This window comes from Pseudophryne corroboree, chromosome 2 (assembly GCF_028390025.1).
Source record: "Pseudophryne corroboree isolate aPseCor3 chromosome 2, aPseCor3.hap2, whole genome shotgun sequence".
NCBI classification, from domain to species: domain Eukaryota; kingdom Metazoa; phylum Chordata; class Amphibia; order Anura; family Myobatrachidae; genus Pseudophryne; species Pseudophryne corroboree.
Genome location: NC_086445.1, coordinates 114,111,838 through 114,688,553, shown reverse-complemented (window position 1 = coordinate 114,688,553; position 576,716 = coordinate 114,111,838). Strand labels below are relative to the sequence as shown.

The 576,716-nt window shown below is 46.6% G+C and overlaps 2 protein-coding genes across 6 annotated transcripts; one reads left to right on the top strand and one right to left on the bottom strand.

Annotated features, from left to right (window-relative positions):
- Nucleotides 1-116,707: 116,707 nt before the first annotated feature.
- On the bottom strand, nt 116,708-398,528 carry PARP4 (poly(ADP-ribose) polymerase family member 4). Of its 3 annotated transcripts, none has more exons than XM_063951623.1 (45): nt 398,258-398,527; nt 382,227-382,359; nt 381,511-381,697; nt 375,484-375,547; nt 369,254-369,347; nt 348,686-348,784; nt 342,101-342,250; nt 339,973-340,110; nt 338,629-338,802; nt 338,315-338,481; nt 327,889-328,026; nt 323,610-323,708; nt 322,717-322,900; nt 320,169-320,328; nt 290,044-290,168; nt 289,825-289,956; nt 289,653-289,739; nt 283,701-283,862; nt 280,873-280,919; nt 261,007-261,088; nt 254,142-254,279; nt 250,628-250,805; nt 250,461-250,531; nt 249,925-250,112; nt 247,962-248,061; nt 244,844-245,014; nt 241,572-241,652; nt 241,232-241,312; nt 238,351-238,446; nt 234,918-235,019; nt 226,856-226,912; nt 219,011-219,037; nt 216,986-217,033; nt 205,609-205,893; nt 183,322-183,522; nt 179,788-179,994; nt 178,110-178,352; nt 169,635-169,829; nt 163,344-163,388; nt 160,866-160,931; nt 157,966-158,034; nt 153,978-154,034; nt 153,702-153,804; nt 127,755-127,887; nt 116,708-117,055 (listed from the first exon to the last, which is right to left on the bottom strand). In XM_063951623.1, the coding sequence occupies exons 2-45, from the start codon at nt 382,356-382,358 to the stop codon at nt 116,878-116,880; spliced, it is 5,541 nt and encodes a 1,846-aa protein (XP_063807693.1). In that variant the 5' UTR covers nt 382,359; nt 398,258-398,527; the 3' UTR covers nt 116,708-116,877. The 3 variants fall into 3 exon arrangements, with proteins under 3 accessions (XP_063807693.1, XP_063807694.1, XP_063807695.1); XM_063951624.1 differs by having other exon boundaries at nt 157,966-158,016; XM_063951625.1 differs by lacking the exon at nt 169,635-169,829 and having other exon boundaries at nt 398,258-398,528.
- Nucleotides 398,529-486,974: 88,446 nt separating this feature from the next.
- On the top strand, nt 486,975-561,580 carry CENPJ (centromere protein J). 3 transcript variants are annotated; one of them, XM_063951620.1, is made up of 17 exons: nt 486,975-487,305; nt 491,691-492,182; nt 492,966-493,089; nt 518,870-519,115; nt 519,254-519,368; nt 520,352-520,457; nt 521,181-522,690; nt 522,855-522,987; nt 524,276-524,441; nt 525,003-525,248; nt 525,354-525,444; nt 544,849-544,952; nt 547,657-547,755; nt 556,871-557,011; nt 557,098-557,182; nt 559,573-559,693; nt 561,188-561,580. In XM_063951620.1, exons 2-17 carry the CDS (start codon nt 491,766-491,768, stop codon nt 561,378-561,380), a joined length of 3,897 nt encoding a protein of 1,298 aa, XP_063807690.1. In that variant the 5' UTR covers nt 486,975-487,305; nt 491,691-491,765; the 3' UTR covers nt 561,381-561,580. The 3 variants fall into 3 exon arrangements, with proteins under 3 accessions (XP_063807690.1, XP_063807689.1, XP_063807691.1); XM_063951619.1 differs by having other exon boundaries at nt 486,975-487,420; XM_063951621.1 differs by lacking the exon at nt 486,975-487,305 and adding an exon at nt 490,158-490,229.
- The last annotated feature ends 15,136 nt before the right edge of the window (nt 561,581-576,716 follow it).

Below are 576,716 nucleotides of genomic sequence, written 5' to 3'. Positions count from 1 at the left end.
AAATCTATTGGGACGCTGTAATCTGGTCAAGATGGTTAGTTTCCCCAGACTGCTCTACGTCCTGCAGATGTTGCCCATCATACTCTCAAAAGCTGATGTATCTCATCTCAATTCCTTAATCTCGAAATTTATCTGGGCCAATAAACGACCCAGGATAAGTCTTTTTAAATTAACCCAAACAATACAGAACGGAGGGGTGAATCTGCCGAGCGTGGAGCAGTACAACCATGCTTGTCTCCTCCGATTCGCCGTGGACTGGATCCACGGAACGTCTACCTTTACCGACTCACTAGTCGACTCCCAATTCTGTACCCCCCTATCCCTCAGCTATATCCTCCATGCAAACAAATCTGAAATATCTAACCTTCGTTTGGATAACCCTCTATTAACTTCCACTATTATAGCGTGGAGACTCTCCCGCAGATCTCTCAAGCTACACCACACCTACTCACTTTTTCTCCCTTTGGTCGGGAATACACAATTCCAAAATGGTCAGGCTCACATCCCCTTTACCAATTGGTACGCTTTAGGTATCACATGTATAGGAAACCTCCTCGACTCCAACAAAAGAATACTCACTTTCACGGAGGTATCAACCAAATATGGAATTAGCCTCCGCCATCGCTTTAATTTCCACCAAATATCACACTATATACGGTCGATTCTCTCACATCTTACTGCCCCAGACCTGGTTAACTCTCTGGACGCACTTCTGCGCACAGGGACCTGCTCCATCTCAGCAATATATACCCGCATACGCACGGAACACATACCCACCACAGACCTCACACAAATACAAACATGGTCCACCCAAATCCCGTCCATGTCCCCGGAGAACATAGTGGATAGCTTTGCGAGCTCCCTTAAACTTATCCCTGCCAGCCTCTATCAAGAAATGGCATACAAAATACTACACAGAGCCTACATATCACCAAGGAGGAGCCATCTGATGGGCTTGTCCGACTCGGCTAAATGCTTAAAATGCTCTTCACTAATAGCAGATCTTATGCACTGCTTCTGGCACTGCTGCCACATTCAAAAATTTTGGACAGAACTACACACCTACGGAACTGCCGAGTTGGGCTTGCGCTTCCAGTGTACTGCCTCTTGGGCGCTATTCGGGTATGTCCGTGACCAAAGCGATATTCCCTCTCGAGACACGAAACTAATTATGATCCTCTCAGCGGTGGGCAGAAAGGCCATATTACAACAATGGATATCCAATACCCCTCCCACACTACCTCTAGCTACCTCTAGACTACTATTCCTATTCACGATGGACTGGCTAGAGACTTCCCTTAACAAAGAAATATTAACCCCCACTCTGTTTCACTGCTGGCGACGATTTATCAACACACTACCTACTCCGACAAAAACAGCCATCAAACAAAGCTTTCACTGCACCACCTGGTACGGACACCAAGTCCTAGCAGATGACCCCCCCATCGCTCTTCCATGACTACACCCTAGCCCCCTCTCCTCTTCCCTACCTTCTACTCTTCTCTTGTTCTCTTGCTTTCTATCCCCTCTCATCATCTCAACTCTGATTGCCAACACTTGACCCTTAAGTTCTTACAACTACCTCCTCCTAATCCCTAACACTGGATATCTATCGTCTATCTCTTCTTATCACACTGTTGATGTCTCCGTGGATGGGTCGGCGGCCCCTGGGTCCAGGCAGGTACGATTAATAATGTTAATAATGTTGTTGATATTGTTAGTGTTTTTATTGTTTTAGGATTTAGCGATCCCCAAAGGGGGAGACGCATTAATATGCTTTACTGTTAGGCAAAGAATCTGCTAATTAGCAGGAACACATTAGCTGTTCCATCATATTTTATGTTTACTAATTTTGCTATTTGGTTACACAATACCAGGATATAACATATATCTAGACGTCTCGATGTAAAAAGTGAAAATGTGAGGTTCTCTGTTTTGGGATTTTCTCTTTCTTTTTATACACGACTGTTCCGGGCGGCTAATGTGGCCCCAGGTGCAGTTGAATTATATGTCATTATATGTCATTACCTGTTACGATTCAATATGCCTTTTTTGACCTCAATAAAAATATTTTGGGGGGGGAAAAAAGAAACATCTCACCTGTACCGAGCATAGAGACATCTCACCTGTACTGAGCATAGAGACATCTTACCTGTACTGTGCATATAGACATCTCACCTGTACTGAGCATAGAGACATCTCACCTGTACTGAGCATATAGACATCTCACCTGTACTGAGCATAGAGACACCTCACCTGTACTGTGCATAGAGCCATCTCACCTGTTCCAAGCATACAGACATCTCACCTGTACTGAGCATAGAGACATCTTACCTGTACTGTGCATATAGACATCTCACCTGTACTGTGCATAGAGACATCTCACCTGTACTGAGCATAGAGACATCTTACCTGTACTGTGCATAGAGCCATCTCACCTGTTCCAAGCATAGAGACATCTCACCTGTACTGAGCATAGAGACATCTCACCTGTACTGTGCATAGAGACATCTCACCTGTTCCAAGCATAGAGACATCTCACCTGTACTGAGCATAGAGACATCTCACCTGTACCGAGCATAGAGACATCTTACCTGTACTGAGCATAGAGACATCTCACCTGTACCGAGCATAGGGACATCTTACCTGTACCGAACATAGAGACATCTCCTCACCTGCCCTGAGCACAGAGACATCTCCTCACCTGTCCTGAGCACAGAGACAACTCACCTGTACTGAGCACATAGCATACTTGCCTACCTGACCCTCTCCATGAGGGAGAAAATGCTCTGTTCCTGGACTTTCCTGGTAATGTATGATTGCCATCACCTGTGGTGAGCTAGTTAATTGATAAGAAAGGTGTTTCACCACAGGTGATGACAATCATACATTACCAGGAAAGTCCAGGAGCAGAGCATTTTCTCCCTCATGGAGAGGGTCAGGTAGGCAAGTATGGCACATAGACATCTCCTCACCTGTACTGAGCACAGACACATCTCCTCACCTGTCCTGAGAAAAGAGACACTGCCTCAACTGTACTGAGCACAGACACATCTCCTAACCTGTACTAAGCATAGAGGCATCTCCTCACCTGTACTGAGCATAGAGACATCTCCTCACCTGTCCTGAGCATAGAGACATCTCCTCACCTGTACTGAGCATAGAGACATCTCCTCACCTGTACTGAGCATAGAGACATCTCCTCACCTGTCCTGAGTATAGAGACATCGCCTCACCTGTCCTGAGCATAGAGACATCGCCTCACCTGTACTGAGCATAGAGACATCTCCTCACCTGTACTGAGCATAGAGACATCTCCTCACCTGTACTGAGCATAGAGACATCTCCTCACCTGTCCTGAGCATAGAGACATCTCCTCACCTGTCCTGAGCATAGAGACATCTCCTCACCTGTCCTGAGCATAGAGACATCGCCTCACCTGTCCTGAGAAAAGAGACATTGCCTCACCTGTATGTAGCCCCTTACAGGATGAGTCTTATGGGGTTGTGTAATTAAGCATAATAATTGAGTTAAATTAGTTGTAGACACACATATATAGTATTTCTAGAGTGTTGGATTCAATAAGGCCCCCATTCAAGTATATTGTACATGTAAATAAATGCATATGTAACCTCCATCCACATAATGGGAGATACGGGAAAGAAGCAGAGTACATATACAGTATGTAGTGTATAATACAGGCTTACCTACCCTCCCGCATTTAGCGGGAGGCTCCCGATTTTTAATCAAGTCTCCTGCTACCCCGCAAACCTTGCTTTGCCTCCCGGTTTTTAGGCTCCGTCTGTAAAAATCTGTACTGCGCATGTGCGAGTCCAGAAATGCTGGGGGCAGGGCTTGCACGGGACGGGAGACATCATTGCTGTTGTGTGTACTAGCGCCGTGTAGAGGCAGGCAGTCTGAGTGGATGCTCTTCAGTGTCTTCACTGCTGCCGGCCTCAGTGCTGCAGGACAGGCGCTGCAGGCAGAGACTGGATCCTGCCACAGGTAAATTACGGTACAGGATGTGCACTGTGGGAAGCTTACCAATGCAGGGACAGTATCAACTGTTGAACGACAGCAGTGTCAAGGCCCTTCAGTGCCGATCCCACTGTCCGGGTGTTCCTTCCCCTGATCCCACAGAGACGTGAAAAGTTTTTTCCCTGGTACAGGCTCAGGCAGCAGTGGCAGCCATCCCACAGCTGAGGCCCCGCCCCTTACATAGGCCCCACCCCCTCCGCATCCCGCGATTTCCCCCTCTCAAAGTCCACACACCTTACTATGAGGTTCCACTGAACCATTCCAGCACGTTTCCTACTGGTAAGAGCTCATTGTTTGGACTCACCATTTCCATTGTATTTATTTATTTATTTTAGATGTGATCATTCAGTGTGGATGCTGTAGGTGGGAGGGATAACATTATGGGAAATTACATTTACAATAGGTGGCTACTTTAATTGGTTTTTAGGACCTTTAAGTTTTTCTTTTCCCCCCCTACTCCTTCCCAGTCTGAGCGAGCAGGTAGCCATGTTTTGAATATGTATGCCCCTATCTCACCACTCTTACAGGTTTAAAAAAATATAGAAACAAATTAGCTGTGGCTTGTGCTGATTTCCTGTCATGTGTACCCCCTTGCAGGCATCATGCTGATTATTTGGGGGGGTGATGAAGGGGGTATACAGTGCACATTTCTCTGGTTTGTAGTACATGGTGTTAAATTACTAAAGATGCCCCCTTATAGCATTTTGCTATGGGTAGTCTGTTCCTGCATACAGAAGCTGAGCTGTGGGAGCCTGCGTTACTGTAGCCGCTGATTAGCAGAGCCGCTCACTGAACTCTGGGTGTGAGGATGACTACATTGTGGTCAGCCAGCATCATTCTATTCAGCTATTGCGGGGGCTATTGGTATGACACTGCCCAGTGCTTATATTGCAGATACAGTAAGTAATGGTGTCACCATTATCCACACAGTATTAACTGAGCACAACGTGGGTGCATCACTTGTCATAGCATATCACAGTTGCCTACCATCCCGCATCCTGGGGGAGACTCCCAATTCAATGTGGAATCTCTTGTTGCCATGCATAGTTAAACAAAGCACCCGGATTCCCCACTGTCCGGTTGTGAACCCAAACAACACGTCCGCAAGTTCAAATGTGATGGAGGGCAGGGCATGAACAAGGGGACTCCATTGTGCTCCAGGATCCAGACACCTGCAGTAATCCCCCGAGCTCGCTGTTTTCCCCACATACCACCTGACAGGGAAGCAGCTCAGAGGAGTTGGCAACCACTATCAGCGCTGTCACAGTTCCAGTGCCCCATGAGAACAGAAGGTCGTGGCTGGCACTGACCGGCATCAGTTGAGCAATAATAATTGCACAGCAGGACTTTGACCTGTGCAGTTATTCGCAGTATGATTGACAACGGTGGGCATGGGGGGCATTCCATCAAAAACGCAGGCGTGCCCGGAGCGTTATCAGGACGACATCATACACAGCCACTCCGATTAGAAAAATGGCGGCAGTCCGCCTGCCTTCACAGCTGGGCTGCAGAGGGCATCCACAATTCAGCGATGTCATCGCAAATTGAACTGCGATCGCATCGCTGCCGGGCATTAGCATTAGCCGGCGGCATAGCTAGCGAGCGATCAACTCGGAATGACCCCCATAATCTCTGGCCGCATGCTGTGCTTAATACTTTACTTTTCATCTGCCACTTTAGGATGCACCCCTCAGTGGCAATAGATACGCCCGTAGGTGGAGATAGACACACCCTTTGGGTGGAGCATGACACGCCCCCTTAACGGCGCAAATCTCCCTGAAACTAGTTTTCAAAAGTAGGCAAGTATGGTATAATATAAAGTACTGATTATTATTAAAAGTTGTATATTAAATGTCTTATTGTTCAAATATACATAAGAAATGTACACGAGCAGAGAAGGTGCCAGAGACTTTTCTAGAAACTCCCTGTGCAGTTAGAAATAACTGCCATGAGCCCTGAGCAGGGGGGAGGAGTCTGCAACAGGCAGCAGTTGAGGAGATTGTAGAGGTACCTGAGGAGAGCAGTACCTCAGGAGCTGAGGAGAGGATTTTACCTCATGTGAGAGACGGAGTTCGTGCTCTCAGGAGAGGAGACAGGTCCTGTATGTAAAGAGACAGGACCCTTACAGCTTGAGGCAGCAGGAGAAGGAGCAGCAGTATAGGCAGCAGCACTGACAAGTATCAGTGACAGCCAGAACAGTGCTCAGAGGACAAGGGTGTGGAGAGGCCTCAGCGTTCAAGTGCCTGCATTTCCCTTCTAGAGGAGGCTGTACAGTAAGTTGTGGGAGCTACACAGCTGCTTAATGGAGATGACCAGTGCTGCATAAAGGAGAGGTCTGTACGAACTCACTGCATATCTCATACATCAGGGGCCAGATAGTAACGGGGTGGCCAGTGGTTACCTGTCTTTACCAGCAGAATTCAGTAGGCTTATAACTTGTGACTGATCCAGCACATAGTGACAGATGTATACACTACTCTGCTGCAAAACCTGCATGTAATATAGCCCTCCACTGACTGAGTAAAAGGGCTTCTAGCCACCTGTAACACAGGACAGAAGGCATAAGGTGCATACACACGGAGAGATTTTGACTATGAGAGATTTTGACTAACTTTTCCCTTGAACTGGCAGTAGGAGATTTTGACTAACTTTACCAGAGATTTTGTCTAACTATGCAAGAGATTTTGGCTATGGGAGATTTTGGCTATGGGAGATTTTGACTATCTCATTTATAGAAGGGGATGAGTGTCATATATAGGATGATTTTACAGGGTGGCTGGTATTTAAATAGCTAAAAGTAAAAAAAAAATTTTTGCGTGGGGTCCCCCCTCCTATGTAAAACCAGCCTCGGGCTCTTTGAGCCAGTCCTGGTTGTTAAAATACAGAGGAAAAAATGAGTAGGGTTCCCCTATATTTCGACAACCAGCACCGGGCTCTGCGTCCGGTCCTGGTTTAAAAAATACGGGGGACAAAAGACATAGGGGTCCCCCGTATCTTTGAAACCAGCACCGGGCTCCACTAGCCAGGGAGATAATGCCACAGCCGGGGGACACTTTTATATTGGTCCCTGCGGCCGTGCCATTACCCCCCCAACTAGTCACCCCTGGCCGGGGTACACTGGAGGAGTGAGGACCCCTTAAATCAAGGGGTCCCCCCCTCCAGCCACCCAAGGGCCAGGGGTGAAGCCCGAGGCTGTCCCCCCCATCCGTGGGCGGTGGATGGGAGGCTGATAGCCTTTCAATAGTAATATTGTTCTTTACAGGTGGCCTACAGGTCCCAGCAAGCTTGCCCCAGCATGCTGGCACTTGGAGAACCACAAGTGCCAGCATGCCCGGACATAAAGGGCCCGCTGGCACCTGTAGTCCACCTGTAAAGAAAATATTGAAAAAAAAACACCGACACATTCTTTAAAAAATCCTTTATTAAACTGGGTCTTCACCTGGGGGCGGCGGCCTTTAAGCTCTTTTGCATGGCCGCCGCCTTCCCAGGGCTTCCGGCGTCTTCACCTGGGGGGGCGCCACCTCCCCAGGGCTTCTGGGGTCTTGCTCCGGCGTCTTCACCTGGTGGGCGGCGGCTGCTAAGCTCTTTTGCATAGCCGCCGCCCATCCAGGACTTCCACGGCGTCTTCAGTCTTCAGGAGCTCTTCTCCGCTCCTCCTCCGCCGTCGGACTGAAAGCCGCTGCCTCGCGCTGACTTATATAAGTCAGCGGGAGGGGGCGGGGCGATAACGCGGCGAGCCGTGATTGGCTCGCGGCGGCCATCTTGAATTTAAAAAATGACGCTGAGGCGCCATTTTTGAAACTGGTACCGCTCCGCTGCCAAACTCTGCAAGATAAAGGTAAATTTCCGCCGCCCGCACCGCCGCCGCCCGCACGACCGCCTCAACCCGCCGCCGCCCACACCGCCGCCGCAACCCGCCGCCGCCCGCACCGCCGCCACAACCCGCCGCCGCCCACACCGCAACCCGCCGCCGCCCGCACCGCCGCCACCACCCGCCGCCGCCCGCACCACCGCCGCCGGCAACATCGCTATCGCTGGGAAAAATCGCTGGCCTCTAGCGATTTTAACTAACTTTCCCAGCGACATAGCCAAAATTGACTTGCCTGCACTGACTATTTTTCCCAGCGATAGCGACCTGGCGGGGACGCGCATCGCTATCGCTGCCTGTGTACACACGGAGCGATCTGCACTAACTTTCTGAGCGATTTTGACTATATAGTCAAAATCGCTCAGTTATATCGCTCCGTGTGTATGCACCTATAGACAGGGCTGCACCTTACAGTAATACGAAAAGAAGGGGAAACAGTTGATCTAGTTATCACCAGAAGTGAAGCAAAGAACTTACAGTATACTAGGTGCTTCACAGCAACTTTATTAGATACATCTTATTTCCAAAGACAAATCCGTGGGCAGGGCCGTTTCTACAGGCGTGCGAGCCGTGCATTTGCACGGGGCGCCCGCCGCGGCTCCTGCTGGCAGCTGCTGCCTTCAAACTCCTGCCTCCCCCCGCCCCTCCGTTTTACTCCGCTCGCTGGGCGGAGTTAAAAATTCTGACGCGATTGCGCCGTGACGTCATGACGTAGTGACATCATGATGTCATACGCCCGGGGTTTAAATGATAAAATAAGAATTTACTCACCGGTAATTCTATTTCTCGTAGTCCGTAGTGGATGTTGGGACTCCGTAAGGACCATGGGGAATAGCGGCTCCGCAGGAGACTGGGCACAACTAAAAGAAAGCTTTAGACTACTGGTGTGCACTGGCTCCTCCCACTATGACCCTCCTCCAGACTTCAGTTAGGATAATGTGCCCGGAAGAGCTGACACAATAAGGAAGAATTTTGAATCCCGGGTAAGATTCATACCAGCCACACCAATCACACCGTATAACTCGTGATACTATACCCAGTTAACAGTATGATAACAACTGAGCCTCTCAACAGATGGCTCAACAATAACCCTTTAGTTAAACAATAACTATTTACAAGTATTGCAGACAATCCGCACTTGGGATGGGCGCCCAGCATCCACTACGGACTACGAAAAATAGAATTACCGGTGAGTAAATTCTAATTTTCTCTGACGTCCTAAGTGGATGCTGGGACTCCGTAAGGACCATGGGGATTATACCAAAGCTCCCAAACGGGCGGGAGAGTGCGGATGAATCTGCAGCACCGAATGGGCAAACTCTAGGTCCTCCTCAGCCAGGGTGTCAAACTTGTAGAATTTTGCAAATGTGTTTGACCCCGACCAAGTAGCTGCTCTGCAAAGTTGTAGAGCCGAGACCCCTCGGGCAGCCGCCCAAGAAGAGCCCACCTTCCTCGTGAAATGGGCTTTCACTGATTTAGGATGCGGCAGTCCAGCCGCAGAATGTGCAAGCTGAATCGTACTACAGATCCAGCGAGCAATAGTCTGCTTTGAAGCAGGTGCACCCAACTTGTTGGGCGCATACAGGATAAATAGCGAGTCAGTCTTTTGTAGCCGCAGGCACCACGATAGGTTGGTTCAGATGAAACGCTGATACCACTTTAGGGAGAAACTGGGGACGAGTCCTCAATTCTGCCCTATCCATATGGAAAATCAGATAAGGGCTTTTACATGACAAAGCCGCCAATTCTGATACACGCCTGGCCGAAGCCAAGGCCAACAACATGACCACTTTCCACGTGAGATATTTCAGATCCACGGTTTTAAGTGGCTCAAACCAATGTGACTTTAGGAAATCCAACACCACGTTGAGATCCCAAGGTGCCACTGGAGGCACAAAAGGGGGCTGAATATGCAGCACTCCCTTAAAAAAGTTTGTACTTCAGGTAGTGAAGCCAGTTCTCTCTGGAAGAAAATCGACAGAGCCGAAATCTGGACCTTAATGGAACCCAATTTTAGGCCCATAGCCACCCCTGACTGTAGAAAGTGCAGGAAACGGCCCAGCTGAAATTCTTCCGTTGGGGCCTTCCTGGCCTCACACCACACAACATATTTTCGCCATATGCGGTGATAATGGTTTGCCGTTACTTCTTTCCTAGCTTTAATCAGCGTAGGAATGACTTCCTCCGGAATGCCCTTTTCCTTCAGGATCCGGTGTTCAACCGCCATGCCGTCAAACGCAGCCGCGGTAAGTCTTGGAACAGACAGGGCCCCTGCTGCAGCAGGTCCTGTCTGAGCGGCAGAGGCCATGGGTCCTCTGAGATCATTTCTTGAAGTTCCGGGTACCAAGCTCTTCTTGGCCAATCCGGAACAATGAGTATAGTTCTTACTCCTCTTCTCCTTATTATCCTCAGTACCTTTGGTATGAGAGGAAGAGGAGGGAACACATAAACCGACCGGTACACCCACGGTGTCACTAGAGCGTCCACAGCTATCACCTGCGGGTCTCTTGACCTGGCGCAATACTTTTCTAGCTTTTTGTTTAGGCGGGACGCTTCCCAACGGTTTACAATCAGTTGGAAGACTTCTGGATGAAGTCCCCACTCTCCCGGGTGGAGGTCGTGCCTGCTGAGGAAGTCTGCTTCCCAGTTGTCCACTCCCGGAATGAACACCGCTGACAGTGCTAACATGTGATTTTCCGCCCATCGGAGAATCCTTGTGGCTTCTGCCATCGCCGTCCTGCTTCTCGTGCTGCCCTGTCGGTTTACATGGGCGACCGCCGTGATGTTGTCTGACTGGATCAGTACCGGCTGGTTTTGAAGCAGGGGTTTTGCCTGACTTAGGGCATTGTAAATGGCCCTCAGTTCCAGAATATTTATGTGCAGGGAAGTCTCCTGACTTGACCATAGTCCTTGGAAGTTTCTTCCCCGTGTGACTGCCCCCCAGCCTCGAAGGCTGGCATCCGTGGTCACCAGGACCCAGTCCTGTATGCCGAATCTGCGGCCCTCTTGAAGATGAGCACTCTGCAGCCACCACAGCAGAGACACCCTGGTCCTTGGAGACAGGGTTATCAGCCGATGCATCTGAAGATGCGATCCGGACCACTTGTCCAACAGGTCCCACTGAAAGGTTCTTGCATGGAACCTGCCGAATGGAATTGCTTCGTAGGAAGCTACCATCTTTCCCAGGATCCGCGTGCAGTGATGCACCGACACCTGTTTTGGTTTTAGGAGGCCTCTGACTAGAGATGACAGCTCCTTGGCCTTCTCCTCCGGGAGAAACACTTTTTTTCTGTTCTGTGTCCAGAACCATCCCCAGGAACAGTAGACGTGTCGTAGGGACCAGCTGTGACTTTGGAATATTTAGAATCCAGCTGTGCTGTTGTAGCACCTCCCGAGATAGTGCTACCCCGACCAACAACTGCTCCCTGGACCTCGCCTTTATCAGGAGATCGTCCAAGTACGGGATAATTAAAACTCCCTTCTTTCGAAGGAGTATCATCATTTCAGCCATTACCTTGGTAAAGACCCTCGGAGCCGTGGATAGACCGAACGGCAACGTCTGGAATTGGTAATGACAATCCTGTACCACAAATCTGAGGTACTCCTGGTGAGGATGGTAAATGGGGACATGCAGGTAAACATCCTTGATGTCCAGTGATACCATGTAATCCCCCTCGTCCAGGCTTGCAATAACCGCCCTGAGCGATTCCATCTTGAACTTGAATTTTTTTATATACGTGTTCAAGGATTTCAAATTTAAAATGGGTCTCACCGAACCGTCCGGTTTCGGTACCACAAACATTGTGGAATAGTAACCCCATCCTTGTTGAAGGAGGGGTACCTTTACAATCACCTGTTGTGAATACAGCTTGTGAATTGCCTGTAACACTGCCTCCCTGCCTGAGGGAGTTGTTGGTAAGGCAGATTTGAGGAAACGGCGGGGGGGAGACGTCTCGAATTCCAGCTTGTACCCCTGAGATACTACTTGAAAGATCCAGGGATCCACCCGTGAGCGAGCCCACTGATTGCTGAAATTTTTGAGACGGGCCCCCACCGTACCTGGCTCCGCCTGTGGAGCCCCAGCATCATGCTGTGGACTTAGAGGAAGCGGGGGAGGACTTTTGCTCCTGGGAACTGGCTGTATGCTGCAGCTTTTTCCCTCTACCTCTGCCTCTGGGCAGAAAGGACGCGCCCTTAACCCGCTTGCCCTTATTGGGCCGAAAGGACTGTACCTGATAATACGGTGCTTTCTTTGGCTGTGAGGGAACATGGGGTAAAAATGTAGACTTCCCAGCTGTTGCTGTGGAAACGAGGTCCGAGAGACCATCCCCGAACAACTCCTCACCCTTATAAGGCAAAACTTCCATGTGCCTTTTAGAATCTGCATCACCTGTCCACTGCCGAGTCCATAACCCTCTCCTGGCAGAAATGGACATTGCACTTATTTTAGATGCCAGCCGGCAAATATCCCTCTGTGCATCCCTCATGTATAAGAGTGCGTCTTTAATATGCTCTACGGTTAGCAATATAGTGTCCCTGTCTAGGGTATCAATATTTTCCGACAGGGAATCTGACCACGCAGCTGCAGCACTGCACATCCATGCTGAAGCAATAGCTGGTCTCAGTATAACACCTGTGTGTGTATATATAGACTTCAGGATAGCCTCCTGCTTTCTATCAGCAGATTCCTTCAGGGCGGCCGTATCCGGAGACGGTAGTGCCACCTTCTTTGACAAGCGTGTGAGCGCTTTATCCACCCTAGGGGATGTTTCCCAACGTGACCTATCCTCTGGCGGGAAAGGGTACGCCATTAGTAACCTCTTAGAAATTTCCAGTTTCTTATCAGGGGAAGCCCACGCTTCTTCACACACTTCATTTAATTCCTCAGATGGAGGAAAAACAACTGGTAGTTTTTTCTCTCCAAACATAATACCCTTTTTTGTGGTACCCGGGGTAACATCAGAAATATGCAACACATTTTTCATTGCCTCAATCATGTAACGTGTGGCCCTATTGGAAGTTACATTAGTCTCATCGTCGTCGACACTGGAGTCAGTATCCGTGTCGACATCTGTGTCTGCCATCTGAGGTAGCGGGCGTTTTAGAGCCCCTGATGGCTTTTGAGACGCCTGGGCAGGCACAGGCTGAGAAGCCGGCTGTCCCACATTTGGTATGTCGTCAAACCTTTTATGCAAGGAGTCGACACTGTCGCGTAATTCCTTCCACAGAACCATCCACTCAGGTGTCGACCCTGCAGGGGGTGACATCACATTTATCGGCATCTGTTCCGCCTCCACATAAGCCTCCTCATCAAACATGTCGACACAGCCGTACCGACACACCGCATACACACAGGGTATGCTCTGACAGAGGACAGGACCCCACAAAGCCCTTTGGGGAGACAGAGAGAGAGTATGCCAGCACACACCAGAGCGCTATATAACACAGGGATCCCACTATAAATGAGTGTTTTTCCCTTATAGCTGCTTTTATATATATATATATATATATATATATATATACTGCACCTAAATTTAGTGCCCCCCCTCTCTTTTTTACCCTTATGTAGCTTGACACTGCAGGGGAGAGCCAGGGAGCGTCCTTCCAGCGGAGCTGTGAGGGAAAAATGGCGCCAGTGTGCTGAGGGAGATGGCCCCGCCCCTTTTCCGGCTGACTTCTCCCGCTTTTTCTGGAATTCTGGCAGGGGTATTTTTACACCTACATAGCCTTCCTGACTATATATGGTGTAGATTTGCCAGCCAAGGTGTATTATATTGCCCTCAGGGCGCCCCCCCCCCAGCGCCCTGCACCCATCAGTGACCGGAGTGTGAGGTGTGCATGAAGAGCAATGGCGCACAGCTGCAGTGCTGTGCGCTACCTTGTTGAAGACAGAAGTCTTCTGCCGCCGATTTTCCGGAACACTTCTTGCTTCTGGCTCTGTAAGGGGGCCGGCGGCGCGGCTCCGGGACCGAACATCGAGGTCGGGTCCTGTGGTCGATCCCTCTGGAGCTAATGGTGTCCAGTAGCCTAAGAAGCCCAAGCTACCACCAGTTAGGTAGGTTCGCTTCTTCTCCCCTTAGTCCCTCGCTGCAGTGAGTCTGTTGCCAGCAGATCTCACTGTAAAATAAAAAACCTAAAATATACTTTCTTTCTAGGAGCTCAGGAGAGCCCCTAGTGTGCATCCAGCTCAGCCGGGCACAAGATTCTAACTGAAGTCTGGAGGAGGGTCATAGTGGGAGGAGCCAGTGCACACCAGTAGTCTAAAGCATTCTTTTAGTTGTGCCCAGTCTCCTGCGGAGCCGCTATTCCCCATGGTCCTTACGGAGTCCCAGCATCCACTTAGGACGTCAGAAAAAGGTAGATGCCGCAGAGGAGCGGGTGGGCGCATTTTTATAAGTGACGAGTGCGGCAGTTAGTTAGGCACCAGGTCAGAACGGCTTAGGCTGAGGGAGCGGAGGCCCTGCGGCGGAGTCACTCACTGCAGCTAGAGACAGCTTTTCAAAGGGCGCGTGCGGCGGCCCGCGGGCTGCGGCGGTGCTAGGGGAGGAGGACCGTGACGGACAGGCCGCAGCACTCACACCGTGACCCACCGACCGGACCGCGCAGCGAGTATTCTGCAGCCAGGCCAGCAGTCTCTCACAGTCACAATCAGACTGCTGGCTTTTTGTGGTAATTTTCTTGATGTAGTTAATGTAGGCTATATATGGAGCCTGCAATCCCCCCCCCCCCTTCCCCCTTTACCCCCCTCCCTTACCTTCCTTTTTTTTTTTTTTATTAATTAGTGGTGTGCAAGGGAGCCTATAATGTCACCTTATTTTATTGTGGGGGTGGGGGGACACTTGCCTGCCGTACTGTGTAAAATGGGGACACTTGCCTGCCGTACTGTGTAAAATGGGGACTCTTGCCTGCCGTACTGTGTAAAATGGGGACTCTTGCCTGCCGTACTGTGTAAAATGGGGACTCTTGCCTGCCGTACTGTGTTTAATGGGGACTCTTGCCTGTCGTACTGTGTAAAATGGGGACTCTTGCCTGCCGTACTGTGTAAAATGGGGACTCTTGCCTGCCGTACTGTGTAAAATGGGGACACTTGCCTGCCGTACTGTGTAAAATGGGGACTCGTGCCTGCCGTACTGTATAAAATGGGGACTCTTGCCTGCCGTGCTGTGTAAAATGGGGACACGTGCCTGCCGTACTTTATAAAATGGGTACACGTACCTGCTGTACTGTATAACATGGGGACTCTTGCCTGCCGCAATGTGTAAAATGGGGACTCTTGCCTGCCACACTGTGTAAAATTGGGACTCTTGCCTTCCTTAATGTGTAAAATGGGGACACGTGCCTGCCGTAATGTGTAAAATGGGGACACGTGCCTGCCGTAATGTGTAAAATGGGGACACGTGCCTGCTGTACTGTGTAAAATGGGGACTTTTGATTTAATTTGTTTCCCTGTGGTGGCTGTGATATCAGATGAGGCCACGCCCATTTTAATAAAACCACACACCCTTGCTGGGAGCGAGGCGCGCGCATACTTTTACTTTTTATAGCTATGGGGGGGGGGCATTTTTTTCGGTCAATGGGGTGCGGGGCGCATTTTTAAATCTCGCACTGGGAGCCAAATTGGCTAGAAACAGCCCTGTCCGTGGGACTACATTAAACTACATCAGGAGCCATACAACGACAGTCCATCTAACAAGGAACCTATTTCAGTCAGGAAAGGGAGTGGAGAGCTCATTAAATATACAAATAATATATATGCATATATATGATCTACTAACTTCATATCTGAGAACCAAGTACATTCGGCATGAAAATTACCAGTCCAAACATAAGTAACTGACCAAGTAAAAATGAGCTTGACATGTGGTAAGGAATGTAACCACTTACAGTATGTCTCCATGACTGAAAGAAATTTAGGATGATTTTTCCTACAAGGGACGTGATATGTATTAACTGAAGATGTGTCGTGTTAATGTTGTAAACGTGTAAGGGAAAAACTACCTGTTGTAAACTAGACATACCAGTAAATTCATGCAATAGTTGTACGTAGATATATACTTTAAACTGGTTTAACCACATTGGATACTGAGGTTGAGCCCTGGATATATAAAGGTAGGTCGCTGTTGTGTAATATAATTCTATTGCCTCATTTCCTCAGTCCTACCCAAATTTAAAGGATTGTACCCACATTGTGTTGAAAGCTGTATCTATCTTTCACTTACTGAGGGTTTCATGTGGGTACGGTGAAACAGGGGAGTCTTAACCAAAGTACATTAATAAATCTATTCATGAAAATACAAGAGAGATTGCAAGGGGTTATATATGTAACAATATATGTTAAATGTAATATACATAGTATCTTGGCATTAAGGTAAACAATATTCATCGTTGGGTTTTCCCAAGTAGGCCCCATGATATATAAATACTTGGGTGGAGGCACTTCGTTTTAAAGGTAGCTCATTTGTTAAATCTGTAACTCATTAGCCTAGTTATATGAAGAGTGGGTTACACATATATATATTTATATCATAAATATTAATGCTGGCAGGAGATGGAAAAAGATTAGGGGCTGGAAACTTCTTGAGCTCCCTCGCGCTGAGGGACAGGGGTACCCTCGAGGAGAAAAAGACTGTTGGTGGGGGGCCCGGGAAGAGGGAGACGGAGTGCGTGGTGGGGTGACGGTGTGAAGGAAAAAAAGAGCTGCGCACCACTAAGCTGGGTAAAACAACTGCCACACACCCGCTCCGGAGAAGTAGAGACTGGGGGGAGATCCTCGGTGACTCGGTGAAAAGAAGTGGACTTGAGCAGAGGAGGCAGTCCGGAGAGCAGCTCAGCGCGGCTGTGGGCAGCGGCAGCAGTGAGGCCCTGGAGTGGAAGGCTGGACTGGGCGGAGCAGAGGAGGCGGTCCGGAGAGCAGCTCAGCGCGGCTGTGGGCGGCGGCAGCAGTGAGGCCCCGAAGTGGAAGGCTGTACTGGGCGGAGCAGAGGAGGCGGTCCGGAGAGCAGCTCAGCGCGGCTGTGGGTGGCGGCAGCAGTGAGGCCCTGGAGTGTAAGATTGGACTGAGCGGATCGGAGGCGGCGCTGCTACCCACACAACATCTCCGGGGGAGGCAGCCAAACAGTGAGTGGCGGGGCTCAACACACCAGCCTATTAATGACTAAGCGTCCCCACTACAATAAAGACACTGTTACCACTTTAGCCAGGAGCATGCCGCAATGATTACATTGTGACTACTAACCCTTTCAGAGGGTTAAAGAGGGTGTAGTACCTGGTGCAGGAATGTCCTAAGTCACTTGACTATTTCACATAGAGAGCATTGGAAAGTGAATTATAAGAATAAACATAATTCAATTACATTATTCTTTTGCTAGAGTGCTCTTGATATTCCCGAGGGAGTATGTGACTCTGTGACTTTGCAATAATATACCGGGAAAGTGTCAAGCAGGTTTTTTGAGGTCAAGCGCATTAGCATCTCCAAGGTATGGACGTGTCTCTGAACGGCCCAGATAATACCCTGCTGAGAAAGGCAAATTAAATTCATCCGAGATGAGTCTTCACGGCTGAGAAAGATAAGTAGTAAATACACTGCTCAAAAAAGTAAAGGGAACACTAAAATAACACATCCTAGATCTGAATGAATGAAATATTCTTATTAAATACTTTGTTCTTTACATAGTTGAATGTGCTGACAATAAAATCACACACAAATTATCAATGAAAATCAAATTTATTAACCCATGGAGGTCTGGATTTTGAGTCCCACTCAAAATGAAAGTGGAAAAACACACTAGAGGCTGATCCAACTTTGATGTAATGTCCTTAAAACAAGTCAAAATGAGGCTCAGTAGTGTCTGTGGCCTCCTCGTGCCTGTATGACCTCCCTACAACACCTGGGCATGCTCTTGATGAGGTGGCAGATGGTCTCCTGAGGGCTCTCCTCCCAGACCTGGACTAAAGCATCCGCCAACTCCTGGACAGTCTGTGGTGCAACGTGGCGTTGGTGGATGAAGCGAGACATGATGTCCCAGATGTGCTCAATTGGATTCAGGTCTGGGGAATGGGCGGGCCAGTCCATAGCATCAATGCCTTCGTCTTGCAGGAACTGCTGACACACTCCAGCCACATGAGGTCTAGCATTGTCTTGCATTAGGAGGAATCCAGCTGCACCAGCATATGGTCTCACAAGGAGTCTGAGGATATCATCTCGGTACCTAATGGCAGTCAGGCTACCTCTGGCGAGCACATGGAGGGCTGTGCGGCCCCCCAAAGAAATGCCACCCCACACCATTAGTGACCCACTGCCAAACCGGTCATGCTGGAGGATGTTGCAGGCAGCAGAACATTCTCCTTGGCATCTCCAGACTCTGTCACGTCTGTCACATGTGCTCAGTGAGAACCTGCTTTCATCTGTGAAGAGCACAGGGCGCCAGTGGCGAATTTGCCAATCTTGGTGTTCTCTGGCAAATGCCAAACGTCCTGCACGGTGTTGGACTGTAAGCACAACCCCCACCTGTGGACGTCGGGCCCTCATACCACCCTCATGGAGTCTGTTTCTGATCGTTTGAGTAGACACATGCACATTTGTGGCTTGCTGGAGGTCATTTTGCAGGGCTCTGGCAGTGCTCCTCCTGTTCCTCCTTGCACAAAGGCGGAGGTAGCGGTCCTGCTGCTGGGTTGTTGCCCTCCTACGGCCTCCTCGACATCTCCTGATGTACTGGCCTGTCTCCTGGTAGCACCTCCATGCTCTGGACACTACGCTGACAGACACAGCAAACCTTCTTGCCACAGCTCGCATTGATGTGCCATCCTGGATGAGCTGCACTACCTGAGCCACTTGTGTGGGTTGTAGACTCCGTCTCATGCTACCACTAGAGTGAAAGCACCGCCAGCTTTCAAAAATGACCAAAACATCAGCCAGAAAGCATAGGAGCTGAGAAGTGGTCTGTGGTCACCACCTGCAGAACAACTCCTTTATTGGGGGTGTCTTGCTAATTGCCTATAATTTCCACCTGTTGTCTATTCCATTTGTACAAGAGCATGTAAAATTGATTGTCAATCAGTGTTGCTTCCTAAGTGGACAGTTTGATTTCACAGAAGTGTGATTGACTTGGAGTTACATTGTGTTGTTTAAGTGTTCCCTTTATTTTTTTGAGCAGTGTATATAACAAGTGGCACTGAGACCTCAGAGTGGAGCCAGGGAAGTGTTGCCGCGCCCGGAATAAAAGAATTTGTGAATTACAAGGATGGTTTAGTGTATGTACTGCGGAGGAGGTATAAGGTAATCCATTAAACCCCGGGTCCATAGTCGCACAGACTGTGGTTAATATACTTTTTTTTTGTAATGCATGCACTAATATTGTAATTTCAGGTTGTATTCATGTAATAGTGTACAACTAGCAATACATGTCTGTTGCGTGCTCTGTGGAAAGATATTGATTTTAGTAAAATAAAGTTACTTACCTGTTATAGTTGGTACTGGGCATCCAGAAATTCTTGTCGTGAGAGTTCTATAACCTACAACGAGAAACAGATGAATGTACAGGAGTAACAAGGTGCGGTGGTTGTATTACCTGTCTTGTATTATCTGTAGTCTTAACCACTGACACCTGTTAGGGTAATTTAACCTCTTCTGGTCTGGTCTATAAACTCTCTTCAGTAATCAGTCAGAATTCTGTTCCTTTAGCAACCGGTTGGAGGTCAGTGAATGAAAAGATGACACAGGATTATGTGTAACCTAAGCAGACCAAGGCCCTCATTCCGAGTTGTTCGCTCGGTAAAAATCTTCGCATCGCAGCGATTTTCCGCTTAATGCGCATGCGCAATGTCCGCACTGCGACTGCGCCAAGTAAATTTGCTATGCAGTTAGGAATTTTGCTCACGGCTTTTTCATCGTTCTGGCGATCGTAATGTGATTGACAGGAAATGGGTGTTACTGGGCGGAAACAGGCCGTTTTATGGGCGTGTGGGAAAAAACGCTACCGTTTCCGGAAAAAACGCAGGAGTGGCTGGAGAAACGGGGGAGTGTCTGGGCGAACGCTGGGTGTGTTTGTGACGTCAAACCAGGAACGACAAGCACTGAAATGATCGCAGATGCCGAGTAAGTCTGGAGCTACTCAGAAACTGCTACGAGGTGTGTAATCGCAATATTGCGAATACATCGTTCGCAATTTTAAGATGCTAAGATTCACTCCCAGTAGGCGGCGGCTTAGCATGAGCAAATCTGCTAAAATTCACTTGCGAGCGAACAACTCGGAATGAGGGCCCATAAACTGACCTGCTAGGGGCCGTCACAGGTTTATTTTTATAGCTTAAAGACAAAAAGGAATCATGCTTGCCAATACATTTAGCCAATCAGAATACACCATGTATGTCTCAGAACCTGAAATACATCAATTGTCATACAAGATTCTAATTAGCAATTAGAACATTCTTGAAAAGGGTTATTGTTTTGTGATTATCAGTCTTTCGGACATTAACACAAACATTCTTCAACATTCTTCCCAATTAGCCTTGGATACATCTGGTGTTGCCTTGTCCTTGAACAATTCATGCTTTAAACAAGATATTCGGAGTATATAGTTTTCTGAATATCTGTACAATATATTTAAGGATACATGAACACATTTTGTGATTAACAGTAAATATCTTAATCAATGCGAAAAAGCGTGAATCAATATATTTGCTATACTGCGGAAGCTCCTACACCATCATTTCCCCTCTTTTTGATTCCACTTTTTCTCCCTATTCTACCTACACTAGGCCTGAACTATCCCCTTTCAGTAAACCAGTCCCCTGGACTTATAGCCCAAACCTTGGGGATTACCCCTAACAACAACCAAAGGATAAGCAACTTCATTCTTCTGGTTGGAGAGTCACTGTCAACGTCTTCGAGTGGGAGGCGTGTAATCAGGTATCACGACCTTTCACCTTAATTTGAGGTAGGCATGGTTAGCAGCACTTGATATGGACCATCATATCTTGGTTCAAAGGTCTTTCTCACATGTCTCTTTAAATAGACCCAATCTCCTGGATTTAGCTTATGCGTAGCTGATCCTTCTGGGTCTGGAATGGAAGAAAACACTCGGCAATGGAGGTTAGTCAATGTTTTACAGACCTCCTGTACATAACCTGTTAAATCACCATGATTATGTTGTAACTGTTGTGGATAATAACAACCTGTTCTTGGAGCTGACCCAAACAATATTTTATATGGAGTCAGCTTACTAGGTCTCATAGGTGTGGTCCTAATATTGAACAAGACTATAGGTAGGCATTCTTGCCAAGTTCTTTTGGTTTCTGTCATCATTTTCTGTAGTTTTAGCTTAAGGTCAAAGTTCAGATGTTCCCCCCTCCCACTCGCCTGGGGACGGTAAGGCACGTGGAAGGCCTGCTGTACCCCCAAATCTTTCATTATATGCTGCATGACTTCTCCTGTGAAATGTGTACCTCTATCTGATTCTATAACCTCAGGTACCCTAAATCTACATACTACTCCTGCTATCAGTTTCTTTGCAGTGGTTTTTGCTGTGGCTTTGCTTACTGGCCAGGCTTCGGCCCAGTGACTAAACATGTCCGTTGCTACTAGTACATATTCATATGGACCGCTTCGTGGCAACTGTATATAGTTGATTTGTAGTCTTTGAAATGGGTAAGAGGCTTTGGGTATAGTTCCTAGAGGTGTCTTGGTTCTTTGTCCTGGATTGCTGATTCCACAGATCCAGCATCCTGCTACAAAGTTTGTTGCAGCTTTATTGAAGCCGGGAGCTATCCATTGTTCTTGTACTCTATTCACCATGGCTTCCTTTGAATGATGTACTTGTCCATGAGCTACTTGTAACATAGGTGGAAATAGAGCTGCTGGTAGACAGTACTTTAATTCTCTTGACTTCCAAAGTCCATGTTCATCTTCTTCTGCCCCCGATCGTGTCCATTTTTCCTTTTCTCCTTGTGATGCTTGTTGTTGAATTTTGATCAACTCCTCTTCACTGGGCATTTGCTTCACATCTTGAGCTACTAAGACTTGCTCAGGTTCTTTTGATTGTAAGGCAATTCTCTTGGCTTCTGCATCTGCAAATGCATTTCCTTTAGCTTCCATGGTTTGGCTCTTAGTATGTGCTTGTACCTTGATTATGCCAATCCTTTTAGGTAGTTCCAATGCTCTGAAGAGTTCCATAATCAAACTGGCATGTTTGATGGGTTTTCCGTTTGTACCTTTGAAGTCCCTACTTTTCCAAATAACAGCGTAATCCTGGGACACCCCCCAAGCATAGCGTGAATCCGTGTAGATGTTAGCTGTCATGTTTTCAGCATGTATGCAGGCTTTGGTCATTGCTATGAGTTCTGCTTCTTGTGCTGACATGGTTGGTGGCAATGGTCCAGAATCTATGACTTCAGTTTCAGTTGTTACTGCATATCCTGTCCTTGGGGATCCATTATCATAATATCTTGATCCATCGACGAACAGGTTCATGTCTGGATTGTCCAGTGGTGTATCTTGGACATTAGGAAGAGGTAAAGTCTCTAATTCCATGAGGGCTAGGCAATCATGTGGAGATGTTTGTGTTGTATTTTCTGCGTCTGTAGCAGCATTTTCCTCCTCATCTGACGATTTACCATCATTACCATTTCCCCCTCTTCTCCCCTCTTTTGAATCGTTGATGGGAAGGAGTGTAGCTGGGTTTAGTACAGTGCATCTTGTGATGGTGACATGGGAGGCGCTTAATAGCGCTACTTCATATTTGGTAAGTCTGGCTGCAGAAAGATGCTTGGTTTTTGCTTGACTTAGTATTTCTGTTACAGCGTGAGGTACTTGTATACATAGTGGATGATCAAGCACAATGTCTGCCACCTTTTCCTTGAGTATCGCTGCTGCTGCCACTGCTCGGACACAGGCTGGTGCTCCTTTGATAATCGGATCCAGCTGGGCTGAATAGTATGCCACTGGTCTTTGTTTTGGTCCGTATTTCTGGGTGAGCACCCCTAAAGAATGCCCTCTGTTTTCATGGCAGAATAGGTTAAAAGGCTTTTTGTAATCAGGCAATCCCAATGCTGGGGCTGTTATTATGGCTTGCTTTAGTTTTCTTACTGCTTCTTCAATGGTGTCCCTGTTTTCTGCTGACGCCTCCTTTTTTGTTAATTCATATAGAGGTTGCATCAGTAATGAAGCTGAGGGTATCCATTCTCTGCAATAACCAATAAGGCCCAGGAAAGCTCTGATTTCTTTTAATGTTCTTGGGGTTTTTGCTTGAGTCATTGCTCTTGTTCTTTCATCAGTAAGATGCCTTGTTCCTTGGGATATGCAGTGTCCTAAAAAGATAACTTTTTTCTGTACTAGCTGTAGTTTGTCTTTTGACACTCTGCAATCTTCTTCTGCCAAAAAGATGAGTAGTGATGCTGTTTCCTTTTTGCACTTCTCTTCTGTCTGTGCAGCAATAAGCAGATCATCGACATATTGAACAGGGCCGGTTCAAGGGCGCTCTGCGCCCCGGGCAGGAAATGGGGCGTGGCCTAATGCAGGGAGCATGGTCAATTACGCCCCCTGTACATTAAAAGCGCCGCTTGAATGCTGAGCGGTGCGCGATGACGTCATCGCGCACCGCACAGCAAAAGGTCCTCACCACGAAGGGAAACTAGACGCTATGAGTCTAGTTCCCTTCGTAGAGAGGACCTTTGCTGTGCGGTGCGCGATGACGTCATCGCGCACCGCTCAGCAAAGTTACTCTCCAGGAAGGGAAACTAGACGCATAGCGTCTAGTTCCCTTCAGGAGGCGGACGGGGACGGCAGCGGAGGCGGACAGGGACACAGCGGGCAGCAGTGGCGGATCTTGCAACGGTGCGGCGCCCTCCGGATGGCGCCAGCGCCCTCCGGAAGGCGGCGCCCCGGGCAAAAGTCCTGCTTGCCCGTGGCAAGATCCGCCACTGATATTGAACTAACTGGGTGTCTGTAAAGTGCGGTGTTATGGCTTTTGATTGTGCTTCTGTAAGAGGATATTGTCTGATTGATACTGGTTGCGTTCCTGGTTTCAGCTGTAGCTGTACTGGCTGAACCCGCATGTGTCCAACATCATTCTTTCCTTTGGACCAGAGTTTTTCTGGTACTGCCTTTAACCAGTCAGGTACATCAGCCAAATCTTGTTTTGGTGCTGGGTTGGAATCTTGTCTTATATGATATATCTGTATGGCTGCTTCCATCTGTTGATGAACCTTCTCTGGTAATTTTACTGAAACATTTAATTCCTTTTGGTGTGTACTGTATGCAGGCTTGAATCAACTTTCGAACATCTGCTCCTAATAAGTTTACTGGACAAGTACTAGAGGTGAGGAATTGGACCGGAATGGGAGTTTCAAGTTTTTAAATGGTTAATACCATAGGTTTACTTTCCTTTAATTTCACTGTAGTTCCTTCTAAACCAGTTGCTAGAAGTGTCTTAGTGGTCATTAATTCACTTGGTACCTCCTGTTGTTGTAAAATAGTTCGGCTTGCTCCAGAGTCTATAATGCATTGATATTGGTGACCTGTTGGCAGTACAAGGGTCACTTGATCATTTTCTTGTTCAGATGGTGTTTTGGCAGGGAGGTACCTCGGGAAGCCACTTTTTCATGCTTTAGGTTTTTCTTGCTGGTTTTCACACCATTCTTTGTATTTCCTGCAATTTTTTTTTTAAATGTCCTTCTTGCTTGCAGAAATAACACTTTCTGTCACCTTGCTTGGTTCCTTCTTTTGAGTTCCTTCCGGTGGCCCCTTATGATGGGCTTCTGGTCTTCCACTTGCTTTGTTTCTATACAACGTGTACTGTTACCTTCGGTATTGCATTCTTTTCTTTGGCTTTTCTTATTTTTTCATTCTCCCTTTCCTCCATTCCTTCTAGCACCTGAAATATTGCGTTAAGTTCCATATAAGAAGTTTCTGGTATAACCTGGAACAACTGAGTTCTATAGGCTTCTGACAACCCATTTAGGAATTTAGTCTTTAACAGTCTTTTGTGTTGAGGGTTATCTGTTGCATATCCTTCATCAGTGTGTCGTATAGTGACTTTATCATAGTAAGTTTTGATGGACTCAGTCTTCTCCTGTTTCAAGTCTGGGGCTGCTGGTGCCCTGAGTGTCTGTGCATGACACCATCTCTTAAGTCTTGTCATGTACATCTTTCCACTTTCGAACGTTGTTCTATTTTCCTCTGCGGGGCAGCCTCTATGGCTGGGCAATCGTTTGCTGCAATTGCTACTGCCATGGTGCTCACTGCTTGAGCTGTTCCTGGTCCTAGTATAGCCTCACACAACTGGTGATAGTCGACCCATGCTGGTGTCCATATGGCTTGAATTCTTTCCATATAGGCATAAAATGCTGCTGGGTTTTTTCTAGGATCTGGGGACTCTGCAGCTATATTTGCGAGGTCGTTGCCATACCATAGTTTGTGGTGTTGGCTCTGTACGATGTATGGTTCATCCACCCTGGTTGCCTCATTTGTGTTGCGTATTCTCTGCACTTGTACTGGATACAGAGAAATAGGCAATGATGACCGTCTTTCAGCATTTCTAGTTGCATAGTTATTTTTGGCATGGCGGTTCATGGGGTGAAAACCAGTTTCCACAATTTGGGCAATGTTCATATCCTTCTGGAACGCAAAACTGACATATCGGACACACTCTTTCTGGAAAATATGTCACTTTATTCTGTACATTATGTACCTGGGCATGAAAAGCTGTAGAGGCTGTGTCTTGACCCCTTGCTTCTCCTCTCCGTCTGATTTGCACCCTTTCGCCTATAGTTCCTGATTGTGGACTATTGTTTACTGGACTCATAGCTTGATTCCAGGTGTTCACCACTCGTTTAAACATGAGGGGAGCTTTAGGTGGCCAGTTTCTTTGGTTTGATCTTGTTGGGGTTTCTTGTGATAAAGTATCAGGACACTGGGGCATACTCTGTACACATAGCTCAGGTAAATCATTCGGGTTTTCAACCACAGATCCTTTCAAGATAGGGCTGATTATTCGCCACTCTTTTCCTGGTTCATCTCTTTTCAATTTCACTGTTAGTGAGCTTGCAGATGATCCATTTCTGTTCATACTAGGGGTACCTGGGTGTGCATGAATGTCTGAGTATAGGGGTGGGGTATGGTGTGGAGGTGCTGTTGCTGGAATCACAGGCAGTGAGTTTAACGCTGGTTGTGGTGCTATTGGGTACTCTGGTACAATGGGGAAATAATTTTCCTCATCTCTTCTTCTATTTTCTGCTTCTAATTCTTTTGCTACAGTGATCCAGATGGATACTTGATCTCTACAATTATGCTTAATTATCCAACTCTTGTTACAGGAGGCAAATTTTTCCCATTTCTCTAAGTCTAGTGTCCCTTCTGACGGAAAACCTGCTCTTTTGAAAATTTTACTTATTCCTTTCAGAGCTTTCCTCCCCTCCCTGTTACTAACAATATCCACGGGTTTGTCGGGCCCTGACATCTTTACAGACTGCGCTCCCATGCCTGGTTGTGTGTGTGCGCAGAACCCCTCCTGATGTGGTATTTTAGTAACCCCTTATGAGGGACTTAAAATCTCCTTTCAGAGACGCTGACTCTGAAGAATCTCTTCTATCCTTGTACCTAAAGAGCTCCTTAAATCCGTCTGTGGACAAATGACTGGGGTTGTAGTGTTGCTCCTTCCTCCCTGTATTGGTGGAAAATCTATTAGTACTGCTCCCCAAGTGAGACCTGCATAATAGATTATTTCTTTTGGATCACTGAGATGCGTCCCTAATATTATTGTTAAGTCACTCCAAGGGTCTATCCCCCTGCCTATATAGACTCCTGCTTGTACCAGTACCCCTGTTGTTCCTTGTGTTCTTGGTAAACTCCCCACTATTCTTGGAATACGTTCACCTTGTGTCTGGAGAATTATGTGTCCTGTGCACCTTGGGCAATCATACCTGAGTCTCCTTGCTATTGGGTCCACCATTTAAGTTTATCCCTTGTTTCCTTTCAGACAGTAGCTGTTCTTTGTTACTGACCCAATCCTACCCCTTAACTGTCTTGCATAGGGACATACAATATATACAGTACAATGTGTGCAGGAGAATCTAGTTACTGGCACTGGTTTTACTGTTTCGCAGACACCCGACTCCCCCCACCTTTTCAAAAGCATATTGGCAGAGTACATACAACAGTGCAAGGATCCAAAAACAAGGATGACAATAAGTGCTATATCTGACACTCTCGACCACCTCTTATATCTGGTTTTTCTGTTCTCTGGATACCCTCTTACTGCTATGTCTGTTATCTGTGTGCACGGCAGCTGTTTGAGGCTGTACGGGCAAATGGGTCTTAGACCTGGGATTATGTGGTTTCTAGGCCAATAGGTTATGATGTTAGACCAATCATTCTCAATGTAATGTTCCAACAATTCCCTTTTTAAATGACAACCTATTGTACAATAAAATTCATCATCATTTTCCACATAACCAAATGAGACTTCAGTGCTTGTAATTGCCACCAATCTCGGTGCTACAGATCCTTTGTATTTTCTTAACACAACAACACAGGTACAAGATTTGCATACACCTCTTTGGTTATTTATCAATTCAAACTGTTTATCAGCATTAGAATACACCTTGGCCATACGCCACCTTTTTTTTTTAAATGTAAAAGTTTCCTGGATATTTGATTAATTCCCTCTGTACACTTGTGACAAATTAGCTGAAGATATTTACTCACAATTCAACAATATAACATACATGTATGGTACCTTAAAAAAAATTTCTTCTGACTGACACTGGGCTCTTTAAGATATTCTCTGATCTTCCCAACTGGACTTCCCCAGATCCATTCAAGAAGCGCTGAGTCAAGTGAGCAGGTAGAAATCTACACATTAAATCTCACTTACCGTTTTTTTTAATCAGCGGTTCCTGAAAGATCAGAGGATTTGTTGCCAGTGGAGGAGATGCTGGAATATCCCGGACGATGCTCCCAAAATGTTAGGGTAATTTAACCTCTTCTGGTCTGGTCTATAAACTCTCTTCAGTAATCAGTCAGAATTCTGTTCCTTTAGCAACCGGTTGGAGGTCAGTGAATGAAAAGATGACACAGGATTATGTGTAACCTAAGCAGACCATAAGCTGACCTGCTAGGGGCCGTCACAGGTTTATTTTTATAGCTTAAAGACAAAAAGGAATCATGCTTGCCAATACATTTAGCCAATCAGAATACACCATGTATGTCTCAGAACCTGAAATACATCAATTGTCATACAAGATTCTAATTAGCAATTAGAACATTCTTGAAAATGGTTATTGTTTTGTGATTATCAGTCTTTCGGACATAAACTCAAAACATTCTTCAACATTCTTTCCAATTAGCCTTGGATACATCTGGTGTTGCCTTGTCCTTGAACAATTCATGCTTTAAACAAGATATTCGGAGTATATAGTTTTCTGAATATCTGTACAATATATTTAAGGATACATGAACACATTTTGTGATTAACAGTAAATATCTTAATCAATGCGAAAAAGCGTGAATCAATATATTTGCTATACTGCGGAAGCTCCTACACCATCACACCCAATATCCTATTACGGAACAGCTTTCCCAAGCAAGCCAGGGGTGTATCTGCTTGGGTGGAGGCACGCCAATAAAGAGATAGGGTTACATGTACTGAGCATAGAGACATCTCCTCACTTTTACTGAGCATAGAGACATCTCCGCACCTGTCCTGAGCATAGAGACATCTCCTCACCTGTCCTGAGCATAGAGACATCTCCTTGCCTGTCCGGAGCATAGAGACATCTCCTCACCTGTACTGAGCATAGAGACATCTCCTCGCCTGTCCTGAGCATAGAGACATCTCCTCACCTGTCCTGAGCATAGAGACATCTCCTCACCTGTCCTGAGCATAGAGACATCTCCTTGCCTGTCCTGAGCATAGAGACATCTCCTCACCTGTACTGAGCATAGAGACATCTCCTTGCCTGTCCTGTGCATAGAGACATCTCCTCACCTGTCCTGAGCATAGAGTCATCTCCTCACCTGTACTGAGCAAAGAGACATCTCCTTGCCTGTCCTGAGCATAGAGACATCTCCTCACCTGTCCTGAGCATAGAGACATCTCCCTTACTGTACAGCACATAGACATACTGTACTCTCACCTGTACACCACCAAGAGGCCTACGATAGTCTCCCTGTACAGGATCCATGGGGGGATATTTAATACACATGTTTTAGTCTTTCACTTATTTTTCACCTTCTATCGCAATTTTATTATCGCTTTATTTATTTTAAATTACCTGTTGGGACAGCCAAAGCAGAAATGGTCTGTTCGGGTGAGTCTTCAGTTCTGCTAATGTCACAACAGATGGGCTTCCAACTGCGATACCCACCTGCTGCATTGCAAATTACTGCATCAACGTACCATCAGTTCTGTATCGACTTACCATCAGTTCTGCATCGACGTACCATCAGTCGCACTTTATGACACCACCTATAGAGATGAAGAATGTCCATTGGAACATGGCCACAGATGCCAGTATGACTGTGTCTTTGAATGCAATCGATGGCTGTAACAAGTCTGCATCTGGCTACCCGCCCCCCGTCACCTACCAGGAATGCCACCAAAATTGCCTCTCTCTACATACAAATTCATTCTGTGCCTGACTGCAGTTCAATCGGGGTACATAGTGTGACTCAGACACATGTGCAGATACCACATTAGCCACTTACACCTGACATCAACGCTGCCTCCAGCTCTGAATCAAGCCCATTATGTGTGTATCAGGGATGTGCAGTCAGGGGAGGCAGAGCCACTCCTGTCATGCTCCCTGTCATACTTTTTGACTATAAAAATGATTGGAATAACACAAAGAGGATGCTTATAATAAGATTTTACTTACCGATAAATCTATTTCTCATAGTCCGTAGTGGATGCTGGGGACTCCGTCAGGACCATGGGGAATAGCGGCTCCGCAGGAGACAGGGCACAAAAGCAAGCTTTTAGGATCACATGGTGTGTACTGGCTCCTCCCCCTATGACCCTCCTCCAAGCCTCAGTTAGGTACTGTGCCCGGACGAGCGTACACAATAAGGAAGGATCTTGAATCCCGGGTAAGACTCATACCAGCCACACCAATCACACCGTACAACTTGTGATTTGAACCCAGTTAACAGTATGATAACAATGAAGTAGCCTCTAAAAAAGATGGCTCACAACAATAATAACCCGATTTTTTGTAACAATAACTATGTACAAGTAATGCAGACAATCCGCACTTGGGATGGGCGCCCAGCATCCACTACGGACTATGAGAAATAGATTTATCGGTAAGTAAAATCTTATTTTCTCTAACGTCCTAGTGGATGCTGGGGACTCCGTCAGGACCATGGGGATTATACCAAAGCTCCCAAACGGGCGGGAGAGTGCGGATGACTCTGCAGCACCGAATGAGAGAACTCCAGGTCCTCCTCAGCCAGGGTATCAAATTTGTAGAATTTTGCAAACGTGTTTGCCCCTGACCAAGTAGCTGCTCGGCAAAGTTGTAAAGCCGAGACCCCTCGGGCAGCCGCCCAAGATGAGCCCACCTTCCTTGTGGAATGGGCATTTACAGATTTTGGCTGTGGCAGGCCTGCCACAGAATGTGCAAGCTGAATTGTACTACAAATCCAACGAGCAATAGTCTGCTTAGAAGCAGGAGCACCCAGCTTTTTGGGTGCCTACAATATAAACAGCAAGTCAGACTTTCTGACTCCAGCCGTCCTGGAATTATATATATATATATATATATATATTTTCAGGGCCCTGACAACGTCTAGCAACTTGGAGTCCTCCAAGTCCCTAGTAGCCGCAGGCACCACAATAGGTTGTTTCAGGTGAAACGCTGACACCACCTTAGGAAGAAACTGGGGACGAGTCCGCAGTTCTGCCCTGTCCGAATGGAAAATCAAATATGGGCTTTTGTAAGACAAAGCCGCCAATTTTGACAATCGCCTGGCCGAGGCCAGGGCCAACAGCATGGTCACTTTCCATGTGAGATATTTCAAATCCACAGATTTGAGTGGTTCAAACCAATATGATTTGAGGAATCCCAACACTACGTTGAGATCCCACGGTGCCACTGGAGGCACACAAGGGCTGTATATGCAATACTCCCTTGACAAACGTCTGGACTTCAGGAACTGAAGCCAATTCTTTCTGGAAGAAAATCTATAGGGCTGAAACTTGAACCTTAATGGACCCCAATTTGAGGCTCATAGACACTCCTGTTTGCAGGAAGTGCAGAAATCGACCTAGTTGAAATTTTTTCGTGGGGCCTTCCTGGCCTCACCCACGCAACATATTTTTACCACATGTGGTGATAACGTTGTGCGGTCACCTCCTTCCTGGCTTTGACCAGGGTAGGTATGACCTCTTCCGGAATGCCTTTTCCCTTAGGATCCGGCGTTCAAACCGCCATGCCGTCGAACGCATTCGCGGTAAGTCTTGGAACAGACAAGGTCCCTGCTGGAGCAGGTCCTTTCTTAAAGGCCGATGCCACGGTTCCTCTTGGAACAGACATGGTACTTGCTGAAAGCAAATCCCTTCTTAGCTCCCGAGGCCATTAGTCCTCTGTGAGCATCTCTTGAAGTTCCGGTTACCAAGTCCCTCTTGGCCAATCCGGAGCCACGAGTATAGTTCTTACTCCTCTATGTCTTATAATTCTCAATACCTTGGTTATGAGAAGCAGAGGAGGGAACACATACACCGACTGTTACACCCACGGTGTTACCAGGACGTCCACAGCTATCGCCTGAAGGTCTCGTGACCTGGCGCAATACCTGTCCCATTTTTTGTTCGGGCGGGACGCCATCATGTCCACCTTTGGTCTTTCCCAACGGTTCACAATCATGCGGAAAACTTCCCGATGAAGTTCCCACTCTCCCGGGTGGAGGTCGTGCCTGCTGAGGAAGTCTGCTTCCCAGTCGTCCACTCCCGGAATGAACACTGCTGACAGTGCTATCACATGATTTTCCGCCTAGCGAAAAATCCTTGCAGTTTTGCCACTGCCCTCCTGCTTCTTGTGCCGCCCTTTCTGTTTACGTGGGCGACTGCCGTGATGTTATCCCACTGGATCAATACCGGCTGACCTTGAAGCAGAGGTCTTGCTAAGCTTAGAGCATTATAGATTTGCTCTTAGCTCCAGTATATTTATGTGGAGAGAATTCTCCAGACTTGATCACACTCCTTGTTTGACTGCTCCCCAGCCTCTCAGGCTGGCCTCCGTGGTCACCAGCATCCAATCCTGAATGCCGAATCTGCGGCCCTCTAGAAGATGAGCACTCTGTAATCACCACAGGAGAGACACCCTTGTCCTTGGATATAGGGTTATCCGCTGATGCATCTGAAGATGCGATCCGGACCATTTGTCCAGCAGATCCCACTGAAGAGTTCTTGCGTGAAATCTGCCGAATGGAAGCGCTTCGTAATAAGCCACCATTTTTACCAGGACTCTTGTGCAATGATGCACTGACACTTTTCCTGGTTTTAGGAGGATCCCGATTAGCTCGGATAACTCCCTGGCTTTCTCCTCTGGGAGAAACACCTTTTCCTGGACTGTGTCCAGAATCATCCCTAGGACCAGCAGACGTGTCGTCGGAACAACTACGGTTTTGGAATATTTAGAATCCACCCGTGCTGTCGTAGAACTACTTGAGATAGTGCTACTCCGACCTCCAACTGTTCTCTGGACCTTGTTCTTATCAGGAGGTCGTCCATTTTCTTTGAAGACGAATCCTCCTTTCGGTCATTACCTTGGTAAGGACCCGGGGTGCCTTGGACAATCCAACGGCATCGTCTTGAAACTGATAGTGACAGTTCTGTACCACGAACCTGAGGTACCCTTGGTGAGAAAAGGCAAATTTTGGGACATGGAGGTAAGCATCCCTGATGTCCCGGGACACCATATAGTCCCCTTGTTCTTTGCTATCACTGCTCTGAGTGACTCCATCTGGATTTGAACCCTTGCAAGTGTTCAAATTTTTCAGATTTAGAATAGGTCTCACCTAGCCTTCAGTACCACCATATAGTGTGGAGTAATACCCCTTTCCTTGTTGTCGGAGGGGTAATTTTATTATCACCTGCTGGGAATACAGCTTGTGAATTGTTTTCAATACTGCCTCCCTGTCGGAGGGAGACATTGGTACAGCAGACTACAGGAACCTGCGAGGGGGGAAACCTCTCGACATTCCAATCTGTACCCCTTGGATACTACTTGTAGGATCCAGGGGTCCTGTACGGTCCCAGCGTCATGCTGAGAACTTGGTAGAAGCGGTGGAGGGCTTCTGTTCCTGGGAATGGGCTGCCTACTGCAGTCTTCTTCCCTTTCCTCTATCCCTGGGCAGATATGACTCTTATAGGGACGAAAGGACTGAGGCTGAAAAGACGGTGTCTTTTTCTGCAGAGATGTGACTTAGGGTAAAAAACGGTGGATTTTCCAGCAGTTGCCCTGGCCACCAGGTCCCATGGACCGACCCCAAATAACTCCTCCCCTTTATACGGCAATACATCTTTGTGCCGTTTGGAATCTGCATCACCTGACCACTGTCGTGTCCATAAACATCTTCTTGCAGATATGGACATCGCATTTACTCTTGATGCCAGAGTGCAAATATCCCTCTGCGCATCTCGCATATATAGAAATGCATCCTTTAAATGCTCTATAGTCAATAAAATACTGTCCCTGTCAAAGGTATCAATATTTTTAGTCAGGGAATCCGACCAAGCCACCTCAGCTCTGCACATCCAGGCTGAGGCGATCGCTGGTCGCAGTATAACACCAGCATGTGTGTGTATACTTTTTAGGATATTTTTCAGCCTCCTATCAGCTGGCTCCTTAAGTACGGCCCTATCCGTAGATGGTACCGCCACTTGTTCTGATAAGCGTGTGAGCGCCTTATCCACCCTGAGGGGTGTTTCCCACCGCGCCTTAACTTCTGGCGGGAAAGGGTATACCGCCAATAATTTTCTATCGGGGGAAACCCACGCATCATCACACACTTCATTTAATTTATCTGATTCAGGAAAAACTACAGGTAGCTTTTTCACCTCACACATAATACCCTTTTTTGTGGTACTTGGAGTATCAGAAATATGTAACACCTCCTTCATTGCCCTTAACGTGTGGCCCTAAAAGAAAATACGTTTGTTTCTTCACCGTCGACACTGAAATCAGTGTCCGTGTCTGGGTCTGTGTCGACCGACTGAGGTAAATGGGCATTTTACAGCCCCTGACGGTGTTTGAGACGCCTGGACAGATACTAATTTGTTCGCCGGCCCTCTCATGTCGTCAACCGGCTTGCAGCGTGTTGACATTGTCACGTAATTTCCATAAATAAGCCATCCATTCCGGTGTCGACTCCCTAGAGAGTGACATCACCATTACAGGCAATTTGCTCCGCCTCCTCACCAATATTTTCCTCATACATGTCGACACACACGTACCGACATACAGCACACACATAGGGAATGCTCTGATAGAGGACAGGACCCACTAGCCCTTTGGGGAGACAGAGGGAGAGTTTGCCAGCACACACCAAAACGCTATAATTATCCAGGGACAACCTTTATATAAGTGTTCCTTTTATAGCATTTTAATATATATACATATCGCCAAATCAGTGCCCCCCCCTCTCTGTTTTAACCCTGTTTCTGTAGTGCAGTGCAGGGGAGATCATGGGAGCCTTCCCACCAGCCTTTCTGTGAGGGAAAATGGCGCTGTGTGCTGAGGAGAATAGGCCCCGTCCCCTTTTCGGCGGGCTTCTTCTCCGGAGTTTTAGATATCTGGCAGGGGTTAAATACATCCATATAGCCTCAAGGGCTATATGTGATGTATTTTTCGCCATACAGGTATTATACATTGCTGCCCAGGGCGCCCCCCCCCCAGCGCCCTGCACCCTCCGTGACCGCTGTGTGAAGTGTGCTGACAACAATGGCGCACAGCTGCAGTGCTGTGCGCTACCTGATGAAGACTGAGAGTCTTCTGCCGCCTGGTTCCGGACCTCTTCATCTTCAGCATCTGCAAGGGGGGTCGGCGGCGCGGCTCCGGGACGAACCCCAGGGCGAGCCCTGTGTTCCGACTCCCTCTGGAGCTATGTCCAGTAGCCTAAGAATCCAATCCATCCTGCACGCAGGTGAGTTGAAAATCTCTCCCCTAAGTCCCTCGATGCAGTGAGCCTGTTGCCAGCAGGACTCACTGAAAATAAAGAACCTAAAAACTTTTTCTAAGCAACTCTTTAAGAGAGCCACCTAGATTGCACCCTTCTCGGCCGGGCACAAAAACCTAACTGAGGCTTGGAGGAGGGTCATAGGGGGAGGAGCCAGTACACACCATGTGATCCTAAAAGCTTGCTTTTGTGCCCTGTCTCCTGCGGAGCCGCTATTCCCCATGGTCCTGACGGAGTCCCCAGCATCCACTAGGACGTTAGAGAAAACTTCTAAGCATATTCTTTGTATTATTGCAAGCATTTTATAGATAAAACTGGGCACAGCTGCAGGGCTCCGTGATTGCAGGGAGAGACAGAGATGAGGCAGCCAGAGCTGAGCCTCATCTCCCACATTGTCAGAGCCTGCCTGTACAGTGGGGTGGGGCTACACAGCAGCCAATCATGCTGCTTAGAAAGGAGAAATGGGAGGCATGCCTCAGTGTGGGGGCGTACTTGTGCTCTGATGGGCAGCTCGGATTGGTCATGTGACCAATCCAGGAAGTGCAGGAAGATCGGAGCTGAGCAGCGTGACAGGGGAGGAGGGAGATGGGGATCTGAAGTGCCAGCAGCAGCCACCCGTGCTCAGTGACTGGGGTGAGTAGCAGTGAGTGTGTGTGTGTGTGTGTGTGTGTGTGTGTGTGTGTGTATCTATCTATCACCTGTAGTGAGTGTGGGGACAGGATGTATGTATCTGTGTGTGTGTGTGTGTGTGTGTGTGTGTGTGTGTGTGTGTGTGTGTGTGTGTGTGTGTGTGTGTAGGTGAGGTGTGCGCCACGCAGTGGGGAAGCCTGTGTCGGAACTGGTGGTTGGCAGCGCAATGTAGGGCGCGATCGCTCCCCTTCCTTTTATCACTGGAAAGAGGACTGGCCACCGCTGAGCTGCCTGTCACCCCAGCACGCGCCAGCATCTGCTGGGCTGGGAGAGAGGCTGCTGCAGCGGCGGCCAGTCCTCTCTCTCCCCAGCCGACATGCGGCTGTCAGCAACAAGGAAGGAGGAGGGCAATGGGCCCGAGCCAGGTAGAGAGTACCCTCCACCCCCTCTCGGAACCACTCTGTGTGTGGCATCTGTAGTGAGTGTGGGGACAGGGCTGTGTGTGTGTGTGTGTGTGTGTGTGTGTGTGTGTGTGTGTGTGTGTGTGTGTGTGTGTGGCATCTGTAGTGAATCTGGAGACAGGACTGTGTGTGTTACACTGAATAGGTGGTCACGGACTCCCAGCACCCAGACCCACCCCCATGTGTGCCTCCCCAGCCTCTGACCTCACCGCACATCACTGGTGTGTATGGGAATGTAGTGCTGACAGGTAAGGTGCAGAAGGGGAAAACCTATCTATCACCATCTGGAGAAGGAGATACGTTTATATGGGGCAAACAGTGATAAGTAAGTGTAATAGGTGATTTCTCTAACGTCCTAAGTGGATGCTGGGGACTCCGTAAGGACCATGGGGAATAGCGGCTCCGCAGGAGACTGGGCACATCTAAAGAAAGCTTTAGGACTATCTGGTGTGCACTGGCTCCTCCCCCTATGACCCTCCTCCAAGCCTCAGTTAGATCTCTGTGCCCGAACGAGAAGGGTGCACACTAGGGGCTCTCCTGAGCTTCTTAGTGAAAGTTTTAGATTAGGTTTTTTATTTTCAGTGAGACCTGCTGGCAACAGGCTCACTGCATCGAGGGACTAAGGGGAGAAGAAGCGAACTCACCTGCGTGCAGAGTGGATTGGGCTTCTTAGGCTACTGGACATTAGCTCCAGAGGGACGATCACAGGCCCAGCTTGGATGGGTCCCAGAGCCGCGCCGCCGGCCCCCTTACAGAGCCAGAAGGCAGAAGAGGTCCGGAAAATCGGCGGCAGAAGACGTCCTGTCTTCAACAAGGTAGCGCACAGCACTGCAGCTGTGCGCCATTGCTCTCAGCACACTTCACACTTCGGTCACTGAGGGTGCAGGGCGCTGGGGGGGGGGGCGCCCTGAGACGCAATAAAAACACCTTGGATGGCAAAAAAAATGCATCACATATAGCTCCTGGGCTATATGGATGCATTTAACCCCTGCCAGAATCCATAAAAAAGCAGGAGAAAAGTCTGCGAAAAAGGGGCGGAGCCTATCTCCTCAGCACACTGGCGCCATTTTCCCTCACAGCTCCGTTGGAGGGAAGCTCCCTGTCTCTCCCCTGCAGTCACTACACTACAGAAAGGGTTAAAAAAAGAGAGGGGGGCACTAATTAGGCGCAGTATTAACTATACAGCAGCTATAAGGGGAAAAACACTTATATAAGGTTATTCCTGTATATATATAGCGCTCTGGTGTGTGCTGGCAAACTCTCCCTCTGTCTCCCCAAAGGGCTAGTGGGGTCCTGTCCTCTATCAGAGCATTCCCTGTGTGTGTGCTGTATGTCGGTACTTTTGTGTCGACATGTATGAGGAGAAAAATGATGTGGAGACGGAGCAGATTGCCTGTAATAGTGATGTCACCCCCTAGGGGGTCGACACCTGAGTGGATGAACTGTTGGAAGGAATTACGTGACAGTGTCAGCTCTGTATAAAAGACAGTGGTTGACATGAGACAGCCGGCTACTCAGCTTGTGCCTGTCCAGACGTCTCATAGGCCGTCAGGGGCTCTAAAGCGCCCGTTACCTCAGATGGCAGATATAGACGCCGACACGGATACTGACTCCAGTGTCGACGGTGAAGAGACGAATGTGACTTCCAGTAGGGCCACACGTTACATGATTGAGGCAATGAAAAATGTTTTACACATTTCTGATAATACGAGTACCACCAAAAAAGGGGTATTATGTTCGGTGAGGAAAAACTACCTGTAGTTTTCCTGAATCTGAGAAATTAAATGAGGTGTGTGATGATGCGTGGGTTTCCCCCGATAACAACGGATAATTTCTAAAATGTTATTGGCATTATATCCTTTCCCGCCAGAGGTTAGGGTGCGTTGGGAAACACCCCCTAGGGGGGATAAAGCGCTCACACGCTTGTAAGGGCTCTACCTTCGCCTGAGATGGCCGCCCTTAAGGATCCTGCTGATAGAAAGCAGGAGGGTATCCTAAAAGGTATTTACACACATACTGGTGTTATACTGCGACCAGCAATCGCCTCAGCCTGGATGTGCAGTGCTGGGTTGGCGTGGTCGGATTCCCTGACTGAAAATATTGATACCCTAGATAGGGACAGTATATTTTTGCCTATAGAGCATTTAAAAGATGCATTTTTATATATGCGTGATGCACAGCGGAATATTTGCCGACTGGCATCAAGTCTAAGCGCGTTGTCCATTTCTACCAGTAGAGGGTTATGGACACGTCAGTGGTCAGGTGATGCGTATTCCAAACGGCATTTGGAAGTATTGCTTTATTAAGGGAGGAGTTATTTGGGGTCGGTCTTTCAGACCTCGTGGCCACGGCAACAGCTGGGAATTCCACGTTTGTACCCCAGGTCGCCTCTCAACATGAGAAGACGCCGTATTATCAGGCGCAGTCTTTTCGTGGACAAGCGGGCAAAAGGTTCCTCATTTCTGCCCCGTGACAGAGGGAGAGGAAAAAGGCTGCAGAAATCAGCCAGTTCCCAGGAACAGAAACCTTCTCCCGCCTCTGCCAAGCCCTCAGTATACGCTGGGGCTTTACAAGCAGAATCAGGCACGGTGGGGGGCCCGTCTCAATGAATTTCAGCGCGCAGTGGGCTCACTCGCAAGTAGACCCCTGGATCCTTCAGGTGATATCTCAGGGGTACAAATTAGAATTCGAGACGTCTCCCCCTCGCCGTTTCCTAAAGTCGGCTTTACCGATGTCTCCTTCTGACAGGGAGACAGTTTTGGAAGCCATTCACAAGCTGTATTCCCAGCAGGTGATAATCAAGATACCCCTCCTGCAACAGGGAATGGGGTATTATTCCACACTGTTGTGGTACCGAAGCCGGACGGCTCGGTGAGACCGATTCTAAATCTAAAATCTTTGAACACTTACGTACAGAGGTTCAAATTCAAGATTGAGTCACTCAGAGCAGTGATTGCGAACCTGGAAGAAGGGGACTACATGATGTCTCGGGACATCAAGGATGCTTACCTTCATGTCAAAATTTACCCTTCTCACCAAGGGTACCTCAGGTTTATGGTACAGAACTGTCACTATCAGTTCAGACGCTGCCGTATGGATGGTACACGGCACCCCGGGTCTTTACCAAGGTAATGGCCGAAATGATGATATTCCTTCGAAGGAAGTGAATTTTAGTTATCCCTTCCTTGGACAATTCCCTGATAAGGGTAAGATCCAGGGAACAGTTGGAGGTCGGTGTAGCACTATCTCAGGTAGTGTTGCGGCAGCACGATTGGATTCTCAATATTCCAAAATCGCACCTGGTTCCGACGACGTGTCTTCTGTTCCTAGGGATGATCCTGGACACAGTCCAGAAAAAGGTGTTTCTCCCGGAGGAGAAAGCCAGGGAGTTATCCGAGCTAGTCAGGAACCTCCTAAAACCGAGCCAAGTCTCAGTGCATCAATGCACAAGGGTTCTGGGTAAAATGGTGGCTTCCTACGAAGCAATCCCATTCGGCAGATTCCACGCAAGAACTTTCCAGTGGGACCTGCTGGACAAATGGGCCGGATCGCATCTTCAGATGCATCAGCGGATAACCCTGTCACCAAGGACAAGGGTGTCCCTCCTGTGGTGGTTGCAGAGTGCTCATCTTCTAGAGGGCCGCAGATTAGGCATTCAGGACTGGGTCCTGGTGACCACGGATGCCAGCCTGCGAGGCTGGGGAGCAGTCACACAGGGAAGGAATATCCAGGGCTTATGGTTAAGCCTGGAGACATCACTTCACATAAATATCCTGAAGCTAAGGGACATTTACAATGCTCTAAGCTTAGCAAGACCTCTGCTTCAAGGTCAGCCGGTGTTGATCCAGTCGGACAACATCACGGCAGTCACCCACGTAAACAGACAGGGTGGCACAAGAAGCAGGAGGGCAATGGCAGAAGCTGCAAGGATTCTTCGCTGGGCGGAAAATCATGTGATAGCACTGTCAGCAGTATTCATTCCGGGAGTGGACAACTGGGAAGCAGACTTCCTCAGCACGACCTCCACCCGGGAGAGTGGGGACTTCACCCAGAAGTCTTCCACATGATTAAAAACTCGACAGGTATTGCGCCAGGTCCAGGGACCCTCAGGCAATAAGCTGTAGACGCTCTGGTAACACCGTGGGTGTACCAGTCAGGGTATGTGTTCCCTCCTCTGCCTCTCATACCCAAGGTACTGAGATTGATAAGATGGAGAGGAGTAAGCACTATATTCGTGGTTCCGGATTGGCCAAGAAGGACTTGGTAACCGGAACTTCAAGAGATAATCACGGAGGATCCGTGGCCTCTACCTCTAAGAAGGGACCTGCTCCAGCAAGGACCCTGTCTGTTCCAAGACTTACCGCGGCTGCGTTTGACGGCATGGCGGTTGAACGCCGGATCCTGAAGGAAAAAAGGCATTCCGGATGAAGTCATCCCTATCCTGATCAAAGCCAGGAAGGATGTAACCGCAAAAACATTATCACCGCAATTGGCGTAAATATGTTGCGTGGTGCGAGGCCAGTAAGGCCCGACGGAGGAAATTCAACTGGGTCGATTCCTACATTTCCTGCAAACAGGAGTGTCTATGGGCCTGAAATTGGGGTCCATTAAGGTTCAAATTTCGGCCCTGTCAATTTTCTTCCAAAAAGAACTAGCTTCAGTCCCTGAAGTTCAGACGTTGTAAAAGGGGTACTGCATATACAGCCTCCTTTTGTGCCTCCAGTGGCACTTTGGGATCTCAATGTAGTTTTGGGTTCCAAAAGTCACATTGGTTTGAACCACTTAAATCTGTGGAGTTAAAATATCTCACATGGAAAGTGGTCATGCTGTTGGCCCTGGCCTGGGCCAGGCGCGTGTCAGAATTGGCGGCTTTATCCTGAAAAAGCCCTTATCTGATTTTCCATTCGGACAGGGCGGAATTGAGGACTCGTCCTCAGTTTCTCCCCAAGGTGGTTTCAGCGTCTCACCTGAACCAACCTATTGGTGGTGCCTGCGGCTACTAGGGACTTGGAGGCCTCCAAGTTGCTAGACGTTGTCAGTGCCCTGAAAATATATGTTTCCAGGACGGCTGGAGTCAGGAAATCTGACTCGCTGTTTATCCTGTGTGCACCCAACAAGCTGGGTGCTCCTGCTTCTAAGCAGACTATTGCTCGTTGGATTTGTAGTACAATTCAGCTTGCACATTCTGTGGCAGGCCTGCCACAGCCAAAAATCTGTAAATGCCCACTCCACAAGGAAGGTGGGCTCATCTTGGGCGGCTGCCCGAGGGGTCTCGGCTTTACAACTTTGCCAAGCAGCTACTTGGTCAGGAGCAAATACGTTTGTAAAATTCTACAAAATTGATATCCTGGCTGAGGAGGACCTGGAGTTCTCTCATTTGGTGCTGCAGAGTCATCCGCACTCTCCCGCCCGTTTGGGAGCTTTGGTATAATCCCCATGGTCCTTACGGAGTCCCCAGCATCCACTTAGGACGTTAGAGAAAATAAGAATTTACTTACCGATAATTCTATTTCTCATAGTCCGTAGTGGATGCTGGGCGCCCATCCCAAGTGCGGATTGTCTGCAATACTTGTACATAGTTATTGTTACAAAAATCGGGTTATTATTGTTGTGAGCCATCTTTCAGAGGCTCCTCTGTTATCATGCTGTTAACTGGGTTCAGACCACAGGTTATACGGTGTGATTGGTGTGGCTGGTATGAGTCTTACCCGGGATTCAAAATCCTTCCTTATTGTGTACGCTCGTCCGGGCACAGTATCCTAACTGAGGCTTGGAGGAGGGTCATAGGGGGAGGAGCCAGTGCACACCAGATAGTCCTAAAGCTTTCTTTAGATGTGCCCAGTCTCCTGCGGAGCCGCTATTCCCCATGGTCCTTACGGAGTCCCCAGCATCCACTACGGACTATGAGAAATAGAATTATCGGTAAGTAAATTCTTATTTTCTCCAACCTTTCCACTACAGTTAAATATGGATTCAATATGATATCCCGATGGATGGGATGCCAGATGTCAGAATACCGACAGCGGCATCTCTACCATCAGAATCCCAACAGCCCCTATAAAGTAGACTAAGCCTCCCCTGCCCTCTACCCTAACCTTCCTTTCAGGTTGCCTAACTCTAGCCCTCTGCGGTGCTACCAAACCTAATCCTTCCTTCCCCACTGCCTAAACCTAACCCTCCCAGCTTGGTGCCTAGCCATAAACCTCCCTTTGAAAGTGCCTAACCCTAACTCCCCTTCTTATGCTTAAAAAAAACCACCCCACCCCCCACGGCAGGACGTGAGTGCGTCCCGTGGTAACATGTTCGGAAATCCTGGCATCTGTATTTTGATGCTGGGATTCCGACCTCCATCAGGATTTTGATGCCGGAGTTATGCTGTCATTCGTTATTCCGGCTGTGTGTATTTCGATCCCAACGGCATTTTGACTGCATCCATTTCATATGGAGAAAACATAAATATCAAATTTTCCAGTTTTTATGAGATAATTATGTTTCTGCTGCGGGGTACACTGGGCTCCACAAGTCTGGACAATGGGGTGTAGAGTAGGATCTTGATCCGAGGCACCAACAGGCTCAAAGCTTTGACTGTTCCCAGAATGCACAGCACCGCCTCCTATATCACCCCGCCTCCCAGCACAGGTGCTCAGTTTGTCAGTTGGTGCTGCAGTAAGCAGGCACTTAACAGAGGGGCTGCTCCAAGCAGCCCTGAGAAAAGCTTTTTATGAGGTAAAAAGTGAAGACTTCAAGGGCAGCAGCGGTGGTAAATGTCTTGTGACATTCACTGCTGCAGCTCCAGCTCTCCCCAGCGGCGCTGTACACTCCCGGGCCCTGGTTGCCGGGTACCTACAGCGGAGGCTCCGGTTTACTTCATGTTAGACACACACGGCTGGGGCTCTCCAGGATCACGTGGCCGCGCTTCGGGAGGTGGTAAGTGGCTCGCGGGACCCAGTCTTTATCGCGATCCAGCGCAGTCAGTGGGAGGCGGGCCGCGCGCGCTGGCGGTGGACACTGTGGATACAGGCGATCCCACTAGATCACCAGGGCATGGGCGCAGGTCAGGTTTTCTCTTAAAACCGATTTTTATATCGCCCACAGTATCCGGTGGTTTTGCCAGCAAGGGGGATAAGGCGTAGACCTGAAGCCTCTCCCCCAGCCCCAGGGCGCCATTTCTAGCAAGTGTTCCCGCCCTGGAGCTGCATCTCTGTCTTTTCCTCACTCCCTGTCAGTGTCTGCGGCGCCATTACTCCTCAGCTCACTGTTCCTGGGACTGCTTGGGCAAATCCTCCTATGTAAAGCCGCCTGGTTGTCAGCGCTGTGCCTTTACATGCCACTTAAGTATTCTACCTGCCTTTTCTCTATCGTCCTAGTGGATGCTGGGGTTCCTGAAAGGACCATGGGGAATAGCGGCTCCGCAGGAGACAGGGCACAAAAAGTAAAAGCTTTAGGATCAGGTGGTGTGCACTGGCTCCTCCCCCTATGACCCTCCTCCAAGCCTCAGTTAGATTTTTGTGCCTGGCCGAGAAGGGGGCAATCTAGGTGGCTCTCCTAAAGAGCTGCTTAGAAAAGTTTAGCTTAGGTTTTTTATTTTACAGTGAGTCCTGCTGGCAACAGGATCACTGCAACGAGGGACTTAGGGGAGAAGAAGTGAACTCACCTGCGTGCAGGATGGATTGGCTTCTTTGGCTACTGGGCATTAGCTCCAGAGGGACGATCACAGGTACAGCCTGGATGGTCACCGGAGCCTCGCCGCCGGCCCCCTTGCAGATGCTGAAACAAGAAGAAGGTCCAGAATCGGCGGCATGAAGACTCCTCAGTCTTCTTAAGGTAGCGCACAGCACTGCAGCTGTGCGCCATTTCCTCTCAGCACACTTTACACGGCAGTCACTGAGGGTGCAGGGCGCTGGGAGGGGGGCGCCCTGGGAGGCAATGAAAACCTATTTTTGGCTAAAAATACCTCACATATAGCCTCCGGGGGCTATATGGAGATATTTAACCCCTGCCAGAACCCGTTAAGAGCGGGAGACGAGGCCGCCGAAAAAGGGGCGGGGCCTATCTCCTCAGCACACAGCGCCATTTTCCCTCACAGAAAGGCTGGAGGGAAGGCTCCCAGGCTCTCCCCTGCACTGCACTACAGAAACAGGGTTAAAACAGAGAGGGGGGGCACTGATTTGGCGTTAAAAATATATAAAAAAGATGCTATAAGGGAAAACACTTATATAAGGTTGTCCCTATATAATTATAGCGTTTTTGGTGTGTGCTGGCAAACTCTCCCTCTGTCTCTCCAAAGGGCTAGTAGGTCCTGTCCTCTATCAGAGCATTCCCTGTGTGTGTGCTGTGTGTCGGTACGTGTGTGTCGACATGTATGAGGACGATGTTGGTGAGGAGGCGGAGCAATTGCCTGTAATGGTGATGTCACTCTCTAGGGAGTCGACACCGGAATGGATGGCTTATTTAGGGAATTACGTGATAATGTCAACACGCGGCAAGGTCGGTTGACGACATGAGACGGCCGACAAACAATTAGTACCGGTCCAGACGTCTCAAAAACACCGTCAGGGGTTTTAAAACGCCCGTTTACTTTAGTCGGTCGACACAGACACAGACAGGGACACTGAATCCAGTGTCGACGGTGAATAAACAAACGTATTCCTTATTAGGGCCACACGTTAAGGGCAATGAAGGAGGTGTTACATATTTCTGATACTACAAGTACCACAAAAGAGGGTATTATGTGGGATGTGAAAAAACTACCGTAGTTTTTCCTGAATCAGATAAATTAAATGAAGTGTGTGATGATGCGTGGGTTCCCCCCGATAGAAAATATGGGCGGTATACCCTTTCCCGCCAGAAGTTAGGGCGCGTTGGGTAACACCCCTTAGGGTGGATAAGGCGCTCACACGCTTATCAGAACAAGTGGCGGTACCGTCTATAGATAGGGCCGTCCTCAAGGAGCCAGCTGACAGGAGGCTGGAAAATATCATAAAAAGTATATACACACATACTGGTGTTATACTGCGACCAGCGATCGCCTCAGCCTGGATGTGCAGAGCTGGGGTGGCTTGGTCGGATTCCCTGACTAAAAATATTGATACCCTTGACAGGGACAGTATTTTATTGACTATAGAGCATTTAAAGGATGCATTTCTATATATGCGAGATGCACAGAGGGATATTTGCACTCTGGCATCAAGAGTAAGTGCGATGTCCATATCTGCCAGAAGATGTTTATGGACACGACAGTGGTCAGGTGATGCAGATTCCAAACGGCACAAAGGTGTATTGCCGTATAAAGGAAGAGGAGTTATTTGGGGTCGGTCCATCGGACCTGGTGGCCACGGCAACTGCTGGAAAATCCACCGTTTTTACCCTAAGTCACATCTCTGCAGAAAAAGACACCGTCTTTTCAGCTTCAGTCCTTTCGTCCCTATAAGAGTCATATCTGCCCAGGGATAGAGGAAAGGGAAGAAGACTGCAGCAGGCAGCCCATTCCCAGGAACAGAAGCGTTCCACCGCTTCTGACAAGCTCTCAGCATGACGCTGAGACCGTACAGGACCCCTGGATCCTACAAGTAGTATCCCAGGGGTACAGATTGGAATGTCGAGACGTTTCCCCTGCGCAGGCTCCTGAAGTCTGCTTTACCAAGGTCTCCCTCCGACAGGGAGGCAGTATGGGAAACAATTCACGAGCTGTATTCCCAGCAGGTGATAATTAAATTACCCCTCCGACAACAAGAAAAGGGGTATTATTCCACACTATATTGTGGTACTGAAGCCAGAAGGCTAGGTGAGACCTATTCTAAATCTAAAAAAATTTGAACACTTACAAAGGTTCAAATCAAGATGGAGTCACTCAGAGCAGTGATAACGAACCGGGAAGAAGGGGACTATATGGTGTCCCGAGACATCAGGGATGCTTACCTCCATGTCCCAAATTTGCCCTTATCACTAAGGGTACCTCAGGTTCGTGGTACAGAACTGTCACTATCAGTTTCAGACGCTGCCGTTTGGATTGTCCACGGCACCCCGGGTCTTTACCAAGGTAATGGCCGAAATGATGGTTCTTCTTCGAAGAAAAGGCGTCTTAATTATCCCTTACTTGGACGATCTCCTGATAAGGGCAAAGTCCAGGGAACAGTTGGAGGTCGGAGTAGCACTATCTCGGATACTGTTACAACAGCAGGGGTGGATTCTAAATATTCCAAAATCGCAGCTGATCCCGACAACAAGTCTCCTGTGCTTAGGGATGATTCTGGACACAGTCCAGAAAAAGGTGTTTCTCCCGGAAGAGAAAGCCAGGGAGTTATCCGAGCTAGTCAGGAACCTCCTAAAATCAGTGCATCATTGCACAAGGGCCATGGTAAAAAAATGGTGACTTCCTTCGAAGCAATTCCAGTCGGCAGATTTCATGCAAGAACTTTTCAGTGGGATCTGCTGGACAAATGGTCCGGATCGCATCTTCAGATGCATCAGCGGATAACCCTATATCCAAGGACAAGGGTGTCTCTCCTGTGGTGTTTACAGAGTGCTCATCTTCTAGAGGGCCGCAGATTCGGCATTCAGTTTTGGATGTTGGTGACCACGGAGGCCAGCCCGAGAGGCTGGGGAGCAGTCACACAAGGAAAAAATTTCCAGGGAGTGTGATCAAGTCTGGAGATTTTTCTCCACATAAATATAGCTAAGGGTAAATTTATAATGCTCTAAGCTTAGCAAGACCTCTGCTTCAAGGTCAGCCGGTATTGATCCAGTGGGATAAAACATCACGGCAGTCGCCCACGTAAATAGACAGGGCGGCACAAGAAGCAGGAGGGCAGTGGCAAAAACTGCAAGGACTTTTCGCTGGGCGGAAAATCATGTGATAGCACTGTCAGCAGTGTTTCATTCCGGGAATGGAAACTGGGAAGCAGACTTCCTCAGTAGGCACGACCTCCACCCGGCAGAGTGGGAACTTCATGGGGAAGTTTTCCACATGATTGTAAACCGTTGGGAATTACCAAAGGTGGACATGATGGCGTCCCGTCTGAACAAAAAACGGGACAGGTATTGCGCCAGGTTAAGAGACCCTCAGGCAATAGCTGTGGACGTTCTGGTAACACCGTGGGTGTACCAGTCGGTGTATGTGTTCCATCCTCTGCTTTTCATACCTAAGGTACTGAGAATTATAAGACGTAGAGGAGTAAGAACTATACTCATGGCTCCGGATTGGCCAAGAAGGACTTGGTACCCGGAACTTCAAGAGATGCTCACAGAGGACTTATGGCCTCTGCCGCTAAGAAGGGACTTGTTTCAGCAAGTACCATGTCTGTTCCAAGACTTACCGCAGCTGCGTTTGACGGCATGGCGGTGGAACGCCGGATCCTAAGGGAAAAGGCATTCAGGAAGAGGTCATTCCTACCCTGGTCAAAGCCAGAAAGGAGGTGACCGCACAACATTATCACCACATGTGGCGAAAATATGTTGCGTGGTGTGAGGCCAGGAAGGCCCCACGAAGAAATTTCAACTCGGTCGATTCCTGCATTTCCTGCAAACAGGAGTGTCTATGGGCCTCAAATTGGGGTCCATTAAGGTTCAAATTTCGGCCCTGTCGATTTTTCTTCCAGAAAGAATTGGCTTCAGTTCCTGAAGTCCAGAAGTTTGTCAAGGGAGTATTGCATATACAACCCCCTTTTGTGCCTCCAGTGGCACTGTGGGATCTCAACGTAGTTCTGGGATTCCTCAAAACACATTGGTTTAAAACCAGTCAAATCTGTGGATTTGAAGCATCTCACATGAAAAGTGAACATGCTCTTGGACCTGGCCTGGACCAGGCGAGTGTCAAATTGGTGGTTTTTTTTTCTCAAAAAAGCCCATATCTGTTTGTCCATTCGGACAGGGCAGAGCTGCGGACTCGTCCCCAGTTCTCTCCCTAAGGTGGTGTCAGTGTTTCACCTGAACCAGCTTATTGTGGTGTCTTGCGCCTACTAGGGACTTGGAGGACTCCAAGTTGCTAGATGTGGTCAGGGCCCTGAAAATATAGGTTCCAGGACGGCTGGAGTCAGGAAAACTGACTTGCTGTTATCCTGTATGCACCCAACAAACTGGGTGCTCTTGCTTCTAAGCAGACTTTTGCTAGTTGGATGTGTAATACAATTCAGCTTGCACATTCTGTGGCAGGCCTGCCACAGCCAAAATATGTAAATGCCCATTCCACAAGGAAGGTGGGCTCATCTTGGGCGGCTGCCCGAGGGGTCTCGGCTTTACAACTTTGCCGAGCGGCTATTTAGTCAGGGGCAAACACGTTTGTAAAATCCTACAAATTTGATAACCTGGCTAAGGAGGACCTGGAGTTCTCTCATTCGGTGCTGCAGAGTCATCCGCACTCTCCCGCCCGTTTGGGAGCTTTGGTATAATCCCCATGGTCCTTTCAGGAACCCCAGCATCCACTAGGACGATAGAGAAAATAAGAATTTACTTACCGATAATTCTATTTCTCGGAGTCCGTAGTGGATGCTGGGCGCCCATCCCAAGTGCGGATTATCTGCAATACTTGTACATAGTTACAAAAATCGGGTTATTATTGTTGTGAGCCATCTTTCAGAGGCTCCGCTGTTATCATACTGTTAACTGGGTTCAGATCACAGGTTGTACAGTGTGATTGGTGTGGCTGGTATGAGTCTTACCCGGGATTCATAAATCCTTCCTTATTGTGTACGCTCGTCCGGGCACAGTATCCTAACTGAGGCTTGGAGGAGGGTCATAGGGGGAGGAGCCAGTGCACACCACCTGATCCTAAAGCTTTTACTTTTTGTGCCCTGTCTCCTGCGGAGCCGCTATTCCCCATGGTCCTTTCAGGAACCCCAGCATCCACTACGGACTCCGAGAAATAGAATTATCGGTAAGTAAATTCTTATTTTTAGTCAGTGTTAGTAAGAAAGAGTGCATTTAGTCAGGGGTTTATAGTACAATTATTGTTATTGTTATATAGCTGTGTAACCTAGTCCAGTGCAGTATTATTGTCTGTAATAACCTCTGCATTGTACAAACTGTGACTAATTGTGTGTGCATTGATAGCTGAGTGGTGTCTATCTCGTGTCTTTCACTCAACTTGCTATCCCTATATTCTATAACCTGAGGGGGCTTGGTGCGTCAGCTGTTAGTTAATATAGGATTTTCACAAAGATGTACTGTATTACGTATTTCTCTCTGTGATTTAGTCACCATATCTCTCCTTTATCTCTGCTGGTGCTGACTACACTGCGCAGGGGTTTGGGTTTAGAGATATAGTGCTGCTGATAATTATACTGTGTAACCTCATACTGCAAGTTATATCATGTCTGCTTCTGAGGGTAACGGTTCTGGGGCGGAACACACTGCTGGTGTTGCTGAAGCCACAGGCACATATGGGGAGAATATAGCAGCTGTGGGCTCTGGTTCTGGGGGCTCCTTGCCCCCCAGTGGGACTGTGGCAACGGAGGCACATACTGACCCTCCGTGGGCCGCTTTTTCCACGCTTCTGCATACGCTAGTTCATAAACTAACACCCCCTATGGGACCCCCAATGCCGGTACAACCGTATGTGGTCCCTGCAGCTAACCCGCCGTGGGCGGACGATTTATCTGCTCAATTAAAGAAGTTGAAACAGTCCCTGACTACTAAAATGTCTGACCATCACTCGCCTAAGTCCAAGAGGTCCTCTAAGCGAGCGCTCGTCTCCTCGCAATCCACTGCTGTCACTGACACCTCGTCTGATGAAGACAGCACATACACTGACCCCACAGGTTCTGTCTCAGATACGGCTGATGGGGAGGGTAGTTCACATGTGGATGTTCCTGATCTTTTGGAGGCTATTAAGTTAATTCTGCAGATTACGGATGATCCCGAGCCATCCGTTCATCCTAAGAAACCAGACAGGTTCAAGCGTCAGAAGGTGATTAAACAAGTTTTACCTCACTCTGACCACCTAGTGGATATACGTCAGGAACCCTGGCAAAGCCGGGTACGAAGTTTGTGCCTCAAAAGAAGATGCTGGCTCGCTATCCCCTCGCGCCAGAGCTGTCTAAGAATTGGGAAACGCCTCCTCCAGTAGACTCACATGTGGCTAGGATGGTGATTTCCTCAGCTCTACCTGTCACTACCGTCACGTCTCTAAAAGAGCCTACGGATAAACGTGTCGAGGGTTGTCTGAAAGCGATTTACACCCTCACGGGTGCTGCACAAAGGCCCACTATTGCAGCTACATGGGCGGCAGAGGCTATTGAAGCATGGGCCTTGGAGTTAGAAGCTGAAATCTCCTCTGACCATGCTAGACAATGCTTGTCATATATTGTCACATCTTCTCGCTATATTAAAGAGGCGGCTTCTGATGCCGGTATCCTAGCAGCCAAGGCCTCTACTACGTCAGTCCTGGCTCGCAGGATATTGTGGCTGAGATCCTGGTCTGTGGATCTGGACTCTAGAAAAACCCTGGAGGTACTCCCTTTCAAGGGGGATTTTCTGTTTGGGGAGGACTTAAATAAGATAGTGGCTGACTTGGCTACTGCCAAAACTGCCTGTCTGCCTAATACAGCTCCTTCTGTGTCGAAGGACAAAGGCACGTCCTTTCGCCCCTTTCGTCCTTCTGGTAAAGCAAAAGGTCAGGCGTACCATAAGCAGGCCCGCACTTCCAAACCTGGTAAGCCGAAGCCAAAAAGAGCCTGGGCTGCCCGTCAGCCAGCAGCCAAGACCGATAAGCCTGCTGCATGATGGGGCGGGCCTCCCCCTGGGGGATCCCAGGGTGGGGGGCCGGCTTCTAGGGAATACCCAGGAATGGTTGAAGACCACTTCAGATGCCTGGGTACGGGAAGTCGTCACTCGAGGTTACGCCATAGCCTTCAAAAACCGACCCCATCATTGATTTTGCCAGACAGACGTCCCGTCGGACAGGCAAAGGCAAACACTCTGCATTCGGTGGTACAGACCCTCCTGGATACAGGAGTCGTAGTACAGGTGCCTCTTGCTCAGAGGGGCCGGGGGTACTATTCTCCGCTGTTTCTAGTCCCGAAACCGAATGGGTCCTCCCGGCCCATTCTCAACCTCAAGGCACTGAACAAGTTTGTGAAGGTTTCCAAGTTCCGTATGGAAACCCTTCGCTCTATAGTTCTGGCCTTGGAACCTGGGGACTACACCTGCATATTCCTATAGCAGTGTCACATCAACAATACCTGAGGTTCGCTATTGGCAACCTCCATTACCAGTTTCGGGCGTTACCTTTTGGTTTAACAATGGCTCCGCGAGTCTTCACCAAAGTTATGGCGGTGATGACGGTGGTACTCCGCCGTCAAGGGGTCAGGATACTGCCGTATCTGGACGACTTGTTAATCCTGGCAAATTCCCCAGATCTTCGCCTGTGTCATCTGGATATGACGGTCCGGTTTCTACAAGCCCACGGGTGGCTCATCAACTGGAAGAAATCCTCCCTGGTCCCTGCTCAGAGCATGGTGCATCTGGGAGCGCTGTTGGACACTCACAACGAGAGGTTGTTCTTGTCTCAGGAGAAAGTCCTAAAACTTCAGGACAGGATTCGTTGCTTCCTTTCTCGTCCGCAAGTGTCGATACATTCGGCAATGCAGGTGCTGGGCCTCATGGTATCAGCATTCAACATGGTGGAGTATGCTCAATTCCATTCTCTCCCCCTCCAGAAGGTGATTCTAGCCAAGTGGGATGGCCTGCCTCACCAGATCAGGTCACAAATGATCTCTTTGACTCCGGAGGTCCGTCTGTCGCTGCTCTGGTGGCTCCAGGACCGACAATTGTGCAGAGGCCGTCCCTTCTGGATATCCAACTGGGTCCTGTTGACGACAGATGCCAGTCTAAGAGGTTGGGGCGCGGTGCTGGAGCAGCACTACTTGCAGGGTCGGTGGACCAAGGAGGAATCTCTCCTCTCGATCAACATTCTGGAATTGCGGGCGGTCTTCAATGCGTTGAACCTAGCTCAGCATTTGATTCAGAACCGTCCTGTTCAAGTACAGTCGGATAACGCCACCACAGTGGCTTACATAAATCATCAAGGCGGCAGTCGAAGCCGTTTGGCAATGAAGGAAGCCTCACGGATTCTACGTTGGGCAGAACGCCATCTACCGGCAATATCGGCAATATTTATTCTGGGAATCCTGAATTGGGAAGCTGACTTTCTCAGTCGTCAGGACGTGCATGCCGGCGAGTGGGGCCTCCATCCAGAAGTGTTTCAACTCCTCGTGGAAAGGTGGGGTCTTCCAGATGTGGATCTGATGGCGTCTCGACACACAATCACAAGGTTCCGGTCTTCGGAGCAAGGACAAGGGATCCTCAAGCAGCATTCGTGGATGTGCTGGCAGTGCCGTGGAGGTTTCGGCTGCCGTACGTGTTCCCTCCGGTGTCACTCCTGCCCAGGGTATTTGGAAGTTCAAGCAAGAAAAAGGAAATCTGCTTCTCATAGCTCCGGCGTGGCCCAGACAGCACTGGTTCTCAGACCTGCAAGGCTTATCGTCAGAGCGTCCACTTCTACTTCCACAACGCCCAGTCCTCCTCGTTCAGGGCCCCTGTGTCTACCAGGACCTAGCCTGGCTGTCTTTGACGGCGTGGCTCTTGAAGCTTCCGTCTTAAGAGCTAAGGGTTTTTCTGAAGAGATCATTAAAACTATGTTGCGGGCCCGGAAACCGGCCTCTGCTTGGATTTACCATCGGGTCTGGCATTCCTACTTTGTTTGGTGCGCATCTAACCATTATGACGCTTCCAAGTTTAGTACAGCCAAACTTTTGGCTTTTCTACAGCAGGGCCTAGATTTAGGCCTGCGTCTGGCCTCCCTCAAGGGTCATATTTCTGCCTTGTCGGTGTGGTTTCAGAGTAAAATTGCGACTTTACCTGATGTTCATACTTTCACTCAGGGTGTTGCGTATCCAACCTCCCTATGTCCCGCCTGTGGCTCCTTGGGACTTGTCGGTGGTTTTGGAGGCGTTGCAGGAGCCTCCATTTGAACCTCTTGGTTAAGTGGCTTTCCCTTAAGGTGGTGTTCTTGCTGGCTATTGCATCTGCTAGAAGAGTGTCGGATTTGGGTGCCTTGTCTTGTAGTTCCCCATATCTGATTTTTCACCGTGACCGGGCGGTTCTTAGGACTCGTCCCGGATGTTTACCTAAGGTGGTTTCTTCATTCCACCTTAATCAGGAGATTGTGGTTCCAGCTTTTGTCTCTCCTGATTTGTCTCCCAAAGAGCGGTCTTTGGATGTGGTACGGGCTCTCCGTATCTATGTGAAGAGAACTGGTTCTATTCAAAATCTGATTCTCTCTTTGTTTTGTTTGGATTTCACAAACGTGTCTGGCCTGCTCACAAGCAGACCCTGGCCAGGTGGATTAGAATGGTGATTGCACATGCTTATGTGAAGGCTGGTCTGTCAGCTCCTGTTCATATTACGGCCCATTCTACTCGGACTGTTGGACCTTCTTGGGCGGCCCAACGTGGTGCAACCCTTGATCAATTGTGCAAGGCGGCTACGTGGTCCTCCAGGATGCTTCCTTTGGATGCCGGGTTCTTGTGCCCGCTACAGTGCGTCCCCTACCATAAGGAACTGCTTTAGGACATCCCCATTGTCCAGACTTGTGGAGCCCAGTGTACCCCGCAGCAGAAAACAAGTTTTATGGTAAGAACTTTCCCTTGTTAAAACTCTTTCTGCGAGGTACACTGGGCTCCACAAGGCGCCCACCCTGACGCACTTAGCTTCTTTGGGTTGATATGGCATTAGCCGCTGACACTTCTCTTGTCGTGAGAGTGTGGTGTATGTGGCTACTAACCGTTGTCGTCTCTTTTCCTGCTACTGCATTGGGCTGGTTAACTTAACTGAGCTCCTGTGCTGGGAGGCGGGGTGATATAGGAGGCGGCGCTGTGCATTCTGGGAACAGTCAAAGCTTTGAGCCTGTTGGTGCCTCGGATCAAGATCCTACTCTACACCCCATTGTCCAGACTTGTGGAGCCCAGTGTACCTCGCAGAAAGAGTTTTAACAAGGGTAAGTTCTTACCATAAAACTCATTTTATTAAATATCCCCCCAAGAGACATACAGTAATCCCACCTGTAGAGCACAACAAGGCACCTCCTCAACTACTGTATACAGCACAGAAAGACATTCTCTCACCTGTACAGCACCCAGATATATACAGGGTGAGGCAGAAAGACCTCCTAGATTTTAAATGCATGGAATAGCTTATTTTAACATGTCTTTTTTGTTGTTACAGATACATATAAATATATATAAAAGTCATGAGACAGCACTCATTGGCAAGCAACTGCCCGACAGCTGTTTCAACTGATCAATGGCCCCTGAGGAAAACTGATATTGATCAGTTGAAACAGCTGTCGGGCAGTTGATGTTCGTTTCTTTTGGATATGCTGCACGTTTGAATTAATGAGAATCTTCACTCTGAGTTTGAGCACAGATTCTTCAGTGGGGTTACATACAGGAGACCGGCAAATGGGATGTTGGCTGTCAGTATACCAACAGTGGCATCCCATCTGCCAGAATCCCGGCAGTGAGGCAACAAGTCCTCTCGCGGGATCGCTGCACTTGCCACGGGCCCGGTGGCAAGGTTTGCCACAAGTTATATTCCCACTCAGATGGTGACGTGGACAGACCACCTGAGTGGGAATTCCGGGCTACAGTCGAGATTCCGACCGCTGTAATTTCTCCAGCTGTAGAGATTCCGATAATGGTATACTGAATGCCAGGATCCCGACAGGCACGATATTAACCACATCCCCTTCAGTGGTTCTCTGCAAGGAGGGGGTGAGTTTAATTTTATATATATTTCTCATACGTCCTAGAGGATGCTGGGGACGACAACAAGACCATGGGGTATAGACGGGATCCGCAGGAGACATGGGCACTCTAAAGACTTTTCATTGGGTGTGAACTGGCTCCTCCCTCTATGCTCCTCCTCCAGACCTCAGTTGTAGAAATGTGCCCAGGCAGACTGGATGCACTCTGAGGAGCTCTACTGAGTTTCTCTGAAAAGACTTATATTAGCTTTTTTATTTTCAGGGAGAACTGCTGGCAACAGACTTCCTGCTTCGTGGGACTGAGGGGGCAGAAGCAGAACCAACTTCCTAAAGAGTTTCATGGCTCTGCTTCTGGCTGACAGGATACCATTAGCTCCTGAGGGGTACTGAACGCTAGCCGTGTCTAGATGCTCACTCCCACAACACGCCGTCACCCCCCTCACAGAGCCAGAAGTCAGAAAACAGGTGAGTATAAGAAGAATGAACTTCTATCAAGTATCCGCGCCATTGCTGCCCACACACACAGGCACTGCAGGGTGCAGGGCGCGGGGGGCGCCCTGGGCAGCAAAAATATGCCTCAAAACTGGCTAAAAGGGGGCATAAGGTGCCGCTGGTACAGCCCAACCCCCGCCAGTATAAATATTACAGTGATTTTCTGAGTGTAACGCTCCATTGCGGGGGCGGAGCTTCTTCCTCAGACAGCCAGCACACTGCTCAGCGCCATTTTCTCTCTCTCCTCAGGCTGCAGAGAACATGCTGGTCCTCTCGTCCACTTCTGACAAGTACAGGGTGATATTTGGGGGTGGCACAAAGCGTTGTGGTGCATTTAATAGTGTGATTTTATATATATATATATATATATATATATATATATATATATAAGCGCTGTTTGGCTGTGGGCATTCTTTGTTCACAGGCATTACATACTAGCGCTGGGATTGTGAACTGGCTGCTCCTATACTGTGTCCCTCTGACAGATTTTACTGTGGGTCTGTCCCCAAATAAGTCCCAGTGTCTGTGAGTGTGCTGTACACGTGTGAGGCATGTCTGAGGCAGGGAGTTCCTCCCCGGAGGAAACCATTTTTGGGACCAGAGCCGGCCTTAGGCATAGGCAAACTAGGCAAATGCCTAGGGCATTTGGTATGCTTAGGGGCACCAGCAGCTTCTGCTGATTAAAAAGATATGCGGCATGCCTATATTCTGTGTGTATTCCTGGAAATCACTATAATGTAGCATTTCGTATACAGATACAGCCGCAGTCGCACACAGAATATAGGCATGCTGCATATCATTTTAATCAGCAGAAGCTGCTTGTGCATCCTAGCCACATAGTAATGTAAATAAGATGCATTTTCATAAACAAAAGGCGCCCGATGTTAGCAGAGCTGCCAGCTGACTCATGCCAGGCTTCTCTAGCAGAATTAGTGGCGGTGCTAGGGGGCACCAGCCAAAATCTTGACTAGGGCATCATATTGGTTAGGGGCGGCTCTGTTAGGGACACAGAGTTGCAATGTGGTGGTGCTGCCGGCACACCAAGAGCCTGCATGGGTGAAAGAGATACGTGACAGTATGCATCTGATTAACCGTAGATTAGATAAATCTGAATCTAATGCTGCATGCTGGAGAAAATCTGTGGAAGATGTGATTTTTCAGGATTCTGTTCTTCCTTCTGCAGGCGGTCCCTCTGGGTCACATAAGAGACCATTTGCGAATGTTGTACACACAGATACCGACATGGACTCTGATTCTTGTGTCGACGATAGTGACTCCAGAGAAATAGATCATAAATTGGCGAAAAATATACAATATATGATTGTGGCTATAAGGGACGTGTTGGAGGTTACAGAAACCACTCCTGTACCTCAGGAGAAGGCTTATTTTTGTAAAAAAAAAAGAAATCCAAAGTCATATTCCCTCCTTCCCATGAACTAAATACTCTCTTTGAAGGGATGTGGGTGAATTCTGATAAGAAATTTCGTATTCCCAAAAGGATTCAGATAGCTTACCCTTTCCCGGCTGAGGACAGGAAAAAATGGGAATTACCCCCTGTGTTAGACAGTGCGCTTTCCAGGTTGACAAAGAAGGTAATTCTCCCTGCACCTGGCACGGCTTCACTAAAAGAGCCGGCAGACCGTAAAATGGAAACTACATTGAAATCCATTTATGTAACCAATGGTACACTTCTCAGGCCCACTATTGCCTGCGCGTGGGTGAGTCGCGCTATTGAAAAATGGTCAGAAAGCGTGTCATCAGAAATTGACACGATTGATAAAGATGAGATACTCCTTAAGTTAGGGAATATCAAGGACGGTGCCGCCTACATGCTGGAAGCAATGAAGGATATTGGACTCTTGAGCTCACAAGCCGCTACCATGGCAGTATCGGCTAGGCGGGCGTTGTGGATTCGCCAGTGGAACGCGGATGCAGATTCCAAAAGAAACATGGAGGCTTTCCCATATAAAGGTGAGGCCTTATTTGGCGATGGCCTGGATGCATTAGTCTCGGCGGCTACCGCAGGTAAGTCAATATTTTTGTCCTCTGCGCCTGCACCTGCAAAAAAGACCTATCACACACACACATGCAGTCCTTTCGGCCCAATAAATATAAAAAAGCAAAAGGTTCCCTCTTCTTTGCAGGTAGGGGAAGGGGAAAGGGAATTAAGTCTGCAGCGGCTTCCGGTTCCCAAGAGCAGAAGTCTACCCCTAATTCTGCCAAATCCTCAGCATGACGCTGGGGCTCCCTTGTGGGAGGCCGCTCGGGTGGGGGCATGTCTCAAACTGTTCAGTCAAGGTTGGATTCTGTCTGGGTATTGCAAATAGTATCCCAGGGATACAAGCTGGAGTTTCAAGACGTTCCCCCATGCCAATTTTTCAAATCGACCTTGCCAGTTTCTCCGCCAGAGAGAGAAGCAGTAACAGCGGCAATCCAAAAATTATGTCAGGACCAGGTCATAGTCCTGGTACCGTTGTCACAAAAAGGGGAGGGTTTTTATTCAAGCCTCTTTGTAGTTCTGGAGCTGGACGGCTCGGTCAGACCGATCCTAAACCTAAAGTAATTTCTACTTTGAAAAGGTTCAAGTTCAAGATGGAATCACTTCGGGCGGTGATTTCCAGTCTGGAGGGGTGGGACTACATGGTGTCGGTAGACATAAAGGAGGCGTATCTGAGATTCGCGGTTCAGGATTGCCATTACCAATTCCAGATGTTACCTTTTGGCCTCTCCACAGCGCCGGGGGTATTCACCACGGTGATGGTGGAGATGATGGTCCTCCTTCGTCAGAAAGGGGTCATTATAATTCCTTAGCTGGACAACTCCTGATAAAGGTGAGATCCAGGGAGCAGTTGATACAAAACATCTCACTCTCTCTGTCAATACTCCAACAACACGGTTGGATCATAAATTATCCAAAGTCACAGTTGGAACCAACGACAAGGTTGTCTTTCCTCGGGATGATTCTGGACACAGAAGTTCAGAGAGTATTTCTGCCGGTGGAAAAGGCTTTGGAAATACAGAAAATGATAAAACAGATACTGAAACCATCCTCTGTGTCGATCCATCAGTGCATTCGGTTATTGGGGAAGATGGTGGCGGCCTACGAGGCCATACAGTTTGGCAGGTTCCATGCCAGAGTATTCCAGTGGGACCTGTTGGACAAGTGGTCGGGGTCACACCTGCACGTGCACAGAAAGATAATCCTGTCGTCAAAAACCAGGATTTCGCTCCTGTGGTGGCTACACAGCTCACACCTACTGGAAGGATGCAGGTTCAGGATTCAGGATTGGGTCCTGGTAACCACGGATGCAAGTCTCCGAGGCTGGGGAGCAGTCACTCAGGGAGAAAACTTCCAAGGACGTTGGTCACATCAGGAAGCCTGCCTTCACATAAACGTGCTGGAACTGAGAGCCATTTACAACGGCCTTCAACAAGCGGTACATCTTCTTCAAGACCATCCTGTGCAGATCCAGGCGGACAATATAACAGCAGTAGCGTACATAAACAGGCAGGGCGGATCGAAAAGCAGAGCGGCAATGGCAGAGGTGACAAGAATCCTCCTCTGGGCAGGAAAACATCTAAAAGCTCTGTCGGCGATATTCATTCCGGGAGTAGACAACTGGGAAGCAGACTTCCTCAGCAGACACGATCTCCATCCAGGAGAGTGGGGCCTCCACCAAGAAGTCTTCGCAGAGGTGACAAGTCTTTGGGGAGTTCCTCAAGTAGACATGATGGCATCTCATCTTAACAAGAAGCTTTAGAGATACTGTTCCAGGTCGAGAGACCCTCAAGCAATAGCGGTGGATGCGCTAGTGACCCAGTGGGTTTTCCCATCAGTGTACTGTATGTCTTCCCTCCACTTCCGCTGATCCCAAGAGTACTCAGGATCATAAGAAGAACAAGGGTTCGAGCAATCTTCATTGCCCCAGACTGGCCAAGGAGGGCTTGGTATCCAGATCTTCAGCAGTTGCTCATAGAAGATCCTCGGACTCTTCCTCCTTGCGAGGACCTGCTGCAGCAGGGGCCATGCGTGTATCAAGACTTACCGCGGCTACGTTTGATGGCATGGCTGTTGAGCGCCGGATCCTAGCCCGAAAAGGTATTCCCAAGGAAGTCATCCCCACTCTTATTCAGGCCAGGAAAGGAGTAATGTCGAAACATTACCACCGTATTTGGAGAAAATATGTATCTTGGTGTGAATCCAAGAAAGCTCCTACGGAAGAGTTTCACTTAGGACGTTTCCTCCATTTTCTACAGGCTGGTGTGGAAGCAGGCCTCCGATTGGGATCAATCAAGGTCCAGATTTCGGCCTTGTCAGTGGTCTTCCAAAAACAATTGGCCTCTCTTCCAGAGGTTCAGACCTTGGTGAAAGGGGTTCTGCACATCCAGCCTCCATTCGTGCCTCCAGTGGCACCATGGGACCTTAACGTGGTGTTGCAGTTCCTTCAATCGGATTGGTTTGAGCCTCTACAAGAGATAGAGTTGAAGTTTCTCACTTGGAAAGTGGTGATGCTTTTGGCATCGGCGTCCGCATGACGGGTGCCTGAATTGGGGGCCTCGTCTCACCAGAGCCCTTACCTAATTTTCCATGAAGATAGGGCAGAGTTGAGAACTCATCCACATTTTCTTCCAAAGTGGTTTCATCTTTCCACATAAACCAAACTATTGTGGTGCCAGCAGTTACTGACACGTTCACTGAGTCAAAGTCTCTAGATGTGGTTAGGGCTTTGAAGATTTATGTCGCTAGAACAGCTCGAATACGGAAAACAGAGTCTTTGTTTGTCCTGTATGCTCCCAACAAGATTGGGTGTCCTGCTTCCAAGCAGACTATTGCGCTTTGGATCAGAGGTACGATTCAGCACGCTCATACTACGACTGGATTGCCGTTACCAACGTCGGTAAAGGCCCACTCCACTAAGAAGGTGGGCTCATCCTGGGCGGCTGCCCGGGGGGTCTCGGCATTACAACTTTGCCGAGCAGCTATTTGGTCAGGGTCAAACACATTTGCTAAGTTCTACAAGTTTGACACCTTGGCTGCAGGGTCATCCGCACTCTCCCGCCCGTACTGGAGCTTTGGTATAGACCTCATGGTCTTGATGTCGTCCACAGCATCCTCTAGGACGTATGAGAAAATAAGATTTTAAACCTACCGGTAAATCTTTTTCTCATAGTCCGTAGAGGATGCTGGGGACTCTGTAAGGACCATGGGTGTAGACGGGCTCCGCAGGAGACATGGGCACTTTAAGAAAGAACTTTAGGTATGGGCAGTGTTCGCAAATACTCGCTATAGCGCGTATTTTACGCGCTATAAGCACTAAGGGACTCCGTTTTGAAAAATTGGCGGGTTCCACAGGACGCGCTGTGATCATCGCTGTGCACCGCAACTAATTACAATCATGCTGTCTCGCCTTCCAATCACTGTGGTCGGTGCTGCCGTGTCAGTGTGAGATCCCCCGCCCACCCAGCCACTGTCATTCACTTTGGACATACCATAGATAGACAGGGAGGGTGGAACATGGTTGGTGCCACCTCCCCTACACACAGCCGTAGCCGACAGAGCAGAGAGTGGAGCGGCCTGCCGCCCATAATAATACATCAGGAGGTGAATGGTCGCGTGTCCGGCACAACCGCTATGGAGCTCAGGGCGGCCAGCAGAGGAGACTCGGAGCGGAGAGAGCTCTGTGCCGGGTATTGCCTAAAACCGTGTTGTGAAACCTGAACACGAATAACCCCGGTTTGGGTCCCCTGCAATAGGCACCCTCAAACTCTGTAACATAGGTTAGAGACGGGGATGGGCAGCTTGTGTTATGTTTGTGTATATATAATAAGTATGTGTGTTTATGTATGTGGCTGTATGCATACAGTATGTACATGTAACTGTTTGTGACTGAAAATATGAGTATGTATATGCTTGTAAGTATGTATATGTACATATGAGTATGCATGTAGCTGTATGCATGTGTACATGTGTTTGTGTAGGTATTTTTACACTAAGTTAGGAGGTGCCCAACTTATAACCTGGTTACTAAGAAGTGGGCTCCCATTATCTATATTTGGCCATTCAGGTATGCAGTACCCTTCACTGCCCTGGCATATTTGTACAATGGCATACCACTTGGGCTAGCAGGGAAATAAAACACTAATGTGTATGGTCCAAGCCAGCAAAACTGCACTAGTGATCCTTTCTGTGCAGCCAGCGAATAGTTATATAACATTACTTACAGCAGATGGGGCGTGCTGTATATTTACTAAAGCAGTGTATACTGTCTGTGCAGCCAGCACATAAAATGATGTTATTTACAGGGTATGGGGAAGGGGTTGGGCTCAGGATACCGGCCGTTGGGATCCTGGCGGTCAGCATGCCGACGCTGGGATCCCGGCCACCAGAATGCCGGCAGGGGGTGAGCGCAACAAAGCCCCTTTCGGGCTCGGTGACTCGCCACAGGTTATATTCCCAGTATATGGGTGTCGCGGACACCCACGAGTGGGAATAGCCCTCAGCCACCTACCGGTATGCTGACTGCCGGGATCCCGATCACCGGAATCGTGATTACATCCCATAGGGAAGTGTTTCTGGAAAAGGTGTTCAGTAAAGCTAGGTAAACACCTGGCCAGCCCACCAACTTATCTAACACCTACTGTAGTTACCAGCCCAGCAAAATTACAGAAAAACCTAACAAAAATGTCAGTACCCGTAGCTGTGTGCCCCCAAACAGAGCAACAATTTACTTGCTCTGTGGCGCGCCATCTAGTGGCCACCAGTGTGTAAAACACTTGAATTCCCCCCTTTAGGTAAGGAGCAGTATTCACTTTTTATTATATTGGATTAGGAAGGGCATATACACTTACCAGTCGCCCCCCTTGATGTGTCACGCTTGTCATCACAAGTGGGCGGGTATTTAAATGTCTGCCCAGTTGAGATGTTGTTCTCCAGCGTTCCCTGCAGCAAATGTAGAGGAAGTTGGCGGACCACACATACACAAGCCAGATGCGCCAATATATCTGCAGATATATTGCGCATCGTCTACTGCCGGGTCGATGTGATATTTTTTTGAATAACGTCCCTCCTACATATATTGGGGGGATGCTTAATATTTGTGGTTAATCACTGAAAACGGGTGTTTTCGTGGGAAATAGCAGCAAATATTTTTTGATAAATGGGCCAATAAGTGGGGGAGATGGATGTTTTTCTGTAGCTGAAAAGTAGGAGATTGGTGTGTGTTTTTTGTCTGCCATAAGTCAGTCTGTGATAATTTTTTGTTTGTAACTAAATGGAGGGAGAACTGAGGGAATGGAATGTGGGTTTTGTCTGTGCCGGTACCGATACTGATAAATGTGGGATTGTGTCTGACTGCTCACAAACACCTAAGAAATGTAGGATTATGAAAGCATTAAATATTCATTTAAGAGGCATGTTGGGTGGTCTGATGCTATGTAGTGGGATCAGATAGGCATTTAAGGGCATGTAGGGAGGCACATGGGAATCTCAAAAGTATATACTGAGATGGGACCCAGAAACCGTGAAGTAGGACCCCAATTTTTTACAGCAAGGGGTCCCTGGGACCCACATATTTTTCCGCTCAGCGCGATCACTGTATGGGTGTGCACTGGCTCCTCCCTCTATGCCCCTCCTCCAGACCTCAGTTAGAGAAACTGTGCCCAGAGGAGACGGACAGTACGAGGAAAGGAATTTTGTTAATCCAAGGGCAAGATTCATACCTGCCCACACCATTCACACCGTATAACTTGTGATATACTAACCAGTCAACAGTATAAAAACAACACAGCATCAATAGAAACAGAAAGAGGCGATCTCCCAGCGATGCTATGTATAACTTCCTGATCCGTATGTGCTCCTGTTCCTCAGATAAAGAACACAATATACAATATGTCCATTAGCTTATACTGATGCTTCCACAAACTTCCAAAGTCACTCCTCTTAGTGACTGACCTGGGTTAAATAAGATGCATTCACATAAAGGTTTCTTTAATACTGCATACAATCGGCCACCATCAGCTTATCTACACCAGGCTTACCTTTATGATAAGCCCTATGTGCGCTGAAAGGTATCTTTTCCGGTCTCTGTGTCTGGACCTTTGTTGTCTCCACTCGAATGGATCCAAATGACAGCGAATAGTGATAAAATATGTTTTTATTTAAAAAACAAGATTACCCACAAACATTGTGGGAATGTAAAAAAACAAAATAAAACTTGAACAATAAAAACAAAACACTGTACAAGGTACCCAATATATGAGACCAAAGAGCCACTTCCAATGATACCGGTAGGATGGATAGGGTAAATGTTCTCAATTTTTGAGGATGAAGAAAAGATTACCCACAAAATGCCGCCAACCACCGTGGAAGGGTCTGGTCCAGGGTCCCCTTGTGGAAAACCAACGCGTTTCGGATAAAATCCTTCCTCAGGGTATGCATTGGAAGTGGTCCCCTAGCCTTTTTATACCTGACTGACCATACCACATGTCAATCCTGGCCAATCAGGTTCCACTGTTCCTAAATATACATAAAAATCCATCATATTCTTTTACAATCATCATACAAACATAATTCATAACAATATAATCCTATTCAGCTGTCAACATTTGTCAATATCCAAGAAATAACCTAAAAAAACTCCTAATTCCATTTAATTGGTGGGGATAATCATCCGGAATGGATTACAGGAATAGTTCATTATCAATGATAACCATCGCTCCTTCCGGATGTCAGTATCCACAAATTCCTAGTGAACCTATGGTCATGTGTCCCCGCATGTTCCCGTCCACCGGATGTCCGTGTCCGTGATGTATACTGGTCTCCATAGAGACCGCCCGTCACTTCCCCCCGCTGTTTGTGGTCCGTCGCGGCCGGAAGTCATTATCACGTGATCCCTCTCACTTCCGGTAATTGGACCGCAATACGGAAGTCCACACTCGCCGTGTTTGAGCCGCACAGCGGTATCGTCATCCATCCACATAGGATTAACATGGGAAGAAACAAAAGTGTATATCAATCCATTTGTATTCCATTATAATCATCCTTTGTGACAAAACTGCATAGTCTCTACATCCATTCATACTTATTGGATAGCATTAAAAATCCCGATAGGCACATTTCGAAACCCTAGTTTCTTATATCCTTGCTAAAAACTCATAAATTTTGTATATAGTCCATGTTGTTAGAAAATAGTATAGATGTTACCAAGACTATTATTATTATCCATATATCTCTTCTTTTTTCCCATATGTATGTTTTATCACACCCTGCACCATTTAGTTGAGCAAAGAGGGGGGGATCTACAGAAACCACTTGGTTTCGAAATCTAAATTTAGACCTTTAGGATGAAGTGTTTTTAGTTCGTAAGTTTTTCTCATTTCCGCCCTCGCCAATCTGTCCTCATCATCATTCTTGCGCCAATTAGATTGAATACTCATAATGGCGCAAAAGCTCACAAGATGGTTGATATTACACTCATGTGTACTTTTAAAATGCTGGGACACACTGTGTGTTTCAAGGCCTTTCTTAATATTTCGGACGTGCTCTGCCATCCTCACCTTGAGTGCCCTTGTTGTGCGTCCCACATACTGTGTACCACATCGGCACTCTAATAAATATACACAGTTCTTAGTGGAACAAGTGAGAAACTGTCTAATTGGATACACCACATTAGTTTGTAGGGACTTATATTCCGTTATTTTACTCCCATTCCCCTTACAGCAGCGACACATGATGCACATCCCACATCTAAAAAAACCTTTCGATTTTATCCTAGTCTGCATTTTTGGGGCCGTCACCACACTATTAACCACATTTTCTTTCAAATTTTTGGCTTTCCTATATATGAAGCTTGGCCGATTTGATATATGCTCTCTTAACATGGGATCTCTATTTAAGATATCCCAATGTCGCCTAACAATTTTTTCAATCTGTGCGTATTGACTATTAAAATCGGTAACAAAAGATATTCCCCTAGTGCTGAAATCGTCCTTCTGTTTACCTTTATTAGCATTTAAACATATATCCCTATCCAGGCGTGCACCTTGATCTCTAGCTGTTCTTATTACCTCCATTGGATCTCTTCGCTCTTTGGTAGAACCTTACTCTAAATTAGAAGACTATAAGGAACTAGAAGAGGGGATTATTAGGAAAATAGAAAAAATAGAGAGGGAGATCAAAAATAAAAAACAGAAAAAATACTTTAAAGATACTTGTGAGTGTAAAAGAAACAAAGGTGACACAGATATGGAGTCGAACAATTTAACCAGGGAGAAATCTAACATAAGAGATAATTATGGAAATCAACATAATCGTAGGAAAGGATTATTAAAAAGAAATATGGGGAATAGGGGGAGATCACCCATATATAATTCTAGGAGATATAAGAACACAGACCATTATGGGAATGAATATGATCAAAAGAGAGGTAGATATTTTGAAAATAGAAGGACATCGCCCAAAAGAGAGGAAAGGAACACCTGGAGAAATAAGGTACAATTGGAGGAGTATAGACCTAAAGACACACATAGAGAGAACAGACAACGGAAAGACATTGAGGAGGGAACTGATTATGAACACCGGCCTACCCAATCACGTTTTTTAGGTGTAGGTCAAAGGTCATACAGGGAATGGAGATAGGTTCAGGTAAAGGTAAAACGAAGTCTGTGAGAAAGAGAGGAAGTAGGGGAGGTAAATTCAAAGCGCTCAATTCTAGTATGAGACGTAAATGTAGAGGCTGCGGTGATTCCAATATTGATCCGATCAATATGAGTGTGGAAAATAAGACGCATAATATTGATTCAGAAATTAATAAGGATATAGATAAAAACACCAAAATTTATAATCTCAGTAATTACCAATTATCAGTACATGAAAAAGGTGTCCTTGAAAAAGGTTTAAAATTCTCACCCTCAAATAAATGTGATAAGTTTAACGTGTTTGTGGATGTAGAAAAATTCATTAGACATCTTACGCTTAAAAGATTTTTTGGTGATAAATCAGAACCAGCCATCCCGCAAAATACAGGGAAATTCAATCTCAAACGAAAGTCTAAATTCTATCCAAAGCACAAGAAAGGGAGTTTTATTGAGGCATTTGAAAAAGCTGTCAAAAACGATCTGGAAAGTATAGAATTAAAACCCAACAGGAGAATGAATCTAAACAAGGAGGAACGGAAGGCCATAAAATCCCTCAGAGAAAATAGAGATATAGTCATAAAACCCGCCGATAAGGCGGGAAGTGTGGTGATTATGAATCTCGAGGATTATAATATGGAAGTATGTAGGCAATTAGGTGAAGGAGATACATACATAAAACTTAGAACAAACCCCGGTAGTGGTGTGATGGATAAGTTGAAATCTTTACTAGCATTGTACCTATCTATGGGGGTTATTGGGGAGGAGGATATGAAGTCCATTATTATAGAGAATCCATCAATACCGGTACTCTATATCCTCCCCAAGATCCATAAAAATAGTGAAAAACCTCCTGGGCGCCCTATCGTCGCCGGTATAGACTCATGTCTCTCTAATTTGTCTCAAGTAATTGATGGATTACTACAACCAATAGTCCAATCCACCCAGTCATACTTAAGAGACACTATAAGTATTATCAATAAATTGATGAAAGTGAAGTGGCAGCCAGGTTTTTTGATGGTTACAGCAGATGTACAATCGCTGTATACCATCATTGAGCATGAACATGGGTTAGCACCCACGGGGTTTTTTCTGGACAAAGTGGGGACCAATGAAAACGAGAAAGGATTCATTTTAGATGGCATTTCCCTCATCTTGAAAAATAACTTTTTTTGGTTCCAGGACAGTTTCTATTTACAACTCACGGGAACAGCGATGGGCACCAGACTGGTGCCCAGTTATGCTAATTTATTTATGGCATATTGGGAAGAGCAGGCGGTGTGGGACGGCCACCAGCTGGGCGCCAGTCTGGTGTCTTGGAATCGCTATATTGATTATATCATCTTCGTGTGGGGAGGCGATCATAGCACTCTGGAGGCCTTTTGCACACACCTAAATGATAATCCATGTAATATAAAACTCTTGTTTGAGATAAGTGAAATCGAGGTTAATTTCCTTGATTTGAGGATTTATGTGGAGGATGGTATGGTGAAAACTAGTAATTACACCAAAAAGACTGACTGTAATTCCTTTATTGATTACACTAGTAATCACCACCATAATTGGCTACACAGTATCCCCAAAAGTCAGTTTCACCGTATCCGGCGAAACTGTACGGATATTGGGGAATATGAAAAACATGCCAATATTCTGCAGGATCAGTTCCAACAAAAAGGATATGATCTGGAGGTAATAAGAACAGCTAGAGATCAAGGTGCACGCCTGGATAGGGATATATGTTTAAATGCTAATAAAGGTAAACAGAAGGACGATTTCAGCACTAGGGGAATATCTTTTGTTACCGATTTTAATAGTCAATACGCACATATTGAAAAAATTGTTAGGCGACATTGGGATATCTTAAATAGAGATCCCATGTTAAGAGAGCATATATCAAATCGGCCAAGCTTCATATATAGGAAAGCCAAAAATTTGAAAGAAAATGTGGTTAATAGTGTGGTGACGGCCCCAAAAATGCTGACTAGGATAAAATCGAAAGGTTTTTTTTAGATGTGGGATGTGCATCATGTGTCGCTGCTGTAAGGGGAATGGGAGTAAAATAACGGAATATAAGTCCCTACAAACTAATGTGGTGTATCCAATTAGACAGTTTCTCACTTGTTCCACTAAGAACTGTGTATATTTATTAGAGTGCCGATGTGGTACACAGTATGTGGGACGCACAACAAGGGCACTCAAGGTGAGGATGGCAGAGCACGTCCGAAATATTAAGAAAGGCCTTGAAACACACAGTGTGTCCCAGCATTTTAAAAGTACACATGAGTGTAATATCAACCATCTTGTGAGCTTTTGCGCCATTATGAGTATTCAATCTAATTGGCGCAAGAATGATGATGAGGACAGATTGGCGAGGGCGGAAATGAGAAAAATTTACGAACTAAAAACACTTCATCCTAAAGGCCTAAATTTAGACTTCAAAACCAAGTGGTTTCTGTAGATCCCCCCCTCTTTGCTCAACTAAATGGTGCAGGGTGTGATAAAACATACATATGGGAAAAAAGAAGAGATATATGGATAATAATAATAGTCTTGGTAACATCTATACTATTTTCTAACAACATGGACTATATACAAAATTTATGAGTTTTTAGCAAGGATATAAGAAACTAGGGTTTCGAAATGTGCCTATCGGGATTTTTAATGCTATCCAATAAGTATGAATGGATGTAGAGACTATGCAGTTTTGTCACAAAGGATGATTATAATGGAATACAAATGGATTGATATACACTTTTGTTTCTTCCCATGTTAATCCTATGTGGATGGATGACGATACCGCTGTGCGGCTCAAACACGGCGAGTGTGGACTTCCGTATTGCGGTCCAATTACCGGAAGTGAGAGGGATCACGTGATAATGACTTCCGGCCGCGACGGACCACAAACAGCGGGGGGAAGTGACGGGCGGTCTCTATGGAGACCAGTATACATCACGGACATCCGGTGGACGGGAACATGCGGGGACACATGACCATAGGTTCACTAGGAATTTGTGGATACTGACATCCGGAAGGAGCGATGGTTATCATTGATAATGAACTATTCCTGTAATCCATTCCGGATGATTATCCCCACCAATTAAATGGAATTAGGAGTTTTTTTAGGTTATTTCTTGGATATTGACATGTTGACAGCTGAATAGGATTATATTGTTATGAATTATGTTTGTATGATGATTGTAAAAGAATATGATGGATTTTTATGTATATTTAGGAACAGTGGAACCTGATTGGCCAGGATTGACATGTGGTATGGTCAGTCAGGTATAAAAAGGCTAGGGGACCACTTCCAATGCATACCCTGAGGAAGGATTTTATCCGAAACGCGTTGGTTTTCCACAAGGGGACCCTGGACCAGACCCTTCCACGGTGGTTGGCGGCATTTTGTGGGTAATCTTTTCTTCATCCTCAAAAATTGAGAACATTTACCCTATCCATCCTACCGGTATCATTGGAAGTGGCTCTTTGGTCTCATATATTGGGTACCTTGTACAGTGTTTTGTTTTTATTGTTCAAGTTTTATTTTGGTTTTTTTACATTCCCACAATGTTTGTGGGTAATCTTGTTTTTAAATAAAAACATATTTCTCTATCGTCCTAAGTGGATGCTGGGGTTCCTGAAAGGACCATGGGGAATAGCGGCTCCGCAGGAGACAGGGCACAAAAAGTAAAGCTTTACGATCAGGTGGTGTGTACTGGCTCCTCCCCCTATGACCCTCCTCCAAGCCTCAGTTAGATTTTTGTGCCCGGCCGAGAAGGGTGCAATCTAGGTGGCTCTCCTAAAGAGCTGCTTAGAAAAGTTTAGCTTAGGTTTTTTATTTTACAGTGAGTCCTGCTGGCAACAGGATCACTGCAACGAGGGAGTTAGGGGAGAAGAAGTGAACTCACCTGCGTGCAGGATGGATTGGCTTCTTGGCTACTGGACATTAGCTCCAGAGGGACGATCACAGGTACAGCCTGGATGGTCACCGGAGCCTCGCCGCCGGCCCCCTTGCAGATGCTGAAACGAGAAGAGGTCCAGAATCGGCGGCAGAAGACTCCTCAGTCTTCTTAAGGTAGCGCACAGCACTGCAGCTGTGCGCCATTTTCCTCTCAGCACACTTCACACGGCAGTCACTGAGGGTGCAGGGCGCTGGGAGGGGGGCGCCCTGGGAGGCAAATGAAAACCTATTTTGGCTAAAAATACCTCACATATAGCCTCCGGGGGCTATATGGAGATATTTAACCCCTGCCAGAATCCACTAAAGAGCGGGAGACGAGCCCGCCGAAAAAGGGGCGGGGCCTATCTCCTCAGCACACAGCGCCATTTTCCTCACACAGCTCCGCTGGTCAGGAAGGCTCCCAGGCTCTCCCCTGCACTGCACTACAGAAACAGGGTAAAACAAGAGAGGGGGGGCAAAATTGTGGCAAAATTATATTATTAAAGCAGCTATACAGGGAGCACTTATTATAAGGCTATCCCTGTCATATATAGCGCTTTTTGGTGTGTGCTGGCAAACTCTCCCTCTGTCTCCCCAAAGGGCTAGTGGGGTCCTGTCTTCTTTAAGAGCATTCCCTGTGTGTCTGCTGTGGGTCGGTACGTGTGTGTCGACATGTATGAGGACGATATTGGTGTGGAGGCGGAGCAATTGCCAAATATGGGGATGTCACCCCCTAGGGGGTCGACACCAGAATGGATGCCTTTATTTATGGAATTACGGGATAGTGTCAACACGCTAAAGCAGTCGTTTGACGACATGAGACGGCCGGACAATCAATTAGCACCTGTCCAGGCGCCTCAAACACCGTCAGGGGCTGTAAAACGCCCTTTGCCTCAGTCGGTCGACACAGACCCAGACACAGGCACTGATTCCAGTGGCGACGGTGATGAATCAACCGTATTTTCCAGTAGGGCCACACGTTATATGATTTTGGCAATGAAGGAGGCGTTACATATTGCTGATACTACAGGTACCACAAAACAGGGTATTATGTGGGGTGTGAAAAAACTACCTATAGTTTTTCCTGAATCAGATGAATTAAATGAGGTGTGTGATGAAGCGTGGGTTGCCCCCGATAAAAAAATGCTAATTTCAAAGAAGTTATTGGCTTTATACCCTTTCCCGCCAGAGGTTAGGGCGCGCTGGGAAACACCTCCTAGGGTGGACAAGGCGCTCACACGCTTATCAAAACAAGTGGCGTTACCCTCTCCTGAGACGGCCGCACTTAAAGATCCAGCAGATAGGAGGATGGAAAATATCCAAAAAAGTATATACACACATACAGGTGTTATACTACGACCAGCTATAGCGACAGCCTGGATGTGCAGTGCTGGGGTAGCTTGGTCAGAGTCCCTGATTGAAAATATTGATACCCTGGATAGGGACAATGTTTTACTGTCTTTAGAGCAAATAAAGGATGCATTTCTTTATATGCGTGATGCACAGAGGGATATTTGCACACTGGCATCACGGGTAAGTGCTATGTCCATTTCGGCCAGAAGAAGTTTATTGACGCGACAGTGGTCAGGTGATGCGGACTCAAAACGGCATATGGAAGTTTTGCCGTATAAAGGGGAGGAGTTATTTGGTGTCGGTCTATCGGATTTGGTGGCCACGGCTACAGCCGGGAAATCCACCTTTTTACCTCAAGTCACTCCCCAACAGAAAAAGACACCGACTTTTCAACCGCAGCCCTTTCGTTCCTTTAAAAACAAGAGAGCAAAGGGATATTCATATCTGCCACGAGGCAGAGGAAGGGGGAAGAGACTGCAACAGGCAGCTCCTTCCCAGGAACAGAAGCCCTCCCCCGCTTCTACAAAAGCCTCAGCATGACGCTGGGGCTTCTCAAGCGGACTCGGGGGCGGTGGGGGGTCGTCTCAAGAATTTCAGCGCGCAGTGGGCTCACTCGCAGGTAGATCCCTGGATCCTGCAGATAATATCTCAGGGGTACAGGTTGGAACTAGAGACGGATCCACCTCGCCGTTTCCTGAAGTCTGCTTTACCAACGTCCCCCTCCGACAGGGTGACGGTCTTGGAAGCCATTCACAAGCTGTACTCTCAGCAGGTGATAGTCAAGGTACCTCTTTTACAACAAGGAAAGGGGTATTATTCCACTCTATTTGTGGTACCGAAGCCGGATGGCTCGGTAAGACCTATTCTAAATCTGAAATCCTTGAACCTGTACATAAAGAAGTTCAAGTTCAAGATGGAGTCACTCAGAGCAGTGATAGCGAACCTGGAAGAAGGGGACTTTATGGTATCCTTGGACATCAAGGATGCGTATCTCCACGTTCCAATTTACCCCTCACACCAGGGGTACCTCAGGTTCGTCGTACAGAACTGTCACTATCAGTTTCAGACGCTGCCGTTTGGATTGTCCACGGCACCTCGGGTCTTTACCAAGGTAATGGCCGAGATGATGATTCTTCTTCGAAGAAAAGGCGTATTAATTATCCCATACTTGGACGATCTCCTAATAAGGGCAAGGTCCAGAGAACAGCTAGAGATGGGATTAGCACTGTCTCAAGAAGTGCTAAAACAGCACGGGTGGATTCTGAATATTCCAAAATCCCAGTTAATTCCGACAACACGTCTGCTGTTCCTAATGATGATTCTGGACACGGTTCAGAAAAAGGTTTTTCTCCCGGAGGAAAAAGCCAAGGAGTTATCCGAACTTGTCAGGAACCTCCTAAAACCAGGAAAGGTGTCTGTACATCAATGCACAAGAGTCCTGGGAAAAATGGTGGCTTCTTACGAAGCAATTCCATTCGGCAGATTCCACGCAAGAATTTTCCAGAGGGATCTGTTGGACAAATGGTCAGGGTCGCATCTTCAGATGCACCAGCGGATAACCCTGTCTCCAAGGACAAGGGTATCTCTTCTGTGGTGGTTGCAGAGTGCTCATCTATTGGAGGGCCGCAGATTCGGCATACAGGATTGGATCCTGGTGACCACGGACGCCAGCCTGAGAGGCTGGGGAGCAGTCACACAAGGAAGAAACTTCCAGGGCGTGTGGTCGAGCCTGGAAACGTCTCTTCACATAAACATTCTGGAACTAAGAGCAATCTACAATGCTCTAAGCCAGGCAGAACCTCTGCTTCAAGGAAAACCGGTGTTGATCCAGTCGGACAACATCACGGCAGTCGCCCATGTGAACAGACAGGGCGGCACAAGAAGCAGGAGTGCAATGGCAGAAGCTGCAAGGATTCTTCGCTGGGCAGAGAATCATGTGATAGCACTGTCAGCAGTGTTCATCCCGGGAGTGGACAACTGGGAAGCAGACTTCCTCAGCAGACACGACCTTCACCCGGGAGAGTGGGGTCTTCATCCAGAAGTTTTCCACATGCTGGTAACCCGTTGGGAAAGACCAATGGTGGACATGATGGCGTCTCGCCTCAACAAAAAACTGGACAGGTATTGCGCCAGGTCAAGAGATCCGCAGGCAATAGCTGTGGACGCGCTGGTAACGCCTTGGGTGTACCAGTCGGTGTATGTGTTTCCTCCTCTGCCTCTCATACCAAAAGTATTGAGAATTATACGGCAAAGAGGCGTAAGAACGATACTAGTGGTTCCGGATTGGCCAAGAAGGACTTGGTACCCGGAACTTCAAGAGATGATCACGGAAGATCCGTGGCCTCTACCTCTGAGAAGGGACTTGCTTCAGCAGGGTCCCTGTCTGTTTCAAGACTTACCGCGGCTGCGCTTGACGGCATGGCGGTTGAACGCCGGATCCTAAAGGAAAAAGGCATGCCGGAAGAAGTCATTCCTACTTTGATTAAAGCAAGGAAGGAAGTAACCGCGCAACATTATCACCGCATTTGGCGAAAATATGTTGCGTGGTGCGAGGATCGGAGTGCTCCGACGGAGGAATTTCAACTGGGTCGATTCCTACATTTCCTGCAATCAGGATTGTCTATGGGTCTCAAATTGGGATCTATTAAGGTTCAAATTTCGGCCCTGTCGATTTTCTTCCAGAAAGAATTGGCTTCAGTTCCTGAAGTCCAGACTTTTGTTAAGGGAGTGCTGCATATACAGCCCCCTGTGGTGCCTCCAGTGGCACCGTGGGATCTCAATGTTGTTTTGGACTTTCTCAAATCTCATTGGTTTGAACCACTAAAAACTGTGGATTTGAAATATCTCACATGGAAAGTGACCATGCTACTAGCCCTGGCTTCGGCCAGGAGAGTGTCAGAACTGGCAGCTTTATCTTACAAAAGCCCATATCTGATTTTCCATTCGGACAGGGCAGAACTGCGGACTCGTCCGCATTTTCTCCCTAAGGTGGTGTCAGCATTTCATCTGAACCAGCCTATTGTAGTGCCTGCGGCTACAAGCGACTTGGAGGACTCCAAGTTGTTGGACGTTGTCAGAGCTTTAAAAATATACATTTCAAGGACAGCTGGAGTCAGGAAATCTGACTCACTGTTTATACTATATGCTCCCAACAAGTTGGGCGCTCCTGCGTCTAAGCAGACTATTGCTCGCTGGATTTGTAGTACGATTCAGCTTGCACATTCTGTGGCAGGCCTGCCACAGCCAAAATCGGTAAAAGCCCACTCCACAAGGAAGGTGGGTTCTTCTTGGGCGGCTGCCCGAGGGGTCTCGGCATTACAACTCTGCCGAGCGGCTACGTGGTCGGGGGAGAACACGTTTGTAAAATTCTACAAATTTGATACCCTGGCTAAGGAGGACCTGGAGTTCTCTCATTCGGTGCTGCAGAGTCATCCGCACTCTCCCGCCCGTTTGGGAGCTTTGGTATAATCCCCATGGTCCTTTCAGGAACCCCAGCATCCACTAGGACGATAGAGAAAATAAGAATTTACTTACCGATAATTCTATTTCTCGGAGTCCGTAGTGGATGCTGGGCGCCCATCCCAAGTGCGGATTATCTGCAATAATTGTACATAGTTATTGTTACCTAATTCGGGTTATTGTTGTAGGGAGCCATCTTTCAGAGGCTCCTCTGTTATCATACTGTTAACTGGGTTTAGATCACAGGTTGTACAGTGTGATTGGTGTGGCTGGTATGAGTCTTACCCGGGATTCATAAATCCTTCCTTATTGTGTACGCTCGTCCGGGCACAGTATCCTAACTGAGGCTTGGAGGAGGGTCATAGGGGGAGGAGCCAGTACACACCACCTGATCGTAAAGCTTTACTTTTTGTGCCCTGTCTCCTGCGGAGCCGCTATTCCCCATGGTCCTTTCAGGAACCCCAGCATCCACTACGGACTCCGAGAAATAGAATTATCGGTAAGTAAATTCTTATTTTTATCACTATTCGCTGTCATTTGGATCCATTCGAGTGGAGACAACAAAGGTCCAGACACAGAGACCGGAAAAGATACCTTTCAGCGCACATAGGGCTTATCATAAAGGTAAACCTGGTGTAGATAAGCTGATGGTGGCCGATTGTATGCAGTATTAAAGAAACCTTTATGTGAATGCATCTTATTTAACCCAGGTCAGTCACTAAGAGGAGTGACTTTGGAAGTTTGTGGAAGCATCAGTATAAGCTAATGGACATATTGTATATTGTGTTCTTTATCTGAGGAACAGGAGCACATACGGATCAGGAAGTTATACATAGCATCGCTGGGAGATCGCCTCTTTCTGTTTCTATTGTATCTATAGAGGAGTGGTGCTCCTTTTTGGGGATCTGCCGAGCTGAAGCTAGGGCGCAAGTTACTTTTCAATCTATCTTTTGTCTTTGACAACACAGCATCAGTCTGATACAGATGAAAACTATAACATAACCCTTATGTAAGCAAAACTATATACAAGTCTTGCAGAAGAAGTCCGCACTTGGGACGGGCGCCCAGCATCCTCTACGGAGTACGAGAAAAAGATTTACCGGTAGGTTTAAAATCTTATTTTCTCTTACGTCCTAGAGGATGCTGGGGACTCCGTAAGGACCATGGGGATTATACCAAAGCTCCCAAACGGGCGGGAGAGTGCGGATGACTCTGCAGCACCGATTGAGCAAACAGGAGGTCCTCCTCAGCCAGGGTATCAAACTTGTAGAACTTTGCAAAGGTGTTTGAACCCGACCAAGTAGCAGCTCGGCATAATTGCAATGCAGAGACCCCTCGGGCAGCCACCCAAGAAAAGCCCACCTTCCTAGTGGAATGGGCCTTAATCGATTTTGGTAACGGCAATCCAGCCGTTGAATGAGCCTGCTGAATCATGTTACAGATCCAGCGAGCAATAGTCTGCTTTGAAGCAGGAGCGCCAACCTTGTTGGCAGCATACAGGACAAATAGTGCTTCTGTTTTTCTGACCCTAGCCGTTCTGGCTACGTAAATTTTTAAAGCCCTGACCACATCAAGGGACTCGGAAACCTCCAAGTCTCGTGTAGCTACAGGCACTACAATAGGTTGGTTCATATGAAAAGATGAAACCACCTTTTGCAAGAATTAAGGACGGGTCCGCAATTCCGCTCTATCCATATGGAAAACCAGATAGGGGCTTTTATGAGACAAAGCCGCTAATTCCGACACTCGCCTAGCCGAAGCCAAGGCTAACAACATGACCACTTTCCAAGTGAGATATTTTAATTCCACTGCTTTAAGTGGTTCAAACCAGTGCGACTTAAGGAAACTCAACACCACGTTAAGGTCCCAAGGCGCCACTGGAGGTACAAAAGGAGGCTGAATATGCAGCACTCCCTTCACAAAAGTCTGTACTTCTGGGAGAGAAGCTAATTCCTTCTGAAAGAAAATGGATAGGGACGAAATCTGAACCTTAATGGAGCCTAATTTTAGGCCCAAATTCACTCCAGTTTGTAGGAAGTGAAGGAAACGGCCCAGATGGAATTCTTCCGTAGGAGCATTCCTGGCCTCACACCAAGAAATATACTTTCGCCATATACGGTGATAATGTTTAGCTGTCACGTCCTTCCTAGCCTTTATCAGAGTAGGAATGACCTCAACCGGAATTCCCTTTTCCGCTAGGATCCGGCGTTCAACCGCCATGCCGTCAACCGCAGCCGCGGTAAGTCTTGGAACAGACAGGGCCCCTGTTGTAACAGGTCCTGTCTTAGAGTAAGAGGCCACGGATCTTCTGTGAGCATTTCCTGCAGATCCGGATACCAGGCCCTTCGCGGCCAATCTGGAACAATGAGAATTGTCTGTACTCCTCTCATTCTTATTATTCTCAACACCTTGGGGATGAGAGGAATAGGAGGAAACACATAGACCGACTGGAACACCCACGGTGTCACTAGGGCGTCCACTGCCACCGCCTGAGGGTCTCTTGACCTGGCGCAATACCTCTGTAGTTTTTTGTTTAGGCGGGACGCCATCATGTCTATCTGGGGCAGGCCCCACTGACTTGTAATCTGTGCGAAGGCTTCCTGATGAAGTCCCCACTCTCCTGGATGTAGATCGTGTCTGCTGAGGAAGTCTGCTTCCCAGTTGTCCACTCCCGGAATGAACACTGCTGACAGTGCGCCTACATGATTTTCCGCCCAGCGAAGAATCCTGGTTGCTTCCGCCATTGCTACTCTGCTCTTTGTGCCGCCTTGGCGGTTTACATGAGCTACTGCGGTGATGTTATCTGACTGGATCAGAACCAGTAGGTCGCGAAGCAAAGTCTCCGCTTGACGAAGGGCGTTGTATATGGCCCTCAGTTCCAGGACGTTGATGTGGAGACAAGTCTCCTGACTTGACCAAAGACCTTGGAAGTTTCTTCCCTGTGTGACTGCTCCCCAACCTCAGAGGCTCGCGTCCGTGGTCACCAGAACCCAGTTCTGAATGCCGAATCTGCGACCCTCCAGAAGGTGAGCACTCTGCAGCCACCACAGGAGAGACACCCTAGCCCTGGGGGACAGGGTGATCAACTGATGAATCTGTAGATGTGACCCGGACCACTTGTCCAGTAGGTCCCATTGGAAGGTTCTCGCATGGAACCTGTCGAAAGGGATGGCCTCGTAAGATGCCACTATCTTTCCCAGGACTCGAGTGCAGTGATGCACCGACACCTGTTTTGGCTTCAGTAGGTTCCTGACCAGAGTCATGAGTTCCTGGGCCTTTTCTATCGGAAGATAAACCCTTTTCTGGTCCGTATACAGAATCATGCCCAAAAAGGTCAAACGAGTTGTAGGAACCAACTGTGACTTTGTGATATTGAGAATCCAGCCGTGTTGCTGTAACACTTTCAGTGAGAGTGACACGCTGTTCAACAACTGTTCTCGAGATCTCGCTTTTATTAGGAGATCGTCCAAGTATGGGATAATTGTGACACCCTGCTTGCGCAGGAGCACCATTATTTCCGCCATTACCTTTGTGAAAATCCTCGGGGCCGTGGAAAGCCCAAACGGCAACGTCTGAAATTGGTAATGACAATCCTGTACCGCAAATCTCAGGTAAGCCTGATGAGGTGGATATATGGGAACATGAAGGTATGCATCCTTTATGTCCAGTGATACCATAAAATCCCCCCCTTCTAGGCTGGCGATGACCGCTCTGAGCGATTCCATCTTGAACTTGAACCTTTTCAGGTATAGGTTCAAGGATTTTAAATTTAAAATGGGTCTGACCGAACCGTCCGGTTTCGGGGCTACAAATAGGGTTGAGTAATATCCCCTCCCTTGTTGAAGCAGGGGAACTTTTTCCACCACCTGTTGAAGACACAATTTGTGAATTGCATTTAAAACTATCTCCCTTTCTGGGGGAGAAGCTGGTAGGGCCGATTTGAAAAACCGGCGAGGAGGCATCTCTTTGAATTCCAGCTTGTAACCCTGGGAAACAATTTCTTTTGCCCAGGGATCCACCTGTGAGTGAACCCAGATGTGGCTGAAAAGTCGAAGACGTGCCCCCACTGGGGCGGACTCCCTCAGCGGAGCCCCAGCGTCATGTGGTGGATTTTGTAGAGGCCGGGGAGGACTTCTGCTCCTGGGAACTAGCTGTGGTTGGCAGCCTTTTTCCTCTGCCCTTACCTCTGGCAAGAAAGGACGATCCTCGTGCTCGCTTGTTTTTATTTGACCGAAAGGACTGCATTTGATAATGCGGCGCTTTCTTAGGCTGTGAGGGAATGTATGGCAAAAAATTTGATTTACCTGCCGTAGCAGTGGAGACCAGGTCCGAGAGACCTTCCCCAAACAATTCCTCACCCTTGTAAGGCAAAACCTCCATATGCCTCTTTGAGTCGGCATCACCTGTCCATTGTCGGGTCCATAGGACTCGTCTAGCAGAAATCGACATAGCATTGACTCTAGAACCCAGCAGGACAATGTATCTTTGAGCATCTCTCATATATAAGACAGCATCTTTAATATGACCCAGGGTTAATAAAATGGTATCCTTATCCAGGGTATCTAGTTCCGCCGATAAGGTATCTATCCACGCTGCTACAGCGCTACAAACCCATGCCGACGCTATCGCCGGTCTGAGTAAAGTGCCAGAATGTGTGTAAATGGACTTCAAAGTCGCCTCCTGCTTGCGATCAGCAGGATCCCTGAGGGTAGCCGTATCTTGGGATGGCAGCGCTACCTTTTTGGATAAGCGTGTCAACGCTTTGTCCACCCTAGGGTAGGATTCCCACTGTATCCTGTCCTTAGCCGGGAAAGCACTTAAAACATTCCACATATCCACCCAGTCAGGTGTCGGTGTTGCCGACGGAGACACCACATTCATATTCTCTACCTCCTCTCTAGGAAAGCCTTCTACCTCAGACATGCCGACACGCGTACCGACACACCACACACACAGGGAATCCTCTTATCTGAAGACAGTTCCCCCACAAGGCCCTTTGGAGAGACAGAGAGAGAGAGAGCCAGCACACACCCAGTGCCAATGACCCAGGAAAAAACACACAATATGTTTACCCAGAAAGCGTTGTAATCTGTATTTTGCGCCAAATTATGTGCCCCCCCCTCTTTAAAACCCTCTTGGATAAGCAGGGGAGAGTCCGGGGAGCTTCCTCTCAGCGCTGTGCTGTGGAGAAAATGGCGCTGGTGAGTGCTGAGTTACAAGCTCCGCCCCCTCAGCGGCGGGCTTCGGTCCTGCTCAAATATTGAAAAAACTGGCGGGGGCTCTTTTATATACAGTGCCTAGCTGTATATATGTACTTTTGCCAGAAAATTATGTTTATATTGCTGCCCAGGGCGCTCCCCCTGCGCCCTGCACCCTTACAGTGACTGCCGTGTGTGAGCTGTGTGGGAGCAATGGCGCACAGCATTACCGCTGTGCGTTACCTCTATGAAGATCTGAAGTCTTCTGCCGCCTCTGAAGTCTACTTTCTTCTCATACTCACCCGGCTTCTATCTTCCGGCTCTGCGAGGAGGACGGCGGCGCGGCTCTGGGACGGATGGTGATGGTGAGACCTGCGTACCGATCCCTCTGGAGCTAATGGTGTCCAGTAGCCTAAGAAACAGAGCCTAACTTAAAGTAGGTCTGTTTCTCTCCCCTCAGTCCCTCGCTGCAGGGAGTCTGTTGCCAGCAGGCTCCCTGAAAATAAAAAAACTAACAAATATACTTTCTTTTCAGGAAACTCAGGAGAGCTCCCTGTAATGCACCCAGTCTCCTCTGGGCACAGTAATAAACTGAGGTCTGGAGGAGGGGCATAGAGGGAGGAGCCAGTGCACACCCATACCTAAAGTTCTTTCTTAAAGTGCCCATGTCTCCTGCAGAGCCCGTCTATCCCCATGGTCCTTCAGGAGTCCCCAGCATCCTCTAGGACGTAAGAGAAAACAGGATTTTGATACCTACCGGTAAATCCTTTTCTCCTAGTCCGTAGAGGATGCTGGGCGCCCGTCCCAGTGCGTACTTTACCTGCAGTTTCATTTTTAGAGTTACACAAGTTGTGTTATCTTAGGTTTCAGCATGTTGCTGCAATTGGTTCATGCCTGTTGGCGTGTGTTATGTTGAATGCCATGTGTGCGGCATGGTTTAGGGTGTGAGTTGGTAGGTATCTCACCACTAGTTTAAAGTAAATCCTTTCCTCGAAATGACCGTCTCCCTGGGTACAGTTCCTACAACTGAGGTCTGGAGGAGGGGCATAGAGGGAGGAGCCAGTTCACACCCAATGAAAAGTCTTTAGAGTGCCCATGTCTCCTGCGGATCCCATCTACACCCAATGGTCTTGATGTCCTTCCCAGCATCCTCTACGGACTAGGAGAAAAGGATTTACCGGTAGGTATCAAAATACTGATATATATATCTCCACGTGTATCCTGCACTCACATCCAATCTACAGAGAAATGTATGGTTCTCCCAATGTACTGTAGCTATAAAGTTAGGTGCACAAATACATCACAGAGTCCACAGTGATTGTGTAGGGCACTCATTGATCCAGAAAGTTTAAAGTTCATAAAATAATTTTATTGTTAATAGATAAAGTCCAAGTCATAGGTCGACGTTTTGATCCCACATCAGGATCTTTCACAGGACAGACTAGACAAAATAATCAGACTTCCAAGCAAATAATTATCCATAAATGTTCAAACAGTGGTTCCATAAATCCATGAAACAAAAAATGGACCTCATATCAATCATCTACAAAGTTAATATCCAAAAGACATATAGGGGTGTATTCAATTCAAGTCGGATTTCTGGACTTGTCGGATTAATGGGAGTTTAAGGTCAAATACAGATTTGACCTATTCACTCAAACTCCCATTTATCCGACAAGTCAGAAAATCTGACTTGTCGAAAAGCACGTGGATCAGCGGATTAGCCGTGGATCCACATGTTTTGTCGGATTCGCGGCCAAATCCGACAGGTTTTAGCCCCATTTCCGACAATGTCAATCTGACTTTAAATAAAGTGGGATTGGCATTGTCGTGAACACCCAAATCTGGTCGGATTTGGCCGCTAATTGAATACTGAAATGTCGGATCCGTCAGAAAGGATCCTACATCAGTTGAAGAAACACCATAGTGGTGAAGCATGGAGAACATGTATAGCCAAATCATGCTGGATCAAAGTATGATCACAGTCCAGGATGCTATATAAAACAAAATAGGACACCACCATCGGGACATATGTCTGAACTGGACATATATATATTACTGTAAATAAGGACTCACAAACAGGTATTACGGTTACAACCACAGAGCCTTTACTGCCATCAGACACTGTAGCACAGCATACACAGGCTTGGGCCTGGTCACAAAGGTACATACAGAAAAATGAGACACAAACATAAATGATACATGCAACCAATCCTATAGAAGATTTACAGAATGTTAATTTAAGTATTTATTCGAAAAATGAGTGTCGCACTGCGGCTGCAATCCTAAATATTGCAGCACAGGCTTTCTGTGAGCTAGACTCACAGGTTAAGGAAATACATATAGAGCAAGATGCACTAAGGGAGCAAAATGCTGTCCTGCGAACCTGTGTATGGTCCCTGGAACAGTGTACCAGTGAATTGGAAACACAGTTCGAAAATTATGTTGTTAAAAGAGTGAACCGTAAGAAACAGCTGGGTAAAAAGCCCAAACATGATTCTGTGCAGATACGCACATTGATTACCTCACAAAACTGGGAACAGTTAGACAGTGATTCTGAGGTAGAATGTGAGGAAGATGTAACAGGGCAGCTGCACCCTGTCAGACACACTACTTGCACTTCCACACAAGAGAATAGACAAATTGATGATGGAATGCCTAATCATTTTGTTTGCACTAACTGTATACAAACCACAGCAGATGATAAGAATGTAATTGAACCTGCAGATGTAACAAAGGAGGTTGAAATTCACAGAAAACAGTGTGAAGTTCTAGCACTGTCACATAGTTTCAGCCCAGATATAGATGAAATCAAGGGGGCTGTTCAGAGTTAGGAGGGACTGATGTTGATACCCACAAGATTTCACAAACTGCATGCGTGAAAGGGGGGTTTGATTTACACAACACAGAGGGAGGAGAGAATTGCTTCTCAGTGCAGAATATCACAAACACAGTCCAAACTGTGATACAAAGTTGCCAGACAGATATGACCCTGCACATTTACACTACAGATAAGGACAACAATGAATCTGAGCAGAAGTGTGAATCTGGGTTAGTAGAAGATTCTTTTAAGAAAGTTACATATGAACACATACTTTTTTTGCTGAAAAAAAGTGAAGATGTGTTTCAGGAGCAAACATGCAAAGTAAACTGGTTACCTGATAACTGTATACCAGCTGATGATGACACAGGGGCTGGGAGATACACATTCAACAAGGGGGTTGGTAACACACTGATAAAGATTTACGATGTACAACCCATTACAGACAAACTTTCTGATAACAGAGAGCAACAGACAGTTAACGGGGGTACTCACAAAGCGATAATCTAAGCAATCTGACTAGATTACTTAGATTTTAAGCATGATCACTCCGTGTGTACCCCCCACAGCGATAGCGATGCGCAGCCCCGCGCATCGCTATCGCTGGTGCTAGATTGGCCTGCCATGCAGGCCAATCTAGCAGGTCGCTCATTTCACCCGCTGGGTGAAATGAGCGGCCCCCCCATCTCCCCCCGCACGCTCAGCACACATTGTGCTGTGCTGAGCGGTGGGAGAGATGTGTACTGAGCAGTTCACTCTCTCCCACATCGGCCTGTGAATATGGGCCTTTAGAAACACAGTGATTTGGGGATTTAGTTCAGATTTTGTGTTTGGTACTGAAACTCGAACCCCAATGTATTCAGTGGTACAGAAACTGTTGAAAGATGCGCAGTTACCAATGGCAACCACAAATCTACTTGCTGGACTTGTCAAATTTAAAACAGTGTTGTCAGAGATAACAGAACCATCTGAATTGGGTTTCTTCATGAGCACAGCTCCACGGAGGGAAGAACCATAATTTTGCCACATTTACAGATGAAGACCAAGTGTGGACTGCTGATGCAGTGTTGCAGCAACCCTTACAGACTGTCAGACCTCAGACAGAAGCCGTTGCAAAGACAATAAACCCAGTAAATCTTTGTTTTTAAAACTGGACAATTGTCAAGCCTATGTGGATGGTTGCTGACATGGAATATATACAGACGGTTGCTGACATGGAACATGCTAACATACACGCCTGTGTCTTGAATGGCGTGCAGACACAAGAACTAAGTGAAAAGCGTGGTGTGCAAGTCATCACAGATACAGCACTGATTGTGCAAGGATGCTGGGTTCAAATACTGATGCTGTTGTCAAGCCATGTAAGAGTGGAAGCTTAATTCCAGCAAGCTCAAATCAGAGGAATTGCCTATATCCAGACCATGGTTGATATTACAGAGAAGAACTGTTAAGTTTGCCAGCAGTTGAAAATGTGGAGTATCTTCCCGACACTGAAAAGGGGCACATGAACTTTGAAATATAAACTGCAAAAGTATGGCAATTTGAATATATAATTTGCTGCCAAGAAGGAGAAGAATGCTGTATTTAATAGCTACAGAACATCGTCATCCAGGAGTGAAGTTATCTCAAGCAGAGAGATGCAAGATAAGAGACTATCCTGACGTTGACAAAGACTTAAAGACTTTTTTGTTGTTATTATGGGATGTCCAAGAAGATTTGAAGAGACAGACACCCATTTTACAGAGTATATTGGTTCTTTAATGATTCATACCATTCACAAAACTGACATCAGTATGATTGAAGGAATAGATGTGTTGTTTAGTAAACAGGAATGTTCATGCATATGCAAATTGGGTTTTTAGAGCAACTTTATGTATATATGCTTTATTAACCGGAGGGTGGTAAAAGCTTGAACTTTTTGGGAATATTTTCTAGTTTTTCACAAACACATATTTATGATAATATTGTTCTGTAGAAATGTTTAGAAATAGAAACATTGAGAATAGCTATTAGCAGTAGGATAAATAAATGTTTATTTTGTTTTAATGTAATGGTTTATCTCACACTGTCTATTGTTCTTAACAGGCTGATTACTTCTACACTGGTTGAAGAGCAGATGAGAGAACTTCACTCGAGATGTGCCTATGATGACGATGGCTAGAGAGAAGTTTCTTGCAGAAGAAAGAGACCATGAATATAAGACATTTGCACAAGATGGATGACACAGCATTTCCATCTACATTATTATGGGAAATTGAACTTGAACCATATATTGCTTGGATACATACATTTAGCAATATCTAGAGACTTTATTGAACTAGACTTTACAGATATTAGTTACCCTATGACGGCCCATATCAAGCGAGTACAGAAGTTAAAGGAGGAGTAAAGGAAATCTCACAATGATCCAGAATATGATATCCTGGTTTAATACAACAAATTGATGGTTGCTCATGGGAATCCTACATCTAAAAGGATGCTTTGCTTATGTTTTTAACATTATATTTGGTTATTTAAATGTGGTATATAGTTAATAGGTAAATGTTGTTCTAGTTTAGAAAATGTTAAGATGATAACTGATACAGGATATAGCTTGCAAGGTATGTGGTGCAAAACCACTGAGAGCAGAGGGTGGAGTGTAAGGAGTGATACAAAAATATAAGTTTCACTATTATTAATCTCATGCTCTCATGTAGTTTTTTGTAGCACCAAATACAAAGAACAGACTGAGTAAACATACTGAAGATAGGACTAGTTACCCATTACATGTCAGGTTACATACAGACTATATACAAGTCATGTTTTTAACATCATTTGATTATTATATGAGTGCTTTATTTTATATCTTTAGAAAGGTGGTTGGTGTTTGGTTATATGAGACCAAAACAAGACAAGTGTTTAGAGTTGGACATATGTCAACATGGAAATGTTTGCGTGTTCATTTGGAGACAATGGCAATTCACCTTGTTTTAATCTATATAATACATGTTAATGTATATAATGTTATTTCTAACACTCACAATTGAGGCAACAGTGCCCCCTACTGTTTCTTAGCATTTATGTATATTTCGTAATATGAACTTTGTACATATGAAATATGCTTACTCAGGAGTTCTCCAGCCTATATAAGATAGAAATTTTCAATGATAAAGCAGCCTAGACAGTCTGGATGAAACACGGACTGCAGAAGTGCCAGGATGATCTGAATATAACTCAGCCTCTAGACACAGAGGGCGAGGCTGCTGAGTATGCTGATGTGATTGCTGTATTCAACATCTGCTAAATTGCTCAATAACCTTAGCTAAGTATACAATAAATTCATACACTATATTTATATATTCAAGTTATTTGTTGAAGTACTTTTCTGGGAATCCACCTATCTGGGTCTCCTCAGACTATAACCCACCTGTAACACAGGCCCTGTTTTCTTTTTGGAGGGAGCTGATTCCACCAGAATGTGGGTAATTGTGGTGAGACACAACCCCTCTCACCACAGTGTATATATATATATATATATATATATTATGTTTTTTATTCTTATTATGTAACTTTTCTATTAGGTACGTTTAGCTATATGGTTGCTAGGCGATGGGATCCTTTCCCAGTGGACGCGGCGTGCTGGCGTCGCGGATCCCGTGACACTGAGTTCAGATGCGGGCTCCGTGGATCATGCGGGCAGCGCCGGCCGGGTGAGTACCCCTGTGATCATTTATTGTTAATTAGTATAGGTATTTATATGTGTATTTATGTTATTCAAGCTGTCCCTGACGACGGGGGAGTGTCCCCGAAACGTAGGATTTCAATAAAGGAGATTTTATACTAATCTCTCCAGTCTGGTGAGTGCAGCTTATATTCTGCCTTTACAAATAGCCGACCTGGCTATATATATATATATAAATATATATATTACAATCTCAATTGCACATAGTTCAGCGGCATTTATATTACCTGTATATTATTACTATTACTTAATGGTCATATCACAATATTATAACATCACGAACTTAATGACACATTTAATTAGCCGACCTGGCTATATATATATATATATATATATATATAAATATATATATATATATATATATATATATATATATATATATTACAATCTCAATTGCACATAGTTCAGCGGGCATTTATATTACTTGTATATTATTACTATTACTTAATGGTCATATCACAATATTATAATATCACGAACTTAATGACACATTTAATTCATATATTTGTATAATCAACAGGTTAGTGCAGGCATATTTTTTGAAAGGCTACCAAACAAGCTCATAAGAAACATTGTAATCCTAGAGCTTCATTTAAACCTCTTGGGAATATCGTATCTAATGTGTGTATCCACCAACATTCTTTTTGTAGAAGTAATTTTGCTCGATTACCACCCCATATTTTAAAGGGAACGTGATCAATTATAATGGCACTGATGCTTGCTGAGCCATGCGTTCTGAGTTCAGACGCGGGCTCCGTGGATCGTGCGGGTGGCGCCGGCCGGGTGAGTACCCCTGTGACCACTTATTGTTAATTAGTATAGGTATTTATATTTGTGTACTGATGTTATTCAAGCTGTCCCTGACGACGGGGGAGTGTCCCCGAAACGTAGGATTCTAATAAAGGACATTTTATACTAATCTCTCCAGTCTGGTGAGTGCCCCTTATATTCTGCTTTTATATATATATGTATATATATATATATATATATATATATATATATATACAGTGGGGCAAAAAAAAATTTGGACAGCCACCGATTGTGCAAGTTGACCCACTTAAAGAGATGAGAGAGGTCTGTAATTTCCATCATAGGTACACTACAACTGTGAGAGACAGAATCTGAAAAAAAAATCAGGAAATCACCTTGTATGATTTTTAAACAACTTACTTGGACGTATGGGACGTACTTGGACGTTCCAACATGACAATGATCCAAAACACAAGGCCAAGTCGACCTTTCATTGGCTACAGCAGAATAAAGTGAAAGTTCTGGAGTGGCCATCTCAGTCTGCTGACCTCAGTATCATTGAGCCACTCTGGGGAGATCTCAAACGGGCAGTTCATGCAAGACAGCCCAAGAATTTACAGGAACTGGAGGCTTTTTGCCAAGAAGAATGGGCAGCTTTACCATCTGAGAAAATAAAGAGCCTCAACCACAACTACCACAAAAGAGTCAGACTTCAAGCTGTCATTGATGTTAAAGGGGGCAATACACGGTATTAAGAACTGGGGTATATAAACTTTTGATCAGGGTCATTTGGGTAGTTTCTGTTGTCATTATGATTTAAAAAGAGTAAACACAGTTGTTTGACAATAAATGGCTTCACCCAACCACTAACCATGAGTGAAAGAAAAGTTTGTGAGTTCTCATTCATATCCTCTGACAAATGGCCAGAAAATCACGAATTCTGCTAGGGTATGTAAATTTATGAGCACAACTGTATGTATATATATATATATATATATCTTTACAGATATATGGATATATACGATACAGCACTCAGTAGTTGCAATAGGGGAGCACATGTCCACATAGGGTTAATGTAAACACACCTCTTACCCAACAATGAAGTGAAAGACCGGCACTCACATTCAGTTTACAAAAAGTGTTTATTCCAAAAGCTTTCACATTTGTATACTGTATATATAATATATATATATATTTGTATTGCCGGCAATCCAGTGCTAATGGAGCACACCTGCATCCTGCTGCCCTCCTGGTTACCTTTCAGCAAGAGAGGGAACAAAAGTATACCAATGGATTGGCGCAGGGGAGTATTCAGAGAGGAGGAGGCCCATGTGCATGCTCCCTTCTCTCTAGCCGGCAGCGCTCTTGACTCTTGGCACTAGGGTCCCAGAGTCTAGTGCGCATGCACAAATTCTCCAGGAAAATGTCCACTGTGTCATTTTCCCAGCAATTTCTGCAACACTGCTGCTGTGACATGGGACTCCGGAGGGCAAGTATTGATAACATTGGGTACAGAGTGTGCGTTGTGGGCCTCCCTGGAGCCCAGAAGGCCCGTGTGCACCGTACACACTGCACCTATTATAAATATGGCAGTGGATTAGCAGCATTCTAGATGACTTTCAAAAGAATAGACAGCAGCCCAAATAGGTGATCAACGCTTAAACGCTTGACTTGTGAGTTTCTGTGAGGATGCTAAATTCAATGAACACCAGCAAAATTTAAATACAAGAAACACCAGGGAGTACATGTCCCCAATACCTGAAATCGACGCTGGGTAGAAGTCATAGGGCCTAATTCAGACCTGATTGTAGATGTGCTAAATTTAGCAAACCTACGATCAGTCTTCAGACATGCTGGGGGACGTCCAGCACAGGGATAGTCCGCCCCGCTTGTAAGGCCCGACCCCCCCGCATAAGTACAAAAGCATCGCAAAGCGGCGATGCTTTTGTACTGGAAGAGTAGCTCCCTGCCAGCGCAGCTCCTGTGACATCACGCAGACACCGCAGCCCGTCCCCCCCAATGGTCCGGGCATGCCTGCGTTGCCCTGACCGCGTCCCCTAAACCGGAGGCCAAATGCCGCTGTCCCGTCCCCTCCCACCCAGCAACCACCTCTGCCTGTCAATCAGGCAGAGGCGATCGCAGGGCTGAGATAGCCGTCGGCTGTCTGACATATGCCGGCGCACTGCGGTGCCGGTGCATGCGCAGTTCAGACCTGATCACTGTTGTGTGAAAATGCACGGCAGCGATCAGGTCTGAATTAGCCCCATAGTTAAAATTCATAGTAATCAAACATTTGCATGAATCAAAAAATGAGCAGATACATCTAATAATTTATCAAATATTTCATGAAAAATATTCCAGTGCAGTAAAAACCAGTGACTTCACCCATCCAGACTAACCACAATGTAACAATTTGCAAAGTAAACAAAATCTACATGAGACAAGCATCACATACATTTATTTATTATTATTTTTTAACAGTTTCTTATATAGCGCAGCATATTCCGTTGAGCTTTATAATTAGAACAACAATAATAGAACAAAACTGGGTATTAACAGATAGACATAGAGGTAGGAAGGCCCTGCTCGCAAGATAACAATCTATAGGGAAATAGGCAAGGATAGGTGCTACCTATTGCATAATGGTCCACCATATTGCAAAGGTTCTTTATGGGCTGTATGATATGGTCAAATAGCAATGTTGGCCAAGGGTCAGGAAGGTGTGAAAGTGAAGAAAGACAAGATATGTGATGTTATGTGTACTGTACAGAGAGGATGTAATTAGATAGGGAAACATTGAAGGTTATGTGGGTGGGTCTGGAATTTGATAAGCTTGTCTGAAGAGGTGAGTTTTCAGGTAACGCTTGAAGGTTTGGAGCCTAGAGGTGAGTCTTATAGTGTGTGTGGGAGGGAATCTCACAGAGTGGGTGCAGCCCTAATAAAGTCCTACAATTTTACGTGGGAGCAAGTAATGCATATTGATGAGAAATGCAGATCTCGTGCAGAGCAGAGAGGTCGGGTAGGGAAATATTTTGAGATGAGTAAAGAGATATACTGTTGTTTGATTAACAGCCTTGTATGCAAGTAAAAGTATTGTATATTGAATACGGTAGAATACCGGTAACCAATGGAGGGACTGACAGAGTGGATCGGCAGATCAATAGTAGCTGAGGCAGCCGACTATAACAAAAACAAGGAATACTACCCTAGGACCAAATGTTGCTAATAACACAATAATCAGTTATAGAAAGCAATGTAATCCCATTCCCTTGTTTAAACACTTGCCTGGCATGGTCCCATCAGATGCGACCAGTCAGAAACGACCACTGAGTGGCTGTGGGCTGATAATCTTCCCACAGCTGCCAACCTCAGAGGGACCTCCCAACCCCTCTGCACCTTCAAATCCTTGCCCAGTGTCTGCTGATCACTGCTGGGCACAGTGATCAGCCAGCCCTGTGCCCCCATCCGGCAATGCTTCTTTCTACAGCTGCTGGGGAAATGTAATCAATGCATCCGCTGCCCCCTGTGTACCCAGTGCTGTTCCTCGCTGATGCCAGGAAATATAATGAAAGGAGCAGCTGCCCCCCTGTGTACACCCGCTGCTGCTCCTCGCAGACAATGGGGAAATCTAATTATTGGAGCCATTGCCCCCTGTGTACCGGGTACTGCCCCTCGCAGATGCCAAGAAATATAATGAAAGGAGCAGCTGCCCCCCTGTGTGCACCCGGCAGCTTACTGTCATGAGCTCACAGATCTTCCCTGATCCTGGAAGAGGTTAATTTGCTAGCAGTCAAGTACCCGGCTGTTGGAATACCGACGCCGGAATCCCGATACTGGTCACAATGCTGGCTCCGGAAATTCCGAAATGGTCAGAAAATCGACGTTGGAATTCCAACAGTCAGAATCCTGACCTAAATAAGTATAGTATTTATCCTTGAGTATCAATGCCTATTTCTCTAACGTCCTAAGTGGATGCTGGGGACTCCGTCAGGACCATGGGGAATAGCGGCTCCGCAGGAGACAGGGCACAAAAGTAAAAGCTTTAGGATCAGGTGGTGTGCACTGGCTCCTCCCCCTATGACCCTCCTCCAAGCCTCAGTTAGATTTTTGTGCCCGGCCGAGAAGGGTGCAATCTAGGTGGCTCTCCTAAAGAGCTGCTTAGAGTAAAAGTTTTGTTAGGTTTTTTATTTTCAGTGAGTCCTGCTGGCAACAGGCTCACTGCTACGAGGGACTTAGGGGAGAGAAGTGAACTCACCTGCGTGCAGGATGGATTGGCTTCTTAGGCTACTGGACACCATTAGCTCCAGAGGGAGTCGGAACACAGGTCTCACCCTGGGGTTCGTCCCGGAGCCGCGCCGCCGACCCCCTTGCAGATGCCGAAAAGTGAAGAGGTCCAGAAACCGGCAGCAGAACACTCTTCAGTCTTCATAAGGTAGCGCACAGCACTGCAGCTGTGCGCCATTGTTGTCAGCACACTTCATAGCAGCGGTCACTGAGGGTGCAGGGCGCTGGGGGGGGCGCCCTGGGCAGCAATGATAGTACCTTATTCTGGCTAAAAATACATCACATATAGCCCCTGGGGGCTATATGGATGTATTTAACCCCTGCCAGGTCTCAGAAAAACGGGAGAAGAAGCCCGCCGAAAAGGGGGCGGGGCCTATTCTCCTCAGCACACAGCGCCATTTTCCCTCACAGAAATGCTGGTGGGAAGGCTCCCAGGCTCTCCCCTGCACTGCACTACAGAAACAGGGTTAAAACAGAGAGGGGGGGCACTTATTTGGCGATATGCATATATATATTAAAATGCTATAAGGGAAAAACACTTATATAAAGGTTGTCCCTGTATAATTATAGCGTTTTTGGTGTGTGCTGGCAAACTCTCCCTCTGTCTCCCCAAAGGGCTAGTGGGGTCCTGTCCTCTATCAGAGCATTCCCTGTGTGTGTGCTGTGTGTCGGTACGTGTGTGTCGACATGTATGAGGACGATGTTGGTGAGGAGGCGGAGCAATTGCCTGAAATGGTGATGTCACTCTCTAGGGAGTCGACACCGGAATGGATGGCTTAATTAAGGAATTACGTGATAATGTCAACACGCTGCAAGGTCGGTTGACAACATGAGACGGCCGGCAAACAAATTAGTACCTGTCCAGGCGTCTCAAACACCGTCAGGGGCTGTAAAACGCTCATTTACCTCAGTCGGTCGACACAGACACGGACACTGACTCCAGTGTCGACGGTGAAGAAACAAACGTATTTTCCTTTAGGGCCACACGTTACATGTTAAGGGCAATGAAGGAGGTGTTACATATTTCTGATACTACAAGTACCACAAAGAAGGGTATTATGTGGGGTGTGAAAAAACTACCTGTAGTTTTTCCTGAATCAGATAAATTAAATGAAGTGTGTGATGATGAGTGGGTTTCCCCCAATAGAAAATTATTGGCGGTATACCCTTTCCCGCCAGAAACACCCTTTAGGGTGGATAAGGCGCTCACACGCTTATCAAAACAAGTGGCGGTACCGTCTCCAGATAGGGCCGCCCTCAAGGAGCCAGCTGAGGGGCTGGAAAATATCCTAAAAAGGTATATACACACATACTGGTGTTATACTGCGACCAGCGATCGCCTCAACCTGGATGTGCAGCGCTGGGGTGGCTTGGTCGGATTCCCTGACTGAAAATATTGATACCCTTGACAGGGACAGTATTTTATTGACTATAGAGCATTTAAAGGATGCATTTCTATATATGCGAGATGCACAGAGGGATATTTGCACTCTGGCATCAAGAGTAAGTGCGATGTCCATATCTGCCAGAAGATGTTTATGGACACGACAGTGGTCAGGTGATGCAGATTCCAAACGGCACATGGAAGTATTGCCGTATAAAGGGGAGGAGTTATTTGGGGTCGGTCCATCGGACCTGGTGGCCACGGCAACAGCTGGAAAATCCACCTTTTTTACCCCAAGTCACATCTTAGCAGAAAAAGACACCGTCTTTTCAGCCTCAGTCCTTTCGTCCCCATAAGGGCAAGCGGGCAAAAGGCCAGTCATATCTGCCCAGGGATAGAGGAAAGGGAAGAAGACTGCAGCAGGCAGCCCATTCCCAGGAACAGAGCCCTCCACCGCTTCTACTAAGTCCTCAGCATGACGCTGGGGCCGTACAAGCGGACTCAGGTGCGGTGGGGGGTCGTCTCAAGAGTTTCAGCGCGTAGTGGGCTCACTCGCAAGTGGACCCCTGGATCCTACAAGTAGTATCCCAGGGGTACAGATTGGAAATTCGAGACGTCTCCCCCTCGCAGGCTCCTGATGTCTGTTTTACCAACGTCTTCCTCCGACAGGGAGGCAGTATTGGAAACAATTCACAAGCTGTATTCCCAGCAGGTGAAAATCAAAGTACCCCTCCTACAACAAGGAAAAGGGTATTATTCCACACTATATTGTGGTACTGAAGCCGGACGGCTCGGTGAGACCTATTCTAAATGGATAATCTTTGAACACTTACATACAAAGGTTCAAATCAAGATGGAGTCACTCAGAGCAGTGGTAGCGAACCAATAGGGTGTCCCTGGACATCAAGGTTGCTTACCTCCATGTCCCAAATTGCCCTTCTCACCAAGGGTACCTCAGGTTCGTGGTACGGAACTGTCACTATCAGTTTCAGACGCTGCCGTTTGGATTGTCCACGGCACCCCGGGTCTTTACCAAAGTAATGGCCGAAATGATGATTCTTCTTCAAAGAAAAGGCGTCTTAATTATCCCTTACTTGGACGATCTCCTGATAAGGGCAGGGTCCAGAGAACAGTTGGAAGTCGGAGTAGCACTATCTCAAGTAGTTCTACGACAGCACGGGTGGATTTTAAATATCCAAAATCGCAGCCGTTTCCGACGACACGTCTGCTGTTCCTAGGGATGGTTCTGGACACAGTCCAGAAAAAGGTGTTTCTCCCGGAGGAGAAAGCCAGGGAGTTATCCGAGCTAGTCAGGAACCTCCTAAAACCAGGAAAAGTGTCAGTGCATCATTGCACAAGAGTCCTGGGAAAAATGGTGGCTTATTACGAAGCGATTCCATTCGGCAGATTCCACGCAAGAACTTTTCAGTGGGATCTGCTGGACAAATGGTCCGGATCGCATCTTCAGATGCATCAGCGGATAACCCTAGCTCCAAGGACAAGGGTGTCTCTCCTGTGGTGGTTACAGAGTGCTCATCTTCTAGAGGGCCGCAGATTCGGCATTCAGGATTGGATGCTGGTGACCACGGAGGCCAGCCTGAGAGGCTGGGGAGCAGTCACACAAGGAAAAAATTTCCAGGGAGTGTGATCAAGTCTGGAGACTTTTCTCCACATAAATATACTGGAGCTAAGGGCAATTTACAATGCTCTAAGCTTAGCAAGACCTCTGCTTCAAGGTCAGCCGGTATTGATCCAGTGGGACAACAACACGGCAGTCGCCCACGTAAACAGACAGGGCGGCACAAGAAGCAGGAGGGCAATGGCAGAAACTGCAAGGATTTTTCGCTGGGCGGAAAATCATGTGATAGCACTGTCAGCAGTGTTCATTCCGGGAGTGGACAACTGGGAAGCAGACTTCCTCAGCACAACCTCCACCCGGGAGAGTGGGGACTTCATCGGGAAGTCTTCCACATGATTGTGAACCGTTGGGAAAGACCAAAGGTGGACATGATGGCGTCCCGCCTGAACAAAAAACTGGACAAGTATTGCGCCAGGTCAAAAGACCCTCAGGCAATAGCTGTGGACGTTCTGGTAACACCGTGGGTGTACCAGTCGGTGTATGTCTTACCTCCTCTGCTTCTCATACCCAAGGTATTGAGAATTATAAGACGTAGAGGAGTAAGAACTATACTCGTGGCTCCGGATTGGCCAAGAAGGACTTGGTACCCGGAACTTCAAGAGATGCTCACAGAGGACTCATGGCCTCTGCCGCTAAGAAGGGACTTGTTTCAGCAAGTACCATGTCTGTTCCAAGACTTACCGCGGCTGCGTTTGACGGCATGGCGGTTGAACGCCGGATCCTAAGGGAAAAAGGCATTCCGGAAGAGGTCATTCCTACCCTGGTCAAAGCCAGGAAGGAGGTGACCGCACAACATTATCACCACATGTGGCGAAAATATGTTGCGTGGTGTGAGGCCAGGAAGGCCCCACGAAGAAATTTCAACTCGGTCGTTTCCTGCATTCCTGCAAACAGGAGTGTCTATGGGCCTCAAATTGGGGTCCATTAAGGTTCCAATTTCGGCCCTGTCGATTTTCTTCCAAAAAAGAATTGGCTTCAGTTCCTGAAGTCCAGAAGTTTGTCAAGGGAGTGCTGCATATACAACCCCCTTTTGTGCCTCCAGTGGCACTGTGGGATCTCAACGTAGTTCTGGGATTCCTCAAATCACATTGGTTTAAACCGCTCAAATCTGTGGATTTGAAATATTTCACAGGGAAAGTGACCATGCGGTTGGCCCTGGCCTCGGCCAGGCGAGTGTCAGAATTGGCGGCGTTTGTCTCACAAACGCCCATATCTGATTGTCCATTCGGACAGGGCAGAGCTGCGGACTCGTCCCCAGTTTCTCCCTAAGGTGGTGTCAGTGTTTCACCTGAACCAGCTTATTGTGGTACCTGCGGCTACTAGGGACTTGGAGGACTCCAAGTTGCTAGATGTTGTCAGGGCCCTGAAAATATAGTTTCCAGGACGACTGGAGTCAGGAAAACTGACTTGCTGTTATCCTGTATGCACCCAACAAACTGGGTGCTCTTGCTTCTAAGCAGACGATTGCTAGTTGGATGTGTAGTACAATTCAGCTTGCACATTCTGTGGCAGGCCTGCCACAGCCAAAATATGTAAATGCCCATTTCACAAGGAAGGTGGGCTCATCTTGGGCGGCTGCCCGAGGGCTCTCGGCTTTACAACTTTGCCGAGCTGATACTTGGTCAGGGGCACACCCTGACTGAGGAGGACCTGGAGTTCTCTCATTCGGTGCTGCAGAGTCATCCGCACTCTCCCGCCCGTTTGGGAGCTTTGGTATAATCCCCATGGTCCTGACGGAGTCCCCAGCATCCACTTAGGACGTTAGAGAAAATAAGAATTTACTTACCGATAATTCTATTTCTCGTAGTCCGTAGTGGATGCTGGGCGCCCATCCCAAGTGCGGATTGTCTGCAATACTTGTACATAGTTATTGTTACAAAAATCGGGTTATTATTGTTGTGAGCCACCTTTTCAGAGGCTCCGCTGTTATCATGCTGTTACCTGGGTTCAGGTCACAGGTTGTACAGTGTGATTGGTGTGGCTGGTATGAGTCTTACCCGGGATTCAAAATCCTTCCTTATTGTGTACGCTCGTCCGGGCACAGTATCCTAACTGAGGCTTGGAGGAGGGTCATAGGGGGAGGAGCCAGTGCACACCACCTGATCCTAAAGCTTTTACTTTTGTGCCCTGTCTCCTGCGGAGCCGCTATTCCCCATGGTCCTGACGGAGTCCCCAGCATCCACTACGGACTACGAGAAATAGAATTATCGGTAAGTAAATTCTTATTTTCCCTATAGATTGTAAGCATGCGAGCAGGGCCTTCCTACCTATATGTCTGTCTGTTTTTACCCAGTTTTGTTCTATTACTGTTATTCTAATTGTAAATAGCAACGGAATATGCTGCGCTATATAAGAAACTGTTAATAAATAAATAATAAATAAATATAGCACCGCAGTTACATTTTGGTGCGGGGGGGGGGGGGGATAGTTTAGGGAGGTTAGGGTTAGGCACTATAGGGGGAAGGTATGGTTAGGTTGCAGGAAGGGAGGGTTAGCGGGTAGGGCCTGGGGGACAGGGGAGAACAGCCCCATCTCACCCATGTTGGCATATACACCATCGGGATCCCGGCATCGGTCTTCTGACCACTGGTCAGTCTTTGTCTCTGTCTTTGTAACAGCTGATGTGCCCAATTACCTCCTCTGACAGATTCTGAAATGTGATCACTGATTTGTATTTCAGGGCAGACAGGTTATGCTGTGCTTCCAAAAAATGCTTTGCACCTCATTCTGACCTTATCCAGGGCTTGTCTAACGTGCATGTCCATGCCATGTGTGTGGGCCTGCAGGGTTATGAATAAAACCAAGTTGGGGAAAGGACCTCTGATGTCACCAAGGGGAGCTCGTTACTAAAGAGAGTAGTTGGTGGCGTGAATAGTAAAACTACTATCCCGCCAGCCTATCTCCTCCCCCTGATGCCAGAGGTCCTTTAACCCTAGGAGCGGCCGCATGCAGCGCCGGGCTACTAAGAGTGCCCGGCCATCTTTTAATGAGGCGCTGGCTCGTGTCTCCTTCCAGCTCTGAACAGTGGTGACTCCTCCCCTGCTTGGTTGCACTCCTCCCTGTCTCCCTGCTTCATACAGCAGTGACTCCTCCCCCTGCCAGGTGGCGCTCCTCCTCCCCATCTCCCGGCACTGTAGTACAGATGGGATGGAGGCAGTGGCAGTGATGGGTTAGAGCTGGACCCAGCACAGAGTGGTCTCTCCAGTCACACCCGGTTGGGAGGAGATGAGCTGAGAGTGTGACCAGGCATGTGATGGGAGAGGGGCAGAGATGGGGCGGGGAAGGGAGACTGCTGACGTGTCCTAGTGTCTAGTACCTTTTTGGCAGGTACAGTACCTTTTTATGGTCTCTACCTGCCAAAAAGAGCTTTGTACCGAATTGTGACAAATTTCCATTAAAAGTATAGGAACGGGTACGTGGCCATGCCCCCTTTACCCATGGCCATGCCCCGTTTCCTAATTTGTACCTTTTTTTATGTGTTAAATGTTGGGGGGTATGTACAGGTATATGTATATATATGTATACACTATCACTGACTACACTGCAGGGGGCATTAAATGTTAATGGCACTGAAGGAGGCATTACATGCATCTGGCATTGCTGTGGGTATTATGTGTAACTGGCACCTCTAGGGGGAATTACATGCATCTGGCACTAATGTGGGCATTACATCATGTATCTGGCACTGCTGGGGGTATTATGTGTAACTTGCACCTCTGGGGCATTATGTGTATCTGGCACTGGCGGGGGCATTACATTTATCTGGCACTGCTGGGAGTATTATGTGTATCTGCCACTGCTTGGGGTATTATGTGTATCTGGTACTGATGGGGGTATTACGTGTATCTGGCACTGCTTGGGGTATTACATGTATCTGGCACTGCTGGGGGTATTACATGTATCTGGCACTGCTGGGGGCATTATGTGTAACTGGCACTGCTGAGGGCATTATGTGTAACTGGCACTGCTGGGGGTAATATGTGCATCTGGCATGGCTGGAGGTATTATGTGTATCTGGCACTGCTTGGGGTATTATGTGTATCTGCCACTGCTTGGGGTATTATGTGTATCTGGCACTGCTGAGGGTATTACATGTATCTGGCACTGCTGGGGGTATTATGTTATCTGGCACTGCTTGGGGCAATTATGTGTAACTGGCACTGCTGGGGTTATTACGTGTAACTGTCACTACTGGGGGCATTATGATTTTTACCCAATCCTCATTTCTGGGTGCAGTATGAGTAAGCAGCCATTACTGTGGCCATTATGTGTAAGGCTGCCAGTTGTGTGTGTAGAGGGGTGTGGGATAATATATATATATTTATAGTTTGATAACATAATTTATAGTTAAGAGGCCACACCTTCTTTCCCAGGAGCGTGCACGTCTTTAGCGCACGTATTGGAAGGGGGGGGGGGGTGCTTAAAACATTCTCGCTTGGGGTGATAGTAGGGCTGGACCTGGCTCTGTTTGTCTGGCTGTCCACGATTTGCAGGATTCACCTGGAAGAGGAGTAGAGGAGCAAGCAGCTTGAATCCATTCTAAACAGAAGGTAAATTGAAGTGGACTGGCGCAGGGGTTGGAAGGAGGCTGAATAGAGTGACAGTGGACAGGAGGTACAGAGGGCTTGATGTTGGAGGGAACACATGGAGCAAGAGGAGACACAGGAGGCATGTGGTGGAGGGACAGAGAGGGCTGGAAGGCTGCTGATATGAGAATAACACAGCTCCCAGCTGATATGTGGTGGTGGTAGTAGTAGTAGTAGTAGTATTGTATAGTGTTATATAAGGAGGAATAACACAGCTCCCAGCTCACACTGATATGCAATATTATTATATGGAGGAGAGGCACCCTCAGTGTGTGCCTCTCTGCCCACTAAGAGCAGGAGGATTAATCTGCATTTTGCATGGAAGACAAGATAGTTGTCAAAAAAGAAGGTAAACTGGGGGTTGCTGGCACGGGTTTGGTATGTAATACCGCTGCCTGGGATGCTGAATGTCACTATCCCGGCATCAGCATCCCGAGCTTTGGAATGCCGGCAGGGTGGCGAGCGCAATGAAGCCACTAGCGGGCTCGGTGGCGAGCTTTTGGTGGAAGGGTCTAATTTTAGAAATTTCAGAAAATGATAAAATTGGAAAATATCATTTCTGGCCTGATTGAAAGATATGAGTGAGAGATAAGAAGCTTAGGTGGACATTTACTAAGCTTAGGTGGACATTTACTAAGAAGTGATAAGAGAGGAGAAGTGAGCCAGTGGAGAAGTTGCCCCATCAACCAATCAGCAGCTCTGCATAATTTTATAGTATGCAAATTATAGATGTTACTTCAGTGCTGATTGGTTGCCATGGGCACTTCTCCACTGGCTCACATCTCTGCTCTTATCACTGCTTAGTAAATGTCCCCCTAAAACAGGGGTGGGGAACCTCCGGCCCGCGGGCCGTATACGGCCCGCAAAGCCGTTTGCTCCGGCCCACCTGCTTGTGTCAGTGAGACACGCCGCCGCTCAGTCGGCTGCAGCGTGTCTCAGCTGTCAGGACAGGGAGGAAAACGCGGCTCTGTCAGGCGGCGGCGTGTAGGTTCGTGAGCCAAAGAGAGCTCACGGACCGGCAGCCAATCAGGAGCCGCCACTGCCGGTCCACGAGCTCTGATTGGCTCACGAACCGGCGGCTGGTTTGAAGTCCTACACGCTGCCGCCTACATAGCCGCGCTCTCCTCCCAGCGGTAAGCAGCATAGTGGGGTGAGGGGGCACTGTGGGGGCATTTGTGGATCTGGCACTGTGGGGGGCCTTTGTATACCTGGCACTGTGGGGGGCATTTGTATAACGGACACTGTGGGGGGCATTTGTATACCTGACACTGGGGGGGCTTTTGTGGATTTGGCACTGTGGGGGCATTTGTGGATCTGGCACTGTGGGGGCATTTGTGGATCTGGCACTGTGGGGGCATTTGTATACCTGGCACTGTGGGGGCATTTGTATACCTGACACTGTGGGGGCAATTGTGGATCTGGCACTGCACTATTGGGGGAATATGTGTATCACGTCCCATTTTAATTGGCAACACCCATTTTTTTGACGCGCGCGCACAGTACCTCTAAGGGGCAGACCTAGTGGGGGGCAGGGTCATTTTTTTAAGTTGAGAATTTTTGTATGGCCCCCGAAGGATTTTATAAATATCCAAATGGCCCTTGGTAGAAAAAAGGTTCCCCACCCCTGCCCTAAAGGAACTATAGTACCTTGTTTGACAAAAAAAAAAAAAAGCATTAGTACAAAATATATTCAATGTTCGCAACTGAAGAAACTGAAGAAAAATTATCACATTTTTTGCTAAAAACACTGCACTATTGATGCCCTTTTGGTGTTCTATTATTGTATGTGTTTTGTTTTGGGTCCATATTGACAAGAACTGAGGAACAGCTAGCCATATATGCAAAAAACATAAAACAAAATCAGGTACCATCCTCCTGGGGTACAATAGATGTAATGAGCAGGCGAGAGATCATACAAGTCCAAGGTTTCAGGTGCAGTGGGCCTCATCCACTTTTATTAAGCAGAAAAAGAAAAGATCAAAACAAACACCTTGCCTGTCCGGCACCTACTAAAAAGAAACATCCTTTACTGTCAACTACAAAACTATTTGAAAGTTTCAGCGTGTACAGTCTCCGTGTGTGTGCCCCCTCCTCTCCCATTCCGTAGCAGCGCTGTTAGTGCTCTGTCTGAGCACCCGAGACTCTGGCACAGTACCAGAGGCTACAGCGCATGTGCAAGTCTCCGAAAAAATGGCACAACGCCCATTTTTTTGGAGACCTGGCATGCGCTGTAGCCTCTGGCACTGTGCCAGAGTCTCGAGTGCTCAGACAGAGCACTAACAGCGCTGCTGCGGCTGCCGACTCCGGGACCCTGGTGAGGAGGGGAGCCACACCTGGACACCAGAAAGGTAAGTATTTAGAAGAAATGGCCGCAGTGTGTGCGGTGTGGGCCCCCTCTGGACCCAGGGGCCCGTGTGCACCGCACACACTGTACCCATAATTGATACGCCAGTGCAGTATAGCTAACAAGCTTTTCCCTCAGAAAGACTCTGCCAGTGCCGGATTAAGGGGTCTATTTACTAAGCCTTTGATGGAGATAAAGTAGATGGAGATAAAGTACCAGCCAATCAGCTTCTAACTGCCATGTTACAGGATGTGTTTGAAAAATGACAGGAGCTGATTTGCTGGTACTTTATCTCCGTTCACTTTATCTCCGCCATCCAAGGCTTAGTAAATAGACCCCTAAATCCTGTGGAGCCCCTAGACTGTCAAAATCTCAGGACCCTCTCACAAATGATCTCTTCATACTTGTTTACATTTTACTAACCAACAGTCTACGATCTGGAAACTGTAATGAGCATCTTATTGTCTATGCCAGTGATCGCCAACCCGTCGCACGCGAGTTACCGGTAGCTCGCCGTAGTATTTTCGGTAGCTCGTAGAGCGGACGGGCTTGGCAAGTCACTGGCACTCCTCCTCCCCTCCTCCCTTCATTTTTACTATGGTGCCGGCCGTCAGCCAATCAGAGCTCGTGGACTGGCAGTGGCAGCACCTGATTGGCTGCCGGCCTGCAAGCTTTGATTGGCTCACTTACCGGCGCCATATTTCAAATGCCCGCCGCTCCGCCGCCAGAGACTCTCCCGCCCTCTCCGGAGTCCGGACTTCACAGGAGAGGCGCGCACTGCGCTGTCCTTCCCTTCCATCCCTCATACAGGAGAAGCAGCGCCAGCAGCGGTGATCACTGCGGGGGGGCATTGTACCTGGCACTGCAGTGGGGGGGCATTGTATCTGGCATTGTGGGGGCACTGTATCTGGCACTGCAGGGGGGGCATTGTATCTGGCACTGCGGGGGGGGGGGGGGCACTGTATCTGTCACTGTGGGGGTATTGTATCTGGCACTGTGAGGGCACTGTATCTGGCACTGGTAGGGGCACGGTATCTGGCATTGTGGGGGGCATTGTATCTGACACTGTGGGTGGCATTGTATCTGACACTGTGGGGGTCATTGTATTTGGCACTGGTAGGGGCATTGTATCTGGCACTGCTGAAGGGCATTATTTGTCAATCTGGCACTGCTGAGGGGCATTATTTGTGTATCTGGCACTGCTGAAGGGCATTATTTGTTTATCTGGCACTGCTGGGTGGGCATTATTTGTGTATCTGGCACTGCTAAAGGGCATTATTTGTGTATCTGGCACTGCTGGGGGCATTATTTGTGTATCTGGCACTGCTGAAGGGTATTATTTGTGTATATGGCACTGCTGGGGGGCATTATTTGTGTATCTGGCACTGCTGGGGGACATTAATTGTGTATCTGGCACTGCTAAAAGGCATTATTTGTGTATCTGGCACTGCTGAAGGGCATTATTTGTGTATCTGGCACTGCTGGGGGCATTATTTGTGTATCTGGCACTGCTGAAGGGTATTATTTGTGTATATGGCACTGCTGGGGGGCATTATTTGTGTATCTGGCACTGCTGGGGGCATTATTTGTGTATCTGGCACTGCTGAAGGGTATTATTTGTGTATATGGCACTGCTGGGGGGCATTATTTGTGTATCTGGCACTGCTGGGGGACATTAATTGTGTATCTGGCACTGCTAAAAGGCATTATTTGTGTATCTGGCACTGCTGAAGGGCATTATTTGTGTATCTGGCACTGCTGGGGGCATTATTTGTGTATCTGGCACTGCTGAAGGGTATTATTTGTGTATATGGCACTGCTGGGGGGCATTATTTGTGTATCTGGCACTGCTGAAGGGTATTATTTGTGTATATGGCACTGCTGGGGGACATTAATTGTGTATCTGGCACTGCTAAAAGGCATTATTTGTGTATCTGGCACTGCTGAAGGGCATTATTTGTGTATCTGGCACTGCTGGGGGCATTATTTGTGTATCTGGCACTGCTGAAGGGTATTATTTGTGTATATGGCACTGCTGGGGGGCATTATTTGTGTATCTGGCACTGCTGAGGGGCATTATTTGTGTATCTGTCACTGCTGAAGGGCATTATTTGTGTATCTGGCACTGCTGAAGGGCATTATTTGTGTATCTGGCACTGCTGGGGGCATTATTTGTGTATCTGGCACTGCTGAAGGGTATTATTTGTGTATATGGCACTGCTGGGGGGCATTATTTGTGTATCTGGCACTGCTGAGGGGCATTATTTGTGTATCTGTCACTGCTGAAGGGCATTATTTGTGTATCTGGCACTGTTGAAGGGCATTATTGGTGTATCTGGCACTGCTGAAGGGCATTATCGATGTATGTGGCACCGCTGGGGGACATTATTTGTGTATCTGGCACTATGCGGGGGGGGGGGGGGCAATACTTGTAGTTGTGAGGCCACACCCACTTTTGTGAGGCCACATCCACTTTCGCAGGAACGTGCGCGCATTGGGGGTAGCTCTTTCAGAGGCTTAACTTTCCAAAAGTAGCTCACACCCCAATTAAGGTTGGAGACCCCTGGTCTATGCTTTATGTACTTTAAGTTGTTAATGGGTACATTACATTGGGAGGCGGTCATTAGGTCAACAAGCATTAGTTTGACATACATTGGGTCGACCACTGAAGGCTGACATGCATTAGGTCGACATGGCCATTAGAGCGACATGTACTAGGTCGACATGCAAAAAGGCCGACATGAGTTTTTCACAATTTTTATTCATCTTTTTCACCTTTTTCATACTTAACGATTCACGTGGACTACAATTGGTAACGGTAATCTGTGCCCGGGGGGATAATGCCATAGCAGGGCAGACACTCAGTGTGGGGTCCCCCTGCCATGCCATTAAACCCCCCCCCAAACCAGTCAGCCCAGGGATGGAATTCCCCAGAAAGTGGGGGCCCCAAAAAATCAAAATGGGGTCCCCCCTCTCGAGCAACAACCAGCACTGGGCTGATAGCCCAGTGCTATGCCCCGCACCCCTGGTGGCGGTGGGTGCGGGGTTCACTGTATGCTAATACTGTTCTTTACAGGTGGCCTACAGATCCCAGCGAGCCTGCCCCAGTACGCTGGCACTTGGAGAACCACAAGTGCCAGCATGCCCAGACATAAATGGCCCACTGGCACCTGTAGTCCACCTGCAAAGAATAGTAATATTGTTCTTTACAGGTGGCCTACAGGTCCCAGCAAGCCTGCCCCAGCATGCTGGCACTTGGAGAACCACAAGTGCCAGCATGCCCGGACATAAAGGGCCCGCTGGCACCTGTAAAGAAAATATATTAAAAAAACACTACACACTCTTTAAAAAAACCTTTATTAAACTGGGTCTTCACCTGGGGGCGGCGGCCTTTAAGCTCTTTTGCGTGGCCGCCGCCTTCCCAGGGCTTCCGCCGTCTTCACCTGGGGGGGCGCCACCTCCCCAGGGCTTCTGGCGTCTTCCTCCGGCGTCTTCACCTGGTGGGCGGCGGCTGCTAAACTCTTTTGCATAGCCGCCGCCCATCCAGGACTTCCAGCGTCTTCACCTGGTGGGCGGCGGCTGCTAAGCTCTTTTGCATAGCCGCCGCCCATCCAGGACCTCCACAACGTCTTCGATCTTCAGGAGCTCTTCTCTGCTCCTCCTCCGCCGTCGGACTGACAGCCGCTGCCTCGCGCTGACTTATATAAGTCAGCGGGAGGGGGCGATGACGCGGCAAGCCATGATTGGCTCGCGGTGGCCATCTTGAATTTCAAAAATGACGCTGAGGCGCCATTTTTTAAATGGGTACCGCTTCCGCTGCCAAACTCTGCACAGTGCACAATGGGCCTGAATGCCGCGTCCCGCCGCCGCCCGCATCTCCGCCGCCAGCACCTCCGCCGCCCAGCCCGCCGCATCCCGCACCTCCGCCGCCCACACAGTGATTGACAGCGGATCCAGTGACGGATCCGCTGGCAAATCACTGTGGCCTCACTCACAGGGACGTGCTTTCATAGGTTGAAAGCACGTCCCTGTAGGAAAGCGGCACCGCTAATGGTGCCGCTTTCCCATGTTATTTCAATGGGCTTTTCCTGCCCATTGCTAGGCCCCGCCCGCGCCCGTCCCCCGCTCCCATATCTTTTCCCAATCACTACGGGAGGCACCACGATCGGTGCCTCCCAAACTGATTAGGAACACTTTAATGATGAGCAAAATAATAAAGAAGATACTTATGTGTCATAAGTACCTTCTTTGTATTATTTTACTCATTAATGACAGGGGAGGCACTGCCTCCCCTGACTGCACGTCCCTGCCTTGTACATGTCAACCTAATGCATGTTGACCTAATGAACCACACCCATTACATTTATACAGTATTTTCTTTATAGAGTCTGATTTCTTTTAGTTGATTACATTTTTCTCTCTTTTGGGAACAATTTAAGAAAGTTGATTGTATTTATTTTCAAGATCAAATCAATATTATTTTGACCTGTTGCTGCGGGGCCCCAAAAAGGTGCAGGTCCCATAGGGCCTACTCTGCTTATTAGGTAATCCGCCAATGGATACAGGCAGTATTTTGCTCTCCAGCCATAGTGCAGCTAACATCCCATTAGACCAGGGGTGGGGAACCTTTTTTCTACCAAGGGCCATTTGGATATTTATAAAATCCTTCGGGGGCCATACAAAAATTTGCAACTTAAAAAATTACCCTTCCCCCCAGTAGGTCTGCCCCTTTGAGGCACTGTGCGTACGTGCCCAAAAAATGGGTGTGGCCAATTAAAATGGGACGTGATACACATATGCCCCCAATAGTGCAGTGCCAGATCCACAAATGCCCCCACAGTGCCAGATCCACAATTGCCCCCACAGTGCCAGATCCACAATTGCCCCCACAATGCCAAGTATACAAATGCCCCCACAGTGCCAGGTATACAAATGCCCCCCACAGTGACAGGTATACAAATTCCCCCCCACAGTGCCAGGTATACAAATGCCCCCCACAGTGCCAGGTATACAAATTCCCCCCACAGTGCCAGGTATACAAATTCCCTCCACAGTGCCAGGTATACAAAGGCCCCCCACAGTGCCCCCCCCTGTGCTACTTACTGCTGCTGCTCCATCCGGCGGCATGTCTCGGGTGTCAGGACAAGGAGGAGAGCGCGGCTATGTCGGGCGGCGGTGGCGGCGTGTAGGACTTCAAACCAGCCGCCGGTTTGTGAGCCAATCAGAGCTCGCGGACCGGCAGCGGCGGCTCCTGATTGGCTGCCGGTTCGCGAGCTCTTATTGGCTCACGAACCAGCGGCTGGTTTGAAGTCCTACACGCCGCCGCCGCCCAACAGAGCCACGCTCTCCTTCCTGTCCTGACAGCTGAGACACACTGCCGCCGGACTGACTCAGTCCGGCGGCGTGTCTCACTGACACAAGCGAGTGGGCCAGACCAAACGGCTTTGCGGTCCTTATACGGCCCGCGGGCCGGAGGTTCCCCACCCCTACCTTAGACAGACACATGCAGAGGATGCTGGGGCATGTAGTTACACAGCAGCCAAAGGGTCACAAATGCCTACCTCTATTCCAGATGATTATAGCCGCCAAAATACCTGATTGGAAATTAGAATACGTGGCAATAAAATACACTGTTATACATTAATAGCTATAACCAGAATCTTAGGGGTCAATCCAAATGCTGGTAATGTTCTCATCTCTCAGAGTTAGTGTGGCAATAACCACACTTTATGGCAGATGGATTCACACAAATTGTTCACACCCCCATAGGGCTGCCTTTCAAAATTGTGCAAATTCTGGGTGTGATCTGGCTGCGAGGTGGGCGAGATGCGGTGACATCCACAACTGGATAGACGTCTAAGAAGATGCGTCCCTTCTATAAAAATAATAATAATAAATGTTTATCAGAAAGATTCCTGGCGCAAAAAGAAGGGGTCTGAGTTTGAGTTGGGCGCATCTTTTGCGACTGTACCATAAATGATATATATAACAATATAAACTGCTATGGGGTAAGGAAAAGAATCCAGGTCTCTGGTGCAATGATAGAGCTCTCAGATCCACAGACATACACACAGCAAACTTGGTGGCAAAATCTGCTACCATTGGGTATGTACAGCAGCTCCATTTCACCCTTTATACTGCATGTAGTGGCCAGGCTGTGGGGAAAGGGGTTTTTCGGGCAACTGGAAACCCCCCCTACATTTGCATATGCTCTCTGCTCCACAAATGCTGCTGCCTCACCGGCCAACTGATTACTTTTTCCCACTCCTACCTCCAAGATTTTGCTTGTTCTGCTCTCTACTCTATCTCTGGAATTGTCTACCTCTCCCCATCATACTCTCCACCTCTCTTCAAAAGTTAAACTGGCGTCTCAAAACACAGCCATCTCTCATCCTAACCCTCTGTTCCATACCCACTGTCTACCCCATCTGTGTCACCCATCTGTCTGCCCCTCCCACTTAGAATGTAAGCTCTCAGGTGCAGGGCCTTCTCCCCTCATGTGCTTTTCCCTCTCTTACTTAGACTTTCTTCTACTCCATTCTCCCTACAAAGGCACTTAAGCCTCGATTTCTGCTATCCTGATGCCTACAGTATTTCAGTGTTGTGACTGCTGAAATGTTTAATGTATATACTATGTACTTGTCCTGTACTACAAGGCAGACTTGCCTACTCTCCCGGAATGGCCGGGAGGCTCCCGAAAATCGGGTGACCCTCCCGGCCCCCCGGAAGAGCAGGCAAGTCTTCCGATTACAGGGGTCCCCCCCTGCCCGGCCGCCCACTTAGCGAGTAAAGTGGGTGGTCCGGGCAGGCGATGACGCGATTCTTGTTGAATCGCGTCATCATAGCCACGCCCCCTGCTGTATAATGCTGGTAATAGCGGCATTACACAGCGGGGGGCGGGGCTTACATGGGACAATCCCGTAGTCACACCCCGGCCCGCCTCCAACACGCCCCCGGCCCGCCTACTCACATCGCAGCCCGCCCCCCTGCCGAACCGACCTGGCTGCTCTCTCCCGGAGAGAGCAGCCAAAAAGTCGGTAAGTATGCTACAAGGCACTGATGTCTTGTTTTGCTTATTTGTTTATGCACTTTGGTGGTCATTCCGAGTTGTTTGCTCGCTAGCTGCTTTTGGCAGCATTGCAAACGCTAGGCCGCCGCCCTCTGGGAGTTTATCTTAGCTTAGCAGAATAGCGAACGAAAGGTTAGCAGAATTGCTACTAAATAATTCCCTGCAGTTTCTGAGTAGCTCCAGACCTACTCCTAGATTGCGATCACCTCAGTCCATTTAGTTCCTGGTTTGACGTCACAAACACGCCCTGCATTCGGCCAGCCACTCCCCCGTTTCTCCAGCCACTCCTGTGTTTTTCCCTGGCACGCCTGCGTTTTTTTAGCACACTCCCTGAAAACGGCCAGTTTCCGCCAAGAAACACCCACTTCCTGTCAATCCCTCAACGATCACTCGAGCGAAGAAAAAACGTCACTCGAGCTTGTGTACAACTCCAAAGTTTTGTGTTAAATTACTGAACACATGCACGCTGCGTACCATGCGCATGCGCATTTTCCACCTAATCGCTCTATTGCGAAAAACGGCAACGAGCGAACAACTCGGAATGACCACCTTTGTTAGGTGCTGCAGAACCCTTGTGGCACCATATAAATAAAGGATAATCTACACAAACATATATACAGTACACACACATACAGTAGGTATACATACTGTATACAGACATCTGTGCATATAAGCCTCGGATAGTTTATCAGCAGATAATTAGACAATGTGCAGACTTACACGCCACAGGTGGAAAAGTGGTGGCACCGATTGGGTTTAATTCCTCACAATAATATCTGATGTCTATATTAGGAGAAAACAAATGTTATTGAGTGTTAAAGTCCATACACACTAAAAGATATTTTCCATAGCGATAACGACGGCTGTGAGCGATCAAATCATTCAGAACGTTCTCGTGTGTACACAGCAAATGTTGAATGATGCGTGCACCCCTGGTCGTTTCTAGCGGGTTGTCAGTCGCCCATGCATGCAACTCAATACCCTCAATCCTAGCAGAGCAGATAGTTCGCCGTTCAGATCGTTTGTAAAAAAAAAAAGCTCAGTGTGCACACTAAGGGGTATATTCAATTGACGTCGAAAGCTGGCGTCTGTCGAAAAGACGGCAGTTTTCGACTTTTTTAAGGTCGGAAGGGGTTCCAACCTATTCAATATATTCGACAACTTGAGGAATTCGACTTGTTGAAAAGCACGTGGATCGGCAGAATAGCTGCCGATCCACGTACTTGTGTCGAAAACGGGGCCAAAACCGACAGGATTTGGCCCCCTTTTCGACCCTCTCAGTCCGACATAAAAACATGTCGGACTGAGATGTGGGACCCAGAGGAGGAGAGGGGGGAGAGCCGCAGGGAGACGGGGGACAGCTGCGGGTATACAGGGGAGAGCAGCGATACAGCACAGCGCTGCAGCAGGATGTCTCACAGCCGCGCCGCTCACGCCAGCTTCCACCCGGCTCCAGCAAGTGAGGTCACGCTTGCTGGAGCCGGGTGGACACTGCCGTGAGGTCGGGCGGCTGTGTGACATCCTCCTGCAGCGCTACTGTAGCGCTGATCTCCTCCATCTGCCGACGGCTGTCCCCGCTGGTCTCCCCGCAGCTCACCCCCTCTCCTCCTCTGTGTCCCTCATCTCAATTCGACGTGAAAAAGTCGAATTGAGATGAGATTGAATAGGGGTTGTTGGATCCATTCCGACAAATACATGTCAGAATGGATCCGACCCTAACTGAATATACCCCTAAATCTTATTTGTCAGGGAGTGCAAGGGAAATTGTTCACCTTTCACATCTTTGAAGTCTTCTAGTGTGTATGGTCCTTAGCTCCGACAATGGAATGAATGACTCTTTATCTTCCAGATTTCATTTTCCTTTTCTCTATAATGACAAATCCACTGACTGAACGCTAGAAATAGGCAACCGGACAGACTTCAAGGGACGCACGTTGGGGGTCATTCAAGTGCAGACACAAAGCTGCGATTGTACGCATATCGATTGATGTTTTCGCACTGTGCATGTGTCTGAGCCAGTCGCAGCGAAATTCTAGTCACAAAGTGAGTGACAGGAAGTCAGTGTTTAGGGTGGTAACAGGGAGCGGTCGGGCAAACGCAGGCATGTTATGGCCGCTAGGACGGCGTTTTCTGGGCTTACATACATTAGCAGTTGCGATCACACTTGCTACTGGAGAGGTGTCCCGGGAGTGCAACTCAGCCTACGCATCTACAGAGATACTCAGGCTCTGAAGGTGCCCCAATGTGCAACGATGTAAGCAAGGTTTCTGCCGTATGCACATAGGGGATGTATTTATGCGAGACCGCTGCATCCTGCACCCCTTTAAATCCCGATAGTCGGCATGCCGACTAGCAGGGACTATTCCTACTCGTTTGAACTGCAGGTGGGGCAGATGTAACATGTAGAGAGAGATAGATTTGGGTGGGGTGTGTTCAAACTGAAATCTAAGTTTCCTGGATCTGGGAGCAGACAGAGGGGTTTTAGTGATTATGATGTATACACCAATTCTCAGTCCTCACCTGGATGTTACATCGTTCACATAGGCTGATTCACATCTCAGCAATGTCTGCACAGCAGCTCCGGAACGGCTCTAGGCAGCCAGGTGTCCACTCATTTTCCTTCACATGACATAGATTGATTACTGTAATAGATGGTAATGTGCGCAGCCCAACGTTGCAGTGCTATCCGCTGGGAGGAGAATCAGCCTGACAGAACTGTATGGATCGGTCCAGTGACCCATTACCTGGCACAGGGCCTGATTCTGATTTGTATGCAATGTCAGTGTTTTTGCAAGTGGATGTTTTGCTACTGCATATGCACAAATGTCCCCAGAAAGCCTTACTGCACATGCACAGGCTGCATACTTAATTGCTAGTACATGAGTAGACCATTGGGAGGCATTTGCGAATATGTGCGGTAACCAGAAATAAATGCAAAAAGAGGATGCGTTGTGGGAGTGTCCTGGGCCTGCGTGAACCACTGACACAGTGGCCATATTTGTCCAGCTCTGAGCCCTAAGTACTGTCAATAGTGATATATGAAGAGTTGCTCATAGATGACACAGGGGCATATTTATCAGTGAATATTTGCTGGAGATACAAATAATAGGTATCTCCTGTGTTGGGGTGGGCACACGGCAGATATCTGCTCTGATTCCCCATGGGGGCTGCTTATTTGTGGAATTTAGCTTTGCATTCCGGAGCAAGGCCCCGATAGCTAATGCTATCTCCAGGTGGTGTCATCCACAAAAGGTATCAGAGAGAGATCTGAAGTATCCCTTACTGACACTCTCCAATGGTGAATGAGTGACCAACTGACTGCATATGAACTACCTTTAAATACTTATTGCCGCAATTATAAATAATTAGAAATTATAATTAGGAGGCCGTGGCTTGGCTGGTTGCCTGAGCGTCTGTTTTACTATGGAGTTCTGCTGATATTTCACATTTATGGCATCTTTAAGGGGCATTATGTGTAGTGTCCTTACTGCTGCCTGCCGCTTGTGGCCCCTCCGGTGGTGTACCATGCCCCTACATGCACGAGGCCTACCTGCCAGCTTTTAACAGCAGCTGTCTTAATTTGCGACCCCATTGGCGGCATCTGCCTGTTCCCACTTTACTGGTGGTACCGCTCCTGCTTTAAACCTTCTGCTGCCCTGGGTGACATTTTCCTCTGACCACTTCACTTCCCAGCCACAAGCTGGATTCCCAATGCCTCTGCTGATGAAAGCGTGGGCCATGGCAGTGACTGTTTATGTATTCCTAAAGCTGCCCAACTGCTGTACTGAGGCTCCTGCTGTCCCAGGTGACGTCCTCCTCCATCTGGCTGGTGGGCTACTGCCCAGCTTCCCTACAGCAGCCTGGACTCTCGGCATGCCTGCAATTAGAACCTTCAGCCATGGTGGTGATAGCCCTGGACCTCTGCAGACCTGGATTTTTCAGCGGGTCTGCCGCTCCCCACTCTCTGGCGGTTCTGCCCCTGCTGGCCAATGGACTTTGCTTTCATTTATTTTCTTGGGGCTGGCTGCATCACCCAGGGAAGTTATTTTGGACTGTGCATTTTCCTGGATTTCACGGTCTCCGTGCACACACTAGTCCCAGCTGCCAGATCCCCTACTAAGTACGTGTCTTGAGTCTACAGACTGGTCTCCTAATGATCCATATGCCCTGTAAGGGATACTACCCCAGTTGTGGTCAGCCACAGTGAGTAACATGTGCCATCTCTCTGCTGCCTTTGTAGCATCCATTTAAGATGACTCTATGTGACCAGCTTTGTTCATTTTTCTGAAACTGCTCGGCTGCTGCTCTCCTATCTAAGCTGTGTATATGGCTCTATGCCCTGAGCCTCCTTCATCTCCTCTTCGGTTGGGGGGTATGAAATGCTGCACCGCCTGCCCTGTGGACCCTTCCAACTAGACAAGATATCCAACAGGACTTACCACTGTTAGAGGAGTCAGAAAACTATTCAGAACCATGCTGCCTCCCTTCAAACTGACTTTGACAACAATGTGGTGTCATTGTAAGTTCATAGAGACAGCAGGGGGAGATTAAAGTTAATAAAAGTTGATCTGGCCCTAGAAACTATGACCCTCTATAATTACATTCTCTCCAGTAAAGCCCCCTAATTGTTTTAAAAATTCAATAATCATAGTGATTTCCAAGCCATGCTAAAAGTCATCTTAGTTTAGCTTTTATAGGCTAATCTCCTTTCTCAATCCTTCAATATTCTTATTAAAATTGAGGCCACCCACTTACAGTCTATTTGCTGGGGCCAATTAAATTGTCTATTTTTAAACGCCCAAACAATTGTCACAATTCAATTGTGTTTAGTCGCCCATGCACATCGAGCATGTCACACCCAAACAGACCAGGTTTAGCTGCATAAAACTGCTAAGCCCATCTAAACTCCTTGCTTTGGGTATCTAAACTCACGTTTGGACGCCAAAAGTGCAGAGTTTGCATACATTTGTTCTCGCACCTGAGGAGGCTGCAAGAAAAAATTTCAGCTTTGCGGCTACTGAGCGTCTAAACGGAGCAACAATTGAATTGCGGTTTTGCACCCCCTGGTGGTAGCCGCGGGGTAAAACAATTGAATCAGCCCTTATTTGCAATGTCTCATTTCCCCCACCCAACTAAGTTTTTGTCGAAGGCCAACAATCCGTCATAAAATCAGATTGGCCATTGCCGCATTAACTTTGTTGCATTCCTTGAAAGCTACACACAACATACTTGTTGACTGACACCTTTGGTTCTCCCCATGTGATCTGGCCTTTGGTTCTCCACATGTGATGTGACCTTTGATTCTCTCTATATGATGTGGCCTTTGGTTCTTCACATGTGATGTGGCCTTTAGTTCTCCCTATATGATGTGGCCTTTGGTTCTCCCCATGTGATCTGGCCTTTGGTTCTCCACATGTGATGTGACCTTTGATTCTCTCTATATGATGTGGCCTTTGGTTCTGCCCATGTGATCTGGCCTTTGGTTCTCCCCATGTAATCTGGCATTTGGTTCTCCACATGTGATGTGCCTTTGATTCTCTCTATATGATGTGGCCTTTGGTTCTCCCCATGTGATCTGGCCTTTGGTTCTCCCTATATGATGTGGCCTTTGGTTCTCCACATGTGATGCGGCCTTTTATTCTCTCTATATGATGTGGACTTTGGTTCTCCCCATGTGATCTGGCCTTTGGTTCTCCCCATGTAATCTGGCATTTGGTTCTCCATATGTGATGTGCCTTTGATTCTCTCTATATGATGTGGCCTTTGATTCTCTCTATATGATGTGGCCTTTGGTTCTCCCCATGTGATGTGGCCTTTGGTTCTCTCCATGTGATCTGGCCTTTGGTTCTCCCCATGTGATGAGGCCTTTGGTTGATGTGTGTGCCGTGCTGCAAAACCAATTCCTATAATTATCCTTATTATAAACATCCATCAATTAGTCAGTAAACTGCAGTACCTAACTTATTGTTTATCGAGTACCCTGGGGGTGTCCCATTGGTATTGTGTGTATGTACTGTATATAATGTTTTTTATTTTTTCATATTAAAAGAAACACCAGAGAAACCAAATTCTTTTAGCACACACACACACACACACACACACACACATAAAAAAAAGATTTATTTATAGTAAAGCATTGAATGAATTTTACCATCATGGATAGAATTTCCTGCACTAGCACTAAAAACCGTGAATTGCTTAGAAATACTACACACTCCTGTGAATGGCTTAAATGGCTACATTTAGTGAGGGGGCATCAGACTAGCTTTATGCTCTGTACATTTTGGGTCTGTTATCTTCTTACATTTGTCGACATGTATAAAGGGGGAGGGAGAGCTGGACTGCACTATGCTGAGACTTGTGGTATCACACATACTTGTAGTGCCACTAAGAACACTGGTAATCAAAACAATTATAATAAACTCTACAATTTAACATGGAGTAAAATTGAGGTTCTTATGTATGTACACATGAAGGTGGAGACCCTAATACCTGGACTAGCACTCCACCCACCCGTCCTCAGAAAACGTCCAGTTACCACCCCCAAATGTCCGCTTCATGTCAATCAACCTCTGTACGCCTAGCGATCAAAACAGACGCTGATTTCTTTCGCAGTTTGGCCTTGCGCATACGCATTATGATCCGTGTGCAAGCGCTGCTGATCGATAATCGCCCACCTTGTAAATTCGCATTACAGCGATCAGGCCTGAATTAGGCCCTGGAAAGTGTTCCACCCCCCGTGAACATCGCTGGCACAGGGAAAATTGCTCAGTGTGTATGCACTGAGCTATTTTCCTGCTAGCGATGTTCAAGATTATCGCTGTGCATACACTCTGGGTAAAAACGCCCAGTGTGTATGCACCTTTAGTCAGACAGAACCCGAGATATCTGGCTGGGTAGCGCAATTAACAGCCTCCGATAGGGACCCACTGGTTAGAAGTCTGATATCTCAGGTTCCCTAGTGCTGATTTTCAAAAATCTGGTACCCCTGGAAAGAGGGGACCCTCAGCTATCAGCCTAGGACCCTTAGACTCCTGGGGCCCTTGGGCAAGTGCCCATTGAGCCCATACGAAAAGACGGCCCTGAGAATACCCTAATATAAGACAAATACCAGATGATAATTAAGGCAGTGTCCAGCATAAGCAACCACTAGCCTAATGATGTGTTTATGTGTTGCACATAAAAGAGATGGTTTATAACATTGGTGCCTACCTAGTGTACAGCAGATGCTGCTGGTAATGACTGAGCTCTGAATAAGGGTGGAAGTCACTTTTTTTGCTACACTTTTTGTACCCACTCTGCCTCAACCACAAAGTGCTAAGTGGATTAGCTGCACAAGTGTTAGAGAAGGTTGAGCAAGTGAGGCAGTGCCCTGAATTGAGCTTGTGAGACAGTAACCTGAATTGGGCTAGTAAGGAAATGCCCTGAATTGGGCTAGTAAGGAAGAGTCCTGAATGGGACTAGTGAAACAGTGTACTGAATGGGTCTAATGAGGCAGTGCCCTGAATGGGACTAGTGAGGCAGTGCCTGAATGGGACTAGTGAGGCAGTGCCCTGAACGGGACTAGTGATTTTCTGGTTTCCCGTGAATGTAAGCGCTTTTATGTTGAAATGTTTGCTGGCAGGGAGCCCATAAACACTGCACCACTGACTAAGGCTGCTACTAAAGCTTACTTCCCTATCACAGTATGCACTGTATATTATTCCTGTACCATAAAACATGATGTGGTGGCATGTGACAAAAAGTTAATATTAGAAAAAAACGTTACAAATGTGCTACTTGCGTAACTATCCAGCGGTCGAGGATCTGATTTTTTTTTTCACACGCACACGTAAAAAAAGAAAAAGGTTTCCCGGCTTACAGGCATATAATAGCTCTGCCTGTGCACCTCTGGCTCCATCCCAAGCAGTGACCAGTGGTTCAAGCATAAAAAGGTGAATATACTTGAGTGGGCCGTTTTTAAAATTGTGGTCCACAAAAAAGTGTAATGAGCTGAATAAACCAGCCATGAGCAATGGGTGCTAATCACACGCACGCAGCACATGTTTCACATTCGGCAAGACCTCTTATATCATTCTGTCTGTAGAAAAAAATCATGATCTAGATGTATTTTAAGTATATTAAATTATTTTATATATGTATGTTTACCAGTATATGCGACCTTCAATATTATCCATGAGATTATGGAATTACTATTACCACAGTGTAAAGGTAATCACCCATCACCTAATCTGGTTATATGTAATAAGCAGTAATAAGCCAGATGATCACAGCCAGAACTAATGGCATACAGCTGGGTGAAGCTCAGAGGAAGGAGATAGTGGCTCCATTCCCAACAACTGGAGAGTTGCATGATCCCAGTCTATGCCCAATCCAAGTCGGTAACAGATGCCCGGGTATTGTCGGTCAGTCTTCACAGCCCATTCAATGGCCACTTTAATAGTTGGATACGACAGGCTGTGGAATGAAATAGACAAGTGTTAGAAAACAGTGCAGGTGATAAATGAGCCACCTATAGACTCTGCAGTACATCTGTAATGCCTGGGAATTATACAGCAGAGGTGTCATTTGTTTCACAGTTTACAGCTGTTCTATGACGACAGGCATAACAGCATGTGAAGGGAAATACACCTTGAGCAGATCCGGTTTAAGAGAGGAGGGGGCCCGTGTGCAGGTTCTGTGCGGGCCCCCTCCTCTGTGGCAGTGCAGTAGGCTCTGGCTTTGTGCCAGAGTTTACTGTGTATGCACAGGTCTCAGGAAACATGGCGCTGTGGCGGCCATTTTCCCAGTAATTTCTTCAGCTCTGGCCGACGGAGCGGTAAGTATAATGGGTGTGGGGCCCCCTGCACCCATTATACATGCGCCAATGACCTGGACTTATATCCAACATTTATATAGGCTGGTCTCATAGAAGCAGCTGGTTTTATCTTAGATCAGAACTTATGTAAAGTACTTTCTACTGTAAGATGGATATGTGTGGTGAGTATATTTTTTTTACAACTTTTTGTTAATTAGGTGAGACATTAGGTGGACATGGTCACTATGTAGATGAGAGTTTGCAATCCAGCAATGTGCGATCCTTCAGTCCTGTGGGATAATGTGCTATTATTATAGTCTAGAGCTACTATATTTGCAAATGTAAAATCAGGGACACACTCTCACGATGTATCGATACATCAATATGAATCTATACATCGATATGCACCTAAAACAACTAGAATGATCCCCTATTTGTGCTAATGGAGTGATTCAGATTACAGCTCGTATAGGGGCCCATTTATTATTATTAAACGCATTTTCAATGTGATCAGGGCATGACAGTAGCGCCCAGGATCACACTGCAAAATGAGATTACATTGGGTGAATGTATGACGAAGTACCCGCAGAGACAGGGGCTCCGGAACTACAACAGCAAAGTGTGGCCCATAGGCTACATCGGGCTACCTCCATCTTCAGCTGTGGGGGTCCATCTCCAGAATCCTTTGCATTAAATTGGGCAGCATTGTGGCGGGATGTGGCAGATCTCGGAGGTATCTGCTGCAATGATAAATGGGCCCCACATTCTCCTTTCACGCACTCACCAGTGCACAGCAAAAAGAGTTATAATGGCTGAGCTGCAGCACTGCACTATAATCTGCGGGAGAAGACCCCTGCTAAAGTGTTCCGCAGTAGCCACATTCAGATGGTTACTAGCCAGCACAGTCAACTTAAAATAATTATAATCTAGTTATAGTGAAAGGCACCTGACATTGGTGTTGGGGACTTGCAATAGGAAATACATTATAGTAGATTATCAAAACAGTTTCAATGGGATGGTATCGGATTCCCGGCGCTTGCGATGCTGGCAGTCATAAGACCAACAACAGTATCCTGATGGTAAGGATCCTGACACCTTTTAGGTAAGTATGATAACCCTCACCCTCTACCCCCTAACCCTCCATACCGGCAGCCTAACCTTATACGCTCCCTCTAGTGCCTAAACGTAACCCACCCCCCTCCTCCGCAGCCTAACCCTAACCAGCATGTTTACGATTGGGATGCTGTCACCCAGGATTACGACGGCGGCAGTGTGAGTGATGTCGGGTTCCCGGCGCCGCTCTTCTGACCAGTGTCAGGATTCCGACTGCCAGCATCCTGGCCGCCGTATGCTAACCGGATCCCGTTTCAACAAATCATTAATGCAGCTTCGCAAAAATAAGCATACAGTATACCAAATCAGGACACTCCATGGATAAATGCTGATCCTACATACACTATATATTCTTCTAGGAACTGCTCCATGAGCTGAGATATGGTTATAGCCATGCCGGGGGTTAGCCCATCTTGTTTGTGCCGTTACAGCAAATTAATAATAGCGTAACAATTATAATCTCATCTCTGTAATGTCCAGACCAATGGTGAAATCCGGTTCCGTATTGCCCACACCCTGCGATGGGCAGAAGAAAAAGACTACAGGCTGCAGTCTACGACATAACATGCGGCAGGCCGCCGGAGACCGAGTGCATCACCTGACTGCGCAGGAGAAACCTATGCTCTTGTGCAGCCTCTTCCCAGCTTCTGCCTCTCTCTGTGATAGTGGCTAGGGCCAGCTCTTTAGTGACTGCAGCCCCCCTTCCAGCCACCTTCTACCATGAAACAAGGACATTTGGGATTCCCAAAAACTATTTCCATGATGCTGAGGCATCTCGTACGATCACGGAAAATCCTGGACATATAGCATCCCTATTATATTCCTGCATCTGCGGGATTAGTGTGACTGAGAGATCTTGTTCCACAGTAGGATTCTTACCGCTGTCTGGGCCTAATTCCTGTTTGTACTGCTGATATTAGCAAGTGAAGCTGCAGCCCAGGAATGAAGAGAGAATCCCACCGGAGTCATCACAAACTCACTCGCAATTGCGTACATACTGCGTACATACTGTACTCGCAGCCTGTACACACAAAAGAGGAATATTGGGCTTAAGGGTTGATCTACGGCTACGCAGACTGGACAAGGCAGTAGCTACACAGGCGCCATGTTTATGCACGTACGCAGTGGCGTAAGTTCGTCACAGTTGCCCGGAGGCAAGATAAATATTGGTGCCCCCCTATTTCCTACAGCAGACACTTTAATGATGGAGCTATTTTCTCCTGTACGGGAAGCAGGAGAATTCTAACTATATGAAGTTACGTGTAATTGTCAGAGAAGTATCGTCATATAGTTAGAATTCTCATATTTCCTATACAGGAGCAAATAGCTTCATCAGTAAGGTGTCTGCTTCCAGTGTAATAGATTATGATTTCTAATCCTGTGTATGAGACTTGTAAAATGTGTATATTCAGTAGAGATGAGCGGGTTCGGTTTCTCTGAATCCGAACCCGCCAGAACTTCATGTTTTTTTTCACGAGTCCGAGCGACTCGGATCTTCCCGCCTTGCTCGGTTAACCCGAGCGCGCCCGAACGTCATCATGACGCTGTCGGATTCTCGCGAGGCTCGGATTCTATCGCGAGACTCGGATTCTATATAAGGAGCCGCGCGTCGCCGCCATTTTCACACGTGCATTGAGATTGATAGGGAGAGGACGTGGCTGGCGTCCTCTCCGTTTAGACACTTGATTTACTAATTTTGGGGAGCATTAGGAGTACTCAGTAGTGTACAGTGCAGAGTTTTGCTGATAGTGACCAGTGACCACCACTTTTATTTATAATCCGTTCTCTGCCTGAAAAAAGCGATACACAGCACACAGTGACTCAGTCACATACATACCATATCTGTGTGCACTGCTCAGGCTCAGGCCAGTGTGCTGCATCATCTATATATATTATATATCTGTCTGACTGCTCAGCTCACACAGCTTATAATTGTGGGGGAGACTGGGGAGCACTACTGCAGTGCCAGTTATAGGTTATAGCAGGAGCCAGGAGTACATAATATTATATTAAAATTAAACAGTGCACACTTTTGCTGCAGGAGTGCCACTGCCAGTGTGACTAGTGACCAGTGACCTGACCACCAGTATATAATATTAGTAGTATACTATCTCTTTATCAACCAGTCTATATTAGCAGCAGACACAGTACAGTGCGGTAGTTCACGGCTGTGGCTACCTCTGTGTCGGCACTCGGCAGCCCGTCCATAATTGTATATACCACCTAACCGTGGTTTTTTTTTCTTTCTTTATACATACATACTAGTTACGAGTATACTATCTCTTTATCAACCAGTCTATATATTAGCAGCAGACACAGTACAGTGCGGTAGTTCACGGCTGTGGCTACCTCTGTGTCGGCACTCGGCAGCCCGTCCATAATTGTATATACCAGTGACCTAACCGTGGTTTTTTTTTCTTTCTTTATACATACATACTAGTTACGAGTATACTATCTCTTTATCAACCAGTCTATATATTAGCAGCAGACACAGTACAGTGCGGTAGTTCACGGCTGTGGCTACCTCTGTGTCGGCACTCGGCAGCCCATCCATAATTGTATATACCAGTGACCTAACCGTGGTTTTTTTTTCTTTCTTTATACATACATACTAGTTACGAGTATACTATCTCTTTATCAACCAGTCTATATATTAGCAGCAGACACAGTACAGTGCGGTAGTTCACGGCTGTGGCTACCTCTGTGTCGGCACTCGGCAGCCCGTCCATAATTGTATATACCAGTGACCTAACCGTGGTTTTTTTTTCTTTCTTTATACATACATACTAGTTACGAGTATACTATCTCTTTATCAACCAGTCTATATATTAGCAGCAGACACAGTACAGTGCGGTAGTTCACGGCTGTGGCTACCTCTGTGTCGGCACTCGGCAGCCCGTCCATAATTGTATATACCAGTGACCTAACCGTGGTTTTTTTTTCTTTCTTTATACATACATACTAGTTACGAGTATACTATCTCTTTATCAACCAGTCTATATATTAGCAGCAGACACAGTACAGTGCGGTAGTTCACGGCTGTGGCTACCTCTGTGTCGGCACTCGGCAGCCCGTCCATAATTGTATATACCAGTGACCTAACCGTGGTTTTTTTTTCTTTCTTTATACATACATACTAGTTACGAGTATACTATCTCTTTATCAACCAGTCTATATATTAGCAGCAGACACAGTACAGTGCGGTAGTTCACGGCTGTGGCTACCTCTGTGTCGGCACTCGGCAGCCCGTCCATAATTGTATATACCACCTAACCGTGGTTTTTTTTTCTTTCTTTATACATACATACTAGTTACGAGTATACTATCTCTTTATCAACCAGTCTATATATTAGCAGCAGACACAGTACAGTGCGGTAGTTCACGGCTGTGGCTACCTCTGTGTCGGCACTCGGCAGCCCGTCCATAATTGTATATACCACCTAACCGTGGTTTTTTTTTCTTTCTTTATACATACATACTAGTTACGAGTATACTATCTCTTTATCAACCAGTCTATATATTAGCAGCAGACACAGTACAGTGCGGTAGTTCACGGCTGTGGCTACCTCTGTGTCGGCACTCGGCAGCCCGTCCATAATTGTATACTAGTATCCAATCCATCCATCTCCATTGTTTACCTGAGGTGCCTTTTAGTTGTGCCTATTAAAATATGGAGAACAAAAATGTTGAGGTTCCAAAATTAGGGAAAGATCAAGATCCACTTCCACCTCGTGCTGAAGCTGCTGCCACTAGTCATGGCCGAGACGATGAAATGCCAGCAACGTCGTCTGCCAAGGCCGATGCCCAATGGCATAGTACAGAGCATGTCAAAACCAAAACACCAAATATCAGTAAAAAAAGGACTCCAAAACCTAAAATAAAATTGTCGGAGGAGAAGCGTAAACTTGCCAATATGCCATTTACCACACGGAGTGGCAAGGAACGGCTGAGGCCCTGGCCTATGTTCATGGCTAGTGGTTCAGCTTCACATGAGGATGGAAGCACTCAGCCTCTCGCTAGAAAACTGAAAAGACTCAAGCTGGCAAAAGCACCGCAAAGAACTGTGCGTTCTTTGAAATCCCAAATCCACAAGGAGAGTCCAATTGTGTCGGTTGCGATGCCTGACCTTCCCAACACTGGACGTGAAGAGCATGCGCCTTCCACCATTTGCACGCCCCCTGCAAGTGCTGGAAGGAGCACCCGCAGTCCAGTTCCTGATAGTCAGATTGAAGATGTCAGTGTTGAAGTACACCAGGATGAGGAGGATATGGGTGTTGCTGGCGCTGGGGAGGAAATTGACCAGGAGGATTCTGATGGTGAGGTGGTTTGTTTAAGTCAGGCACCCGGGGAGACACCTGTTGTCCGTGGGAGGAATATGGCCGTTGACATGCCAGGTGAAAATACCAAAAAAATCAGCTCTTCGGTGTGGAGGTATTTCACCAGAAATGCGGACAACAGGTGTCAAGCCGTGTGTTCCCTTTGTCAAGCTGTAATAAGTAGGGGTAAGGACGTTAACCACCTCGGAACATCCTCCCTTATACGTCACCTGCAGCGCATTCATAATAAGTCAGTGACAAGTTCAAAAACTTTGGGTGACAGCGGAAGCAGTCCACTGACCAGTAAATCCCTTCCTCTTGTAACCAAGCTCACGCAAACCACCCCACCAACTCCCTCAGTGTCAATTTCCTCCTTCCCCAGGAATGCCAATAGTCCTGCAGGCCATGTCACTGGCAAGTCTGACGAGTCCTCTCCTGCCTGGGATTCCTCCGATGCATCCTTGCGTGTAACGCCTACTGCTGCTGGCGCTGCTGTTGTTGCCGCTGGGAGTCGATGGTCATCCCAGAGGGGAAGTCGTAAGCCCACTTGTACTACTTCCAGTAAGCAATTGACTGTTCAACAGTCCTTTGCGAGGAAGATGAAATATCACAGCAGTCATCCTACTGCAAAGCGGATAACTGAGTCCTTGACAACTATGTTGGTGTTAGACGTGCGTCCGGTATCCGCCGTTAGTTCACAGGGAACTAGACAATTTATTGAGGCAGTGTGCCCCCGTTACCAAATACCATCTAGGTTCCACTTCTCTAGGCAGGCGATACCGAGAATGTACACGGACGTCAGAAAAAGACTCACCAGTCTCCTAAAAAATGCAGTTGTACCCAATGTCCACTTAACCACGGACATGTGGACAAGTGGAGCAGGGCAGGGTCAGGACTATATGACTGTGACAGCCCACTGGGTAGATGTATGGACTCCCGCCGCAAGAACAGCAGCGGCGGCACCAGTAGCAGCATCTCGCAAACGCCAACTCTTTCCTAGGCAGGCTACGCTTTGTATCACCGCTTTCCAGAATACGCACACAGCTGAAAACCTCTTACGGCAACTGAGGAAGATCATCGCGGAATGGCTTACCCCAATTGGACTCTCCTGTGGATTTGTGGCATCGGACAACGCCAGCAATATTGTGTGTGCATTAAATATGGGCAAATTCCAGCACGTCCCATGTTTTGCACATACCTTGAATTTGGTGGTGCAGAATTTTTTTAAAAACGACAGGGGCGTGCAAGAGATGCTGTCGGTGGCCAGAAAAATTGCGGGACACTTTCGGCGTACAGGCACCACGTACAGAAGACTGGAGCACCACCAAAAACTACTGAACCTGCCCTGCCATCATCTGAAGCAAGAAGTGGTAACGAGGTGGAATTCAACCCTCTATATGCTTCAGAGGTTGGAGGAGCAGCAAAAGGCCATTCAAGCCTATACAATTGAGCACGATATAGGAGATGGAATGCACCTGTCTCAAGTGCAGTGGAGAATGATTTCAACGTTGTGCAAGGTTCTGATGCCCTTTGAACTTGCCACACGTGAAGTCAGTTCAGACACTGCCAGCCTGAGTCAGGTCATTCCCCTCATCAGGCTTTTGCAGAAGAAGCTGGAGGCATTGAAGAAGGAGCTAAAAGGGAGCGATTCCGCTAGGCATGTGGGACTTGTGGATGCAGCCCTTAATTCGCTTAACAAGGATTCACGGGTGGTCAATCTGTTGAAATCAGAGCACTACATTTTGGCCACCGTGCTCGATCCTAGATTTAAAGCCTACCTTGGATCTCTCTTTCCGGCAGACACAGGTCTGCTGGGGTTGAAAGACCTGCTGGTGACAAAATTGTCAAGTCAAGCGGAACGCGACCTGTCAACATCTCCTCCTTCACATTCTCCCGCAACTGGGGGTGCGAGGAAAAGGCTCAGAATTCCGAGCCCACCCGCTGGCGGTGATGCAGGGCAGTCTGGAGCGACTGCTGATGCTGACATCTGGTCCGGACTGAAGGACCTGACAACGATTACGGACATGTCGTCTACTGTCACTGCATATGATTCTCTCAACATTGATAGAATGGTGGAGGATTATATGAGTGACCGCATCCAAGTAGGCACGTCACACAGTCCGTACTTATACTGGCAGGAAAAAGAGGCAATTTGGAGGCCCTTGCACAAACTGGCTTTATTCTACCTAAGTTGCCCTCCCACAAGTGTGTACTCCGAAAGAGTGTTTAGTGCCGCCGCTCACCTTGTCAGCAATCGGCGTACGAGGTTACATCCAGAAAATGTGGAGAAGATGATGTTCATTAAAATGAATTATAATCAATTCCTCCGCGGAGACATTGACCAGCAGCAATTGCCTCCACAAAGTACACAGGGAGCTGAGATGGTGGATTCCAGTGGGGACGAATTGATAATCTGTGAGGAGGGGGATGTACACGGTGATATATCGGAGGGTGAAGATGAGGTGGACATCTTGCCTCTGTAGAGCCAGTTTGTGCAAGGAGAGATTAATTGCTTCTTTTTTGGGGGGGGTCCAAACCAACCCGTCATATCAGTCACAGTCGTGTGGCAGACCCTGTCACTGAAATGATGGGTTGGTTAAAGTGTGCATGTCCTGTTTTGTTTATACAACATAAGGGTGGGTGGGAGGGCCCAAGGATAATTCCATCTTGCACCTCTTTTTTCTTTTCTTTTTCTTTGCATCATGTGCTGATTGGGGAGGGTTTTTTGGAAGGGACATCCTGCGTGACACTGCAGTGCCACTCCTAGATGGGCCCGGTGTTTGTGTCGGCCACTAGGGTCGCTAATCTTACTCACACAGCTACCTCATTGCGCCTCTTTTTTTCTTTGCGTCATGTGCTGTTTGGGGAGGGTTTTTTGGAAGGGACATCCTGCGTGACACTGCAGTGCCACTCCTAGATGTGCCCGGTGTTTGTGTCGGCCACTAGGGTCGCTAATCTTACTCACACAGCTACCTCATTGCGCCTCTTTTTTTCTTTGCGTCATGTGCTGTTTGGGGAGGGTTTTTTGGAAGGGACATCCTGCGTGACACTGCAGTGCCACTCCTAGATGGGCCCGGTGTTTGTGTCGGCCACTAGGGTCGCTAATCTTACTCACACAGTCAGCTACCTCATTGCGCCTCTTTTTTTCTTTGCGTCATGTGCTGTTTGGGGAGGGTTTTTTGGAAGGGCCATCCTGCGTGACACTGCAGTGCCACTCCTAGATGGGCCCGGTGTTTGTGTCGGCCACTAGGGTCGCTAATCTTACTCACACAGCTACCTCATTGCGCCTCTTTTTTTCTTTGCGTCATGTGCTGTTTGGGGAGGGTTTTTTGGAAGGGACATCCTGCGTGACACTGCAGTGCCACTCCTAGATGTGCCCGGTGTTTGTGTCGGCCACTAGGGTCGCTAATCTTACTCACACAGCTACCTCATTGCGCCTCTTTTTTTCTTTGCGTCATGTGCTGTTTGGGGAGGGTTTTTTGGAAGGGCCATCCTGCGTGACACTGCAGTGCCACTCCTAGATGGGCCCGGTGTTTGTGTCGGCCACTAGGGTCGCTAATCTTACTCACACAGCTACCTCATTGCGCCTCTTTTTTTCTTTGCGTCATGTGCTGTTTGGGGAGGGTTTTTTGGAAGGGACATCCTGCGTGACACTGCAGTGCCACTCCTAGATGGGCCCGGTGTTTGTGTCGGCCACTAGGGTCGCTTATCTTACTCACACAGCGACCTCGGTGCAAATTTTAGGACTAAAAATAATATTGTGAGGTGTGAGGTATTCAGAATAGACTGAAAATGAGTGTAAATTATGGTTTTTGAGGTTAATAATACTTTGGGATCAAAATGACCCCCAAATTCTATGATTTAAGCTGTTTTTTAGTGTTTTTGGAAAAAAACACCCGAATCCAAAACACACCCGAATCCGACAAAAATAATTCGGTGAGGTTTTGCCAAAACGCGTTCGAACCCAAAACACGGCCGCGGAACCGAACCCAAAACCAAAACACAAAACCCGAAAAATTTCAGGCGCTCATCTCTAATATTCAGTATAATAAAGAGGGTGTGATTTGTAAGGTGCAGGGACCAGTGAGGAAGTTGGCCACTGGAAAAGACAGCGACAGCTATCAATTAACTTAATTCATTGGTGCCACAGAATGGGAGGAGAGGTGCCCCCTTCAGAGCAGGAGCCCGGCGGCAGATGACTCTGTTGCCTCCCAGAGTTCTGCCTCTGCACGTACGAGCCTGAATCTGATGATACCGAAAGTGGTAATGTTACACCTGCGTTTCTGCAGCCACTCCCCGTTAACAGTTACTTGCTGTCCATCACTTTCCCATGAAATCCTCATTATGAGTGCACCTGGACGCAAGCGCAGTGCAATCGCAGCACAAGCGCAGTCTAAGCGAGTCCATGAGTCACAGTCACTGTTTTGATTGTCACATTTTTCTCCCCTGATTTTTCTCTTGAAACATGATTTTGCGTCCGTGCAGGATCACTCTCAGTCCCACGGGAAACCTGTGTGATTGCAAGGTATGCGGGATTGCAAACCCTAATGTCTACACTGTGCTTTTCAGATAAATCTATTTCTAACCCTTACACTGACATTTTCACAATGTTGATATCTCGTTTTAACCATGATGACATCATAAATATTGACATTCTGGTGTTGACATTATGAATGTTGACACTGTCACCATCGACAATCTGCACTAATAGACTCAGTATAAACTGGAGCTTTCATTGGATCCAGTGTAAAATGACCTAATAGTACATGCAGGCAGGAGACATCTAATATAAAGGATTATTTATCCAGATATTCTAGCGCTTCACAATAAAGGAACATGATTGCATACTGTATATATACCATGTTACGAATGCAGATGTTAGATCTTACAATTTCCATGCAGTAAGTAAGAGTGATACTACTGCTTGTACCTTGTTTGGGAAGACTGGTCCAGTTTCATCAAACTCTTAAATGTAATATCACGCAGCAGGTTGTACCTGCGGATTGTCTGCAGCACTAGCAGTGTAGCGATCAGCTTATGAATCTCATCTATTCCTCTTGAACCTTTAAAAACAAAATGGAAAAAAAAGATAGGAATATAGTAAGGAAAAATAATAATATCAATATTATAAATGTTAGCATATTACTATATTTTTTTTAAATCAATGATTTAAGTATTATGTAGCTACTGATAAAGTAAAGTATAGAATGGTACAATATGGTATATAGAGGGTGTGCCATAATGATGGGACGCATATTAAACGCAAGTATCTAGGACCGAAACGAGCACATTTATTAAGGACTATGGGGGTCATTCTGAGCCGATTGCACGCTGCAGTTTTTTGAAGCGTAGCAATCAGGTCAGAACTGCGCATGCGCCGGCTCATGGACGCCCATCGCTGTGCTACGATCGCCTCTGCCTGATTGACAGGCAGAGGCGGTCGATGGGTGGGAGGGGGCGAAACGGCGGCGTTTGGCCGCCGTTTCGTGGGCGCGGTCCGGCCAACGCAGGCACTGCGGGCCAGGGAGCAATGAGTAGCTCCCGGCCAGCACGCTAAAGCTGCGCCTGCCGGGAGCTACTCTTAAAGTGCAAAGGCATCGCCACTGTGCGATGCCTTTGCACTTCTGCGGGGGGCGGGGGGGCGGCACTGACATGCGGGGCGAGATAGCCCTGTGCTAGGCGTCCCCCCGCATGTCTGAGTTCATGATCGTAGCTGTGCTAAATTTAGCACAGCTACGATCAACTCGGAATGACCCCCAATATGTAATACATAACCAAGGTACAGTAGTTCATAGCACAGTTCAAGGACTGAATATAGCATCCCTTAGATGGCCACCACCCTGTTTTCGAAATGCCACGTTACAGTGTTTTCCAGGAAAACACTGTAGCATAGCATTTTGTATGCAAATACAGTCGCAGTCACACACACAGAATATAGGCATGCTGCATGTCATTTTATTCAGCAAAAGCTGCTTGTGCATCCTCTTACATTACTTTGCATCTAAGATGTAAAAAAAGATGCTCTGCGCTACAGAGTCACATGGCACTCATGCGTTATGTGTAACGCAACTTGTAGCGCACGGAGCAAAGATGTAAGAGGACACATCTGTAGCCTTGTGAATCAGTGCCTGTTTCCCTATAGATTGTAAGCTTGCAAGCAGGGCCCTTGTCTGTCTGTTATTACCCAGGTTTATGATTGTTTGTTCCCAGTTGTAAATTGCAATGAAATATGCTATATATATATAACTGTAATAATGTTTAAAAGTGCAGAACAATAAGACAATGCAGCAGATTCTGAGTCGGATGCAATGGAGTTCATGCATGGACTTTGCTTTTTGTCCCTACTGTGGAGAGCCGGCCCTAACCAATATGATACCCTAGGCAAGATTTTGGCTGGCGCCCCCTAGCACCGCCACTAGTTCCTCCTCTGACCCTGCACCCCTTTCCCAGCACCATCACCCCCCACCCACAGCAGTCCTTATTTTGGTGCTCCTACCCCCTATATTTTAAAGAGGAACAGTGCGCACATTTGATGCACAGCCCAAAAAGGGGTGTGTTCTTGCTGGGAAGGGGCATGGCCACACAATAATACCCCCAATTCAAATTACGCCAGAATGTAGTGCAACTTTACTCACATTTTATCATGCAATAGTGTCCCTTATTCACGTTACATCACACAGTAGTACCACTTTACCTTATATACGTTACTCCTCACATTAGTGCCCCTTATTCACATTACATCACACTGAATTGCTACTTATTCACATTACACCACACCATATTGCTCTTTATTCACATTAGACCACACAGTAGTGCCCTTTCTATACATTACACCACACAGTAGAGCACCTTATACACATAATGCCACACATTAGTAATGCATTTAGACACATAGGTGGTCATTCCGAGTTGATCGCTAGCTGCATTAGTTTGCTGTGCAGCGATGAGGGGGAAAAACGGCACTTCTGCGGATGCATATGCGGCGCAATGCGCACGCGCAAAGTACTATTACAACGAACGATGTAGTTTAACACACGGTCTAGCAAAGCTTTTCAGTCGCACTGCTGGCCGCAGAGTGATTGACATGAAGTGGGCATTTCTGGGTGTCAACGGACCGTTTTCAGGGAGTGTTCAAAAAAATGCAGGCGTGCCAGGAAAAACGCAGGCATGGCTGGGCGAACGCAGGGCGTTTGTGACGCCAAAACAGGAACTGAACAGTCTGAAGTGATTGCAAGCGCTGAGTAGGTATTGAGCTACTCTAAAACTGCACAAAAATTTTTTGCAGCCGCTCTGCGATCCTTTCGTTCGCAATTGTACACTCCCGGTGGGAGGGGGCATAGCGTTTGTACGGCTGCTAAAAACTGCTAGCGAGCTAACAACTCGGAATGACCCCCATAATACCACACAGTAATACCCCTTACACATATGACAAACATTATTAATGTCCTTATAAACATAATGCGCCTTACACATTATGTCAGACTTTATTAAGGCCCTTATACACATAATGTTCCTTACACATATGCCGCACATTATTAGTGCCCTTATACACATAATGACACAAATAGTACCCCTTACACATATGCTGCACATTATTAATGCATTTATACACATAATACACATGATGCCCCTTACACATATGCCGAACACTACTGCATACAGAGGCGTATCTAGGGTAGGGCGAGTGGGGCACGTGCCCTGGGCGCCTTGGCAGGCCCAGGAGAGGGGGGCGCCGCCGGCGACCAGGGCATCATGCCCCACTCGCCCCCGTCAACTCTAAATGTGAGGGGAGGAGAGCGCAGCGTCTCTCCCTCCCCTCACCGCCGCTGCCAGCACTAGCAGCGCTGCCAGCAGCGCTGCTGTGTCCGGTCTCCGGCACTAGCCAATCAGAGCTTGCGGACCGGCTCCTGATTGGCTGCCGATCCGCGAGCTCTGATTGACTAGCGAATCGGAGCCAGGCAGCCGCCGGAGTCCTGGAGCGGTGATGGGAAGTAGAGACGCTGCGCTGCGCTCTCCTCTCCTTACATAACAACAAGCGGTGAGTGACGGGGGGGGGGGGGGGGGGGGCGGGCTTGGCGGCAAAGTGGGGCATGTATCTGGCACCAAATGGGGCATGTGTAACTGGCACTGAGTGGGGCCTGGCACTGTGGGGCATGTAACTGGCACTGTGGGGCAATGTAACTGGCACTGTGGGGCAATGTAACTGGCACTGTGGGGCAATGTAACTGGCATTGTGGGGCATGTAACTGGCACTGTGGGGCAATGTAACTGGCACTGTGAGGCAATGTAACTGGCACTGTGGGGCATGTAACTGGCACTGTGGGGCATGTAACTGGCACTGTGGGGCAATGTAACTGGCACTGTGGGGCAATGTAACTGGCACTGTGGGGCAATGTAACTGGCATTGTGGGGCAATGTAACTGGCACTGTGGGGCAATGTATCCGGCACTGTGGGGCAATGTATCCGGCACTGTGTGGCATGTATCCGGCACTGTGTGGCATGTATCCGGCACTGTGGGGCAATGTAACTGGCACTGTGGGGCAATGTAACTGGCACTGAATGGGGCAATGTAACTGGCACTGAGTGGGGCAATGTATCTGGCACTGTGGGGCAATGTATCTGGCACTGTGTGGCATGTATCCGGCACTGTGGGGCAATGTAACTGGCACTGTGGGGCAATGTAACTGGCACTGTGGGGCAATGTAACTGGCACTGGGTGGGACATGTATCTGGCACTGAGTGGGGCAATGTATCTGGCACTGTGGGGCAATGTATCTGGCACTGTGGGGCAATGTATCCGGCACTGTGGGGCATGTATCCGGCACTGTGGGGCATTGTATCTGGCACTGTGGGGCAATGTAACTGGCACTGTGGGCCATTTTCAGTGGCTACACCCCTTCTGGAGCGTGGCCACACCCCTTCTGGTGTGTGGCCACACCCATTTTTTCGGCGCGCGCACATGCATCTTTTTGTGTGTGGGGTTTTTTTTTTTTTGGGGGGCACCATTTTCCAGCTTGCCCTAGGCTCCGAAAACCCTAGCTACGCCTCTGACTGCATAACCAACCCACCCACAGCACTCCCATGGCTGCTAACACTGTGACCACTGCCTCTGCTTAGATAAAAAAAAAAAAAGGGAGGCAGACTAGATGGGCCAAATGGTTCTTATCTGCCATCAAATTCTATGTTTCCTCATTCATCTATCCACAATTCGCCATGCAGCAGGCGATTCCTGGCGTGAGTCAGCTGGCAGCGCCGGGCACCCTTTTTGATGAAAATGCGCCTTATTTGCATTACTATGTGGCTAGGATGCACAAGCAGATTCTGCTATTAAAATGATATACTGCATGCCTATATTCTGTGTGCGACTGTGGCTGTATCTGCATACAAAATGCTACATTACAGTGATTCCTGGAGTACACTGTAATGTAGCATTTCATATGCAGATTCAGCCGCAGTCGCACACACAATATAGGCATGCCACATATCATTTTAATCAGCAAAAGCTGCATGTGCCCCTGGCATACCAAATGCCCTAGCCATCTGCCTAGTTTGGCTATGCCTAGGGCCTACACTGCTACTGTGCATGCGTCCTTGTCTGTGATTTTGCTCTGCGCGAGTCAAATCAGCAGTCCGAAGTCACATGTATCGTCCGTGTGCATTTTAGAGCAGTAACAGCTTGGGTGGGGAGTACGGAGTGACATGGTAAAGCTAATTTCCATAGGAATTTCATGGGATTGTCATGGCCAGCTTCTGTTGTTGTGTCTTTGTAGCAGTTGTGCGGGAATCAGACAGATAATTAACACCAAGCATGGGTCTGGTGGAGATTCAGTTACTAAAGCTGACGACTGTGTACACGGATACTACCATAGTGGGCGGGATAGACTGAGCACATTCATCCATGTCCAGCACACCAAAGCAAATTATTGCATTTAAACATTACAGAAAGCACAAAGACAGTCGCATGGGAAAGCAATTGTGGATACGTGTGACTCAGAATCATCCCCATATGATGAATTTTGACACCATCGGGGCCATTCAGGTGCGGCTGCATGATGTTCAGTACTTTGCACATGCGCAGGATCCGATCTCTGAGTGTGCGAATGGGTCCTGCGACACTGGAAGCAGGACGGCAGCAGATTAACAGTCTGCAGCCATTTGGGGGGCAGGGAGGGGGTGGCGACGCCCTCTGTTTGTAAAGACAGAAGCGTGTTCCCGCCATTTAGGATGGCAATATCCAGGCTTCTGCGACAGCCAGCTTGTGCGGGACCATAGGTGCTCTAAGCGGCCTGATTGTGGGAGAGATCCGATGCTAGATCCTAGGAAGCAGGTCGGATCACTACTGCAGCAGGAGGCATCTGCTTGTAATTCCAAGGAAGCAGCAGTGATAGCAACTTCAACAACACCTTAATGAGCCTCCTTGTGCCCAATTTTGCAAGGATCTTCTTGTGTCTGTGGGAAGCACGTGAATCTGTGCATTAAGGTTGGCACTGCGCTGGCAAGCAAAAACAAAACTATATAGTGGGAGAAGATATTTCAGTGAGATTCAAGGAGGGTAGAGGTCACATTTATGGGTTGTGATTATCCTTAATGTATATGGCATCACAAAGTGTCCGCAGCACCTTACAAAGCACACTAACAGAAGCAGTGCAAACAAAAGAAGAAAATGTACAGGTGGGACAAAAACATTTTTCTCCTAACCAAATCATCACATTTATTTCTCAGCATGACTATTTAAAGTTTCTTAGAAACACAAATCAAAAGACACAAAGCTACATGTAACAGCACACGTCACACCATCAGCAGAAAGGCAACAACAGCCCATATAGCTACGCAGAAATAACAATCATATTACACAATAATGGAAAAGATGAGATGTGCAAGATATGTTGTGAAGGGGAAATGGAAATGAAACCAAAACCAACAGTGAGATATGAGGTAACAAAAGTCAGGGAAGGGAGAGGCGAGTAGAAGGAAAAGAGGGGAGGAGGGGGAGGGGGGGGGGGGGGGGGTATAAAGGAGGAAGCCTGAACTGTGTCCCCAGCGTACAATAATGGAGAGGAGTTAAAAGCTCTTCAAAGAAAGCAGCAGTGCAGCCAAGCCATAAGATTGTTAAAGCATGAGGTCTGAAAAGCCCCCAAAAAGATCTCTGTGGAACAAACAGATGTGTCCTCTTACATCTTTGCTTTGTGCGCTATAAGTCGCACAACATTTAACGCGTGAGTGCCGTGTGACTTGGTAGCTCTGAGCGTTTTTTTTCCTATTTTTTCCACGAAATTGTATCTTAGACGCAAATGAATGCAATAGGACGCACAAGCAGCTTCTGATTAAAATTATATACAGCATGCCTACAGTATATTTTTTTGTGTGATTGCGACTGTATTTGCATACAAAATGCTATGATATTCCTGGAAAACACTGAAATGTGGCATTTTGGCTGCAGATACTGCTGCAATTACCTCCTGCAATCTCGGGCATCATTACATCCGGCCCCCTAAGTCTCCCTCCCTGTGAAACTCATGCATTGGTGTGATAGGATGTTTCGTATGGACAAGATGTAATGTGAGTTGCCTCACTTGGTGAATGTTCCGTATGGAGCAAGAGGTTATGGAGGACAGAGATAATTCCTTTCCAGAGAGGGTTATTAAGGAATATAGTTTCAAGGGGGTTAAGGGTCTATTGATGGAGAAAGGGGTAAGAGAGTTAATTTAGTGTCACAATTGAAGGTAAGCAAAAGGGTGGGATCATGAATATATATTTGCAAGTGGGACTTAATCACAAGAACATAGGCCCTCATTCCGAGTTGATCGCTCGCAAGGCGAATTTAGCAGAGTTGCTCACGCTAAGCCTACGCCTACTGGGAGTGTATCTTAGCTTCTTAAAATTGCGACCGATGCATTCGCAATATTGCGATTACAAACTACTTAGCAGTTTCAGAGTAGCTTCAGACTTACTCGGCATCTGCGATCAGTTCAGTGCTTGTCTTCCTGGTTTGACGTCACAAACACACCCAGCGTTCGCCCAGACACTCCCCCGTTTCCCCGGCCACTCCTGCGTTTTTTTCCGGAAACGGTAGCGTTTTTTCCCGCACGCCCATAAAACGGCCTGTTTCCGCCCAGTAACACCCATTTCCTGTCAATCACATTACGATCGCCGGAGCGATGAAAAAGCCGTGAGTAAAAATACTATCTCCATTGTAAAATTACTTGGCGCAGTGCGAATATTGCGCATGCGTACTAAGCGGAATTTCACTGCGATGCGATGAAAAATACCGAGCGAACGACTCGGAATGAGGGCCATAGGCCATAGGCCCTCATTCCGAGTCGTTCGCTCGGTATTTTTCATCGCATCGCAGTGAAATTCCGCTTAGTACGCATGCGCAATATTCGCACTGCGACTGCGCCAAGTAATTTTACAATGGAGATAGTATTTTTACTCACGGCTTTTTCATCGCTCCGGCGATCGTAATGTGATTGACAGGAAATGGGTGTTACTGGGCGGAAACAGGCCGTTTTATGGGCGTGCGGGAAAAAACGCTACCGTTTCCGGAAAAAACGCAGGAGTGGCCGGGGAAACGGGGGAGTGTCTGGGCGAACGCTGGGTGTGTTTGTGACGTCAAACCAGGAACGACAAGCACTGAACTGATCGCAGATGCCGAGTAAGTCTGAAGCTACTCTGAAACTGCTAAGTAGTTTGTAATCGCAATATTGCGAATACATCGGTCGCAATTTTAAGAAGCTAAGATACACTCCCAGTAGGCGTAGGCTTAGCGTGAGCAACTCTGCTAAATTCGCCTTGCGAGCGATCAACTCGGAATGAGGGCCATAGTTCTGCGAGATTTTGGAGCAAAGTGTGGATGCCAACAGCCTATTAGCCTTATCACCTTTTCCTTTTCAGGTTTGATTGAGCTATTTAAGGGTGGACTCAGGGTTTAGCAGTAAGCCAGAGACTGAGCTCACGTCTCTCTGATACAATTTTGCAATAGTCATCAGCGACAGCGGAGCCTCAGGTTGAGCAAGGAGGTCAAAAGGTTCAAGAATTTTCTGGGATCTAGACTTCCTAACATGTTCTGAAGTTCTATTCAATCACCACATGATGGGCATCCCATAGAAACATAGGGGTGATGTCAGAGTTAGTGTTAGTAGAAGAGATTTTTAATATCGGCATCTAGCTGCAGCCACAAATTAGTGTTTAGAAGAAGACTCTCATTGAAGGTTCCAGATAAATTGATTACAAGAATGAGGATTCTCTATGACCACTGTGACTGTGATCTGACCAATTGCTAGGGTAAATGTTGACATATAAGATCAGTTGTGCTGGGTCAACACTAAAGATCACATCCAATCCCGTGTGGACATCATGACAGAGGAGTAAAAATAATATATCTACCCTAATATGTTGGAGAGCGTAAAACAAAGTGGACCTTTTTGGGGGTAATTCAGTACCCCATACATTAAGCATCCAGAATTTAGTAGCTTTGAGAAATCTAGTAAGAAATACAGAATACAGCAAAGGGCGGCATTCAAGAAAGAGCATAGATAAGTGCCAGGGAACCAAGAAGTCAGCCTCAAAAAGGAAAGGGAAAAAAACACAGAGAAAAAGGATAGGGAAGGGTAAGGAGCAGGAAATGACCTGCCCATATGTTGGACCCATGGTTAGCAAATAAGTTAGGATGTACAAAGCTAGTCATAATGACTGTATGGGGGTGAATGGCAAGGAAGCCAAGTAAGAGTCACTTAGCTATATGGAGATAAAAGAAAGTAAGTACCGGGTGTGTGTGAGAATGTAGTATGTAACAAATGAGGTAAGAAATAATATAGAATGAAGAGATACTTGGCCTTACTTGGTGTTGTACCGTGAGGTTTGTCATCTAAAAGTACATAAGGCATGATGTATCAAGTATCACATTTACTTTGTGACACATCCCACCCCCATCAAATGCATTCCAGCATCTATTCACACCGGTATGCATGAACATATGGCTTGGGAGTACTACTATGCTCGCGCGACCTTCGGCCTGTCGTGTGCGGGAGGGATCCTTCGGATCCCTCTTTGGGGACTCGTCCTGGAAAGAATCCCATACACTTCTATAGACATCATCATCTATGGATGGCACTACCTGTCGGGCAGAAGCTCCGTAAAGTTACACTTCCCGGACCTTGCTGCATATGGGCACATCACTGTGCCAGAAGTCTGCCATGGATATCTCCAAAATCTGCTGTGGAACATTTTAATAAATATCAGGAACTGGAGGGGGCGTGGCTACGGCGGACATGGAGTAACACACTAACTGTGTGCTCTCCGGCTACAATATCCTCTCTCTTCATCCTGTGTCCCCCCCTGGGTCTGCAAGTTGCCCCAGTGCAGGTGCTAAGCTGTGGAGGGACCTGTGTGTGAAACTGGGAGCCGCGGGCTGCTCTCCTGCTCTGGCCGCACTGCTTCTGTGATCGGGGCGCCGGGCCTGCCGCATCACGTGGGACGCCGCTCTCCCGTCCTCCCGCGCTGCCGCTCTACTCACTCCCCGTCCCCGATCCTCCTGCCGCCGCTGTGTGGAGCCGAGGCGCCGGGGTCTCTGTGCTCTATTTGTGCCCGGGGGAGACACTAATAAAGCACTAATAAATCCGTGGCCAAGGTGCTGCTGCGGGTCCTGCCGCCACCCACTTGCTCTCTCATTGGAGCTCCTACTTCCTGCCTGTCTCCTGGGGAACTATTTATATTGCTGGGGGGGACGGAGTGTACTTTGGGGTGCCTGTGGGAGAGCTTCCCTGCCTCCAGACCTGGGATACAGTACATGCTGGCTGCTGGGTTGCCATAATACCCTAATACACTGTGCTTTGTGTATCCTCTCCTGGTAGCCCTCTGCTATTGCTGTATGTGGCATCTGGACGCTTTGCAGCTAGACGGACTCGATATACTGCCACCTCCATAGGCAGCTTCTGGACAGTATTGGTATACTACGTGTCCACAGGGCAGCTTGGACAGTTTGATATACTATACTATACATATTCACTCTTAGCAGCTGGACGACTTTGATATACTATACTCCCCTACTCCCTGCCGTCTACTTGGCAAGAATGGTCAAACCGCATCAATCCGCCGCGGCTGTGGCGACGCTAGAGAAATTCGCTAGGAATCCTTCGACACGGTCCCAGCCGAGAGGGGAGGTACTGTCGACTCCATCTCCGCCTTCTCCGTCAGCTAGCTCCTCTTCGGTGGAGGCCACTGATACCGCTCTGCAGAAGGTGCTGGATGCGGTTACGGCCAGCGAAGCCCGCTTGGCCAACAGGATCGGTCAGGTCCAAGCGGACTTATCCATTATACACCAAGACCTTCAACGGGTGCGGGAGAGGGTCGGTGAGGTTGAGACACGTATATCCACACTGGAGGACACGGTCGCGCCACTTGGTAGACGTACTTCTGCTCTGGAGTCGCAGATGTCGGAGGTACATAGAAGGATGACGGATATGGAGGGAAGATTGCGACGGAACAATGTCCGCTTTATTGGTCTCCCTGAGAAAGAGGAGGGTGCCTCCCCCCGAAAAATTTCTTGAGAAGTGGCTACTGGATGTGTTTGGAGCGGAGGAGTTCACCTCACATTTTGCGGTGGAGCGCGCCCACAGAGTCCCGATGCGCACATTGCCTCCGGGGGCGCCTCCCCGTACATTTATTGCCAAGCTCCTTCACTACCGGGATAGAGACGTGATTCTGAAACTGGCCCGTACTAAGGGACCCCTCAAGTGGAACAGCTCTCCGATATCAGTCTTTCCAGATTTTGCTATTGATGTCCAGAAGGATAGAGCTCTGTTTATCCCCGTGAAACGCAGGCTGCGTGAATTGAACCTCCCTTATGCTATGCTCTTCCCGTCCAGACTGCGGGTTGTTTCTGATGGAGAAACTAAATTCTTCACGTCTCCTCGTGAGGCATCGGTGTGGTTGGACAGACGCTTTCCGGCACGGCGAGCACTGGCCGCTGACTGAACTTATATATATTGTTTCTCTATATGCAAGTATACTGTTTATTTACTGCCTGTGGTGTGTTTCGGGAGGGAGATACAGATACTATTGGCGGGAAGATTGCTGGGATATTCTTAGGAGACAACATTCAATCTTACATAAAATGGTGCAGTGCTCACCTATATCCGTATATCTGCCCCCTGTTGCCTTTGGTAATATCCTGGTTTAGTTCTTTATACTAGTTTCGGGACCGCCTGCATATATCAGTTTCGCTGTATGGTCCCAAATAGTTATATTAATGGGGTTGATCTGACGGCCTAGGGGGGGAGGACTTGAATTTAGCTGGAAGCTTCTATTGTCTTACAGTCACTGAATTCTTGGCCCCTCTTTTTGTTTTCTTTTTGGCCTTATAAAATGTGTTAAGGTAGTTTTGCCCTAGTAGTTAGGGTTTGTTAATTTACAGGGTTGGTAGTTCGGGTATCAGGTATGCTGCAAGTTTCTAGTAGTATACGGGGTGGGGGTAGGGGTTTTGTTAAGAAATTATTGTTTTGCTTTTATTTTCTGATGTGCAATGTGCTTGTCTCTAGTGTGCTTCTGTTGCAGCTGATTCGGGGTGTGGTCTGTTGGGGAGTGTGCTGGGGGTGACTGGTCGCGGGTCATCTGCTTTGTTAATGTGTTACTTTGTTATGGCTCTGGTTAAGTTTCTGTCCTGGAATGTAAGGGGGATTAATGACAAAATTAAGCGTTCCCTGGTACTCAGACAGATCAAGCAGTACACATCGGATGTGGTTTGTTTGATGGAGACCCACTTGGTGGGTGCAAGGATCATGTCACTTAAAAAGCCGTGGGTGGGGTGGGCTTTCCATTCCATGCACACCACAGCGTCCCGGGGAGTGTCTATCTTGATTAAAAAGTCTGTACCTTTCGTGCTAGATAGTGTGCAGACAGATCGATGAGGGAGGTATGTTTTTTTAAAATGTAAAATTAACTCTGTTCCCTTACTATTGCTAGCTGTATATGTGCCCCCTCCATATTCCTCTGACGTACTCAAAAAGGCATCTATTTTTATGGCTGCATCCCCGGGGGTGGCTGCAATATGTATGGGTGATTTTAACAATGTTTTACATCATGAACTGGATAGGTTGTCTAGGGCATCCTCCAACCCTCAACAGAAGCGGTCTCCATTTGCAGATATTGTCTCTGAGCTGGGCTTGATCGATCCCTGGAGATTGAAATATCCTGACCTGAGGCAATACTCCTGTTTTTCACACTCCCACGCTTCCTTCTCTAGGATAGACCTGGCCCTCCTCTCTCGGGAACTCCTGCCTATGATTCGGAATGTTAGATATGAGACTAGGGGTATTTCGGATCACTCCCCTGTGTCGGTTCATATTGACATGGGTTGTCAGAGAGGCCAGGCGGTATGGAAGCTTAACCCCTTCTGGTTCACACATATGGGTGAGGGATCTGAATTGGAGCTCAGCTGGTTGGAATTCTTTGATTCTCATGTTGATACTACCGATGTTTCTTTATTGTGGGATACCTTTAAAGCCTTCCTGAGAGGGACCTTGATCAAAAGAGTGGGTAGTCTTAAATCCTCTTATAGGAAACGTGAAGCTGAATTAGAGGCTCGGGTTGTCGCTTCTGAGATGGTGCACATACAGGATGGTTTGGACAGCTCTAAATTAGACTGGCTCCATGCTCAGAATGAATGGAAGGAGTACTTGTGGGGGAAAACCCAACATAAGCTTCTATTCTCCTCCCATGTTCAATACGCTACTGGGGACAGACCTGGTTCATATTTGGCTACTCTTGCCAGAGGGGACCGCTCCTCTCGTACGGTGGTGGAGATTGTGAATACGGCTGGGATAGTGTTGGATCGCACCCCCCAAATTGTTACGGAATTTGTGTCTTATTATCAGGCACTTTATGGCTCCAAACTCACATGTTCCCCGCTAGAGTTGTGTAATTATTTAGATCAAATCCAGTTGCCCTGTATTACTAGTGAGGCTAGAGCTCTTCTTGATGCTCCTATATTGGTGGAAGAGATAGAGGCAGCAATCACCGCATCTCCAGATGGTAAGGCCTGTGGCCTAGATGGTATTCCATCCGAACTGTATAAGAAACACGCTAAATTTTTCGCCCCTCAACTGCTTAATTTATTTAATACTATACTTGCGCAAAATGCGCTTCCCTCGTCTATGGCGGAGGCATTAATTATAGTGATTCCCAAACCGGACAAGGACCCCCGGAGAGTTGAATCGTATCGTCCTATCTCTCTGCTGCCCACAGATGTTAAACTCCTAGCTAAGGTTCTGGCTTCCAGACTTAATCAGGTTATAACCCAAATTATTCATCCGGACCAAACAGGCTTTATGCCTGGTAAGTCCACCGCTGTTAATTTAAGACGCTTGTTTGCTCACTGTCACGAACCGGTCTCTTACCTCTGCGGGTTCTGGGGTTCATCCGTTGCCAGTGCGGTTGTTCGCGGTGCTGTGCGCCCGTGTGGGGACACGGCGTGATCAATGGCACAGGTAATGCAGAGTCTGGGAACTGTGAGTGCGGGGACCAAATGGCCTAAGGCACTGCGGTGTGTCTGCTGTATAGGAGGTGGCCATGTTGGAGACCAAATAGCTAATACAGAGCACTTGTGAAAACACCTGTGGGCAGGTGTAAGCCAATCCCGTGCTTGTGCTGCCTTTAAGTAGGCTGGGATTATGTTACTCTGGGCCAGTGCTTTGTTGTATCAAAGCTGTGCTCTAGCTCTGAGCTCTCTCCGTGCATTCCTGTGTGATTCCCGTGGTCCAGATATCGCCTCCGTTCCCAGAGGTCCGTCTGCAGCCTTCACTGCTGAAAGATCCACCGGCTCTCTGCTGTGCTGTCAGTTAATTGCACTCCTATTGGAAATAGTTGGATTCCCAGTGTCCTGCATGAGGTTACCTTGTCAGTCTGCCTATCATTCAAAGTATGGAGGATTCTGTTTCTCTCAGCTGTTCGTTTGCTCAACTCTGCATTTAACCCATTCATCACCTTGTCTTCTACTACAGTTTCACAGTGATCTCCGGAACCCGCAAGTAACCCAATTCAGTACTTTTATTTGCTATGTTGTCATTACAAGGATAATTCATCACAGTCTCTCAGTTAACTCTCAAAGCTCCATTGCCAATTCTTACAGTTAATTCTCCATGTCTGCATTAACCAGTTAAACACAATCTGCAGTTCAGCATCAAAGCTTGTTTATATTTGCTATGTTGTCATAACAAGGATAATTCTTCAGTCTCTCAGTTAACTCTCAAAACTCCATTGCAAATCCTTACAGTTATCTCTTCATGTCTGCATTATCCAGTTAATAACATTCTGCAGTTCAGCATCAAAGCTTGTTTATATTTGCTATGTTGTCATAACAAGGATAATTCTTCACAGTCTCTCAGTTAACTCTCAAAACTCCATTGCAAATCCTTACAGTTATCTCTTCATGTCTGCATTATCCAGTTAATCATATTCTGCAGTTCAGCATCAAAGCTCGTTTATATTTGGACAATCCAACATTTATTCATCAGCTTGTTTTGCATATGTTTTCATGAACATTTCTTTTATGTATTTTTGAGTTTTCTCTTGCATATTATTCCTGCAATACTTCAGTATAATATGATGATTAACAACTTGTCAGTTAACTCTTTACTGAATTGTTATTTTGAATAAATATATGAATCGGAACTTTCTTTGTCCTCCCTGCTTTCTTCATAGCCCAGCACCTACACCTGTGGTTGGTCCCGGGTTAACGGATTCACAAAAACACCCGGACCTGACAGTAAGCACTGGCCACATGGATCCGTCAAGTGACCAATTCGCAGGAGGCGGTGCTACGTCAGATATCCTTTCCCGTCTGGAAAACCAGGAGTCTATACAGACACAAATAGTGCAGTTTATGCAAACTATGGCAGACCGTTTAGAGACTCTTCATACAGCTATTAAAACGTTCCAAGTCCAGATTCCAACCCCAGATGTCCCAGTTACCACTACAGCTTCTCCTGTGACGCTGCCTACGTCCCGCTTGCAGTTACCCTCTCCGAGTAAGTTTGACGGAACTCCAAAACTTTGCAGAGGATTCCTGAATCAATGCGAGATCCAGTTTGAACTGATGTCTGCCAGTTTCCCATCAGCTCGTTCTAAGGTTGCATATATTATTGCCCTCCTCTCCGGTCAGGCTCTGGAGTGGGCATCACCATTATGGGAGAGAGGTGATCCTATCCTCTCTAATTACAAAGAGTTCGTATCTTCCTTCCGGAGAATCTTTGACGAACCAGGCAGGACCACCTCAGCATCCTTGGAGATTCTCCGTCTACGTCAAGGTTTACGTCCTGTCAGTCAATATATTATTCAGTTTCGCACGTTGTCTTCAGAGTTAAACTGGAATGAGGAGGCCCTGATCGCCGCGTTTTGGAATGGACTTTCAGAGAGAATCAAGGATGATTTAACTATCCGGGATGTGCCAATTAAACTGGATGAATTGATTTCTCTCTGTAACAAACTTGATCTACGTTACAGGGAGCGATGTTTAGAGAAATCCAGGGCAGAGCGATCCAGTCCACGTGATCATCCTAGACCTCGACAAGATTCTTCATCACAGTCTCCAGTAATGACTGAAGAACCTATGCAGATTGGGCACTCTCGCCTCACAGAGGAGGAACGACTTCGTCGTCGACAGGGTAACCTCTGCATGTACTGTGGGTCCTCCGAACATTTAGTTAAATTCTGCAAACTCCGACCGGGAAACTCTCGCCTCCTAGCTTATTCAAGAGAGGTTAAGCTAGGAGTTACTTTAGAATCACGTTCTGGGAAAGAGCCAACCTTGTCTATTCAATTAGAAGTTCCAAGTTCTACAGTGAAAGTTTCAGCCCTCCTAGATTCCAGGGCAGCCAAGAACTTCATCTCCTCAGCCTTTGTCATACGGTCTAAAGTTCAAACCATGCCCCTGGAAGCAGCAGTTGCTGTTACAGCAGTGGATGGAAGTCGAATTCCAGATGGTATAATTACTCATCGAACCGTATGTCTCAAGATGAAAGTTGGTGAGCTCCATTCCGAATACCTCTCTTTCTACGTGATTCCCAAAGCCTCTCAAGATGTGATACTTGGTTTACCTTGGCTGCAGAAACATAATCCTCAACTTAATTGGCAAACCATGGAAGTCCTTTCATGGGGTAAATCTTGTACCAAGGACTGTGTAGCTACAATTGTACCTCTTCGGTCAATTAGCCTTTCCGATCTACCTCCGGTGTATCAATCCCTTGCGGATGTTTCCAGTAAGCAAGCAGCAGACTCTCTACCTCCTCATCGTGAATGGGACTGCCCAGTCGTCCTGGTTCCGGGCAAGACCCCTCCTAGGGGACAAATTCATCCGCTATCCATCCCAGAGACGCGAGCTATCCGGGATTGGTCCACTCCTACAACTCTCAAGGGGATTCAGCGATTTCTTGGCTTTGCTAATTTCTATAGGAGATTCATTAAGAATTATTCTACGTTAGCTGCTCCTATCACAGCCCTAACTCGCAAGGGAGCAAATCCTACGAACTGGTCTTCTGAAGCAATCAAAGCCTTCTCTGATTTAAAGCAAGCCTTTGTGTCAGCCCCCATTCTTCGACAGCCTGATTTGAATCGTCCCTTTCTACTAGAGGTGCATGCATCTACAGAAGCAGTAGGAGCTGTGTTGTCACAAGTCTTTGAAGATAAAAAGGTCCATCCCTGCGGATATTTCTCCCGTAAGTTCCTCCCGGCAGAACGTAATTATGCAATCGGTGAGCAAGAGTTACTTGCCATCAAGTTGGCATTTGAGGAGTGGAGATACCTTCTAGAAGGAGCTCAACATCGCATTACAGTTTATACTGATCATAAGAATCTTCTGTATCTGCAGTCAGCTCAGTGTTTGAATCCACGACAAGCTCGATGGGCGCTTTTCTTCTCACGATTTGATTTCAAACTCACCTATCGTCCAGGGTCTCAGAACAAAAAGGCAGATGCCCTTTCCCGGTCCTTTGCTTCTTCTGAATTAAATGATGCTACCACGAATCAAGCCATTGTGAATCCTACGTCCTTCTTAATGACTCGAACCTCTCCAGTTCCTCCGCCTGGCAAGACCTTTGTCGCCACAAGTCTTCGAAAACGGCTGCTTACCTGGGCTCACTCCTCTTCCTTCATGGGTCATCCTGGGGTTCTAAAGACTCTCAAATTTATTCAACAGTCTTATTGGTGGCCACGTCTCAAAGCCGATGTCCAAGAGTTTATAGCAGCATGTCCTAAATGTGCCCAACATAAGAGTCCAAGAAGTTCTCCACCAGAGTTTCATCCATTGCCAGCCCTAGAGGTTCCAGCAGCAGATCAAGAGCTTCAACGTCTATCTAGCATCTGGAGTTGTGTACGTAAGTCCTTGGTCAAAACTTCCGCTCGTTATAAATCTTTTGCAGATAGAAAACGTAAAGCTGTACCGAGTTACAAAGTGGGAGACCAAGTTTGGATTTCTACGCGCAATCTCAAGTTCAAAGTTCCTTCTATGAAATTTGCTCCCAAGTTTATTGGTCCATTTCCCATTGTTAAGGTACTCAACCCTGTGTCATACAAAGTCAAGTTGCCACCGTCTTTGAGAATTCCTAACGCCTTTCATACATCTTTACTGAAGCCTTTGATTCTCAATAAGTTCCGTACTACCCAGTCCAAATCTCCTAAAGTTCACTCTTTGCAGAATGAGGAATTTGAAGTTAAAGAGATTGTGGACTCACGTTCCCGATATGGACGTTTACAGTTTCTGGTCGACTGGAAGGGTTACGGTCCAGAGGAAAGATCCTGGGTTTTCTCTGAAGATGTTCATGCTCCAAGACTGGTACAGAAATACTTCTCCAAAAATCCTGATAAGGTTCAAAGGTGTTCGGAGACCACCCTTAGAGGAGGGGGTACTGTCACGAACCGGTCTCTTACCTCTGCGGGTTCTGGGGTTCATCCGTTGCCAGTGCGGTTGTTCGCGGTGCTGTGCGCCCGTGTGGGGACACGGCGTGATCAATGGCACAGGTAATGCAGAGTCTGGGAACTGTGAGTGCGGGGACCAAATGGCCTAAGGCACTGCGGTGTGTCTGCTGTATAGGAGGTGGCCATGTTGGAGACCAAATAGCTAATACAGAGCACTTGTGAAAACACCTGTGGGCAGGTGTAAGCCAATCCCGTGCTTGTGCTGCCTTTAAGTAGGCTGGGATTATGTTACTCTGGGCCAGTGCTTTGTTGTATCAAAGCTGTGCTCTAGCTCTGAGCTCTCTCCGTGCATTCCTGTGTGATTCCCGTGGTCCAGATATCGCCTCCGTTCCCAGAGGTCCGTCTGCAGCCTTCACTGCTGAAAGATCCACCGGCTCTCTGCTGTGCTGTCAGTTAATTGCACTCCTATTGGAAATAGTTGGATTCCCAGTGTCCTGCATGAGGTTACCTTGTCAGTCTGCCTATCATTCAAAGTCTGGAGGATTCTGTTTCTCTCAGCTGTTCGTTTGCTCAACTCTGCATTTAACCCATTCATCACCTTGTCTTCTACTACAGTTTCACAGTGATCTCCGGAACCCGCAAGTAACCCAATTCAGTACTTTTATTTGCTATGTTGTCATTACAAGGATAATTCATCACAGTCTCTCAGTTAACTCTCAAAGCTCCATTGCCAATTCTTACAGTTAATTCTCCATGTCTGCATTAACCAGTTAAACACAATCTGCAGTTCAGCATCAAAGCTTGTTTATATTTGCTATGTTGTCATAACAAGGATAATTCTTCAGTCTCTCAGTTAACTCTCAAAACTCCATTGCAAATCCTTACAGTTATCTCTTCATGTCTGCATTATCCAGTTAATAACATTCTGCAGTTCAGCATCAAAGCTTGTTTATATTTGCTATGTTGTCATAACAAGGATAATTCTTCACAGTCTCTCAGTTAACTCTCAAAACTCCATTGCAAATCCTTACAGTTATCTCTTCATGTCTGCATTATCCAGTTAATCATATTCTGCAGTTCAGCATCAAAGCTCGTTTATATTTGGACAATCCAACATTTATTCATCAGCTTGTTTTGCATATGTTTCCATGAACATTTCTTTTATGTATTTTTGAGTTTTCTCTTGCATATTATTCCTGCAATACTTCAGTATAATATGATGATTAACAACTTGTCAGTTAACTCTTTACTGAATTGTTATTTTGAATAAATATATGAATCGGAACTTTCTTCGTCCTCCCTGCTTTCTTCATAGCCCAGCACCTACACCTGTGGTTGGTCCCGGGTTAACGGATTCACAAAAACACCCGGACCTGACACTCATTTTCAGGTTTCTCATGGGGAGGCCTGCTCTTCTGTTGTAGCTTCTCTGGATGCCGCAAAGGCCTTCGATTCGGTGGAGTGGGCCTTCCTGTGGGAGACCATGAGTAGATTTGGCATGGGCCCTAATTTTATTAATTATGTTAAACTACTTTACTCACTGCCCATGGCCAGGGTCTCCGTTAATGGATACGTGTCACATTCCTTCCCCTTGTCCAGGGGAACGAGGCAGGGCTGCCCTCTGTCCCCTACCCTGTTTGCCGTAGCTATTGAGCCATTAGCATGTCTGGTTAGAGCCAGTAAAGATATTTTGGGTCTTAAGGTGGGCGCAAAAGAAGATAGAATAGCATTGTATGCGGATGATCTCTTGCTATTTATTGATGATTATGTCTCCTCTATGCCTATAATCTTGGATATGATAAATACCTATGGACGCTTCTCCGGGCTTACTATAAACTGGGACAAATCGACTATTGCTCCACTTAGGGGTCCAATACCGGTTTCCCCACTGATTCATATCCCGCTTAAGTGGGTAGACTCCTTCAAGTATCTGGGGATATGGGTGTCGAATGATCCTTGTACTTATGTCTCTCTTAATATTACACCGCAGATTGTCTATCTCCGTTCAAAAGTCAAGGTTTGGGGGAATTTGCCTCTGACCATTACTGGTAGGGTCAATCTGGTGAAAATGGTGTATCTGCCTAAGCTCCTCTATGTTCTTCAGCAGTCGCCCATATATATAGGCTTAAAGGTATTCAGACAAATTGATAGCTTGCTGTCTTCCTTGATCTGGGCCAGCAGAAGAGCACGTTTGAAGCTTGACACCTTGTCTAGACCAAGATCGGCGGGGGGCTTGGCCCTCCCTATTTTTAAATTTTACTACTACGCTGCACAATTAGCGCACATTTGGGAATGGGTGACTAACTCCGACAGTCTCACTGTGCACTCGCAAATGCTCTTGCAGGAATATCCTGATGGCACGCCGTTGCAACTGCTACTCTGTGGGAATATTAAACTATCTAAGGTCCCTATAATAAAACAGGCCACTCTTATATGGAAGCAAGTACATGCTATTCTGAAGGGCCAGGGTATAGACCCGGATACTCCATTGGACAATGTCCTTGGTTTCCCAGAATTGGCCTCGCTCCAAACCAGGGTGGTATGGGGGAAGTGGGGGGTAACATCTCTGGGGCATTTGTATAATGGCGATATACCAAAATCTTTCCAGCAGCTCCAACAGGAATTTAATGTGCCATCTCCATATTTCTATCGGTATTTGCAGCTGAGACATGCGATTAATGCACAATTTTCTAACACCCCTCCGATGATTCTAGACTCCCCAATTAAATCACTTTTGCAAACTCTGGAAGGCGGCCATTTGGTTTCCAATATATACACGAATATGCTTCAGTCCCACTACTCTGACTCGTTGTCTTCTCTTAGAAATAAATGGGAATCTGACCTGGGAACAATTTCAGACGAGATCTGGGAAGGAGCTTTATGCTCTCCACGATTAGCTACCACTACCTCTAGATATCAGCATATCCAATTGTTTATTGTGCACAGAGTGTATATGACGCCGGTGCGATTAGCCCGCATAGGCGGTACCCACTCGGCCAGATGTCCACAATGTGGTGATTTGGGGGCTGATTTTTGGCATATTATCTGGCTTTACCCTGAGATGGTAGTATTCTGGTCTGGTATTATCAAAATCATAGTGTCGACTGGGATTCCGTCGGTAGTGTGTACCCCGGTGGTGTGTGTGTTGGCAGCCTTGGAGGAAGACGCCCTGGATGCTCCTAGCAAACGATACTTGATCAATCTATGTGCTCTTGCCAAGGTGTGTGTTACTCGATTATGGCTGGCTAAGGATGCTCCTACTGTTCAATCTTGGGTCTCGCTTGTTAATACAACAGCTGCCCACGAGAAGTATGTATACATGGCCAGGAAGGCGGGGAAGAAGTACTATGATATTTGGGGCAGATGGCTCAGCTCTCCTAACTCGACGAGCCATAATGACTGACACTTTCCAGTCTGTGTCTAATACAGGAGTGTGAGGGGAGGATGAGCCACGCTTCGTGGAATGTGGGTGGAGTTATGTGAGAAGGATCTATATTAGCTATGCGACTGTCCCTTTCGTGTATCACCCCTGGGGCCCGCGACCGGCCATATACTTACCTATACTTGACGTTAGTGATGTATAATTATATACAAGTGGCGGATCAGCTGTCTGGAAGTATTTGAATGATATATCTGATTAAGTCAATTTGATGTGTCATTTCTTCTGACTCACGATGGTATATTCGAGAGATAACCCTGCACGTCTTATTTGCTATGACTGTAATGTAGTAATGATGTGAATTGGGAATCTGCGCATTCCCTTGCTTAGCACATTGTTTTGCTCTTTCTATTTCCCTCTTTCTTATCTTTTTCTTTTCTTTTTGTTTAGCCGTTTAGTGGTTTTGTTTTATTGTTTAAAATACAAATGTAAAATCAATAAAAAATATTGAATTGAAAAAAATAAATATCAGGAACTGTATGTATTATGGCAAACCTCAGAAAATGGAAGTTTTCAGAGGTTTGACAGAATTTCTCTGATTAGTACATCCTGCCTATAGATTTTATGTGAAGCTATACTTAATAAGCCACCATTATCTTGCATACATGGGGGCACTCAGTAACAAATTGCACACCAATTCAGTATCATACAAGTCTCATCCGAGCCTTGGATGATACTGAACCGGTGTGCAATTGGGATCAGTACTAAATGCCGCTGGTCGGAATCCCGGCGGTCGAAATACCGACGCCGGAATCCCGACCACACAATGCCGACAGGGGTGGCGAGCGGAACGCAGCCCCTTGCGGGCTCGCTTCGCTCGCCACGCTGCGGGCACGGTGCACTATTATATTCTCCCTCTATGGGTGTCGTGGACACCCACGGAGGGAGAATATGTCGGGATTGTGGCGGTCGGGATTCCGGCGTCGGTATTTCGACCGCCGGGATTCCGTCCGGCGGCATCTTGACCGGATCCCGTGCAATTTGTTACTGACTGCAGCACTGAAGAGTACAAGCTCCTGGGATCACTCTAAAGAGGGATGGCCATCGGTGTACTCTTCCATGCCTGCTCCTTCTCACCAGGGGTGTGAGGGGAACCACTGACAAGCAGTGCATGCTGACAGGAGTCATCGAAGAACACTTACAGCAGATCTGGTGACAGGCAGGGGAGAGACAACCTGCCAGCATCTGTGGAAGACAGTTCTCCTCAGGAGTGTGAGCAGATCCAGAGAGCTTGTGTCTTCATCCCGTATATCCGACTGTGGTCTCAACGCGCCTCAGCGTGCTGTGAGAGAGCCGACAAGCGCGGTACGGGGACACTGGAGGACACGAGCGGGGAGCAGCTGGAGCATTGCCTGGTGCAGTATTGTATTTGAAACGTGGCAATCAGCCCACAGAGTTGTATTTTATGGTACGGGAAAAGAAAATTCCTTTGGATGTTTTATCTGTCATGTTGTAATAAATCTTTTAATGCACTATGGAGCGCTGCCTCTCTGTTTTTTTTAATAGAAATTGTGATCCACTAGACTTCGGGTTGGAGAGTGTCAGCTATGGTCCACCTGCTTATTGAATTATTGGATGGACACATGTGTGGTTTAAAGTAGTTACAGGTGGAAGGACTTCGTATCCCACCGGACTTTGGTGATATAAGTGCTTAGGGCACTATATTGGGCGCATTGTAATTTTTGTTTTTAAAAATATATAATAAAGTGTATAGAATTTTAGTTTGTCTGTTCGTTCTGGCACAAAAACTACGGGATGAATTGGATGGCGTTTTCACTTTTGAATAGCTTAGTTGCCTAGAAAGAAACTGAGGAACAGGTGTGTCCTCTCTCATGGATGCTAGGTCACATTAAACAGCTATTCTAGTCGCGTCTAGTCGTGAGCACGTTCACTAACGCTGAACGTCTTTTTGTGCATTTTGTCCCCAAAAATGTGTCTTATTTGCATTGCTATGTGAATAAGATGCACAAACAGACTGCTGATTAAAATATGTGCCATGCCTACAGTGTATTATATGTGCGTCTGTGGCTGTATCTGCGTACGAAATGCTACATTACAGTGTTTTCCTGGAAAACCTCAAGTCCAAAATGACTATACTGTATGTATATAAATATAATTTTCTGGGCAGAAATACACTTCTAGGGACTGTTTATGAACTATGGAGAATTTTTTCCCCCCCGTAAGACATCCACACGAGCAAAGCCGAAAATAATGTAGTTTACTTTTAGATTGATTTTAATCAATTTAATTTTAATTTCATTTGGATTTAAGTATATTTATTTCTTATTTATTTGTATTTTATTTTATTTGGTAAATGCATTCTTAGTTATTAATGAACCTGTCTAGACACTATTTTCTTTGGTGTATATCGCACTGAACATATAATGCGCTGGGTATCTCCTACTCAATGGTTTATTAGGAATTAAATTATTCCTATTGTATACGAACTTATATCCTATATATACTGTGTTCTATCCATTCTGTGGTTTTGATACATCCACAGATTGTTACAGTCTACCAACATGTAGCTTCTGGGATTACCCCCTGAGTCACACTAATTGATGGTAACAAATGTATCTATTACTAGCCTCAGTCAGAAACAAAGTAAATCCAATTGTTTAGTCAATACTAACCACCTTTGTGGTATAGATATACTGAAATTGAGACACACAAGAGCTATAATCTCCGTCTTATGCGTGATGTTTCATTACCATGTAGGGGGTGGTGCCAGAAGATAAAGTTCAGAAAAAAGAGGGGTACATCACATATACCTGGTTTCTGCTTTTGTAAATCTGCTGTAAAGCATCGATTTTACAATGATTCGACCTTGTGAAGCGGGTGTAGTATGGTTTGCATGCAGTCGGGGTCCTGGCGACCAGCATACCGGCGCCGGAATCCCGACTGCCGGCATACCGACAGCTGGGCGAGCGCAAATGAGCCCCTTGTGGGCTCGCTGCGCTCGCCACGCTGCGGGCACGGTGGCGCGCGTAGCTATCTATTCTCCCACCAGGGGGGGCGTGGACCCCCAAGAGGGAAAAAAGATGTTGGTATGCCAGCGGTCGGGATTCCGGCGCCGGTATGGTGGTCGCCGGGAGCCCGGCCGCCGGCAACCTGAAGACCACCCTTGTGAAGCATATGTACGTGACATAGACCTGCACGTCTTGGGTCACGTACCCACCACATGGTAATGAAACATCACGCATAAAACGGAGATTATAGCTCTCATGTGTCTCAATTTCAGTATATCTATACCACAAAGGTGGTTAGTATTGACTAAACAATTGGATTTACTTTGTTTCTGATTGAGGCTAGTAATAGATACATTTGTTACCATCAATTAGTGTGACTCAGGGGGTAATCCCAGAAGCTACGTGTTGGTAGACTGTAACAACCTGTGGATGTATCAAAACCACAGAATGGATGGAACACAGTATACTGTATTTAGGATATAAGTTCGGATACAATAGGAATAATTTAATTCCTAATAAAACATTGAGTAGGAGATACCCAGCGCATTATATATTTCGTTTTTATCATATATATGCTGCATGTTGTTATGTCTATGTAAGTCATTTAAAGTTATAATAAAAGTAAAGTTTTAAATAAATATTTTTTCAAGAGTGCTCCAAACAATAGAGTTGTTTTTTCTTCTCCTAAATTCTAAAGGTATCATTTACAACTCTGGGGAGCACTGCCGGTTTCTCAATTTTTGCATGATAATTAATCAAAGGGATATCCTACCCACATACCGGTTCAGTTATTAAGATTCATATCTTCTTACCCTTCAAGGGACCAACCCAGTGCGCCGACTTTCATCCCCACACCCCGCTTCCCTTCCTTATCTATCTTTTGTGTATATCACACTGTCAAGCCTCAGACTACACTTATTGCTCCTGGGTTATACCTGGCACATTAGGCTAGTCTGGTAGCACTGGATACAACGTCTGACCAAACATACGCCAACTAAATGCGCTTTGCCACCAGAGGAGGGGGTACTACCTACCCAAGTCTGGTCCCCTTACCTGGCAGCAGCTGCTGCAGCTCTTTCCTCAGTCCAGCACGTGCTGCTGTGTGCTGGGCTGCAGTGTGGCCAACGAGGGGCTAAAAATACTATTTTATCTGATTTTTTCTAAGGGAGCAAGTCCACGCCTCCTGTGATTAGGCCACACCCCCTGAAAAGTGCCTGGGCCTAGCCAGGCTCTCTACTGACCTGTTTACCACGTGTGCGTCTTTTCCCGCCATGACTTACACAGCAAATGCGTACAATTTTACATGAGCCTTTCTGAATTGATTTTTGCATTATTTGATAGCAAATATAATACTAACGTTTGGCCTGGAAGTGTGTATACACCGCGCTTTTCACTTACATTTGATAAAACAACTTTTGCCGTAATGGTTACTTATATAACAACTTTACGGAAAAGTTCTATGTTTAGCCTTGGAACAATTAGGATATACTTTGTGACATGTAATCTGGACAGGTTATATAACCGTACATGAAATACTTACTCTTTTACACACAAACTTACCCAGGGAGCAGATGCCTTTTTTAATGAGAAAAACATCAGATAAGTAGCCGACATTGATGTTCAATAGAGCTCCAAGCTCTGGGGTCAGTCGCCAGAATCCATCCTGAGTATAAACACATCATTCATTAGTGATTATAAATAGATTTCTAGGATTTCAGATATCACTTTCATTCTGGTGGCAGAACCTGCAGCCATGACATCTCCATGTTATTACTGTATAAACTACAGACATGAGTATACTGTATATCGCAGTGAAAAGAGTAGAAAAAATATTACCTGACTCTGGAGGGAAGACAGTGACGACCAGGAAGGAGCCACAGGTATTCTATATGCCTATAGAAAATATATCCAACATAATTGGATTAAAAGATTGTTACTGCTTTGTGAATGTAACCCCTGATGCCCGGCCATGGTTAGATCCATTCTCTAATACAGACAGCCCTTCTTAAGGGAGTCAGGAAACTGTAGTTCCTAAGAGGCCCATTTATCATAGATTGCATATTCAATGTGATCTGTGCGGGATCTTACTGCCCAGGATTGCATTGCAATATGCGACCACATCGAGTGAAATTAGTAATCAGCACCCGCAGAGACAAGAGCCCTGGAAGGAGCCCATCCCTGTGATGTGTTGGGACGGGGCTGCTGGGGCTTCTGCACATGCGCTGTCAGCGTGACCATACAAGCACAGTGGCCAGTTCTGGGGAGGGTTTCTGGGGGGAACCCACCGCTGGTTACACACGTGATCTGTAGCCCATAGGCTACAAAGGGCTATCCACACCTACAGGTAGCTGCGAGGGCCAATATCGGGAATGCTTTGCATTCCTGATATTGGTAAATCTGGCAGCATCATATCCTCTATAGAAGCCTATGGGGGATGTGGCTGCCAGCAGGAATGGATGTTTCGCAGCAGGTATCTCCAATACCTGCTGCAGTCCTTCCTACATACACTTGGGTGATACCTAATATTTGCGGCTACTCCCAGAAAGTGGATGTTTCAGCGAAATAGATGCAAAAATACAATGATAAATGGGCTCCTAATCCTGGCCACCACCCATGTGGTTTATAAAATACAAGTGAAATGTTGTTTAGGTTGTATCCAGGGGTACATTGACATGTAAAACTAGCCTGGGAAATTTCAGAAGCAGCTCTACATGGGCATGGTGGTGGTCATTCCGAGTTGTTCACTCGCTGCCGTTTTTAGCAGAATAGCGATCAGGCAAAAAATGGGCGATTCTGCGCATGCGTATGGGCCGCAGGGCGCACGCGCTAAGTATTTTCACACAAAACTATGCAATTTTACACAGGTCCGAGCGACGCTTTTCAGTCGCTCTGCTAATCGGTGAGTGATTGACAGGAAGTGGGTGTTTCTGGGCGGAAACTGAGCGTTTTCCGGGAGTGTGCTAAAAAACGCAGGCGTGCCAGGGAAAAACGCAGGAGTGGATGGAGAAACGGGGGAGTGGCTGGCCGAACGCAGGGCGTGTTTGTGACGTCAAACCAGGAACTAAACGGACTGAGGTGATCGCAATCTAGGAGTAGGTCTGGAGCTACTCAGAAACTGCAGGGAAATATTTAATAGCAGAACTGCTAATCTTTCGTTCGCAATTCTGCTAAGCTAAGATACACTCCCAGAAGGCGGCGGCCTAGCGTGTGCAATGCTGCTAAAAGCAGCTAGTGAGCGATCAACTCGGAATGAGGGCCGGTGTCTGTAGGGGAGGCAAGGTCTGACAGCAGATCTAGATGAGTCTGATGCAGGACCAGATTACCAACAAGGCCATACAGGCAGGTGCCTATGGCCTGGTGGACCTAGGGGGCCCATCTGCCACCTGCCCTAGTTATGCATGCAAGTCCAACTAGGTGCACAATGGAGCAGTAGGACTCCAGAACAGTTCATCTGCGGGGGACGTCCCTGCAGCTTCTCACTGCTCAGTCAGCAATCCCATAGTACTCAGCAAATTGATCAAAGGAACATGGGCTGAGCTCTGATTGGACGAGCACAGCACATGGTGATTGAGGAGACCCTGATTGGAGGAGCGCAGATTATGCTCATCTGCACTATTGGTGGACCGTGGATTTCCTTCTTCCAGCATGGTCCTGGTCTATGTAAGTATCCACCCTGTCCCCACAGCCCCTTTCTCAGTCTCCCTCACTACATCTCCTGCTTGTACCTCCCAGCAGCTCTGCACAGCTCCTACCTGACCCTCCCCCAACTCTCACTACATCTCCTGCCTGTACCTTCCAGCAGCTCTGCATAGCTCCCTCATACCCCCCTAACACTACATCTCCTGCTTGTACCTTCCAGCAGCTCTGCATAGCTCATACCCCCCTAACACTACATCTCCTGCTTGTACCTCCCAGCAGCTCTGCACAGCTCCTACCTGACCCTCCCCCCACTCTCACTACATCTCCTGCCTGTACCTTCCAGCAGCTCTGCATAGCTCCCTCATACCCCCCTAACACTACATCTCCTGCTTGTACCTTCCAGCAGCTCTGCATAGCTCATACCCCCCTAACACTACATCTCCTGCTTGTACCTTCCAGCAGCTCTGCATAGCTCATACCCCCCTAACACTACATCTCCTGCTTGTACCTCCCAGCAGCTCTGCACAGCTCCTACCTGACCCTCCCCCCACTCTCACTACATCTCCTGCCTGTACCTTCCAGCAGCTCTGCATAGCTCCCTCATACCCCCCTAACACTACATCTCCTGCTTGTACCTTCCAGCAGCTCTGCATAGCTCATACCCCCCTAACACTACATCTCCTGCTTGTACCTCCCAGCAGCTCTGCACAGCTCCTACCTGACCCTCCCCCCACTCTCACTACATCTCCTGCCTGTACCTTCCAGCAGCTCTGCATAGCTCCCTCATACCCCCCTAACACTACATCTCCTGCTTGTACCTTCCAGCAGCTCTGCATAGCTCATACCCCCCTAACACTACATCTCCTGCTTGTACCTTCCAGCAGCTCTGCATAGCTCATACCCCCCTAACACTACATCTCCTGCTTGTACCTTCCAGCAGCTCTGCATAGCTCATACCCCCCTAACACTACAGTACATCTCCTGCTTGTACCTCCCAGCAGTTCTGCACAGCTCCTACCCACCCTCCCCCCACTCTCACTACATCTCCTGCCTGTACCTTCCAGCAGCTCTGCATAGCTCATACCCCCCTAACACTACATTTCCTGCTTGTACCTTCCAGTCTCCCTGCACAGCTCCCACCTGTCCCTCCCCCTACTCTCACTACATCTCCTGCCTGTACCTTCCAGCAGCTCTGCATAGCTCATACCCCCCTAACACTACATCTCCTGCCTGTACCTTCCAGCAGCTCTGCATAGCTCATACCCCCCTAACACTACATCTCCTGCCTGTACCTTCCAGCAGCTCTGCATAGCTCATACCCCCCCTAACACTACATCTCCTGCTTGTACCTTCCAGTCTCCCTGCACAGCTCCCACCTGTCCCTCCCCCTACTCTCACTACATCTAATGCTTGTACCTTCCAGCCTCTCTGTTCAACTACTGCTTGTCACTACTCTCTTCCGAGATCAGTACGCGATACCGCCGGACGAAATCCCGGCGGTCGGAATACTGACACCGGGATCCTGACCGGCACAATCCCGACAGGGGGGCGAGCACAATGCAGCCACGCTGCGGGCACGGTGCCTTGCTACGCTCGGCACACTAATTTATTCTCCCTCTATGGGTGTCGTGGACACCCACAGTGGGAGAATATGTCGGGATCCCGGTGTCGGTATTCCGACCGCCAAGATTCCGTTGGTGGGATCTTGACCACATTCCTCTCTTCCTCCATGTTTCTTTCCTCCTCTGCACAGCTCCTGTCTGTCTCTTTCACCTCTCCATAGCTCTTTTTCGTCTCTCCCGTACTCCCTACATCGCTTCTGTCTCTCTTTTTCACACTGCTCTCTCGCACAAGTATTTTTCTGTCTCCTGTCTTTTTGTAATCTCTTTCCCATTCTCTCTGTGCCCCCTGACTTCTAAATCTATAGAACATCTTCTTCACTAGGTTTACGGCTCCTGGGATCTTCTCCCCTTGCTTTCATTATTGCTCTGCTGTCTGCACCCCATCTGTGTGCATGTATCATCTATCGCTCCTTTGTCTGTTGCCCCCTTTCAATCCCTGTCTTCAATTTTGTATGTGTTTGTGTATCCATCTCATCTTTCTGTGTCTATGTCCTTCTCCATTAGTTTGTCTGTCCCCCATCTCCCACTTTCCCTCTTGCCCCGCACCTCTCTTCCCCCCTTACCTTCTTCTTCGTCATCTTCATCTTCCGTCGAAGCTGATGAAATCCTGATGGCTGCAGAACAGAAATGACCTGAATGAACAGTGGAACAGTTGCATATAACGCCACATAACTTAATATGTCAGGTAAGTCTCTGTATGGGTCCTAGTCAGGAAGTGCAAAATCTAAATAGCAAATGGGCTTTTGATACAATACCAGGGGATGTAGTTAAATGGTCAACAGTGATGCTGTTGACACCATAATCCCTACCACAGTATGCTGACATGGTAGTAATGTTGATTAACACATCTTTACTGTGTCGGCTTTACTATCGGGTTTACAGGGTATGTCGTCAGCCTACCGATGGACGGGATCCCGGCTGTCGCAATACCGCCGCCGGGATTCCGCCAGGGGCACCATACCGCCGCCGTAATTCCGTCGAGGTAGGCGATTCTCCCTCTGTGGGTGTCCACAACACCCATAGAGGTGAGAATAGAACCTATGGCGAGCAAAGCTCGACACTGAGCCCGCAAGGGGCTTGTTGCGCACGCCCGCCCTGCCGGCATTCTAATGACCAGGATCCCGACGTTGGTATAATGACTGACGGAATCCCGGCCGCCAGAATCACATACTGATCCCGGGTTACAGTTATAATTCCGCAAAGGTAAGAATGCTTTAGATAATATTACTGCTGTGTCGACATTATACGGTTGACATAATTCTTTCCACAGACAGAACTGTCAACCAAACCTACCCATCCCCATGCCAGCAAGTGATTCCTTGGGGAAGAGGCATACGCTAAAGTACAATTTATCAAAGAGCAAAAAGAAAATGCATTGAAAGGGACCCTGAGCCAGTACCTTGCCTAGGGCCACATAGGGGGAGATTCAAATGTTTGAAAAGTCGGTTGGGTGTCTGTTTTTTCCTGTCTATTAGATAGGAAAAAACAGACTCCCAACTGACTTTTCAAACATTTGAATCTCCCCCATAAAGTCTTATACTGGCTTTGGTCTTACAGTATATAAGAGGCATGAGGAAGAGTTTAATGATATACTGTATAAGTGAAAAATATCACTTATATGTCAAAGTTCAAAAGAAACAATACCTTTTCCTTCTCTTCTTCATTACTAGCTTTTTCAGGGATGTGGTTACAATCCTGACAGTTGGGATCCTGGCACCGTAATCCCAACACACGATGGAATAGCAATGCCATAATCCCGAAAGTGGCCAGGACACCGGCGCTGGAATCCTGACCATTGGGATCCCGATCGAGATAGAGGAGTGGGTAAGTACTACGCCGGGGATGTGGGGGCCACCCTTGGGGGACTTAGGGTTAAATTTAGGCTGCGGAGATGGGGGTTTGGGTTATGGTTAGGCTGGGGGTGGAGGGGTCGGTAAGGGGAAGGTTAGGGTTATGCACCTAAAAGGGAAGGTTATGGTAAGATTGGGGGGAGGGTTAGACTCAGGAAGTCTTAAGAGCAGTGTGGGCCACTGGGCACAGCAATGCACTGGGGACCCTACCCATCCTCTAGCGGTAGGGGTGGGGGGTGCTATCAGCGGCAGCTTTGATGTCCCGCGGGCCGTAAGGGGTGTTCTATCTTCCACTCAGCATGTAGGACCTGGAGCAGTAATTTCTGCTAATTACTCCTTTACAGCACAGATGGGGCGTGAGGGAGAACACTTAACTGTAGAAGGGGACATTGGGCTGAATGAAGGGGCCCCTGTTACATGACTTCCAGGATGGTATGGGGTGTTTAATATGTAGGGGAGTGGTGGATAGTGGAGTGGGCTTAATATTCATAATTTTCTGGTGAGAGGACAGCTTGCTTGACTGCAGATATCTCAAGTTCCTGGATAAATATTTCTTAGCTTTGAACGGGATAAAAAATTAGAGAGTCCCACCTTTCAGAAGGTACTGGGGACTTGGGGATCAGAGATCAGGAGCCAGAGCAAAATTTAAAACAAATATATAAAACTGCATATTAAGCGTGTGGAGCTGGAGCAGGAACCAGATGCTTGAAGGCTGATAGCTTTGGTTCTGGACACAGTAGAGGCAAGCAGCCAGTGTCCACCGAAAGGGGAGAGTCCCAGCTTTTGGAGAATACTCAGAAAAACTCTAAGTCAGACAGAACCCGAGAGATCTGGCTGGGAAGAGCAATTAACAGGCTCGGATGAGGACCACTGCTTTGAAGTCGTATACCACCGGTCCCTGGGGCCGATTTAAAAAAATCTGGTGCCCCTGGAAAGAGGGAACCCTCAGCTATCAGCCTATGGCCCTTATACTCCTGGGGCCCTTGGGCAAGTGTCCATTGAGCCCATACGAAAAGACGGCCCTGGTTAGACTACTTAGCGGCCCGTGTTGGGATTTCAACTGTCGGGAAGCCGCTGTCGGTCTCCTGACCACTCTGCATTCCAACAGCCGGCATTTCATACTCAACCCCTTTCTCCATCACCTACTGTGTACATCAGGCTGACAGTACAATGACCTCAATAGCCCCCTGCACTTTATCTTCCATACAGCTTCCTGTCACAGAAGCCTCTTACAGGGTATATGACAGGCTCGCAGATGTTAGAAACATTAAAATAATAATAATAATAATAATAACTTAAACATAAAACTATGCAACAAAATCAATGAGTACTTTGGAAATTAAAGTCAGATTTTTTATTTTTTCATTTCTTTGTCTAAAGCTAGCAAGCATGTATAATAATGAATAATGTACCCACTTACTGTGACACGTAAGGATATTAGTCAGGGTTCTGTGATGTACATTTATATCAGTGATGGGCAACCTGATTCCCTTTATGTACTGCATGGGCTGCGCTCTGACCTTCAACATGGCTGCACATACTCCTTAATCCCTTAAAACCAGGTAAAAAAAAATTTGACTATGAAAACGGAGCCGATACTCTCCTAAACTCACCTGAAAGTCCTGTGGCTTGTCAAGTTTCTCCTGGATACAGATGTTATTTTCAAGTGAATAGAACGCCTGCAACACAACACATCAGCGAGGAAACGTCACCAAGAAATTTCCACAACTATTAAAGGTTCTTTAATTTACAAGGATATTTCCATATTTTAAATTAAGCCCCTATTTTTCATTATTGGCTAACGGCAAAGGCGTAACTGTCGTTCAGTGTCTGCTAGGAGGGGGACAGCGAGTGCTGAGAGGGGGGTCAGTCCATGCTGGCTAGGTGCATGCTGGGAGGGGCTGGTGCATGCTGGGAGGGGTTTGGTGCATGCAGGAAGGGAGTCAGTGCATGCGCATGCTTGGAAGGGGTCAGTGTGTGCTGGGAGGAAGTAAGTGCATGCTGGGAGTGGGGCGGTATATGCTGGGAGGGGGTCAGTGCATGCTGGGAGAGGGTCAGTGCATGCTCGGAGGGGTCAGTGTGTGCCGGGAGGGAGTCAGTGCATGCTGGAAGGGGTTTGGTGCATGGTGGGAGTACTGTGAGTTATTCAGTCCCTTGGTGTGTAATAAGCTATATCAATTAAATAATAGGGTTATTCAATTCAGGTCTTGCTTAATGCTTTTATTACCAATAATAGGCGGCAATAAGCATGTTCCCTGGGTAGCACTAGGCATGGCCACTCTGGGGGAGTGTTGCAGAAAGATGTCTCTAGAAGCTTTGGTAATAGAGATGACTTTATTGTGTATTGTGTGTCATATAAAGTGAAGGTGTCAGGAACACAGGGACAGAGTTATATGGTGCTGAAGAAGATGTGATGGTGTTATGCTACACACACATATACTGTGCTTTTTGTGCAAATGATGCTCATGTTGTTACAGGTAATTTATGCCCAAATGTGGAGACGGATAAAGAGTGATAAATGACCAGCCAATCAGCTCCTAGCTGTCATTTTTCAAGCACAGTCTGTGACATGGCAGTTAGGAAGCTGATTGGCTGGTCATTAATCACTCTTTATCCGTCTCCACTTTATCACTTTTTAAGGCTTAATACATTTGGGCCTACGTCTTCCGGGAGAAGATGAGTGAACGGGCCGTTGTTGCTCACTGCAGATAAGGTACATGGGTTCTTAGGCCACAACAATCAGCAAGATAAGATTAGGAATGAGATAAAGGGATAGAGACGAAGGATCTATCTGTAGTGCTACAGTTTTACATAACTAAAATTTCTGACAATACATAAAGTGATTTTATCCATCCTTATATAAAATTCATATGGAGGAGCAGTCTGTTCACATATTGTACCCATGTGCTTAACTGAAGAGCAAGTACTTACCTGTTGTTCCATTATATTCAGCAGCGGTAATTTCAATATACTGCCATATCCGGTATTCTAACCCATAACCTATTGCATTCCAGTCAAACACCCTACTTATTGGTCTATTTGATTCTGCATAGAAACTATGAGATTTCTAACAATATGAAGCTACTGGTACTTTGTAAAAAAAAAAAAAAATCAACATTGCAATTGAGCAGATCTATGCAGTGTGCAGCCACACATCCAACCTCTGGCAGCCACACACTACATAGATCTGTGCAGCCTCAATTTTTTCACAAAGTACAAGGTAAGCTTCAAATAGTTAGAATTCTCTAACTTAGCATTATCTACCTTTTTATGCAAGGGCAGATAGCTCAATTAATAGATTGTCTGACTGCAGTGCCACAAGCAATAGGTTAGAATTCCGGGTATGTAAGCATCTTTAAATTTAATAAAGGACAGTGTGACTGAATAACAAAGAGCTCTCAAGTTGAGTTCATGAATGTTGTACAGGTATTAGCGATAAAAGGGGTGGGGGTAGGAGACAGGGGAGGTCAGGAGATGCTGGGATTCAAAAAGAGGGGAAATTGCAAGTGAAAGTAATTAAAACAGATAATTGACAAGTGCCGCTAACACTCCCCTGCAGCGCTATGTGCTGTGCCCCATCCGCACACACCTAGTTACAGCCCTGTTAATTTAATTTGATTGCAACTGACCACCAGCCTCCTCTGATCATTTTCGTTCTCCTCTAATTTACTAATGAATCTTAGCTACTTATATGCCACTTTATATCATAAACCCTCAGGATCAGGGAGACTACTGCATATCATTTTTTTTTTATTTTGTTTTTCGTTTATAATATTTACTATATGCTAATCACTATTCACACTGCATGCAAGCAATTTAGGTAGATAGTGCAAACATTACATCATTTACAATCACAATGAGTAAATGGCACAATAATTTGCATATACAGTATGTTCTGCCTATTCCGTCAGTCCTGTGCCCCACATTTTCTGAAGGCAGCCCTGTCTGTAGTGTCACATTTTTATAGGTATAACCAATTTAAATGACAATACATAAAGTGATATTACCCCATCCTTATATAAAGGGTCATATGAAGGAGAAGTTTATTCACATGTTGTACCCATGTGCTTAACTGGAGATTAAGTAATTACCATTGATTGTGTTTGCAGTTCCTCCCCACGCACGACCATCCGTCGCTGCAAAATAATGGGAATTTATAAATGGTTACAATGTTCTTTCTTGTAATGCTGTACTCTAATTGTAAGATGTTATAGCAAGAGGGGCACTGCTTTTCTTCTACCGGTATATTTATTAGCATTAATTTTCTTTAAAAAAAAATCTAAAAAAAAACAAAACCCTATGGATTTAAAGAACCATCATGATGATTCACAAGGTATAGAGGAGTTCACTGCATAAACGGATGTGTCCTTACTTATCTAGCCTCCATACGCAATGAGTCACGGCACACTGGGCGCATGAGAGCCCCCAGCTCCCGAGTGACTTGGCCAGCACCGAGTGTCTTCTTTCCCTAAAAATGTATCATTGTGCAAATAAGACGCACCAGCAGATGCGGGGGAAAAATGCACGAAAAGATGCTTGGCGTTGGTAATCGCGCTCACAAATTGGTGCGACTAGAAAGGCTGTTTAACGTGACTGCAGCATATAATTCAGATGCAGGTCAGTGTAAAAAGATGCCCTGTCTCCGATATATTAAAGTTTCACATTTATGGAACCATATTAAATACTTGAATTGTATCCACGCACAGTACATAGCTACATAATCTACTATTTACCATATAGTATACATATGTTGCATGATAGATTCCCAAATATTGTTTACTTGCCAAGGACATCTGAACGAGTGTAGGGTACAGATGTGTCCTCATATATCTTGCCTCAATACGCCACATATAGGGAGATGCCTGGCGTGAGTGAGTTGACAAGTCTCCTGCAACTCCGTTAGCGTCGGGCATCTTTTTTTGCCGAAAATGTGTCTTATCCGCATGACTATGTGAATAGGATGCACAAGCAGACTCTGCTGATAAAAATCATATATTCTCTGTGCGTCTGCGGCTGTAACTGCATATGAAATGGTATGTTACAGTGTTCTCTAAGAAAACACTGTAATGTACAATTTTGTATGCAGATACAGCCACAGTCACACAAAGAATATAGGCATGACACATATCACTTAATCAGCATAAGCTGCTTGTGCGTCCTATTCACATCATTTTGCGAATAAGATGCATTTTAATGGAAAAAATCGCACATAAAGTTGCTCTGCACTGCAGAGTCACAGTATGGTGTGACTAGAAGGGCTGTTTAACGTTCAGAGAGGCTAGATGTAAATGGACACATCTGTATGTTGGGGATGCTGATTTCAAAAATGAAAGTACTTATTTTCAAATTGGTTATAGAGATAATGGATACCCTCGGTTATTAGGGAACTTAGCCATGGTACGTGCATATGGGAATCTACCAGAACATTCTAGAAGGTGAGACACGCAAATATTCTTGGTGTTCACTGCACAAGCATTATAGAATGCTCCCCCCTGATCGGCCACAGTCAGTTGATAGCTGAGCGGTTTGCGTTATCTATTGTGTTTTTCTTGCTTCTCATCCGTGTATCTCAATAATTACAGCAAATCTAATAAAAACTATATCATATTCAAAATCAACACCACAAAGTTACCCCAAAATTGCTGTAATATGAATAAAATAAGTGATGATCCGTGTTATTTCTTCAAGGAATAAGTTCTCTTTGTTAACCAGTCTATCTTCTTTCCTGTTACCATCTTTCAGTGTCTCAGAAGGCAGATTCACCAGCATTCTACCACCACTGGGCTTGTGTAGGAACTCCATTCCATCCCTTATACTGAATATTGTAGCTGCATATTATGTTTTACTGCTATTATTTAAGCCGCTGACTGGGGAAGGGGCATGAGTGGAAAATGCTGAGAGCTACAGGCTGGGATCAGCCTGGAGAGACGGAGAAATGAGGTGGGAGAGACAGAGGGGGATAAGCCAATGGCCAAACCTGTACCTACCAGGAAGGGATGGGTTGCCCCAAAACCATCAGTGTACAGCCGTGTGTCTGAATATGCGAGGACTGGGACACCCACTTTGAGAATCTCTCTATGCTCTATGTACATCTTTACTCACATAGATGCACCAGTCCCATGCTAGGTGCAGAATCTCAGTGAAAATATGACCTCCAATGTGACAGATTAAGCATCTGAGTTCACAAGCACTTCAGTGACACTCCCATAGGCAAACGCAGGGAGGGTTTCTGGTTGCCTGGAACCCCCTCCCCCTCCTCTTGGCAAGTGGCTCAAATTATGACAACAATAGCAATGGTATATAATACGATTACTAGTGCTGCCGCCACATTATGCAGTTTAACCACTTGCCGGCATGGTCGCATTGGATGCCGTTGTCGGATTTCTGACCGCCGGCATCCTCAGCGCTGGTATCCCGTACCCAACCCACAGTATGTTGGACCCACCATGTGCAAATGCACTTCATAAGTGTTTAAGGTATTTCTATCCTTTACAGCCTCAATCTCATCTGCTCGCCGAAAGGAAGAACAACATGCTCAATGGTGTAAAAAGCCTTTCCTGGACATATCTATGGACAAAGTGGTGTTACAGACTAATTCTACTTTCTTACCTAAAGTAGTGTCTACTTTTCATATCAATCAGGAAATTATACTTCTCTTTCTCTGCAACCAACAAGTGATAAAGCATTATATGCCCGCAGTTTGGTCAGGGCAATTTCTGTGTATCCGTCCAGAATTGGAGATACCAGAAAAACTGATCAACTATTTGTTATTCTTATAGTATATAATAAAGGATACGCATCCAAACAGACTCCTGTAGAATTGACCAAGTATGCCATTGTGCAGGCCAGCAAGGAGAATGAATTTAAGTTGCATTCAAGAATGGTGGTGACTTCCTGGGTTCAAAGCTCAGCATTGTAACTTGGTGGTCCTCTCTTCATACCTTTACCAGACACGGGCCCTCATTCCGAGTTGTTCGCTCGTTAGTGGTTTTCGCAACGGAGCGATTTGTCGCAAACTGCGCATGCGCTTAGTTATTTTACTCAAAAGTTAGGTATTTTACTCACGGCATAACGAAGCTTTTTCATCATTCTGGTGATCGGAGTGTGATTGACAGGAAGTGGGTGTTTCTGGGCGGAAAACTGGCCGTTTTATGGGTGTATGCTGAAAAACGCTGCCGTTTCTGGGAAAAACGCGGGAGTGGCTGGAGAAACGGGGGAGTGTCTGGGCGAACGCTGGGTGTGTTTGTGACGTCAAACCAGGAACGAAACTGACTGAACTGATCGCAGTGGCAGAGTAAGTCCCGAGCTACTCAGAAACTGCAAAGAAATTTGTATTCGCAATTATGCAAATCTTTCGTTCGCAATTCTGCTAAGCTAAGATACACTCCCAGTAGGCGGCGGCTTAGCGTGTGCAATGCTGCTAAAAGCAGCTAGCGAGCGAACAACTCGGAATGAGGGCCACTATCTCTTGGATATGAGATCTTCTGCAGATGCGGCTCAGCATTGCAGCATGGTGGTCCTCTCTTCATACCTTTACCAGACACACTTTCTTGTATGGCTCAGCATTGCAGCATGGTGGTCCTCTCTTCATACCTTTACCAGACATACTTTCTTGTATATGAGATCTCCTGCAGATGTGTGTCTCAGCATTGCAGCGTGGTGGTCCTCTCTTCATACTTTTACCAGACACTGGGGGTCATTCCGAACTGATCGCATGCTAGCTATTTTTTGCAGCGCTGCGATCAGGTCAAAACTCTGCAAAACTGCGCATGCGTATGCACCGCAATTCGCAGGAGCGTCGTACGGGGACAAAGCGGATCAGTGCTGGGCGATGGATTTAACGAAGAATCCATTCGCACAGCCGATCGCAAGAAGATTGACAGGAAGAAGGCGTTTATGGGTGTCAACTGACCGTTTTCAGGGAGTTGTGGAAAAACGCAGGTGTGTCCAATCGTTTGCAGGGCGGGTGTCTGACGTCAGTTCCGGGACTGGACAGGCTGAAATGATCGCGGTGGCTAAGTAATTTCAGACCTACTCAGAAACTGCACAAAACTTTTTCGTACCGCTCGGCCGCACAAGCCGGCGGCGACTATCTGATCGCAGCGCAGCAAAAAATAGCTAGCAAGCGATCAACTTAGAATGACCCCCACTATCTCTTAGATATGAGATGTTCTGCAGATGTGGCTCAGCATTGCAGCGTGGTGGTCCTCTCTTCATACTTTTACCAGACGTATGTGGATGTGAGATCTTCTGCAGATGGTCAATTTTGTAGCAATATTCTTAAATTATTCAATCACTAGGCAACTGACCCTCTAGTTCATGTGTTTCTGGGGTACAGTATGTGCTAATAATAGATGGCTTCCATAGGGATGAAAAGTAATTGGATAATTATTACCGTTACATCTTTCCCTTGAAATACTCCACGCAGCCTGTGTTGTCTGTTTATGTATTGTACTACAGTCTGGGGATGCAGTTGGCATACCAGCGACAGTCGAAATACCGGCGCCGGAATCCCAGCACTGGTGAGAAGACCAAACGCCGGAAGACCGACACCACTAACAATACCGACACTGGAGTACTAAATGTTGGCATTCTGAACGAAAATATACCGGGGAGTGTTAGGGTTAGGCTGTGGGGGGTGGGGTTGGGTTTAGGCACTACAGGGTGGGTTAGGGTTAAGCTGCAAGGGGGTGGCTGGGGGGCTTAGGGTTAGGCACGAAGAAGGTAGGGTTAGGCACTAAGGGGGGCGCATTAGGTTAGGCTGCAGGTCGGGAGGGTTAGGGGGGTAGGGTGAGTGGGTTAGAATATTTACCTATGAGGTGTTGGGATCCTAAGCATCGGGATGCTGTTGTTATGAGACAAGCTCTCACCGCCGTGGGTCCCGGGATCTGTCCGTTGCGCAGCTGATTGCGGTGCTGTGTGGCCGCATGTGGACACGGCACAGTCAGCGGCGGAAGTGATGCGGCTTCCAGGAGTCAGGAGTATGGACCTAGTGGCCTGCAGCGCTCCTGTGTGTCTGTAGCATAGGGGGCGGCCATGTTGGAGAGCAAGCGCAGCACAAATGAGCGTCTATGGGTGAGTGTCAGCCAATCCTGTTTCCTTGCTGTCTATAAGTAGGCTGGGAATTTTACATTCTGTGCCAGTGCTTTGTTGTAGTTACTCTGTACCCTAGCTCTGTGCTCCCGCAGAATGTTCTGTGCGTCTCCAGGTATTCTGGTCCCATCTCTGCTCTCCGAGTTGTCTGCCGTCTCTCGCTACGTAGTACCCGTCAGCCCTCCAGAGCGCAGTGACGGTTAACCGCTCACCCGACGGTACTTTCGTATTCTCCGGAGCCCCGTGGTGGTTCACCAGCTTCTTCTTGTGTCTCTCAGTCATGTCTTCGCATGATCAAGAGGACATTCTTCACAGTTCTTCATTCACGTCTTTGCATCATCAAGTGGACATTCTTCACAGTTCTTCATTCACGTCTTCACATCATCCAGTGGACATTCTTCATAGTTCTTCATTCACGTCTTCGCAGTAATCAGTGGACATTCTTCAGAGTTCTTCATTCGCATCATCCAGTGGACATTCTTCACAGTTCTTCATTCACGTCTTCGCATTAATCAGTGGACATTCTTCACAGTTCTTCATTCACGTCTTCGTATCATTCAGTGGACATTCTTTACAGTTCTTCATTCACGTCTTCACACCATCCAGTAACCAATTCTTCACAGTTCTTTATTCACGCTTCCACGTGATCCAGCAAACTTCTTCACAGTTCCTCAGCCACGCCTCCTCATCATCCAACAAACAATTCCTCTTCGTGTTCTCCAATTTCGTTCTTCAGGAGTCCGGAAACCTCAGTCTCCACAGTCCTTCAACCTAGAACTCATTAGTCACAGACTTTTGGTCAGCTACACTAAGATCTGTTGTCGTTAATAAAATATATGAAAAGGAATTATCTTCGTCCTCCTTGTTTCCTGCACAAGGAGCATCTACTCCTTCGGTTGGTCTGAGTCCAACGGATTCACAAAAACAGTCGGTCATGACAGCCGTTGTCAGACTTCTGACCGCCGGCATCCTGAGCGCTGGTATTCCGTACCCAACCCACAGTCTGGGAAGTTTACCATAGTCACCAAAGGGAAGGAAGGGACCCACTACATAGCTTCTGGGGGTGTTATTTTTCTTGTCTCTACCCAGCTGATTAGTGATAACTTATTTGTGGATGGCAACCATTGAGTATTTCAAAAGAAATGAACCATAACACTGTGACAAATCTTTAAGTGCAAGGGAACTGAAAAAAATAAACTGCATACTGCCCACCTACATGTGTGATACACAGAAATATACACATGTACCCCAATATTGCACAAATAATAAGAACACAAAATGAAACATACTGATGACAATGATAAGGATGGGTGAACTCCAGGTGAATCATCTGCCAGTCTGCAGGTTGGTTTATAGGATGGAGAACAAGGGTAATACAGGGGCTGCACAGGTTCTGCAGATATTTTTGCTGCTGACCCAAATAGTACTGAACTGCCAAATTCTGAGGGTGCCTCCATGTGTCTCCTGAACCGGTCGATTGTCCTCTAGAAAGAGAAAACGGTCTCTGTATTATTATCCTTTCATTTCTGCAGAAATAATGGAATGTACCTGGGTGACATTCCTGAGTTATGTGTGAGAAAATGTAACCACCTATGGGTAACTCCAGTGGATTGACTGGCACATTAAAACATACACTCTGGTGCCCAGGTTAAAGCCTTCCAATCTTGAATTAGAGAAAGAACAGCCTTGCCATGCAATCTATAAAGGGAAATTGAATAACAGTTTGACAACTCTAAATGCAAGGAAATAAAACAGCACCCACCTAAATGTTCCATACGCAAAATAAAATACATACACCCGTATTGCCTAGTGTTGGGGCTGCTTTGACAGACAGCCCACAGCTAACACTCCCCTTCCCAGCACAGTATAGGCTGCATCTACCTCCCCCATGCAGGGCCCGATGCAGGGGATGAACTGTGGCTACTTAAACCACTCTTTGCAACCAAAGCAGCAGAGAGACAGTTCATTTGTTGCTGCACCTCTAGTGCTTGGAGGCGCAGAATCCTGGGCACTGTGATGGCAAAGGGCAGGCCTGCCCCTGGAGGTGATCCCGCTGTGTGAGCGGACTATAAGAAGATAGAGAGGACTAATGCTACACCATCACGGCCCGCCCCAGAGTATACTTTCCATTACTACTGTATATTTCCTTAAACCCCTTTTAGACAGCGTATCCAAGTCACAGCCAGGATTTGCACACGGGTCCTTCTTTGGTGCGTCCCGGCTGAGTCCCCTTTCAGACTGACAGCCCAACCCGGCTTATTGCTTGGAGATGAGATGATTTCCAAGTGCCGCCTCTTCCTGTTCAGTGGACGGGTGCCGGGTTGCATCGATCGATCATGTGTTCAACCCTGCTCGGTACCCGAGTTGAAATACCGGGTCGCTCTACCCAATGTTATTTCAACTAGCCCCATTCAGACTGCGCCACAACCCAGATTGCTGCACATTCATGTGTAATAATGCGGGATATTGCTGGTGGTCTAAAAAGGGTATTAGTCAGCTCAAACCGGAAAAAAAAGATAACACGCTGAAGGCAGGAGCTTTTGGCGCAACAGCAGGCTAGGATGATGAAGGTATAACAAAAAAAAAACCCAACTACTAAAAAAAAAAAAAAGTGAGAAAGAACACATACTACCAATATAAATGTGTCATGCAAAGAAATAAATGGTAGTTACGCCACCCAGTGGCGACGTAACTACAGTGGGTGCAAGGGGGTAAAGCTGCTACGGGTCCCAGAGCACTTTTAGGGCCCGGTTCACACGTGCACCAACAAAGTTACACCTGCAAGTGAGACTTCGGGTCTAGTCCACTGACCGCCAAAAGTGAGAATCCGCAACAGTGGCATCAATAGGGTGTTGCAGGGGGTATGGCTTGCACCCGGTGACACCATGGTGACGGAAGACAGTCTCTTCGGCTGCTCTGTCCTGGCCTCCATCATTTTGGATTAAGAGGCAAAGCAAGCTTGTAAGGAGACGGTGAGAGAGGGGGGAGAAGATACAGGGAAAGAGAGAGAAATACTATGCTAGTCACAGCAGGCAAGAGGAGCTCTAGTGGAAAAGGGAGGAGGCCTCCGCAACAGGGTCCCACAGTGAGGAGGAGCGAGCAGTAGCACACGTCCACAGACAGTGACCGCACTGTGCCGTGTAGACATAAGCGCATCAGGGGATGAGCCAGAGCTGGACTTAGAATAAAGGAAGAGCGCTGACCTTGGTAAAGACAGAGGTTTGTGGACAAGGCAGTTTCACATACCAACCCCACTAGTGTCATGTATCCCCACTTTCCATGTGCAGGGTGGATCACACGGACATCACTCGAGTCTAACTGTAACCTCTACACTTGTACTGGACGCCTAAACATTATGTTACCCATCAGGGGTTCCCAATTAGGTCTATGCCAGTCACACACAGGAGGAGCTAGTTTATCTATTCTCACAAGTGGCTCATTGGCAGAGAATAGTGTTAGGCATGATACAGGGCAGTGCTGCTGGGTGTTAGGAGAGCGGATCACGTGGAACAAGGAGAAACACATTGGGGCGATTTGCACCCGCTGCCTACAGAGTTTCACAGTGACCCATGTTTTCCAAAAATAATTATAGTTAAGTCCTGTACACACAATTTTTGGAGTTATTTCTTTTTTAGGGTAATTCTAGTTTACTTGCATTATATGTCATGTAAGTTGTACATGGAATATTCATTAGTTTCCTGTGGAAAAGAACCTGAACAAAACATATTTAGACTTCATTCAAAAAGTATTCATTCTGGCAAACCTCACTTCACTTCCTTCTCGCCAGCCTCTCTGCCCATTCTCTGTGCCAGCCTCTCTTTCGATCCACTCTGCCAGCTGTTCTGCCCATCCTCTGCACCAACCTCTCCTCCCATCCTCTGCCCATCCTCTGTCTGCCCCAGCCTTTCTACCCATCCTCTGTCTGCCCCAGCCTTTCTGCAGATCCTCTGTCTGCCCCAAACTTTCTGCCTATCCTCTGTCTGCCCCAGCCTTTCTACCCATCCTTTGTCTGCCCAGCCTTTCTACCCATCCTCTGTCTGCCCCAGCCTTTCTGCCCATCCTCTGTCTGCCCCAGCCTTTCTACCCATCCTCTGTCTGCCCCAGCCTTTCTACCCATCCTCTGTCTGCCCCAGCCTTTCTGCCCATCCTCTGTCTGCCCCAGCCTTTCTACCCATCCTCTGTCTGCCCCAGCCTTTCTTCCCATCCTCTGTCTGTCCCAGCCTTTCTGTCCATCCTCTGTCTGCCCCAGCCTTTCTGCCCATCCTCTGTTTGCCCCAGCCTTTCTGCCCATCCTCTGTCTGCCACAGCCTTTCTGCCCATCCTCTGTCTGCCACAGCCTTTCTGCCCATCCTCTGTCTGTCCCAGCCTTTCTGCCTGTCCCAGCCTTTCTGCCCATCCTCTGTCCCAGCATTTCTGCCCATCCTTTGTCTGCTCCAGCCTTTCTACCCATCCTCTGTCTGTCCCAACCTCTCTGCCCTCCCTGTCTGTCCCAGCCTCTCTGCCCTCCCTGTCTGCCCCAGCCTTTCTGCAGATCCTCTGTCTGCCCCAGCCTCTCTGCCCACCCTCTGCACCAACCTCTCTTCCCGTCCCGTTCCAGCCTTTCTACCCATCCTCTGTCTGCCCTAGCCTTTCTGTCCATCCTCTGTCTGCCCCAGCCTTTATGCCCATCCTCTGTCTGTCCCAGCCATTCTTCCCATCCTCTGTCTGTCCCAGCCTTTCTGCAGATCCTCTGTCTGCCCCATCCTGTCTGCCCCAGCCTTTCTGCAGATCCTCTGTCTGCCCCAAACTTTCTGCCTATCCTCTGTCTGCCCCAGCCTTTCTACCCATCCTTTGTCTGCCCAGCCTTTCTAACCATCCTCTGTCTGCCCCAGCCTTTCTGCCCATCCTCTGTCTGCCCCAGCCTTTCTGCCCATCATCTGTCTGCCCCAGCCTTTATGCCCATCCTCTGTCTGCCCCATCCTTTATGCCCATCTTCTGTCTGCCCCAGCCTTTATGCCCATCTTCTGTCTGCCCCAGCCTTTATGCCCATCCTCTGTCTGTCCCAGCCTTTCTGCCCATCCTCTGTCTGCCCCATCCTCTGCACCAACCTCTCTTCCCATCCTCTGTCTGTCCCAGCCTTTCTACCCATCCTCTGTCTGCCCCAGCCTTTCTGCCCATCCTGTCTGCCCCAAGCCTTTCTGCAGATCCTCTGTCTGCCCCAACCTTTCTGCCTATCCTCTGTCTGCTCCAGCCTTTCTACCCATCCTTTGTCTGCCCAGCCTTTCTACCCATCCTCTGTCTGCCCCAGCCTTTCTGCCCATCCTCTGTCTGGCCCAGTCTTTCTGCCCATCCTCTGTTTGCTTCAGCCTTTCTGCCCATCCTCTTTCTGCCGCAGCCTTTCTACCCATCCTCTGTCTGCCGCAGCCTTTCTGCAGATCCTCTGTCTGCCCTAGCCTTTCTGCAGATCCTCTATCTACCCCAGCCTTTCTGCCCATCCTCTGTCTGCCCCAGCCTTTCTGCCCATCCTCTGCACCAACCTCTCTTCCCATACCCTGTTTCAGCCTTTCTGCCCATCCTCTGTCTGTCCCAGCCTTTCTACCCATCCTCTGTCTGCCCCAGCCTTTCTGCAGATCCTCTGTCTGCCGCAGCCTTTCTACCCATCCTCTGTCTGCCCCAGCCTTTCTGCAGATCCTCTGTCTGCCGCAGCCTTTCTGCCCATCCTCTGTGTGCCGCAGCCTTTCTACCCATCCTCTGTCTGCTCAGCCTTTCTACTGATCCTATGCTTGCCCCAGCCTTTCTGCCCATCCTGTTTGCCCCAGCCTTTCTGCCCATCCTCTGTCTGCCCCAGCCTTTATGCCCATCCACTGTCTGCCCCAGCCTTTCTGCCCATCCTCTGTCTGCCCCAGCCTTTATGCCCATCCTCTGTCTGCCCCAGCCTTTCTACCCATCCTCTGTCTGTCCCAGCCTTTCTGGCCATCCTGTCTGTCCCAGCCTTTCTGCCTTTCCCAGCCTTTCTGCCCCATCCTCTGTCCCAGCCTTTCTGCCCATCCTTTGTCCCAGCCTTTCTGCCCATCCTCTGTCTGTCCCAGCCTCTCTGCCCATCCTCTACCCCAGCCTTTCTGCCCATCCTCTGTATGCCCCAGCTTTTCTACCCATCCTCTGTTTGCCCCAGCCTTTCTGCCCATCCTCTGTCTGCCCCAGCCTTTCTGCCCATCCTCTGTCTGCCCCAGCCATTCTTCCCATCCTCTGTCTGTCCCAGCCTTTCTGCTCATCCTCTGTCCCAGCCTTTCTGGCCATCCTCTGTCTGTCCACGCATTTCTGCCCATCCTCTGTCTGTCCCAGCCTTTCTGCTCATCCTCTGTCCCAGCCTTTCTGCCCATCCTCTGTCTCTCCCAGCCTTTCTGCCCATCCTCTATCTGTCCCAGCCTTTCTACCCATCCTCTGTTTGCTTCAGCCTTTCTGCCCATCCTCTGTCTGTCAGGCTCTCTGCCCACCCTCTGCACCAACCTATCTTCCCATCCTCTTGTCTGCCCCAGCCTTTCTACCCATCCTCTGTCTGTCCCAGCCTTTCTACCCATCCTCTGTTTGCTTCAGCCTTTCTGCCCATCCTCTGTCTGCCGCAGCCTTTCTACCCATCCTCTGTCTGCCCCAGCCTTTCTGCAGATCCTCTGTCTGCCCCAGCCTTTCTGCCCATCCTCTATCTACCCATTCTCTACCCCAGCCCCAGCCTTTCTGCCCATCCTCTATCTACCCATCCTCTACCCCAGCCTTTCTGCCCATCCTCTGTCTGCCCCAGCCTTTCTGCCCATCCTCTGCAACAACTTCTCTTCCCATACCCTGTTTCAGCCTTTCTGCCCATCCTCTGTCTGCCCCAGCCTTTCTGCCCATCCTCTGTCTGCCCCTGCCTTTCTACCCATCCTCTGTCTGCTCAGCCTTTCTACTGATCCTATGCTTGCCCCAGCCTTTCTGCCCATCCTCTGTTTGCCCCAGCCTTTCTGCCCCAGCCTTTCTGCCCCATCCTCTGTCTGCCCCAGCCTTTATGCCCATCCACTGTCTGCCCCAGCCTTTCTGCCCATCCTCTGTCTGCCCCAGCCTTTCTGCCCATCCTCTGTCTGCCCCAGCCTTTATGCCCATCCTCTGTCTGCCCCAGCCATTCTTCCCATCCTCTGTCTGTCCCAGCCTTTCTGTCCATCCTCTGTTTGCCCCAGCCTTTCTGCCCATCCTCTGTCTGTCCCAGCCTTTCTGCCCATCCTGTCTGTCCCAGCCTTTCTGCCTGTCCCAGCCTTTCTGCCCATCCTCTGGCTGCCCCCTCCTCTGTCCCAGCCTTTCTGCCCATCCTCTGTCCCAGCCTCTCTGCCCATCCTCTATCTGCCCCAGCCTTTCTGCCCATCCTCTGTCTGCCCCAGCCTTTATGCCCATCCTCTGTCTGTCCCAGCCATTCTTCCCATCCTCTGTCTGTCCCAGCCTTTCTGTCCATCCTCTGTTTGCCCCAGCCTTTCTGCCCATCCTCTGTCTGCCACAGCCTTTCTGCCCATCCTGTCTGTCCCAGCCTTTCTGCCTGTCCCAGCCTTTCTGCCCATCCTCTGGCTGCCCCATCCTCTGTCCCAGCCTTTCTGCCCATCCTCTGTCCCAGCCTTTCTGCCCATCCTCTGCACCAACCTCTCTGCCCATCCTCTGTCCCAGCCTCTCTGCCCACCCTCTGCACCAACCTCTCTGCCCATCCTCTGCCCCAGCCTTTCTGCCCATCCTCTGTCTGCCCCAGCCTTTCTTCCCATCCTCTGTCTGTCCCAGCCTTTCTTCCCATCTTCTGTCTGTCCCAGCCTTTCTGCCCATCCTCTGTCTGCCCCAGCCTTTCTGCCCATCCTCTGTCTGTCCCAGCCTTTCTGCCTGCCCCTGCCTTCCTGCCCATTCTCTGTCTGTCCCAGCCTCTCTGCCTACCCTCTGCACCAACCTCTCTGCCCACCCTCTGCACCAACCTCTCTTCCCATCCTCTGCCCCAGTCTTTCTGCCCATCCTCTTTCTGTCCCAGCCTTTCTGCCCATCCCCTGTCTGCCCCAGCCTTTCTGCCCATCCTCTGTCAGCCCCAGCCTTTCTGCCCATCCTCTGCACCAACCTCTCTGCCCATCCTCTGTCCCAGCCTCTCTGCCCACCCTCTGCACCAACCTCTCTGCCCCAGCCTTTCTGCCCATCCTCTGTCTGCCCCAGCCTTTCTTCCCATCCTCTGTCTGTCCCAGCCTTTCTTCCCATCTTCTGTCTGTCCCAGCCTTTCTGCCCATCCTCTGTCTGCCCCAGCTTTTCTGCCCATCCTCTGTCCCAGCCTTTCTGTCCATCCTCTGTCTGTCCCAGCATCTCTTCCCACCCTCTGCACCAACCTCTCTTCCCATCCTCTGCCCCAGCCTTTCTGCCCATCCTCTGTCTGCCCCAGCCTTTCTGCCCATCCTCTATCTGCCCCAGCCTTTCTGCCCATCCTCTGTCTGCCCCAGCCTTTCTGCCCATCCTCTTTCTGTCCCAGCCTTTCTGCCCATCCTCTATCTGCCCCAGCCTTTCTGCCCATCCTCTGTCTGCCCCAGCCATTCTTCCCATCCTCTGTCTGTCCCAGCCATTCTTCCCATCCTCTGTCTGTCCCAGCCTTTCTACCCATCCTCTGTCTGACCCAGCCTTTCTGCCTGCCCCAGCCTTCCTGCCCATTCTCTGTCTGTCCCAGCCTCTCTGCCCACCCTCTGCACCAACCTCTCTGCCCACCCTCTGCACCAACCTCTCTTCCCATCCTCTGCCCCAGCCTTTCTGCCCATCCTCTTTCTGTCCCAGCCTTTCTGCCCATCTCCTGTCTGCCCCAGCCTTTCTGCCCATCCTCTGTCAGCCCCAGCCTTTCTGCCCATCCTCTGTCTGTCCCAGCCTTTCTGCCCATCCTCTGTCTGCCCCAGCTTTTCTGCCCATCCTCTGTCTGCCCCAGCCTTTCTGCCCATCCTCTGTCTGTCCCAGCCTCTCTGCCCATCCTCTGTCTGTCCCAGCTTCTCTGCCCACCCTCTGCACCAACCTCTCTTCCCATCCTCTTGTCTGTCCCAGCCTTTCTTCCCATCCTCTGTCTGCCCCAGCTTTTCTGCCCATCCTCTGTCTGCCCCAGCCTTTCTGCCCATCCTCTGTCTGTCCCAGCCTTTCTGCCCATCCTCTGTCTGTCCCAGCCTTTCTGCCCATCCTCTGTCTGTCCCAGCCTTTCTGCCCATCCTCTGTCTGTCCCAGCCTTTCTGCCCATCCTCTCTGCCCCAGCCTTTCTGCCCATCCTCTGTCTGTCCCAGCCTTTCTGCTTATCCTCTGTCTGTCCCAGCCATTCTTCCCATCCTGTCTGCCCCAGCCTTTCTGCACATCCTTTGTCTGCCCCAGCCTTTCTGCACATCCTTTGTCTGCCCCAGCCTTTCTTCCCTTCTTCTGTACCAGCCTTTCTGCCCATCCGCTGCCCGTGGCAGCCTCTTTTCCCTTCTTCTGCACTCGCCATTTTGTCTGTCCTCTCTCTGCACCAGCTTTTCTGCCATTATCTATCTGCACCAGCCTCTCTTCCCTTCTTCTGCGCCAGCCTTTCTACTCATCATGTGGGCGCCAACCTTTCGCCAATCTGCTGATTGCGCCAGCAGATCCTGTATGCACCAACCTTTCTTCCCCTCTTCTGTGTTGCATAGAGGAATGTCCTTCTAGAATCAAATTTTGCTATGGGGCCCACAATATTCTAGCTACACCCCTGCATTCACCCCAAAATGGCACAAATAATAAGCACATAAAATGAATCATACCTTATGTGAGAAGTCTGCAGGTGCAGCAAGGGTGCTTGGTGGTGATGGAGGACGTCGTGCAAGGGTCCTTGGTGGTGCAAAGTTGATTAGTGGTGCTGGAGGAGGTGGAGAAGCACAGACATCTGTACTTAAAGTTTCATTAAAATTTGGTTTTCCAAGCATATCTGCAGATGAATAAGATTGTCCCACACTGCCAAATGCTTTTGGTGCACCTCCAGGTCCCCTGAGAAAGTCTAATGTCCTCTAGAATCAGAAAACAAAGTGTAAACAATTTCTACAGAAATACACAATAATAGCAATCAGTTGTTTATGTGTGATAAAAAAAATAAACCAGCTCCGAGGCATGACAATATCACAGTGGAGCTACTGGCACATTAAAATATCCACTCCGATACCCAGGAAAACCACTTGGCATATTATTATAATTACAGAAGAAGAATCCCTGACTCCTGCCACGTAGTATCTCAAGGAAAAGAAATAAACAGTGTGACAACTCCAATTGCAAGGAAATAAAGATGCATTTTACCCACCTAAACGTTCTGCACACAGAAATAAATACATACACCCCAACATCTGGAGGACTTCACACCCTAATATCGAACTCTAGAGGTAATAATATCATAATATGGGTAGAATCATTGAGACAAACTACTGAGTGACCAACAGAAACATGATTACTCCTATGGGGGAACTAGGTACAAGCTACTTAGTGTTATACAAACGTGACCTTATACATCATTGCGCCAAACAGCCCCTTTCATTACACCAGGTCCCATGAGACCCTTCTAGCATCGGGAGTCTTCTATGAGTCTTTTGGCCGAAAATTTGACTTTGCTGCGATGCAACTAGGACGCACAGGAGACTGTGCTGATTAATGTGATATGCGACACTTGTATATCTGTGTGCGACTCTGTCTCTAAATCAGTGGCTGCGGCTTTATTCCATGCCAAGTTCCGTTGTGCTTCATACACAGACTCAGTCGCACACAGATATACAACATATCAAATTAATCAGCACAGTCTCTTGGTGAGTCCTAGTCACATTATGTAGATGTATGAGATTAACATACCGTCGCACAAGATCCCCGCGATCACAATGCCGCCGCCAGGATCCCACACAGCGGTACAATGCCGGCGCCACAGAGTAGACTTTTCTCCCTCTATGGATCTCCACGACACCCATAGTGGGAGAATATAACCTGTGGCGAGCGCAGAGAGCCACCGTGCCCGCAGCGTGGTGAGCCCGAAAGGTGCTTACTAGCGCACACCCCGCTGCCGGCATCCTGGGATGCCGTCGTCGGTATAATGACACCCAGCATCCCGGCCATAGGTAAATCATACTGATCCCATGAGGACACATCTGTGACCTTCATTAATATAAATGTCATTGCAGTGTGGTGAATTCTATGATTATGCCATCTTCCAGTAATACAGTGTTGTGAAATTCCTGCTACTATTGTTCACCATTATTTTTTATTTCTATTTTTATGTATTAAATGTGTGTCTGTATAAAAGAATATTAAATGTTTACATAGTAAATGAGCGGTCTCCATAACATTTTTTTGACACAAAGTAGTGATATACTGTATATTATATGATATACACCAGCACAGTGATAATGCCCTCCTTTTTACACTCCCCGAAACTGCATAAATAATAAGCACACAACAGAAACATACCGGGTGTGATTCGGTGGCTGCTGAGCCGATGAAATATGGAACACGAGAACCCAGAGGCGACGCAGGTGGAGCACTCTGAGCTCCTACACCAAAGACTGGAGAAGGAAAGGCTGCAGAATGTGTTTGTAATTGTATAGAACCAAAGAGTGCCGACCCGCCAAATCCTTTTGGTTCCTCTGCAGGTCCCCCAGACAAGACTAATGAGCCCTAGATACAGAAAACAAAGGTTTCTTTATTATTATCCTTTACTTTGAAAGTGTAAAAATTTTCTGCAGAAATACACAATAACCGCTAACGTGGATGTGCCCGAGTAACACCCCTGAGTCATGTGACATAAAATGGAACCACCTCTGTGGCACGTCAGTATTGTAATGGGGTGACCGCTGCACTAAAATATCCACGTTGTTGCCCGGGACTGGTATTTACTAATAGAAAAAGAAAACGTTATTGCAGATTACAGTTGTTTTTGGTGATATAAACATTAGGATGTCCCGAAATCGGACCATACATAATCTGCTCTGTGCAGTTTCCTCCCTGCTACCCGATGCTGGAATGGGTATGGATGACAGGGCTGATCCTTATAATTTTGACTGTTATTGGTCGACATGGCAAATGTCAACATAATGAAAAGGTCAACATGGTCAGGTCAACACTGAAAAAGGTTGACAGGCACAAAAGGTCGCGACTTGAAAAGGTCGACCTGACAAACGGTCACACAAAAAAGGTTGACACAACAGTGTTTCATATTTTTGGTGTCACCGTCACGGCACATGGAACCCCAATTAGTGTACCATGTCCCCTCGCATGGATAGCTTCACTTGCCATGCTTTGGGCAAGGTGGCCCCCTTCGCTACCGCTGCGCTTGGCATAGGTTACTATTCCCAATCATAGTCCACGTGGATGGTAGAGAATGAAAAAGGTGAAAAAAAAACGTGTCAACATAATGACCATGCTGACCTAAAGCATGTCGACCATTTGTGGTCGAACTATTGACTGTCAACCTAACTAAGGTCGACCTGTCATCCGTATACCTGGTGTAATATGGGGTCGCCCAAGTTGAAATCGTGGCTCAAAATTGTATCTGAGTATTTTGCAATTCAATAGAACATCGGCGCTCACTGAAAACCTGAGCTGGTGAAAAGGTGGGAAAAGTAGTAGTGCCGTTCCTCTGAGACACCCCTCTCAATGAATAAGAATATACTTGGAAGCCTCCAAATAGTAAAATTTGCGCAATAATGTTATGTCACTTTTCATGATACAGTATTTTATTCTAAAAATCTTAAAATGGAGTGGATCATGTGGCGCACGTATGTTGGGTACTGTGTTGATAGTAAATGTTGTTTCTGAACTTCCAGATGGGAGTTCCAAGGTTTATATCCAGCTTTTTACAGACTGGTATTTAAACACTTTGGGCGGTATTCAATTCTTTTCACCCCCTTCCACACCCGTTCTGTTTCTCCTGACTGGTGTGGTATAATAATTTCAGCTCACTACCCCTGGGGTAGCGATGGTGCCCAACCCTTTACGCAGCTAAACCTGATTTCTGTGGGCCCGATATGCGCGATAACGGGGATCACTTTAGAAATGAGATTGGGTGTGATATATCATTTGAATACCGCCCTTTGAATAACATCAGAGACAATTGAATGTTCCCCGAATTACTGTAAACACTTTGAGTGACTGAAGTATACTTGTTGGCTATCATTGTACAGCTGATTAAATTAAATGTAAACATCTATCATTTGACACATTTTAACTGCTGCCAATTATGTCCGATACCGGTCTTCTACACTGTCCTGCGATCTTATTTGCCAACTTTTCAAGGTCCAAGATGATTTCCCAACTGTTTTATGCACTTCACCGAGGCGTGAAGGAAAGCAAGATGGGTAAGAGGAGGCTGGGAGGAGTAGTGATCCAAGGCATGCAGCACTACCTTACAGATTGTGAGAATGTGGGATCCATCCTGCGGGACTGAGGTGGGGGATATAATACATGTGCCATGCACCGGGAGGTAAGCAAGCACTGCAAATAGAGGTCAGATATGGCAAAGAAATGTAAAAAAAAAACACCCGGTGCGGCCTAGCCTCAGACGCTATTAGACGTTGTCACCATGCAACTCCTAAAAAACAACAGTGAAACAAAGAAACACAATAATCCTTTTCCAGGCTCCACACAATTAAACAATGAGCAACTGATAATTGCACTGCAATAGCAATCAGTTGTATAAAACAGCACCGGGATATGTGTAAACCAGCTCCGGGGCATGACAATATCACAGTGGAGCTACTGGCGCATTAAAATATCCATTCCAATGCCCAGGAAAACCACTTGGCATATTAATAGAATTACAGAAGAAGAATCCCTGACTCCTGCCATGTAGTAAGTATCTCAAGGAAAAGAAATAAACAGTGTGACAATTCCAATTGCAAGGAAATAAAGACGCATTTTTACCCTCCTAAATGTTCTGCACACAGAAATAAATACATACACCCCAACATCTGGAGGACTTCACACCCTAATATTGGACTCTAGAGGTAATAATGGGCCTAATTCAGACCTGATCATTAGGGTGCGTTTTTTGCATCCCTGCGACCAGGTAGTCGCCGCCTAAAGGAGGAGGAGGTAATCGCTGTGCAGGTGTGCAATCACATGTGCAAAGAGCTGCACAAACAGAAGTTTGTGCAGTCTCTGCACAGACCAGGACTTACTCTTCCGGTGCGACAATCGGGGCCGGAGCTGACGTCAGAAACCCTCCCTTCAAACGCCTGGTCCCTCCTGAGTTTCTCCGGACACTCCCTGAAAACGGTCAGTTGCCACCCACAAACGGCCTCTTCCTGTCAGTCACCTTCCGATCGCCCGTGCAATCGCTTTTTACGCCAATGCTATCGGTATGCCCGGTGGAGTTGTCCGACGCGCCGGCGCATTGCGGTGTATACGCATGCGCAGTACAGACCTGATCGCCCACTGTGTGAAAACGCACAGCAGTGATGGGGTCTGAATTAGGCTCAATATCATAATATGGGTAGAATCATTGAGACAAACTACTGTGTGACTGCAACAGAAACATGATTACTCCTATGGGGGAATGAGGTACAAGCTACTGGGTGTTATACAAATGTGACCTTATACATCATTGCGCCAAACAGCCCCTCTCGGTATAATGACACCCAGCATCCCGGCCATAGGTAAATCATACTGATCCCATGAGGACACATCTGTGACCTTCATTAATATAAATGTCATTGCAGTGTGGTGAATTCTATGATTATGCCATCTTCCAGTAATACAGTGTTGTGAAATTCCTGCTACTATTGTTCACCATTATTTTTTATTTCTATTTTTATATATTAAATGTGGGTCTGTATAAAAGAATATTAAATGTTTACATAGTAAATGAGCGGTCTCCATAACATTTTTTTGACACAAAGTAGTGATATACTGTATATTATATGATATACACCAGCACAGTGATAATGCCCTCCTTTTTACACTCCCCGAAACTGCATAAATAATAAGCACACAACAGAAACATACCCGGTGTGATTCGGGGTCTGCTGAGCCGATGAAATGTGGAACACGAGAACCCAGAGGCGACGCAGGTGGAGCACTCTGAGCTCCTACACCAAAGACTGGAGAAGGAAAGGCTGCAGATTTGGTTTGTAAAGAACCAAAGAGTGTCGATCCGCCAAATCCTTTTTGTTCCTCTGCAGGTCCCCCAGACAAGACTAATGAGCCCTAGATACAGAAAACAAAGGTTTCTTTATTATTATCCTTTACTTTGAAAGTGTAAACATTTTCTGCAGAAATACACAATAACCACTAACGTGGATGTGCCCGAGTAACACCCCTGAGTCATGTGACATAAAATGAATCCACCTCTGGGGCACGTCATTATTGTAATGGGGTGACCGGTGAACTAAAATATCCACTTTGTTGACCGGGACTGGTATTTACTAATAGAAAAAGAAAACGTTATTGCAGATTACAGTTGTTTTTGGTGATATAAACATTAGGATATCCCGAAATCGGACCAAACATAATCTGCTCTGTGCAGTTTCCTCCCTGCTACCCGATGCTGGAATGGGTATGGATGACGGGGCCAATCCTTATTAGATCGATAGTCATTAGATCAACTGCTATTGGTCGACATGGCAAAGGTCGACATGGTCAAATGTCGACACTGAAAAAGGTCGACAGGCACAAAAGGTCGCCACTTGAAAAGGTCGACCTGACAAATACTCGACACAAAAAAGGTTGACACAACAGTGTTTCATATTTTTGATGTCACTGTTACAGCACATGGAACCCCAATTAGTGCACCATGGCCCTCATTCCGAGATGATCGTAGCACAGCTACGATCATTCACACTGACATGCGGGGGGACGCCCAGCACAGGACTAGTCCGCCCCGCATGTCAGTGCCGGCCACCCCCACAGAAGTGCGAAGGCCTTTGCACTTCAAGAGTAGCTCCCGACCAGCGCAGCTTTAGCGTGCTGGCCGGGAACTACTCGTCGCTCCCCGGCCCGCAGCGGCTGCGTATAACGTCACGCTGCTCCCCGGACTGCGCCCACGAAATGGCGGCAAACGCTGCCGTTCCGCCCCCTCCCGCCCAGCGACCGCCTGTGACTGTCAATCAGGCAGAGGCAATCGCAGCCCAGCTACGGCCTTCGGCCGTCTGGCATGCGCCGGCGCAGTGGGTACCCATTCGCTCGGCTGCGATAAAAAGCAGCGAGCGAACGGGTCAGAATGACCCCCCATGTCCCCTCGCATGGAAAGCTTCACTTGCCATGCTTTGGACAAGATGGCCCCTTTTGCTACCGCTGCGCTCGGCACAGGTTACTACAGAAGTTTGTGCAAGCTCTGCGCAGCCCAGGACTTATGGGCCCTACACATTTGTCGATCCGCCGCCGAGCTGCTCGACGGCGTATACGGCCGACGGGCGACCCGGCGGTGTGGGGGGGGGGGGCAGTGACGGGGGGAGTGAAGTTTTGTCACTCCCCCCGTCACCCGGCTCCATAGCAGTGCAGGCAAATATGGACGAGATCGTCCATATTGGCCTGCATGCACAAGCGACGGGGCACCGACGATGAACAAGCACGGAGCCGCGCATCGTTCATCGCTGGTGCCTCCACACTGAAATATATGAACGGTATCTCGTTCATTAATGAACGAGATCGTTCATATCTTTCATTCATATCGCCCAGTGTGTAGGGCCCATTATGCTGGGTACACCCTAATAGATATATCTGCAGATCAATAGATCTGCAGATATATCTATGGACGGATCGGGCAGTGTGCTGAGCATACACACTGCCTGATCCGTCGGGGACTGACGTCATGACCTGGGCGGGCGTGTACACACGCCTGCCCAGTTCAGCTGTCAATCACCGCCGGGTGCCACAGCATGTGACGGGTGGTCGGCTGGTCGCCCGTACACACACAGCTATGCGCCAGTATATTGGTAGATATATTGGCCATCGGCTGTGCTGCAGGGCCGACGCGATATGTCTGTGAACGATGGAGTTCACAGACATATCGCCCGTACACACTGGCCGACGGACCCGCAATATATATTGGCCGTTCAATAGAACAGCCGATATATTGGCCAGTTTGTACGGGCCTTACTCTTCCAGTGCTATGATCGGGGCCGGAGCTGACGTCAGAAACACTCCCTCCAAACGCCTGGTCCCTACTGCGTTTTTTTGGACACTCCTCTAAAATGGTCAGTTGCCACCCACAAACTTTTCTCGCACCATCCCGTTGCTGCCCGTCGCGCCTGCGCATTGCGATGCATACACATGTGTAGTTCAGACCTGATCGCCCGCTGTGTGAAAACGCACAGCAGCGATCAAGTCTGAATTAAGCCCATAGACCGAGGTGGACTACAAAGCACAGTGCAGCTGTCAGCAGTGGAAAAAAAGATGGGCCAGCCGCAAAAACACTTCCAGCGCAGCGAGGATGGAAGGCCCATTGCTGGATTAGAATTTGGTTGACCTTAAATTCTTCTTGATCTTGAACACTGATGGAATGAGAATGGGACTGAAGGGAAAAGAAGAGCATGATTTAGCACCAAAGGCTTCAATTGTGAGATGTGAAATGAGCTGGGAATCTATAAGGATTTCAGTAGTTCCAAGTGGAATGGCAGCAAAATGATCTTCTGGGGGCAGGCGTGGCCACGGCAGCTCAGGAGTAGGAAGCAGATCCCGGGAGCTCCCTGGATAAAACATCCTTATATATCATCCTGATACCCTCTGGTGTGCCAAACCACCCTGTTTCCCTTCCCTGCAGGGCACCGGCAGGCGACTTCCCCGCTCCCCCTGAGGTCTGTACGGCCGCGGCGGCACACTTCCGAATCCGAGGCCTATACCTCCTCCGGATCCCCGGCCTCAATTTTGGCGTCTCCCGGCCGCGCTGTGTCCGGAGCCTTGGAGGCGGCCTGCTGTCACCGCTGGACGCCGCGGAGAGGGGTGGAAGCAGCGGCTGGTCCCCCTCTTGATTGTGGGCTGAAATCTGTGGCCCCGAACACCGGAGCACACCCAGCAGCTCCTGGAAGGGGGAAGAGGGCTCTGTATGTGGCAGCCATTTCATGATCAGCTGCATGACCCCAGTGCTCTGGACTGCTACTCCAGGACATAAAAGGGATATTATTCTCATTTAAAGGCTGCCTGATCTGCAAGTGAGTGACTTTTACCTCCTGGGATCAATTTATACTTTGCCTGCATCTGCTATCTCATTTTACATACTAAAAGACTGCATCGCTCCTGATTTCCCCTATACTCTGGGACGCTGCCAGTACCTTATGTTATACTTGCCTACTACTCAGACGACCAGCTGTGGATGTATTTCTGCTTATTACAACCTTAAAAATTTATTATTGCCGTCTCCTTCTATATTTCTGACCTAAGAATATACCGGAGTGTTTGTTACTACCAATTGCCCGCCATGGTTCGGGACGGCCAGCGCGCGGCGGCGGCGAAGCTGGAGAAATTTGCCAGACAACCTAATCCACCTAACATACGGGCCTCGCAGGCTGCTGCGCAGGGGGCCTCTCCGTCCCACTCCTACTCCCCATCTGCATCAGCTGCTGAATCCCCTAACACACCAACAGCTCCATCCCTTCAACAAGTACTGGAGGCAATAGCAGGGTCGGAGCAGCGTCTTTCAGATAAGATGGAGAAAGTGCAGTGTGATCTCTTACTGCTTCGGCAGGACGTCCAACGCATACGAGAGAGAGTGGGAGAGGCAGAAACCCGTGTCTCGAATCTGGAGGATATGTGCGGTCCTATGAAACAGTCCATTTCCACGGTAACCCAGCAAGTAACATCCCTTCAATCCAAGATACTAGACATGGAGGGAAGGCTGCGTAGGAATAATGTGCGTTTTGTGGGCCTGCCGGAGAAGGAGGAGGGCTCCCAGCCTGAGGCCTTCCTAGAATCATGGCTTAAGGAATTGTACGGCGTTGAATCCTTCACGGCACAGTTTACGGTGGAGCGTGCACATCGGATACCATCTCGTCCTCTACCTCCTGGCGCCCCTCCGCGCACCTTCATCGCCAAATTTCTGCATTATAGGGATCGTGACTCGGTCCTCCGTTTGGGACGTACAAAAGGCCCTCTTGTCAGGAATGGAGTTACCGTGTCAGCTTTTCCTGATTTTGCCGCGGATGTCCAGAAGGATCGAGCCCAGTTTATGCCTATCAAGAGGCGCCTCAGAGACCTGAACCTCTCCTACTCTATGCTGTTTCCTTCCCGCCTTCGGGTGGTAGCGGACGGGGAAACCAAATTCTTCAATTCCCCCAGAGAGGCGGCCCAATGGCTGGACAGATATGCACCGGGAGCGCGCCAGCTGGCCCCGGACTGAGGCCCTGCATAGTCTAATGTTTGGGTGGGATCACCGGAGGCCTCTACCCATTGTCCAGGGAGCCCCCCCTTGGCGTTGGTGGCTCAGGATTTCTTTTTTTCTTCTCTTATTCTTGCTCGCTTGTTCTGGTTAAGGGCTTTGCCTGAAATTAGCATTTGAGAGTTGGGTTTGATTGTTTGGGATTTAAGTATGCCGAAGTTAGGGGTGGTATACGGGGAGGGAGGGGGAGATCAACGAACAGCTTGTTGCTGTTCCTTCTGCAAGTTTTTTTCTTTCTATAGTTTGTTATTTTTCTCATGCTTCAATTTGTTTTTGAGTATGTTTTTTTTGCTGTGGGAAGTATGTCTGATGCATTGGACACTGTCGTATAAGTTTCAGGGTTTAAGTATTATAGCACTGTTCCTGCTCGTACTAGCGATTTCCAGGAATACTCCCTGGGTTGTTCCTCTAGGTTACTACATAGCATACTACCAGGTCTATGGCTAATTTGAAATTTCTGACATGGAATGTTCGAGGTTTAAATAATAAGATAAAACGTTCCTTAGTTTTGACTACACTTCGGAAACATGGCCCGGATATTGCGTGTCTCTGCGAGACTCACTTGGAAGGGAATAGATTACTGTCACTTAGAAGACCCTGGGTGGGCTGGGCCTATCACGCTTCTCACTCCTCTTCCTCCAGGGGAGTGTCAATCCTGATAAGGAAATCGGTCCAATTTGAGTTGGTGTCGGTCAAAACTGATCAGTACGGTCGTTTTGTGTTCCTTGACTGTAGATTAAGTTCCCAACCCTACTACATACTGGCGGTTTATATCCCCCACCCCCTTCTCGTACGATGTGCTACAGCAGGCTGCTTCATTCATAGCCTCCTCCCCGGACACCCCGGTGGTCTGCTTGGGTGACTTTAACAATGTTACTAATTTAGCTTTAGACAGATGGCGCTCTCCGCAGGCTGCTGGGGTGCGCTCTAGTCCTACTAAATTTGCTGATTTTCTGAATAATTTGCAGTGGGTGGATGTGTGGAGAGTTCGGCACCCTACTACTAGCCAGTTTTCATGCTTTTCTGGCACGCATGGTTCGTTCTCCAGAATCGACCTGACCCTGCAGTCCCCCGTTCTTCTCCCCAGGGTGGTTGACGTCCAGTATGAGGCCCGGGGTATTTCTGATCACTCCCCTATGGTGTTGACTCTCGCTGTGGAGAGACAGAGGGGAAAATCATATTGGAAACTTCATCCTTCCTGGCTATTACAAATGGATGACTGCTCTGACCAGGTGACTCAGTGGGAGGGCTATTTTAATGACAATGTGGGCTCGGCCTCGGGAACAGTGGTCTGGGATTCGTTTAAGGCCTTCCTGAGGGGTACGTATATTAGACGCATTTCTGCCTTTAAAACGTCCTGCAGGGAAAGAGAGCGAACCCTTGAGAGTGACGCCAGAAATTTGGAATCTAGATACTTGGTAGATGGCACCCCTGCACTGAAGATACGCTGGCTGGCGGCCCAGTCGGCTTGGGTGGCTCATCTGTCTGATAAAAATTCGCGCTCGCTTCTATTCCAGGCTACTAATATTTATATGCAGGGCGATAGGCCAGGTGGCCTGCTGGCCCGCTTGGTGCACAGTGACCGCCCAGGATCTACCATTGCCCAGATGACCGGTAGCGATGGCTCCCTTGTGAACACCACGCCGGACATTGCGCAGCTATTCCGCTCTTACTATGCTGAGGTCTACAGTTCACAACTGGAAGACTCGGCATCAGACATCTCCGCTTATTTAAGAAATATTCCCGTACCCACACTCTCCTCGGAGGCCTCTGAGGTATTGGAGGCACCCCTGACTCTGGATGAGGTAACGGCAGCTATTGGCTTTTCTCCCAACGGCAAGGCACCGGGCTATGATGGCATCCCCTCAGAGGTATACAAGACCCACATTGATTTCTTTGGTCCTCGGCTTCACGCCCTATATTCTGATATTTTTGTTAATGATCAACTTCCCCCCTCTATGGCGGAGGCGGTTATTATAGTGATCCCGAAGCCCGGAAAGGACCCTAAATCCCCAGAATCCTATAGACCGATATCATTGATTCCCACCGACGCTAAGATCCTCGCCAAGATTTTAGCTGTTCGACTTAACACAGTAATCACCTCCATTATCCACTCCGACCAGACTGGCTTTATGCCAGGGATGTCCACTTCTATTAACCTACGTAGATTATATACCATTTTACAAGTCCCGCATGACTTTCCCTCCGACTCAGTAGTGGTCTCACTGGATGCCGCTAAGGCATTTGACAGTATTGAGTGGTCCTATCTATGGGAAGTCATGACATGTATGGGATTCGGACCTAATTTTATAAGATGGGTTAAATTACTTTATCAATACCCGACCGCCAGGATCTCGGTAAACGGCTATGTATCTCCCTCGTTCCGCTTGTATCGCGGGACCAGACAGGGATGCCCTCTGTCCCCAACCCTGTTTGCCCTGGCCATCGAGCCTTTAGCCTGTCTAATAAGGTCCCATCCGGGTATAGTGGGCATTCATACCGGCCCTCGGGAGGACAGGATTGCCCTCTACGCTGACGACATGCTGCTGTTCTTGCAGGATTACACCAAGTCTATGCCTATATTGTTGCAATTGATTGAGGAGTTCGGGGTTTATTCAGGCCTTCATATTAACTGGTCTAAATCCTCCATTATGCCTGTGATTGGCCCCCCCCCTGCTGTTCCTAAAGTCTCCCTACCGCTATGTTGGACGGCGAAATTTAAATATCTTGGGATTCAGGTAACCAATGACCCCTCTGACTTTACACCTCTGAACCTTGATCCGATCATGCAACAGGCTGCTCGTAAATCTAAGACTTGGTGTAAGCTTCCATTGACTGTATCTGGCAGGGTCAGCCTCGTGAAAATGATATTACTACCTAAGATTCTATATGTGATTCTTCAGTCCCCTGTATATATTCATCCATCCTTCTTTAGAAAACTGAATAGTGTCCTCTCCTCTTTAATTTGGGCTAACAAACGTCCTAGAATACAGCTGAACACGCTCACCAGGCTGCGCTGCGACGGAGGTCTGGCTTTGCCAGACTTTCAGATGTACTACTATGCCGCTCAGCTGACACATATTAGTGCATGGGTGCAGGATACTGGCGTCACTTCTCTCCATTGGGTATTTATACAATGCTACTTCCCCGGTTTGTCTCCTCTGCAGGTGTTACTGAGTGGGAGCCTGGCCCGGTTCCTTCCTCCTCTTCTATATCAGGCCATGAAGGTGTGGCAGGCACTAAGAATTCTTTTGAAATTTGATGGATTGGACCCGGACACCCCCCTCTGGTACTCTAAGTGGCTCCCTGAACTATATGTGCTCGAGGGACGGGAGGTTTGGGCCCCTAAATTAGTAGTTTCCATAAATCATCTCTATACGGATAATACACTTAAATCCTTCCAACAACTAAAAGACGAGTTTGATCTACCTAACTCCTATTTTTTTAGATACCTCCAACTCAGGCATGCTTTGCAGTCCCAATTCGCCACTTCCCCCCCTAAGATCATACCATTTCCCATTAAGACCTTTATAAGTATGCTGGGTCGGGTTAAGATGATTTCCCATGCTTATGGTTATCTACTCGCCAAACTGCATACTGACCCTTTGACACGTCTCCGTGTCAAATGGGAAGAGGATTTGGGCCCCATAGATGAGGAAAACTGGGCCCTTGCTTTGGAAACTCCGAGCAGGGTTACCAAATCCATCAGGTTTCAACAAATACAATACTTCCTTTTGCACAGAATATATATGACCCCGGCAAGACTGGCTAGACTCGGGACGGGCCGTGCGGGTGACTGCCCTAAGTGTGGGATGACTGCAGGTACTTTTTGGCATCTTATTTGGGACTGCCCGAAGTTGCGGGCTTTCTGGTCGGGGGTCGGGTCGATTCTGGTGAACACGGGGGTGGACGAGGCCATGCTTACCCCGCAATTTGTATCCTGGGAATGGGAGGATCTGATAGTGTATCTAGTCCAGAGGGCCTCTATGCTCGCAACATGTGTGCAATGGCGAAGGTGAGCATCGCGAGGCTATGGATGGCCCCCAAGGGCCCTACACTCCCCGCTTTTAAGGCACTAATAAACGACACAGTCTTCAAGGAACGATACATTTACATGAAACATAATGCTTCCGCTAAATTTGATAGAATTTGGTCTCCATGGCTGGAATCCATATACTCCTTGCCAGACCCTATAACTTAGTGGCACCAGGGTTGTTAACGAGTCCTGGAATTGCTAATATATGATTTATATAGGGCTACAAGCTTCCCTCTCACCCAATGGGTAGTGTATGAGAGATTGGCTCAACGCCCAGCTAGACAGGGTAGGATTTAGAGTGCTAATATCCCCCAATGTGTCTTCTTCCCCCTAGTTATTTTTTTGTTTTGTTTTCTCGTTTCTTCCTTTTTTGGAGCTTTCGGTGTTTGGTTTCTGTTTGATATCCCCTTTTTTTTTCTTTTTCTTTTTTTTTTTGAGGAGACTTACTCGGACAAGTTGTCCGTAAGAGTTTTAAAGGGGGAGAAAAACCAAAACTAAGTATAATGAGAGTTCTTGAACACTAGAGCACACGGATTAGATAAGATATTGGTATAAATAATTGCACATACCTAGGCACCTATGAACGTATGACATAATATCATAATAAGCCGAAAATGAATGATGTTACCCGATGTTGTCATGTCATTATGTATATGGTATGTTCCTGATATGCAATGTCTATGTGCAAACTAATCTCCTTCGAAATAAAAATACTTTATTTTAAAAAAAAAATGATCTTCTGGGAAATTTTGGAATGAATGATGGGGCGAATTTCATAGTAGAGGCTTTTAAACAAAGATGTTGTATTCACAACTAAACTTTATCGGCAGGATTGACTTTCCAAACTATCTTTTCCTTCCTGTCAGCGGGGATTGTGACCAGGCACTAGAAATTTTACGAAGAGACTGGATGACAATAGGTACTTCAGAGACAGGAAATAGGAGGCACAGGCAATTGTAGATGCACTCCATAAACCATATAAAATGGAGGCGTGCGAGATGATGAGTGGTAATGATTGTTATGGGCATGGTAACAGAAGGAACTAATTGTCTTGAACCTCTGATATATAAATTCTGATAAATTGTTCAAGATGCTGATTAACCCTCTTAGTCTGCCTATTTGACTGAGGACGGTAGGCCATTGAAAAAACAAGTTTTGCTCTGAGATTTATACACTATGTGACAGCTCTATTTGCAAGGAAATAAAATAACACAATTTATCCACCTAAATGCTTTGTACACAATGATAAATACATACATTCCTAATGCCTAATAGGGTACTGCTTTGACAGACAGCCCCCACCTTATGCGCCAATTTCCAACACCAGATACGCTGCACCTACCTCCCCCGTGAAAGCATTAATGCAGATGATGAGCTGTACAGTAGCTACTAAATCCATTCTTTGCAACTGGAGGAGCAGGAAGCCAATTCATTTGATGCACCTCTACTGCTTGGAGGTGCAGAATCCTGGGCATTAACTGTGATAGAAGTGGGCAGGCCTACACCTGAAGGTGAATCTGCTGTGTGAGCAGACTATAAGAAGATAGAGGTGACTATTGTTGCACCTCCACAGCCCATCACAGGCATCCTGGGCTACGGCTGAGGGGTGCTGCTGTAGAAGTTCCAAAAATAGAACTATGGTAAATGATAAAACCTGAAACAGATGAAGGTGGAAGGCATCAGCAGCCTGAAAACTTGCACCGGATCGTGGCTGGGACTTCGCAAATCTGAAGCTCACATGCAGCCGCCAGGGTATAAAAGGGGAAGAAGTCTGATGTACTGTATAACCACCTCTGGGGTGTCACCATAGTGGAGTGACTGGCGCATTTAAATATCAACTCCGATGCCAAGGAAAAACACTTGGCGTAACATCAGACTGACAGAAAAAGAAGCCCTGACTCCTGCCATGCAGTATTTTAAGGAGAGTAAATTAACAGTGTGACAACTGCAATTGCAAGGGGGACAAAAAAATACCCACCCAAATGTTCTGCAGATGGAAATAAATACACACACCAACATCTGGCGAACTGGAAGGTTCCATATAATGGGCCATACCATTGAGACAGACTATTGCATGACAGCAATAAAACTATTATTACTCCTATGGCGGGACTAGTGACAAGCTATTGAGTGTTACACCCTTTAATAATATTAAATGTCATTGCAGTGTGGCTAATCAAGTGATTATGCCATCTTACAGTAATACGGTGTTGTGAAATTAGAGATGAGTGTGTTCAGATCTCAGAGACTTCTCGCCAGACTCGGATCCCAGTACAAGCCAAAATGTCATCATCCCACTGTCGGATTCTCGTGGGTTTTGGATTCCATATAAAAAGCAGCGCGTCACCAACATTTCACATCGGACTTGGAGAGTGAGAGAGACAGACCTCTGTATCTCTGTGGATGGTGGCGTCGGGTGGGGTCAGTGTGTGCTCTCTTTGGGTTCTGTCATGTGTGCTGTTAGGAGTGCTGTCCTGTCACTGTGGTGTCCTGTGCGGTTAGGGGTGCTGCAGCTGTACATGGGTGTTGCTGTCCTGTCACTGTGCTGTACAGGGGCACTGTCCTGTATGCTGTAAAAAATACAGGGGTGTTGTAAAAGTACACTGGCCTTGCCTTGTATGCTGTAAAATTACAGGGGTGCTGTGAAAATAAAGGTACACTGGCCCTGTCTTGTATGCTGTAAAATTACAGGGGTGCTGTGAAAATAAATGTGCACGTCTTGTATACTGTATACCGTCTTGTATACTGTAAAAATATGGTGGTGCTGTGAAAATAAAGGGCCACTGTTCTGTGTGCTTAATAGTAAAGGGGTGCTGTCCTGTGAAATGAAGAACAAAAATTGAGGAAAAAATAGTGAAAGATCAGGAACCACTTCCAGTTCCTAGTACTAGTGCTGAAGCTGCTGCTGCCACCAGTCATGACATTAACGATGCAATTCCATCAACTTCGTCTGCTAAGGCCGATGCCCAATGTCATGGAGGGCATTTAAAATCCATTTAAAATCCAAGGAGCAAAAATGAATAACAAAAAAAAAGAAAAAAGAAAAGAAATGATCTGATAAGAAACGTAAAATTGGCAATATGCCATTCACGACACGAAGTGGCAAGGAAAGGCTATGTTCATGACTGGTGGTTCAGCTTCTCATGAAGATGGAAGCCCTCCTCCCTCTTAAAAAAATAAAAATAAAAATAAAGCTTGTTAAAGCACAGGAAAAAACAACTGTGCATTCAGAGATATCACAAATCCCCAAGGAGAGTCCAAGTGTGTGTGGTTGCGATATCTAGGCCTGATCTTCCCAAGACTGTATGGGAAGAGGAGGCTCATACCACCGTTTGCATGCCCCCTGCAAGTGCTGGGAGGAGCACCGCCAGCCCAGTTGCTGATATTGAGATTGAGGATGTCACTGTAGAAGTACACCAGAATAAGGAGGATATTGGTGTAGCTGGCGTTGAGGAGGAAGTTGATGATGAGGATTCTGATGGTGATGTGATTTGTTTGAATAAGGCACCAGTGAAGACAGTTGTTGGCTATGGGATGAAAAAGCCCATTGTCATGCCTGGGCAAAAAATAAAAAAATCCACCTCTTTGGTGTGGATTTATTTCTCTGTGAGGATGAGGATGTAAACACTGAAGGGGTTGAGGAATCGGAGGATGAGGACGACATCTTGCCTCTGTAGAGCCAGTTTGTGCAGTGAGAGATTAATTGCTTCTTTTTTGGTGGGGGCCCAAACACACCAATCATTTCAGCCACTGTCGTGTGGCAGACCCTGTCGCTGAAATGATTGGTTTGTTAAAGTGTGCATGTCCTGTTAATACAAGATAAGGATGGGTGGGTGGGTGGACCCAAGGACAATTCCATCTTGCACATATTTTCTTTGTCTGCCACATCATTCCAGGGGCCCTATCAGTCCAAGGGTGCTACCCCACTGCCGTTTAAGTCCAGGGGTGCTGTTGCCTGTCTGCTGTGCTGTGTAATTCTCTAGGGGTGCTGCCTATGCTGTATAAGTCCAGGGGTGCTGCCTATCTGCTGTATAAGTCCAGAGGCGCTGCCATATAATTCCAGGGATGCTGCTGTACTTGATCCTATAGCAGAATATGAAATAAGCTTCAACATCACAACTAGATTTATGAAAACATATAGCCACAAAGATGGAAATGGAAATTGCAATTTTGACGAAGAGTTTTCCAATAAAGTGCGGAGAGACCACATTTGTGGACAAAGTCAGTCAAACTCAGAAGAGACAGAATCATAATCCAGCAGAATGTGACATGGCAACATCTCCTACTTCATTTTCTCTGGCAACTGCCAGAGAAAACTAGATTTTGTCTGCCATATAATTACAGGGGTGCCCTGTCTGAATCCGCTCATCTCTAGTAGATAGATCTTCTAGTGTGCACTGTGTACCCGGCATTAGAGAGAGGTTCTTCTCAATTATATCATGTTAGGGACGTAAATTAATGGCTCCAATTAGTCAACCTTAACTTTGATTTATTATTAATGTTCCACATTTTGGAATTATTTACACGATGCGCTGCTAGGCGCGGCGGCTCGCGCCAGCGTCCGGCCGTTACTAAGCAACGGTCCTGGCGCGTCACGTCCGCCGCGCCTTCTCCTGCTCCCCGCCTGGCAACACCAGGACGCTGAGTGTGCTGAGCCGCCGGGTCCTTGGCAAAGGGGACGCCACAGGCGGACCGCGTTCCCCGTTGCCATATAACTAATTCCACCTGTCAGTTTGGAGTCGTGCAGCAGGTCAGCTGCACGACATAAGTAATTAGGGTCTCTGTTGTGATTGGAGGAATTCCTTGTTATATTATCCCTCACTACCTGACACAGACGCCGGTGATAGCTTCTGTCTAGCTGCTTCCTGCCTTGAAGTGTTCCTGTCCAGGAGTCCTGTGGCTTTGCCTGTTCCTGATCCAGTATCATGTTTCTTGGTGTCCACTGGTTTATCGTCGGAATTCTGCCTGTCCTCCGGTCCTGAGATCCTCTGTCTGCTACTTTGGGGGTTCCTGTCCTTTTGCCAGTATTCGTACCGGTTTCGTGAGTAGCGGCTTTGCCACCTCCCTCGGCCTAGGCTGTAGCTACTTGTTGTATTTGCTTTAAATTTTCTGCAGAGGGTTCTGCGTATGCTGTCCTCGCCGGTACACAACGGTGTTGTGTCGGCGTGTTAACAGCACTGCCGCACATACTTTATTTAAGTTCTGTAGCACCCCTAACTAGGTACTTCCTTCTTTAGTTAGAGGTTCCCCTTGTCATCGCCCCGTCTCAGTCTACGCCTTGTCTCCAACTAAGACCGGGGGGCATCGGAGTTGGGCAGACATAATCCGCCCTTCAAACGCGGCTGCCGTGGGCCCAAGAAACCATAGTCACGCAGGCGTAGGCTGACAACGAGGGTGAGACAACAGAGTTAGGGCTTCTTGGGGGTGCTGTCGAGCTCTGTTTATACTGCAGCTTGCGTTCCAGTGCTTGGGGCCTGTCCACCCCGAGTACCGAGTACTGCGAACGTAACATTATCACCGGCCAAAAACAAAAAAAATAAAAAAATCTAAGTCTGATATTTTAACCAGGATGGCCTTGAAATTCTGTCCTCATGAATCCAGCAGTATTAGGACAGAATCCCAGCCAGCTTTTGGCCAATCAGATTCAGGAACTCACTCAGATGGTGCAGGATCTTACCCTTCGGGTAAGGTTGCACGAAGATCTTTTGCGAGCCTCCCTGGGTATGATTCCTGAACCAAAAATGCTCCTTCCTGACCTCTTTTTGGGTAACCAAAAAGCTTTCTTTAATTTTAAGGAAGCCTGTAAACTTTATTTTCGTTTAAGGTCCCAGTCCTCAGGTACAGTCTCAGCGGGTGGGCATTGTGATGTCTTTGCTCCAAGGCGATCCACAAACCTGGGCTTTTGGGTTAAAAACCGATGATGCAGCCTTGCTTACAGTGGATGCCTTCTTTAAGTCATTAGGCCTTTTGTATGATGACCCAGATAGGGAAGCGTCAGCTGAGAGCCACCTACGTGCACTTAAACAGGCAAAAAATCCTGCAGAGGTATTATGTACAGAATTTTGCCGTTGGTCGAACGACTGTGGCTGGAATGATCCTGCCCTGCGCAGTCAGTTTCGCCTCTGTCTGTCTGAAGTAATCAAGGATAGTCTCCTTCAGTATCCAGCTCCGGAGACTTTAGATAAGCTCATGGAGCTCGCTATCAAGATAGACTGCCGTCTCCGAGAGTGGAGGGCTGAAAGAGGAGCTAGTTTCAGGGCTGGTCCATGTGTGTATGCTCTCCCTGAGGACGTCGAGGAGCCTATGCAAGTGGGTCTTTCTCGATTATCTCCAGAAGAGAGAGCCAGAAGGCTAAACTTTGGACTCTGTTTATATTGTAGTGGCAAGGGACATGTTGCACGTAGTTGCCCAAATAAACAGGGAAACGCTTTGACCAAGTGAATTGTGAGGGGGTTCACTTAGCTCTGCAGTTAGTCTCCTCACATGATTATTTGCTAGTACCTGTTGAAATTTCTTCGGGGAGCCTTAGTTCTTTTGTGTCAGCCTTCATTGATAGTGGAGCTGCTGGGAATTTTATGGATCTAGCTTGGGCTCAGGCTCTGGGAGTTCCGCAGCTTCAACTTGATAGACCAATTACTTTGCACGGGTTAGATGGCGGTCCACTCTCTAACGGGGTAATTACCCATCGGACCCCACCAGTACAATTAACAGTGGTAGTGTTACATTCTGAAAAAATTGGTTTCTTCTCACTCGTTGTCCGGCCGTGCCTGTGGTATTAGGTCACCCCTGGCTCGTCCTCCATAATCCAACCATTGATTGGCAGTCTGGGGAGATTTATCAGTGGGGTTCTTTTTGTACCAAGGGATGTATGTCTCATCCGGTGCGGGTCGCTGTCGCCACTCCGGAACTCTTACCTTCGGTATATCAGGATTTTGCTGATGTTTTCTCTAAAGGTAATGCTGACATCTTGCCACCCCATCGGTCTTATGACTGCTCTATTGATATCGTTCCCAGTGCCACTCTGCCTAAAGGGAGACTTTATGCTTTATCCGGTCCCGAGACAAAGGCCATGGATGATTATGTGCAGGAAAGCCTGAAAAAAGGTTTTATTAGGCCCTCGAAGTCTCCATTAAGTGCTGGGTTTTTCTTTGTTGAGAAGAAAGACGAATCTCTAAGGCCGTGCATAGATTACCGGGCCTTGAATAAAATATCCATTAAGAACACCTACCCCTTACCTTTAATTTCGGTATTGTTTGACCAGCTCCGCACCGCGGTTATTTTCTCTAAGATCGACCTCAGAGGAGCATATAATCTCATCCGAATAAGATCTGGGGATGAGTGGATGACAGCCTTTAGTACTCAGTCCGGACATTATGAATATCTTGTAATGCCGTTCGGTCTGTCCAACGCTCCTGTGGTGTTCCCGGATCTAATTAACGATGTCCTCCGTGACTTTCTAGGAAACTTCATGGTCGTTTATTTGGATGATAATTTAATTTACTCAGTCTCCAGAACAGCATGTTGTCCATGTGCGGCAAGTGCTTCAAAGGTTACGGGAGAACCATTTGTACGCTAAATTGGAGAAGTGTGATTTCCACGTCACAGAGGTGTCCTTTTTAGGATATATTATCTCTCCAAAAGGGTTTTTCATGGAACCAAAGAAACTCCAGATTGTCTTAAATTGGGCACAACCCACCAATTTTAAGGCTATCCAAAGATTTTTGGGGTTCGCAAATTATTATAGATGTTTTATTCATGCCTTCTCTGACTAGGTCGCTCCTATCGTGGCATTAACAAAAAAAGGAGCTTATCCTTCTAATTGGTCGCCTCAAGCCGAATCTGCCTTCCGGGCTCTGAAACAAGCCTTTGCTTCAGCTCCGGTCCTCAGACACCCCAACCCAGACCTTCCTTTTATCGCCGAGGTGGACGCCTCAGAGGTTTGGTGTGGGAGCCATCCTGTCTCAAGATAACCCAGAGTCTCGGGAGTTACACCCTTGTGCCTTCATGTCCAGGAAATTCTCATCTGCTGAATCCAACTATGATGTTGGTAACCGGGAATTGCTGGCAGTAAAATGGGCCTTTGAGGAATGGAGGCACTGGCTTGAAGGAGCAATACATACCATTACGGTGTTTACTGATCACAAGAATTTACAGTACATAGAATCTGCAAGGCGGCTTAATTCCCGACAGGCGCGTTGGCCACTATTCTTTACCCGGTTCAAGTTCATCATCACCTATAGACCCGGTTCTAAAAACACCAAAGCCGACGCCCTGTCACGTTGTTTTCTTCCGGCTCACCAGAACCATTCTTCCGCAACTGCCATTATTCCAACATCTGTCATCCAGGCTGGCCTCATACAGGATTTATTCACACAGCTTGCCCAGGTTCAACAGCAGGCTCCCAGTAATACGCCTGTTGGTCGTCTCTTTGTTCCCGAGTTCTTGAGAAGCAGTGTCATTGCAGAGTTTCATGATAAGGTTGCTGGCCACCCTGGTGTCACTAAAACCTTGGAATTGATCTCTCGCTCTTTGTGGTGGCCTAATCTTTTTAAGGATGTTAAGGAATTTGTTCTTTCTAGTCAAGATTGTGCTAAGCACCAAGTGTCCCGATCTTTGCCTGTCGGGCAGCTCATGCCTCTTGCAATTCCACTTAGGCCATGGTACACATTTCTATGGATTTTGTGGTAGATCTTCCTCTTTCTTCTGGGTTTCAGGTAGTGATGAGCGGATTCGGTTTTACTCGGTTTTACTCGGTTCTCAAAACCGAATCTTATTGGTTCACTGATGTCACGTGTTTTGGATAGCCAATAAGATTCGGTTTTGAGAACCGAGTAAAACCGAGTAAAACCGAATCCGCTCATCACTAGTTTCAGGTCATTTGGGTGGTCGTGGACCGTTTTAGCAAGATGGCTCACTTCGGTTACCGTCCGCTCAAGTTTTGGCAGTTCTGTTTCTCCGTCATGTTTTTAGGCTTCATGGATTACCCGTGGATATTGTCTCTGATCGAAGACCGCAGTTTATTGCCCGTTTTTGGAAACATTTTTGTGCTTCATTAAACATGAAACTCTCCTTAACCTCTGGATACCATCCACAGTCTAACGGGCTGACAGAACGTGTCAATCAATCACTAAAACAATATTTACGTTTTTATACTGCCAAATTTCTGAACGACTGGTCAGATTATCTTCCTCTGGCCGAATTTGCTTACAATAATTCTTACCATTCAGCTACCAAGGTGTCTCCATTCTTTTCAGTTCTGGGTTTTCACCCTAGAGCCAATTCTTTTTTTCCTCATTGTCCAACTTCTTCTCTGGCTTTGACCGCCCGTCTCAGAAAAATTTGGAAGAAAGTACACCTTGCTCTAAAAAAATCCACCTTTCAGGGGAAAAAATTTTCGGATAGGTTCCGACGCCCATTGTCAAAATCGAAAAATATTGTAGTACATACACCACGTACTAACCACACACACATGCCCGCTGCGCGTGCACTTGTTCCGCCGTGCGTGCACATATCCGCAATTTGCGTATGATTGCTCCCGCGGTCCTGCGCGTGATATGGGTATTTACGGCGAAGTTTGTGAGCGCATAGAGGGTTATCAAAACATTATATATTTAATCCAAATAGTGCACATTGTACACATAGCCCCCCTGCACCACATCAGCAAGTATCAACAGTTTAAAAGATTCCAGGACTAGGGGATTCACCTTTGCATGATAGGAAGGGACAGACTAAGGTTATAAGGTGATGTCTAGTATCCAGCTGTAGGGTATTTTAAGGGTAACATTCCGGTGTTGGTTAGAGGAAGATCGCATGTTCCTGCGTATAGTTATGTGCAGAAGTAGAACATAGATATAAACTGTATTTACTGTATATTATGTATGCGGCGGGAATCCAGAGGAGACCACCCACAAGAGCAGTTGAGAAAGACATCGCCCACCTTTTCAAATCAACCTATGACCTCTCCTGTAATGTAAAGATGCATCTCTGTGTCCAATGGACAAAGGGATTACAGTATCCATTGTATTGTTTTTGGAAGTAGTGTATAAAAAGCCTGTTGCTGCCTGGCCGGTCAGAAGACTCTTAACGCTATCTACCTGATTAGCGGAGGACTGGACCAGGTTGCGCAAGCGAATATTCTCACGTATGTACATTGACTGTAGCCATTTACTCTGTTGTATATTGTAGTGTATAAATTGTATTGTTATCCCCTTCCAGATATATATGCTGAGGTGCCGGAGCCCAGTGTTTAACTACACATAGGTGTTGTGTCCTCTTTTCTCTGCTAGGGTTTAAAGCATATTACATTATCCAACTGTATAAGGTTTTAAAAGTGTATTGATAAGGTGTGTACGCTCTGCGTGTACTTTGTACCGTCAGCGCTGCATAAGGTTTAAGGTGTAACATCATTGCAGTGCTTTGCTGCATAAGGTTTAGAGTGTAATAATATCATTGCATTTCATTACGAATAAGGTTTAAGGTATATCGAGAGTGTGTGCACGCTGTGTGTACTTTGTACCACCAGCGCGGCGTTTGTAAGCTAAGTCCGTACAAGGTACGGGACTCTGTACGCAAATAGCGTACAAAGTACGTAGCGTGTGTATTAAGTCTAGCAGCCGCAGTGGCTCCATGGTAAAAGTGTGTTTAGAGGTATAGCTTTATGGTTTAAGATAATATCGACATTATCACCATGCACTTTAAGGTAGGAGATAAGGTGTGGTTGTCAACCCACAACATCAAGCTCCGACAACCCTCGGCTAGATTGGGACCCAGATTTATTGGACCGTTCCTTATTGTCAAAAAAGTCAATCCAGTGGCTTTTCGGCTACAGTTGCCTAAGTCACTTAAAATCGGCAACACTTTCCATTGTTCTCTTTTGAAGGCATATGTTCTTTCCAGGAGATTTCCTCAGAAATTTTCCAGGGTAGACCTCCGGTAGATGTTCAGGGTCAACAAGAATTATTAGTGGAAAAGGTCTTAGATTCTAAACTTTCTCGTGGTCGGCTCTATTTTTTGGTTCATTGGAAAGGGTACGGTCCACAGGAAAAGTCTTGGGTCCTGGACAAGGATTTGCATGCCCCTAGGCTTAGGAGGTTGTTCTTTCAGGAATTACCTCATAAACCCGGATATAGGGGATCTTTAACTCTTCCTCAAAGGGGGGTACTGTTAGGCGCGGCGGATAAGCAACGGTCCCGGCGCGTCACGTCCGCCGCGCCTTCTCCTGCTCCCCGCTCGGTGCCTGGCAATGCCAGGACGCTGAGCGTGCTGAGCCGCCGGGTCCTTGGCAAAGGGGACGCCACAGGCGGACCGCGTTCCCCGTTGCCATATAACTAATTGCACCTGTCAGTTTGGAGTCGTGCAGAAGTAATTAGGGTCTCTGTTGTGATTGGAGGAATTCCTTGTTATATTCTCCCTCACTACCTGACACAGACGCCGGTGATAGCTTCTGTCTAGCTGCTTCCTGCCTTGAAGCGTTCCTGTCGAGGAGTCCTGTGGCTTTGCCTGTTCCTGATCCAGTATCCTGTTTCTTGGTGTCCACTGGTTTGTTGTCGGAATTCTGCCTGTCCTGCGGTCCTGAGAGCCTGTGTCTGCTACTTTGGGGGTTCCTGTCCTTTTGTCAATATTCGTACCGGTTTCGTGAGTAGCGGCTTTGCCGCGTCCCTCGGCCTAGGCTGTAGCTACTTGTTGTATTTGCTTTAGATTTTCTGCAGAGGGTTCTGCATATGCTGTCCTCGCCGGTACACAACGGTGTTGTGTCGGCGTGTGAACAGCACTGCCTTTGTTATAGTTTTTGTCTTGGCGGCTGCGCCGCACATACTTTATTTAAGTTCTGTAGCACCCCAAACTAGGTACTTCCTTCTTTAGTTAGAGGTTCCCCTTGTCATTGCCCCGTCTCAGTCTACGCCTTGTCTCCGTCATTGTAATCCGCCCTTCAAACGGGCCTGCCGTGGGCCCAAGAAACCATAGTCACGCAGGCGTAGGCTGACAACTAGGGTGAGACAACGGAGTTAGGGCTTCTTGGGGGTGCTGTCGAGCTCCGTTTATACTGCAGCTTGCGTTCCAGTGCTTGGGGCCTGTCCACCCTGAGTACCGAGTACTGCGAACGTAACATGCGCATTTGTTGTACAGGGTTCTTTTCCTTTGTTTTGTAAATGTTTTCTCCTTAAAAATTGTACAATGTAAGGACTGCGTAGAGTTATCGCAAAACCTTGCGGCGTTAGAAGAACAGAGTTTGTGATCTTGCATTGCATCAGCTTTCCATTGCACTGCAGCACTAGATGGGCCAGGAGCTTCTGTGAGGCAAAAGAGGTTAGCATTGCTTCCTCCCAAAGTCCTACTTGTAATATGAAATTAGTTTCGACTAGAGTGGTAAGCTCCACTAGGGCAGGAGCTGAATAACAAAAAAATTCACTGCACAGTCCTGCTTAGTACTGTACTGAACCCTCCCAAACTCAACTTGCCCGATTCGGGGCTGCTGTGGGGGCTCACGAGGGGCTGATAAAACATCTAAGGGTCTGCGCTATTTAAAAATAAAATATGAATAAATTAAACAAGACACACAGGTATGCTCACATGCGTGTAACTGGGACACACAGGTACTGTATGCTCACATGCGTGTAAGTGGGAGCTGTGAAAAACGAAAATAAGGCATCTGCCACAAAATATGTAAATAAAAATGCAATTTAAAAATGGGAAAAAAGAAACAATATTTTCACAAAATGAGTCTCCAGATTCCGCGGAGGGGAAAATATCCAATCTTGATCCTGTGGTATACACCAGTTTATTTGCATCCCAGCATTAAATCCGATATTATCTTAATCCCTGAAAATGGAGAAGGGGGTACAAATTCAGAGGCTTTGGCCCCTAGTTTTTCAGTTTATCCAGTAATGTGGTAATTACGGTATATATTGCTTGGTTAAAGTCCTTTCTGTTCACACCAATATAGGAGTGGAGGTGAAAGTCTGTGTGTGAGTGGAGGTGAAAGCTTGATTGCGTGTGCCTATCTAATCTTTAATCACCTTCTTGACACTGTCCTCTTCCTCTTCTCGTAATGTGAAAAGTCATCAAATATGGAGGTGGTATGTTTGTAGCTAGCTATGATTCTGAGAACTTGGCAAGCTTTTCCAGGGGGACCACCTGTCGCTGAAATGATGGGTTTATTAAACTGTGCATGTCCTGTTTAAACAACATAAGGGTGAGTGGGAGAGCCCAAGGACAATTCCATCTTGCACTTTTTTTTTTTTGCACTATGTGCTCTTTGGGGCCTAGTTTTTAAAACTGCCATCCTGCCTGCCACTGCAGTGCCACTCCTGAGTGGGCCAGGTGTTTGTGCCGCCCACTTGTGTCGCTTAGCTTAGTCATCCAGCTACCTCGGTGCAACCTTTTGGCCTAAAAAATATTGTGAGGTGTGATGTGTTCAGAATAGACTGGAAATGAGTGGAAATAAATGTTATTGAGGTTAATAATACCGTAGGATCAAAAATACCCCCAAATTCTGTGATTTTAGCTGTTTTTATGTTGTTGTTTTTCAAAAGAAAATTCAGATCCACAACCAAAACCTGAAAGGGTGGTTTTGGCAAAACCAATCCAGATCCAAAACACGAACGGAGATCCAGACCCAAAACACAAAAAGTGTCCGGCGTACATCTCTATGTGAAATTCATGATGCTATTGTTTACCATTATTTTTATGTATTAAATGTGTGTCCGTATAAAATAATTGTCTACTTAAATGTTTACATATTAAATGAGCAGTCTCCATAAAAATGTTATAACACAAAGTAGCAATATACTGTATATTACACTATATATACCAGCACAGTGATAACCTCCTCTTTTTTATACTCCCCAAAACTGCACAAATAATAAGCACACAAAAACAAACATACCCGATATGATGGGATGGCTGTTGAGCAGTCTGAACGTCTAACACCAGCAGCTTGTAAACGCATGACTGGAGAGGCAAAGGATGTAGAATGACTTGCCCCAAATGACGGCACATGAGTATTTGCTGTTGCTGAACCAAAGACTTGAGAAGAAAAGGATGTAGAATCAGTCCGAATTCGTGCAAACAGATCTGACTGAGAAGTGATATTTGCTGCTGAATCAAAGAGTCCAAAACCATTCAAATCTTCTGGTTCCTCGACAGGTGCCCCGAGCAATTCTAATGGGCCCTAGATATAGCAAACAGAGGTTAACTTTACCTTGAAAGTGTAAAGATCTTCTGCAGAAATATACAATAACCACTAACATGGATGTGTCGGAGTAACTCCCCTGAGTCGTGTAAAATACAATGAAACAACCTCTGAAGCATGCCAGTATTGTAATGTGGTGGCCGGTGCACTAAAATATCCATTTTGGTGCCCAGGACTCGCATCGAGCAATAGAAAAATAACATTATCTCAATTTACAATTGTTTTTGGTGATATAAGCCTGGGGATAAGGTGAAATCAGACCAAATACAATTTATTCTTCAACCAGTGTTTCAATATGTAATGTAAGTTTTATTACATTGTGCAGGTTTGACAGAAGCATGCATAGAGCATGCATAGAGCAATGAGAGTCATGCAATGCTTCTGTGTAAAAGTTACCAAAAAGTAGAAAAAAAATAAAAAATTATGTCCTCCCAAAAGCATAACCAGCACTTGGCTCTTTGAGTTGGTCCTGGTTGTATAAATACAGGGGGAAAAATTACCAAGGTCCCCCTGTATTTTAACAACCAGCACCGGGCTCTTGGATCGGTCCTGGTCCCAAAAATGCAGGATGAAAAAGACATAGGGGTCCCCTGTATTTTTTAAACCAGCACCGGGCTCCACTAGCCAGGGAAGTAATGCCACAGCCGGGGAAGCCCAGTCCAGAGATTCCTGGTAGAGTGGCCTCACTCCCCCAATAAAGTGGTCTCTCCCTCTCCAGGACACCCAAGGCCAGAGCTGAAGCCCAATGCTATCCCTGGCACCCGTTGGCAATGTTTGCCTTGACTAAATCCTTCAACCCTATGAAGTCCTACCTCAATACCTCTGCCCCCTCGTAAAATCACTCCTTTGTATAACAATCAAGATTCCCTAAGACATTTTCTCAGACCTGGATTGCCTCAGAAATACTACATGCTGTTTGAGGGACCTTGTAAACCACAGAACCCTCTCTTCTTTGAAGACATATTGTAAATGCTTCATCTATCGAAATCTGAAGTTTTATGAGACTCTGCTAAGGCACTGTGTGGCACTCCTCGTGGAGATCCCTTCCCAATTAGATAAAGTTTGTTTTAACTCATCCTCTGCAAAAAGAGTTGATTTCCCTCCTGTATAATGTACTCATTGACACCCTATTAGAATATCGAGGACGACATGTGGGAGTGAGAGGAAAAGGAATATGGGACTCCCACTGGAGTAGGATTACTGGAAATATCCACCAGGTCAAACTTCTCTGAGCAAACAATGCATATAAGGTCTACTGTAGATGGTAGCAGCAAGTGGAGGGCCTGATTTAGGGATGCACGCTATTGCAGTCACAACAGGGTCTTAGTACCCACAGTGTGACTGCGAATTTATGCTAATGCCGCAGCCACTGGAATTTGTACAGAGGCGCCCACCGACTGCACCTCTAATCCATCGCCTGCATACAAATATACTCCATTGGTCGCACCACTGGTCAATACATAAGCCCTATGAGTTCTCACTATTTGCATTGCAATTTGCCCACTGGGTCCCGTTACTTCCCAGGAATGCCCACCAAGATTACTTCTCTTGCGTCAAAATTTGATCTCCATACATCATCAGGATACATGCACAGATTTAAAACATTGGGCGCTTGTGTCAAACCATCAACCTTTTGTACTCTACTGAATTAAGCCCAGAGAAACACTTACTGTATGTTGAAAACACAACTACCTCAGTATAGAAATTACAATAAACAACAACATATAAGGGGACAGACTAAAGAGTGAAAAAAGACAGCGTCATGAGTAACAATAAATCGATAACTCAATGGTTCATTACCTTGGGGTGGACAAATAGTAAGCATCATTCACAACAACCATGAGTGGGAGCACAGTGGGGACATAGATAATGCAAGAAGAGAACAAGCAGGACGAGGGTCCTGCTTGTGAGCACCTACTGACAGGCATGTTTCCATAGATCTGCGTCGCAGATATCACCGGAAAGAAACATGAGAAAGGCACCATGTTTCCACACTATAGAAATCACAGCTTAACTGACACATGTGCCATTTTTCCCAGAGACCAGGAGTCTATTGCGGCAAAAGTTAGTGAAGGAAGAGGGGGCAAAACAGAGTCTGCAAACGGACCCTCCTCTCTCTTAATCCGCCCCTGGGTATATGTGCAGTGCAGGACTGTCTAATGTCCATGCTGTATCCAATATTTTTGACAGCAACTGGGAAGTCAGGCAAACAGACATTCATAAGCAGTCATCGTAGTGACAGGGAAACTAAAGAGGCGGCCATCTCTGATATAATCTAAGGCAGTGCTGCACTCATGGACTTCTGCATTACTGCTGTAGATTCTGAGATAAAGAACAGTACTAAGTGTAACACCTTAATATCTGCAAATGTTCTGTACTTCATAATTAATCCATTTTACATATATACATATATACAATGTGACTGAGAGGATGTGACATGTTACATCCACAGTCACATTGTTGACATTCATCAGGTCGTTATGAGAATGTTGACATTCAGCATATAGACACTGATGAAATGCCGGCAATGGGGTAAATTTACTAAGGTGTGAGTTTTTTTAGAACTGGTGATGTTGCGTATAGCAACCATCACATTCTACTTAACATTTATCTAGCTGCTTCTAGAAGATAATAGATAGGATCTGTTTGGTTGCTATAGGCAACATCACCAGTTCTAAAAAACTCACACCTTAGTAAATTTACCCCAGTGTCTTTTACATGTGATTCTATCCCTAACTGTAACATAAACAGTATGTTATATTTTTGCTACACAAAGGGTGTACTATTAGTAGCACATCGAATAAAAGGGGTGGGTACGATATCCTGGCGGTGACCATCCCAATGGTCACAATACCGGCAGTGGAATCCCAATGGTCAAAATCCCAACCAATTTTGGTGAGAATTCTAGCCATAACCCACCCCTCCTGCAGCCTAACCCGAACCATCCCCTCCCACAGCCCAACCCTAAACATCCCCTCCCGCAGCCTAACCCTAACCATCCCCTCCTGCAGCCTAACCCTAACTGTCCCCTCCTGCAGCCACATCTAATATTATTTTGGGAGATGGCCGGTGTTTACTAAACTATTTGCATGAAACAGCTTTACAGTAAATCTTTTCTAGATCCAAAAGTAAAAATAGAGTACAAATTTGAAGCATAAGTGGCAACTATACATGCAGAAGAATGTACATGTACTGTACCTCCAATACAGCATCACATACAACATCACTTACATCAGGGCTTGACAAATGTTTCTAAAATCTGTGAGCCAGGATGAAAGTGTAGGAGCCAGATCACCTTCCCCCAAAAATCAAATAAACAAATAATAAAAATAACTGAAACCCAAGTCGTTTTCCCCCACACTCGAGCCACATTACTGAGCAGCTTGGTTCAAACTGTGTAGAGTCACAGGGCCTTTGAACAAAGCGCATTAGGGTAAAGCACACCAAACAGTACAAACAATAGATCTATATATATATATATATATATATATATATATAGTTATTATTTTTATTTTTTTTAACTCGCAGCTCTGTTCAAACTGTGTGGAGTTACAGGACTTTGAACAAAGTGCACTAAGATAAAGCACACCAAACAGCACAAACATTTTTTGTTTCACTTTGCGGCTTAACTCTCTCATTGCGGTAATTCAAAGAGCTTTTATTTTATTATGTAAGTTAATAACAAAAGCACAAGCATAAAGTTAAAAAACACAGGCTGTGCAAACTTAAAATAATTAAATTTTGTAACTTTTTTTAACTTTTTTCCATTTTATTGTTTACTTTTTTTGCAACTGACAGACAATACACACTGTAGTTCTGCTTGTGTACACACAGCCACTTTAGATGGACACAGTACAGCCAATTTAGGGGCTAATACAGGTTGGATCGCAAATCGTGATCCAACCGGAATTATTACGATCGCCCCGCGGGCACATCAGTCAATCAGGCAGAGGCGGGATGACAACGCTCCATTTCCAGGGCAGAGACGGAGTGTTGCGGGGACGGTGCAGCGCGAACGGGGTCATGTCGAGGGAGTGATCGTGGCGGCTGCGTGATGTCACACACAACCGTCACGATTGGAAACATGGCGGCGGGCCTCCTGCAGGAGGCATCATCTATTTCTGCTAACAAGCAGAAATTGCAATGCGTTCACAATTTCTGCTTGTTGAAAGGAGGGGAGGCAGCGGTCAGCATGCTGGGCGGCCTTGCCCTGCGATGTGCGGCTCCCAGCATGCTAGCAAAAGGACTGCAAATTCTGCTAATTAGCAGAATTTGCAATCCTTACTGAATTAGGCCCTTAACCAGCAGAGTACAGTGCAGCACACCAAGCAGCGTGCCCATTGTATACACTGACTATACACAAAGCTTAGCTAATTTACAGCAGAGTACAGTGCAGCACACAGCAGCGTGCCCCCTGCATACACTGACTATATATACAGCTCAGCTAATTTACCGCAGATTATAGCGCAGCACACAGCAGAGTGTCCCTTGCATACACTGACTATATATACAGCTCAGCTAATTTACAGCAGAGTATAGCGCAGCACACCGCAGCAAGCCCCCTTGCATACACTGACTATACACACAGCTCCACTAATTTACAGCAGAGTATAGCATGCGTGCCTGAGCAGAGTGAAATGGCACAGAGTCCTAGTGCCCTTATATAGAATCCAAAGCCCGCAAAAATCCGACACAGAGAGGATGACATTTTGCATCTATGTGGAACCTGAGCATGGTGGGAAAGCCCGAGCCGCGGTTCGGGTAGACATGGATCACGGAGGTTTGGAACAGTTCAGATTCCAGGTAATCCAAACCGCTCTCTCTCTAGTATTACCATTCCCCAATCCTGCAATGCTACTTACTGTATCACAGTGATGAAGGCAATCTCAGCGCTGAAACGTATTACCATGCCTCATATCCTGTATTGCCACTTACAGGTACATCAGTGATTAAGGATGTCTTAGAACTGAGATGTCTTACCATGCCCCTTATCTGGCATTGCCACTTATCACAGTGATGAAGGATGTCTTAGCACTGAGATGTATTACCCTGCCCATTATCCTGTATTGCCGCTTATCATAGCGATGAAGGATATATTAGCGCTGAGATATATATAAAAGAGAGTCACTGTGGGGATATTACAATAGCTTACACCTCAGATGACCCCTGTCCTGGCATCAGCCTAGTGCTCATGTGATACGGTACTGCCTGATGTGGACACACGGTGCATGCACAAGATCTTGCAAAAATATGAGATCTCATTCCGGAATCCAACGGCGCATGTGTAAGTATGTAGCCTGTGACAGAACTAGTAGGAAATAACACCATCCACAGTCTGATGGCACTGTGTGTTAGGGTACAAGCGACCTGGAAGTAAAGTGGTAGCGTTAGACCATAAGTTATCACTTTCCTTCTAACTCTCCGCTGGGACAGGCTCTTATCGGTGATCATATACCAGCAACAGAAATTTAATAAATCCAGGTGAAACTATTCATTTTTGCTATGCAAATTCACTCATTATTAGATCACATCCATATTAAAAATGCGAATTGTGATAAAGTGTGTTTTATTGCGGTGGCCATTTACCTGGGGGTTTTGCCAGAAGGGGGAGGCTAGCTTACCCATTAGCCCCTCATCGATATTTGCCACGTCCCCTGTCCTGGGTGACCTGCCAAAAGGGATACTACTCCTCTCTCTCCTGATACACTGGACAGCCATTTTACAGTACCTGCCTCTGCAGTACTGAGAGAGAGAGAGAGAGAGAGAGAGAGAGAGAGAGAGAGAGAGAGAGAGGGACACAGACAGGGTTCAGCATCCCCTGTACTCTACTGTACCTTGCAGGCCAAGCCCCAGTTAGCTACTCAGCAGGCAGCCTCCCGACATTCCCCTCCCTTGCAGCCATCTGCAGGTGGGGGTCATCCTCTACCTACAAACTCTGTCCCAGAGGGTTCCCAATCTGGTATACAGGGCCTCTCTGCCTCTCTCAATCAGTCCAGGGTTTAATGCAGATGTTTCCTTCACTACAACATATGCTGATTGCACCTGTTTAAACGTAAGCCAGCTAGGCGGGAATAGTTTTACACCCCTCCACTCTGGCTATAACTCAGAGTCTGACAACTCTTTGGTCCCAGAGGAGGCGTTATCTGTAACCTTTGATGTGGAATCGAACTCTATCCCAGATGAGTGTGTATCAGCTAGGCGTGGATGCATTAATGAAAACAATTAAGTTTGTACTCCTCATTAAGGACTTAGATATGGTATCTACAGATGTAGCTACACTCAACCATGGATGTCGTGACTAGTGTGCCTGCGAATGACGCACGTGCAAACGCATGCACACTCCATTAATTCCTATGGGCAGCCACCTGGCTGAGACTGAGACAGCCCGCCAAATAATGTAGCATGCCGCAAAGCGTTTTCCTGTGCATGGGCATCGTGGCAACAATGAGCGTGGCTACATTTGTGCTGCTGAGGCACTGCGCGTAAGAAGGAGGTTGCAGTGTTCCCCTCCTCTTTGAAATTAGAGGACCACCTGGCTTAAGCCTGGCTACATCAAAACACACACTTATTAGTCTCTAAGCGCCATTTTTACCGCCACTAGTGGATACACATACAGTATTGCCTAATCAAATCCACAATCTCGAACACTGCTTCTCTGAAAGACCCTACTGACTGGAAGTTGGAAAACTTCCTCAAATCCATTTATGCCAATGCAGGAGTGGATGTGCATCCGGCGGCCATTGATTCGGGGCTTCTCTCCTCTAAGGTCTCTGCTTCAACTGTGGTTTCCAGATGGGCCCTTTAGTTTCATTCCTGTCAGGTGGATTTGGATTCCAAGAAAGTGCTTGAAGTATGATAAGACTGTGGCCACGGTAGCGGTGTCCAAAATTCCCCTATTGTGGCTCTCAAACAGGAGCCTTCTCCTTTTGGTCCTTTTGCCCACAATACAAGGCCAAGGAACACCCCTACTCCAGATCTTAGGTCTCCTCGACTAAAACTACCATGTCCCAAGGTCGCAAAGTCTTGGCAGAACCACTGCCCAGCACCCAAGCCTGCCAACAAGTCTGCCACATAGCGGGGTGGGCCCTAACCTGGGACTTTCCAGTGTGGGAGGGCGACATCTGCTTTTTTCTATGGCCTAATTACACACCCCTTCTAATATATGGGTAAGAGCAGTCATCTCCAAGGGTTACACCCCCACATTCCAAGAGTGGCCTCCCGCTCACTTCTTTTCCACAGGCCTTCCTTCCAAGCCCATAAAATCACAGACATTTCGATTCAGACTCTTTTGGCCTCCCACGTGGTAGTCCCAGTTCTTCCTTCTCAAAGGGGCACTAATTTTTACACCAATCTCTTTTTGGTGCAAAAGCTGCACAGCTCCTTTTGCCCTATCCTCAACCTCAAATCCCTCAACCTGTATAACAGGGTTTCCAGATTCCGGATGGAGTCAATTCACTTTATAATTCTGATGTGGAACCAGAGGACTTCATGACTTCATATGTGGTCCAGGATGCCTATATATACATTGTGGTGAGAGGTCTTGTGTCTCACCACAATTGCCCACATTCTGGTGGAATCAGTTCCCTCCAAGGGAGAAGAAAACAAGGCCTGCTCATTCTGCACCTGTAGTGGAATTTTATAATTCCAGGCTTTCTAAATTTCACAGCTGTAGCTGGAGAAACAGAGGTCCAGGTTTTCCAGTTCACCCAGAGACAGCCTGAAGTCAGGTACAGGCAGGGGATTAAAAATCCCTCTTACCCACAATGCATTGCGCTGGTGCCTGTTAGAGGCCAGTGAGCAGGTATAGCGCCAGGGACTGTGGACATTGGCCGTGCCAGGAGAGCATGGCATGTGTAGCTGCAAACCACTGCAGCAAAATGACTTTTGAGCATGGGAAGTGCTAGGACCTTTTATGTTTGTCTGTTTATTTTCTCTATATGCCTGTGTGACCAGGCCCAATGCCAGTAAAGACACTGTGGTTCTAACCAGAAAACCTGCCTACGAGTCCTTATTTCAGTACCCGTGTTTCTATATATATATATATATATATATACACACACACACACACACACACACACACTTATCTAGGACTATCATCACAGGTTCCACAGATATGCAATCAGGGAGAATCAATTTCAATCACGGGCCTTGCCATTTAAACTTTCAACGGCAATACGGGTGTACACAACAGTTATTGCAGTGATGGCAGCACATCTCAGACGCAAATGGGTCCGCATTGAGCAGTTGGCAGAAATCATCCCTGACTCCTCAAGCATTGCATCACTTGGGAGCCTTGCTCAACTCCTGGGTTCCGAGAGTGCTTCTTCCTAAAGACAAGCTACAGACTCTACAGGACAAGATTATGACTTTCCTGCATCAACACAGGGTTTCAATTCATTCCTGAATGCAGATTTTTAGCACTCTAGCCTCCACCTTCGATATGGTAAAGTACACCCAGTTCCATTCCAGGCCTCTTCAGTTGGAGATCTTCACCAGATGGAAATACTCCCATTTACACCTCCGGTCTCAAAGAAACCTACTATCTTGGAAAGTATGCCACTCCTTAACACGGCTGGGGAGTGGTGACCTGTCATGACTCCTTTCAGGGAGTTGTCCTTCCTATCAACATCCTGGATCTCCAGGCAATTTACAAGGCTCTGTGTTCCTCCATCACAAGCCAAAGTTCAGTATGAAAATGCAACAGCAGTTGCTTATACAAATCATCATGAATTGAAGTAAAGGTGCCATAAAGAGGTCAGCCGGAATCTTCTGTGGAATGAACGGCATCTCCCAGCGCTGTCAGCGGTTCACACCTCAGGCATCCAAAACAGAGAGGCAGACTTTTTGACCCACCAAGATTTCCCCACTGGAGAGAGGTATGTCGCTGGAGTCATGCAGACATAGACTTGATGACGCCACAATCACAAACTCCCTTTCTACTGCTCATGCACCAGCCTTTCTGGTGGCTGCTCTTGACAGTCTTGTGGACCTATCCTCTTCTTTATATTTTTCCTCCGATCTCAATGATTCCACGTGTTATCCAGAAACTGAAGAAGGAAACTGACACTGGACTTTCACATCACTCCAGATTGGCCGCATCGGGCCTGGTACACCAACCTTCTGATAGATTCCCCGTGGTGTCTTACACTCCGGCCGGACCAGCTATCGCAGGGTCCCTGTCTTCACCTGCATCTAGACCACCTTGCTTTGACGGGATGGCCGTTGAGAAGTCCATCTTGAAATCTAAGGGCTTCCCGTCCAGGGTGATAAGTACCCTGCTTCACGCATGCAAACCTTCTTCCAACAGAATTATTTTGACTGGTGCTCTGTCCAAGGTTTTTATCTCCAGTCTTTTCATTTATCACAGATCTTGTCATTTATGCACGGTGGATTAAACACTGGATTAGGTTTATTATATTGCAGTAGAAGTTGTTAGTAACGAGGTTCTGAAACTCTGTTATACCAAATTGTCCAAATTGGGCATAATGAGCGTATTGTGCTGTACTTAGTTTAATTAAGTACTATACTGATTGTCCAGGGGCCCAGTTGCTCTTGGGGATATTGTTTGGAAACAAAACAATATCCCCAAGAGCAACTGGGCCCCTGGACAATCAGTATAGTACTTAATTAAACTAAGTACAGCACAATACGCTCATTATGCCCAATTTGGACAACTTGGTATAACAGAGTTTCAGAACCTCGTTACTAACAACTTCTACTGCAATATAATAAATGTTATTTGTGTAAAGTATATAAACAGTGTATTATTGGTATTTACATATACATACATTGAGAACTAGAAATCGGGGTTGAGCGCAGTGTAAACACACATTTGGACAATATTGGTTATAACAAGAAGGGACCGACTTGTTAAACATTAGCAGCACTCCCCGTAACATAGTGTACATCTGTGCGCAGTCCACCCACCTTTTGCTCGTAAACACTGGATTAGAATTGGGGATAAACAAAAAATATTCTCCAAAACCACTGCTTCGTCAGATGGCTGCGCCTGAAGGGATGGTCACATGACCACCAAGACCTGGAACCACACCCCACTATCCGTGTAGACATGTCCACATTATCATGTCGACCTCTTGCATGTCATGATGATAATAACTGTTGTCCTAACATACCATCCCCCACCTTCATATCTCCAAGTGTTTTGTATTCAATACTGAGGCCAAATTATAGATATGCAATATGTTTTGGTAATTTTTTTTATATACTTTTGTCAGAGCCGTAACTGGACTTTTTGGTGCCCTGTGCCAGAAAGCGAATTTTTGCGTCCCCCCCCCCCAAATATATTTTTCTAATAGGGACATAAGGCGAGGGGAAGGGGCATGACAAGATTGATCCCAGAGAAACCTGGGCGTATCAGCATCCCGTAATGTAATAAAGTACAGTGTGACAGAACAACAAAGAGCACTCAAGTTGAGTCCATGAATGCTGTATAGGTATTAGCAACAAAAGGGGTGAGGGTAGGAGACAGGGAAGGTCAGGAGATGCTGGGCTTCAAAAAGGGGGAAGCTGCAAGTGAAAGTAATTAGATAATTCATAATTGACAAGTGCTGCCAACAGTGCCCCCTACCCTGCAGCGCTATGTGCGGAGCACGCTCTGCACACACCTAGTTACGGCCCTGACTTTTGTTGCATCTAAAGATCCTGACTGCTGATCATCTTTCCTGCATGTTTGTGTTACGCTATTATGCAGACGGTAAACAAGCCTTGTGATATCACTGAAGAGTAAGTGCTAGCTCTCATTGGAACAGTATATAAATATACACATTGTTTTAGCACAATATTAAACCCCTGCCTAAGATTTATAGCTTTACATGGATAGATGGATGTTGTCCAGTAGATCTTGAAATGCTTATGGCTTATCCCTTATTGCTGTTCAAACTACCTTTTGTGGACAGCAGCAACTCCTAGATGTTAGTCAGATATCAATAATGATAATAATTGTATTTATATAGCTCTCTTTCTCCAACAGGAATCGCATATAACGCTATGAAGGTGACAAGATCGATAACTGCAATTTTAAGTGACAAACATGAGTATATACATTAAGTACCTTATCCAACCAAGTGTCCATGTCAGCCACAGCTTCATAAAAACATTCCTAAAAAGTAAAATAGTGCAATATTACATTACAATAAGTACATCTATAAATACCTATGGGTACATCTACAAATTTCGGTGTCACAATTAACCATTAACATAAAAATGTATTACAAGCAAGAGAAGCGTACTGGAGTGAAGACTTAGCTAGGGTCTGTGTAGAGAAGGCCTGGACTACAACTTATAAACAAGACAATGAGAAATGCAGGTAGGGCCTACGTAGCATAACAGTAAAATCTGTAAATCACTGCTGATAACGAGGAACTGGAGGCGGGTGTATAGCAGCAGCAGCTGCCACCTTTTTCCGGTAGGGCGACTGATGCTACTCATGCCGGAGATGAGAGGAGAGAGGCCATGCACAATGGATCTGGCAGGTGTCAGCGCATGTGCACAAGCTGCGGCTTGAGTGCACATGTGCAAACCCCTGGCTTCCATGGACTGCACCAGCTGCGTGAAAGGTAGGGAGTGACTTCCTACAGGAAGGCAGCTCTCTGCATATTGCAGCCCGATCGGCAGTCCCGTAGGGAGGAAACACCTCCCAATGGGACTGCCTTGTGTGTCTGTGATTGACAGGTAGGACTTCCAATAGGAAGTCACTGCCAGTCACAGTAAAGTCAGTGCAGTTATGGACTGCATCTGGCTGCATTGACACGGACAATGAGCTTGGTGGTGGATTTTACCTGGGGGGGCTGTAGTCCTGCAGCTGATAGGTAAAATCCACCACTGGTAAAGAGACCTTGAGATGCAGTCATCCCAGTGGCAGGTAAATTAAAGAGGCAGCCATCTTTGTTATTATTTTGGGGCAGAGCTGCTCCCATTGACTCCTGCATTATTGCTGTAAAGGCTGAGGTAAAAACAGTACTAAGTTAAATACCTTAATATCTGCAGATGTTTTGTACTTAATAATTAGCCCATTTTACAGAAATGCAATGTGACTGGGAGGGTGTGGTATGTTATATCGACATTCATAATTTCAACATTATGTTGACATTGAACATGTCGACATGTTCATTATGTCGGCATTAACTAGGCCAAAATTCAGCATGTAGACAATGATGACATATCGATAGGGTCTTTTGTGTAATTCTATCCCTAATGGAAATGCTGGCATTCTGTCAATAACGACATTTTGCAAGTATCGACATTAATGATGTTGACATTTAACCAAGATGACATTATAAATGTCAGCCTACTGGTGTTGACATTGTGGCTGGCAACATCCTGACTGCATACTGTCTATGAATATGGTTTTTCATTTGTTACTCTGGGACTCATTCAGCAAGCCCCGCAGAAGAGCGGAAATAACTATCTGCCAATTTCCGCACTTCTGTGCAGACGCGCATGGCAGTGCGAGCATGTGCGAGGTAATCGCTGTATAGCTATGCGCTTGCAGGTTAGCGCGGGCAGGACCCAGCATCCGGGGCGGCCTTGCCCTGTGCTGGGCACTCCCCTCATGCTAGCAAAAAGAGTTGTAGTTTTACTGCTTTTAGCAAAACTACAACTCATTCTGAATTGGGCGATCTAACCAAGCAATGGGGTAGATGTACTAACCTGGAGAAGGCATAAAGGAAGTGATAAACCAGTGATATGTGCAAGGTGATAAAGGCACCAGCCAATCAGTTCCAATATGTAAATTAACAGTTAGGATCTGATTGGCTGGTTCCATTATCACCTTGCACATATCACTGGTTTATCACTTCCTTATGCCTTCTCCAGGTTAATACATCTGCCCCAATATCCAGTATATTGTTCTTCTGATTACACAAAGGGTGCACTATGAGTAGCACATTGTACACTTATGTGTAGAACGAAAACACCACGTCACTGTCAGGTGCCATCTCTAATTATCTTACATGGCCAAGGTTGGCCCAACCAATTGCATACAATAAAATTACAGTAAATCACTTCTAGACCCAAAAGGAAAAATAAGGAACAAATATGAAGGAAAGGTGACAATCACACATACAGAAGAACGTACCTCTGACTCATCGTCACCTTCACTTTCCTAAAAATAAAATAATACAATATAAAACTGGTGATGACAGTACAGAACAGTGAATACTGCTCGGTTCATTTTGTCAGATTATACTGTAATCCTCATTATTCTTCCTTTCTATATCAAATGTCCTTATACAGTGTCTGATCCAGTGCAAAAGTCATTTATTACATGAAAATGGTTTATTTACATTAGACTCTCTAGTGATCACCAATATGGTCATTATATCCTAAGTTAAGCAGTGACACCCACCCACACCTACTATAATTACTCGTCTTCATAATGTAGACTTGCAATTATACAAAAGTGTTGCAATCAGTGCATTCGCTTTTTCCATTTATTTCCTAATTAATACCCCTTTCACACAGAGAAGCAATTTACCGTCTCAAGCACATTTATCCGGTAATCTGCCAATCAACACGGATCCTTTTTCGACCCTGCTTTATACCAGGGTCGAAGACCTGTCAATTTCAACCAGGATTGACCCTTTCACACAGGAGAAATACCCGGGTTGATCGACAAATTACCAGGTAGAATTGCGTCACCAAGTAAATTGCTGTTCTGTGAGTGAAAGAGGGTCTGGCTGAGATTGTCAAAACGTCCCGGCACTCAGATGCCGGGACTTATGGACTTATCGGTATGAAAGTGGCATAAATAAATATATAAATATATACATGAAAACTGATAACCAGAAGCCTACAAACATAGCACCATTTCAACGCCACATAACATTTCCTTTGGATCACCCTGCCAATAGGAATATTTACAGACGTTTACGCATACACTGGTTGCCTGAACGCCATATGGTATGATATGTGCGGCGCAACTGAGAAGCTCCAAGATCAGTGACGTACCATATTTTTCTGTAAAGTTTGTGTCTAAGTCACACCTCAGATGCAGAAAAAAGCCACTCAATTGATTTCACACATGTACAAAGTCCCAGATGAAACACAATGGAAGTAATAGAACAAAATAACAGTAATAGAACAAAACTGGGTAAAAACAGACAGACAGAGGTAGGAAGGCCCTGCTCGCAAGTTTACAATCTATAGGGAAATTGACATTGATACACAAGGATAGATGCTACCTAATGCATAATGGTCCACCAAATTGCTAGGTTCTTAATTGGTTGTATGATATGATCACCCCGCAATGTTGGCCAAGGTTCAGGAGGGTGTGAGAGTAAAGAAAGACAAGATATGTGATGTTACGTGTACTGTACAGAGAGGATGTAATTAGATAGAGAAGCACTGAAGGTTATGTGGGTGCATCTGGAATTTAATAGGCTTGTCTGAAGAGGTGAGTTTTCAGAGAACGTTTAAAGGTTTGGAGACTATAAGTGGGTCTTATTGTGCGTGGGAGTGCATTCCATAGAGTGGGTGAAGCCCGGGTAAAGTCCTGTAATTTTTAGTGTGCGAAGTAGATCTTGTGCAGAGCGGAGAGGTCGGGTAGGGAGATATTTTGAGATGAGTGAAGAGATGTATGTTGGTGCAGTTTGGTTAATAGCCTTGTATGTACGTAAAAGTATTTTATATTTAAAACTGTAGAATACCGGTAACCAATGGAGGTACTGACAAAGCGGATCTGCAGACGATGAACTTCTAGCAAGGAATATTAGCCTCGCAGCTGCATTCAAAATGGATTGTAGTGGTGAGAGGGTATGTTTGGGAAGACCAGTCAGGAGACTATTACAATAATTAATGCGGGAGATAATGAGAGCATGGATTAGAGTTTTTGCTGTGTCTTCTGTAAGATATGGTCGTATTTTGGATATGTTTCTTAGATGTATGTAACATGGTCTTGAGACAGATTGAATGTGGGGTACAAAGGACAGTTCAGATTTAAGAATGACACCTAGGCAGTGAGCTTGTGGGGTAGGGATGATTGCTGAGTTATCAACAGTGATAGAGATATCAGGTTGGTAACTACTATTGGCCGGTGGAAAAAGAATTAATTCTGTTTTGGAAATATTAAGTTTGAGGTGGCGAGATGTCATCCAAGATGAAATGACAAAAAGGCATTCAGTGACATGGCCCAATACAGATGGTGACAAATCAGGGGAGGATAGGTAGATTTGAGTATCATCTGCATACAGATGGTACTGAAATCCGAAAGAGTTGATAAGTTTGCCAAGAGATGTGGTATAGATAGAGAAAAGCAGAGGACCTAAGACTGAGCCTTGCGGTACTCCAACTGAAAGAGGTAGCGAAGAGGAGGGGGAATCAGACAAACGAACACTGAAGGAGAGATTAGATAAGTAGGATGAGAACCAAGAAAGGGCTGTGTCCTGAAGACCTAGGGATTGTAGTGTTTGTATGAGAAAAGAGTGCTCAACAGTGTCAAATGCAGCAGAGAGATCAAGGAGAATAAGGAGTGAGTAATGGCCTTTAGATTTAGCAGTGACCAAATCATTCACTACCTTAGTCAGCGCTGTCTCTGTGGAGTGTTGGGCATGAAATCCTGACTGAAGTGGATCCAGTAGGCTGTGTGAATTAAGAAAGTATGTGAGGCGAGTGTAGGCAAGTCTCTCAAGTAGCTTGGAGGGGCATGGGAGCTGAGTGACGGGACGGTAGTTTGAGAGAGAGTTAGGGTCAGAGTTTTGTTTTTATTTTCAGAATGGGAGTAATCACTGCATGCTTGTACAGAGAAAGAAAGATACCAGTAGACAGAGGGAGATTACAGATTTCAGTTTAGGTTGGGATGAGCACAGCAGAGAGAGCTTTACTAATTTTTGAGGGTATAGAGTCAAGGGGAGAGGTAGTAGAGTAGGCAGATGAGAAGAGTGCAGATACTTCATCTTCATTTGTAGGATCAAATGAAGAGAAGGTGTTAGAGGGTTCAGGCAGGGAATTGAGCAGGTCACTGGCTGTGGAAGAGCATACCATTTCATTTCGGATCTTATCAGTCTTGTCCTTGAAATATGAAGCAAGATCTTGCGCACTGATAGTGTCTGGTGGGTTGGGTGAAGGAGGGACAAGAAGTAATTTAAATGAGGTTAGAGGCTTGATCAGAGATGAGAGATTGGAAATATGTTTGTTTGCAGTGTCCAGAGCATTACGATAAGAGTGGTACACGGTCTTATATGTGAGAAAGTCACTTGAACTACAAGATTTACGCCACTGGCGTTCTACATTATGTCAGAGTTTTTGTAGGTGTCTTGTGTATTTAAAGTGCCATGGTTGACATCTAAGTCTACGTGGAGTGTAATGAGTAGCCGGTGCCACTTCGAGTGCTGTTTCTAGAGTTTGGTTAAGGTATGACACAGCAGTCTCAGGAGAGGTGAATGTAGAAATTGGTGAGAGCAGTGGTTGCAGTGAGGTAGATAGTTGTTGAAAATGAATAGCGTTAATATTTCTGCGGGTTAGAGGCGGCTTGGTAGACTTCAGGGACATTAAGTTTGAAGTAATGGAGGAGAGCATGCAGGTGATAAGGTTGTAATCTGAGAGAGGGAAAGGAGTGTTAGTGAGTTCAAAAACAAAGCATAGTCTGGTGAATACAAGATGAAGTCAGTGGCCCTCCTGATGAGTAGGGGAGTCAGTCCATTGGGAGAGGCCAAGAGAGGAGGTTGGAGAGAGTAGTTTGGAGGCATGGGGAGATTGTGGACTGTCAATAGAGATATTGAAATCACCCATAATGATGGTGGAGATGTCAGAGGATAAAAAGTGAGGGAGCCAAGCAGAAAAATCTTCCAGAAACTTTTTGGGATGCCCAGGTGGGCGATAGATAGCTGCAACATGCAGAGAGAAAGGGGTGAAAATCCTAATAGAATTTACTTCAAATTATGTAAATGCGAGTGAGGGAATAGGTGGTAAAACGGTGTGTGTGTAAGATTTAGACAGTAATATTCCAACCCCACCTCCTTTACTATTACCAGGTCTGGGGGTGTGTGTGAAGTGGAGGCCACCATGTGACAGTGATGCAGGGGAGGCAGTGAGCCATGTTTCTGTTATAGCTAGCATATTGAGGTTTTTTAAATGAAAAGGTCATGAATAGATGTTAATTTGTTGCAAACAGAGCGTGCATTCCACAAAGCACATTTTAGTGACTTGGAGGTAGATGGGAGACATGTGATGTTGATAAGGTTTGTTGGTTTTATATTCCGTTGTGAATCAGCTGAATGTGGTATGTGGATGGGACCTGGATTTTGGGATATGTCACCAGCTAGTAGAAGCAGAAGGAGAGAGAGATAGGTATAGTTGGGGCAGGTGTGTGATAGTTTCTTATGGTGACAGGTGGAGGATGTTACAGTTAGTGTACATAGATTTGTTAAAATCTCATGGGTGTTAATAAGAGGGGAGTGGATTAATGAGGCTGCAATGTGTACAGAGTGATGAATAACAGGAATAGTGAAGGATGTTGCCATTTTATAGAGGATACCATTAAGTGTTAGTAGGAAAAACAGTTTGTGGTACTTGGTGTTTTTTAAATAAAAGTACAGATAGTTAGGTAAGTGCATAAGGAAAATGCAAGTTAAATAGTTAAATTACCTGGTTTCCAAAGTTTTTCAATGTCTGTTCAACTGTTGGTTTAACTGGCTTCCCCCCCCCCCCCCCCCTAACTTTGTAATTCCCAAACTTCGTATATTTCCAATCTCAGACAACTGCCCCATAACTGAATGCTAACATATACTAGGTCTAATTAACAAAGCTACAGCTAAAGCCAATTGGACATCTAATCAAATGACTTATATTACCCTGTCCATGTATGCTCAATAAAACTCCACTCCACTGAATAACATCTTCAGAAGAGATAATATCAGCTACCAGCAAGTACTAATATTATACAAATACATTTACATACACTGCTAAATTATACATTAGTGTGAATTCAGATTAGGAGTTGTAGTTTGCAGGATGCCGATGAGATATCACATATATTGAATACACAGCTGAGGGTGCGTGTGTCTTAATGCACAGATTAATTAGAGCCACCACATTGGGAGGTAGCAGTGGACATGTTGTGCACAAGGAGGAAGCAGCCATTGGTGTGCCAAAAAGGAGCTCAGCAATGCCCTGGAGACAGGTGGCAATATCTTGTTTAAGAGGAGAGACGCCAAACAGTTTGTGATAATGTGAGTAGTTGTCATGGGGATTACATGACTCCTTTAATGTCTCTAATCACTGTGTAAATTACCACATCCTTCTGCATGCTGAATGTGCCCCATAATAACTTCTCCATGTCCTGACAAGTTACATAACCCCATTCTATAACAATCATCTAAAAATAAAAGAGAGAAAGTGGGTGGAGAAGAGCGAGAAGCTGGAGAGAAATAGAGATGTAGACACAGAGGGGCAGAAGAGTGAGAAGGGGGAAGGAGCAGGACGGAAGTGGGGTGAAGAGAGAGTGGAGGTGAGAGACACAATAGCAGGAGAGGAAGAGAGAAGGGAATGACAAAAGGGCAGAGACAGAAGGGGAAAAATGAAAGAGGAAGTAAAAACAGGAAAGAGATAGAGTAACATAACATAGTAACATAGTATCTAAGGTTGAAAAAAGACAATTGTCCATCGAGTTCAACCTATTTGTGGTCTCCTATGCACGATTATTTTGTATAAAATTTTGACTGAAGTTGATGACTGCCGTTACGTTTTACCCCTCTTTTTTATAATAACCATAGTGCGTGACTATGCCCCGTAACCCTGGATATCTTTATCCATTAGGAATTTATCTAACCCATTCTTAAAGGTGTTGACTGAGTCGGCCATTACAACTCCCTCAGGCAGGGAATTCCAAACACGTATCGTCCTTACCGTAAAAAAGCCTTTACGCCGTATTGTGCGGAATCTCCTCTCCTCTAACCTGAGCGAGTGTCCACGAGTTCTCTGTGTTGATCTAACCAAAAACAGGTCCTGCGCAAGATCTGTATATTGTTCCCTTATATGTTTGTAAATGTTGATCATGTCCCCTCTTAATCTCCTCTTTTCCAGTGTAAACATGCCTAGTCTTGCAAGCCTTTCCTCGTATTCTAGCGTCTCCATACCCTTAATTAGTTTGGTCGCCTGCCTTTGAACCTTTTCTAGCTCCAGGATATCCTTTTTGTAGTAAGGTACCCAGAATTGTACACAGTATTCAAGGTGTGGCCTCACAAGTGATTTATATAACGGGAGAATAATATTCTCGCCCCTAGCATTATGCATGCTAATATCTTATTAGCCTTCTTTTCTGCAGTCATACTTAAGGTACTACTGCTTAGTTTGCTATCTATGAGGACAACTAAGTCCTTTTCCAGTACAGAATCCCCTAATTTTACCCCATTTAGTAGGTAGGTGTTATTTTTGTTCTTGTTACCACAGTGCATTACCTTACACTTGTCTGTATTGAAGCGCATTCTCCATTTCGCTGCCCAAGCTTCTAATTTAACTAAGTCATTCTGAAGCGACTCAGCATCCCCCTCCGCATTTATAACTTTACACAATTTGGTATCATCTAAAAAAATTTACACCATGCTCTCTAGACCTTCTGTTAGGTCGTTAATGAAAATATTGAACAATAGCGGTCCTAATACTGAGCCTTGCGGCACACCACTTAGCACTTCAGTCCAAGTTGAAAAAGATCCATTAACCACAACGCGCTGCTCCCTACTATCTAACCAGTTTTTGACCCAAGTGCATATTGTGCTTCCTAGCCCTGATTCTTGTAGCTTGTAGATAAGTCTCATGTGTGGTACAGTGTTGAATGCTTTGGCAAAATCTAAAAAGATTACATCCACCTCTTTACCCTGATCTAGGTTTGCGCTTACTGTTTCATAAAAACCAAGTAAGTTGGTTTGACAGGATCTGTCCTTCATAAACCCATGTTGATTCCTTTTAATGACCTTATTGATTTCAAGGAACTTCTGAATACTATCTCTTAGAATACCTTCCAATACTTTCCCCACTATAGATGTAAGACTAACTGGTCTATAATTACCTGGTTCAGCTTTACTTCCCTTTTTGAATATAGGCACTACTTCCGCTATACGCAAGTCTTTGGGAACCATACCTGATATTACTGAATCCTTAAAGATCAAAAATAGCGGTTTTGCAAGTTCAGAGTGAAGCTCCATTAGAACCCTTGGGTGAATACCATCGGGACCTGGTGACTTATTAATCTTTAAATGTTTTAATCGGTCACAGACTACTTCCTCGCTTAAATAAGTACCTATCAGTGGGATATTCTCATTATTAAGATTATGTGTTAGTCCCTGAATTGGGACTTCTCTAGTAAATACTGTAAGTAAGAGTGGTGGAGAGATAAAGGGGACAATCCAATTGTTTTGGGTGTCTAAAAATCCCATCAAAACGGGACTGTTTAGATGCCCAAATAATTGTCACAATTCAATTGTTGTATGAGCGTCCATGCACATTGGGACTGTTTAGATGCCCAAATAATTGTCACAATTAAATTGTTCTACGAGTGTCCATGCACAGTGCAACTACTAGCCTCAGGAGGCTGCGAGAAGAAATGTCATCCATGCGGCTACCGGGTGTTTAAACGGAGCAACAATTGAATCGCTCCATTTTGCGCACCCTGCTGGTAGCCGCGGGGTAAATCAATTGAATTACCCCAATGAAAAAGAGGGGTGGGGCACTGAAGAGAGAAAGGAGGAAGCATAGAGACAGGAGAAAAGAGACTGAGAGGAAAATAAACGCAAGCAGGGCAATAGACAAGAGAAGGGAGGATTGAGAGATGGATAGATGGGGAACAGAGAGATTAAGTAAGAGGGAAAAAGAGAGAAGAAGAAAGAGAGGGGGGTGCTGAATTATTACATACACTTATCTATGTAATCTTATTGGATGGTCACAATGTACAGCAATTATAATTATATACATTAATTAGTTTCTAACTCACAGTGTGTAACGAATGCTCCTTTAAATTCCTATCAGTGGCAGCACCAGCAGTTCTCTTCTGTAATTTGTAAACACATATTAGTTATAATAAGATTTTACACACTGGTAAATCTATTTCTCGTAGTCCGTAGTGGATGCTGGGTACTCCGTAAGGACCATGGGGAATAGACGGGCTCCGCAGGAGAATGGGCACTCTAAAGAAAAGAATAGGTACTACATCTGGTGTGCACTGGCTCCTCCCTCTATGCCCCTCCTCAGGACCTCAGTTAGGGAAACTGTGCCCGGAAGAGCTGACATTACTAGGAAAGGATTTGGAATCCAGGGTAAGACTCATACCAGCCACACCAATCACACCGTACAACTTGTGATAATTATACCCAGTTAACAGTATGAACAACAACTGAGCCTCATTAAACTGATGGCTCAGAACAAAAAACCCTATAGTTAAGCAATAACTATATACAAGTATTGCAGAATTCCGCACTTGGGACGGGCTCCCAGCATCCACTACGGACTACGAGAAATAGATTTACCGGTGAGTAAAAACTTATTTTCTCTGACGTCCTAGTGGATGCTGGGTACTCCGTAAGGACCATGGGGATTATACCAAAGCTCCCAAACGGGCGGGAGAGTGCGGATGACTCTGCAGCACCGAATGAGCAAACTCAAGGTCCTCCTCAGCTAGGGTATCAAACTTGTAGAATTTTGCAAACGTGTTTGATCCCGACCAGGTAGCAGCTCGGCAAAGTTGTAAAGCCGAGACCCCTCGGGCAGCCGCCCAAGAAGAGCCCACCTTCCTCGTGGAATGGGCTTTGACTGATTTAGGATGCGGCAGTCCAGCCGCAGAATGTGCAAGTTGAATCGTGCAACAGATCCAGCGAGCAATAGTCTGCTTTGAAGCAGGAGCACCCAGCTTGTTGGGTGCATGCAGGATAAACAGCGAGTCAGTTTTTCTGACTCTAGCCGTCCTGGAAACATAGATTTTCAGGGCCCGGACTACATCCAGCAACTTGGAAGCCTCCAAGTCCCGAGTAGCCGCAGGCACCACAATAGGTTGGTTCAAATGGAACGCTGATACCACCTTAGGGAGAAATTGGGGACGAGTCCTCAATTCTGCCCTGTCCATATGGAAGATCAGATAGGGGCTTTTGCATGACAAAGCCGCCAATTCTGACACACGCCTAGCCGAAGCCAAGGCCAAAAGCATGACCACTTTCCACGGGAGATATTTCAACTCCACGGTCGGAAGTGGCTCAAACCAATGTGATTTTAGGAAATCCAAAACAACGTTGAGATCCCAAGGTGCCACTGGGGGCACAAAAGGGGGCTGAATATGCAGCACTCCCTTAACAAACGTCTGAACTTCAGGCAGTGAAGCCAGTTCTTTTTGAAAGAAAATAGACAGGGCCGAAATCTGGACTTTAATGGATCCCAATTTTAGGCCCATAGTCACTCCTGACTGTAGGAAGTGCAGAAATCGACCCATCTGAAATTCTTCTATTGGGGCCTTCATAGCCTCACACCAAGCAACATATTTTCGCCATATGCGGTGATAATGTTTTGCTGTCACATCCTTCCTAGCTTTTATCAGCGTAGGAATGACTTCAACCGGAATGCCCTTTTCCATCAGGATCCGGCGTTCAACCACCATGCCGTCAAACGCAGCCGCGGTAAGTCTTGGAACAAACAGGGCCCCTGCTGTAGCAGGTCCTGTCTGAGAGGCAGAGGCCAAGGGTCCTCTGAGATCATTTCTTGTAGTTCCGGGTACCAAGTCCTTCTTGGCCAATCCGGAACGATGAGTATAGTTCTTACTCCTCTCTTTCTTATTATCCTCAGTACCTTTGGTATGAGAGGAAGAGGAGGGAACACATAAACCGACTGGTATACCCACGGTGTCACTAGAGCGTCCACAGCTATCGCCTGAGGGTCCCTTGACCTGGCGCAATATCTTTTTAGCTTTTTGTTGAGGCGGGACGCCATCATGTCCACATGTGGCCTTTCCCAACGATTTACAATCAGCTGGAAGACTTCTGGATGAAGTCCCCACTCTCCCGGGTGGAGGTCGTGCCTGCTGAGGAAGTCTGCTTCCCAGTTGTCCACTCCCGGAATGAACACTGCTGACAGTGCTATCACGTGATTTTTCGCCCATCGGAGAATCTTTGTGGCTTCTGCCATCGCCATCCTGCTTCTTGTGCCGCCCTGTCGGTTTACATGGGCGACCGCCGTGTGTTGTCTGACTGAATCAGCACCGGCTGGTTCTGAAGCAGGGGTTTTGCCTGACTTAAGGCATTGGAAATGGCCCTTAGTTCCAGAATGTTTATGTGTAGGGAAGCTTCCTGACTCGACCATTGTCCTTGGAAGTTTCTTCCCTGAGTGACTGCCCCCCAACCTCGGAGGCTTGCATCCGTGGTCACCAGGACCCAGTCCTGTATGCCGAATCTGCGGCCCTCGAGTAGATGAGCATTCTGCAGCCACCACAGCAGAGACACCCTGGCCCTCGGGGACAGGGTGATCAGCCGATGCATCTGAAGATGCGATCCGGACCACTTGTCTAACAGATCCCACTGAAAGATCCGTGCATGGAACCTGCCGAATGGAATTGCCTCGTAAGAAGCTACCATCTTTCCCAGGACTCGCGTGCAGTGATGCACCGACACCTGTTTTGGTTTTAGGAGGTCTCTGACCAGAGATGACAACTCCTTGGCCTTCTCCTCCGGGAGAAACACCTTCTTTTGTTCTGTGTCCAGAATCATACCCAGGAACAGCAGACGCGTCGTAGGAACAAGCTGCGACTTCGGGATATTCAGAATCCAGCCGTGCTGTTGTAGTACTTCCTGAGATAGTGCTACTCCGAGCAACAACTGCTCCCTGGACCTTGCCTTTATAAGGAGATCGTCCAAGTACGGGATAATTATAACTCCCTTCTTTCGAAGGAGTATCATCATTTCGGCCATTACTTTGGTAAATACCCTCGGTGCCGTGGACAGACCAAACGGCAACGTCTGGAATTGGTAATGGCAGTCCTGTACCACAAAACGGAGGTACACCTGGTGAGGTGGGTAAATGGGGACATGTAGGTAAGCATCCTTGATGTCCAGTGATACCATGTAATCCCCCTCTTCCAGGCTTGCAATAACCGCCCTGAGCGATTCCATTTTGAACTTGAACTATCTTATATAAGTGTTCAAGGATTTCAAATTTAGAATGGGTCTCACCGAACCGTCTGGTTTCGGTACCACAAACATTGTGGAATAGTAACCCCGTCCCTGTTGAAGGAGGGGAACTTTTATTATCACCTGCTGGAGGTACAGCTTGTGAATTGCCGCTAGTACTACCTCCCTGTCCTGGGGAGTAGCTGGCAAGGCTGATTTGAGGTAACGGCGAGGGGGAGACGTCTCGAATTCCAGCTTGTATCCTTGAGATACCACTTGTAGAACCCAGAGATCCACCTGTGAGCAAACCCACTGGTCGCTGAAGTTCCGGAGACGGGCCCCCACCGCACATGGCTCCACATGTGGAGCCCCAGCGTCATGCGTTGGACTTAGTGGAAGCAGGGGAGGATTTTTGTTCTTGGGAACTGGCTGTATGGTGCAGCTTTTTCCCTCTACCCCTGCCTCTGGGCAGAAAGGACGCGCCTCTAACCCGCTTGCCTTTCTGAGGCCGAAAGGACTGTACTTGATAATACGGTGCTTTCTTAGGCTGTGAGGGAACCTGAGGTAAAAAAGTCGACTTCCCAGCTGTTGCTGTGGATACAAGGTCCGAAAGACCGTCCCCAAACAATTCCTCACCCTTATAAGGCAAAATTTCCATGTGCCTTTTAGAATCAGCATCACCCGTCCACTGCCGAGTCCATAATACTCTCCTGGCAGAAATGGACATCGCATTAATTCTAGATGCCAGCCGGCAAATGTCCCTCTGTGCATCTCTCATATATAAGACTACGTCTTTAATATGCTCTATGGTTAGCAATATAGTGTCCCTGTCAAGGGAATCAATGTTATCAGACAGGGAATCAGACCACGCTGCTGCAGCACTGCACATCCATGCTGAAGCAATAGCAGGTCTCCGTATAGTACCTGAGTGTGTATACACAGACTTCAGGATAGCCTCCTGCTTTCTATCTGCAGGCTCCTTTAAGGCGGCCGTATCCTGAGACGGCAGTGCCACCTTTTTTGATAAGCGTGTGAGCGCTTTGTCCACCTTAGGGGATGTCTCCCAGCGTAACCTATCCGTTGGCGGGAAAGGGTACGCCATTAGTAACCGCTTAGAAATTACTAGTTTCTTATCTGGGGAACCCCACGCTTCTTCACACAATTCGTTTAACTCATCAGATGGGGGAAAAGTCACTGGCTGCTTTTTCTCCCCAAACATAATACCCTTTTTTGTGGTAACCGGGTTAATGTCAGAAATGTGCAACACATTTTTCATCGCCGTAATCTTGCATCGGATGGCCCTAGTGGATTGTATATTTGTCTCATCCTCGTCGACACTGGAGTCAGACTCCGTGTCGACATCTGTGTCAGCCATCTGAGGTAGCGGGCGTTTTTGAGACCCTGACGGCCTCTGAGATGCCTGGGCAGGCGCGGGCTGAGATGCCGGCTGTCCCAAAGCTGCGTCATCGAACCTTTTATGCAAGGAGTTGACACTGTCGGTTAATACCTTCCACATATCCATCCACTCAGGTGTCGGCCCCGCAGGGGGCGACATCACACTTATCGGCACCTGCTCCGCCTCCACGTAAGCGTCCTCATCAAACATGTCGACACAGCCGTACCGACACACCGCACACACACACACAGGGAATGCTCTGACTGAGGACAGGACCCCACAAAGTCCTTTGGGGAGACAGAGAGAGAGTATGCCAGCACACACCACAGCGCTATATAATCAGGGATTTACACTAACAAAAGCGATTTTACCTATAGCTGCTTTTATATATAGTTTTGCGCCTAAATTTAGTGCCCCCCCCCTCTCTTTTTTACCCTTGATGTCTGGAAACTGCAGGGGAGAGCCTGGGGAGCTGTCTTCCAGCGGAGCTGTGAAGAGAAAATGGCGCCGGTGTGCTGAGGAAGATAGCCCCGCCCCCTTCTCGGCGGGCTTCTCCCGCTTTTTTATCTGTATAATGGCGGGGGATTATGCACATATACAGCTTAAAAGCTGTATTATGTGTCAATTTGCCATGTAAGGTACTCTAATTGCTGCCCAGGGCGCCCCCCCCCCAGCGCCCTGCACCCATCAGTGACCGGAGTATGTGGTGTGCATAGGGAGCAATGGCGCACAGCTGCAGTGCTGTGCGCTACCTTAATGAAGACCGAAGTCTTCAGCCGCCGATTTCCTCCGGTTTCTTCCGTCTTCTGGCTCTGCAAGGGGGACGGCGGCACGGCTCCGGGAACGGACGATTGAGGTCGGGCCCTGTGTTCGATCCCTCTGGAGCTAATGGTGTCCAGTAGCCTAGAAGCACAAGCTAGCTGCAAGCAGGTAGGTTTGCTTCTCTCCCCTAAGTCCCACGTAGCAGTGAGTCTGTTGCCAGCAGATCTCACTGAAAATAAAAAACCTAAGAAATACTTGTCTTTCTAGGAAGCTCAGGAGAGCCCCTAGAGTGCATCCAGCTCTGGCCGGGCACAGATTCTAACTGAGGTCTGGAGGAGGGGCATAGAGGGAGGAGCCAGTGCACACCAGATGTAGTACCTAATCTTTTCTTTAGAGTGCCCAGTTTCCTGCGGAGCCCGTCTATTCCCCATGGTCCTTACGGAGTACCCAGCATCCACTAGGACGTCAGAGAAAACCCAGTTACAGAATACTTTGTACTGTGCATGGCAAAAATATGCTGCACAATGTTAGTAATGTGTGTGTCCCTAAGGGGACATTACAGCTACTACAGAATGGCAACAATTATAATAAGACAGCAATATGAGTATCATTCTTCCTAATAGAAACCATTCTTACAGATCATTGCTTGAATCTACGCTTAGGCCAAATAAATCAGATTGCTATAACATCCCAAAATAGGATTATCATATACAGCAATGATAGTGATGCACCAAGAATGTGGCCCATCATTCAAAACACCATTACTATTACCCAGAGACATTCATAAAAAAAAAATATATATATATTACAATGATTAAATTCATCCATTCTCATGAGTACATGTACATATTTTGGATTAACAATTAAACCATAAAGTGGAAAATGTTTTAGAAGCAAAAGAAGCTTACTGCAGAGGTAGGATAAGAAAACTGCATATAACTTAAGGTGGGTACACACTAGGCGACGTGCTCTATGAGCGACATCGCCTAGTGTTTCCCCCTCCTGGGCCGCGCGGTCAACAACCGGGCATACACACTGAGCGATATGACGTTCATATCGCTCAGTGACGTCACACAGTGGCTGGGCAGGCAGCTCTTGGATGACAGTCCAGATTGAGCTGCCTGCATGGCTGACAGCGAGGGTCGGTAACGACCCGCGGACCCTCGCAATGGTGGTCGCCGGCGGCATACACACTTGCAGAGAAAATGAGCAACATCGCTCAGGAAGGGTAAAAATGAGCGATGTCGCTTATTTTCTCGGCAAGTGTGTATGCACCTTAAAACAGAGACATAACCAGGTAGGGCCTACGGGGTGGTCTTCAGTTTGCCGGCTGTCGGGATCCCGACGCACAGTATACCGGCGCCGGAATCCCGACAGCCGGCATACCAACATATTTCTCCCTCTTGGGGGTCCACGACCCCCCTGGAGGGAGAATAAACGCGCGCCACCGAGCCCGCAAGGGGCTCATTTGCGCTCGCCGCGCTGTCAGTATGCCGGTGGTCGTCATTCCGGCACCAGTATGCTGGTCGTCGGGAGCCCGGCCGCCGGCATACCATACCACACCCGGGCCTACGCAGTAGCAACAGTAAATCACAGCTATTGGTGATGTAGTTGTGGATGGACATTTAAATTTCTGTGACTTTCTTTACCTTGCCTTTGCCCATTGTCTCTTTCCAGTATCCATCTGTCTCAGGTACAACATTTACCTCCCCTTCCAGAATGCAATAATCACTCTCAAAGAATCCAGCATTTCATCCATATTATCTATGGCATAGGTTCTCAAACTCGGTCCTCAGGACCCCACACAGTGCATGTTTTGCAGGTCTCCTCACAGAATTGCAAGTGAAATAATTAGCTGCACCTGTGGGCCTTTTAAAATGCGTCAGTAAGTAATTAATACACCTGTGCACCTGCTGAGTTACCCATACCTCCCAACTTTTGATCTTTTGAAGGAGGGACACACGCGCGTCGCGCGTGCTCCCGAAAAAGGGACGTGGCCTGCGAAAAGGGGGCGTGGCTTCGCGGGAGGGCCCGCGATCGCGGGCCACGCCCCGTTTTCGTCACTGCATGCCCAGCGCTCTGTGAGCTGCTGGCATGCCCCCTCTCCCTCTGTCTGCACTGAATAGACGCTGTGCGCATGCGCACAGTGTCTATTCACCGCTGCTCTGCTAAGCAGGGCAGCGAGTGACAGAGCCTCCCAACTGCCCCCCCCCCACCGCGGGACACTGTGGCCCGCGGGTGGGACAGCGGGACAGTCCCCAAAAAACGGGACTGTCCCGCGAAAATCGGGACAGTTGGGAGGTATGGGTTACCTGCAAAACATGCACTGTGTGGGATCCTGAGGACCGAGTTTGAGAAACTCTGATCTATGGAATTACTATCCTGTCTCTAATCATCTCCTCATTTCAGATTCCTAAATCTATTTTAAGGGGGAGATTCAAATGTTTGAAAAGTCGGTTGGGTGTCTGTTTTTTCCTGTCTATTAGATAGGAAAAAACAGACTCCCAACTGACTTTTCAAACATTTGAATCTCCCCCTAAGAGTCCAACAATCTTCTTGCTGCCAAAAAGAGTGATGTTTTCTGGATCTGTTTGCTGCCTTTGGGAATGATCACAACCTCTTCACACAAACCTGGTTCTTTGGTATAAGGGACACTGCCCTGTTATTCCCCATACCATTTCTCATTAAATACTATTGGTCAACTCAACTCCACTTCCTCTTTCTAAATCTGTAAATGACAGAGGTCTACATACAGAGTCACCAGCAGTCCAATCCATGTACGGCAGTATATCCACATCTTCTGCAGAGATAATTTCCAAAACGTTTGGTTCAATGTTCAGGTCTTCCTCTGCACTCTGAAAATTAAAACAATGCAATCATGTTGGAGCTCACTCTTCCTTACAAATGCCACAAATAACATGTCAAATAAATGTCATTGTTTCACTTTAAATGATCTAATATCAATAGCAAAATCTCTTAATATGTGTTTTATTGTAATAAAAAAAACAAGACACTAAACATTTTTCCTAAATGTAAGTTAGAAAGACAACTAATAGGGGTATTTATTAAAGCTTAGAGAGAGATAAAATTGTGAGAGATAAAGTAACAACCAATCATCTCCTAACTGACATTTTTCAAACAGCCTGTAAAAAGAAGGCAGAAACCGATTGGCTAGCAATTTATCTCTCAAAATGTTATCTCTCTCTGAACTTTAATAAATATCCCGTTCACAGAGAAATATAGGGACTGATTCAGAGATTGGAGCGGAGCAAAAATAAATAAAAAAAAGTAGCATCTTGTCAAAACCATGTTGAAGTGGGTCAGAAGGGGGGTATTCAATTGTAGTGGAACAGCCGTCTTGTCGGAAAGACAGGTTTCCGAATTTTTTAGGTCTGAAACTGGTCCGGCCTATTCAATCCCCCTGCCATTTTTTCTGACAAGTCGGCAATTCCGACTTGTCGGAAAACACGTGGATTGGCGGAATAGCCGTGGCCAAATCCGACAGGAATACCCCGTTTTCGACAATGTCAATCCGACTTTAAAAAAAGTCGGATTGGCATTGTCGGGAACGGCCAAATCCGACTCACTGAATACTGAGATGTCGGATCATTTCCGTCGGAAAGGATCCAACATCAATTGGGGTCGATTCAATTAGCTGTCGGGGGAGGGGGGTGAGTTGACATTGCAAGGGAGCTACCGGAAGTGCAGCATGTACTGTAGCTAGCTGAACTGACCCATTAAAGTTGGGAGGGTCATGTCCTAGCCGAAATCTAAATTGCAGTGTAACTATAAAATATAGGTGGTAGCATGCAAAAGCAGCCAGTATTTACCCTGCATGCAAAAACACGTATAATACTGTAATTATGTAGTTCCACCCCTTTCATTGCAAGATTACTAGATTTATTTTTTTGCTCCCTACTCTGTATCAGCGTCTATCTCTCTTGTTATCATGAGATTATGCTTAAAACAATGGATTATTTTTTTGAGAGCTGGAATTGCACAGAGTTGTGAACAGAGAACTTGATATGATGTGTAAAAATAAAAAATCTGACCATACCATAGTATACAGTTTGTGTGTATAGCCCGTTTCCAAAGTGTTGATGCACCACTGGGCTCAGCAGAAGCGTAACTATACATTTTGGTGCCCTGTGCCAGAAAGGGCACTGGCGCCTCCCAGCCCAGACCCCCCTTCCCTACCCCGGTATTCTAAATAGGGACACTGTGCACAGAAGACGCGCATCCAAAAAAGGGGGCATGGTCTTTCAGGTAAAGGGGCTTGGTTACGCCACACATCTGTGCCCCTTATTCACGTTACATCAGTGTATTTTTAATTACTGCAAATCCACCAAGACATGGCTTATGCTAGTTTAAAGTGCGGCTTACACTACGGACGTCTAACACAGACTGAGGAGGAAATGACAGCAGCTCACGTACCGCACAGCAGCATAACACTGGCCCTGATTCAGGCCGGTCATACTGTGGGGAGTCAAACAATGTACCGATGTTCGACTGGGGCTTGCTGGGGCATTTTATGCAATTTGGGGGCACACTGAGGCATTTTATGGGAATTCAGGGCTCCCTGGGTCATATTATGTGATTTTGGGGAACACTTGGGCATAATATGTGATTTGTGGACACAATGGGACAAATGTGATTTGGGGGTACACTAGGGCGTTTGACGTAATTTGGGAGCACAGTGTGGCGTACAATGTGAATTGTGGGCATATTGCAGCATATAATGTTACTTGGGGTCAGTGTGCATAGTATAGTGCAAATTGAGAGCACTCTTTTGTGCAGCGGTGGTGCTGGGGAGGGCCTAAAGCATGTTTTTGTACGTCGGCCACCACTCGCTAGTTCAGCCTCTGCTCCAGGTCCAGTAGAATATAAGTAGCACTTCTACTTCAAAGATGTAATGATGTTATATTCAGTTCATGATCACTGAATTTGTTACAATTATGAAGTTTTGTCAGGATGTCTAATAAATATTATTATCCCATTTAAAGTGTGAATTATAAAAATAATGATACCTTATTACTGAATAAATACAGACAACTCATAGTGGATACATTATTTTAATTTCACTATTCACTATTTCACTATTCACACACTGTCACTTTTTTTTATTTTGCTGGCTCAGTTTTAAGGATCTTAATAAATGTTAAGTTGTAATTGCACACAAGGGTCAGTAAATCTTTAGAATTAATCAGAATTATTACCAGACATCATCAGTCCGAGAGTGCCCCTTATAGAAATACAGTACTTTTGCTTCAGTTTTTTTGGTATCACCAGAATTAAAGGTCAGGCTGATTAGAATGCAGGTGACCAAGTCTGTCACTGTTTTATTGGAGCGTAACAGTGCTGTACAGCTGTACAGTACTTAGCCCAGGAGAGATGATACCTTATCATACTGACAGCTGTTTATCTTTTATCATCTATATTCTGTTATCTTCAATAAAAACGACTCTGCCATTGTAACAAACATGTGGACTAACCTCCTTGCTCACATTTGCCATGCACATACCAACTTGTAGGCATCTGCCAATATCTCCCTCCTGACATTAGTATTATAAGCAGAGTCATAATTTGACATTTTGGTGTCTGGGCCAGAAAAATAATTGGTGTCCCCTCCCTCCCCCCTGTATGTGAAACAGTGATAGTATATGAGCCAAAAGTATAGGACATGGCTTTGCAGGGAGGGGTGTAGCCACAGAATAATACCAATTTACATTACACTGCACAATAGTGTCCGATATTCACATTATATCACACAGTAGTAGCCAATACATGTTATACCACAGTAGAGTCCCTTATATACGATACGCAACACAGTAGAGCCCCTTATACACATTATGCCACACAGTAGTAGCTCGCACACACATTACGCCACACAGTAGAGCCCCTTATACACATTATGCCACACAGTAGTAGCTCGTACACACATTACGCCACACAGTAAAGCCCCTTATATACATCACGCCACACAGTATTAGCGAATATATAAATAACTGGTAATAAGTAAATATTAAGATTAGATATAGAAAATGTAAACTGACAGATATGTTCTAGATTCTAAGATAAGCACCACAGGGCAAGGTAACTAATTAAATGCCTGTGGTAATTGATAAAGTTCTTCTTTTAAAATTTCTTTAAAAAATAACTGATGGCATCTGCAGTTCTCACACTTACCCGTTTCTCTATGGCAACAAAGCTTGTGAATTGAGTCACAATGGAGTGTTTAATGCTGAGCGCAATAATAGAAGACTTCATCTCTTGTTTTTCCATCTGTATGAAATGAATGGATAGAAAGTGCAGAGAATCAAACCACACAATTTACCACCAATCAACAAACTATCATCTATCAGCGTTGCTAAAAGTGTATTGTACTAAGATAGCAGATCAAAGCAATGCGTATATGTGTTATTTATGAGTACATGTGGCCATCTAAAATCTGATCCAAGAGAACTGAGACTATGGGGCTGGATATGTATTTGTCACGTTACTACTGCATGACAATACAATATATATATGAAAAGGAGAAAAGAATACCCTTCATGCGCTGAGAGGAAGCAGCACTACTGAAAGATCCCCTGTTAGTAGGACCTTAGAGATGGATATACACAATAAAAACAATCGTTGCTGATTGGAAATATTTCAATTCAGATCGCAGTCGAAACCTTCTCTTGGATACTTTATTCTTTTGGGAACTTCCCAATTAGGGCCTACAGAAATAACCTCTCGCCAAGGAAATGATGACAAAATCACGACAAAAAATACAGTAATTTAGTAAAATAATTTTGAATCTATAATATTATTTAAATATGACAGTGTTAAAAATTGACATTACAATCAATTAGATATACACCACAAATGCTTTTAGATAGTACAATAAAATATCCTTCTCACCTTGACGGTGTGAGCTCTATGAAGGATATTTGGAGCAAAAGAGTGGTGTACAATAATTGATAGAACCTACGCGTTTCATCTAAAGGGACTTCAAGGGTGAAATAATGTCTAGAAATATATTGTGCTGGGTTCATAAAAAAATGCCAGTTCAGACATGCAATGAATAGAGATAACTCTAAATTGTGAGTGTAGAAAATGAGTCATCGTTTACTGTGTTGACTTTGAAGCCCTTAAGGATAAATGGCGGTAAATATCTGTTGTTTTTTTAAAAAGACAAATAATCCACGCCAGATGATGACAGTAGGAGTCAAAACTAAAACCAAATAAAAATGGTCTAAAAACTCCTCTTCACTGTGACACAGCTTGGTGTACTGATTTGTGCAAAAAGCCAATAGAATGTGATAAAAAAGCCCAGTGACTTATACTTTAGAATCTAATGGCAATCCAGCAGACCGTTTGTGTGCAGCTCAGGAAGGGAGAAGGTAAAATAATTACCCCAACCCTTGTCGGCATTGTAACTGTCGGGATGCCGGTGTCTGTCATGTGACGGCTCGCATCCTGACCACCGGAATACCGTATCACACCCGCAAGGAAGAGATAAAGATAAATTAAAGATAAATAACCCAGTCTTCTCTTGCTGGCAGTGTGTGGACAATAGGAACACCACAACCCCCATGTAACTGGGTGCAATATTAAGTGTGTGAATGAGGACCAGGCTGATTAATGTGCAAGGTAAGTAAATTAGCCTAGATTTGTTAAAAGGCACAGGGGGGCTGGATGACCTGTGCGTAAAAACTGTATAAAAAGTGTCTCAAAGTCAAATGTTAAGATTATGTCATCTGTGTGTGTCTGGGTGTAACATAACCGCCTCTATAGTGTGTGTAACAGCTCCGCTAAGAACAATACTGAGCTATAACCATTATTCTTCCTAAACAAACTATTCAATTACTACATGGCCCTGATAACCTTCTGAAATCCTGTGATGCTGCATATCACAAAGCTACAAAATGCTCATATGTTTTTGCAGGGTTGCTTTAAGTCATTTATGGGGAGAATTATCAAAGTGTGTGGAGAGAGATAAAGTCCAAACCAATCAGCTTCTGTAAAATGACAGTTAGACGCAGATTGGTTGTTACCTTCTCTCTCTCCAAGCTTTGATAAATCTCCTTCTCATCCTGTAAGTGTGAATATTGTGAACATCCTGGTATCTGCTTACTAAAGACTTTGGGGGTAATTCTGAGTTGATCGCAGCAGCAAGTTTGTTAGCAATTGGGCAAAACCATGTGCACTGCAGGGCGGGGGGCAGATATAACATTTGCAGAGAAAGTTAGATTTGGGTGGGTTATTTTGTTTCTGTGCAGGGTAAATACTGTCTGCTTTATTTTTACACTTCAATTTAGATTTCAGCTTGAACACACCCCACCCAAATCTAACTCTCTCTGCACATGTTACATCTGTCCCCCCTGCAACGCACACGATTTTGCCCAACTGCTAACAAATTTGCTGCTCCGATCAACTCAGAATTAGGCCCTTTGTTCAGTGTATACAGAATAAAGCAAGCAGACATGCACACCGCATAAGGGGGGTCATTCCGAGTTGATCGCTAACTGCCGTTGCTCGCAGTACAGCGATCATGCTAAAAATCGGCATTTCTGCGCGTGCGTATGCACCGCAATGCGCAGGCGCGTCGTACGGGTACAATGAGCATCGTGGGTTTGCACAGAGTGTAACGAACAAATACAGTCGCACGGCCGAATGCAGAAAGATTGACATGAAGTGGCCATTTGGGTGGCAACTGACCGTTTTCAGGGAGTGCTTAGAAAAACGCAGGCGTGGCAAAAAAAACGCAGGCATGGCTGGGCGTTCGCTGGGCAGCTGTGTGACGTCAAAAGCCGTCCCTCAGTCGTTAGAATCAACGCACACGAAGAGTAACTACAGGGCTGGTCTTGTTTTGCACAAAAAGATTTTGCAGGCGCTCTGCTGCACAAGCGTTCGCACTTCTGCAAAGCGAAAATACACTCCCCGGTGGGCGGCGACAATGCGTTTGCACGGCTGGTAAAAGCTGCTAGCGAGCGATCAACTCGGAATGACCTCCAAGGTGTATTGTGGTTATACTATCTTTTGTATCCATAAAATGATTAACCAGTAACCACATTGTACTCACCTCATTCTCATATTCCTTCTCAGCCAGTATCCCATCCTCATAATCTTTAATTAGAGCTCTAGCTGTGAGCTTGTGGAGTATCTAAACAAGATGAGATTAAAAGGAGAGAGTAAATGAGAGAGAGAAGGAGAGCGTTAAAGTGAAATAGAGAGTTAACGAGTGAGAAAATTAAGTCTTTCTGAACAAAACATGTCAGTATTTCTTTGAAGGGCGAATTATGTGTTCACTAATTTGAGGATGCAAGAAATGTAAGGACAGGTGCATTTGTGAGTTATGACTTGCGAGTAATAAGATAATTTCAGAGGTACAATGTCCCCTAGTGGACGAAGAAGAAACATACTGTTCCAGTTGTCTTCTGCTGCGGAGTGGTTGAAACCATGTTTTCAATTTCTTTATTTTCTATTAATGCCTTTAAGGTGGCCTACAAGTAGAGATAAGGGAAATTCAACTGTCTAGTTTATACAATAAAATCAAAACATGAAGTAACAATATAATCATAGACACTAGGACTGCAATATCACAAAGAATCCTCTTCTCCGTCCTCATCTACCATTATAACTAGGGATGGATATTGATTGGGTCACCATGAAGCCATCGGTGCTACTGTATACACTGATGACAAGAAACTTTGGACAGGAAACCATCAATGGTTTGCACTATCTATGACCAACATTGCTTATGGGACACAGCTGATAGTGGACCAAATAGGGAAGATGAATCGCGCCAAAGTGGGGCGTTGGGGGGTAATCTGTACACAAAGGGCCAATTAGAGAGTGAATAGGTAGCAATGTGGCTTATCAGGGGATGAAGTGGCGGCCCAATCAAGCAATGGGTAGTGAAGTGGCACGTCGGGGGAGTTTGGTGCTAAGTGAAGCGGAACATAAAAAAAACATTGTCACGCTCTCTGCCTTTGATGTCAGAGAACCACTGGACCAATGGCAACATTGATGGAACTATGGTACAAATGAGCTATGATATGAAGACCACTGGACTGCAGAACACTTTCCCTGTGAATAAATAGTTGTAGCAACAATCATATTATACGGAACCAATCTGTATTCTACCCATTTGTAGTCATGAAGTGCTCTGGTTCCGATGCCACATTGCAGCCATGGACCACAACTGCACTGCCCCCTTGGTGTCCTATGCTCATATGATGCAGAATGTTTTTGCTTATGAACCAGGTATGGTGGAGGGATTTCCATGGCCAATGCTAAGAGGGTAGGTACTAGCTACAGATGTGTCTACAAACCTCTATCCTCAAATCAATCCAAACAGCCCTGTTTAGCGCACCATGCCAAAACACTAATCATAAGTAAGTAGTACGCAATAAGCGAACTAAGGCGCAAAACTGAGGAAAAAGTAGTCTAATGGAGAGAAAAGTAGGCAATCCATGTTAAACAGGAAAAAGACAGGTTCAATGACACGCGCCATGCATCACTATGCTTAATCTGCAAATTTGCTATAGAAAAAAAATAATCCGGAGCACATAGTCAACTATTTGTGAACGGAGACAGAAAATTGAGGAAAAATGAAGCACAATAACAAAACAAGGAATTACTGCGCTAGAAATACCGACAATATTACTAATTTTGCCTTAATCCATAAAATGTGTTTGAATTAATTCAATAAGACGAGAAACCTGCTTCAAATAAAAATGTTTTACTGTATTCTAATAAAATACACCTTAAACCAACAATTAGAATAACAACAGTTACTATCACATAAAAATTGCAATAAGAAAAGTTGATGAATCTAAATGAAGGAGCTGGATAATAAGTAGCAGTCCTGGACCGCAGCCAAAAGGATTTTTGTAGATTCTGCACGCTGATTACTAAATAGGAACAATGTGTCTCCTTTCAATAAAGGCAAACGCATACCAATAATGGAGATTGTGGTAATGTTACAAATGTATGCACACACAGTAGGATACTGAAGTCCATCAATATGTTTAATTAATAGCAGTGACAGTTCACCTCCCACCAGCGTCCCGATGCAGGAGACAGACTCTGTATACTAATTACCCGATCCAGCGGGAGTTTCCAATGGTAACAGAGATGATGACACGAAGTATCCGGTGTTTGCTTACCCTGTGCATACAATTCACAATAGCCGCTGATAGTGATTGGTGTCGGAATCCTGTCCTGACAGGCGGGATGGATAGCACTCCTTTCTCCAGTTGGAGACACCCGCAATTAGTGATGTTTGTTGCAGCTATCCGATGCTCTTAGCGCACAGACACCCAATAACGTGTACGGCAAATGAGAGCTTCACCATCAGCTGCTGCTGATGCACATTTCAATGTGGTGAGAGTGAAAACTAAAGACATTTGTAGTCATGAAGTGCTCCTGTTCCGATGCCACATTGCAGCCATGGACCACAACTGCACTGCCCCCTTGGTGTCCTATGCTCATATGATGCAGAATGTTTTTGCTAATGAACCAGGTATGGTGGAGGGATCTCCATGGCCAATGCTAAGAGGGTAGGTACTAGCTACAGATGTGTCTACAAACCCATATCGTCAAATCAATCCAAACAGCCCTGTTTAGCGCACCATGCCAAAACACTAATCATAAGTAAGTAGCACGCAATAAGTGAACTAAGTCGCAAAACTGAGGAAAAAGTAGTCCAATGGAGAAAAAAGTAGGCAATCCATGTTAAACAGGAAAAAGACAGGTTTAATGACACGTGCCATGCATCACCATGCTTAATCTGCAAATTTGCTATAGAAAAAAATAATCCGGAGCACGTAGTGCGCTATTTGTGAACGGAGACAGAAAATTGAGGAAAAAGTAGCACAATGAAGGAAAACACAGTAAAAGTTGTGTAAAAAGTACACTATAAGGGAATCGCTCCATATGGCAGTAAACGGAGAGGCGTAAGAGGCATTAGAGTATATATATATATAAAGGGTGCAGTGCACATTGGGGGTAATTCCAAGTTGATCGCAGCAGGAATTTTGTTAGCAGTTGGGCAAAACCATGTGCACTGCAGGGGAGGCAGATTTAACATGTGCAGAGAGAGTTAGATTTGGGTGTGGTGTGTTCAATCTGCAATCTAATTTGCAGTGTAAAAATAAAGCAGCCAGTATTTACCCTGCACAGAAACAAAATAACCCACCCAAATCGAACTCTCTCTGCAAATGTTATATCTGCCCCCCCTGCAGTGCACATGGTTTTGCCCAACTGCTAACAAAATTCCTGCTGCGGTCAACTTGGAATTACCCCCCCATTGGCCCCTTGGTCCAGGGGGGCACACACCACACACACTGCACCAATGTTTAATTACTTACCTTTTCAAGGTCTCACGTCGCAGCTGCAGCTGTGGCAAAGTCACCAGCAAAATGGCTGTAGTGACTAGTCTCCAGGAAATGGTGGGTGCAATGTTTCTGGAGACCTGTGCACGCGCAGTAGACTCCATCACAATGCCAGAGACTACTGCACTGTACAGGGGAGCCGCCCCCCCCCCCCCCCCCCCCCTCCCGAGTCTGCATATGGACTCCCTGCTCTGGAAAACTGCCCCCGGTAAGAGTACACATCTGTAAATTTCGGATTCTTACATTTCTTTATTAAATTCCAGCCTTCAGTAGGAGGAAAACTGAAATACACTTACCTGAGTGCAATGAGGGATGAAGCCATAAACAAACAGATTATCTCTGTCAAACACAGCCTGTATGTTTGCTGGGGCTTGCAGCGGCTTAGGTGGATTTCTCCCAAACTGCCTCCACTTGACTGAAACAGCCGTACATGCTGGCGAACGCAGCCTGTTCTCCTGTTTTCCCATCTGTAAAAGGAAACACATCATTTGCAACTCAGCTTCACAATCTGGGGCTGCTGAATTAGAATTCAACTTATTTGTGATTAATACAAAGGCATTGCACCCAGCAATCAACCAACCAACCAACCAACCAACCAACCAACCAATCAGGTGTTTGCTTTCATCTTGTAAACTGTAGTAGAAAAATACAGCTGGGGGTTAATGTAACAGTCTGCAGCTTGCAGGCATCGGGGAGATCCCGGCTACTCTGCCTGATGTTTCAAACTGGCAATCCTTTACAGGGCAAAATCAACCAAAAAGATTTTATAGCAAATACAAATAAATAGTCATCTTACTAGCTTTTTTGGGGGACACCGCCATGGTCACTGTGATGGCCTAAGCCAGAGTGAGCTTTATGAATCTACATACTGCGGCCTGGGCTACATAGAATGACCCACATACTGCATGGAACCTTGTGCCTTGTTCCATAACCTCACTCAATGGGACAACTTTAGGATGATTCTGCAGTACTTCTCCCCCTCAAAGGAGCTAAAGGGATATTTTATACTCGCCATAAAAACATGCAGTGATCATGACTGCATCGAAAGCTTCAACTGCTCCTTGGATCCACACAGTAAGATGGACACACTAAGGAGAAGGATGGCTGTATTCTCCTAGAGTTATGTAAGAATTTCACAGTCTGCCCCGCACCCTTCACTGTGTGACAGACCTGTGTGAGCCTCCTTCCCCGGAACTGCGATGCCCAGACAGCCACTGTGATCAGTCACCAGCAGTAATATCTGGCATGTGGTGACGTGAATCCTGGGTATTTTGGGCACCTAAAACTGACCAGGATCCTGAGATTGCAATCCCTAGACCCATATGACATAGCAGAGACTATCCTTGGAACACTAAACTATACAGTGAGCATTCTAGTGACTTTTATACACTACACTATGATTAGTGCTAAGGAGCTAACACACCGATGGTAGTTGCCAGGGACCCCGGCAAGGGGGTCTGGATTTCACTGCACCCTATACGTAGGTCATGACCCTTTATCTGTGTTTGTATTGTGATAGGCTGGTATCCACCAAGGAAAAAGTAGAAAACTCTGGCTTATAGTTGGTTGGAAGCAGATACCACAGAACAGACTGGAGGACAGTTAGACAGGCAAGAGTCGAGGGAGGGTAATGTGGTACAAGGAATTAGACGACTAGAAGGTCAGAATAAAATCTACTGTAAGAACCAGGGAAACTCTGAGAACAGTACCTGAGGAGCGGGCAGGAAGGGAGGTCAGAAAGGCCGGGTTGGAATACGGGGTGTAATCTGGAAAAATAGCAGAATACTGGGGACACTGACGTACAGGAAGTCAGATGACTGTCAGAATTGTTAAACTGTGACAGCCTGACGTCAGAACAGTGACGTATGGTGAGGTGAGGCAGAGCCTTTCCTGTCATACTAACGTTTGTGCCAGAGTTTTGACTGTATAAAGTATATGAAATATACAAAGAATATGTTAGAAATATCTTCTTTGCATTATTCTAATCACTTTTATAGCCAAAACTGTGGAGTAAAAGGTATATGGCAGGTGCGGCAGTGCCTATCTTTTCCGCACATCTTTGATCAATACTCACCAAATTTCCAGGAGTTTATACTGCTGCAACTGTGTGTAATGCCCAGATTTACCCTTTGGCTCATATACTGCATGTAAATCTGGCTCTGGTGCTAGCCAGTGCCTCCTAAGCCATTTAGCTCACCGCATGTCCCTGCGTCAGAGGTCACATGACCACAGCTGTAACCAGCTGGGGAAATTGAGCAACATCTCTGTAGAGCAGAACGGGAATCCGCCAGGAGTAGGGAGCAATATACCTGTACATATTACTGCCGTTAGGTCACCTCTAAGGCACCCGTTTGCCACCATCTTTATAAAACCAAAGCCACTATAATGGTAGTTTACGCTAGTGTTTTAGGTTAGTGCAGGGCCGGATTAAGCCTTGGGGGGTGCCCGGGCACTTAAAACAAGGCCCTTGTCCCAGGAGGGATAAAATGCTCCTGGACTTCACTATTAATATACGATAGATGTCACCTTTGTTGAACTATTTCATTGATAAGAAAGGTGTTTTTTAACAAGGTCATTGCAATAACTTAAGAGGGAAGTCCAGGTAGAGAGTATTTTGTACCTCCTATAATGGATCATGTTGGGAGGTATGGATTGTGTGCATAGAATTTAAACCAATTGTGTTGATTAGATTTAAACCAATCGTTTAATAATACCTGGGTACTGTTTATAGCGCCACCTAATTGAGAGACAACTATTTTAACAAATTTTCTTTTAGTGGAACAAAGATAACTTAAACAACCTCAAAATACACATAGAAAAATTAAATTTATAATGTATCTTGTCACAAGCAGGAATAGCAGCAGCCTCTGTACTACTACACACTGGGACAGGAGTCAGGAGGACTCTGTGTGTGTGTGTGTCTCTCTCTAAACCCGAATGCTCTCATTATAAACCAGGTTACACATACTGTCCAGCTCGCATTCTGGCTTCCTGATTCTGCTGCTGCATAAGAGGGAAAGCTAGTTATGTCAGCGTGCTCCGGCTGGGGTGGCCCTGACAAAGGAGGGCCCGGGGTACAGTATGCCCTGGCCCCCTCTTAATCTGGCTATGGGATAGCGGTATAATGAGAGAGCTTGGTATATTAAAAGTTGTCTTTTATACTTATGAATAATCTACAAGAAATAACTGACATGCTAAATATATCATGGAAAATTGTCCAATGTGTTTCCATTATTATTCATATCATAAAAATGCTGTCGTTTGCTGCCCCTTTATGAAAGGGCACCAGGAATACCTGTGCACACTACTAAGACCAGTATGCTATAGGAAACAGACAATAGATTTTAGCATAATAAAACACATCTACAGTATGAACAGTCTAATACAGCATGACCACAGTGCTGTAAATGTTACCTGATCTTTCCAACTGCTCTTAGATTTGTCTGCAAAAAAATCATAGGCTCCAGCGCTACATTGCGCCAACAGCCTCAGCATGTGTTTATTTGCTGTAGCCCTGGGTTTAAAAAGAAACACTTTATTAAAATCATGTATGTGATATAGAATACACAGCATATACTGTATGAGGATTACTGCAAACACCGGGAGTAGACAGGAATTAGCAAAGGAAATACTACTATGATTGTGACAAGGTGGAAACATGATGTACAAGTAGTTATTGAACTAGAAAGTGTGACCTCATGGTAAAGGAGTACTTTTACTGCATACAACCAGGATATATTGTACCTAGTTATTTTTAAATGGGCTTATTTTTAGACTGCAAACGCTAAATTAAGCAAAAAAAAAAATACACTTTCCCATAATTGTACTAATGATTATTATCAAGTATTTAGTACAGTCTAGGGATGAGCCTCACTCTGTTATTTTTCTGATCTCGATTTATTTTTTATTTTTTTTTAAATCGATTCTGGAGACATAGGGCCAGATGTACTAAGCCTTGAAAAGTGATACATTTCAAGGTGATAAAGTGCCAGCCAATCAGCTCCTAACTGTCATGTTACAGGCTGGGTTTGAAAAATGACAGTTAGGAGCTGGTTGGTTAGTACTTTATCACCATTCACTGTTCAAGGCTTAGTACATCTAGCCCATAGGGTTAAATGTAACAGACCCCAAGCTGCCGGAAGTGCGAAACTTTCTGCAAGTCTGGCCATTTTTTTAAAGCAGCAATCATTTACTGGGAAAAATCGGCAGTCAAGAGACCGTCGCCGGAATCCCGACACCCTGTGAAATATCGGCAGTCAGAATCCCCACTCGGGGAGGGGGAATATAACCCTGTGATGACCTAAGGTCGCCACCGGGCCCGAAGCGTGGCAGGCGCAGCAAGTCCGCGAAGAGACGCGCTGCGCTCGCCCAGCGGTATTTTGACTGCCGGGATATCATACTGATCCCCTTCTGTGTATGCACTGGCATGTCCTCAGGGTCTCCAGCTCCAATACGCATGCACCAGATGAATTTTTATTGTTACTGCGTAGGCGCAATACTAATCTAACAACTAACTGCGCATGCAGCAAAACAATACTGATTTCAGGGAAAATAGGTATTATTTTGCTATCTTCTTCTGTGTTAAATGCAAACATGGGGATCTGGCTTTAATCAGCCAATCCTAGAGGCAGCCCCTAAAATTCATCCTCACATATGTTTCCTTTTTCTCTCCTGTCTGTTTAGTTACCTGCTATACACGATCCGGCCCTTCTCATTCCTTACTCAGGAGCTAATTCACGATTGCCCCGCGGGCGCAAGCGCAGCACCCGTCCTGTGCATGCACCAGTATTTACTGTGGGTGCCAAGCAGAAAATGCGAACGTTCGCGGGGCGGGGAGGCGGCGACGCTTCGTTTCCAAGGCGGATACAGAGCGTTGCGGGGGAGGGGAGCAGCTTAAAAATGGGTCATGGTGGCGCGAATGGGGGCAGATGTGTGGCGTAGAACACCCAGCCACTGCGATCACTAAAATGGCGGCGGACCTACTGCGGGCGCAGCCATGATGTGCCGGCAGGAGGCTACCATATTTTTTATTGATCACGCTGAAATTGCGGTGCAACCACAATTTCCACGTGGTCGGGAGGGGGGGGGGGGGGGGTCAGTAGTTAGTATGCTGGTTGGCCTGCTCTGTGATGAGCAGTCCCCAGCATGCGATCCAAGGATTGCAATGTTGCTACTTAGCAGAATTTGCAATCCTTACTGAATCAGGTCCTCAATCACAATCACTTTTTGCATTAGATAAGTGTAATACACTGACAAAATCCCAGAGTCAGACGTTTTCCAGCCGGGGAAGGCTGGGGGTTTATATTGCCATTCCCGAGTGAAGCTCCATCTTATTGCAGTAAATATACTGTAAAGTGAAATGATTACTTTAACTTACCCTACGCCACAAGTGAATAAACTAATATGCTCCTTATTCTTCTTCAGGAGCTGAAAGACGAGGTTTTCATTTTGGAGGTGCCCATCAGAGATGAGGATTACTTTTTGATGTTGCTTGGAGGGTCGGAGCAAACACAAGGATTGTAGAGGCTTCCAGAACTCTGTGCTGCCCATGTTGGGTTTAGCACTCTAGACATTGGAGATGAACCATACAATGAACACAGAAAGATCCAAATGAGTTACACTAAAATCTACAGATTGAATAGCGCAAATATCTGACAGTATCTATTGCCTGCGCCCGTGTGGGGGAACTGTGCTTTTGGAATCACTACTCCGTGATATTAGTGCAAAAACTAATGTACAGACAATGGGAGATAGATTTACTAAAGCTGCTAAAACAGACAAGCGGAGATGTTGCCCATAGTAACCAATCGGATTCTGTTTATCAGTTTCTTGAATGCAATAGAGAAATAATAGCCAAAATCTGCTATGGGCATCATTCACCCCCAAATATTTGCCTATAAGTCAGATCCTTACTTTGATAAACTTCTGTATCTCCGACTCATCTTCACTTTGACGTTTTGGGCAGAAATAAAACTCTTTATAAGCTGTGAGAAGAAAAAAAAAGAATTAGAATATTTGCAGGAATATTAATCAATCCAGCGTGTCATATGAAATATTACAGTCTGTCTACATATACCTACTTGATCCAAAAAGGATAACGTTGATGGGGCTGTAGTACAGAGTGCTTAGTGCAAGCAGCGCAACCAGTTTAGCAGCACGGAAACAGGACTCCATGGAATTGGAACAATCCAGGCATATTGTTATAGTCACATCCTGATACGTATTTTCAAATTCAGGCTGAAATATCAGCATACATGCCTAGGAAAAGGAAGACAGAACTGAGCGGTCAGTGGAAAGAACTACTGTCGCTGCACAGTTGCATTGTTATGTACAGAAATAAAAGGGAACAGGTGCTTTGTGTAGGACCTTATTTTTTCTAACATCACATAGAGTGGATCTATTGCTTTGCATAAAACCACGGTGCTATCTACAACTTTTAAGGCCCATTCAATGTGCGTGTCAGGCTCCTCTGAATCCAAATCCATATCTCCACCATTAATCAAAGTCTGTATGGATGACCCACATGTATAATTTACTCACTACAACATGGGTAACATGCAACATGGGTAACATGCAAGCAGGATCTCAATGGAATTCACCTATTCTACAATAGTTACACAAAGGTAGCAAGCGTGCATTAAAGAAAAAAATTAGGTTACTAAACTAAACTGGCTTTTTTAACATAATGTTCACTGTTTTCAGTGGGCTGGATGACGATACAAAAGTAACCTGGGATGCGGTCTGCACTTCATGACAGTCACTGGGATACTTAATGTACTGCATAACAGTCAGTGGGATGCTTAATGTACTGCATGACAGTCACTGGGATACTTAATGTACTGCATAACAGTCAGTGGGATGCTTAATGTACTGCATGACAGTCACTTGGATGCTTAATGTACTGCATGACAGTCACTTGGATGCTTAATGTACTGCATGACAGTCACTTGGATGCTTAATGTACTGTATGGCAGTCAGTGGGATGCTTAATGTACTGCATGACAGTCACTTGGACGCTTAATGTACTGCATGACAGTCACTTGGATGCTTAATGTACTGTATGGCAGTCAGTGGGATGCTTAATGTACTGCATGACAGTCACCTGGATGCTTAATGTACTGCATGACAGTCACTTGGACGCTTAATGTACTGCATGACAGTCACTTGGATGCTTAATGTACTGTATGGCAGTCAGTGGGATGCTTAATGTACTGCATGACAGTCACTTGGACGCTTAATGTACTGCATGACAGTCACTTGGATGCTTAATGTACTGTATGGCAGTCAGTGGGATACTTAATGTACTGCATGACAGTCACTTGGATGCTTAATGTACTGCATGACAGTCACTTGGATGCTTAATGTACTGTATGGCAGTCAGTGGGATGCTTAATGTACTGCATGACAGTCACTTGGACGCTTAATGTACTGCATGACAGTCACTTGGATGCTTAATGTACTGTATGGCAGTCAGTGGGATGCTTAATGTACTGCATGACAGTCACCTGGATGCTTAATGTACTGCATGGCAGTCAGTGGGATGCTTAATGTACTACATGACAGTCACCTGGATGCTTAATGTACTGTATGGCAGTCAGTGGGATGCTTAATGTACTGCATGACAGTCACCTGGATGCTTAATGTACTGCATGGCAGTCAGTGGGATGCTTAATGTACTACATGACAGTCACCTGGATGCTTAATGTACTGTATGGCAGTCAGTGGGATGCTTAATGTACTGCATGACAGTCACCTGGATGCTTAATGTACTGTATGGCAGTCAGTGGGATGCTTAATGTACTGCATGACAGTCACCTGGATGCTTAATGTACTGTATGGCAGTCAGTGGGATGCTTAATGTACTGCATGACAGTCACCTGGATGCTTAATGTACTGCATGGCAGTCAGTGGGATGCTTAATGTACTACATGACAGTCACCTGGATGCTTAATGTACTGTATGGCAGTCAGTGGGATGCTTAATGTACTGCATGACAGTCACCTGGATGCTTAATGTACTGTATGGCAGTCACTTGGATGCTTAATGTACCGTATGGCAGTCACTGGGATGCTTAATGTACTACATGACAGTCACCTGGATGCTTAATGTACTGTATGGCAGTCACTTGGATGCTTAATGTACCGTATGGCAGTCACTTGGATGCTTAATGTACCGTATGGCAGTCACTTGGATGCTAATGTACCTTATGACAGTCACTGGGATGCTTAATGTACTGTATGGCAGTCACTGGGATTCTTAATGTACTGCATGACAGTCACTGGGATGCTTCATGTACTGTATGGCAGTCACTGGGATGCTTAATGTACTGCATGACAGTCACTTGGATGCTTAATGTACTGTATGACAGTCAGTGGGATGCTTAATGTACTGCATGACAGTCACTTGGTTGCTTAATGTACTGCATGACAGTCAGTGGGATGCTTAATGTACTGCATGACAGTCACTTGGATGCTTAATGTACTGTATGGCAGTCAGTGGGATGCTTAATGTACTGCATGACAGTCACTTGGACGCTTAATGTACTGCATGACAGTCACTTGGATGCTTAATGTACTGTATGGCAGTCAGTGGGATGCTTAATGTACTGCATGACAGTCACTTGGACGCTTAATGTACTGCATGACAGTCAGTGGGATGCTTAATGTACTGCATAGCAGACACTTGGATGTTTAATGTACTGCATGGCAGTCACTTGGAAGATTAATGTACTGCATGACAGTCACTTGGATGCTTAATGTACTGTATGACAGTCAGTGGGATGCTTAATGTACTGCATGACAGTCACTTGGTTGCTTAATGTACTGCATGACAGTCAGTGGGATACTTAATGTACTGCATGATAGTCACTTGGATGCTTAATGTACTGCATGGCAGTCAGTGGGATACTTAATGTACTGCATGACAGTCACTTGGATGCTTAATGTACTGTATGACAGTCAGTGGGATGCTTAATGTACTGCATGACAGTCACTTGGTTGCTTAATGTACTGCATGACAGTCAGTGGGATACTTAATGTACTGCATGATAGTCACTTGGATGCTTAATGTACTGTATGGCAGTCAGTGGGATACTTAATGTACTGCATGACAGTCACTTGGACGCTTAATGTACTGCATGACAGTCAGTGGGATGCTTAATGTACTACATGACAGTCACCTGGATGCTTAATGTACTGCATGGCAGTCACTTGGAAGATTAATGTACTGCATGACAGTCACTTGGATGCTTAATGTACTGCATGGCAGTCAGTGGAATGCTTAAAGTACTGTATGGTGGTCATTGGGATACTTAATGTACTACATAACAGTCACTGGATTGCTTAGTGTACTGTAATGCAGTCCCTGTGGATTTTATCTGTACTGTATGGAGGTCAAGTAGATACACTCTGTATTGTATTGTGGCTAGGGTTAATGGTTTGCTAACCCTGTCTACATTTGTGTTGGGCATTGCCTACATTTCATTTGCGCCCAACTCATGAGGCACTGTATGTTGTTCACCCCAGGTGACACTAAACCAGCATCCAGCTATGTAACAGTCATGTACAACAGTCAGAACCTTGGTATTGTGCTTACCTCGCTGTCTTCATCTGGATGGGTTTCAACCCACATTCTTGGCAGACAAGATTCTTCCAAAAATAAATCCAAAGAAAACCCTTCCTCTTTTAAAGTACTGGCCTCAAGTGTCTGGACTACAGCTTTGCAGTCAGTTTGCTACAATGAATAAATCAGGCAGAAATGTAAAACAGAACTTTCACCAGCACCGTTTTATACATAACACGTTTGTATATAGACATCACTCTCCCCCATGCACTCTCCTTGTATTTCAATTCAAAACTCCCCCAATAAATACACTATTCCTGTAACTTTTGCATACAGGAATGTGTTTAATTTGCCTCTTACAGTTATCTACTGTACTGTATGTTTTGGTTCTTAGCTTAGATAGGATCATGTGAAAAAAGCTCAAAATAGAACAGTGTAATAACAGGATTTTAATACCTACCGGTAAATCCTTTTCTCCTAGTCCGTAGAGGATGCTGGGGTCCACTTATTGACCATGCGGTATAGACGGTTCCGCAGGAGCCATGGGCACTCTTTAGACTTTTCCATGGGTGTGAACTGGCTCCTTCTTCTATGCCCCTCCTCCAGACTCCAGTTATAGGAACTGTGCCCATGGAGACGGACATTTCGAGGAAAGGATTTACTTTAATACTAGTGGTGAGATACATACTAGCTCACACCTCAACCATGCCGCACACATGGCATTCAACATAACACACGCCAACAAGCATGAACCAATTGCAGCAACAAGCTGAACTTAACATAACACAACTTGTGTACAACTAAACTGCAGGTAAAGTACGCACTGGAATGGGCGCCCAGCATCCTCTAAGGACTAGGAGAAAAGGATTTACCGGTAGGTATTAAAATCCTGTTTTCTCATACAGAGGATGCTGGGGTCCACTTATTGGCCATGGGGTTTATACCAAAGCCCCAGTACAGGCGGGAGAGTGCGGATGACCCTGCAGCACCGATTGACCGAACTTGAGGTCTTCATCGGCCAAGGTGTCAAACTTGTAGAACTTTGCAAATGTGTTTGACCCCGACCAAGTAGCTGCTCGGCAAAGTTGTAATGCCGAGACCCCCCGGGCAGCCGCCCAGGATGAGCCCACCTTCCTAGTGGAATGGGCCTTCACCGACGTCGGAAACGGCAATCCAGCCGTAGAATGAGCATGTTGAATCGTATCTCTGATCCAACGCGCAATAGTCTGCTTGGAAGCAGGACACCCAATCTTGTTGGGAGCATATAGGACAAACAAAGACTCTGTTTTCCGAATTCGAGCTGTTCTAGCGACATAAATCTTCAAAGCTCTCACCACATCTAGAGATTTAGATGTAGTGAATGTGTCAGTAATTACTGGCACCACAATAGGTTGGTTTATGTGGAAAGATGAAACCACCTTAGGAAGAAAATGTTGACGAGTTCTCAACTCTGCCCTATCTTCATGGAAGATCAGGTAAGGGCTCTTGTGAGACAAGGCCCCCAATTCAGACACCCGCCTTTGCGGATGCCAAAGCCAAAAGCATCACCACTTTGCAAGTGAGAAACTTCAACTCTATCTTTTGTAGAGGCTCAAACCAATCCAATTGAAGGAACTGCAACACCACATTAAGGTCCCATGGTGCCACTGGAGTCACAAATGGAACCTGGATGTGCAGAACCCCTTTCACAAAGGTCTGAACCTCTGGAAGAGAGGCCAACGGTTTTTGGAAGAACACTGACAAAGCCGAAATCTGGACCTTGATTGACCCCAATCGGAGGCCCACCTCCACACCAGCCTGCAGAAAATGGAGAAAACGTCCCAACTCAAACTCTTCCGTAGGAGCCTTCTTGGATTCACACCAAGACACATATTTTCTCCAAATACGGTGGTAATGTTTCGACGTTACTCCTTTACTGGCCTGAATAAGTGTGGGAATGACTTCTTTCGGAATACCCTTTCGGGCTAGGATCCGGCGCTCAACAGCCATGCCGTCAAACGTAGCCACGGTAAGTCTTGATACACGCACGGCCCCTGCTGCAGCAGGTCCTCGTGAAGAGGAAGAGGCCGAGGATCTCCTATGAGCAACTCCTGAAGATCTGGATACCAAGCCCTCCTTGGCCAGTCTGGGGCAATGAAGATTGCTCGAACCCTTGTTCTTCTTATGATCCTGAGAACTTTTGGGATCAGCGGAAGTGGGGGGAAGACATACACTGACCGGAACACCCACTGGGTCACTAGCGCATCCACTGCTATTGCTTGAGGGTCTCTCGACCTGGAACAATATTTCTGAAGCTTCTTGTTGAGACGAGATGCCATCATGTCTACTTGAGGAACTCCCCAAAGACTTGTCACCTCTGCGAAGACTTCTTGGTGGAGGCCCCATTCTCCTGGATGGAGATTGTGTCTGCTGAGGAAGTCTGCTTCCCAGTTGTCCACTCCTGGAATGAAAATTGCTGACAGAGCTCTTGCATATCTTTCTGCCCAGAGGAGGATCTTTGTGTCACCTCTGCCATTGCCGCTCTGCTTTTCGCTCTGCCTGTTTATGTACGTGACTGCTGTTACATTGTCCAGCTGGATCTGCACAGAATGATCTTGAAGAAGATGTACCGCTTGTCGATGGCCGTTGTAAATGGCTCTCAATTCCAGCACGTTTATGTGAAGGCAGGCTTCCTGACTTGACCATTTTCCTTGGAAGTTTTCCCCCTGAGTGACAGCTCCTCAGCCTCCCCAGTTCTGAATCCCGAATCTGTGTCCCTCTAGTAGGTGCGGACTGTGTAGCCACCACAGGAGTGAAATCCTGGCTTTTGACGACAGGACTATCTTCCGGTGCATGTGAAAGTGGAATCCCGACCACTTGTCCAACATGTCCCACTGGAATACTCTGGCATGGAACCTGCCAAACTGTATGGCCTCGTAGGCCGCCACCATCTTCCCCAACAACCGAATGCACTGATGGATTGACACACTGGATGGTTTCAATATCTGTTTTACCATTTTCTGGATTTCCAGAGCCTTTTCCACCAGAAGAAATACTCTCTGAACTTCCGTGTCCAGAATCATCCCGAGAAAAGACAATCTTGTTGTCGGTTCCAATTGTGACTTTGGATAATTTATGATCCAACCGTGTTGTTGGAGAATCGACAGGGAGAGTGTGATGTTTTGCAACAACTGCTCCCTGGATCTCGCCTTTATCAGGAGATCGTCCAGATAAGGAATTATTTTGACTCCTTTTTGACGAAGGAGGACCATCATCTCCACCATCACCTTGGTGAATACCCTCGGCGCCGTGGAGAGACCAAAAGGTAACGTCTGGAACTGGTAATGGCAATCCTGAACTGCAAATCTCAGAAAGGCCTGATGAGGGGGATAAATGAGAACAGGTAAGCATCTTTGATGTCTACCGACACCATGTAGTCCCCCTCCTCCAGACTGGAAATTACTGCCCGGAGTGATTCCATCTTGAACTTGAACCTTTTCAAGTAGAGATTCAAATTTTTTAGGTTTAGGATCGGTCTGACCGAGCCGTCCGGCTTCGGAACTACAAAGAGGCTTGAATAAAACCCCTCCCCTTGTTGTGACAAAGGTACCAGGACTACTACCTGGTCCTGACATAATTTTTGTATTGCCGCGGTTACTGCTTCTCTTTCCTATAGAGAAGCTGGTAAGGTTGATTTGAAAAATCGGCATGGGGGAACGTCTTGAAACTCCAGCTTGTATCCCTGGGATACTATTTGCAATACCCAGGGATTCAGGCCAGACAGAATCTGCCCCCAACCGAGTCCAGCGTCATGCTGAAGATTTGGCAGAAGCAGGGGTAGACTTCTGCTCCTGGGAACCTGGAGCCACTGTGGGCTTCTTCCCCCTTCCCCTTCCTGCAAAGAAGGGGGAACCTCTCGTTCTTTTGTATTTATTGGGCCGAAAGGACTGCATGTTTGTGTGATAGGTCTTTTTTGCCGGTGTCGGCGCAGAGGGCAAAAACGTAGACTTACCTGCGGTAGCCGCCGAGACTAACGCATCCAGACCACCGCCAAATAAGGCCTCACCTTTATATGGGAGAGCCTCCATGTTTCTTTTGGAATCCGCATCCGCGTTCCACTGGCGAATCCACAATGCTCGCCTAGCCGATACTACCATGGTAGCGGCTTGTGAACTCAAGAGTCCAATATCTTTCATCGCTTCTAGCATGTAGGCGGCAGCGTCTTTGATATACCCTAACTTAAGGAGTATCTCATCTTTATCAATCGTGTCAATTTCTGATGACACGCTGTCTGACCATTTTTCAATAGCGCAACTGACCCACGCGCAGGCAATAGTGGGTCTGAGCAGTGTACCATTGGCAACATAAATGAATTTCAATGTAGTTTCCATCTTACGGTCAGCCGGCTCTTTTAATGAAGCCGTGCCAGGTGCAGGGAGAATTACCTTCTTTGTCAACCTGGATAATGCACTGTCTAACACAGGGGGTGATTCCCATGTTTTCCTGTCCTCTGCTGGGAAAGGGTAAGCTATCTGAATCTGCTTAGGAATATGAATTTTTTTCTCAGGATTCACCCACATCCCTGCAAAGAGAGCATTTAGCTTGTGGGAAGGAGGGAACGTGACTTTAGATTTATTTTCCTTACATAAATAAGCCTTTTCCTGAGGAACAGGCGTGGCTTCTGTAACTTCCAACACGTCCCTTATAGCCACAATCATATATTGTAAATTTTTTGCCAATTTATGATCTTTTTCTCTAGAGTCACTATCGTCGACACAAGAATCAGAGTCTGTGTCGGTATCAGTATTCGCAAATGGTCTCTTATGTGACCTAAAGGGGCCGCCTGCAGATGGAAGAACTGAGTCCTGAAAAATCACATCTTCCACAGATTTTCTCCAGCACTCAGCATGAGATTCAGACTTATCTAACATCCTGTTAATAAGATGCATACTGTCACGTATTTCTTTCACCCATGCAGGCTCTTGGTGTGCCGGCAGCGCCACCACATTACAACTCTGTGTCCCTAAAATGCCTACACACACACTCACAGACACACTGGGACTTATAAGGGGACAGACCCACAGTAAAATCTGAGAGACACAGTATAGAGCAGCCAGTTCACAAGCCCAGCGCCAGAATGTAATGTCTGTGAACACAGAATGCCCACAGACAAACAGCGCTTTTACACAGAATTCACACTTGTAATGCACCACAAACACTTTGTGCCCCCCCTTTATTGCACCCTGTACTCGTAGTCAGAAGTGGAGGAGAGGACCAGCGTTGTCTCTACAGCCTGAGGAGAGAGAAAAAATGGCGCTGAGCAGTGTGCTGGTTGCCTGAGGAAGAAGCTCCGCCCCCGCAATGGCGCGTTTTTCACTCAGTAATGCTTGTTAATATTTATACTGGCGGGGGTAGGGCTGTGCCATCGGCATCTTATGCCCCCATTTTGCCAGTTTTTTAAGGTGTTTATGCTGCCCAGGGCGCCCCCTGCACCCTGCAGTGCCTGTGTGTGTGGGCAGCAACGGCGCGCTGCGCTCCCGCCAGCCGCGCTGTACCTCAGCCGTCACTGCTTGATAGAAGATCTCTTCTACTCACCTGTCTTCTGACTTCTGGCTCTGCGAGGGGGGTGACGGCGTGCTGTGGGAGTGAGCATCTAGGCACAGCTAGCGTTCAGTTCCCTTCAGGAGCTAATGGTGTCCTGTCAGCCAGAAGCAGAGCCATGAAACTCTTCAGGAAGTTGGTTCTACTTCTGCCCCCTCAGTCCTACGAAGCAGGGAGTCTGTTGCCAGCAGATCTCCCTGAAAATAAAAAACCTAACATAAGTCTTTTTCAGAGAAACTCAGTAGAGCTCCTCAGAGTGCATCCAGTCTGCCTGGGCACATTTCTAAAACTGGAGTCTGGAGGAGGGGCATAGAGGGAGGAGCCAGTTCACACCCATTGAAAAGTCTAAAGAGTGCCCATGGGCTCCTGCGGAACAGTCTATATCCCATGGTCAATAAGTGGACCCCAGCATCCTCTAGGAGAAATGCCATTCCATCAGCACACAGTTTAGTATATACAGGATGTCTATCACTGAGTTTATCCTCACTTTTTTAAGATTTCCTGCTCATTTGCAGACTATGGATCTGATACACAGTTGGATGGAACACGGTGACTGCGATCCCTCATTGTGCGCATAGAAATAAATGCGTAAAATTGTTGCTATATTGTACCCATCTTGTGGTGAAACCCTAGTCTGGTGTACTAGCCAAAATTATGCAAAGCACCTCAATTTTACTCTGTTATATTGAAGAGTTTATTATAATTATTCTGATTAGCAGTATTTAGTACTTAGAGTGTGCATCTGCATTTTCTCTTTTTTCAGTGTGAAAACCCTGAAGATACGGTATGCTCTGCAAAGGGTGTACGTTCAGCTCCGCACCAGCCTCCATATTTCTGAATCCTAATTAACGCCATAGAACTACCTACTGAGTAAGATCTATGCCAAAGCTGTCATTCATGATGTCTCAGGCATTTGATCACATGGATATTGCACGCCTGCATTTAAAGGAACATACCCAACAATTACAGGTAATCTGTTTCCTTACTAAGATTGTTATCTAGAATCAGTTGTTGCAATTTTGATATAGAGTTTGCACTTGATGTTATGCCTGGCAGCTCATTAAAGCTTGTTTGTCACTGAAGTGAAGTAATATTCCAGTTGATACTTTTGGGAGAGATGTATCAAACCTTCTAAAGAGTGAGTAGAGTTGTCCATGGCAATCAAGCAGCTTTTGGCTAATGTTTTATAGAATGTACTAAATAAAAGATAGCTAGTAGCTGATATGGGCAACTTGACATTTGTCCTTCTTAGAAGGTTTGATACATCTCCCCCTTTATTAGTTGTCCGCAGACATATGCCGATGCACAGGTCACTTACTTTTATTTTTATTTTGTGTGTACAACAAGTAATACTTTCTATTTTTCGGGGCATCTCAATGGACATGTCCAGGCGAAAAGAGCTGAAAGAAAAGAATTGTGTAGTGTCACTAGAGCATTGGCGCACACCTGACATTAGTTTCCTATACTGAGGTTTACACAATGAGCTTTAACAGAGCAAACTCTCCTCTTCCCCCTGATTGAAATCCCCATAACTTTTATTTTTTGTTTCTTTTCTACATTGTATCGATGGATAACTGTCATAAAGAGCAATTTAAGATTATGCGCAAGTGGGAGATCGGGTCATAGCTGTGCATGCGTATGCACCGCAATGCGCACGCGCATCGGACAACAACAACGCGCATCGCCGGACAGCGACAGGATGGTGAGAAAATTCCAATCGCACGGGAGCTCGCAAGGTGATTGACAGGAAGAGGTCGTTTGTGGGTGGTAACAGACCGTTTACTTGAAGTGTCAGGGAAAACCCAGGCATGCCCAAGCGTTTCAGGGAGGGTGTCTGACGTCAGCTACGGCCCCGATCAGCCTGTTCTTATTAAACACAGGACAGCAAAATTAGCAGGCCAGCGATCAAGTCTGAATCACCCCCTTAGCTCAGCATGGTGATGACTGTAATGGGGAAAAATGCAGCTTCTTCAGATGGGAAGAACTGGCCAGATCAGGAGAAGACAATGTCAGAGTTAGAGCCAACAGAGACTTTCCCCGGTCCCGTCTGACCAATAAAGTGCAGTGTGGAAATGAGTAACTCAGTGTACAATGTTGCTTGTGTGGGCATAAGCCCTCCACAAAAAATATGGTGTCACCTGCACGCCGCCCAACTGAGAGCCCATTTGATACATTGAAGAAATTAATTTACAATTATGTTGCCTGCCAATCGCTTAATTATCTAGAAGGATCAATAAGGTTACCTACAAGCTATACATGCTACTGAATGACTTAAAGCAAACTAAGAGGTCTATTAACATGCTGGGGTAGGTTGGCAGCTAGCCACTTGATGACAAGGACAGCATGCTATTGCAGACTTCCAAGTGAGGATTTGAAAAATGAAATTTATGGGATTTACAGTTACTTAGACTTATTGTGTCACAGGTTTGGTAATTTGAGCCAAGTCGGGAATCATGGACTGGGCTGAGGAATGATACTGGAATCAGGGTGTATTAGATGCTTAGTCCTAGTAAGTGACCCTGCATCATCAAATAGGTTGGCGATCACTGGACACCCCCTGCCTATCTCTGGAACCAATTGAGAGGAACTCAACCCCAAGCCTGAGTTCACAGGACAATCAGGCTGGAACCAGTACTTGAGAACTCAGGGAATAAAACAGGGGATGAACAGGTAATCAATATCCCGCCTGGAATCCACTTATGGAAGGTACAACCTGGATATCAGAGCTGGGTGCCTCAGAGAGGGACATAAATCCAGACCCCAAAGTTAACCACCCTACTTGAAACTCAGCACTAACCAAAATTCTCAGAGAGAGCACCCTCAGAAAACGACCACCATCGATGGACTAAACAGACAGTCCTAGAGATAGACTTGGACTTGTGGTGCTGAGTACGTGATGTATAACACACTGAGTAGTAGTACAACTGGAGTATAGATAACTAGAGACAGTCCACTTAAACTTCCAATTAGCAGGTGAGTTGAAACATAGAAAAATGGAAACTTGGCACTTGAAAGCAGTATGCCATTCAATATCTTTGGACACCTCAGGATACTGTGGAAATAGCTCACATTGAACCAGACTGGATCTGGAATGAAGGTAGCAGATTGGAGCAGGCATAATCCAGACTGGAAACAGAGTAATATACTGTATCTGGTAGAATCAGACAGGAACTGAAGGATGACATCAGGTGGAACCAGAGTGGAACCAGAGGAGATAGTAGGCAGGACTGGACTGGAATCGGAGAAGTGTAACAGGCTGGACCAGACTGGAACCAGAGAAGTGTAACAGGCTCAATTAGATTGGAACTGCTGGAGAGCAGAAGCACTGAACACATGCTGAGACAATGCAAACTTTGTTCCTGGAATAAGCGGTGAGTTGCAAAGTGGAGGTAACAGTCTCACAGGTAACAGGGTGAAAGCGTCTTGCACAGATCCCAGGAGCAGAGGTGCAGGTTCAAGACAGAGAAAAAAAAATATTGCAGCGCACTTTTTTTTTTTTCTATCTGATTTTTTTAAGGTTGAGTAGCCTTAATTTGCTGGCAGCACATAGGTTGGAGTGACTGAGCGCTTGGCTATACATATTTATCTTTGCTTTTTTAACTAGGTTCAAGACAGGACTGCACACTGGGGAGTGAGCACAAATAAGTTCCTTGGTGTTTTAATGGTGTGCTTGTGTCAGGTGCAGGTTTAAATAGGGCAATCTTACAGAGGATAGAAGGACACAGTCATGTGAGCGCAGTGACCAGGTGGTGACTGGATATTAGCGCTCACCTCATCAGAACCATCATGACTGCACCCATGTATATTAAGGAAGCACTGACATCTGCTTGACACAGAATTGCTCACATTAATGAAGCACTGCCGGACAGGGTATGAATGTCTAAGTCCAAGGTTTGTGACACATTGGGCTTATTCTGATTTGGAAGTAAAGAAAAAAAAAAAAAAAGCAAGCAACTTTGGGGCAGATGTATTAACCTGGAGAAGGCATAAGGAAGTGATAAACCAGTGATATGTGCAAGGTGATAAAGGCACAAGCCAATCAGATCCTAACTGTTAATTTACATATTGGAGCTGATTGGCTGGTGCCTTTATCAACTTGCACATATCACTGGTTTATCACTTCCTTATGCCTTCTCCAGGTTAATACATCTGCCCCTTTGAATCTGGAACAAAGTATGTTGCAATGCAAGGGAGCAAATACATTTAGATTATTTTCTGGGCAGGGTAAATACTGGCTGCTTTTGCATGTAGCTCACAAATGTTAGCTTTATTTTTAAACTGCAATTTAGATTTCAGTTTGGACACACCTCACCCAAATCTAAATCTCTCTGTAAACGTTACATCTGCCCCACCTACTGTGCAACATGGTTTTGCTCAGGTGAACAGTTACTTGCCTTTTTTACTATTTTTATTAAAATGTTATGTCTTTTAAAAAATATATGTTTACTATGATGAGATATTCAGAGCTTCCTATACTTAATCAAAGGATTAAGAGATTTAGGGTCCTCATTAACTTCCAAACTCAAGTTTGTTAGTCCTGCTGCAATGGAGCATGGTCACATTATCGTTACCATGGAAAATGAAGTTCAACAAGAAGTGCCCATGGGTAGGGTATGCCTCAGTTGGGGAGTCAACAAGAATGCCAAAGACATGATAAACATTGATGGTATCCAAACAGATGTGGTCCTGAGGCCCGTGAGGTGGGAATTGAAGTTATTGTCTCCATCACCTGAAGGCAAGCTGTAATAGTGCATTGGGGGCTAAACCAGAATCATGCAGAGAGAAAAAGTCCCAAGCTGTCAGCTCATCAAAATAGACAGCAAGAGTTTTACCTCTTGAAACATAACATCCCCTAACACAGAGGATGTTGTTTCCAGCCAGACTGAATATGTGCGGTTGCCCAGGGAAACTCCTGCCACAATAAGGAAGCCAGCTGGAATGTTTCATAGTGAAGAACCCCATGCTTAAAGTCCCTAGTCGAGAGTCAGGGCCACATGGAAGCTTAGCTCTATGATCTCTGAAAGATGCTGGCAGCAGCCTTTCAAAGATGGAGGTGGGCAGTATGATCTGGAATAAGAGGTTAGCAGAAAATCAGAGGGGGCTGGCTTCTCAGGGAGCAAGTTCCACTGATAGCCATAGGCAACTACTATTAGTTGCCCACAAAAATCTTCTGGACAGACACCAGGTGAAAGATTAAAAACTGAAGTACCTGACTCAAGTTTTTGGTCTGAAATGCCTGATGATATCTGGACCATCTTCCTGTGATGTGCTCCTCACCATAATGGATCATGCCAAGTATCCTCAGGAGACAGAACCACAACCAGTCATTGCAAAGAAGGTAGCTGATGCACTGCTAGGTGTATTTAGCAAAGTGAGACCATAGCCTATCAAGATATGCAATTCATAAGCTAACTGGTGTAAAGTATCTGGGCAAAAAGTGGCAAGCCATTACAAACCCCTAGCACACACAAATGAATGGATAGTGTGAGCAAGTCAATAGTGCTCAAAGCAGATGCTAGGGCATTTATAATCTCAGACTGGGGATAACGGGGCATGGCCTTACATTTATTCCCAATTGCTTATCTGGAAGTGATGCAGTTTAGTGATGTTTCACCATTAAAAATTGTACATAGGGGGTAATTCAGACCTGATCGCTGGGCAGCGATTTTTGCAGTCCTGCGATCAGATAGTCGCCGCCTACAGGGGAAGTGTATATTAGCTGTGCAAGTGTACGATCGCATGTGTAGCAGAGCTGCAAAAACAGATTTTGTGCAGTCTCTGCGCAGCCCAGGACTTACTCAGCCGCTGCGATCACATCAGCCTGTTCGGGACCGGATTTGACGTCAGACTCCCTCCCTGCAAATGCATGGACACGCCTGTGTTTTTCCAAACACTCCCTGAAAACGGTCAGTTGCCACCCACAAATGCCCTCTTCCTGTCAATCTCCTTGCGAGCGCCCGTGCGAATGGATCCTTCGCACAAACCCAATGCTGAGTGGCGATCCGCTTTGTAGCCGTGCGATGCACATGCGCAGTTTGTGTCTAATCGCCCCCTGTGCGAAAATGCACAGCAGTTATCAGGTCTGAATCGGCCCCTCAGACACATAGTCTATGTAGGGCCCCTCAACCTATACCAGGAGTCTTGGAAAGAGGAGCCTACTTACTACCCAGGAAGCTTTTGTGATTAAGTATGTAATCAGTCTCAGAGATCACATAGAGAAGCTCAAAGAGCTTGTACAGACTAACCATGTTGCAGCATATACTAAGTAGAAGACTTGATAAAAGCAGCAGATGCTAGACTTTTTGAAGTCAGGCAGAAGAAGCTCTAGGTAGCCAGGGCCAGTCCATTCTTGTTTTCAACAACCTGAGTGACATAAACTATGTGGTGTCATTTGATAGCATGGTAGGCAGTAGTGCACACTTAAGGCAAACCACTAGAGTGTGGTGTTTTTTTTTTTTTTTACATTTCTTTCTTTATTGAAGCATTTCCGTAGAGAAATTAGCAATATTTACAGGAACATTGTGGGGAAAATAGAAAAGACATAATGCAATAAATACAAAACATGGTGCGTGATGTAGGGAGGAGTACAATCAAAACAAAAAAAAAGGTTAACAGGTACAATATTATGGAATAACAAATGACACCCACAGGTACAATCTGGACCTTTTTAGAGAGACAGGAACACGTCATGACCGCTAGCCAGCGCTAACAAAGAGTGATGGGAGGGTCTCTAAGAAAAATCCTGGTTTCAAACCAGAGTGTGCTGCGAAAACATGAGCTGATGGCCTCTCTAGTATGAGTAGGTAGTGTCTCAATAAAACTTTCCCATGTTGCGAAAAAGGATTCGGTGTGAGATTCTTTTTGAAGTGAGGCCTCCAACCAATCCATATGGCAAATAAAAAATAGTTTTTCCTTGAACATTTCTAGAGTCGGGACGGAACTATGGACCCACATGTACAAAACAGCTTTTCTAGCTGCCGATGAGATTGCTAAAAGTAATTTTTTAACGGCTTTGGGAGCTCTGGTACCAGGGGGTATGATGCCAAACATAGCCCATTCCGGTGTAAAGGGGATGTAATTCACTAAATGTTGGGAGGCAAAACGACAAACTGCTAACCAGAACCGTTTTAAAAGTGGACAGGCCCAGAAACAATGATAAAGGTCTGCCGATTGATGGCCACATTTGGGACAAGAGGGATCGCTGAAAAGGCCTATTAAGAAACCTCTATGGGGAGAAATATAGGATCTGTGAAAGATATTAAGATACATTTCCGTGTATTTAGCAGCGGGGAACATAGCTATTGAAAAATGTAGCATGTGCAGTAACCCATCAACATCTAAATTAAGAAAATTTTCCAACCATTGGGCTATCCCAGTTTTATATGTAGAATGGTCTATTATAGTGTTGACGTGTTTATAGTAAAAGGAAATAGCACCTTTGGGTAGTTCCGGTCGCAATAATATTCGGTCCAGTTGATTATCCCAATCAGTCGCAGGTAATAGTCTGGAAACCGTGCTGACATAATGTTGGGCTTGAAAAAAAGCAAAGTTCTGGGGGCCAATATATGGGTATTTAGATAGGGCCTCCGTGTAAGATAATGGTTCATGGGATTCAAGGTTGATTAGCTGTCCTATATTGCAAATGCCTAACGATTTCCATTCATTGAAAGGACAGGTGGCCTCTCCAGTTTGAAAACCCAGATTCTGCAAGAAAGGCAAATGGATAGATAGGTGTTTGTGTAATTTATATTTATGTCTCAGGGATAGCCAAACTTTCCTCGTAGTCATTAGGAGGGGATTATTAGTTAAATCTGTAGAGATCTCAGCATCGGTTAAGTGTAGAAAAGCTATCAGGAACACATGAGGAATTAAATTTTGTTCGAGAAGTGAGTCGGTGTAAGTTTGGGTATTAGACAGCCAGTCCTTAATATAGGCAAATATGGGAAGCATAGCTATACGTCAGAATGTCTGGAAAGTTAACTCCCCCATTTGTTTTAGGCTGACCTAATTTAAATAGACCAATTCTAGCGCGCTTATTGTTCCAGATAAATTTCCTAAAGGCCGATGTTATCTGTAAGTGGTCTTGTCTAGAGAGCAAAAGGGGAAGAACTTGTAATGGGTAAAGGAGTTTTGGAAAATATATAATTTTAATTATATTTGTCCTTCTTAAAAAGGAGAGTTGTACATGGACCATCGCCCCAAGATCCCCCATAATTTTAGAAAGCGTTTTCTTGATATTAATATCATAGAGATTTGTGATATTTTTGGGAAGAAGAATACCCAAATAAGGGAGTTTCTTTCTCGCCCAGTTCAAAGGTAAGTGCGCCGGCCACAAGGGTCTATAAAAGCCTTGTTTCAGATAAAGTGCACTAGATTTTTCAAAATTAATAAAAAAGCCAGAAAGAGATCCTACCCTATCAAGCAATTCTAGCAGCGGTTTAAGGGAGTGTTTAGGATTGGACATGTAAATCAGAACATCGTCCGCAAATGCAGTCAGTTTCACTTTTATTATACCAACCGATATACCTTTCAAGGACGGCCAAGAGTCAATTATGCGAAGTAAGAGGTCAAGGGACAAATTAAAAAGTAGGGGAGACAAAGGGTAACCTTGGCGGGTGCCTCTAGACATAATAATAGGATCACTTCTTGTGCCGTTGACTAAAAGGAAAGTCGTGGGGGAGCTATAGAAGAACTTTATAAAATTAATTAAATCTGGGCCGAAATTTCGAGCCAATAAAACTTTAAATAAAAAGGGCCAGGATAGGGGGCGTGGCCTGGCCAACTTAGTGAGAGGAAGCAGCCTGGGAGAGCTCCTGCATTCCGGGCCGAAAACCGGGACTTCTGGCGCTTATTTAGCCTACCCTTATGCTCCATCTGCTGCCCGTACCTCCGCTGACCGGGAGGGTGTCACTCCCGGGCTCCGGAGACAAGGCCTTCCACATTTACAGGTCGCGGCCTAGTCACCTTGCTGAAGCCGCGGCCTAGAGTTGCAGACTGCACCCAGAAACGGTGCACACTTGGCGCGGAAGTCCGCGGAACCGGCTAAATGGCAGCAGAACGTCTGAAATCCCACAGAGGCTGCTCCTAGCTGTCAGCACCCTGACTGTGGACTCCCTCAGTGCCCCACATAAAGGGATTGAGTGGTCCTAATCCCTGGACGCTGTCACTGTGACTGGAACCTGACGGCGCCATCTTGTTTGCTGGCAATTGGCCAGTCCTAAGGTACAATCAACCTGTTCTGCAGTGTCCTTGTCCCTACACAGCTTCACATCTATATACCCCTTCATACGAGACATTATCTTTGTCCCCTCACGCCCGGATCACGCAGCCTTGAAGGGAGAAGTCAGGCATCATTATTGGAACACTCCAGGCGCTTCCCTTAACTCTTCATATTCATCTGGTGGACCCCCCCCCTCGCTGCACTCGATTGCTGGGGGCCACGGGGGGACGCGCCTCTGCCCGGGCCGTGCTGATGTAACCTAGATGTGATGATTGGGTCTCCCCCTCACTCCTGATGCTGTGATCCCGCCCTTGGCGCATATATCAAGCCGACATACGTTTATCCATCCTCCTGCTTCCGATTTCTTTTGTCAACAACTACCGCGGTGGAACATACCCTCTGGGATAATGCCGCCTAAACGCCAAAAAGATCCGACCCCGGTTCGCCTGGTCGCTTTCTTCAAACAGTCTCCGGCACCCCAGAACTTGAAAAGTCCAGCTGTGTCGGATCCCCTCTCCAAACATGCCACGGGAAACGACGACGTATCTAGGGCTTCCCTTGTGACTCAAGCGAAACTCTCTCAACTAGATGACGACGCACCTCTCACACTCAGCTCTATGCAGCAACTTCTGGCTTCCTTCAAAGATGATATTGCGATGGAAGTTAAGACGGCGCTCCAGTGCTGCCAGCAAACGGTCGATGCCATAGGCCAACGTACAGATCACCTAGAGAATAAGTGTGAGGAGGTGGTGAAGTCTCACAACGAAATGATCAATCAACTTGAAGAGCTACAAGCAGAGGTCGCGGACCTAAGACGGAAGACCTGTGACCTTGAGGATAGGTCACGCCGTAACAATGTGAAACTCCGCGGCATCCCAGAAACGGTCTCCAACTCAGAGCTTTAACAATTTGCGACAGACCTCTTTATGACTCTTCTTCCTACTAGCTCTATTGACGACTTCCTCATTGATCGTATCCATCGCCTACCGAAGGCGAGAAACGCCCCTAAGGACGCTCCGAGAGACACTCTGATGAGGATGCATTACTTCCATGTCAAGGAACAAATCCTGCGGGCAGCTATGCGCCCGGATTTACCGGCCACGACTTTGGGAGATGTACAAGTGTACGGAGACCTTTCGGCGGCTACCCTGGCAATGCGACGCTCATTCTATTCGGTGACCACGGTATTGAAGAGGGCTGATATCCTTTATCGATGGGGATTTCCGACGAAATTGCTTGTTAGACGAAACGGCGTCATGCACGCAATACTCACGCCGGGGGCAGGTTTAAAACTGTTAGATTCCTGGAAGAGGGAGGATTCACCTGAAAAGGCTCCTGCAACTCTCAAATTGGCTCAAGAGTGGTCAACTGCCGGCAAATGATTGTGGAGATTAATTAATTCACCCAGGCTGTATGTAATAGCCGGACTTGATCTTCTTGCTCCTCTTTACGTTGATATGGGCCTTCACCTTGCCTTCCCGGGCAGTGCTCCGGATAACCACGGAGCGTGATTTATATTTATGCATAAATGTGATATGAGCCTAGTTTGGGATGCTGACATGATATTATCTTGATTATAACCCTGTTACTCTATGTATGTCTACATTCCAGCAGTGATGTACATGCTTCTCTTAACGCTATATACATTGGCCCTAGCATGGCCCGGGAGACGGCATTCACCCTATGTCTCCTTGTTGTTGTTATTATATGTTGACGGTTCTAGGAGTGGGGGGGGGGGGGGGTTTCCCCGCACCTCGCCACGACCCCATGTGTTGCCGGTTTAGGCAACCCTGTTTGGCATCCTTGTGGTACCCGCTCTGTTTTCCTTTCTTTTTGCTTCTCCCTCCTTCCCTGTTTTCCCTATCTCTCCAAGTTTTGGTACACGAGTACTCCCGTAGATCCCGATATACAGTTTATGTATGCAGTTTGAATTTTGCATTGTTCATTGACATACCTAATGGTTAATGTTTTTTCCTTAAACGTGAAAGGGCTAAATTCGCCCAATAAACGGTGATTGGCCTTACGCCATTTCGCCAAATGTAAGGCACACATAGTGGCGATACAAGAGACCCACTTCATGTCCTTGTCACCCCCCTCCCTTAACTGACAGGTAAATTAGAAGACAGGCCAGTCACTATAGCTATGCTGTATGCTCCTAATACCAAACAAATACCTTTCTTTAGGAAAATTTTTAAAACACCTCAGATGCACTTATCGGGTGCTTTATTATTGCTAGGGGACTTCAACATGGTCCTTGACCCAACGATAGATAAATCTTTAGTCCGCTCCACCTCCAGTGCAAGCTCGCGGCAGGATAGCTCCCATGCCTTTCGGAATATATTACATGAATATGACCTTTACGATGTCTGGAGAGCTAAAAACCCGACATGTAGGGATTATTAGTTTTTCTCCCCGGTTCATGGCTCTTTCTCTAGGATTGATCTAGCGTTATCGGACAAATGGACCCTCCAACAGGTTTCGAGGGCTTCTATCCTGCCAGTGTCATGGTCCGACCATTCTGCCCTCTCTGTCCATTGGGACCCCCGCCGCATGAGATCCTCCCCTTCCCTATGGCGTCTAGGGGATTATCTCCTCTCAAATGCGGATACCAACCGGTCTATTGCACAGGCACTTTCCCAGTACATCGAAACCAATGTCCCGGCCGACACGTCCGTGTTCACACACTGGTGTGCCCTTAAAGCGGTGGTTAGGGGAGCGGCAATCCAGGTGGCTGCCTTTATCCGTAGGACCTCCCGGGAAAAACAGCTAGAACTCGAGGCCCGCCTTAGTGGCTTAGACGCCCTACTCAAGCAGAACCCTTCTAATAAGAAAATATATCGGGACCTGACTCGGGTCAGAGATGAGATGAATAAATTGGCTTTAACTGAGGTCCACAAAAACCTTTTCCGTTGGCGACAAAAGTTTTATACGCAGGGAGACAGGGCGGGTAGAATGCTTGCACGCAAGCTGAGGGGGAAAACTGCCAAGGAGAGGGTGAAATCCATTTTCAACTTAAATAACATCAAAATAACCGACCCGTCGGATATTGCTGGCTCCTTCGCTACATACTACTCATCCCTCTACAATTTAAAAGACGATGTATCTGTCCCACAACCCACACCAGCTAATATTGCAGCCTTTTTGAAGGATATCCATCTCCCCTCTATCGATTCAACTACTCTACAGGCTTTAAACCAGCCCTGGTCCAGTACGGAAATTAATCAGGCTATAGACTCACTCCCATTGGACAAAGCTCCAGGCCCCGACGGGTTCATAAATAAATTCTATTAATGCTTCAAAGACACTCTTACTCCAGTGTTGGATGGAGTCTATAATCATGCGTCCTCCGTCGGGAATTTCCCGGTGGAAATGTTGGAGGCTCGTGTGGTTACCTTTCCCAAACCAGGGAAGAACTCCGCTATGATGCCTAATTATCGCCCCATAGCTCTATTAAATACTGATTTAAAAATCTTTGCAAAACTAGTGGCCAACAGGCTTAACCCCCTACTTCCCTCGCTTGTTCATGGTGATCAGGTGGGGTTTGTTCCTGGCAGACAGTCCCCCGATAATACGAGGCGGGTAATAAACGTGCTAGACGCCTTCTCTAGGTCAGATTCCCCATTATTGTTGCTTTCCCTGGACGAGGAGAAGGCGTTCGATCGCCTTCACTGGGGGTATTTACAGGCGGTTCTATGTAAGTTTGGTTTTACTGGCAGGGTTCTCTCCTCCATTTTGGCTTTATATTCTCACCCCTCGGCAAGAGTGTGTGTGAACGGTCTCCTCTCCTCTTCTTTTAAGATCACGAATGGCACATGCCAAGGGTGCCCCCTGTCCCCGCTAGTATTTGCTCTGGCAATAGAGCCCTTGGCAGAGAAAATAAGATCTTCACCCCTGATTGCAGGAGTGGAGTTTCTGGGACAATCTCATAAGATATGTTTATTTGGGGACGATGTCCTCCTGACACTCACTACTCCTACGACCTCCCTGCGAGCTTTACACACACTCTTGACTGAATATTCAGCTGTATCCTATTATAAACTTAATAATACCAAGACGGAGGCACTTCCTATTAACTTTCCACCCCCCCTGTTATCCGCGCTGAAAGCCTCCTACCCGTACTCCTGGCAGGATAGAAGTCTTAAATATTTGGGGATTCATATCACCCGGAGGTTGGACGAATTGATCTCCGCTGACTACCCCCCCCCCCCCTCCTGTTGCGAAAAATGACAACTCTGGTCTCGGACTGGATGATGCATCATGTCTCATGGTTAGGGCGAATAGCTGCACTGAAGATGACGGTCCTCCCCAGGCTCATGTATTTATTTCGGGCCATCCCTCTCCTCCTACCCAACTATCTTTTGTCTAAATTTAATGATATATTCAACTCCTATGTGTGGAAAGGTAAGAAACCGAGGTTAGCCAGGAAAACAATGATCCGCCCCAAATGTGAAGGGGGTTTAGCATATCCAGATTTACATTCCTATCAACTAGCATGCCGACTTGCACAAATAGGAGCCTGGTATTCACATCCTCCGTACAAATTGTGGGTCAAACTAGAACAAGGGCTCGTTGCCCCACTACCCCTGACCGATGTTTTGCTACTCCCCAAGTTGGAGGGCAATCAACTAGCCACTAGATCTCTCTCGGCCCAAACTGCCCGCAAGGCCTGGCTGGAAGTGGTGCATAGAGGAAGCGCTATAACCCTCCCCACCCCTGCTCTCTCACTGACGGGCATAGCCTCCTTGTCCCTGACTTGAGATTCGATTCCTGGATATTGGGGGGAATTCTGTCTCTGCAGGATATAACGGTGAATAATACTCTCCTTACCTTTGCCCAGATACAGGATAGATTCATGCTGCCACACGGGGAATTTTATAAATACTTACAACTCAGACATTGGCTCCACGGGGCCTCTGTATCCCCCCACACCCTATCCTCCTTACCCAAACTGGTTCAGAAGTTTCCAGATACCGGGGAGGGCAGGGGAGGCATCACTAAATGGTATAACTACATTATCAACCTCCAACAGCCGCAAAAAGCCCCCTTTCAAGTGAAATGGGAGGCGGACCTTAGGTGTTCCGTCTCGGAGGAGGAATGGGAGATGATTTTCCGATCCTGTTATACTGTATCTAAATGTATATCACACAGAGTTATCCTATAAACTCCTCCACCGCTTATATTTCACCCCATCCCGCTTATATGCGATGCAACCCTCCACATCCAATCTGTGCTGGCGTAACTGTGGTAAGGTTGGAACCTTACTACATATCTTCTGGGACTGCCCGGTGCTTACCCCGCTGTGGACCTCTGTTTTCCACCTTTTAGAATTGGTACTGGGCCTATGTATAACTCCCCACCCACGACTGGCTCTCCTTCACCTATATTATGGCGACTTATCGCCGGGCGATCGTTACGTCTTAGGCCATATTCTCATCTCCACCAAACTTCTAATTGCTCACCAATGGCGCTCCACAGGGGTCCCACATATAACGGCGATAGAGAGGACCGTACAGTCGCATTGTGAATTTGAGACAGCGGGAGTGGCCTATACCTCTACTTCATCCTGCCCACTGCTCTGCTGGTATTCGTGGTCTACCTATTGGCACAATCGCCCACCAGATCCCACACCCCCTCATGACACTTAGGTCAGTAGTATACCACTTTATTAATTATTTTCTGTTGGAAGGATTTAGCCTCACGTTGTTTTCATGTATGATATTTTCCTCAATATTCTCTATGCAATTATGTTTTTTTGCTGAACAGTCTGTGTACCCCCCTACCCTTACCCTTTTTTCTTTTCTGTACCCCTCAACCGCAAAATAATAAAAATTAATATTGAAGAAAAAAAAAAGGCCAGGATACTGTATCAAAAGCTTTCTGAGTGTCAAGGCTCAGAAGCATATTGGGAACGGTGGGATTGTTGTTGGAAGCAATTATGGAGGCGATGGCTGTACTAATACCCTTAACCAATTGTCTGCACCAGGTGAAACCTAGTTGGTGAGATGAGCAAAGAGAGGAGGAGAATATTTGTAGTCGAGAAGACATGATTTTGGACAGAATTTTAAAGTCCACGTTTAGCAGAGTAATGGGACGATAGGAACTCAACAGTGTAGGGTCGCGTTCGGGTTTTGGAATAAGGGTAGTTAAGGCAGCATTAAAAGAGGGATAGGACGGGCATTTTTTATGAATAGTGCGATAAAGTTCTAATAAAGTCGGTACAATGTCAGTAGACATCCCGGGGCTTTACAGGTATGTAGGGAAGAGATTGCCGACCTTATTTCCTCTTCAGTAATTTCCGAGTCTAGAAGGTCTATTTGGTCTGAGTCCAGACTAGGTAAATTGGCCTCTCTGATGATATCGTCTAAAGACTCTGGGGTCGATGGTCTAGCGGAGTATAGATTACAATAATAGTCATGGAAGGCCCTCGATATGTCAGATGTTCTCGTCAGACAAGAGGAAGTCCCAGTCTCTTTGATAGAGACGATATGGTTTCTCCGTTTATATCCTTTAGTTAGTGAGGTCAATAAACATCCCGTCCTGGCACCCCACCTATAATATCTATTTTCCGTGAAGTCTAAGCGCGATTGGGCTTGGGAGAGTAGGACATTTTCCAATACAGATTTAGCTGGATTATATATAGTGAATTTTTCCTCCAAGGGGTCAGCCACATATTCAGCAAACGTAGTCTGCAGTGTATGGGAGAGGGAACGATACTGGTCTTTTTGAATCTTATTGCGACTGGACACATATGAGATGATACTACCTCACATCACAGACTTCGATGCTTCCCAGAAAAGAACCGGGTCGTCCCAGTGGGCAATGTTATTATCTATATAGTCCAGCCAGTTACGTTTTAAGTAGTCCCAAAATTTTTCTGATTGGAATAAATATGCAGGAAACTTCCAAGTACGGTGTGTGGGACCCGTATGTGGTAGTCTAAACGAGAATTAAATCGGTGCATGATCCGAGACCAATATTTCAGCAATATTTGCGGAGGTCACCTCGGATACCAATGAGTCTGCCACTAAAAAATAATCTATGCGGGAGACCGTGTGGTGAACCCCCGAATGGAAAGTAAAAGATTTATCTGATGGATTAAAAAGTCTCCAAACATCAGTCACTTGGAGTCCTAACGTGAATTTCACAAGTGCAGACCAGATTGTAGAATGTCGATTGGACGGAATTGGAGTTGTATCCAAGGTCGGGTCATGCACCGTATTGAAGTCACCTCCAATTATCAGTGGAAAAGCCTCCTGCTGTTGTATCAAGAAATTCATCTGTGTCAAAAATTCAGATATCTGAGTATTGGGAGCGTATATGTTTAAAAGTGTGTATGTGATGTCTCCAATCTTAACATCTATCAGTAAATATCGACCATTAGGGTCCGGGACAGTGTTTAAAATGGTGTATGGGAGGTGCCGTGCAAAGAGGATAGCCACCCCTCTAGTCTTATCGGCATACGGTGCCGAAAAGCAATCACCCAACCAACCAGCTCGAAGGAAAGAACCATCGCCCTCCCTCCAGTGGGTCTCCTGCAGAAAAATGATGTCTCGGCTAAATTTCTTAAGGTGGGATAAAACCCTTTGATGCTTAATGGGAGAATTGAGCCCTCCAACATTCCATGAAAGACATTTGATTGAGTCGTGGGGAGGTGAGTACGGTAAATTACAGGTATTATTCGCCATCATCCAATCCCAATCTTTGCTGCGCAAGGTCTGTAGTATAATCTCATTGATATATGGCGAGGTCCGCGATCCCAGCGAGCAGGGGGCAACCCAAAAAACACAGTCACAGCTACGTGTTCCCATCTCTCCACCCCCATTGCACCAAAACGTAACACAAAAAATTGAAAATGTAGCAGTTTGAACATATCACAATTACCAAAAGACATAGGATCATGCGTCAATAACCTTTTCTGAATTTTCTCAAACCAAAAATTGTCTTGGAGGGTCACAGTAACGGCACTGTGACCGACCATTAGAATCAACAAAAAACAAATAGTAAAAAGAAAAAGGAAAGCCAGTTTCCTAATTGATAACATAATAACCATTATCCTAGGAGGGGCATATGAAAAGCAAAACCCTGTCCCCCATCGCCAAATGGATAATAGAACTATGAAAGAAGAACATCACATATTTCAGTACAAACATTCAGCGATTGGGAGACCTCAGGGATGATGCTACTGGTGAACTCAGTGGGGAGGGAGAGGGCAAAAAGTGTCTACGGGCCTCGTCCGGGTCATCAAAAAATAAGGTACAGCCATTATCAGTGACCCTCAACTTAGCAGGGTAAAGAAGGGCAAAACGTTTTTGCGATTTCACTGGGAATTTGCAAACTGGTGAGAATGCCCTGCGTTTTTGGGTAACCACCACTGAAAAATCAAGATGCGGTTACCGTCAATGACCAATTTGCCCAATTTCTTATATGCTCGGAATATTATTTCCTTCGTCCTATAATCAAAATAGCGGGCCACCATGGGTCTGGGAGGAGGATTAGGACCATCCCTCTCAATCCCCACCCTATGGACTCTCTCAACCTGGGGAAACTCCATCTTGTCAGAAATACAAAGAGCAGGGACCAATTGAGATGCCAGGTAGTCTCCCAGGAGGGAGGGTTTGACATGTTCCGGGCTACCAATAAAATGAAGGTTGTTCCTCCAGTTTCTATTCTCTAGATCGTCTAGTTTTTCTTGTAGCTCCCGAATCGTGCCAATGGACGAGTCAGCCGAGGACTCCACATTGTGGACCGTGTCCTCCAAGTCACTAACTCTCTGCTCCACCTCCGATATTCTTGAAGTATTTGAGGCCACTTCTCGTAGGGTGGACTGAAACAAATCCCTAAATTCGTCTAATTTCCTATCAATATGGGGCATGAGTACCGAAAGAATCTCTTTAGCAGTTTGGGACACCGCAGGGATCGTGTCAGGTTGAGGTGTGGGGTCAAGATTCCCAGCCATATTCGTTGCGGGTTGCGAATGAGAAGGGGAAGAACCACCAGTCTTTTGTGAATTCTTTTTGACCATATTGTCAGAAACGGTCCTATTTAGGAACCTCTCCATCAATTATTAAGTGCCTAGAAGGGAAGATCAAGAAGGATCGGACACGGTTCACCAGTAAGTAGAAGTATCAGATGAGACACATCTGAAATCGTAAAGTATAACGCCCCAAAGGGATAAGTAAAATTTCACATTACAAAATATGAGTATCACACCCCCTACCTACAGAGTAACTGACCTACGAGTAACAGATTCAGATAGTGTAGGGGAAGTATCGTTGACACCGAAGTGGTGAATATCACAAACAAAGGGACAATTGTGAACAATATAACTGAGGCAGCAATATAAAAAAAATAAAAACATTTTTTTACATATAAAGATATATACAAAAAATATATAGGCACTACCAGTATATAAATATATATGATTACAGCCTATATAGAGGCAGTATGGAGAAACAGGTGAAAACAGGTGAGAACAAATGAATGGAGATGGGAGATAGAGCTACAGAAGGGAAGAGGGCAAAGCAATAGAGGGGGACAGAAAAAGAGTAAGAAGAAAACAAACAGAAAGTATAATCAACAAAAAGGGGGGCATGACAATGATACCTAGCAGGACCCCAGTGGAGAGCAGTTCAGCAATGTCCTGGGATCTCGGCAGTGTCCAAGGTCAGCGGCAGCAGCTGCAAGGGGTTCAGGATCACAGCACCCACACGGCAGCACCACTAGTCCAGGGCACCACAACAGAGCCAGAGATGCAGTGTGGTTGGCCACCCAAAAGTCCAACACGGCTGTAAGTTATGCAGAGGTAATTCAGTAGAGGCGGAAGACAAGGGAAGCTGCAGGGTCAGCAGGACTCCTCAGGAGGAATGCAGCCTCAGGTCAGACAGCAGGCATATAGGGATATCAGCAGAGGGGATATTAGGAGCCATATATGACCCACATGTGCATGGTGGGAGTATAGGGGTCCCCAGCTCCACCCCGTATTAACAGCCCTGCCAGCAAGGTCCCTCCAAGTAGCGTAAAGGCACAGCAGGAGTTATGGGCTGTGCAATTAGCCAGGTACAGCGCGTCACGCAGGGCAGCCCTCCTCACAGCATAGCAGGTATAGGGGTAACACTGTACAGATGGGATATCAGGGAGGCTGCAGTGTCAATGGGTCCCCTCAGGGGGAATGCAGCCACAGGCAGAGAGCAGGCTTATCTGGAAGTCAGCAGCGGGGAGAGTAGGAGCCACACAGGGCCCTCAAGCGTATGATGGGAGTATAGGGGTCTCCAGCTTGACCCCTTCGCAGTAGCCCCGCCAGTCAGGTTCCCCCAAATAGCACACAAGCACAGCGGGAGTGAGAGTTATGCAGCTCTCACAGCACACTGCCAGATGACCAGTGCAGCACACAAAGCAGCCCTTATATCAATACAGCGGGTGCGTATAGACAGTCAGCCTTTGGGTGGAGGGGGGGTGGGGAGACGGACACTCACACGGGGCAGCGGCTAGGAGGATTCCACTCATGTAGGGGTGCTAGACCACCCAGCCTGATGGATCAGGGACAGCGGCAGCACAGGTCACGCAACCGACCGGTCATCTAGCGGCCAGCACACCACACCAGGAAGTTTCCCTGCGGCAGTACAGCAGGTAGGCGGAAGTGCAGAGGGTGTGAGCCGGAGGAAGACGGAGAGAACAGTGCCGCCGTCCCAGCGAAGATGACCCCACACCGCAGCAGCAGAAGGGGATCCGGTCATGTTGAGACGCCGGGGAGCTTCACCTCACAGTGGCACCAGAACGAGGCACGACAGTCCCGGCTCCCAACAAGGCGGACGAACAGCCACAACGAGCCAGGGCAAGGGAGGCACAGTAAACGGTCCCAAGGCAGTGGGGGAAGGCAGCGACCTCCCAGGTAAGGCAGCGTCGGGGGGAGATCCAGCCAGGCAGAAGGGGAGGCAGCGCCGGCACCCGCCTTGCGGCGGCCCGAACGGACTCTGGGGAATAAGGCTCCCAGCCACGCCTCCCGTCCAAGCACAGTATCGCTGGGTTCAGTCAGCCTTCAGGGAGCAAGGACCAGGCAAGATATCAAGCCAGGCAGTACAGGAGCGGGCGGATGGCAATAGATAGGGTCTGGTGGAGCGGAGCTCTTCTAAAACGTGGCCATCTTGGATGCGCCACCCACCGGAAGTGTAGAGTGTGGTGTTTATAACAGAGGCTTCCTCAATTGTTCATTGAATAATTACCTACATGACCTCCTTGCATATGCCAATGGTGGAGGTGATGTAGAGGAAGCCTGTTGGGACCAGCAATTCGGTGCCAATCAGAGGGAGTACACTGAGTTAGTGCTGTTGACCGCTGAGACATCTTTCATATAGACCAAACTTCCTCTGTGATGCACCACGTAGTCAGTGGAGAGTACAGTATTGGCCAAGTTAGGAATCTCGAAGGAGATGCTGGAGCTGTGCCTTATCCTGGCCTCCACTGTTGATTTCCAAAGAAGAACACAACAACGCAGTTTTGTGAAGATCATTACCAACTGAATAATGTGACTGTGTTATGAAAGATTTGGATGGCGGGTCTGATTATTATAAATGGGTATATCAGAGGTGCTCTTTGGTGTGTAGGGGAGATGTTTTACACCAGAAATGGAAAATGTACGGGAAATTTGAAACTGGCCTCAGCCCATGACCCTACTGCAAATGGTTTGTTACTACTGAGAGCATTTGGATATTTTGCGTGATGTAAAAAAATAAAGCCCTATTTGTATGGATTCACTGTCAGAGCAGTGCCCCTTGTACAAAACATTGTAAACAGTAAAAAAAATAGTTAAAAAGGTCTTAAACTACATACAAAATATGTTACAATAAATTCAAGTTCGCAGGCAGCATATTTAATGGAATTGTTAACCTCAGCTAAATGCTGACAATAAATTTATATCCCAACACTGTCTTTGTCAAAAATGACACTGCAGTGATCTCTTACACTTACCCTTCCGGTGCTGTGCCACTTTCAATGCCCACTTTTGCTACATCATCCTGTGCAAACGAAAATAGGTAAAGTGAGCATGAACAATTGTAATTATAAACACACCCTAATTCTAGAGGTCATTTATGAAGCACAAACCTGGTGATTGGTAGCCTTAATTGAAAATGTGCACTGGGTTTGTTGGTAAAGTTTGCCGTGTAAAGTATACAGAGATGCAAAACTTTGCACCAACTGATGGGAGGAATTGGGTGCTAAGTTTTGCTGAGCAAGATTATTACCTTATATATTAATCATGGATGGTCTGTCCCGTCTCTGTCATGTGCATGCCCAAAACACATTTTATATTTTCACATAGGCAGAGAAGAATATTTCTAGGTGCACAAAAAATGCCACATGTAATAAAGACAGTTTGACTGTCTTCTCATTCTCACTTATTTTATCTATAAGGATAAGCTGAGCAGCATTTTAGGTGATAAACTGAAAGGTTGGAAAGGCTTATACTGTTTCACGCTGCACAATGACTGGCTAGAAATGTTTATACTGTTACACGCTGCACAATGACTGGCTAGAAATGTTTATACAGTCACACGCTGCACAATGACTGGCTAGGAATGTTTATACTGTCACATGCTGTACAATGACTGGCTAGAAATGTTTATACTGTCACATGCTGTACAATGACTGGCTAGAAATGTTTATACTGTCACATGATGTACAATGACTGGCTAGAAATGTTTATACTGTTACACGCTGCACAATGACTGGCTAGAAATGTTTATACAGTCACACGCTGCACAATGACTGGCTAGGAATGTTTATACAGTCATACAGTGCACAATGACTGGCTAGGAATGTTTATACTGTCACATGCTGTACAATGACTGGCTAGAAATGTTTATACTGTTACACGCTGCACAATGACTGGCTCGAAATGTTTATACAGTCACATGCTGTACAATGACTGGCTAGGAATGTTTATACAGTCATACAGTGCACAATGACTGGCTAGAAATGTTTATACAGTCACACACTGCACAATGACTGGCTAGAAATGTTTATACTGTCACACGCTGCACAATGACTTGCTAGAAATGTTTATACTGTTACACGCTGCACAATGACTGGCTAGAAATGTTTATACTGTTACACTCTGCACAATGACTGGCTAGAAATGTTTATACTGTCACATGCTGTACAATGACTGGCTAGAAATGTTTATACTGTTACACGCTGCACAATGACTGGCTAGAAATGTTTATACAGTCACAGTGCACAATGACTGGCTAGGAATGTTTATACTGTTACACGCTGCACAATGACTGGCTAGAAATGTTTATACAGTCACACGCTGCACAATGACTGGCTAGAAATGTTTATACAGTCACACGATGCACAATGACTGGCTAGAAATGTTTATACAGTCACATGCTGTACAATGACTGGCTAGGAATGTTTATACAGTCATACAGTGCACAATGACTGGCTAGAAATGTTTATACAGTCACACGCTGCACAATGACTGGCTAGAAATGTTTATACTGTCACACGCTGCACAATGACTGGCTAGAAATGTTTATACTGTTACACGCTGCACAATGACTGGCTAGGAATGTTTATACAGTCACATGCTGTACAATGACTGGCTAGGAATGTTTATACAGTCATACAGTGCACAATGACTGGCTAGAAATGTTTATACAGTCACACGCTGCACAATGACTGGCTAGGAATGTTTATACTGTCACATGATGTACAGTGACTGGCTAGAAATGTTTATACTGTTACACGCTGCACAATGACTGGCTAGAAATGTTTATACAGTCACATGCTGTACAATGAGTGGCTAGAAATGTTTATACAGTCACATGCTGTACAATGACTGGCTAGGAATGTTTATACAGTCATACAGTGCACAATGACTGGCTAGAAATGTTTATACAGTCACACGCTGCACAATGACTGGCTAGAAATAGTTATACTGTTACACGCTGCACAATGACTGGCTAGAAATGTTTATACAGTCACAGTGCACAATGACTGGCTAGGAATGTTTATACTGTTACACGCTGCACAATGACTGGCTAGAAATGTTTATACAGTCACACGCTGCACAATGACTGGCTAGAAATGTTTATACAGTCACACGATGCACAATGACTGGCTAGAAATGTTTATACAGTCACATGCTGTACAATGACTGGCTAGGAATGTTTATACAGTCATACAGTGCACAATGACTGGCTAGAAATGTTTATACAGTCACACGCTGCACAATGACTGGCTAGGAATGTTTATACAGTCACACGCTGCACAATGACTGGCTAGAAATGTTTATACTGTCACATTCTGTACAATGACTGACTAGGAATGTTTATACAGTCATACAGAGCACAATGACTGGCTAGAAATGTTTATACAGTCACAGCTGCACAATGATTGGTTAGAAATGTTTATACTGTCACATGCTGCACAATGACTGGCTAGAAATGTTTATACTGTCACATGCTGTACAATGACTGGCTAGGAATGTTTATACAGTCATACAGTGCACAATGACTGGCTAGAAATGTTTGTCCTGTCACACAGTGCACAATGACTGGTTAGAAATGTTTATACAGTCACACAGTGCACAATGACTGGCTAGAAATGTTTATACAGTCACACAGTGCACAATGACTGGAAAGTAGGCATGCAACTAGCAGGGCTGGGAAATACAATCAGACACTGCAGTGCACAAACAAGCTATTTGTGGGACGTCTCCTATGTCATAAATTACCTCCTCTGGGTTTTTTTTATAGCTGATAAAATTAAATGCATAGCGTTATGCTTACCTGTGTATTTTCTTTTAATGCTTTATCTTGCTGCCAGGAAGCCACAGTCCCAGGAATGGAGAAATTAATATAATATTGCCATTTCAGCTCAGCAACGTAGCTGATTTTAATCACTACAGTTGACTTGGGTGGCAAATTTCCAACACTCACTGTGAAGACATCCTAAAAATAAGAATACAGAAAGGAATATAGCCTGCATTAGCACTGTGACTGCCCTTCAGCCTGTCCAGCTACTGCATTACACTTTTAAACACAAATTATTATAAAGGTATGATAATATGGTAAATCAGTGGGCTAGATGTACTAAGTGGCAGTTTTGACCCCGCAAAAATTCAATATTAAATGCAAAACCAGGCAGGCAAAACCCATCCGAGCTTGAGTGTTTGGCAGATGGGACAGTGGAACTGGAAATATATATGGAGATGACAGAAGACATGAGCTGGCGGATGCGTGTGGAGTGCACAGCCAGTGCAATGACTGGGAAAGTATTACAGCGTTAGTAAACCGGGACAAAGGCAAACTAGTCACTGCCACATTTATTTTTTTTTATTTTTTTTATAAAGACAATTTATTGGTTTTAACATTGGATAAACAATAAAGAAGGAACAGTAACATAGGGGCGGGAGCTAATTCCCGGCGCTATTCAACTGTCGGAGAATTGAATCGACCCCATAGTCACATGTTGGGCAGTACAAATGAAAAGTACATGGAAAGGATATACATGATCAATCTGAGCATACAAACCACTTTATCCAAGGCTTAGTAAATAGACCCCAATGTGCATCAGAATGATCATCAAAAATCAATTGACCTGTCTAAGGAGATACCATTGGGTTGATTCAAATACTTTTCGAATTTGTTGCTGTATGGCCAGGTTTAGCTGGGTAATGTGTGGTTCCCATTTTTTACAGAAGCGACACACACCCCTCTCAACATCTGGCAATGTGGCTAGGCGCTCAAAATATACGTATCATTTTTAACAGCATATCTTTAACTTGTGCGCGCGTGCAGAGAAAGGACACTGCTTCGCGGACACTGCAAATGGGCCCATAGCCCAAACCTTAATCCCAATGAAAACTAGTGGAATGACCTAAGGGGCGCTGTGCATTCGATATCTCCTGGCAACTTGATGGATTTTGTTCTTTTTTGCAGCATAATTCTGGAGCACATTTATTAAGCCTGGTGATGTGATAAAATGGAAGGTGATAAAGCACCAGCCAGTCAGCTGCGACCTGTCATTTTTCAAACCCAGCCTGTAACATGACAGTTAAGAGCTGATTGGCTGGTCCTTTACCTCCTTCCACTTTATCACTTCACCAGGCTTAATAAATCTGCCCCAGAATTACAAAGTCCAGAGGGTTTATTTACTAAGCCGCGGCTTCCCAGAGTTTATAAGCTTAAAATGGAAAAGGGCAGAGCATTTAAACAGGAAAACATAGGGTGTTTTGCTAGTGGCTAAGCCGCTACTTAGTAAATACCCCCCCCCCCCCCCACAAAGGCCCCAAGGTGTGCGCAGTCAATAGACACTTATTTTAAAAGTTCCACTTCAATAATAAAAAGATGCATCTCTAAACTAGTATTAGTTTAAGGAAACGCACACCTATGCAAGATATTAAAGTTTTCCACTTAAAAACTGCCTACTTGGTTTTCACTTGAACTTAGGAGCTGTTTTATCACCATTCTCACCTTAGGATGCGGATGGGATGAAATCGACCCAATTCGCACTGCGCTAATTGATTACATCACACGGATGTATCAATTATCGCATGCAGGTACAGAGCTTGCTCTGTCCCTCAGATGTCACTCCGCAGCATTATCAGGGTATTTTTCTTAAAAAATATCCCAATGTTCTGCTGTGCATGCACTGCCACCATTGCCGCTACCGCTGCATCGACACCCCCTCCCCCCCCCCAGCGCCACGGATCCCCCCTCCCCTGGCTGGAGCTCCTGGAGGGCTGCTGGTTGTCGGGGTTCCTGATGCTATGACCTCCAGTGCTGTAAAGTGAGCTGACGCTTTGCAGCATCACTTTACTGCACCGGGAGTCACAGGAGCAGCAGGGAGCCCCGATGACCAGCGGCCTGCACTGGAGAACCGGTCACCGGACCCTGGGGAAGTGAGTATGTTTTAGTCTTTTTTACACAGTGATCAGTTGGGATGTCCATCGGACACACAGAGCTGATCACATTGCTGGCTCCATGCACAGCTTTCTCTGCCCCGGTGTGCAGAAGTGCACAATCCGCAGTGAGTCCTGTGATTACACCAGCTGAAGCTGGCGTAAATATCACAGGGTTCACTGCGGTGTTTAGATATTTTTTATAGTAAATTCGGACAGATCCATTTTTCATTATAAGTATGGGAAATGCGATCTTGCTTACTAAAAAAAAGTGAATTAAAGGGTTTCCCCATTACTTTAGTAAAATAAATGGTTAATAAATATGCCCCTTTGGTTTAAAGGTCTCATTAAAGGTGGAAAGAGGTCATACTGTACATAATTGATTGATTTGTATTTCTTTCAGACTTTATACCTGCAATTTCAAGAAGGATATGCATACTTTATATATCCACTTTAGAGGATTGATGTATAAAGCAATAGAAGGAGTGGATAAGTGGACCAGTGGAGAGGTTAGCAACCAATTAGCTTTGTGGTAGCATTGGTGTTTCTACACTGCTCAAAAAAATAAAGGGAACACTAAAATAACACATCCTAGATCTGAATGATGAAATATTCTTATTAAATACTTTGTTCTTTACATAGTTGAATGTGCTGACAACAAAATCACACAAAAATTATCAATGGAAATCAAATTTCAAATTTATTAACCCATGGAGGCCTGGATTTGGAGTCACACTCAAAATTAAAGTGGAAAAACACACTACAGGCTGATCCAACTTTGATGCAATGTCCTTAAAACAAGTCAAAATGAGGCTCAGTAGTGTGTGTGGCCTCCATGTGCCTGTATGACCTCCCTACAACGCTTGGGCATGCTCCTGATGAGGTGGCAGATGGTCTCCTGAGGGATCTCCTCCCAGACCTGGACTAAAGCATCCGCCAACTCCTGGACAGTCTGTGGTGCAACGTGGCTTTGGTGGATGGAGCGAGACATGATGTCCCAGATGTGCTCAATTGGATTCAGGTCTGGGAAACGGGCGGGCCAGTCCATAGCATCAATGCCTTTGTCTTGCAGGAACTGCTGACACACTCCAGCCACATGAGGTCTAGCATTGTCTTGCATTAGGAGGAACCCAGGGCCAACCGCACCAGCATATGGTCTCACAAGGGGTCTGAGGATCTCATCTCGGTACCTAATGGCAGTCAGGCTACCTCTGGCGAGCACATGGAGCGCTATGCGGCCCCCCAAAGAAATGCCACCCCACACCATTACTGACCCACTGCCAAACCGGTCATGCTGGAGAATGTTGCAGTCAGCAGAATGTTCTCCTTGGCGTCTCCAGACTCTGTCACGTCTGTCACATGTGCTCAGTGAGAACCTGCTTTCATCTGTGAAGAGCACAGGGAGCCAGTGGCGAATTTGCCAATCTTGGTGTTCTCTGGAAAATGCCAAACCTCCTGCACTGTGTTGGGCTGTAAGCACAACCCCCACCTGTGGACGTCGGGCCCTCATACCACCCTCATGGAGTCTGTTTCTGATCGTTTGAGTAGACATATGCACATTTGTGGCTTGCTGGAGGTCATTTTGCAGGGCTCTGGCAGTGCTCCTCCTGTTCCTCCTTGCACAAAGGCGGAAGTAGCGGTCCTGCTGCTGGATTGTTGCCCTCCTACGGCCTCCTCCACGTTTCCTGATGTACTGGCCTGTCTCCTGGTAGCGCCTTCATGCTCTGGACACTACGCTGACAGACACAGCAAACCTTCTTGCCACAGCTCGCATTGATGTGCCATCCTGGATGAGCTGCACTACCTGAGCCATTTGTGTGTTGTAGACTCCGTCTCATGCTACCACTAGAGTGAAAGCACCGCCAGCTTTCAAAAGTGACCAAAACATCAGCCAGAAAGCATAGGAGCTGAGAAGTGGTCTGTGGTCACCACCTGCAGAACAACTCCTTTATTGGGGGTGTCTTGCTAATTGCCTATAATTTCCACCTGTTGTCTATTCCATTTGCACAACAGCATGTGAAATTGATTGTCAATCAGTGTTGCTTCCTAAGTGGACAGTTTGATTTCACAGAAGTGTGATTGACTTGGAGTTACATTGTGTTGTTTAAATGTTCCCTTTATTTTTTTGAGCAGTGTATAATGGGGGTAATTCCAAGTTGATCGCAGCAGGATTTTTGTTAGCAATTGGGCAAAACCATGTGCACTGCAGGGGAGCAGATATAACATGTGCAGAGAGAGTTAGATTTGGGTGGGGTGTGTTCAATCTGCAATCTAATTTGCAGTGTAAAAATAAAGCAGCTAGTATTTACCCTGCACAGAAACAAAATAACCCACCCAAATCTAACTCTTTCTGCACATGTTATATCTGCCTCCCCTGCAGTGCACATGGTTTTGCCCAATTGCTATCAAAAATCCTGCTGCGATCAACTTGGAATTACCCCCCATGGGTGCAACGTGTGCAGTGCAAACGGGCCCCTGGGTCCAGGGGGGGGGCCCACACCACACACACTGTTTTAATACTAACCTTTCTGGAGTCCCGTGTTGGGCACTGCAGCTGCAGCAATAAGCACAGTTAAAATGAGCACAGCGCATGCGCTGTAGTTAAATAAATCTGCAGAACATGGAAGGCGCCATGTTTCCGGAGACCTGCGCATGCGCAGTAGACTCCAGCAGGGGGATCACCCTGTGTCTGGACATGGGTCCCCTTCGCTGTTAAAATGCCCCTGAATCTACCATGAGATCTCTGTTCCTCATCTCTTGAAACCGTATGCTGAAAAGGTTGTGACTGCAGGATCATCAGCAGAAGTATTGGCCAGAATGATTGTTAGTGCCTTCACACTTCTAGATTCGTCAGAGATTGCAGCACGTCTCACAATATTTTAGGACTTCCATAAGACCAGATCAGCAGACGCAACTATTTTTACATGACCGTGGATGCATACACACTCTTACAAAATCTCACAAAGAGTTAGTGAATGTTATGATCCATCAGATAATTGTATAGGTGTGTACCCAACTTAACGGTAAAATATGGATGCTGCTACAATATAATAAGTTCTATTACTGGGGATCCAATGGATTTATCCACACTGTCTACATAAACAGTCAAAAGGTAGACACCATATGGTCGACATGCATTAGGTCAACATGGTCAAAAGGTCAACAGGTGAAAGGTAAACAGATTCAAAAAGTCAACATGACAATGCTCAACACACATATGGTCGACGCATGTTTTTGCAGTTTTTTCAACTTTGACTTGATTTACTATCCACGTGAACTACGATTGGGAATAGTAACCTGTGGCACGAGCAGTGGTAGCATACATGGTACCACTAATTTGGTACCTACCTACATATGGATAAAAATACACCCCCCCAAAAAAACAAAAAACCTGTGTCGATCTAATGACGGTCTATCTGTTTCATGTAGATCGCTTATACCACACCCCTATCAACGATCACCTGCAATGCTCTGTTATAATATACACATTTTTCTATAATGTATAAATATCTACATTTTAACTAGTTACTCTAGACAATGTAATTATCCTCACACCTGGCTAAGACAGTTGCTTTAACAAAGGGGAAACCCTTAACGCTCAGCCTGTGTTGCGTGTATCAGCCTGTATAGGCAGCAGGTGGTCTATTCATTATGAGTAGTGACTTTTATATCATACTGTAGGTCTTTAGAGTATCTAGACCACTAATCTGGTAAACCACTCAAGGTCTGCATGAAGCCCCAGGGTGCTGTGTTTTCAGTTATCTGCTCATACCCCAAATGCGACTACAAACGGCAGAATACAAATGTACTAAAGAAATAAATTGAGAGCTAAACCAACTGGTGCGTCTTGATCCATAAGATAAGCTCCATGACATTCGCTGATAGCAGCCCTGTACTCGCGGTGTGCCTGACGTTTCTCTTTAACCTGCGGGAAATTATGGTGATTGTCAGATTAATCAGAAACAACATGACACACATTGTATGATCAAAAACTAAATGGTTCACTCTACCTCTCCTATAATGTGTTTCCCATTGATAAATGCCTCAAACCCACATACAGCTGCTGTGCTGTCCAACGGGAAAACATATTTTGCTTCAATGGGGAAGGTGGACTCATTCTTATAAGTCTGGAATATCACCACCTATTGTAGAAGGAAGAGATTAGAAGGAATGAGAGATAAAGCTCGTTGTCCGCTAGAACCAAAAGCTTTTGTAGGCCATGTGTGTACCTGAGCTGCAAGGTCCATTAATCGAGCTTTGACGTGAATGCTCTCTAATGGAATTTGCTCCCCACCAATGCTCTGTAGACCACCTTTCTTGATCTCTTCTTCGGGTAGATCATCCAATGAAATGTCTATTGAAAAATAGAAACTTCTATTATGTGGCCAATTTAAGAACAACACATAGTTACTGACTAGAATATCACTGATTTTGGGGGTCACCAAGGATTACTTATTCCTTATATCCCACTATAACAAACATTAAAGGGTCTATTAACTAAGCCTTGGAGACAGATAAAGTATCAGCCAATCAGCTCATAACTGTCATGTACAGGCTGTATTTGAAAAATGAGAGTTAGGAGCTGGTTGGTTGGGACTTTGGGCCAGATGTACTAAGCCTTAAAAAGTGATAAAGTGGAGAGTGATAAACTCCTGTGAGGAGGAGTTGTGACCTGTGAGGAGGGGTGACGCAGAAGCTGTGACCCGGATCCAGAAGTGGTTGATGGGTGCACGTGTGTAAGAGTGGTGCCGGTGAGGGGGGGCCGGAGCGGGTGCCTGTGCTGGTCAGAGCAGGTGCCGGAGAGGGGCCAGAGCAGGTGCCGGAGAAGGGACAGAGTGGGCACCGGAGAGGGGGCCGGTGCTGAGAGGAGCTGAGCGGAGAATGCAGCAAGAGTAAGAGCTGCCGCTCTTTGTGAAAGTTTGTGTGAAGTGTTGCGACTTTGTGTGTGTATGAGTGGCTGCGTATTTGCCTTTGTGTGTGTGTGTGTGTGTGTGTGTGTGTGTGTGTGTGTGTGTGTGTGTGTGTGTAAGTAAGTGTATATGAGGAGCTGCGATTTGGTGTGTGAGTGTGTACTAGGTGCTGCCTGGTGACGATGCTGCGGCCATGCCGCAAATTGCGGGCCCCCAGCCTGCCTGAGGGGTCAGAGCCTACTGCTGCTGCCAGAAGGAGCTGCACAAGGGGGCTGGAGATTGCTGCTGCAGCTATCAGAGAAGCGTGACGGAGGGGGCCGGAGACTGCTGCCGTTGCTGCTGCTGCTACTTGAGGAGCTTGCTGCAGAGCCGGGGACTGCTGCGTAAAAGAAAAAGATCAGGGGGCGCACAAGGATAGATAAGTATAAGCTTAACTACATTACTGTATAAGTGACTGTTACTTTTATTTCTCTGTCCTCCTTCTGTATCTCCCCTTGTCCTTGACTGTATTGTTTTATCAATTACTGTTCTGTTGTTCAATATTACTGTTCTGTTGTTCAATATTACTGTTCTGTTGTTCAATTACTGTTCTGTTGTTGAATATATACTGTTCTGTTGTTGTTCTGTTGTTGAATATTGTTTCTTTTCACAGCTAGGCTGTATTGTATTGCATAGATTGAATTGTTGTTGTTTTTTTCTGAAGGTACCGGGGAGTTAGACTTCACAAACAAAATGGGTGGGGTCGTGATTGAGAATCTCACTCAGTGCATGTTGTGCATGATGTATGCGCACCTGGAGCACTCATCCCAGTGTGAAAACATCTGCGCGAGGTATGTGCGAACGGCTGCCCTGGAAGCCCAGGTAACTGATCTAGAGCAAACCGTTACAAGACTGAGGGTTATTCACAATCTCGAACGAAGATTAGATGGAACGGTGGAGGAGTTGCAGGGGGGGACACTGGTAGATGAGAACAACCAGGTAGCCAGCTTGGTCACAGTTAGAAGGAAGAAAAAGAGGGGGAGGCACGACATCTCTGAACTACCAAACCCCAATACATTTGCCCGATTGGACGAAGGTTCTGAGGATGGTAGTGAGGAAATGACGGAGCTGGAGGAGACTGTTCCCTCTAGCAACTGGAGGAATGGTCCCTTCAGCACAGATGGGACAAAAGAAAATTAGGTACCTAGTCAGATTGTGGTGGCAGGGGAATCTATTATAAGGAAGACAGACAGGGCAATCGGGTGTGGTATTGAAGGTCGACAGTAACTAGGTCGACAATGTCTAGGTCGACCACTATTGGTCGACATTAATTAGGTCGACAGGGTGTCTAGGTCGACAGGGTCTTTAGGTCGACATGTTCTAGGTTGACAGGTCAAAAGGTCGACATGAGTTTTTTATGTTTTTTTGGTGTAGTTTTCTTCGTAGAGTGACCGGGAAACCCAATTAGTGCACCGTGTCCCCTCGCATGGCTCGCTTTGCTCGCCATTCCAATCGTACCATTCCAATCGTAGTTCACGTGGATCGTTAAGTATGAAAAGGTTCAAAAAAAGAAAAAAATTGTGAAAAACTCACGTCGACCTTTTGACCTGTCGACCTAGAACATGTCGACCTGAAGACCCTGTCGACCTAGACACCCTGTCAACCTAGTTACTGTCGACCAATAGTGGTCGACCTAGACATTGTCGACCTAGTTACTGTCGACTTCGAGACCGGATCCCCACCTGAATGAGGAGAGGGCAGCAGTGCTGGGGGGAAGGACGGTTAGAAGGTTGGAGGAGTTTATAAACTAGGTGCCTGGGGTGAGGGTTTAGCTAGAAACTACAGGTGATGCAGTGAGAATAATGAAGATGGAGGTAGTGAACGAAATGGGGGTGGAGAAGGGGGGAGGGAAAGAGCAGCCGGCAAGGGTATTAACATGGGTACTAACAAGGGTATTAACAAAGGTTTTGCCAAAACACTAACGACGATTATGGGTCATCATTGCTACATATAGAAAATGATGTCCCTTGCACAAGGGGAAATACTTATTTTAATTGTGTGTATGTAAACGCTAGAAGCCTTACAGGTAAAAAGGGGGAACTAGAAGTCCTTGCAGCAAGCAAAGAGTATGATATTATAGGCATTACTGAAACTTGGTGGGACGAATCTCATGATTGGACAGTCAATCTAGGGGGTTATACGCTGTTCAGGAGAGATAGATTAAATATTCGGGGTGGAGGGGTATGTCTTTACATAAAGCCGTTTTTAAAACATGATATACGGAAAGATATTCACGAGGGGACTATAAATACTGTTGAGTCGTTATGGGTAAAAATTGCATGTGGAGGAAAGGGAACAAAAAATATACGTTATGGTAAGAACTTACCGTTGATAATGGTATTTCTCCTAAGTCCACAGGATCCACAAGATAACAATGGGATATGATGAAGCGACAGCGGATTTGCACGAATCTGTAAAAGCTTTTTCGGCCTCCCAGCATGCAACGGGCCCGTCCATATATCCCCACCTCCTTGCTAAGGCAAATTAGTTGTATTCCAAAGCTCAAGGCAGGAGCATCATAGATAGCCCTAATCAGGCGATAAGAACACACATGCACACCCTTCCGTACAAGAAGGAAGAGGATAGTGAGTAAAAGGATCCCAAATCAGGTGCGTCAGGGTGGGATCCCTATGGATCCTGTGGACTTAGGAGAAATACCGTTATCAACGGTAATTTCTTACCATAACGTATATTTCTCCGGCAGGGTCCACAGGGTATCCACAGGATAACAATGGGATTTCCCAAAGCAATTTAGTAGTGGGGATGCTCCTGATTGGACAGGAGAATCCTTCACCCGAATTCAGCGTCATGAGAGTCAAGGGTATCCAAGGCATAATGTCTAATGAATGTGTTAATGGAAGACCATGTGGCTGCCTTACATATCTGTTCTGCTGAAGCACCACATTGTGTTGCCCATGATGGACCTACCTTACGAGTAGAATGAGCAGAGACATTATCCGGAACAGGGAGATCAGCCTGAGAATATGCTTCTGAAATCGTCATCGAAGCCATCTTGCCAGTGTCTGCTTATTAGCAGGCCATCCTCTCTTGTGAAATCCGTAGAGAATGAAGAGAGAATATGTCTTTCTGATGGCACTGGTACGATCCACGTAGATCCTTAATGCATGGACCACGTCCAGCGATGCATCTCCCGCAGAAAGGCCCGGTACCTGGAAAGCCGGGACTACAATTTCTTCATTAAGGTGGAATTCAGACACCACATTCGGAAGATACCCAGATCTAGTTCTGAGAACTGCTTTATCTGGATAAAAAATCAGAAATGGGGAACGACACAATAATGCCCTTAAATCTGATACTCTTCTAGCTGACGCCATAGCCAGTAGAAAGAGAACTTTAGCTGTCAACCATTGAAGATCCACTTTATTAAGTGGTTCAAAAGGGGCAACTTGAAGGGCTTTCAAGACTATACTTAAGTCCCAAGGCACTGTAGGAGGAACAAAAGGAGGTTGAATGCGCAGCATTCCCTGGAAAAAAGTACGCAAATCCTGTAAATTGGCAGTTTTCTTTTGGAACCATACAGTCAATGCCAACACTTGCACTCTCAAGGAAGCCACCTTCAAACCTTTATCCATTCCTGCCTGAAGGAATGCTAAGACCCTGGAAACTCTGAAAGACTTAGGGTCCATTTTCCGTTCACTGCACCAATGAATATAGGTTTGCAATATTCGGTGATAAATGCGAGCTGAGGAAGGTTTCCTTGCTCTGAGCATAGTTTGAATTACCTGTTGTGAGAATCCTCTTGACTTCAGGATAGAGGTTTCAAGAGCCACACCGTCAAAGACAGTCGATCCAGATGTCTGTGATAACAACGACCCTGCATCAGTAGATCTGGACGTTGAGGGAGCAGACGTGGAACATCCATCGACATCCTCTGCAGATCTGTGCACCAATGTCTTCTGGGCCTATTAGTATCACAGCACCTTTCCCTTGCTTTATCGTTCTCACCACCCTGGGTAATAGGGTGATTGGAGGAAACACATAAGCCAGATGAAAGTCCCATCTCACCGACAGTGCATCCACAAAGATCGCTCTGTTCTTGCCCTGTATGCGAGAACTTTGTTGTTCAGACGGGACGCCATGAGATCTATCTCTGGCAACCCCCACTTGTCTACTAGAGTCTGGAAGACCTCCGGTTGTAGAGACCATTCGCTTGCCTGAATGGCGTGTCAACTGAGAAAGTCCGCTTCCCAGTTTAGGACTCCCGGAATGAACACTGCGGACAAGGCTGGATGATGAAGTTCTGCCCACTTTAGTATGTGACTTACCTCCTTCATCGCTTTTCTGCTGCGAATTCCTCCTTGATGGTTGAGGTACGCTACTGCCGTTGCATTGTCTGACCGGATCTGGATTGGTTTTCCTTGCAGAATGTCCTTTGCCTGAATCAGTGCCATGTATATGGCCCGAAGTTCCAATATGTTTATTGGCAGGCAACTTTCTTCCTTAGTTCATTGCCCCTGAAAACACAACCTTCCTGACACTGCTCCCCAGCCCTAGAGACTGGCATCTGTCGTCAGAATTTCCCAGTCTGATATCCAAAGGGGTCTCCCCTTGTCTAGATGGTATGTCTGCAGCCACAAGGCTAAAGACCTTCTTACTTCTATCATAAGAGAAATGGTCTGTGTTTTTATCGTCTGATGCAACCCATTCCATTTGGCAAGAATCAGACGCTGCAGAGGCCTTCAGTGGAATTGTGCATACTCCACCATGTCGAACGTTGATACCATCAAACCCATCACCTGCATTGCTGCGTGAATGGATACCTTTTGACTGTGTAATAAGTCCTGAATCCTTGACTTGACCTTGGATATCTTGTTCAGAGGCAAACTTACTCTCTGAAGACCTGAATCCAGTACAGACTCCAAGCGAGTCATCCGTTTTGACGGAACCAGAGACGATTTTGCCCAGTTTATGAGCCACCAGTGGTTCTGCAGACACGTTATTGTCTGTCGCAGATGACATAAGAGCAAATCCTGCGTCTGCGCCAGGATTAAAAGATCGTCGAGGTATGGAAAAATTCTTATCCCCTGTTGGCGGAGATAAGCTGCCATTACCACCATAATCTTGGTAAATACTCTGGGAGCTGTGGCTAACCCAAAAGGTAGGGCCTGGAACTGAAAATGCTGTTGGAGGATAGCAAACCTGAGATAGCAATGATGGGACAGTGCTATAGGAATATGTAGGTAAGCATCCTGTATATCTAGGGATACCATATAATCCCGTGGTTCCATGGCCAAAATTATGGAACGTAACGTCTCCATGTTAAACCGAGGTACCCAAATGTATTTGTTCAGTACTTTGAGATTGAGAATGGGCCGAAAAGACACATTTGGCTTCTAAACTAAAAACAGGTTGGAGTAAAAACCCTGTCCCCGTTGTGCATGAGGAACTGGAATGACTACTCCTGAGTGAAGCCATTTCTGAACTGCCTCTAACAAAGCCCTGGCCTTCGTCTCTACCCGAGACGGGCTGGTACAAAAAAACCTTTGAGCAGGGTGCTTCTTGAAGGTAAAAGCATAACCTAGAGATACCGCTTCCTGCACCCAGGCATCTGTTGTAGACTGCTGCCAGATCTGTGCAAACTGAAGAAGAAGTCGGCCCCCCACCCTGGGGTCACCCAGGTGGAAGCCCACACCATCAGGCTGATGGTTTATTATCGGTCTTCCCAACCGGTCCTCTGGTAGCCCAATGCTTTTTAGTCTTACCAGACTTGTTGTATTGGGCCTGCTTGCCATCACTTTTTCCTTTAGCTTTTCCTTGAGACCGAAAGGGCCTAAAAGCCGGAACTTTAGGTTTGAAATTGTATGTGGAAGGGAACTTGACCTTCTTGGAGTCTGCTTCTGACTCCAGAATATCTGTCAATTCTTTACCAAAAGGAATATCTCCATAAAAAGGTAACGATTCCAAAACCTTCTTATATTCTGAATCAGCTTTCCACGTACCTAGCCAAACTGTTCTGTGAGCAGCTATTGTTGAAGCTGATGCCCTGGAGGCAATAGTACCCATATCCAATGCTGCTTCTTCCAGGAACATTGCAGCCTGTTTTATATGAGCTATATGAGATTTTTGCTCTCCAGAAGCTATAGAAAAATCTCCCTCCAATGCATCAGCCCAGGCAGCCATTGCCTTTGCCATCCAAGCTGAAGCCATGGCTGGCCTTATGACTGCCCCAGACAGGGAAAAAATGTTTTTTTAGAAAACCATCCACTCTCCTCCCCATGACATCATTTAATGACGTTGAAGGCAAAGGTAATGTAGATTTTCGCACTAATCGAATTACGTGCGTATCTACTTTAGGAGCCACCTCCCTTTTTAAACAATCTCCACCAGGAAGAGGATAATTGGAATTCCATTTCTTAGGAATTCTAAACTTCTTACTGGGCGTAGCCCAAGCCTCTTCCATCATTTCCATCAGCTGATCTGACCCTGGAAACTCAGTTTTAACTGTTTTGGACGTTTAAACACAGGTGCCTTGGTTTTTAACACAGGCTCTGCTGAATCCTCTAGGGATAGAATGGCTTTCATTGCTTTAATTAACTCAGCTATATCCACTGAGCTGAGACCTTCCTCCTCCTCTTCGTATCCTGAAGTAGAATTAATTGAGCTTTCATCTTCTGATGAATCCTCATCTGAATCATGTGTAGCCTGTGAAGGTGAAAATTTAATTACCACCGGTTTATCAGCTTGTTTCTTTTGAGAAGCTGCTGCTGGAAGTGATACACCATAGGTGGGGAGCCTCATGTAAGGGTTAATAGTGTAACCTATCCCTGGTACAGGAGTTGGAGGAATTATCCATTCAGCTATACTGGATAAAGTCTGTGCAAACATAGCCCAAGGTGGATCCATCTGTATCTGAATCTGCCTTGTATTTTTCATTAACCCCTGATGAAAGCTAAAACAATTTGCACACAAACCACCCTGAACCAGATCCTGAGAGGATAACACATTTTTCCCAAGACAAACTGTTGCTGTGAGTGTACCTTCCTCACCTTTGCCGCTCTTAGACATGATAAATAATCAACACTTCCACAGTGTACAACACAATTTGTGACTGCAATCACTTTAACTTTCTTAAAGTGATATACAATCCGACCCTACCCATGCACCGGCATTGAGGATCGGAATAAAAACTGACAGAAATAAAGTCAGCAATCACACTAGCAGTCAATCACATGTTATACATTAGTATATTAAGCAATTTGAGCACATCATCAACTACAACTACATTTTAAGTATGTAGGAGAACATATTACTGCATCATGTTTAAACAGATCTAACGTATTCAGACGCAAATGCGAAAGAAACAACAGTAAATGTATACAGACTCATATGCAATAGGCACTTATCTAACTATTCGTACTCAAAAGGTAGATAGAGACTTAGTGCTGTATAACCCGTACTCAGTAGAGTGGGATACAGGGAGACTCACCTCCTTTCCAGGACCGATCAATATGTTAGCGTACGCTGAGTGGTTTCAGACGCTACTAGTGTACACTGCCGCTCCATGAATCTATAGTGAACACAGACACTCAGTGAACACGGACGAACCAGTCACACAGCCGCCTATGCTGCGACTGGGTCCGATACGTATACAGCATCTGGGATGGAAGCGGGAAACAGTTCATGGCAGGAGACTCAAAGGAAATTGGTCATGAACCGGGGAGAGGGGCGATCAGGAGAGCGTCTGACTCCCCACTGCTGACATCAACCCTAGGGATTACGGCCTCATACTAATCCTGGAGCCTCTGATCCCTAAGGCCTAGCGCTGGTGCACCCGAGGTGGCAGCCGCGTCAGCAACTGTCTGGTGGTCTCCTTCCCAAAACAGTGCGGCTGTGTCCGTATTTCCCTTCTAAGCGGAATCAATGCCTTACTTTCTCCCCATGCTCCGGCCACAGCCTGGTAATGTCTGCTGGACCTGTTAGTATATCTGACACCCGCCAAAACATCAATGTACTCATGGGTAAGCATTGTCGCGACCAGGCATAGAGTTGTTGGAGCAACTCTTTCTAAGGTACGTATAAGATACTGTTTAGAAAGATCACTCAAAAAAATAGTAAGACTATAAAAATAAAATAAGAAAGCTTAGGGCTGCTTAGAACTAGCAGCCCTCTGACCATGGTCCGGCTCCTGCCGCACCAAACAAAAAACTGATTTGCCTGAGCAAGGAGGCGGGGATATATGGACGGGCCTGTTGCATGCAGGGAGGTCGGAAAAGCTTTGACCGATTGGTGCAAATCCGCTGTCGCTTCATCATATCCCATTGTTATTCTGTGGATAACCTGTGGACCCTGCCGGAGAAAGATAGTATTGGGACTGTGCTACAAGCCACCTGGTATTAATGTGTCTGATGAGGAAATGTTACTGAAGCTGAAGCAAACTGAAAAAGCAGCAGGAGTAGGAAACGTAATAGTGATGGGAGATTTTAACTCTCCGGAGATAAACTGGACAAATGATTCATGTAATACTGCTGGGGATAATATGTTTTTAAACTAGGTACAATGCAATCTTAGACCTGGTATTAACTAACAATGGGTAATTGATATAAAATATTATAGTAGGGGAGCCCATGGGAAACAGTGACCACAATATAGTCACATTCAATATCAGTTTTCATAATCAGTCCTATATTGGCTCAACTAGGACTCTAAATGTTAGCAAAGCCAACTTTGACATGATGAGGAAAGCTTTAAAGGACAATGAATTGTAAATTTTGTTTCAAGGAAAAAATACTACGGAGAAATGGGAGGTATTAAAATCACTGCTCGTTAGTAATGCTCCCAAATTTAATCCCATGGGCAGCAAACAAAGGACTAAAAATGCAAAACCAATGGGGCTTTATAAAAAGATTAAAGAACTAATGGGCAAAAAAAGGTGAGCATTCAAAAAATACAAATCAGACGGGAATGCGGAGTCATTCCAGCACTATAAGGATTGTATGCAAAAAAGAAATAGAAGTGTCTAAAGTAGAAACTGAAAAACTAGTAGCAAAGGAAAGCAAATCAAACCCCCAATTATTATTTTTTAAAATATATCAACATCGGCGTGGCCTGGCAGGCAGGCTAGAAGGACGTGCCTGAGAACAGCTCCTGGCACCAGAGCCGAAAATAGCTGAAATCGCCCTCTATCTGGCCCATATTCCGGCCCATTCAACACCTGCTGCCCTAAATAATCCCCCCTGCACCCGATACGCCGAGTCCCGGAGCCGGAGGAGGCCTCCTGCCTCCTTGCGGGTTGGGGCCTAGGTGCCGAGCATAAGCCGGGGGCTAGATTTCGGAGGAGACCCCGCTCGTGGTGGACTGTGGCTGCGGGACCTGCCGGGAAATACCGAGACCCAGCTATCCACACTGCAACCTCACCAGCGGACTCCGCAAGCGCAGTGCCCCGTTCACGTCCGGCGGAGAGTGGGACCGGGTGCGGGCGGCTGCCTGCACGGAGCTCTGAGGTTGCCGGGACGACCGCCGTGATCCGCCGGAGGCCGGCGGCAGGCCCCTCCATCGAGTGACAGACGTCGGCGGCGGCTCTCCCCGCTACGCCGGAGCCGCCTGCACTACTTATCCCCATACCCGGCGGTGCCCCTCACGAAGGCCTGCGGGGGACAGTTTGGCTGCTGGCGGCCATCTTGGATCGGGAGCTCGGGACACGGGTGCGGCTCTCGGCGGCCGAAGGTGAGACTGGGGGACCCTGTGTGTCGGCTGGACCGCAGATAGGAGCCCCCCTCTGTTGATCCCTGTAGTGTGCCCCAATTATACATCCTTGACCTGCAGGAATAGAATGGGATGTCCGTTGAGCCCGGAGTTCCTCGCCCGACAGTACCTCACTACCCCCCACCACATGTTCACTAGAGCAGCCCAGCCCACCCAGGCTTACAGTAAATAAGCCCAGAAAGGACCCTCTGGCCCTGACTCTTAACCATCGCAGAGTATTTCACCACAAATATCATTTATCATTTACTCTACTCTGCTTCACCTATGATATATGAGCCTGGAGCTCCACCTGCTGGCGGCCCTCATATCTGATCCCAGCTGCAGGCTGAGTACCCTATCTCGCATAATGTGATTCATCAGAATATGCCCTGAGTCTCGGGATCGCTTATGTCATAATATTGAAGCTGCTCCGTCCCCGCCACCGGGACCTTCTCAAACACACTGATGCAGTGATTTTCTCTAACCAACATATACACATGCATGCGCAACATGTCTAAAGGCAACAAAAAGCAACAGAGGGCAACGGCGACCCCGAGCCTGAAAAAATTTGCCTACTCAAATACCAAAACATCAGGTCAAGAGGCTACGGCACACCTTGATGTCTCGGACTCGGAGGACTCCGACCATTCTCCTCTGACCCGAAAGGATCTCCACCTGCTTTTCCGCGAAATCAAGGAGACAAGGAAATCTGTACAGGCGGTACAGGCGGAGGTTCATACCGCTATTACCTCTCTTAAAGCCGACATCACAGACCTGGGGGACAGGACGGACCACTTGGAGTCCAAAATGGACGAAGTGGTCGCTTTTCAGCAGGGGGTGGAGGATGATGTCCATACCCTGAGACAAGAAATGCGCCTAATCCTGGAACACCAGGAGGACCAGGATAATCGGGCGCGCCGGAATAATCTTCGCATCAGGGGGATCCCCGAGGAAGTTGATATGACATCCCTCCCAGGCTTCCTCAGGAAATTGTTTGTTCATCTCTCGCCCTCAACTCCGGAAGATCAGTTTCTGCTGGATAGGGCCCACAGGGCTCTTCGCCCCCGATCTCAAGACCAAGCCCAACCCAGAGATGTTATTCTCCGCTGCCACTATTATTCGGCTAAAGAGGACTTGCTCCGGGAGACTAGAAAGCTTCCCAAGCTGGATTTTCTAGGACATTCCCTTCAAATATTTCAGGACATTGCTCCTAGTACACTACTTAAAAGAAAGGAATTCCGTCCCATCACTATGGCTCTCCGAGATAAGGGCATTCGATATAGATGGGGATTCCCCTTCCGCATACTTGTGTGGCATCATAACCGCCTCCACTCGGCTAGGGACCTAGCTGAAGCTAAAGATCTCCTACGCAACCTAGGCGTTACCCCGTCTCCAACTATGCCCGAGTCTCCGATGCGGATAAATGAGGCTCCTCCTGTAGAATCGACCGACACTCCGAGACGCTCCCTGAACCGTGACTGGACACGAGTTCCCTCAACACGGAAATCCGCCTCTGTTGGTCGCGACTCCTGAGGACAGTCCAGTCTAAATGTTATTTTATTCTTCTATTCTATATTGCCTATTTGTGTGTCTATCTCTTTCAGATGTGGCTTCCCCCTGCTTCCGTCCCAACAACGTCCCGCCTCCCCGTTCCCAATGCACCGCCATCTAGGTGCGTCAATCTAGGTTGGCCGCTGTTATTTCGTTAGATAACATAGGGGAGGGTGGAGTTGGGGAGCAGATGTCTACGCATATATCCCTCCAAATGTAGATTCCCAGACTTGGGGCACTGAGATGAGTGCTCGTTACCCCTGATGCGTCTGGCTTGGCCAGGCCGCGTCCCCACAATTGGGTCTTATACCCTAGTCCGGTCGTTGTCACCTGGTGACCCCTTATGGTTTCCCCCTGACCGGCACGTATGGCCAGATGCCGTTTTTTCTGGTCTCCAACCTTCCTCTTTTCCCTGTCTCTCCCATGTTTTGTCCTCCCTGTTTCTATCTCTATCTTGGTATCTGTGTTTTTTCTTTTCTTTTGTCCGTCTATGCATAAATACCAACCATATACTGCACACATTTATACTGTTTTTGTCCTGGTTTTTCGTAGAGTTGCGGTGTCTGGAGGGAGGTGGTGAAGCGTTTCGGGATCCGGTCGGACATGGCTCTTAAAGTCTATTCGCACAACGTCAAAGGTTTGAACAGCCCTAACAAACGCACCAAACTATTCCTCTCCCTTAAGCAGGCCAAGGGAGATTTAGTTTTCCTACAGGAAACTCATTTTAAGAAATCCCTACACCCCGACCTAAAATCCAAAGCTTACCCCCTTACGTTTCATGCATGCGATGCCACACATAAGAAGAGGGGGGTCTCCATTCTGATAGCTGCTCACCTCACGTTTGAATTGCTGGACAGTCATGCAGATAAAGCAGGTAGATGGCTTATCCTAGTGGGGAAGCTGAATGATAGCCTATGTACCCTAATTAATATATACGCCCCAAATCAAAATCAAGCTACATTCTTCAGGAGACTAAGTGCACAGCTGACTAGTCTCGGTAGAGGAGAAGTCATCATGGCTGGAGATTTTAATGAGGTACTAGATGCCTCCCTAGATAGGTCATCCCCTCCCCGTCCTCGGTCCCTTCACTACCCCCGTCCGACTTTGGCGTCTCTTGCTTTACTAGACCTTTTGAAAACCCACTTGCTATTCGATTCCTTTAGGGTATCTGAACCACTGACCAGAGACTACACCTTCTATGCCTCTGTACACAAGACCTACTCTAGAATTGACATGATCCTACTCAGCCGGGATATATCCTCTAAATTGAAATCTGCCGGTATTCTCCCTATGATATGGTCAGACCACTGCCCAATCACTGCCGAACTCCAATCCATCACCCCACGCCCTCCCCCCGTTTCCTGGCGTCTGAACGACTCCATCTTACATAGCCAAGAAGTCACCACTCAAATTAAAGACTGCCTTGCCGATTACTTCCTTCTCAACGATCTCCCGGAGATTTCCCCAACTACTCTGTGGGAAGCACACAAAGCTGTCCTACGAGGCCATCTGATAAGCCAGGCTAGATTTAAAAAATCCCGGGAGCTCAGCTTCCTTTCCCTCTCTACGAAACTCCAGGCCCTTGAGCGTCAGCATAAACTATCTCCTACTCTGTCTAACCTAGAGCCCCTACTAGAGGCTAGGAACGCAATGTCACTTTCTCTGTCGGAACGCACGGCGAAGACTCTTCAGAGGCTTAGCCAGACCTTCTACGAGAAAGGCGACAAAGCCGACAGAATCTTGGCATCTCGCCTTAGGGCACAAAGATCCCGTAACAATATCTTAGCGGTAAATACCGAATCTGGTGAACTCACATATGACCCAGGGGGTATAAACAGGGTGTTCCGAGATTATTACACCAAACTATATAATTTAAACCCCAAGACCCCAAGCCCCAGCCCTCCTGATGCGTTAATCTCAGAATTCCTACGCCGAGCCGATCTCCCCCAACTATCTGTCACTGACTCTGCGGATCTGAATAGAGACATCACGGAGGAGGAAATATTGGCCGTCCTGAGAAACCTTAAATCTTCTAAAGCCCCAGGCCCTGATGGCTTTTCGGCTTCATATTACAAAAAATTTGCCCCCTTGTTGGTCCCCCATCTGCGGGTACTGTTTAACGCAGTCCTACATGGCGCCCCATTTCCAAGTACTATGCTGGAGGCCAGAGTAATAGTTATACATAAAGAGGGCAGAGACCCACGAAATTGTGCTAATTATCGCCCCATATCCTTATTGAATCTTGATATTAAAATATATGCAAAGATCTTGGCCACCCGCCTTAACGGTGTGCTATCTGAACTGATACACTATGATCAGGTGGGATTTATCCCAGGACGCCAGGCCAGAGACAACACTAGAAAAGCGATTGACATTATACACCTGTTGAATAACAGGCAAACCCCATCTATTATCCTCTCCCTTGACGCTGAGAAGGCGTTCGATCGTATCTCTTGGCCGTTCTTATTGCAGACTCTTCAGGCGTTCGGGATATCGGCGGAATTTCTGACTGGGGTCTCTGCACTCTATTCCTCCCCAATAGCAAAAGTCCTTACCAACGGGATACTGTCCCCCTCCTTCCCATTGGCTAATGGAACGAGACAGGGATGCCCTCTCTCCCCCCTGGTGTTTGCCATGGTCATTGAACCATTGGCAGCCATGATAAGGAAGTCCGGCAGTGTTCGGGGAGTGCAGATGGGCTCACAGGAGTCTAAGATCTCGCTATTCGCCGACGATGTTCTACTATCTCTAACCCAACCGCAGTCTTCCCTACCCGCCCTATACAGGATTATAGAGGAATATGGTTCCCTTTCGGGATATAAAATAAACTATTCTAAATCGGAAGCCATGTTGCTTCATGTCCCTGGAGACCTCAGGCGCTCCCTGCAGTCCTCCTTTGACCTACGATGGCAGACTAATAAGATCAAGTACCTAGGTGTCTATATTACCTCCCATTATAACTCCCTATACTCTGAAAATTTTCCACGAATACTGAGCAAGATCAAATCAGACTTGACAAGATGGAGGACGCACATCATATCCTGGCTGGGTAGGATAATTGCCCTCAAAATGACAGTTATGCCACAACTTCTATATCTTTTCCAAACCCTGCCTGTGAGGGTCCCGGAGAAGGTCCTCAGGGATGCCCAGGCCTCATTTGTGAAGTTTGTATGGAACGACAAACCTCCACGGATTGCCTTTAATGTACTTAGGCTCCCCCGCTCTGCGGGAGGCCGAGGATTCCCCGATATCAAACTCTATTATCTGGCTAGCCATCTCAGCCAAATGGTGGCCTCATTTGCACCCCGTGGCTGTATCGCCTGGGTTGATCTTACCGCACTTTCTATGGGAATCCGTTCACTGGCTTCGCTGTGGGGCCTGGGCAAACCACACCAGTTGGCTCGCAGAGACATTTCTCCCTCCCTTAAGTTTCACCTATCTACCTGGCACAAGTCTATCACGAAATACCGTTTATCTTCCCCACACTCCCCTCTTACTCCCCTTTGGGACAACCCAGATTTCCCCGCCGGGGTCCCTCCTCGTAAGTTTACATCCTGGTTTAATGCCCGGATCCTTGTGGTCCACGACTTATCCCTACATGGCCAATGGATGTCATTAGATGATATTAAATTCAAATTCCCCTCACTGTCCCCTCCCTTCTTTGAATATTTCCAACTCCGCCACTTCCTCCTATCCCTGCCACAGGCCGACGCCCAGCGGGACCTTACACCCTTTGAGTCTCTATGTCTTGCAAAACCCATAAGCAGAGGCCTAATCTCGCAAATATATACCCTGTTGGTTGGGACCTCCTCTGGACCGCAGACCCGCCACGAGCGGGAGTGGGAGAGGGACTTGGGCCCCCCCCCCCCCGACGAATCCTGTTGGGAGGAAGTACGGGAGGGCATCGCTAAAAGTTCGATCTCTACCCGACTTAAGGAGACATCCTATAAATTGTATTACCGGTGGTATTATACTCCAGACAAACTATCTCGGATGTTCCCCTCTGCCACCCCGGTATGCTGGCGGGGATGCGGCCTACGAGGTACTCTCCTCCATATCTGGTGGACATGCCCACGTATCGTTATCTACTGGGAAAAAGTGCTTGATATATTGAACTCGTTAGCAGGGCTTAAGCTTACACTAGATCCATGGATGTTTCTACTGGCCCGTCCGCACCCGGACCTTGACCCCCTATTGAATAAATTATTTTCCCATATATTAGTAGCGGCTAAATCTTTGATTGCCAAAAACTGGAAAACCGCCGCCCCGCCCACGATTCCTGCCCTGAACAACCATATCTGGTTCGTAGCCAATATGGAAAAAATCACCTATTACCTGCATGACTGCCCCCACAAATTTGAATTAGTTTGGGGTCCATGGTTGACCACGCGGTCTCCCTCAATTTAAGATTCAAACCTGGCCTCTAACCCCATCTCATCGAACTCCGAGTGGGACGCACTCGGGCCCTCCTTCCGGACACCGCTCTGCACTCTCGGTACCTGTGTGTCTCTGCACTGTTACATATCCTGCAGGTATGCCTATTCTATGAGTAGTGTATATAAATATTGTGGATACTTCAGCTGTTGTGCTCCCACTGTAGCATAGAACGGATATGTTGTCCCCTTTCTCCCCTTTTTTTTTCTTTGTTCCCCCTCCCCCCCTTCCCGTTACCCGCTGATGTTCCCATTTTCCCCATTTATACGCTCCCCATTCGAGGAGAAATTTTGTTTATCTGTTTAACTATATACAAAATAATTGGAAAACTGACGCCTTGAACTGTTATGTACATTTTATTATGCCACTGCTTTTGTACCATGTGTATAGATCTTTCAGTCTCTCTTGGTGTAAATAAAGAAAACTGTTAAAAAAAAAAATATATCAACATCAAAAGATTAAAGAAGGAGAGTACAGGCCACTTAAAGGACAAGCAGGGAGTCTTAATCAAAAACGATAATGACATTACGGACGAATTAAATTAGTTTTCTAATCGGTATTCACAAGAGAGGACCAGATGCAGGGATTAACACACAATCTCAACAAAGATAATGTCTCACTGCTAAGTGCTTATTTAAGTGAAGAGGTTGACTGTGACCGATTAAAAAAAAAGATTAAGATTAATAAATCACCTGGTCCCGACGGAATTCGCCCAGGGGTTCTCATGGAGCTTCACTCTAAACTAGCAAGACCGCTATTTTTGATCTTCAATGACTCACTCACATCAGGCATGGTTCCCAAAGACTGGCGTATAGCGGAAGTAGTGCTGATATTCAAAAAGGGGAGCAAAGCTGAACTGGGTAATTATAGACCAGTTAGTCTTACATCTATAGTGGGGAAGGTACTGGAAGATATACTAAGGGATGTGGGGCTAATTCAGGTTGGATCGCAAATCGCCTGTACTGCGTATGCGCCTGCACTTTCTGCGAGGGGCGGCAAAAAATGAGATCACCTCTGCCTGTGAGGGGGGGGGGGGCAATGCACCGTTTCCAGGGAGGAGACGGAGAGTTGTGGGGGCGGAGCAACGTGCACAGGGGCGTGATTGCGGCAGCTGCATCAATAATTTTTATGATGAAGCAGAAATTGCGAAGCGATCACAATTTCTGCTTCATCAAAGGGGGAGGCGCCGATCAGCATGCTGGGCGGCCTTGCCCAGCGATGGGCGCACCCAGCATGCAATCCAAAGGATAGCTAATTCTGCTGGTTAGCAGAATTTGCTATCCTTACTGAATTAGCCCCAGTATACAGAAGTTCATTGAAGCCAATAAGGTTATTAATAGGAACTAAAGATGTGCAGCGGGCATTTTTCGTGTTTTGACTTTTGGATTCGGTTCCGTGGTCGTGTTTTGGATTCGGACGCATTTTGGCAAAACCACCCTTTCGGATTTTTGTCGGATTCCGATGCGTTTTGGATTCGGGTGTTTGCACCGAGGTCGCTGGATGACTAAGCTAAGCGACCCAAGAGGGCGGCACAAACACCTGGCCCATCTAGGAGTGGTACACATAAGGGAAATGGGGGGTAAGGATGTCCTCTGCACTAGAAAGGTATTGATATTTTTAGTTTAAGTGAAAATTTCCCCAAATTTTATGATTACAAGGAAGTTTTATTACCATTCATCATAGGGGGTGCTGCCATAAACAATAAGTTACAGAACAACACAGAACAGAGAAAGATTGTCTCTTTGTTGGCGCACTTAGAAGAAAAAAGAAGAGAATGTATTTACATTTGCTACGAATAACTAGTTTGTTTTAAAAATAACTTTTATTAATACCATCTTAAAATGTTGCAATTGAGAAATATAAATATGAAAAAATGTATACAAATTCGTGTAAATTCCGTGAATAAGTTCACTGGTGCAAATAAATAGAAAACTGATTCACAATGCCTGGTTTTTCTGCTCAGTTAATTACATCAGAGTTTTGTGGATCGTGGATATTGCACGGTAACTGTATGTAGGCTTAAATATTATAAGCTCCCACCAATGTGGTTGTCTGGACCTCTTACTGCTGACAGCTGACCCTGTTACACCTTCGTATTATTGTTCATATATAATAAGAACACAAATGATTATCATAATCGACATTGGTATTAGTCCCTGAATATTATGACTCCAACTGTTGTGTGTAAGCTAGGTCCCATCAATTATGCAGGATGGTCCATTTACCCCCCTTCCCATACCAAGTGGATAATTATGAATGTAGATATTTAATTATAGGCAATTGCCACAATTCTCCGCATCCGGATTCCCCGTAAATACTGTAGGGGTTATTATATCCAGAGTATAATCCAAGATCACAAAGGCTATATTGCCTGCCACTAGATATGGTGGGAAACTATATCCCAAAATTTTTTTAATGTTTGGGGTTTAGAAAAGATATCGCCAATTATGATCCTAAGTACAGTAATTTCTAACCGTGTACAGATGGAAGAGAATTCAAATCATAAGCAATAAACCCATCTTATCGTCTAATGTGTATGCTTCAGATTTATTAGTAGCCACTGCGCTTATATCAATTGATTGATAGGACCCTAATGTATGGGTTCAAAATGCGGGCTCCACATCTAACGGTGCTACCTGGCCTAGAACTTAGTAGCTAGGTCTACAGCAGGCCTTGTTAAAGCGATTGCGAAACGTGCACGTCGGCGTTTCCAAACGGTGCTGACAAGTCCGCTCGTACTGACCACAATTGTAAAAAATATGCTCGAATAAATTTACAAGATAGTGTGGATAGATGAGAAATGGAAGATATAGCAATGTTATGTAGGCAATGTTAAGTAGGGAGTATGCAAATGCCAGATTAGCGCAGCCACTGCATTAATGACATAGAGAGTACAGAAAGTCAGATACGGGGACCAGATAATTAACCACTATATTAACGGCAATAAAGTCAGATACGAGGACCAGTAATTTTAGTGATCAGACTTGACTAGGCAACAGCGGACCATAAGTAACCTTTAGGATTTGTAATAGAACACAGGTGTGAGGCACGAATCAATCTTGTTTTGCCTATTGAACAATACCAAAGGGACTGCTAAGATTTAATTACTGATATTGCAGGTTAGAATACCCTGCACAGCCGCGCCGCTCTGCCTCTATGTTGAGATCTCTGCGATACGTGCCAGATAGGAATCCTTTCAACACAGCTTTTACCCATTAATATCATTGGGGTACGGCTTTATTGACACAGATAATATTGTACTTAAGCTATCTACTAGCACATATACGGTGTGGGACACGTTGATTCCTAATTAACGGCACGCACAGACCAGCAAGAATATCCCATGAATCTGTTAGGAGTGTGCAACCCGCTATAATAAAGATATATTTATCTGATTAAAATAATTACATAGGGTGCCCCTCCAGCATAAATCGAATAGGTTCTTAGTGAAATCTCATTATACCTGCTGTAGACCTAGCTACTAAGTTCTAGGCCAGGTAGCACCGTTAGATGTGGAGCCCGCATTTTGAACCCATACATTAGGGTCCTATCAATCAATTGATATAAGCGCAGTGGCTACTAATAAATCTGAAGCATACACATTAGACGATAAGATAGGTTTATTGCTTATGATTTGAATTCTCTTCCATCTATACACGGTTAGAAATTACTGTACTTAGGATCATAATTGGGGATATCTTTTCTAAACCCCAAACATTAAAAAAAAATTGGGATATAGTTTCCCACCATATCTAGTGGCAGGCAATATAGCCTTTGTGATCTTGGATTATACTCTGGATATAACCCCTACAGTATTTACGGGGAATCCGGATGCGGAGAATTGTGGCAATTGCCTATAATTAAATATCTACATTCATAATTATCCACTTGATATGGGAAGGGGGGTAAATGGACCATCCTGCATAATTGATGGGACCTAGCTTACACACAACAGTTGGAGTCATAATATTCAGGGACTAATACCAATGTCGATTATGATAATCATTTGTGTTCTTATTATATATGAACAATAATACGAAGGTGTAACAGGGTCAGCTGTCAGCAGTAAGAGGTCCAGACAACCACATTGGTGGGAGCTTATAATATTTAAGCCTACATACAGTTACCGTGCAATATCCACGATCCACAAAACTCTGATGAAATTAACTGAGCAGAAAAACCAGGCATTGTGAATCAGTTTTCTATTTATTTGCACCAGTGAACTTATTCACGGAATTTACACGGATTTGTATACATTTTTTCATATTTATATTTCTCAATTGCAACATTTTAAGATGGTATTAATAAAAGTTATTTTTAAAACAAACTAGTTATTCGTAGCAAATGTAAATACATTCTCTTCTTTTTTCTTCTAAGTGCGCCAACAAAGAGACAATCTTTCTCTGTTCTGTGTTGTTCTGTAACTTATTGTCTATGGCAGCACCCCTATGATGAATGGTAAAATAACTTCCTTGTAATCATAAAATTTGGGGAAATTTTCACTTAAACTAAAAATATCAATACCTTTCTAGTTCAGAGGACATCCTTACCCCCCATTTCCCTTATGTGTGTTGTATAAACAGGACATGCACACTTTAACAAACCAATCATTTCAGCGACAGGGTCTGCCACACGACTGTGGCTGAAATGACTGGTTGGTTTGGGCCCCCACCAAAAAAGAAGCAATGAATCTCTCCTTGCACAAACTGGCTCTACAGAGGCAAGATGTCCACCTCCTCCTCATCCTCAGATTCCTCACCCCTTTCACTGTGTACATCCTCCTCCTCACAGAGTATTAATTCGTCCCCACTGGAATCCACCATCACAGGTCCCTGTGTACTTTCTGGAGGCAATTGCTGGTAAATGTCTCCACGGAGGAATTTATAATTCATTTTGATGAACATCATCTTCTCCACATTTTCTGGAAGTAACCTCCTACACCGATCGCTGACAAGGTGACCGGCTGCACTAAACACTCTTTTGGAGTACACACTGGAGGGGGGGCAACTTAGGTAAAATAAAGCCAGTTTGTGCAAGGGCCTCCAAATTGCCTCTTTTTAATGCCAGTATATGTACGGACTGTCTGACATGCCTACTTGGATGCTGTCACTCATATAATCCTCCACCATTCTTTCAGTGGTGACAGAATCATATGCAGTGACAGTAGACATGTCAGTAATCGTTGGCAGGTCCTTCAGTCCGGACCAGATGTCAGCACTTGCTCCTGACTGCCCTGCATCACCGCCAGCGGGTGGTTTTGGAAATGTTATCCTTTCCCTGGCAGCTCCAGTGGTGGTAGAAAATGAAGGAGGAGCTGTTGGCGGGTCACGTTCCACTTGACTTGACAATTGTCTCAACAGCAGGTCTTTGAACATCTGCAGACTTGTGTCTGCCGGAAAGAGAGATACAACGTAGGCTTTAAACCTAGGATCGAGCACGGTGGCCAAAATGTAGTGCTCTGATTTCAACAGATTGACCACCCGTGAATCCTGATTAAGCGAATGAAGTGCTCCATCCACAAGTCCCACATGCCTAGCGGAATCGCTCAGTTTTAGCTCCTCTTTCAATCTCTCCAGCTGCTTCTGCAAAAGCCTGATGAGGGGAATGACCTGACTTAGGCTGGCAGTGCCTGAACTGACTTCACGTGTGGCAAGTTCAAAGGGTTGGAGAACCTTGCACAACATGGAAATCATTCTCCACTGCACTTGAGTCAGGTGCATTCCCCCTCCTTTACTTATATCGTAGTCAGATGTATAGGCTTGAATGGACTTTTGCTGCTCCTCCATCCTCTGAAGCATATAGAGGGTTGAATTCTACCTCGTTACCACCTCTTGCTTCAGCTGATGGCAGGGCATGTTCAGGAGTGTTTGCTGGCGCTCCAGTCTTCGGCACGTGGTAGTTGAATGCCGAAAGTGGCCCGCAATTTTTCGGGCTACCGACAGTATCTCCTGCACGCCCCTGTCGTTTTTCAAAAACTTCTGCACCACCAAATTCATTGTATGTGCAAAACATGGGACGTGCTGGAATTTGCCCACATGTAATGCACGCACAATATTGGTGGCGTTGTCCGATATCACAAATCCCCAGGAGAATCCAATTGGGATAAGCCAATCTGCGATGATGTTCCTCAGTTTCCGTAAGAGGTTGTCAGCTGTGTGCCTCTTATGGAAAGCGGTGATACAAAGCGTAGCCTGCCTAGAAACGAGTTGGTGTTTGCGAGATGCTGCTTCTGGTGCCGCCGCTGTTCTTGCTGCGGGAGGCAATACATCTACCCAGTGGGCTGTCACAGTAATATAGTCCTTAGTCTGCCCTGCTCCACTTGTCCACATGTCCGTGGTTAAGTGGACAGTGGGTACAACTGCATTTTTTAGGACACTGAGGACACTTTTTCTGACGTCTGTGTACATTCTCAGTATCGACTGCCTAGAGAAGTGGAACCTAGATGGGATTTTGTACCGGGGACACACTACCTCAAGCAATTCTCTAAGTAACTGTGAACTAACGGTGGATACCGGACGCACGTCTAACACCAACATAGTTGTCAAGGCCTGAGTTATCCGCTTTGCAACAGGATGACTGCTGTGATATTTCATCTTCCTCGCAAAGGATTGTTGGACAGTCAATTGCTTACTGGAAGTAGTACAAGTGGTCTTCCGACTTCCCCTCTGGGATAACGATCGACTCCCAGCTGCAACAACAACAGCAGCGCCAGCAGCAACAGCAGCAGTAGGCGTTCCACTCAAGGATCCATCGGAGGAATCCCAGTTAGGAGAGGACTCATCAGACTTGCCAGTGACATGGCCTGCAGGACTATGGCGTTCCTGTCTAAGGAGGAAATTGACATTGAGGGAGTTGGTGGTGTGGTTTGCAGGAGCTTGGGTACAAGAGGAAGAAGGGATTTAGTTGTCAGTGGACTGCTTCTGCTGTCACCCAAAGTTTTTGAACTTGTCAATGACTTCTGATGAATGCGCTCCAGGTGACGTATAAGGGAGGATGTTCCTAGGTGGTTAACGTCCTTACCCCTACTTATTACAGCTTGACAAAGGGAACACACGGCTTGACACCTGTTGTCCGCATTTCTGTTGAAATAATTCCACACCAAAGAGGTGATTTTTTTTAGTATTTTGACCAGGCATGTCAATGGCCTTATTCATCCGACGGACAACAGGTGTCTCCCCGGGTGCCTGACTTAAACAAACCACCTCACCATCAGAATCCTCCTCGTCAATTTCCTCCTCAGCGCCAGCAACACCCATATCCTCATCCTGGTTTACTTCAACAGTGATATCTTCAATTTGAATATCAGGAACTGGACTGTGGGTGCTCCTTCCAGCACTTTCAGGGGGCGTGCAAATGGTAGAAGGAGCCACCTCTTCCCCTCCAGTGTTGGGAAGGTCAGGCATCGCAACCGACACAATTGGACTCTCCTTGGGGATTTGTGATTTAGAAGAACGCACAGTTCTTTGCTGTGCTTTTGCCAGCTTAACACTTTTCATTTTTCTAGCGGGAGGATGAGTGCTTCCATCATCACGTGAAGCTGAACCACTAGTCATGAGGAACATAGGAGAGGGCCTTAGCCGTTCCTTGCCGCTCCGTGTCGTAAAATGGCACATTGGCAAGTTTACGCTTTTCCTCAGACGATTTTAATTTAGATTTTTGGGTCATTTTACTGAACTTTTGCTTTTTGGATTTTACATGCTCTCTACTAAGACATTGGGCATCGGCCTTGGCAGACAACGTTGATGGCATTTCATCGTCTCTGCCATGACTAGTGGCAGCAGCTTCAGCACTAGGTGGAAGTGGATCTTGACCTTTCCCTATTTTACCCTCCAAATTTTTGTTCTCCATTTTTTTAATGTGTGGAATTATATGCCAGTAAAATATCTGGAATTAGACGGCAGTAATGTCTGGAATTAGATACCACTAGATAGATACCAGATACCACTGTGACTGGAATGATGATGACCTATGCACAGTGACAGGACACTACCACAGCACCCTACAGCAGCAAGATGCAGCACAAGACACTGTACTAGTATTACTAATGTAGTATTACTGAGCACCACAAGACAATGAGCAGTGATACTGAGCACTGCTGATACTGAGCACTGATGATACTACGGAGAACTGACACTGAGCAGCACGATTAGCACAAGACACTGTACTAGTATTACTAATGTAGTATTACTGAGCACCACAAGACAATGAGCAGTGATACTGAGCATTGCTGATACTGAGCACTGATGATACTGAGCACTGATGATACTGAGCACTGATGATACTATGGAGAACTGACACTGAGCAGCACGATTAGCACAAGACACTGTACTAGTATTACTAATGTAGTATTACTGAGCACCACAAGAAAATGAGCAGTGATACTGAGTACCGCTGATACTGAGCACTGATGATACTGAGCATTGATGATACTATGGAGAACTGACACTGAGCAGCATGATTAGCACAAGACACTGTACTAGTATTACTAATGTAGTATTACTGAGCACCACAAGACAATGAGCAGTGATACTGAGCACTGATGATACTGAGCACTGATGATACTGAGCACTGATGATACTACGGAGAACTGACACTGAGCAACACGATTAGCACAAGACACTGTACTAGTATTATTAATGTAGTATTACTGAGCACCACAAGAAAATGAGCAGTGATACTGAGCACTGATGATACTGAGCATTGATGATACTATGGAGAACTGACACTGAGCAGCACGATTAGCACAAGTCACTGTATTAGTATTACTAATGTAGTATTACTGAGCACCACAAGACAATGAGCAGTGATACTGAGCACTGATGATACTGAGCACTGATGATACTGAGCACTGATGATACTATGGAGAACTGACACTGAGCAGCACGATTAGCACAAGTCACTGTATTAGTATTACTAATGTAGTATTACTGAGCACCACAAGACAATGAGCAGTGATACTGAGCACTGATGATACTGAGCACTGATGATACTGAGAACTGATGATACTATGGAGAACTGACACTGAGCAGCACGATTAGCACAAGTCACTGTATTAGTATTACTAATGTAGTATTACTGAGCACCACAAGACAATGAGCAGTGATACTGAGCACTGATGATACGGAGCACTGATGATACTACGGAGAACTGACACTGAGCAGCACGATTAGCACAAGTCACTGTATTAGTATTACTAATGTAGTATTACTGAGCACCACAAGACAATGAGCAGTGATACTGAGCACTGATGATACGGAGCACTGATGATACTACGGAGAACTGACACTGAGCAGCACGATGCAGCACAAGACACTGTACTAGTATTATTAATGTAGTATTACTGAGCACCACAAGACAATGAGCAGTGATACTGAGCACTGCTGATACTGAGCACTGATGATACTACGGAGAACTGACACTGAGCAGCACGATTAGCACAAGACACTGTATTAGTATTACTAATGTAGTATTACTGAGCACCACAAGACAATGAGCAGTGATACTGAGCACTGCTGATACTGAGCACTGATGATACTACGGAGAACTGACACTGAGCAGCACGATGCAGCACAAGACACTGTACTAGTATTACTGAGCAGCACAAAAGTACTCTGGAATTGTCACCACCAGATACCACTGTGACTGGAATGATGATGAACGATACACAGTCACAGGACACTACTACCAGAGCACCCTACAGCAGCAAGATGCAGCACAAGAGAGACACTGTACTAGTAACTATTACTGAGCAGCACAAAAGCACTCTGGAATTGTCACCCCCCAGATACCACTGTGACTGGAATGATGATGAACGATACACAGTCACAGAACACTACTACCACAGCAAGCTACAGCAGCAAGATGCAGCACAAGAGAGACACTGTACTAGTATTACTGAGCAGCAATTAGCACTGATACTGAGCACTGATATTGAGATTTGACACTGAGAGAATGTAGCCACGTCCTCTCTGTACCCTCTACAATGCACGAGTGAAAATGGCGGCGATGCGCAGCTCTTTATATGGAATCCGAATCTCGCGAGAATCCAACAGCAGGATGATGACTTTTTGCCTCGTTCGGGTTTTCAGAGTCAGGCGGGAACAACCGAGCCTGGCTCGGACCCGTGTAAAACATGTGGAGTTCGGGGGGGGGGGGGGGGGGGGGGGGTCGGTTCTCGGAGAACCGAACCCGCTCATCTCTAATAGGAACCAACATGGATTTGTGAAGGATAGATCATGTCAAACAAACTTACATGTACTAGGCTTTTATGAGACGGTTAGTGCGTACCTTGATCATGGTAAGGAGGAGGATGTAATCTTTTTAGACTTTGCTAAAGCTTTTGACACAGTACGCACATGAGACTTATCTATAAGTTACAAGAACTAGGGCTAGGGAGCACAATATGCACTTGAGTCAGAAATTAGATAATAGGAAGCAACGCGTTATGGTAAATGGAACTCTTTCAAATTGGATTGAAGTACTAAGTGGCGTGCCACAAGGGTCTGTACTTGGACCACTATTGTTCAACATTTTCATTAACAATCTAGCCGTAGATCTAGAGATCTTACCAAATTGAGTAAGGTTATAAATACGGAGGGAGAGGCTGAGTCTCTTCAGAATGACTTCGTTAAACTGGAAGCATGGGCAGCAAAATGGAGAATGAGCTTCAATACAGACAAGTGTAAGGTAATGCACTCTGGTAGCAAGAGCAAAAATAACACCTACATACTAAATGGGGTAAAATTAGAGGCTCCTGTACTGGAAAAGACTTAGGTGTTCACATAGATAGCAAACTAAGCAGCAGTACCCAAAGTAGGATTGCAGCAAAGAAGGCAAATAAGATATTAGCATGCATAAAACGGGGAATTGATGCAAGGGACGAGAGTGTTATACTCTCATTATATAAATCCCTAGTGAGGCCACATCTTGAATACTGTGTACAATTTTGGGCAACATACTACAAACAGGATATCCTGGAGCTAGAAAAGGTTCAGAGGCGGGCGACCAAACTAATTAAGGGGATGGAGACGCTAGAATACAAGGAAAGGCTTGCAAGGCTAGGCATGTTTACACTGGAATAGAGGAGTGCATGATGGGAAAATGATCAACATTTAAAAATATATAAGGGGACAATACACAGAGCTTGCGGGGGATCTGTTTTTGGTAAGATCAACACAGAGGACATGTGGACACCCGCTTAGGCTGGAGGAGAGGAGATTTCACACACAGAGACGTAAAAGTTTCTTCACGGTAAGGACAATATGTGTTTGGAATTCCCTGCCTGAGAGAGTAGTACTAGCAGACTCGGTCAACACTTTTAAGAATGGGCTAGATACGTACCTAATGGATAATGATATACAGGGTTATGGTGCGTAGTCATGCACTATAGTTATTTTTAAAAAAAAGAAAGAGGAATAAACACAACGGCCGACAGTAGCAACAGACAAAATTAGTCCTAAAAATAATACAGCGTAGGAGACCACAAATAGGTTGAACTCGATGGACAAATTGTCTTTTTTAAACTCAGAAACTATGTACCAGCCAATCACCTCCTGTAAGTTTTCAAACAGTGGGGTAAATTTACTAAGATGGGAGTTCTATTTAAGATGGGATGTTGCCCAGAGCAACCAATCAGATTCTACTTCTCATTTATCTAGCACCTTCTAGAAGATAATACCTGGAATCTGATTGGTTGCTATGGGCAACATCCTATCTTAAATAGAACTTCCATTTTAATAAATTTACCACAGTGACATGGCAGTTAGGAGCTGATTGGCTGGTACGTTATCACTCTCCACTTTGTCACTTTTTAAGGCTTAGTACATCTGGCCCTTTATCTCTTTTCACTTTATCTCTCTCTCCAAGGCTTAATAAATAGACCCCTTAATCACTACATCCCAAAACCCAACCATATTTAAAGTCCAAAACAGATCTATGAATACAAATATACAGGAAGAAGCTATTTTATCTGGAAACTTGAATGTTCCAAAAAGAAGAAAAAAAATACCTTAATAATGGGTGATCTTTGGTGATAAAACATATACAGTACGTCGTACACACAAGCCACGATCTCCAAGCAGCTACTTTTAGACCGAGACTCTGTCTGTAGTGTTACAGGTCAAAGCTCCTAATTTACCAGCTTGACATGCTATGCTTATATGTAGAGACCTGACATTATGGGGCTGATTCAATTGCTGGCAATGCCGGTGATGCACTGCTACAACGGCGTAGGAACGCCAGCAATGGCACACCAAATTGCTCCGATTTCACACAGAATTCTATTTTTTGTTGTTGTTCAGTCCCATTAAGGTTTGTGCAAAAATACAGGATCTCATGGGTCTCATGGCTACAGTAATTGCAGTATAGGCGTGCACTGTATCACACAGTAGTAAAAGACAATCAGGTGCGCAATCAACAGCAGCCGGTAAAGGGAAGGTCAATTTCCCTAAAGGGACAAACAACAAGATAAAAGTAAACCAGCGCTGGCAGTTTTATGAAAAAATTAAACGGCTTGTTTCTAGTTAGAAAACCACATTTATTAAAAATAGACACAGTGGGGGATATTCAATTGTTTGAAAAGTCAGTTGGGTGTCTGTTTTTTCCTATCTAATAGACAGGGGGGGAAAAGACACCCAACCTACTTTTCAAACATTTGAATTCCCCCATTGATTCTAAAAATTCAACATTCATACAGATTTTTCATAATCAATAAAAAGCCAGAAATGGTTGTACATTGTAAATCAAATTGCCATAGGTCTCCATTGAAACGAAACTGGCTAGGACTGATTCATATATTCAACAATCTTGTCATGGCTGATGATAACAATACCGGAATTGTAACTTGTCAATGTCCCGATAAATCGGTGTGATGTTAGTTATCGGTAGGCCAGAAGCACTACAATACAGAGAACAATACAGCAGGGGATTAAGTCATTACAGCAGGGGTTAAATCCGACTGGCCAGTCTCAGTTAATCCTATTAAAGGTCAAGACAAATGTGGACCCATCTGTATGTCACATTATATTACTAATGGGATCCAATCGACTCTCTCAAATATGTTTTTTTTGTAATAATTTCTATGGACGGCTTGTTTTATTAGCTTAGTATTGATTGTGACAGGTGAAATTGATCTAGCCACTCAATAGGGTTTATAAAGGGATTCTAATGGCCATTTGACATATGCTCCTGAGGAAGCTGGACACATTACACCAGCGAAACGCTTCTTGCCATTCTGGGACTTACATAACATCCTTTGGCTGAACGGGACCCCTTCTACCTAGAGGATTCATTCCAAGCTGAGGAATAAGGGGACTGCAAACCTGCTTCTGGCCTACCAGTAACTAACATCACACAGATTTATCGGGACATTGAAAAGTTACAATTCCGGTATTGTTATCATCACCCACGACAAGATTGTCGAATATATAAACAGTCCTAGACAGTTTCGTTTAAATGGAGACCTATGGCAATTTGATTTACGAAGCACAACCATTTCTGGCTTTTTATTGATTATGAAAAATCTGTATGAATGTTGAATTTTTAGAATCACTGTGTCTATTTTTAATAAATGTGGTTTTCTAACTAGAAACAAGCCATTCCATTTTTTCCATAAAACTGCTAGCGCTGGTTTACTTTTATCATGCACGGTATCACCCAGACCACCCACAATTCAGTCAAGCCCATATGACCATTGAATAACACAGATTATAAACTCTTACCATCTGATGGCTCTGATGTTCTCCCATTATCCTCTTGGATATCCTCAGGCTGAGTAATTATAGATTCCATCGGTGATCTTAGATTGTCATTGCTATTGCAAAACTGAACAATGTATCTCATTTTTACTTGATTTGCATTATACACCACAAACTCATCGTCCTGAAAGTAGAAAACAGGTGGATACTGTAAATGCATTATCCATGTGGGTACTTTGGAGGCCAGCAGAATTTATACATGGAGAGGTGGACAACTGAGCCAAAAGAGCGACACTGGAAGTAGAGAGAGACATGCGGATTTGTGAGGCTTCAATTATATTCTTTGTAAAAGAGATATTACACCCTGTTACTGTAGTAGGCTGTATCTATGTGGCTACATGAGAACCTCTATGACACTGCATGCAATGATCATCTTATAGTAGTGAAGGGATACATACAGTCCACTGTGCCTTTACCTGTGGCCCACAGCTTCATCCTATATATGGGTCCATTGGTTCCTCACTCAGCTTTATAACCTGTCAGCCCAAGCTCTTATTTCCTACTTTATGCCCCACCGGCCCTTGCTCTTAATAAAAAGATGGCACAGCAGGTGAAGCTTTGCAGGTCATTGATCAAAATTTGAACTCAATTTTTGCATGGGCCTCTGCCTCAGTACAACGCAACACCAGCAGCACATCTGAGATCAGAGAAGGAAGAACGTGCATCAGAGGAAGAGGAGAATGCAGCCAGCAGCACATCTGAGATCAGAGGAGGAAGAGCGTGCAGCTTGCATCACATCTGAGATCAGAGGAGGAGCCTGCAGCACCTCTGAGAACAGAGGAGAAGCGTGCAGCCTGCAGCACATCTGAGATCAGAGGAGGAGGAGCCTGCAGCACATCTGAGATCAGAGAGGGAGGAGCACGCAGCCTGCAGCCCATCTGAGATCAGAGGAGGAGGATGTGCAGCCAGCAGCGCCCATATGAGATCAGAGGAGAAGCGTGCAGCCTGCAGCACATCTGAGATCAGAGGAGGAGGAGCCTGCAACCTGCAGCACATCTGAGATCAGAGGAGGAACGTGCAGCCAGCAGCGCACATATGAGGTCAGAGAAGGAGAAGCGTGCAGCCTGCAGCACATCTGAGATCAGAGGAGGAACGTGAAGCCAGCAGCGCACATATGAGATAAAAGGAGGAGAAGCCTGCAGCTTGCAGCACATCTGAAATCAGAGAAGGAGGAGTGTGTAGCCCACAACACATCTGAGATCAGAGGAGGAGGAGTGTGCAGCCTGCAGCACATCTGAGATCAGAGGAGGAACGTGCAGCCAACAGCGCACATGTGAAATCAGAGGAGGAGAAGCGTGCGGCTTGCAGCACATCTGAGATCAGAGGAGGAGGAGCATGCAGCCTGCAGCACATCTGAGATCAGAGGAGGAGGAACATGCAGCGTACAGCACATCTGAGATCAGAGGAAGAACGTGCAGCCAGCAGCGCACATATGAGATAAGAGGAGGAGGAGTGTGTAGCCAGCAACACATCTTAGATCAGTGGAGGAGGAGTGTGCAGCCAGCAGCACATCTGAGATCAGAGTAGGAGGAACGTGCAGCCTGCAGCACATCTGAGATCAGAGGAGGAGGAACGTGCAGCCTGCAGAATATCTGAGATCAGAGCAGGAGGGACATGTAGCCAACAGCCAATCTGAGATCAGAGGAAGAGGAATGTGCAGCCTACAGCACATCTGAGATCAGAGAAGGAACGTGCAGCCAGCAGCGAACATATGAGATCAGAGGAGGAGAAGCGTGCAACCTGGAGCACACCTGAGATCAGAGGAGGAGGAGCATGCAGCCTACAGCACATCTGAGATCAGAGGAAGCGGATGTACAGCCAGCAGCACCACATCTGAGAACACAGGAGGATGTGCAGCCAGCAACACACCTTAGATCAGAGGAGGAGGAACTTGCAGCCTACAACATATCTGATATCAGAGGAGACGGATGTGCAGCCTGCAGAACATATGAGATCAGAGGAGCATGCATCCTGTAGCACATCTGAGATCAGAGGAGGAGGAGGAACGTGCAGCCTACAGCACATCTGATATCAGAGGAGGAACGTGCAGCCAGCAGCGCACATACAGTATGAGATCAGAGGACTAGAAGCGTGCAGACTGCAGCACATCTGAGATCAGAGGACTAGAAGCGTGCAGACTGCAGCACATCTGAGATCAGAAGACTAGAAGCGTGCAGACTGCAGCACATCTGAGATCAGAGGACTAGAAGCGTGCAGACTGCAGCACATCTGAGATCAGAGGACTAGAAGCGTGCAGACTGCAGCACATCTGAGATCAGAGGACTAGAAGTGTGCAGACTGCAGTATATCTGAGATCAGAGAAGAAGGGACATGCAGCCAGCAGCACATGGACTCAAAGTAACGGAAAAAATAACAACCTTACGTTAGAGAAGGCTGGTTATTTTTCTTTTTGTTTACAGACAATTCTTTACTTGGCACTTTTTTTTTGGTAGGAACATATTTTTATTATCTTTTTGTAAAGTAATTCAATAAAATGACTAATGTTACTTACTATAAAATCTGATTTTATCGAGTCCTCAAGTCGGACACCATGTACACTGTCAAAGCCATGGGGTGGTTCAGTGATAGTGTAATCTCTCTTATAGATAGGTTTGATATTACCTAAGGCCACATCACTTAGCACCATGAGCCGTGCTCCAATCATGTCACTGGGCTTTGCGTATTTTACACTTGTGCTGTATGAAAACAAGGAAATCAGGTTAGCAAGACTGAGCATACAGAAATGCTGTCATTTTTATTAAGATGAAGGTATATCGTAGCCTAGTTGAACAGGGAATAGCGCACACTTTGCTGCTTGGAGTATTCTATCTACAGATCGCTCATGCTCTATATTTATTTCTCCCATGCTCATGGCTGTGGAGACATCCAATGGGGCCCAGGCACTAAGGGGGCGTGACCAAATCTGGGAGGTGTGGCCCCACCCCCTTTAAAAATAATAATTGTAAACTACTCTGCATTGCACCACACTCTGCAAAGGGGCACATTTAGCCTCTGCAGAGCTCCCCCAACAGGTACGGGTACCCACTTCCGCCCCCTCTGCACCCCTGCCCATGCTATGTTTGGTCTCAGACTCACACTGCAAATAGGACATGCTATATCCAAATCAGTCCATGGTTTATGCCAAATTCTCATGCATACAGTCAGCAGTTATTTCAATAAACCCTATTTGCAATGCCAGTTAACCTAGAATGACCAACAAGTAGGAGCAGCGCAGAACAAAGGTACCATGAGCAACAACCCCCATATCACATGTGAATAAGTGGACATGTAAACACCATGCACCCCTGTTACACTGCATGATGCTTGATCATCAACGTTGGAAAAGACACCACAGAAGTTACAACAGAATGCACAGATATAATGATAATACAGTTTTTTTCAAACCTTATTGAGTCGCTGAAATAAATGCCGCTTCCAAGGTTTCCAATATCAGTCCTCTGCAAACCACATTCTTCTACAATAATTTTTGGCAACATTAACCCACTGGAGAGAAAACACAAGAGCATACATGACTGCATACATACAACACATGTTCAAACAAAAGAAACCCATAAAAAAAAATAAGAATTTACTTACTGATAATTCTATTTCTCATAGTCCGTAGTGGATGCTGGGGACTCCGAAAGGACCATGGGGAATAGCGGCTCCGCAGGAGACTGGGCACAAAAGTAAAAAGCTTTAGGACTACCTGGTGTGCACTGGCTCCTCCCCCTATGACCCTCCTCCAAGCCTCAGTTAGGATACTGTGCCCGGACGAGCGTACACAATAAGGAAGGATTTTGAATCCCGGGTAAGACTCATACCAGCCACACCAATCACACCGTACAACTTGTGATCTGAACCCAGTTAACAGCATGATAACAGAAGGAGCCTCTGAAAAGATGGCTCACAACAACAATAACCCGATTTTTGTAACAATAACTATGTACAAGTAATGCAGACAATCCGCACTTGGGATGGGCGCCCAGCATCCACTACGGACTATGAGAAATAGAATTATCGGTAAGTAAATTCTTATTTTCTCTAACGTCCTAGTGGATGCTGGGGACTCCGAAAGGACCATGGGGATTATACCAAAGCTCCCAAACGGGCGGGAGAATGCGGATGACTCTGCAGCACCGAATGAGAGAACTCCAGGTCCTCCTCAGCCAGGGTATCAAATTTGTAGAATTTAGCAAACGTGTTTGCCCCTGACCAAGTAGCTGCTCGGCAAAGTTGTAAAGCCGAGACCCCTCGGGCAGCCGCCCAAGATGAGCCCACTTTCCGTGTGGAATGGGCTTTTACAGATTTTGGCTGTGGCAGGCCTGCCACAGAATGTGCAAGCTGAATTGTACTACAAATCCAACGAGCAATCGTCTGCTTAGAAGCAGGAGCACCCAGCTTGTTGGGTGCATACAGGATAAACAGCGAGTCAGATTTTCTGACTCCAGCCGTCCTGGAAACATATATTTTCAGGGCCCTGACTACGTCCAGCAACTTGGAATCCTCCAAGTCCCTAGTAGCCGCAGGCACCACAATAGGCTGGTTTAAGTGAAAAGCTGAAACCACCTTAGGGAGAAATTGAGGACGAGTCCTCAATTCTGCCCTGTCCGTATGAAAAATTAGGTAAGGGCTTTTATAGGATAAAGCCGCCAATTCTGAGACACGCCTGGCTGAAGCCAGGGCTAACAGCATTACCACTTTCCATGTGAGATATTTTAAGTCCACAGTGGTGAGTGGTTCAAACCAATGTGATTTTAGGAATCCCAAAACTACATTGAGATCCCAAGGTGCCACTGGAGGCACAAAAGGAGGCTGTAGATGCAGTACTCCCTTGACAAACGTCTGAACTTCAGGAACAGAAGCCAGTTCTTTTTGGAAGAATATTGACAGGGCCGAAATTTGAACCTTAATGGACCCCAATTTGAGGCCCATAGACAGTCCTGTTTGCAGGAAATGCAGGAAACGACCCAGTTGAAATTCCTCTGTAGGGGCCTTCCTGGCCTCGCACCACGCAACATATTTACGCCAAATACGGTGATAATGTTGTACGGTTACATCCTTCCTGGCTTTGATCAGGGTAGGAATTACTTCATCCGGAATGCCTTTTTCCTTCAGGATCCGGCGTTCAACCGCCATGCCGTCAAACGCAGCCGCGGTAAGTCTTGGAACAGACATGGTCCCTGCTGGAGCAGGTCCTTTCTTAGAGGTAGAGGCCACGGGTCTTCCGTGAGCATCTCTTGAATTTCCGGGTACCAAGTCCTTCTTGGCCAATCCGGAGCCACGAGTATAGTCTTTACTCCTCTCCTTCTTATGATTCTCAGTACTTTTGGTATGAGAGGAAGAGGAGGGAACACATACACTGACTGGTACACCCACGGTGTTACCAGAGCGTCCACAGCTATTGCCTGAGGGTCCCTTGACCTGGCGCAATATCTGTCCAGTTTTTTGTTGAGGCGGGACGCCATCATGTCCACCTTTGGTTTTTCCCAACGGTTCACAATCATGTGGAAGACTTCTGGGTGAAGTCCCCACTCCCCCGGGTGAAGATCGTGTCTGCTGAGGAAGTCTGCTTCCCAGTTGTCCACTCCCGGAATGAACACTGCTGACAGTGCTATCACATGATTCTCCGCCCAGCGAAGAATCCTTGCCACTTCCATCATTGCCCTCCTGCTTCTTGTGCCGCCCTGTCTGTTTACGTGGGCGACTGCCGTGATGTTGTCCGACTGGATCAACACCGGCTGACCCTGAAGCAGAGGTCTTGCCTGACTTAGGGCATTGTAAATGGCCCTTAGTTCCAGGATATTTATGTGAAGTGACGTTTCCATGCTTGACCACAAGCCCTGGAAATTTCTTCCCTGTGTGACTGCTCCCCAGCCTCTCAGGCTGGCATCCGTGGTCACCAGGACCCAATCCTGAATGCCGAATCTGCGGCCCTCTAGGAGATGAGCACTCTGTAACCACCACAGGGTTACAGTAACCTTGGAGACAGGGTTATCCGCTGATGCATTTGAAGATGCGATCCGGACCATTTGTCCAGCAGATCCCACTGAAAAGTTCTTGCGTGGAATCTGCCGAATGGAATCGCTTCGTAAGAAGCCACCATCTTTCCCAGGACCCTTGTGCATTGATGTACTGACACTTGGCCTGGCCTTAGGAGGTTCCTGACTAGGTCGGATAACTCCTTGGCCTTCTCCTCCGGGAGAAACACCTTTTTCTGTACTGTGCCCTTATGGGGACGAAAGGACTGAGCCTGAAAAGACGGTATCTTTTTCTGCTGCGAGGTGACTTGGGGTAAAAAAGGTGGATTTTCCAGCCGTTGCCGTGGCCACCAGGTCCGATAGACCGACCCCAAATAACTCCTCCCCTTTATACGGCAATACTTCCATATGCCGTTTGGAATCCGCATCCCCTGACCACTGTCGCGTCCATAATCCTCTTCTGGCAGAAATGGACATCGCACTTACTCTTCAGTCTTCTGGCTCTGTAAGGGGGACTGCGGCGCGGCTCCGGGACCCATCCATGGCTGGGCCTGTGATCGTCCCTCTGGAGCTAATGTCCAGTAGCCTAAGAAGCCCAATCCACTCTGCACGCAGGTGAGTTCGCTTCTTCTCCCCTTAGTCCCTCGATGCAGTGAGCCTGTTGCCAGCAGGTCTCACTGAAAATAAAAAAACCTATTTAAACTTTTACTCTAAGCAGCTCAGGAGAGCCACCTAGATTGCACCCTTCTCGTTCGGGCACAAAATCTTAACTGAGGCTTGGAGGAGGGTCATAGGGGGAGGAGCCAGTGCACACCAGGTAGTCCTAAAGCTTTTTACTTTTGTGCCCAGTCTCCTGCGGAGCCGCTATTCCCCATGGTCCTTTCGGAGTCCCCAGCATCCACTAGGACGTTAGAGAAAAATGGAGAGTAGCACCTGGGGGTATCACCGTTATGTCCCACAAAGAACTAGAAGTCTTGAAACAGACAAATAGCTTTTATCAGCAGTTGCAGCAGAACCATCATGAAGAAGATGGAGATGTTACCAAGATCAGAGCCAGGGCCATGTGACAGACATATGTACTACAACTTATTGGCTCATGGAACAGATGCTACAAAAGGGAACAGTATCGGGATCCTGGTGCTTAGGATGCCAGTGGCCAGAATATTGACAGCGGCATCCCGACGTGCAGAATCCTGGTAGGGAGGTAATCTAACTCATCCCCCCGTCTACCCCCCTAACCTTCCCTCCCATAGCCTGACCCTAAACAGCCTAACACTAGTCATCCCCGGTAGTGTCTAATCCTAACCCTCCCTCCCCGCAGCCTAACCCTAGCCCTCCCCTTAGTGCCTAAACCTAACCCTCCCTCCCCGCAGACTAACCCTAACCCTCCCCCTGCAGCCTAAACCTAACCACCCTAACCTTATCCCCCCCGCAGACTTAAGCTAACCTCCCCCCGCAGCCTAAACCTAACCTGCACCCCCCTGCCCCCCCTCCCTCCCCGCAGCCTAACCCTAACCTGCCCCGGCATACTAATGATGGGGATTCCGGCAGTTGGGATTCTGGCATTGTGATCTTCTGTCCAGTGCCAGTATTCCAACTGCCGGTATCCCGAACGCCAATATGCAACCGGATCCCTACTAAAGCACTCTAAATAATTGTATATGTTCTTCATACAGATCATACAAATAAATATCCCAACTCACCGTGATAGGATCCCAACAAAGTTGCATGGGGATGAGGCATGTAGCAAGGACTTCACATTGCCCAGGTCACTCTTAAAATGAATGGCTTCATTTAGTCTCCCGATGCGGAACACGCTCAAGATTTTAAACGTATCATTGCTGTGTGAAGAAGAAGAAGAGGTCACCGTCATGATATGATTAGTGCATGACATACATTAGTCCACTTGTCTGCCTCATCTTGCCCCCTGACCTTTTATAAAACCTTTATCTTCTTTGGCCTCCTGCTAGTGTTTGCAATGTCACGGGGGAGGTCACAGTGTATGTTGCAGGTTTATAAGGAAATGGTCATGTCTTTCACCAACTTGACAAGTCCACTGTAAATTAACACAGTATTTCCCAAACTTGGGGCCTATTTATCAAGCTTTTTTCCTATAAAGTAAGAAGAAACTGATGTTACTGCATAATGTTATGAATTGTTGCTACGTACTAATGGCCTAATGCAAGAAATTTCACAGAAATCTCCTGCAGAATGCTAGTAAGCACTGCAGACTGCAGCCCCCATTATTATCTAGAAGGACTACAATCTGACCCCTATGTACTAAACTCCAAAAAACAAAACTCTTCAGAATTTGGATACTTTAGCTGTAAACTGCTTTAAGCCTATGGAGACTACTCGCAGGAGAGAGATCTTCCAATCCCTATGAGTGAATTTAGGGGTCAGCCCACCCCTAGGCACAACATTATTGGTCACCACCCATCATGCCACTCCCCGCTTCAGGTTGGGGCCTCCCGACTGTGAATCAGCACCAATCTCATCCCTACTCCACCACCATAATTTACAGACCATTGCCCCTTTCTCCCTCACCGGTTACATAATAAAAAGATAAGTCGTAATGACAAAAACAAAAAAGAATCACCTGGCATCATCTGGCCATCAGCCTAGCAGGCTCTCATGCAATTGAGAAAGAATGGATTACCAAGTAATACCTTTGGCGCTATTAATGGGTTGCTTTTCTTACAGCAGCTAAATAAACGGGGTTAGTTAAGCCCCACAACTAGAACAACAACAAATAAATTATTAGCGTTTGGAAACTGGATACGAATTTTTCTAATCACAATTTTAATAAATTGATTAAAAAATGATGATATTGTTGCAACAAATAATTAAAACACAGTGTATTAAATTCGATTTGGGCATAGCATAGCACTGCAGAATCTAAAAAGTTCCATATACTTGTGTATGGTTTGTTAGCTGGTACTCAAATAAGCCAATTCATCCTCAAAAACATCTGCCACAGTCCAGGAACAATTGCAAGCGAATGGAAAATACCAACTGCTGTTGGAATAGACCTTACCTGGCTGGTTCAAGATGTTACTTGGTCCATTTGGTTTGCTCAGGTCAAATATTGCAGATGTCCGATTCGCTGATGATGGTAGTTCCTATATCCGACTTCTAGGCTTTTAGAGAGAATTGAGGAAATGGAGTCCAGCTGTCCCACCGACGCGTTTCGCTGTTTAACACAGCTGTTTCAAGGTGATGTGTTTGCAGTGACTTATTGCCCTTTATATAGCAGTGCTAATAGCCCATGTAGAACAGGTGTAACAGATTACAAAGATATAAATAAACTTTAAAATAGAATTCTAGCCAGTTTCCATATATAGTGACAGACATACAGACCTTAATAGTATCAAACTATTGAATTTTGATCATTGTAAAGCTATTTTATATATGAAATAATTTAGAAAAGCCGGTTCCTGATCACATGATTATGGAACCTGCTTCCTGTAAATGGAACGCAACTTCATCCTAATTGGATGATGTCCGGTCACATGACCGGAACTAAGTCGAGCCGCCGATCAGCCCGGCGTCCTGTTGCCAGGAGACGGATCGAACGGAGGGACCTGTTCCGGTCACGTGACCGGAAGATTCACAACATAGTACTAATCATAAATGAATTTCGTGAGAAACTTTTATATATTGGCTGATCGAACCAACCAATAATATACTTATAGAGTGACCATTACATAATAGAAATGTTAATTCATCCTCATTAGCTAATGTCCGGTCACGCGACCGGAACCAGTCCGAACCGCCGGTGACCCCGGCGTCCTGTTGCCAGGAGACGGAGCGCACGGAGGGACCTGGTCAGGTCACGAGACCGGAAATTCTACAGCATATCGCCAATCACATTTTAAATTTCTTTGTGGAGAATATTTACAAATCAGCTGATCAGGCGGACCAATAGTGTACTTGATATTAACCTCAATAATATATATAGATGAACAACAATTGGTCTACGAATATAGATATAACAAAATATTCTATGTACACAATAAATATGATATATATATTTTTCATGAATCCATCTTTATATTGGAAATATTTTACATCTATGTAATACTAAATGAATTTTTAAGATGGTGACATCTTGTGGTGAGATAATATTATGACACTTAATTGGAACCTGCCTAAATTTTTACATATATAAAACAAAGGTAAATACCTAGTAATCTTGAGAAGAATATCATATAATATGTCAATAATTACTCACAGCATAACAAATTGTGTTCACTACGATTAATAGTATCCATAGGTGTTTGGATTTGATTAGTTAATAAGACTGATATCAGTTTATAGTGTAATAATAGTGACCCTAAATTTATTAATCATTAATCTACATCCAAAAATGTATACTGCGAATTTTGTACATACCTCTAGGTATTTACACATATCTAGACTCAAAACAATTATATACCAAAAAAACTAAATCTAAATACCCCTTAAAGATATAGGAATGACAGGTGAACATGAGATGTTATATATATGGATAGGCTTATATGTCGAAAAATATGTATAACATTAAAGGACAGCATTCAGCTCAAGGGCTTCATTTAGGCCACTGGGAAAAAGTGTATTTAACTGAAAGGTCCAAAAGATTTCCTGTCTACATAGTTTCGTAAACCTATCGCCCCCTCTTACTGTTTTGGGGATATGTTCTAGTCCTGTAATACTCAAAGTGGATGGATCCTTATTATGGTGAAGGAAAAAATGTCTGGAGACACTATGTTTAGTGACACCATTGATAACATTTCTCCTATGTTCCATAAACCTGGTCTTTAACATCCTAGTTGTTCTACCAACGTATTTTAAATTACAATCACATTGTAGAAGGTACACTACCCACGTGGTGTTACAATTAATGAAACTTTTGATTGGAATGTTTTTCCCTTCTATGGGAAGGGGAATAGTAATAGTTTTATTGCATGCATGGGTGCACGTAGTACATCTTGTAGCTCCGCACTTATAGAAACCTTTGATTTTGCTTTTTAGCCAGGTGTCATCCTTAACTTTTATATCCTCTGCAGATCTTAATTGGCTTGGTGCCAAGATGGTTTTTAAAGACTTATTTTTCCTAAAGACAAATTCAGGTTTTGGTGGTAAAATGTCACAAAGTACTGGATCACTCCGCAACATATGAAAATTACGTTTTACCACAGATCTAATTTCATTGGACCTTGAATTGAATTTAGAGATAAAGGCCCATTCCTTACTATCCCCTGTCAGTTTGTTTTTATTCTTTGGAGCCAATAGAGAGTCTCGATCAAGATCCAATACTTCTCTCATAGCTTGATCTAACAAATATTGTGGATAATTTTTACATTTAAAGGACTGAAGTAATATTTCTGCTTGTTCAGTGAAAGACTGGATAGTAGAGCAATTTCTACGTAAACGCAGCAATTGCCCTTTGGGAATATTCTTTTTCCATACCACGTGGTGTGAACTCCTATAATTTAGATACGAACTACTTCCTACTTCTTTGACAAAGTTTGAGGTCTGTATCTGACCATCCCCTATTTCGATAGTCAAATCCAAGAAGGTAAGTTTGGAGGTGCTGAAATTAGAAGTGAAAACTAAATTAAAAGTGTTGGTGTTGAGAAAATCAACAAATTGTGTGAAAGAATTAGAGTCCCCATCCCAAATTATAAATAGATCGTCTATGTAACGGCCATAGAGGACCAGGTCCGCGCCCGGCCCACCCCCCCAGAGGAGCTCCTCCTCCAACTCCCCCACATAGAGGTTGGCATAGCTGGGCGCGAACCTAGTCCCCATGGACTAGGTTCCACCTACCCAAGATTCACAAGTCCCTCACTGCACCCCCTGGACGTCCCATCATTTCGGGTGTTAATTCTCTCACCTCTTTTCTTTCAGCCTATGTAGATAGACATCTGCAACCATGTGTCTCTAGGTTGAGGTCCCACGTCCGTGACACCATGCATTTTTTGCAATTAATTCAGGGTATATCTTGGAAACCAACATACCTATTGGCCACACTTGATGTGGTGGGCCTGTACACCAACATCCCTCATGGACTTGGTGTTCAGGCCATCAAAAAAGTCCTGGATCGAGACGGGGACCTCTCCGAGAGACACAAGGAGTTTCTATTAGACTCTATTTCCTTTATTCTTACACATAATTATTTTCTTTTTTCTAACACTTTTTATCGTCAAATTATGGGCACGGCCATGGGGACTAGGTTCGCGCCCAGCTATGCCAACCTCTATGTGGGGGAGTTGGAGGAGCTCCTCTGGGGGGGTGGGCCGGGCGCGGACCTGGTCCTCTATGGCCGTTACATAGACGATCTATTTATAATTTGGGATGGGGACTCTAATTCTTTCACACAATTTGTTGATTTTCTCAACACCAACACTTTTAATTTAGTTTTCACTTTTAATTTCAGCACCTCCAAATTTACCTTCTTGGATTTGACTATTGAAATAGTGGATGGTCAGATACAGACCTCAAACTTTGTCAAAGAAGTAGGAAGTAGTTCGTATCTAAATTATAGGAGTTCACACCACGTGGCATGGAAAAAGAATATTCCCAAAGGGCAATTGCTGCGTTTACGTAGAAATTGCTCTACTATTAAGTCTTTCACTGAACAAGCAGAAATATTACTTCAGTCCTTTAAATGTAAAAATTATCCACAATATTTGTTAGATCAAGCTATGAGAGAAGTATTGGATCTTGATCGAGACTCTCTATTGGCTCCAAAGAATAAAAACAAACTGACAGGGGATAGTAAGGAATGGGCCTTTATCTCTAAATTCAATTCAAGGTCCAATGAAATTAGATCTGTGGTAAAACGTAATTTTCATATGTTGCGGAGTGATCCAGTACTTTGTGACATTTTACCACCAAAACCTGAATTTGTCTTTAGGAAAAATAAGTCTTTAAAAACCATCTTGGCACCAAGCCAATTAAGATCTGCAGAGGATATAAAAGTTAAGGATGACACCTGGCTAAAAAGCAAAATCAAAGGTTTCTATAAGTGCGGAGCTACAAGATGTACTACGTGCACCCATGCATGCAATAAAACTATTACTATTCCCCTTCCCATAGAAGGGAAAAACATTCCAATCAAAAGTTTCATTAATTGTAACACCGCGTGGGTAGTGTACCTTCTACAATGTGATTGTAATTTAAAATACGTTGGTAGAACAACTAGGATGTTAAAGACCAGGTTTATGGAACATAGGAGAAATGTTATCAATGGTGTCACTAAACATAGTGTCTCCAGACATTTTTTCCTTCACCATAATAAGGATCCATCCACTTTGAGTATTACAGGACTAGAACATATCCCCAAAACAGTAAGAGGGGGCGATAGGTTTACGAAACTATGTAGACAGGAAATCTTTTGGACCTTTCAGTTAAATACACTTTTTCCCAGTGGCCTAAATGAAGCCCTTGAGCTGAATGCTGTCCTTTAATGTTATACATATTTTTCGACATATAAGCCTATCCATATATATAACATCTCATGTTCACCTGTCATTCCTATATCTTTAAGGGGTATTTAGATTTAGTTTTTTTGGTATATAATTGTTTTGAGTCTAGATATGTGTAAATACCTAGAGGTATGTACAAAATTCCCAGTATACATTTTTGGATGTAGATTAATGATTAATAAATTTAGGGTCACTATTATTACACTATAAACTGATATCAGTCTTATTAACTAATCAAATCCAAACACCTATGGATACTATTAATCGTAGTGAACACAATTTGTTATGCTGTGAGTAATTATTGACATATTATATGATATTCTTCTTCTCAAGATTACTAGGTATTTACCTTTGTTTTATATATGTAAAAATTTAGGCAGGTTCCAATTAAGTGTCATAATATTATCTCACCACAAGATGTCACCATCTTAAAAATTCATTTAGTATTACATAGATGTAAAATATTTCCAATATAAAGATGGATTCATGAAAAATATATATATCATATTTATTGTGTACATAGAATATTTTGTTATATCTATATTCGTAGACCAATTGTTGTTCATCTATATATATTATTGAGGTTAATATCAAGTACACTATTGGTCCGCCTGATCAGCTGATTTGTAAATATTCTCCACAAAGAAATTTAAAATGTGATTGGCGATATGCTGTAGAATTTCCGGTCTCGTGACCTGACCAGGTCCATCCGTGCGCTCCGTCTCCTGGCAACAGGACGCCGGGGTCAACGGCGGTTCGGACTGGTTCCGGTCGCGTGACCGGACATTAGCTAATGAGGATGAATTAACATTTCTATTATGGAATGGTCACTCTATAAGTATATTATTGGTTAGTTCGATCAGCCAATATATAAAAGTTTCTCACGAAATTCATTTATGATTAGTACTATGTTGTGAATCTTCCGGTCACGTGACCGGAACAGGTCCCTCCGTTCGATCCGTCTCCTGGCAACAGGACGCCGGGCTGATCGGCGGCTCGACTTAGTTCCGGTCATGTGACCGGACATCATCCAATTAGGATGAAGTTGCGTTCCATTTACAGGAAGCAGGTTCCATAATCATGTGATCAGGAACCGGCTTTTCTAAATTATTTCATATATAAAATAGCTTTACAATGATCAAAATTCAATAGTTTGATACTATTAAGGTCTGTATGTCTGTCACTATATATGGAAACTGGCTAGAATTTTATTTTAAAGTTTATTTATATCTTTGTAATCTGTTACACCTGTTCTACATGGGCTATTAGCACTGCTATATAAAGGGCAATAAGTCACTGCAAACACATCACCTTGAAAAAGCTGTGTTAAACAGCGAAACGCGTCGGTGGGACAGCTGGACTCCATTTCCTCAATTCTCTCTAAAAGCCTAGAAGTCGGATATAGGAACTACCATCATCAGCGAATCGGACATCTGCAATATTTGACCTGAGCAAACCAAATGGACCAAGTAACATCTTGAACCAGCCACGTAAGGTCTATTCCAACAGCAGTTGGTATTTTCCATTCGCTTGCAATTGTTCCTGGACTGTGGCAGCTGTTTTTGAGGATGAATTGGCTTATTTGAGTACCAGCTAACAAACCATACACAAGTATATGGAACTTTTTAGATTCTGCAGTGCTATGCTATGCCCAAATCGAATTTAATACACTGTGTTTTAATTATTTGTTGCAACAATATCATCATTTTTTAATCAATTTATTAAAATTGTGATTAGAAAAATTCGTATCCAGTTTCCAAGCGCTAATAATTTATTTGTTGTTGCTCTCATGCAATTGAGCATGCTGCCCCCTACTGCAGCAGCCTCCGTCCAGCACCGGTTTCAATTCCGGAAAGCGGCACCGACTCCTCCAATATGCCAGTAATAAAACTTGCAGGAAGAGCGGAAATAGCTACCGCTATCCCTGCGGGTTTCACTTAGTACATAGCAGGCATATTTTCATTAATAATATAAATATTTGCAGTGAAACGGAATGTTAATAATCGTGGCAGTGCTGCGATTATTAATACATAGGGCCCTAGGTCTTCAAGGACCCTAGCAGCGCATGTACTGATCTCCTCAGTATCACACATGAAATAATTAGCACCACCTGTGGATATTTTAAAATGTGACAACTACTGTAGTAATAAATACATCTGTGCACCAATTAGGAGATCTGGAAAACATGCAATGTTAGCGGTCCTTGAGGAATGAGTTTGGGAAACACTGGGTTAACACATAGATTTATAAACACTTCCTATTTGGTGTTCTGATCCTAATATGTAATGTTTTACTAAAGCTAATGTGGAGCCATCTAGTGGTATCGAGGGATATATTTATGAAGCGTTCTCTGCAGGTTTGCCCTCAAAATGACTAATAATTGCAAAACACACGGGGCTTCAATAGCCATGCTACCAAAAACAAAGAAAAGGAAATGCTGTAACAGCCCTGGCCTAACAGGTATGGAAGAGTGCCAGGCCCTCTACGGCCAATCTGCATGTGCCCCCCAGGTGCTGGATTTGATTGGGTCCCGTGAGACGCTCGGAGACAAAAAACAAGAAACCAATGATGAGTCGGAAGAATGCTGTGGTGGAGGTAGGCTTGTGACCAGGCTCCATGCCTGCGCCGCGGGAAAAATCAGCAGGGTGCAGGCATAGAGGGACCGTGATCACCTGGCACAATGAAATTATTTTTTCCCTATCTTCACTGCACGCGTGTCGTCTTGAGGAACAGTATTTGAGGATCTTCAGGCAGAGACACAGACTGCTGCAGTGATAAAGAAGGGGGTGGGGGGGTACAGACTGCTGCAGAGATACCAGGGGAGGGGTAGGGCACAGGCTGCTGCAGAAATACCAGGGGAGGTGTGGGGCACAGTCTGCTGCAGAGATACCAGGGGAGGGGTGGGGCACAGGCTGCTGCAGTGATAAAGAAGGGTGTGTGTGTGTGTGGGGTGGTGGGGGGGGGGGGGTTACAGGCTGCTGCAGAGATACCAGGGGAGGGGTAGGGCACAGGCTGCTGCAGAGATACCAGGGGAGGTGTGGGGCACAGGCTGCTGCAGAGATACCAGGGGAGGTGTGGGGCACAGGCTGCTGCAGAGATACCAGGGGAGGGGTGGGGCACAGGCTGCTGCAGAGATACCAGGGGAGGTGTGGGCCACAGGCTGCTGCAGAGATACCAGGGGAGGGGTGGGGCACAGGCTGCTGCAGAGATACCAGGGGAGGTGTGGGGCACAGGCTGCTGCAGAGATACCAGGGGAGGGGTGGGGCACAGGCTGCTGCAGAGATACCAGGAAAGGGGTATGGCACAGGCTGCTGCAGAGACATTGGGGGGGGGGGGGGGGGGGGCTGTGTATAATATACAGTATATTATTATTGACAAATTTCAGTTGAAGTACTTTAATTACCACATTGCAGGGGGGCATTATTTTTTTAATTCTCTATACAGTATGAGGATTGTTTACAAAATCCCCCCCCCCCCCCCCCCCCCCCCCACCAAAATAAAAACTCTGTCAGCGCAGAGGTGGGCCTGCACAACACTCGCCCTCTACGGCACTGAGCTTCAGGCCTTACACAGGCCCAAACTCTGCCCATATGAGGAATAGGTTGAACTGCTAGTTGAGATTAGCCTCTCCATCAGATGTGCTTCATTCTCCCACAGAGGTTTTCAGGTTTTAAATACAGATGGTGAATCAAATGAATTTTTGTAGACATACAGTATATACTTATCCCTTCCCAGAGCATAGAGGGCTTTGCTGCATTGGGTGAGCATGTCAAAGACTGGATGGACCTTAGCAGATTATTATAAAGATCTGGGACTGATGTAGAGATGCAGGAAGTCTATTTTGTGGATGGATCTTGTCTTTTTTCGTACTGCATATGCTCCATAGCGGCCAAGGGCGATTCAGAGTCGCTTGCATCTCAGACGCACCTCCATCTGTGGCTGGGTGTTCGCACGTAGAAGGAATTGCAAGCTATGCGCAGTTTTGCATATTTGGTCCAGTGCGCGCCAATAGTGTTGATGGCTATTTCCACAAGGGGTGGTGTGATCACATATATGCGTACAATTCTGAACATGGGTAACTGCCCACATCTGGTTCAGTGCACTTAACGTGAATGCAACTGCTTCTGACTTGTATGCAACTCTAAACAGGACCCATGATGTCACCGTGAAACTTGCTATTGTTTTCATAATTTACATTAGCAATACCCCATTCAGTTGTTCGGCATGACATATACTGTATAGTATTTTATATTTGATGCTAAATTGTCATAATCACATAACAATGGATTGTCTGTATTAACAATGTGATATTTTAGATAACTCAAACTATTTACAGCACATCAGACTCATAGGGGCAGATGTATTAACCTGGAGAAGGCATAAGGAAGTGATAAACCAGTGATATGTGCAAGGTGATAAAGGCACCAGCCAATGAGCTCCAATATGTAAATTAACAGTTAGGATCTGATTGGCTGGTGCCTTTATCAACTTGCACATATCACTGGTTTATCACTTCCTTATGCCTTCTCCAGGTTAATACATCTGCCCCATAGTAACATTGGTATTGATGCAAGATCATTGTCAGTTGGGTCTGGAGGAAGCAATGTAAGAGAAGCAGAAATGATAGGCACAGGTGGATGTCCTGTTAGTCACTTACCTGCGGTTATTATCCAGAATGTCCTGTTTAACCCGACGAAACTCCTCCGTGTTTGGGTCAACGTGTTCTACCCGGCATCCGAGTGCCTGATACCTGGCAGTGGCAGTAGTGCTTATTATTCTTCTCGGGAAGCTTGTCTCGCAAACATTCACCATGTCTCTAATTAGCTAGAAGAAAGGGATTTATGAGAATAGAAAGATGAATTTAAATATATATAAATGAATACACAGGGCAATATATTAGTTCAAGAAAAAAAAAAAGAATAATTAAAATGCAGGTTATTTCTAGACAAAGATACAATGGACCCATTTTACCTGGCACAAGTCCTGTTTAGCCATCAAAAACTTTTTGTCAATGTTTGTCAGCATCTTTTCATTGTGAGGAATGCATCGATAAAACTCCAGCATCATTTCAGCAATGTCTTCTTGTCTGTCTCCCTTGGTCAACGCATTTCGCACTTGTTGCAGAATTCCTTCTGCCTTACTCACCTTACGAGGAGAGTAAGATACAGTTATATCAAATAAAATATTTCCACAATACAAGGTAATCAACACAAATGTGTTATAGCAGCTGCCAACTGTCCTAATTTCCAAGGACTGACCCAGGTTTGAAACGTTTGTTAGTGCAGCTTCTCTGTGTCCGAGTCTAAGAAATATTCTCACTGTCTATATGTATACCACCATTAATACAGTAAAAATAATCAGCTCGAGTCTCAGGCTTGCTCACAGTCTTGTAGGTGCTACTGAATTATGGGGGTAATTCCAAGTTGATCGCAGCAGGAAATTTGTTAGCAGTTGGGCAAAACCATGTGCACTGCAGGGGGAGCAGATATAACATGTGCAGAGAGAGTTAGATTTGGGTGGGTTATTTTATTTCTGTGCAGGGTAAATACTGGCTGCTTTACTTTTACACTGCAATTTAGATTGCAGATTGAACTCACCACACCCAAATCTAACTCTCTCTACACATGTTATATCTGCCCCCCCTGCAGTGCACATGGTTTTGCCCAACTGCTAAAAAAATTCCTGCTGCGATCAACTTGGAATTACCCCCTATATGTGTTCAACTCCTAAGTACAATGAGACAAAACAGGAGCACACCACTTCAGAATCTTCTCTTTGTTAATTATGGAGTATGGAATGTGATATAGGACCTAATTTAATGTTGATTGCAAAAGCAAAATCTTCCTGTAATGGGCAAAATCATGTGCAGTGCGGGGGTGGGGGGGGGGGGGTGTTCAGATAGGTTATAACATGTGCAGGGGGGGACAGATATAACATGTGCAGAGAGAGTTAGATTTGGGTGGGTTATATTGTTTCTGTGCAGGGTAAATGCTGGTTGCTTTATTTTTACACTGCGATTTATATTTCGGTTTGAACACCCCCCACACAAATCTAACTGTCTCTGCACATGTTACTTCAGCCCCACCTGCACTGCACATGGTTTTGCCCACTAGAGGAAGATTTTGCTTTTGCAATCAACCTTGAATTAGGCCCATAATGCTGTAAACAACACACAGTATGCTTTTTACCAAGCATATGGATCCCTGATTTACAATAAATCGTGTGTGTGTGTGTGTGTGTGTGTGTGTGTGTGTGTGTGTGTGTGTGTGTGTGTGTGTGTGTCACCACCTGTATCTACAGTACTTGCCATCTTACATCGTTGAGGCTGATGTTTTCCACAGGGCAGGAAAGAACAGAACCCAAATGTCCAAGAGCTTCTGTCCAGAGAGACTCCACAAAGAAAGCCACCTCCGGGGTTAATTCTGTAACACTTATGGCTTCTCCAATCAGCACCTTTTACATTTGGAGACAAAAGAGAGATGTCCTTACCAAAACCAAGACATTGATCATAAACTGTACATTTAAGTAATGGGGGGGTATATCTGGCGCTACATAGCGTATTGAGGCTAGATGTGTGAGGACACATCTGTATATCCAATCTGGGTTTGTCGTTTCTGGAGAGATCCGGGGCGGGTATTAATTTACACGTGCATGTGCTTACCTACAGACTGGAAGTTGACTGTTATTGTGAGATTTAGTACATGATTACACTAACACATTAGAAATTTACTTTTTTATTGATACAGTCCACATGTAATAATGTTTAAATATTACCCCTATGTGGGGAATTCAGTTCCGGACGAAGGGTGCAAATTGCCATTGCCGCAGCGTTTAAATGCCGACAACAGCACCCCATCTTGCACCCTTTGCCCGGCCATCCGAATGTCAAAATTACAGCAAACATTTTTGTGCAAGGTGCCTATATGCTATTGCCGCACTAATACAGCCGGGCGAATGGTCTTGCCAGTAATTGAATTTCCCCCCTATATATCATTGAGTCATGGAAAGAAACACTGGCAGACTGTTTTTGTTGCTGTAATTTATATTAGCAGCTGCTTTTATTGTGCCTTAAAAAAACGACAACATTATTTCTCTTTTTTTATTTGTAATACTTTATTGTGTAGTGTCCAGTATTTATCTTTTTATGGAATAAAAGCCTATATAATATTGAGAGATGTACAATATATGCCAGACTTTTAATCATTTAAGTGTTGATATACAGACACAGGTCAGTGCAAATCCTATTTTCTGTTTTTCCTGTTTCTAACTGGCTCATGTCTGCATATATTACTATTACAGATATGTCCTCTTACATCTAGCCTCCCTGCATGTTAAACAGCCTTTCTAGTCATGCCATGCCGAGACTTGGTAGCACAGAGTGTCTTTTCGTGCAACTTTTTCCATCAAAATGCATTTTTTTTTTCCGCAAAATGAAGCAGATAGGACACACAAACAGACTCTGGTGAATAAAATAATATGCGTAATATTATTTTATTTATTCTGTGTGCGACTGCGGCTGTATATGCATAGGAAATGCTACTTAGCATTTTGTATGCAGACACAGGTGCGGTTGCACGCAAACTATAGGCATGCCCCATATCATTTTAATCAGCAGAGTCTGCTTGTGCGTCTTCTTTGCATACCAATGCGAATAAGACACATTTTCAGCAAAATGATCTATCAGGCCTCGGTACAAGGGAGCGTGTCCGATGTGTGGGGCTGTGGTCAGGGCTGCCATTACAAATAGTGGGGCCTTAGACTGACAAAGTAGGCAAGGCCACTCTACCCCCACCACCATAATCGGCCCACACAGATAATGGGAGCCAAACTATATGCATTTGCTGCTACTATAGGTACCAGAGACAGAGTACCATCGGGGTTGTGTACAAATCTGAATCAGGCCCAAAATGTGTACTAGCCATGGGTTTAGTATGAAATACCTACAATGAAAATTCTGACAACAATTGACCGACGGTCAAAATCCGCCAAGGTCAAAATACTGACAAGGTCAAAATACAGACATTTAAAATACCAACACGGTCAAAATACCGACATTTAAAATGTCGACAGGTCAAAAAAATAATTTTTTTCGTGTGTATGTCAACATGGACACCGTATAAGTGTAACACGTCCACTTGCATGGCTTGCTGCGCTCGATATGCTTCAGGCACACTATTATATTCACCCTCCAAGTCCACTGGATTGGTAGAGCAATGAAAAAATCATGAAAAACGCATGTCGACTTTTTGACCCGTCGACATTTTAAATGTCTGTATTTTGACCTTGTTGGGATTTTGACTGTCGGTCAATGGTTGTCGGGATTTTGACTGTAGGTAAATTGACCACATCCCCCTGCCTTCGGTATTAAGGCACATAAAAGAGAAGATCACTAATAAAGACTTATACTGACGTGTGAATATGATCTCAGAAAACCACACCGTACCTTCTGTAGCGCTCCTGAGGCAAAGGGCTCGGCTTGCGGTGGGACCTTTTGGACTTGCACAAATCCTTTATTCTTCAGATCATTTATACGTAGCTCATATTTCTCACAAGCACCCTCTGCTGTGTCTACTAAGTTAAATGCTATTTCCTTCTGTGTAATGAGAACAAACAGAAAAATCAAACACTTTCTGGTGAAAGTTTTCCTCCTAATATATCTTATTACACATAATATGCACACAGGAAAATTTATGCTAATTGCACAGAAAAACTATTACGTATACATGTACAAGTATTGTATACAAACACCATAGTAAAACTGAAATACAGATGTGTCCTCATCCAGTCTCAATACGCCCTGTACTGTGAGACGCCTGGTGTGAGTGAGCCGCCAGGTCCAGTGCACCTCTGCTAACGTCTGGCGTCTTTTGTTGCCAGACATGTGTATTATTCACATCGCCATGCGAGTAAGACGCACAAGCAGACCCTGCTGATTTTAATGAAATGCGGCATGTGTATATTCTGTGTACGACTGCGGCTGTATCTGCATACGAAATGCTACAGTACAGTGTTTTACACAGAAAGACACCCGACGTTAGTAAACGTGCTCACAACCAGATCCGACTAAAAGGGCTGTTTAACATGACTACAGCAACGATGAAAGAGGACACATCTGTACAGACAGGGAACAATAGTTTGCATGATGAGAAAATGAAGGCATCTGATTTGATGGGGAATAAATACCGGGGATCTGTTTGTTGAAACAGTAGTCGGTGGAAGCTGATAGTACAATTAGAAAATATTAACTGTGTCATCACAGGAGAGGAAGAAAAAATAAGAATTTACTTACCGATAATTCTATTTCTCGTAGTCCGTAGTGGATGCTGGGGACTCCGTCAGGACCATGGGGAATAGCGGCTCCGCAGGAGACAGGGCACAAAAATAAAGCTTTAGGATCAGGTGGTGTGTACTGGCTCCTCCCCCTATGACCCTCCTCCAAGCCTCAGTTAGGATACTGTGCCCGGACGAGCGTACACAATAAGGAAGGATATTGAACCCCGGGTAAGACTCATACCAGCCACACCAATCACACCGTATAACTTGTGATCTGAACCCAGTTAACAGTATGACAAACGTAGGAGCCTCTGAACAGACGGCTCACAACAAATAACAACCCGATTTTTTTGTAACAATAACTATGTACAAGTATTGCAGACAATCCGCACTTGGGATGGGCGCCCAGCATCCACTACGGACTACGAGAAATAGAATTATCGGTAAGTAAATTCTTATTTTCTCTAACGTCCTAAGTGGATGCTGGGGACTCCGTCAGGACCATGGGGATTATACCAAAGCTCCCAAACGGGCGGGAGAGTGCGGATGACTCTGCAGCACCGAATGAGAGAACTCAAGGTCCTCCTCAGCCAGGGTATCAAATTTGTAGAATTTTGCAAATGTATTTGTCCCTGACCAAGTAGCAGCTCGGCAGAGTTGTAATGCCGAGACTCCCCGGGCAGCCGCCCAGAATGAGCCCACTTTCCTTGTGGAATGGGCCTTGACAGATTTAGGTTGTGGCAAGCCTGCCACAGAATGTGCAAGTTGAATTGTGCTACAAATCCAACGAGCAATCGTCTGCTTAGAAGCAGGAGCACCCATCTTGTTGGGTGCATACAATATAAGCAGTGAGTCAGACTTTCTGACTCCCGCCGTTCTTGAAATATATATTTTCAATGCCCGGACCACGTCCAACAACTTGGAATCCTCCAACTCGTTAGTAGCCGCAGGCACCACAATAGGCTGGTTCAGGTGAAACGCTGACACCACCTTAGGCAGAAAATGAGGACGCGTCCGCAGTTCTGCCCTGTCCGTATGGAAAATCAGATATGGGCTCTTATATGATAAAGCCGCCAATTCTGATACTCTCCTGGCTGAAGCCAGGGCCAGTAGCATGGTTACTTTCCATGTGAGATACTTCAGCTCCACCGATTTGAGCGGCTCAAACCAATGGGATTTTAGAAAATCCAAGACTACATTAAGATCCCACGGTGCCACTGGGGGCACAACCGGCGACTGTATATGTAGTACTCCTTTTACAAAAGTCTGGACTTCAGGAACTGAAGCCAATTCTTTCTGGAAGAAAATCGACAGGGCCGAAATTTGAACCTTAATGGACCCCAATTTGAGGCCCATAGACAATCCTGTTTGCAGGAAATGTAGGAATCGACCCAGTTGAAATTCCTCCGTGGGGGCCTTCCTGGCCTCACACCACGCAACATATTTCCTCCAAATGCGGTGATAATGTTGTGCAGTCACCTCCTTCCTGGCCTTTACCAGTGTAGGAATGACCTCTTCCGGAATGCCTTTTTCCTTTAGAATTCGGCGTTCAACCGCCATGCCGTCAAACGCAGCCGCGGTAAGTCTTGGAATAGACACGGTCCCTGCTGAAGCAGGTCCCGTCTTAGAGGTAGAGGCCACGGATCCTCCGTGAGCATCTCTTGAAGTTCCGGGTACCAAGTTCTTCTTGGCCAATCCGGAGCCACTAGTATCGTTCTTACTCCCTTTTGCCGTATAATTCTCAGTACTTTTGGTATGAGAGGCAGAGGAGGGAACACATACACTGACTGGAACACCCACGGTGTTACCAGAGCGTCCACAGCTATTGCCTGAGGATCTCTTGACCTGGCGCAATACCTGTCCAGTTTTTTGTTGAGGCGGGACGCCATCATATCCACCATTGGTTTTTCCTAACGGTTCACAATCATGTGGAAGACTTCTGGATGAAGTCCCCACTCTCCCGGGTGTAAATCGTGTCTGCTGAGGAAGTCTGCTTCCCAGTTGTCCACTCCCGGAATGAATACTGCTGACAGTGCTATCACATGATCTTCCGCCCAGCGAAGAATCCTTGCAGCTTCTGCCATTGCTGTCCTGCTTCTTGTGCCGCCCTGTCTGTTTACGTGGGCGACTGCCGTGATGTTGTCCGACTGGATCAACACCGGCTGACCCTGAAGCAGGGGTTTTGCCAGACTTAGAGCATTGTAAATCGCTCTTAGCTCCAGTATATTTATGTGAAGAGACATCTCCAGGCTTGACCATACTCCCTGGAAGTTTCTTCCTTGTGTGACCGCTCCCCAGCCTCTCAGACTGGCATCCGTGGTCACCAGGACCCAGTCCTGTATGCCGAATCTGCGGCCCTCTAACAGATGAGCACTCTGCAACCACCACAGAAGAGACACCCTTGTCCGTGGCGATAAGGTTATCCGCTGATGCATCTGCAGATGCGATCCGGACCATTTGTCCAGCAGATCCCACTGAAAAGTTCGTGCGTGGAATCTGCCGAATGGAATCGCTTCGTAAGAAGCCACCATCTTTCCCAGGACTCTTGTGCATTGATGCACAGACACTGTCCCTGGTTTTAGGAGGTTCCTGACAAGTTCGGATAACTCCCTGGCTTTCTCCTCCGGAAGAAACACCTTTTTCTGAACCGTGTCCAGAATCATTCCCAGGAATAGCAGACGTGTCGTCGGGGTCAACTGAGATTTTGGAAAATTCAGAATCCACCCGTGTTGTTGCAGCACTAGTTGGGTTAGTGCTACTCCGTCTTCCAGCTGTTCTCTGGATCTTGCCCTTATCAGGAGATCGCCCAAGTAAGGGATAATTAATACGCCTCTTCTTCGTAGAAGGATCATCATTTCGGCCATTACCTTGGTAAAGACCCGAGGTGCCGTGGACAATCCAAACGGCAGCGTCTGAAACTGATAATGACAGTTTTGCACCACGAACCTGAGGTACCCTTGATGTGAAGGGCAAATTGGGACATGCAGGTAAGCGTCCTTTATGTCCAGGGACACCATAAAGTCCCCTTCTTCCAGATTCGCTATCACTGCTCTGAGTGACTCCATCTTGAACTTGAATTTTTTGTATGTACAGGTTCAAAGATTTGAGATTTAGAATAGGTCTTACCGAGCCGTCCGGCTTCGGTACCACAAATAGCGTGGAGTAATACCCCTTTCCCTGTTGTAGAAGGGGTACCTTGACTATCACCTGCTGAGCAAACAGCTTGTGAATGGCTTCCAATACCGTCGCCCTGTTTGAGGGAGACGTTGGCAAAGCAGACTTTAGGAACCGGCGAGGGGGAGACTTCTCGAATTCCAACCTGTAATCCTGAGATACTACCTGCAGAATCCAGGGGTCCACCTGTGAGCAAGCCCACTGTGCGCTGAAATTCTTGAGTCGACCCCCCACCGTTCCTGAGTCCGCTTGTAAGGCCCCAGCGTCATGCTGAGGGCTTTGCAGAACCCTGGGAGGGCTTCTGTTCCTGGGCAGGGGCTGCTTGCTGCCCTCTCTTACCCCTTCCTCTGCCCCGAGGCAGATATGACTGTCCTTTTGTCCGCTTGTTCTTATAGGAACGAAAGGACTGCGGCTGAAAAGACGGTGTCTTTTTCTGTTGGGAGGGGGTCTGAGGTAAAAAAGTGGATTTTCCGGCAGTTGCCGTAGCCACCAGATCCGATAGACCGTCGCCAAATAATTCCTCCCCTTTATACGGCAATACTTCCATATGTCGTTTGGAATCCGTATCACCTGACCACTGTCGCGTCCATAAACTCCTTCTGGCAGATATGGACATCGCATTTACTCTCGATGCCAGAGTGCAAATATCTCTCTGCGCATCTCGCATATAAAGGAAAGCATCCTTTAATTGCTCTATAGTCAATAAAATACTGTCCCTATCCAGGGTATCAATATTTTCAGTCAGGGAATCCAACCAGACGACCCCAGCACTGCACATCCAGGCTGAGGCGATGGCTGGTCGCAGTATAACACCAGTATGTGTGTATATACTTTTTAAGGTAGTTTCCAGCCTCCTATCTGCTGGATCCTTGAGGGCGGCCGTATCAGGAGACGGTAACGCCACTTGTTTTGATAAGCGTGTGAGCGCCTTATCCACCCTAGGAGGTGTTTCCCAGCGCGCCCTAACCTCTGGCGGGAAAGGGTATAATGCTAATAACTTTTTTGAAATTAGCATTTTTCTATCTGGGTTAACCCACGCTTCATCACATACATCATTTAATTCCTCTGATTCAGGAAAAACTACAGGTAGTTTTTTCACCCCCACATAATACCCCTTTTTGTGGTACTTGTAGTATCAGAGATATGCAAAGCCTCCTTCATTGCCGTGATCATATAACGTGTGGCCCTACTTGAAAATACGTTTGTTTCATCACCGTCGACACTAGATTCAGTGTCTGTGTCTGGGTCTGTGTCGACCGACTGAGGTAAAGGGCGCTTTACAGCCCCTGACGGTGTCTGAGACGCCTGGGCAGGTACTAACTGGTTTGCCGGCCGTCTCATGTCGTCAACTGATTTTTGTAATGTGCTGACATTATCACGTAATTCCATAAACAAAGCCATCCATTCCGGTGTCGACTCCCTGGGGGGTGACATCACCATTATCGGCAATTGCTCTGCCTCCACGCCAACATCGTCCTCATACATGTCGACACACACGTACCGACACACAGGGAATGCTCTTATCGAAGACAGGACCCCACTAGCCCTTTGGGGAGACAGAGGGAGAGTTTGCCAGCACACACCCAAGCGCTATAATATATATGGGAACAACCCTATATAAGTGTTGTTCCTTATAGCCGCTTAAATATATAAAAATATCGCCAAAATATGCCCCCCTCTCTGTTTTACCCTGTTTCTGTAGTGCAGTGCAGGGGAGAGTCCAGGGAGCCTTCCTCACAGCGGAGCTGAGCAGGAAAATGGCGCTGTGTGCTGAGGAGAATAAGCCCCGCCCCCTATTCCGGCGGGCTTTTCTCCCGGAGTTTTAGACATTTGGCATGGGTTAAATACATACATATAGCCTCAATGGCTATATGTGATGTATTCTTTTGCCATAAAAGGTATTATATATTGCTGCCCAGGGCGCCCCCAGCAGCGCCCTGCACCCTCCGTGACCGTCTGGTGTGAAGTGTGTGACAACAATGGCGCACAGCTGCAGTGCTGTGCGCTACCTTCATGAAGACTGAAGAGCCTTCTGCCGCCTGTTTCCGGACCTTCAATCTTCAGCATCTGTAAGGGGGGTCGGCGGCGCGGCTCCGGGACGAACCCCAGGGTGAGACCTGTGTTCCGACTCCCTCTGGAGCTAATGGTGTCCAGTAGCCTAAGAATCCAATCCATCCTGCACGCAGGTGAGTTGAAATTCTCTCCCCTAAGTCCCTCGATGCAGTGAGCCTGTTGCCAGCAGGACTCACTGAAAATAAAAAACCTAAAAAACTTTTTCTAAGCAGCTCTTTAGGAGAGCCACCTAGATTGCACCCTGCTCGGACGGGCACAAAAACCTAACTGAGGCTTGGAGGAGGGTCATAGGGGGAGGAGCCAGTACACACCACCTGATCCTAAAGCTTTATTTTTGTGCCCTGTCTCCTGCGGAGCCGCTATTCCCCATGGTCCTGACGGAGTCCCCAGCATCCACTTAGGACGTTAGAGAAAGATTCCTGATATTGTAATAACGGACAAAAGTGAGATCTTCAGCTGTCACACAGTCAGTAGAATTGTTGGTGTATGTTTATGTAGGCCAACTTACCTGCGCTGTGTCAGGCTGACCGCGTGTAGTACATACTTTGAATCGAAAGGAAGAACTTTCATTAAAACAGAGGAGTTCTACAAATGCCACCTCTTCATCCTGAAATGAGAGCACAAGAACTAATGAAATGTAATGTTCTAGAAGAGGAGCCATACCATGCATGTGTCGGGAGTCCACCAAAAAAAGGATTTTGGTACTTACTGGTAAATCCATTTCTCCGATTCCACAGGGGACACTGGAACGTCTTTACGGTGGGGTATACATGGTGGCTAAGTGGAGCCGGCACTTTAAATTCTTTAGAACTGTGACTGTACCTCCCCTCTATGTACCACATACAGACCAGTTTGAAAACTGAGCCCGAGAGGAGACGGCTCGAAGCACTCGACAGAGGAGGAGGTGATAGAAAAAACAACAATAAACAACAGTAAGAACATTAACAAACCGTAAATGTCACCAGTCAACCCAACAGGTAAGTAACCATATATTAACGTAAAATGGTATAACCTGAGAAAAGGAAAGTAACAAAGAGACACCCAGCGCTGGGAGGGCGTCCAGTGTCCCTTGTGGAATCGGAGAAATGGATTTACCGGTAAGTACCAAAATCCCTTTTTCTCCTTCATCCACTAGTGAACACTGGAAAGTCTTTATGGTGGGAACGTCCCAGAGCTCCCATTTTGGGCGGGACAGCCCTGAGAGTCCTGCATTACTGCCAGGCCAAACTAAGAAGCCGAAGCAGCAAAAGTAACAAATTTGTAAAATTTGACAAAGGTATGTTTCCCCAACCAAGTTGCCGCTCTACACAACTGTGTCAAAGAAACTCCCCTAGCAGTCGCACAAGAAGAACCCACCGACTGCGTGGAATGAGCTGACACCGAACGCGGTGGCGGAAGAGAGGCTGCTAGATAAGCCTGTCTGATGGTAAATTTGATCCATCGAGCCAGTCTGTTTTGAGGCCGGCCATCCCGGCTTGGCAGCATCAAACAGAACAAACAGAGCATCCGTCTTGCATAAAACTGCTGTTCTCTCTACATTTATACGCAAGACCTTAACAACATCCAGTGACTTCGAAGAAGGAGAATCACCGGAGAGAACCGGGACCACAATAGGCTGGTTAATGTGAAATGCAGAAACTACCTTAGGCAAGAAAGACCTATGGGGGTAATTCCAAGTTGATCGCAGCAGGAATTCTGTTAGCAATTGGGCAAAACCATATGCACTGCAGGGGAGGCAGATATAACATGTGCAGAGAGAGTTAGATTTGGGTGTGGTGTGTTCAATCTGCAATCTAATTTGCAGTGTAAAAATAAAGCAGCCAGTATTTACCCTGCACAGAAATAAAATAACCCACCCAAATCTAACTCTCTCTGCAAATGTTATATCTGCCACACCTGCAGTGCACATGGTTTTGCCCAACTGCTAAAAAAATGTCCTGCTGCGATCAACTTGGAATTACCCCCCATGTGTGTGGAGTTCCGCTCTATCTCCATGAAATATGAGATATGGCGGATGACAGGAAAGAGCTCCCAATTCGGAAACTCTCCAAGCCGTAGTCAGGGCTAGAAGCAGGGCCGTTTCTTGGGGCAGGCGAGCAGTGCAACCGCACTGGGCGCCCGCCGCGGCACTGACTGTGGCTCCCTGCTTCCCCCTCCTATTTCTCCCCGAGTAATCTGCTCGGGGGGCGGAGTTTCACAGAATGACATGGTTGCGTCGTTACGTCACGACGCAACCCCGTCACTCCGTGAAACTCCCCCCCCTCCCCGAGCGGAGTACAGAGGGGGATCCAAGTTATGAAGAGAGAACAGCCTGGCGCGAGGAGCGACTGGTGAGGCGGGCCGGAGAGCGGTAATCGCCTCTGTAAGTATTCTCTCTCTCTCTCAATGTGTAAAATGGGTACACCTGCCGTAATGTGTGAAATGGGGACTCTTGCCTGCCGTAGTGTGGGGATTTAATGTATCAAGGGCATTGCGGTGTGTGGCATAATATGGTGCAGGGGGCATTACTGTGTGGGGCTTTTTATGGTAGAATTTTTTTTTCCTGTGGTGGTCGTGATCTGTTGGAGCAGGGTCAAAAACTGGATTGTGAGGTAGTCTTTTCAGACGAGGCCATGCCCATTTAAATGAGACCACACCCATTTAGACGAGGCCACGCCCCCTTGCCGGGTGCGCGCACAATTTTTTTTTAAATCTAGGTGGGGGGGGGGGGGGGGGCACATTTTTTTATGTCATGGGGGGGCGCATTTTTAAATCTCGCACTGGGAGCCAAATTGGCTAGAAACAGCCCTGGCTAGAAGTAACACTACCTTCCACGTAAGAAACTTATGCTCCACCGATTTCAGAGGTTCAAATAAAGATGATTGCAAAAAGGACAGAACCGTATCCAGATCCCAAGGAGCTGTAGGAGGAATGAACGGTGGCTTAAGCCGGATAACTTCCTGAATGAAAGTCTGTACTTCAGCTAGCAACGGCAACCTCCTCTGGAAAAAAATCAAAAGGGCAGAGACCTGAACCTTTAGAGATCCAACACTTAAACCTGCCGAGAAACCAGCCTGGAGAAAAAGGAGAAGCTTTGCCAATCGAAGGGGAGAAGCAGAAAACTGACGCTGCTCACACCATGAAATATATTCCTTCCATATACGGTAATAGTGCCTAGAAGTGACCTCCTTTCTAGCACTCATCATGGTAGGATTGACTAACGAAGGAATACCCTTGAGCTTTAGGATCTCCCTTTCAACAGCCACGCCGTCAAACATAGCCACTGTAAGCCTGGATAAACGAAAGGTCCCTGCATTAGCAAATCCGGCCACAGAGGAAGAGGCCACGGGTCGTCTACGAGTAACCGATGTACTACGTTCTACAAGGCCAGTCTGGAGTCACGTGCAGAACCGTGACCCTCTCTCGCTTGATCCTCTTGAGCAGATGAGGAAACAGGAGGAACGGAGGAAAAAGATAGACAAAGCGGAACCTCCAGGGAATCGTTAACGCATCCACTGCCTCAGCATTGGGATCTCTGGTGCGGGAACAGTATTGAGTAAGCTGGTGGTTCCATCTGGACGCCATAAGATCTATTTGTGGGAGTCCCCAACTATCTACTAGTTGTTGAAACACTTGAGGAAGCAATTCCCATTCGCCTGGATGCATATCCTGACGACTTAAGTAATCGGCCTCCCAGTTCTCCACCCCCGGTATGAACACTGCCGATATGGTTTCTGCATGTCTCTTGGTCCAAACCAGGATCCTGGTGATTTCCCTCATAGCAGCTCTGCTGCGGGTACCTCCTTGCCGATTTATGTATGCCACAGCCGTGGCGTTGTCCGTCTGTACACAAATTACACATTCTTGCAGGAGATGAAACGCTAACGTGAGCGCATTGTAAACCGCCCAAAGTTCCAGGATATTGATAGGTAGAGTCTGTTCCTGAGGAGTCCAAAGGCCATGGAATTGACAATCCAGAGTCACCGCTCCCCAGCCACGGAGACTGGCATCCGTCGTGAGAAGCACCCAATCTGTGACGTACCAGTATTAGGAGACCTTGGTTCTCTTTGACCCTCAACTGACCTGGCCAGATTAAGTGCCCAATCTGGCTCAGATAACAGAGCCTGGGACATGGCCACTACTCTATCTTTATGAGAAGCCGCCAGTTCCGCAGACAAATCAGACATGACTCCTGTCATGTGAGATAACCAAGAGGGAGAGGGGTCCTGTACACTGGTCGAAACTTAGTATGTTGTGTAAACTTTGCTGAACATTTTTTGCAGGCATAAAGCTAATGTGAAGCATTAGACTGATTTTCCCTGCTGGTCATACTGTAAATGTCAGTTACAGATACAGTAAAAGGAAAAGAAGAGAAGAGGAAGGAAGGGAGAGCACAAGTGAACGGCAACCTCCTCTGTATAGGTGTCACAGACACCTATACAGTAATAAACTGTAAGCTAGTAGGCAGTTTCTCCATATATACATATATATATTGTGTCAAGAACACTGGAATAGTGTTTGAGGGCAGGTATGTTTGTCCCAGGTTCTTGTCTTACATGTTTTAGAAAAAGAAAAACTTACAGGAAAATGTTTTGTTTTGTTAGAACCTTTTCAGTCTGTTGGAAAAGCTGGATAAGGGCCCTGAGAGAGAGAGGGCAAGTTCCAGACATTGGGCCCAGTTCGGGTCTTTGGCCTCACAGAGGGCTAATCAGGGCTTTCAGTTGTGCAAGAGTGTTATAAGGATGCTAGCCTGATCAGTGTGTGCAGACTGCCTGGAAAGAAACTGCAAAACCTCTGTGGGAGAAACATGCTTCCTTATACAAGTGAGCCATACAGTATTTACTGGAAAACTCTGTATTTTATTTAGAGACAGTAACGTCTTGTCTTGTGTATAGTTAGCGCCGGACAGGCAAGGTATTTTCTTTTGATGTTTATTTTATTTTCTGCTTAATAAAACTGGTTGCGGCCAGTTGTACCACAAAACTGGACTTGTATGATTTCTCAGCTGCTGCTTGCTGCCATCTACCCCAGGAGACGGCACCCTGTTCCCCTACAGTGTTACAATAGAAATATGGCTCTATTCACTGCACTCTCCACACACCCATCAAACACACTACCAGTTCCATCACAGGTCAGGTAACTGCAGCCTCTGGCGAAGTGAACCCTGCTGCAGTAGGCGCTGTGAGTAATGGCGCTGAGCCTGTGGAGACGCGCGCTCACCCGCCAGAAGCAGAAGCCGTCTAGGAGTGTAGCTCTGCCTCCCACTACTGGCGCCCTTCTGGTACCCGGAGCGTAGCTCCATCCTGCTACTGACGCCTTCGTGGAGACTGCAGCTGCTCTGAGCGTAGCTCCGCCCCCCTCCAATGTACACAAGCTGGGAAGTGAGCCGCTCTGAGCCACTCTGTAACCCTGCCATGGCGCCCAAACATGCTTGTAAACTAGCCCACGGCAAAGTACATAAGTAACGCCATGGCTAGTGCTGGGGGAAGTGCCCTGTTAGTTTTATAAACTGGGGACTCTGCTAATCAGAGCCCAGGCGCATACTCACTCCTGTCTTGGTATCTGGCCGAGCACAGGCTGTGGGGACCATGCAGTTCCGGAATTATAGCCGGGAGCTGAGGCTACAGTTTAATAAAAACAGTGCCAAAGTCCCATCGGAAGCTTCCACGATGCACACAGGCAGGGGCAGTAGGCTGCCTATCTGTCCTTAGTCTTCTGAAAAGAAAAAGAACATTTTCTCTGGAGAAGCCCAGAGAGAGGACCGGCTCCCTCGGGCACATTTTTCAAACTGGTCTGTAGGGGGGCATAGAGGGGAAGAGCCAGTCACAGTCTAAAAAGAATTTAAAGTGCCGGCTCCACTTAGCCACCATCTATACCCCACCGTAAAGACCTTCCAGTGTCCCCTAGTGGATGAAGGAGAAAGGTAAGTATTAAGCCCCTGATTTAAGGTTGAATACAAGTGCATTTGTGCAACATATTCCTGACTCTCACATGACATGTGTCCAGGATTTCCAGCCCCTTACCAATGAGAGACAGATTAGGGGCAAAAGTAGGGGCATAGACATGCACATTAGCTGCTCCCGATCAGATGCATCAATATTCTGGGATACATTTATCTTTAAATAAGTTATATACTGTACGAAGCATAAACTCTGCACCTACAGAAACTAGGGGGTAAATTTGCTAAGGTGGGAGGTTTTTTTAGAACTTGTGATGTTGCCCATCGCAACCAATCAGATTCTATCTTTTATCTTCCAGAAGCAGCTAGATAAATGTTAAGTAGAATTTGATTGGTTGCTATGAGCAACATCACCAGTTCTAAAAAAAACTGTATTCGACTTGCAAACAGTTATATGCATAAAGGCATCTGAGATATATTTAACACTAATTCTAATAAAATATCACTGCTGCTGCTCTAAGAAAATGGTTTTCCAAAATTTTTTACAGATAAGCAAAAATCTTCATCTGTGTGTGCAAAATGGAATCTTTTATATCAAACCCCAATTCACCCCCCGTCTCATCAGAGTTTAGTGAAATCAGAGAACCTGTGCTGGAGAGACAAGAAAGCAGAAAGCCTCTGGGTAAAAATATATTTTACTTACCTTATACAGGACAAAAATCTGTACAGCTGACCAAACCTCTCAGCACTTACAGTAGTACGGGTGTATTCTGGACACCAAATCCACATTCTGAAAAAGAGGCTTCTACCTTACAGTACTACCTGCAAATCCACTGTTTTGTTTCATATTATGCCCTGTTGAGTAAACTGTTTATTGTTCACATCCCAGCTACACACAAGTTTCTTATTTTAGAGGAACAGGTTAAGGGAGAGATTTATCAAAGCTTGAAGAGAGTGCCATGTGACATGGCAGACAGTGTATTAGATCTTCACTAAAAAGGTCTACAGTCAATAGGTCTACTACTAATGGTACACATGCATTAGGTCGACAGTGTCAAAAGGTCGACATGGAAATCGTTGACACAAAAAAAGGTAGACACAATGGGGAGGTTTTGGGTGCTTTGTCACTTTTCTGCCACAACAATTCTTATTACTTTTATAGAAGAAACTTTCTGTGACAGGTATTTTCCAGACTTTTATAAAAAATAACTTGTAGCCCTAAACTCCTCATGCCTCCAAAATCCTCAAATTCCAGGACAAAGTACACCCTAGACCTTTCCACGCATGCTCACAAGTTATTCAGGCATACTGTGAGCAGGGCAACCTGTTAGGTAGCAGCTTCCTCGTAAAAGCAACTTCCTACTGTTTTTTCCTCTGTCTGCACTATGGTACTGTACACTATGTCTATCAGATGGAATACATTGAAAGCATCCTGAGGAACTTCCCCGCCCTTTTCCACAAAGTGTGGGCTCCTTGGACTTCATGGTTCAACAAACATCTCCTCAACCTAGGACTCTGATGAGACAATGGTTTAAGTCAAATACAGCTTACGTCACCGCCTTATGTTTAACCTGATGAGCCTTTATAAACCTGGGCTACCTTCCCTGCACCCCTTTCCCTGTATCCCTTCTCTCCCTCCCCAACTTTAATGATAAAATCTGCACTTATAGAATTCTCAATATTATTGGACTGTGGGCCTAATTCAGATCTGATCGCAGCAGCAAATTTGTTCAATTTGTGAACATTTGAATGTACTTAAGTACATTTATTCGCAGCAGCGCAAGCCACCCGCCGAGGTGGTGCTGGCACGTAAGCCTCAGCCTCCCTCCCGGCAGGCCGGGGCAGGCGTGGCGAAGGGGAAGTGTTTCGCTTATAATGATTCCCGGTGTACTCGCGGGACTGCGTGTCGCTTTTGCCACTCCTTCCGCGTTTGCGGGGGGGAGCACCCCGCCAAGGACTGCCGTAGGGCAGCCGGTGGGGCAGCCGTGGATAGGGGGGAGCCCCGTGTTGAGCCTAGCTAAGGCCCCCTCTCCAATTAGTGTGGACCAGTTGGCTCGCTGGTCATGATATGTTTATGCGTTCTAAAGGGGCTGCGTGGCGTGAGTATGACGTTCATGCCCCGGAATTTGAAGTGGTCCGTTTCCTACGGCGCCGCAGCCTGACCTTTGTATTTCTCCCCTAGGAATGATGTCTGTGCGGACGACCTTTTTTTTTTTCCTCTCACGGATGATCTGAAGAAAAAAAAATAAAAAATAAAAAGAAGAAGAGGGCCACGGTTGGGGCTACCCTGCCGCATCATCACATTCGGTTGTGTTCTGAGATTATAGATGACCTTCGAGTTTGGGCTCGTTTCTTGTCTGAATTTAATGGTGAGAGGATTTGGCCAGAACTGCCAGTTGGCAATGCTGTCTTACAGCTTTTTACTGATGCGGCGGGGGGGGGGGGGGGTCCGGTTTTGGGGCCTATTTCAACGGGGAATGGTGTGTGGCCCTGTGGCCTTCTGCCTGGGTTTTGGAAGGTCTCACCGCCAATATGTTGCTTCTTGAGCTTTTTCCGATTGTTGTGGGTGTTGAATTGTGGTCTGAGGCCTTGGCGAATCAACATATTATTTTCTGGTGTGATAACCTAGGTGTTGTGCATGCCGTTAATAATCAAAGGTCTTCTTCTCCAATGGCTTTGCGGCTGTTGAGGCATTTGGTTTTGCGCTGTTTGGAGGCGAATATCCGTTTTAGGGCTCGTCATGTACCTGGCGTTAATAATGAAATTGCCGATACTCTGTCACGCTTTGATTTTATTCGTTTCCGTGCGCTGGCTCCGGAAGCCTCTGCAGTTGGGTTAACTCTTCCTCCATTTGTTTGGCAGATTATTAGGTCCGCTTAGAGTCTCTGGCGCAGCGGTCCTTGGCCCCGGCGACTTTGCGGTCGTACGGTGCTGCCTGGCGGGATTGGGAGGCATACCTTGCGCGTTTTCCTGTGGATGGTAAGTCCGTTCATGACCTCTTGTTAGCCTTTGTGTGGGCGCACTGTCAGCGAGGCCGCTCCAAGGCCTCTATGTCTGCTGCGCTGGCGGGGATTTATTTTTTTAGCAGATTGCATGGTGTCTCTGACCCTACAAGGTCATTTGTTCTTTCCATGACTTTAAAGGGTTGGGCTAGGTTGCGCCCGTCTTGCACGGATTCACACAGGCCTATTGATTTGCAGCTGCTGCGGGCTTTGGTTGGTGTTGTTCCTAGTGTGGCTTTGGATGCTTTCGAAGCAGCCCTTTTTCGTTTGGCATTTTCAGCTGCTTTTTTTGGTGCTTTCCGCGTTAGTGAGCTTGTTGCTTCGAGCAGGGCGTCTGTTTCTTCTGGTTTGCTTTTTGGTGAAGTTTTGTTGCGAGATTCATCGGTTCTTTGTAAGCTTCGTTCCTCCAAGACGGATCAATCGGGTAGGGGGCACTGGGTTACACTTCCTGTGCACGCTGACGTGTCTATTTGCCCGGTGTCCCTTGCTGGGGCTTACTATGCTGATCGCCCCTCTGACGGTCTTCAGTGGTTGGTCCATGCTGATTTGACGCCTCTCTCTCAGTTTCAGTTTGCAGCGGTTCTTCGGCATTGCTTGGTTGCCTTAGGGCTGGATGCCAGTTCTTATGGGACGCATTCCTTTAGGATTGGGGCCGTGACTGTCGCTGCGGCGGCTGGGGCCCCGCCTTCTTCCATTCAGGCTCTTGGAAGATGGAGGTCTTCATCTTACAAGTCTTATGTGCGCTGCGACCAGTTATAGTTGCGCTTCCTGCGCCAACCCGAAAACATTTGTTTACTCTCCATTTGTAGAACGATTAGCGTTCGACAAATGGGGGTGTGCAGGGTGCTTTTTGTTTTTCTCCCGGGAGCCATGATTCGGCCCCTTTTTGGTTCACGGGAGGTCGTTTTGTTTTGCCCTTTCACTCGGGTTACCTGTTTTCCCTTTCCTTGGCTAGGCGCTTAGTTGCTGTTCCATTTTGTTGTGTTGGTTTTTTGTTTCTTTATTAACTTGGTTTTGGTGCGGTGGCTCATTTTTAAGTTAAGTTTTCTTTTTACAGTGGAAGAGGAGCGTTTGGAGCAGGTTTGGCTTGTCAGCCATTCCTATATTTACTGGGCTGAGCGGCATGGGCTTGCTGAGCTGTTTTTGGGTGGCCGCCGGGTGCGGTGGTTTGGTGTTCGGGGCCTTCGTTGTGATGCATTGATGGCTTTGCTGCTTTCGGCGGCGGAGACGTGGGGTGTCCCTGACTGGCTGGTGTTGGAGGCAATGACGTCGGTCAATTGAAAGGTGTGAAGCTTATTGTGCGTTTGCGGGAGTTGCTGACGGAAGTCAGGGCACGGTGGCCGGCAGTTACCATTGTCTGGTCGGAAGTGGTGCCTCGTTTGGTTTGGAGGGATGCCCGTAAGCACAAGGCTTTGGACAGGGCGCGGAGGAAGATTAATGTTGCAGTCTCTCGTTTTGTTTTGGTCTCCGGTGGGAAGGTGGTTCAGCATCGTTTTTTGGGGTCTGATCCCTCACGGTATTTTAGGCCCGATGGAGTGCATCTTAATTATTTGGGTCTTGGTTTGTTCATTAAGGATCTGTTGTCTTTTTTAGATTAGTTTGTTGCTCGGTTTGGTGGCGGGCCACGGCTTAAGGCGCCTTAGCTGTGGCGGGAGAGCGCTGCATCTCAGTGGCTTTCTGTGACGTAAGATATCGTTGTGGGGCACCTGCCTCTAACTACTTGACGAGTTTGTCCTGCTCTGTGCGAGGGACCTGGGCTCTTTTAGTGTGAGAGTGCTCAGACTTTGTCCGGGAGGTCAGGTGAGTCTCCACGATGTAAGTGCGTCAGTAAGGGGACGTTGTAGTCGTCACCTTTAAATTAATATAGCGATAAGGCTGGAACTGAGATTGCAGCGTCTCCTGGCCACCTTTTTCCTCGTAGGTTAATTATAATATTGAATAAAAAGCTGTGACCTTTAAGCCAAGCCGTTTTTGTGTCCGTGTCTTTATTTCAGTAGGATTTAAGTTATTTGGTTGGTTACATTTTATTGCATATTTTCTGGTTTATGGGTAAAGTGCATGGTGTTAAATAATTCTAATTAAAGGTAAATGTGGTTTAGTATATAAAGGTTAATGAGTTAATTGGGAATAAACCAATGGAGCTCTTATGGGCAAAACCATGTGCACTGCAGGTGTGGCAGATATAACATGTGCAGAGAGAGTTAGATTTGGGTGGGTTATATTGTTTCTGTGCAGGGTAAATACTGGCTGCTTTATTTTTACACTGCAATTTAGATTTCAGTTTGAACACACCCCACCCAAATCTAACTCTCTCTGCACACGGAGGACAGCAGTGGTCGGGAAGCAGGAGCGGGGATGGTGAGTATTTTTTTTATTTATATATTTTTTCTCTAACGTCCTAGTGGATGCTGGGGACTCCGTAAGGACCATGGGGAATAGACGGGCTCCGCAGGAGACATGGGCACTTTAAGAAATAATTTATATTCTGGTGTGCTCTGGCTCCTCCCTCTATGTCCCTCCTCCAGACCTCAGTTTGAATCTGTGCCCGGACGAGCTGGGTGCTGTTCAGTGAGCTCTCCTGAGCTTGCTGTAAGAAAGTATTTTGTTAGGTTTTTTATTTTCAGGGAGCTCTGCTGGCAACAGACTCCCTGCATCGTGGGACAGAGGGGAGAGAAGCAGCCCTACTCTCTGAAGATAGGTCCTGCTTCTTAGGCTACTGGACACCATTAGCTCCAGAGGGATCGTACACAGGATCTCACCCTCGTCATCCGATCCCAGAGCCGCGCTGCCGTCCCCCTCGCAGAGCCGGAAGACAGAAGCCGGGTGAGCATAACAAGCAAAGAAGACTTCGAAATCAGCGGCAGAAGACTCCAGTCTTCATTGAGGTAGCGCACAGCACTGCAGCTGTGCGCCATTGCTCCCACACACACCTCACATACTCCGGTCACTGTAAGGGTGTAGGGCGCAGGGGGGGGGGCGCCCTGGGCAGCAATTGGGACCTCTTTGGCAAAAGTTTAGCATATATACAGTTGGGCACTGTATATATGTATGAGCCCCCGCCAAAAATTGTACATTGAAGCGGGACAGAAGCCCGCCGCTGAGGGGGCGGGGCTTCTTCCTCAGCACTCACCAGCGCCATTTTTTCTCCACAGCTCCGCTGAGAGGAAGCTCCCCAGGCTCTCCCCTGCAGATACACGATGAAAAGAGAGGGGGGGCACATAATTAGGCGCAAAAATCAATATAAACAGCGGCTACTGGGTTAGCATTAAGTTACTGTGTTATTCCTGGGTTATATAGCGCTGGGGGGTGTGCTGGCATACTCTCTCTCTGTCTCTCCAAAGGGCCTTGTGGGTGAACTGTCTTCAAAAAGAGCATTCCCTGTGTGTGTGGTGTGTCGGTACGCTTGTGTCGACATGTTTGACGAGGAAGGCTATGTGGAAACAGAGCGAGAGCAAATGAATGTGGTGTCTCCGCCGACGGCGCCGACACCTGATTGGATGGATATGTGGAAGGTTTTAAATGATAATGTTAATTCCTTGCATAAAAGGTTGGATAAAGCTGAAGCCTTAGGACAGTCAGGGTCTCAGCCCGTGCCTGATCCTATGTCGCAGAGGCCGTCAGGGTCTCAGAAGCGCCCACTATCCCAAATTGTTGACACAGATACCGACATGGATTCTGACTCCAGTGTCGATTACGATGATGCAAAGTTACAGCCTAAATTGGCTAAATCCATCCGTTATATGATTATAGCAATTAAGGATGTGTTGCACATCACAGAGGAAACCCCAGTCCCTGACAAGAGGGTTCATATGTATGGGGAAAAAGGCAGGTGGTGACCTTTCCCCCTTCACACAAGCTAAATGAGTTATGTGAAAAGGCTTGGGAATCTCCAGATAAAAAACTGCAGATTTCCAAACGGATGCTTATGGCGTATCCTTTCCCGCCAACGGACAGGTTACGCTGGGAATCCTCCCCTAGGGTGGACAAAGCTTTAACACGCTTATCCAAGAGGGTAGCCCTGCCGTCATAGGATACGGCTACCCTAGAAGATGCTGCGGATAGAAAGCAAGAGGGTACCCTGAAGTCCATTTATACACATTCAGGTACCTTACTGAGGCCAGCGATCGCGTCGGCCTGGGTGTGTAGTGCTGTAGCAGCATGGACGGACACCCTGTCTGAGGAACTTGATACCTTAGACAAGGATACTATATTAATGACCCTGGGGCATATAAAAGACGCTGTCCTATATATGAGAGATGCTCAAAGAGACATTAGTCTACTGGGTTCTAGAAAAAATGCTATGTCGATTTCTGCCAGAAGGGTCCTGTGGACTCGGCAATGGACAGGTGATGCCGACTCAAAAAGGCACATGGAGGTTTTACCTTACAAGGGTGAGGAATTGTTTGGGGAGGGTCTCTCGGACCTGGTCTCCACAGCTACTGCTGGAAAGTCAAATTTTTTGCCGTATGTTTACTCACAACCTAAGAAAGCACCGTATTACCAAATGCAGTCCTTTCGATCACAGAAAGGCAAGAAAGTCCGAGGTGCGTCCTTTCTTGCCAGGGGCAGGGGTAGAGGAAAGAAGCTGCACAACACAACTAGTTCCCAGGAACAGAAGTCCTCCCCGGCTTCCACTAAATCCACCGCATGACGCTGGGGCTCCACAGGTGGAGCTAGGCCCGGTGGGGGCGCGTTTCCGAAATTTCAGCCACAGGTGGGTTCACGCCCAGTTGGATCCCTGGGCAATAGATATTGTGCCTCAGTGATAGAAGCTGGAAATCGAAGAGATGCCCCCTCACCGATACCTCAAATCGGCCCTGCCAGCTTCCCCCCTCGAGAGGGAAATAGTGTTAACTGCAATTCACAAATTGTATCTGCAACAGGTGGTGGTCAAGGTTCCCCTCCTTCAACAAGGAAGGGGTTATTATTCGACAATGTTTGTATTACCGAAACCGGACGGTTCGGTCAGACCCATATTGAATTTAAAATCCCTGAACATATATCTGAAACGGTTCAAGTTCAAGATGGAATCGCTGAGAGCGGTCATCGCAAGCCTGGAAGGGGGGGATTTTATGGTGTCTCTGGACATAAAGGATGCATACCTTAATGTCCCCATTTATCCACCTCATCAGGCGTACCTCAGATTTGTAGTACAGGATTGTCATTACCAATTTCAGACGTTGCCATTTGGTCTCTCCACGGCACCGAGAATATTTACCAAGGTAATGGCGGAAATTATGGTTCTCCTGTGGAAGCAAGGGGTCACAATTATCCCATACTTGGACGATCTCCTCATAAAAGCGAGGTCAAGAGGGCAGTTGCTGATCAGTGTAGCACGCTCTCTGGAAGTGTTACGACAACACGGCTGGATTCTAAATATTCCAAAGTCGCAGTTGATTCCTACGACTCGTCTGCCTTTCCTGGGCATGATTCTGGACACGGACCAGAAAAGGGTTTATCTTCCGATGGAGAAGGCTCAGGAACTCATGACACTGGTCAGAAACCTATTAAAACCAAAACAGGTGTCGGTGCATCACTGCACTCGAGTCCTGGGAAAGATGGTGGCATCATACGAGGCCATTCCCTTCGGCAGGTTCCATGCGAGGACCTTTCAATGGGACTTACTGGACAAATGGTCCGGATCACATCTTCAGATGCATTGGTTAATCAACCTATCCCCCATGGCCAGGGTGTCTCTCCTGTGGTGGCTGCAGAGTGCTCACCTTCTCGAGGGCCGCAGATTCGATATTCAGGACTGGGTCCTGGTGACCACGGATGCAAGCCTCCGAGGGTGGGGGGCAGTCACACAGGGAAGAAATTTCCAAGGGCTGTGGTCAAGTCAGGAGACTTGCCTTCACATCAACATCCTGGAACTAAGGGCCATATACAACGCCCTACGTCAAGCGGAGACCCTGCATCGCGACCAACCGGTTCTGATTCAGTCAGACAACATCACCGCTGTGGCTCATGTAAACCGACAAGGCGGCACAAGGGTGGTGATGGTGGAAGCCACCAGAATTCTTCGCTGGGCGGAGAATCACGTAAGCGCACTGTCAGCAGTGTTCATTCCGGGAGTGGAGAACTGGGAAGCAGACTTCCTCAGCAGGCACGACCTCCACCCGGGAGAGTGGGGACTTCATCAAGAAGTCTTCACGCAAATTGCAAGTCGGTGGGAACTGCCACAGGTGGACATGATGGCATCCCACCTCAACAAAAAGCTACAGAAGTATTGTGCCAGGTCAAGAACCCTCAGGCGATAGCTGTGGACGCACTGGTGACACCGTGGGTGTTCCAGTCGGTCTATGTATTTCCTCCTCTTCCTCTCATACCCAAGGTGCTGAGAATCATAAGAAAAAGAGGAGTGAGAACAATACTCATTGTTCCGGATTGGCCAAGAAGGACTTGGTATCCAGATCTGCAAGAAATGCTCACAGAGGACCCGTGGCCTCTGCCTCTAAGACAGGACTTGTTGCAACAGGGGCCCTGCCTGTTCCAAGACTTACCGCGGCTGCGTTTGACGGCATGGCGGTTGAACGCCGGATCCTAGCAGAAAAAGGCATTCCGGATGAGGTTATTCCTACGCTGATAAAGGCTAGGAGGACGTGACGGCTCAACATTATCACCGTATATGGCGAAAATATGTTGCTTGGTGTGAAGCCAGGAATGCCCCTACGGAGGAATTCCAGCTGGGCCGTTTCCTTCACTTCCTACAGTCGGGAGTGACTTTGGGCCTAAAATTGGGTTCCATTAAGGCCCAGATTTCGGCCTTATCCATTTTCTTTCAAAAAGAACTGGCTTCTCTACCTGAAGTTCAGACGTTTGTAAAGGGAGTGCTGCATATTCAGCCCCCTTTTGTGCCTCCAGTGGCACCTTGGGATCTTAATGTGGTGTTGAGTTTCCTGAAATCACACTGGTTTGAACCACTCAAAACGGTGGAATTGAAATATCTCACATGGAAGGTGGTCATGCTACTAGCCTTGGCTTCGGCTAGGCGTCTGTCAGAATTGGCGGTTTTGTCACATAAAAGCCCCTATCTGGTTTTCCATGCGGATAGAGCAGAATTGCGGACCCGCCCACAATTTCTGCCGAAAGTGGTTTCATCCTTTCATATAAACCAACCTATTGTGGTGCCTGTGGCTACTAATGGCTTGGAGGATTCCGAGTTACTTAATGTGGTCAGGGCTTTGAAGGTTTATGTAGCCAGAACGGCTAGGGTCAGGAAAACAGAATCTTTGTTTATCCTGTATGCTTCCAACAAGCTTGGGGCGCCTGCTTCAAAGCAGACTATTGCTCGCTGGATCTGTAACACGATTCAGCAGGCTCATTCTGCGGCTGGATTGCCGCTGCCTAAATCGGTTAAGGCCTATTCCACAAGGAAGGTGGGCTCTTCTTGGGCGGCTGCCCGAGGGGTCTCGGCATTACAGCTTTGCCGAGCGGCTACTTGGTCAGGTTCAAACACTTTTGCAAAGTTCTACAAGTTTGATACCCTGGCTGAGGAGGACCTTGTGTTTGCTCAATCGGTGCTGCAGAGTCATCCGCACTCTCCCGCCCGTTTGGGAGCTTTGGTATAATCCCCATGGTCCTTACGGAGTCCCCAGCATCCACTAGGACGTTAGAGAAAATAAGATTTTCTATTTCTCGTAATCCGTAGCGGATGCTGGGCGCCCGTCCCAAGTGCGGACTTCTTCTGCAATGCTTGTATATAGTTATTGCTTAAATAAGGGTTATGTTATAGTTGCATCAGGGTTGAACTGATGCTCTGTTGTTGTTCATACTGTTAACTGGGTAAGGTTATCACAAGTTATACGGTGTGATTGGTGTGGCTGGTATGAATCTTGCCCTGGATTATCAAAATCCTTTCCTTGTACTGTCAGCTCTTCCGGGCACAGTTTCTCTAACTGAGGTCTGGAGGTGGGACATAGAGGGAGGACCCAGAGCACACCAGAATATAAATTCTTTCTTAAAGTGCCCATGTCTCCTGCGGAGCCCGTCTATTCCCCATGGTCCTTACGGAGTCCCCAGCATCCACTACGGACTACGAGAAATAGATTTACCGGTAAGTAAAATCTTATTTTTTTATTTTTTTTGGGGGGGGGGTAAGCAACGCTACTAGCGGCACAGCTACAGTGGGCACAACTACTGAGAGCACAGCTACGGTGGCACAACTACTGAGGGCACAGCTACGGGGGCACGACTACTGAGGGCACAGTACTGGGGTCACAACTACTGAGGGCACAACTACTGAGGGCACAACTACTGAGGGTACAGTACTGGGGGGCACAACTACTGAGAGCACAGCTACAAGGGGCACAGTACTGGGGGCACAACTACTGAGGGCACAGTACTGGGGGCACAACTACTGAGAGCACAGCTACAAGGGGCACAGTACTGGGGGCACAACTACTGAGGGCACAGCTACAGGGGGCACAGTACTGGGGCACAACTACTGAGGGCACAGCTGCGAGGGGCACAACTACTGAGGGTATAACTACAAGGGGCACGGGGGCGTGGCTTGACACAGCATGGTGTAGGCAGCTTCCTACCAGATCTCCTGCTAATATCCTGATCTATCTCCTGTTCAGTAGCGGATCTTGCCACGGGCAAGCAGGACTTTTGCCCAGGGCGCCGCCTTCCGGAGGGTGCCGCACCATGGCAAGATCCGCCACTGTGCCCCGCTGTGCCCCCCGCTTTGAAGGGAACCAGACGCTACGGTCTAGTTTCCCTTCATGGAGAGGACCTTTGCTGTGCGGTGCGCGATGACGTCATCGCGCACCGCACAGCATAGTGGCACAGACACTAGGGGTCATAATTGACCTCTAGTGTCTATGCTGTTCTATGGGAGAGACGTAATAACGTCTCTCCCATAGATCGAGGAGAGGAGAGGAGAGAAGAGCGGCGGCGGCGGAGGAGGTCTGCAGCGGTCTGGATCAGGAACGGGGACAGTAAGTATTTTTTTATTTCATTTTTTCTTTCAGCGGCGCTACAGGGGGCACAAATGGGGGCGTAACTGACCACGCCCCCATTTGAAGATGCGCCCCTATACTTTGCCCGGGGCGCCACAAGGGCAAGAACCGGCCCTGCTCCTGTTTCCCTGGTGTTCTGTGGTTGAAAATATCTGTAAGACTGCAGTACCCCCCTCTGCTCCTGCAGTGTGAATTTGGGGATCCTCGGTGCCAAGAGTCCTAACTTACTGGCTGGTGCAGTCTGTGACTGGATCCTGAGGCAGACTCTGCTCTCAGTGTGGCTGTTGCTCCTGCTGCAGCTCTGCCCTCACTCAGCTGCTGGGGCCAGTGTGCTCTGCAGAGGTTTTGGACGCAGTATCCTGTGGATTTCTGTGCCCTGTCTCCAGCTTTGTCATAATGTGTGAAATCTACCACAACTCTGTAGCTGGTGAGCAGGATGGCTTTGCTTCTATGTCCTTTTATCCAGATTCAGTGCAGCAGCTCTCAGGGACCCTTAGTTAGACTTTATCTGCACCACTTACTATTACACTACAGCAGGTGCTTACCGCTGTGGGTTCTTCCGAGCAACAAATTACTAATAGACTGGAGGAGCTGAGGGATGACCTTACGCATATTCACTGTGAACTACGGCTGGTGATGGCGCGTGTGGATCCTCCAGCGGCCTCTGTTTCTTTAGTGGTGACTCCATGGTCCCACGCGAAGATTCGATCTGCAGTCACACAGAGTCACTTATCTGATGAAGAGGGAGAATGGCGACGTAACATCCTCCAGTTTGCTGGCAGTCGGCGAGAGGGAATGGCTTTCCACTCTAATATTTATTTGGAACAGTGGTTCGGTGTAACCCGCGGATGGAGGTTTTTGTCCCTAATCCGGTTTTCTTCAGCTGCCACTTGTCCCTATACGTTTATTTTGACACAGCTGTGTGTGACGGCTGATGGCCCAGTTTATCCTTCTGCCCACTCTCGAGGGACTGTCATTTGGCTGGATTACTTTGTTCCAGGGTGGACTCATCCTCCGGACTGATTTTGCTCACCTTGGGACTGGGAATCATTTCATTGGCTGCTGAGATCCTTACTGTGCTCTGTTCTGTATACTGATTCTCGTTAGCTACTGCGTAATTTCATATAGTTTGTACATCATAGCTCCAGTTGTGTTATACTGCTATTGTGCTCATTCTAAATAATTATTTGCATACAACTAATTATTTTCCAGGAGAATTCTCCTATAATGTTTAAGGCCATTTATTTAGTGTTATTGTCACTTATATAGATATCCGTCTGTTTTCCGGCTCAGTGTATCTAAACCTACTGTATGTGCATTTTTCACTATTTTGCAGGAGCAACTTCCCATATATAGGTTGTGGTCATTTATTTTAATGCCGCAACCACTTCTATTTATATTATGTCTGTTCTTTACACTCAGTTATCTTGGTATTTGCATAATACTTTACTATTCTATGGGTATAACCTGCTCTATTTAGTTTATGGTCTTTTATTTAATTATCCCTGTCATTTACAGTATATCGTGTGCTTATCCTGTAGCTACACTTTTGTTGTTCTGCTATCCTCGTGCTCATTCTAGCTAAATATTTGCGTGTAACACTTTCCGAGAGAATCCTGTTCTAACTGGTGTATGGCCATTTATTTAATGTTACATCGATATTATGTCTGTTTACCAGCTCCTTGTATCTAAGAACGTGTGCACTTTACCATTTTGTGGGAGAAGCTTGCCATATTTAGTCTGTGGTCGCTTGTTTTAGTTCCACAGCCGTTTATATTTATATTCTGTCTTTAAGCTCAGCTACCTCAGTATTTGCATACTACTTTACTATTCTGCGGGTATAACCTGCTCCACTTAGTTTATGGCCATTTATTTTAACTGCCCCTGTCAATTATACGGTATACTTATACTGTGTTATGGGGTTGGGGGGTGGGGGGATGTTAGGCATTTAGGTGTAGTGTAGTTAGGGATGGGGTTCTTATGGGGAACCAGGTATGCCTAGGTTGGGGTTAGGTTATACAGGGTGGGGGGTTCTTGGGAGGTTTGCTTTGGGTGTCTTTATTTTATTTTGTGTATTTGTTTGGTTTGTAGGTTAGGGCATATTGGGTGGGGGGGAATGTGAGGCTTTGTGTTTTGATATTCTGATGGATGAGTTTTTTTATATTTTCATTTACGGTATGTCACCTATATGCCCCATTATAAATCTGGTTCTCTCATGTGTACACCCGAATGGCGCCTTCGGGTGGCAATTAAGCTATAAGTGTTTGATTTGGAGTATTCTGTATGTTGTTTTTAATATATCCTGCTATTGTCCCATTTCTCATGTCCGATGGCTCGGTGGCTGATCTTTATTTTGTCATTTATACACTGTTTATGCCTTCCTGTATTATTCCTCATGTTTGCCTTACCAATCATATGTCTCTTTAATGTCTGGGTGTAACTTTTTAAATTTCCAATAAAAATGACACAGTTAAAAAAAAAAAAACTACAAGGGGCACAACTACTGAGGGCACAGCTACAAGGGGCACAGTACTGGGGGCACAGCTACAGGGGGCACAACTACTGAGGGCGCAGTACTGGGGGCACAACTACTGAGGGCACAGCTACAAGAGGCACAGTACTGGGGGCACAGCTAGAGGGGGCACAACTACTGAGGGCACAGCTACAAGGGGCACAGTACTAGGGTCACAACTACTGAGGGCACAGCTACAGGGGGCACAGTACTGGGGGCACAGTACTGAGGGCACAGCTACATGGGGCACAGTACTGGGGGCACAGCTACAGGGGGCACAGTACTGGGGGCACAACTACTGAGGGCACAGCTACAGGGGGGCATAACTGTGACCACGCCCCTTCCCCATGAAGCCACGCCCCTACTTTTTTTATGCGCGCCTGCGCCGCGCACAAACCCTGTTTTACCTATCTGGAAGGGGGGGGGGGGGGGGGGGTGAGCCAAAGGAAACTTTTGCCCTGGGCGCCACAAGGTCAAGAACCGGCCCAGCCCAGTGCCCTTACTTTTTGCATAGTAGCTGACCAATGAGATCATTTTGATACACTTAATAGTTTGAATAAAAGTTTGAATGAAAAAACAAACTTGTATTTATGTTTATTTGTCCCCATCCTTCCATCTTATTTTGTTCTTTTGATTCTGTTTGATACTTTAAAACAAATATGCAGTTGATTCCTTAATCACGTTTTTGCCTTGCTTATCCCACATAAGGAACTGTGTGTACCTTTTCAAAAAAGCTGTATTTTGCCACTTCTGTGTCCTCTGGAAGGTTGGTTTCATTTTCATCATCTTCAAACTCCTCGTCATCTTCAATATTCCTAAAATGAGAAAATGTGCATTGTACTTGCCCAAGTGACAGAAGCTTTCAGTGCTATAAGATGAGTGTACAAAGTTCTATTCCTACAAAGATGGGTTTGACAAATTCTGACTCTTTTGGAATATATGGGAGACTCTCACATTTCAGGGATTTATACTGGTGTCCAGGAAGACAGGGCCACCCCGGATTCTGCCTAGGGAATAGAATGGGGCCTTAATGAAAGCAAATTGCCAATCTTTAGGTACGGTAAATAATCCAACCTTCTCTGACTCCCCACCCACCCCGCAAGAAAATAAACTTATTTTATCAAGAGGAATACAGAAATAAATAACGAACATTTAATAGGGGCCTTTGGGTAGTAGCTGGGGTAGTAAATGGGGCCCAGACCTAAGCATTCAAACTCAGTGGTATAAATATGATTATGAAATGGACAGTAAAATAATAAGAATTTACTTACCGATAATTCTATTTCTCGTAGTCCGTAGTGGATGCTGGGAACTCCGTAAGGACCATGGGGAATAGCGGCTCCGCAGGAGACTGGGCACAAAAGTAAAGCTTTAGGACTACCTGGTGTGCACTGGCTCCTCCCCCTATGACCCTCCTCCAAGCCTCAGTTAGGATACTGTGCCCGGACGAGCGTACACAATAAGGAAGGATTTTGAATCCCGGGTAAGACTCATACCAGCCACACCAATCACACCGTACAACCTGTGATCTGAACCCAGTTAACAGCATGATAACAGAGGAGCCTCTGAAAAGATGGCTCACAACAATAATAACCCGATTTTTGTAATAATAACTATGTACAAGTATTGCAGACAATCCGCACTTGGGATGGGCGCCCAGCATCCACTACGGACTACGAGAAATAGAATTATCGGTAAGTAAATTCTTATTTTCTCTGACGTCCTAGTGGATGCTGGGAACTCCGTAAGGACCATGGGGATTATACCAAAGCTCCCAAACGGGCGGGAGAGTGCGGATGACTCTGCAGCACCGAATGAGAGAACTCCAGGTCCTCCTCAGCCAGGGTATCAAATTTGTAGAATTTAGCAAACGTGTTTGCCCCTGACCAAGTAGCTGCTCGGCAAAGTTGTAAAGCCGAGACCCCTCGGGCAGCCGCCCAAGATGAGCCCACCTTCCTTGTGGAATGGGCTTTTACAGATTTTGGCTGTGTCAGGCCTGCCACAGAATGTGCAAGCTGAATTGTACTACAAATCCAACGAGCAATAGTCTGCTTAGAAGCAGGAGCACCCAGCTTGTTGGGTGCATACAGGATAAACAGCGAGTCAGATTTTCTGACTCCAGCCGTCCTGGAAACATATATTTTCAGGGCCCTGACTACGTCCAGCAACTTGGAGTCCTCCAAGTCCCTAGTAGCCGCAGGTACCACAATAGGCTGGTTCAAGTGAAACGCTGAAACCACCTTAGGGAGAAATTGAGGACGAGTCCTCAATTCTGCCCTGTCCGTATGAAAAATTAGGTAAGGGCTTTTATAGGATAAAGCCGCCAATTCTGAGACACGCCTGGCTGAAGCCAGGGCCAACAGCATTACCACTTTCCATGTGAGATATTTTAAGTCCACAGTGGTGAGTGGTTCAAACCAATGTGATTTTAGGAACCCCAAAACTACATTGAGATCCCAAGGTGCCACTGGAGGCACAAAAGGAGGCTGTATATGCAGTACCCCCTTGACAAACGTCTGAACTTCAGGAACTGAAGCCAGTTCTTTCTGGAAGAAAATCGACAGGGCCGAAATTTGAACCTTAATGGACCCTAATTTTAGGCCCATAGACAGTCCTGTTTGCAGGAAATGCAGGAAACGACCCAGTTTCCTCTGTAGGGGCCTTCCTGGCCTCGCACCACGCAACATATTTACGCCAAATACGGTGATAATGCTGTACGGTTACATCCTTCCTGGCTTTGATCAGGGTAGGGATGACTTCATCCGGAATGCCTTTTTCCTTCAGGATCCGGCGTTCAACCGCCATGCCGTCAAACGCAGCCGCGGTAAGTCTTGGAACAGACAGGGTCCCTGCTGGAGCAGGTCCTTTCTTAGAGGTAGAGGCCACGGGTCCTCTGTGAGCATCTCTTGAAGTTCCGGGTACCAAGTCCTTCTTGGCCAATCCGGAGCCACGAGTATAGTCCTTACTCCTCTCCTTCTTATGATTCTCAGTACCTTGGGTATGAGAGGCAGAGGAGGGAACACATACACTGACTGGTACACCCACGGTGTTACCAGAGCGTCCACAGCTATTGCCTGAGGGTCCCTTGACCTGGCGCAATACCTGTCTAGTTTTTTGTTGAGGCGGGACGCCATCATGTCCACCTTTGGTTTTTCCCAACGGTTCACAATCATGTGGAAGACTTCTGGGTGAAGTCCCCACTCTCCCGGGTGGAGGTGGTGTCTGCTGAGGAAGTCTGCTTCCCAGTTGTCCACTCCCGGAATGAACACTGCTGACAGTGCTATCACATGATTTTCTGCCCAGCGAAGAATCCTTGCAATTTCTGCCATTGCCCTCCTGCTTCTTGTGCCGTCCTGTCTGTTTACGTGGGTGACTGCCGTGAGGTTGTCTGACTGGATCAGCACCGGCTGACCTTGAAGCAGAGGTCTTGCTAGGCTTAGAGCATTGTAGATGGCCCTTAGCTCCAGGATATTTATGTGAAGTGATGTCTCCAGGCTTGACCACAAGCCCTGGAAATTTCTTCCCTGTGTGACTGCTCCCCAGCCTCTCAGGCTGGCATCCGTGGTCACCAGGACCCAGTCCTGAATGCCGAATCTGCGGCCCTCTAGAAGATGAGCACTCTGCAACCACCACAGGAGAGACACCCTTGTCCTTGGTGACAAGATTATCCGCTGATGCATCTGAAGATGCGACCCGGACCATTTGTCTAGCAGATCCCACTGGAAGGTTCTTGCGTGGAATCTGCCGAATGGGATTGCTTCGTAAGAAGCCACCATCTTTCCCAGGACCCTTGTGCATTGATGCACTGAGACTTGGCCTGGTTTTAGGAGATTTCTGACTAGTTCGGATAACTCCCTGGCTTTCTCCTCCGGGAGAAACACCTTTTTCTGGACTGTGTCCAGGATCATCCCTAGGAATAGAAGTCGTGTCGTCGGGATCAGCTGCGATTTTGGAATATTGAGAATCCAACCGTGCTGGCGCAGCACTATCTGAGATAGTGCTACTCCGACTTCCAACTGTTCCCTGGATCTTGCCCTTATCAGGAGATCGTCCAAGTAAGGGATAACTAAAACTCCCTTCCTTCGAAGGAGTATCATCATTTCGGCCATTACCTTGGTAAAGACCCGGGGTGCCGTGGACAATCCAAACGGCAGCGTCTGAAACTGATAGTGACAGTTCTGTACCACAAACCTGGAGGTACCCTTGGTGAGAAGGGTAAATTGGGACATGTAGGTAAGCATCTTTGATGTCCAGAGACACCATATAGTCCCCTTCTTCCAGGTTTGCAATCACTGCTCTGAGTGACTCCATCTTGAATTTGAACCTTTGTATGTAAGTGTTCAAGGATTTTAGGTTTAAAATTGGTCTCACCGAGCCGTCCGGCTTCGGTACCACAAATAGTGTGGAATAGTACCCCTTTCCCTGTTGTAGGAGGGGTACCTTGATTATCACCTGCTGGGAATATAGCTTGTGAATGGCTTCCAATACTGCCTCCCTGTCTGAGGGAGACGTCGGTAAAGCAGACTTTAGAAAACGGCGAGGGGGAGACGTCTCGAATTCCAATTTGTACCCCTGAGATACCACCTGAAGGATCCAGGGGTCCACTTGCGAGTGGGCCCACTGCGCACTGAACTTCTTGAGACGGGCCCCCACCGTGCCTGAGTCCGCTTGTAAAGCCCCAGCGTCATGCTGAGGACTTTGCGGAGGCGGGAGAGGGCTTTTGTTCCTGGGAACTGGCTGTTTGTTGCAGCCTTTTTCCTCTCCCTCTGCCACGGGGCAGAAATGAGGCACCTTTTGCCCGCTTGCCCTTATGGGGCCGAAAGGACTGCGCCTGATAATACGGCGTCTTCTTAGGTTGAGAAGCTACCTGGGGTAAAAATGTGGATTTTCCAGCAGTTGCCGTGGCTACCAGGTCTGATAGACCTACCCCAAATAACTCCTCCCCCTTATAAGGCAATACTTCCATGTGCCTTTTAGAATCCGCATCACCTGACCACTGCCGCGTCCATAAACCTCTTCTTGCAGAAATGGACAGCGCGCTAGCTCTTGATGCCAGTCGGCAAATATCCCTCTGTGCATCCCGCATATATAGAAATGCATCCTTCAAATGCTCTATAGTCAGTAATATACTGTCCCTATCTAGGGTATCAATATTTTCAGTCAGGGAATCCGACCACGCCAGGCCCGCACTGCACATCCAGGCTGAGGCGATTGCTGGTCGCAGTATAACACCCGTGTGAGTGTATATACATTTTAGGATATTCTCCAGCTTTCTATCGGCAGGTTCCTTTAGGGCGGCCGTATCAGGAGAGGGTAGTGCTACCTGTTTAGACAAGCGTGTGAGCGCTTTATCCACCCTAGGGGGTGTTTCCCAACGTGCCCTATCCTCTGGCGGGAAAGGGTACGATGCCAATAACCTTTTAGGAATTATCAGTTTTTTATCGGGGGAAACCCACGCCTCATCACACACTTCATTTAATTCCTCGGATACAGGAAAAACTACAGGCAGTTTTTTCTCACCAAACATAATACCCTTTTTAGTGGTACTTGTATTATCAGAGATATGCAATACATTTTTCATTGCTTCAATCATGTAACGTGTGGCCCTAGTGGAAGTCACGTTTGTCTCCTCATCATCGACACTGGAGTCAGTATCCGTGTCTGTGTCTGCCATGTGAGGTAACGGGCGTTTTAAAGCCCCTGATGGCGTTTGAGACCCCTGGACAGGCACAAGCTGAGTAGCCGGCTGTCTCATGTCGTCAACTGTCTGTCGTAAAGAGCTGACACTGTCACGCAATTCCTTCCATAAGCTCATCCACTCAGGTGTCGACTCCCTAGGGGGTGACAACTCTATAATAGGCAATTGCTCCGCCTCCATCTCATTTTCCTCCTCAAACATGTCGACACAATCGTACCGACACACCGCACACACACAGGGAATGCTCTGATAGAGGACAGGACCCCACTAGCCCTTTGGGGAGACAGAGGGAGAGTATGCCAGCACACACCAGAGCGCTATATATAGACAGGAATACCACTATAAAATGTGCTTTTCCCTTTATAGCTGCTGTTAGTATTAAAACTGCGCCAAATTAGTGCCCCCCTCTCTTTTTTACCCTTTTCTGTAGTGCAGGACTGCAGGGGAGAGTCAGGGAGATGTCCTTCCAGCGGAGCTGTGATGGAAAATGGCGCCCGTGTGCTGAGGAGATAGGCTCCGCCTCCTTCTCGGCGGCCTTTTCTCCCGCTTTTTGGTGAGTTCTGGCAGGGGTTAAAATACATCCATATAGCCCTGGGGGTTATATGTGGTGTATTTATGCCAGCCAAGGTGTTTACATTGCTGCTCAGGGCGCCCCCCCCTAGCGCCCTGCACCCTCAGTGACCGAAGTGTGAAGTGTGCCTGAGTAACAATGGCGCACAGCTGCAGTGCTGTGCGCTACCTTGTTGAAGACTGATGTCTTCTGCCGCCGATTTTTCCGGACCTCTTCTTGCTTCTGACTCTGTAAGGGGGCCGGCGGCGCGGCTCTGGGACCGAGCTCCGAGGCTGGGCATGTGTTCGGTCCCTCTGGAGCTAATGGTGTCCAGTAGCCTAAGAAGCCCAAGCTACCACCACTTAGGTAGGTTCGCTTCTTCTCCCCTTAGTCCCTCGATGCAGTGAGCCTGTTGCCAGCAGGTCTCACTGAAAATAAAAAACCTAAAACTAAACTTTCACTAAGAAGCTCAGGAGATCCCCTAGTGTGCACTCTTCTCGGCCGGGCACAAAAATCTAACTGAGGCTTGGAGGAGGGTCATAGGGGGAGGAGCCAGTGCACACCAGGTAGTCCTAAAGCTTTACTTATGTGCCCAGTCTCCTGCGGAGCCGCTATTCCCCATGGTCCTTACGGAGTTCCCAGCATCCACTAGGACGTCAGAGAAATATACAGTACACAGCATTCTACATTTAATCACTAATACCTTTCAGGTTTGTTTTCCTTGTTTTCATCCATTATTTTGGAAAGAAATCTACTTTTCTTATCATCTGCAAAATAATAAAACCAGCCATTAAAAATGAAGACAAGCCAATGGTAATTATCAATTTCTGCGTCATCCAATAGGTAGCAGTGTTTTATTGGACGCTGTCACCTATGATTCCGTTTTCAACAGCTTGGGAGAATATATACAGTATATCTACCAGTACCAACCTCAAATTGCATAGTAATTGACAGCACCAATATTAGCAAAGATGCTCTTTGATAAGCTTAAAAATGTATTATTAAGGATAACTTTATCCAGAGGGGCGTGGCTTCATTGAAATAGGCGTGGCTTTGCATAAAGGGGCGTGGCATTGCAGGAAAAGACTACCTCATACCCCAGTTTTGCAACCTGCACGCCCAGACGTTAGCCACCACAGGAAAGAAAAATAATCCTGATTCATGCCCCTTACATTATTTGTCATTTTTCCTCCTTATAGTAATGCCCAGTATACATTATGCCACATACTGCAATGGCCCTTAGACATTATGCCACACACAATAATGCACACACCGTAATGCCCCCGACACATTATGCCACACACCGTAATGCCTGTGACACATTATGACAGGAATCGCAATGCCCGTTATACATTATGCTACACACTGCAATGCCCCTGATACATTATAGCACATACAATGTCTGTGACACATTATGACACACACCGCAATGACCCTGAGACATTATACCACATACCACAATGCTCATGATATAGTATACAACACACCGTAATGCCTGGCACATTATGACACACACCGCAATGTCCGTGATACATTATGCCACACACTGCAATGACCCTGAGACATTATACCACATATCACAATGCCCGTGATATAGTATACCATACACCGTAATGCATGTGACACATACTGCAATGCCCGTTATACCCTATGCCACACACTGCAATGCCCGTTATACATTATGCCACACTGCAATGCCCCTGAGACATTATACCACATACCACAATGCCCGTGATATAGTATGCCACACACCGTAATGCCTGTGACACATTATGACACACACCGCAATGTCCGTGATACATTATGCCACACACCGTAATGCCTGTGACACATTATGCCACACACTGCAATGTCCATGATACATTATGCCACACACCACAATGCCCATTACACATTAAGCCCTACAGTAAGGCTTCTAATTACTTTTAAATTACCTGCTCGTTGCCAGGGGTCACATGCTCTTGGTTCCATGCACGGTGCCAGGGGTTTTCATGCTCAGGGTGTCATGCTCGTTGCCAGGGGTTTCATGCACTGGGTGTCATGCTCGTTGCCAGGGGTTTCATGCACTGGGTGTCATGCTCGTTGCTAGGGGGTAGTGCTTGTTGCTAGGGCTGTGCTCTCCCAGTGCCACATATGCCCCCAGTGCCAGATATTCCCCCACAGTGCCAGGTACTCACATGCCCCCAGTGCCAAATATAGCCCCCCCCACCCCATGTGTCAGGTACACATATACCCCCCCAATGCCGCATATGCCCCCAGTGCCAGATATTCCCCCACAGTGCCAGGTACTCACATGCCCCCAGTGCCAAATACAGCCCCCTTCCCCCCCATGTGCCAGGTACACATATACCCCCCCAGTGCCACATATGCCCCCAGTGCCACATAAGCCCCCCTCCCCCTGTGCCACATATGCCCCCGGTGCCACATAAGCCCCCCTCTCCCTGTGCCACATATGCCCCCAGTGCCACATAAGCCCCCCTACCCCTGTGCCGCATATGCTCCCCCAGTGCCCCCCCAGTGTGCCCCCCCCCCCCCCCGCGCTCCCCCGCTGTTTTGTGTTGGAGGGACACGGAGGGCACAGCGCGCGCCTCTCCTGTGTCCCTCCTGGGTCTCCGGCGGGTCTGTTAAAGGAAGTGCCGGTTCGTGAGCCAATCAGAGCTCACGAAAGGCACTTCCTTTATTAGACCCACCGGAGACGCAGGAGGGACACAGGAGAGGCGCGCGCTGTGCCCTCCGTGTCCCTCCTTACAGCAGCGGAGGGAAGGAGGAGACCGCAGATTGACATGCGGACGGCTCGCCCGCATGTCAATCTGCGCTAAATCAGTGGCGCCCCCGCAGCCCCTCGCCCCCAAACCACCGCGAGGGCTGCGGGGGCAGTAGTTACGCCACTGGTGCAGACCACAGTGACTAGGACCAGTAATTGAGACTGGGGATTGGGACCAGTAAATCCATATGGTGCAGACAGCAGTGATTGTGACCGAGACCAAATGTAAGCATTGATAAGTCACCTTAGAACACTGAAGGCGCAGCTGATTTACCATATAACACTATATACATATATATATATATATATATATATATATATATACGTGTGACGCCACTAAGTTGGGCATTACGTGTATATATATATATATATATATATATATATATATTAGTCCGTTCCAGACCCGGCACTCCCGAACATGCAAAAATTCAAACGCCCGGTGCCCTCTCCAGCAATAACACTTACATGAATAGTTACGTGTAAGAGCGGCACTCGTTGGACTTCATTAAAAAAAAACGTCATCAGGCTTTGTTTTTTTAAATAAAACCGAAACGTTGCCATTGACGGGCTGTTATTTTGAATGAAGTCCAACGAGTGCTGCTCTTACACGTAACTATATATATACACCAAGTAGGCATATTTGCAGTTATATCATGTGTGTTACAGTTGCCAGGTTTTCATTTTCATGATTTTGCGATAGTGTAGGACCTGCATGAAGGTGGGGTACCTTGGCGATCGGTTTGCAGGCTTCCGTGCATTGGCCAATTCACTAACTAAACCCCCATCATTTATTCATAGATGTTGTGAGGATAAGTGAGCTTGTTTTGGTGAGTGCTGAACTTTCTGTTTCTATATATATATATATATATATATATATATATATTGTCACTACCATACAGTTAAGCCTTTTCAGATATCCCAGGATGCCTCGTCCTTTTCCCTATAACCTTTTACAGGGGGTTGCTCTTTTGCAGCCCCAAGCTTTTTCTTTGGTTTATTATTTCTTTTTTTTCTTCATTTCCACTGAGTCTGTCAATCTCCAGCACGCGTGTCCAGGGAGACGGACTCCGGCACTGGACACTCCACTAGACCACCAGGGCATACAGGGGCACAGGTTCTATTTAAAAAGGGGCCCCTTAGCACCGGTAGTTAAAACGCCTGCACAGGGGAGGGAGCAGGAAGCCCCTGCCTGTAGCCCCTCCCCCAGCTTTGGGCACCAGTCCACCGCAGACTTCCCGCCGTTTAGCTGCAGTACCACCCCCTCCTCCCCTCCAGAGACTCCGGCAGCCATTGCAGACACAAGCAAGTCTCCGGGAATTTCAGTCTCCCTGTAAAATAGTCTCCGAGGAGCCAGTTTTTGACATCACTTATATCCTACCTACTGACAAACAGAGCTGAATAGTTGATAAAGTGCTCATAGCAGTTATATTATTGTATTATCTGCATTATATGTGACTTGTGCTAGTTTCTGTTGTCAGTTTTTCTCATTTCAGCTCTATGTATAATATATCTGTCCCTGTATTTTCTGTGCCCTGTGACCAGGTGCTTTCAGGAGTCTTTTTTACTTTTTCAGAACTATTGCTGAACATTGTCACATACATTGGGGGTCAATCAGACCTGATCGCTCACTAGCTATTTTTTGCAGTGCTGCGATCAGATAGTCGCCGCCTACAGGGGAGTGTATTTTAGCTTTGCAAGTGTGCGATCACATGTGCAGCCGAGCACTACAAAAGTGTTGTGCAGTTTCTGAGAAGCTCAGAACTTACTCAGCCGCTGTAATCGCTTCAGCCTGTCAGGTCCCGGAATTGACGGGATGGACACGCTTGGACACGCCTGCGTTTATCCTACCACTCCCAGAAAACGGTCAGTTGACACCCAGAAACGCCCTCTTCTTGTCAATCACCTTGCGATCGGCTGTGCAAATGGAATCTTCGTACAATCCATCGCCCAGCAACGATCCGCTTTGTAGGCGTATGACACGCCTGCGCATTGCGGTGCATACGCATGCGCAGTTCTGACCTGATCGCAGCGAAAAATCCTAGCGTGCGATCAGGTCTGAATGACCCCAATTGTTACGGCTGCCTCACCCGGCTTTATTATACTACTCTGTGTGTGTGGGCGACTCTCCTATATGGGAAGCAATCGATATCCCGGCTGTCGGGATCTCGGCGCTCAGCATACCGGCGCCGGGATACCAACAACTATTCTCCCTCTTGGGGCGTTCATGACACCCCTGGAGGGAAAACAAATCGCAACACCGTGCCCGCAGCGTGGCGAGCGCAGCAAGCCCGCAAAGGTCTCTTTTGCACTCACCCCAACTGACGGCATTCTGGTGGTCGGGATCCTGGCGCCGGTATCCCGACAGCCGTGATATCGTAGTACACCCCTCCTATATTACAGCTATGTCTAGCAAAGGAAAAAGTCACAAACAGCCAGACACCCCAGTTTCACTGTCATGTAGATTGTGCTCTGCAGGTTTATCTGCACTGGATGTTGTGCAGGATGGCCTTTGTGTAAACTGATATGTGCCCCCTGGCCAGTCAGCTTCTCCAGCACCTACAGTACTCAAGATTTACCATGCGTGTTTTTCTCTCAGTTACTGGGTACTTTGCTGGATAGACTCACTCCACCTATGGGACCTCCTATGTTAGCACCATCTAAGATTGTCTCTATTCCTAATCTACCTTGGGTGGATACGCTGAATACTACAGTTCAGAATTTAGCCCAGACATCTCTAGGGTTACCTGGGACTAAACTGTCCTCTAGTTCCACTATTAGGACACCTTCATCTCAGGCCTCTGCTATATCAGACTCAAACGAGTCATCTGCTGAGGAAGGGGAGGATACACAGTCTGTCACTGAATCCGGCATCATAGATGAGGAAGCTTCCCACATAGTGGAAGTGGCAGCTTTAATTGATGCTATTAGACATATCCTCCAACTAACGGAGGAGGAACCTGAGCCGGTTTCTAAGAAAACTGATGTTTTTAAGTGACAAAAGAGAATCATCTCATTAAGATCATCTCATGGAAATTAGACAGGAACTCTGGAAAACTCTGCCTGTCCCTACTCTTTCCGCACAGGGAAAGCCCACTGATAGACGAATTGAAAATTGCCTTAAGTCTATTCTCTCACCGGTGCTGTAAATAGACCTAATGTGGCTGCTTCCTGGGCTGTTGAAGCCACTGAATCATGGTTACAGGCCATAGAGGAAGAATTGCCCTTCAACATATCTGAGGATTGCAAGTCATACTATTTTTGTTACATTTTGAAAATATTCTTTACAAAATAGACGAGTGGTGTGTTTCCACCACTAGGGTCGACAAAATGTTATTACCCATTCATTTATCTATGGCATTGTAATGGCACCAGTGGCCTAGCTATAAACGGGCACACACATGCCCCTGCACTAAGAGCAATTTTTTTGCGGGGTGGATGCTTACACCATATATCTGTTGATTTCTTCAAAAATATGGAGTTGGCAAAATGTTTTCAAAGATATTGCCAGAAATACGTCTAATGGGGTGACAGAAACATGGAACTCATTCCTCACAACTTTTGTTATCGGTGACTCGAGATACCTTAGTTGCGCATCATGTTTGGGACATGGTCACACATCACGCTCCCTACTCTCTTTATATTTGGGGCATGTCCAGCTCTTCACTAGCTGCTGGGCTGCCGCAAGCATCACGCTCTACTTTTTATGCTGCATCCTTCCACCACTGCGCAGTTCCTTCCGAACCCTTCCTTTGGTACAGCGGGACAGTACCCGAAAAGCAGGACTGTCCAAACAAAATTGGACAATTAAGAGGTATGCTGTATTTAGTTCTGCTTAGCCTATGGTGCCATATTTCCTGAGGTAGGGGCCCCACAAAACAAGTCTTGCACACGAGCCCCCTCATTTCTTAAAATGCACCGAAAACTCAAAATCAGTGAACCCCCAAAAAGTGATATATAAACACTAACGTTTCACTTTATCCAGGATGACATCAGATTGTTTGTGGGTTTCCTGCCAATCCACCTTAGTATGTGGGGTCTCCTGAAGCAGTTTCCATATAAAGTCAGGGCTTACTACTAAGATGCAGTACTTCTGAATCTTCTTCTGCTGGGTGCTGTTTAGCTTAGCAGTATTAATCACCACAGCGTGCGTGCACTGAAACATAGAGAACACAGGAATCTAAATAAGAACATTGTAAATGCATATATTATTCTTAACTCCAAAAACAAAATACATTTATAACTGACTATCTTACCTCTAAAATGGTAAATGGAAGAGAAATCAGTTCTGTATTAAGAGGCGGCCACTGATTCAGGAGCCATCCCTCTAACGGACAGTTTAATTACCATTTTACTTACTGTAATATATACAGTAGTTGGTCACATTAACATTTTCAATACTTTAAAGTTATCTCCCACCTACACAGAGTGGAGGTCGCATTCTTGACATTGTAGATAAGGCAGATAATAAATTCAAAGGGAATCAGTGCTAGCACGCTATTCTAATAAGAAACATCCCTTTTGACATTTGATTTAGTATACAGTGAAAATCGTGACAGCTCATTTGATTGAAATATTATTCAAAATGAACTATTATTTAATACATTACATAGCTTCTCACACTCAATATAGATTTTTTTGTATTGTCTTATTGCACTGACTACAAGTGACTACAAGTAGCTTACCTTTTCATTCAACACAAAGGTAACAGTTCCTCCATTTGATATGATGCTCCTCTTCAGTTTTGATTTTTCTTTAGATGGCAAGGAGCTCACTTTGAGGAAAAATACAAAGTCGGAAAAGACTCCCACACCCATCCTAAGAGAAAAAAGTGATATTAAAATATCTATATAAGTGATGGCTCCTATAACTTACTAATAGAAAACTGGCAAAACCGCATGTGATATAAAAGAGCATGCATATATATCTATATATATCTATATATATCTATATATATATATATATATATATATATATACATATATATACACAGTGCAACAGTAAACAGTGAGAAGTTAAAATGGCCCTGCTAGTAATTTGATTTAGTGTGGGTTATAAGTGCGTCCTCTATGGTACCTCTGATTTCTGTGACATAGAAAGAGGCATTCTGCTTATAGACTTGTACACTTATATGCAGGGCCGGTTCTAGCCCTTGTGGCACCCTGGGCGAAAATAGGGGTGTGGATTCATAAAGGGGCGTGGTCAGTTATGCCCCCTGTAAAGTTGTGCCCTCGTTTGTGCCCCCGTTTGTGCCCCCAGTAGAGTTGTGTCGCTTACAAAAAAATAAGATAAAAATAAGAATTTACTCACCGGTAATTCTATTTCTCGTAGTCCGTAGTGGATGCTGGGGACTCCGTAAGGACCATGGGGAATAGACGGCTCCGCAGGAGATTGGGCACATCTAAAGAAAGATTTAGGACTATCTGGTGTGCACTGGCTCCTCCCCCTATGACCCTCCTCCAAGCCTCAGTTAGGACACTGTGCCCGGAAGAGCTGACACAATAAGGAAGGATTTTGAATCCCGGGTAAGACTCATACTAGCCACACCAATCACACCGTATAACTCGTGATAGGAACCCCGGTTAACAGTATGATAACAACGGAGCCTCTGAACAGATGGCTCGCAATAACAACCCGATTTGTGTAACAATAACTATTTACAAGTATTGCAGACAATCCGCACTTGGGATGGGCGCCCAGCATCCACTACGGACTACGAGAAATAGAATTACCGGTGAGTAAATTCTTATTTTCTCTGACGTCCTAGTGGATGCTGGGGACTCCGTAAGGACCATGGGGATTATACCAAAGCTCCCAAATGGGCGGGAGAGTGCGTATGACTCTGCAACACCGAATGAGAGAACTCCAGGTCCTCCTCAGCCAGGGTATCAAATTTGTAGAATTTTGCAAACATGTTTGCCCCTGACCAAGTAGCAGCTCGGCAAAGTTGTAAAGCCGAGACCCCTCGGGCAGCCGCCCAAGATGAGCCCACCTTCCTTGTGGAATGGGCTTTTACAGATTTAGGCTGCGGTAGTCCCACCGCAGAATGCGCCAGCTGAATAGTGCTACAAATCCAGCGCGCGATAGTCTGCTTAGAAGCAGGAGCACCCAGTTTGTTGGGTGTATACAGGATAACAGCGAGTCAGTTTTCCTGACTCCAGCCGTCCCGGAAACATAAATTTTCAGGGCCCTGACTACGTCCAGTAACTTGGAATCCTCCAAGTTCCTAGTAGCCGCAGGCACCACAATAGGCTGGTTCAAGTGAAACGCTGATACCACCTTCGGGAGAAACTGAGGACGAGTCCTCAACTCTGCCCTATCCATATGGAAAATCAGATAAGGGCTTTTATATGACAAAGCCGTTAATTCTGACACACGCCTGGCCGAAGCCAGGGCCAACAGCATGACCACTTTCCACGTGAGATATTTCAAATCCACAGTCTTAAGTGGTTCAAACCAATGTGATTTCAGGAACTCCAAAACCACATTGAGATCCCAAGGTGCCACTGGGGGCACAAAAGGAGGCTGAATATGCAGAACTCCTTTGACAAAAGTCTGAACTTCAGGCAGTGAAGCCAGTTCTTTCTGGAAGAAAATCAACAGGGCCGAAATCTGGACCTTAATGGACCCCAATTTGAGGCCCAACGACACCCCTGCTTGTAGGAAATGCAGGAATCGACCCAGTTGAAATTCCTCCGTTGGGGCCTTCCTGGCCTCACACCAAGCAACATATTTCCGCCAAATGCGGTGATAATGTTTTGCGGTGACATCCTTCCTGGCTTTGATCAGGGTAGGGATGACTTCCTCCGGAATGCCCTTTTCCTTCAGGATCCGGTGTTCAACGCCATGCCGTCAAACGTAGCCGCGGTAAGTCTTGGAACAGACAGGGCCCCTGCTGCAGCAGGTCTTGTCTGAGCGGCAGAGGCCAAGGGTCCTCTGAAAGCATCTCTTGAAGTTCCGGGTACCAAGCTCTTCTTGGCCAGTCCGGAACCACGAGTATAGTTTTCACTCCTCGCCTTCGTATTATTCTCAGTACCTTGGGAATGAGAGGCAGAGGAGGAAACACATAAACCGACTGGTACACCCACGGTGTTACTAGAGCGTCCACAGCGATCGCCTGAGGGTCCCTTGACCTGGCGCAATATCTTTTTAGCTTTTTGTTGAGGCGGGACGCCATCATGTCCACCTGTGGTCTTTCCCAACGGTTTACCAGCATTTGGAAGACTTCTGGATGAAGTCCCCATTCTCCCGGGTGGAGGTCGTGCCTGCTGAGGAAGTCTGCTTCCCAGTTGTCCACTCCCGGAATGAACACTGCTGTCAGTGCTAACACATGATTTTCCGCCCATCGGAGAATCCTTGTGGCTTCTGCCATTGCCCTCCTGCTTCTTGTGCCGCCCTGTCTGTTTACATGGGCGACCGCCGTGATGTTGTCTGATTGGATCAGTACCGGTTGGTTCTGAAGCAGGGGCCTTGCTTGGCTTAGGGCATTGTAAATGGCCCTTAGCTCCAGAATATTTATGTGAAGCGAAATCTCCTGATTTGACCACAGTCCTTGGAAATTTCTTCCCTGTGTGACTGCACCCCAGCCGCGAAGGCTGGCATCCGTGGTCACCAGGACCCAGTCCTGTATTCCGAATCTGCGGCCCTCTAGTAGATGAGCCCTCTGCAGCCACCACAGCAGCGACACCCTGGTCCTTGCCGACAGGGTTATCCGCTGTTGCATCTGGAGATGGGACCCGGACCATTTGTCCAACAGGTCCCACTGGAAAGTCCTTGCGTGGAACCTTCCGAATGGAATTGCTTCGTACGAAGCTACCATTTTTCCCAGGACTCGTGTGCATTGATGTACCGACACCTGTCCCGGTTTTAGGAGGTCTCTGACTAGAGATGACAACTCCTCGGCTTTTTCCACTGGAAGAAACACTTTTTTCTGGTCTGTGTCCAGAATCCTTCCCAGGAACAGAAGACGTGTCGTCGGGACCAGCTGTGACTTTGGAATATTGAGAATCCAGCCGTGCTGTTGTAGCACTTCCCGAAAAAGTGCTACCCCCACTACCAACTGTTCCTTGGACCTCGCTTTTATCAGGAGATCGTCCAAGTACGGGATAATTAAAACTCCCTTCTTGCGAAGGAGTATCATCATTTCGGCCATTACCTTGGTAAAGACCCTCGGTGCCGTGGATAACCCAAACGGCAGCGTCTGGAATCTGAGGTACTCCTGGTGAGGAGGGTAAATGGGGACATGCAGGTAGGCATCCTTGATGTCCAGAGAGACCATGTAATCCCCCTCGTCCAGGCTCGCAATAACCGCCCTGAGCGATTCCATCTTGAACTTGAACTTTCTGATATACGTGTTCAAGGATTTTAAATTTAAGATGGGTCTCACCGAACCGTCCGGTTCCGGTACCACAAACATTGTGGAATAGTAACCCTTTCCTTGCTGAAGGAGGGGTACCTTGACAATCACTTGCTGTGAATACAGTTTTTGGATAGCCACCAACACTGCCTCCCTGGCAGAGGGAGTTGCTGGTAAGGCAGATTTTAGTAAAAAACGGCGGGGGGGGGGGGGGAATGTCTCGAATTCCAGCCTGTACCCCTGAGATACTACTTGAAGGATCCAGGGATCCACCTGTGAGAGAGCCCACTGTGTGCTGAAATTTCTGAGACGGGCCCCCACCGTACCCGGGTCCGCCTGTGAAGCCCCAGCGTCATGCTGTGGACTTACCGGACGCGGGGGAGGACTTTTGCTCTTGGGAACTGGCTGTATGCTGCAGCTTTTTCCCTCTACCTTTGCCTCTCGGCAGAAAGGATGCGCCTCGAGCCCTCTTGTGTTTATGGGGCCGAAAGGACTGTACTTGATAATACGGTGCTTTCTTTTGCTGTGGGGTAGCCTGTGGCAAAAATGTCGATTTCCCAGCCGTAGCTGTGGAAACGAGGTCTGAAAGACCATCCCCAAACAGTTCCTTCAGGGTATCAATATTATCCGACAGGGAATCTGACCACGCAGCAGCAGCACTGCACATCCATGCTGATGCAATCGCTGGTCGCAATATAATGCCCGTGTGTGTATATATAGCTTTTAGGGTAGCCTCCTGCTTTCTATCAGCAGGATCCTTTAGGGCGGCCGTATCCTGAGACGGTAGTGCCACCTGTTTTGATAAACGTGTAAGCGCTTTATCTACCCTAGGGGATGTTTCCCAACGTGACCTATCCTCTGGCGGGAAAGGGTACGCTGCCATTTAGAAATTATCAATTTCTTATCGGGGGAAGTCCAGGCTTCCTCGCACACCTCATTTAATTCCTCAGATGCAGGAAAAACTACTGGTAGTTTTTTCTCACCGAACATAATACCCTTTTTTGTGGTACCTGGGGTACTATCAGAAATGTGTAATACATTTTTCATTGCCTCAATCATGTAACGGGTGGACCTATTGGAGGGTACACTAGTCTCATCGTCGTCGACACTGGAGTCGGTATCCGTGTCGACATCTGTGTCTGCCATCTGAGGTAGCGGGCGTTTTAAAGCCCCTGATGACATTTGAGACGCTGGAACAGTCACAAGCTGAGTAGCCGGCTGTCCTATGTCGTCAAACCTTTTATGTAAGGAGCTGACACTGTCACGTAATTCCTTCCATAAGTCCATCCACACAGGTGTCGACCCCTCAGGGGGTGACAACACATTTACAGGCATTTGCTCTGCCTCCACATCATTTTCCTCATCATACATGTCGACACAGCGGTACCGACACACAGCACACACACAGGGAATGCTCTGACAGAGGACAGGACCCCACAAAGCCCTTTGGGGAGACAGAGGGAGAGTATGCCAGCACACACCAGAGCGCTATATAACAGAGGGATATCACTATACAGAGTGTTTTTACCCTGTAGCTGCTTGTATTATATATATATACTGCGCCTAAATTTAGTGCCCCCCCTCTCTTTTTTACCCTTTCTGTAGTGCAGGACTGCAGGGGAGAGCCAGGGAGCGATCCTTCCAGCGGAGCTGTGAGGAAAAATGGCGCCAGTGTGCTGAGGGAGATGGCTCCGCCCCTTTTTCGGCGGGCTTTCTCCCGCTTTTTGTGTTATTCTGGCAGGGGTAATTTACACCTATATAGCCTCTGGGGCTATATATGGTGTCAGTTTTGCCAGCCAAGGTGCTAATATTGCTGCTCAGGGCGCCCCCCCCCAGCGCCCTGCACCCATCAGTGACCGAAGTGTGTGTTGTGCATGAGGAGCAATGGCGCACAGCTGCAGTGCTGTGCGCTACCTTGGAGAAGACAGAAGTCTTCAGCCGCCGATTTTCCGGACCTTCTTGCTTCTGGCTCTGTAAGGGGGACGGCGGCGCGGCTCCGGGAACGGACGACGAGGTCGGGTCCTGTGTGCGATCCCTCTGGAGCTAATGGTGTCCAGTAGCCTAAGAAGCCCAAGCTACCACCACTTAGGTAGGTTCGCTTCTTCTCCCCTTAGTCCCTCGCTGCAGTGAGCCTGTTGCCAGCAGGTCTCACTGTAAAATAAAAAACCTAAACTATACTTTCTTTCTAGGAGCTCAGGAGAGCCCCTAGTGTGCATCCAGCTCGGCCGGGCACAGAAATCTAACTGAGGCTTGGAGGAGGGTCATAGGGGGAGGAGCCAGTGCACACCAGATAGTCCTAAATCTTTCTTTAGATGTGCCCAGTCTCCTGCGGAGCCGTCTATTCCCCATGGTCCTTACGGAGTCCCCAGCATCCACTAGGACGTCAGATAAAATTAATTAATTAATACTCACCATCCCCGCTCCTGATTCCCGACCGCTGCTGACCTTCGTCTCCGGCCGCCGGCGCCGCTCCTAGGATCGATGGGAGAGACGTCATGACGTCTCTCCCATAGCACAGCATAGACACTAGAGGTCAATTATGACCCCTAGCATCTATGTGCCGGTCCCACAATACCATGAGGTGAGCGGTGACGTCATCGTGCACCGCACAGCAGTGACAGCACAGCACCGGGGGGCACCACCAGTAGCAGATCTTGCCAAGGCGGCGGCGCCCTCCGGGCAAAAATTCTGTGTGCCCGTAGCAAGATCCGCTACTGCTTACATGGTAACAGAATGTCTTGTGACTTCCAATATCCAGAACATTTTACACTAGGTAGAGCAATATCCCACATATAAGTGCCATTCCGTGCTATCCTTTGGGCTTCAAATACAATAAAAACTGATGTATGACATCTATAATGTCAGTTATGACCTCTAGCATCTATGTCCGCTCCCACAATGCCGCGCGGTGCACAATGATGTAATCGCGCACCGCATGGTGGCGGCACCCTCGGGACAGAGGCGCATCGGGCAAAAAGCCTGCTTGCACTTGGCAAGATCCGCTACTGACACTGGGCCTAATTCAGACCTGATCACAACAGCAAATTTGTTAGCTAATGGGCAAAACCATGTGCACTGCAAGGTGGGGGGGGACTGATGTAACATGTGCAGAGAGAGTTAGATTTGCAGTGTAAAATAAAGCAGCCAGCATTTACCCTGCACAGAAACAAAATAACCCACCCAAATCTAACTCTCTCTGCACATGTTATATCTGCCCCCCCCCCCTGCAGTGCACATGGACCCTCATTCCGAGTTGATCATAGCTGTGCTAAACTTAGCACAGCCGATCATCTTCCCTGACATGCAGGGGGATGCCCTGCACAGGGCTAGTCCGCCCCGCATTTCAGGTCGCCAACCCCCCCCTTCCCGCCGCACAAGTACAAATGCATCGCCCAGCGGCACACTGGTGCTGAACTTCCAAATCATCACAACGGTGTTTGATGGGGATGGGGTCATGGCTCTGTGCAGGTCAGTTGGGCCTTAGACACCAAACTTTGCAAACCATTTTTTGATGGACCTCACTTTGTGCACAGGAACACTATCATGCTAAAATGGGGAAAGACCTTCCTCAAACTGTTGCCACAAAGAGTACACAATTCTCTAGACTGTCACTGTATGCTGTAGTATTAAGATTTACATTAGTTATAGTCTACAGCACGCATTTTGGCATGAAGAGTTCTCCTGGCATATGTCAAACCCATATTCGTCATCAGTCAGATGGTAGTGTGATTTGTCACTCTAGAGAAGGATCCAGTATGATATCCCGATGGACAGGATGCCGGCGGTCTGAATACGGTCAGCAGCATCCTGACAGCCGCCCCGGTAAGTACCCTATCCCTCCCGTGTGGGTGCCTAAACCTAACCCTCCCCGGTGGAGCTTAACCCTCCCTTCCCCACTGCCTAACCCTAACCCCCCCTTCTAAGTGCTTAACCCTAACCCCGCCTCCCCGGTACATAACCTTCCCGTCCCTGCACCCTAACCCCCCTTCTAGTGCCTAAACCTAACCTCCACTCCTCCGTTGTGGGACGCTAGCACATCCCGCTGTAAGAACAATCAGGATTTCAACTGTCTGTATTTTGATGCTGGCATCCTGAGCTCCATCGGGATTTGGACGCCGGGCTTATGGCGTCCTTCGCGTTTCCGGTGCTGGTATTTCGACCACGGGGATCCCTTCCATCGGGATATTAACTGCACTCCTAGAGAATTAATTTTCACTGCTCGAGAGTCTAATAGTGGTGTGCGTTACACCACTTCACTCAACGCCTGGGATAGGTACTTGTGTGTGGCTTCTAAACCATGGACAATCCAGAAAACTCCAGATGAACAGTTTTGTGCTGATGTTACTTTGAGAGGCAGTTTGGAACTCATTAGTGAGTGTTACAACAAGTTTTACACACTATGCATTTCATCACTCGGCGATCCCATTCTGTGAGCTTGTGTGGCTGGCCACTCCACTGGTGTGCTGTTCCTGCAGCTCCAGCAGTGAAGAAATTTGACAAACTGACTTGTTGGAAAGGTTAGGAGTCACTGAGCTCTTCAGTATGAACTATTTTACTGTTAATGTTTGGCTATGGAGATTGCATACTGTACACTTGAGTTTATGCACCTGTTTGCAATTGTGGTGGCTCAAATGGCCAAACATACTAACTGGTCTGGTACTGGCAATGTGTATTAGCAGGCAAGAACTGAGCTGAAACCAGTAATGCATATTAGATTAACCGAGCTGTGACCGGTAATGCGTAGCAGGGTAACCGGGCTGGAATCGGTAAAGTGTAAGAATAACCAGGCTTGAACAGGTAATGGGCAGCAAGGTAACTGGGCTAGGAACAATAATGCTTAGTAGAAACAATGCACAAAGTTACAGGCTACTGCTGGACCAGGAAAGCGTCTTATAGAATCAATAACGTACTGACAACTGGCCGGTAGTCCAGGAAAGGTTTAAATAGGGTCTCCTACTCCTTGATTGGCTGCCTGGTTGTGTGAGCGTTAGTATGTATGTGAGTGTGCAAGGATGTTTTATTAAAGCTTTACTTTCTTGTACTTACTTTTGCATGTTCCTGCACCCTATAACATTTGCAAGATCGGCAAAACGTGCAAGTTTAGCACTAAACTCGCATTTTATGCTAAATTGCATCCCATGACATGTGACCCAATATGTCACAGTGGAATAAAGCTAGGCTTTCTGTTACTCTGGGAAAATACTTGGCTCGCCCACTCATAGATAGTAATCACTCTTGGCTTGCTAGTATACAGCTGTCAACATTGCATGTACAGATCTGTGTGTGAGATCTCACACAGTGCCTCCGAGCATGCATGCTGCGGCCGTTGGGGTGTGGAACAGATGCTGCAACAGGGACCGTACACAAAATGAGAGTACATCACACCTGTTATTTAGTTGTGTCAAGGCCAAGATATGTGCCTGCCAACCCCGATTTCCTGGCACCAGCAGAGGAGTTCTGGTGGTCACTCTGGGTTAGATCAGGCTTACTGGGATGGCCGATGGCTGCGACATTTGAGGTCGGTGGCTGCAGTGGTGATCTGATGCTGCATCCAAAGACGCAAGAGCGAAGCAAATAGCATCTACCTCTGAATCAGGTCTATAATCCATGATCAAGCCAGCACACTACCCTGACAGTTTAAAAACTAATAACACAACAAAAAAATACCCTTACTGTACACTTACATAGCACTAGTGTGCTACAGATGTGTATTCCCCCATCTGATCCGTGAATAAATCACACGTGTGTACTAGTCGTGATTGCCAACCGTTCATAAATAAACGGTTTGTGTACATTTTATTTTTAAAGACAATCTCTTTATAAAAATCTTGCATAAAATGTAAACCCTCAATACATGTAACTATTTTTGCGTACACACGGCCTAGTGAGTCTGTACATATATCTGCAGATCAATTGATCTGCCAATATATCTACAAGTGTGTACCCAGCATAATTCAAAAACAAATATTTTACTATTCACTTATTTTTATACTAAAGGGCATAGTCACACCCACTTAATAAGCCACACCCCTAGGCCTTTACCGGGGCCCGGCGTGACGATCAACGGCCCTGGCTACATTGTAGCACTTCGTATACACATTCAGAGACTCAGGCGCACATAAATACACAGGAGTCATATATCAGATTAATCAGCACAGTGTACTCGCATTGTGGTGTGACAAAGATGCATTTTTGGCAAAAAAAAAAAAAGCAAAGAGGACGCCTGGTGCCAGAAGATTCTCACGACATGTCGTTCCAAGAGGAGCTGTTTGATGTGACTGCTGTAAAGACGTATGAGGACATATCTGTAGAACAAAACTGGGTAATAACAGAAATAGAGGTAGGAAGGCCCTGCTCACAAGTTTAAAATCTATAGAGAAACAGGCATTGATACACAAGGATAGATGCTATCTACTGCTTAATGGTTCAACCAGATTGCAGAGGTTATTGGTGGGCTGTATGATATAGTCACACAGCAATTTGGGTCAAGGGTCAGGAGGATATGAACGTAAGAAAGAAAATATGTGTGGTTATGTATGGACTGTATAGAGGGGCTGTCATTAGACAGGAAAGTTCATGAAGGTTATGTAGTATGTAGTAGGTAGTTCTGGAATTTGATAAGCTTGTCTGAAGAGGTTTTCTGGGAACGCTTGAATGCTTGGAGACTGGAGGAGAGTATTATTGTGCGTGGGTGGGTATTCCACAGAGTGGGTGCAGCCCGGAAAAAGTCCTGTAATCATGAGTGGGAGCAGGCAGGCCCGCCATCAGGGAGGTATTGCAGGCACAGCTGTCCCGGGCCTGGCCTCTCTGACAGAGAGGGGAGGACCTGGGCCGCTCATGCCGCTGCCTCCCCACTGCCACTGCCTTTGTGTGCCCACTGCCCAGCGCCCGCAGCAGGCTATTGAATATGTCCCTCTAAAGACGGCCGCCGCCTCAGAGGAGATGGTTATTAAAGATACAAGAGGAGGCTCTAGTATCTTTAATAGCTGTCTCCTCTGAAGCAGCGGCCATTTTGGGATGGACACTTTCAATAGTTTTACTAGAAGCAGGCTGCTGAACTGCCTATGGCGAAACATCGCCTTTGTCTATACATTTTATTGTTTATACCAAGCCTCTGGAGTGCCTCATTGTTCACCATTGGAGCTGTGCATGTTTTCTGGATTATGGCACCAGGGCATGTTGTCTATTGAATCTGAGTGCCGGCTGAGTTGTATTTCTATATATATATATATATATATATATATATATATATATATATATATAAAAAAAAAATTTTTTTTGGGGGTGGGGGGGGGGGGTGGGGGGGGGGCTGCCTATTTGGCCATAATTTCTGATGTGCAGCAAAACTCTTATCCATGCACTCATCTCACAATTTGTCTACTATAACCTTATCTTTTCTGACCTCCATCAATGTCACCTATGGCCCTCTCCAATCTATCCTTTAACACTGCTGCCTGTCTCTTTTTCATCTTTCACTTAATGGCATGAGATTCTCCCCTCTACAATCTTCTACAGTGGGTACTTATGCCACCATCTACGCTTATACTCTGGTGCAAGCCAGTGGAGGGCGCCACAGGCAACACAAATGCTCCCGGTATGGAGCCGCCAAGCCACATGGTATGGTTCATTAGGTCGACAGTAAAAATGTCGACCCCCAAAAGGTCGATTTCCACAAGGTCGACATGAGTAAAGGGTCAACACATACAAAATGTCAATGTGAAAATTGTCAACATATGAAAAGGTTGACATGGGTTATTTCCATTTTTGGGGTGTCAATTTTTAAGTTTTAACACATGGACACACAATTAGTGCACCGCCTCCTCTCGCATGGCTCGCTTAGCTCACAATGCTTTGGGCAAGGTGCTAAGCGCAGCGGTACCATTCCCATACATAGTCCACGTTGATGCCAAAATATTAAAAAAGTTATAAAAATAAAATGTACGTAATGCATGTTGACCAACAGTGGTCAACCTTCTGACTGTAGACCTAAAGATCGGATATCTCAGCTGCAACCCAGCCTCCATCGCAGTCACACAATAGAGGAGGAAGGATCCAAACCCCCCCACCCACCCCCCCGCACTCTGCCCTTGACCCACACTGATGACATACAGACACAAAGCCTCTGACTCCTCTCAGAAACAGTGCACCTGGAACCTGCAAAGAGGGGTTGCTGCTGCTTACCAACCGTAATGGGTCAGTCCAACTGACTGAGCTCACTTCTGCTTTCATTGCTTATAGAAAATATAAGTATAATTAAAATATAACCTTTAATTTATCTTTAAAATATAATGCCACAAAATAAACTAAACACAAACATGAACATATATTTCATCAAAACCAATTCATATCCGTATTCCGTGTGAAAAGTATTATGATCATGTGTGAAAGGTGAGTACAATAGATAACAACAGGTTGGTCCAGATTCAAAGATATCAGAAATTTGTATGTAGCAACAAAAATGTGTCCAGAACCAAAACCTGTGTTGTACACGGATTAGTGGGCGGTATAGCGTATAATAAAGCTGACTAGGTGTGAATAAGGTTTTAACGGCTGACTAACAGTCCGCACCACAGAGAAATGTAATGGACACCCTAGATAGCAGCCTCACTGAAGAAGCACAAATGCGAAACAGCTGTCTGGGGCATCAGGCGGACACCACACTTTCACTGCAGTACTAGAACTACACACTTCCACACCAGTATTGACAGGTACCTTAGCTCCTTTTCGAGTGACCTATTGCAGGACTGCATGATGAGTGATTTGGTCCTGCAATGCCATTTGGTATCAGGATTAACACCATCATAGGGTCCTAACTTTGTCACCTGGCTATCCTTTTCAAAGCACTACGGGGCGCATGGGAGTGTAACGCTCGAGTCACACCGCATCAATGTTTTTACAATGCAGTGCAGCAGCATACACTCAGCAATGATATAGTGCTACTATTCACCTATCTTTAACAACAAAACCTTCCCCTCCCCCCCGCCTCTTTTCTTTATCATTTCTTGCTCTCTCATTGTTAAATACTACCCGTAGGATTCCCTGCACTGATACATCAGGGTGTCCAGGGCTGTTTTAACAGAAGCAGAACCAATTTTCGATGCCAACCATCAGGTGCATTTGTGGCACGCTCACTTGCTGTATAATGCATGCCACACAGTGAACAGCAGCTGCTACACTGCACCGATAACAGGAGTGACTTTTTTTTTTCTGTCCCCTGCAAATCTCTGCTACTTCTCTTATCAATGTGCATATGTAACAATTTTGTTGATACAATTTGGTTTTGAGATCTCTCCCTTTCAAACTATACGTGTATGTAACAAATTAATAGAGATAATTTGGTTTATGATTACAAGATAAATACCAATCATCCTATTTTGTATACACACGTTAAGAATTGTAATTGATGTGGAATAGTGAGCTTCTTATGACGGATAGACTCACTAGAAAGCTACTATGCTATTAATGAATATCTGTATTGCACTGGATACACAGTATTTACACTGAAATTATTCTGACATATATTCCGTGTGTACTCAACATTTCCGATATATAAATGATAGTATAAGATTACGTGTGGTATAGGGAGTTCCATAATTGGTGTTATTGTTACAACTACATCAGCAATTAGGACCTAACCAACCCCCATTTACACTTTTTGGTAATTATCCTACTACCCAATAGCCTACATAGAACTGTGTATGCGGACAGGGGGATGGCAGCTGCTATCCAGGGTGTCCATTACATTTCTCTGTGGTGCGGACTGTTAGTCAGCCGTTCAAAACGTATTCACACCTAGTCAGCTTTATTATACGCTATACCGCCCACTAATCCGTGTTCAACACAGGTTTTGGTTCTGGACACATTTTTGTTGCTACATACAAATTTCTGATATCTTTGAATCTGGACCAACCTGTTGTTATCTATTGTACTCATCTTTTCACACGTGATCATAATACTTTTCACACGGAATACGAATATGAATTGGTTTTGATGAAATATATGTTCATGTTTGTGTTTAGTTTATTTTGTGGCATTATATTTTAAAGATAAATTAAAGGTTATATTTTAATTATACTGTTCAATGAGTGCCCCCAAAAAACGAGAGTTCTTTTCCTCTTCTGCTCCCAAATGTTTATCAACTCTCAGGGGTGCACCTCCACGTGAGACAATTGCCTATCCCTCATAGGGATATTCACGTTACATTATCGTGGTACATTTATTTGTTGGTTATTTCTAACCACAAACTTTGCTTATTGGACCTGTGCTCTGGTTCCTTTCCCCTTTCCCCTCCCTTTTCCATCCGTTAAATCTAGAAAATATAAGTAAACAGGTCCATCTCTACTTGGGAAAACTTGGGAATGAAGGACTACAACAATGACATTTTCAGATATGACACAATTACAGTAAAATACCATGTACAGTATTATTTTATGTTAAACGGAGACTGCAAAGCAGCTCTGTAAGAAAAAAATGTAAGTATTAGATACACACTCCACTATAGACATCAATTTTGAAGCTCTGTACACACCTTTAGGACAATGGGGGTTATTCAGTATGGATTGTAAATTCTGCTAAAAAGCAGAATTTGCAATCCATTCTTTCGTATGCTGGGGGCCGCCTATCGCAGGGCAAGGCCACCCAGTATGTTAAAGGGCGGGCACTAGCTGCGAACGCAATTTACATTGGGGCCGCAGCTACGCTGCATATGCAGGTGATAAGCCATCGTTTTTCCCGTTGACATCATGCAGCTGCCCGAAAACGCAGATGACCCGCCCGTTTTCCCCGTGCAGAACCTGCCCCATGAATACCTCTGCCTGTCAATCAGGCACAGGCGTTTGCACCCGCGGCAACCCGAACGCATTCGGCCAACGCACACGTGCAGGATGTAACCTGCGCATGCACACTGACACCATGGATGGGGTTATTGCATTAGCAAAGCGACCTAAATAACCCCCAATATCTTGATGGATCTGATACAGATCACCTCTGATATAGAAATCTCACTGTATGACATTTTAAACATGTACAGTCTCTTTGAACTTACTGTACTTTTTGTGAGTTCTTGCAATATCTATATATGTCAACAGCAGAATGTCAACATACTTTTTTTTTGCATAATTGAACCATATCCATAGTTTCCCAAACTCTGCTATAACAGTCCAGGTTTTAAGGATATCCTTACTTGAGTCCAGGTGGTTGAATCATATTGACTTCGGTACTAATTACGTCACCTGTGCTCAAGCATGGATGTCCCGCAACCTGAAGTGTAATGGTGGGGTTTGGGGAACTCTGTCTTAACACTAAAAATGACAAAAAAGCTGTATGTCGACATTCTGGAGTCAACACGTTAAATGTCGACATCATGTTTACATTTTAACCTTTTCTTGTGGAGCTTATATCCATGTCGACTTACTGACTGGATACCACACGGCATGCAGCTAACCTACAGTATGTGCTGCAACAGGATGCAGTCAAAATGCCAGCAGTCGGGATCATGGCGTCCAGGAGACAGGCACCAGAATCCAGACAGCCGCCATTTTGCTGGCATCCCGACACCCGCCGCTAATTCCCACTCGGTTGATGGGTCCATACCTCCAACTGAGTGAGAATAGAACCTGTGTCGAGCGAATGCCGCAGCGAGCCCACAAAGGGGACACGCTGCTGTATTCCGGCAGACGGGATTCCGTTGTTGGGATACTGACAGTCGGCATCCCGTCAGCCGACCCGCTGCAACTTGTCTTACACCTACTTCCAGGCGTACAGAGTCAGACAGATTCAGGAGCTGCTCCAGTCATTTGTATTTCCGCGTCAAATATCACTTTACGGCTTTGCTAACAAATAATGTATACATAAACGTCAGGGATTATACTTCATAGTCATAAAGCAGGTTATGAGGTTTATAAATCCTACATTCTGCTATAGAGCATCCCTGTCAGGTGATGGGAACCTCTCTCTAGCGATAAGGAGACAGCACCCACCCACACCTCAGATCCTATTTCCCTGATACACTGTATGGCTCGTCAGTGCCAGTCCCAGCAACGGTTATATGGTGACAAATCCAGATTCCAAAGAACAGGGTGTGTGTGTGTGTGTGTGTGTGTGTGTGTGTGTTTGGCTGGGAGCACTGTATTTGCTGCAGGCTCTATGCGTGGGCTGCTTACAAGGAGTGTAGCCCCCGCTGGAAATAACATTGTCACATTCATGATCTCAGTAATACATTGCTCTCAGTTATAATATAATAATAATTATAATATAACTTTACAGGTTGCTGTCACAGTATTATCCGGTCATAGTTATATATCTGATGTACTGACCCAGTCGCAAAAGTGCACATGATATCAGTAGCCTGACCTGACTTACCTGCTGCTGCGTGCCTGGTGGTCTCAGTAGAGGAAAGCCGGCATGTGAGTGTACACAGAGATATACTGTAACTTCTGTACAGTACTGCAGCTGAGTGCACGGTTGATTCTATATCGGAGTGGGAGAAGGGACCTTCTGACGTACCTAGGGGAGGAGACCCGTCACCAGGGGGAGGAGCTACGGCCGAACAAGGTACCCGAAAAGTACCCTCGCGGGCTCACTTTGCTCGCCACGCTTCGGGCACGGTGGCTCGCCACCTAATTACTAAAGGTAGTAGTTGGTGGCGTGGATACTAGAGCAACTGTCCCGCTGGCGTAGCTCCTCCCCCTTGTGTCGTGGCTCCTCCCCCTGACGAAAAAGGTCCCTTAGGCCACTTGGATCTAGCCTCAACCATCAGTTGCACAGTTCCTGACAGGGAGGAGATACAGAACGTTGTCTCTTCCTGCCTCTCCTTAAAGGGACAGCAGCATTTGCTAAGCTCTGTGCAAATGTCAGTAACCAGCTGAGGTGCTGGAGACAGGTATGACATTGTGATGACGACCAGCTGCCCACATTACATTTTTATATTACTCACAAAATGATGCAATTTTTCTACTTTTATCTATTTATGTAGACATTGGGGCCGATAGTGTAGGGGGTGTATGTGTCCATCCTGCACTGGTTATACCCCTCCGGCCCTGACTGGAGGTGAACATGGGGTCTAATTCAGATCTGTTCGCTCGCCAACTAGTTTTTGCAGCACTGCGATCAGATAGTCGATGCTTATACGGGAGTGTATTTTTGCTTTGCAAGCGTGCGATCGCATGTGCAGCCGCCCTGTACAAAAACAGTTTGTGCAGTTTCTGAGCAGCTCTGACCTTACTCAGCCGCTGCGATCACTTCAGACTATTCGAGCCCAGTATTGACGTCAGACACCCGCCCTGCAAACGCTTTGACACGCCTGCGTTTTTCTAACCACTCCCAAATAACGGTCAGTTGCCACCCACAAATGCCCCCTTCCTGTCAATCTCCTTGCGAACGGCTGTGCGAATGGATTCTTCGCTAGAACCAGTGCACAACAACGATCCGCTTTGTAACCGTACGGCACGCCTGCGCATTGCGGTGCATACGCATGCGCAGTAGTTACCTGATCGCTGTGCAGCGAAAAACTCTAGTGAGCAAACAGATCTGAATTAGGGCCATGGTGCGAGTTTATCACGGCGGTATCTGTACAACTGTAATACCTGCCCTCTTGTCACCATCAGATTAATATAAAATTATGCTTTATTATTTCAATATATTTTAAAAATGTATAAAAGTTTAAAAAGATTTAATTTGTTTAAAATCAATTCAATAATAAGAAAGGGAAAGAAATAAAGAGAATGGGGAGGTGAGAGAGACAGATAATTATCATACTTCAGGAAGGTAGTGGCATAAACTAAAACTCTCCCTCGTCTTACAATAGGGAAAAGGAGATTCAATGCTGTCAGTCTGCTCTCCTATTCTGCCAGGTCCACAGTAGGGATGGCCATTGACAATTCGAAGATTCAAAATCATCGATGGTCTATGATCGATGGTAACTACTTTTACCATCAATGGGGGAGAACCAGTGAGTTTCCCACCATCGATGATAAAGAGCTATAAATTATTTTTTCTTTTTTTTTTATGCAGGGTGTCAGGGACACGGAGCATAGCTCTGCCCCCCCGACACTCACAAAGCCATACTCCCGGGCCCTTATTGGCCCACGACTTGCTCAACAGTAAAGTAAGGGTGACCATCGATGGGAAAACCATAGATGGTTCCCTCACAGTTTGTTTCCCACAATCGATGTTATCCATCACTGGTACCATTGATGGATACCAACCGATGGCCATCCCTAGTCCAAAGGGGGGGTGACGCGTGACATGCTGGCTAGCGGCATCCCTTGTCGGCCCTGCTGCATGGACGACTGGGGATGTCACTAGAGACCTGTGGGAGTGTGCATATCATGGGTACACACTAGATGATGTACCCGATATGTTGAGCCAATCTGCGGGACTGGGCATCATATCGTCTAGTGTTTAACCAGTTTAAGAGTCTACAGACTCAAATCTGAGAAGCAGGTACTTAACACACACACCATTTGCAATGCTGAGCGCAGCAGAGGGGACCAGGACACAGTTGCAAACAGTGTAAAGCTGGCCATAAAAAAGGTTGATGTCGCGTATAAAACGAGATTTATGGTAAGAACTTACCGTTGTTAAATCTATTTCTGCGAGGTACACTGGGCTCCACAAGGATTAATATCGGGGGTGTAGAGTAGGATCTTGATCCGAGGCACCAACAGGCTCAAAGCTTTAACCTTCTTTCCAAGATGCATAGCGCCGCCTCCTATATCACCCCGCCTCCCTGCACAGGAGCTCAGTTTTGTTAACCAGCCCAATGCAGTAGCAGATAAAAGAGACGACGACCGTTAGTAGCCACGTACACCACACTCTCCTGACAGGAGAAAGTGTCAGCGGCTAATGCCATACCAACCCACAGAAGCAAAATGCGTCAGGGTGGGCGCCTTGTGGAGCCCAGTGTACCTCGCAGACAGAGATTCAACAACAGTAAGTTCTTACCATAAATCTAGTTTTCTGCTGCGGGGTACACTGGGCTCCACAAGGATTAACATCGGGGATGTCCTAAAGCAGTTCCTTATGGGAGGGGACGCACTGTAGCGGGCACAAGAACCCGGCGTCCAAAAGAAGCATCCTGGGAGGCGGAAGTATCGAAGGCATAGCACCTTATGAACGTGTTCACTGAGGACCACGTAGCCGCCTTGCACAATTGTTCAAGGGTCGCACCACGGCGGGCCGCCCAAGAAGGTCCAACAGACCGAGTAGAATGGGCTTTGATGGTAGCAGGAGCTGGAAGGCCAGCATGTGCAATCACCATTCTAATCTAATCCATCTAATCCATCTGGCCAAGGTCTGCTTGTTAGCAGGCTAGCCACGTTTGTGAAATCCAAACAGTACAAAGAGAGAATCAGACTTCCTAATGGAGGCAGTCCTCTTCACATAGATATGGAGAGCCCGTACCACACCCAAAGACTGCTCTTTGGAAGACGACTCAGGAGAACTATAGGCCGGAACAACAATCTGCTGATTAACGTGGAAGGAAGACACCACCTTGGGTAAATAACCCGGACGCGTTCTAAGAACCACCCGGTCACAGTGAAAAATCAGATAGGGGGACTTGCAGGATAAGGCACCCAAGTCCGAGACCCTTCTAGCTGAAGCGATAGCCAGCAAAAACAATACCTTAAGGGAAAGCCACTTAAGGTCTGCAGACGCAAGAGGTTCAATCGGAGACTCTTGCAAGGCCTCCAGAACCACCAACAGATCCCAAGGGGCCACGAGTGGTACATAAGGAGGCTGAATCCGCAACACACCCTGAGTGAAAGTATGAACATCCGGTAGGGTAGCAATCTTTCTCTGAAACCAAACCGACAAGGCAGAAATGTGAACCTCGAGGGAGGCCAGATGACGGCCAAAGTCCAGGCCCTGTTTTGGGAAGGCCAACAGTTTGGCCGTACTAAACTTGAAAACGTCATGATTATGAGACGCGTTCCATGTAAAGTAAGAATTCCAAACCCTATGATAAAACCGAGTAGAAGCCGGCTTATGGGCCTTCAACATAGTTTGAATGACCACCTCAGAAAAACCCTGGGGCCAAGTCCTGGTAAACACAAGGGCCCTGAACGAGGAGGTCTGGTCGTTGTTGTTATGAGCCACGGCTGTGGCTCATTTCCATTTTTGCATTTTGGTTATGTATTTTAGGTTATACTTCTGTTCATGTTCCCCGTGGGTGTCATGGGGTGCTCGGAGCTCACCCTTAAGGAGGGGATACTGTTATGAACCACAGGTAGTGGTTCATTCCTATTTTATGTTTATAAAGTTGTCTTGCATGCCAGGATTTCCTGTTGCTGTGTTTTAGAATACTCTTGTCTGCTGCCGCTGGTGAGTCTGTGTAATTGCAGCTTGTTCCCATGTGTTCAGCCTCACCTGGCTGCTAATTGCATCTTGTCAGTTTGGAGTCATGCAACAGGGCAGCTGCATGAGATTATTAATTAGGCCTCTCTGTTATATGCTGTGATAAAGCCTACAGATTTACCCTATATTAAACACTATAAAAGGTTAAGAGACACAGTACGCAATTGGCGCACAAGGTACCGTAAGGGTACGCCCTTAGCGTAGCGGACGCTGTATCGGGAGCGAGCCGCTCGAGCGACACAAACGCTCGCGAGAATACGCTGTTGGTATCAAGCACACCATAGGCTGCCGATTACCGTAATGATACGCTACCAGCGTAGCGGACGCTCGAGACCACGAGGAGATCACAAGCGGCGCTGACGCTCACAGAATTAAACCTTAATAACTATACCTTAAAGAATGTACTTATAATGTAAACCTTTATGCAGTGATAATGTGTAGATGCAACGCAATGTAACCTTGTTAGTTTAAAAGCTGTATGAGCGACTGAGACGCTCAGAGAACCCTTAGAAATATAATAAACACTCAAATACCGGTCTAAGGTTCTAACACCTTTAAGAGAGAGAATGAACGTTCAATTGCAAAAGAATATACAGTACAGTTTATACACTACCAGGCTAACATAAATATCTAACAGAATTACTACACGTTAAAATACAATAGCAACACTATTACATTTAAGGGGAAGGAGAGAGAGAATGGCTTACAACAAATAGGAGGTAAAATGGCTGCAGAGAACTTACGCACAAGGGGAAACAATCGCAAGCGCCTTCCTGGATATCCAGCTCCCGATTATCAGTGATGAGAACCGTTGAGAAGAGTAGAGTGGAGCTGGCCCAGGTCGGCTTGTCTTTATATACACTTACACACAGTACAGTACAATGGTCCCTACATTCTTATTGTTCATTGGACACAGGAATCCGTCTCCGCATTATAACAAAAGGTCATAGGTTGGTTCATACAGGTGGGCTGTGACTATTTCAAACTGCTCAGGTGGGAGGGGAACTCAGGTTTCCCGCCGCATGGGTAATAAACTGCAAATATAGTAAATGTCCATAAACTTCTTATAGTCATAACTATACGCACGAGCGATTAATCCGTTTCTAACCAACACCGGAATATTGCTAATTATATACCCTTCCAATGGATACTAAACACCACTGTGTAACCCCTGTCTGACCCTTCGTATCAAACAAAGAGGGATCTCTTTGTCCCCGAACATGCTACATTAACTAAACTTTCAGATTCTATCAACGGGACCATAATCTACAAAATACATTATATGACTAAAATATGTAACGATTGAGTCGCCCGCTAGACGCACACAAACTCTACCGTAAATGCACATACCGTGCGCCTGCGAGTGCACGCGACTGCGAGTATATGCACGCACGGGAGGGCTCATGCACGTGCAGCGGGCACACGCATGAGGTGCATATATGGCAATGTGCAGCGTGATATTTTTCTGACTTTGACAGTCCACCCTTTGGTAGTCACCAATAACTGCCACTTCCTAAAACAGTTCAAAAAGAGAAAAATATATGTCATGTATAATACATTTCTATGATTGGGTAAGGGAGAAGAGAAGAAGGTGGGAAAAAGGTATGACCTAGTGAGATAGTAGAAGCATGTATGTATGAGTCCATGTTTGAGGGGTCATGTATCATCGTGCCGTACGTGTTTTAGATCAAGCTTCGAGGTATTGCGAAGTATACATTTGAATTCCTTCTTATCCCGTATTACGGGTCTGTGGATGGGCTGTCAAACTTTACCGAGCTCTTTTCGACTTTTGGTTGCAACAAAATGGGGGAGCACATTTTAGTTGATGATACATGAATGGGGGGGATATGTGAGTGCTGATATCTGTGCCTATATTCCCTATCGACTATGTGTGTCATTACCTGAAGGTTGTAGAGATGAAGATAAGGAGCAATTATGGTAAATGCAGTCATAAACTATGTGAGTTTAATATACATTTGTTGATTGAAGTTTTTGTCTGGTGTCTTGTCTTGATGTACATGTTGACTGTAGTCTCTTTGGGCTTTTGTCAAAATGCGAGCAAAAAGCTTTCTCAATGTCCATAGACTTACAATTTTTCTTTAGAAGTGTTGGGCTAGCGTAAAGTTAAAGTCACTAGGGATATGGGGGGTCTATGGCATTGTCCATCAGTGGTCTGTGTAAAAGGTTGTCAAATTCTTCTTCCAAGCGGATGTCTTTTTACCTTGGAGGAAAACAAAGGAGAAACGGGTGAAAGAAGCGGACCGTGGAATCACATTTTCATCACAACATTGTCTCAATGGTTGGGTCGTAAATCAAATCAGTCGTTGTTATTACAGTATCTTCACTTCTTAAACTCATCACTCGGGCGCTACGTTTACACTTTGTTAAAACCCGAACGCATCTAAATATCAGACCGACCAATATGATGACACCCAGAATACACAAAAGAAATTTACCTACATCCATTATAATTCCTTGAGCCCATTCTCCTAAACCAGAGAACCAATTTCGTGGGTTCAACCATGACACCCAACCGGTCAGCTCATTACCCACAGCAGTAAGGGTGAGATTGTGTTTCCTTCGGAACTCCCATTTTAATTGCAAAATGTCATCCATCTTTTGGTCTATGACCTTGGCTGGGTCCTCAGTGCTGTTTGTAATATACGTGCAGCACTTTATTCCATACTGAGTCGCTAGGGTAACACAATACCCGCCTGTCACAGCCGTGAGATAATTGAGAATCATCCTATGCTGAACCAGTTCTGTTTTGTAGGTTTGTAACTCTCTCCCAGTATACCTGAATGTGTCATCATACATTTCAGTGATATTGTCTAATAAATTTGCAAGCACAGATATATATTTATAATTTATCACTCCTCTGGCGGTACGAGTGATATCTAATGCGATTAGGAATTGAATCCCGGTGGATTCATGGATCAGGTCAGAAGCCGGATGCTCTGTTCTTTCTATCAGGTGCCGTTTAACGATGTGCTCGTAATGAGTGTGAGTATAAGGAGCTGGGGCACTGCGGTGAATATCTTTCATTTTGGTATGTGATACAGTCATTACCTCAGGCAATACTTTTCCAATATAACACAATCCCTCTGAGTTTGGGGCAAGCCACTTATACGCCTTTCTCCCGCATATGAAATATGCATCATCGGGGAGAACATATGGGACTGAATATGTTAGAACCATGTTACACATCTTCCATGTGAACCCTCCTAACCCTAGTTCTCCCATCTGTCTAGTACACGTATCCGGTTGTATGATATGTGCACAGTATCCTGGTGATACTTCTCCAACTCTCATGGTCCTACTTCCTAGGGTTTACCTATATCGGAAATATTTTCCACTATCGGCTATGTGGCGTATAAGCTCTGTATCTGTAGGCATTCTATCGGCTCTATATGAAAAGGTCATGGTTTTGTTATTCCATGACACTTCCCAATTTCCCGGCTTTCGGGGATTGCAAATGTTAAAACACACTAAGGACCTATCCACATGGTATTGGTGGAGCTTCAAACTAGGAGGACTAGAGATGTTAAACCTCTTGTCCACCGGCCTCCCACCACTTAACTCAAGTACCTCCCCTATCGTTAAAGGAAATGGTCCTAGTCCTGACTTGCTGTGACCTTGAGGTACTTGAGAGCATACCCAGCAGTCTGTTTGGTTTAACACCTTACCCACTAATGAGTGATAGTCACCCAATGGATGCCGGTCCATGTTAATGTTAAAACTGGACTGACATTTCTTGATGCACCCATCCTCAACTAAGTTATCACAATGCCTACAGATGCAATTTTCTTCAGCTAACAATCCTTCACAGTTCCTTTTATGGTCAATGCTACCAGATCGTTTTCTGATACTCGCCTTTGCTTGGTGATTATGTTGTTCTTGGAAATCTACGCCTCCATCTCTGTCATCAGAACCCATTACAGAACCTCTCTCGACCTCCATGGTACTCTCGCCGGAACAGACTGCTCTGGTCAACATCATGGTCAACAGGAAAATCCGGATCACAGTCTCTTGGGGCAAGTCCATCTTATAGGAGGAAATGGAGAAAAATGAGAAGGGGGAAAGAAATAATTGAGGGAGATGGGATGGGAGGTGGAGAAAAACAATAAAAGGGAACAGGGGATCGACAACTGCCTCCGATCTTATTATTCTCAATGCTCAGGTGCCGTCTCAATCTTCCTGAAACAGACACTCCAGTGATACAACTTCCTCTACCGTCTGTTCTTTATCACGAGACCTCTCTGGATCAGCAACCTTCTTACAATGGGACGAATGAACCCAAGTCTCTCTCTCGGCAACCTTCAATGCTGTTGTGCTAATCAATAAGACTTGGTATGGTCCTTTCCATCTGTCAATGAGGCAACCTGAGCGTAGAAAATTCTGTATCATTACATAATCCCCAGGTTCAATGTCATGACAATTACTATCTGGCAGATCAGGAATCACCAACTTCAAATTATCATTCTGAGTCCTTAGCTGTTTACTCATCTTAACCAAGTACTTTACAGTCACTTCATTGTTACACTTCAAATCATCCTGAGGGTTAATCATAACATGCGGTTGTCGACCAAACAGAATTTCAAAGGGGGACAGATTAAGAGGGGACCTGGGAGTGGTTCTGATGCTGTATAGTACAATGGGCAAAGCTCCTGGCCATGTCAATCCTGTTTCTGCCATAACTTTGCTCAATTTATTTTTAATAGTGCTGTTCACTCTTTCTACCTTCGCACTCGCCTGGGGGCGGTACGGAGTGTGCAGCTTACTATTAATTCCCATCAACTTACACATTCCTTGAAAGACATCACCTGTAAAATGGGTACCCCTATCACTTTCAATTATTCTGGGGATACCGTATCTACACACAAATTCCTGCACAATTTTCTTAGCAGTAAACATAGCGGTATTTGTGGCCGCAGGAAATGCTTCGACCCAATTTGAAAACACATCTATACAAACTAGTACATACTTCAAATTTCGACAAGGGGGTAATTGTATGAAATCAATCTGTATTACTTGAAAAGGGCCGTCTGTTGGTGGGATATGAGATGGTTCTGTTGGTATTGTTTTCCCGATATTCTTCCTCAAGCAGGTGAGGCATGTCATTTCTCTCTTACCTGCATGGGAAGAAAATCCTGGGGCGCACCAATAAGCTCTTACTAGCTTACACATCCCTTCTTTGCCCAGATGAGTCAGCCCGTGTGCTGCTTCCGCTAGACTTGGAAGGTATGCTCTTGGTGCCACTGGTTTACCCTGTCCATCTGTCCAGAGTCCTGAGGACTCCTGGCCATATCCTTTTAACCTCCAAACTGCCTTTTCCTGTGGGGAACACAAATTTTGCATTTCACACAATTTCTGTGTGTTAACAGTATTAAATACCATCAGTTGTGTGATGTCTGTCTGTAAGGGGGTACCAGCTGCTAACTTAGCAGCTTCGTCTGCTCGGCTGTTACCAAGTGATACCGGGTCTTGGCTATATGTATGTGCTTTACACTTGATAACAGCCACTCTGTCGGTTTCCTGTATCGCTGTTAGAAGCCTTTTGATGTGAGCTGCATGCGCTACCGGTGTACCAGCTGCCGTCATGAAATTTCTGAGGCGCCATAGGGCTCCGAAATCATGGACTACCCCGAAGGCGTATCTAGAATCGGTATAGATATTGGCTGACTTTCCCTTAGCCAATTCACATGCTCTGGTTAGGGCAACCAGTTCAGCAACCTGGGCTGAGTGAGGTGGGCCTAGCGGTTCTGCTTCTATGGTGCCTTGGTCAACTATGACTGCGTATCCAGTACACAAGTCTCCCGAGTCCGTCTGTCTGTGACAACTACCGTCAGTGTAGAAAGTAAAATCTACATCTTCTAGTGGGTTGTCACTGATGTCAGGCCTTGCCGTGAAATTTTGGGTCAAATATTCCATACAATCATGCATGTATTTTCCTATACTAAATCCTCCTTCACCATTACTCTCATCCTCCACCCTTTGTGCCTGTCCAGGCACACCTGGGAGATACGTTGCAGGATTTAATGCGCTGCATCTCTTTATGGTGATGTTTACGGGGGCCATCAATGCCAATTCCCATCTTGTAAACCGCGCTGATGAGACGTGTCTGGTTTGGGCAGAATGTAGCAAGGCTGACACTGCATGTGGCGTGTGGATTGTGAGGTTGTGTCCTAGCACTACATCTTCGCTTTTTGTTACTAGCAATGCTATCGCAGCAACACTTCGCAAGCATGTGGGGAGGGATCGCGCTACCGTGTCTAGCTGAGCGCTGTAGTATGCTACCGGCCTGCTGGCATCACCGTGCTTTTGGGTTAGGACGCCTGCCGCGCAACCAGCACTTTCTGTTCCGTACAGCTCAAAAGGTTTCCCATAGTCTGGCATACCTAATGCTGGTGCCTGCGTTAGGCACTGTTTAAGTCTCTCAAATGCCATCTCAGATTCGTCTGTGTGCGAAATCCGATCAGGTTTGTTTGATGAGACCATCTCCTGTAAAGGTAATGCTAGTATGGAAAAACCTGGGATCCAGTTACGGCAATACCCACACATTCCTAAAAACGTTCTGATCTGTTGCTGGGTTTGTGGCAGAGTCATGTCTCGAATTGCTTGAATTCTATCAGCGGTCAGGTGTCTCAGTCCTTGTGTCAGACAGTGTCCCAAATATTTTACCTTAGTCTGGCATAATTGCAACTTATCTTTTGAAACCTTGTGTCCGGTTTCTGAGAGATGAATCAGGAGTTGTTTCGTATCTCTCAGGGACGATTCGAGTGAATCAGAACACAGAAGTAGATCGTCTACATACTGTATTAATATTGATCCACTCTCAGGTTGAAAAGACTGTAAACAATCATGTAAGGCTTGTGAGAAAATACTTGGACTGTCAATGAAACCTTGTGGTAAGCGAGTCCAGGTGTATTGAACTCCTCTGTATGTGAACGCAAACAAATATTGGCTGTCAGGGTGCAGAGGTACCGAGAAGAAGGCGGAGCAAAGGTCAATTACAGTGAAAAATTTCGCAGTGGGAGGGATTTGCATAAGGATGACAGCTGGATTTGGCACTACGGGGAACTGACTCTCAACTATTTTGTTAATCCCCCTTAGATCCTGCACTAGCCTGTAACCCCTCCCCCCACTCTTTTTAACAGGGAAGATGGGACTATTGGCAGTGCTGGATGTTCTTACCAGAATGCCCTGTTGTAGCAAGCGTTCTATTACGGGGTACACTCCTAACTCCACCTCTGGCTTCAGAGGGTATTGTGGGATTTTTGGAGCTATCCTACCATCTTTTACTTGCACAACTACTGGAGCTACGTTTGCCATTAATCCAGTGTCTTGTCCATCTTGAGTCCAAAGTGACTCTGGTATTTGGGATGTAATTTCTTCTACCTGGGATGGACTCCTATTTATCATAACAGTATGTGACATTAATTTTGATGGGGAGTCTAGCATATCTTGTACTTCCTGAGCGTGGTTCTCAGGTATGTCTAGGAATACACCTTCAGGAGTACAATATATGACGCACCCCATTTTACACAATAAATCTCTTCCCAGGAGATTAGTCGGTGCCGATGCAGCCAGCAAAAAGGAATGCTTGGTATGCAACGGCCCTATTGTAATCTCTGCTGGTTTGCTAACAGGGTAGTGCTGTACTACTCCCGTTACTCCCATGGCTGGAATTGTCTTACCAGTGGTTCTCATACCCACTGTCGAATGTATCACTGATTTGGCCGCCCCCGTATCTACAAGGAAATTTAATGGTTTACCAGCTACATCAATTGTGACCTCGGGTTCACTTCCAAGACTCGCAATTAATTTCACTGGCTGCAGATTACAGGTATGGCCACACCCCTATTGGGTATGGTGACCCCCCTGAATCGCACTGGCAGCAATTACTTGTGGTGGGGGTAGATGGGAACTATCAGAGATTTGCCAGTCTCTTCTTGGGGGATACCTTTTTGTTTCCCCTGCATGTGGCTCATAGCTCTGCTTCTGCGGTCCTTGATCCCAATGTCTCGTAATAGGTCGTTGTCTAGGGGGTTGATATGAATTTTGTATTTGTCTTGTTTTACAATCACGTGCCATGTGTCCCTCTCTGTGGCAACAATAACATTTTATACCTCTTGACTTACCCACAGGGGTCACAGTTCTGGGCTGAGGTGGCCTGGTAGTAAGGGCCGGGCCTGTATGCTCACAGCCATTAACTTATCACTCTGTGACTCCCTGTGTCTGATGATATTCCGATCATGCCCAGCAGCAGCCTCTCCCACTGCATCCACCGACATACCTCTCCAATCAGGCCTAGTGGTTTGTATTCTATTCCTTAAAACCTCTTTTAACCCATCCATTAATACAGAGACAGCTACTTCCCTGTGGTGTACATTAGTTTTAATGTCATCTATACCAGTGTACCTAGCCATATCCTGCAGAGCCCGGTGAAAATACTCTGGTGTGGATTCACCTTCTTTTTGTTTTATTGTAAAGATTTTATTCCACTTTACTACTGCAGGAAAATATACTCCTAACTGTAAGTTGATTCTCTTTACATTATCCTGATTATACTCGTCTGTTAGTGGTACTTCCTCATCTAACTTGCAATCAGCGATAAACTTTAACGAATCAACATTGGGGGGTAAACATGCCCTCAAAACTGTCCTCCAGTCTTTGTTATTTTGCTCTGCAGAATTTCCTAGCTCTCTAATATACTTTTGACATGCAACTAAATCTTTCCTAGGATCAGGGAATTCAGACATCATTGATCTTAATTCTGCTCGGGAAAAGGGACAGTGCATGGCGATGTTCCTGACAGGAGTTGCTCCTGAAGTGTCAGTTTTCCCATTTGGCACTGCTATTACCCTAACTGGATTAAGTCCCACAACATCATTCTGAGTAGATTCTACAACATGTGGTGAAATGGTTTCAGCATAGTGTATGGTGCCGTACTTACCAGTCGATACGACCTCACCTGTCCCTCCGCTAGGGGCCTTTGATACTAATCTTACAGGTTGGGTCGTGCCCACGGTTGTTTCTGCTATGGTGGCTGCTAGGGAGAGTGCTGATATTGTTGTGGGCTCATCCTCTTGGTCACAATCCTGGGGAGAGTTCAAAACAGGGTACAACTTGCACGGATTAGTTTTAGCATTAATTACTTTGGTTACATTATCTTTAACTTCTATACATTTATCATAACCCTGTGTGCCATTCTCTGCAACCAATTTCTCTCCAGGTATGTATGGTGGTGGGGGTGCAGTGGCTATCAGTTTCCTGATAGGGTTAGATCCAGTGGCTTGCGCCAACCCCCTTTGTATTTCACCTTCCTGTTGCCACAATGTTAAATAGTCATAATGTCTAATACGCCTTTTTGAAGATTTAATCAGGCAAACTCTTCTCCTTAAATTCTGTAATACTTCTGGGTTAAAACTACCTACCCGGGGAAACTTCTCCCCGTCATGCACAGTCATCCTTTCCCATTCATTGCACAACATCTCTGTGTGATGACCATATTTCTCACACATGATATACCTTGCCGACCCGATTGGTCGGTTTACCAAATCAACCTGAACCTCGGTTGATCGCCCCTTACCTGAACAACTGGCCCCCATCTTTGCAGGTGCTGCTTTCACTACCTCTGACTTCAAATCAGGGTCTTCGGCAACCCTTACAAAAACCAAGATGTCCGGGGTAAGGCTGCGGTGGGGGTTTTGCCTCGAGGTCCGCCCACTTAACTCCGCCCACGCTGGCCAATACGGCGACCAAAGTTCCCAGAGGTTCCGTACCCAACCTAGGGCCCCTATGAACGTCTACTTGCTCGGGCGTGTGGGAGTATGTTACCCTCCCCAGCAAGTATCAGTCGTTGGAATGTCCCTGAGTGATCAGGCTACTTCCCTTAAAATAAAAAAATTACACAAATCACGTTAACAATGTGCAAGTAGCGTTCTTATGAATATTCAAGACACGCTAATGCACACAATCACATGCGGTACAATCGTATCTGCACACAAGCAACTAATCTTATGTGCGGAACGATCAGTGGAATCGAAAATTTCGGCTGCGAATTCCTTCAGCAATGAGCTTTGTTGGCCTATATGGGTCTCGCACCAACCCTCTTCGGTTGTGCTCTCTACTTCTAGTCTGCTGTACCTGAACCTCCTGGTCCTTGACCTCCTGGTCTGTTATGTACAGCAGACTCTACTGCTCATAATATGTCGAGACTAACAAGGGACGCCTCCCAAGCCACCCCACGCTATCACTCTCGCTGGTGTACCTCTTTCTAATGGCCTATGGTTCCCACGTCCGTAAAAAGAGAGAAATCTTATATATACACACTCTTACATTCGAACACTCTTATTTCTGTACAGAATTCCTTTCATTCGGTATTAGCCTAACCCAGAAGAATTGCAACAGAGAAGGTTTTTTCTTTTAACTTTAACTTTTTTTTTTGGATTTGAGATAGATTTGCGTTATTATCGCGTTACTTCCTTATCGCCTACTAAAACAATACTATCGTGCGGTTTGTATTATGTGGGCGTATCCGTACGCTCCGTTGCGTAATATACGCTCCGTGCGTCGACCCTTGCGTTGCGTACGCCCTGCCCTTGTAAGGACACGTGTACACAGACCAAGTACGTCCACAGTAACACACTACACGTTTATCAATGTAAATGATCTTTAACTGTAATCATTCACTGGACACCACCCAAATCTCCCTTGTATTTCTAGGCGAGACTGTGTGCGTGCCTTTTACAATTATTCCCTTAAATATTACTTTTTATCTTTTAACTATTAATAACAACAAATCTCTCAGCACGTTATCACTGGTATGTGGCAATCAGGAGAATGATATACGGACAAATACTACTAAACAAGAAATATAGGTGTGTGTGCTTATGCGTACGTACGCAAAACAGAAACTAAACAGTTTTAAAAGACAATAACGTACTGTTCTTACCTTCCGGTTCCGGATTCCCTCAGCACTCCTTACTAAGCGAAGCAGACGCTTATCTGGTCAGCACTGCGAGGGATACCACCTTCCCGCCCTTTGCTGACCGATAATGTCTGCTAAAGTTACCTAGTGCAGATATGTGAAGAGCGGCCGAGCCCCCAATTGATAAAGCCTACAGATTTACCCTATATTAAACACTATAAAAGGTTAAGAGACACAGTACGCAATTGGCGCACGAGGTACCGTAAGGGTACGCCCTTAGCGTAGCGGACGCTGTATCGGGAGCGAGCCGCTCGAGCGACACAAACGCTCGCGAGAATACGCTGTTGGTATCAAGCACACCATAGGCTGCCGATTACCGTAATGATACGCTACCAGCGTAGCGGACGCTCGAGACCACGAGGAGATCACAAGCGGCGCTGACGCTCACAGAATTAAACCTTAATAACTATACCTTAAAGAATGTACTTATACTGTAAACCTTTATGCAGTGATAATGTGTAGATGCAACGCAATGTAACCTTGTTAGTTTAAAAGCTGTATGAGCGACTGAGACGCTCAGAGAACCCTTAGAAACATAATAAACACTCAAATACCGGTCTAAGGTTCTAACACCTTTAAGAGAGAGAATGAACGTTCAATTGCAAAAGAATATACAGTACAGTTTATACACTACCAGGCTAACATAAATATCTAACAGAATTACTACACGTTAAAATACAATAGCAACACTATTACATTTAAGGGGAAGGAGAGAGAGAATGGCTTACAACAAATAGGAGGTAAAATGGCTGCAGAGAACTTACGCACAAGGGGAAACAATCGCAAGCGCCTTCCTGGATATCCAGCTCCCGATTATCAGTGATGAGAACCGTTGAGAAGAGTAGAGTGGAGCTGGCCCAGGTCGGCTTGTCTTTATATACACTTACACACAGTACAGTACAATGGTCCCTACATTCTTATTGTTCATTGGACACAGGAATCCGTCTCCGCATTATAACAAAAGGTCATAGGTTGGTTCATACAGGTGGGCTGTGACTATTTCAAACTGCTCAGGTGGGAGGGGAACTCAGGTTTCCCGCCGCATGGGTAATAAACTGCAAATATAGTAAATGTCCATAAACTTCTTATAGTCATAACTATACGCACGAGCGATTAATCTGTTTCTAACCAACACCGGAATATTGCTAATTATATACCCTTCCAATGGATACTAAACACCACTGTGTAACCCCTGTCTGACCCTTCGTATCAAACAAAGAGGGATCTCTTTGTCCCCGAACATGCTACATTAACTAAACTTTCAGATTCTATCAACGGGACCATAATCTACAAAATACATTATATGACTAAAATATGTAACGATTGAGTCACCCGCTAGACGCACACAAACTCTACCGTAAATGCACATACCGTGCTCCTGTGAGTGCACGCGACTGCGAGTATATGCACGCACGGGAGGGCTCATGCACGTGCAGCGGGCACACGCATGAGGTGCATATATGGCAATGTGCAGCGTGATTATTTTCTGACTTTGACAGCTGGCTGACTGCAATTCACAGACGCTGGTGATATTTCTGGGTATCCAGTCTGCTTGAGTTCTGAGCTTGGTTCCTGCTAGTTCCTGAGCTTCCTGTGTCGATTCCTGTGTCAGTCCCTGTGTCGATTCCTATGTCTGATCCCGTGTCCTGCCGTGAGGCGTTCCTGTCCTGAGGTCCAGTGCCTTTGCCTGTGCCTGGTCAAGTTTCTGGCTTCTTGGTGTCCACCGGTCTTTCGTTTGGGATTCTGCCTATCCTCCAGTTCTTAGAGTCTGTGTCAGCAGCATTGGGAGTTCCTGTCCGTTTGCCAGTATTCGTACCGGTTCCGTGAGTAGCGGCTCTGCCGCGTCCGTCGGCCTAGGCCGCTGTATTCCATTATTATTTCTGTCACTGGTGTTTTGCAGAGGGTTCTGCTTATGCTGTCACCGCCGGTACACAAAAGTATTGTGTGGGCGTGTGGTCAGCATTTCCTTTGTTGTTCTTTTCCTTTGGCGGCAAACCGCACATACATTTAGTTTTAGGCTAGTTAGTAGCCCCTGGCTTTTGGTTGTTTCAGTAAGAGGGCCCCTTGTTATCACCCTGTCTCGGTACACTCTTTGTCTCTCATTAAGACCTGAGGGGGCATCGAAGTTGGGCAGACGTAATCCGCCCTTCAAACGCGGCTGCCATGGGCTCAAGCAACCATAGTCTCGCAAGAGTGTACTGACAGCACGGGCGAGACAACGGAGATAGGGCGCCAGGGGCTATTCCCTTTCCATTCCCCTTTCCCAGCATTACGTTCCAGTGCACCGGTCCTTGCAATAAGATCTCCTCAGAACAGAGTGCTGGAATCATAACAGTTGTGAAAGTAGAAGGAGACGATCTAGCGAGAGGCCCTGTAGATCGGAGAACCAGTGCCGTCTGGGCAACGCTGGAGAAATCAGAAGTAGGTTTCCCCCTTCTTGCTTGAACTTCCGTATTACTCTGGGCAGGAGTGACACAGGAGGGAACACGTACGGCAGCCGAAAGTTCCATGGAATTGCCAGAGCGTCCACGAACGCTGCTTGAGGATCCCTTGTCTTTTCCCCCGAAGACCGGAAACTTGTGATTGTGTCGAGACGCCATCAGGTCAACATCTGGAAGGCCCCACTTGTCCAAGAGAAGTTGAAACACTTCTGGATGGAGACTCCACTCTCTGGCGTTTACGTCCTGACGACAGAGAAAGTCCTTCCCAGTTTAGGACCCCCGGAATGAACACTGCGGATATGGCCGGCAGATGGCGTTCTGTTCACTGAAGAATCTGTGATACTTCCCTCATTGCCATGCGGCATCGAGTGCCGCCTTGATGATTGATGTAAGCCACCGTGGTGGCGTTGTCCAATTGTACTTGAACAGATCTGTTCTGTATCAAATGCTAGGCCAGGTTCAGTGCATTGAACACCGCCCGCAGTTCCAAAATGTTTAACGGGAGTAGAGACTCCTCCTCGATCCACCGTCCCTGAAGGGAGTGTTGTTCCAACACCGCGCCCCAACCTCTCAGACTGGCATCCGTCGTCAGCAGGACCCAGTTGGATATCCAGAAGGGACGACCTCTGCTCAATCGATGGTCCTGAAGCCACCAGCTCAGTGACAGGCGGACCTCTGGAGACAAGGAGATCACGTGAGATCTGCTCCGGTGAGGCAGGCCGTCCCACTTGGCAAGAATTAACTTCTGCAGAGGGTGAGATGGAATTCAGCATACTCCACCATGTCGAAAGCAGACACCATGAGACCTAGCACTTGCATTGTCGAATGTATTGACACTTGCGGATGAGATAGGAAGCATCGAATTCTGTCCTGAAGCTTCAGGACTTTCTCCTGAGACAAGAACAACCGCTGGTTGTGAGTGTCCAATAATGCTCCCAGGTGCACCATGCTCCGAGCAAGAACCAGGGAAGATTTCTTCCAGTTGACCAGCCACCCATGGGCTTTCATGAACTGGACAGTCAGATCTAGATGACGCAGGAGAATTTATGGGGAATTTGCCAGGATCAACAAATCGTCCAGGTACGGCAGAATCCTGACCCCTAGACGGTGGAGTACAGCCGTCATTACCACCATTACTTTGGTGAAAACTCACAGAGCTGTTGTCAAACCAAAAGGTAACGCCCGAAATTGGTAATGAAGGTTGCACACCGCAAACCTCAGGCACTGCTGATGTGACATTGCAATAGGAATATGCAAGTAGGCATCCTGTATGTCCAGGGAGACCATATAGTCCCCAGGCTCCAAGGCCAGAACAATAGAGCGTAGAGTCTCCATACGAAACTCGGAGACCCTCACATACTTGTTCAAGGACTTGAGATTGAGAATGGTCCGCGAGGACCCGTTCGGTTTTGGGACTAGAAACAGCGGGGAATAGTACCCCTTGCCTCTCTGAGTCAGAGGCACCTGTACTACGACACTCCTGTGGTCAGGAGGGATTGTACTAATTAAGGAAGAGTGTTTGCCTTCACCGGGTCCAAAGGGACGTCTGTCAGGCAAAATCGATGAGGGGGACGTTTCTTGAAGGATACGGCGTAACCTCGAGTGACGACTTCCCTTACCCAGGCAGCTGAAGTGGTCTTCTACCATTCCTGGGCAAAACCTAGAAGCTGGCCCCCCACCCTGGGATCCCCCAGGGGGAGGCCCGCCCCATCATGCGGCAGGCTTGTCAGTTTTGGAAGCAGGCTGACAGGCAGCCCAGGCCCGCTTCGGTCTGGGCTTGGCAGGTTTGGAAGTACGAGCTTGTTTCGGGTACGCCTGACCTTTTGCTTTTCCTGGAGGATGAAAAGGCAAAGAGAAAGTACTTTTAGTCTTCTGTGCAGAAGGAGCCGTACTTGGTAGGCAAGCTGTTTTAGCAGAAGCCAGGTCAGCCACAATCTTATTGAGGTCTTCTCCAAAAAGAATGTCTCCCTTAAAAGGAAGCACCTTCAGGGTTGTCTTAGAATCCATATCCACCTACCAGGATCTCAACCAAAGGATACGTCGAGCCAAGATAGACATAGTGGCAGCCTTGGCCGCCAGCACCCCGGCATTGGAAGCCGCTTCCTTAAGGTAAAGAGCAGCCGTGGCAATATATGAGAGACATTGTCTAGCATGATCAGAAGCGTTGGAAGGTAGCTCCACCTCAAGCTCCTGAGCCCATGCTTCAACAGCTTCAGCAGCCCATGTCGCTGCAATGGTTGGTTTATGCACAGCCCCCATTAGGGTGTAAATCGCTTTTAACCAACCCTTCACACGTCTATCTGTTGGTTCCTTCAGGGAGATGATGGTAGTCACTGGCAGAGCCGAAGAAACTACCAGTCTTGCCACCTGAGAATCTACAGGTGCAGGAGTTTCCCATTTTTATTTAGCTCCGCAGAGAGAGGATAGCGAGCCAACAGTCTCTTATGCGGTGTGAATTCTATTCCCGGATTTTCCCAGGATTCCTGACGTATGTCAGCCAGGTGTTGAGAATGAGGTTAAACTTGTTTAACCACCTTCTTACGTTTAAATCTGTCCGGATTTTTAGAGACAGCCGCAGGCTCAGGTTCATCAGAAACTTGAAGAATGAGCCTGATAGCCTCAATCAAATCAGGGACATCCACCAGTGACTTCCCTTCAACATCAGAAGCATCAGAGTCAGTGTCTGTGGGGTCATTATATGCACCATCCTCCTCAGAGGATGTGTCCGGAACAGCGGTGGAATGTGAGGAAGTAGCGGCCCGTTTAGAAGACGTCTTAGTCTTAGGTGGGTGAGAGTGAGACTTATTTTTAGTCAGCGATCGGATCAAGTGCTGTAACTGAGATGAGATTTGATCCCCCCATGGCAGATTGACTGCAGGGACCATAAACTGCTGCACTGGCATAGGAGGTCCCACAGGGGGTGTACATTTCGTTACCATCATATTTAATAACGTGGAGAAGGTAGCCCAAGGTGGGTCATTATTGGCCCCCAGTGCTACAGACCCACTAGGAGGTAAGGAACCCCCAGAACCTGAACTCTCTGCTGCCATGTTTTCCTCAAAAGTGTCTGCAGCATCACCTCCACGCAATGTGGGAGAAGCCCCAGTTCCATTGCCCCGTGTAGCTGACATAATGATAAGCTCAATAACAGGCAACCTAGTACAATATTAGCAGCAATATACCTAGCAAGAACTCCCAGTGTAGTGTGTCAGCACAAATTGGGAATCCAAGAGATATATGGTGACTATAAATCACAGAGAAAAATACACAGTAAGTGTACACCTATATCAGTTAATAAACCTGACGCACTTAGCCCGGTCAGGTTACAGAATATAGGAGTAGCAAGCTGAGTGAAATACACGAGATGGAAGCCACGCAGCAGCTACATGCACACACACATATAGTCACAAATGTACAATGCAGAGGTTATACCAAACAATAAAACTGCACTGGACTAGCAATACAAAGTAATAATCAGTATAGCTATATATACATATGTAAACAGTAGATATAACAAAACACAGTAAATACTGGATGTATATCACAGGGTGTTTGTACCACACAACCCTAACTGTATGCACTCTTTCTTAACTAACACTGTCCACTGACAGGTAGAATACTTAAGTGTCCTGTAAAATGCACAGCGCTGACGAGCAGGCGGCTTTACCCCAGCAGTCCCAGGAACAGCGCAGCTCCGTGTAATGGCGGCTGACAGGGAGTGAGGGAGAGATATGCAGCTCCAGGGCGGGAACATTTAACCAAATGGCGCCCTGGGGCTGGGGGAGAGGCTACAAGTCAGGCCTTATCCCCCTGCTGGCTTCCCCACCGGGCGCTACGGGCTGCAATGAAATGGGTTTTAACAGAGACAAAAACCCAACCTGTGCCCTGTGTCCCGGAGGCTAGTGGAGCGGCTGCCCCTTACAGTGTCCATGCCAGCGCGCGCGGTCCGCCTCTCACGGCCGCGCCGGATTGCGATTACAGCGGCCCAAAGAGATCCCTTACCTCCCCTTTGAACGCGGCCACGCGATCCAGGAGACAGCGGCGAGTGTGTGACTAATCGAGAAGAACACCGGAGCCTTCGCTGTAGTTACCCAGCAACCAGGGCGTGGGAGTATACAGTGCCGCTGGGGGAGTGATGGAGCTGCAGCAGGGGATGTCTGACTGACATCTAACACTGCTGCAGCCCTTGAAGTCTTCAATTATTCTTTTTTCTTCTGAAAAATAGCTTTTCTTAGGGCTGCAAGAGCAGCCCCCCTGTTGTATGCCTGCTTACTGCATGGCACCAACTTACAAACTGAGCTCCTGTGCACGGAGGCGGGGTGATATAGGAGGCGGCGCTATGCATCTTGGGAAGAAGGTCAAAGCTTTGAGCCTGTTGGTGCCTTGTATCAAGATCCTACTCTACACCCCCGATGTTAATCCTTGTGGTGCCCAGTGTACCCCGCAGCAGAAATGTACAATTTAGACGCACCGTATGATGCATTGTGTGCAAATCGTACACGTTTTGGATATGATTACGATGCGATGCGCGGCCCTGTGAATGTCGCATCCTCAGATCATATGTGCGGCCCATATTATCGGTCGTAATCGTATGCACATCGTACCTTGTTTTATGCACATACAATGCATCGTATACGATCAGCATAATTTTTGAGTGTCATTCCCTTCCAGGTGATCACGTGCTTTTTGTGAGGCACACAATCGATTGAAAGATTGTATGCTTCATCGTATGCACATAAAACTCCAAATCGTATGCTAGGGGCTCCCGGGGGGATTGAAGGGAAATCGTATGAGGAATCAGATCGGATGCTGGTCGTCCTAATGTATGGAAAGCATAAAACATCTGGGTAGAGCTTGGGGTGTGGTCTGCTGCACTCCTTAAATGGAGTAGCTGTACTCCATGCTCTGGAGCATGCTGCATCGGACATCAAGAGCACATTCCAGCACAGGGGGCTTCTAGGACCCTGGTCCACAAAGTGATTTATTTACTCCTAGAGACATCAGAGATTTGTGTTGAGTATTAATGATATGACTGCTTATTAGTACCATTATATGTGTGATTTTTTTCTGTGTGCCCTATAGTCAGCTGAAATCAATGCACAATTTTTAGGGAACATTTTTTGCAATTGCAGTAAAAATAAATAAATATATTCATCGGGGTGCACTCACCATAATTAAAATCCAACAAAGTCTTTAATAAGAGGTCATCATTCCATATAAAGTCGATGTTTCGACCCCAAGAGGGTCTTTATCAAAACAGGCAGCAGAGACATCCTCACACACTGGAAACCAAATGTGTAATGACACTGCCTCCCAGGCTCCCATAAATGCTTCTCAGCACATGGGTTAATTGAATAATTGATAAATCACTAAACCTGGGTGTCCGGCTGAGGTGTGTCATCATTACTTATACACTGTGCAGGGCTTCAACAATTTAACGTGCAAAATAGCACATATTATAGGCATCCGCACTCAAGCATATGACACCAAAGTCGCCACCCGCAAATTGTTATTAGTATAACTGAATGTCAACAAAACCGTAACAGTCACAAATATTGAGTCGTACAACATAACTATCCCCCCTTGTGTATACACAAATATCAGTCTCAACAAGTGCCGTAGCCCACAAGACTGGAAGCCAGAAGTGGCGGCTCCAAGCCACATGGAACGTAAGCGGCCCCCGGAAGTTCACCCGCGTTCCACACACCAGGAGACATGCCTCACCCTATCCTCCTTGCTCAGAGCGCAGGAATCTACGTCACCACACTCCGGGCTATCGGAAGCACTATAGAAGCTTGCGCTCCACAGACAGGGATGCATTCCACAACTATTCAATATACTTCTGGTTAGAAATCGGAAAGATGGTAAACTATTGAATTGGTCATAGACATTAAAAAAAAGATAAATTCAACCAATATTAGTGCAAAAAAACTACACTAAAGTAAATAAATATTCAATAACATTACTAGTATATCAAAACTCACATATTCATATAGAGCAGGGCTGGCCAAACCGGTCCTCGAGATCTACCAACAGTTCATGTTTTCCAGGCCTCCTGGAGATCTGTGGAATTGTCAGTTAGGAATGAATGCAGCACATCTTACCTAATAATGACTACACCTGTGCACCAGCTAGGTGGTCTGGAAAATGTGAACTGTTGGTAGATCTCGAGGACTGGTTTGGCCAGCCCTGATATAGAGGCTCATGGGAACCTGGGAGTCATAGCTCAGTCAAGATAAGTAGACAAAAGCAACACATATAGAACACAAATATTATAAAGCACACAGACTATATATAGTACCTCTCCAGAAAAAAAATAAACATACAAAAATAATAATGTATACAAAGAATTTTATTATGTGAAACCCACTCTAATAGCAAACCAATAGTTCATTAATGAAGAAAAATACTAAGAGGATTATTTTCATTTAATCCACACAATTGTAGCAAGACGATATATCCATTGAGCTTCTAATTTTTTAAGCAACGTATCACTATCACCTCCACTGGGCAGTTTAGGTATATGGTCAATCAGCATACAACGCATAGTAGATACTTGATGACCCAGTTCTAAAAAATGCTTGGCAACCGGTTTATCAGAAGTGCCTGTATTCAACGCAGATCTAATTGAATATCTATGGTTAGCCATATGGTCACGGAATGATCGTGTAGTCATGCCAATATAATATAACCCACAGGGGCAAAGAAGGAAATATATGACATACTGGCTAGTACATGTCAGTCTGTGTCTTATAGCAATCTTCTCGCCAGTGTGTGGGTGAACAAACATACTGCCACTAGCCATCGAGTGACATGTGACACATCCAGTGCATCTGTAACATCCTAATTTAGATGACCTCAGCCCCGATCTGGTCTGGTCACTGGGTTGAACAGTTGGTCTCATAAGAAGTTGACATAAATTTGGCCCTCTTCTATATGCACACATTGGTGGAGGTGTCCCTTTCAACTGCAGCATTGGGTCTGAAGGAATGACTGGCCAGAATTTATCGTACATCAGCCGTGCTTTATGCGAAGTGTGATTAAACTTGCTTACTCTAACCATTCGGTTAGTTGATCTTTTACTAGTGCACTTCCTAAGTGGATTATGTAAGCGATAGTAGGCTTTCTGTAGACATCTCTCAATAGTCCTCAGCGAGTACCCTCTATCACGGAATCTCTCCTTCATTTCATCTAACTGAATCACATCAGTCTCTGATGACGAGTTGGTTCAGAGAACCCTCAAAAATTAAGAAATAGGTAGACTCTCTTTGAGTCTTGCTGGATGTTGACTGTTTGTTTGGAGCAGAGTATTAAGCCCAATCCCCCATTCTGTTTAAAAACAGAGACATCCCAAAAAAATTATGGTTTGCTGTTCAATAGTATACGTAAAATGAATGGGTTCACTTACAGAATTCAAATACAAAATCATATCATAAAATTCCTCCTTGGTGCCAGACCATATCAAGAACACATCATCAATAAATCTGAAATATAATAATATGTTTGAACCAAAGACCTTAAGTACATGTTCCTTCTCATACATTGACATGTAGGCTGGTGCCAAATTGGAACCCATTGCTGTTCCATTAATTTGTGCGTAGTATTCAGAACCGTACATAAAATAATTATTTTACAAAATTAATTCAACAAGACTCAGGATAAAAATAAAAATGTAATGTTTACTGCACTAATAATATAAGCAGCTCTAATTATAAAAAGAATTTGTGTGATAAAAAATGAGCGCTATTTATTTTAAGTGGCACCTGTGAAAAAAAAAATTTGGGTTAGTAAAACAAATGTTTACAGCCCTTTTTGGAGCTCTATTGCGGTGTGGTAACAGATTGGTCCAAAAGTGAAACCTGACTTTCCCTACCTTCCTGTTATCCACGGGATATCCTCAGCCTGATGACAAACTGGCTGTCTGTGGCTTGTTGTTATGTCAGCGTCTCACCACCGCTGCGTCCAGTTAGGGAGATGTGATGCAGGGAGGTTGAGCGGGTGACGTCACTCTGCAATCATTGGGTCCACTGTTCGGCAGTTTGTAAAAGTCCTCTGTGTCACCGCTTATCCACCAACGCGTTTCATGCTCTTTCTAGCACTTTTTCAAGGTTGGATTCAGTTTAAAAACTCAGCATATTTATGCATAAAACTTTATTAGTCCAATTAGAAAAAAACAGAACTTCCGTTCCGGAAGTGAATTAAAATTGTGGGAACCGCATAGATTAAAATATAGATTTAGTTTATATAGAAACAACTATCACATTTTTTTATTTTTTTTTTAAATAAAAATAATATAAAATAATACAGGTGCCACAACTGTTTGAATCTTATATGTATATTTATAAAAATATTTTTAATTCAATGTCTATATTTTGTCCTCGTGGTTGTAATGTTTTCAGCCAAATATCCATTTACTTTCGTTCTTCTTCAGTTCTGTAACTAGGTCTCCTCCTCTCCAATTCTTTTTTACTTTTTGGATAGGTAGGAATGTTAATCCCATTGGATCTTTGTTGTGTTTGTCCAAAAAATGATATGATAAACTGTGTGTTGTTAGTCCCCTTTTTACATTGTAGATATGTTCAGCGAATCTGGTTTTCGCCTTTCTTTTTGTTTGTCCTACATATTGATATCCACAGGGGCAGGCAGCTACATATATATAACACCTTCTGTTTCACAAGTGAGGTGGTCAGAAATTGTGTATTCTTTTCCGGTGGTGTATGATGTAAATGTAGTTGTGGATTTGATAGATTTTTCTTTTTCATTCTTGCAGGCCTTACAGTTGAGACATCTAGAATACCCTTTAGTGTTCTTTGAAGTTTGTTGTTTATCATTCTTCAAGAAAACTTGAAACTAATGTCTGTTTTATATTTTTCGCCTTCCGGTATATTATCTGTGGTTTATCTGGAAGTATTGGTCGTAACGTATCGTCCAATAGAAGGATATGCCAATGTGTCCTTATCATATTTTCAACCACCTTCGTATTGCTGGTAAATTGTGTAATAAAAGGAATGGAAAAAAATGAATTTCTACTCTTTTCCTTATATTTCAATAAATCATTTCTCTCCTTTCGTTCCATTCTTGTAATTTCTGACTCAAGTCTTTCGCTTTGGTATCCCTTTTCAATAAATGTCATAATTTCTTTGCTTTGTTTTTTTGTAAATTTCAAGATCTGTGCAGTTTATTCTCCGTCTTTGGAATTGTCCTCTTGGAATGTTGGAAATCCAATTTTTATGATGATTACTTGTGACTTAAAGCATGTTGTTCCCATTAACTGTTTTAATATGAGTTTTTGTTTGCATAGTTTTGTTGTAAATGTATATTTCCAAATCTAGGAAAATGATTTGTACTTTGATGTTGTATCTAATTCTAAATTTATTGTATTATTGTTGATGTAGGTCTTAAACTCTTCCAATTTTTCTTTTGTTCTACTCCATATGAAGAAAATATTGCCAACAACAACAACCAACTAAGAAATTCGATATATGCATTGTTCGACCAGATGTAGTCATCTTCTCATTTGGCAAGAAATAGGTTGGCATAACTAGGTGCCAATGGTGTACCCATGGCGGTACCGCATTTTTGTAGATAGAATTTGTCATCATTCCAGAAGTAATTGTGTGTTAATACGAATTAGATGTTTGCTAAGATAAAATTGATTTGTTGATTGGATAAATTTGTATTATTTGAAAGAAAGAATCTGGTATGAGTGCATCCTATCTCATGTGATATACACGTGTATAGGGACTTTACATCAATGGTGCAGAGTATATAATGGTCTTCCCACTGTATACTTTCAAGTTTTTGTTATATACTTGTAGTGTCTTGAAGGTAACTTTTCTTTTCAGTGACCAGTGTCTGAAGGAAGAAATCTGTATATTTAGACAAACTGGATGTAACTGAATTTATTCCGGATACAATGGGTCGGCCGGGAGGATTAATGGGATCTTTGTGGATTTTTGGTAGACAGTAGAATGTGGGTATTCTAGGATGCTTCTCTAAAATGAATTCATATTCCTTTCTGTTAAGAATCCCTATTTCTAGTCCTTCTTCAAGGTGTTGTTCCAGCTCTTGTAGGAATTTGATGGTAGGATCTTGTTTAAGGACCTCATATGTTGTAGAATCTGAAAGAAGTCTTTCAATCTCTTTTTCATACATTTCGCGTCCCATGATGACCACTCCTCCACCCTTGTCTGCCGGTTTGATGACAATGTTGGTATCGTCTCTTAATTCTTTTAAAGCATCTTTTTCTGCTTTGGATAGATTCTGTTTGATTTTTTGCTGATCCGGAATTTTGTCTATTTCTTCTTCAAGTAGTTTTTAAAAAGTGTCAATGTGGGATCCTTTACAATGTATGGGATTGAATGTTGATGTTGGCCTTAAAGTGGAATGTAAAAATTGATCCTCTGAAAACTTGTTGGTAGTTGCGTCTTGTTTTGTGAAGTGTTTTTTTACGCATAGCTTACGTATAAATTTTTGGACGTCAATATAGAGATCAAATATATTGATTTTTGATTGAGGAGCAAACTTGAGACCTTTCTGAAGTACTTTCATCTGTGAGTCTGTTATATATGCATCTGTTACCACACCACAATAGAGCTCCAAAAAGGGCTGTAAACATTTGTTTTACTAACCCAATTTTTTTTTTTTTTTACAGGTGCCACTTAAAAAAATAGTGCTCGTTTTTTTATCACATAAGACTCAGGATAAATTCTATTGGTGGTTGCGTATGTGCTACTGCCATTAGATGTTGTTTAATGGCTTCAAACCAACCACTGTGCGGAATCACAGTATAAAGCGATTGTATATCAAGTGTTAAAAGCCATGTTTCTGATGTCGGAAAAACAAAATCTCAATTTTTTTTGTTGAAAATCGCCTGTATCACGGTTATAGCTTCCAGTCTGTTGTACCAGTGGTTGGAGAAACTGATCCACATAAATGGCCAACGGTTGAAGTAGGGAACTCTTGGCCGAAATCATAGGTCAGCCAGGAGGATCCTCTAGCCTTTTATGTATTTTTGGCAGTGTGTAAATAATAGTTGTAACCGGAAAATCAACTGTCAAATAATGTGCTGTTTCAGTATCAATCCAACCCGCTGCCAAACCTAACGCAATATTCCCATCAATAGATTTTTTAATAGACACAGTAGGATTAAATTCAAGTTTTGCATAAGTATTAGCATCAGATAACTGTCGTTTAATTTCATTGTCATATTGATGACAATCTTGCACAACCACTGCCCCTGCCTTTATCAGCTGGGCGAATTACAATGGTGGTATTATTTTTCATATCTGTGAGGGCTTTACGTTGTTCAATTGTCAAATTATAATATTTAGACTTAGTAGAGACCTGGTTATTCATCTCTAAATCAATTGCTCGTAAATAAGATTTAATACCAGCGTTATGAGAAGGTGGGTCGAAATAACTGGGTTTAACACATTTATTATTAACTTTCTCACTTTGTGTACAGCCACCAAAATATTCACGTAAACGGAGTTTCCTCCCAAATCGGTTGCTATCAACAAAGGAGTCAAATGGATCATGAGTATTGGTAGGTATATACAGGGCCGGTTCTTAGCTTTGTGGCGCCCCGGGCAAAATATAGGGGCGTGGCTTCAAATGGGGGCGTGGTCACGACGCTGAAAGAAAAAATTAAATAAAAAAAAAGTATACTTACCATCCCCGTTCCTGATCCAGACCGCTGCAGACCCCCTCCGCCGGCGGAGCCAGCCTTCTCCTCTCTTCGATCTATGGGAGAGACATTATTACGTCTCTCCCATAGAACAGCATAGACACTAGAGGTCAATTATGACCCCTAGTGTCTGTGCCACTATGCTGTGCGGTGCGCGATGACGTAATCGCGCATCGCACAGCAAAGGTCCTCTACATGAAGGGAAACTAGACCGTAGCGTCTAGTTTCCCTTCATGGAGAGGACCTTTGCTGTGCGGTGCGCGATGACGTCATCGCGCAGCGCACAACTAAGGTCTTCTCAATGAAGGGAAACTAGACGCTACGCGTCTGGTTCCCTTCAAAGCGGGGGAGCACAGCAGGGCACTGCGGGGGGCACAGTGGCGGATCTTGCCCTGGTGCGGCGCCCTCCGGATGGCGCCGGCGCCCTCCGGAAGGCGGCGCCCCGGGCAAAAGTACCGCTTGCCCGTGGCAAGAACCGCCACTGGGTATATATGGCAAACACAGAGACAACAAAGATGTTTCTGCTACAGCTAAGCAATGAGAAGAAACATTAAACACAAGACTTATTTCTTGGGAGGTTGTCCTCTTCTTCTTCCGCCATTCCTCACCCCTCCTCTGATGGTTCCTACTGCGCCTCCTCGATGGAAGGGAGGGTATGTACGGGTCCTGTGTTCTAAAAAAGCACTACTCTTGTAGCTGGCATTAGTAGAATCAGTAGTTTCACCATCAGAGGAGGAGGGTGCACTCGATAAATCGAAATTAGTAGTGGTCCTGGACGGCGAAATCTTGGAGGTCGTCCTCCCCGTCTATTACCAGATCCTCCACTCAACCACCTATATACTGTGTGTGTGTGTGTACATATATATATTATATATATATATATATATATATATATATATATATATATATATATATATATATAGCCAAATCACAGAACAAAGTCCCGGGAAGCCGCACTGACACTCTCCATTGATAAAAAGCAGGTGTCCGGTTGAATAATGAATGATAGAGTCACATGCCAAACACTCGGTGTGAGGTTTAAGACAGAACCAGCACTCTGCGTAGTTTTCAAGACAAGTTGTACTCCAAACTGTACTTCAATCATAGAATAGTCACATTGACATCAGCATAAAACGACAAAGGCATATACTCATCGCATCAAAGTGGTAGTATAACACTGGAAAACTCCCAAACAGCCGTTTTCGGTAAGTAACCTTCCTCAGGGGAATAACCAGGCAAAGGGTCTAGCTGCCATGTCAAAAAGTGCTTGCGTGCCGTGCAACTTTTGCAACAGTTGTGTGCACATTATATGTGCTCACAATGCTGTACTTACCACCAACACCTGGAGTCCAGTGCCGCCCAGAGTGACCAGTCCCGCTCCCCACGTGCCGGAACTTCCGGACACGTGGGGAGCGGTGTGCGTTCCACGGCGCGTTCTTCCGGGTGCACATGCAGCGGCGGGACTGGTCACTCTGGGCGAATCTTATTGGCTATCCAAAACACGTGACATCAGTGAGCCAATAAGATTCGGTTTTGAGAACCGAGTAAAACCGAGTAAAACCGAATCCGCTCATCACTAGTTATGACACAAGGTCATACTCCTACAAACGTCATGGGGTGTGGCTTTGTGACAACTAGGCCACGCCCCTAATTTTTTGCGTGCGCACCTACGCATGATAGTGGCTCTTACCCTTAACTACAGATCTTTTCTGGCTCTTTGCCTGTGACTGGTTGGCCACCCCTGTACTAGATCATAACACACAAATCAATTGGACTCCAAGCCAGTGGCTCTTCAAATTAATACTCGCATACCCAATGTTGAAATAGATACGCCCATAGGTGGCGCTAGACACACCCCTTGGGTGGAACATGACACGCCCACTCAATGGCGTGCCACACATTCTGCTAACATCTACAATCTCCCTGAAACTACTTTTCAAAAGTAGGCAAGTATGCCCCATGCTTAAAGGTCCTTGAACTAGGACTATTGAGAGATATTGCTAAACTTTATACAGAGACCTCCTGAAGACAGGCCAAGGGAAATCTATACATGTGTTATGTATATTAAACATAGAGAAGTGGTAGGATCCCGACAATCACTTTTATAGGTTTTCAGCTATGTTTTTCTCTCAAATCTAAACACACCGGTCCTCAGGTGCCGCTAGAATTATAGCTGTAGGTAGTGAAGACATAACTATTATTGAGGTTTATAGGTAGACAGGTCACTAACCAAGGCTTAATGTTCACACGGACAGATAATATAGGAATAATACCTGATCGTATTACAAGATTATAACCTCCTTAGAGCAGGCATTCCCAACCTCGGTCCTGAAGTAGCAGTAATATTTACTAAGGTAACAGAGCTTACCTGGCCGACTGCACATGCGTTACATGAGCTTACGCATGCACACAGCCAAAGGTCTTACAGTGCAGAAACAACAGCGGGATTCTTTTTCACAACCCCGTAATTCCTTCCCATAGAAATCTGAAGATGGCATTGGTTCCTGCAGGCAAACGCTGAAAACTTTCAGTTTTTCTGAGTTTGCTGAATACTAGGTGGCCCCATCAGACCCCTAAAAATGAATGTGAAAACTAGCGTTTCGGCATATGTAACGGGCTATATATAATAATGAATAGGCCAATTAGGGAGGTAATAAGAGAGCCAGTGCTGCCGAGAGGTCTGCCGGATACGTGTAATGACCTAATTGTGGGAAGCATAAGCACGCACCTTTAGGGAAATACGAAAAAAATAAATCTTTGTAGAGCCAAGCAGGAGTGAACCTTAAGCCCTTCAGCCAAGGGCAATTTGAGGGGGAAGCACGATCAATGTGATCGCTCCCCACCTGACAAAATGAGAGCTCATGCGGCTGCTGCCCGGTAAGGAGGGAGGAAGGGGTGGGGGGGTTACGGTGGACCAGGGTCCCCGTCGGATCTCTGCATCAGGCCCAGATAATTAGTACCCACTTCACCCCCCTCAGCGGCCCAGAAGAAAATTGCTGAAAATTAATGAATTGAAGAAGGGGTTAATTATTAATGGGGATGATGAAAGTAATGACTATAAAGTGGTTAATGATGTTGATTGGGCATGTTATGATTACAGTGATAGTGTTAATGATTATAAGTAGGGGTTAGGTAATAATGAGATGGGTGATAATGACCCTTATTCAGATGTAGTTGGAAGCAGCAGTGATAGCTCTGTATGGTAATACAGCAGGAGACATCTATTAAAGGTAGACACCTCCTGCTGCAGTAGTGATCAGAGCTGTGTCCCATGAAATCTTGCAAGTCACCCTTCACAGATCCTTGTAAGAGTTCAGGAAACCTCTGTCCAATGATGGAGATCCTAGCCTCTTCCTTCCCCCTAATTGGCAGCACAGAGACTGTTGTTTTGCCCGGCTCTGTCTGAACCCCCCTTTCACAGAAAACCAAATTACCAGGTAAAGAATGTCGAACTGGTAATTTGCGGCTCAACATGGGTATTTTGTCTGTGTGAAAGGGTCAACACAGGTCGAAATTCCCTGGTCTCCAACCCTGGTAAATTCCAGGGTCGAAGTCCCGGGAATTTCAACCCGGGTTGACCCTTTCACACAAAAAAAGGACCCATGTTTTTTCGTGAAATTACCAGGTAGAACTGCTTTACCCGGTAATTTCATTTTCTGTGTGCAAGGGGTATAACACGTCCTTCAAGGGTGAAGCAGAAGGGCTGCTGAGTTAGGTGGGTAATGGGGGGTTTTAAGTACTTACCCTCAGGTGTTCTAATTAGCACAGGTTCCTACATTGCAGATCACACATTAAGAAGGGCTCTATCTGAAGATAAGACCTAAACACATTTATATAATAGTCAAGACTATTATGTGGACGGAACATTCGGGAAAGTCCTGGCCGACTAATTTATTTACTTTTTTTTTTATGGGCGGGTGCGGGGATTGCATAGAAATAGCCCCCGCAGTGGCTTGGGAGCACCGGGGGCTGCGGAAGAGACTGCAGTGTAAATTCCGCCCCCACCACCCACCCAAAATGGCCACCACGGAGTAGGAGACAGACACTAGAGTTCAAGTAGGATCTCTAGAATCTGTCTCCTGTTACATGATGGCCATTTGGGGTGGGCTTTTTTTAACACAGCGTGCTCACCCGCAGCCAACGGTGCTCCCGGACGCACGCGTGCCTGGAACCTGCGATGGGCACGCCCGGGCGATCGTGACCAGGCACAGACGGAGCCACAACTAGCGTGGCTCCATCTGTATTATGTAAGGAGCATTACTATAAGAATTAAAAATTACAACTAATGTAAGGACCATGGGGGTCATTCCGAGTTGATCGCTAGCTGCTTTCATTCGCTGCGCAGCGATCAGGCAAAAAATAGGCACTTCTGCTCATGCGGCGCAATGCGCACGCGCGTCGTACTATTACAACAAACAATTTAGTTTTTTTTTTTTTTTTTTTTTAAATAACGTTTTATTGATTATATAAGCATATAAACATATAGATACAACGTTGTAACAATAGAAGGCATATAAGGAACGAATGAGATATTATAATCAGGAGGGGGGGCACTCAATAGACATATCAATAAACAGTTGTCGCGCTTGCCTCCATGTAGACAGATTACCTAAACGCTACAACTATCCATTAAAGTTAAGAGAAAGGGTGAGAGAAACAGAGGATATGAAGAGGGGGGGGGGGGGAGAAGGGGGAAGAGAGAGAAAGGTCGGCCATTCCGAGCTACCGATGGATGCAAATTTCAGATGCAGATAAGGTTCAGTCAACATCCCAAATAATCAGCATCAAACATATAGAATGAGGCACTAGGTATTAGATGCTAAATGGTTGTCAATGGTGGTTCAGCGTTGAAATGCAAGGTCCATGGTGTCCATGTCTCGGTGAAAGAGAGTGGGGAGTCTCGAAGAGAAGCCGTAATTCGCTCTAATTTATATGTGAACCAAATTGCGTTAATAGTAGCGGTCATAGTAGGAGGGGCCACAGATTTCCAATTGGACGCTATTAGACATTTGGCTGTGTTCAGAATATGTTTAATTAGGGCTCGTTGGTGGCGCGAGGTGTCAGGGATGGGGCGGGAAAGTAGTAAATAAAAGGGTGAGTCTGGCACGGTTAAGTGCGTAACTTCTAGGACCAATTTATGAATTTGTCCCCAATATTGACGAATTGTTGGACAAGACCACCAAACATGCAACAAGGTCCCCCTGCAACCACATAATCTCCAGCACTCGTCCGAGCACGTTGGATAAATAGAGTGTAATCTAGTAGGTACCAGGTACCAGCGATAGTACAATTTATATGAGTTTTCGGCTATACGAACTGAGATAGAGCTTTTGGTAATTTCCTGTCTAATATCCTCCCATTCCTCTACGGTTAAGGTCTCCCCCACCTCCCTCTCCCACGCCAACTCGTGACTCTCCTTGGGGGGGATATTGTGTGACAGTAACACTCGGTATATGCGTGAAAGGAGTCCCTTCGTTAAGCGAGAGCCGCAACACCATATTTCCAGAGGGGTAGCTATGGTGGGATTGGTGGGTTTAGGGAGTGTACCGTAGAAGTGTCTAATTTGTAAAAATTGGTAAAATACAGAGTGAGGGAGCGAGTAGCGGGATTGTACATTTTCAAAGGATGGGAATGAGGAAAGAGGGGCAATGTCCTGAAGGAAGAGAATATTGTGTGATGTCCAATGATGAAATGCAGCGTGATTATTACCCGGTGGGAAGTGTGAGTTGTTCCATAGAGGAGTTAGGTAGGGGTTGTGGGATCGGAGTTGATAGAAGCGAGTGCAAAAATCCCACAATGACAAGGAAAAGCGCACCGTTGGCAAGAGTAAAGTAGAGGCGGGTCGGGAGCGGGATGGGGACCACAGTAGGGTTGCAAGTGAGAACATACGGAGAGATTGTGCCTCAATGCATGTCCACGTTCTCTGTGCTGGAGGTGAGTGCCAGAGGACACATGAAGCTAGGTGTGCAGCTCGATAGTATCGAGTAAGATCTGGTACGCCAAGACCGCCCTCCGAGCGGTGTTGTTGTAATAGCCGTATCTTAACCCTGGGTTTCTTCCCAGCCCATATAAAGCTAGATATATCTCGCTGTAGATTCTTTAATATTTTGACTGGGATGTGAATAGGCAGGGTTTGTCATAAGTACAATATCCGTGGTAATAAATTCATTTTGACTGCTGCTATGCGACCAAACCAGGAAATAAAGAATTTGTTCCAGGCAGCAAGATCTGTTTTAATCTGAGATATCAGCCGTGGGAAGTCAGCAGCATATAGCGATGAATAAGATTTGGTTAGATAGATACCTAAATATTTAAGTTTAGTATTTTGCCATTTAAAGGCAAAGGAAGAACGTAAAGTACTGATATCCTGTGGGGGGATATGTAAATCTAGGATCTCTGTTTTGTCTGCATTGAGTTTATAGTTTGAAATGGAACTATATGCATGGATCTCCTGAAAAAGCTGTTGTAAGGACATGTGTGGGTTAGTCAAAGTCAGGATGACATCATCTGCATACAGAGCGATTTTATATTCATGGTTGTCCACCAGAATACCTGAGATATTGGGATTCAGACGGATTTTCGCCGCCAGTGGTTCCATAACTAGGGCAAAAAGTAAGGGGGAAAGTGGGCATCCCTGACGGGTGCCATTTTTGATAGGCAGAGGCGAGGAAGTGAGGCCATTAACCAGAATTGACGCTGAAGGGTTATCATAAAGCGAGGTGATGGCATTATAAAATGGGCCTTGGATACCGACTGTCTGAAGAGTATGCTGTATGAAGGGCCAGGCTACCCCATCAAAGGCTTTCTCCGCGTCAAGAGCCACCACCAAAGTTGGAGTGGCGTCCCGATGGGAGAGATGAATGAGATCTATAAGGCGCCTAGTATTATCAGCAGCCTGTCGATTGGGGATAAAGCCTACTTGATCTGGGTGTATCAGTGTGGGAAGGTGAGGGGCGAGTCGATTAGCCAGGATTTTAGCGAATAACTTTAAGTCTGTGTTCAATAACGATATGGGTCTATAGTTCTTTAGTTCCATAGGATCTCGATCAGGTTTGGCAATAACTATAATATTGGCTCTGGTGGTCGCTGCATCGAGAGAGTTCCCCTCCATCAGTGAATTGAATAGTGAATGTAACATGGGGAGAAGGGCTTGGGAGAATTTCTTATAATATATGGCAGTATATCCGTCCGGACCCGGTGCGGAGGAGCGACGGAGCTGCCCGATTGTGAGGAGAATTTCCTCGTGTGTGATAGGATCATTGAGTAACTCAATGTCCGTTGCGGATAATTTCGGTAATTGACAAGAGGAAAGATAGTGTTGGATATTTGTTATATAATGTGGGTCGGTAGCGGTTATAGAGGGAAGCATAATATTCCTGAAAGAGGGAAGCCATCACTTTAGGGTCATTCGTTGTGGATCCGTCAGGACATCTTAATGCCAGGATTCGATTGAGCGTGCGTTTCTCGCGCAGTCGCCGAGCCAATAGTGTGTCTGCCTTATCTGACTTTTCATAGAATTTTTGGCGGATCCACAATAACGATTTGATCGTTTTCTTTGTGAGTATTTGGGTTAGTTGCCCTTTCAGGGCAAGTATCTTTAAATATAATTTACGTTTGGGGAAACGCTGATGACGGATTGTCATAGATGTTAATTCAGTCTCCAGGTCTGCGATCCGTTTAGACTCAACCTTCCTCTGAGTTGACGTAAGGCTAATAAGGAGCCCCCGCAATGTCGCTTTGTGAGCTTCCCATAGTATTGTGGGCGATATGTCAGGGGAGACGTTATCATTTAGGAAGTGATGAATCGCTTCCTCTATTCGAGTCACATTATCAGGCTTAAGAAATAGGGACTCATTAAGGCGCCACTTGCGGGAAGTCGGAAGTCTATGGGAACAAGCAAGATCAAGCAGAATCGCATAATGGTCAGACCAGGTGGTCGGGATCACCTGGGCTCCCAATAGGGATTGGGTGGAGTCCCTATCTACAAATACATAATCAATACGAGTGTATATATCGTGTTGTGGGGAATAGTGTGTATAACCCTTAGCAGAAGGGTAAAGTGTTTTCCAAGCATCATATAAATTATGTGCGGTGACACAGGTCTGGAGGAGTTTAGATAATTTGGTGTGAGGAGAGGGCCCAACACCTGGGCGGGATCTGTCAACATGGGTGTCACAATCCTGACTGTAGGTTTATATTTGGTGACTTACCCCTGCCATCTGTCCTGGATCCTGTGTCTTTTCACTCACGGAGTTAAACAGCTTGTCAGCACTATGAGTATTCCTGAGTTCTCTGCCTGAGAGGTAATCAGCTCCACCTGTGGTGGTCTCCTGTGTGAGGCTGAATTCAGTAATCTAAAAGCAAGCATCCTGTGTTTTGCAGAAGTCCAGGCTTCAGTGTTCTCTTGGCCTGCTAGGCCTCATTCTACACTACAGCCTTGGCTAGAGTAGTCACATGTCAGTGACATCACCTAATCCTGCCCACCAATCATCAAGGACCAGGAAGTATAAATCAGGAGGCTGAGTTACAATCTGGGCCAGTTCCTTGTGTCACATACAGCCTTGTGTGAGTCTGAAAAGCTGAGCTCCCTAAAGGTAACCTTTGTACCTAAGTTCCTGTGGAAACTCTGTTCCCTTGTTACCGTATGGTTTACCTTTGTGTTGCCATTGATTTCACCATTTCCCTGAGTCTCAATGTAAAGGCACAGCTGCAGTGTTTTGTCTTAAAGGCACAGTACAGAATTCCGTGTTCTCCACTAATACCACAGTTGTCGTGTTTCAGTTTTACTACTGTTGTAGTTGGGATCTCCAGAGCTCAGCACCTCCGTGCCTCAGCACCTCCGTGCCTCAGCACCTCCGTGCCTCAGTACCTCCGTGCCTCAGTACCTCCGTGCTTCCAGCACCTCCGTGCCTCAGTACCTCCGTGCCTCAGTACCTCCGTGCTTCCAGCACCTCGTGCCTCAGTACCTCAGTACCTCCGTGCTTCCAGCACCTCCGTGCCTCAGTACCTCCGTGCTTCCAGCACCTCGTGCCTCAGCATCTCCGTGCTTCCAGCATCTCCGTGCCTCAGTACCTCCGTGCTTCCAGCACCTCGTGCCTCAGTACCTCAGTACCTCCGTGCTTCCAGCACCTCCGTGCCTCAGTACCTCCGTGCCTCAGTACCTCCGTGCTTCCAGCACCTCGTGCCTCAGCATCTCCGTGCTTCCAGCATCTCCGTGTTTCAGTACCTCCGTGTCTCCACGCACCTCAGTGTCTCCAAGCACCTCAGTGTCTCCAAGCACCTCAGTGTCTCCAAGCACCTCAGTGTCTCCAAGCACCTCAGTGTCCGCAAGCACCTCAGTGTCTCCAAGCACCTCAGTGTCTCCAAGCACCTCAGTGTCCGCAAGCACCTCAGTGTCCGCAAGCACCTCAGTGTCCGCAAGCACCTCAGTGTCCGCAAGCACCTCAGTGTCTCCAAGCACCCCGTTAGCACAATTATACCTGGTATTCTTCACTGATTCATCAGTGCCTTTCCAGTTCTGTCTTTCAGGAGACCTTCAGCATGCCTCCTGTCTGCCGACCTAATCCTGCATGAGGAGAACCTAGATTCGGCCATCTCTGCTGCGGTTCCTCTTCCCAGTCACCGGAGGAAACCCTGAGTCCACAGCATTTCAGAACCAGGTCAGTGGTAGTATTCACATAATCCTCCAGTCGCCCGCACAGACTTCACTACACCGGGTTCACAAAAACCTCAGTCATGACAGTAGGAACTGGCCACATGGACCCGGCCGAAAGTGTTAGTCTGACGCATGACCTCCTAAGCAATATTGCAGGACGCTTGGAAGGTCTGGAGTCGACTCAGCATCGATTGGCACAGTGTCTGCAGCGGAATTCGTCCTCCAGTGATTCTATGACCTTCTGCTCTAAGACTCCTGACCAACTGCAGATTTTCTACCAGATGTTACTACAGTTACAAGAACTTTTGCCTAGTATTCTCTCTGTGATGCCTGATCTCTTCAGGAATACTACCAACGTTGTTGATCCTGTTTTGTCCCATCCAGTTAATAGAGTCTCTTCCTCTGCGCAAGGGAAAGTTTTTCATCAGAGCTATCCACGGCCCAAGCTCTCTGAAGCTGAACGTCAGCGGCGTAAGGAGCTACATCTCTGTCTTTACTGTGGAAATTCTGGTCATTTTGTTAAAGACTGCATTCTTCGCAAGCCAGGTAATAGTGACAAATCTCAGTATCATAGTGCTCATGTCTACAAGTCATCCACAGTATCCGATTCTTCTGCTGCTGACGGGGGTATCAAGAAGGCTACTCTTCTGAGAGAGACTCAAATTTATGACTGGGGTCCGGTGGTTAAAAGACCTTATCCCAAGTTGGGTGTCCAGAGAAGAATGTTCAAGCCATTTACAGTCACAGAGGAGTCCGTGTCCACAGCCCCAGGAGGGGCGTTTTCAGAGCATCCAGCCCCAGGAGGGGCGTTTTCAGAGCATCCAGCCCCAGGAGGGGCGTCTTCAGAGCATCCAGCCCCAGGAGGGGCGTCTTCAGAGCATCCAGCCCCAGGAGGGGCGTCTTCAGAGCGTCCAGCCCCAGAGAGTCTTCAGAGTGCTGCCCAGCCAGTGAGTCTACAGAGTGCTGCCCAGCCAGTGAGTCTACAGAGTGCTGCCCAGCCAGTGAGTCTACAGAGTGCTGCCCAGCCAGAGATTCTACAGAGTGCTGCCCAGCCAGAGATTCTACAGAGTGCTGCCCAGCCAGAGATTCTACAGAGTGCTGCCCAGCCAGAGATTCTACAGAGTGCTGCCCAGCCAGTGAGTCTACAGAGTGCTGCCCAGCCAGTGAGTCTACAGAGTGCTGCCCAGCCAGTGAGTCTACAGAGTGCTGCCCAGCCAGAGATTCTACAGAGTGCTGCTCAGCCAGAGATTCTACAGAGTGCTGCCCAGCCAGAGATTCTACAGAGTGCTGCCCAGCCAGAGATTCTACAGAGTGCTGCCCAGCCCCGTGAAGAGGGGGCTCTTGCCTCAGCCCAGCCCCGTGAAGAGGGGGCTCTTGCCTCAGCCCAGCCCCGTGAAGAGGGGGCTCTTGCCTCAGCCCAGCCCCGTGAAGAGGGGGCTCTTGCCTCAGCCCAGCCCCGTGAAGTGGGGGCTCTTGCCTCAGCCCAGCCCTGTGAAGAAAGGGCTCAGCCCGTCCCGGTTCCAGCCGGTCCAGCAATACTCCAGGCCCTGCCTGGTCAGTCCGTCCCGGTTCCAGCCGGTCCAGCAATACTCCAGGCCCTGCCTGGTCAGTCCGTCCCGGTTCCAGCCGGTCCAGCAATACTCCAGGCCCAGCCTGGTCAGTCCGTCCCGGTTCCAGCCGGTCCAGCAATACTCCAGGCCCAGCCTGGTCAGTCCGTCCCGGTTCCAGCCGGTCCAGCAATACTCCAGGCCCAGCCTGGTCAGTCCGTCCCGGTTCCAGCCGGTCCAGCAATACTCCAGGCCCAGCCTGGTCAGTCCGTCCCGGTTCCAGCCGGTCCAGCAATACTCCAGGCCCTGCCTGGTCAGTCCGTCCCGGTTACAGCCGGTCCAGCAATACTCCAGGACCAGCCTGGTCCGTCTCCTTTGGCTCCAGCCAATTCAAGTATCCTCGGATCCAATCCAGTCCTACTCGTCCAGCCAAAGCTTCCTTCAGTTTCATCCTCTAAGCTTTCGTCTGATGGTTTTCCACCTATTTACTTTGATGGAGATTTATTGCAATATGCCGCTCTGGTTGAACAATTTCTCTCTCGGATGGAGTCTGATCCTTTAGGTGCAATAACTCCTTCCAACGTTACTCGATATCTGTTCCTGGCATTCAGAGGAAGAGCTTTGGAGTGGGCCAACATGCTCTTTGAGAGTAATGATCCTGTGTTCCATGACTTACAGACTTTTAGTAACGCTGTAGTTAAAGAATTTAGTCCTAAACCTTTGGAACCTTCTACAGTTTATTCCTCAGTCCTTTCGGATGAAGGAAATTCCAGTCTTGTCTATGATGGATGGTCTACCTGTTCTGGAGATGAAGATCAGGAAGACTTCTAAAGAATCCAGCTTAAGTTTTGTTCTGGACCCTCTGGTTTCCACTTTTTAGAAGCTTTGTGTACAAGTTATTCATCAAGTTCCTCTAAGATTCAAGATGGGTGTCCGGAGTCCACCCTTGAAGAGGGGGATACTGTCACAATCCTGACTGTAGGTTTATATTTGGTGACTTACCCCTGCCATCTGTCCTGGATCCTGTGTCTTTTCACTCACGGAGTTAAACAGCTTGTCAGCACTATGAGTATTCCTGAGTTCTCTGCCTGAGAGGTAATCAGCTCCACCTGTGGTGGTCTCCTGTGTGAGGCTGAATTCAGTAATCTAAAAGCAAGCATCCTGTGTTTTGCAGAAGTCCAGGCTTCAGTGTTCTCTTGGCCTGCTAGGCCTCATTCTACACTACAGCCTTGGCTAGAGTAGTCACATGTCAGTGACATCACCTAATCCTGCCCACCAATCATCAAGGACCAGGAAGTATAAATCAGGAGGCTGAGTTACAATCTGGGCCAGTTCCTTGTGTCACATACAGCCTTGTGTGAGTCTGAAAAGCTGAGCTCCCTAAAGGTAACCTTTGTACCTAAGTTCCTGTGGAAACTCTGTTCCCTTGTTACCGTATGGTTTACCTTTGTGTTGCCATTGATTTCACCATTTCCCTGAGTCTCAATGTAAAGGCACAGCTGCAGTGTTTTGTCTTAAAGGCACAGTACAGAATTCCGTGTTCTCCACTAATACCACAGTTGTCGTGTTTCAGTTTTACTACTGTTGTAGTTGGGATCTCCAGAGCTCAGCACCTCCGTGCCTCAGCACCTCCGTGCCTCAGCACCTCCGTGCCTCAGTACCTCCGTGCCTCAGTACCTCCGTGCTTCCAGCACCTCCGTGCCTCAGTACCTCCGTGCCTCAGTACCTCCGTGCTTCCAGCACCTCGTGCCTCAGTACCTCAGTACCTCCGTGCTTCCAGCACCTCCGTGCCTCAGTACCTCCGTGCTTCCAGCACCTCGTGCCTCAGCATCTCCGTGCTTCCAGCATCTCCGTGCCTCAGTACCTCCGTGCTTCCAGCACCTCGTGCCTCAGTACCTCAGTACCTCCGTGCTTCCAGCACCTCCGTGCCTCAGTACCTCCGTGCCTCAGTACCTCCGTGCTTCCAGCACCTCGTGCCTCAGCATCTCCGTGCTTCCAGCATCTCCGTGTTTCAGTACCTCCGTGTCTCCACGCACCTCAGTGTCTCCAAGCACCTCAGTGTCTCCAAGCACCTCAGTGTCTCCAAGCACCTCAGTGTCTCCAAGCACCTCAGTGTCCGCAAGCACCTCAGTGTCTCCAAGCACCTCAGTGTCTCCAAGCACCTCAGTGTCCGCAAGCACCTCAGTGTCCGCAAGCACCTCAGTGTCCGCAAGCACCTCAGTGTCCGCAAGCACCTCAGTGTCTCCAAGCACCCCGTTAGCACAATTATACCTGGTATTCTTCACTGATTCATCAGTGCCTTTCCAGTTCTGTCTTTCAGGAGACCTTCAGCATGCCTCCTGTCTGCCGACCTAATCCTGCATGAGGAGAACCTAGATTCGGCCATCTCTGCTGCGGTTCCTCTTCCCAGTCACCGGAGGAAACCCTGAGTCCACAGCATTTCAGAACCAGGTCAGTGGTAGTATTCACATAATCCTCCAGTCGCCCGCACAGACTTCACTACACCGGGTTCACAAAAACCTCAGTCATGACAATGGGGATCCATTGTAGCATTGCAATCACCGGCCACAATGACCCAGGGGTTCGAGAATTTAGAGAGGTGATCAGAGAACGTTCTAAAGAAGGAACCCTGTTGCATGTTTGGAGCATAAACCGATGCTAAAGTAATGGGGATTTGATTAAGGGATCCGGAAAGAATCACAAATCTACCATGGTCATCACAAATTGTGTCTTGGACAACTAAGGGTAGGTCTCGATGAACCAAGATGGCAGTGCCTCTGCGTTTAGTTGACATTGTGGAGTAGAAGGCATGAGGATAGCGTTTGGAGCTTAAGGAGGGGTGAGGGGTCTTAAAATGGGTTTCCTGCAAGAATATGATATCCGCCTTTTGTCTGGCGAAAAACTGAAATGCCATGGAACGCTTGGTCGGGGAATTAAGGCCATTGACGTTAATGGATAAAACTTTCAAAGTCATGGGGGTCGAAGGTCTGAACAGCTCAATAGAAAAGGCAGCTCTGGACATGGTCGACCTTGGGGTATGAAAGAGGGGGGGGGGGTAGAGAGAGTAGTAACAGGTAAAAGAGATCGTGAAAACGACCTGTAGGGTCAGACCCTTTCCTAGAAACGGGTTGGGTCTAGGAATGAGGGGGCGGGCACCAAGCGGGCAGCCCCTTCGGGGTGTGGGATCATGTCTATAGTAACACATAACTAGGAAGATGAGGAACATATAGGAGGGTATAAGAAGGGGGAGGTACATTCCGCGGACCAGGACAGGAGGGGAGCGGGAAGTTCAGATCAGGCAGTAAATAGAGATAAGTAGAAAATAGAGGATACCACTATCATCATACGTATTGACAATTACTGTGCAAATTTACGTAGATTCAACCAAGGCATCTTAAGGCATAACACTAAGGTGGCCTACCATATTGTACAGATAGATCAATGGCGGTACTCGACCACAATAGTGTCTATAATCGTCACCCCCAGGGTCGGTGTCCGAGTGGCCCCCTCGACTCTAGCAGCAGATTAGCCTTCCCAGTTCAAGGCACGAAACCAGAAAAGGAAAGAGGGACCACTCTGAACCGAGACACAGGAGGCTCAGACTGCGTCCAATTGATCCAGCCACTAAACCCAGATGAGGCAAATAATATTGTATAAACTGAAGTATGAGAAACTAATGTAACATATTAATTATATCAAGAGAAGAATCAGTTGCAAAATAGCCCATTTCTCTATAGTGAGAGCCAAGGTGGGTGGGCATGTATCGAGATCTTAAAAAAAAAAAAAACTGTGGGCAACATGAAAAGAGCTACATCCTTGGAATAGGCAAACCGGGTCCGGAGGGGCAGACCGTCCCCCGGAGCAGAGCAGGCGGAGAGCCCGTCTATCCCCAAGGGCGCGGCCAGCCACCCCCAGGACAGAGTCGCCAATCAACGCCATGTAGGAATGAGATAAGACAACTTAAAATACTGAAGTAGGCAGATCACAGAGACCTAACATGTAAAATAATATATCAGTAAGTCGTTATGACAGTAAACATGGGAGGAGTTCATAAAACATTATCCAGTATAACCACTGATCCGATGAGGGGATTCCGCTCGTTCATTTAGTAGACCATTCGGGGGCAGGAGCCCCAGGTCTCCTAGGGGAGGCGACAGGAAGTTGCTTTCGGATCTCGTCAGGAAGAGACTCAAATAAGCCCAAGGTTTTGAGGAAATCATATCCCTGGGAGGGCGTTTTTATCGAGTGGTGAGAGCCATCTTTCATGACATGGAGCTGGAACGGGAAACCCCATTTATATTTGATGGAATTATCTCGAAGGACTCTAGTGATGACGGTCAGGTCCTTGCGTTTTTGGAGCGTGGAGGGGGCTAAGTCCTGGAAGATCTGCAGTTGGGTTCCAGAATAGAGAACCGTTTGATGATCCCGTGCCACCATCATAAATTTCTCTTTCGTCTTGTAATAATGGAACCGCAGGATGACATCTCTTGGGGGTTGGGACGGTGGTGGGCGTGGGCGCAGAGCTCGGTGTGCTCTATCGAGAAGGAGGAAGTCCTTTGAGACTTCGGGGATCATGGTTTGCAATAGGCCTTCCAGAAAGGTCGGGAGGCCCTCCATAGTAACGCTCTCCGGAATGTTACGGATCCGGACATTGTTCCGGCGATTCCGGTTGTCCATATCTTCTAAGTGATCTTCTTGCTGGGCAATGTCCGCCCGGATCTCCGCTAGCTCCTGTTCGACCACCACCTGGTACTGGCAGACTTCATCCACTTTACGTTCCAGGGTATCCGTGCGGGTGCCGAGATCAGCTAGTTCAGTTCTAAATTCAGTCAGGATTGATCTCATTTCCGTTTGGATGGTCTTAGTGACGATTGCCACTACATCTTGGGTCTTAAGACCTGACTTTGGTGGAAGATCGTCATCGGCATCCGACTGGGGGTCCACAGAGGGGGAGCCTCGTGGTGTAGCACCTGCTTTTTCCCATGCTCGGAGGATACTAGGCTTAGCTTGGGCAGGTGTTTTGCGGTTCTTTTGCGACATGGCGGAATGCTAGAAGCTGATAGTTGTCCAGTAGTAATATCGGCCCAGTAGAGTTGTTGACACGGTCACGGGATGGGAGCAACTTCCAGAGACTTGATAAATATTATGAGATGTGAGATCCTAATCACATCCTGGTCGCAGAATGATTTAGTGTAGAGCAGGTATCATATGAACCTCATATGGTAGTGGGCATAATAAGTAGTAATTAAGTGTGAAGCACAGCCGGCATTGTCGAGTAAGGTAGGTAGTCCCCACTAGTGCCGATCCCGGTAGCCAAGTGGAAGAAGAAAAAGGGGGGGGGGGCACGCCCGCCAGGTCACGGACCAGCCAGTGACCAGCCGTCGTGCAGCAGGATCCTAGCACAGAACGTGTGCCCACTTCAGCTGATGGCACAGCACAATGAGGAGTCGAGCCTGGAGCCCCGCAACTGGAGGCCACACGCCCTCCGCCTCTCTCTCGTCTCGCGGGGTCCCGTCCCGTTTCTTGACCCGTGCTCCAGGGCCTCAGCGCTGCAGGTAGAGTGTTGCGGGGGCTGGACGGTCGGAGGTCGTAGGAGTCAGAGCAGACCTGCTACACTGCCCAGCGAGCCACCCACAGCCGTGAATGGACTCGCAGCGGGGCAGGGGCCTCTCGTGATCCCTCTGTGTCCAACGTAAGCCTGCAGGGGAGGGGGGGGAAGAGCCCGCAGCACGGGGTAGCCCTCACCCCAGTGTGCTTATAGATGTTGCAGTGGGGCCTCAGGTACACGGGGGGTAGCCGCAGAGCGAGCTATAACACCTCCAACAGGCCGGGGGGGGGGGGGCGCCGTCGGGCCGGCGTCCGGACCGTGGCAGCGGTGGACGGGTGCGCGACTAGTGCTCGCGGGAGGGGGGAGGGAGCCGCTGTCACCTCAGTGTCGCCGGGTATGCAAGCCGGAGGCCTCCGCACGGCCTCCTCCGGTCACCGCCGAGTCTCTCCTCTCCTTCCGTCCCCCAAGATGGCCGCCACCCGGACTTTGCAGTGCGTCACCCGGCTCCAATTCGGCAGCAGACGAGTCCCGCTGGACGGGGATCAATACTGGGCAGTCTGTAGGGATGTCTGCTTAGGGGACAAGGACCAGGCCGGTCCCACAGGCGTTCCAGGAGGGCAAACCACGCAGCCGGGGGATGCTTGGAAATCGAGGCCCCGGCTTCTGAGCAGCGAGTGGGCCGCAATCCGCAGGAGCCAGTAAACCGGCTCCCCGATTCCGCGGCACCGACTCACTGCCTGCTCCAGAGATATAGGGTGCTGATCCAGGGAGTTTGGGTGCATATATAAGGGTGAGGAGGCTTATTATTAATCATATACTCCCAGGTCCCTGGGAGCTCATGTACAGCACAGCCTCCACGTTCAGCATCCAGGCCACACCCCAAACAATTTAGTTTCACACAAGGTCTAGCGAAGCTTTTCAGTCGCACTGCTGGCCGCTGAATGATTGACATGAAGTGGGCGTTTCTGGGTGTCAACTGACCGTTTTCAGGGAGTGTTCGAAAAAATGCAGGCGTGCCAGGAAAAACGCAGGCGTGGCTTGGCGAACGCAGGGCGTGTTCGTGACATCAAAACAGGAACTGAATAGTCTGAAGTGATCGCAAGCGCCGAGTAGGTCTGAAGCTGCTCTGAAACTGCACAAAAGTATTTTGTAGCCGCTCTGCGATCCTTTCGTTCTCACTTCTGCTAAGCTAAAATACACTCCCAGTGGGAGGCGGCATAGCGGTTGCACAGCTGCTAAAAACTGCTAGCGAGCGATCAACTCGGAATGACCCCCCATGAATCAGGATTTTTATTTTTCCTGTGGTGGCCAATGTCTGGGTGTGCATTTTACAAAACTGGGGTATATGGTAGTCTTTTCCTGCAAGGCCACGCGGGTGTGGATCATTGGGTCGACCCTAACTAGGTTGACAGTCATTAGGTAGACCACTTTTGGTCGACAGTGACTAGGTTGACACGGAAAGAGGTCAACATGATTTTTTGGGTGTTGTTTTCTTTGTAAAGTGACCGGGAACCCCAATTAGTGTACCGTGTCCCCTAACATGGCTCGCCATGCTTCGGGCATGGTGCCTCGCTGCGATCAGTACCATTCCTAATCGTAGTCCATGTGGATAGTAAAGTAAGAAAAAGTTAATATTTTTTTACAAAACTAATGTCGACCTTTACTATGTCAACATAATGCATGTTGACAAATAGTGGTCGACCTGAAGACCAGATACCAGGCCATGCACATTTTTATTTTATTCTTACATAGGAAAAGGCTTTATTCTTACAAAGGTGCCCTGCCCACTGTAGCTCCTTCCACATTGCCCCACAGCTCCGCGCACTGCAACCCACACTCGGGAGTTCCTGCACCTATTTTTCTACAAATATAGCACCGGTAATAGTATTACAAATGTCATGGACCCATGTAATGAAGTCACCTGGTTGCGGTGCATGGGTCCACATATTTGTGCTAAGAACTTCACTTATACTCCATGTTAATTGTGAGGGTTTATCAAAATTAATTTAACTATCAGTGTTCTTAGTGCTAATGTGTGTGCATCAGCACTATATATAACACATTGGCTTGATCTGACAATGGTCCTTGGGTACCTATGGTTGAGAAACATCTACTGAAGGCCATTCCTACGTCAGTAACACTGAGGAGCAGCAGTTGGCAGCTTCAAAGGTAAAGAGGAAATAGGAAACCATGGGGCATATGTATTAACCTGGAGAAGGCATAAGGAAGTGATAAATGAGTGATAAGTGCAAGGTGATAAACGCACCAGCCAATCAGCTCCAATATGTAAATTAACAGTTAGAAGATGATTGGCATGGTGTGTTTAGCACCTTGCATTTATCACTGGTTTATCACTTCCTTATGCCATCTCCAGGCTTAATACATCTGCCACCATGAATGCTTTGTATGAACTCTTTCACACTATTCAATAGGGAGGCCAATCCCGGCATCGGCAGGATCCCGGGATTTGGGCCCAAAAATGTCGGGATTTGAGCCTCCAATCCCGGGATTCCACTGCGCATGTGCGGGAAGGTGGGTGTAAGTAATACTACTTACTACTACTATTAGGCGGGCGGCAGCCATGGACAAGCTGAACGCGGCGGCACTTCAAATGTAGCGCCGGCCGCCAGCCAATCAGAGCGAGTGGGCCGCCAGCCAATCAGAGCTGGCGGACCGGCAGCCAATCAGGAAGCTAATCAGGAGCGACTGCTGCGGCCGCTTCCCTTATTGGCTGCCGGTCCGCCAGCTCTGGTTGGCTGGCAGCCGGCGCTTCATTTGAAATTCCGCCGCATTCAGTGTGTCCATGGTTGCCGCCCGCCTAATAGTAAGTAGTATTACTTACACCCACCCTCCCTCCGTGCAGTGCTCCCTACAGCCTTCCTACCTCCCTCCCGCTACCAACCCTCCCTCCCGCACTGCTACCTACACCCTCCCGAGTCCCGCACCGCTACCTACACCCTCCCTACCTCCCGCACCGCTACCTACTCCCTCCCTCCAGCGCTGCTCCCTACAACCTTCACTGATCCCTACTTCAATCCCGGGATTGAGCGTTTTTCAATCCCGAATCCCGGGATTGAAAAAACGGCCCGGGATTGGCCTCCCTACTATTCAATAAATGTAATGATCCATGCTAAACTTCATTATTTTCTTGTAAAAAAATATAATAAAAAACAGGATTTTGATACCTACCGGTAAATCCTTTTCTCCTAGTCCGTAGAGGATGCTGGGGTCCACTTCATGACCATGGTGTATAGACGGTTCCGCAGGAGCCATGGGCACTCTTAAGACTTTTCAATAGGTGAACTGGCTCCTCCCTCTATGCCCCTCCTCCAGACCTCAGTTATAGGAACTGTGCCCAGGGAGACGGACATTTCGAGGAAAGGAATTACTTTAATAATAATGGTGAGATACATACCAGCTCACACCTCAACCATGCCGCACAACATGGCATTCAACATAACACACACCAACAGGCATGAACCAATTACAGCAAACATGCTGAAACTAATAAAACACAACATGTGTAACTCTAATAAACAAAACTGCAGGTAAAGTACGTACTGGGACGGGCGCCCAGCATCCTCCATGGACTAGGAGAAAAGGATTTACCGGTAGGTATCAAAATCCTGTTTTCTCATACGTCCTAGAGCAGGGGTGGGGAACCTTTTTTCTACCGAGGGGCATTTGGATATTTATAAAAATCCTTCGGGGGCCATACAAGTCTGCCCCCGCGCGCGCCCAAAAAAATGGGTGTGGCCAGTTAAAATGGGATGTGATACACATATGCCCCCAATAGTGCAGTGCCAGATCCACAATTGCCCTCACAGTGCCAGGTATACAAATGCCCCTCACAGTGCCAGGTATACAAATGCCCCCCACAGTGCCAGGTATACAGATGCCCCCACAGTGCCAGGTATACAAATGCCCCTCACAGTGCCAGGTATACAGATGTCCCCACAGTGCCAGGTATACAGATGCCCCTCACAGTGCCAGGTATACAGATGCCCCCACAGTGCCAGGTATACAGATGCCCCTTCACAGTGCCAGGTATACAGATGCCCCTTCACAGTGCCAGGTATACAGATGCCCCTCACAGTGCCAGGTATACAGATGCCCCCACAGTGCCAGGTATACAGATGCCCCTTCACAGTGCCAGATATACAGATGCCCCTCACAGTGCCAGGTATACAGATGCCCCTCACAGTGCCAGGTATATAGATGCCCCCGCCCCCCCCCCGCTTACCGTTCCTTTCGGCGGGGACACGGAGGAGAGCGCGGCTATGTTGGGCAGCGGCGTGTAGGACTTGAAACCAGCCACCGGTTCGAGAGCCAATCAGAGCTCGCGGACCGGCAGCCGCGGCTCCCGATTGGCTGCCGGTCCGCGAGCTACGATTGGCTCACAAACCAGCGGCTGGCTTTAAGTCCTACACGCCGCCGCAGCCGCCCGACAATAGCCGCGCTCTCCTCCGGACTGAGCGGCAGCGTGTCTCACTGAGAGGAGCGGGTGGGCCGAACCAAACGGCTTCGCGGGCCTTATATGCCCCGCGGGCCGGAGGTTCCCCACCCCTGTCCTAGAGGATGCTGGGGTCCATTTAATGACCATGGGGTTTATACCAAAGCTCCAGTATGGGCGGGAGAGTGCGGATGACCCTGCAGCACCGATTGACCGAACTTGAGATCTTCATCGGCCAAGGTGTCAAACTTGTAGAATTTTGCAAATGTGTTTGACCCCGACCAAGTAGCTGCTCAGCATAGTTGCAATGCCGAGACCCCCCAGGCAGCCGCCCAGGATGAGCCCACCTTCCTAGTGGAATGGGCCTTCACCGACGTCGGTAACGGCAATCCAGCCGTAGTATGAGCGTGCTGAATCATACTTCTGATCCAACGCGCAATAGTCTGCTTGGAAGCAGGACACCCAATCTTGTTGGGAGCATACAGGACAAACAAAGACTCTGTTTTCCGTATTCGAGCTGTTCTAGCGACATAAATCTTCAAAGCTCTAACCACATCTAGAGACTTTGACTCAGTGAACATGTCAGTAACTACTGGCACCACAACAGGTTGGTTTATGTGGAAAGATGAAACCACCTTTGGAAGAAAATGTTGACGAGTTCTCAACTCTGCCCTATCTTCATGGAAGATCAGGTAAGGTCTCTTGTGAGACAAGGCCCCCAACTCAAGACACCCGCCGTGTTGATGCCAATGCCAAAAGCATCACCACTTTCGAAGTGAGAAACTTCAACTCTATCTCTTGTAGAGGCTCAAAACAATCCGATTGAACACTGACAAGGCCGAAATCTGGACCTTGATTGACCCCAATCTACACCAGCCTGCAGAAAATGGAGAAAACATCCCAACTGAAACTCTTCCGTAGGAGCCTTCTTGGATTCACACCAAGACACATATTTTCTCCAAATACTGTGGTAATGTTTCGACGTTACTCCTTTCCTAGCATGAATAAGGGTGGGGATGACTTCATTGGGAATACCCTTATGGGCTAGGATCCGGCGCCCAACAGGCATGCCGTCAAACGTAGCCGCGGTAAGTCTTGATACACGCACAATCCCTGCTGCAGCAGGTCCTCGCGAAGAGGACGATGATCTTCTATGAGCAACTCCTGAAGATCTGGGTACCAAGCCCTCCTTGGCCAGTCTGGGGCAATGAAGATTGCTCGAACTCTTGTTCTCCTTATGATCCTGAGCACCTTTGGGATCAGCGGAAGTGGAGGGAAGACATACACCGACCGGAACACCCACTGGGCCACTAGCGCATCCACTGCTATTGCTTGAGAATCTCTCGACCTGGAACAATATTTCTGAAGCTTCTTGTTGAGACGAGATGCCATCATGTCTATACTTGAGGAACTCCCCAAAGACTTGTCACTAGGGTGGCCAATCCCGGGCCGTTTTTTCAATCCCGGGATTCGGGATTGAAAAAACGATCAATTCCGGGATTGCAGTAGGGATCAGTGAATAAGGGTGTAGGGAGCAGCGCTGGAGGGTAGGCAGCGGTGTGGAAGGGTGTAGGTAGCGGCGGGGAAGGGAGGGTGTAGGTAGCAGTGCAGGAGGGTGTAGGTAGCTGGGCGGGAGGGTGTAGGTAGCGGTGCGGAGGGTGGAGGTAGCTGGGCGGGAGGGTGTAGGTAGCTGGGTGGGAGGATGTACAGTAGGTAGCGGGGAGGGAGGGTGGGTATAAGTACCACTTACTATTAGGTGGGTGCCAACCATGGACACACTGAACGCGGCAACATTTCAAATGAAGCGCTGGCCGCCAGCCAACCAGAGCTGGCGGACCAGCAGCCAATCAGGGAAGCGGCCGCAGCAGTCGCTCCTGATTGGCTGCCGCGGCAGCTTCCCTGATTGGCTGCCGGTCCGCCAGCTCTGATTGGCTGGCGGCCGGCGCCACATTTGAAGTGCCGCCGCGTTCAGTGTTCGTCTATGGCTGCCGCCCGCCTAAGTGTAAGTAGTATTACTTACACACACTCCCTCCCGCACATGCCCAGTTTAATCCCGTGAATCCCGGTATTGGATGCTCCAATCCCGGGATTCAAATCCCGGCATTTTTGGGCCCAAATCCCTGGATCCCGCGATTGGCCTCCCTACTTGTCACCTCTGCGAAGACTTCTTGGTGGAGGCCGCACTCTCCTGGATGGAGATCGTGTCTGCTGAGGAAGTATGCTTTCCGGTTGTCTACTCCCGGAATGAAAATTGCCGACAGAGCCTTTACCTGTCTTTCTGCCCAGAGGAGGATCTTTGTCACCTCTGCCATTGCCGCTCTGCTTTTCGTTCCGCCCTGCCTGGTTATGTACGAGACTGCTGTTACATTGTCCGGCTGGATCTGCACGGAATGATCTTGAAAGAAGATGTACCGCTTGTTGAAGGCCGTTGTAAATGGCTCTCAATTCCAGCACGTTTATGTGAAGGCAGGCTTCCTGACTTGACCATTTTCCTTGGAAGCTTTCCCCCTCGGTGACAGCTCCCCAGCCTCGGAGACTTGCATCTGTGGTTACCAGGACCCAGTCCTGAATCCCGAACCTGCGTCCCTCTAGTAGGTGAGAACTGTGTAGCCACCACAGGAGCGAAATCCTGGCTTTTGACGACAGGATTATCTTCCGGTGCATGTGTAGGTGGGATCCCGACCACTTGTCCAACAGGTCCCTCTGGAATACCCTGGCATGGAACCTGCCAAACTGTATGGCCTCGTAGGTCGCCACCATCTTACCCAACAACCGAATGCACTGATGGATCGACACACTGGATGGTTTCAATATCTGTTTTACCATTTTCTGGATTTCCAGAGCCTTTTCCACCGGAAGAAATACTCTCTGAACTTCTGTGTCCAGAATCATCCCGAGAAAAGACAATCTTGTCGTCGGTTCCAATTGTGACTTTGGATAATTTATGATCCAACCGTGTTGTTGGAGTATTGACAGGGAGAGTGTGATGTTTTGTAACAACTGCTACCTGGATCTCGCCTTTATCAGGAGATCGTCTAGATAAGGAATTATATTGACTCTAAGAATGCGGATTTGATTTCTCACAAATATTTAAAATGCCTGCACCTCTTATTACCATATACGATAAAAGTGCGCTGTACATCGCAAAACACTGTATCCCATAAGAGAAAACAATACACCCACACATTATCTGAGTTCCAAAGCTCATTGATGTATATATTTGTTATTAAAAAGGATATGGATTCAATATATATTCAAAGTACAGTATACCTATAGTTACATGGTTACACTCACACAGTAAGCAGTTAAAACATAGTTAAAACACAGTTACATATAGTTACAGTTAAATGCCAGCGATACAATACCATATCTTTCTCATATAAATTTGTCCATCCATATGACTCTCTTTCCTCTGTAAAATCATGCTGAGACTTCATCTTCCTCTGAGACCAAAAAGGAACTAACTTCCTGTGTGGTCAGCAGAGTATTATCTAGTTTCTGGGGGAGGGGACTTTCTCTCATTCATGATTGAGTCACTAGTTTCTTTGTATGTGCAGAACATGCTCAGCCCTTGGGGACGTCCAAAGTGGCTGGCCTGAGTTTCCTGTTTGGAACTTCTATTGTTCTAATAAAAGTGATTTTAGCTTTTATACATGTAATCATAATTCCGTGTTGCAATGTACTACAACTTAATAACAAGTATCAAATTAATCTACACATTAAGCTGGTTGCTTCAATAGTAAACATGACAGGTCTATCTGGTTCCGTTCAAATAATACACATACATGACACCACTTCATTACATATAATTTTAAATCACCATGATGTCTGGCGCTTGATATTATTATAATTATGTACTGTATGAAATAAGTGTCGAATCCATCTCTGTGGCATGTCCATGTAAATGCGTGTGTTACCATATTTTGCTGTGCTCGCTGCGCATATTTGCAAGTATAGCGACTCATGTGTGTAGTTTGTATGTTCTCTTGATGTAATATTTTTTTACTTCAACAGTCCACCCTTTGGCAGTAAACAATAACTGCCATCAATTATTAACATAAGAAAAAATATTTCATACCATAATCGGTGACCTAAACACAAGTATGTATGCATTTCGCAAATCAGACACTTGACTATATTTGGGGAAGACAGGGAGGAGGACGAGACATCCTCTATATGCACTCGGCGGTAACGGGACCACTGGTTGGGTGTGGGACAACATTCAACCTATAGAGTATGCTGGGACAGTGCTTTGGCCTATAATGTCTGATTTGCGACGAACATTTCACACATACATGTACCTACGTCTTTGTACACTGATGTTTGGATTCAATTGAGGTTCTGCTGGGTAGATGAAGAAGACACAAACAAATCGTGACAGTGACATAAAATTTTCATGATCTACATATTCCTATCATTTTTTGAACATTGTTTCCATTTCTGGAACGTATGCTAGGTCTGTTTAATCATTGAACAAGGGTTATAAGTAGTGTCCTTCCTAAATAACGTAAACCTTCGGAGTTCGGGGAGAGCCACTCATTAACCTTTCTTCCACATATATTAGTGAGCTCTTTATTCCCTTCACCAGTATTCCCATTCTCCACCCTTTGTGCATGACAAAGCACACTGCAGTAATACTGGTGTCATCGTGCTGTTGAGATATACTGGGTTTGGGCAGAACTCTGAAGGACCTAGGCATGTGGAGTTTGAACTGTACTTGGGTCCATGTATTGTACCACCCTGTGTGAACGCAAAATATGAAGAGGAAACTGTAGAGAAACAGAATAGAGGTTGGTGACAGATGAGTTTGTAGAGGTGGAGAAGATTTTATAAAGATTTGACAACTGGATTGGGCACTACGGGGAAGTGATTCTCTACTTGGTCTACCCCCTTAAAAAAAAATTCTGTGTGTCTTATCTCTACTGGGACTATCCCAGCCATCAATCCAGTGTCCTGCCCATCCTAAGTTCATAGGGAACCCGGTATCTGTGAGTTAATTTTCTCTACCTGTGATGGACATGCATCTAGAACAGCGAAATGTAACATTAGTAAGTTGCATTTATTCTGTTCTTCCCATTAACCGAATCTGTGTTTTCTATATGGCTTATGATTCCTTACTATATGTCCCTTGGTCCCGTCTATGGGGTATATGCAATTAGCGGCGAATCGCTGCAATTTTTCGCTCGTTTTTTTAATTCGACACAATTCGACCGTCGAATTCCGGCAAGTGGGTGCCGAAATTTACCATATTCAATAAAAAACGGATTTGACAGTCCCGCTGTCTAAAAACGGCCAATTTGACGGATTTTGATCAGATTTTTAAAAAACGGGAAAAACCGGTACAAAACCCGAAAAAAATTGCGTGGGGTCCCCCCTCCAAAGCATAACCAGCCTTGGGCTCTTCGAGCCGGTCCTGGTTCTAAAAATCCGGGGGGGAAAAGGACAGGGGATCCCCCGTATTTTTAAAACCAGCACCGGGCTCTGCGCCTGGTGCAAAAATTACGGGGGACAAAAAGAGTAGGGGTCCCCCGTATTTTTTACACCAGCATCGGGCTCCACTAGCTGGACAGATAATGCCACAGGCGGGGGTCACTTTTATACAGCGCCCTGCGGCCGTGGCATTAAATATCCAACTAGTCACCCCTGGCCGGGGTACCCTGGGGGAGTGGGGACCCCTTCAATCAAGGGGTCCCCCCCCCCAGCCACCCAAGGGCCAGGGGTGAAGCCCGAGGCTGCCCCCCCCCATCCAAGGGCTGCGGATGGGAGATGATAGCCTTGAGAAATTTGAAAGAATATTGTTTTTTTTTTATCCCAGTAGTACTACAAGTCCCAGCAAGCCTCCCCCGCAAGCTGGTACTTGGAGAACCACAAGTAACAGCATGCGGGAGAAAAACAGGCCCGCTGGTACCTGTAGTTCTACTGGGAAAAAAATACCCAAATAAAAACAGGAGACACACACCGTGAAAGTAAAACTTTATTTCATACATGCCGACACATACATACTTACCTATGTTGACCCGCCGACTGCCACGCCCCCCTCGTCACTGAAGAATCCGGGGTACCTGTGAAAAAAATTATACTCACCTCAATCCAGTGTCCGGATCTTTTAAAATAATCCTCGTACTTGGCAAAAAAAAAAAACGAACACCCGAACCAAACGGACTGAAAGGGGTCCCATGTTTACACATGGAACCCCTTTCCCCGAATGCAGAGACCCCCCCGTGACTGCTGTCACAGAAAGGTCTCTTCAGCCAATCAGCGAGCGCAACGTCCTGGCACTCTGCCGATTGGCTGTATGCGCGTCTGAGCTGTCAGACAGCGCATCGCAAAGCCTCTCCATTATATTCAATGGTGGGAACTTTGCGTCAGCGGTGAGGTCACCCACGGTCAGCGGCTGACCGCGGGTAACCCCACCGCTACCCGCAAAAATCCCACCATTGAAACTAATGGAGGGAGCTGTGCGATGCGCTGTCTGACAGCAGACGCGCATACAGCCAATCAGCAGAGTGCCAGGACGTTGCGCTCGCTGATTGGCTGAAGGGACCTTTCTGTGACAGCAGTCACGAGGGGTCCCGGCATTCGTGGAAAGGGGTCCCATGTGTAAACATGGGACCCCTTTCAGTCCGTTTGGTCCGGGTGTTAGTTTTTTTTTTGCCAAGTACGTGGATTATAACCTGGACACTGGATCAGGTGAGTATAATTTTATTCACAGGGACAAGTGGACAGAGGTCGGCGTGTGAACATAGGTAAGTATGTGTGTGTCGACATGTGTGTAATAAAGTTTTACTATCACGGTGTGCGTGTCCTGTTTTTATTTGGGTATTTTCTTTCCAGTAGTACAGGTACCAGCGGGCCCGTTTTTCTCCTGCATGCTGGTACTTCTGGTTCTCCAAGTACCAGCTTGCGGGGGATGCTTGCTGGGACTTGTAGTACTACTGGAACAAACAATATTCTTACACTTTTCTCAAGGCTATCAGCCCCCCATCCGCAGCCCTTGGATGGGGGGGGGGGGGGGGGACAGCCTCGGGCTTCACCCCTGGCCCTTGGGTGGCTGGGGGGGGGGACCCCTTGATTGAAGGGGTCCACACTCCCCCAGGGTACCCCGGCCAGGGGTGACTAGTTGGATATTTAATGCCACGGCCGCAGGGCGCTGTATAAAAGTGACCCCCGGCTGTGGCATTATCTGTCCAGCTAGTGGAGCCCGATGCTGGTGTAAAAAATACGGGGGACCCCTACGCTTTTTGTCCCCCGTATTTTTTGCACCAGGCGCAGAGCCCGGTGCTGGTTTTAAAAATACGGGTGATCCCCTGTCATTCCCCCCCCCCCCGGATTTTTAGAACCAGGACCGGCTCGAAGAGCTTGAGGCTGGTTATGCTTTGGAGGGGGGACCCCACGACATTTTTTTTCGTGATTTTACCATTCCATTTAAAAAAATATATATTTTTAAAAATATATAAATAATACTTGTGCCTCCAAAATAGACAAACCAATTACCTAATCCCTTCTAATATAAATAGATATGCTATTACCAATAAAAAAAACACCAAAAAAAAATGTTTTAATTTTTTTTTTATTAGATTCCCCCACCAAAGTGTGGCGGATTGAAAATGACGAATTTACTGTCTAAAAGCACTGTTGTCGAATTTCCAAACTTCAATTGAATATACTTTTGTCGAATTGCCGCATTTGTACCATTGCAGAAATGTCGAATTTGACAAATGTCGAATTTCAAAAAGTCGAATTTTGAAAGTCCGTTTTTTTGACGGAAAGTACTGAATTGCATTGTCGATTTTTTTTTTTGGGCGAAAAAATAAGAATTTACTCACCGGTAATTCTATTTCTCGTAGTCCGTAGTGGATGCTGGGACTCCGTAAGGACCATGGGGAATAGCGGCTCCGCAGGAGACTGGGCACAACTATAAAGAAAGCTTTAGACTACTGGTGTGCACTGGCTCCTCCCACTATGACCCTCCTCCAGACTTCAGTTAGGATACTGTGCTTGGAAGAGCTGACACAATAAGGAAGGATTTTGAATCCCGGGTAAGACTCATACCAGCCACACCAATCACACCGTATAACTCGTGATACAATACCCAGTTAACAGTATGATAACAACTGAGCCTCTCAACAGATGGCTCAACAATAACCCTTTAGTTAAACAATAACTATATACAAGTATTGCAGACAATCCGCACTTGGGATGGGCGCCCAGCATCCACTACGGACTACGAGAAATAGAATTACCGGTGAGTAAATTCTTATTTTCTCCGACGTCCTAAGTGGATGCTGGGACTCCGTAAGGACCATGGGGATTATACCAAAGCTCCCAAACGGGCGGGAGAGTGCGGATGACTCTGCAGCACCGAATGGGCAAACTCTAGGTCCTCCTCAGCCAGGGTGTCAAACTTGTAGAATTTTGCAAATGTGTTTGACCCCGACCAAGTAGCTGCTCGGCAAAGTTGTAGAGCCGAGACCCCTCGGGCAGCCGCCCAAGAAGAGCCCACCTTCCTCGTGGAATGGGCTTTCACTGATTTAGGATGCGGCAGTCCAGCCGCAGAATGTGCAAGCTGAATCGTACTACAGATCCAGCGAGCAATAGTCTGCTTTGAAGCAGGTGCACCCAACTTGTTGGGCGCATACAGAATAAATAGCGATTCAGTCTTTCTGACTCCAGCTGTCCTGGAAACATAGACTTTCAGGGCCCTGACTACGTCCAACAACTTCAGATAATCAGATAAGGGCTTTTACATGACAAAGCCGCCAATTCTGATACACGTCTGGCCGAAGCCAAGGCCAACAACATGACCACTTTCCACGTGAGATATTTCAAATCCACGGTTTTTAGTGGCTCAAACCAATGTGACTTTAGGAAATCCAACACTACGTTGAGATCCCAAGGTGCCACTGGAGGCACAAAAGGGGGCTGAATATGCAGCACTCCCTTAACAAAAGTCTGAACTTCAGGTAGTGAAGCCAGTTCTCTCTGGAAGAAAATCGATAGAGCCGAAATCTGGACCTTAATGGAACCCAATTTTAGGCCCATAGTCACCCCTGACTGCAGGAAGTGCAGAAATCGACCTAGCTGAAATTCCTCCGTTGGGGCCTTCCTGGCCTCACACCACGCAACATATTTTCGCCAAATGCGGTGATAATGGTTTGCGGTAACTTCTTTCCTAGCTTTAATCAGCGTAGGAATGACTTCCTCCGGAATACCCTTTTCCTTCAGGATCCGGTGTTCAACCGCCATGCCGTCAAACGCAGCCGCGGTAAGTCTTGGAACAGACAGGGCCCCTGCTGTAGCAGGTCCTGTCTGAGCGGCAGAGGCCATGGGTCCTCTGAGATCATTTCTTGAAGTTCCGGGTACCAAGCTCTTCTTGGCCAATCCGGAACAATGAGTATAGTTCTTACTCCTCTTCTCCTTATTATCCTCAGTACCTTTGGTATGAGAGTAAGAGGAGGGAACACATAAACCGACCGGTACACCCACGGTGTCACTAGAGCGTCCACAGCTATCGCCTGAGGGTCTCTCGACCTGGCGCAATATCTTTCTAGCTTTTTGTTTAGGCGGGACGCCATCATGTCCACCTGTGGCCTTTCCCAACGGTTTACAATCATTTGGAAGACTTCTGGATGAAGTCCCCACTCTCCCGGGTGGAGGTCGTGCCTGCTGAGGAAGTCTGCTTCCCAGTTGTCCACTCCCGGAATGAACACTGCTGACAGTGCTAACACGTGATTTTCCGCCCATCTGAGAATCCTTGTGGCTTCTGCCATCGCCGTCCTGCTTCTCGTGCCGCCCTGTCGGTTTACATGGGCGACCGCCGTGATGTTGTCTGACTGGATCAGTACCGGCTGGTTTTGAAGCAGGGGTTTTGCCTGACTTAGGGCATTGTAAATGGCCCTCAGTGCCAGAATATTTATGTGCAGGGAAGTCTCCTGACTTGACCATAGTCCTTGGAAGTTTCTTCCCTGTGTGACTGCCCCCCAGCCTCGAAGGCTGGCATCCGTTGTCACCAGGACCCAGTCCTGTATTCCGAATCTGCGGCCCTCTTGAAGATGAGCACTCTGCAGCCACCACAGCAGAGACACCCTGGTCCTTGGAGACAGGGTTATCAGCCGATGCATCTGAAGATGCGATCCGGACCACTTGTCCAATAGGTCCCACTGAAAGGTTCTTGCATGGAACCTGCCGAATGGAATTGCTTCGTAGGAAGCTACCATCTTTCCCAGGATCCGCGTGCAGTGATGCACCGACACCTGTTTTGGTTTTAGGAGGCCTCTGACTAGAGATGACAGCTCCTTGGCCTTCTCCTCCGGGAGAAACACTTTTTTCTGTTCTGTGTCCAGAACCATCCCCAGGAACAGTAGACGTGTCGTAGGGATCAGCTGTGACTTTGGAATATTTAGAACCCAGCCGTGCTGTTGTAGCACCTCCCGAGATAGTGCTACCCCGACCAACAACTGCTCCCTGGACCTCGCCTTTATCAGGAGATCGTCCAAGTACGGGATAATTAAAACTCCCTTCTTTCGAAGGAGTATCATCATTTCGGCCATTACCTTGGTAAAGACCCTCGGAGCCGTGGATAGACCGAACGGCAACATCTGGAATTGGTAATGACAATCCTGTACCACAAATCTGAGGTACTCCTGGTGAGGATGGTAAATGGGGACATGCAGGTAAGCATCCTTGATGTCCAATGATACCATGTAATCTCCCTCGTCCAGGCTTGCAATAATCGCCCTGAGCGATTCCATCTTGAACTTGAATTTTTTTATATATGTGTTCAAGGATTTCAAATTTAAAATGGGTCTCACCGAACCGTCTGGTTTCGGTACCACAAACATTGTGGAATAGTAACCCCGTCCTTGTTGAAGTAGGGGCACCTTTACTATCACCTGTTGTGAATACAGCTTGTGAATTGCCTGTAACACTGCCTCCCTGCCTGAGGGAGTGGTTGGTAAGGCAGATTTAAGGAAACGGCGGGGGGGGGGGGGGGGAGACGTCTCGAATTCCAGCTTGTACCCCTGAGATACTATTTGAAAGATCCAGGGATCCACCCGTGAGCGAGCCCACTGATTGCTGAAATATTTGAGACGGGCCCCCACCGTACCTGGCTCCGCCTGTGGAGCCCCAGCGTCATGCTGTGGACTTAGAGGAAGCAGGGGAGGACTTTTGCTCCTGGGAACTGGCTGTATGCTGCAGCTTTTTCCCCCTACCTCTGCCTCTGGGCAGAAAGGACGCGCCCTTAACCCGCTTGCCCCTATTGGGCCGAAAGGACTGTACCTGATAATACGGTGCTTTCTTTGGCTGTGAGGGAACATGGGGTAAAAAATAAGAATTTACTTACCGATAATTCTATTTCTCATAGTCCGTAGTGGATGCTGGGGACTCCGTCAGGACCATGGGGAATAGCGGCTCCGCAGGAGACAGGGCACAAAAGTAAAAGCTTTAGGATCAGGTGGTGTGCACTGGCTCCTCCCCCTATGACCCTCCTCCAAGCCTCAGTTAGGATACTGTGCCCGGACGAGCGTACACAATAAGGAAGGATTTTGAATCCCGGGTAAGACTCATACCAGCCACACCAATCACACTGTACAACCTGTGATCTGAACCCAGTTAACAGCATGATAACAGCGGAGCCTCTGAAAAGATGGCTCACAACAATAATAACCCGATTTTTGTAACAATAACTATGTACAAGTATTGCAGACAATCCGCACTTGGGATGGGCGCCCAGCATCCACTACGGACTATGAGAAATAGAATTATCGGTAAGTAAATTCTTATTTTCTCTGACGTCCTAAGTGGATGCTGGGGACTCCGTCAGGACCATGGGGATTATACCAAAGCTCCCAAACGGGCGGGAGAGTGCGGATGACTCTGCAGCACCGAATGAGAGAACTCCAGGTCCTCCTCAGCCAGGGTGTGCCCCTGACCAAGTAGCAGCTCGGCAGAGTTGTAAAGCCGAGACCCCTCGGGCAGCCGCCCAAGATGAGCCCACCTTCCTTGTGGAATGGGCATTTACATATTTTGGCTGTGGCAGGCCTGCCACAGAATGTGCAAGCTGAATTGTACTACACATCCAACTAGCAACCGTCTGCTTAGAAGCAAGAGCACCCAGTTTTTTGGGTGCCTACAGGATAACAGCAAGTCAGTTTTCCTGACTCCAGCCGTCCTGGAAACCTATATTTTCAGGGCCCTGACAACATCTAGCAACTTGGAGTCCTCCAAGTCCCTAGTAGCCGCAGGTACCACAATAAGCTGGTGCAGGTGAAACGCTGACACCACCTTAGGGAGAAACTGGGGACGAGTCCGCAGCTCTGCCCTGTCCGAATGGACAATCAGATATGGGCTTTGTGAGACAAAGCCGCCAATTCTGACACTCGCCTGGCCGAGGCCAGGGCCAACAGCATGGTCACTTTCCATGTGAGATATTTCAAATCCACAGATTTGAGCGGTTTAAACCAATGTGATTTGAGGAATCCCAGAACTACGTTGAGATCCCACAGTGCCACTGGAGGCACAAAAGGGGGGTTGTATATGCAGTACTCCCTTGACAAACTTCTGGACTTCAGGAACTGAAGCCAATTTTTTCTGGAAGAAAATTGACAGGGCCGAAATTTGAACCTTAATGGACCCCAATTTGAGGCCCATAGACACTCCTGTTTGCAGGAAATGCAGGAATCGACAGAGTTGAAATTTCTTCGTGGGGCCTTCCTGGCCTCACACCCCGCAACATATTTTCGCCACATGTGGCGATAATGTTGTGCGGTCACCTCCTTCCTGGCTTTGACCAGGGTAGGAATGTTGGAACAGACATGGTACTTGCTGAAGCAAGTCCCTTCTTAGCGGCAGAGGCCATGAGTCCTCTGTGAGCATTTCTTGAAGTTCCGGGTACCAAGTCTTTCTTGGCCAATCCAGAGCCACGAGTATAGTTCTTACTCCTCTACGTCTTATAATTCTCAGTACCTTGGGTATGAGAAGCAGAGGAGGGAACACATACACCGACTGGTACACCCACGGTGTTACCAGAACGTCCACAGCTATTGCCTGAGGGTCTCTTGACCTGGCGCAATACCTGTCCAGTTTTTTGTTCAGGCGGGACGCCATCATGTCCACCTTTGGTCTTTCCCAACGGTTCACAATCATGTGGAAGACTTCCCGATGAAGTCCCCACTCTCCCGGGTGGAGGTCGTGCCTGCTGAGGAAGTCTGCTTCCCAGTTGTCCACTCCCGGAATGAACACTGCTGACAGTGTTATCACATGATTTTCCGCCCAGCGAAGAATCCTTGCAGTTTCTGCCATTGCCCTCCTGCTTCTTGTGCCGCCCTGTCTGTTTACGTGGGCGACTGCCGTGATGTTGTCCCACTGGATCAATACCGGCTGACCTTGAAGCAGAGGTCTTGCTAAGCTTAGAGCATTGTAAATTGCCCTTAGCTCCAGTATATTTATGTGGAGAGAAGTCTCCAGACTATATCACACTCCCTGGAATTTTTTTCCCTGTGTGACTGCTCCCCAGCCTCTCAGGCTGGCATCCGTGGTCACCAGGACCCAGTCCTGAATGCCGAATCTGCGGCCCTTTAATAGATGAGCACTCTGCAGCTACCGCAGAAGAAACACCCTTGTCCTTGGAGACAGGGTTATCCGCTGATGCATCTGAAGATGCGATCCGGACCATTTTTCCAGCAGATCCCACTGAAAAGTTCTTGCGTGAAATCTGCCGAATGGAATCGCTTCGTAAGAAGCCACCATTTTTCCCAGGACCCTTGTGCAATGATGCACTGACACTTTTCCTGGTTTTAGGAGGTTCCTGACTAGCTCGGATAACTCCCTGGCTTTCTTCTCCGGGAGAAACACCCTTTTCTGGACTGTGTCCAGAATCATCCCTAGGAACAGCCGATGTGTCGTCGGAAACAACTGCGGTTTTGGAATATTTAGAATCCACCCGTGCTGTCGTAGAACTACTTGAGATAGTGCTACTCCGACCTTCAACTGTTCTCTGGACCTTGCTCTTATCCGGAGGTCGCCCCTTTTCTTTGAAGAAGAATCATCATTTCGGCCATTACCTTGGTAAAGACCCGGGGTGCCGTGGACAATCCAAATGGCAGCGTCTGAAACTGATAGTGACAGTTCTGTACCACGAACCTGAGGTACTCTTGGTGAGAAGGGCAAATTGGGACATGGAGGTAAGTATCCCTGATGTCCCGGGACACCCTATAGTCCCCTTCTTCCTGGTTCGCTATCACTGCTCTGAGTGACTCCATCTTGATTTGAACCTTTGTAAGTGTTCAAATATTTCAGATTTAGAATAGGTCTCACCGAGCCTTCTGGCTTCAGTACCACAACATAGTGTGGAATAATACCCCTTTCCTTGTTGTAGGAGGGGTACTTTGATTATCACCTGCTGGGAATACAGCTTGTGAATTGTTTCCAATACTGCCTCCCTGTCGGAGGGAGACGTTGGTAAAGCAGACTTCAGGAACCTGCGAGGGGGAAACGTCTCGACTTTCCAATCTGTACCCCTGGGATCCTACTTGTAGGATCCAGGGGTCCTGTACGGCCCCAGCGTCATGCTGAGAAACTTGGCAGAAGCGGTGGAGGCTTCTGTTCCTGGGAATGGGCTGCCTGCTGCAGTCTTCTTCCCTTTCCTCTATCCCTGGGCAGATATGACTCTTATGGGGACGAAAGGACTGAGGCTGAAAAGATGGTGTCTTTTTCTGCAGAGATGTGACTTAGGGTAAAAACGGTGGATTTTCCAGCAGTTGCCGTGGCCACCAGGTCCGATGGACCGACCCCAAATAACTCCTCCCCTTTATACGGCAATACTTCTCTGTGCCGTTTGGAATCTGCATCACCTGACCACTGTCTTGTCCATAAACATCTTCTGGCAGATATGGACATCGCACTTACTCTTGATGCCAGAGTGCAAATATCCCTCTGTGCATCTCGTATATATAGAAATGCATCCTTTAAATGCTCTATAGTCAATAAAATACTGTCCCTGTCAAGGGTATCAATATTTTTAGTCAGGGAAACCGACCAAGCCACCCCAGCTCTGCACATCCAGGCTGAGGCGAACGCTGGTCGCAGTATAACACCAGTATGTGTGTATATACTTCTTAGGATATTTTCCAGCCTCCTATCAGTTGGCTCCTTGAGGACGGCCCTATCCGGAGACGGTACCGCCACTTGTTTTGATAAGCGTGTGAGCGCCTTATCCACCCTAAGGGGTGTTTTCCAACGCGCCCTAACTTCTGGCGGGAAAGGGTATACCGCCAATAATTTTCTATCGGGGGAAACCCACGCATCATCACACACTTCATTTAATTTATCTGATTCAGGAAAAACTACAGGTAGTTTTTTCACACCCCACATAATACCCTTTTTTGTGGTACTTGTAGTATCAGAAATATGTAACACCTCCTTCATTGCCCTTAACAAGTAACGTGTGGCCCTAAAGGAAAATACGTTTGTTTCTTCACCGTCGACACTGAAATCAGTGTCCGTGTCTGTGTCGACCGACTGAGGTAAATGGGCGTTTTAAAGCCCCCGACGGTGTTTGAGACGCCTGGACAGGTACTATTTTTTTGCCGGCCGTCTCTGTTGACATTATCACGTAATTCCTTGAATAAGCCATCCATTCCGGTGTCGACTCCCTAGAGAGTGACATCACCATTACAGGCAATTGCTCCGCCTCCTCACCAACATCGTCCTCATACATGTCGACACACACGTACCGACACACAGCACACACACAGGGAATGCTCTGATAGAGGACAGGACCCCACTAGCCCTTTGGGGAGACAGAGGGAGAGTTTGCCAGCACACACCAAAAACGCTATAATTATACAGGGACAACCTTTATATAAGTGTTTTTCCCTTATAGCATTTTAATATATATAGTCATATCGCCAAATAAGTGCCCCCCCTCTCTGTTTTAACCCTGTTTCTGTAGTGCAGTGCAGGGGAGAGCCTGGGAGCCTTCCCACCAGCATTTCTGTGAGGGAAAATGGCGCTGTGTGCTGAGGAGAATAGGCCCCGCCCCCTTTTCGGCGGGCTTCTTCTCCCGTTTTTCTGAGACCTGGCAGGGGTTAAATACATCCATATAGCCCCCAGGGGCTATATGTGATGTATTTTTAGCCAGAATAAGGTACTATCATTGCTGCCCAGGGCGCCCCCCCCAGCGCCCTGCACCCTCAGTGACCGCTGCTATGAAGTGTGCTGACAACAATGGCGCACAGCTGCAGTGCTGTGCGCTACCTTATGAAGACTGAAAAGTCTTCTGCCGCCGGTTTCTGGACCTCTTCACTTTTCGGCATCTGCAAGGGGGTCGGCGGCGCGGCTCCGGGACGAACCCCAGGGTGAGACCTGTGTTCCGACTCCCTCTGGAGCTAATGGTGTCCAGTAGCCTAAGAAGCCAATCCATCCTGCACGCAGGTGAGTTCACTTCTCTCCCGTAAGTCCCTCGAAGCAGTGAGCCTGTTGCCAGCAGGACTCACTGAAAATAAAAAACCTAACAAAACTTTTACTCTAAGCAGCTCTTTAGGAGAGCCACCTAGATTGCACCCTTCTCGGCCGGGCACAAAAATCTAACTGAGGCTTGGAGGAGGGTCATAGGGGGAGGAGCCAGTGCACACCACCTGATCCTAAAGCTTTTACTTTTGTGCCCTGTCTCCTGCGGAGCCGCTATTCCCCATGGTCCTGACGGAGTCCCCAGCATCCACTTAGGACGTCAGAGAAATGTAGACTTCCCAGCTGTTGCTGTGGAAACGAGGTCCGAGAGACCATCCCCGAACAACTCCTCACCCTTATAAGGCAGAACTTCCATGTGCCTTTTGGAATCTGCATCTCCTGTCCACTGCCGAGTCCATAACCCTCTCCTGGCAGAAATGGACATTGCACTAATTTTGGATGCCAGCCGGCAAATATCCCTCTGTGCATCCCTCATGTATAAAAGTGCGTCTTTAATATGCTCTACGGTTAGCAATATAGTGTCCCTGTCTAGGGTATCAATATTTTCCGACAGGGAATCTGACCACGCAGCTGCAGCACTGCACATCCATGCTGACGCAATAGCTGGCCTCAGTATAACACCTGTGTGTGTATATATAGACTTCAGGATAGCCTCCTGCTTTCTATCAGCAGATTCCTTCAGGGCGGCCGTATCCGGAGACGGTAGTGCCACCTTCTTTGACAAGCGTGTGAGCGCTTTATCCACCCTAGGGGATGTTTCCCAGCGTGACCTATCCTCTGGCGGGAAAGGGTACGCCATTAGTAACCTCTTAGAAATTACCAGTTTCTTATCAGGAGAAGCCCACGCTTCTTCACACACGTCATTTAACTCCTCAGATGGAGGAAAAGCTACTGGTAGTTTTTTCTCTCCAAACATAATACCCTTTTTTGTGGTACCGGGGGTAACATCAGAAATGTGCAACACATTTTTCATTGCCTCAATCATGTAACGTGTGGCCCTATTGGAAGTTACATTAGTCTCATCGTCGTCGACACTGGAGTCAGTATCCGTGTCGACATCTGTGTCTGCCATCTGAGGTACCGGGCGTTTTAGAGCCCCTGAAGGCTTTTGAGACGCCTGGGCAGGCACAGGCTGAGAAGCCGGCTGTCCCATAGTAGGTATGTCGTCAAACCTTTTATGCAAGGAGTCGACACTGTCGCGTAATTCCTTCCACAGAACCATCCACTCAGGTGTCGACCCCGCAGGGGGTGACATCACATTTACAGGCATTTGCTCCGCCTCCACATAAGCCTCCTCATCAAACATGTCGACACAGCCGTACCGACACACCGCATACACACAGGGAATGCTCTGACAGAGGACAGGACCCCACAAAGCCCTTTGGGGAGACAGAGAGAGAGTATGCCAGCACACACCAGAGCGCTATATAATACAGGGACTAACTGAATTATATCCCCTTATAGCTGATATATATATATATATATACTGCGCCTAAATTTAGTGCCCCCCCCTCTTTTTTACCCTTCTGTAGCTTGTAGACTGCAGGGGAGAGCCAGGGAGCTTCCTTCCAGCGGAGCTGTGAGGGAAAAATGGCGCCAGTGTGCTGAGGGAGTTAGCCCCGCCCCTTTTTCGGCGGACTTCTCCCGCGTTTTTGAAACTCTGGCAGGGGTATTAATTTACACCTATATAGCCTCTGGGACTATATATGGTGTATATTTGCCAGCCAAGGTGTGTAATATTGCCCTCAGGGCGCCCCCCCCAGCGCCCTGCACCCATCAGTGACCGGAGTGTGAGGTGTACATGAGCAGCAATGGCGCACAGCTGCAGTGCTGTGCGCTACCTTGGTTTAGACCGAAGTCTTCTGCCGCCGATTTTCCGGACCTCTTCATGCTTCTGGCTCTGTAAGGGGGACGGCGGCGCGGCTCCGGGAACGAACATCAAGGTCGGGTCCTGCGGTCGATCCCTCTGGAGCTAATGGTGTCCAGTAGCCTAAGAAGCCCAAACTACCACCTGTTAGGTAGGTTCGCTTCTTCTCCCCTTAGTCCCTCGCTGCAGTGAGTCTGTTGCCAGCAGATCTCACTGTAAAATAAAAAACCTAAAATATACTTTCTTTCTAGGAGCTCAGGAGAGCCCTTAGTGTGCATCCAGCTCAGCCGGGCACAAGATTCTAACTGAAGTCTGGAGGAGGGTCATAGTGGGAGGAGCCAGTGCACACCAGTTAGACCTAAAGCTTTCTTTATAGTTGTGCCCAGTCTCCTGCGGAGCCGCTATTCCCCATGGTCCTTACGGAGTCCCAGCATCCACTTAGGACGTCAGAGAAAGTCCTGTTTTTTTCGACAATTTCGGGAATTCGACCGCAATTGCATATACCCCTATGTGTTTAATAATGTGGCTTGTGTTTTCTGTCTAGGGGATCTATATTGACTATGTGTCCTACTACTCCTACAATCTCTGGCAAAATGCCCTTCCTTCCTACAAGTGTAACATATTATTGACCATTTGGGATCTGGGGTTTGGACTGATGGGTCTTTCCTGTATGTGCCAGTATACTTACCGTCCTCAACCTCTCCACCTGTTGTTCTCTGCGCCTAACACTATTCTTGTGATGTTTAATAGCACACTATCTAAAATTAGCTACTGTGACCTTTTAAATTTTGCAAAGAAGTCTGCACCCTGACACTCAATGCCTTATTGAGCCCGTCCATTTGCACAGAGACAGCCATCTCCCATTTGCCGAATTAGTGTTTACCAGTGATCTCATCCAGATGGAGAGTTTTCTATTTCTGCAAAAGACAAAAACAAAAAAAAGTTTAACAAGCTTTTAGGTCATGCAAAGTATTTCATTCAATCCTTCTCATCCCGTATTAAGGGTCTGTACATGGTCCAACAAACATTTCCGAGCTCATCTTTACTATGGGCATTACTAGGAATGAATACTTCTTATATGGTAACTGAAAGAAATACCCTGGGGTTACCTTGTCTCTGTCCGCTTTCCTACTGGCAAATACTAATGTGCGGACAGGTTTTTCTCCATTTCTGACGTTACTTTCTTGATTTTTGTTGTTGTTTTATTTTTGGGTTTTACTATATATGTACACGAATGATACCATACTTACCTATTCCACTTGTCACAGCCACTTCCCCCACAGGCTACTGCTCTTCTTTTACCGGTTGGATACTCCTCTGGGTGCATGAGAAATGGCTGAAAATGATCAGGTCACCTTCTCCTCCTAAGTAAAACTTCAACATTCATTAGTACATATATAGGTTACAGTCATATTTTTCATATTTTTATTATTTTCTATAGTTTGTATGCTGGCCGTAACTGCTTCCACATCTACATAAGGCGGTGTATTTGCATTCTTTTTTTTTTCCCCTACTTATTTATTGTTGCTACAAGTTCAAACAGTTCTTATATTTCCATTCTTGTCTTATATGACTTTGGTTAGACATACCACCTGCAATACCTTAGGATCAAACTCACCAACCCCTCTTGCTGTCACAGGTTTAAACAATTTGTATGTCTGACCCTTTGTTTTTGGGATTTTATCAGACATATTCTTATCCTTAAGTTCTGCAATACCTCTGGTTCAAAGCTGCTCACCTTAGGGAATGGTACCCTATTGTTGTCAGTCATGCATTCCCATTCAGACAAAAAGTCTTCAGCGTGTGGACCATATTTCCCACACATAATACTTTTTCCTTTAAACTTTGCTGACCCCTTGGGCCGCGGCTCTTCAACCTGAACCCTGGTTACAAAACGTCCAGCGCTTGTGCAATTGGATCCCATCACAGACTTTTTCCTTTTACGCAATCCCCAATGCACAATACGAATAGACGGTGAAAGTTCTCAGAGCGCTTTCACCCACTCACCGCCCACGTTGGCCAGTACTACCATACACTGTCGATAGCGAAGGCAATGTACCCAACCTAGGGCCCTATCTAACCTATATTTACTGGAAGTTTTTTAGGAATAACTTACCCTTTCCAGTAAAGTATCGGCCGTTGGAGTTTCTCCTGAGAAAGACCAGCGAAAACTCCCTATGCACTTTATTATACACAAATCACGCTTGCGTATGCTCTATGCAGCGCTAATGATACCGCGATTTTACGCAAAAGCTCGTAAAAAGGATATCAAGTTGCGCTATCACACCCACAAACGCGCGGTCCAATCGCACAGCATATAGGTACTTGTTACTTATATGCCGTACGACCAATGGGTCGTTATACAAACTGGGACCCTCAGTCCGGAGCGTAATACCAAAAAAAAAAACCTTTTAAATTCAATACTTCACAATACAATGCACTATCACGCTCCTCTACAAATCACCTCACGATTTGCGTATTAAACCTTATACTAACGTAAGTCAGCCTTCTCACGCCACCAAGCCTCCACTCACTTGATGTACCGAACGACGGGATCCCGAATTACTGGGTTCGAATTTCACTCACTCCTACGTTCGCTCACTCAGGTATACTTGGTTTTTCTGTACAGAAAATATTTTCATTCAGATAGGCAGCTTTACCCCAGAGGCTATACAGTTTTTTTAAACTAAATTTAGAGTAACCTGCTTTTGAAATCTGATAGTTATGTGATATTGTATTAAATGTCTACTATCCCACCTTTGAACTGAACAACACTATTGTATAATTTGTACTCAGCGCCCGCATTCTTACGCACTTTGTGCAAACACGCGACCGTGCGTGTCTTACGCTGCGTGCGCAGTCCTTTACTTTGTCTGAGACACGTGTACAAAACCCTGCGTCCGCAATAAAACAAATCATACAACTCTATAAATATGAGCAATAAAACTACTATTGCCCACTAAACACAAGTTTCTTTCTGTATAAACCTTTACAACTAGGCCAGACTGTGTATGTGCTTTACGCTTACTTCCTTAAATATTTATTTTAGTTTTAACTATATAGCAACAAATATCTCCGGTTTCACACAGGTCTAAATTAATCTAGCAATGATCAATAATTTCAATGATATGATTCAGATTGGATAGCTATCTTGCAGAACATATATTGATATAAATACACACATAATTATAATAATTATATATATATGTACCATTCACTGGTCTCCTGAGACTCATTTATCCATTCAGTGCTTCTAATTTGCATATCAACTGAGGTTCATATGCCTGTTCAAGAGGGTAGTGGGAGAGGTTAATTAACATTTCAATGGCTAGCCTAAACTAGCAAGCAGAGTTACTAAATCCTAGAGGTAAAAAAAAACCCAAAAAACGTTGTTTATATCTGTGTGTAATTCTTACATCAAGTATTCATCTCACTATTAACTTTCACTAGGCCCCATTGAAATTATTTGTAATTGACTATGGCATGGGTTAAATAAATGCATTGGTAACTCATAAATGGTGATTGATGTGACCAAGGAGAGCTGATTATTCTGGGCAGTGAAAATCAGCCATTTAGAAAAATGACCTTCCCAAAATGGCCGCTGCTCCTCCCCCTTCCACATCCATGAGGGTTACACAAAATGGTGGACAGGCCATGTGGTTAGTCCAAAATGGAGGACAGACCATGCGGCTTTCTTTGTCACAAAGTAATCACACATCATTCAAGCATCAGAAGTTATTTTAGGCCTGAGTTAAAAAAAAAAAAAAAACTATATCAAGGCTATGCAGCAACTTTTAAATGTACTTTTAACCCTACTTAACAGATAAGCAATCCAATCTGAATCAAACACAATAGGACTTATTTGTACCTTGTTTTGCAACAATAAAAATACATTTTAGCATCTTAAATATTATGAGAAACGCATTGTCCCTTGAATTTCATATCAGCGGCTTACTGATACCACAACAATACATTAACGTGGATGTTTTCATCAGCTTCTCAATGCGTCCATTGGAGCCGGTCAATTACAGCCGCGTTTGTAATGTACAGTGCATCATTAAGAACGTGATATCCCGAGGGGGTGTGGCCTGCTGCCTGACTGTTAGGCTGTGTTCCAAGGGAGCTCGTACCAGAACACTCTCAATAACTCCCTTATTGTCCGCCCACCCAATATATTGTACCAGCCTGAGACCTCCACAACTGCCCTGTGCCCCAGCCCTTAGGGAGGGAAAGCTGCGGAGCCGGGGAGTGGGTTTAACCTGCTCCTGCAGGTTGCGGCCTACCTCTGGGACTGGAGCCGGGACCTGGATTTGACAGATCCCCGGCCGAACATCGGGACCTTCCGGGAGCCGGGCGAATGAGAACAGCCCCCCGCTATCGCTCTACACCCCTCCACGCCACTGCTGAGAAGCCGCGCTGCGGCAGTCAGACCTCGGAGAGAGACGAGGTGAGCCGCTGAAGCCTGTGAAGACAGCCGCGAGTGCCCGGAGCCGGCGGCCATCTTGGTTGGGGCAGAGCAGGGCGCACGGACGTAGCGCCCGTTAGAACGGCCACTCTGACCCCAGACCTGAATGAAGGCACCAACTGTAGGGGGGCTTGGGGGCACAGTGATTAGGCACAGCGGTGGGGGACCCCTATACTGCCACCACATTAGGCAGGGACCCAGAAGCGGCGGCCATATTGGAGGTGGAAGAGGAGTACTGGCTGCATAGAGCTGCTGCTGCGGCTGCTGTTGATGCTGCTGCTGCTGCAGCTGAATACCAGTGTTCTAAATCAGCTACCCTCCACCTGAATCACTACACAGAGTCTCCCTGGATAATTACGAGCCCCTGCACGGAAGACCCTGACCGCTGGCTGGCCCAGGTTGGGAGCCCGGAATTACGGGACCAGGGAGGAAGCATACGACCCGTGGCCCTGCTTTGTTCCCCCGTGTATACCATTAGATTTTCCAGGATCACGCAGTCCTACACCCGTCGCTAACCACTACAATATATGGGGTGCGACTCCCCCTGTGAAGATATGCCCTTCTAACATCATGACTATCTCACCGTCGCCTCCTGCCTGAATAACCACTCACTACGGTCATCCTCTTTTTACCTGTATGATCTACTAACCCCTCTCGGGACATCTCGACATGCCTCCAAAGAAATCGAAGGGGTCTAAATCTGCTTCACAAGTGAATTTCTTTGGGTCCTCCTCCTCCGGTAATAAGACCCATGCACCACTTTCCTCGCCGACTCTGGCTCAATCATCTCAATCAACTTCATCAAAAATAAGCAACACGGCTCACGCCGCACAAGTTGATATGGACTCTCTAGATGGCCCGGTCACGCTACGCTCTATCCACTCCTTGTTAGCCTCTTTCAAGTCAGACATTACATCTGAGCTTAGATCCAATATACAAGCTCTCCGCTCTGATATCTCTGAAATAGGTGACAGGACGGACCACATTGAGCATAAGATGGCGGAGCTAGTAACATCACACAATGATTTGATTTCCGCACACGACGCTCTCCTGGAGGAGGTCACTAGCATCCGGGACAAAACTACAGATTTGGAGGACCGCTCACGTAGGAATAATATAAAAATAAGAGGCATTCCCGATGATGTTTCAAATGCTGACTTGTATGGATATGCCACCGATCTTTTCCATAAATTGATACCTGATGTTCCGCAACCTGACCTCCTGATTGACAGGATCCATAGACTCCCGAAGTCTAGACAAGCACCTGCTCAGGCCTCCCGGGACACACTTCTCAGGGTTCATTTTTTTCACATTAAGGAAAAGATCTTGCGTGCAGCACTGCCCTCTTCACCTACGGCGACTTGTCTGGATTCTCTTCAACTTTTCCAAGACCTGTCTCCAGCGACCATGGCCAAAAGGCGATCATTCTCTAACATCACATCAGCCCTACGGAAAGCTGCAGTCCAATATAAGTGGGGATTCCCTACTAAGCTGATTGTGCTACGCAATGGTATAACTACCGTCATCACCTCACCTGAGGATGGACCTAAAATTCTGAAAAAGTGGGACATCCTTCTCGATATGCAACCTGTTCCCCCCGCTACATCACCGAAACGGATAGCCCAAGACTGGACATTGGCTCCGGGCTGAGAATCACTTGTGAATAACCATATGATAATTACTATTCAGCTTTTGTTTTTTCCCCTACAGGTTCATCTGTAGCTATGTGTTCATTATACTGTAGACAATGCTTTGCGTCGGATGTTCCAATGTTTTCGTTTAAACTTAAGATAGAAGTAGAACTGTTCATGTTTCAATTAGATAGCAAACGTCCACTTCTCCTTATTTTAGGATGACCTCCTTTTTTTTATTTATCTTATCTATTATTGCGATTGATAATCATGTGTTAAGCATGTTCTGGTTTGGAGGCGACGGTGGGAAATGTTGGCTGGTATGCCACCCACCCACACCTGTCCGTCACGATACCCATGTGACGGGATCTCTGGCTCCTTTATGGATGCTATTTCTGTTTTTTTCCCATGTTTTATTTCTTGTTCTGTTTTCTATTCTCATACTCTTCTCTTTACTGATGTTGACTATACTTCTGTCTTAGAGGACTGTGCTGCTATGTATTATAATTGGATGCAAGTGTTACTGATGCTTTTCGCTGTGCTATGTATCACCTCCTCATACCCTCCCACATGGCCACCTTTTTAAGTCTTAATGTTAAAGGGCTCAACTCACCCAATAAGAGGCGCCTGGCTCTAAAATATTTTGCAGACCAAAAGGCGGACGTAGTAGCTATACAGGAATCCCACTTCCCACTACACTCCCCTCCTCAGTTCTCCAATACCAATTACCCGGTTCACTATGTCTCCTGTGGGCCGTTTAAGAGGAACGGTGTCGCTATCCTTTTCCATAAATCGTGCTCTTTCCAATTGGAGGGTAAGTGGGTAGATGGCAATGGCAGATATCTGATCCTAGTGGGGAAACTGCGAACTAAATATGTCACTTTGGTCTCCCTCTATGCCCCTAATTCTAATCAACCCCGGTTTCTGAAATCCTTTTTTCAAAAGCTGTATAGTGTCAAGAAAGGCGCGGTTTTCCTGATGGGTGACTTTAATTTAGCCCCTGATCCTAATCTAGACAAATCCTCGAAACTTGATAAACAGTCCGCTAACGCAGCCAAAGCCCTGGCCTCCTCTTTTTCACACCTACTAACCGAATTTGACTTATATGATGCTTGGAGAGTCAGGAATATAGGTGCTAGAGACTATACATTTTATTCGGCAGTGCATAGATCCTATTCTAGGATCGATTTGCTCCTGACGGATAAATGGACATTACAATCAATTCCTAACGTCAAAATATTGCCGATATCGTGGTCAGACCATGCGCCATTACTTTGGTCTTGGTCATACAAAACGCCTATCCCCACAACACGCTCTTGGAGGTTGCGGGATTACATTTTGAAAGATGAGGACGGAGTCTCTATATTACGAGAGGCCTTGTCTTCTTATTTGGACACCAATAGCCCCACTGATACCTCTATCTCCAATCATTGGTGTGCCCTTAAAGCAGTCCTGAGAGGTGCAGCTATCCATGCTTCAGCTCACATAGCGCGCCGAGACCGGGAAGTTCAGTTGGCTTATGAGTTGGAGGTTACGACGCTAGAAACCAAACATAAACAATCCCCTGCCGATGATCTCACCCTTGCGTCCCTGACTGAAGCAAAGAGGAAATTGAACAGTCTCTACCTTTTGCACGTACAAAGAGCAGTCTCTAACCTAAATCAAAAATATTACACATTAGGTAATAGGGCGGGTAAATTACTGGCGCGGAAACTTAGAGGGAAAAATCTTATCAATAGAATTAAATACTTGACAAACCCAGACGGATCGCTGTCCCTGAACCCTAAAGATATTGCAAACCAATTTGCCTCTTATTATAGGAAGCTATACAATCTCAAACATGATCCCCTCACCCCGCAACCTTCCTTGCAGCTTATACGGTCTTTTCTAGATTCCATTAATCTGCCTTCCATTTCCCCTGATGATGCTTCCACACTTTGCACACCCTGGACTGAGAGAGAAATTCAGACTTCCCTGAAAGCCCTCAAAAAAGACAAGGCCCCTGGGCCGGACGGGTTTATTAATCTCTTTTACACTACCTTTCAAGACTCACTCTCCCCACTTCTTCTTAATCTGTACAACGACGCTTCCTCTAACCCTTTTCCTAGAGAAATGTTGGAGGCACAGGTGATAACGATTCTCAAACCGGGCAAGAACCCATCTCTCTGCGCAAATTATAGACCCATAGCACTTTTGAACACAGATATTAAGTTGTATGCCAAACTGCTTGCAAATAGACTGAACCTGTTGATCCCCACATTGGTTCATCAAGATCAAGTGGGCTTCACTATCGGTCGCCAAGCCCCTGACAATACCAGGAGAGTCTTCTCCCTTCTGGAGGCTCGTTCCGCGTCGCGGGAGCCCTTATTACTGCTCTCCCTTGACGCGGAGAAAGCTTTCGACAGGATTCATTGGCTATACATGTCAGAAGTTCTTGCCAGGTTTGGGTTCACGGGACAATTTTTACAGAATGTCCTACGCCTATATACGCATCCCTCAGCGCACGTTTTTAGTAATGGGTTTTTATCTGATTCTTTCCCCATCACCAACGGCACTCGTCCGGGATGTCCACTGTCACCATTAATTTTCATTTTAGCAATAGAACCTCTGGCAGAGAAAATTAGAGCGTCTACCCTAGTTAGCGGAGTTTCCATAGGTCCCACGCAACATAAGATTTGCCTGTTTGCAGATGACGTCCTGCTGTTTGTAACTAAGCCTGAATCTTCTCTCCCAGCCATCCACGATATCCTGCAGGACTACTCTAAAATCTCCTACTATAAACTGAATACGGCTAAAACTGAGGCATTGGCATTTGACATTGAACCGATCCCACTCCAATCCCTACAATCTACATATCCCTACGCCTGGCAGGACTCTTCCCTCCAATACCTTGGGATTAAGATCCCTTCCAGCTCTCATTCCACGGTGGAGTGTAACTACCTTCCTCTCTTGGGCCACTTCCAAACCCTTACCAAACAGTGGACGAACTATGAAATCTCTTGGTTGGGGCGCCTTTCATCAATTAAAATGATGCTCCTCCCTAAAATTCTTTACCTGTTTAGAGCCATACCTTACTTAGTCCCGCTTGCTCTCCTTAACAAATTCTATTCTGTCATGTCTACTTTTATTTGGAAGGGTAAAAAACCCAGGATAGCTAGAAACCGTTTGTTTAGATCCAAAGGTAATGGGGGTCTTGCATTTCCTAACCTTGAACTCTATCAACATGCATGTCTCCTTGATCAGTTGAAGGACTGGCTCCGGACTGAGTCCGTAAAACCCTGGGTAGATATTGAAAGTCATATGTGCACAGGATTCCCTCTTCCAGATTTAATCTGGGTCAAACCCTTACATAGACCCCCCTCTACCAAACTTATGAGGAGTATAACTAACTCTCTTAAGGTCTGGGACAGATTGGTCAGTAATCTGGGCGACTGCCCACTGCCCTCTACACACCTATCCATTTTGGCGATTTCCAAACTACTCCCAGACCTCCCATTGCGGAACTGGCGGGAGCTCGGGGTTCGACTGGTCAAGGACTTGTATGATAAATCAGAGCTTAAAACCTTCCAACAACTACAAACCCAATATTTGATACCGTCAAAGGACTTTTATAAATATCTACGTATCAGACACTGGATTAGGGCGAATATGCCTGATTCTCTCTCCTCCCCTACTCCACCTCCATATATCTTAAGTAACTTTTCCTCCATTCATCATAAAGGTGGTATATCTCAGTGGTATATTACGCTCCTCTCTCCACTCAATGATATGAAACTACATATTCAAACACGGTGGGAATCAGAATTTAATATCCTTCTGACTGAGCAGGAATGGGAAAATATTTTTATGAATATTTTTAAAATGTCTCGGTGTATCAACCACACTGAAATGATGTTCAAATTGATTCATGGCCTTTACCACACACCTGATAAACTACATAGGATCTGGCCAGATTCCTCTAAATTTTGCTGGAGGCAATGTGGATTAGAAGGTACTTTAATTCACATATTTTGGACATGCCCAGTTATTAGGCCATTGTGGATAGAGGTTTTTGGACTAATTGAAAAGATCACAAAGGTGACCCTCCCCTACCGTCCTGAGATTGTTTTTTTACATTATTTTCCCCCTTATATACCCTCTGAATACTCTTATGTGATAGGCCATATCCTCATAGCTACCAGGGCCGCAATCGCTCAATATTGGAAAAGAACAGATCCCCCACGCTTATCCAAAATTATAACATCAATACAGCGCAATTTCGAAATGGAAACTATGAGCATTAAGTATTCCTTAGCTCCCCAATCCCCTCTATTGAAATGGCTACCGTGGTTTGATTACTATCCCTCCGGCACTACCACCCGGAATACCTTGGCTTGTAATAGGTGATGTTTAACTCCTTTTTATATATGTCTATACACTGTTTAGTCAAAATGTACAGAAGTATGCGCAGGTTCTCTACAGTTTCCCTGAAAGACTGATGGTCAGCATCCCCCCTATTCTGCGCTCCACCCTTTCTCTATCTCTTCTCTTCCTTATCTCCCCCATTTTTTCTTTATTTCCAACTTTCAAGTCTTTTAGTATTAGTATTATTACTTTACGACTATGTATTATGGTTTTCAGACATGCTGCTACTGTGTTATTGGCTTTTTTTTGTTTACATAACGTTATGTATGTTCTGTATTGAAAAATCTTCTCTAATAAAATTTCTTCAGTTAAAAAAAAAAAAAAAAAAAGAACGTGATATCCCGGACGAGCACCCATCTAAGAATGCTGATTTGATTTCTCACAAATATTTAAAATGCCCGCTCTAATATATATTGTAAATGCCTGCACCTCTTGTTACCATATACGATAAAAGTGCGCTGTACATCGCAAAACACTGTATCCCATAAGAGAAAACAATACACCCACACATTATCTGAGTTCCAAAGCTCATTGATGCAGTGATCGCGCTGAGCCAAAAAAAAAGTGGGTCCCAGGGACCCCTCACTTTTAAAATTTGGGGTCCTACCGGTCTTTTTCTGGGTTCCATTGGAATGAAGGTTCTTATTCATCTTAATCTTGTTTGGACACTAGAAAAGTGTTGCAAGGTGGGGGGGATGGGGTGACAATGCTCCTGGGCTGTGTAGCATGCAGGACACCCTGCATCAGAGGTATAACTAGACATTTTGGTGCCCTTAGGCAGAAAGTGAATTGGTGTTCCACCTCCCAGAAGGCAAAGTACAGGTAGTGCGCGCCGAAGGTGCGCCTCAAAATTTTAGGGGCGTGGCTTCATGGGGAAGGGGCGTGACCACATAATAGTGCCAATTCACATTACACCACACAGTAGTGCCGCTTATACAAATTGCACCAGGTAGAACCTCCTATGCACACTGCGCCAGGTAGAGCACGTTATACACTTTGCTCCAGGTAGAGCATGTTATACACTTTGCTCCAGGTAGAGCGCGGTATACACTTTGCTCCAGGTAGAGCGCGGTATACACTTTGCTCCAGGTAGAGCGCGGTATACACTTTGCTCCAGGTAGAGCGCGGTATACACTTTGCTCCAGGTAGAGCGCGGTATACACTTTGCTCCAGGTAGAGCGCGGTATACACTTTGCTCCAGGTAGAGCGCGGTATACACTTTGCTCCAGGTAGAGCGCGGTATACACTTTGCTCCAGGTAGAGCGCGGTATACACTTTGCTCCAGGTAGAGCGCGGTATACACTTTGCTCCAGGTAGAGCGCGGTATACACTTTGCTCCAGGTAGAGCGCGGTATACACTTTGCTCCAGGTAGAGCGCGGTATACACTTTGCTCCAGGTAGAGCGCGGTATACACTTTGCTCCAGGTAGAGCGCGGTATACACTTTGCTCCAGGTAGAGCGCGGTATACACTTTGCTCCAGGTAGAGCGCGGTATACACTTTGCTCCAGGTACAGCGCGTTATACACTTTGCTCCAGGTACAGCGCGTTATACACCTTGCTCCAGGTACAGCGCTTTATACACTTTGCTCCAGGTAGAGGACTTATACAAATTGCACCAGGTAGATTACAATATGCACATTGCACCAGGTAGAGCGCGTTATAACCAATGCGCCCGGTAGAGCACGTTATACACAATGCGCCCGGTAGAGCACGTTATACACATTGCACCAGGTTGAGCACATATAAACATTGTACCAGGAAGAACACTTAGACACATTGCACCAGGTAAAGCGCATTATACACATTGCACCAGGTAAAGCGCGTTATACACGTTGCACCAGGTAGAGCGCATTATACACATTGTAGCCACCATCTCGGACCCCCAGTTGTCGTCCACAGACACAGTGGGTGTCAGTGGAGGGGGTGTCAGATGGGTGTGTGTATAATGGGCACTGTGAACATGTTGTGGGGAGTGCGTATGATTGGCACTACGGTTGGTTCTAAATCGGAGTGGGAGAAGGGACCTTCCGACGTCACTAGGGGAGGAGACACGTCAACAGGGGAGGAGCTACGGCCAAACAGGGTACCCGAAAAGTACCCTCGCGGGCTCGCTTCGCTCGCCGCGCTTCGGGCTTGGTGGCTCGCTCCGCTTGCCACCTGATTACTAAAGGTATTAGTTGGTGGCGTGGATCGTAGAGGAACTATCCCGCTGGCATAGCTCCTCCCCCTTGTGTCATGGCTCCTCTCCCTTAGGCCACTTAAATCTAGCATCAACATTGGCACTACGTGTCCACACTATCTGACCCCCGGAACTCACCACCACCTCGGCTGTAGTGTGTGTGTGGCAGCTCCTAGAAAGCTTGAATGGAGCACAGGCAGGCTAGGCAGGAAAGATGCAGCCGCACCTTGTCACGGAGCCCAGCAGCAGTCTGCACTCCCGGCCAGCAGAGCAGTACGTCACCTGCGTGAGAGTCCCGGCGACAGTACTCTGACAGCAAGACCAGGTCCCCCAGCAGATGCACGAGGCAACGTTCAGGAAGTCTCCGGTCCCCAGCTCACTGCAGCGGGATAGACGCCGCCAGGTCCCCTGCAGACTTCAGATCTCAGCATATGGCAGGATAGTAGCCCGCCTGCCCGCCGCGCACCGCACCGCAATCCTCACTGCCACTAGAGGTAGGGGGGGGATGGGTCACCACGTCCTCCTCAGACAGCCGCAGGTTTAATGAATCATGTCTCCCTCCCTTGCCCGATTGGCTCCTCCTTCACTTTTATAATCCTCTCTGCAGCCGGGCAAGGAGGACATCGTTCATTAAACTTATAGCCAATCACAGTGCAGTGCGTCCCCGGGGACCCACCCTTTTTTTAAAAACGAGTCACTGGTCCTCAATTTCGGGTAAAATACGCGCTATAGCGCGTTTTTGCGATCACTGTGATGTATATATTTGTTATTAAAAAGGATATGGATTCAATATATATTACAAAGTACAGTATACCTATAGTTACATGGTTACACTCACACAGTAAGCAGTTAAAACATAGTTAAAACACAGTTACATATAGTTACAGTTAAATGCCAGCGATACAATACCATATCTTTCTCATATAAATTTGTCCCTCCATATGACTCTCTCTCTCCTCTGTAAAATCATGCTGAGACTTCATCTTCCTCTGAGACCAAAAAGGAACTAACTTCCTGTGTGGTCAGCAGAGTATTATCTCTCATTCATGATTGAGTCACTAGTTTCTTTTTATGTGCTGAACATGCTCAGCCCTTGGGGACGTCCAAAGGGGCTGGCCTGAGTTTCCTGTTTGGAACTTCTATTGTTCTAATAAAAGTGATTTTAGCTTTTATACATGTAATCATAATTCCGTGTTGCAATGTACTACAACTTAATAACAAGTATCAAATTAATCTACACATTAAGCTGGTTGCTTCAATAGTAAACATGACAGGTCTATCTGGTTCCGTTCAAATAATACACATACATGACACCACTTCATTACATATAATTTTAAATCACCATGATGTCTGGCGCTTGATATTATTATAATTATGTACTGTATGAAATAAGTGTCGAATCCATCTCTGTGGCATGTCCATGTAAATGCGTGTGTTACCATATTTTGCTGTGCTCGCTGCGCATATTTGCAAGTATAGCGACTCATATGTGTGTAGTTTGTATGTTCTCTTGATGTAATATTTTTTTGACTTCGACAACTCCTTTTTGACGCAGGAGAACCATCATCTCCGCCATCACCTTGGTGAATACCCTCGGCGCCGTGGAGAGACCGAAAGGTAACATCTGGAATTGGTAATGGCAATTCTGAACCGCGAATCTCAGATAAGCCTGGTGAGGAGGATAAATGGGAACATGCAGGTAAGCATCTTTTATGTCTACAGACACCATGTAGTCCCCCTCCTCCAGACTGGAAATCACTGCCCTCAGTGATTTCATTTTGAACTTGAATCGTTTTAAGTAGAGATTCAGATTTTTCAGGTTTAGGATCGGTCTGACTGAGCCGTCCGGCTTCGGAACTACAAAAAGGCTTGAATAAAACCCCTCCCCTTGTTGTGACAAAGGTACCAGGACTATGACCTGATCCTGACAATTTTTGGATTGCCGCTGTTACTGCTTCCCTTTCTGGAAGAGAAGCTGGCAAGGTCGATTTGAAAAATCGGCATGGGGGAACGTCTTGAAACTCCAGCTTGTATCCCTGGGACACTATTTGCAACACCCAGGGATCCAGGCCAGACAGAATCCAACCTTGGCTGAACAGTTTGAGACGTGCCCCCACCCGAGCGGCCTCCCGCAAAGGAGCCCCAGCGTCATGCTGAAGATTTGGCAGAAGTAGGGGTAGACTTCTGCTCCTGGGAACTTGAAGCTGCTGTGGACTTCTTTCCCTTTCCCGCAAAGAAGGGGGAACCTCTCGCTTTTTTGTATTTATTGGGCTGAATGGACTGCATGTGCGGGTGATATGTCTTTTTTGCCGGTGAAGGCACAGAGGGCAAAAATGTCGACTTACCGGCGGTAGCCGCTGAGACTAACGCATCCAGTCCATCGCAAAATAAGGCCTCACCTTTATATGGGAGAGCCTCCATATTTCTTTTGGAATCTGCATCCGCGTTCCACTGGCGAATCCACAACGCCCGCCGAGCCGATACTGCCATGGTAGCGGCTTGTGAACTCAAGAGTCCAATATCTTTCATCGCTTCTAGCATGTATGCGGCAGCGTCTTTGATATTCCCTAACTTAAGGAGTATCTCATCTTTATCAATCGTGTCAATTTCTGATGACACGCTTTCTGACCATTTTTTAATAGCGCAACTCACCCACGCGCAAGCCTGAGCAGCGTACCATTGGCAACATAAATGGATTTCAATGTAGTTTCCATCTTTCGGTCTGCCGGCTCTTTTAGTGAAGCCGTGCCAGGTGCAGGGAGAATTACCTGTCAGCCAGAAGCAGAGCCATGAAACTCTTCAGGAAGTTGGTTCCTACTTCTGCCCCCTCAGTCCCACGAAGCAGGGAGACTGTTGCCAGCAGTAGAGCTCCCCTAGAGTGCATCCAGTCTGCCTGGGCACATTTCTAAAACTGAGGTCTGGAGGGGGGGCATAGAGGGAGGAGCCAGTTCACACCCATTGAAAAGTCTTAAGAGTGCCCATGGCTCCTGCGGAACAGTCTATAACCCATGGTCATAAAGTGGACCCCAGCATCCTCTAGGATGTATGATAAAGATAAGGACTGTAAATTCCATAATTACAGATGCTTGTGAGAGATGAATCCCTCACCTTGGATTACAGCATTGTTTTCTTCTGTAGGGATGGCCAGGCATCGACCATTGAAGTTTAGCAAACGTTTGTTTGCTACTGATGGTCAATGTTTGCCACTGAAGGCAGAAATGCAATGTTTCTCCATCATCTATAAGCTCTGCCCTCCTGTCCCTTTGTGCCACATGACCCTTATTGTGCTGCTCACCCAATGGTTAAACCATCTATGATTTGATATAAATGGTTTCATGTCATTGAAGGAAAGTACAAAGCTGGACCATTCTGATGGCCATCTCTACTTATCCCTGACTGATTATTTGTGGTACAGTATTGTACAGGAGTGAAATATTTTCAATATTATGGCAGGGAGCATAGTGATGACTCCCCCAACCCCACAGCGCCAAGGGATAGGGAGCTTTGCCCAATATGCACTTAACCCCCTCTTCACTGATTGGCTCACCATCTTCAAAGTCCACAAGCAGTGCAGTCAGGGCCGGTGCTTCCATTAGGCAGCTGCCTATGGGCACAGGGACCTGAGGGGTGACTCACTGAGGCTGCCTGGTAGAAAAATGAAGGATGTATCTGAAAGAGAGACATCCTTCTTCTACGTCAGGGGTCGTCACCGGTGGGCATAGGAGCAGTGCAGTGCCATCAAGCAGCTGCTTAGGGAATCAGGCACAGGTGACTCCCAGCCATAAAGATTGGTGTCAGGAAGAGAGGACGGAGACCTGACACGGTCATGCAGGTGCCAGCGAGAGAGCCAGGTCCTGCAGGGAACAGGACTTCCAGATTCCCTGCAGGTTTCATGGTGCCATTGCGCAGAATGTGTAGTTAGCTCATGAGTTCTTGCTAGCACCAACCGCTAGACATTGCTAAATAGCGTCTGACCGGAGCCGTCCTCACAGCACAAGATAGCCGTGGGCAGAGGAGGAGAAACTAATGAGGTGAGAAGAGAATTTCCCCCAAGCATATACAACACTGAACAGCCGGCTCAGTGCGGAATCCTGTATCCCCGCCCCCTTCCTCACCGATATTCCCAGGTCCTTTGTCACCCCCCCCCCCAATGTCCTGTGTCCCCCCCCCCCCACTCCCTCTTGTGCCCATGTCCTGTCACCTCCTCCAACTCATGTCCCCAGGTACTGTGTCACCCCTTCCCCCTTATGTGTCCAGGTCTTGTGTCAGCCCCCGATCTCCTCAGGTTCCGTGTCCCTCCTTTCCCTCTCTCCACCCTCATGTGCCAGTTACTTTGTCATGTTCTCCCCCTTATGTGTCCCATTTCCCCCCTGGTGTCCCTAGGTTCTGTGTCCCTCCTCCCGAATCACCTCCTCATGTCCCAGTGCTTGTGTCACCCTCCCATATCCTGTGTCAACCCCCCATGTCCCCAGGTTATGTGTCCCTCTTCTACCACTCTCCACCCTCATATCCCCAGGTCCTGTGTTACGACCTCCCTCTCGTGTACATGTCCTTTGTCACCCTCTTACACTCATGTTCCCAGGTCCTGTGTCATCTCCTCCACCTCATGTTTACTGTACATGTACTGTGTCATCTCACCCCCATGTCCCGAGGTTCTGTGTCCCGCTTCTCCCACTCTCCCCCCTCATGTGCCCAGGTCCTGTGTCACCACCTCCCCCTCTTGTTTACATGTCCTGTGTCACTACCCCGTCCCCAGGTCCTGTGCGCCCCCCCCCCCTAAATGTCCCTAGGTCCTGTGTCACCTACTCCCCCTCATGTATCCATGTCCTGAGTCAGCACCTCATGTCCCCAGATCGTGTGTCCCTCCATCCCCCCTTATGCCCTCATATCATGCTTCACCAGGCTCTTCCATCCCTGCAGGGGGGCAGAAGGCTGACGTTTTGCCTAGGGTGCTGAGAAACCTTGCACCGGCCCTGAGTGCAGTGGTTAACCATTCGATGGTCATCCCTATTCAACCAGTATCATATGCAGGTATCCAAAAGAAAAGTCAACCAACAGGTGGAGCTATAAAGATCAGGACTTCTTTGTGAATGGAGCACTATCATGTTGCCTCAGCAACAGGTAACACCCGTGCAGACAGGGGCACAGGTAACCACACGCCCATACAGAGGGGCACAGGTAACCACATGCACATACAAACAGGGGCACAGGTAACCCATAACAGCACACAGGCAGACTTGGGTACACAGGTAAGCCCATGACTGCAAAGAAAGGAGCACATGTAAACTCGAGACCGCGAAGACAGGGGCGCATCAGGCAAACACATACCCGCACAGAGACACACACAGCCAATCCTGTGCAGATGGGGACAGGAGCGGATTTAACCCCGTGCTTCACGTGTCTTATGGGAAATTCGCTAATGGATGGGGGCGCGCACACACAGGTAACCCCGTGCCAGCAGACGGGGGAGCACACAGGTAACCCCGTGCCCGCACATACCGGGACACACACAGGTAACCCCGTGCCAGCACAGACCGGGACACACACACAGGTAACTCCGTGCTAGCACAGACCAGGACACACACAGGTAACCCCGTGCCCGCACATACCGGGACACACACAGGTAACCCCGTGCCAGCAGACGGGGGAACACACAGGTAACCCCGTGCCCGCACATACCGGGACACACACAGGTAACCCCGTGCCAGCACAGACCGGGACACACACACAGGTAACTCCGTGCCAGCACAGACCGGGACACACACAGGTAACCCCGTGCCTGCACAGACCAGGACACACACAGGTAACCCCGTGCCCGCACAGACATGGGAACACACAGGTAATCCCGTGCCCGCACAGACATGGGAACACACAGGTAACCCCGTGCCCGCACAGACATGGGAACACACACAGGTAACCCCGTTCCCGCACAGACGGGGACACACACCGGTAATCCCGTGCCAGCACAAACCAGGACACACACAGGTAACCCTGTGCCCGCACATACAACAGGGGAACACACATGTAACCCTGTGCCCGCACATACAGGGGAACACACAGGTGGTAACCCCTGCCAGCACAGATGGGAACACACAGGTAACCCGTGCCAGCACATACGGGGGAACACAGTTACCCCGTGCCAGCACAGATGGGAACACACAGGTAACCCCGTGCCAGCACAGATGGGAACACACAGGTAACCCCTGCCAGCACATACGGGGGAACACACACCGTTAACCCTGTGCCCGCACAGACATGGGAACACACAGGTAACCCCTGCCAGCACATACGGGGGAACACACAGGTAACCCCGTGCCAGCACAGATGGGAACACACAGGTAACCCCGTGCCAGCACAGATGGGAACACACAGGTAACCCCGTGCCAGCACAGATGGGAACACACAGGTAACCCCGTGCCAGCACAGATGGGAACACACAGGTAACCCCTGCCAGCACATACGGGGGAACACACACAGGTAACCCCGTGCCCGCACAGACATGGGAACACACAGGTAACCCCTGCCAGCACATACGGGGGAACACAGTTACCCCGTGCCAGCACAGATGGGAACACACAGGTAACCCCTGCCAGCACATACGGGGGAACACAGTTACCCCGTGCCAGCACAGATGGGAACACACAGGTAACCCCGTGCCAGCACAGATGGGAACACACAGGTAACCCCTGCCAGCACATACGGGGGAACACACACAGGTAACCTCGTGCCCGCACAGACATGGGAACACACAGGTAACCCCTGCCAGCACATACGGGGGAACACACAGTTACCCCGTGCCAGCACATATGGGGGAACACAGTTACCCCGTGCCAGCACAGATGGGAACACACAGGTAACCCCTGCCAGCACATACGGGGGAACACACAGGTAACCCCGTGCCCGCACATACAGGGGAACACACAGGTAACCCCTGCCAGCACAGCCATGGGCACACACAGGTAACCCCGTGCCCGCACATACAGGGGAACACACACAGGTAACCCTGTGCCCGCACAGACATGGGAACACACAGGTAACCCCTGCCAACACATACGGGGGAACACACAGGTAACCCCGTGCCAGCACAGATGGGAACACACAGGTAACCCCGTGCCAGCACAGATGGGAACACACAGGTAAGCCCGTGGCCACAAAGATGGGGTCACATAGGCATACTTGCCTTCCTGACCCTCTCCATGAGGGAGAAAATGCTCTGTTCCTGGACTTTCCTGGTAATGTATGATTGCCATCACCTGTGGTGAGCTAGTTAATTGATAAGAAAGGTGTTTCACCACAGGTGATGGCAATCATACATTACCAGGAAAGTCCAGGAACAGAGCATTTTCTCCCTCATGGAGAGGGTCAGGTAGGCAAGTATGCACATAGGTAACCCCGTGCCCGCAAAGAGAGGGGCCCACACAAGTAACCCCGTGCCCGCACAGACGGGGGGCAGACACAGATAGCCCGGTGCCCGCACAGACAGGGGAACACAGACAGGTCACATTACTATACAGGAGCTGATAGCCCTGAGCGCCAGAGGAATCTCTTCTCCCGCCGGCGACCACACCCGGCATCCTTTGCATCACTTAACGTACTTTTCGCAGGGGCTGCTGGGAGACGTAGGCACTTCCTCCTCTCTAATCGGTTCACATCTTCTACCCGGATCAGAGCACAGGACTACATTTCCCGGTATCCCTCGCGGCGCACTGGTGTGTACAGCTTTGTTTGCACTGGGCTTGGCAATAGTAAAGAGTAACTGGGTATTTAATACTTGTTCTGTGCCTGGGAGACTGGGCAGCAGCTACAGCGCAGCAGGTATTGGAGGTAAGTAGATTAAAAGTTACTGTGCACTATGAATCTGGAGATGTAATTGCCGCAGTGTGCCTATATGCACTTTTCCCATACACTCACACTGTGTCGCTGGCACTGCAGCGTTGTGTGCATAGGACCTATAGGTTATATTTATAAATACAAATAAAAGCGTTGGTAAGGGTTTAGCATGAAATACTGGCCCATATGTCTGCACCTAACATTGCTGTGCATGCATTCCACCTAATGATGCTGTCACAGTATTGTTTAATGATCTGCTGCAAAGTTGTTGGAAATTGTAATCATGTTGTATTTAGTAACATTCAACTGTTTTTTTGTTATTGTTACTAAAAATTGGGATCCTAGTATTTGCTTGCTATCCCTTGAGTATGAGACTGAGTTAAAAGTAACATTAATCTAATTGATAAGCGCAAAGTGATGATAACGCATCAGCCAATCATTACGGATTTGAAAAATGACAGAAACTGATTGGCTGATGCGTTATCACCTTGCACTTATCACTGCTTCTTCAGTCCTTCTTCATGTTTGATACATCTGCCCCAATGTTCCTCTTTGCCTGAGGATATCTGACATAACCTTTTACAATACTATGAATGTGGGTCTTTGTACATCTATGTTGACAGAGTCCTCAATTAGTGTTTAACGATGTTGACACAACAGCGGTCATTAGAAACACTCCTCTAGTATTGTGTGTCCTCTTTTTAAATGACCAATGTAAAACATCAGAGAAAACTTACATTATAGACAGGTTACTGTGTTATGGGAGTAATGTATTCAGATCCTCTTTTGCGGAGAGAATAAACGTGGAAGTAAGCAGGAAGTGCTGTATAGGGAAACCCCTCTCCCTGCTCAGTGTGGGCCTAATAACGGAATGACATGCAAGTTGCCCATAATTGTCCGGCATAGCGTGCATGGAACTAAATGCAGCTATTCACCGACATGCAGTGCTGTAGACGTGTCACAGCTGTCATTATCAGTGTGCACTATCACCAGGGTTAGTCCTGGTACAAAGCGATTAGTCTGTGAATAGGTGTAATACGCACAAGGATGCATCACCCACAATCCTGTAGACTCGTCCTCCTCACTGTACTTAAGGTGCATACACACGGAGAGATTTTGACTGAGAGATTTCCCTTGAACTGGCAGTAGGAGATTTTGACTAACTTTACCAGCGATTTTGGCTATGGGCGATTTTGGCTAACTCATTTAAGCAAGGGGATGCTTTTTCTTTTCCAGCGACCTAGCCAAAATTGACCTGCCTGCACAGTCTATTTTTAGCAGCGATAGCGACCTGGCGGGGACGCGCATCGCTATCGCTGGCTGTGTACACGTGGAGAGATATGCACTAACTTTCTGAGCGATTTTGACTATATAGTCAAAATCGCTCAGTTATATCGCTCCGTGTGTATGCACCTTTAGCCTGCGTGAGTTTATTCCTGTTCAACCTCAAGTGGAGATGCATTCAGTATGGCCCTGCATTGCACGCAGGTTCTGGCGCATGTTCACAGCTCAAACCGCACAAGATGCGCTCCACAAATAGACTTTTGATCCAACAGCTTTTATGTTTATAGTAAATGCAGGTTCTGTTTAAGTTGAAACAACAGGGGCGGTAAGAGGGGAGGGTGCGCATGTGCAGTCTCTGCGTGCCCCCTCACACCAGCGCAGTCGCTGAGTAGAATTTGGCACTGTGTCAGTGTCACTACTGCAAATATGCAAATCTCTAGGAAAATCATTGTGATTTCTGCAGTACTGGACTCTGGAGAGGTTAGTATAATGTATGTGTGACGGGTGTGCCATGCAGGGCAGCCATCATGGGGGGGACTGTAGGGACTGGTGTCCCGGGCCCTTACAGAGAGGAGGGCCCACCCCTGGCTCCTACTGCCAATACCTGCAGAGCTGCACCAGGCTATAAAACAACAGCAGGCTGATGCAGAGGGAGGACTTCTTAAAACAAGCCTTCCCTGTGCATGAGCTCTCTGTGAACCATTCCTGTAGGTCTGCTATGCTCCACCTATATGTAACATCACACAGGGGTGGAGAGGTACAGCAGAATTTTTTTTTTCTTTCTTCTTTTTTTTTTGAGGCAGGGGCCCTGTCTATTTTGTCAGTCCCGGGCCACACAATTTCTGATGGCAGCCCTGGTGCCATGTGACACCCCCCCCCCCCTCCCCCCCCCCGGGACTCAGAATTCCAAGTCCACGGCACATCCTACATCCGATAATGAATGCCCATGGTCCAGAGCCTGCCCTAACCAATATGATGCCCTAGGCAAGATTTTGGCTGGTGCCCCCTAACACTGCCGCTAGTTCTGCAGGACATGCCTGGCACGAGTAAGCTGGCTGTATCTGCATATGAAATGCTACATTACAGTGATTTCCAGGAATACACTGCAACGTAGCATTTCGTATGCAGATACAGTCTCAGTTACACACAGAATATAGGCATGCCGCATATCATTTTAATCTGCAGAAGCTACTGGTGCCCCTATGAATACCAAATGCCCTAGGCATTGCCTAGTTTGCCTATGCCTAGAGTCGGATCTGCCCATGGAAAGCACTAACCAATGCAGTCAGGCCAGGTTTATTACGCAGCTCCACCCTTGCTGAGCAACTTAGCTGGGTTAAAATGTATCAGTCACCTTCTAAACTTGCTTGTTTAATTATAACCTATTTATTGTTTTTTCTTTGCTACACAGTACCCATGTTATATGTAGTGGATGAGCTGCCTCGGAACGAGCCCTCTACTATAACAACCCAAGTCAGCTCACAAGTCAGACTGCTGTTATACACTTACTAATCTCTTGGTAACAATACTGAATTTCCAGAAATGTCTTCTCATGCTCGTATAAGTTATACATTGATTTCTCATGCTCGTATAAGTTATACATTGATTTCCTCTTTACAGCAAAAAGAAGCAGCTTGGCACTATGGCTCTAATTCAGACTGCGATCGCTGCAGCGGCAACGATCGTAGTCTGAATCCCTATCTGGAGTGCACCCGCGTGCGCACCCAAGGAGCTCAGTGAGATGCTAAAAGCATCTCAGGGCTGCGATCACCTCTGCCTGATTGACAGGCAGAAGCGGTTGAGGGGCGCGTCATGCCAACGGCGTTAGAACGCCGTTGGCAGGGTGCGGACTGGACAATGGAGGCGTGTCCGGACCGTTGCGGGGGTGGGCTACGGCGGCTGCGTGACGTCACACTCAGCCGTTGTGCCCAGGCGAGTAGCGGCCCGGAGCTGTGCTGGCAGGGAGCTACTCGCCAGGTGCACAGGTATCGCTTTTGCACCCTTGTGGGGAGGGGGGGTGTAGGGCATCAGACATGCGTGGTCAACAATAATCAGTATAATTAAGGGAGCGAAGAAGGTGTACACTGAACTTTTTATGGTCATTTGAATTTTATAGTCATTTAAGCATTCGTGATATTCACTGTTTATGGCACATGATGAATGAGTTGAACTCATATTTTAAGTTTGTTTTATATTGATGAATTACATGTTATGAATATTTTCATTAAGATCAATCCAGTCATTTCTCAATTTTAGCGCCGCTATTTGTTTTTGTTTATCTTATTCCAGGAGTGACTCACCTGATTTTTCAGCGGCAGCTTAGTGTTACAACCACGTATCAAGCGCCTGTTTTACCTTGGTAAAAGGTTTCCTTTGCACCCCCCTCCCGCACGTCTGAGAAACTGGTCGTAGATGTTCTACATTTAGCAAATCTACGATCAGATCTGAATTTCCGCCCATGTCCTGAAGTGGTGCTTTCTACATATTTTAGAGCCATGAACCCTGCTGGCTTTACAAAGCAGACCCCGGTAGCTTACTTGCTTGTCATGAGCTATCTGCTGCCTTGCCAGAGAGAAATCGCCAGGAAGGTGTTACACTAACTAGGTACCTCCCAAAACTGATTGGTAAATGACCAACAATATCATCCAATCAGAATGCATAAAACCATTTAGTGGTTATCCAACAATGTAACTAGTGAATAATGGGCAGAGCATATCCACCAATAAAATCATAGCAGCAGTCACTGTCTAATGGGTATCTACCACTTTAAGTGGGGAATAGGTAGCACTGTCCACCAATGAGAGTGACAGAGCAGAGGTTTGATCTCCTAGCAGATGGGACCCAGCTGGAAAACAGTCGTGCTTGGTTACTTCCACTATTTATGTGTTCTATTTCCTACCGGTGGCCTAATGATTTTCCTGCAAAAACTGAACTTATATCAACTGATTATATTGACATTATTTGTTTTTCTATATTTTAGATTTTAATGATTCCAGAGTGAATCATTATGGAATTAATGGTGCAGTTTCCATAGAACGTTCCTAAAGTGTGGAATATGCCAGAAATGATTTCTTCTCCAGAATTCAGCAGTGAACCCAATTTCATGGCACAGTACATGTCCAGTATCACCCGTGCGGGTGTAATTGTAAATCCTGCTTTCCCCAATCTGGAATCACATGAAAACTTGCAGGCACCGAGGCCTTCCAGTGCCCTCTCAGGTTTGCATGTGCCGGTGCCTCTTGCTGTTCTGAGTGAGGACCCTTCGGAAGAGCCGGATGGCGATTATAAACCACCGCAACAGAAGTCTGACCATGTTGGGGAATTGCGTTTGGATACAATAGGACAGACGTCCACCTATAAAGACATGGAATGGGAAGGGAGTAGGAGTTGGCCACAAAGTAGGCCGCTGTTCAGAGAAGATGAAGTGTTGAGGGAAGAACTGAACGATCCACTCTTAAAAAAACTGGAGCAGGTAATGTGAAAGGTGTATTTTATTTCTGTCTAGTGTGTAACGTAATAGGGTTGTGAGGATAATGGCTGATGGAGCATGTTGCTTTTACTGTTTACTTTGTAATTTGCATGTAATAACTCATCCCCCTGATCATTGTTCCGTCAGGGAAAATATATGGCTGCACTCGAGGCCATGAAAAGTAGGATTTATTGGCTTGTGTTTTGCTGAGGGCGAGTTGTTGCTTTTGTGCTTATATTTTAATTAAATGCCCGTGTCACTCAGAAATATCTGTTGTACAAATGTGGCATCACGGATTGTTGGTTTGTGGGAGTTCCTGCATTACCCAGAATGGGGTGGGCACGAGTGCCATTACTGCTGATAATGGCTTCTCTCACACCAGCCCTCTGACTGCGAGAGCAGCCATCAGTGCTGGCGGCATTATACGCCTACCCCATGCTCGGTGCAGTAAAGTGTGACTGAGAATGGCATGCACACTCACACCCACGGGACTCTTGTCTTACGTGCCAATGCCCAGTTGCTGCCCATCAACGTCCATTCAGCTGTCGGTGAGAAGCACCTGAGATACGTGCAACTCTGTATCACTCACTTGTCGCTCTATAGCTACGTATGTTGGCTGAAGTGCATTCGCACTTTGCTAAAACTCCAGAGAAGCGGCCGCATCCGGACTTGCGTGGACTCAAGTCTGTTTATTTTCAAATCCCTTCTCAAAGGTCTTTATTGTACGAAGCATATGTGTGTCCGATAAACATTCTGTTTATAGTACATCATATTTTTTCTTTGCAGCTAAAAGAAATCCAGCAGCAGAAACAAGAGCAACTGAAACAGCAGCAGATGGAGCAGTTACAGAAGCTGATGGACGAGCAGAAAATGCTGCTGAACCTGGTGTCGTGGCAGTCTGCGTATTCTGGTGGGTATTGGCCCTTACTGTCCCTTCTGTTGTACAGCACTACAGGCCTATCAAAGCTAAGTGCTGCCCTCTTTGGCACTTAAAGGCCTTTCTGGCTGACAGTCCCGGCGGACAACTGGCCATCCTTCATTGTGACCAAACTCATGAAGCTGTCCCAATATCGCAGTAACTAAAGCCGAAAGTGGATACGATACCTGAAAGTTATTACCTTAAGCTTACGAAGATATTTACTAGGGAGGATTTAAAGAAAAGAGCCTCTATTGGCCTTTGTGTATAAAGCCATAATTTGACAGCACAAAGAGGCTTCAACAGGCGTTTGGGGGCATAATGGCCGCCAGGTCGCATCTTATCTGGATAACCATGTGCGTGACCAAACTGAGCAGTTAGATTGTCTCTTTACAGCGAGGGAGGGTGATCAGACAGCAGGCAATACAACAATAGGTTACTGAACTGCTTCATTCACCTGGAGACCATCAGGGAGCTTCTCTTACAGCAGCGGTTCCCAACCCATGGTACGTGTACCCCCGGGGTTACGCGGCGGAGTGGTCGGGGGTAATTTAAAACAATACCAGTAAGAAGCCTCTCTTCAGAGCCCCCGGACGCTGTCGCGCTTGGAGGTCCTCACTAAAACATGTCCAGTCCTGGATGGAAAACAAATTGCTGGGTGCCTTGTACAGAATTCTATGTAAGTGCGCAGAGATATTATAGGTCGGTGTTTTACCCGCTGCGGTTAGATTATTTATTTCTCTAACGTCCTAGTGGATGCTGGGACTCCGTCAGGACCATGGGGAATAGCGGGCTCCGCAGGAGACAGGGCACATCTAAATAAAGCTTTTAGGATCACATGGTGTGTACTGGCTCCTCCCCCTATGACCCTCCTCCAAGCCTCAGTTAGGTTTTTGTGCCCGTCCGAGAAGGGTGCAATCTAGGTGGCTCTCCTAAAGAGCTGCTTAGACAAAGTTTTTTTTAGGTTTAAATCTCAGTGAATCCTGCTGGCAACAGGATCACTGCATCGAGGGACTTAGGGGAGAGATTTCCAACTCACCTGCGTGCAGGATGGATTGGAGTCTTAGGCTACTGGACACTTAGCTCCAGAGGGAGTCGGAACACAGGTCATCCTGGGGTTCGTCCCGGAGCCGCGCCGCCGACCCCCCTTACAGACGCTGAAGATCGGAGGTCCGGAAAGCAGGCGGCAGAAGACTCCTCAGTCTTCATGAAGGTAGCGCACAGCACTGCAGCTGTGCGCCATTGTTGCTACACGTCTCACTGATTCAGTCACGGAGGGTGCAGGGCGCTGCTGGGGGCGCCCTGGGCAGCAATATTAAATACCTTTAGTGGCGAAAAATACATCACATATAGCCATTAAGGCTATATGTATGTATTTAACCCAGGCCAGTTTTCTTAAAACCCGGGAGAAAAGCCAGCCGAAAAAGGGGCGGAGCTTATTCTCCTCAGCACTCAGCGCCATTTTCCTGCTCAGCTCCGCTGGTGAGGAAGGCTCCCAGGATTCTCCCCTGCACTGCACTACAGAAACAGGGTAACAAAGAGAAGGGGGGCATAATTTGGCGATATTGATATATTAAAAGCGCCTATATCAAAAACAACACCTTCTAGGGTTGTTTATATACATTTATAGCGCTTTTGGTGTGTGCTGGCAAACTCTCCCTCTGTCTCCCCAAAGGGCTAAGAGGGTCCTGTCTTCGATTAGAGCATTCCCTGTGTGGCTGCTGTGTGTCGGTACGTGTGTGTCGACATGTATGAGGACGATGTTGGTGTGGAGGCAGAGCAATTGCCGGTAATGGTGATGTCACCCCCTAGGGAGTCGACACCGGAATGGATGGCTTTAGTTATGGAATTACGTGATAATGTTAGCACATTACAAAAGTCAGTTGACGAAATGAGACGGCCGGAAAACCAGTTAGTACCGGCTCAGGCGTCTCAGACACCGTCAGGGGCTGTAAAACGTCCCTTACCTCAGTCAGTCGACACGGGTACCGACACAGATGAATCTAGTGTCGACGGTGAAGAAACAAACGTATTTTCCAATAGGGCCACACGTTATATGATCACGGCAATGAAGGAGGCTTTGCAGATCTCTGATACTGCTGGTACCTCAAAAAGGGGTATTATGTGGGGCGTGAAAAAACTACCTGTAGCTTTTCCAGAATCAGAGGAATTGAATGACGTGTGTGATGAAGCGTGGGTTAACCCAGATAGAAAACTGCTAATTTCCAAGAAGTTATTGGCATTATACCCTTTCCCACCAGAGGTTAGGGCGCGCTGGGAAACACCCCCTAGGGTGGATAAGGCGCTCACACGTTTATCAAAGCAAGTGGCGTTGCCGTCTCCTGATACGGCCGCCCTCAAGGATCCAGCAGATAGGAGGCTGGAAACTACACTGAAGAGTATATACACACATACTGGTGTTATACTGCGACCGGCAATAGCCTCAGCCTGGATGTGCAGTGCTGGGGTAGTGTGGTTGGATTCCCTGACTGAAAATATTGATACCCTGGATAGGGACAGTATTTTATTGACTCTAGAGCAATTAAAGGATGCGTTTCTTTATATGCGAGATGCTCAGAGGGATATTTGTACTCTAGCATCAAGGGTAAGCGCGATGTCCATATCTGCCAGAAGAAGTTTATGGACGCGACAGTGGTCAGGTGATGCGGATTCCAAAAGGCATATGGAAGTATTGCCATATAAAGGAGAGGAATTATTTGGGGTCGGTCTTTCGGACCTGGTGGCCACGGCAACTGCCGGCAAATCCACTTTTTTACCTCAGACCCCCTCCCAACAGAAAAAGACACCGTCTTTTCAGCCGCAGTCCTTTCGCTCCTATAAAAACAAGCGACCAAAAGGACAGTCTTATCTGCCGCGAAGCAGAGGAAAGGGTAAGAGAGGGCAGCAAGCAGCCCCTGCCCAGGACCAGAAGCCCGCCCCGGGTTCTACAAAGCCATCAGCATGACGCTGGGGCTTTACAAGCTGACTCAGGAGCGGTGGGGGGTCGACTCAAGATTTTCAGCAATCAGTGGGCTCGCTCACAAGTGGACCCGTGGATCCTGCAGATAATATCTCAGGGTTACATGTTGGAGTTCGAAAGGTCTCCCCCTCGCCGGTTCCTAAAGTCTGCTTTACCAACGTCTCCCTCAGAAAGGACGTCGGTATTGGAAGCCATTCACAAGCTGTATTCTCAGCAGGTGATAGTCAAGGTACCCCTCCTACAACAGGGAAAGGGGTATTATTCCACACTATTTGTGGTACCGAAGCCAGACGGTTCGGTAAGACCTATTCTAAACCTGAAATCCTTGAACCTGTACATACAGAAATTCAAGTTCAAGATGGAGTCACTCAGAGCAGTGATAGCGAATCTGGAGGAAGGGGACTTCATGGTGTCCCTGGACATAAAAGATGCTTATCTGCATGTCCCAATTTACCCCTCACACCAAGGGTATCTCAGGTTCGTGATACAAGACTGTCATTATCAGTTTCAAACGCTGCCGTTTGGTTTGTCCACGGCTCCTCGGGTCTTTACCAAGGTAATGACCGAAATGATGGTTCTTCTACGAAGAAAAGGCGTATTAATTATCCCTTACTTGGACGATCTCCTGATAAGGGCAAAGTCCAGAGAACAGCTGGAAGTCGGTGTAGCACTAACCCAGGTAGTGCTTCAGCAACACGGGTGGATTCTGAATCTTCCAAAATTTCAATTGACCCCGACAACACGTCTGCTGTTCCTGGGAATGATTCTGGACACGGTTCAGAAAAAGGTGTTTCTCCCGGAGGAGAAAGCAAGGGAGTTATCCGAACTTGTCAGGAACCTCCTAAAACCAGGAACTGTGTCAGTACATCAATGCACAAGAGTCCTGGGAAAGATGGTGGCTTCTTACGAAGCAATTCCATTTGGCAGATTCCATGCACGAACATTTCAGTGGGATCTGCTGGACAAATGGTCCGGATCGCATCTGCACATGCATCAGCGGATAACACTGTCACCAAGAACAAGGTTGTCTCTCCTGTGGTGGTTGCAGAGTGCCCATCTGTTAGAGGGCCGCAGATTCGGCATACAGGACTGGGTCCTGGTGACTACGGATGCCAGCCTACGAGGCTGGGGAGCAGTCACACAGGGAAGGAACTTCCAGGGCGTGTGGTCAAACCTGGAGATGTCCCTTCACATAAATATACTGGAGCTAAGAGCGATCTACAATGCTCTAAGCCTGGCAAAACCGCTGCTTCAGGGTCAGCCGGTGTTGATCCAGTCGGACAACATCACGGCAGTCGCCCACGTAAACCGACAAGGCGGCACGAGAAGCAGAAGAGCAATGACAGAAGCGGCAAGGATTCTGCGCTGGGCGGAAAATCATGTCATAGCACTGTCAGCAGTGTTCATCCCGGGAGTGGACAACTGGGAAGCAGATTTCCTCAGCAGACACGACCTTCACCCGGGAGAGTGGGGACTCCATCCAGAAGTCTTCCACATGATTGTGAACCGTTGGGAAAAACCAAAGGTGGACATGATGGCGTCTCGCCTCAACAAAAAATTGGACAGATATTGCGCCAGGTCAAGAGACCCTCAGGCAATAGCTGTGGACGCTCTGGTAACACCGTGGGTGTACCAGTCAGTGTATGTGTTCCCTCCTCTGCCTCTCATACCAAAGGTACTGAGAATTATACGGAAAAGGGGAGTAAGAACAATACTAGTGGCTCCGGACTGGCCAAGAAGAACTTGGTATCCGGAACTTCAAGAGATGCTCACGGAGGATCCGTGGCCTCTACCTCTAAGAAGGGATCTGCTTCAGCAGGGACCTTGTATGTTCCAAGACTTACCGCGTCTGCGTTTGACGGCATGGCGGTTGAACGCCGGATTCTAAAAGAAAAGGGCATTCCAGAGGAAGTTATTCCTACCTTGATGAAGGCTAGGAAGGAAGTGACTGTACAACATTATCACCGCATTTGGCGAAAATATGTTGCGTGGTGTGAGGCCAAAAAGGCCCCAACGGAAGAATTTAAATTGGGTCGATTCTTACATTTCCTGCAAGCAGGATTGTCTATGGGCCTAAAATTGGGGTCCATTAAAGTTCAAATTTCGGCCTTATCAATCTTCTTCCAGAAGGAATTGGCGTCAGTTCCTGAAGTACAAACTTTTGTCAAAGGTGTACTACATATACAACCCCCAATGGTGCCTCCAGTGGCACCGTGGGATTTGAACGTAGTTTTGAATTTTCTCAAATCTCATTGGTTTGAGCCTCTAAAATCGGTAGATTTAAAATACCTTACATGGAAGGTAACCATGTTATTGGCCCTGGCTTCAGCCAGGAGAGTTTCAGAGTTGGCGGCTTTATCGTACAAAAGCCCATATCTGATTTTCCATTCGGACAGGGCAGAACTGCGGACACGTCCTCATTTTCTCCCTAAGGTGGTTTCGGCTTTTCACTTGAACCAGCCTATTGTGGTGCCTGCGGCTACTAGCGACTTGGAGGACTCCAAGTTACTGGACGTTGTCAGAGCATTAAAAATATATATTTCAAGGACAGCTGAAGTCAGAAAATCTGACTCGTTGTTTATATTGTATGCACCCAACAAGATGGGTGCTCCTGCGTCTAAACAGACGATTGCACGTTGGATCTGTAGCACAATCCAATTTGCACATTCTGTGGCAGGCCTGCCACAGCCTAAATCTGTAAAGGCCCACTCCACAAGGAAAGTGGGCTCATCTTGGGCGGCTGCCCGAGGGGTCTCGGCATTACAACTTTGCCGAGCAGCTACGTGGTCAGGGGAGAACACGTTTGTAAAATTTTACAAATTTGATACTCTGGCTAAGGAGGACCTGGAGTTCTCTCATTCGGTGCTGCAGAGTCATCCGCACTCTCCCGCCCGTTTGGGAGCTTTGGTATAATCCCCATGGTCCTGACGGAGTCCCAGCATCCACTAGGACGTTAGAGAAAATAAGAATTTACTTACCGATAATTCTATTTCTCATAGTCCGTAGTGGATGCTGGGCGCCCATCCCAAGTGCGGATTGTCTGCAATGTTTGTACATAGTTATTGTTACAAAAATCGGGTTATTACTATTGTTGTGAGCCATCTTTTCAGAGGCTACTTCATTTGTTGTTATCATACTGTTAACTGGGTTCAGATCACAAGTTGTACGGTGTGATTGGTGTGGCTGGTATGAGTCTTACCCGGGATTCAAGATCCTTCCTTATTGTGTACGCTCGTCCGGGCACAGTACCTAACTGAGGCTTGGAGGAGGGTCATAGGGGGAGGAGCCAGTACGCACCATGTGATCCTAAAAGCTTTATTTAGATGTGCCCTGTCTCCTGCGGAGCCCGCTATTCCCCATGGTCCTGACGGAGTCCCAGCATCCACTACGGACTATGAGAAATAGAATTATCGGTAAGTAAATTCTTATTTTTTGCTTTTGAGATTTGCAGTGCCATCTATATATGCAACAACATTGGGGTTTTGCGGATCCAGAAAGGATCCTTATGATAACAATAGTCCCTTCCAATGGTGGCTAGATAAATGTTATTTGCTGTACTGTGTAGGATTTGATATAGCGCAGGTGTGCTATAATTGATTGCTATGAAGCGTGGATGGACGGGTGGGGGGGATTTAGGAGATGAGGGGGTACTCCTAAATGAAAAGCCTAATCAAGGGGTACGGGAGAGAAAAAAGGTTGGGAACCGCCGTCTTACAGGAATGGGGTAATCAGAAGCTAACTGATGGAGAGGAAGCGGAGCGAGGGCAGGGAGCTATTTCTTCTGTGTACACGCTCCATGCCAGCTCGGGTCAGCAGTATCATTCATTGTCAGGATCTCAGACACAATATGGAACTGTACAGAGGAGCAGGACGAGGACAGTTATTACTTATAAGAGACCTAACCACTGGGCAGAATTGGCGAGTACTACCAAGTGTGGGCACAGATGGAGCCTCGCTCATCTATACCGTCAATGGCGTTTGTCCCGATCACGGAGTCGCAGTGTACCTGTTCACAAGGCAGCATGTTTTGTCGCAGGGTGGCGCATAGAGCTTAGAGTGGCGTATGGCGTTACCAGTGAGTGTAATATCAGTGATCATCCACCAGAGGTCGCTTTTGAAAATCACCATTGCGCATGCGTGAGGTCAGCAGAGTTCACGCCAGGCATCTCTCGATCTCCAGGTGCATGCACAATGCTAACATGCTTTACAAATGAATGTGGCTTCTGGGTGAGCCGGCATTTGCCGGGCAGCTCTGCTAATGTCGGACGTATTTTCTTGCTGTAAATGAATCTTACAAATGTGTCCTCTTACATCTTTGCTGCAGTCACACTAAACTGCCCTTGAAGTCACACCATGCCGCTGCGGGACTCGGTAGCGCTGATCATATTTTTTTTTTTGTTTTTTTTCCTGCGAAAAATTCATCTTAGTCGCAAAATAATGTAATAGGACGCACAAGCAGCTTCTAATATGCAGCATGCCTATATTCTGTGTGTGACTGCGACTGTGTTTGCATAAAATATGCTCTGCTGGAAAACACTGTAACGTTTTATTTCGTATACAGATTGAGCAGCTATTACACACAGAATATAGGCATGCTGCATATCATTTTAATCAGAAGCTGCTTGTGCGTCCTATTACATTACTTTGTGCCTAAGACGCATTTTCACGGAAAAAAAAATGAAAAAAGACAGTCGTCGCTAACGAGTCCCGCTGCTGGCATGGTGTGACTTTAAGGGCTGTTTAGTGTGACTGCAGCCTGGATGTAAGAGGACACATCTGTAGATTGTGTGCATTGGAGACAATGAACCAAAGAAGAGCACAGTTCAGAGTACTACACAGCTATCTAAAAGAAAAAAAAAATCATTGCAATCAGCAACAGAGTTGGGACACACAGCACTATAAAAAAAAAATTACAATGAGCAACATCACTATGTCACTGCAGGTGTCAGTCACGTGTCTCTATATCTCTCTTTTGCATAGTGGTATCACCGATGGTTGCCATACCCGTGAGCTAGGGTTCAATTCCCACAAAGGATACACTTGTATTGTATATCTGTGTAAAGATTAGCATCCACAGGTTGTTTTTTTTCTGTTTTTTTTCTAATTTTATCAAAACAAGTCCTGTCATACTTAGTATATAGTCTCAGACATGCACACAGCTATACAGTCAAAATTAGAAAAAACTGTAGGTGCTACTTAGAACACAAATATACAAGTGTGATATTACGAAATGGGCCTACCCGTTTCTTTAATAGGCAACTTCCCCTACTTCCAATCCCACCCCCGTGAGACTTGGGATTTCACAGACTGTGTGTACCACTTAGTAAATGACAAACAGAACACAGCCGGTATTACTGTATGTAACTGGCTCCTGCTGGCTTTGATTGGGGGAAGGGAACACAGAAGGCACATTCCTTTGTAAGGCATATTAGCATTGTGCATGCACCGAGACATCGAGAGATGCCTGGCGTGAGTGAGTTCCCAGGCAGCTCTGCTAACGTCGGGCGTCTTTTGTTTTTGCCATCAATGCATCTTATACACACCGCTACGTGAATAGGACGCACAAGGTATGCTGTATATCATTTTAATCAGCAGAAGCTGCTTGTGCACCCTGTTACATTACTTTGCGTCTAAGACGCATTTTTGTGGAAAAACTGCAAACAAAGACAATCGGTGCTACTGAGTCCTGACGCGGTATGGTATGACTTCAATATATACTTAGTACACAAATATACAAGTGTGACTTTTCAAATTACAAGAGGCTTATCTTTATGAAACTGAGCAGTAGATTATTGCTTTAACACATAAGTTTGCGTCTATATACACTGTTTTTATTTATTGATTCATTTTGGTCCCGACAGAGAATTAATATTTTCTATAGCGTCCCTTTCAAGTTCCTGATTGACTCTCTCCGTGTTTCCATTGGTCTGTGTGTATAACATTACAGTTGTCACTGGCGATTTGCCAGAGCTTGCTAAGAGTACACAATTACAGTACGATTACTGTACTGTACTGTGTATGCATCCGCCGCTATTCACTCAGTACTGGATTAGTGGAGCATTAGCCACCCAGTGGTGAATATGTGTATTGCATGCTGTATATGTTGTCGCACCTCAATGAGCATCTCCGCAAAACAACTCAACAACCTGAGCTATAACGAAAGCGCGACACATACTCCGTTTAGGTGAAGAAACTGCAATGATGAGGGAGGCCCCATCTGTATGTATTTATTTCTTTTTTTGTCTTTTGTGGTGCATTACTACCTAGAAACCCCTACCCCCTTTGCCAGGGCCCCTGGTGTTGCAACATGCAGAGAGATTTCTCCAGGGCTCTGAAGGATGGGTCTGTGGGAGAAATGGACAAGCCCTGGCAAAACGTCTGCATGGAACAACCCCAGGGTTTCCGCCTGACGCATGGGGCGACATAAGTGAATATTTTCTTTGGTAGTATTACAGATTCAAGGAAGAACAAGAAGAGCGATTTTGTTAATATTTTAGAAGATTATCTAAATTTTAAATGCAACAATTTATGTATATAGGGGTTTGGGTACAAAATCCTGGCAGTCGGGACCCCAACAGTCGGGAGACAACAGCAGGATCCCAACGGCCAGAATCCCGACTCATCCCTGTATGTATTTTCTCCCTACCCCTAACTGTCCCCTTCCGCAGCCTAACCCTAACCACCCCCTTCTGTAGCCTAACCCTAACCATTCTCCCTCGCAGCCTAACCCTAAATGTCCCCCTAGTGCCTAACCCCAACTCCTGTACTTAACTCTAGGATTTGTCGGGGTTCCGTCGATGGTATTTTGACTGCATCCCATATATAGGTTTTATTTCATTTAGAGCTATCTTCTGATGCTTCTATTGTACTAAAGGGGATACTCCGTTAAACACACAAGCACAATTATAGTATCTGATTCCTGCTTGCACCTCCGTAGGCTGCAAGCAGAAATTTGGCGAGAGACGCCTCCCGCAAAGCCGGAGGAAGCTGCCCCGGCAGCAGCTTGCAGGTCATTAAGTCAGCACTTTAATGTCTTAAATGACAGATAACAACCTGTTGGGACGTAACAATTGTTGGTTAAAAATAAAACAGTTGAATTAGAATTTGAAAAAGAAGGTGCAAGATAACCGCAAAACACTAACTATATGTTTCTGTAACAAAATTCATAAAAGTTCAGTATGTGCTGTACAATAAGATCACGTTTGGTGACTACAAGGAGGAAGATTTCTTCTGTGCCGCTATCCACTTGTAGAATTCTCTACCCTGCCCGGTCAGATTTTCCCGCTGCCATTGCACCATTAAACGCTCTCTAAAAAGCCCATCTATTTATTACAGCCTACACTAGTGCACAGTCATGTATGTGAGTGTCTCCACGCTGACCTCACCCGCTCCTGTGGTCCCAGCTGTGATTTCTGCTAATTAGAATTGTGAATTTCAGATTAATTTCTAATAAATATTTAAAATGCCAGCGTTAATATATGTTGCGGACGCAAGGTGCATCTTATTACCATATACGATAAAAGTGCGCTGTACGTCGCAAACACTACATCACTTAAGAGAAAACAAGCAATCGCACACATTGTCTGAGTTCCAAAGCTCAGTGATATATTGTATACATATCCTTTTAATATCAAATACGTACATCGCATGTACAGTATATATCATTCTGTTATAATGTTACAATTACACAAGGAGCAGATGGTTACAAAAGAATCCATAACAGTTACAGTCAGCATACTTCACCATATTTGCTCAATGCACACTCCGCTCCATGGGCCTAATTCTGAGTTGATCGCAGCAGCAAATTTGTTAGCAATTGGGCAAAACCATGTGCACTGCAGGGGGGACAGATATATCATGTGCAGAGAGAGAGAGTTAGTTTTGGGCAGGGTGTATTCAAACTGAAATCTAAATTGCAGTGTAAAAATAAAGCAGCCAGTATTTACCCTGCACAGAAACAATTCTAACTCTCTCTGCAAATGTTATATCCCCCCCCCCCCCGCAGTGCACATGGTTTTGCCCAATTGCTAACAAACTTGCTGCTGCGATCAACTCAGAATTACCCCCCATATCTCTCTCTCAGCAAAAACAAACAGCAACTGGAACTGCAACCTTGCAAAACAGAACTTCTTGTTGTCTCACTCGAATCACCTGTATACTATGTATATTGGGGGAGTACAGGTCTGGGACTGAGTCTTCTGTTATTGGTCCAGGGGAGGGAACTTTCTCATTCATGATGTATTATTGGTCAGTTCATATGCAATCAACATCCATCCTTGAAGATGCAGGAATGTATCTTGTTCCCATTTGAATTTGGCTTCATATTCCTACATGTAATCATAACTAATTGTTGCAATGAGCTACAACTTAACCACAGGTATCAAACCAACACACTCATTCCTCTGATTATTTTAACACCAAGCATGACATGTTTATCTTGTTCCGTTCCATTAATACCTATATATGATGTTATACTCCATTATATAATTGAAAACATTATAATGTCTGGTGTTTGACATGTTTAATTTATGTGTGGTATGAAATATGTGTTGAATATATCTTTGTGGCTTGTCTGTGTGAATGTGTATGCTACCATATATTGCTGTGCACGCTGCATGTATTCGCACAGCGACTCATCCCTGTGGAGTTTGTATGTTTTCTGTATGTAATATTTTTTACTTCGACAGAATGTAAGCTCCCTCACGCCCTGCCCTCATACCCTGTGCTTTAATCTCTGCATTTATGTTGACTATTTTGTAAGTCCCTGTTTTATGTCCTGCTCCTCCCTGCTGCCGGGCAATGCAGAGCAGTGTGTCGCCTACAAATCTACAGCAACAATAATACATTTATAGGGAGCTAGCGACTTGATTGAGGAATGAGCCACAAAGTGATGTCACCGGTTCCTAGTGACGTCATCAGCTGCATCCTCTATACCTGAGCCGTCGCACAGGATAGCTGCCTTGGAACCTGCACTGAATTTTTATTTTTATTTTGTAGACTGTGAATATTGGTTATTGCCTTCACTGTATATAGGCTGCAGGCTCATTTATGATGTACAGCCTTTATTTTCAGCTTCAACTTCATGCATGCCATTGTTCTGGTACCCTAAAATAGGCCGCTCTCCAGTATAGAATGTAATGTACATCTGACAACTATGCCCCCCTCCCCCACACTCCAAACCCCACCCCCCCAACAACTATATTCTAGGGCTCAACAAGTTGTGCTCCTCAGCTTTAACACTGTCTCTGTCTGTATTTGACTATGTTTAAACATATCTGAATGTGGTACATATTTTAATTACATTCACGCTGTTCTGACATCTGCCTATTGGGTCTGATTCAGATGTGGTTGGAAAAGCTATCACTGCTGCTTGCATAGAATTATCGGATCATTTGCGACAATGAGCTTTCCGCCGCAGGTCCGAGCAAGAGACCAGGAAATTCTGGTGGATTGGGTTTGTGTGACCGGTGGACAGGAGACCGCAGGTCACAATACCGACGCTGGGATCCAAGCTTTTAGATGTCTGGCGGGGGGAGAGCACAACGAAGCCCCTTATGGGATCGGTTGGTTCTATTCCCACTCCTATAGGTGTCGTGGTTACCCACTAGTGGGAATAGTCTCTCTTAGTCGGCATGCTAAGGGGGTGGGATTCCAGCGTTGCTATTGTCACATAACTACAGCCCATCCTGACCCCATCTCTCCCTCACAATGGTGGCGAAACACCTCTGTTTTGAGAAACTGAGGCCATTGCTGCCCCCAAACAGCATCAGGCAGTCTGAGGTACCACATCCGCCGTTGCAGACCTTTTACTGCACATGTGCACTGAGGGTCCGGAACATATGCAAAGTAACCAACATCAGTACTTTGGGGCATGTGCTGCAAGAGGATCTGTACCTGAATCAGGACCATTGTCTGACACACAGCTGGCATTTAACATTGTGCCTGAGGCTTTTAGTAGTAGGTGCTATATTGCTGTATGGAAGTATAACAGAACACTGGTGATGAGCATTCTGTAAGTATGACATGACGCACTGTGCTTATCTCTTAGCTCATTGTCAGGCAGTACAGTAGGTAATATGTAGATTAGCCAGATAGACAGCAATGTGCACGTCTCTCTCAGACTGACTTACTTATTGTATAGAAATGACAGCAGAGCTGGGAACTTTGTACTTTATATTCTGTCCCTTCACCAGGTATGTACTATTCATCACCAGGTATGTACTATTGATAACAAGAGAAAAACAATCAATATTCTATTGAACCTGTAGTTTTAATTGAATTCCATCTAGACAAATAGAGCTTTAAATTTATATATTTATATGCATGCTGTTCTGCCCTATGGATAAGATCTAGAAGTTGTATCAAATCTTCAGGAGTGATAAAATGGAGACGTCCATAGCAGTCAGGTTCTAGCTATTCTTTATCTAGCACAGGCTATAAAATTACAGTTAGATGCTGGTCTGTTGCTCTGGGCAACTTCTTCACTCTATCTCTCTTGCAGATTTGGTACAAGTCCCCTTTAGTCTCATAAATATCTCAAAGATTGAGGATGTCAGATGGGCAATGCATGTGGTGTCAGAGTAACCATAGAGGACAATGCATGTGGTGCCAGAGCAAGAGTAACCACAGAGGGGCAATGTATGTGGTTTCCGAGTAATCATAAAGGAGCAAGACATGTGGTGTCAGAGCAAGAGTAACCGTAGAGGACAATGCACGTGGTGCCAGAGAAAGAGTAACCATATAGGGACGGTTCCGGTATGAAAGATAGATAGTATCTAGTTAGACAGTCAATAGATAGACACCATTTGTTAGATGGACATTAGGTCGACATGGTCAAAAGGTCGACAGGGTCAAAAGGTCGACAGGGTCAAAAGGTCGACATGGAAAAGATAGACACCATGTTTTTTGCATTTTTGTGGTTTGTGTGGATAGTTTTGTCATCTGGGACCCCCAATTGTAGAAAGGCATACCCTCGCTGCGCTCGCCACAAGGTTTATAACCAACTCTGTGCCGACATGGATAGAGAAAGTATGAAATAATCCAAAAACATGTTACATTTAAAAAAAAAAACATTTGTCTATCTTTTTCATGTCGACCATTTTCATGTCGACCTTTTGACCCTGTCGACCTTTTGACATGTCGACCTTTTGACTTGTCGATCTTTTCCATGTCGACCTTTTGACCCTGTCGACCTTTTGACCCTGTCGACCTTTTGACCCCGTCGACCTTTTGACCCTGTCGACCTAATGTCCATCTAACATATGGTGTCTATCTATTGACTGTCTAACTAGACACTGTCTATCTATCAAACGGATAGGTATAGGGACATGGTATGTGGGGCCTAATTCAGAGTTGATCGCAGTAGCAAATGTGTTAGCAGTTGGGTAATACCATGTGCAGTGTAGGTGGGACAGATATAACATGTGCAGAGAGAGTTAGATTTGGGTGGGGTGTGTTCAAACTGAAATCTAAATTGCAGTGTAAAAATAAAGCAGGCAGCATTTACCCTGCACAGAAAAAAATTAACCCACCCAAATCTCTGTCTGCAAATGTTATATCTGCCTCCCCCCCCTGCAGTGCACATGGTTTTGCCAAACTGCTAACAAATTTGCTGCTGCGATCAACTCTGAATTACCCCCGTGGTGCCAGAGTTAGAGTAACCATAATGCATGTGGTGTCAGAGTAACAATAGAGGAGCAAGGCATGATGTGTCATAGCTAGAGTAACCAATATCCTTTGCTTTATCACTTTGGTTTTTTGGTTTGTGTAAGTCATTAGTGTTTTTTGACACCGACTCGGCTCCTTCCTTCAGTTGGTAAAACAAGTTTCCTACTCCAATCAGCAGCCTTTTGTCTCCTGCTGTAGTCCTGATAGGCACTTTGCATTGCTTTGTCACCATATCTGAGCAGGGTGGGGAAAGGGACAAACAACTTTAAGATTAGCACTGTTTACTGTTGCCATGACAGCAGAGTTTGGACAGTCTATCAAAATTGAGTTAGGGTAATGTTTACACAACAGTAACATATTATATGGGCCATCAAATTATCAAGTCCTGTTGGCCACACACCCATCTATCGCAGCCGAGCTCTACAAAATACAATGGGATACCAGTAGTACTAATTTGTCATGTTACATATCTGTTCCTCTGACATCGCACAGCTGTATGAATGGGGCACAGCTAGGCTTTAACTGATCACCATAAAAGTCGTGGTGGAAAGTGCAAAACGTACCTCCCGCTGTGCATGTGAATTCCATGCCTGTATTTCTGCATTTGTATTGATTATTTGCTCACAAAATAGTGCTTTTTGCTGCTATAGCCGAGGTGCTGTGTGCTGCTATTGCTGTAGTGCTGTGTGCTGCTATTGCTGTGTGCTGCTATTGCTGTAGTGCTGTGTGCTGCTATTGCTGTAGTGCTGTGTGCTGCTATTGCTGTAGTGCTGTGTGCTGCTATTGCTGTGTGCTGCTATTGCCGTAGTGCTGCTAGTGCTGTGTGCTGCTATTGCCGTAGTGCTGTGTGCTGCTATTGCCGTAGTGCTGTGTGCTGCTATTGCCGTAGTGCTGTGTGCTGCTATTGCCGTAGTGCTGTGTGCTGCTAGTGCTGTGTGCTGCTAGTGCTGTGTGCTGCTATTGCCGTAGTGCTGTGTGCTGCTATTGCCGTAGTGCTGTGTGCTGCTATTGCCGTAGTGCTGTGTGCTGCTATTGCCGTAGTGCTGTGTGCTGCTATTGCCGTAGTGCTGTGTGCTGCTATTGCCGTAGTGCTGTGCTGCTATTGCCGTAGTGCTCTGTGCTGCTATTGCCGTAGTGCTGTGTGCTATTGCCGTAGTGCTGTGTGCTGCTATTGCCGTAGTGCTGTGCTGCTATTGCCGTAGTGCTGTGTGCTGCTATTGCCGTAGTGCTGTGTGCTGCTATTGCCGTAGTGCTGTGTGCTGCTATTGCCGTAGTGCTGTGTGCTGCTATTGCCGTAGTGCTGTGTGCTGCTATTGCCGTAGTGCTGTGTGCTGCTATTGCCGTAGTGCTGTGTGCTGCTATTGCTGTAGTGCTGTGTGCTGCTATTGCTGTAGTGCTGTGTGCTGCTATTGCTGTGTGCTGCTATTGCCGTAGTGCTGCTAGTGCTGTGTGCTGCTATTGCCGTAGTGCTGTGTGCTGCTATTGCCGTAGTGCTGTGTGCTGCTATTGCCGTAGTGCTGTGTGCTGCTATTGCCGTAGTGCTGTGTGCTGCTATTGCCGTAGTGCTGTGTGCTGCTATTGCCGTAGTGCTGTGTGCTGCTATTGCCGTAGTGCTGTGCTGCTATTGCCGTAGTGCTCTGTGCTGCTATTGCCGTAGTGCTGTGTGCTGCTATTGCCGTAGTGCTGTGTGCTGCTATTGCCGTAGTGCTGTGTGCTGCTATTGCCGTAGTGCTGTGTGCTGCTATTGCCGTAGTGCTGTGTGCTGCTATTGCCGTAGTGCTGTGTGCTGCTATTGCCGTAGTGCTGTGTGCTGCTATTGCCGTAGTGCTGTGTGCTGCTATTGCCGTAGTGCTGTGTGCTGCTATTGCCGTAGTGCTGTGTGCTGCTATTGCCGTAGTGCTGTGTGCTGCTATTGCCGTAGTGCTGTGTGCTGCTATAGCCGTAGTGCTGTGTGCTGCTATAGCCGTAGTGCTGTGTGCTGCTATAGCCGTAGTGCTGTGTGCTGCTATTGCCGTAGTGCTGTGTGCTGCTATTGCCGTAGTGCTGTGTGCTGCTATTGCCGTAGTGCTGTGTGCTGCTATTGCCGTAGTGCTGTGTGCTGCTATTGCCGTAGTGCTGTGTGCTGCTATAGCCGTAGTGCTGTGTGCTGCTATTGCCGTAGTGCTGTGTGCTGCTATAGCCGCAGTGCTGTGTGCTGCTATAGCCGCAGTGCTGTGTGCTGCTATAGCCGCAGTGCTTTGGGCTGCTATAGCCGCAGTGCTTTGGGCTGCTATAGCCGCAGTGCTTTGGGCTGCTATAGCCGCAGTGCTTTGGGCTGCTATAGCCGTAGTGCTGTGTGCTGCTATAGCCGTAGTGCTGTGTGCTGCTAGTGCTGTGTGCTGCTATTGCCGTAGTGCTGTGTGCTGCTATTGCCGTAGTGCTGTGTGCTGCTATTGCCGTAGTGCTGTGTGCTGCTATTGCCGTAGTGCTGTGTGCTGCTATTGCCGTAGTGCTGTGTGCTGCTATTGCCGTAGTGCTGTGTGCTGCTATTGCCGTAGTGCTGTGTGCTGCTATTGCCGTAGTGCTGTGTGCTGCTATTGCCGTAGTGCTCTGTGCTGCTATTGCCGTAGTGCTCTGTGCTGCTATTGCCGTAGTGCTCTGTGCTGCTATTGCCGTAGTGCTCTGTGCTGCTATTGCCGTAGTGCTGTGTGCTGCTATTGCCGTAGTGCTGTGTGCTGCTATTGCCGTAGTGCTGTGTGCTGCTATTGCCGTAGTGCTGTGTGCTGCTATAGCCGCAGTGCTGTGTGCTGCTATTGCCGCAGTGCTGTGTGCTGCTATTGCCGTAGTGCTGTGTGCTGCTATAGCCGTAGTGCTGTGTGCTGCTATAGCCGCAGTGCTTTGGGCTGCTATAGCCGCAGTGCTTTGGGCTGCTATAGCCGCAGTGCTTTGGGCTGCTATAGCCGCAGTGCTTTGGGCTGCGAAACCACAGACCCTTTTTTTTTTTTTTCTTTTTTTTTTTTTTTAAAGCTTTTGTAACTGTACTGTGGACACCCAATTATCAATTAACACCGCAATGAGGAATCTTTTAAAAAAGACAAAAGGGTGGCATTCATTAATTAGCTGTTAGTGTAATCAGTAAGTAGAGAAAAGGTAATGTAAGTAACCGCTATACAGATGCAGCATGGGCCAGTGCAGACGGCAATCCTAAATCTGTGATAGAAAGACCTTTAAGGGCCCTACACACTGTCCAATCCGCCGCCGAGCTGCCCGACGGCGGATACGGCCGACGAGCGACCCGGCGGCGGGGGGGCAGTGACGGGGGGAATGAAGTGCAGGCAAATATGGACGAGATCGTCCATATTGGCCTGCATGCACAGCCGACGGGGGACCAGCGATGAACGAGCGCAGGGCTGCGCATCGTTCATCGCTGGAGCCTCCACACTGAAAGATATGAACGAGTTCTTGTTCATTTATGAACGAGATCGTTCATATCTTTCAAACAAATCGGCATGTGTGTAGGGCCTATTAGTTGTGTCATTTTCATGGGAGGCCGTCACGAGACCCCAGCGGTCACAATACCGATGCCAGAATCACGACAGTCAGTGAAATGCCGCTGCCGGAATACCGATGCCACAGGCTGTTCTCCCTCTCTGGATGTCCACAACACCCATAGAGGGAGAATATGACCCGCCATGCCCACAGCATGGCGAGTGCAGCGAGCCCGCAAGGGGCTTTCTGTCACTTGCCCTGCTGCCGGAATACTGGTAGCTGGGATCCCGCTGTCGGGATCTTGGCAGCCGGGATCCTGGCCGCTGGTAATATGTATGTTTTTCATGATACTGGTTACAGGATACTACCCAGCTTTTAAAATAATTTCTGCAGCGGGGTACACTGGTATTCCACAGGGAATAATATCAGGGGGTGTAGAGTTGGATCTTGATCCGAGGCACCAACAGACTAAAAGCTTTGACTGTTACCAGGACGCATAGCGCTGTCAACTCTATATCCCCGCCTCCAGGCACTGGAGCTCAGTTTGTAAGTTGGTGCCTGCAGTGCAGGCAGCTAACAGGGAGGGCTGTGCTAGGCAGCCCTGAAAAGAGCTTTTCAGAAGATAGAAGACTTCAAGGGCCGCACCTCCCCCAGCGGCGCTGTAGACTCCCGCTCCAGTTTTCTTCATGGCACACACACTTGCCGCTGCTCTCCAGGATCGCATGGCTGCATCATAGGGAGGAGGTAAGAGGATCCCCCAGACAGGACCCGCTGAAAACCGCGATCCTGCGCGGTCTCTAGGAGACGGGCCACACACGCTGGCATGGACACTGTGGCCGTACAGGGACCCCACTAGACCACCAGGGCAAGAGGCACAGGTCGGATTCCCTAAAAATCCGTTTTAATAGGCCCCGCAGTAAACGGTGGTGAAGTCCAGCAAGGGTATAAGGCTCTGACCTTTAGCCCCTCCCCCAACCCCAGGCGCCATTAACTGCAAATGTTCCCGCCCTGGTGCTGCATCTCTCTGTCTCCCTCACTCTCTGTCAGCGTTTGGGCGCCATTACACACATGCTGAGCTGATTCTGGGACTGCTGGGCAGGTTCTCCAATGTAAAGCCGCCTGCATCATCAGCGCTGTGCATTTACAGGACACTTACGTATTCTACATGTCATTTAGACAGTGTTAGTTAAGAACAAGTGCATTACTACAGAGATATTTAGTACAAGTACCCTGTGATATACATCTAGTCTTTACTGTCATGATCCAGGTCTCCTGAGATTGGTTCAGCGTGCCCGGGCCGGGTCATAACTATGTTTTGTTTTACATTTAATTTTTGTGTTACTCGCAGCGCTGGCTCAGCGGCCTTCTTGGTGTGTTTCACTTAGCTTAGTATGGCGCTCTCAGCCCCGTCGCAGCCGTCACCGCCGCACCCGTGATCTTGCCACATGGAAGCTGAGTGTGGTGTCCTCTGTGTACCGCGGCTGCGGCCGTCATCCCTGTGGCCGCTGAGCGTATGTGGGAGAGCATGGAGTCTTCTGCTGGCGCGGCCTCCGCCGCCATTGTTGTTTGGCACATGGTTCTTTCCCCTTCAAACTATGTCATGGGCGCAGCCATGTTGTATAAAGTCACATGTCATTCTTCTCACCAATCTGCAGCGCTGCTGGTGCCTGTGTCAAACTGTCAGCCAATGCCTGCTCACCAGCAGGTATAAATATCCTGTCCCAGCACCCAGGAAATTGTGAGTGCTTCCATTGTCTTTTCAGTGATTCCAGTCTTCAGCTTCACTAGAGACTCTCCTGTGATTATTGTTTGCGGTGCAGCCTGCTTCTTCTGTGGTTACACTCTACAGTACAGCCTGACTCCCCTGTGATTAAACTCTGCAGTACAGCCTACTTCTCCTGTCAATATACTCTGCGGTGCAGTCTGCTTCTCCTGTGATAACCCTCTGCGGTGCAGCCTGCTTCTCCTGTCCATATACTCTGCGGTGCAGCCTACTTCTCCTGTGATAACCCTCTGCGGTGCAGTCTGCTTCTCCTGTGATAACCCTCTGTGGTGCAGCCTGACTCTCTTGCTATTGCACCCTGCGTTGGCAGTATATGCCTTGGCTTCCAGTAGCTTTTCTCCTGCGGAACTCTGCTCACATTGTTCTCAGCATCTACTATTACAGCTAAGTGCTGTCCCTGCGATCTCTAGCATCACTCTAATAGCTCACCTACGATCTCGAGCATCATAAAACACCTTTAAACTAATTCCTAAGTTACTGGTCTCAAACCAGTAGGAATTCAGAGACTCTCTTTGATGGTTATTGTTTTGTTGCACCTTCTATGACTTTTATTATTTAATAAAAACCTTAAAGTCACCTCCAGATGGCGTGGTCACGCCTTCGGGCATTGATGCTGCAGTCCCTGCGCATGTCTAGGAGTCCCATCTCACCTCCTAAGTTCAGGTACCCGTCAGCCCCTACAACTGAGGCTTCCCACTACCAACACCAGCCCATTGTTATATCTATATACCTACATAGCTTTACTTGGTAGTACAGTTACTTAGTATTGCTAGTCCAGTGCAGTTTTATTATTGTTTGTAATAATTTCTGCATTGTACATGTGACTGTGTGTGCCTATAGCTGTTGTGTGATCTCTATTCCGTGTATCTCACACACATTGCTATCCCTATATTCTGTACCCTGAGGGAGGCTAAGTGCATCAGGGTTCTTATATAATATAGTGTTTCACAGGATATACTACTTTGGTATTTTTCTCTGTGTTTTACAGTCTCCACATACCTCTTAAATCCTCTGTTTGTGCTCTGCTTTGCAGTCGCACTGTACAGGGTTTTTTTGTCAGGTAATTTGTCTGCTTATATTGTACTATTATACCCTAATGTTACGCTTACAAATAATGTCTACTAAACAGGGTGGTAGATCCATGGCTGATCCTGCACCATGCAGTGCTGACGCCACGGATTACCCAGAGGAAAACATAGCAGCTGAGGGTTCAGGTACTGGGGGTTCTATACCCCATGGTCAGTTTGCAGCAACGTGGGCAAATCAAGACCCACCTTGGGCTGCTATCTCTAATTTACTGACTACGCTAGATACTAGACTTGCGCCCCCTATGGGACCTCCTGTGCCATTACAGCCACATATTGTCACTGCAGTTAATTCGCCATGGGCAGATACACTGTCATCTCAGTTACAGCAATTAAATCAGTCTCTGGCTAAGCAAAATCCTGATCCTCGCCCGCCTCCGACCAAGGGGTCATCTAAACGGGCCATTACTTCCTCACAATCCACACATGTATCGGATACTTCATATGATGAAGATGGCGCTTACACTGACCCTTCAGACACTGATGCAGATGCTTCTGATGGGGATTATATGACACAAGTGGATGTTCCTGACCTCTTGGAGGCCATCAGGCTGATTCTTCAAATTGATGCTGAAGAAGAGCCTCCAGCTACTTCTAAGAAACCAGAGAAGTTTAAACGTCAGAAGGTTACTAAATTAGTTTTACCACGTTCTGACCACTTTTTATTGAAATTTTCCCTGTCTAAAAAGATCCTAGCTCATTATCCCCTCGCTGCAGAGTTAAGTAAAGATTGGGAAACACCACCGCCGGTGGACTCACAAGTCGCACGTCTGGTTGTATCATCTGCTCTGCCTGTCACTACCGTCACCTAGCTGAAGGAACCGACGGATAAGCGTGTGGAGGGCTGCTTGAAGTCCATTTACACTCTTGCAGGAGCTGTGCATAGGCCCATTATTGCGGCTTCTTCGGTGGCAAAAGCAATTGAAGCCTGGGTTCAGGAAGTTGAAGCAAAACTACCTTCTGATTTTCTTGATAATGCTAGACAATGTCTTTCATATATTATTACAGCCTCTCATTATATTCAGAAGGCGGCATCTGATGCAGGTGTCCTGGCAGCCAAAGCCAAAACTACGTCCATTCTTGCTCGCCGGATTCTCTGGTTGTGGTCCTGGTCTGTAGATCTGGACTCTAAAAAGACCTTGCAGGTGATCCCTTTTAAGGGAAACCTACTTTTTTGGGGAAGATCTCAACAAGATTGTTGCTGACTTGGCATCAGCTGTGACTGCATGTCCGCCTTCGTTCCTTTCAACCTCCAGGTAAAGCAAAGGGTCAGGTGTACATGAAACAGGCTCGCACTTCCAAATCCACTAAGCCCAAACCTAAACGTGCCTGGGCTGCCGGTCGACCTGCTTCCAAAACAGACAAGCCTGCTGCATGATGGGGCGGGCCTCCCGCTGGGGGATCCCAGGGAGGGAGACTGACTTCTACGGTTTGCCCAGGTGTGGTTACAGACCGCTTCGGATCACTTTGGATGCCTTGGTAAGGGAAGTCGTCACTCACGGATACGCCATCTTTCTCAAGAAACGTCCCCCCTCATCCGTTTTGCTCAACAAACATCCCTTTGGATCAGGTAAAAGCAAAAACTCTCCATTTGGCGGTACAATCTCTCCTGGATACAGGAGTGATAGTGTCTGTGCCTCTGGCTCAGAGAGGCAGGGGGTACTATTCCATGCTGTTCCTAGTCCCGAAACCGAATGGGTCGTCTCGGCCCATTATCAACCTCAAGTCTTTGAACAAATTTGTGAAAGTTTCCAATTCCGCATGGAAACGCTTTGCTCTATAGTTCTGGCTTTGGAGCCCAAGGTCTATATGGTATCCCTGGACATACAGGATGCTTACCTGCATATTCCTATTGCTGTGTCGGATCAGCAATACCTGAGGTTTGCTATTGGCAACCTACAGTTTCAATTCCAGGCCTTACCTATTGGTCTAACCACGGCTCCACAAATTAACTAATCAGAGGTTCTCCTTCGTCATCTGGTACTCATGGTCCAATTCCTACAAGCCCACGGGTGGCTCATCAACTGGAAGAAATCTTTCCTGGTACCTGCACAGAGCATGGTGCACCTGGGTGCATTGTTGGACACTCACAACCAGCGGTTGTTTATGTCTCCGGAGAATGTCCTGAAACTTCAGGACAAAATAAGACGCTTCCTATCCTGCCCACGTGTGTCGATACACTCGGCGATGCCAGTGCTGGGCCTCATGGTGTCTACTTTCGACATGTTAGAGTATGCTCAATTCACTCCCGCCCTCTCCACAGGTTAAATCTTTCCAAAAGGGATGGCTTGCCTTACCGGATCAGGACTCACATGATCTCCTTAACTCCGGAGGTTCGCCTATCACTGACCTGCTGACTACAGGACCAGCAATTGAGCAGAGGTCGTCCCTTATGGATCTCCAACTGGGTCCTTCTGACGACTGATACCAGTTTGCGGGGTTGGGGCGAGGTGTTGGAGCAACACTCTCTTCAGGGTCGGTGGACCAGGGAGGAATCTCTTCTCCCGATAAACATTCTGGAACTGCGGGCAGTGTTCAGTGCATTGACACTAGTCCTGCCTCTGGTACAGAACAGGCCTGTTCAAGTACAGTCAGACAGTGCCACCACAGTGGCGTACATAAATCATCAAGGCGGCACTCAAAGCCGCATGGCAATGAGGGAAGTGTCAAGGATACTTCAGTGGGCGGAACACCATCTGCCAGCCATATCGGCAGTGTTAATTCTGGGAGTCCTCAACTGGGAAGCGGACTTCCTCAATCGTCAGGATGTACACGCTGGAGAGTGGAGCCTTCATCCGGAAGTCTTTCAACTCCTAGTGGACAAGTTGGGCATACCAGACGTAGACCTGATGGCGTCTCGACACAATCACAAGGTTCGGGTCTTCAGAGCAAGGATAAGGGATCCTCAAGCAGCATTTGTGGACGTACTGGCAATTCCATGAAACTTTCTGCTGCCGTACGTGTTCCCTCCGGTGTCACTTCTGCCCAGGGGAATACGGAAGTTCAAGCAAGAAGGAGGAATACTACTTCTAATCGCTCTGGCGTGGCCAAGACTGCATTGGTTCTCAGACCTGCAGGGTCTCTCGATAGAGCGTCCTCTTCTACTTCCGCAGTGCCCAGAATTCCTCGTTCAGGGCACTTGTGTTTACCAGGATCTGGCCTGGGTGGCTTTCACGGCGTGGCTCTTGAAGCTTCAATACTGAGGGCCAAAGGGTTTTCTGAGGCGGTCATTCAAACTATGTTGAAGGCCCGTAAACCGGCTTCTGCTCAGATTTATTATAGTGTCTGGAACTCTTACTTCACATGGTGTGCTGCTTTGAATTTTGGTGCATTCAAGTTCAGTACTGCCAATCTTTTGGCTTTCCTACAACAGGGTCTGGACTTAGGCCTTCGTCTGGCCTCCCTCAAAGTTCATATTTCTGCCTTGTTGATATGGTTTCAGAGAAAAATTGCGACTCTGCCTTATGTTCATACATTCACTCAGGGTGTTTTACGGATTAAACCTCCATATGTTCCTCCTGTGGAGAGATCTTTGGATGTGGTACGGGCTCTCCGTATTTATGTGAAAAGAACAGCTTTGCTTAGGAGATCTGACTCTCTTCGTTCTCTTTGGTTTTCACAAACGTGGCTGGCCTGCTAATAAGCAGACCTTGGCCAGATGGATTAGAATGGTAATTGCACATGCTTATTATGTACAGGCTGGTCTTACAGCTCCTGCTACCATCACAGCCCATTCTACTCGGTCTGTTGGACCTTCTTGGTCGGCCCGCCGTGGTGCGATCCTTGAACAATTGTGCAAGGCGGCTACGTGGTCCTCAGTGAACACGTTCATAAGGTTCTATGCCTTTGATACTTCCTCTCCCAGGATGCTTCCTTTGGACGCCGGGTTCTTGTGCCCGCTACAGTGCGTCCCCTCCCATGAGGAATTGCTTTAGGACATCCCCGATGTTATCCCTGTGGAATACCAGTGTACCCCGCTGCAGAAAAGGAGATTTATGGTAAGAACTTACCTTTGTTAAATCTCTTTCTGCGAGGTACACTGGATTCCACAGGGCGCCCACCCTGACGCACTTAGCTTCTTTCGGTTTGTATGGCATTAGCCGCTGGTACCTTCTCCTGTCGTGAGAATGTGGTGTATATGGCTACTAACTGTTATTGTCTCTCTTACCTGCTACTGTATTGGACTGGTTAACAAAACTGAGCCCCAGTGACTGGAGGCTGGGATATAGAGGAGGCGGCGCTATGCATTCTGGAAACAGTCAAGGCTTTGAGCCTGTTGGTGTCTCGGATCAAGATCCAAATCTACACCCCCCGATGTTATTCCCTGTGGAATCCAGTGTACCTCGCAGAAAGAGATTTCACAAAGGTAAGTTCTTACCATAAATCTACTTTTTTGTTGTTGTTGTTGTTTTTAAAAAAAATGTTTACATTTGTAATTCCTCTGTTCCATCTTTCAAGAACATGTCTCCTGTATAGAGTTGGTTATAATAAAAGGAAAAATGCCTATGAGAATGTACATAATATTGTCATTTAACATGCAAAGCTCAGTGTGAGCACAGTCCTTTACCAGATAAATACACTATGCACTAAGACTGCTATATTCCCTTTAAAGTTATAGATTGTTTAATGAAAGTATTTCAGCTGTTTTACAGTGATTTCATGAGACGCCTTGTGATGTCTAAGATTACTTTTAAGCCCCTTTTGGGAAAGCACTTTAGTTACAGGCAGGTATTACCCATCTGCTGGTGCCATAATGTGACTTTACCACTGCTTGTGCTTATTCTGTTACAGAACATGAACAACAGAAGCTCACACCTGGACAGATGGGTGGCTCTGTGCCTCACAGAGGTCTCTCGCGTGTAATGTCTCCGGTCAGCGGAAACGTACCCAGAGGTTACCTGCACACACAGCAGGAGTCCGTCAAGAAGGACTTTAGTCCATCCCGGCCATCTTCTGTGTTTGGCCAAGTAGTTCATCCAGATAGATCCAAAACGCTGGAGGACCTGTTACATGAGGAGGACACGGAAGAGTATACTGGCAAGTGATGTGTAGTCTGGGCTCATGGTTTGAGTTGTGTGTTCTGCAGTTCTGTCTTCCACAACTACACCACACACGTGCAAGAATGAAACATTGTACATGTGTAAAACTTTCTTTTCTTCCTTTTACAAAATATAGGTGATGAATCTGAATCTGAAACTGACGGTTCCTCAAAGAGTGAAGATTTGTCAAGTGTACTGCGAGATGAGCAGCTTATTAAGAACAATGCTGAATCTGGTAATGAAGAAGACAGGTAATATATTGCCCCTACTGCTCAGTCTAGGTGTAGATGGAGTCCCCTTTCCAGTTCTGGATGACCAGTTCAGCTATAAACTCCCTCTGCCTTCCCCATCAGGCACCTGCACCTCAGGTGATGGGACAGGGAGGCCTCATAGCTCAGTCATAATGGATCTCCCTGTGCTCATTAACAATGACTGTCTAATCTTCAGTCCTTAGGAAGTAAGTAAGCTGTTGTAAACAATACCCCCCCCCCCCCCAAAAAAAAATAATAAAAAAAAAAAAAAAATAATAATAAAAAATAAATAAAGCAACTTAAAAAAAAAACCCACCCAAAGCATTGTTTCGGACTGTACAGAGATTGAGCAGAATTAGCTACTAATGCAGACGTGTATTTGTTGATACTTCACATTATTGGTACTTTACGTTTGTCTACCTGTTTAGCATTTCGGGGGATATTTATGAAAATGTACATTAGGAAATGAAGCAAAACATCTGATTCCTGCCAACATTTCCTTTGCATCAGTTTCTATAAATATGGTGTTTGCTAATGAAAGCTCACATTGATTTTATGTCGGTTTATGTTTTTATTTTTGTGTGTGCTTCCTGGTTCTTAAAGGGTAACTCCCCCAGTCTGTGGAAGTGAATATTTAGTTTTTATTCTACTTGGGCATTCATTTAGCCACTGTAAATTAACCCCACTAGCTGGCACTATTAGGGATTTTGTTTCATCTGCCTGGAGTAACAAAATCTCCGATATGTGCAGAGTTTTCGAGATCGCGAAAAAAATAATTGTGGTAAAAAAAAAAAAAATTTTTTTTTATGCGAAAACAGATCACGAGCTATTGAATATCAAACCCCCCACCCTCTGGTGTACTTATTTTCAATAAACATTTTATGTCTTTCTACTAATATTAGTTTGACTGATGACCAAAGCAGATCTACCACCTGTGTTTTGCCATATTATCTTTGTTGATTGCAGTATGATGTATTCTGTAGGCCAATTATATCTGACATGAAGGAGAGGAAGAAATCCTTTGAGGAGTTCTTGGAAGAGCAGATGAGGATTGAAGAGCATAGACTGCAACAAACTAAAGTGCAACAGGTATCTGTAAACTCACTGATGAAGCTTCCCGATAATAGGTGGTGCTGAACAAGTGCCCACTACTTGGCTGCGTCTCGTTTGCATCCCAGTGTAGGAATGATAGGAGTCATGGGGCGGGATGTATTGAAGTCCGATTCGTCGGCCATGCGGGATGCTGGCCGCCAAATCGGACTTCATTACATCCCGAACTCGGACATTTTTTTTTAAAGGGGCAGTCATGTACAAAGTGTCTTTTACATGATCGCCCCTTTTAAAAAAACGTCTCCGTTCGGCCGGCATCCCACACGGTTGCCAAACTCGGACTTCATTACATCTTGCCTGTGGAGTTTTTTTTATCATCAGAAACTTGTAGTTTTGAAATAAAATATTTTGGCTTAAATAAAACATTCTAGTTTGAGATTTTTTTAAATAACTTTTATTAGAAGTTTATTGGGCTTTTTCCCTCCACAATTATTTTTGGTTTCAAACTTGAGTATTTGGATACCCCGAAGAAACACGTGTATATATCTTGTCAGCAAAGCATGTGATACTTAACGCTACCAAGGATTACTGCTGACTTTATGTACTGGAAGCACCGGCAGTCTTGCCACAAAATGCAGGTCTGTGTTTCTATTGTTGAGAAAATACTATAATCTTTTAGGTTACTAAAATCTTTGAAGTTATTTTCTTTTAAAGTTTTTTAGCATTGTTCTTTATTATTTTGTTTTTCTCTCCATACTGTAGAGTGGGGAAGAACCGGCAAAGAGTAATACAAAAGTAAAAAGACCTTTCCTTCGAAGGGGTGAAGGACTTTCTAGATTTAAAAATGCAAATCCCAGACTGAAGAAACCTGTTCCTCAGGAAGTCCCAGAAGTTACAGTTCAAGTCCAAAGGAAAATTGCACCCTTCGGCAAAGGGCAAGTGCCTGAAAACAGTTCACGTGCAGCTAAAGTAGCAAGTCAATCTGCAAGAGAAAAAGCTGAGCTAATGCAGAAGAAATTGGTGCTTAAAAACCACAACGCAAGACATGGCACTCCTGTTACAACATTACATGGACAGCCACAAAATAAACCTAGTGTCAGTGGGAGAAGTTCTGTTACACTGGAGAGAGAAGTTATGTTAGACATTGATAAAGAAAATGTGGACAGCACAAAACCAACTGAAGCAATTCATAAACAAACAACGGAGGTCCAAGACCATGTAAAGGATAGCCCACCGGCCAGTGCTAACCCTTCAGAGATGTCTTTCGAAGTTTCCTTTCAAAAACGACAAGTGCTCTTGGAAAAGGAGAAACATAAGGAAAATTACGAATTAGATGAGTTTTTGCTTCTAGAACAGGCTGCTGAGGACATCTCCTTCTCCAGCAACTCCTCTTTTGTACAGAAGCTTCTTAATCAAGACTATCACGTTGACAGTGGGCATCGCAGGTTGTCTTCTACTCCAGTTAAATCTGCAGAAAAGCAGCAGGAAAAAGTGACTAGCAATGCTAGGAATGTGAGTAGTGGAAGGCTGAATCAGAAGATGGAAGAGCTTGGATCAGCTTTTAAACCTTCCACCGTTTCGTCACTTGGACAGAAAAGTGGGAAAAAAACGTCTGAATTGTTTAAGGGCAGCAAGGAAGAGGTGAAAAAATCCAAAGATTCTGAACCTGTTACAAGTGAAGGAGATTACGCATCGTCTGGGGATGAACACAGCAACTCCACTTCAAGTGAAGAGGAAGATTTAGAAAGCGATGGCACCAGCAGAGAAGATGACCCTAAGGCCGAAGAACTTGAGGGACTTTCTAAAAAACTTACCAAGGACGGCAAGGGTAGAGACTTTGACTTAGATTTATCAGATGGAGAAGATCATGACAATGATGAAAAAACGCTGTTGGCCAACAGGAGTAATACTTCTTTAAACAATGACCATAGCTCATCATCTTCTGATTCAAGTCATATAGAGTTCGATGATGAACGGACTTGGGATGACCTTGGTAATGTGGCAAGTTTGAAGGGTATTTATGAAAGTAATTTTGCTACAAAAGAGTTTATCCCATTTGAATATACCAGCAGAAGTCCTACAGATGTTCCTGACATAGCCATCAGAAGGAAGGTGGCATCAAAGAAGAACCAGATAAAAACGGCATCCTCTAGTACTCCAGATACCCCACCAGCGTCCGAACTTATGATGAAACTCTTTCCGGTACTGAAGCCCAAAATAAAGCCAGAATCCCTGACTGTATCCAAAACTGCAACAAATCAAGAATGGCCTGGTAAGAAAATTTGTATGTCCTTTTTAGGAATTTATCACACGGGATAACTTCTATCTATCCAGAAGCTTCCATATTCTGCATTTTGCACGTTACTTGAGACTACCTGTTTTTAAATCCTTTAGTGTGTAATTTTTAATGTCCTATTAATCACTGTTGTCTTCCAGGAGATGCTGTCCGGTCTCAACTTCTGAGAGAAAAACTAGTTGAACTGGAAACCGAAATTGAAAGATTTAAGATGGAAAACGCTTCACTGGCTAGACTTCGCGAAGACAAAGAAAAAACTTTAGAAAATCTCAGGTTTGACATATTTTAAATTAATTTAAACTGACAAAAGTACAGCATCTTGTTCTTAACCTGTTGGTTTTACTTTTTAGTTGATGGTTGTCCCAGTAAAATGAGAAGGGATCCAACAAACGACTATGGCGTAGATTTACTAAGGGGCTGTTTAATAAAGTTGCTGAGTAGCAATGAAACTAGATTAACTGAGTTCTAAACCGGCAGTAGGAATAACTTTTTATACTTTTGATAGTACTTAACCAAACCATTTGCTTAGTCCATATTTGGGTTGTGATTATGCTTTTAAATCTCCTTTTTGAAATGGCCCCTTTTGTTTGTTATTGTACATTTCTGTCACGCTAGTGTTACTTATGAAAGGGCTAACACAGTGTAAACCGTTTAATACAATTATTTACTTATGTGATATGTAAAGCACACATGCCATCTTTTTCTGAAGGCTGAACCAATGCATGAGAATGCATCTTACTAATTCCCCGGTACCAGTGAACCTTCACATCTCTGTCATGTTATTGCTACCTAACACGGGGTTCGACAAATTTTTGTAAAATCTAGGAAGCAGCCTAAAAGTTTATGAGCCAGACGATCGTCCATGACCGAAATATCTGAAAAGTTGTATTGGCCACCACACATGCCCGTTCAGTGCCCCTCAGCCTCCCCACGTGCCATCAGTTTATCACACATGCATCTTCAATGGTCATTAGAATCTGCCACATGCTCATACCTGCCCCTAATTCAAAATATGCCATGCAGTAGTACCCGCCAACAAGCTTCTCCTGCTCTGGGACCAACCCAGTGTCCAGCTCCCCTGAGAATCACACTTCTCCATTGTACCTGCTGTGCCGGAGCAGCAGGGAGAAGGACCAGGCTTCAGTCAGCCATCCATAAACTTGGGTACATGTTTCATGGACAGAACAGAGAAGGTGGAGCCACATTGAATGTGGGGGGCGGGCGCTCGCTCCTCCATCATGTGATAGGAATGCAATGTCCCACCCACCTACAGCCTGTGACTACCTCTGAAGTAGTGGCTTTTTTTCCCTTTAACAAGCAGCTTTATTAGTACATGGCTCTTGTAAAGATACTAAAATACCAGGACTAAAATCTTAGTTACCATGGTGACCTGGCACCTAGGATTTGTTGAGATGTGGCCTAACAAATTGATGGGTTGCATTCTTATTCAGCCTGCAGAATGGCTTCCTCTACTGCCTGTAATCAGTAGATGCACTTTAAGTCTGTCTATTGTTGGGAGATGATTTCCTAATGGATAAATCGTTACCTCTTGCTTTAACAGGAAGGAAGTTGCGGACTTTGAACAACAAAAAGCAAAGGAGCTGGCAAGGATTGAAGAGTACTCAAAGGAGGAAATGAAGAAACTCCAGAAAGAACGTAAAGTGTTTGAGAAGTATGCTAATGCCGCCCGTGCAATGCCCGATAAGAAGGAACGTGAGGAAATTCAGGTGAGGAGAATGTGACTTTTTTTGTTTCGTTTTTTTGTGTTTAGTTTTTGTAGAACTTTATGTCTAATTATCAATATGTAGGGGTTTGCGAGCATTGCCACCGAAGGACTGCACCGGTGGCACCTGTTTTGGTTTGCAGGGTGCCAGAAACTTTATCCTGGTGAGCCGCCCTGGCACATTCTTAGGAAATGGCCAGGTCTCTGCTTTCTGGTCCTGAACCCATGTTCGTGAAGTCACGTTTGTGTGGTGGAGAAGAGGGTGTGTGGAACTGTCCCAGGGTGCATTAATGCCCTGTTAAGGACCTTATTAATGCTTTATTTTATTGCACTTTTCTCAGAAAGTTTGAAAACGCCACTTCTACTGTATTAATCCTGTGATGAGGCTTAACCAGGCATCACAGTCACACTCCAACTAGTCCACTCGTTGTGTTCCTAAGTTTCTTTACCATCTGGCACCATGACCTCTTCCTTTTTATTTCAAATCTAGTCCAGTACTTATCATATGGATATTCCAATATGGGCACCTTCATCATTTATTTTGTGTTTTTTAATTTCTCATTAGACTTTAAAGCAGCAGGTCCATAACCTGCAGGAGGAGCTGAAGAAGAAAGAGACAAAATGGTCAACTACGCATGTGCGCCTCAGAAATCAGATAGAAACCTTAATAAAGGAAAATGGAGAGCTTCGGGACGAAATTAAGTTTATGGAAAAAGTTAGGCTAGAAACCTGGAAGAAAGCGGAGACCGCTGAGATGAAAAAGAAGACTGGCGATGGTCCCACAACACACCTGAGAAGAGCAGAATCTGTTGTAAGTGGACTTCAGCCCTGCATTAGGAATTTGCTGAGCACAGTTGTGGATAAAAAAGGATAATCGGTTTGAAAATGTTATGGCTTCATCTTGGTTTGTTTCCAGAGTCCCCTTTCAATGCTAAAGCAGAGGCGTACGTCTGCTCCTGAGCCAGAAAAGAGCACAAAGATTCTCCGAAGCCAAACGCCGGTTAAAGGTATGTGTTTGATAACTGTGCCTATAAATTCACCTCTCCCCCTATTTATATTCTAGCATTCATAACAAAGATACGGTCTGTTTTTTAAAAGATTGTTGAAATGATTTTTTTTCGTTTGGTGGAAGTTTTAAATTGTCCCTGTTGTAGTAATTTTCTTTCTAAGTTTATCAGTTTCTTATGCTGTATGTGAGTAACTCTGGCTTTGTCCTCGCTATAACACTGCAGTGGTGCATTGATGATTGAGGTACATATCATTTATGTACAGCTCTATAAGGTCCTGCCAGAGCATATAAGAGTGACTGAGGTCTGGGCTGTGATTGGCCATTTCAAAACCCTCATTGTTTTCTGTTTCACTTAACCCAGTTGTAGATTTGAGTTATCTGGGCTGATTCTGAGTGAGAGTTTTAGCATATAACTGGTGTGCAGACGCAAATGTATGTATTTAGGAATATCTCCGCCTGGTTCAGAGTCAGACAGATCTTATTTGCGTGAAATGAGCATTAGTATGGAACTGTTCTGTCATGGGTGTGCTGCTAGAGTTGTGTGCTATTCTGAGTTGTGCATACTGGGAAGGGAAGGCTGTGTCTTACGGATGTGTTGTACTTCGCATGGGGCTGCTGCAATAGCCAATATTAATGTGACCGCTGCGGCTGTCAACGTAAAAACAGGAGACAGAGCGGCTTCCCACTTGAAACTTTTGGAAACCCATATTAGCATAAGTTAGTAAAGGAGGCTTCCACTGCATCATCCAAACACAGCCACTGTGTGTCTGACTTAGAATTGGCCTCATTGTCCTTTGGTGTTATCCAGTGTTAGATGGCCTCAGAGTTTGTCTAAAATAAAGACCAATTCAAGGTGCATTCAGTAATCATCACCTTTAATCAAGGTCCCTCAGGGTGGCTGTAATACCCCTTTCAGACATGCTCCAAATTTCCCAGGATTTTTCACATGAACGCGCATCATCCCGGGAATTTGGCATGTGTGAAAGGTCCCAACCCGGGAAGACAACCCGGCTTAGGTCTGAAAGGTGCAACCCGGGAATTTGCTCCCGGCTTGCACCTACACACCTCTGATTGGTGCTAGACTGGAAGGGGCGGAGCTGTCTGGAGGGCGCATGCGCCGGCTGCTGTTGTCCGTGCTGCAGTGTAGTTGAGCAGCCGGCGCAGCTAACAGATGGGCCTGTTGTGGTGAGTGTGTGTGTGTGAATTTGTGTGTGTGTATATCACATGTATGTGTGTGTTTGAGTGTGACGTGTGTGTGTGTGTGTGTGTGTGTGTAACGTACGAGTGTGACAAGAAAAAGAAAAAAGCAATACTTCCCTGCGCTGTGTGTGTGTGTGTGTGTGTGTGTGTGTGTGTGTGTGTGTGTGTCATTAGAGTAGCCTGGTCTGCCCTGGCTGTCAGGGCAATTCAGGCTTCTGTCTGAAAGGGGTCGACCCGGGAATTTCACAGGTCTCAGGTTAAGTGTGAAAGGGAGTCCCAGCAAAAACCCGGGATTTTTCAGAGGTGAAAATCCCGGGTCTGAAGCAGTGAAATTCCCGGGTCCTATGTCTGAAAGGGGTATTAGTATGAGGTTCTTCTGATATGCTTTCTTCTAGTTTTGCATGCACAATGCTGAGCGTTAAAACCAATCTGTGGGTTTCATCTGTCCAGAGGACATTGGGGGTGATTCAGACCTGATTGCTTCTGTGCATTTTCGCACAGCGGGCGATCAGGTCCTAACTGCGCATGAGTATGCACTGCAATGCGCACGTGCGTCTGACAACAACAATGGGCATCGCCAGTCGGCGACGAGTTGGTGCGAAAAATCCTATTGCACGGGCGTTCACAAGGTGATTGACAGGAAGAGGCCATTTGTGTGTGGCAACTGAGCGTTTATTGGGAGTGTCCGGAGAAACGCAGGCGTTCCTAAGTGTTTTCAGGGAGGGTGTCTGATGTCGGTTCCGGCCCCGATTAGCCTGTTCTCCTTGCACAAGTCCTGGGCTGCGCACACACTGGATTTTTGCAGCTCGGCATGGCGAATTTAAACTCCCCGGGGGGGCGGCGACTATCTGAACGCAGGACAGCAAAGTTTGCAGCTAACCAATCAGATCTGAATCACCCCCATTGTTCCAGGCATCTTGTGCTTTGTGTAAACGCAGCTTGCAACCCTAAGTCGTACAGCAATTTTTTGTTTTTCGTTAGACAGTGATAGCCGCACTTCACACTGTTGAATCCTTTTCTGATGATGAAGTTAAAATGTTAACATCTTCCATGTTCCCAAAGGCCTATACTGTATTTCCCTTGCAGTTTTACTCTGGGAGAACCAGTTGATCTGATCTTATAAGTTTGCTGGGAGGATCTCCTTGGTAGACTGACAACTTCAGTATTCTCTGTCTGTAAATAATATCTATCAATGTAGTACAATGGACTTCAAATTGTTCACGCGGCTTGATAACCATTCCCGGGCTGATGCGGACGCAGCAACAGTCCCTTGTCTTGCACCGTTTCTTTTCCAAGCTCTTCTCTCCTTGGCATTGTAATAACAGAAACCTGAGTGCTCCAGACCGAGCGGCTATTTGTTTGGCCTTTATATATAGCTGGTATCACTTCCTGGTGATAGAATTCTGAAGTGTGCTTGGTTAGCAGCACCTGGCTCAGGTTACATTGGTGATTGATTGGCAGTAAGGCCGTGTTTTCTCTTCTGCACATCACTTGTTCATGTCATTTATTGTTTTGTTGACTTAAATATGTTTGTACTGTAGGTTATGTGTCACATGAGAGTAAATATTAGGACTTTTTGAGGAATTAGGTGATTGGTCATTAAGTGTAAAATCACAGAGAGTATACTTTTTATTTTTCATATCCTGGAATATTTTATGTTAGACTTTCTATCAAATTGCCATTCTGTAGGAGTGCCTTGCGTGCATCAAAAGATTAAATAAACACATTTTCTGAGGATAACCACTAAACCAAAACTAATATTTTTAGGTCTCTATGTAAACGCAGATCAAACCATCTAATCTACAGTTTAGTATGGACGTTGTAATGGTTGGCATTACTGCCTCACAGCATTGAGGTTTGGGTTCAATTCCCACCATGGCCCTAACTGTGTGGAGTTTGTATAGTCTCCCTGTGCTTGCGTGGGTTTCCTCTGGGTACTCCGGTTTCCTCCCACAATCCTAAAACGAGATTTATGTTCTTACCTGTTAAATCCTTTTCTTTGAGTTCATAGGGAGCACAGGATTATTTGGTGCCCAGACTATAACCTCTCCAGGCTATACCCTTGGTATTGTGCTCCCTAGTGGACGATTGCAGTCGGACAACGTGACCACAGTGGCCTACATAAACCGACAAGGCGGAACGAAGAGCAGGGCTGCAATGTCAGAGGTGAGAAGAATCCTCCTCTGGGCAGAAAGGCACGCGGTAGCGATGTGAGCAATCTTCATTCCGGGAGTAGACAACTGGAAAGCAGACTTCATCAGCAGACACGATCTCCATCCAGGAGAGTGGGGCCTCCACCCGGAGGTGTTCGAGGAGGTAACCGGTTGGTGGCGGGTTCCTCACATAGACATGATGATGGCCTCCCGGCTCAACAAGAAGCTGCGGAGGTACTGTTCCAGATCGATAGACCCACAGGCAGTGGCGGTGGACGCACTAGTAACACCGTGGGTGTTCACGTCAGTGTATGTGTTCCCTCCACTTCCTCTAATTCTAAAAGTTTTACAACTTATAAAAAGAACAAAGGTTCTAGCAATCCTCATTGCTTCGGACTGGCCAAGGAGGGCTTGGTATGCGGAGCTGCTGGATCTACTGTTAGAAGATCCAAGGCCCCTACCTCTTCGAGAGGATCTTCTACTGCAGGGGCTGTTCACTTACGTTTGACGGCATGGCGGTTGAGCGCCAGATCTTAGCTCGGAAGGTTATTCCGATCAAGGTTATTCATACCCCGATACAGGCTAGGAAGGGGGTAACATCTAAACATTACCATCGAATTTGGAAAAAATATGTGTCTTTGGTGTGAATCAAAAACATTTCTTGCGATGGAGTTTCAACTTGGACATTTTCTCCTTTTTCCTGCAAGCAGGTGTGGATATGCGCCTGAGATTGTGCTCCATCAAGGTCCAGATCTCAGCTTTATCCATTTTCTTCCAAAAACAATTGGCTGTCCTCCCTGAGGTTCAGACCTTTTTGAAAGGGGTTCTGCACATCCATCCTCCCTTTGTGGTGCGCCAATAGCACCCTGGGATCTTGATGGGGTGTTACAGTTCCTGCAGTCGGATTGGTTTGAGCCTCTACAGCAGGCTGAAATCAAATTTCTCACGTGGAAGGCAGTCACTTTGTTGGCCTTAGCTTCTGCTTGACGTGTGTCGGAATTGGGGGCTTTGTCCTGTAAAAGTCCCTATCTGGTCTTCCATGAAGATAGGGCGGAACTCAGGACTCGTCCACAGTTCCTTCCTAAGGTTGTGTCAGCTTTTCATATCAACCAACCGATTGTGGTGCCAGTGGCTACTGACTCCTCAATTGCTTCAAAGGCCTTGGATGTTGTGAGGGCTTTGGAGTTTTATGCGAAGAGGACGGCTCGTCATAGAAAATCTGACTCTGTTTGTCCTCTTTGCTCCCAAGAAAATTGGGTGTCCTGCTTCTAAGCAGTCAATTTCATGCTGAATCAGGTTCACCATCCAGCATGCGTATTCTACGGATTGCCGTGTCCAAAATCTGTTAAGGCCCACTCTACTCGTAAGGTGGGTTCTTCCTGGGCGGCTGCCCGGGGTGTCTCGGCTATACTGCTTTGCCAAGCAGCTACTTGGTCTGGGTCGAACATGTTTGCTAAGTTTTACAAGTTCGATACTTTGGCCTCTGATGACCTCCAGTTTGGTCAAGCAGTTTTACAGGAGCCTCTGCGCTGTCCCTCCTGTTCTTGGAGCTTTGGTACATCCCCATGGTACTAATATGGACCCCAGCATCCTCTAGGACAGACTTTTTCAACCAGTGTGCCATGGCACACTAGTGTGCCGCAACCAGTTGCAAGGTGTGCCGCGGAGCCAGAGCAGCTTCTTGCACCTTCAGAATGAACTGTTGGCCCGGGCTCTTCTTAAAGGATCAGTCATGCTCCGGCCATGACCTATGCCTTGGTGACGCGGAGGTGTTATATCATAGGTCACGGACAACCGCGTCTCATCACTCAGCCAGCCCACCCGCATACACAACTTCCATTTCCTGCCTGCATCCACAGCTTTCCTTGGTCACCCACATCCACACCTGCCCGACCTCCCGCTGCTCAGTATTTGCAGCACTCCACTATGAATAACCCCCACCACTGAGGGACAGGGAGGACAGCTGACCGGTAGGGGCTAATATTTTTTTTTTTTTTTTTTTGTAAGTACTGTTTATTGAAAATTTTTACCAAAGTACAATAGACAATGTACAGGAGGATGGGGGAAGGGGAAGACAGAAGGAAAAATGGGAGGGAAGGGGGAGGGAGTGGGGTACAGCAATGCAAACATATGATATCAAATAAGCAAGTATATCAAAAACCGTATGTCAACGGGGGAGGGGTGTTGTAGTACGCCAGCCATGGGGACCAAATATCAGTAAAGGTGACTGCATTGCTCTCGATCACACTAGAGAGGAACTCCATATGGTAAGTATCCCAGACGGTAGCAATCACAGCCGCAATGGATGGAATTGTGTGCGATTTCCAGTGGAAAGCAATCTTACATCTCAGTGCGGTCGTGATGTGCCAGATGAGCTTTTGAGAGGATTTCGGTGTTCCGGGGATGGGTCTCGGGAAAAGGAAGGACGGGGAAGAGGGCATATTCACTCCAGTGATTCGCAAAATCAATCTCCGAATGACCTTCCAGAGTGATGCTATCCTGGGACAATCCCAAAGTATATGGAGCAGGCTACCCTCCGATCCGCAGCCCCTCCAACATCTATCCGACGCAGAAGGGAATATTCTACGCAGTCGTGTCGGAACCAAGTACCAACGGACATATAGTTTAAACGAATTCTCTCTATGTCTAATGGAGGTCGCAGAGGAAACTAGGTTCTGTTTAATCTGTTCCCAGGTGTCTGTCTCTCTGTGATCCTGTAAGTCCGCTTCCCAAGCTATTTCATGAGGTGCCAATGTGGGCAGGTCATGAGTAAGCATGAGGCGATATATCGATGACAATAGGCCCTTAGAGGGAGAACGAAGGAAGCATAATGATTCCAGGGGGGATCGGGACAAAGAGCTGTGTGATTGGAGAAATGCTATGTGAAAGCTACGTAATTGCAGGTATTTTTGAAGAAGCATTGCGGAGGGAGTCCATATCGATTCTGTAAATCTGGGAAGGCTGGAACATAGCGTGACAGTGCAATATCGTTGATAAACAGAAGATCGTGAGCCGACCAGTGCTGGAAGGCATGTGAGGTCCGTCCTTCGGCGAACAGTGGGTTGTCCCAAAGGGGAGCAAGAGCGGGAGGGGAGGATAGTAGAGCAAAGATCTTAGTGAGCCTATCCCATAGAGAGATGGTGAATGTTATAGATGGGAAATTAGTATATTCAGGGGGTCTATGAGATCGAGGGATCCATAGAAGGGTGGAGATGGAGCGTACACGAACGAGTTCGGATTCCAATTGAACCCATCTACGAGAAGATATGTGCGAGTGCCAGAGAACGGCCTGTGATATATGGGCCGCATAATAGTACTATTTAATATTGGGTACTCCAAGTCCACCCTCCCTGGCCCTGTTATAGAGCGTCTTGAATCTAACCCAAGGCCTTTTGCCTGACCATAAAAAGTGTGAGAATTTCTTCTGCAAGTCTAAGAACACTTGAGGGGATCCGCACCAGCAGTGCCTGAAAGAGATACAGGAGGCGAGGTAGGATATTAATTTTCAGAGCGTTGACTCGGCCAGACCAAGAAATGAACTGACCAGACCATCTCTGGAGATCGCCAGTGACACTATGAATCAACCCAGGGTAGTTAGCTGCATATAGTTGGGAATAATGTCTGGTGAGATATACGCCCAGGTATTTCAGGCGGGATTTTTTCCAGTCAAATTTGAAATTGTTACATAGGGAGGCTTTCAACGGGGTTTGTAGGTGAAAGTCCAATACCTCTGTCTTAGATGCGTTGACTTTGAAATTTGAAATAACACCAAACTCCTGTATGATTTTGAAAAGGTTTGGGAGGGAGATATGCGGGTTCGAGAGAGTGAGCAAAATATCATCCGCATATAGGGAGATCTTGAATTGAGAAGAGCCCACAGTGATCCCCGAGATATCCGGGCAGCTGCGGATCCACGACGCCAGAGGTTCTATCATTAAAGCAAAGACAAAGGACAGCCCTGTCTCGTGCCGTTCGCAATCGAGAATGGGGGGGATAGTAGGCCGTTCACTAGGACACAAGCTGACGGGGAAGCGTAGAGGGATTCAATGCCCGTGAGGAAAGAGCCCGACAGACCAAAGCGTCGAAGGGTGCGATCCAAATATATCCATGATATGCGGTCGAACGTTTTTTCAGCGTCTAACCCCATCACCAGGGAGGGGACTCCAGAAGAGTCAGCAAAGTGCAGGGTATCGATCGCCCTTCTAATATTGTCAAAGGCATGTCTGCCTGGGATAAAACCGACCTGGTCCGGGTGAACCAGGGAAGTGATCATCCCCGCAAGCCGGTTAACAAGTATTTTCGCAAATAATTTCAGATCAGAATTTAGCAGTGATATTGGGCGATAGCTGCTACAGTCCGTGGGGTTGCGTCCAGGTTTAGGTATGACAACTATCTCCGCTCTGGTAGTGGAGCTTTCGAAGGGTGTACCAGCTAGTATCGCATTGAACAATATTGTCAGGGCCGGGGTCAGCGTACCATTAAATTTCTTATAGTATAAAGCCGGTAGTCCATCCGGACCCGGAGCTGAGGCATTTCTTAATGATTTGATTGTGATATCAACTTCCTCTGCAGATATCTCTTCATTGAGTAAGTCCATCTGTTGTTTAGAGAGTATCGGGAGGGGGCAGGAAGAGAGGAAGTTGTCTATGCGCTCTTGCAGACTAACGGGGTCACCTAGAGTGGGTAGGTTATACAGGGATTGGTAATATTCCTTGAAACAGTGGGCTACTTGCTGCGGGTCATAAGTCAGCTTGTGACGTTGGTCTTTCAGCGAGAGGATTCTATTCCTCTGTTTGCGAGCGCGTAAGCGGGAGGCTAAGAGGAAGTCCGCTTTGTCACCCTTAGAGTAAAACTTATGTTGTAACCATTGCATGGTTTTAGCGGCTTTGGCCGACAATATTTGGTATAATTGGCCTTTGAGAGCCAGGAGTTTACTATATATAGAACGACTGGGCGTCTGTTGGTGTCGGATCGTTAGCTCTTTGATTTGGTTCTCAAGATCCGCAACCGCCCGGAGATCCTTCAACGTTTGGGCTTTAGCTAGAGAAATAAAGTGCCCCTGGATGGTAGCTTTATGTGCTTCCCAAACTATTGCGGGAGACATCTCGTCCGTGGTATTCAGGGAGAAGAATTCCTTCAGGGTCTCTTTTTTCAGAAGGAGAGCAGAGTTCAATCTCCGACGGAAAGTTGTGGGGGGTGTAGGGGAGGAATCAACAGTCAAGGAGACCGCTAAGTGATCTGACCACACTACAGGGGAGATCGAGGCCTTAATCAGGCCTTGTACAGTGGAAGAGTCTACTAGAAAAAGATCAAGTCTAGAGTGAAGATCATGGGGAATAGAGTAATGAGTGTACGTACGTTCACACGGGTACAGTACCCTCCAAGCGTCGTAATATCCCGAGGACGTTATGTAGTCAGCTAATCGTCTGGATTCCCTGTCAATGGGCTAGGGTTACGAGATTGGGTACGGTCCCACACTAGATCTGGCACAGCATTAAAGTCTCCACCAATTATCACCCGTCCCTTCGATAGTGTATCAAGGTGGGAACGGAAATCGTTGTGGAAGGCGCCCTGCTCCATATTCGGGGAGTAAATTGAGGCTATAGTTAAAAAGGAGTCCCCAAGTTGTAGGACAACAATATTGAAGCGACCCTTGGGATCCGAGAAAGAGTTCTCAATAGTGTAATGAAGTGAGGCATGAAGCAGGATAGCAGTACCTTTACGCTTTTAGGGGGTTGTGGAGTAGAAGGCCTGAGGGTATGCTCTCGAGGCCAAGGAGGGATGTTCAGTTTTAAAGTGCGTTTCTTGTAAAAGAATTATGTCAGCCTTCTGATTTTTAAAGAATTGGATGGCCATAGTACGCTTTTGGGGGGAGTTGAGTCCGTTGACATTCAGTGATACAATGTTAAGAGTCATGGGGGGTTCCAGAGCGAAACTCTGCTCGAGGGAGGTCTGACCGCCCAGCGTGTAGTGCAAAGCTGCTTAGGGGGGGTATAAATGGGATGGGAGAAATTAGGGGCAAAAAACAAGGGGAATGGAGGCCATGTGGCCAACCGAGTATCCGAAAAGGGTCGCAGTCCTAAGGACACGACGTACAACACCACTATAGGGCCCCATCCATACAGGAGGGGGACCTGGTGTTGTGGGGGTGAGGCCGGGAGGAGAACAGAGGCATACCAACTGTCCAACAACCAGAGTAACAGTAAAACGTGAATCATTAACGTGGGCATGGGGGGGAGGGTGGTTTGCGAGGCAAAAAAGGGGGGGGGGATACCCCAGTAACTTGTAGATAGGGCCTGGATGTACTCCAACTAGGGAGGGTCCATTCCAGTGACGGAATGAACCTAGCAAAGGGACAAACCATACCCTAATGTGTCAGGTAAATTATCACAGTATAACATACAAACAAGAAAGTATATAAACGTGTAGCAGTTATTAGAGATAGATAATTATCACCAATTAAGACAATCAAAGCATCACCGAGCAGCGGCATGGGGCGACCCCGGGGTTTTGGTATGGTAGTATCACAAAGTCAGTGAGGTAGTGAGCCGGGGAGGCAGGATGTGAGGGTGCATAAGGGGAAGCTGCACGCCGCTGCGCAGGAAGAATGGGCACTAGGCACAAATGCAGTATAAACAAGAAAACAAACAACATCTCTATAACCTTAAGTTAGAAAAAGATATTCTGTAAGTCCATATAACAAAAACCTGAGAGTCTTGAGGTCGAGTAGCGTGTTCAGCGGGCGGTCGACCATTCAGCACGTGGGGGCGGTCTCGACTTCGGGTTCTCGGGGGAATCTGGGGATGGAGCAGGAGGATAAGTCGAGAAGAGCCCCAGTCGCCGCAGGACCGACAAGCCATCGTCAGGGTTCTTCACCGAATGATTTCGACCGTTGAAGGCGAACTGTAGAGCAAACGGAAATCCCCATCTATATAGGATCTGGCGGTTGCGTAGGGCCTTAGTGACGGGCAACATTTCCCTTCGCTTTTTGAGTGTGGAGGGGGCCAGGTCTTGGAAAATGAGGAGGTTTGATCCCTGATATGGGATAGCAGGAGTGCCTCGGCAGGCGTTGAGCACTTTTGTCTTGATGTGAAAGAAGTGCATGCGAAGGACAATATCTCTCGGGGGTTGGTCTGGGGGTGGTTTTGCACGGAGAGCTCTATGTGCTCTATCCAGCAGAAATTGATCTTCCGAGAGGTCCGGGAGTAGTTGTTGAAAGAGGCCCAGGAGATACTCCGGCGGCGCAGGTGAATCTATCGACTCTGGTACGTTGCGTATTCGCAAATTGTTTCTGCGCGAGCGATTCTCCAGGTCCTCGACTTGTTCGCGCATGAGGTCAACTTCCGACCGCAGTTCCGAGACTTCCTGAGTAACCACATCTTGATAATTGCAGATATCATCAGTCTTACGCTCTAAAGCGTCAGTACGAGATCCTAGGGAGGATATCTCCATTTTAAGTTCCTGAATGGCCGCCCGGAGTTCAACTCTGAATGTTGTCGCAATCCTCTGTACCAAGGAATCATAGGGGTGTTAATCAACAGTGAGAGCCGAGTCAGATCTGGATGGAGAGGACCCCATATCCTGCAGAGTCCCAGGCGAAGCCGGGTGTTGATTCACATTTTTGCCCCTTTTGGGGCCAAAGAATGACGATGCGTCTCCAGGAGGAGCCTTACGGTTTCTGTTAGACATGACCACTATATTTCAGAGCGGAAATGTATAGATTTATAGAGAGAACTGTGAGGGGGGTGGGGTAGAGCCCAATGCCTTGCAGAGAGAGAGAGGTGTTTCACATGGACATCACGGAGGAGTTACACAGGGAGAGTTTGAGACCCGGCCAGCGGTGATTCCCGGTCTTCGATGATCTCCGGGCCGTATAGCGCCTATGCCCGGGGTTGCAGGAAGGACTTGCCGGCTGTCTCAGAAATGGAGTCCCCGGTTCCGGTGCGGGGACTAGGCGCTCAGGTCGTTCTGCGGTCTGGACACAGTAGTCCGCGGTGTGGTCCCAGGCACGAGGAGGTTCAGTGTCGATGTGCCAGCCGCCAGAAGGTCGAATGGTCCAGCGGGGCAGCGCGTCACATGTGCGACCGGCCGGGAGCTTTCGGCGCGCACAGCGGGACGAGACACGCTTTCCGTCTGTCACTTCAGGCCCAGGGGAGGGATCGCCTGCGTCCGAGGTCCCGGGGGGAGGTCTCCACAGGGTATGAGACGTGTGGGGAACACGCGGTAGGCCCGCCGAAGTTCGCTGCGGCTGCAGGCGGGTCTCGGAGCTCGACTTCAGAGCACCCCCAGACTTGAGGTCCCGGTCCCCGGAGGTATAGCAGGCCACGAGTTCGCTGCGGCGGGGATGGTCTCTCAGCGCTACGGAGACCCCCAGCGGGCAGTCCACCGCTGTCAGTATGTCCTCAGTGCACAGCAGGGGCTGATGGATGGTATATGGGGTATATTTTTATGTACCATGTTGGGGGACCCTTCTGGATCAGTCTGCCCCTGTAGGTACACCGGCGGCGCCGAGCACCAGTCACGGGCGCAATCTCTGAGCCCTGGTCAGGTCCTCCTCCACAAGCAGCCGCCGGGCGCCGCTCCCCTCTGTCTCACTTCCGGCGGCTCCGGCTAGCCGGGGACCGAGCAACGCCGCCGATCTCCAGAGGCCGCCGTGTGTAGCGCATAGCTGCTGCTCCGTCACCAGGAGGTAAGGGGTGGGGGATCCACAGCGCCGCTCCACTGGTCTCGGGAGGCCCTCCAGTCCGGGGGAAAATCGAGGTCCCGGTCTAGGAAGTGCCCGTAGGCCGCAATCCGCGGGAGCTCCAAAAGGTGCTCCCCGATTCCGCGGCACTGTCAAGGGCACGTCTGAGTACTTGGAAGGGAGCCGGAGTCAGCTTTACTGTAGATAGGGACAGCAAAGGGCTGTTTAACAGGGTGTAAGGGCTATTAGCTGCAGGAGCTCATGCAGGGCACGTCTGCTGCCATCAGTCTCCAGGCCACACCCCAGGTGGGGGGGGGGGGGGGGGCTAATATTTATGTTATTTCTCCTGTGGGGAGCAATAGGATTTATGGGGGGAACAATGTGAATAATTAATGTGGGAATCAATAGGATTTATGTAGGGAGCAACATGATTTATGTGGGGAGCAATGTGATTGTATTTTCTGTGTAGGCCAATGTATGTGTGGATTATTTTTTTTACTGTGAGGGCCAATGTGTGTTTTTTTTCTTCCTGTGGGGTAACTGATGGTGTGCCTTGGCAATTTTAAAATATTGTTTGGTGTGTCGCGAGTAAAAAAAAGGTTGAAAATCACTGCTTTAGGACATAAGAGAAAATAGGATTTCTCTGAGGTCCTAAGTGGATGCTGGGTACTCCGTAAGGACCATGGGGAATAGCGGCTCCGCAGGAGTCTGGGCACATCTAAAAGAAAGCTTTAGGACTATCTGGTGTGCACTGGCTCCTCCCCCTATGACCCTCCTCCAAGCCTCAGTTAGATCTCTGTGCCCGAACGAGAAGGGTGCACACTAGGGGCTCTCCTGAGCTTCTTAGTGAAAGTTTTAGTTTAGGTTTGTTATTTTCAGTGAGACCTGCTGGCAACAGGCTCACTGCATCGAGGGACTAAGGGGAGAAGAAGCGAACTCACCTGCGTGCAGAGTGGATTGGGCTTCTTGGCTACTGGACATTAGCTCCAAAGGGACGATCACAGGCCCAGCCTGGATGGGTCCCGGAGCCGCGCCGCCGGCCCCCTTACAGAGCCAGAAGAGCGAAGAGGTCCGGAAAAATCGGCGGCAGAAGACGTTCCTGTCTTCAATAAGGTAGCGCACAGCACCGCAGCTGTGCGCCATTGCTCTCAGCACACTTCACACTCCGGTCACTGAGGGTGCAGGGCGCTGGGGGGGGGCGCCCTGAGACGCAATAAAAATACCTTACATGGCAAAAAATACATCACATATAGCTCCTGGGCTATATGGATGCATTTAACCCCTGCCAGAATATACAGAAAATCGGGAGATAAGGCAGCCGGAAAGGGGGCGGAGCCTATCTCCTCAGCACACTGGCGCCATTTTCCCTCATAGCTCAGTTGGAGGGAAGCTCCCTGGCTCTTCCCTGCAGTCACTACACTACAGAAAGGGTTAAAAAAAGAGAGGGGGGCACTAATTAGGCGCAGTATTAAAACATACAGCTGCTATAAGGGGAAAAACACTTATATAAGGTTATCCCTGTATATATATAGCGCTCTGGTGTGTGCTGGCAAACTCTCCCTCTGTCTCCCCAAAGGGCTAGTGGGGTCCTGTCCTCTATCAGAGCATTCCCTGTGTGTGTGCTGTGTGTCGGTACGTTTGTGTCGACATGTATGAGGAGGAAAATGATGTGGAGACGGAGCAGAGTGTCTGTAAAGGTGATGTCACCCCCTAGGGGGTCGACACCTGAGTGGATGTACTGTTGAAAATTACGTGACAGTGTCAGCTCTGTATAAACAGTGGTTGACATGAGACAGCCGGCTACTCAGCTTGTGCCTGTCCAGACGTCTCATAGGCCGTCAGGGGCTCTAAAGCGCCCGTTACCTCAGATGGCAGATACAGACGCCGACACGGATACTGACTCCTGTGTCGACGGTGAAGAGACAACCGTGATTTCCAGTAGGGCCACACGTTACATGATTGAGGCAATGGAAAATGTTTTACACATTTCTGATAATACGAGTACCACCAAAAAGGGGTATTATGTTCGGTGAGGGAAAAACTACCTGTAGTTTTCCTGAATCTGAGAAATAAAATGAGGTGTGTGATGATGCGTGTGTTTCCCCCCGATAACAATTGATATTTTCTAAAAAATTATTGGCAGTATACCCTTTCCCGCCAGAGGTTAGGATGCGTTGGGAACACCCCCTAGGGTGGATAAGGCGCTCACACGCTTGTAAGAACAAGGGCTCTACCCTCTCCTGAGATGGCCGCCCTTAAGGATCCTGCTGATAGAAAGCAGGAGGGTATCCTAAAATGTATTTACACACATACTGGTGTTATACTGCGACCAGCAATCGCCTCAGCCTGGATGTGCAGTGCTGGGTTGGCGTGGTCGGATTCCCTGACTGGAAATATTGATATCCTAGATAAGGACAGTATATTATGGCCTATAGAGCATTTAAAAGATGCTTTTCTATATATGCATGATGCACAGCGGAATATTTGCCGACTGGCATCAAGTATAAGTGCGTTGTCCAATTCTACCAGTAAAGTGGTCAGGTGATGCGGATTCCAAAAGGCATTTGGAAGTATTGCTTTTGAAAGGGGACTTTTGGGGTCGGTCTTTCAGACCTGGTGGCCACGGTAACAGCTGGGAAATCCACGTTTGTACCCCAGGTCGCCTCTCAAAATAAGACGCCGTATTATCAGGCGCAGTCCTTTGTTGGCAAGCGGACAAAAGGTTCCTCTTTTCTGCTCGTGACAGAGGGAGAGGAAAAAGGCTGCAGAGATCAGCCAGTTCCCAGGAACAGAAACCTTTTCCCGCCTCTGCCAAGCCCTCAGTAGGACGCTAGGGCTTTACAAGCTCAGGCACGGTGGGGGCCCGTTCTCAATGAATTTCAGTGCGCAGTGGGCTCACTCACAAGTAGACCCCTGGATCCTTCAGGTAATATCTCAGGGGTACAAATTGGAATTCGAGACGTCTCCCCCTCGCCGTTTCCAAAAGTCGGCTTTACCGACGTCTCCCTCTGACAGGGAGGCAGTTTTGGAAGCCATTCACAAGCTGTATTCCCAGCAGGTGATAATCAAGGTACCCCTCCTGCAACAGGGAACGGGGTATTATTCCACACTATTGTGGTACCGAAGCCAGACGGCTCGGTGAGACCGATTCTAGATCTAAAATCTTTGAACACTTACATACAGAGGTTCAAATTCAAGATTGAGTCACTCAGAGCAGTGATTGCGAACCTGGAAGAAGGGGACTACATGATGTCTCGGGACATCAAGGATGCTTACCTTCATGTCAAAATTTACTCTTCTCACCAAGGGTACCTCAGGTTATAGTACAGAACTGTCACTATCAGTTCAGACACTGCCGTAGGGATGGTCCACGGCACCTCGGGTCTTTACCAAGGTAATGGCCGAAATAATAGTATTCTTTTGAAGGAAAGGAATTTTAGTTATCCCTTACTTGGACGATTCCCTGATGAGGGTAAGATCCAGGGAACGGTTGGAGGTCGGTGTAGCACTATCTCAGGTAGTGTTGCGGCAGCACGATTGGATTCTCAATATTCCAAAATCGCAGCTGGTTCCGACGACTTGTCTTCTGTTCCTAGGGATGATCCTGGACACAGTCCAGAAAAAAGGTGTTTCTCCCGGAAGAGAAAGCCAGGGAGTTATCCGAGCTAGTCAGGAACCTCCTAAAACTGAGCCAAGTCTCAGTGCATCAATGCACAAGGGTTCTGGGTAAAAATGGTGGCTTCCTATGAAGCAGTCCCATTCGGTAGATTCCACGCAAGAACTTTCCAGTGGGACCTACTGGACAAATGGTCCGGGTCGCATCTTCGGATGCATCAGCGGATAACCCTGTCACCAAGGACAAGGGTATCCATCCTGTGGTGGTTGCAGAGTGCTCATCTTCTAGAGGGCCGCAGATTCGGCATTCAGGACTGGGTCCTGGTGACCACGGATGCCAGCCTGCGAGGCTGGGAAGCAGTCACACAGGGAAGGAATATCCAGGGCTTATGGTCAAGCCTGGAGACATCACTTCACATAAATATCCTGAAGCTAAGGGTCATTTACAATGCTCTAAGCTTAGCAAGACCTCTGCTTCAAGGTCAGCCGGTGTTGATCCAGTCGGACAACATCACGGCAGTCACCCACGTAAACAGACAGGGTGGCACAAGAAGCAGGAGGGCAATGGCAGAAGCTGCAAGGATTCTTCGCTGGGCGGAAAATCATGTGATAGCACTGTCAGCAGTATTCATTCCGGGAGTGGACAACTGGGAAGCAGATTTCCTCAGCACGATCTCCACCCGGGAGAGTGGGGACTTCACACGGAAGTCTTCCACATGATTGTGAACCATTGGGAAAAACCAAAGGTGGACATGATGGCGTCCCGCCTCAACAAAAAACTGGACAGGTATTGCTCCAGGTCAAGGGACCCTCAGGCAATAGCTGTGGATGCTCTGGTAACACCGTGGGTGTACCAGTCAGTGTATGTGTTCCCTCCTCTTCCTCTCATACCCAAGGTACTGAGAATTATAAGACGGAGAGGAGTAAGAACTATACTCGTGGCTCCGGATTGGCCAAGGAGGACTTGGTACCCGGAACTTCAAGAGATGCTCACAGAGGACCCATGGCCTCTGCCGCTAAGAAAGGACTTGCTTCAGCAAGGACCCTGTCTGTTCCGAGACTTACCGCGGCTGCGTTTGACGGCATGGCGGTTGAACGCCGGATCCTAAGGGAAAAGGCATTCCGGAAGAGGTCATACCTACCCTGGTCAAAGCCAGGAAGGAGGTGACCGCACAACATTATCACCGCATTTGGCGAAAATATGTTGCGTGGTGTGAGGCCAGGAAGGCCCCCACGGAGGAATTTCAACTCGGTCGATTCCTGCATTTTCTGCAAACAGGAGTGTTTATGGGCCTCAAATTGGGGTCCATTAAGGTTCAAATTTCGGCCCTGTCGATTTTCTTCCAGAAAGAATTGGCTTCAGTTCCTGAAGTCCAGACATTCGTCAAGGGAGTACTGCATATACAACCCCCTTTTTGTGCCTCCAGTGGCACCGTGGGATCGCAACGTAGTTCTGGGATTCCTCAAATCACATTGGTTTGAACCGCTCAAATCTGTGGATTTAAAATATCTCACATGGAAAGTGACCATGCTGTTGGCCCTGGCCTCGGCCAGGCGAGTGTCAGAATTGGCGGCTTTGTCTCACAAAAGCCCATATCTGATTTTCCATTCGGACAGGGCAGAACGGCGGACTCGTCCCCAGTTTCTCCCTAAGGTGGTGTCAGCGTTTCACCTGAACCAACCTATTGTGGTGCCTGCGGCTACTAGGGACTTGGAGGACTCCAAGTTGCTAGACGTTGTCAGGGCCCTGAAAATATATGTTTCCAGGACGGATGGAGTCAGGAAAACTGACTCGCTGTTTATCCTGTATGCACCCAACAAGCTGGGTGCTCCTGCTTCTAAGCAGACTATTGCTCGTTGGATTTGTAGTACAATTCAGCTTGCACATTCTGTGGCAGGCCTGCCACAGCCAAAAATCTGTAAATGCCCATTCCACAAGGAAGGTGGGCTCATCTTGGGCGGCTGCCCGAGGGGTCTCGGCTTTACAACTTTGCCGAGCTGCTACTTGGTCAGGGGCAAACACGTTTGCAAAATTCTACAAATTTGATACCCTGGCTGAGGAGGACCTGGAGTTCTCTCATTTGGTGCTGCAGAGTCATCCGCACTCTCCCGCCCGTTTGGGAGCTTTGGTATAATCCCCATGGTCCTTACGGAGTACCCAGCATCCACTTAGGACGTCAGAGAAAATAAGAATTTACTTACCGATAATTCTATTTCTCGTAGTCCGTAGTGGATGCTGGGCGCCCATCCCAAGTGCGGATTGTTTGCAATACTGGTACATAGTTATTGTTACCAAAAAATTCGGGTTATTGCTGTAGTGAGCCATCTTTTCTAGAGGCTCCTCTGTTATCATGCTGTTAACTGGGTTCAGATCACAAATTATACGGTGTGATTGGTGTGGCTGGTATGAGTCTTACCCGGGATTCAAAATCCTTCCTTATTGTGTACGCTCGTCCGGGCACAGTATCCTAATTGAGGCTTGGAGGAGGGTCATAGGGGGAGGAGCCAGTGCACACCAGATAGTCCTAAAGCTTTCTTTTAGATGTGCCCAGACTCCTGCGGAGCCGCTATTCCCCATGGTCCTTACGGAGTACCCAGCATCCACTACGGACTACGAGAAATAGAATTATCGGTAAGTAAATTCTTATTTTTGGTTACCTACCGGTAAATCTTTCTCGTAGTCCGTAGAGGATGCTGGGCGCTCGCCCTGCGCTTCGTTTTCTTGCAGTGGTTATTTAGTTCAGTACTGGCTGGTTTCTAGGTAAGTTCTGCGTTTTTTACGGTTTCAGTACTCTTTCAGCTGTTGCTGAGTTTATCCGGCATGTTTGCCGGATTTGCTTTTTTGTGTGAGCTGGTATGAATCTCGCCACTATCTGTGTATAATCCTTCTCTCGAAGTATGTTGTCTCCTCGGGCACAGTTTCTAGACTGTGTCTGGTAGGAGGGGCATAGAGGGAGGAACCAGTCCACACTATTAAACTCTTAAAGTGCCAATGGCTCCTGGTGGACCCGTCTATACCCCATGGTACTAATATATGGACCCCAGCATCCTCTACGGACTACGAGAAAAGGATTTACCGGTAGGTAACCAAAATCCTATTTTGTGTTTTAAACCAAGTTTGTGTACATTCACACAATTCATTTATGTTTCACATACACCTTATACACACAACTTGAAGGTCATTTAATACATTATTTTTTATAAATTTGTGCATTAAACAAAGTTTGTGTACATTGAGCCATCAGAAAACAAAGGTTTCACTATATCATGCTCAATCAAAAAAATCTGTATTTTGGAATATTCCGTATTTCGGAATATTTGGATATGGGATACTCAACTTGTATTTGATAATAATAACAATTCAGTCTCCACCAGAATTATAGCACCAAGTACAGTTTTGTTTTTTTAGGTGACTTTGTTTAAATATTGGAAACTTTTTTTGTAATTACATTTTCATTTTGTACCCTGAAGTTGGGTTGATCACACTTACTGTACTTGTTAAACTATCAGATTAACACCAACCCTGCTCCTCCTTCGTGTGTATGACGCCAGTGATCTATTGTGCGGCTGTAGGCTAATGGAAAAGGTGGCTAAACTGTGTCCATTCATTGCTAAATACATTTGTGGCAATATTACGTGATCAGAGCAGTAATTGGTAATATATAACTTAATTTGGCCATACATATAAAGACCATTCTGTCATGAAACTCAGTAGCTAAGTCTTGCTGTTTCACTCCTATTGCTGTCATAGGATTAGCTCCTAGAGGTCTCAGACAGACTTCTCTCAGTGACTCCAGTAATTCAGAGGCAACGGCAACCACAGTGAAGGCAGCGGAACCTGCAGCTAGTACTCGGGTAAGAAAATGTACCTAGAACTCCATCCATCATTAATGGCTGAAAACTGACCAATATTTGCAAATCTAACTAGATGTTTTATTTTACATTTATAATATCAAGTTTGAAACTTTTGCTTTAAACCGTTGGCATCATAAAGAAAGTAACAGCACTCACAGTTCAGCTTAACTGGGTATAAACATCACAGCGACAACCACTGTGATGGGAAACAACATATATACCTACTACCGTTTCCTTTACCCTGTATGTGATAATGTAATAACATATACACCTACTGTCGTTTCCTTTACCCTGTATGTGATAATGTAATAACATATACACCTACTGTCGTTTCTTTTACCCTGTGTGTGATGATGTAATAACATGTACACCTACTGTCGTTTCCTTTACCCTGTATGTGATAATGTAATAACATATACACCTACTGTCGTTTCTTTTACCCTGTGTGTGATGATGTAATAACATATACACCTACTGTCGTTTCTTTTACCCTGTCTGTGATGATGTAATAACATATACACCTACTGTTGGGGGTAATTCCAAGTTGATCGCAGCAGGAAATTTTTTAGCAGTTGGGCAAAACCATGTGCACTGCAGGGGAGGCAGATATAACATGTGCAGAAAGAGCTAGATTTGGGTGGGTTATTTTATTTCTGTGCAGGGTAAATACTGGCTGCTTTATTTTTACACTGCAAATTAGATTGCAGATTGAACACACCCCACCCAAATCTAACTCTCTCTGCACATGTTATATCTGCCTCCCCTGCAGTGCACATGGTTTTGCCCAACTGCTAAAAAAATTCCTGCTGCGATCAACTTGGAATTACCCCCGTTGTTTCTTTTACTCTGTATGTGATGATGTAATAACATATTCACCTACTGTCATTTCTTTTACCCTGTATGTGATAATGTAATAACATATACACCTACTGTTGTTTCCTTTACCCTGTATGTGATAATGTAATAACCTATACACCTACTGTTGTTTCTTTTACCCTGTATGTGATAATGTAATAACATATACACCTACTGCCGTTTCTTTTACCCTGTATGTGATAATGTAATAACATATACACCTACTGTCGTTTCTTTTACCCTGTATGTGATAATGTAATAACATATACACCTACTGCCGTTTCTTTTACCCTGTATGTGATAATGTAATAACATATACACCTACTGTCGTTTCTTTTACCCTGTATGTGATAATGTAATAACATATACAACTACTGCCGTTTCTTTTACCCTGTATGTGATAATGTAATAACATATACACCTACTGCTGTTTCCTTTACCCTGTACGTGATAATGTGTGAGCTATAACTCCCAGCTACCCAGGTGGGAAATCGTCATATCACTTAACAATGTCCGGAAAGGACACATGGAGCAACATATCAGATGTTATATAGTAATTGCATAACAGAGTCCTAATGTTATCGTTATTCCGATCCCCTCTCATGGGAGTTGGAACATCATCTAACTGTGCAAGTGTTAACCAAGCTCATTAACTGCAATGTGCTTCTGACATGTTTCATTAATCTTAGTATACCGGATCCTGGCGCAATTGAGCGCACATATTTATGAACCTCTCCGGCATTTGTCCGATACGTATTCCCAGTGTTGTATAATCCACTGATTGCATCCTAGGGATTTTTGGAGACTGCTTTTTAATTCTGGTGTGAGGGCATAACCGATCCCCATTAATCTAATACTGGGGGAATAGGACAGTAAATCCTCAGCCTTGATGATAAGCAATTATTTATCTGCCAGATGCCAGAATACATTGACTGGTCCCTTGTATATTCCATGGGCCAAATTTGCCTTTCCTATCGTAGTAAGGGAGTTACTGAGTACTTCAGGCTTTTCCATCTCAGAGCTATCCTGTTCTAGGTCCCTAATTTGTTCTGTTAAGAACATTTTAATGAAAGATGAGGTTTAAATTGTGGCACCTGTAAATCTCCTGGGAATCTTTAGGAAGTGTTGTCATTAGAATACAAGATTGATGTGAAAATACACACAGCTGTTTTGAACATACATGAAACTATTATTTATTATTATTAACAGTTTCTTACATAGCGCAGCATATTCCGTTGCGCTTTACAATTGGAACAGTAATAGAACAAAACAGGGTAAAAAGTAAAAACCGACAGACATAGAGGTAGGAAGGCCCTGCTCGCAAGCTTACAATCTATAGAAACGACTAATATAAGTAGCAAAATGTTATTATAGAAGCAAAGGACCAGGAACATGCACGTAATAAATGTACCCTAGAGAACATATACAATACAAATGGTGCACAAGTAGTTTGGATTTACTGTGTCATACACTACCATATAGCATAATACCATAAGTTGATTGCTCTGTGGGTTCTGCTGTGCAACTTGGCCCTGCAGTGGGCAGTATGTCTCTCAGATACACACAATGGTCACGCATGTTACTTCCATGCTGACATGCCTCATTACCATGCTCTGTGCTGTAGCAGCTGTGTTCCATTCTTTTAACCAATGCAAACTTCAAAGTTTCTCCTTTGTGCTCCAATGGCCTTTGGCGTTCTCCCTGCAAGCAAACGCCTTCTGTCTGCACAGCTATAATATACCCAGAGTCTTGTAGACTTAGACGTGTTTGTAATGCAGATGTATAATACAGTGTTTCTCTGCAGGTGATGTATAAGTAATCCATATTATAACATTGCACTTCTCTGCAGGTTTCGGACAAGGCCCTGCCTACAGAACGGAGGAATGAGAGCTCTCCAGTTAAAGAAAATGATGATGTCCAGGGAGAAATTACATATCCAGATGGGAAGGTGAGATGCCTGGACCGTATTCTTACGCCATACTGTATACTTTCATTGCAAGTTAAAGCTCTCTACACTGCCGGCAGATTGCCCCAAGTTGCTGCGTTGTGGGCTAAAAACCTGAAACCATCAGTGATTGATCCCAGTTGGCTGGTGAACTATCAATGTGTGTAGTTATTATGTGACTACACTAGCTTAGCCCATATGATGCAGTCACTTGGCATTTCTACAGCGGGGTACACTGGTATTCCACAGGGAATAACGTTGGGGGGTGTAGAGTTGGATCTTGATTCGATCACCAACAGGCTAAAGCTGTGACTGTTCCCAGGATGCACTGCACCGCCTCCTCTATAGCCCCACTTCCAGGCACTGGAGCTCAGTTTGTAAGTTGGTGCCTGAAGTGCAGGCAGCTAACAGGTTGGGGTGCACTAGGTAAGCCCTGAAAAGAGCTTTTTAAGAAGACTTCAAGGGCCGCATCACTTTCTATGTCTTTATGACCTGCTGTGCTGCGGCTCCATCACCTCCCTCAGCGGCGCTGTATACTCCCGCGACCTGGTTCCCAGGTACTTGCAGCGGAGACACACCGGTTTTTCAGGCACACCACATCTGTCATTCTCCAGGATCGCTTAGCTGCACTAGAAGGGGGGAGGTAAGGTAAATCGCAATCCGGTCGTGGTCCCAAGAGACGGACCGCACTGCTAGCATGGACACTATGTCGCACAGGGACCCCACTATATCCACCAGGGCAAGGAGTACAGGTTGGATTTATTAAAATCCATTTTACATAGGCTCCACAGTACCTGATGTTGAAGTCCAGCAGATGGGATGAGGCGCTGACCTGTAGCCTCTCACCCAGCTCCGGGCACAATCAACTGCTGGTGTTCCCGCCCTGGAGCTGCCTTTCACTCTCCCTCACTTCCTGACAGAGATTTTGGCGCCATCTTCACTACTAACGGGGCTGATCTCTGGGACTGCAGGGCTCTGTCTCCTCTGTAAAGCCGCCTGCCTCATCAGCGCTGTGCTTTTACAGACACTTAAGTATTCTACATGTCATTTTAGACAGTGTTAGTTAAGAACAAGTGTACTGCTATCTGAATATTTAGTACGAGTATTCTGTGATATACATCCAGTATCTACTGTGCATTGTTATATCTATCCTCATACATACTAATATGTAAATTACTAGTCCAGTGCATTTTTATTGTTCATACGTAATAACTTCTGCATTGTATATGTGACTGTGTGTGCCTGGAGCTGTGTATCACACTACTCGCTATCACTATATTCTGTACCATGGGAGGCTAGCACACAGGATATACTGTTTCGTATTTTTCTCTGTATGTTTCAGTCACCTCATACTGCTAAAATCCTGTATGTGCTCGACATTTACTGTCACATAACACAGGGTTATTTGCCGGTATTATGTTTGTCTGGCTATATTGTACTGTCACGCTCTAAGACTACATTCCTTATAATGTCTGCTACACAGGGCGGGAAATCCATGGACGCTCCTGCATCATGCAGTGCTTGCACCACGGATTTACCTAAAGGGGGAAGTTTTAGCTACTGGTTCAGGCACTATGGGGTATATTTACTAAGGTCCCGATTTTGTCCGAGATGCCGTTTTTTCTTCAAAGTGTCATCTCGGTAATTTACTAAGCAGAAATCACGGCAGTGATGAGGCCATTCGTATTTTTTTGCAAGTCCAACAAAAAAAATACGAATGAATACACCATCGGTCAAAACGCGGCTGTTTAAGTATGAATCTCGGTCATTTACTAAGAAGTGCAAAGCAAAAAAAAAAAAAACACTGCCGTGAAAAAATACAACTCGTAAAAAAGTGCTAAAAAAAAACAGACCTGCTTTTTTGAGCCGTGATTGGATAGGCATGCACGGATCCATGAGATCCGTGCATGTATATCAGTGGGAAGGGGTGGGAAAGTGTTAATTTTTTGAAAAAAAATTGCGTGGGGTCCCCCCTCCTAAGCATAACCAGCCTCGGGCTCTTTGAGCCGATCCTGGTTGCAGAAATATGGGGGAAAAATCGACAGGGGTTCCCCCATATTTAAGCAACCAGCATCGGGCTCTGCGCCTGGTCCTGGTTCCAAAAATACGGGGGACAAAAAGCGTAGGGGTCCCCCGTATTTTTAAAACCAGCACCGGGCTCCACTAGCTGGACAGATAATGCCACAGCCGGGGGTCACTTTTATACAGTGCCCTGCGGCCGTGGCATCAAATATCCAACTAGTCACCCCTGGCCGGGGTACCCTGGGGGAGTGGGGACCCCTTCAATCAAGGGGTCCCCCCCCCCAGCCACCCAAGGGCCAGGGGTGAAGCCCGAGGCTGTCCCCCCCATCCAATGGGCTGCGGATGGGGGGCTGATAGCCTTTTTGTAAAAGTGTAAGATATTGTTTTTAGTAGCAGTACTACAAGGCCCAGCAAGCCTCCCCCGCATGCTGGTACTTGGAGAACCACAGCGTCAGCGGTGAGGTCACTTTCGGTCAACTACTCTTTTTGTCCCCCGTATTTTTGGAACCAGGACCAGGCGCAGAGCCCGATGCTGGTTGCTTAAATATGGGGGAACCCCTGTCCATTTTTTCCCCATATTTCTGCAACCAGGATCGGCTCAAAGAGCCCGAGGCTGGTTTGCCTTAGGAGGGGGGACCCCACGCAATTTTTTTTTTACATTTAAACTTTATTTATTTTTTAAACAAAGTGCACAATGAAGCCCAGCACGGATCTCTCAGATCCGGCCGAGATTCATTGTATTAAAGTCGGCAGTGTTTTACAAGTCACTCACGTAAAACACTGCCTAAAAAAACGAATTACATCGACATCGGAAAACCCGAAAATGCAGAATACGGCAGCTTAGTAAATTAGTCGTAATAAATTCAAAAAGTTGCAGTTTTACACTTTCGATGTCATTCGTGATTATTCTCCCACCAAATCGGGAGAATTACGAATGTTAGTAAATATACCCCACTGTGTCATACATCTCCCAGCCAGCTCGCAGCACCTGTGGCCAATCAGGAACCACCCTGGGCAGCATTATCAAATATGCTGACTACCCTGGTAACGCGTCTCACGCCCCCTGTGGGCCCTCCTGTGCCATTACAGCCACATATTGTTCCTGTGGTGAACCCGCCATGGGCGGATTCACTATCTACTCAGGTGCAAAAATTATATCAATCTTTGATTGCTCAACCTACCCCTCGCCCCTCGAAAGAGGCCAAAGGGTCCTCCAAGCGGGCCATTTCTTCCTCCCAATCCACTAATTCGGATAATTCTTCTGATGAAGATGGGGAATATACTGATCCGTCAGACACGGATACTGTTGCTTCTGATGAGGATTCTATAACTCAGGTTGATGTTCCTGAAATAGTGGAGGCTATTAAGCTGATTCTCCAAATGGAGGATGACGCTGAACCCACATCTACATCTAAGAAACCTGATACATTCAAACGTCAGAAGGTTGCTAAGGTAGTCTTACCGCACTCTGACCATTTAATTGACTCGCGTCAGGAATCGCTGAAGGAACCGACGGATAAGCGTGTGGAGGGATGCCTGAAGTCTATTTACACTCTTACCAGTGCTGTACATAGACCCATTATGGCAGCCTCTTGGGCTGCAAAAGGAATTGAAGCCTGGGTTTAGGCAATTGAGGATGAGCTGCCTCAGGATTTTTCTGTCACTGTCAGACAATATCTGTCTTATATTACCACAGCCTCTCACTATATTCAGGAGGCGGCCTCTGACGCAGGAGTAATGGGGCCAAGGCATCTACTACGTCTATCCTGGCTCGTCAAATTATGTGGTTGAGGTCATGGAAGGTGGACCTGGACCCCAAAAAGACCTTGGAGGTGCTCCCTTTTAAGGGAGACATACTATTTGGGGAGGATCTGAACAAGATTGTAACTGACTTGGCTACTGCCAAGACTGCGTGTCTCCCAAATACTAATCCTTCTGCTTTGAAGGCTAAAATCGCCACCTTTCGTTTCTTTCGACCTCCAGGGAAAGCAAAGGGTCAAGCGTATCCGCGACAGGCTCGTGCTTCCAAAACCACTAAGCCTAAATCTAAACAATCCTGGACCGCCAGTCAGCCTGCTTCCAAACAAGACAAGCCTGCTGCATGACGGGGCGGGCCTCCCCCTGGGGGACCCCAGGGTGGGAGGCCGACTTCTACAGTTCTCCCAGGCCTGGTTAAAGACCACTTCATACGCCTGGGTGCGGGAAGTTGTCTCTCACGGGTGCGCAATCTCTTTCAAGAGACGTCCTCCTCGCCACTTCTTTTCAATGGTAATCCCCTCGGATCCGGTGAAAGCACAAGCTCTAGACTTGGTTGTACAATCCCTCCAGGAAACAGGAGTGATAGTGCAGGTACCTCTGTCCCAGAGAGGCAGGGGTTACTTTTCGACCCTGTTTCTTGTTCCGTAACCAAATGGGTCTTTCCGGCCTATCAAATCATTGTAAGAGTGTCCAAATTTCGTATAGAAACCCTGCGCTCTATTGTGATGGCCATGGAACCCGAGGACTATATGGTATCCCTGGACATACAGGATGCTTACCTGCACATACCTATTGCCATTCCGCATCAGCAATATCTGCGGTTTGCTATTGGCAACCTTCATTTTCAATTCCCGGCTCTGCCTTTTGGGCTGGCCACAGCACCTCGGATTTTCACCAAGGTCATGGTAGTGATGACGGCTTTCCTCCGTCGTCCGGGAATCCGGATCCTGCCGTATCTGGACGACTTGCTGATCCTGGCGATCTCCCAAGATGTCCTCAGTCAACTGGAGTTGTCGGTCCAATTTCTACAAGCCCACGGGTGGCTCATCAATTGGAAGAAGTCCTCGCTGGTTCTTGCTCGTAGCATGGTGCACCGGGGGCGCTGCTGGACACACACAGCCAAAGACTGTTTTTGTCTCCAGAGAAGGTCCTGAAACTTCAGGACAAGATCAGATGCTTCCTCTCTCGCCAGAGAGTGTCGGTACACTCGGCAATGCAAGTACTAGGCCTCATGGTGTCGGCTTTCGACATGGTAGAGTACGCTCGATTTCATTCCCGCCCTCTGCAGAGGTTAATCCAGGCCTGGCCAACCTGTGGCTCTCCAGATGTTGTGAAACCACACATCCCAGCATGCCCTGCCACAGTTTTAACATTCCTTAATAGCAAAACTGTGGCAAAGCATGGTGGGACTTGCAGTTTTACAACAGCTGGAGAGCCACAGGTTGGCCAGGCCTGGGTTAATCCTTTCCAAGTGGGACGGCCTGCCTCATCGGATCAGGTCTCAAATGATCTCCTTGACTCCGGAGGTCCATCTGTCCCTGAGCTGGTGGCTACAGGACCAACAATTGAGCAGGGACCGTCCCTTCTGGATCTCCAACTGGGTCCTCCTGACGACGGTTGCCAGTCTGTGAGGGTGGGGCGCGGTGTTGGAGCAACACTCTCTCCCGGGTCGGTGGACCAGGGAGGAATCTCTCCTTCCGATAAACATTCTGGAATTGCGGGCAGTGTTCAGTGCGTTTACACTGGCCCTGCCTCTGGTATAGAACAGGCCTGTTCAAGTACAATCAGCCAACGCCACCACAGTGGCGTACATAAATCATCAGGGCGGCACTCGAAGCCGCATGGCAATGATGGAAGTGTCAAAAATCCTCCAATGGGCGGAACGCCATCTGCCGGCCATATCGGCAGTGTTCATTACGGCAGTCCTCAACTGGGAAGCGGACTTCCTCAGTTGTCAGGACGTGCACGCTGGAGAGTGGAGTCTTCATCCAAGTCTTTCAACTCCTAGTGGACAAGTGGGGCCTACCTGATGTAGACCTGATGGCGTCTCGACACAATCACAAGGTTCCGGTCTTCGGAGCAAGGGATCTTTAAGCAGCATTCGTGGATGCACTGGCAATTCCATGGAACTTTCGGCTGCCATACGTGTTCCCTCCAGTGTCATTCCTGCCCAGGGTAATACGGAAGTTCAAGCAAGAAGGAGGAATACTACTTCTAGTCACTCCAGCGTGGCCCAGACGGCATTGGTTCTCTGACCAGCAGGGTCTCTCGATAGAGCGTCCTCTTCTACTTCCTCAACGCCCAGACCTCCTCGTTCAGGGCCCTTGTGTCTACCTGGACCTGTCCAGACTGGCTTTGACGGTGTGGCTCATGAAGCTTCACTCCTGAGAGCAAAAGGATTCTCGGAGGTGGTCATTCAAACGATGTTGAAAGCCCGTAAACCAGCTTCGGCTCAGATTTATTACAGGGTCTGGAATTCTTACTTCACCTGGTGTGCTGCTAAGAATTATGATGCATATACTTTCAGAACTTCCAGGCTTCTAGCTTTTCTACAACAAGGCCTTGACTTGGGCCTTCGTCTGGCCTCCCTCAAGGTCCATATATCTGCCTTGTTGGTGTGGTTTTAGAGAAAAATTGCATCTTTTCCTGACGTTCACACTTTCACTCAGGGTGTTTTACGGATTCAACCTCCCTATGTCCCTCCTGTGGCTCCATGGGATCTATCTGCTATTCTAAATGCCCTACAAGAGTCTCCATTTGAACCTCTTGAGTCTGTGGACCTTAAATGGCTTACGCTTAAGGTCGTGTTTCTGTTGGCTATTGCCTCTGCTAGGAGGGTGTCCGGGCAGTTCTTCGACCTCGTCCAGGTTATTTGCCTACGGTGGTAATATCCTTTCACCTTAACCAGGAGATTGTGGTTCCGGCCTTCATCTCTTCTGGTATGTCCTCCAAAGAAAGATCTTTGGCTGTGGTACGGGCTCTCCGTATTTATGTGGGAAGGACTGCCTCTATCAGGAGGTCATATTCCCTTTTTGTACTTTTTGGTTTTCACAAACGTGGCTGGCCTGTGAATAAGCAGACCTTGGCCAGATGGATTAGAATGGTGATTGCAGAAGCATATGTACAGGCTGGTCTTCCAGCTCCTACTGCTATTAAAGCCCATTCTACTCGGTCAGTTGGACCTTCTTGGGCGGCCCGCTGTGGCGTGTCCGCAGAACAATTGTGCAAGGTGGCTACGTGGTCCTCAGTGAACATGTTCATCAAGTTCTATGCTTTTGATACTTCCGTATCCCAGGATGCTTCCTTTGGACGCCGGGTTCTTGTGCCCGCTGCAGTGCGTGCTCTCCCATGAGGAATTGCTTTAGGACATCCCTGATGTTATCCCCTGTGGAATACCAGTGTACCCCGCTGCAGAAAAGGAGATTTATGGTAGACTTACCATTGTTAAATCTCTTTCTGCAAGGTACACTGGATTCCACAGGGCGCCCACCCTGACGCACTTGGCTTCTTTTGGGTTTGTATGGCATTAGCCGCTAGTCCCTTCTCCTGTCGTGAGAATGTGGTTCTATGTGACTAACATCTACCGTCTCTCTTACCTGCTACTGCATTGGACTGGTTAACGAAACGGAGAGCCTGGAGGCGGTGCAGTGCATCCTGGGAACAGTCAAAGCTTTAGCCTGTCGGTGCTTCGGATCAAGATCCAACTCTACATCCCGATGTTATTCCCTGTGGAATCCAGTGTACCTCGCAGAAAGAGATTTAACAATGGTAAGTCTACCATAAATCTCCTTTTTTGGATCCAAATGTGGTGACTGCTTTGTAAATGATTGTCTCTTTAAAGATATGGGCAAACTCGCCCTAATGCTGCGTACACACTATACAATATCGTTCACAATCTGAACGATATTGTTCAGTCCCAAATGATATTGCATAATGTGTATGCATGATCCGACGTACGATGTGCGCTCCCGTGGATTGCATGCGGGCAGTCTTGATGAGGTGATATTGTGTGGTTTTGAACTCCAGTGATGACTTTGTTTCTAGACATCGTTTGTAGTGTGTACACACAATGCGATCCAATATCTTGTACAATATCATACGATATCGTATAGGTTTGCATAATGTGTCCCACACCTCTTAAAACTTGGACCCTTTGCATTTATCCCCCTGCGTTACCTTCCTTTATTGGACATGGGGTACATAATGATACATTTATATTTTTTCCTTTCTTTATTCTTAACCCGCCCCTTACCCGCTAGTGTCCCTAGTGGTTGGGGTGAGTGACTATTTTTTAATACCTTTTGGGCACATATAACTGTGGTTTATGTCTTCAGTCTTTGCCATCTCTGAAATGTGTAAACCATTTTGCTGAGATGACGATTGTTTTAGCCCCCTTATGTGTTTCTTCATTGGTTATTTGGTGGCTGAATATATCATGCGTGTGTGCTCTTGATTTATCTGATGAATGGAAGGTGAGCAAATACACATTGCAGCGCCTTTAGTTGTGCTTGTAGTAAGTTACTGGTAATGTCTTCAGTTTACTTTAGAACACATTTCTAATGGACAGTACCATATATACCATGATTTTGAAAGCCAGTTAATAGATATATTATAAATTAATAAATACATTTTCTCTTTATCCGAATAGCAAACATAACGGTGTGCTTGAAGTTCTTCTTTGCTGTTTGCATGGAAAACGGGCTAAAATATTATACAATGTAGTTATTTAAGCTTCGATGTTGTGAAACCTGTCTGCCTCGCTGCCATATTTTACTTTTATATAAAGTTCAAGAACTTATTGCAAATTTAAGAACTTCAGAGCAGCGTTGACTTATGGATCAAGAACACCTGGGATCCAAAACTATTGCAGAACATGTAGATGTCAGTCTATAAGGCAGTCAGAGGACGATCGCTATTGCTCCATGTGTGTGGTCATCCTTTGGCCGTACTAGCTGTGCATCATGGTAGTCAGCGATTCAACCCGTGTAACTAACGAGAGCATGGGTGGAAATATGACATGGATCCAACATCTCTGCCCTTAGGTTATATGGGTGGAATTGCCTTGTAGCGCCATCTAAATTGGGTTAAAGCTATATGCATTACGATGGATATTCTACCACAACTGTACAGTAGTGATATTAGCAGAAAATGACCGTATAGAGTATTCAGAAATCCTTAAGGGGAGATGTATCAAAGTTTCCAAAGAAGACAATTGGAGAAGTTGTCTATAGCAACCAATCAACGTCTACCTATAATTTATCAAGTACATTCTATAAAATGATATGTAGAGACTCATTGGTTGCGTACCTGTGACAGATCTCAATTTCTCGCACTTTAGACAGAGCGGATCCTTAGAAATGGCAATCATGTCATCTTATTCCCCAACGGCACCCGCAAGGAAGTGAGCGCTGATGGGAAGTCCACAACTGTGACGTTCTTCAACGGGGATGTGAAACAAGTGATGGCAGATCAGAGAGTGGTAGGTGTCTGAGCTCCGCGTTAGAGGTCGTCATGGGGGAATTGCTTTGCATGTCACCTATCGATAATACATTATTTTATTTCTAGATCTATTACTATGCGGATGCCCAGACTACGCACACAACCTATCCAGATGGACTTGAGATACTTCAGTTTTCCAATGGGCAAATAGGTTGGTATTTACAAGACTAAAAACTTTCTTTTTAGTATTTTTTTCTTTTTTTTTAAGGAATCTGCCACAAGAAGTTTCATTTTAACAAAAACTTTGATTGCACTGGGATATCTTTTTTTTTTTTTTTTCTCCTGTCTGAATCTTATTGAGGGACAGACACATTGTGGGCGATTCAGTGGATTTGGGCGTCAATTTTTCCTGTCTAAACGGGACTGTTTAGATGTCCAGACAATTGTCAGGATTCTGTTGGATTTTGGCACCCATGCATATTTCGCATAAAGTCCTGCCCTGGCCATCCAAACCCCTGATTAGACCCCCCTCCCAGTGGTAGCCGCGTGCAGAAACAATTGAATCACTCCTATTGACCTTTACCATTCTGAAATGGGATATCCTAGAAGAGATAGCACTCTATTGTGGTTCAAAATATATTTGGTCAACGGCTAGTATGCTGGCATTCATCATGTAGACATAATGCCGATATTCTAACAATGTTTACAGTCAGGATGTGGACGTGGGTACTCTAAATCTAACGCAGCAGCTAATGTCGCAAAACTGCGCTTGTGGCTGTACAGGTGCGTCCTCATACATCCAGACTCAATACGCCATGCAGCGCAAGATGCCTGGAGTGAGTGAGCCGCCAGATCCCATGCAACTCTGCTAGCGTGTTTTTTTGGGGTTTTTTTACTGAAAATGCACCTTAGTCACAACTCAATGCGACTAGGATGCACGAGGAGACTGAGCTGATATGACACTTGTATATTGTGTTTATACTGAGTCTGTATACGGAGCAGAATGGAACTTGTATTGGAAATAAGCTGAGGCTGCTACATTGTAGCACTTCACGTACAGAAGTCACATTTTGTTGCAACTAAGATGCATTTTCAGCAAAAAAATGATACAAAATAGATGGCCGGTGATAGAAGATTCTCACAAGACCTGGCGTGACAAGAGGAGCTGTTTGGCATGACTGCAGCAAAGATGTATGAGGACACATCTGTATATTAACCCTAAACCTCATATCATAATTTAGCAAAATGGCGTAATTTCATTTGTTGACATTTTAAATATCAACATTTTGCATATGTTGACATGTTAGGTGTTGAAATTTCAACAATGTCGGCATCATACCTGTTGTCATGAATACCGACATGCTGACCGCATCTCCTCGCTTGCACTCAGAGTTGGATTGCAGGGTCCATGTGGATCTTTTGTTTTAGCTCATGCCTTAGAGATTTTTGATCGTTAAAGACTCCCACACTCAATTTCCCCTATAGCCATCTGGGTTCCAAAACCATCACTACCGGGTTCCACCAATAGAAGGCAGAGCACTTTGAAAAGCGTTTATCTCCTATACTAGCCTAACTCCTGCAGCTGCCAGGCAGAGTCACTTTTATGCGTCTCCACAGAGGATTGTGGGCTTGGACTTTTCAGATTTTTATTTACTTTGGAGGGAAAGTTAAGGGATAGTCTGGATCATTAGAAGTATATTATGGATACTGGATGTTTTTTCTGGGTTTGCAACACATGCTGCAAAATACTGCAGCGGTTATTGGGCAATCAAACAAAAACTGGAGTATTTTATCCTGCGTCTTATGGGCGCAAGATGGCCATTGTTGACCCGGGTCTGCAGCCATTCTGAGACCGCACATCGAGTTTTTTAAGTGTGTGCCCAAACTAGACCCTGATCCTGGGTGTTACAGAATGTGGCAGCTTGCTGATCAGGAGAACAGTATTGATTAGCTGAAACCATTCATGTTGGGTAGACTACAGAGAAAGGACAGTCCTAAATTAAAAGCCAGAAGCTCTTATTGAGACTTTATATAATAGAAATATACCATATTAATTGGACAGTCAATTTAATTGCATGTTATCAGATGTAAGCACAGAAGAGAAAGGTAGGAAATGTGGTTTGTGTTCGCAGTCAGTAGATGTGCTATTCATATATTGTATATATTGGTAACCACTGTAAGTATTATACAGTGTATTCATTATTGAGGTGTAAATGTAATTTCATGTAGTATGAAATCATATAATTTTGATAAGAATAATTTTTAATTGTGCGATTAGCTCACGATTATTAATAAACTCTACTAAATGAGAACCAAAAAGTGTCTGTCTGATTGCAACATAGAAGGGATGAGACGTGAGACAGCGGCGAGGTTACGTGCGTCAGAATACGTAGTGTAGCCCATTGCAAAGGTAACAATAAGCAGAGGAATAAAGCTGGTAATGTTTGTCACTAAGTGAAAGTGTTTTGGATGACATTCTGTTTATTACATTATATGCAATACATGGCTAGTGGGGAGGGGTTAGTGAGAGATGCAGAACATTCTGCAATCTGTTCTAGGTGTATTATTTATATATGATCTAATATTTATTTCCCATCTTAGAAAAACATTTCCCTGATGGAAAGAAAGAGATAACATTTCCAGACCAGACTGTAAAGAATCTGTACCCTGATGGGAAGGAAGAGAGCATCTTTCCGGATGGAACCATAATAACGAATCATCTGTAAGTTACTACAGTATATACTGTAGACTATCAGGCTGGCCGGGGAGGAGCCTCCATTTCAGCTGATGGCTGTAGAGACACCTCTAATAAATACTGCAGATGGTGCAGGTTATATAGATGAGAAATTGACATTAATTGCATGCTCAGATTAAGCCATGACTGTGATCATCTTTGGGCATTTTCTTAACGTAAAGTTAAATCTACCTTCAAAAGGGATCTTCATGTCTTTATTGAAACCAATCAACCCAACATAAGCTGGTGCTAGGAAATAAGCGCTAATAAAATGGACATCTAGTTTTGACAAACCAATTCAAATATAAAATATGTATGAACCAATAAAAGAGTTTACACATCTCAAATTAACGTTAATACTGATTGGGTCCAAAACTAAGGGGTATATTCAATTAAGGTCGAAACTGCCATCTTGTCGAAAAGACGGCAGTTTTCGACTTTTTCAGGTCGGAAGGGGTTCCGACCTATTCTGTCCCGAGCATTTTTTATTCAACAAGTCGGGGAATTCGACTTAGCTGCCAATTCGTGTACTTCTGAGGGAAACGGGGCCAAATTTGACAGGTTTTGGTCCCGTTTCCAACCATCTCAGTTTGACTTAAAAAAAAAAAGTCGGACTGAGATGAGGGACCTCAGAGGAGGAGACGGGGGAGAGCCGCGGACAGACGGGGGACAGCAGCGCTACAGCACAGCGCTGCAGGAGGATGTGTCATAGCCACCGCTCATGGCAGCGTCCACCCGGCTCCAGCAAGTGAGGTCCTGCTTGCTGAAGCCAGGTGGACGCTGTCATGAAGTCTGGCACCCGTCTGCCCGCGGCTCTCCCCCCTCTCCGGTCCCTCATCTCAATTCGACTTTTTTGAAGTCGAATTGAGATGGGCATTGAATAGCCCTTGTCTGATCCATTCCGACAAATGCATATCGGAATGGATCCGACCTCAATTGAATATACCACCATGGCTTGACTGCTAACCTCAGCGTAGAACAAGGAAACAGTTAAACTGGTGATCAGAAATTATATTTTTCACAAGGTTTGGTCCACGTGGAATTGGTTTCCATCCTCACCTCTTCCTGGTCTTTGCTAATGTTCTTTTCTCTTTTCCTTTTATTTATTAATTTTATTTATTACCCGTTAGTTATATAGCGCACATATATTCCACAGCGCTTTACAGACACAATATTTGGCCATTCACATCATTTCCCTACCCCAGTGGAGCTTACACTCTATATTCCCTACCACTTGGACACGCAGACACATTCACTAGGGTTAATTTTGTTGGGATCCAGTTAAGCTACTAGAATATTTTTGGATTATGGGAGGAAACCGGAGTACCTGGAGGAAACCTACGCAAGTACGGGGAGAATAGACAGACTCTTTCAGATCTATTAGAAAGGTGCGATCGTTGATTACTTAATAACATATATATTTCTTACTAGTTTAAATTTTAGGTTTTATTACAACAGTGTTGTTTCTTTGTCTTCCTGTAGCGATGGGACCAAAGTAATACAATTTGACAATGGACAGCGAGAACTGCACACGGCGCAGTTTAAGAGGCGAGAATACCCAGACGGAACAGTGAAGACTGTGTATACTAATGGCCAACAGGAAACCAAATATGCCTCTGGAAGGGTTAGGGTTAAAGACAAGGATGGAAATGTAATCATGGACACTAAAATGTGACCCCTTATGTTTTGAAGGGGACTAAAGTTAATCTATTTATGTTATTATTTAAATGTTTGCTCTGAGCATGTACATATGTTTTGTAAAAATAGAATGTGGATTGATGTACTTATGTATATATGAACTGTACATATACATTTTTATAACTGACATGTAAATTATTTTTAATGATATATTAATAAATACAAGACAAAATATGTACATAAATTGTCCAGTTTAAGAAAAAAATTAAACATCTGTAATTTGTTTGGAAATAGATGCATCTTGGCTTGCTTCACTCTAAATACATTAACATAATATATTTGAAATAATGAAATAGTCCAACATCCCCCACTCCTCGTCCTACTGGCACGTGCTTAGGGCTGAGTTATACATGTGGATGGCGGGTGCATGTGCGTCATTAACTTGGGGAAGAGATGGCACCAGGCTGCCCTATGGGAAGAAGGCAAGCCGGCGGAGATGGTGTGAAGCTCTGGGCAATGTTCTGCTGAGAAACAAGTCTTGGTATTCATGTGGATGTTACTTTGACATGTACCACCTACCTAAATATTGTTACAGACCAAATACACCCCTTCCTGGTAGTGTCCCTGGTGACAGTAGCCTATTTCTTCAGGTTCCATAGGGATAACATTGGTTATAGGTGGTAGGATCAGCTCCTGGGCACCATACAGTTAAGCCTTTGAGATAGGTAATCACGTTTGGGATTAATTATAAGAACGATACAAATAGCTGTAAATTATTTGCGTTTTGTGTATATGAATGTGTGTGTATGTATGTATGTATGTATGTATGTATGTATGTATGTATGTATATATATATATATATATATATATATATATATATATATATATATAGTTCTTTGCTTTAAAAAGAGCATGTTTGGATTAACGTATGACTACAGATCTATAGACAGCAGTTTGTGGATATTTTAAAGTATGAGCAAATTGAATTCAAACAAATGCAGTGGTACTGAGTATGATTATACAAATAGAGGAGAGTTGTTCTAAAAGCAACAGTGGTGGGAGCCAAGATTGTTTCAGCTAAATGTATTAGTCTCACTCACACATATAATTGTGAGAGGACAACCATATGATCTGTTCTACGGATTCGATGAACAGACCACAAAAAGGAGTACATACAAACTCCAACATTAAGTATTTTTTGCTTGATTCATTTCAGGTGGTGGGAATAGAGTGACTAGATCCCTAATAGACCTTTCTCTAACGTCCTAGTGGATGCTGGGGACTCCGTCAGGACCATGGGGAATAGCGGCTCCGCAGGAGACAGGGCACAAAAGCAAGCTTTTAGGATCACATGGTGTGTACTGGCTCCTCCCCCTATGACCCTCCTCCAAGCCTCAGTTAGGTTTTTGTGCCCGTCCGAGTAGGGTGCAATCTAGGTGGCTCTCTTAAAGAGTTACTTAGAAAAAGTTTTTAGGTTCTTTATTTTCAGTGAGTCCTGCTGGCAACAGGCTCACTGCATCGAGGGACTTAGGGGAGAGATTTTCAACTCACCTGCGTGCAGGATGGATTGGATTCTTAGGCTACTGGACACCATTAGCTCCAGAGGGAGTCGGAACACAGGGCTCGCCCTGGGGTTCGTCCCGGAGCCGCGCCGCCGACCCCCCTTGCAGATGCTGAAGATGAAGAGGTCCGGAACCAGGCGGCAGAAGACTTTCAGTCTTCATCAGGTAGCGCACAGCACTGCAGCTGTGCGCCATTGTTGTCAGCACACTTCTCACAGCAGTCACGGAGGGTGCAGGGCGCTGGGGGGGGGCGCCCTGGGCAGCAATGTATAATACCTGTATGGCGAAAAATACATCACATATAGCCCTTGAGGCTATATGGATGTATTTAACCCCTGCCAGATATCAAAAACTCCGGAGAAGAAGCCCGCCGAAAAGGGGGCGGGGCCTATTCTCCTCAGCACACAGCGCCATTTTCCCTCACAGAAATGCTGGTGGGAAGGCTCCCAGGCTCTCCCCTGCACTGCACTACAGAAACAGGGTTAAAACAGAGAGGGGGGGCACTGATTTGGCGATATGTACATATATTAAAATGCTATAAGGGAGGAACACTTATATAAAGGTTGTCCCTGGATAATTATAGCGTTTTGGTGTGTGCTGGCAAACTCTCCCTCTGTCTCCCCAAAGGGCTAGTGGGTCCTGTCCTCTATCAGAGCATTCCCTATGTGTGTGCTGTATGTCGGTACGTGTGTGTCGACATGTATGAGGTAAATGTTGGTGAGGAGGCGGAGCAAATTGCCTGTAATGGTGATGTCACTCTCTAGGGAGTCGACACCGGAATGGATGGCTTATTTATGGAATTACGTGATAATGTCAACACGCTGTAAGCCGGTTGACGACATGAGAGGGCCGGCGAACAAATTAGTATCTGTCCAGGCGTCTCAAACACCGTCAGGGGCTGAAAAATGCCCATTTACCTCAGTCGGTCGACACAGACCCAGACAAGGACACTGATTTCAGTGTCGACGGTGAAGAAACAAACGTATTTTCCTTTAGGGCCACACGTTAAGGGCAATGAAGGAGGTGTTACATATTTCTGATACTCCAAGTACCACAAAAAAGGGTATTATGTGTGAGGTGAAAAAACTACCTGTAGTTTTTCCTGAATCAGATAAATTATATGAAGTGTGTGATGATGCGTGGGTTTCCCCCGATAGAAAATTATTGGCGGTATACCTTTTCCCGCCAGAAGTTAAGGCGCGTTGGGAAACACCCCTCAGGGTGGATAAGGCGCTCACACGCTTATCAGAACAAGTGGCGGTACCATCTACAGATAGGACCGTACTTAAGGAGCCAGCTAATAGGAGGCTGAAAAATATCCTAAAATGTATACACACACATGCTGGTGTTATACTGTGACCAGCGATCGCCTCAGCCTGGATGTGCAGACCTGAGGTGGCTTGGTCGGATTCCCTGACTAAAAATATTGATACCCTTGACAGGGACAGTATTTTATTGACTATAGAGCATTTAAAGGATGCATTTCTATATATGCGAGATGCGCAGAGGGATATTGCACTCTGGCATCAAGAGTAAATGCGATGTCCATATCTGCAAGAAGATGTTTATGGACACGACAGTGGTCAGGTGATGCAGATTCCAAACGGCACAAAGATGTATTGCCGTATAAAGGGGAGGAGTTATTTGGGGTCGGTCCATGGGACCTGGTGGCCACGGCAACTGCTGGAAAATCCACCGTTATTTACCCTAAGTCACATCTCTGCAGAAAAAGACACCGTCTTTTCAGCCTCAGTCTTTTCGTCCCTATAAGAGTCATATCTGCCCAGGGATAGAGAAAAGGGAAGAAGACTGCAGCAGGCAGCCCATTCCCAGGAATAGAAGCCCTTCGCCGCTTCTACTAAGTTCTCAGCATGACGCTGGGACCGTACAGGACCCCTGGATCCTACAAGTAGTATCCAAGGGGTACAGATTGGAATGTCGAGGCGTTTCCCCCCTCGCAGGTTCCTGTAGTCTGCTGTACCAATGTCTCCCTCCGACAGGGAGGCAGTATTGAAAATAATTCACAAGCTGTATTCCCAGCAGGTGATAATAAAAATACCCCTCCTACAACAAGGAAAGGGGTATTGTTCCACACTATATGGTGGTACTGAAGCCAGAAGGCTAGGTGAGACCGATTCTAAATCAAAAAATTTTTTTGAACACTTACAAAGGTTCAAATTCAGATGGAGTCACTCAGAGCAGTGATAGCAAACAAGGGGACTATATAGTGTCCCGGGACATCAGGGATGCTTACCTCCATGTCCCAAAAATTTGCTTTTCTCACCAAGGGTACCTCAGGTTCGTGGTACAGAACTGTCACTATCAGTTTCAGACGATGCCGTTGGATTGTCCAAGGCACCCCGGGTCCTTACCAAGGTAATGACCGAAATGAGGATTCGTCGTCAAAGAGAATGGACGACCTCCTGATAAGAACAAGGTCCAGAGAACAGTTGGAGGTCGGAGTAGCACTATCTCAAGTAGTTCTACGACAGCACGGGTGGATTCTAAATATTCCATAACCGCAGTTGTTCCGACGACACGTCTGCTGGTCCTAGGGATGATTCTGGACACAGTCCAGGAAAAGGTGTTTCTCCCAGAGGAGAAAGCCAGGGAGTTATCCGAGCTAATCGGGATCCTCCTAAAACCAGGAAAAGTGTCAGTGCATCATTGCACAAGAGTCCTGGTAAAAATGGTGGCTTATTACGAAGCGCTTCCATTCGGCAGATTTCACACAAGAACTCTTCAGTGGGATCTGCTGGACAAATGGTCCGGATCGCATCTTCAGATGCATCAGCGGATAACCCTATATCCAAGGACAAGGGTGTCTCTCCTGTGGTGATTACAGAGTGCTCATCTTCTAGAGGGCCGCAGATTCGGCATTCAGGATTGGATGCTGGTAACCACGGAGGCCAGCCTGAGAGGCTGGGGAGCAGTCACACAGGGAAAAAATTTCCAGGGAGTGTGATCAAGTCTGGAGAATTCTCTCCACATAAATATACTGGAGCTAAGAGCAAATTTATAATGCTCTAAGTTTAGTAAGGCCTCTGCTTCAAGGTCAGCCGGTATTGATCCAGTGGGATAACATCACGGCAGTCGCCCACGTAAACAGAAAGGGCGGCACAAGAAGCAGGAGGGCAGTGGTCAAAACTGCAAGGATTTTTCGCTAGGCGGAAAATCATGTGTTAGCACTGTCAGCAGTGTTCATTCCGGGAGTGGATGACTGGGAAGCAGACTTCCTCAGCAGGCACGACCTCCACCCGGGAGAGTGGGAACTTCATCGGGAAGTTTTCCGCATGATTGTGAACCGTTGGGAAAGACCAAAGGTGGACATGATGGCGTCCCGCCCGAACAAAAAACGTGACAGGTATTGCGCCAGGTCACGAGACCTTCAGGCGATAGCTGTGGACGTCCTGGTAACACCGTGGGTGTAACAGTCGGTGTATGTGTTCCCTCCTCTGTTTCTCATAACCAAGGTATTGAGAATTATAAGACGTAGAGGAGTAAGAACTATACTCGTGGCTCCGGATTGGCCAAGAGGGACTTGGTACCCGGAACTTCAAGAGATGCTCACAGAGGACTAATGGCCTCGGGAGCTAAGATGGGATTTGCTTTCAGCAAGAACCATGTCTGTTCCAAGAGGAACCGTGGCATCTGCCTCTAAGAAAGGACCTGCTCCAGCAGGGACCTTGTCTGTTCCAAGACTTACCGCGACTGCGTTTGACGGCATGGCGGTTGAACGCCGGATCCTAAGGGAAAAGGCATTCCGGAAGAAGTCATACCTACCCTGGTCAAAGCCAGGAAGGAGGTGACCGTACAACGTTATCACCACATGTGGTGAAAATATATTGCGTGGGTGAGGCCAGGAAGGCCCCACGAAAAAATTTCGACTAGGTCGATTTCTGCACTTCCTGAAAACAGGAGTGTCTATGAGCCTCAAATTGGGGTCCATTAAGGTTCAAGTTTCGGCCCTGTAGATTTTCTTCCAGAAAAAATTGGCTTCAATTCCTGAAGTCCAGACGTTTGTCAAGGGAGTATTGCATATACAGCCCCTTGTGTGCCTCCAGTGGCACCGTGGGATCTCAACGTAGTGTTGGGATTCCTAAAATCATATTGGTTTGAACCGCTCAAATCTGTGGATTTGAAATATCTCACATGGAAAGTGACCATGTTGTGGCCCTGGCCTCGGCCAGACGATTCTCAGAATTGGGGGCTTTGTCTTAAAAAAGCCCATATTTGTTTTTCCAGTCGGACAAGGCAGAACTGCGGACTCGTCCCCAGTTTCTTCCTAAGGTGGTGTCAGCGTTTCACCTGAAACAACATATTGTGGTGCCTGCGGCTACTAGGGACTTGGAGGACTCCAAGTTGCTAGACGTTGTCGGGGCCCTAAAAATATATAGATAGATATATATATATATATATATATATATATATATATTCCAGGACGGCTGGAGTCAGAAATTCTGACTTGCTGTTTATATTGTATGCACCCAAAAAGCTGGGTGCTCCTGCTTCTAAGCAGACTGTTGCTTGTTGGATTTGTAGTACAATTCAGCTTGCACATTCTGTGGCAGGCCTGCCACAGCCAAAATCTGTAAGTGCCCATTCCACAAGGAAGGTGGGCTCATCTTGGGCGGATGCCCGAGGGGGTCTCGGCTTTAAAATTTTGCCGAGCAGTTACGTGGTCAGGGGGGAACACGTTTGTAAAATTCTACAAATTTGATACCCTGGCTGAGGAGGACCTGGAGTTCTCTCATTCGGTGCTGCAGAGTCATCCGCACTCTCCCGCCCGTTTGGGAGCTTTGGTATAATCCCCATGGTCCTGACGGAGTCCCCAGCATCCACTAGGACGTTAGAGAAAATAAGATTTTACTTACCGATAAATCTATTTCTCGTAGTCCGTAGTGGATGCTGGGCGCCCATCCCAAGTGCGGATTGTCTGCATTACTGGTACATAGTTATTGTTACAAAAATCGGGTTATTATTGTTGTGAGCCATCTTTTTTAGAGGCTACTTCATTGTTATCATACTGTTAACTGGGTTCAGATCACAAGTTGTACGGTGTGATTGGTGTGGCTGGTATGAGTCTTACCCGGGATTCAAGATCCTTCCTTATTGTGTACGCTCGTCCGGGCACAGTACCTAACTGAGGCTTGGAGGAGGGTCATAGGGGGAGGAGCCAGTACACACCATGTGATCCTAAAAGCTTGCTTTTGTGCCCTGTCTCCTGCGGAGCCGCTATTCCCCATGGTCCTGACGGAGTCCCCAGCATCCACTACGGACTACGAGAAATAGATTTATCGGTAAGTAAAATCTTATTATTGGTAGGCTAATTGATATAAGGGACAACCGGATATGCATATTCAGATTTTCGCTGAATATTCAGCAATTTAGCATGTTTTATGAAATTGTGTCGCATTAAGCCTAGTATTTTAAAAGTTAACTAATAAAAATTTGTTTTAAAATTAAATAATAATTTCATAAAGAGTGACCCAGAAAAGATATAGTCTTCTTTTCCCTTTTTTTTTTCTACATTTATTATAGGAAAATTTCCCTTTTTCATAGTCTTTTGGACTAAATATCTGGGAGCACCGCCAACCAAGTGCTTTGTACAATTAAGCATTGATAGAGCCCTATGTTGGTCTAATAATAATTTATTCAAGGTGATTTATTTCCCAGTACTGTTTCCAAACAGCAGGAGGCTCCGGTCCCTCTCACTATAACCCTGCCTCAGTGACGTGCGGTGGGGTGAGGCAGAGCCTTTCCTGCCATACTAATGTTTGAGCCAGAGGTTTGACTTTATAAACTAAATGACAAATAATATATTGGAAATATCTTCTTTGTAGTATTCAAGTAATTTTCTCTTACGTCCCAGAGGATGTTGGGGTCCACATTAGTGCCATGGGGTATAGACGGGTCCACTAGGAGCCATTGGCACTTTAAGAGTTTGAGAATGTGGGCTGGCTCCTCCCTCTATGCCCCTCCTACCAGACTCAGTCTAGAAAATGTGCCCAGGGGAGCCGGTCACAGATGGGGGAGCTCTAAAGAGCCTCTTTAGTAAAAGTTTATTTTACAGGGAGGCTGCTGGCAACAGCCTCCCTGCTTCGAGGGACTAAGAGGGGGAGTAGTGTCCGCCCTGCGGGGTCTGAGCCACTATCTCCCCAGACAAGATACTGAGCTCCTGAGGGGATCGAACGTTCCCCGCCACGGGATTGCTCACCCCAGCAGCATGCCGCCACACCCTTACAGAGCCAGAAGATCAGAAGAGGCGAGATATGGCGACACAAGGGTCTGAGCGGCTGCGCTCCAAGAAGGCTCAGCGGCACACAGTGTTGGCGCTTTGAGCGGCGTCCTGAGCCAGCGTCTTAATACCCTACACTGGTCACAGACGCTAACCGGAGACTGAATCCCCAGGCTAGCGTCACAATCCTCCGTACTCAGACGCTCAACAGGGGATGCGACTGGCCTTGCGACGGAGTCCTCAGGCCAGTATAAATAATTTAGAAGACGCGCCATCTTCAAGGGGCAGAGCTTCTCCTCAGAAAGGACCCAGCAGCGTTCAGCGCCATTTTCCTGCCTGCAGTTCCTGTACACAGACACTGACAGAGCTGTCCCTCCAAGCAACTTCAGCTATCCTGTGCGGTACCAGGGGTTGTAGAAGGGAAGGGGGGGGGGAGCGGTGAATTAGATCTGTGCAACTCTTGCAGTACACAGTGGGCGCTGATAAGGGGTGTCCTTTATATATAACAGCGCTGTGTGTGGGTTGGCTCTGAACTCTGTGTCTCCCTCTTGCCATTCTCAGGGGGGAAACTCTGTCTAACCTTGTGTGTGTGTGTGTTGAGTGGAGTGGAGTGTTTGGGGTCTCCAGTTAGCTATGTCCAGGGACTCTGTGTCATATGCAGCTGAGATCATGTCCTCTCAGGATGATCTCATTCCATGTAATCAGAATTGCACTGTTGTAGTGCAGATACCAGCAAGGGAGCCTGAGTGGTTATCCTCTATCAAAACTATGATTTCTCAGATTTCTGCTAGGGTTGCTCAGAATGAATCTGCAAACCAGGTTTTATAGAATTTTATGGCAGTTTGGTCTGGTTCTGTTACCTCAGGACCCCCCTCTGTGGGTTCCCACAAACGTGCTCTTGCCCAGGTCATGCAAGACGACACGGATACTGACTCTGACACGGCAGACGGTGATGGGCACGTACTCAGGGGGGCCGCATTTCTTGCAAAGGGGGTGCAGTTGATGATAGTCTATTAGAGATGTGTTGAATATTACTGACACAACACCTGAGCAGGTTGAGGAGGCTTACTTCACTGACAATAAGAAAGCCTTGCTAACCTTCCCTGCGTTCAAAGAATTAAATGCTATTTTTGAAAAAGCATGGGAAAATCCAGAGAAAAAAATCCAGATCGCTAGGAAGGTTCTGGTTGCTTTCCCCTTCCCTGAGGCTGGAATTTCAAGATCTCCCTCCTCATTGGTTCTTCACATCAGGCTTGCCGGCTTTGCCGTCAGACAGGGCTACCCTACAGGGGGCCATCCAGAAGTTGGTGGAGGCACAGGTCATTGTACCAGTCCCTCCTCAAATGCACAACACGGGTTACTATTCGAACCTTTTCATGGTACTGAAACCGGATGGTTCGGTCAGGCCCATTCTGAACTTGAACTCCCTCAAAAAAGGGCTTTAGTGATTTTAAGTTCAGAATGGAGTCTCTAAGGGTGGTGATATCAGGTCTGGAAGAGGGGGAATTCCTGGTATCCCTGGATATCAAGGATGCGTACCTCCACATTCTGATTTGGCTACCGCATCAAGATTATCTCCGATTCGCTCTGTTGGACTGTTATTTTCAGTTCCAGGCCCTACCATTCGGCCTCTCCACAGCACCAACGGTATTCACCAAGGTGATGGTGAAAATGATGGTTCTCCGCAGGCAAGGGGTGAACATAATTCTGTATCTGGACGATCTGCTGATAAAGGCATCGTCCAAGGAGTAGCTGTTACGGTCAATAGCTCTCATGACCCAGCTTCTCAGGGAACATGGTTGGATCCTGAATATCCCAAAATCACATTTGGAACCAACCAGGAGGTTGTCCTTTCTGGGAATGATCCTCGACACAGAAGTGCAGAGGGTGTTTCTTCCGGAGGAAAAGGCATTGGTGATACAAACAATGGTCCGGGATGTTCTGAAGCCAGCCCGGGTGTTGGTTCATCAGTGCATTCGCCTTCTGGGAAAGATGGTGGCCTCTTACGATGCTCTGCAGTACGAGAGGTTTCATGCTCTGTCCTTCCAACTGGATCTCCTGGACAAGTGGTCGGGATCTCATCTACACATGCGCCAGAGAATACGTCTGTCGCCAAAGGCCAGGATTTCACTCCTCTGGTGGCTGCAATTACCTCACCTTCTGGAGGGCCGCAGGTTCGGGATTCAGGATTGGATCCTTCTAACCACAGATGCAAGTCTCCAGGGCTGGGGCGCAGTCACTCAAGGGGAAACCTTCCAAGGAAGGTGGTCGTCTGGAAGCCGGCCTGCCAATAAACATTCTGGATCTAAGAGCCGTCTACAACAGTCTTCTCCAAGCGGCCCCTCTTCTGAGAAATCGGGCCATTCAAGAGCAGTCGGACAATGTAACGACAGTGGCTTACATAAACCGACGGCGGAACGAAGAGCAGAGCTGCAATGTCAGAGGTAACGAGGATCATCCTCTGGGTAGAAAAACACGCGTTGGCGCTGTCAGCAATCTTTATTCCGGGAGTAGACAACTGGGAAGCGGACTTCCTCAGCAGACACGATCCCAATCCAGGCGAGTGGGGTCTCCATCCGGAGGTGTTCAAGGAGGTAACAGATCTTTGGGGTGTACCCCAGATCGACATAATGGCCTCTCGTCTCAACAGGAAGCTTCAGCAATATTGTTTCAGGTCAAGGGCCCCGCAAGCAGTGGCGGTGGACGCCCTAGTGACTCTGTGGGTGTTCCAGTCGGTGTACGTCTTTCCTCCACTTCCACTCACTCCAAGAGTCCTCAAACTCATAAGGAGAACAAGAGTTCAGCCAATCCTCATTGCTCCGGACTGGCCAAGAAGGTCTTGGTATGCGGATCTTCTGGATCTACTGCTATAAGAGCCGAGGCCTGTTCCTCTTCGGGAGGACCTGCTGCAGCAGGGGCCGTTCGCCTATCAAGACTTACCACGGCTACGTTTGACGGCATGGAGGTTGAACGCCAGATACTAGCTCGGAAGGGCATTCCGAACAAGGTTATGCCTACCCTGATACAGGCTAGGAAAGGAGTAACGTCAAAACATTACCATCCTATTTGGAAAAATAGGATTTTAATACCTGCCGGTAAATCCTTTTCTCTTAGTCCGTAGAGGATGCTGGGGTAACCATAAGAACCATGGGGTATAGACGGGATCCGCAGGAGACATGGGCACACTAAAAGACTTTGAATGGGTGTGAACTGGCTCCTCCCTCTATGCCCCTCCTCCAGACTCCAGTTATAGGAACTGTGCCCAGGGAGACGGACATTTCGAGGAAAGGAATTATTGTTAAACGAAGGTGAGATACATACCAGCTCATACCGCAAACAGGCCACGCAACATGGCATTCAACAGAACTCAAGCCAACGGCATGAACAATGTCAGCAACAGGCTGACTATAACCATAACACAACCTGTGTGTAACCATAACTAATAACTGCAGATACAGTATGCACTGGGACGGGCGCCCAGCATCCTCTACGGACTAAGAGAAAAGGATTTACCGGTAGGTATTAAAAGCCTATTTTCTCATACGTCCTAGAGGATGCTGGGGTAACCATAAGAACCATGGGGTTATACCAAAGCTCTAGAACGGGCGGGAGAGTGCGGATGACTCTGCAGCACAGATTGACCAAACATGAGGTCCTCCTCGGCCAGGGTATCAAACTTGTAAAACTTAGCAAAAGTGTTTGAACCCGACCAAGTAGCTGCTCGGCAAAGTTGTAACGCCGAGACCCTCCGGGCAGCCACCCAGGACGCGCGTTCCTGGTAGAATGGGCCTTCACCGATTTCGGTAACGGCAATCCAGCCGTAGAATGAGCCCGCTGAATCGTAGCTCAAATCCAGCGTGCAATAGTCTGTTTGGAAGCAGGAGCCCCAATCTTGTTGGGTTCATACAGGAAAAACAGAGCCTCCGTTATCCTAATCTGAGCCGTTCTGGCGACATACTTTTTTAAAGCTCTGACCACATCGAGAGACTTCGACTCCACTAAGACGTCAGTAGCCACTGGCACCACAATAGGTTGGTCCATGTGGAACGACGACACCACCGGCAGAAATTGTTGACGAGTCCTCAACTCTGCTCTATCTTCATGGAAGATCAAATAAGGGCTCTTGTGAGACAAGGCCGCTAACTCCGATACCCACCTTGCGGATGCCATGGCCAACAGCATGACCACTTTCCAAGTGACAAATTTCAACTCTACCTTCTGTAAAGGTTCAAACCAATGTGATTGAAGGAACTGCAACACCACGTTAAGATCCCATGGTGCCACTGGGGGCACAAATGGAGGTTATATGTGCAACACACCTTTTACGAAAGTCTGAACTTCTGGAAGGGAGGCCAATTGTTTTTGAAAGAAAACCGATAAGGCTGAAATCTGTACTTTAATTGAGCCCAACTTTAAGCCCGCATCCACACCAGCTTGTAGAAAATGGATAAAACGTCCTAACTGAAATTCTTCCGTAGGAGCCTTCTTGGATTCACACCAAGACACATATTTTCTCCAAATACGGTGGTAATGTTTAGACGTTACCCCTTTTCTAGCCTGAAGAAGTGTGGGAATGACTTCACAGGGAATACCCTTTCGGGCTAGGATCCGGCGTAGCCGCGGTAAGTCTTGATACACTCACGGTCCCTGCTGTAACAGATCCTCTCGTAGAGGAAGAGGCCAGGGATCTCCTATGAGTAATTCCTGAAGATCTGGATACCAAGCCCTCCTTGGCCAGTCTGGAACAATGAGGATCGCCTGAACCTTTGTTCTTCTTATGATCTTTAGTACTTTCGGAATGAGAGGAAGCGGAGGGAATACATACACCGACTGAAAACACCCATGGTGTTACTAGGGCGTCCACAGCTATGCTTGAGGGTCCCGCGACCTGGAACAATATCTCTGATGTTTCTTGTTGAGACGAGACGCCATCATGTCTATTTGAGGAACTACCCAAAGACTTGTCACTTCTGTGAAGACCTCTTGATGAAGACCCCACTCCCCTGGATGGAGATCGTGTCTGCTGAGGAAGTTTGCTTCCCAGTTGTCCACTCCTGGAATGAAGATTGCTGACAGAGCGCTTGTATGTTTTTCCGCACAACGGAGAACTTTCGTGGCCTCTGCCATTGCTGCTCTGCTTTTTGTTCCGCCCTGGTGGTTTATGTACACTACTGCTGTTTATGTACACTACTGCTGTTACATTGTCCGATTGAATCAGGACGGGCAGATTGCGCAGAAGATGTTCCGCTTGAAGAAGGCAAATGGCCCTTAACTCCAGAACGTTTATGTGTAGACAAGTTTCTTGGCTTGACCATCTTCGCTGGAAGTTTTCCCCCTGTGTGACTGCACCCCAGCCTCGGAGACTCGCATCCGTGGTTACTAGGATCCAGTACTGGATCCCGAACCTGCGCCCCTCTAGGAGGTGAGAGCTGTTCAGCCACCACAGGAGTGAGATTCTGGTCTTGGAAGACAAGATTATCCTTCGGTGCATGTGAAGGTGGGATCCGGACCACTTGTCCAACAGATCCCACTGAAACACCCTGGCATGGAATCTGCCAAACTGAATGGCCTCGTAAGCCGCCACCATTTTCCCCAGCAACCGAGTGCATTGATGGATTGACACTCTTGACACAGAAAAAAACTCTGTAATTCTGTGTCCAGAATCATTCCCAGAAAGGACAGCCGCGTCGTCGGCACCAACTGTGATTTCGGCAAGTTTAGGAGCCAACCATGTTGTTGCAGAACTGTTAGGGAGATCGTAATGTTCTGAAGTAATTGGTCCCTGGATCTCGCCTTTATCAGGAGATCGTCCAAGTACAGGATAATTGTGATTCCTCGCTTGTGCAGGAGAACCATAATTTCCGCCATTACTTTGGTGAAAACCCTCGGAGCCGTGGACAGACCAAACAGCAACGTTTGAAATTGGTAATGACAGTCCTGAACTGCAAACCTCAGGTAAGCCTGATGCGGAAGGATAAATGGGAACATGCAAGTAGGCATCCTTTATATCCACCGTCACCATAAAATCCCCTTCCTCCAGACTGGAGATCACTGCCCGGAGAGATTCCATCTTGAATTTGAATTTTCTTAGGTAGAAATTGAGGGATTTTAGATTCAGGATTGGTCTGGCCGAGCCGTCCGGCTTCGGGACCACGAATAGGCTCAAATAAAATCCTTCTCCCTGTTGTGACAGGGGAACCTTGATAATGACCTGATTTTGACACAACTTTTGTATTGCGTCGCGTACCACCTCCCTGGCCGAAAGAGAAGCTGGTAAGGCCGATTTTAAAAATCGGTGAGGGGGAACGTCTTGAAACTCTAGTTTGTGCCCCTGGGACACTATTTCCAAAACCCATGGGTCCAGGGCCGAATGAACCCAGAACTGACTGAAGAGTTTGAGACGTGCCCCCACCGGTGCGGACCCCTGCAGAGGAGACCCAGCGTCATGCGGTGGATTTGGTAGAAGCTGGGGAGGACTTCGGTTCCTGGGAACCTGCCACTGCCGGTGATCTTTTCCCCTTCCTTTAGTAGCAAGGAAGGAAGAACCTCTGCCTTTCTTGTATTTATTGGGCCGAAAGGACTGCATCTGATAGTGATGTGTAAATGGATTTCAATGTAGTTTCCTGCTAACGATCCGCAGGATCCTTAAGGGCTGCCGTGTCAGGGGACGGAAGAGCCACCTTTTTGGACAGCCGCGCTAGAGCATTGTCCACAATGGGGGGTGACTCCCACTTTTCCCTATCCCCCGAGGGAAACGGATACGCCACCTGAATCCTTTTGGGAATCTGAAACTTTTTGCCAGGATTTTCCCAAACTTTTTTAAATAGAGTGTTCAGTTCATGAGAGGGAGGAAACGTTACCTCAGGTTTCTTTCCCTTATACACACAGACCCTTTTATCAGGAACAAGAGGGTCTTCCGAGATATGTAATACGTCTTTTATCGACACAATCATGTACCGAATGCCCTTTGCCAATTTTGGATCTAATCTGGTATCACTGTATTCGACACTGGAGTCAGAGTCCGTGTCGGTATCTGTGTCTGCCAACTGAGCAAACGATCGCTTTTGTGACCCCGAGGGGGTCTGGACCTGTGATAACACATCCTCCACAGATTTCTTCCATGCCTGGTTTTGAGACTCAGATTTATCCAATCTCTTATTAATAAGAGCCACATTTGAATTCAAAGCATTCAACACATTTACCCAATCAGGAGTCTGCGGTGCCGACTGGGTCACTCCCACAGCCGTTTGTGTACCTAATACAGTCTCCTGGGAAGAGCACTCTGCCTCAGACATGCCGACACACGTGTATTCACCACTCACAAACACACTGGGCATATAGGGGACAGACCCACCTAAAGTCTGACAGAGAGACACAGAGAGAGTTTGCCAGCTCACAACCCAGCGCTTCACCAACGGTTCTGACAACACTAAACAATGCCTCAGACCTGCAGCGCTTTTAAAACACACATATATTGCACCAAATTTACTGTGCCCCCCCCCCCCCCGTTTTTCACCCTGATACTTATGCAGCAGTGTGAGGAAGGACCAGCGTCTCTGCAGCCTGTTGTAGA

Bases quoted from the DNA above. Each gene is read 5' to 3' on its own strand.
- PARP4 (XM_063951623.1), bottom strand. From the start codon at position 382,358: ATGGGTGTGGGAGTCTTTTCCGACTTTGTATTTTTCCTCAAAGTGAGC. The intron at 328,027-338,314 runs GTAAGTGACTAA...TTCTTCACACAG, and splicing joins ATTCTGGATAATAACCGCAG to CAATGATACGTTTAAAATCT. The intron at 163,389-169,634 runs GTATGTTTCATT...ATTATTTTGCAG, and splicing joins CATCCTTATCATTGTCATCA to CGACGGATGGTCGTGCGTGG.
- CENPJ (XM_063951620.1), top strand. From the start codon at position 491,766: ATGCCAGAAATGATTTCTTCTCCAGAATTCAGCAGTGAACCCAATTTC. The intron at 525,249-525,353 runs GTAAGTGGACTT...GTTTGTTTCCAG, and splicing joins TGAGAAGAGCAGAATCTGTT to AGTCCCCTTTCAATGCTAAA. The intron at 525,445-544,848 runs GTATGTGTTTGA...TTGCTGTCATAG, and splicing joins AAGCCAAACGCCGGTTAAAG to GATTAGCTCCTAGAGGTCTC.